The 556,706-nt window shown below is 47.0% G+C and overlaps 24 protein-coding genes, 10 long non-coding RNA genes and 3 other non-coding genes across 162 annotated transcripts in view; 13 read left to right on the plus strand and 24 right to left on the minus strand.

The window, feature by feature from the left end:
* The first annotated feature begins 11,734 nt into the window (after positions 1–11,734).
* LOC146758402 (uncharacterized) lies at positions 11,735–22,085 on the plus strand. 2 transcript variants are annotated; one of them, XR_014934888.1, is made up of 4 exons: positions 11,735–12,464; positions 13,244–13,599; positions 20,797–21,034; positions 21,739–22,085. It is a non-coding gene; the product is annotated as an uncharacterized LOC146758402 (long non-coding RNA). The 2 variants fall into 2 exon arrangements; XR_014934887.1 differs by having other exon boundaries at positions 13,244–21,034.
* Positions 22,086–22,515: 430 nt separating this feature from the next.
* RFT1 (RFT1 glycolipid translocator homolog) lies at positions 22,516–32,289 on the plus strand. Of its 5 annotated transcripts, XM_085517147.1 has the most exons (13): positions 22,516–22,607; positions 22,726–22,811; positions 22,898–23,014; positions 23,857–24,046; positions 24,670–24,771; positions 25,216–25,350; positions 26,045–26,123; positions 26,395–26,445; positions 27,182–27,312; positions 28,437–28,581; positions 29,194–29,299; positions 30,361–30,610; positions 31,050–32,289. In XM_085517147.1, the coding sequence occupies exons 1-13, from the start codon at positions 22,545–22,547 to the stop codon at positions 31,212–31,214; spliced, it is 1,620 nt and encodes a 539-aa protein (XP_085373273.1). In that variant the 5' UTR covers positions 22,516–22,544; the 3' UTR covers positions 31,215–32,289. The 5 variants fall into 5 exon arrangements, 4 of the variants coding, with proteins under 4 accessions (XP_085373273.1, XP_085373274.1, XP_085373275.1 ...); XR_014934882.1 differs by lacking the exon at positions 27,182–27,312; XM_085517148.1 differs by lacking the exons at positions 22,516–22,607; positions 22,726–22,811; positions 22,898–23,014 and having other exon boundaries at positions 23,701–24,046; positions 24,577–24,771.
* Positions 32,290–32,703: 414 nt separating this feature from the next.
* Positions 32,704–35,167, minus strand: LOC146758404 (uncharacterized). 5 transcript variants are annotated; one of them, XR_014934883.1, is made up of 8 exons: positions 35,079–35,167; positions 34,793–34,872; positions 34,552–34,666; positions 34,402–34,437; positions 34,103–34,252; positions 33,863–33,948; positions 33,618–33,760; positions 32,704–33,487 (listed from the first exon to the last, which is right to left on the minus strand). XR_014934883.1 is itself a non-coding variant. In XM_085517166.1 (8 exons), exons 4-8 carry the CDS (start codon positions 34,432–34,434, stop codon positions 33,179–33,181), a joined length of 597 nt encoding a protein of 198 aa, XP_085373292.1. In that variant the 5' UTR covers positions 34,435–34,437; positions 34,552–34,666; positions 34,793–34,872; positions 35,079–35,167; the 3' UTR covers positions 32,704–33,178. The 5 variants fall into 5 exon arrangements, 4 of the variants coding, with proteins under 4 accessions (XP_085373292.1, XP_085373294.1, XP_085373293.1 ...); XM_085517166.1 differs by having other exon boundaries at positions 32,704–33,430; positions 33,650–33,760; positions 33,863–33,913; XM_085517168.1 differs by having other exon boundaries at positions 32,704–33,430; positions 33,863–33,913.
* On the minus strand, positions 35,167–38,346 carry LOC146758405 (uncharacterized). Of its 5 annotated transcripts, none has more exons than XM_085517180.1 (8): positions 36,982–37,231; positions 36,691–36,770; positions 36,450–36,564; positions 36,300–36,335; positions 36,001–36,150; positions 35,761–35,811; positions 35,516–35,658; positions 35,167–35,328 (listed from the first exon to the last, which is right to left on the minus strand). In XM_085517180.1, the coding sequence occupies exons 4-8, from the start codon at positions 36,330–36,332 to the stop codon at positions 35,211–35,213; spliced, it is 495 nt and encodes a 164-aa protein (XP_085373306.1). In that variant the 5' UTR covers positions 36,333–36,335; positions 36,450–36,564; positions 36,691–36,770; positions 36,982–37,231; the 3' UTR covers positions 35,167–35,210. The 5 variants fall into 5 exon arrangements, with proteins under 5 accessions (XP_085373306.1, XP_085373305.1, XP_085373308.1 ...); XM_085517179.1 differs by having other exon boundaries at positions 35,167–35,385; XM_085517178.1 differs by lacking the exons at positions 35,167–35,328; positions 35,516–35,658; positions 35,761–35,811; positions 36,001–36,150 and adding exons at positions 37,451–37,561; positions 37,664–37,714; positions 37,904–38,053; positions 38,203–38,346.
* A 6-nt stretch (positions 38,347–38,352) lies between these two features.
* LOC146758406 (uncharacterized) lies at positions 38,353–42,137 on the minus strand. 6 transcript variants are annotated; one of them, XM_085517171.1, is made up of 10 exons: positions 40,773–40,787; positions 40,487–40,566; positions 40,246–40,360; positions 40,096–40,131; positions 39,797–39,946; positions 39,557–39,607; positions 39,344–39,454; positions 38,875–39,124; positions 38,594–38,673; positions 38,353–38,467 (listed from the first exon to the last, which is right to left on the minus strand). In XM_085517171.1, exons 4-8 carry the CDS (start codon positions 40,126–40,128, stop codon positions 38,906–38,908), a joined length of 564 nt encoding a protein of 187 aa, XP_085373297.1. In that variant the 5' UTR covers positions 40,129–40,131; positions 40,246–40,360; positions 40,487–40,566; positions 40,773–40,787; the 3' UTR covers positions 38,353–38,467; positions 38,594–38,673; positions 38,875–38,905. The 6 variants fall into 6 exon arrangements, with proteins under 6 accessions (XP_085373297.1, XP_085373300.1, XP_085373299.1 ...); XM_085517174.1 differs by lacking the exons at positions 38,353–38,467; positions 38,594–38,673 and having other exon boundaries at positions 38,963–39,124; positions 39,312–39,454; XM_085517173.1 differs by lacking the exons at positions 38,353–38,467; positions 38,594–38,673 and having other exon boundaries at positions 38,963–39,181; positions 39,312–39,454.
* Positions 42,138–44,031: 1,894 nt separating this feature from the next.
* On the minus strand, positions 44,032–47,821 carry LOC146758407 (uncharacterized). Of its 6 annotated transcripts, XR_014934885.1 has the most exons (10): positions 46,457–46,471; positions 46,156–46,235; positions 45,915–46,029; positions 45,765–45,800; positions 45,466–45,615; positions 45,226–45,276; positions 45,013–45,123; positions 44,544–44,793; positions 44,273–44,352; positions 44,032–44,146 (listed from the first exon to the last, which is right to left on the minus strand). XR_014934885.1 is itself a non-coding variant. In XM_085517184.1 (8 exons), the coding sequence occupies exons 4-8, from the start codon at positions 45,795–45,797 to the stop codon at positions 44,575–44,577; spliced, it is 564 nt and encodes a 187-aa protein (XP_085373310.1). In that variant the 5' UTR covers positions 45,798–45,800; positions 45,915–46,029; positions 46,156–46,235; positions 46,457–46,471; the 3' UTR covers positions 44,379–44,574. The 6 variants fall into 6 exon arrangements, 4 of the variants coding, with proteins under 4 accessions (XP_085373310.1, XP_085373312.1, XP_085373311.1 ...); XM_085517184.1 differs by lacking the exons at positions 44,032–44,146; positions 44,273–44,352 and having other exon boundaries at positions 44,379–44,793; XM_085517186.1 differs by lacking the exons at positions 44,032–44,146; positions 44,273–44,352 and having other exon boundaries at positions 44,632–44,793; positions 44,981–45,123.
* A 10,126-nt stretch (positions 47,822–57,947) lies between these two features.
* LOC146758408 (uncharacterized) lies at positions 57,948–60,145 on the minus strand. 3 transcript variants are annotated; one of them, XR_014934886.1, is made up of 8 exons: positions 59,738–60,142; positions 59,472–59,551; positions 59,231–59,345; positions 59,081–59,116; positions 58,782–58,931; positions 58,542–58,627; positions 58,297–58,439; positions 57,948–58,109 (listed from the first exon to the last, which is right to left on the minus strand). XR_014934886.1 is itself a non-coding variant. In XM_085517188.1 (8 exons), exons 4-8 carry the CDS (start codon positions 59,111–59,113, stop codon positions 57,992–57,994), a joined length of 552 nt encoding a protein of 183 aa, XP_085373314.1. In that variant the 5' UTR covers positions 59,114–59,116; positions 59,231–59,345; positions 59,472–59,551; positions 59,738–60,145; the 3' UTR covers positions 57,948–57,991. The 3 variants fall into 3 exon arrangements, 2 of the variants coding, with proteins under 2 accessions (XP_085373314.1, XP_085373315.1); XM_085517188.1 differs by having other exon boundaries at positions 57,948–58,166; positions 58,542–58,592; positions 59,738–60,145; XM_085517189.1 differs by having other exon boundaries at positions 58,542–58,592; positions 59,738–60,143.
* Positions 60,142–67,285, minus strand: LOC146758409 (uncharacterized). 13 transcript variants are annotated; one of them, XM_085517157.1, is made up of 11 exons: positions 66,327–67,092; positions 63,479–63,586; positions 63,180–63,329; positions 62,848–63,025; positions 62,379–62,628; positions 62,078–62,157; positions 61,837–61,951; positions 61,687–61,722; positions 61,088–61,537; positions 60,838–60,985; positions 60,142–60,618 (listed from the first exon to the last, which is right to left on the minus strand). In XM_085517157.1, exons 9-11 carry the CDS (start codon positions 61,423–61,425, stop codon positions 60,337–60,339), a joined length of 768 nt encoding a protein of 255 aa, XP_085373283.1. In that variant the 5' UTR covers positions 61,426–61,537; positions 61,687–61,722; positions 61,837–61,951; positions 62,078–62,157; positions 62,379–62,628; positions 62,848–63,025; positions 63,180–63,329; positions 63,479–63,586; positions 66,327–67,092; the 3' UTR covers positions 60,142–60,336. The 13 variants fall into 13 exon arrangements, with proteins under 13 accessions (XP_085373283.1, XP_085373287.1, XP_085373282.1 ...); XM_085517161.1 differs by having other exon boundaries at positions 60,457–60,618; positions 62,379–62,685; positions 62,848–62,990; XM_085517156.1 differs by having other exon boundaries at positions 60,457–60,618; positions 62,848–62,990; positions 63,479–67,285.
* Positions 67,286–70,137: 2,852 nt separating this feature from the next.
* LOC146758410 (uncharacterized) lies at positions 70,138–79,057 on the plus strand. The gene is made up of 2 exons (XR_014934889.1): positions 70,138–78,776; positions 78,886–79,057. It is a non-coding gene; the product is annotated as an uncharacterized LOC146758410 (long non-coding RNA).
* A 21,534-nt stretch (positions 79,058–100,591) lies between these two features.
* LOC146758411 (uncharacterized) lies at positions 100,592–107,851 on the minus strand. Its single transcript, XM_085517252.1, has 2 exons — positions 104,064–107,851; positions 100,592–101,955 (listed from the first exon to the last, which is right to left on the minus strand). The coding sequence occupies exon 1, from the start codon at positions 104,843–104,845 to the stop codon at positions 104,066–104,068; it is 780 nt and encodes a 259-aa protein (XP_085373378.1). The 5' UTR covers positions 104,846–107,851; the 3' UTR covers positions 100,592–101,955; positions 104,064–104,065.
* On the plus strand, positions 103,410–152,025 carry SFMBT1 (Scm like with four mbt domains 1). 3 transcript variants are annotated; one of them, XM_015874467.3, is made up of 21 exons: positions 103,410–103,492; positions 127,437–127,592; positions 129,305–129,399; positions 132,527–132,767; positions 133,052–133,140; positions 133,545–133,791; positions 135,063–135,160; positions 135,692–135,793; positions 136,166–136,316; positions 136,888–136,970; positions 137,597–137,723; positions 138,134–138,247; positions 138,961–139,003; positions 139,805–139,869; positions 141,283–141,422; positions 142,096–142,205; positions 144,132–144,307; positions 145,074–145,252; positions 145,435–145,680; positions 146,149–146,277; positions 147,084–152,025. In XM_015874467.3, exons 2-21 carry the CDS (start codon positions 127,565–127,567, stop codon positions 147,222–147,224), a joined length of 2,604 nt encoding a protein of 867 aa, XP_015729953.2. In that variant the 5' UTR covers positions 103,410–103,492; positions 127,437–127,564; the 3' UTR covers positions 147,225–152,025. The 3 variants fall into 3 exon arrangements, 2 of the variants coding, with proteins under 2 accessions (XP_015729953.2, XP_085373356.1); XM_085517230.1 differs by lacking the exon at positions 103,410–103,492 and adding an exon at positions 126,013–126,139; XR_014934898.1 differs by lacking the exon at positions 145,074–145,252 and having other exon boundaries at positions 147,084–148,128.
* Positions 152,026–152,650: 625 nt separating this feature from the next.
* STIMATE (STIM activating enhancer) lies at positions 152,651–175,077 on the plus strand. 5 transcript variants are annotated; one of them, XM_015874448.3, is made up of 8 exons: positions 152,661–152,936; positions 161,858–161,906; positions 162,935–163,030; positions 165,646–165,767; positions 168,251–168,363; positions 169,265–169,342; positions 170,256–170,405; positions 171,112–175,077. In XM_015874448.3, the coding sequence occupies exons 1-8, from the start codon at positions 152,777–152,779 to the stop codon at positions 171,226–171,228; spliced, it is 885 nt and encodes a 294-aa protein (XP_015729934.1). In that variant the 5' UTR covers positions 152,661–152,776; the 3' UTR covers positions 171,229–175,077. The 5 variants fall into 5 exon arrangements, 4 of the variants coding, with proteins under 4 accessions (XP_015729935.1, XP_015729934.1, XP_032303202.2 ...); XM_032447311.2 differs by lacking the exon at positions 152,661–152,936 and adding an exon at positions 158,474–158,637; XM_085517249.1 differs by lacking the exon at positions 152,661–152,936 and adding an exon at positions 162,479–162,588 and having other exon boundaries at positions 161,875–161,906.
* Positions 175,078–176,326: 1,249 nt separating this feature from the next.
* On the plus strand, positions 176,327–178,713 carry MUSTN1 (musculoskeletal, embryonic nuclear protein 1). The gene is made up of 3 exons (XM_015874450.3): positions 176,327–176,380; positions 177,625–177,745; positions 178,375–178,713. The coding sequence occupies exons 1-3, from the start codon at positions 176,372–176,374 to the stop codon at positions 178,479–178,481; spliced, it is 237 nt and encodes a 78-aa protein (XP_015729936.1). The 5' UTR covers positions 176,327–176,371; the 3' UTR covers positions 178,482–178,713.
* Positions 178,714–179,313: 600 nt separating this feature from the next.
* Positions 179,314–194,064, minus strand: LOC107319538 (inter-alpha-trypsin inhibitor heavy chain H3). Of its 2 annotated transcripts, XM_085517242.1 has the most exons (21): positions 193,961–194,064; positions 192,770–192,793; positions 191,514–191,680; positions 190,315–190,419; positions 189,733–189,895; positions 188,770–188,880; positions 188,039–188,164; positions 187,407–187,523; positions 186,650–186,818; positions 186,277–186,402; positions 185,867–186,048; positions 185,326–185,511; positions 184,583–184,722; positions 184,089–184,240; positions 182,724–182,750; positions 182,453–182,503; positions 181,744–181,857; positions 180,958–181,162; positions 180,546–180,718; positions 179,852–179,963; positions 179,314–179,763 (listed from the first exon to the last, which is right to left on the minus strand). In XM_085517242.1, exons 1-21 carry the CDS (start codon positions 194,048–194,050, stop codon positions 179,634–179,636), a joined length of 2,670 nt encoding a protein of 889 aa, XP_085373368.1. In that variant the 5' UTR covers positions 194,051–194,064; the 3' UTR covers positions 179,314–179,633. The 2 variants fall into 2 exon arrangements, with proteins under 2 accessions (XP_085373368.1, XP_085373367.1); XM_085517241.1 differs by lacking the exons at positions 179,314–179,763; positions 179,852–179,963; positions 180,546–180,718; ... (2 more) ...; positions 182,453–182,503; positions 182,724–182,750 and adding an exon at positions 182,885–183,515.
* Positions 193,922–207,846, plus strand: NEK4 (NIMA related kinase 4). 13 transcript variants are annotated; one of them, XM_085517233.1, is made up of 16 exons: positions 194,606–194,813; positions 194,952–195,039; positions 195,548–195,814; positions 196,675–196,872; positions 197,630–197,737; positions 198,349–198,503; positions 199,161–199,302; positions 200,213–200,638; positions 201,348–201,491; positions 202,694–202,834; positions 203,208–203,274; positions 203,626–203,732; positions 204,955–205,043; positions 205,680–205,885; positions 206,726–206,859; positions 207,507–207,846. In XM_085517233.1, exons 3-16 carry the CDS (start codon positions 195,701–195,703, stop codon positions 207,597–207,599), a joined length of 2,124 nt encoding a protein of 707 aa, XP_085373359.1. In that variant the 5' UTR covers positions 194,606–194,813; positions 194,952–195,039; positions 195,548–195,700; the 3' UTR covers positions 207,600–207,846. The 13 variants fall into 13 exon arrangements, 12 of the variants coding, with proteins under 12 accessions (XP_015729925.2, XP_085373360.1, XP_085373365.1 ...); XM_015874439.2 differs by lacking the exons at positions 194,606–194,813; positions 194,952–195,039 and adding an exon at positions 193,922–194,062; XM_015874435.3 differs by lacking the exon at positions 194,952–195,039.
* A 788-nt stretch (positions 207,847–208,634) lies between these two features.
* Positions 208,635–209,871, minus strand: SPCS1 (signal peptidase complex subunit 1). Of its 3 annotated transcripts, none has more exons than XM_015874452.3 (4): positions 209,598–209,871; positions 209,467–209,526; positions 209,100–209,186; positions 208,635–208,781 (listed from the first exon to the last, which is right to left on the minus strand). In XM_015874452.3, the coding sequence occupies exons 1-4, from the start codon at positions 209,631–209,633 to the stop codon at positions 208,659–208,661; spliced, it is 306 nt and encodes a 101-aa protein (XP_015729938.3). In that variant the 5' UTR covers positions 209,634–209,871; the 3' UTR covers positions 208,635–208,658. The 3 variants fall into 3 exon arrangements, with proteins under 3 accessions (XP_015729938.3, XP_032303204.2, XP_085373377.1); XM_032447313.2 differs by having other exon boundaries at positions 208,635–208,897; positions 209,013–209,186; XM_085517251.1 differs by lacking the exon at positions 209,467–209,526 and having other exon boundaries at positions 208,638–208,781.
* A 47-nt stretch (positions 209,872–209,918) lies between these two features.
* GLT8D1 (glycosyltransferase 8 domain containing 1) lies at positions 209,919–214,952 on the plus strand. 2 transcript variants are annotated; one of them, XM_015874445.3, is made up of 9 exons: positions 209,919–210,431; positions 210,592–210,690; positions 211,291–211,507; positions 211,775–211,892; positions 212,437–212,521; positions 212,745–212,857; positions 213,029–213,195; positions 213,385–213,497; positions 214,117–214,952. In XM_015874445.3, exons 1-9 carry the CDS (start codon positions 210,416–210,418, stop codon positions 214,305–214,307), a joined length of 1,119 nt encoding a protein of 372 aa, XP_015729931.2. In that variant the 5' UTR covers positions 209,919–210,415; the 3' UTR covers positions 214,308–214,952. The 2 variants fall into 2 exon arrangements, with proteins under 2 accessions (XP_015729931.2, XP_015729933.1); XM_015874447.3 differs by lacking the exon at positions 210,592–210,690.
* Positions 214,953–215,905: 953 nt separating this feature from the next.
* Positions 215,906–271,440, plus strand: PBRM1 (polybromo 1). Of its 50 annotated transcripts, none has more exons than XM_085517193.1 (32): positions 222,630–222,704; positions 223,226–223,415; positions 224,727–224,882; positions 225,358–225,455; positions 225,675–225,822; positions 227,931–228,062; positions 228,715–228,831; positions 229,424–229,492; positions 230,198–230,296; positions 230,800–230,885; positions 233,689–233,787; positions 234,664–234,755; positions 238,489–238,702; positions 241,547–241,688; positions 242,300–242,397; positions 242,728–243,004; positions 243,827–243,932; positions 245,037–245,679; positions 247,270–247,481; positions 248,319–248,504; positions 249,195–249,352; positions 249,936–250,202; positions 251,276–251,421; positions 251,728–251,885; positions 252,331–252,514; positions 253,487–253,697; positions 256,269–256,470; positions 260,454–260,612; positions 264,368–264,523; positions 266,755–266,825; positions 267,970–268,186; positions 268,432–271,440. In XM_085517193.1, the coding sequence occupies exons 3-32, from the start codon at positions 224,742–224,744 to the stop codon at positions 268,602–268,604; spliced, it is 5,061 nt and encodes a 1,686-aa protein (XP_085373319.1). In that variant the 5' UTR covers positions 222,630–222,704; positions 223,226–223,415; positions 224,727–224,741; the 3' UTR covers positions 268,605–271,440. The 50 variants fall into 50 exon arrangements, 44 of the variants coding, with proteins under 44 accessions (XP_085373330.1, XP_085373319.1, XP_085373320.1 ...); XM_085517194.1 differs by having other exon boundaries at positions 224,730–224,882; XM_032447302.2 differs by lacking the exon at positions 223,226–223,415 and adding an exon at positions 223,623–223,749.
* Positions 216,382–222,544, minus strand: GNL3 (G protein nucleolar 3). 2 transcript variants are annotated; one of them, XM_015874441.3, is made up of 15 exons: positions 222,489–222,544; positions 222,242–222,300; positions 222,034–222,171; positions 221,694–221,807; positions 221,437–221,523; positions 221,217–221,352; positions 220,707–220,810; positions 220,317–220,446; positions 219,740–219,827; positions 219,184–219,367; positions 218,588–218,730; positions 217,817–217,953; positions 217,131–217,333; positions 216,779–216,845; positions 216,382–216,689 (listed from the first exon to the last, which is right to left on the minus strand). In XM_015874441.3, the coding sequence occupies exons 1-15, from the start codon at positions 222,499–222,501 to the stop codon at positions 216,601–216,603; spliced, it is 1,692 nt and encodes a 563-aa protein (XP_015729927.2). In that variant the 5' UTR covers positions 222,502–222,544; the 3' UTR covers positions 216,382–216,600. The 2 variants fall into 2 exon arrangements, with proteins under 2 accessions (XP_015729927.2, XP_015729926.2); XM_015874440.3 differs by having other exon boundaries at positions 220,317–220,449.
* On the minus strand, positions 218,809–218,881 carry LOC116654034 (small nucleolar RNA SNORD19). Its single transcript, XR_004308857.2, has one exon. It is a non-coding gene; the product is annotated as a small nucleolar RNA SNORD19 (small nucleolar RNA).
* On the minus strand, positions 219,443–219,520 carry LOC116654035 (small nucleolar RNA SNORD69). The gene has a single exon (XR_004308858.2). It is a non-coding gene; the product is annotated as a small nucleolar RNA SNORD69 (small nucleolar RNA).
* Positions 219,911–219,983, minus strand: LOC116654033 (small nucleolar RNA SNORD19). Its single transcript, XR_004308856.1, has one exon. It is a non-coding gene; the product is annotated as a small nucleolar RNA SNORD19 (small nucleolar RNA).
* An 892-nt stretch (positions 271,441–272,332) lies between the features above and the next one.
* Positions 272,333–273,156, minus strand: UQCC5 (ubiquinol-cytochrome c reductase complex assembly factor 5). Its single transcript, XM_015874451.3, has 2 exons — positions 272,799–273,156; positions 272,333–272,591 (listed from the first exon to the last, which is right to left on the minus strand). The coding sequence occupies exons 1-2, from the start codon at positions 272,947–272,949 to the stop codon at positions 272,524–272,526; spliced, it is 219 nt and encodes a 72-aa protein (XP_015729937.1). The 5' UTR covers positions 272,950–273,156; the 3' UTR covers positions 272,333–272,523.
* A 121-nt stretch (positions 273,157–273,277) lies between these two features.
* NT5DC2 (5'-nucleotidase domain containing 2) lies at positions 273,278–291,099 on the plus strand. Of its 7 annotated transcripts, none has more exons than XM_015874443.3 (14): positions 273,278–273,770; positions 276,820–277,004; positions 277,748–277,822; positions 279,447–279,502; positions 281,141–281,234; positions 282,454–282,582; positions 285,001–285,061; positions 285,680–285,782; positions 286,231–286,332; positions 287,269–287,350; positions 288,623–288,709; positions 289,569–289,709; positions 289,971–290,035; positions 290,756–291,099. In XM_015874443.3, exons 1-14 carry the CDS (start codon positions 273,518–273,520, stop codon positions 291,015–291,017), a joined length of 1,695 nt encoding a protein of 564 aa, XP_015729929.2. In that variant the 5' UTR covers positions 273,278–273,517; the 3' UTR covers positions 291,018–291,099. The 7 variants fall into 7 exon arrangements, with proteins under 7 accessions (XP_015729929.2, XP_085373373.1, XP_015729928.2 ...); XM_085517247.1 differs by lacking the exon at positions 273,278–273,770 and adding an exon at positions 274,358–274,453; XM_015874442.2 differs by lacking the exon at positions 273,278–273,770 and adding an exon at positions 276,304–276,495.
* On the minus strand, positions 289,806–290,354 carry LOC146758412 (uncharacterized). Its single transcript, XR_014934901.1, has 2 exons — positions 290,220–290,354; positions 289,806–290,106 (listed from the first exon to the last, which is right to left on the minus strand). It is a non-coding gene; the product is annotated as an uncharacterized LOC146758412 (long non-coding RNA).
* A 779-nt stretch (positions 291,100–291,878) lies between the features above and the next one.
* STAB1 (stabilin 1) lies at positions 291,879–332,357 on the minus strand. Of its 7 annotated transcripts, none has more exons than XM_032447300.2 (70): positions 332,223–332,357; positions 331,065–331,213; positions 326,988–327,124; positions 325,952–326,067; positions 325,328–325,413; positions 324,254–324,323; positions 323,466–323,561; positions 323,044–323,160; positions 322,534–322,730; positions 322,200–322,333; positions 320,692–320,819; positions 320,038–320,129; positions 319,572–319,694; positions 318,159–318,305; positions 317,697–317,759; positions 317,385–317,498; positions 316,952–317,005; positions 316,360–316,440; positions 315,959–316,117; positions 315,452–315,514; positions 315,014–315,115; positions 313,921–314,007; positions 313,389–313,500; positions 312,729–312,912; positions 312,452–312,545; positions 311,406–311,564; positions 311,083–311,178; positions 310,607–310,702; positions 309,990–310,037; positions 309,260–309,390; positions 308,768–308,879; positions 308,467–308,544; positions 308,002–308,103; positions 307,448–307,555; positions 306,993–307,124; positions 306,723–306,851; positions 306,198–306,254; positions 305,700–305,786; positions 304,421–304,616; positions 303,945–304,040; positions 303,485–303,530; positions 302,766–302,845; positions 302,059–302,184; positions 301,354–301,427; positions 300,928–301,002; positions 300,464–300,583; positions 300,033–300,080; positions 299,831–299,914; positions 299,082–299,228; positions 298,812–298,949; positions 298,606–298,665; positions 298,335–298,511; positions 298,031–298,117; positions 297,495–297,641; positions 297,311–297,376; positions 296,602–296,827; positions 296,051–296,200; positions 295,458–295,562; positions 295,199–295,306; positions 294,911–295,104; positions 294,265–294,409; positions 294,011–294,144; positions 293,480–293,645; positions 293,254–293,360; positions 293,055–293,174; positions 292,775–292,921; positions 292,560–292,682; positions 292,332–292,472; positions 292,093–292,245; positions 291,879–291,952 (listed from the first exon to the last, which is right to left on the minus strand). In XM_032447300.2, exons 2-70 carry the CDS (start codon positions 331,143–331,145, stop codon positions 291,917–291,919), a joined length of 7,794 nt encoding a protein of 2,597 aa, XP_032303191.2. In that variant the 5' UTR covers positions 331,146–331,213; positions 332,223–332,357; the 3' UTR covers positions 291,879–291,916. The 7 variants fall into 7 exon arrangements, 5 of the variants coding, with proteins under 5 accessions (XP_032303191.2, XP_085373316.1, XP_032303192.2 ...); XM_085517190.1 differs by having other exon boundaries at positions 331,065–331,199; positions 332,223–332,267; XM_032447301.2 differs by lacking the exon at positions 332,223–332,357 and having other exon boundaries at positions 292,560–292,679; positions 331,065–331,415.
* A 2,234-nt stretch (positions 332,358–334,591) lies between these two features.
* Positions 334,592–358,445, minus strand: NISCH (nischarin). Of its 3 annotated transcripts, none has more exons than XR_014934683.1 (21): positions 358,224–358,445; positions 354,630–354,713; positions 354,157–354,339; positions 350,971–351,019; positions 350,000–350,163; positions 349,355–349,450; positions 348,550–348,645; positions 348,080–348,232; positions 347,444–347,512; positions 346,870–347,055; positions 346,545–346,673; positions 345,923–346,036; positions 345,004–345,112; positions 342,007–342,128; positions 341,145–341,188; positions 339,323–340,636; positions 338,738–338,854; positions 338,074–338,227; positions 337,376–337,504; positions 336,365–336,526; positions 334,592–335,968 (listed from the first exon to the last, which is right to left on the minus strand). XR_014934683.1 is itself a non-coding variant. In XM_015874471.3 (21 exons), exons 1-21 carry the CDS (start codon positions 358,305–358,307, stop codon positions 335,340–335,342), a joined length of 4,245 nt encoding a protein of 1,414 aa, XP_015729957.2. In that variant the 5' UTR covers positions 358,308–358,445; the 3' UTR covers positions 334,592–335,339. The 3 variants fall into 3 exon arrangements, 2 of the variants coding, with proteins under 2 accessions (XP_015729957.2, XP_085372740.1); XM_015874471.3 differs by having other exon boundaries at positions 338,738–338,912; XM_085516614.1 differs by lacking the exons at positions 345,004–345,112; positions 358,224–358,445 and having other exon boundaries at positions 338,738–338,912; positions 354,630–354,670.
* Positions 358,446–359,802: 1,357 nt separating this feature from the next.
* On the plus strand, positions 359,803–365,115 carry TNNC1 (troponin C1, slow skeletal and cardiac type). Its single transcript, XM_015874475.2, has 6 exons — positions 359,803–359,874; positions 362,883–362,913; positions 363,079–363,225; positions 364,032–364,146; positions 364,250–364,386; positions 364,940–365,115. Exons 1-6 carry the CDS (start codon positions 359,851–359,853, stop codon positions 364,969–364,971), a joined length of 486 nt encoding a protein of 161 aa, XP_015729961.1. The 5' UTR covers positions 359,803–359,850; the 3' UTR covers positions 364,972–365,115.
* A 6,129-nt stretch (positions 365,116–371,244) lies between these two features.
* On the minus strand, positions 371,245–372,987 carry RPL29 (ribosomal protein L29). Its single transcript, XM_015874476.3, has 4 exons — positions 372,954–372,987; positions 372,798–372,842; positions 372,335–372,399; positions 371,245–371,472 (listed from the first exon to the last, which is right to left on the minus strand). The coding sequence occupies exons 2-4, from the start codon at positions 372,832–372,834 to the stop codon at positions 371,359–371,361; spliced, it is 216 nt and encodes a 71-aa protein (XP_015729962.1). The 5' UTR covers positions 372,835–372,842; positions 372,954–372,987; the 3' UTR covers positions 371,245–371,358.
* Positions 372,988–391,220: 18,233 nt separating this feature from the next.
* LOC146758413 (uncharacterized) lies at positions 391,221–394,237 on the minus strand. Its single transcript, XR_014934685.1, has 2 exons — positions 392,796–394,237; positions 391,221–391,665 (listed from the first exon to the last, which is right to left on the minus strand). It is a non-coding gene; the product is annotated as an uncharacterized LOC146758413 (long non-coding RNA).
* Positions 394,238–416,056: 21,819 nt separating this feature from the next.
* On the minus strand, positions 416,057–417,260 carry LOC107319534 (uncharacterized). Its single transcript, XR_001557842.3, has 2 exons — positions 417,121–417,260; positions 416,057–416,406 (listed from the first exon to the last, which is right to left on the minus strand). It is a non-coding gene; the product is annotated as an uncharacterized LOC107319534 (long non-coding RNA).
* Positions 417,261–447,950: 30,690 nt separating this feature from the next.
* Positions 447,951–449,548, minus strand: LOC146758414 (uncharacterized). Its single transcript, XR_014934686.1, has 3 exons — positions 449,247–449,548; positions 448,880–448,954; positions 447,951–448,023 (listed from the first exon to the last, which is right to left on the minus strand). It is a non-coding gene; the product is annotated as an uncharacterized LOC146758414 (long non-coding RNA).
* A 25,886-nt stretch (positions 449,549–475,434) lies between these two features.
* LOC146758415 (uncharacterized) lies at positions 475,435–477,052 on the minus strand. Its single transcript, XR_014934687.1, has 2 exons — positions 476,050–477,052; positions 475,435–475,733 (listed from the first exon to the last, which is right to left on the minus strand). It is a non-coding gene; the product is annotated as an uncharacterized LOC146758415 (long non-coding RNA).
* An 18,129-nt stretch (positions 477,053–495,181) lies between these two features.
* Positions 495,182–501,602, plus strand: LOC146758416 (uncharacterized). The gene is made up of 3 exons (XR_014934688.1): positions 495,182–495,821; positions 499,850–499,995; positions 501,212–501,602. It is a non-coding gene; the product is annotated as an uncharacterized LOC146758416 (long non-coding RNA).
* Positions 501,603–501,689: 87 nt separating this feature from the next.
* Positions 501,690–514,696, plus strand: LOC107319555 (uncharacterized). Of its 2 annotated transcripts, XR_001557857.3 has the most exons (6): positions 501,690–501,995; positions 503,722–503,798; positions 504,480–504,614; positions 504,707–504,817; positions 505,861–510,114; positions 511,453–514,696. It is a non-coding gene; the product is annotated as an uncharacterized LOC107319555 (long non-coding RNA). The 2 variants fall into 2 exon arrangements; XR_001557853.3 differs by lacking the exon at positions 511,453–514,696 and having other exon boundaries at positions 501,690–501,991; positions 505,861–506,821.
* A 214-nt stretch (positions 514,697–514,910) lies between these two features.
* Positions 514,911–527,189, minus strand: LOC107319556 (uncharacterized). Its single transcript, XR_004308779.2, has 3 exons — positions 518,108–527,189; positions 517,583–517,743; positions 514,911–515,830 (listed from the first exon to the last, which is right to left on the minus strand). It is a non-coding gene; the product is annotated as an uncharacterized LOC107319556 (long non-coding RNA).
* Positions 527,190–551,157: 23,968 nt separating this feature from the next.
* DUSP7 (dual specificity phosphatase 7) overlaps positions 551,158–556,706 on the minus strand; it is a 7,414-nt gene continuing 1,865 nt past the window's right edge. For both annotated transcript variants that reach the window (XM_015874465.3, XM_085516620.1), the window contains exons 2-3: positions 555,836–556,264; positions 551,158–553,614 (exon numbers count right to left, since the gene is read on the minus strand). In XM_015874465.3, coding sequence (XP_015729951.1) covers positions 553,307–553,614; positions 555,836–556,264 — 737 coding nt within the window. In that variant the 3' untranslated portion in view covers positions 551,158–553,306. The remainder of the gene's footprint in view (positions 553,615–555,835; positions 556,265–556,706) is intronic.

Genomic DNA, 556,706 nt, shown 5'->3' on the forward strand with positions numbered 1-556,706 from the left:
GCTGGGGCTGTGACCGACCATCGCGAGGCTGCAGCCATCTCTGCACAGCCACATCCCACCCGCGTGGCGTCCAGCTTCTTCCCTGCAGGTTTCACTTCATACTCACCAGGTGATGGGGGAGTTCCTCAGTTTTCTGACATCAAATCTGGATGCTGCAGTGGGTTTAGAAATCAGCCTCCTTGAGGTACTTCTTTATTTGGATATATTCGGGGCTTAAAGTAACTTACTTTAAGAGGAAAATAGCACCAGCTGAGTCCCGGCGGATGGTGATGTGTCTGGGTGGAACAAGGCAGCAGAACAGTCCCTGGACACTTTTCCCTCTTGCAGTTGAACTCCGTGTTACTTTGTACATTTCTTAGGCCGATTTTAGTGGTTGGGTTTTTATTCCAATTTTGGTTTTTGCCCAAAAATACAAATAAGGTTTGTGTGCGTTGGAACAGAACAGCACTGAATGAGCTGCAATGGAAGCAAACTTTAAATTGCACACCTTGCTTCTGAAATTTGAGGAACTTGATGTGCAGAAGCAGCTCGTGAATGCTGAGTTTACAACAGCAAACCTGAAACTACTTTGAATGAGAGGGAAGAAGCAGAAGCTAATTGTGGCAGGGTGATTCTCCTCGTTTAATGCTTCCATTTTCTGTTTTGCCAGGGTTCACTGGATTTCATTTAATGTGAGGTTCTTAATGACTATTATGTGTATCCATTTAGAGTGTCATTTAGCCAAAGTCTTTCTGAAACAGACAGGCCTTCCTGTTCTGGACTGTGAACACTGTGTAAGGCCTGAAGAGTTTTGCCTCTTCTGCCTTTGCCTGGTCTCTCAGTGGGTTCAACTTCTTTATTCAGTCCTAACTAAGTTTGGCCTGTAGGAAATGGAGAATATTCTCATCTGCTAGAGAAAGATGGCTTTAGAAACTTGGGATGTTTCACGGCACTGAGAGACCCTCCTGCTGCCTGCTTATCTTCTGTGATTTTGCTTCTCATAGAATCATAGAATCACAAGGTTGGAAAGGACCTACAAGATCATCCAGTCCAACCGCCCTCCCATCGCCGTTGCTGCCACAACCACATCTCGTAGCTCCTCATCCAGACACCCAGAGCGTATAGTAAAAAGGAAAGTGAGAAATTAAAATTTCCTCAGCAAAGCCTCAGTCGCACCAATAGTGGAGGGTAAGACCAGCTCCCGCGGGGCTTCACAGTCAGATTAGTACAAAACTATTCTCAAAAAGGATGCCATCACCTCTTGTAGGCTGAGCTGCCATATCTGCGGCACCTGCTGTGATTCTGGTGGTGGACAGCTGATTGATTCAGAGATGGCTATTTGTGCCAAAGCATTATTTCCATTTCTATGACATGCAGAACAGAAAACAATCACAGCAGTCATCGCCAACTTCTTTTTCATAGAGCAGTGCTTATCAGAGGACTTCACTTGTCTCTCCTTCCCTTGTTTCATCTGTTCTGTTTGTGGTGGGGCCGTGAAAAACTCATCTGATTGCTGTCCGCTTTTGGACTGATGCCCTATTGAGACAGGAGCTCACCTTCTTTTTCTAAAGTCCTGAAGCTTTAGAGATTCTTTTGGTAGCAATATGAATCAGTTTCTACAGATCGTTTTAGCTTTTGTACTGAGGAAGGATTTCACCTCTCTGATAGACAGCACCAGTTACTGTGATGTGCAGCTGAATTGGGCTTTCCTACCTCCTCGTGGTTTGCTGCTGTGCCCGTGCAGAGCTGCAGCTGGGTGGAGTGAGACGCTGTGGTTAGGCTGCTACATGTAGGAGGTGCTAGAATCTCTTTGTTTAAATTTATGATGTTTTGAGAACTTGTAATTGCATAATATTCTGTGCCTGCTATAGATGAAATAAAAGAATGGATTTCTTTTGTTTTTCCTGGAGGATGAGATGTATAAGCCAGGCAACCCATGTCCTGTGGCACTCTGAAAGAGGAAAGCATGCAGATTTCTACATATTTGTGTATGCAACTTACAGCAGAGTGGTTTTGGTTATCAGATGTTAGTCTTAAAAATTGAGATTAAATCTGAGATATGCGTTATGTCCCAACTGCTCTGCAGCTTTACTTATCTGAACAAACTTTTGTATTTGACTCACTAACAAATGAGGCAAGAAAACACCTTCCTGGCACTCTGAGATTCCCACCTAGAGAGCTTTGCTTATGTTTGTTTTTTAAGGCCTGTGTGCTTGAGGTAGACTTTAACTACATGACAATCTTGGGTGCTTTTTCCCTCTTAAAAAAAAAAACCTATTTCACACGCTTTTATAGCAAACTTGCAAATGTGACCTACATTTCCCCAAAAATTGGGCTGCAAATGAAAGGAACCAGGGAATCTCTGAAGACTTTTATCAGTATTCCTCCTGCCTCCTTGTGCTGCAGATAGCAGGCTGATAACTGTGTCTTGAACATGTGAGGCTGTCACATAAACCTGTTCTTTCAGAAGCATTTATGTTAAGAATGACTTTGCACAAATACCCTTAACACCCAGGTCCAACACTCTGGCTGTCAGTGTTCATTCTGAACAACCTAAGGAGGTTCTGCTTTCCCTTATGATAGGTTTTCTTTGCAAAGTGAGTATGGTGGTAGAACAAGGAAGCGTATGTATCGATGTAGTTTTCTTGCTGACAGTGCAGACACTTCCTTTTGATTTTGTCACTTTGTCATTTACAGATATTTTCTTGAGTTTGAGTTAATTGAGAATTCTGGAGGGTTAGGAAAGGAGGTGGGTTCAGCTGGTCATACTGTTGGATGCTCAGTTACAGTGGCAGCAAGGTAAGGCCACTAGGGGAGAGATGCGAACACATCTCCTCTCTGCTTGTATCATGTTTCCCCCCCCCAACTCAACAGCTTGGGAGTAGGAAGGGAAATAAATCCTCTCCCCTCTTTTTCAGCAATTGAGCAGGGCAGGTGAGGCACAGGGATAAGAACTGGAGCCCACCACCTCCAGGACCTTTCATTTTCAGATTAATGCAGACATAAGTTATTAACTAGAATTTCTTCTATTGGTAAAATGTGCGAACCACGAGGGTATTAGTATTATTTGTTCTATTAAATGTGCTTTAACCACTGTCAGACTGTGCAAACAATAACATGAATCAGTCCCACGGTGTGACTGGAACAAGGCTTTGTTTGCAGAAAGAAGAAATGTGCCCTACTGCAGCCTGGTGTGAGGACGTGGGAGCACCTGATTCCTGGTTTCGTTGTCTGCTGGCGTCATTTTGAAGTGTAGTTTGACCACTGTGAACAGACAGCTCACTCTTGGCAGCTGGTGCCTCTAACATTTAATTCTCGTGTATCGGTTCTTGTCTGCTTGGGTATTTTTCCCTGCTATATGGATACTTAACAATGTTGTTCGTAGGTTTTCACGTTCTTCTAGGCTGTACTCCTTCATCCTTCTATTTGCCTTTACTCTGGCAAGTACTAGTTAGACCATAATTGTGTTGTGATAATTGCTTAGTTGGATTTATTTTTATTGGTACAGCAACTGCTGGTATCAAAAGTTGAGCACAGTATCGTTGAAACAAGGTAGCATGTGAGATAACTCCCAGTAAACCTTTAAAATGAAAGTAAATACCCATAATTAAACTATAGCTTGTGTGTGTTTGTACAGGAGGAGGGTGGAGTGACAGACTGGAGTTGCCCTCCCCAGGCACGTCATGGTTACGCTGAAGCACAGAGGGAAAGTTCCATGTCCTGGTTGGCTTTACAGTGTCACGACATAGTTGTTGAGCCATGCAGCTTCTTTTGTTCTTCTTCTCCTTCCCAACTGTGTCATGCTGAGAGAGCGTTTGGTGGGAATAGCACTACTGCGTTGATCTTGCCAAATAATAAGTGGACCAAACTCCTGCTTGTGCTCATAGAGTTGTCCCTTAACAAAGTTGCTTGTAGGCAGTTGAGCTGAGGGTCCCCCCTGAGTTGACATCCTGAGGATAATCTGGTAAAGGTGGCATGTGGGAGCCCTGAGCATGGTGTGCTCTCCGGGGGGTGTTTTCACTGACAAGAAAAATTACAGCCTCAGGATAAGCAGAAAGAGATGGAAGATGTTTTCTTGAATTGTCACAGCTGAAATCTGGCTAAAATCTATACTCTCTTTGCAAGGTTTCATTTGTTCTGCCATCTTGACAGGTAAGAGGCTTGGGCATTTTTGCATCTTGTTTTCTGTGATGTGAATTTGTTTTGCATTTTTTTTAGTATTGATAAATTACAGGTTTTCAGCCTGTTTTCTAGAAGACCAGGAGGGAATTGCTCGTCTTAGTCATCGTAGAGTCATACACAAAACAAAGTTTCATCTGGTTGTGAAGCTTAAAGCGTGCTGGTGCACAATTAGAAAGCAATTGCTTTGTACTGGGACTGTAACAGCACTCCCAGTTCTCACTTCATGTCTGCTTGTAAAGTACAAAGTTGTCAGTGCTGTTGGAGGTGCCCTGAGGGATGATGCTGACAGTTGTGTTGATGTTCCCTGGCAGCTCTGAAAAAAAGCATTCAGCGCTCTCTCCTTTATTTTTAATACAGTGATGTCACGTACATGTATCGATGTTTAAATGCCTTTCATGTTGGGAAGTGGGATGTAGGGATATATTCAGTTTCAGGTTCCTTTTGATGAGTAATTTCATAGGCTTCTTTAGAAAGCAGGGCTTCTTTACCAGCAATTTAGAGCACTTGACCAAGACTTCTCTTTTGACTCATCTGTAGCGGACTGTGTTTCTTTGCACTGGGTAGAGGGACCCAAAAGCAAATGGTGAGAAGACCTCATGGCTGCCATAGGGAGAAAAACCAACCAGCGCCACCCCAACCACACCTGAGCTGTTTGTTACCAAATGTCTGTAATGTCAGTTTCATTGGACTGACTGGGAGCAGCCAGAAAGTCTGAGCAGGGCCACTGCTATGTAGACAAGCACTCTGTATGCAGGACTGCCACAGCTGAAGGTGAGACCATGTGTTTGTGTGGGTGCTGATTTCTGATGTGGATCCTTGATGTGGACAGCTGAGCAGAACTTAACTAATGGGGTGCTTTTGTGAAGTGGAAGGAATTGCTGCACAAGCAGCACAGTGCTGCACCAGAGCAGGTTCACACTGGATTTGGGGAGAAATTTCTCTCCAGCAGTGTCCAGGAGGCGTTAGGACAGTGTCCTCAACGTGAACTGACTTGTGCTCAGCCCTGAAGCTGTCACGCAGTTAGACCTGATAATCTTTGTAGGCCTCCTCCCCCGATCTGCTATAAACACGATGACTTTTCTTCCTCTTTTCTTCAGATTACGTAAGCTCAGTGAAGGGTTTCTGTGCATGAGAGAGATGCAGGATAAGAGCACAACAGCACAAGGTCTGCCTTTTGGCAGCTGGAGCTGTGATAATTCCAGCATGCATGAAACGGCCTGATGTGCAGCGATTTAATTAATTGTGATTGCAGTCACATTTGGAGTTCAAGAGTTGCAGTTTGCATTTTGTCTGTGTCTTTTCTGGACCACGTGCAATTAAGTTTGAAATATTTCAGCATGATGTATGTAAGTGTACAATGAAGGATACTGCAGTTGCTCTTTTGAAGGTAAACATGTCTGTGTGTCCCTGTGTGTAGGTCCTGAAGCTGATCAGACATACTGTCAATAGTAACATCTTACAGATCAAGCTTGCTTGAGTTCTGATTCCAGTGATGTGGAGATGGGAGGAACAAAAGATATCAAAGTGCTGTTGCCATTCAGAAACATTCAGGTCTTGATTTTAGAAGTACTACTTCACCTTCTTTCTCTGTAAGATGAAAATAAAACCAGTTACCTGTTGTTTTAAGTTCACTGCTGTCTCTAGGGGAAATCTTTCCTTACTGTTATATATTAATAGATTAAGTTCAGCTGCAGGGCAAGTAGAAAGAACAGCAAAGACAAAGAAACCACACCTGGGTCTGCAGGAGCTGAATTAGTGGAGGTTCCCAGCTGCTGCTGCTCAGGAGGCATCACCCATAGAGCACAGGCTTGCAGGATATGATGCCTAGTTGCTTGTTCAGTTTGTTTCAGAATAGCATGTTATGTTTGAAGGACTTTTGTAGAACATGAAGTAAATTGACATTTTCCTTCTTGTTTGCATAAGTCCTCAAATTCTTGGCTTCCCAGGCTTTGATTGGAGGAGGTACAAGACAAAGGAGCAGCATCTGAAAGGCACAGCTTTGTGGAAAGGCTCTTACTGTTCTGTCAGGACCTTAATGCAGCACTGCACAACACTGCAGAGCACTGCAGTGAAATGGCTGAGGTACTTGATCAGGCTTTACCTTCAAGGGTCAGTGTTCCTCATAACGAGAAACAGAAGGGTTTTTCGCTGTGGGAAAAACACTATAAAGAGCAATTAGAGCACAGAACCCTGAGCTGCATCTGCTGCAGGCTTCATTCCAAAGTGTTGAAGTCTGGAAGAATTCACTAAGTTACCGTGCGGTGTCAGCTCAGACATATGTAAAGTACAGGTAAGGATCTTCAAATACAAAACCACTCACATTAATAATCCCCAGGGGACATGAAGGAATGCAGGTCTCGGTGAAGGCAAACAGCATCTGTAGGCAGAAGGCCACGCATCAGAGACCTTTTCTTGTTGTTTGCTTGCATTGTAAGTGAAACATCTAAAATGACACTCCCAGAGGAGAATTATACCCAGGCAGTGGTGCACAGGCATGTATTAAAGTGCTCTTAGTACTTGTAAACACAATCAAATCAGATGGAAACATAGTGCAGAGTTCACTTCCAAAGGTCTTGAAGTTTGTTATTTTTCAGGCAAGATCTGATTGCTCAGGGTGTCAGTTTCATCACTATAAGGATGATTTCCCTCCTGAAGCAGAATCTGTTCGTCCCAGTCTCACAGGAAGGCTGAGCCTCACAGTCCTCATTTCCATATAGGGAAAACGGTCTTGTAGTTTGCAAGTGTAGCTGCAGTAGAAAGTAGATCAAGTCTGTCTTTGATGCCAGGAATGAAGTACGAGGAACTGTGCTCGTTTCCCAGTTAAGGGCCATCAAGGTACATTGATGTACATTATACTTGATAGATCAGAATATTGCATCTCATTTAAATGTCAGTGGGGTTTTTTGGTGTTTTTTCTGCATCCATGTTATTTTGTTTCCTTGTCTTTTGTTATTTCTAGGGCTCATGTGCTTCTGTTACTGTCTGATTCCTTTCTCTGCTGTTGTTGTAGAAGGTTTTCAGGTATCAGGTGGAATATTTTCCATGAGTGAGTCCACAATCATAGTTTAAATGTTTGTGGGATTTTTTTCCATGGTGCACAGCAGAGGTGAAAGGAGTCCATCTGTCCTTGCACTTGAGGCCTGATTTATGCGTCCTAGCCTTCCACTCGTGACCAGCTGCTGTTCTGTAAGGTGCTTTCCTAAATAGCTCAAGTAAAATCTGAGCTTCATAAATAGGGAGCAAGACGATTGCTTAACAAGGAATGCTACTGTTTTCCAAATCCTATTATGTTCTTTACCAAGTACACTTGTCATGTGAGCCCTTTTACTTTCTCTTGGTGCTTTACTGTAAACAGAAGAAGTAGGTTTGATAGACCAGAGGAGGAAAAACATCAGGATGTTGCGTTCTCACTGGGTGAAACTTTGCAGAAGTGTGGAAGAACACATTGTTCATCATGTGATTCTTCCCTGTTGTGTTTGCTCTCATGCTCACAGCCGAATGACCGTCAAATTCCAGCTTCAAACTGGCACAGCATCGCAGCTGATGGTTTTGCTGTTCAAGTTATTGGAAGTCTTATCTGAACTATGAAAAGCAGGGATTCTTTGCTTTCTGAACATGTGGGGTGTGTTTGAGTCACAGCTTGATGCTTTTGTCCTGCAGCTGTGGCAGCTAGAAACTTCTCTTATGTGATAGCTGCCATTCTTATGCAGGCATCTGAATTTGACACCTCAGTTTTCAGGAGAAAAGTCTTCAGTTATTAATATTGCTTACTATGATTATAGCTGATAAGGAGCCCTTGTCACCAACCCTGCGTGAATTCAGAAAATGAATGATCTGAAAAAAACCAAACATGACAGCCATAAGGGGGAAAGAAGAAGTAGAATGTATGACTGAATAATGTAGGCAGTGGCACAGAGTAGGTGGCTTATTACTGTAATTTCTTAAATGTTGGTTGTGAGCTTATTTTGGGAGAGGCTTACGTAAATCAAAAGGGAAGGATGGTCTTTGATCAATCAACAGGTGAGCGACTGTGGGTGAGGGATGCTGGTGAGGAGTCAAGCTGATTGAAGAGATTGATGAGGGTGTAGGAGATATTTAGCATAAAGAAATCTTTGGACTAGGACAGAAAGTCCAGCCCAAGTTAGAATGATCTCAGCCTGTAAGTTCCTTCCTTAGTGGATTTTGCTGGCTAGAGATTTCAGATGTTTTCTTCCTGGCAATAAAATAGTTTCCTTCTAGGGGAAAAAAAACCAAACCAAAACAAAACTGTAAACCCCACAGGATTATGATATCACAGATGTGAGAACTACTGACAGAGACTGCTGGATCTCCTTCATGGAATGGCTTTTAAACAGAACCAGGCACAACCTTTTGTTTCTTTATGCTGCCCGTGGTTTGTCCTTTTACTTTGAGCTCCTTAGTACTGAATGTGCAGCTCCAGGGTTCTTCAGGAATGAATCAAGTGAAATGACGGATAATTCTCATGTTCTCTTTAAACGGCGAATAACAGAATTTTCATTTCTCCTAAATATTTCTGAGACAAAATAGTTAAGGACAGTGGAAGTGGTATTTCAAGTTACACTGCCAAAGCATATCACAGTACAGTGCTACTGGCCTGGTTTTCCATTCTGGTCACCATTCCAATCACCAACATGCTGATCCTGTCTCCAGTGTCAGTCTTTGTGCGGTGCTGTTTTGTGCACTAAACAGGCAGTGTGCTGCCCTCCACACCACCCACGAAGGAGCTATGTGTGTGTCCATCAATGTGCATCTGACACATTCTGTGATGGAAGTCACTGTGCCTTAGGCCATTAAATGGATATGGTCTGAATTTGATTTTCTGTACTGATAAAGTTAGTGTTTCTGTCACTCTATGCCAGTAGTCCGGTGACTGGACTTAGAAAGCATGTCAGTTTGCTCCTGTAATTGCACCTAACTTTGAAGAATAATTGATTTTCAATACCATTGTTCCATAGTGCTCCTCAAATATTTCACAAATTAAATTCCATTTGAAATGCTTCAGGCAATCTGAAAGAGGAAACTCCCCTTAAAAATACCTGTTATGCAGAGTTTTCTAACTTCCTTGTTTGTCTGGCAGTGATTCAGCCTGGTTGATGCTGACTCAGTTATAACTCTTGTATGTGACTCTTTATGTTCCTGTTTTCATACTTTTGTTTTATTGAGGGACTGGTTCTTCTGGTCATGGGTTTACATACTGTGACTCAGGTGCAATGCAGACAACACGGCAGTTACAGGAGAAAGCCTGTTAATATCAGGTATGTTAGTACTTACGTTTTCCTTGTGCCTTTAGCTGAGAAATTCATACAGTCATAGAATGCTTTGGGTTGAAAGGGGCCTTAAATTTCCAACTCCCTCCAACAGCTGGTTGTCTCCCACAAGGACAGGCTGCCCTCATCCAGCCTGGCCTTGGCCATCTCTAGGGTTGGGCACCCACAGCTTCTCCAGACAACGGTGCCAGGGCCTCACTGCCCTCTGAATAAGACACACGAGGGTTGAGCAGGTGATCCAAGACAGCTGGCACAGCTTCACCAATGGTAGATTGTGCCTGACCAACCTGGTGACCTGGTGACCTACGATGGAGTGTTGGCATCACTGCACAAAGGGACAACAACTAATGGCATCTACCTGGGCTCGTGCAAAGACTTTGGCACGGCCCCTTATGCTCTGCTCTTGTATGGCCCCGATGGGTTAGTGCATCCAGGTCTGGGGCCTTTAACATAGGAAAGCTGTTGAACTTCTAGCGATGGTCCAGAGGAAGCCATGAGGATGCTCGAGGGCTGGAGTGCTGCTATGACAGCAGGCTGAGGGAGCTGGGCTTTTCAATCCGGCTTCAAGGAGACCTCGCTATGGCTTTACAGTACTTAAACTTAAGTAGGAGGGGAATAACATTTTTACACAAGTGATAGGACAAGGAGGAACTTCCTTTGTATGCCCAGCAGAGGCAACGCTTCGCCCGCCCGGTGCCAGCCCTTGGTGCTCCTTGTGCCTCGCTCCGCTCGCTCAGAGCTGCGTGCCGCTGCCGGCTTGGAGCGGTGTCAGACGCGCCGCGGATGCTTTGTAATTTGAATGCTAAAACGGAGCTGTGCCCGAGGGCTTGCACGCACGTGCCAGGAGGTGGAAAAACAGCAAGCAAACAAACGCGGCCTTTGCAGCGGGGCTCCCTCAACTCTGCCGCAGGCAGGAGCCGCCTTCTTTGTTTTACTCCGTGTTTGGATTTTCAGATGTTGGAGCGCTCTGCCTTTCATTAGTCTTGGATATGGTGAGGACAGACCGTATCTGTTGGCTCCCAAGGGCTAAGAACCAAATGTTTAGCTGCTCTGGATAAACCTGGCATTGAAAGTATGTTTGTACAGCTGTCACCTTTGTCCCTAAGGCTATTTATTGTCTCCTGTGGTCAGTGGGTGTTTCTCATGCATCTTTCGGAGGACAGCCCGGGAAGGGACACACCTTGTGGGAAAGGTTCTTGAAGTCTGTGCCCTTTTGACACTGTCCCGAGTGGAGCAATGTCCTGAAAACCTGCATTTTCCTCAGCCGGCATCTAAAGTTCAAAAGTACAGTTGAAAGTTAAGGACAGAGAAGTCGGGTTTTTTGAATTCCTTCTTATAAATGCATCAGTGTAGGTGTGTGCTGGAAGGGATTCAGAACGAATTCTGTCTTTCTCAGAGCTCTGTGCACAGCACAGATTCAGTTCAGCCGCCTCAGGTACCTTCCAGCATTCTGTCAGTCCTGCTTTCTTTCTGAACAGCAGCTGTTTAACACTGACCTGTTTGCCTTGGGGATTTCTGCAGAGGTGCTTTTCACATCCAGTGGTGCACAGGAGACCGATGGAGATGCTCTGGGACAGTCCCCAGCTGAATTCCTTCAGCCCTCAGTCCTGGTCTGAACCTGCTCTATAGTAACGCTGTGTGTGGAAGCAGCAGTTTGGTAGATAAAGATGCTCCTTTTTCCCCTTTAATATAACTGCTGCAAATGAGGGGTTTCCTCAGGTGGGCTTTTCTTCTTTTCCTCCTTTTTCCCTCTCTCTGATCCTGTTTAAATCTGCCTTAACAAATTATTCCACCTAAAACTCAGGATTCGGTACCATTTCACATTAAATGTTGGGGTTTTTTTCTCACCATCTACGTAACATTTCTCAATTCTTGTGAAGCCGAGCTCAGAGTTCACTTTTGCTTTGAAGACTGCAAAGCCATGTTTTGCTGTTGACGCTGGGTGAGTGTACAGTAAGAATGAAGTGACACAAAAGGCTCAGCTGACCTCGCCTCTGCCTTATAAGAACGTGTTCTGCTCGTTGGGGGTGCCAGGAAAGCAGTTCTGTCCAGTGCATTTGTCAGCAAGAGTTACCAGCCCTCGTTTAGAGTCAAGGGTTGCGCAGATTAATTGCATAGTAGTTTAGCTGTGCTCAGTGCAAGGAGTGCAGGAGTTGAATATCACTGAGTAACCGCAGGGGAACCCCGAGTTAATCAGTGTCCCTGCTGATGGTGAGCAGTCCTGCATCACTCAGCAGAGCTGCTGCAGGAGTCCTTTGCAGCCTCCTATTTTTAGACCTCGGAGGAGGGCTGTGTCCATCGTCACACACGGTGACTAACCCTCCTGGAGTGCTCTGTGGGCCTATAAATACTGGGTGTGCTATTTCAGTCTCAGTACCTGTGAGGCAGATCGGTGCGTGAGGGCAGCTCCGTGCTGCTGAGGGCAATGTTCCGTCCCACACCTGCCCTCAGGTTACAGCTGTGCTGTGCTGCTGGGCTGTGCTCACACACAGAACCAAACGAGGCAGCTCTCGTTTCTGAGTCCTTGTAAGACAAATCTTGGCCAGTGAGAGTTTCTAAGGGAGATCTGCCCAGTCTGGAGGTGGAGTGCTTCCAGCTGTTCATTGCAAACAGCAGACCTGCACTGAAGGACGTTACTGTTCTTAGCACTGTATATTGTGTGCGGTCTCATTGCTGTAAAATAACATATATGTACATATGTTTTAAGATATTGGAGTATCCTTACAGTTGTGGAAGTGTGTCCTTAGGCAAGCATTATAAGTGCGAATGCAGCTATTTAACATGCACATGTAGCACTTCATCACTATTGTGATCCTATAATACAGCTGGCTGGTCTTTTTAATTCAGCTGGAGTACTTATCAGGAAAAGAGCTGAACTGGACTTGTATCTCACTTGCTGCTGTCTTGTAATATTGGCCCTTCTGCTTAAATTTAGCCCATCTGTATTCATATTCTCAACCAGTGACCAGCCTCTTCCTTTTGCTGTGTATGCGGCAGTGCCCAGCTACAGGCAAGGTAAGTGAACTTATAGGGCTGCTCTGACTTTCTGTTCTTATTAAAGTACAAGCTGGATGAAGATTTCAGGGCTGTTTTGTGAGCTCTGACAGCTTAAACGTGCTTAATGTTGCCAGGGAGAGCAAAGGAAAACTGTTCTTTTTATGTAGGTGTTGAGATGAAGATTTGCTGTGATGCTCTCAGCTTTACGGAGGAACTTCTAAAAGCCCCTAATGTAGATTGCACCAGGTGAGCAACCTGGAAATTAAAAAGCATTTGTTCCCATCTGCAGCTTTGGACAGATCACGTGCACTGCAGCAACTTACAGATCCTGAAACAGGCAAAGAAATAGAAAAAAAAAAAAGTTCAGTCTTTTGCTGTAGTCACTGAGCTGCATTGGATTCCTTCTGGCAATGCTGTAAGGCAGCTGCTCTGTCAACTGCAAGACAGCAAAGTTGTGTCTTTTTAAAGATGGGGCTGTGTCTGTATGTCGGGTCTGCACGACAAGGGTTTGATGGCAGCTGCAGCAGTGACCTCTGGTGGTCTCCAGCAGCTGCCCCAGCTCAGCTCAGAGCCAGATCCACCCAGGACTAGAAGGGTGGTGCTGGTGGCCTGAGCTGAGCCTGAGCAGTGCTGTCTATGCTCTGGGGATGTGGGGAAGGTGTTTGCATTTGCTTTAGCTCTCGCTGCTCTGATTAGTTACCAGCAGGTAATAAATTACAGCAATCAGTCTATGCTGAGTGTTTTGACAGTGATAGTAACTGGTCATTGACCTCCCTGTCCTTACCTCAACCTGTGAGATTCCTTTTCCTCCATCCTATTTCCCCCCTGTTCTGTTGAGGAGTGGAGCATGGTGCGGTGGAGCTGAGCTACCTGTTGCTGGATCACAACAGTGTGTGTGTGCTGCTGGGAACCTGTGTGAGGATTCCACCATCATTTTAAAAGAAATCTGAGCAGTGGGAGGACGTTTAAGGAGGGAGCTGAGGGGCTGCTGGGAGCGGCATTCTGACCAGCACAGCTGCAAAAACATGAAACTTTTCCCCTGAAGATTTGGAGGAAAATGTTGGTGTTTCCTGTTGCAGCAAGTCCTGGGAATGTGTAAATGGAGCAGAGAAAGAGGAGGGAGCCTTCATCCTGCCCAGCCGTATTTCTGAAGGTGGTTTGCGAAGCCTCTGAGTCATACAGTATTATCACAGAGTCCCCCCTCCTCCTTTTTTTCCCTCCATTCTGACAGCTTAGATCTGGGTGGGAGAATTTTGCCCTCTGGCTCTCACCCTTCTTAATATTCTGCAGTAGCTGGAATAAAAACATATAAAACTCATCATGCTCTTCTAATACAGAACAATGTGGTCTACAGCCTGCTGGAAGGAAAACTTGCATCGGCTTAGAGTATAAATGAAGAAGCTTGAGGCAGAAATTAAGAAGTAACACAAATCATCAGCAGTCTCTGATGGTACAGAAACGTGAATAGAAGGGCCGTGTTTCACTTGGAGATCATAAGCTCAGTCAGTGCATCAGCGGGGTGACACATCAGTGTGCAAAGTGTGCTCAGGACAAACGGGGGCTTCCATGTGCTTTCTTTTGTTGCATCTTTTGAGTGAGCTTTCTGCTTCAGGAGCTCTGTGAGGGGGCTTAATGGCTTTCTGCTGGTTCTCTGTTATATAGTCACGTAGCTCTTCCCTTTCTATCTTTTCCCTTGGCATTAGGGAGCAGCTTCTTGCTGTTTGCAGAGGTAATAACCAGCAGGTTACATTAGCACAGCACTTTCTTATATAGTGAGAACATTCCACAATGGGTAGGTGTTCTGTTTCACCAGGCAGAGCACATCACAGAGCGTCTGTTTAACGTGTGATTAAGAACCTATGAAGCTTGATAGATCAACTGCCCAGGGAAATAAAGTTCACTTTGTTTGGAAGCAAAGACAGAAGTGGAGCACTGTGTTCACAGTAAGGTTTGTACTTCTTTCCTCTTTTTAAGAAGAATAAGAAAAACAACTGAGCACCTGCCTGGCAGAATAGCTGTTCTCAGTCATATGAATGGCAGTAACTGCTTTTGGGATGTTGTCTTAGATCTTCAGCACTTCAGTAGTGTTTAGCATCTGATTTAGGCCTTAAAAGGTATGCAAATCAGTATTGGTACTCACCAGAACCTCCTCTTCTCTAGGCTGAACAAGCCCAGCACCCTCAGCCTGTCTTTACCCCGGAGGTGCTCCAGCCCCCTGAGCATCCCAATGGCCCTGCTCTGGGCCGGCCCCATCAGCTCAGGGTGCAGAAAATGAAATCCTTCTGGACAGACGTCAGCCGTGGTATAACTGCGCTGATTTCATTTGCCCTACATGTTTGGTTTGGATTTTATGCAGGGTCTCATACGGGTTTTATGCTAATCATGCTAATGGTTTTGCAGAAGAAAACGTCTTAGAAGCACAATTTCCTTGTAGTATCTAAATCTCCGTCATGTAGAACAGTCCCAGGTTGTACATTACCTACAGACAAGGCCGCGTTTAAATGCAGAATAACTGGGGGAAGAACCTGTCTTTACAGTGGGGTTGGGAGCACGTGATTAATGAGCTGGAAGACTTGCTGGAGCTGAGCCCTGACAGTGACCGTTCTTATTCCTGCTCCAGATAACATTATGTTTGCTCCATTTTATTGGCACACATGAAACACCTAAGCATGGTGCCGTCGCATCCCTCCTACTATACTAGGATAGTTGCCACCACAAATTACAGGGTCATGACTGACCGAGAAGGGCAGGGCTTGGTCTCTTGTACCTTTTTATGGTATTGCAAATAGCTATGCAGTCATCCTGGAGGAACAGTGCAAGAAAACAAATTACAGGCTAAGCCAGTCTGCCGGTGTCTCGGTGCAAGAGTTTGTTTATGTTAGTTTCCCTCTGCCAGTTCTTCCAGAAAAAGGAAATACAGGGAATGCTGCCGTATCAACAAGATCTTCAGCAGGTGTAAGGCTACCAGTGAAATAAGCCACCTGGGAGTGCACCCTGGGTGCTGCACTGGGGTAGAACAGTTAAAGACACTCGATGGTTCCTTTCTTGGATAAGAACTGGGAAGCGGACTAAATGAATGTGAAGTTCAGTTGGGACAAACACGCTTCTCCAGAAAATCATAGAATGACCCAGGTTGGAAAAGACCTTGAAGACCATCAAGTCCAACCGCAGCCTAACCAGTACCCTAACTCTAAAAACCCTCCGCTAAATCATATCCCTGAGCACCACATCCAGACGGCTCTTAAACACATCCAGGTGCAAACAAAGAATCCTCTATAGAAACGCAGTCCAGCAGAGAGATTTGAGAGATGCAGTGACTTATAGCCTTACTAAAACAGAACCATGTGAGCTGTGATCCTCAATAACAGCTCAAGTGCTGTCCTGGCCTGCAGCGTCACTGTCCTTTATGTCTCACGGTACCCGTTTTCTCTGTAAAATGTGTGTATTGTCAGCAGTTCTTAGTCTGTTCTTGTTACAGTTAATAAAAGATAGGATTGAATATTTCAGCTAACCATTGCCATGGGGTGTGGTTTATTTTAGCTCTCTGCTGAGTTATTTCTGAGAATGGCCATCCTTCTTTCAAACATGTTTTACGTTTTGTTCCTATTCTCAGATACCGGCTTCTGCTGAAGTCTTTGCAGGGCTATGCAAATGCTAGTTTTAGCTCTAAATAGCTTCTCTATTTATTCAGAACTAAAGATTTGTGGCAAGACAAGCTTTTTTAAGAGCAAGTCTGTATCTTAGAACCAGTGATTTGGCTGCTGTGCAAGAGTTGAACTGACCCTGACCAATGCAGGTGAGGATTGGCCTCTGCACGTCCCACATCTCTGCCTCATCTCTGGAGGCGAATGGTGCCTTCAAGGCCAGGTTGGATAGGCAGCCTGATCTAAGGGGTGGAGACCAGCCCAGCCCATGGCAGGAGGTTTGGAGCGAGATGATCTTTAAGGTCCTTTCCAATCCAAGCCTTTCTATGTGTCTGGGACAAATAGGCACAAATAAGCAGTTAGATGAATGATTGCAGTCAAAACTGTGGTCATTCCTGAACAGGCTGTTTGCTCTGGGAAAAAAAGGGGTGATGAAAAATATATGGTATGAAGTTCCATGACTGCTGATGTTCTCAAGCCCCATAAATAGTCTGTGACTGCAAACACAAATTCAGATTTGTTAATCAGCCCAATCCCTGGAGAGAAATGGGAAAAAACTGCATCGCAGATACTGCATCCATCATTGGTGTCATTACTGTCACTTCCTATTTGCTTTAATAAGGAGACAGAGACCTAGAAAAGGAGTCTAAGGCTGTGATTGGCAGCACAGGGAGGAACCTTTGCAAAATGGAGCCAGCTTGTTTCCAAGTCACTTCTAAACTAACAAGCTTTCTGCTACTTTTAGACTGCAAAATATGTAATGTCTCCTGTGCTCACCCTGATACACGGGGTGCTTTTATCGTCATTCTCATCACAGTCGTGCTTTAAGAAACCTCAGAAATATTGTCTTATCTGTCATAAAATCCAACCTTTTATAATAGCTACCAAAACTCTTAATTCGTGGCTGCTCTGCTTCATAGCAGGATTGTGATTTCCATTTAAGAGGAAAGAAAAAAAAGCAGTTTGTCCAAGATTAGTGACGAGAGGCAGCAGTTTCAGTAGCAGCTATAGCCATTAAGGGTGCTTTCTTGCTAAGCCCTGTCACCTTTCTTTTAAGACAAGTGTTTCTGCATCTTTTTGAGCCTGTAGGCTATAAAACAGTACCATATTTATTTGGCACACTTGTGTTTTTCTTGTTAGTCAGATTTTTCTCCTTTCTAACTTGAAGGCTGTGAACTGTTTCCAGTCAGTCTGATGCTTAAGGGCCAGGAGCCTTATAAGAACAAACGAGAGGCTAAATTTTGCTTTTGCTTACAGTGGGTTTGTGCCAGCAAAACTCCGCTGAAGTTACTGGAGTAGAGTTACCCTTGTGCAAAGCCAGAGTAATAGAGTGACCTGGATTAATTCCACTCCATTAATTACAACTTTCCCTCTAGTCTGATTTTCTCATTTCAGCAGTAATAAAGGCTGGTAGTGAGAGGGACTATCAGAATGAAGACTATGGTTTTTCATTTCCACCTTACAAACGATGCTGACGTTCTGTGTGCTTTAGTGACCCGTTACCTTTCCTGTTCACAGCTGACTGTAACGTTCAGTCACCTTCAAATCACAAAACAGACACTGGACACTCAGCAGTGGAAAGGAATCGGAACAGATGGACATTTACATAGGTTAATAGCTGCTAAAAACAATTCACTGCAGCAGTTCCGGAATTAACTTTCCAGTAATTGTAGAGCTGCTTGGGAACCTGCATAATTTCAGAGTGCCACGTTTGGACCAGCAGCTGAGTGTCCGTGTAGTAGAGCTATAGAACGGGGACTTCTCATTGTCAAGATTTAGTTGGACTGTGGATGGATTTGAAAGTCAAAAGCTGCTTGATGTCGGTCATCCTAGCACAGAAAACAGGCAGCTTTCCCAAAGACATCCAACCCAAGAACGTCAGTAAGGAAGAGTACAGAGCACTTTCTGCAGGCGGTGCTGCACAGACTTGGAGGAGTTGCTGGCACTCACTTGGCAGTTCTCTTCTGCAGGGATGAACCTGTCCACTGCCACGGACTGAGCCTGTTTATTAATACTGGGTGTGGGCACAGACTGAGAGATCTCCAGCCACTGTGCAAAGAAGGATGCTTAATTTTAACCATATTCAACCCAAACAACAAAAGCTAACTGTCGTTAACCTTCTTGGCCTGCATCCCTAAAACAGTTCTATCTAAAGCTGAAATACTCACGCCAGTAGGCAAGAGCAGCAAGGCAGGAGCAAGACTGTGGGTGGTGAGAACAGATGCAGCACGCAGAAATATTTTAATGCTGCAGTTTTACTTCAGCATGGAGGCGGGCTGTGTGTGTTCGGGCAATGCTGTGAGCCAGGAGAAGAGCCCCAGGCTGCCACCCACATTTGTCAGTATTCTCACAAGGGGAAAAAAGAGAATATTTTCTGGGGGCGTGGGGGGGGCTGAGGCCAAACACCCCACGGTGAGTCTGGGAGGAGTCTTTAAAAAGTCTCAAATAGGTTGTGGATTTTTGGAGGGTTTCCTCCCCTGCCCCAAGTTTTTATGTGCGTGTTTGTTTCACGGTTTGTGGTGGGTTGGTTTTTGTCAGATCTGCAGCATGGCTATTTCTGTACAAGTTATTAGACAGTAAAAAGGGAGAGAAAAGGAAGGCTGTTTGCAGTCTTGGAGGACTTTGTTACAAAAGCAAACATTAGAGTTTAATAGATTTTCACGGATGTGAAAACAGCTCCAGCAGGGGAGCTGAAGAGAGGATGGTGGATAAGATTCTGAAAGGGTTTTTGACTGCTGGGCCTCTGATCAAACCTGGCTGCTAACAGCATCAGTGGGGCCAAGCAATCACAGGTGTGTGTCTGTACACCACTTCCTTGTCTTCGAAGTACACAGTGCTTTGTGGGTATGTAAAAGGACCAGGAATCTCTGAATGCTGCGTGCATCCTGGATGACTTCAATGAACGCTGGGTACTTTTCACTGTGCAGGTGTACGTGTGAGCTCTGATGTTCATCGTTTCATAATGCAACAGGAAAGATCTCCAGAGCCCCTCTGTGAGTGAAGATCAGTCAGTCAAGACTGCTGTGATCTTTGTGACCTGACTGTCCTGGCTGCTTTCAAAAAGCACCATAAGGATAGTGGCTGTGAAACCCCTGTACTGTACGACCTGTGTGTGCTCCCCGCTTCTATACACAAGTCACTAAGCAGAGCATCCCTCATTCCAGTGAGTGGACGTGTGAATTACTAGCAAAACTGCTCGTAGTTGTGGACATCTCATCCTTGCTGTTTAGCTGAGAAGTTAAAACAGTAAACTGGAAACATCATTTGTCCTTTCAGCCTCAGCTTTTTCAGTCTGTTTCCCAGAGAGGTGAAAGTAGCTGTGTTGGCTGCCTCAGTACGTGTCTTCCCATGCATCTCCTGGGAGCACTGTGCAGAGTTCTACTTGTGCTTACTCTTTGCTTGGAGGGGGGAGCAGCCTTAATGAGTCCTGTGAGAGTCATTCTTAGGTTTTTGCCTTGGAAAACGAGAGGATCAGAGGCACACTATAAAGGAGCTGGTGTGCTCCTTCAGTGACAGAAAGGGAGACAGATGGTGAGCTTTGGTTCTTGAAACCTCCATCCATTTCTGCAAGGAGAGGACATTCATTCTTTTAGGCTCTCTGCATTATTTCAGTCTCTAAATGCAGTTAACAGTTTCACTTAGTGAAGTGTGCTTTAATTTCTGTCCTGTGCCTTCCAGCTGTAGTACTTGAGCAGTGGAAATGCTGTGTTTTCCCCAGGGGGGGAAGACAGTCTTGTGAAGGACAAAGTGTTTGGGAGCCATTGGGATAAAAAGGAAGTTCAGGAACCGCATGGCATAAGTTTCAAAGAAAATCCCCAGGATGGTTTTTTAATCTTATAAAGGAATGATCTGCTCCACTTCTCCCTTATTTGTGACTTGTGTTTAGTTATGTCGGTGCGTGCTGTAAGATGTGCTGCTTTAGTTACGTTACCCAGGCTGAAAACACCAGAGGAGAGCAACAAGGATGAGACGGCATCATGGAATACAGTGCAGTTTATAGCATGCATGTGCTGTACAAGCATTCTGACTGTCAATATGCTCTATTTGTTGTCCATAAAATTCCTCTCATTCGCTTCCAGGGGAAGACTGGGAAGTCCTTCTGTTCCACGTGTTGTCTGTTCACCTTACAGACTGCATTGGAATAGTTAGACTGACATTTCCTATTTATGCACAGCTGGGTACAGGATGGGCAGTAACACACGAAGCTGTCTGGGATTTGCCCACCTGGCTCTGGTGATATCAGCACGGTTCGGTCCCTGTAGCAGTTCAGTGCTGCTGGTTTTTGCACTTTGCTGGTCAAACACTTCAGAAATAGTTGCAGAGGAGAGTTCTGTGTTTTTTTGTTTTGAATCCACCTTGGTGTGTGTGGGGGAGGCAGCTCTCGGCCCTACACTGACTGCTTTGGCAGACCCATCCAGTTTCCTCTGTAGTGTTCTCCACATGTGGTTGTGAAATCCAGTGGCTGACCTCTTTTCTAAATACTGAGTCACCATTCTTTTAAAATAAGTGATGCCAGAATTCTCCCTTGTTTTCAGGACCTTTCTTTCTACTTCTGCAAGTATTGAGCATTTCTCTCTTGTCCATTCTGCACAATCACTTTTCAAGTAACTTTATTATTCTTTTTGCTTTACTGTGTTGTGGTGTAAGCAACTGTTTGGTTTGGCTTCCAAGCAAAAGATCTGCTAACAAAGACTGCTTTCCTTCAGCAATGCAGGAGCAGCCACCGAGGAGTGTGCTGTGCCCCACAGTTAGCACAGAGCGTGTTCTTCACGTGGGCACACCTTCTGTGTGTAGAACACGGACAGTAACGATGGCGTTAGCAAAGATGAAGTGTTCTGTTTTCTCAGTTCAGTTCTGAGCAAATAGCTGATGTGTCTTCACTGCTCTACCCAGCTGGAACCACCTGATGTCCTGCATTATTAACGTGGTTAAATGGAATTGCCTGTAAGTAAATGTCTTAGCTTGGCCTCTCGCTAACAATGCTAGACTTTGGCTCAGAGGTAAAAAGGGACCAAATGTAAGCCTGGCCTGCAAAACAGCCAGCAGACTGAATGAGTTCGCTTTTTATTGGTGAGTTGTTGTGTGCTTCAAGAAAATGACACGCAAAGCTCATAGCAGCCTCACATGGATTTGGTTGAAAAACCCAGTGTTGCACAGTGAAAAGGGCGGCTCACTCTTTTATCTGTATGGTTTAACAAGGCAAGTCTGATTTTGGGCCTCCCCTGTTGCAAATTACACATTCCACTCTCTGTACCGCTGATCTGATCTCATTGTTAAGCACCACAGTTCTCTCTTCTGTTTTAATAATCACACAAAGGTCTGGAAAACTGCCATAAATCAATAAAAACGCAAGGCTTACTTCATGGTTTCCTGGCTAGCTCTCTCCTAGGCTGCAGTGAACCTGCCTATACCCTTCGGAAATGTTACTGACAACATTATGGGGTTTCGTTCTGTACAATGTAATGTTTGTGAGAGGATGAGGTGATTCAAGTCACAGGCTCGGGGTATGGTGTCACTGCAGTAGTCAGAAGTGGCATTTGTGCCTTGCTGCTCCCATAGGGATGCTGTGGGGCTCTGTTTCTGTTGGAAAGATTTCAAGTTCGCCACAGGCAAAGAACAGGTTTTTGCTTTCTGTATTGTGCTTTCAGCATAATTGATCGCATCAGGTTTTGTGTGCGGATGGACAGGAGTTTGCTCCACATCAGACATGAAATGTTAGGAGTACGGTGTATGGAGGATGTCAGTGCTGGTTTAGCCTCAGACGTGGGGTCAGAGCCTCTTCTGTGAACCTCTCCACATTCCTCAGGATGCGATGGGAGTGTTCTACCGCTTAGAACAGCCTGAGGTGACTCCTGAAGTGTCTCTTACGATGAACCTTCGGTACTATTGGATTCTCAGAGAAGAGTCTTACATTTTAGGTAGGATGATAAGACACAGATAAAATGGTGAAGCTGTATTGTACGGGCCGCTCCAAAAGTAATGCCTGCGGATTATTTCCATGGGAACTGCACCGGGTGCAAAGATCGCAGCAGCACAGTTGGGTGCAGCAGTGTCCGCTACAAAGCGCCGTGTCTCAGCACTGTCACTACCAGCAGCTCCGCGGTTTTGCCAGCAAAGATCAAGACCTGAATGCAGCGCTGCTAAAAGCTGCATGGCCAGATCTGGGGCTTTTCTTTCCTGTCAGTGCCCCCAGTGCTGCAATGCAGCACATCACAGCGCTCACACGCACTGCCTGGGCTCCATCCACATCCACAAGTGGAGCTGGACGCCTTTGGCTGCCATTTCCTTGCACACAGAGGCCGTACGTTGTTTCGCTCCACACCCCGCTCCGTGTCCCCCCGCCGCCCCCTGCTGACAGCCACCACACGGCTCGGCTCACAGCCGGTGCTGCCGTCCGCCCCCTCGTGACGTCATCGCGGCGCGACGGCGTCCTTCCGGCCGGTCGCTCGGTGTCATGGCGGCCGGCGCTGCTCTCCGTCAGACCGCCCGCCTGGCCTCGTCCAGCGCCCTGCTGCAGGTGCGGGCCGACCCGGGACCCCCGGACCCGCCTCCTCCCGCTCCTCGCCCTCCTGGGCGGCGCCCGCGGGATCCGGCCCGGCCCCCCGGCAGCGCTTTCCTCCCCCCTTCCCCCGCAGGTGCTGTTCCGGGCGGTCACCTTCGGGCTGAACGCGCTGACGCTGCGCTACTTGTCCAGGGAGATACTCGGCGTCGTCAGCGTGAGGTGATGCCGCCCGGAGCCGCCTCTGGTGGCCGGGTTTCCTTGGCACGGAGCGGGGCCGACCCCGTGTCCCGTCGTGTCTCCCGCAGGCTGACGCTGCTCTATTCCACCGCTGTGTTCCTGGCCAGGGAGCCGTTCCGCAGGGCCTGCTTGAGCGGCGGCGCGGAGCGGAGCTGGGCCGCGACCATCAACCTGCTGTGGCTGACGTGAGAGCGGCTCCGCTTTGCTTTAGAACGCGCTTCTCGTTCCGGCCGGAGGAGGCGGCGGGTCCTGCAGCGGGCCCTGCACGAGGCGGCCCGTGTCTGCAGCCCGTGTCTGCAGCCCGTGTCTGCAGCCCGTGTCTGCAGCCCGTGTCTGCAGCCCGTGTCTGCAGCCCGTGTCTGCAGCCCGTGTCTGCAGCCCGTGTCTGCAGCCCGTGTCTGCAGCCCGTGTCTGCAGCCCGTGTCTGCAGCCCGTGTCTGCAGCCCGTGTCTGCAGCCCGTGTCTGCAGCCCGTGTCTGCAGCCCGTGTCTGCAGCCCGTGTCTGCAGCCCGTGTCTGCAGCCCGTGTCTGCAGCCCGTGTCTGCAGCCCGTGTCTGCAGCCCGTGTCTGCAGCCCGTGTCTGCAGCCCGTGTCTGCAGCCCGTGTCTGCAGCCCGTGTCTGCAGCCCGTGTCTGCAGCCCGTGTCTGCAGCCCGTGTCTGCAGCCCGTGTCTGCAGCCCGTGTCTGCAGCCCGTGTCTGCAGCCCGTGTCTGCAGCCCGTGTCTGCAGCCCGTGTCTGCAGCCCGTGTCTGCGCTGTGTGCCGTGCATGTTTTCTTCTGCTGACTCCGCTGTCGTTGCCTGGCAGGCTCAGTGTAGCAGTTACATTGGGGGCATCAGACTCATAGCTGCAAGTAGTAGCTCGCACTGACAGGTTTTACACCAAAACTTGTAGCTATAATAGCAATGAGTTCATCTGATCTCTTTCGACATAAGTAAAGTACAGCAGCGTGGGAAATTTGAATCAGATTTTCTCTTGTTCTTTTTTCTGCTGAAGGAAACCTGACTGTTTTTACATTAACTTTTTAGAGTCCCTCTTGGTGTCTTCTGGTCTGTTTTCCTGGGCTTCGTCTGGCTGCACATACTTGAAGTTCCAGATCCATCCGTGGTTCCTCACTATCAGGCTGGCGTGGTGGCGTTTGGCCTCTCTGCAGTTGTTGAGCTTCTAGGGGAGCCGTTCTGGGTTTTAGCCCAGGCTCACTTGTTTGTAAGGCTTAAGGTTAGTAGGGAAGCTGTGTGCGTAGGGCTGTGTGGGATGGAGAATCTTTTCGTGCTGAAAAAAAGTGACATAATGGAAATGAAGACCAGATTCCTGAACTGGATCTGTGCATGTTCAGGGGTGTTTAAAAAACAAATGAAGCTATGGGCTGCTTCATGCTGTACGATGTAGTCATAATGTATTTGTAACGTTAATTTGCTCCTGTTTAAAAAAGGAAGTTAATTTTTTTAGAAGTTACCTCCCTAATGCTCATTAAATGTATAATCACAAGTGTTGCTCAGAGGGAGGCACAGACGCCCTCCACACTTCTGCTTTTCACTGTCATTGTGAGGCTGTGAAATGCAGCAGCTGGGGTCACGATTGTGCCAAGCAGGATTTACTCCCATGTGGGTCCCACACAAGGGAGCGGGGCAGTGCGATGGGGGAAAGGTGCCCCATAAGACTTGAGAATGTGCAGAGATGCTGCAGCGTGAGGTGGTCAATGCAGCAGCAGAACTGTGGTAGCCACACTGACTGTGAATGCCTTACAGGTCCTTTGTGGGTTGTGTGTGTGAAACTGGAGTGCTTTGACTTCCTGTACGTGGTTAAGCTGGCAAAAATGAGCGTTCTCTATTTTCTTGAAGGTAATTGCTGAAAGCCTTTCGATAGTGTCAAAATGCACTTTGACAGTTATCTTAGTCATCCTTTATCCGCAATGGGGCCTTCACATTTTTTCCTTGGCCCAGGTAAGTTTCCTGTATTCTGTATATAAATTCTTGCTCTGAAATGTTCTTTGCTGCTGTCTGTGACATTTAACTTGCTGGATAACACTGGGGAGGTGAGAGAATGTTCCTCCGAGGTGAGGGTTTAAATGTGAAGGATTTTGGTGATAGATGTTAGTTGGCGCTTTGAGCCCAGTCAGTTTAATGGGCACCTTTGTTGTGTGCCTAAAGGTACATTTTGTGAATAAGCTTGTTACGTTGTATGTGCTTTAGCTGTTCTTGAGGGCAGAGGGCTGTGATGCTGATCTGCTGATTAAAATGAATTTAAATCAACAGTATTCTGTGTGTGGGGAGGGGAGTTACAGTAATGCCTTCAGCTAGGTTCAGATTTGACAGGAGGAAGAACTGCCTTCACTTCTCACTGAGTTCTCACTCATTCTTTGTTTTTTTCCTTCCTTGTCTTTCCAGCTTTTGTACACCAGTGTTCTGGTGCTGTGCTATGTGCTTTATTTTGCAAAGTTCTTGGGGTCTCCTGAAGCAACAAAGAAGTCATTTCCGATAACAAGAATGAAAGGCCTGTTACCTAACTGGATGGCGGATAAGGTGAGTCACACAGTTCATTCTTAAGTTTTTGACAAGAGAGCTTTTGAAAACTGGAGTTGATGGAGTGACTGAGAGATTATTTCTGCTCCTGGACACCATGGCTGGTTAGGAAGCATGGTTGCATAAAATTCCATTCACAGTTGTTGCATTCAAATCCTTGTCAGAAAACCACAATGAACCTGGAGCTCTTTGTTTCTGGGCCTCGTTGGCTGCCTCGTCTGTTGATTGGAGATGGAACATTTACAGTGTTAAAGGGAGTGAGCTGGTATCAGGTAGAAGAGAATCCAGGATCATCTTACAGAGCTGGTACTTCAACTTCTCCTCAAACAGAACGTGGTGGTGCACAGCGTCCTGCAGATACTCAGATCTCTGATGTCCTCCAAAAAGGAAATGGGGCAAAGAAAGAAATGAAAAGGCACAGATGAGGAAGAGACTGAGAGATTGAGGACATGAAGGCAGTTCTGTCTTGTGAGGCTTGCAGGAGCGCTTTGAAGAGCACTGAAAGATGTACAGTACTGTGTGGGGCAGAGTTATATTGGTCTGCTAAACAACTTTTCCCCCTCTCTGGTTACTGTTGAGTGATTTACTCTGTAGAAAACTTATGCAGTTCCTTTGTGTATCTGCAAAGATGGTGATTTTCCACAAGGGAGAAAGTCAGCCAGACCAGAGTGACGCTGCTTCTTTGATTTTGCAGGCTTTCCTTAACTGGAAGGAAGCACGGCTGACTTGGAGCTTCTTCAAACAGTCCTTCCTGAAGCAGATTTTGACAGAGGGTGAGGCTTGATGTGTGGGAATGCTCGGGGGAGGAAAGTGGATACAGGTCACAAAATGGACACGGAGCCTGGGAAGGCTGGGAGGGGATGGTGTTCAGAGCGGCACCAGCAGGTGTTGGCAACCCAGGTGCAGTTACTGAAGGTTTGTGGAGGATCAAAACTGTATCGTCCTGCTGGACGTGTCTCTGGAATGCGTCCTGTTAGCAGGGCCTGGACACACACGGGGAGAGATGTGGGGGTTTGTCCTTATTTCTGTGTTTTCAACTTCCAGGTGAGCGATACATGATGACTTTTCTGAATGTGATAAACTTTGGCGATCAGGGTGAGTGTGGTGATGCTGTGCAACAATGACATCATTTTCTAGTTGCTCCTTTTTGTCTGCTTCTGAAAAAACTGAAAGGATTAGAAACCATTTGAAAATAACATGAAAGTGTGGGAGGATTTCAGTGGCGCTGGGACGTTGAGGTGCATTTCAGAGAATGATGAGTAAATGGATATTAAAAATAACACACACCAAAAAACAAGAAACAAAACCAGAGCAACTTGTTTGAGGGTCGTGGATTTAAGGAATGCTTCTCCCTTGAATCAAAGCTTGGCAGTTGTGCCTCTTTTGCTGTGCGTCTCGTTTCTGTTTTAAAAACTTGGAAGGAGGCAGCATAGTATCTGATACACTGCAGTTCCTTCTCTTCATTTTCTTGGCCCTGTTGTCTTCCTTTGCAGTCTGTTAGCTGTTACAGCAGGAACACTGTTGTTTGTAGCATCACATCTCCAAATGAATGTGCTCCATAAAAGCAGTGTCCTTACAGAGTAATGAATGGCAGCAGCAGTTCAGGTGACAGCACTGGCTGCGCCACAGGCTGATTCTCTTGCATCTGGATCTTTTATCTTCCTCTGTAGTAAGAACTGAAGGGGCTGTCTGGGGTTGTCTGGGGCTATTGCTAGATTTGCTCTAATGCTGCATTAAGTTCCACTGGTTCTCTCTTTGTTTATCAGAAATGTGGAATAGGAATTTGTGCCAGAAAAAAGTGACAGCTTGTTGGTGTGTTTTGTTTGTGAAGGTGTGTATGATATCGTGAATAATCTCGGGTCGCTGGTGGCCAGGTTCATCTTTTTGCCTATTGAAGAGAGTTTTTATGTCTTTTTCGCTCAAGTATTGGAAAGAGGGAAGAATGTAAAGGATCAGAAGCAGGTACGTTTGTTAGTATTGGTTCCACATGAAATGCTTACCTTCTGTTGGAGATCAATTGTATCAGGAGTGTGACTGATATGTGTGTTTAAATTACTGAGTGTAAAGATATTTGGAAAGAAACTTGAAGTGGAGACCATGCCGAAGGAGTCTGGACAAAAAGCAAAAGGTAGCGAAGTAGGAGTTACGGGGTGCAATGACATAATGCTGCATCGTCTGGTAATTGAAGCTAAAATCCTCTACTCCAAACAGCATGGTGAAAAGGCTTGTGCACCATGTCTGTGCAGCTGTGCTGAGGCAATTACTGTAGGTTCAATCTCTTTCCAGCAGATAAGTGGCACTTGACAATATTTGACTGACTTGAAAATACAACAGGCTGGTAAGCATTGAGCGCTTCAGAGGGTGCCCTTTCCAGAGGAAGAGAGCTGTGTTTTGGCTGAGCTTTGGGATTGTTTGCGCAGTAACGATGGTTACATGAAGGAGAGGTTTCTGTATGCTCTAGAAGAAATTCTTGGTCAGATAGGAAGGTCCCAGTCAGCCAAGTGTCGTGTCTCACGTTAATGGTAGGCGCTGACAGAGGTGTACCTGTGTGTGTGTTTGACGTGGAGTGTTCATGGTGTGTTTGTGTGTGTGCTTATCCCATGCACCGGGCAGGACGTTTGACTCCTCACGAGGGGTGTGGGCAGCTGCATCTTACCATGTACAGAACTCACAAGTGGCTCCTTATGCTGTGGCGAAACTTGTAGTCCAGTGTAACAATGAAGACGTGGCCCTTTTGGTGATTCATGCTGTGGCCCTGGGCAAATGCTGTGCTTTTCTTTGCTATTTACTGGCTGCTGTTTGCCCCTTTCCTTAAGCCCTGAAACAGAGCTGTCAATGGCTGATCTTTGTTGAGAGTTCTGCATATAATACGGAAGAGAATAAGAATACCTGAGCACAGCTGGAAGCCAGGACCAAGTGTGTAGGTGTGTCAATACCAAAAAATAGTCTTGGCTGTGCCTTGCATTGTGCCAGTGGACTTTTTCCCCCTGGAATAGTTTCTCTTGGTGACAACAGCAGTTGTGCTGGTTCTAGTTCATGTAATTGACTGCTGGGTTTTGTTGTTTTGTTTCTGTTTTTTTCTCCAGGATGATGTTGCTATGGCTTCGAATGTGTTAGAACTGCTGTTGAAGCTGGTGCTTCTGATTGGCCTTACCATTGCTGTTTTTGGATATGCCTTTTCTCAGCTGGCTCTGGATATTTATGGAGGTTCAATGCTCAGTTCTGGAACAGGTAAAAAGCTTTAGCTGTGTTTTTTGTTTCTCAGCTCTGTTCTGAGCTCTTGGCTCGGTCAGCTTTCTGTCTGAAAAAAATCAGCTCAGGTTAAAAGGAGCTTCAAGTAGCCTCATTCTGGTAGAATTATTTGATTGCTTTGCCCTCCTGTAGATGCATGCATTTAGAATATTCCAACTGTAGCACCATAGCTCCCAAAGTTACCCGCAGGGATGCTTGCAGAGGCTGGAACGTAGCCCAGCAGTAGTTTTAACAATATTAGGAGGTTTACAAGGAAGGAAGGATAAAGCATTGGCTTTTCCTGACTTGTGTCACGTGTACCAGCTTGTGGCCCAATAAATACAACCACCACTTTTGTGGAGGAGATCTTGTCTGTTACATTAATAGCTGCTGCCACCTTGTACTTTGTGTTTGGGTTCCCCTTGCTTTGTTTATTCTGTTTGTCATCTTGTCAAGATGTCCAGACCAGAAGCTTCTCAAAGGGACACAGAAGTTGCTGTTATCATCGGTGATAATGTTACATCTTCTATTGTGGAGTATGAAACTGTGGCTTTATAAAAGAAATAATGATCTCTTTATCCTTGTAATGCTGCTGTCTTTATTTTGTTGTAGGTCCCGATCTTCTCCGGTGCTACTCTTTGTATGTCCTATTTCTTGCTGTCAATGGAGTAACAGAATGTTTCACGTTTGCTTCGATGTGCAAAGAAGAAGTGGACAGGTGAGGAGTATCCCCAGTGCATCTGTTTGTGATTTGCATGGAGTTAAGCATGCAAATGGGGAACAATCGTTCTGCTTGGATATTCACTTGGAAATGCTTTTCTGTTACTGAGAAGGCAGTTTCTTTTTGCAGTCGTTTTAAGGACTGTGTGCAGACCTCGGTGTAAAAGCTTTAGTTTAAACCTTTGGGTAAAAAGGATCCGAACTGACAAGGTTATTAGCTTTTAATACACAGCAAACTGGGAAAGTAATTTAATGTGAAGTCTTATTTTCTGTACATGTACTTGAATAGAAGCTTCAGTTTTTAAGGTGGACTGTTATGTTAAACTCCTTAAAGTCTTGCAGCTGTTAGAAACTGTGTCTGAGAAGTTTTATAGATCACATTTGGGATGACATGAGTTCAGTGGTTTATCGGCCTTGAGAGCTCTGGACAAGATGACTTCCTGTGATGTTTTGCAGCCTGGATGTTTTCTTGGTTCTCTGTTGTGTGTTGGCACTGCAACCTGATGGCTGCCATCGGACTTGTTTCACTTCTGTGGCTGTTGTCCATTACAGCTCTGTTCCAAATTAATTAGACCTTTTTTTTTTAGGTCATTAATTAAATGAGATCTGCTTTGGGCAGTTTAAGAAATTCTTTTTAGATGTGCAAGGACTGCTTTTGTCCCCCTTTCCAAGTGCGATCTTCTCTTCACAGCCACTGTTTGGAGCAGGAACTAAGTGTCACCCTATTGAGCGTTATTGTTCTTCAGTACCGAATAGAGAAGGAAAAAGTCCTCAGTGTTTGATACTGCTAATTATTGTTAGTAGGTTTTCTGAAGTGAATGCACAGGTGAATAGTAGGATACAATTTCCTTCACTTAAAGTAGTTGTTGGTTTAGTTTACTCAACGTATTTTTCATTCTTGTGCTGCATTTCTTTTCTCAGCCTTGCCGGCTGTTAGCAGATGACAGGAGTTGTTGCTCCCATGTTTTAGAAAGCGAATGGATTTTTATCTTCTGAAAATGAGTTTAGTAATTAAATAGTGCAACTGCATATGTTGTTTATATTGTTTCTTCTTCCTAGGTACAACTTTGTTATGCTGGCCTTGTCCTTCGTGTTCCTGTGCATCTCTTATTTCTTGACCCGCTGGCACGGAAGTGTTGGCTTCATCCTTGCCAACTGCTTTAATATGGGTATTCGCATTGCTCACAGCATCCATTATATCTATGAGTACTTCAAGGAAAGCTCCTACAGACCTTTGACAGGCTTGCTTCCCTCACCATTTTTAATACTCGCTTATGTCATAAGTGGAGGAATTACTGTTTATTCAGAGGTAAGTATCTGCCTCGGGATGTTCCTTTCACTGCGGAGGTTTGTCAGATTGCTTCATTACCAGAAGGAAAGAAATATTATCAACAGGAAAGGCTTACAACCATAGCCTTGGAGATTTCCATTACATCTTGCAAGGCTGCGTATAGATCTATTAAAAATGAAACAAAGACATGCAATTATATCGATCTTCAGATGTGTGCCTGCTTGCCTTCTCCAGGTGGCAGAGAACTGTGTACCTAATGAGTCAGACAGTTCTGGCCATCTGTATATCCACATTCTTAGTTCTTGGTAATTGATGGTGATAGTGCAAAGAAATGGTCATTAAAGTTAAAAAATAAAAGCAGTGCAGGGGGAATAAAACAACAACATCTATCATGTATGTAGCTGGCCTACCTTGTGCCAACTGGTTTTCCTTCAATTGCTGGTTTCCTTTGTTTTAGGCATTCTTCTGCTGCGATAAGGGTTGGATGGCAAGGCTGATTCACATCAGCATTGGGGCGCTGTGCTTTGCAGCTACCACCATTACCATGTTCTGCACAGAGACCAAGCTGGTCCACTTTGTCAGAAGCCAGTTCCTCTCCCAGTATATGAAGAAAGGAACATGAAATGCTTGTGGGCAGAATAATTCTTGTACGTGGCTGCAACTGCGGAGAGTTGTATTCTATGTACGGGTCTGCCTGGATAAAGGCTTCCACATGAGTTTGTTGGAAGTATTGATAATGACAGTATAAATGGTTGCTGACTAAGCTACTCTGTACAGTGAAAGAGAGCCGAGTAATTTTCTCTTCATGCATCATTCGTTCTTAGCTTTTCTTCCAACAGCCTCGTTGGTGATGAAAGTCTGTAGTGCACCTGCCTGACATGAACTGATGGCCAGAATTAATGTGGGGAGCTCCCATTCTTACTGGTAGGGAGTACATATATGAAGGCATTGTATGGCTTACGTCTTAATTAACATGTAATTAAGAATACCCTTATTGAGGATGGTGGGCTGTTGAAAAAGTTAGCAAAGAAATGGTTTGATGTTGAAAAACAAAAACCAGAACCAAAACCTGGAGCGAGGACCAACCACAACGAAACCGGTACCAAAGTGGAACGTAATGCAGCGCAGAAAAACCTGAGTTATCGGTGCCCTGAAGTGAGAAGCATTAAACAGACAGTTCTGGTACTTGCAGGGAAGCTACTGGAATATGCAGCGTGTGTCCAAGTCCAAGCTGGCTGTGTGAGTTTACTTCTTTCAGCATCATTCATTTAAGGAGAGTATCGATTAGCTTGTCAGAAATGCTCTGAAGCTTTTCTCTAGACAGAAGTGCGGTGGGTTTTTGAGCAGTACTGAACAACAGCTGTGAACTACAGTCACGTCCAAGTTCCAGAAGGTAGAGTTAAATATCATTGACTTCACTGCTGTTCTGTTCCTACCTGAGGTGATCAGTGCAGTTATGAGCAGATTTGTCTGGCCTTTCTGCAAAGTGGAACGTTGTGTATGTTGAATGAGATTTCCTTCTGGGTTTGTGCGTGTTGGATCTCTTGCTTTTGGATTAAAAAAATGCTGCTTTTTCTTACAACGAGGTTTTTCATCTGGTTGCTCCTTTTTGTGTTTGTTATAAACCTTTGTGTTGATTTAATTTATTGAAAATGTCAATGCTCAGAAGCAATAAAGCATCGAATTTTGTTTCCTAAGGGCGCAATGTTGTATTGCTGGTCTAAGATGTGACTGTAGCAGTTTCAGAGCATACGAGCAGCTCGTTGTAACAACCAGCATTCCCTTCACATGGTTTGAGTGGAGCAGGAAATGCCGAGTGTGCTGAGACGTACAGCATGAAGACTTCAGTGTCATCACATAGCAAACTCCACAGGTCCTCAGGCAGCTCTAGGAGCATCTTGACTTCCAATGGCAGTGAGGAGTTGGTACCAATGGACAGAGCTGACGGGGTGAAATGCTTTCTGGTATCGCTGTGGTACCATTAGAAATGTTTGGTTCTGTTAGAAATGTTTTCTTAACTGTCGCCTCCAAATCCGGCGACAAGTCAAGGCTGCGTGTGAAAGTACCGTGCCTCCGTGCACGGGGAACAGACGAGACTCGCACACGGTGCGTAATGCCAAAAGAACGAATTTAATGCCTTGCAACAAATAGTATATACTGGTACATGTGACCGCCCCTATCAGGTACTTGTGACCTCCCTGACTCCAGCCCAGGTGCACCCAACAGCTTTGTCTCAAGTGATGCACGGTCATAGTTTACAAATCCTGATGAGTGGGATGAAAGGAAGTGATTGCTCTATGATACAGGGCCATCCCCTTCACCCGAGATTTCTTTCCAGGTTTTGTCTTCTCCAATTTAGAAAAGGCTCATTGGTAGGCTAACAGCATTGTAACCAGCATTACTAAGACATCAAATGCCTATTCCCATAGATTCCAGCATTGGTAACATTAGATCCTATTTCATTCACATCCAATTTATTAATAAAATAGAAGCACACTGGATAATAACCTGGACAATGCCTAATAATTGCAATTCCTGAGACTGCATTGGAAATGCTAGAAAATCTCCCATTATGTCGCTCCGCTGTTATCTGCAGTGTAACAGGTTACAAAGCAGCACACGGTCCCAGTCACTATGAAAGCTGGATACTAGAGCCAGTCCTAACGACTCCCATTTACTTTCCAAAAGCACCTCCCAGAAGATTTCCTCCTCCTGCAGGGTCAGCTCCGTGGTGAAGGACACTTGCAGGAGGAGGGCCGGGAAGAGCTGGGTGAAGATGGCTTCAGCCTCCTTGAGGACCAGAGGCAGCTGGAGTATCTCTGGTAGGATCCTTGCTGCCTGCAGAAAGCACCCGGATATGATTCTTGCCCTGTCCCCTGGGTTTCCATCCCGTCTCTAGAAGTGTAGGGATGGAGAAAGGGAGGGAGGGGGAGGGAGACCCCCAGAGCCCCAGGCAGCTCTATGGATGCATCCCAGGGCAGGAAGAAGGCTCGGGGGTGGACAGGGAAGGGGAGTGGGGACTCACCTGGGGTTCAGCTGGGTGAATGAGGAACTCACGGCCAGGGCAAGGACACGTGGCCTCTCTTTGATGAATGGGGAGGTGTGCTGCAGAGTACGGTTTATGAGCACTTGGACGGAGGCCAGAAAGCGCAGCTTCTGTTCCTGTGTCTGAGACAGGAGGGGAGTTACAGGGGTTGGCATCAGGGGACCCCGGCACCCTCTGGGCACAGCCGGGCACGGGCAGCCATGGAAGCACAGAGTGCACACTACCTGCGGTCTGCATGCACAGCAGGCGTGGATGTAGCTCAGGGGATCCTCCTCCTGAGGTGACACGACGGAGGCAAAAGGATCCTCAGCTGAGCCCACGGGAGGGGGGGAGCATGGGTGAGAATGGGATGGCACCAGAGCAGGGCCCTGCTGCCATCCCCACTGCTGCCTGCCGGCCAAGCGCAGTGCCAGGGATGGAGCAGAGCCCCCAGGGCTGGAGCGGAGGCAGCAGCAGGTTCCCACCTGCTGTGGAGGGAAGCGAGCCTCTCCTGAGAGCACATCCACCATGTGGGCAGCCAGCTGGGTGCTGTGGAGGCTCGGTGCTTTCATGCTCTCAGTGGCTGTGAGTAAAATGTTGACCTTTTCAGGGTACAGGAGGTATTTCAGAAGGACCTGTGGGAGGGAGGAGAGGAGGGATGACTTATCCTCTGCTTGGCTGGGAGCAGAGGCTGTGCTGGGTGATGCCAGGGATATGAAGCGTGAGGGCCCCAAAGGCACCAGGGCTGCTCGGGGACAGTGCGTGCACTCTTCCTGACACTCACCAGCACCTGCAGCAGGTAGTGCAGGGCTTCCATGGTCTGCAAAGGAGGACAGGGTCAGGGCGGCCTGCCCTGCTGCGTCCTGCTGGCAGCAGAGGGGCATCCCGCGTGCTGGTGCCCAGGAAGCGTCCCCAGGGCTCAGCTGATGCGCACCTCCACGTAGAGTGCTGCATCCAGGTCCGCGTCGTCGTATCAAGGCTGGTGGTGGACGCTGCCGAGGCAGGCACACAGGAGACCGTTGTTCTCCTCTGGAAGCAGCCATGCTCCACTGCGAGGGGAGAGAGGGCAGAGGTGTGATGCTCCGCTCAGCACCCTGTGCCCCACAGCCTGTCCCACTCAGGGCCCCGGCTTGGACCGGTGCCTCCACGCTGGCAAAGCTGTGCTGGGGCGGTACCTCATGGCGGCGATGGTGCTCATGGCCTGCTGCCGGAGCTCCGTGTCCAGGCACTTGGCGGGCTCCCCCTGCAGCAGCGCCTGTGGGCACAGCGGGATGGGATGGGATGGGATGGGATGGGATGGGATGGGATGGGATGGGATGGGATGGTGCAGTGTGCCCTGCTTGGTGTGCAGAGCCCAGGCACCCCATCCAGGCCCCCAGTCCCGGCCCTCGTTCAGGGCTCCCCAGTGACCCTGCAGTGGAAGGGCTGTGCCCTCAGCCCAGCCCTGCAGTGCTCCATTACCTCAATGCACAGCACCACCTTCAGCACGTAGTCACACAGCTGGCTGTGGACCACGCTGTCCGTGATGGCAGCTGATGGGAGTGAGCTGGTGCTGCTGGGGCCCCTCCCAGAAGATTTCCTCCTCCTGCAGTGTCAGCTCCGTGGTGAAGGACACTTGCAGGAGAAGGGCTGGGAAGAGCTGGGTGAAGATGGCTTCAGCCTCCTTGAGGACCAGAGGCAGCTGGAGTATCTCTGGTAGGATCCTTGCTGCCTGCAGAAAGCACCCGGATATGATTCTTGCCCTGTCCCCTGGGTTTCCATCCCGTCTCTAGAAGTGTAGGGATGGAGAAAGGGAGGGACGGGGAGGGAGACCCCCAGAGCCCCAGGCAGCTCTATGGATGCATCCCAGGGCAGGAAGAAGGCTCGGGGGTGGACAGGGAAGGGGAGTGGGGACTCACCTGGGGTTCAGCTGGGTGAATGAGGAACTCACGGCCAGGGCAAGGACACGTGGCCTCTCTTTGATGAATGGGGAGGTGTGCTGCAGAGTACGGTTTATGAGCACTTGGACGGAGGCCAGAAAGCGCAGCTTCTGTTCCTGTGTCTGAGACAGGAGGGGAGTTACAGGGGTTGGCATCAGGGGACCCCGGCACCCTCTGGGCACAGCCGGGCACGGGCAGCCATGGAAGCACAGAGTGCACACTACCTGCGGTCTGCATGCACAGCAGGCGTGGATGTAGCTCAGGGGATCCTCCTCCTGAGGTGACACGACGGAGGCAAAAGGATCCTCAGCTGAGCCCACGGGAGGGGGGGAGCATGGGTGAGAATGGGATGGCACCAGAGCAGGGCCCTGCTGCCATCCCCACTGCTGCCTGCCGGCCAAGCGCAGTGCCAGGGATGGAGCAGAGCCCCCAGGGCTGGAGCGGAGGCAGCAGCAGGTTCCCACCTGCTGTGGAGGGAAGCGAGCCTCTCCTGAGAGCACATCCACCATGTGGGCAGCCAGCTGGGTGCTGTGGAGGCTCGGTGCTTTCATGCTCTCAGTGGCTGTGAGTAAAATGTTGACCTTTTCAGGGTACAGGAGGTATTTCAGAAGGACCTGTGGGAGGGAGGAGAGGAGGGATGACTTATCCTCTGCTTGGCTGGGAGCAGAGGCTGTGCTGGGTGATGCCAGGGATATGAAGCGTGAGGGCCCCAAAGGCACCAGGGCTGCTCGGGGACAGTGCGTGCACTCTTCCTGACACTCACCAGCACCTGCAGCAGGTAGTGCAGGGCTTCCATGGTCTGCAAAGGAGGACAGGGTCAGGGCGGCCTGCCCTGCTGCGTCCTGCTGGCAGCAGAGGGGCATCCCGCGTGCTGGTGCCCAGGAAGCGTCCCCAGGGCTCAGCTGATGCGCACCTCCACGTAGAGTGCTGCATCCAGGTCCGCGTCGTCGTATCAAGGCTGGTGGTGGACGCTGCCGAGGCAGGCACACAGGAGACCGTTGTTCTCCTCTGGAAGCAGCCATGCTCCACTGCGAGGGGAGAGAGGGCAGAGGTGTGATGCTCCGCTCAGCACCCTGTGCCCCACAGCCTGTCCCACTCAGGGCCCCGGCTTGGACCGGTGCCTCCACGCTGGCAAAGCTGTGCTGGGGCGGTACCTCATGGCGGCGATGGTGCTCATGGCCTGCTGCCGGAGCTCCGTGTCCAGGCACTTGGCGGGCTCCCCCTGCAGCAGCGCCTGTGGGCACAGCGGGATGGGATGGGATGGGATGGGATGGGATGGGATGGGATGGGATGGGATGGGATGGGATGGTGCAGTGTGCCCTGCTTGGTGTGCAGAGCCCAGGCACCCCATCCAGGCCCCCAGTCCCGGCCCTCGTTCAGGGCTCCCCAGTGACCCTGCAGTGGAAGGGCTGTGCCCTCAGCCCAGCCCTGCAGTGCTCCATTACCTCAATGCACAGCACCACCTTCAGCACGTAGTCACACAGCTGGCTGTGGACCACGCTGTCCGTGATGGCAGCTGATGGGAGTGAGCTGGTGCTGCTGGGGCCCCTCCCAGAAGATTTCCTCCTCCTGCAGTGTCAGCTCCGTGGTGAAGGACACTTGCAGGAGAAGGGCTGGGAAGAGCTGGGTGAAGATGGCTTCAGCCTCCTTGAGGACCAGAGGCAGCTGGAGTATCTCTGGTAGGATCCTTGCTGCCTGCAGAAAGCACCCGGATATGATTCTTGCCCTGTCCCCTGGGTTTCCATCCCGTCTCTAGAAGTGTAGGGATGGAGAAAGGGAGGGACGGGGAGGGAGACCCCCAGAGCCCCAGGCAGCTCTATGGATGCATCCCAGGGCAGGAAGAAGGCTCGGGGGTGGACAGGGAAGGGGAGTGGGGACTCACCTGGGGTTCAGCTGGGTGAATGAGGAACTCACGGCCAGGGCAAGGACACGTGGCCTCTCTTTGATGAATGGGGAGGTGTGCTGCAGAGTACGGTTTATGAGCACTTGGACGGAGGCCAGAAAGCGCAGCTTCTGTTCCTGTGTCTGAGACAGGAGGGGAGTTACAGGGGTTGGCATCAGGGGACCCCGGCACCCTCTGGGCACAGCCGGGCACGGGCAGCCATGGAAGCACAGAGTGCACACTACCTGCGGTCTGCATGCACAGCAGGCGTGGATGTAGCTCAGGGGATCCTCCTCCTGAGGTGACACGACGGAGGCAAAAGGATCCTCAGCTGAGCCCACGGGAGGGGGGGAGCATGGGTGAGAATGGGATGGCACCAGAGCAGGGCCCTGCTGCCATCCCCACTGCTGCCTGCCGGCCAAGCGCAGTGCCAGGGATGGAGCAGAGCCCCCAGGGCTGGAGCGGAGGCAGCAGCAGGTTCCCACCTGCTGTGGAGGGAAGCGAGCCTCTCCTGAGAGCACATCCACCATGTGGGCAGCCAGCTGGGTGCTGTGGAGGCTCGGTGCTTTCATGCTCTCAGTGGCTGTGAGTAAAATGTTGACCTTTTCAGGGTACAGGAGGTACTTCAGAAGGACCTGTGGGAGGGAGGAGAGGAGGGATGACTTATCCTCTGCTTGGCTGGGAGCAGAGGCTGTGCTGGGTGATGCCAGGGATATGAAGCGTGAGGGCCCCAAAGGCACCAGGGCTGCTCGGGGACAGTGCGTGCACTCTTCCTGACACTCACCAGCACCTGCAGCAGGTAGTGCAGGGCTTCCATGGTCTGCAAAGGAGGACAGGGTCAGGGCGGCCTGCCCTGCTGCGTCCTGCTGGCAGCAGAGGGGCATCCCGCGTGCTGGTGCCCAGGAAGCGTCCCCAGGGCTCAGCTGATGCGCACCTCCACGTAGAGTGCTGCATCCAGGTCCGCGTCGTCGTATCAAGGCTGGTGGTGGACGCTGCCGAGGCAGGCACACAGGAGACCGTTGTTCTCCTCTGGAAGCAGCCATGCTCCACTGCGAGGGGAGAGAGGGCAGAGGTGTGATGCTCCGCTCAGCACCCTGTGCCCCACAGCCTGTCCCACTCAGGGCCCCGGCTTGGACCGGTGCCTCCACGCTGGCAAAGCTGTGCTGGGGCGGTACCTCATGGCGGCGATGGTGCTCATGGCCTGCTGCCGGAGCTCCGTGTCCAGGCACTTGGCGGGCTCCCCCTGCAGCAGCGCCTGTGGGCACAGCGGGATGGGATGGGATGGGATGGGATGGGATGGGATGGGATGGGATGGGATGGTGCAGTGTGCCCTGCTTGGTGTGCAGAGCCCAGGCACCCCATCCAGGCCCCCAGTCCCGGCCCTCGTTCAGGGCTCCCCAGTGACCCTGCAGTGGAAGGGCTGTGCCCTCAGCCCAGCCCTGCAGTGCTCCATTACCTCAATGCACAGCACCACCTTCAGCACGTAGTCACACAGCTGGCTGTGGACCACGCTGTCCGTGATGGCAGCTGATGGGAGTGAGCTGGTGCTGCTGGGGCCCCTCCCAGAAGATTTCCTCCTCCTGCAGTGTCAGCTCCGTGGTGAAGGACACTTGCAGGAGAAGGGCTGGGAAGAGCTGGGTGAAGATGGCTTCAGCCTCCTTGAGGACCAGAGGCAGCTGGAGTATCTCTGGTAGGATCCTTGCTGCCTGCAGAAAGCACCCGGATATGATTCTTGCCCTGTCCCCTGGGTTTCCATCCCGTCTCTAGAAGTGTAGGGATGGAGAAAGGGAGGGACGGGGAGGGAGACCCCCAGAGCCCCAGGCAGCTCTATGGATGCATCCCAGGGCAGGAAGAAGGCTCGGGGGTGGACAGGGAAGGGGAGTGGGGACTCACCTGGGGTTCAGCTGGGTGAATGAGGAACTCACGGCCAGGGCAAGGACACGTGGCCTCTCTTTGATGAATGGGGAGGTGTGCTGCAGAGTACGGTTTATGAGCACTTGGACGGAGGCCAGAAAGCGCAGCTTCTGTTCCTGTGTCTGAGACAGGAGGGGAGTTACAGGGGTTGGCATCAGGGGACCCCGGCACCCTCTGGGCACAGCCGGGCACGGGCAGCCATGGAAGCACAGAGTGCACACTACCTGCGGTCTGCATGCACAGCAGGCGTGGATGTAGCTCAGGGGATCCTCCTCCTGAGGTGACACGACGGAGGCAAAAGGATCCTCAGCTGAGCCCACGGGAGGGGGGGAGCATGGGTGAGAATGGGATGGCACCAGAGCAGGGCCCTGCTGCCATCCCCACTGCTGCCTGCCGGCCAAGCGCAGTGCCAGGGATGGAGCAGAGCCCCCAGGGCTGGAGCGGAGGCAGCAGCAGGTTCCCACCTGCTGTGGAGGGAAGCGAGCCTCTCCTGAGAGCACATCCACCATGTGGGCAGCCAGCTGGGTGCTGTGGAGGCTCGGTGCTTTCATGCTCTCAGTGGCTGTGAGTAAAATGTTGACCTTTTCAGGGTACAGGAGGTATTTCAGAAGGACCTGTGGGAGGGAGGAGAGGAGGGATGACTTATCCTCTGCTTGGCTGGGAGCAGAGGCTGTGCTGGGTGATGCCAGGGATATGAAGCGTGAGGGCCCCAAAGGCACCAGGGCTGCTCGGGGACAGTGCGTGCACTCTTCCTGACACTCACCAGCACCTGCAGCAGGTAGTGCAGGGCTTCCATGGTCTGCAAAGGAGGACAGGGTCAGGGCGGCCTGCCCTGCTGCGTCCTGCTGGCAGCAGAGGGGCATCCCGCGTGCTGGTGCCCAGGAAGCGTCCCCAGGGCTCAGCTGATGCGCACCTCCACGTAGAGTGCTGCATCCAGGTCCGCGTCGTCGTATCAAGGCTGGTGGTGGACGCTGCCGAGGCAGGCACACAGGAGACCGTTGTTCTCCTCTGGAAGCAGCCATGCTCCACTGCGAGGGGAGAGAGGGCAGAGGTGTGATGCTCCGCTCAGCACCCTGTGCCCCACAGCCTGTCCCACTCAGGGCCCCGGCTTGGACCGGTGCCTCCACGCTGGCAAAGCTGTGCTGGGGCGGTACCTCATGGCGGCGATGGTGCTCATGGCCTGCTGCCGGAGCTCCGTGTCCAGGCACTTGGCGGGCTCCCCCTGCAGCAGCGCCTGTGGGCACAGCGGGATGGGATGGGATGGGATGGGATGGGATGGGATGGGATGGGATGGGATGGGATGGTGCAGTGTGCCCTGCTTGGTGTGCAGAGCCCAGGCACCCCATCCAGGCCCCCAGTCCCGGCCCTCGTTCAGGGCTCCCCAGTGACCCTGCAGTGGAAGGGCTGTGCCCTCAGCCCAGCCCTGCAGTGCTCCATTACCTCAATGCACAGCACCACCTTCAGCACGTAGTCACACAGCTGGCTGTGGACCACGCTGTCCGTGATGGCAGCTGATGGGAGTGAGCTGGTGCTGCTGGGGCCCCTCCCAGAAGATTTCCTCCTCCTGCAGTGTCAGCTCCGTGGTGAAGGACACTTGCAGGAGAAGGGCTGGGAAGAGCTGGGTGAAGATGGCTTCAGCCTCCTTGAGGACCAGAGGCAGCTGGAGTATCTCTGGTAGGATCCTTGCTGCCTGCAGAAAGCACCCGGATATGATTCTTGCCCTGTCCCCTGGGTTTCCATCCCGTCTCTAGAAGTGTAGGGATGGAGAAAGGGAGGGACGGGGAGGGAGACCCCCAGAGCCCCAGGCAGCTCTATGGATGCATCCCAGGGCAGGAAGAAGGCTCGGGGGTGGACAGGGAAGGGGAGTGGGGACTCACCTGGGGTTCAGCTGGGTGAATGAGGAACTCACGGCCAGGGCAAGGACACGTGGCCTCTCTTTGATGAATGGGGAGGTGTGCTGCAGAGTACGGTTTATGAGCACTTGGACGGAGGCCAGAAAGCGCAGCTTCTGTTCCTGTGTCTGAGACAGGAGGGGAGTTACAGGGGTTGGCATCAGGGGACCCCGGCACCCTCTGGGCACAGCCGGGCACGGGCAGCCATGGAAGCACAGAGTGCACACTACCTGCGGTCTGCATGCACAGCAGGCGTGGATGTAGCTCAGGGGATCCTCCTCCTGAGGTGACACGACGGAGGCAAAAGGATCCTCAGCTGAGCCCACGGGAGGGGGGGAGCATGGGTGAGAATGGGATGGCACCAGAGCAGGGCCCTGCTGCCATCCCCACTGCTGCCTGCCGGCCAAGCGCAGTGCCAGGGATGGAGCAGAGCCCCCAGGGCTGGAGCGGAGGCAGCAGCAGGTTCCCACCTGCTGTGGAGGGAAGCGAGCCTCTCCTGAGAGCACATCCACCATGTGGGCAGCCAGCTGGGTGCTGTGGAGGCTCGGTGCTTTCATGCTCTCAGTGGCTGTGAGTAAAATGTTGACCTTTTCAGGGTACAGGAGGTACTTCAGAAGGACCTGTGGGAGGGAGGAGAGGAGGGATGACTTATCCTCTGCTTGGCTGGGAGCAGAGGCTGTGCTGGGTGATGCCAGGGATATGAAGCGTGAGGGCCCCAAAGGCACCAGGGCTGCTCGGGGACAGTGCGTGCACTCTTCCTGACACTCACCAGCACCTGCAGCAGGTAGTGCAGGGCTTCCATGGTCTGCAAAGGAGGACAGGGTCAGGGCGGCCTGCCCTGCTGCGTCCTGCTGGCAGCAGAGGGGCATCCCGCGTGCTGGTGCCCAGGAAGCGTCCCCAGGGCTCAGCTGATGCGCACCTCCACGTAGAGTGCTGCATCCAGGTCCGCGTCGTCGTATCAAGGCTGGTGGTGGACGCTGCCGAGGCAGGCACACAGGAGACCGTTGTTCTCCTCTGGAAGCAGCCATGCTCCACTGCGAGGGGAGAGAGGGCAGAGGTGTGATGCTCCGCTCAGCACCCTGTGCCCCACAGCCTGTCCCACTCAGGGCCCCGGCTTGGACCGGTGCCTCCACGCTGGCAAAGCTGTGCTGGGGCGGTACCTCATGGCGGCGATGGTGCTCATGGCCTGCTGCCGGAGCTCCGTGTCCAGGCACTTGGCGGGCTCCCCCTGCAGCAGCGCCTGTGGGCACAGCGGGATGGGATGGGATGGGATGGGATGGGATGGGATGGGATGGGATGGTGCAGTGTGCCCTGCTTGGTGTGCAGAGCCCAGGCACCCCATCCAGGCCCCCAGTCCCGGCCCTCGTTCAGGGCTCCCCAGTGACCCTGCAGTGGAAGGGCTGTGCCCTCAGCCCAGCCCTGCAGTGCTCCATTACCTCAATGCACAGCACCACCTTCAGCACGTAGTCACACAGCTGGCTGTGGACCACGCTGTCCGTGATGGCAGCTGATGGGAGTGAGCTGGTGCTGCTGGGGCCCCTCCCAGAAGATTTCCTCCTCCTGCAGTGTCAGCTCCGTGGTGAAGGACACTTGCAGGAGAAGGGCTGGGAAGAGCTGGGTGAAGATGGCTTCAGCCTCCTTGAGGACCAGAGGCAGCTGGAGTATCTCTGGTAGGATCCTTGCTGCCTGCAGAAAGCACCCGGATATGATTCTTGCCCTGTCCCCTGGGTTTCCATCCCGTCTCTAGAAGTGTAGGGATGGAGAAAGGGAGGGACGGGGAGGGAGACCCCCAGAGCCCCAGGCAGCTCTATGGATGCATCCCAGGGCAGGAAGAAGGCTCGGGGGTGGACAGGGAAGGGGAGTGGGGACTCACCTGGGGTTCAGCTGGGTGAATGAGGAACTCACGGCCAGGGCAAGGACACGTGGCCTCTCTTTGATGAATGGGGAGGTGTGCTGCAGAGTACGGTTTATGAGCACTTGGACGGAGGCCAGAAAGCGCAGCTTCTGTTCCTGTGTCTGAGACAGGAGGGGAGTTACAGGGGTTGGCATCAGGGGACCCCGGCACCCTCTGGGCACAGCCGGGCACGGGCAGCCATGGAAGCACAGAGTGCACACTACCTGCGGTCTGCATGCACAGCAGGCGTGGATGTAGCTCAGGGGATCCTCCTCCTGAGGTGACACGACGGAGGCAAAAGGATCCTCAGCTGAGCCCACGGGAGGGGGGGAGCATGGGTGAGAATGGGATGGCACCAGAGCAGGGCCCTGCTGCCATCCCCACTGCTGCCTGCCGGCCAAGCGCAGTGCCAGGGATGGAGCAGAGCCCCCAGGGCTGGAGCGGAGGCAGCAGCAGGTTCCCACCTGCTGTGGAGGGAAGCGAGCCTCTCCTGAGAGCACATCCACCATGTGGGCAGCCAGCTGGGTGCTGTGGAGGCTCGGTGCTTTCATGCTCTCAGTGGCTGTGAGTAAAATGTTGACCTTTTCAGGGTACAGGAGGTACTTCAGAAGGACCTGTGGGAGGGAGGAGAGGAGGGATGACTTATCCTCTGCTTGGCTGGGAGCAGAGGCTGTGCTGGGTGATGCCAGGGATATGAAGCGTGAGGGCCCCAAAGGCACCAGGGCTGCTCGGGGACAGTGCGTGCACTCTTCCTGACACTCACCAGCACCTGCAGCAGGTAGTGCAGGGCTTCCATGGTCTGCAAAGGAGGACAGGGTCAGGGCGGCCTGCCCTGCTGCGTCCTGCTGGCAGCAGAGGGGCATCCCGCGTGCTGGTGCCCAGGAAGCGTCCCCAGGGCTCAGCTGATGCGCACCTCCACGTAGAGTGCTGCATCCAGGTCCGCGTCGTCGTATCAAGGCTGGTGGTGGACGCTGCCGAGGCAGGCACACAGGAGACCGTTGTTCTCCTCTGGAAGCAGCCATGCTCCACTGCGAGGGGAGAGAGGGCAGAGGTGTGATGCTCCGCTCAGCACCCTGTGCCCCACAGCCTGTCCCACTCAGGGCCCCGGCTTGGACCGGTGCCTCCACGCTGGCAAAGCTGTGCTGGGGCGGTACCTCATGGCGGCGATGGTGCTCATGGCCTGCTGCCAGAGCTCCGTGTCCAGGCACTTGGCGGGCTCCCCCTGCAGCAGCGCCTGTGGGCACAGCGGGATGGGATGGGATGGGATGGGATGGGATGGGATGGGATGGTGCAGTGTGCCCTGCTTGGTGTGCAGAGCCCAGGCACCCCATCCAGGCCCCCAGTCCCGGCCCTCGTTCAGGGCTCCCCAGTGACCCTGCAGTGGAAGGGCTGTGCCCTCAGCCCAGCCCTGCAGTGCTCCATTACCTCAATGCACAGCACCACCTTCAGCACGTAGTCACACAGCTGGCTGTGGACCACGCTGTCCGTGATGGCAGCTGATGGGAGTGAGCTGGTGCTGCTGGGGCCCCTCCCAGAAGATTTCCTCCTCCTGCAGTGTCAGCTCCGTGGTGAAGGACACTTGCAGGAGAAGGGCTGGGAAGAGCTGGGTGAAGATGGCTTCAGCCTCCTTGAGGACCAGAGGCAGCTGGAGTATCTCTGGTAGGATCCTTGCTGCCTGCAGAAAGCACCCGGATATGATTCTTGCCCTGTCCCCTGGGTTTCCATCCCGTCTCTAGAAGTGTAGGGATGGAGAAAGGGAGGGACGGGGAGGGAGACCCCCAGAGCCCCAGGCAGCTCTATGGATGCATCCCAGGGCAGGAAGAAGGCTCGGGGGTGGACAGGGAAGGGGAGTGGGGACTCACCTGGGGTTCAGCTGGGTGAATGAGGAACTCACGGCCAGGGCAAGGACACGTGGCCTCTCTTTGATGAATGGGGAGGTGTGCTGCAGAGTACGGTTTATGAGCACTTGGACGGAGGCCAGAAAGCGCAGCTTCTGTTCCTGTGTCTGAGACAGGAGGGGAGTTACAGGGGTTGGCATCAGGGGACCCCGGCACCCTCTGGGCACAGCCGGGCACGGGCAGCCATGGAAGCACAGAGTGCACACTACCTGCGGTCTGCATGCACAGCAGGCGTGGATGTAGCTCAGGGGATCCTCCTCCTGAGGTGACACGACGGAGGCAAAAGGATCCTCAGCTGAGCCCACGGGAGGGGGGGAGCATGGGTGAGAATGGGATGGCACCAGAGCAGGGCCCTGCTGCCATCCCCACTGCTGCCTGCCGGCCAAGCGCAGTGCCAGGGATGGAGCAGAGCCCCCAGGGCTGGAGCGGAGGCAGCAGCAGGTTCCCACCTGCTGTGGAGGGAAGCGAGCCTCTCCTGAGAGCACATCCACCATGTGGGCAGCCAGCTGGGTGCTGTGGAGGCTCGGTGCTTTCATGCTCTCAGTGGCTGTGAGTAAAATGTTGACCTTTTCAGGGTACAGGAGGTATTTCAGAAGGACCTGTGGGAGGGAGGAGAGGAGGGATGACTTATCCTCTGCTTGGCTGGGAGCAGAGGCTGTGCTGGGTGATGCCAGGGATATGAAGCGTGAGGGCCCCAAAGGCACCAGGGCTGCTCGGGGACAGTGCGTGCACTCTTCCTGACACTCACCAGCACCTGCAGCAGGTAGTGCAGGGCTTCCATGGTCTGCAAAGGAGGACAGGGTCAGGGCGGCCTGCCCTGCTGCGTCCTGCTGGCAGCAGAGGGGCATCCCGCGTGCTGGTGCCCAGGAAGCGTCCCCAGGGCTCAGCTGATGCGCACCTCCACGTAGAGTGCTGCATCCAGGTCCGCGTCGTCGTATCAAGGCTGGTGGTGGACGCTGCCGAGGCAGGCACACAGGAGACCGTTGTTCTCCTCTGGAAGCAGCCATGCTCCACTGCGAGGGGAGAGAGGGCAGAGGTGTGATGCTCCGCTCAGCACCCTGTGCCCCACAGCCTGTCCCACTCAGGGCCCCAGCTTGGACCGGTGCCTCCACGCTGGCAAAGCTGTGCTGGGGCGGTACCTCATGGCGGCGATGGTGCTCATGGCCTGCTGCCGGAGCTCCGTGTCCAGGCACTTGGCGGGCTCCCCCTGCAGCAGCGCCTGTGGGCACAGCGGGATGGGATGGGATGGGATGGGATGGGATGGGATGGGATGGGATGGGATGGGATGGGATGGGATGGGATGGTGCAGTGTGCCCTGCTTGGTGTGCAGAGCCCAGGCACCCCATCCAGGCCCCCAGTCCCGGCCCTCGTTCAGGGCTCCCCAGTGACCCTGCAGTGGAAGGGCTGTGCCCTCAGCCCAGCCCTGCAGTGCTCCATTACCTCAATGCACAGCACCACCTTCAGCACGTAGTCACACAGCTGGCTGTGTACCACGCTGTCCGTGATGGCAGCTGATGGGAGTGAGCTGGTGCTGCTGGGGCCCCTCCCAGAAGATTTCCTCCTCCTGCAGTGTCAGCTCCGTGGTGAAGGACACTTGCAGGAGAAGGGCTGGGAAGAGCTGGGTGAAGATGGCTTCAGCCTCCTTGAGGACCAGAGGCAGCTGGAGTATCTCTGGTAGGATCCTTGCTGCCTGCAGAAAGCACCCGGATATGATTCTTGCCCTGTCCCCTGGGTTTCCATCCCGTCTCTAGAAGTGTAGGGATGGAGAAAGGGAGGGACGGGGAGGGAGACCCCCAGAGCCCCAGGCAGCTCTATGGATGCATCCCAGGGCAGGAAGAAGGCTCGGGGGTGGACAGGGAAGGGGAGTGGGGACTCACCTGGGGTTCAGCTGGGTGAATGAGGAACTCACGGCCAGGGCAAGGACACGTGGCCTCTCTTTGATGAATGGGGAGGTGTGCTGCAGAGTACGGTTTATGAGCACTTGGACGGAGGCCAGAAAGCGCAGCTTCTGTTCCTGTGTCTGAGACAGGAGGGGAGTTACAGGGGTTGGCATCAGGGGACCCCGGCACCCTCTGGGCACAGCCGGGCACGGGCAGCCATGGAAGCACAGAGTGCACACTACCTGCGGTCTGCATGCACAGCAGGCGTGGATGTAGCTCAGGGGATCCTCCTCCTGAGGTGACACGACGGAGGCAAAAGGATCCTCAGCTGAGCCCACGGGAGGGGGGGAGCATGGGTGAGAATGGGATGGCACCAGAGCAGGGCCCTGCTGCCATCCCCACTGCTGCCTGCCGGCCAAGCGCAGTGCCAGGGATGGAGCAGAGCCCCCAGGGCTGGAGCGGAGGCAGCAGCAGGTTCCCACCTGCTGTGGAGGGAAGCGAGCCTCTCCTGAGAGCACATCCACCATGTGGGCAGCCAGCTGGGTGCTGTGGAGGCTCGGTGCTTTCATGCTCTCAGTGGCTGTGAGTAAAATGTTGACCTTTTCAGGGTACAGGAGGTACTTCAGAAGGACCTGTGGGAGGGAGGAGAGGAGGGATGACTTATCCTCTGCTTGGCTGGGAGCAGAGGCTGTGCTGGGTGATGCCAGGGATATGAAGCGTGAGGGCCCCAAAGGCACCAGGGCTGCTCGGGGACAGTGCGTGCACTCTTCCTGACACTCACCAGCACCTGCAGCAGGTAGTGCAGGGCTTCCATGGTCTGCAAAGGAGGACAGGGTCAGGGCGGCCTGCCCTGCTGCGTCCTGCTGGCAGCAGAGGGGCATCCCGCGTGCTGGTGCCCAGGAAGCGTCCCCAGGGCTCAGCTGATGCGCACCTCCACGTAGAGTGCTGCATCCAGGTCCGCGTCGTCGTATCAAGGCTGGTGGTGGACGCTGCCGAGGCAGGCACACAGGAGACCGTTGTTCTCCTCTGGAAGCAGCCATGCTCCACTGCGAGGGGAGAGAGGGCAGAGGTGTGATGCTCCGCTCAGCACCCTGTGCCCCACAGCCTGTCCCACTCAGGGCCCCGGCTTGGACCGGTGCCTCCACGCTGGCAAAGCTGTGCTGGGGCGGTACCTCATGGCGGCGATGGTGCTCATGGCCTGCTGCCGGAGCTCCGTGTCCAGGCACTTGGCGGGCTCCCCCTGCAGCAGCGCCTGTGGGCACAGCGGGATGGGATGGGATGGGATGGGATGGGATGGGATGGGATGGGATGGTGCAGTGTGCCCTGCTTGGTGTGCAGAGCCCAGGCACCCCATCCAGGCCCCCAGTCCCGGCCCTCGTTCAGGGCTCCCCAGTGACCCTGCAGTGGAAGGGCTGTGCCCTCAGCCCAGCCCTGCAGTGCTCCATTACCTCAATGCACAGCACCACCTTCAGCACGTAGTCACACAGCTGGCTGTGGACCACGCTGTCCGTGATGGCAGCTGATGGGAGTGAGCTGGTGCTGCTGGGGCCCCTCCCAGAAGATTTCCTCCTCCTGCAGTGTCAGCTCCGTGGTGAAGGACACTTGCAGGAGAAGGGCTGGGAAGAGCTGGGTGAAGATGGCTTCAGCCTCCTTGAGGACCAGAGGCAGCTGGAGTATCTCTGGTAGGATCCTTGCTGCCTGCAGAAAGCACCCGGATATGATTCTTGCCCTGTCCCCTGGGTTTCCATCCCGTCTCTAGAAGTGTAGGGATGGAGAAAGGGAGGGACGGGGAGGGAGACCCCCAGAGCCCCAGGCAGCTCTATGGATGCATCCCAGGGCAGGAAGAAGGCTCGGGGGTGGACAGGGAAGGGGAGTGGGGACTCACCTGGGGTTCAGCTGGGTGAATGAGGAACTCACGGCCAGGGCAAGGACACGTGGCCTCTCTTTGATGAATGGGGAGGTGTGCTGCAGAGTACGGTTTATGAGCACTTGGACGGAGGCCAGAAAGCGCAGCTTCTGTTCCTGTGTCTGAGACAGGAGGGGAGTTACAGGGGTTGGCATCAGGGGACCCCGGCACCCTCTGGGCACAGCCGGGCACGGGCAGCCATGGAAGCACAGAGTGCACACTACCTGCGGTCTGCATGCACAGCAGGCGTGGATGTAGCTCAGGGGATCCTCCTCCTGAGGTGACACGACGGAGGCAAAAGGATCCTCAGCTGAGCCCACGGGAGGGGGGGAGCATGGGTGAGAATGGGATGGCACCAGAGCAGGGCCCTGCTGCCATCCCCACTGCTGCCTGCCGGCCAAGCGCAGTGCCAGGGATGGAGCAGAGCCCCCAGGGCTGGAGCGGAGGCAGCAGCAGGTTCCCACCTGCTGTGGAGGGAAGCGAGCCTCTCCTGAGAGCACATCCACCATGTGGGCAGCCAGCTGGGTGCTGTGGAGGCTCGGTGCTTTCATGCTCTCAGTGGCTGTGAGTAAAATGTTGACCTTTTCAGGGTACAGGAGGTACTTCAGAAGGACCTGTGGGAGGGAGGAGAGGAGGGATGACTTATCCTCTGCTTGGCTGGGAGCAGAGGCTGTGCTGGGTGATGCCAGGGATATGAAGCGTGAGGGCCCCAAAGGCACCAGGGCTGCTCGGGGACAGTGCGTGCACTCTTCCTGACACTCACCAGCACCTGCAGCAGGTAGTGCAGGGCTTCCATGGTCTGCAAAGGAGGACAGGGTCAGGGCGGCCTGCCCTGCTGCGTCCTGCTGGCAGCAGAGGGGCATCCCGCGTGCTGGTGCCCAGGAAGCGTCCCCAGGGCTCAGCTGATGCGCACCTCCACGTAGAGTGCTGCATCCAGGTCCGCGTCGTCGTATCAAGGCTGGTGGTGGACGCTGCCGAGGCAGGCACACAGGAGACCGTTGTTCTCCTCTGGAAGCAGCCATGCTCCACTGCGAGGGGAGAGAGGGCAGAGGTGTGATGCTCCGCTCAGCACCCTGTGCCCCACAGCCTGTCCCACTCAGGGCCCCGGCTTGGACCGGTGCCTCCACGCTGGCAAAGCTGTGCTGGGGCGGTACCTCATGGCGGCGATGGTGCTCATGGCCTGCTGCCGGAGCTCCGTGTCCAGGCACTTGGCGGGCTCCCCCTGCAGCAGCGCCTGTGGGCACAGCGGGATGGGATGGGATGGGATGGGATGGGATGGGATGGGATGGGATGGGATGGGATGGGATGGGATGGTGCAGTGTGCCCTGCTTGGTGTGCAGAGCCCAGGCACCCCATCCAGGCCCCCAGTCCCGGCCCTCGTTCAGGGCTCCCCAGTGACCCTGCAGTGGAAGGGCTGTGCCCTCAGCCCAGCCCTGCAGTGCTCCATTACCTCAATGCACAGCACCACCTTCAGCACGTAGTCACACAGCTGGCTGTGGACCACGCTGTCCGTGATGGCAGCTGATGGGAGTGAGCTGGTGCTGCTGGGGCCCCTCCCAGAAGATTTCCTCCTCCTGCAGTGTCAGCTCCGTGGTGAAGGACACTTGCAGGAGAAGGGCTGGGAAGAGCTGGGTGAAGATGGCTTCAGCCTCCTTGAGGACCAGAGGCAGCTGGAGTATCTCTGGTAGGATCCTTGCTGCCTGCAGAAAGCACCCGGATATGATTCTTGCCCTGTCCCCTGGGTTTCCATCCCGTCTCTAGAAGTGTAGGGATGGAGAAAGGGAGGGACGGGGAGGGAGACCCCCAGAGCCCCAGGCAGCTCTATGGATGCATCCCAGGGCAGGAAGAAGGCTCGGGGGTGGACAGGGAAGGGGAGTGGGGACTCACCTGGGGTTCAGCTGGGTGAATGAGGAACTCACGGCCAGGGCAAGGACACGTGGCCTCTCTTTGATGAATGGGGAGGTGTGCTGCAGAGTACGGTTTATGAGCACTTGGACGGAGGCCAGAAAGCGCAGCTTCTGTTCCTGTGTCTGAGACAGGAGGGGAGTTACAGGGGTTGGCATCAGGGGACCCCGGCACCCTCTGGGCACAGCCGGGCACGGGCAGCCATGGAAGCACAGAGTGCACACTACCTGCGGTCTGCATGCACAGCAGGCGTGGATGTAGCTCAGGGGATCCTCCTCCTGAGGTGACACGACGGAGGCAAAAGGATCCTCAGCTGAGCCCACGGGAGGGGGGGAGCATGGGTGAGAATGGGATGGCACCAGAGCAGGGCCCTGCTGCCATCCCCACTGCTGCCTGCCGGCCAAGCGCAGTGCCAGGGATGGAGCAGAGCCCCCAGGGCTGGAGCGGAGGCAGCAGCAGGTTCCCACCTGCTGTGGAGGGAAGCGAGCCTCTCCTGAGAGCACATCCACCATGTGGGCAGCCAGCTGGGTGCTGTGGAGGCTCGGTGCTTTCATGCTCTCAGTGGCTGTGAGTAAAATGTTGACCTTTTCAGGGTACAGGAGGTATTTCAGAAGGACCTGTGGGAGGGAGGAGAGGAGGGATGACTTATCCTCTGCTTGGCTGGGAGCAGAGGCTGTGCTGGGTGATGCCAGGGATATGAAGCGTGAGGGCCCCAAAGGCACCAGGGCTGCTCGGGGACAGTGCGTGCACTCTTCCTGACACTCACCAGCACCTGCAGCAGGTAGTGCAGGGCTTCCATGGTCTGCAAAGGAGGACAGGGTCAGGGCGGCCTGCCCTGCTGCGTCCTGCTGGCAGCAGAGGGGCATCCCGCGTGCTGGTGCCCAGGAAGCGTCCCCAGGGCTCAGCTGATGCGCACCTCCACGTAGAGTGCTGCATCCAGGTCCGCGTCGTCGTATCAAGGCTGGTGGTGGACGCTGCCGAGGCAGGCACACAGGAGACCGTTGTTCTCCTCTGGAAGCAGCCATGCTCCACTGCGAGGGGAGAGAGGGCAGAGGTGTGATGCTCCGCTCAGCACCCTGTGCCCCACAGCCTGTCCCACTCAGGGCCCCGGCTTGGACCGGTGCCTCCACGCTGGCAAAGCTGTGCTGGGGCGGTACCTCATGGCGGCGATGGTGCTCATGGCCTGCTGCCGGAGCTCCGTGTCCAGGCACTTGGCGGGCTCCCCCTGCAGCAGCGCCTGTGGGCACAGCGGGATGGGATGGGATGGGATGGGATGGGATGGGATGGGATGGGATGGGATGGGATGGGATGGGATGGTGCAGTGTGCCCTGCTTGGTGTGCAGAGCCCAGGCACCCCATCCAGGCCCCCAGTCCCGGCCCTCGTTCAGGGCTCCCCAGTGACCCTGCAGTGGAAGGGCTGTGCCCTCAGCCCAGCCCTGCAGTGCTCCATTACCTCAATGCACAGCACCACCTTCAGCACGTAGTCACACAGCTGGCTGTGGACCACGCTGTCCGTGATGGCAGCTGATGGGAGTGAGCTGGTGCTGCTGGGGCCCCTCCCAGAAGATTTCCTCCTCCTGCAGTGTCAGCTCCGTGGTGAAGGACACTTGCAGGAGAAGGGCTGGGAAGAGCTGGGTGAAGATGGCTTCAGCCTCCTTGAGGACCAGAGGCAGCTGGAGTATCTCTGGTAGGATCCTTGCTGCCTGCAGAAAGCACCCGGATATGATTCTTGCCCTGTCCCCTGGGTTTCCATCCCGTCTCTAGAAGTGTAGGGATGGAGAAAGGGAGGGACGGGGAGGGAGACCCCCAGAGCCCCAGGCAGCTCTATGGATGCATCCCAGGGCAGGAAGAAGGCTCGGGGGTGGACAGGGAAGGGGAGTGGGGACTCACCTGGGGTTCAGCTGGGTGAATGAGGAACTCACGGCCAGGGCAAGGACACGTGGCCTCTCTTTGATGAATGGGGAGGTGTGCTGCAGAGTACGGTTTATGAGCACTTGGACGGAGGCCAGAAAGCGCAGCTTCTGTTCCTGTGTCTGAGACAGGAGGGGAGTTACAGGGGTTGGCATCAGGGGACCCCGGCACCCTCTGGGCACAGCCGGGCACGGGCAGCCATGGAAGCACAGAGTGCACACTACCTGCGGTCTGCATGCACAGCAGGCGTGGATGTAGCTCAGGGGATCCTCCTCCTGAGGTGACACGACGGAGGCAAAAGGATCCTCAGCTGAGCCCACGGGAGGGGGGGAGCATGGGTGAGAATGGGATGGCACCAGAGCAGGGCCCTGCTGCCATCCCCACTGCTGCCTGCCGGCCAAGCGCAGTGCCAGGGATGGAGCAGAGCCCCCAGGGCTGGAGCGGAGGCAGCAGCAGGTTCCCACCTGCTGTGGAGGGAAGCGAGCCTCTCCTGAGAGCACATCCACCATGTGGGCAGCCAGCTGGGTGCTGTGGAGGCTCGGTGCTTTCATGCTCTCAGTGGCTGTGAGTAAAATGTTGACCTTTTCAGGGTACAGGAGGTATTTCAGAAGGACCTGTGGGAGGGAGGAGAGGAGGGATGACTTATCCTCTGCTTGGCTGGGAGCAGAGGCTGTGCTGGGTGATGCCAGGGATATGAAGCGTGAGGGCCCCAAAGGCACCAGGGCTGCTCGGGGACAGTGCGTGCACTCTTCCTGACACTCACCAGCACCTGCAGCAGGTAGTGCAGGGCTTCCATGGTCTGCAAAGGAGGACAGGGTCAGGGCGGCCTGCCCTGCTGCGTCCTGCTGGCAGCAGAGGGGCATCCCGCGTGCTGGTGCCCAGGAAGCGTCCCCAGGGCTCAGCTGATGCGCACCTCCACGTAGAGTGCTGCATCCAGGTCCGCGTCGTCGTATCAAGGCTGGTGGTGGACGCTGCCGAGGCAGGCACACAGGAGACCGTTGTTCTCCTCTGGAAGCAGCCATGCTCCACTGCGAGGGGAGAGAGGGCAGAGGTGTGATGCTCCGCTCAGCACCCTGTGCCCCACAGCCTGTCCCACTCAGGGCCCCGGCTTGGACCGGTGCCTCCACGCTGGCAAAGCTGTGCTGGGGCGGTACCTCATGGCGGCGATGGTGCTCATGGCCTGCTGCCGGAGCTCCGTGTCCAGGCACTTGGCGGGCTCCCCCTGCAGCAGCGCCTGTGGGCACAGCGGGATGGGATGGGATGGGATGGGATGGGATGGGATGGGATGGGATGGGATGGTGCAGTGTGCCCTGCTTGGTGTGCAGAGCCCAGGCACCCCATCCAGGCCCCCAGTCCCGGCCCTCGTTCAGGGCTCCCCAGTGACCCTGCAGTGGAAGGGCTGTGCCCTCAGCCCAGCCCTGCAGTGCTCCATTACCTCAATGCACAGCACCACCTTCAGCACGTAGTCACACAGCTGGCTGTGGACCACGCTGTCCGTGATGGCAGCTGATGGGAGTGAGCTGGTGCTGCTGGGGCCCCTCCCAGAAGATTTCCTCCTCCTGCAGTGTCAGCTCCGTGGTGAAGGACACTTGCAGGAGAAGGGCTGGGAAGAGCTGGGTGAAGATGGCTTCAGCCTCCTTGAGGACCAGAGGCAGCTGGAGTATCTCTGGTAGGATCCTTGCTGCCTGCAGAAAGCACCCGGATATGATTCTTGCCCTGTCCCCTGGGTTTCCATCCCGTCTCTAGAAGTGTAGGGATGGAGAAAGGGAGGGACGGGGAGGGAGACCCCCAGAGCCCCAGGCAGCTCTATGGATGCATCCCAGGGCAGGAAGAAGGCTCGGGGGTGGACAGGGAAGGGGAGTGGGGACTCACCTGGGGTTCAGCTGGGTGAATGAGGAACTCACGGCCAGGGCAAGGACACGTGGCCTCTCTTTGATGAATGGGGAGGTGTGCTGCAGAGTACGGTTTATGAGCACTTGGACGGAGGCCAGAAAGCGCAGCTTCTGTTCCTGTGTCTGAGACAGGAGGGGAGTTACAGGGGTTGGCATCAGGGGACCCCGGCACCCTCTGGGCACAGCCGGGCACGGGCAGCCATGGAAGCACAGAGTGCACACTACCTGCGGTCTGCATGCACAGCAGGCGTGGATGTAGCTCAGGGGATCCTCCTCCTGAGGTGACACGACGGAGGCAAAAGGATCCTCAGCTGAGCCCACGGGAGGGGGGGAGCATGGGTGAGAATGGGATGGCACCAGAGCAGGGCCCTGCTGCCATCCCCACTGCTGCCTGCCGGCCAAGCGCAGTGCCAGGGATGGAGCAGAGCCCCCAGGGCTGGAGCGGAGGCAGCAGCAGGTTCCCACCTGCTGTGGAGGGAAGCGAGCCTCTCCTGAGAGCACATCCACCATGTGGGCAGCCAGCTGGGTGCTGTGGAGGCTCGGTGCTTTCATGCTCTCAGTGGCTGTGAGTAAAATGTTGACCTTTTCAGGGTACAGGAGGTACTTCAGAAGGACCTGTGGGAGGGAGGAGAGGAGGGATGACTTATCCTCTGCTTGGCTGGGAGCAGAGGCTGTGCTGGGTGATGCCAGGGATATGAAGCGTGAGGGCCCCAAAGGCACCAGGGCTGCTCGGGGACAGTGCGTGCACTCTTCCTGACACTCACCAGCACCTGCAGCAGGTAGTGCAGGGCTTCCATGGTCTGCAAAGGAGGACAGGGTCAGGGCGGCCTGCCCTGCTGCGTCCTGCTGGCAGCAGAGGGGCATCCCGCGTGCTGGTGCCCAGGAAGCGTCCCCAGGGCTCAGCTGATGCGCACCTCCACGTAGAGTGCTGCATCCAGGTCCGCGTCGTCGTATCAAGGCTGGTGGTGGACGCTGCCGAGGCAGGCACACAGGAGACCGTTGTTCTCCTCTGGAAGCAGCCATGCTCCACTGCGAGGGGAGAGAGGGCAGAGGTGTGATGCTCCGCTCAGCACCCTGTGCCCCACAGCCTGTCCCACTCAGGGCCCCGGCTTGGACCGGTGCCTCCACGCTGGCAAAGCTGTGCTGGGGCGGTACCTCATGGCGGCGATGGTGCTCATGGCCTGCTGCCGGAGCTCCGTGTCCAGGCACTTGGCGGGCTCCCCCTGCAGCAGCGCCTGTGGGCACAGCGGGATGGGATGGGATGGGATGGGATGGGATGGGATGGGATGGGATGGGATGGTGCAGTGTGCCCTGCTTGGTGTGCAGAGCCCAGGCACCCCATCCAGGCCCCCAGTCCCGGCCCTCGTTCAGGGCTCCCCAGTGACCCTGCAGTGGAAGGGCTGTGCCCTCAGCCCAGCCCTGCAGTGCTCCATTACCTCAATGCACAGCACCACCTTCAGCACGTAGTCACACAGCTGGCTGTGGACCACGCTGTCCGTGATGGCAGCTGATGGGAGTGAGCTGGTGCTGCTGGGGCCCCTCCCAGAAGATTTCCTCCTCCTGCAGTGTCAGCTCCGTGGTGAAGGACACTTGCAGGAGAAGGGCTGGGAAGAGCTGGGTGAAGATGGCTTCAGCCTCCTTGAGGACCAGAGGCAGCTGGAGTATCTCTGGTAGGATCCTTGCTGCCTGCAGAAAGCACCCGGATATGATTCTTGCCCTGTCCCCTGGGTTTCCATCCCGTCTCTAGAAGTGTAGGGATGGAGAAAGGGAGGGACGGGGAGGGAGACCCCCAGAGCCCCAGGCAGCTCTATGGATGCATCCCAGGGCAGGAAGAAGGCTCGGGGGTGGACAGGGAAGGGGAGTGGGGACTCACCTGGGGTTCAGCTGGGTGAATGAGGAACTCACGGCCAGGGCAAGGACACGTGGCCTCTCTTTGATGAATGGGGAGGTGTGCTGCAGAGTACGGTTTATGAGCACTTGGACGGAGGCCAGAAAGCGCAGCTTCTGTTCCTGTGTCTGAGACAGGAGGGGAGTTACAGGGGTTGGCATCAGGGGACCCCGGCACCCTCTGGGCACAGCCGGGCACGGGCAGCCATGGAAGCACAGAGTGCACACTACCTGCGGTCTGCATGCACAGCAGGCGTGGATGTAGCTCAGGGGATCCTCCTCCTGAGGTGACACGACGGAGGCAAAAGGATCCTCAGCTGAGCCCACGGGAGGGGGGGAGCATGGGTGAGAATGGGATGGCACCAGAGCAGGGCCCTGCTGCCATCCCCACTGCTGCCTGCCGGCCAAGCGCAGTGCCAGGGATGGAGCAGAGCCCCCAGGGCTGGAGCGGAGGCAGCAGCAGGTTCCCACCTGCTGTGGAGGGAAGCGAGCCTCTCCTGAGAGCACATCCACCATGTGGGCAGCCAGCTGGGTGCTGTGGAGGCTCGGTGCTTTCATGCTCTCAGTGGCTGTGAGTAAAATGTTGACCTTTTCAGGGTACAGGAGGTATTTCAGAAGGACCTGTGGGAGGGAGGAGAGGAGGGATGACTTATCCTCTGCTTGGCTGGGAGCAGAGGCTGTGCTGGGTGATGCCAGGGATATGAAGCGTGAGGGCCCCAAAGGCACCAGGGCTGCTCGGGGACAGTGCGTGCACTCTTCCTGACACTCACCAGCACCTGCAGCAGGTAGTGCAGGGCTTCCATGGTCTGCAAAGGAGGACAGGGTCAGGGCGGCCTGCCCTGCTGCGTCCTGCTGGCAGCAGAGGGGCATCCCGCGTGCTGGTGCCCAGGAAGCGTCCCCAGGGCTCAGCTGATGCGCACCTCCACGTAGAGTGCTGCATCCAGGTCCGCGTCGTCGTATCAAGGCTGGTGGTGGACGCTGCCGAGGCAGGCACACAGGAGACCGTTGTTCTCCTCTGGAAGCAGCCATGCTCCACTGCGAGGGGAGAGAGGGCAGAGGTGTGATGCTCCGCTCAGCACCCTGTGCCCCACAGCCTGTCCCACTCAGGGCCCCGGCTTGGACCGGTGCCTCCACGCTGGCAAAGCTGTGCTGGGGCGGTACCTCATGGCGGCGATGGTGCTCATGGCCTGCTGCCGGAGCTCCGTGTCCAGGCACTTGGCGGGCTCCCCCTGCAGCAGCGCCTGTGGGCACAGCGGGATGGGATGGGATGGGATGGGATGGGATGGGATGGGATGGGATGGGATGGGATGGGATGGGATGGGATGGTGCAGTGTGCCCTGCTTGGTGTGCAGAGCCCAGGCACCCCATCCAGGCCCCCAGTCCCGGCCCTCGTTCAGGGCTCCCCAGTGACCCTGCAGTGGAAGGGCTGTGCCCTCAGCCCAGCCCTGCAGTGCTCCATTACCTCAATGCACAGCACCACCTTCAGCACGTAGTCACACAGCTGGCTGTGGACCACGCTGTCCGTGATGGCAGCTGATGGGAGTGAGCTGGTGCTGCTGGGGCCCCTCCCAGAAGATTTCCTCCTCCTGCAGTGTCAGCTCCGTGGTGAAGGACACTTGCAGGAGAAGGGCTGGGAAGAGCTGGGTGAAGATGGCTTCAGCCTCCTTGAGGACCAGAGGCAGCTGGAGTATCTCTGGTAGGATCCTTGCTGCCTGCAGAAAGCACCCGGATATGATTCTTGCCCTGTCCCCTGGGTTTCCATCCCGTCTCTAGAAGTGTAGGGATGGAGAAAGGGAGGGACGGGGAGGGAGACCCCCAGAGCCCCAGGCAGCTCTATGGATGCATCCCAGGGCAGGAAGAAGGCTCGGGGGTGGACAGGGAAGGGGAGTGGGGACTCACCTGGGGTTCAGCTGGGTGAATGAGGAACTCACGGCCAGGGCAAGGACACGTGGCCTCTCTTTGATGAATGGGGAGGTGTGCTGCAGAGTACGGTTTATGAGCACTTGGACGGAGGCCAGAAAGCGCAGCTTCTGTTCCTGTGTCTGAGACAGGAGGGGAGTTACAGGGGTTGGCATCAGGGGACCCCGGCACCCTCTGGGCACAGCCGGGCACGGGCAGCCATGGAAGCACAGAGTGCACACTACCTGCGGTCTGCATGCACAGCAGGCGTGGATGTAGCTCAGGGGATCCTCCTCCTGAGGTGACACGACGGAGGCAAAAGGATCCTCAGCTGAGCCCACGGGAGGGGGGGAGCATGGGTGAGAATGGGATGGCACCAGAGCAGGGCCCTGCTGCCATCCCCACTGCTGCCTGCCGGCCAAGCGCAGTGCCAGGGATGGAGCAGAGCCCCCAGGGCTGGAGCGGAGGCAGCAGCAGGTTCCCACCTGCTGTGGAGGGAAGCGAGCCTCTCCTGAGAGCACATCCACCATGTGGGCAGCCAGCTGGGTGCTGTGGAGGCTCGGTGCTTTCATGCTCTCAGTGGCTGTGAGTAAAATGTTGACCTTTTCAGGGTACAGGAGGTATTTCAGAAGGACCTGTGGGAGGGAGGAGAGGAGGGATGACTTATCCTCTGCTTGGCTGGGAGCAGAGGCTGTGCTGGGTGATGCCAGGGATATGAAGCGTGAGGGCCCCAAAGGCACCAGGGCTGCTCGGGGACAGTGCGTGCACTCTTCCTGACACTCACCAGCACCTGCAGCAGGTAGTGCAGGGCTTCCATGGTCTGCAAAGGAGGACAGGGTCAGGGCGGCCTGCCCTGCTGCGTCCTGCTGGCAGCAGAGGGGCATCCCGCGTGCTGGTGCCCAGGAAGCGTCCCCAGGGCTCAGCTGATGCGCACCTCCACGTAGAGTGCTGCATCCAGGTCCGCGTCGTCGTATCAAGGCTGGTGGTGGACGCTGCCGAGGCAGGCACACAGGAGACCGTTGTTCTCCTCTGGAAGCAGCCATGCTCCACTGCGAGGGGAGAGAGGGCAGAGGTGTGATGCTCCGCTCAGCACCCTGTGCCCCACAGCCTGTCCCACTCAGGGCCCCGGCTTGGACCGGTGCCTCCACGCTGGCAAAGCTGTGCTGGGGCGGTACCTCATGGCGGCGATGGTGCTCATGGCCTGCTGCCGGAGCTCCGTGTCCAGGCACTTGGCGGGCTCCCCCTGCAGCAGCGCCTGTGGGCACAGCGGGATGGGATGGGATGGGATGGGATGGGATGGGATGGTGCAGTGTGCCCTGCTTGGTGTGCAGAGCCCAGGCACCCCATCCAGGCCCCCAGTCCCGGCCCTCGTTCAGGGCTCCCCAGTGACCCTGCAGTGGAAGGGCTGTGCCCTCAGCCCAGCCCTGCAGTGCTCCATTACCTCAATGCACAGCACCACCTTCAGCACGTAGTCACACAGCTGGCTGTGGACCACGCTGTCCGTGATGGCAGCTGATGGGAGTGAGCTGGTGCTGCTGGGGCCCCTCCCAGAAGATTTCCTCCTCCTGCAGTGTCAGCTCCGTGGTGAAGGACACTTGCAGGAGAAGGGCTGGGAAGAGCTGGGTGAAGATGGCTTCAGCCTCCTTGAGGACCAGAGGCAGCTGGAGTATCTCTGGTAGGATCCTTGCTGCCTGCAGAAAGCACCCGGATATGATTCTTGCCCTGTCCCCTGGGTTTCCATCCCGTCTCTAGAAGTGTAGGGATGGAGAAAGGGAGGGAGGGGGAGGGAGACCCCCAGAGCCCCAGGCAGGTCTATGGATGCATCCCAGGGCAGGAAGAAGGCACGGGCAGCCATGGAAGCACAGAGTGCACACTACCTGCGGTCTGCATGCACAGCAGGCGTGGATGTAGCTCAGGGGATCCTCCTCCTGAGGTGACACGACGGAGGCAAAAGGATCCTCAGCTGAGCCCACGGGAGGGGGGGAGCATGGGTGAGAATGGGATGGCACCAGAGCAGGGCCCTGCTGCAGAGCAGCACCTTCAAGGACTGCACCGCGGACCTGCAGGTGGAGAAGGGTGCGAGTCACATCGGGAGCCCCAGCACCGGGTCCCTGGGTGCAGCAGGGGGACGGGGATGTGGCACCTGATGGGAGTGAGCTGGTGCTGCTGGGGCCCCTCCCAGAAGATTTCCTCCTCCTGCAGTGTCAGCTCCGTGGTGAAGGACACTTGCAGGAGAAGGGCTGGGAAGAGCTGGGTGAAGATGGCTTCAGCCTCCTTGAGGACCAGAGGCAGCTGGAGTATCTCTGGTAGGATCCTTGCTGCCTGCAGAAAGCACCCGGATATGATTCTTGCCCTGTCCCCTGGGTTTCCATCCCGTCTCTAGAAGTGTAGGGATGGAGAAAGGGAGGGACGGGGAGGGAGACCCCCAGAGCCCCAGGCAGCTCTATGGATGCATCCCAGGGCAGGAAGAAGGCTCGGGGGTGGACAGGGAAGGGGAGTGGGGACTCACCTGGGGTTCAGCTGGGTGAATGAGGAACTCACGGCCAGGGCAAGGACACGTGGCCTCTCTTTGATGAATGGGGAGGTGTGCTGCAGAGTATGGTTTATGAGCACTTGGAACACCTCCTGCAGCACCGTCTTCACGGCTGAAGACTCCGAGAGCACTTCCCTCCACATGGTGACAGCAACTCTGCAGGTCCCCAGGGCTGTCAGCGTGGCTGCTCCTGCCTGGCTGATGGCTGTGGGGTGGGGAGGGAGGGGGAGAGGAGCCCTGAGGGCTGTGGCCCCATACCTGGAGCAGGTGAGAGAGCAGACCAGCAGGCTGCTGACCATCTCCTTTGGGAATTTGCTGGCCAGCACAAGCAAGGCCCTGCTCAGGCTTTCAAGAGCTGGCTTGGCTTTGATGGAAGGCAGGCTGCTGTGGATCGCCTTCACAATCTTTTGCACCTGGAGGGGGGGAGCATGGGTGAGAATGGGATGGCACCAGAGCAGAGCCCTGCTGCCATCCCCACTGCTGCCTGCCGGCCAAGCGCAGTGCCAGGGATGGAGCAGAGCCCCCAGGGCTGGAGCGGAGGCAGCAGCAGGTTCCCACCTGCTGTGGAGGGAAGCGAGCCTCTCCTGAGAGCACATCCACCATGTGGGCAGCCAGCTGGGTGCTGTGGAGGCTCGGTGCTTTCATGCTCTCAGTGGCTGTGAGTAAAATGTTGACCTTTTCAGGGTACAGGAGGTACTTCAGAAGGACCTGTGGGAGGGAGGAGAGGAGGGATGACTTATCCTCTGCTTGGCTGGGAGCAGAGGCTGTGCTGGGTGATGCCAGGGATATGAAGCGTGAGGGCCCCAAAGGCACCAGGACTGCTCGGGGACAGTGCGTGCACTCTTCCTGACACTCACCAGCACCTGCAGCAGGTAGTGCAGGGCTTCCATGGTCTGCAAAGGAGGACAGGGTCAGGGCGGCCTGCCCTGCTGCGTCCTGCTGGCAGCAGAGGGGCATCCCGCGTGCTGGTGCCCAGGAAGCGTCCCCAGGGCTCAGCTGATGCGCACCTCCACGTAGAGTGCTGCATCCAGGTCCGCGTCGTCGTATCAAGGCTGGTGGTGGACGCTGCCGAGGCAGGCACACAGGAGAGCGTTGTTCTCCTCTGGAAGCAGCCATGCTCCACTGCGAGGGGAGAGAGGGCAGAGGTGTGATGCTCCGCTCAGCACCCTGTGCCCCACAGCCTGTCCCACTCAGGGCCCCGGCTTGGACCGGTGCCTCCACGCTGGCAAAGCTGTGCTGGGGCGGTACCTCATGGCGGCGATGGTGCTCATGGCCTGCTGCCGGAGCTCCGTGTCCAGGCACTTGGCGGGCTCCCCCTGCAGCAGCGCCTGTGGGCACAGCGGGATGGGATGGGATGGGATGGGATGGGATGGGATGGGATGGGATGGTGTGGGATGGGATGGGATGGGATGGTGCAGTGTGCCCTGCTTGGTGTGCAGAGCCCAGGCACCCCATCCAGGCCCCCAGTCCCGGCCCTCGTTCAGGGCTCCCCAGTGACCCTGCAGTGGAAGGGCTGTGCCCTCAGCCCAGCCCTGCAGTGCTCCATTACCTCAATGCACAGCACCAGCTTCAGCACGTAGTCACACAGCTGGCTGTGGACCACGCTGTCCGTGATGGCAGCTGATGGGAGTGAGCTGGTGCTGCTGGGGCCCCTCCCAGAAGATTTCCTCCTCCTGCAGTGTCAGCTCCGTGGTGAAGGACACTTGCAGGAGAAGGGCTGGGAAGAGCTGGGTGAAGATGGCTTCAGTCTCCTTGAGGACCAGAGGCAGCTGGAGTATCTCTGGTAGGATCCTTGCTGCCTGCAGAAAGCACCCGGATATGATTCTTGCCCTGTCCCCTGGGTTTCCATCCCGTCTCTAGAAGTGTAGGGATGGAGAAAGGGAGGGGGGGGGAGGGAGACCCCCAGAGCCCCAGGCAGCTCTATGGATGCATCCCAGGGCAGGAAGAAGGCTCGGGGGTGGACAGGGAAGGGGAGTGGGGACTCAGCTGGGGTTCAGCTGGGTGAATGAGGAACTCACGGCCAGGGCAAGGACACGTGGCCTCTCTTTGATGAATGGGGAGGTGTGCTGCAGAGTATGGTTCGTGAGCACTTGGACGGAGGCCAGAAAGCGCAGCTTCTGCATGCACAGCATGCGTGGATGTAGCTCAGGGGATCCTCCTCCTGAGGTGACACGACGGAGGCAAAAGGATCCTCAGCTGAGCCCACGGGAGGGGGGGAGCATGGGTGAGAATGGGATGGCACCAGAGCAGGGCCCTGCTGCCATCCCCACTGCTACCTGCCGGCCAAGCGCATTGCCAGGGATGGAGCAGAGCCCCCAGGGCTGGAGCGGAGGCAGCAGCAGGTTCCCACCTGCTGTGGAGGGAAGCGAGCCTCTCCTGAGAGCACATCCACCATGTGGGCAGCCAGCTGGGTGCTGTGGAGGCTCGGTGCTTTCATGCTCTCAGTGGCTGTGAGTAAAATGTTGACCTTTTCAGGGTACAGGAGGTACTTCAGAAGGACCTGTGGGAGGGAGGAGAGGAGGGATGACTTATCCTCTGCTTGGCTGGGAGCAGAGGCTGTGCTGGGTGATGCCAGGGATATGAAGCGTGAGGGCCCCAAAGGCACCAGGGCTGCTCGGGGACAGTGCGTGCACTCTTCCTGACACTCACCAGCACCTGCAGCAGGTAGTGCAGGGCTTCCATGGTCTGCAAAGGAGGACAGGGTCAGGGCGGCCTGCCCTGCTGCGTCCTGCTGGCAGCAGAGGGGCATCCCGCGTGCTGGGATATAAAACATATCCCAACAGTTGCATTCACAATAGTCAAAATATTCCCTTCTACATTAAATTCTATACTGATACGTTTATACAATCATTGTTAATTCATGTTCTCGTTTTCCTTGACGGAGGGTTTCGTGACAGTTTTACTTTCAAATCACCCGCTGGACTAGTGACTCTCCATTCGTGATTTTGTACTGGACCCTTAACACGACTAGCATGTGTCCATCCTTTTTCAGCAGTTCTGATGGCAGTATTGGTAGTCAATAATACCAGATAGGGACCTTCCCAGTGAGGCTGCAGTGTGGTTTCTCTCCAGGTCTTTATCAGAACCCAATCTCCAGGCTTTATCTGATGGAGGGTAATGTCAAGAGGGGGTCTTTGTGTCAATTGTTCCTTTTTCCACAATTCCTGTTTATACTTCATTAATTCCGTGATATAAGCTTGAATGTTCTTATCTAACACCCCCGGGTGATCTTTAGGGGTTCCTGCATCATATGGCATCCCGTATAACATTTCGAAGGGGGATATTCCTATATCGGCCCGGGGTTGGGCCCTAAGGTTTAAGAGGGCAAGGGGAATGCATTTTATCCATGAGAGCTTAGTTTCTAGTGTTAATTTGGCCAATTGCTTTTTTTTTTAGTTCCCCATTCATTCTCTCTACTCGCCCTGAACTCTGTGGGTGCCAGGGAGTATGTTCTTCCTATTTTATTCCCAAGGCTTCAGCTATATTTCTAGTGATTCTTGATGTAAAGTGTGGTCCTTGATCTGAATCTATTACTTCTGTTACCCCATACCTAGGGATGATTTGTTCGAGTAATATTTTTGTTACTACCTGAGCTGTTGCTTTAGTTGTGGGGAATGCCTCTACATAATGTGTGAGGTGGTCTATTATGACTAATACATATTTATATCTTCCTACTTTAGGAAATTCGGTATAGATAGTGCCCTCTTTTCCCTGTGATCTTTTTAGTGCCTGTAAAACAGCATACAGCTCGCAAGCTTGAACTGACCAAGTGTTACTCAAGGGTCCTGATTCCAATACCCGGAGGGTCTTTCCATCTACTATTGCATAACCTGATCTTCTCTTTCCCTCCACTACTCTAGAGGATCCATCCACAAATAATTTTTCCCCTTCTCTTAATTCTTCTTCCCTGCCCAATCCTGTGTTAAAACCCCATACGCTGTACCACTGTCTATGTTAACGAATAAATAAAAGGGTCTTTTTAAGTCAGGCAGGCTCAAGACAGGGGCATTGATGAGATCCTCCTTCAGCTTTTGTAGATTCTCTTCATCTTGTCTATCCCACTTTATTAATCCATCGGTACTGAGCTTTTGATATAGGAACTTTACTGCTATAATTTTCAATCCATTGTCTACAATATCCCACTAATCCCAGCAATTGTCTTATTTGTCTCTTATTGCTTGGCGACGTCAGGGACAATATTCCTGGTATCCTTTCAGGATCTATCTTCTTTTCTCCTTTACTCAGGTAATGCCCTAGATATCTAACCTCCTCTTCCACAAATTGCAATTTCCTTTTTGATACTTTAAGTCCCTTCAGTCCCAAAAAGTTCAGCAATTTAATACTTTCTTTCCGAACCTTTCCCTCATCCTCTCCAGAATCATACCTCTCTCTTCTGCTGTGAACAGTATACTTAGAACAGATTGTAGTTCCTCCCAGGTATCCTAAGAACTGATCTACTCTGTCTGCCACCCCCAGGGGATCTTCTAGTATATTACCCATTTCCTTCTTAAAATCTCTAACATCCCCTGAATTTAAGGGCACTGATATAAACCCCATCTGAGGTTGTGGACCTCCCATGGGCATTTCTCTTAAAGGGTAGAGGTTATTTTGTCGTGCCTTTGCCCGTGTCACAGGCCCTCCCCCTTCTATCTTTTGTACTTCTCCCTCTCTCGAATCCATCTGCCCATGATCCAACTGAGGATGAGAAGGTAGGGGAATTGCTGGTGGTACAGCATATGGTGGGGGTCCCACTAAGGCCTCCTCTTCCCTTCGAGGTTTACGTTTTTCGACATCTTTTTCTGTTCGTGTCAAATTAAAAATGGGGACTCCTAAACCCTCCGGGCGAGTGACCCATACTGCTGCATAGTCACTTTCTTCTTGATTGAAAGGGGTTTTGGAGTTTACCCAAAAATTTAATTGCTGTTGTACCCAATCTTCATTAGAACCATACTTAGGCCACCATACTGCCGGGCCAATTTGTTGTCCGCTCCAAATTTCTACACAATAATAAATCATCTTTGCCTTATCTTTATTTCTTGTTCCTGGATAGTGCGTCCAGGCACTTAGCATGAACCCTAGAGGTGAGTCCTTAGGAATGGATGGTCGTTTAGAAGGGGTGGATGGTTTAGTTTTACACTGCCCCATCTCGTTCTTTACTTCTTGCTCTCTTGTTTTATTCAACGTCTGTAGCTCCCCCTAGTGCCCGTAGCTCTAGGAGAACACCTAATAGTAATCCTTCCTAGTGCCCGTAGCTCTAGGGGTTGTGGTGGTGAAAGGGTCCCGCTTATACCCTGTACCCACCCTTCGGCGTGCCCTCACTCAGTGTTGCATTCACTCGCTTCCCCCAGGTCGTGGCCCACGCCCTCGCGGGCAATGGGAACCGCACTACTGTGGGGTCCGCACTCGCTTGGGTTGATGCCGGCTACCGGCTCCCCTCTCACTCACACACAACACTCGTCACACGCCGGATTCCCAACCCAGACCGGACTATACTCACCTGTCCTGCGTCTTCGTCCGGACTTTCGTGCACGAAATTTAAAGGGTTAACCGGTTTTTCCTTGCCTTTGTGTTGTAAATTTCGGATCGTCGGCGGGAGTAGGGCGGGAGGATAGGAGCCGAGGCCGCCTATTTAGGCGGGGCGCCCCCTCAGGCTCGTTCCTACGCCAGTATTCCCGTCCGAGTCACGGCGCCAAATTGTCATCAATTTATAAGCAATGAGCCGATAATGTTCCAATTATAAACTTTCATTAATTGTAGCGGGTAAAACAAAAAGGCAATTCAGCGCTGCACGACAGGGGAATCCTCGTTCCTCCAACTGCCGCGCCGCCCCGTCCCTTGCAACTTCTTTTGTAAGGTCCATCCCGAGTGTATTGTCCTTTAATTGGTCGGTCGTGATCGTGCCACTTGGTGTGTCGTTCCTTGGTTGGTCCTTCCGTGAAACTTTGTATCCATCGGGGCGCGCTTTGCCTGTAACTATGCAGAGTACACAATCTACCCATAAAACTAGAGTGTTCTGCAACCCTTGTGGCCTCCATATTCCACCATCACATCCCGGTCCTAATGAACAAGCACTCCACCACAATGCTACCACATCCCGGTCTTAATGAGCAAACATTTTATCACACTATCCAGGCACCAATTTGAGAACCTGCTGCCTCACAACACTGACTGTGAATCCAGGGTATGGGTGCTGGACAGGCTGAATTTGGTTGTTGTGGATTCAGCTCTTTTTTAGATGGACAGCTGTAAGGAGCTCACGTAACAGACTGAAGAGAGAGACTGTGAGACAAGGGCGTGGTGTTTTGTGGTAGCTAAGTAGGGCATGACAGCACACGCCTGTGGGTTTGCTCTCTTGTGGCAGAGTTGTGGCACTTGCTTGCAAATCAGTGGCATAGCTGAAGAAATGCATCTCATTTACTGCCATTTAATTTGATATTCTTAAAGATGACAGTCATGGTTGAATCTGGTGGAAGGGCCCCACCTCCCCCATGGCTCCTTCCTGCACATTGTGACACAATGAGAACCTTTCCTTTAGATCTGAAAATGCTTCTCAGAACCACCAGATCGTTTCTATATCTTTAAGTGTATATTTTGCAGATCTGAGGAAAGCTGTTTAAAGTATGATGGAAGCAACAGGACTCAGCATCATCAGCAACAGCTGATGCTTGCAGCTGGAGTCCCTAACATGAAGCCACAAGCTCATGTAGAAGAGAGGAAAATCAAGCTTTCATCCTTCAGTTTCTTATTTTGGGAAGAGAAGCAGTTGATATCCAGTGTTTCTAATAGAACTAATCTTTGGCTAAGCCTTACTTCATGTAGCTGCCGCTGCCTAGGAATAAACTACCTGGTTGTACATTCAGTAGCCAGCTGAGAGGCAGGAATCTCTTGAGGCTGCTTTGTTCTGCCTTGTTAGGCACCCAGCGTGGAGTGAGCCAGGAGCAGACCCATTCATCACATCTGCTGAACCAAGCTGGTGTCACAAGATCTGACTCAGGAAACAGCCATGCTCATGGATAACATCTGAGTGGGAACATTGCATTTAATTTGACTCAATAAAAGTAGAACCGAGTTGTTTCTGGAAGGACTTCAAGCCTTAGCTTTTTAAACAAGCTTAATTCTGGATCATTGTTTTGTTCAGCTTTAAGTGAAGATGAAACTCAAATCTCAGTTGTCTCTTACGTGACAGGTTCTGTTGAAACCAGATAGGAGAAAATCCCATCTTCAGACACTGGTGAAAAGCTTTTTGAATTCCCAGATCTGTTGGACTCAGTCGTCTCTGTGCTTCTGGTTTTTTCCTTTTTTTGTTTCTCCAACCAGCCCAGCTGAACGCTTACTGACAGGGCAGGGTGTTGTAGGGGTCATCAGAGCCAAGGGCTCCAGGCAGGAGATATTGTACTCAGCACTAAGCTTCTCCCTGCATGACTGCATGTAGCACAGGCTCAGGACAGTGCTGCTGACAGTAGTCAGCAAAACAGGACATTTTAAGGCTGGAGTGTGAAGTGCTGCTCTTCAGGAAAAGGGTTTAGAACTCTTGGGCTAAATGTGGGTGGATTTCCCTGAAGATGGCAGAAAATGTGCTTGCTCTCGTGCCAGAAGTCGCAGTCCCTGGCAGTGTTCAAGAGGCGTCTGGACCAGGAGCTCTGAGAGATGGTTTAGTGGATTGCTGTAGCTACGGTGATGGGAGCACGGTTGGACTGGATGATCTTGTAGGTCCCTTCCAACCTTGTGATTCTGTGATTCCATGCAGCTACTTGAAGGTTTTGGTTGCATTTCTGGCCATGTCTGATTTTGCTTTCAGTGGCTGTGGTCAGAAACAAAGCACAAAAACTCCCCCTTGGTTTTCAGTGGCAGAACGATGTGCTGCATGTGACAGCACACCCTGAGCAGCACTGGGTCCTGCTGCTGTCTCCACTGTCACCAAGCCACGTGGTGCTGAGCAGCCCCAGCACCACCAGCCTGTCAGTGTTGCTCTGGCACAAAACTGGAGCTTCCAGTGTCACCTCCATGCAAATCTTGGTCACTGAGAAATAGTGCAGGGAATTTTATACTCTCCTGTTCTGCTCAAACTGGCTCCCAGTTCTGTTGAACCACAGGAATGAGCGTTCCCTCCTTCCAGCAGACGACACAGCAGTTGTGTTGTGAGGTTACGCAGTTCCTGCAGGATGCATGGAGTTGGCTGTGTGCCTTCATGCAGTGAACACATGGAATTGCTTTTTGGTGAATCTATTAAATGTTTTTTTCCAGAGCTCAGACAGAGCATTTGCCTTCAGAGTCCCTCGCAGTGCTGTCACATCCCCTCTCCTCGTGCTGCAGGGAGCACAGGCTGGGAAGTGTGGCTGCACAGATCCATGGATACAGCATCTAGGTTTAACCTCCACTGAAGCAGCTGTGGTGGCTAAGCAAATTATCCACATTGGAAATTGTGGCCTCATTGAGTGTGGCCTGATGCTCAGCCTCAGGTGAACATAAGGAGCAGCAGAAAGGGCACATTCACACTGGTAATGGCTTTCATGGCATGCTCCGTGTGGTGCTTTGGCAGTGCATCCTGTGAGATGCTCAAGCTGCAGCTGCTGCCTGGGGTCCAGTCCTGGACTGGGCTGGATGGTGGCAATCTGGCTGGCTGAGGTGAAACCACTGCCAGATCTTTGATGTGAGGGAGATCAGAATTGTGAGCAAGCAGATGGCTGATCAAAATGTGTCTGCTGAGGCTCTTCAGCCCTAATTGGTCTTTTCCTACGTGTGTCCGTGCCTCAGGTCGCCATCCCTTCAGAGCTGGCTTCTGAGAGCCCCATTCTGTAGAAATCTGTGAGATGGATAAGATAAGTGAAGGGTGAGATTGTATGTCTGAGATGTGAGGAGAGGAAAACCTCTCCATCGTTGGTCATTGTTAATTGTCTTCAGCACCGTGCTTGCTGATGTCCTTTCACAAATGGTGTTTTCTAAAAATTCTGGTTTGGTGTTGGAAAATAGTGTTATTTCTGCTTGTTGGGATTGTGTGATTGAGCTGCTCGCGCTTATTTGGACCTTCCTGCTTTTTCTTGCTTCATTTACAAAGAGAAGCTGTGCACAGCAAAAGGGACGAGCAGAATACAAACAGGATGTTTGTTTGGACGAGGCAGGGTTAATAACCCAGCTTGTGGAGCGAACAAAAGCAGCTGGGTTTTTGATCTAGCCACGGCTGATGCAGGGGATGTTCCTACTCCAAATTCAGTCACCATGGAAACAAAACTTCTCTTTAAGCATGCTGTATCTTTGACTGAGCGAGGGCCTTCTTTTTGGCAGGCGCGTTTCTGTACCTTTGTGGATGGTTTGCAGATGATGAGTCCTTCTGGAACAAGCCGCTTTCTTCTCCCTCCTCTGAAATGCAATAAGTTTCTACTGTGCAATACACCACATTCCCCCTTGAAACAAAGGTTCCACTTTTCAACAGGATTCTAAAATCTCGGGAAGCGTAAGATGTGCACTTGTGATTTTTAGGCATCTTTTGGAGGAAAAGAGACATGGTGCATCGCTAAGAATTTCTATATAAAGGTGCTCCGACTCTCAGAGGTAGCACAAGTACCAAGTGATGTGGAAATTGCTATGGTAACTACTGCTTCTGCACTCCAGAGTTAAAAGTCACATAAAACCTGTGCAGCCATTTAGTGAGCAGGTGAAAGCTCACATGCTCCCTCTCTCTGCTGTCCACCATGTTCCTCCATTGGCTTTCCCATCCAGGTTGGGTGCCTTGGGCGCTGGGTTCAAGGCAGTGCTGGGTGTGACCAGCAGCTCCTGGTGCTCCTGCTGTGAGGAGGAGCTTCTTGTGAGCCCTGAGTCCATGGGGAAAATAAGCAGGGCGGTGGGGGCCTGGAGGGCCCTATAGGTTGTGTGTACATGTGAGCCTTTCCCTGGTTTCCAGAGCAAGTTCAGAGGTTTTGCCATTCCCAAGTGTTGCTGGAGGCTGAACGTGGATGCTTGTGACACAAGTGCAACGTGTCACTGGGGTGGTGTGACATGGTCCAGCTCTCAGGCAGGATGGGGGTCCGTGTCCAGGCAGGGCTCAGCATGTCAGGCTTCAGCTAAAGGCCACCCCACTCGGGCAGGAAGGTTCCTCTTATGGGTCAGTTGGCTGGAGGGCATTGCTCCTCTTGCTTCATGTCTCCAGCTTTTCTCTGATCCCTGAGCCAAGAAACGAACTGAACTCCCAGCCTCTTAATGGGAGTGCAGAACATCCTGAAAATAATTGCTGCAAACAGAATTAATCTCACGCTGCCTGCAGAGCACCCTGAAGGATCGCCTCCTAAGTGCTTGGATTCGGATAAGAAATAAGCTCTCTTTAGTGATGCATGTGTTTTCTACATAAACTCCTCCTAAACAGACTTGCTGCTTAAATCTGTTTATTTACTGTGGCACATTGTGCAGATTATGTTTTAAGGAGCTCAGCAACCAACATCAGAGCTTTTACAAAAGTAAGATCTGAGGGAAAATAGGAGCGAGATTTCAAATATCCCATTAATCTTTTTACTTGAGGTCTGAGCCAGCTTCAAATTGCACCAAACGGTTGCCAAGCATGTGCAAGCTGCCATCCAAGTACAGAAGGCTCGGCAGACTTGAGCCAGGGGCTTTGCTTCAGGAGTGCTTCAAGCTGAGGGAGTTTGCCTCTTGGTTACAGCTCAGTTGAAGCTGCCCCACGCTCCCTGGCAGCAATGTGCCAGCTGGCCCCAGCTGTGTGTGCTGAAGTCATGCTTCTGCTTTTTGCATTTCTTTGCTTGTGTTTTTAATCTGCACGTGCAGAGGTAGCTGTTAAATGTTTTTTCATGGGGAGCTCGGGGTAAGCTGTGGCTTAATCCCATGCACACAGGCGGTGCAGCCTCTGCCAGCCGTGATTTTACACTGTGCTGAGTCTTCATCTTGATGACAGCTACAGAGTTTTGCTCTTTTTGAATCAAATTCTGCCACCATCCATTGATGGTGAACCTGAGTTCCTTGTACTGCTTTTTTGTAACGTGAAGCCCGAGGAAATAATGTGAAACACATGCTGGTCACCCATGGGACAGTATGAGAAGCCCCTATGTAAGGAGGGATGCAGCTGGTGTGCGGTCTCACAGCCTGTCTCTGCTGGTACAAAGTCATTTTGGCATTGCCTTTTCCTTCTAGAGATGCGGATGGAGAAGGAAACTCCTCACGGCTGACAGGGTGTGAAGCTGCCCCGCTTTGGGAAGCAGGAGCTCTCCGGAGGGATTCTTTGTTTGTCCTCCTTTGCATCCTATCGTTCTAGTCAGTTCTTCTACAGCGGATATAGGCACTGCGTGGGGACAGAGTGGGTGAAGAATGGCATAAATATGCTCATATCTTCATCAGATGCAATTTTTTGTTTAGATTTTGAAGCCTTCTACTGTCTGGAAAGCAGGTTTCAGTGTCTTTACTTTGGCTAGACTCTACCATCCCACTTCTCTCAGCCTGGCTACTAAACTGGCCAAGTTTAAGTACTTAAAGCATCTGCACGGTTTGCCCTGCTAAAGGGGACAGCTGCCAAGAGCTGTACAGCTCCAGGGATGTGACGTGTCACCAGGAGCATTTGTGTGAGAAAGCACCAAAGCTGGCAATAAAGGACAGGGATGGAAAGAGGCTGATGTCTTCTGTTTTCCAGCCCAAATGGAAGCGGGGCCTCAGATTGCCCACAGATCCCTGCTGCCAAATGGAGCTCATAGAATTAAAGCTTGGTTCTTGGTGGTTTGTAATCACGGAAGGTCTCACAATGGCTGCAGACAGTGCTGCTCTAACCCCGCTGTCCTGCCTGCTTTCCAGCTGCTGTAATTACAGTCTCTCTTCTGTGCCCCTTCCCTCTTGCACCCTGTAGTTTCAATTAGATTTGGCATTCTTCACTTCTCTCCAGAATCGTGTATGTGTCTGTGTTCTCCCTACAGTGGAAACCTCCAGCACCCACCGTAGTATTTTAATCCAGGCATCATTTGTTTTACGTTGTGGTTCTATTATCTAATTAGTACAACTGTGTCTGTGTACCTGATGCGACCTGAGAGTAACCCTCCTTTGCGGCTCTCACCTTTGCATTGCACATCACTATCTTCCCATGGCTGACTTTCATAGAGGACAAAGTAAACACGGCGTGTGGACACATCCGTTCTTCCCAGAGCACCTGCTCGAGGAGAGCCCACCATGTGATGCAGCAGAGGCAGCCGCTGCATGCACTTCCTGGCAGCCCGGTGCAGTGCAGGCATGCAGGTATCAACTGATGCACAAGGCTGGCAATAAATTTTATTAGGAGATTCAAAGTGTTCCAGTCTCATGCAGGTAAAACTTCATAAATTGTTGGTGATCATTTTGTTCTTAGAAAAGAATACAGAAGCGCTCCTTGCTTTCTAATGCAGGAACATCTTCAGCAGCTCAGTCTTTAGATTCTTCCCCAAGGCCATGTAACTCTGCTACTTTACACTTGACTTGAATTACTTCAGTTAATATATCTTTGTCCTCTAACCTTTGCCAAAAGGTTGAAATCATTTGCTAGCAAATGATAAGCTCGTTTCCTCCCCGAGGACTCTCAGGAGAATAATGATTTCTACTCCTTATGAATATATTTCTGGCCATCACGGGTAAGCCTTGGAAAGGATTTTGCTTTCTACCACCTGCTGTGTGCTGTGTATTAATCCACTTCTACAGGGACCGCTCATGAGCTGAAGAGGGACACCTCTGCCACTGTCTGAATACAGCCTTTTATTTTCAGGCCTGAACAACTGTTAAGCATGACTGAGAAATACTCTTCTGCTTGGTTGCTGTGAGAAGAAAGTGATCCTGGTGTGTCACAAAATCAAGTCAAACAGGAACAAGCAACTAAATTAAAAGTTCCAAATTACTTTGGTAACAATCAGGGAGGAGGGGGGAATTTTTTAACCTTATTTTCTATTTATTTCAGCGTCTTCTTCTCTGCAGGGAATTTAAGGAGCTGCCTTGTAATCCTGAGCTGTGATGCACTCCCTGGACTGAAATCATGTCTTGAAATAGTGACGCATCAGGAGATGCAGAAACCTCACAGCCTGGGTGTGACTGTAAACATTTCTGCTGCAGCTTCTCTTCAACTTTCTCCAACAAAGCTGATGGAAATCCTGCCTGGAGAGCTCTGGCCCTGAGAAATGTGAGCCAAAAAAATCTGAGGAATCATTGCCAGGAAAAATAATATATACAACATATACCAAAAAACTGCTTCTAAAGAAAACTTGCACTGAAAATATTACTGACAGAGCAGAACAGATGGCTTGAAAGATGTAATACAATGTTGATAGAAAAACGTAGATGGCACAATTTTATAGACAGACAAGAAAAAAAGAATGTGAGTGTTGAAGTTCTGCACCGGGGGGATTCCTGTTGGAAACATTTCTTCTCCAGGAGCTGGAATGGGCTGCACAGGGAGGTGGTGGAGGTGCCGGCCCTGGGGGTGCCCAGGAAATGTTGAGATTTGTACTGTGGCACATGGCTCAGTGGGAATTATTGGCTGTAGGTGGGTGGTTGGACTGGGTGATCTTAGAGATCTGTTCCAACCTTGGTGATTCTGTGATCCTATGGTAAGTTTAAGAACATTAAGAAACTAATACCACAGCAGCCTGGAGGCACAGACCTCGCTCTGGGGGTAAGCTGCTGAGTTTCAGAGAAACAGATGTCTTATTGCAGTGCTGCTCTGTACTGACCCTTGATTTTATCCTCCATCCCATGCATCACTGAAGATACGATGAGTGAAAGCGTGTAACTGGGCACTGCATTTTAATGAAGACAAGGTGTAATGCTCAGCCTTAGCTGCCTAGACCACAGTGGTCTTATTCTGTGGTCAGTTGTAGCTGACCAAGTAAAAAGTTTATGGCATATAACCATTTATCTGGAGTTCTCATTATCTACCTTAGTCTGTTGGGTTTTGGCATCACCTTTGTTATTTCTATGCTCAGTTCCTGCTTGCTCACAATATTAGGAATTAATAGACACAATATTAGGAATTATTCCAGGTTATACAGACCCATCTAATAGTTTTTATCCGCGGGTCTGGACACCCTGAGCTCTTCAGCACTGGCCTCCAATCTGTGATAGTTTGTATGTGCTGTCTTTAGGTGGCAGTCTTTGTTGCATTCATTCTCAGTGGAAACTTGATTTTCTGGCATCCTTTCAGGAAAACCTGCATGGATCAGGTGGAAGTGTTTTGGGAGCTGATGCTCACAGATTTCTGCCAGCATGAATCACAATCAGCAGCACTGATATGCTTAAGAAATATCTGAACGCAGTTTCCTGCACTCTGCTGTTCTCTTCTGCGGAAGAAAAAGGAACAAACTCCCCCATTCTTCTGATGGAGATCTTTGTTTAATCTTCTAAAGAAAACTGTAAGAGTCCCAGGAACGTTTTGAGATTAAACCATCACACATGGAGGAGCTGCATTTCCAGCTACTCATTTCAACTACCCAAAAAAAGGTTAAATAAAAGCTTTCCCCATTCTGGGACAGAACATGCACAGACAGGGGGTCTCATAAAGCAAAGCAACGTGGGGAGACACTGGTGTGGGAATATCAGAGACAAAAGTGCTCATACTGAAACTTGCAGTGTTCCCCCTGGCTGTCTGGGCGGGGATGACCATGTCTGGACTCTGCTCTTTTTGCCCATGATGTGCATGTTTGTCTCTCAGACGTGGGACTGACCCCAAAGCTCCTTCATCGTGGGATGGCCCAGGATAAAAGGAGCCCAGTGAGCTCTGTTTTCAAACCGGAGGAAACTGGTCAGTGCATTCTGCATACTGAATGGTTGTGTAATTACTGTGCAGATGAAGCAAATCGTAAGTAAAGGTAAATTCTTAGGCACGAGGTGGATAAAACAAGAGGGAAAATGAGCATCTGTGGAAGCTGTTCCACTTGTGTGTATAAATCAGGAGGCTGTGCTCAAGTAGGGAATCAGCCGGAGCCGCCTGCTGTTGTGTATTTAAATGAAGCAGGAGCCTAATGGCTTTTTAAAAACGTGGCCCTAAGTGTTTTTCTCTGGGAAGAGATGATCAAATCCAAACAGTGCTTTGGAATACAGAGCTGCAATACCAAACCTGAGTGAGGAGCTCCAAGTACTGATAAGGGCTCCAGCGCCAGGGGAAGGTAAAGGGCTGAAGTGGCACTTTGCAGCCAAACCAACGGTGGAGATGGGAACAGGGGAAACGATGCCCCAGCACTAACAGAGCAGATGGTGCTGGTGGAAGGCCTGGTTTACCTCTGCTCCTCTGCCTTTTGCAGAGCTGTGCTGAGCTTTTTAAGGCAGTGAGCTCCGGGTGTCAGCTCAGCAGCATTCAGCTGTAAGATTTCTCCCCGTTACTGCTCCATCTCCACGTGTGGCTGCATTTGGCTTTTATGGAACTGCTCCACTCTGATCTTTTGAACTGAGCTCTAATACAGGCTGCAGAGGTTTCCTAGAAAGTTCTGACCTAATTTCTAGTCTGAGTGAGAAGACCCAGCGCTGTTTGGATGAGCTGCTCCAAGGCAGAGCCTTTCCCCAGCCCCAGGGCTGAGACTGTCCCCAGTCTGACCATCGCAGGGAGGGCTCCCTTCCATCCTCACATGTGCCTGTTGTGATCACACCTCTGGTCGGTGTATATTGTGGTGTCTCGAGGCTCAGGTTCACGTGTTTCAGCCCATGTGAACACTCCTGAAGAGCCGGCCTGATTGTCAAATCTGCGAAGCAATCGGCACCTTCTGTTGCTACTATTGCTTGCCCCGGGAGCCCATCAGCACTCAGCACAGCAGAACAGCCAGGCTGGTTACTTAGAAACATCCAGATGGTTTTCAAATCCACGCTCTGGGGCTGCTTCCATTTCATTGCTGGAGCTAGACCGTGTTTTCCTCTGCTGCATATGTTTCTCATATGCTAAGCAGCGCTTCTGCTTATTCAGCAAACAGTGCCTTTTCCTGTCCACTTGGCCCCAGAAATCCCGTATGTTAATGCATTTCTGCTCTCTAGATCTGCTTTAGGAAAGAGGATTTTGCTTTTCATAATTAAAGAGCCATTTTCTATCCCCCTTGTTTCTCAGAAATTTTCCAATTACTTTTCCTGACATGAGAGTGCTTTTTTTTGGTCTATGCTGAGAGGTTCCCTGTGCCACTGCCATGGCTTACAGTCAGCAGCGTCTGCAGGTGACAGCATCCCTGGATACTGGTCCTGGCCCTCCACAGACGGGGTTTGTAGATGATATCACAAGGTTCTCACAGCTTCTTATAGGGCTCTCTGCAAAGCTAAGGCTTCCCACAGCTGTCAGAAGGCTGACATGTGGAAGAGCTTCTTTATGGTCGGGGTGGTGGAGCACCGGCACAGGCTGCACAGAGAGGCTGTGGAGTCTCCTCCTGTGGAGATACTGAAGACACATCTGGACCCTGAGCTATGTGACCGATTGCAGGGCGCTGCTTTAGCAGGGGTTGGGCTCAGTGATCTCGTGAGTCCCTTCCAGCCCCATTTGGTGATTCCGTGAGGTGTGAAAGGGATTAGAGACGTTCCCCTGGAGGAAGCAGGACAGTGGGATGTATTACATGTCAAAGCGTACTAGGTGGGTGGAATGTGTGTGTCACGTACTGAAAGAAACTTCCTGGTGAGTGATACGTTTCATATTAAAATGCATAAATCATCCACTTGGAGAAGAATGGGCCTCTGAGCAGGTACCTTGGCTGCTACATCTGACATACGGCCTGTTACAACAGAAACAGGAATTCCCAAGCCTGACAAACTGCCAGGGTTTTTTGTTCCAGGGTAAAATCAGATTTAGGTGTATAACTCACAGCATCTGACAGTCATCTCTGTCTGTGACTGGCCTGACTGTCATTCCAGTGCTGCACTGCAGAGAGTAATCCCTAGTTAATCAGTGTATCTATTGATTAATATATATTCCCATTACAGTAAATATCTACTCTAATAAATTAGGTAGTGTAACCATAATAAACCCACTGCATCCAGCATGTAACCTAATAAATCAAAATTAGCAATTACCTCTTGGAATTATATTCCCCTCTTCCAACATTATATAAATCAAAGACATTTTCCCTCACATCCGTGCATCGTTCAGAAGATTAATCCTCCTACAACTGCTCGTGTTTTCCTATTGCATGCATTAGGCTCAGCTGGGTAATGGCTGGGATTCCTCTGTTCTCAGGTCTGAGTGGAGGTTGAGTCTGCAGGAGATGATGCTGCACGAGGGAAAGGCTTTTTAGGAACGTTTTCACAGCGTTCTGTCAGGACCATCCATGGCCCATCAGCAAGGGGCCGTGAGGAGCTCTGCTTTGCTGTGTGCACAGTGGGGAGAAATGCTCATTCTTAAGGAGCCAGGGGAGGATGAGGAGAAGCAGGCAAACAGCCCAAGCTGCTTTCCTTGCAGCAGCTTCCCAAGATGCCCAACCGTACCCAGAAAGCAATCAGAGGTTGTGCAGACCTCTCGAGCTTACTTTGCATTATCAGAGTAGAAGACTGGGCATGAATCCAAAGCCTTAATGTGAGCAAAGCCTGACAGCACACACACCAGAGGTGTAATTAGAATTCTATGAAGAGCGGGTCTCTATAATACTGTCTCCTGCTCACCTACCAGAGACTTCAAACGTAGCACCTGATGCACTGTAAGTAACACAGGCTCAAAAGAAACGAGTTTTCTAGGCAGCTTGTATTCACTCCTCGTTACAGGTTGGTTTTGTTTTGTTGCTGTTTATTTTTTCAGATAACTCCGTTCTCCCAGTGGGACCAATTTGCATGTGTGTGTGTGCTGCTCGTGGAACGGAACTGTAACGTATGACAGCACAGCAATGCAGAGAATAACTCAATTTCTGTGTTTCAGATGTTCTTTTTCCAGAGGTCAGTGGAAGTCCAGTTCTCTGAAGGCAGCAGCACGCTGAGAATCGCTGCTGTGCTTTCCAGAGGTGTGTGAGGAGCTGCACGCAGGGGAAGTCCAAAAGCAAAGTAAAGGGTAATGTTTCCTTCATCATCTTTCGCTGTATTTTGGCAGCTTCGCCCACTGGAGAGGCTGCATTTCCCCAGACACGGTGTTAATCTACACCCCTCTCTTCTCAAAAAAGGGTATTTTAAAGGTCAGCACATAGAAGGAAGATCAGCATTAAGTACTTTTGTCATCTGAAGCAACCCCTGGAAGCCAGCAAAAGCAATGCACGCAAGCAGATAGTAATTGATACGTCTCTTTTCTCAAAAATGTCTCCTGAAATAAAGACAGAGATGTGAGTTTTTCCTAAATCTATATTGTCAAATTGCCTTTAACCTAATTCATGTCATTCAAGATTTTTTTCTGCATAAAAAAGTCATGGGCAGCCATTTAGAGTCAGAGAATCACCTGGCTCATTGGTTACCCAAGGCACAGACCTTTAGTCCTTTTAGAACAAATACATCACTGGCTGCATCCCCTGCACCAAACAGCGCCGTGCCCTGGCTGTGGGATGGGGCTGCACCCACCCCATGCACATCGCCATCCCCTATGAGCTCTGCTGGGGTCCCAGGGCAGCACTCGAGGTGCACAGCTCAGGGTCAGCCATCGCCCCAGGGGATGCAGCCATCACCTCCTGCTCCGTGGTGCAGGCTGAAGCATTGTGAGTGGAGGGTAATGGGCAGATGTTCTCCATCCCGACAGCAATCAGAATGCTGGTGTAGATGCATGCACTGCATACCACCTTGTCTTGTCCATGCCCACCCCAGCTTGAGGGCTTATCCAAGAAATGTCCCCTCATGGCTCTTCTTGATCCCGTCTGGTCACTGTGAGGCTCTGAGTGCACACGGTCTGTGAGGCAGGGGCCTATGCTGCATCCTGCAAGGTAATTGCCACCCTTCCATCTACAACACAGCCAGATCTGGGCACTGCTCTTTGCATCCCTGAGGGGCTGTAGATTGAGGAGGAAGACAGGAACATCCTGTGTCCCGGGTGAAAGGGCTGGAAATCCTGCGGTACCCCTGTGTTATCCCTGAGTGCCACCACTGTGCTTTCCCCAGCTACAGGAGCACTGTGCTGTGTCACTGCATGACAAAGGGATCAGCTGTGCACACAGCTCTGATCACCAGCATGACATGGAAGCTAAGGCTGGGTGGATTAAGGAGCTGACTTCTGGATGGTGAATGGAAATCCCATGGGCCATCAGCAAGGTCCAGTCTGTGCATGTGAAATGGTGAGCTGCAAGATGCTGCAAAATTGGGAAGTACTGCTCTGTGGTGCCAGGGAACATTAACAAGTGTAATGGGTTTGCATGACGCAAATAGTGTGAATGGCAGAATGGATTCATGTCTTTTTGTTTTCTTTCCAGCTTGTTATTATCTCGAGGAAGAAAACACTAATTACCAGAATCTAATAGCTAGCGTGTTACTTACCCTCTTAATTAGTACCCTAATTATTAAGTGCAGTGATAACCACTAGTTAGAGCGTATTTACTCTTTAAGATTTCCTTGTTTATCTGTCTTCCCACTCCCTCTTTTTAATATTGCTGACACCAGTGGAGAGAAAGCAGCTGATCTCCCCTTGGAAAGGCATCGCTTTGAGCCCCCTGTGTCCTGCCACCACTTTTATTCTATTGTAAATTGCTTTTCACCCAGAACTGTTGGCTTGTGTTCGGTTCTGACATTAAGACGTTAACATCTGAAATTGGAAAGATGAACACAAAGGAGCACAAAAGGTCACCCCAGTGGCACGAGGCCTTGCTCAAAGCTTGACACCTGGGGGCAGGGGGGCTTCTGAATCTGCCCAGCTCTACATCCTGAAACAGCCAGTAAAATGCAGCCCATCACCTGTGTCTGAAGTCACGAGGACACCGTGGGCTGTGTTTGCTGCAGTGCCCTGCTGAGATCTGCTCTCTGTCCTCTGGAGTAGGAGCCTGCACTGCAAGAGGAGGAGGTGGCTGAGCAGAGCTTGGATGTTCTCAAGTGAAATGGCAAGAAACTGCATGTGGGTTCTTAATAAAATAGCCATCTGAATGGTAAATTAAGCCTAAATACCTGCCAAAATACTTGTATTGAGATGACTGACTTTTATGGGCCGCTGCCATCTCTTCTTGTTCATAGAAAAAAAGCCCAAGTAACGTAGGCTTACATCATGTGAGGTCACAGCCAAGCGAAGAGCGTTACTTACATTCTGCTTCAACCTGCTCTGTCCCATAGAGAAGTGGGGTTTGAGCTTCTGTGGGTGCTTTCCACGAGAAATGAAAGTTCCTGAGAAAAGGGAAGTGCCTTTGGCTTCTGAGTTTGGGTTTCTGAGAGGCTCAGGTGTCCTGGTGAGAGCTGAAGGATGCTTTGTGGCCTGACCCAGCCGGGCAGAAGAACAAGGAGTAAACCAGGGCTTGATGTGCCTGATAAAATCCTGCTTCTCAAAACTCCAAATGATTTGTTTCTCCTGAAAATACAGTCTCTGCTGTCATGATCAGCTGCTTGAACAAGCGCTGCTTCTAAAGATTCAAGGGGAAAACTCTGTGCCTGATAAAAGATACTTAGAGAAGAGCAGTGAAAGAGAAAGCGCAACTACTGTCCACTTTGTGAAGAGTTCCACCAAGTACTGCAACAAAGCTCAGCCCAACATGTGGATGAAAAGCAGTTTCAGGTCCCAACCAGCTGCCGGTTCCTGATGCTCTGAGCCCTGGTTGCCCAACTGCCACATCTGCACATGGGGCTGCAGGCTCTGCTGGGAGTGCCACAGTCTGTCCCCAGCGTAGAGACAGGTCTTGAGGGATGCTCTGCTGCTCAGGGTCACCTGCAGGGATCCTCCCCCACCTGATGAACCTCCCCCAGCACCCATCACTCTGTGCAGGGCTCTGGGCATTGCAGCACAACTCCCTGCAGCAGGCTGGGAACATCTGATGTTTTATTCACGTGAGAAACTAGACGTTAAGTGGCAGCTCATAAGGCTGTGTGTGGATTAAATGTCTGCACGAGGTAAATATGCTCCTACAAGATACTGCTTTGTACCACAACAGCACCCCATGCATAATGCATAGCTCATGAATAATTTGCACAAGGATCTATTCCCAAACTTATGATATTGCATGACTTTTTTCACTCTGGATGTAAACAGAGGGGAGGCACCAGGAGCCCCAGGGATGGGCAGGATGGAGGCTGAGTGAGCAGCGCCTGCTGCGGGCGCTCTGACAGACCAGGATGAAAATGAAAGGCTGCCAAGTGCTTAAAAATCATTCCTTTTATTACAGCATTACTCACTGCCTTCAGCTTGGGGAAGGGCTGTTTGGAAAGCTGATTGTTTCAACGGCCATGGATGTAAAACCAAAGGAATTGCTGCCCTTGGAGGCAGGGTTATCACCCTTCGCTTCAGTCAGAAGCTAATAGACAGCAACAATTACTCCTCAGCCTTCTGTGAGTTTGTACTCCAAAATCCATGAAAGATGACATAGATGAACCAGCAAGGAACGAGAAACCTGCTCAGGACAAAAACATGATTTCTGCCTTTTCTCTGTTAAGACTCCTGCAGAGCATGAAGAAACCACCCTGAGATACTGGAAGAGCTCAACAAGAGTTTGTTTTTGCTCTCCTTACTTTGTGTCCTTCTTTTGGGCCTTCTGGATGTTCCTGGGAGTGCTCTGGCAGGTTTTCTCTCCCTTTTTGGGAAGCGGCTTCTCTCCAAGCTGAGCAGGTTCTGGCCACTCCAGAGGAACCTGCTGGACTTTGCTGTGCGACGTGCCCAGTGTGCAACCAGAGCTCCTGAGACTCAAAAGGCAGCTTTCATAAAGTCTAGAATTCAGGAAGTTGGGAGCTGTGGGATTCCACCAGGAGTGCTGCAAAGATACTGGAAATCTGGCAACTTGGCTTCCTCCTGGTGCCCGGCCCACACTACAGCAGGAGCTGCTGTGGCACAGCAGTGCAACCGGAGGCCCAAGGAGCTCCAGGTCTTCCTTGGTTTACATAAGGGCCCGTTTATTTATTAAAAAGATACACCTATAATATAAGTATCTCTGCTGCTTTAAGGGCTTGTTCAGTTTTAGCACTCTGTAAACCTCTACAGCATGCAGTGCTCTGTGGGTGAGGATTAAGCGAGCCCAGATTGTTTGTACAAGGAGCAATCAAATGTGGAAGCAGCCCCTTTCTCCCCTTGGGGCACTTCAAATGTGCAGCAGTGCTGAGAGCAAGCCTTGTTGTGGGTCAGAGCCGCCTCCTAGCTGGTCGCCTACCACCGGCGGAATAGCTGGTGCAATCCTTTCATTTTATGTTAGATATGCACTTTATTACAGAATACAATAGGGAGACCCATGTGTGTGTCTAATCGGGTTTATTTATGTCCAGCTCTACGGTGATGCCATCGTGCCAACTCATACACCACAGGACTGTGATCTTTTGCTTCCTAAGAAAGAAAATGCCAGGGACATCAGGAGACAGGGGTAAGGAAGGTCAGTTTCCCAAATGGGTGCTGTGTGCTTTCCAGGAAGGGCAGCAGCCTTTCCAGGTGTCTGTGTCAGCATTTGGAAACCAGTAATTGCCTAAAGCTCTGACCTGTGCTCACACAGAGGCAGGACAGGTACCACCAGCCAAGTGGAGGCACGAAAAATGAATCGTCTTTTTCTCCCCAAAGAAGGGATCTGTCCAGCTGGAGCTGGAGAACACTTGTAAGCTCACAAAGCTCCTTTTCAATAGAGAAATAAAAGCCTCATCATCCCCAGAGCTCTTAATTAGCCACCTTTTGCCATTCACAGAAATCTGTGTCTCTGCTGTCAAGTCCTATTTGTTTTAAAAATTGATTCATTCATTTCAGCTCTTTTGTTGGGTGGCAAAAATGGATGGATCAAATGAATCCGAACACTGTGTAAATTGAAAGGGTTTAATATAATCGGTGTGGCCAAGCCAAGCTCAGAGAACAAATGGATGCCAATGCTGTGGTGTACAACAGTCAGAGCAATCAGGAAAAGCAGATTCAGATAAAAAAGGGCAAAGAGGGACAGGGGAAAATGCACACACTCGTTACTAACAGATGTGTGTGGTATTCTCACATATGCTGGATATTAATCCGTGCTGAAGGCTTTGCTTATCAGTTAGGAAAGGCCCAAATGGGAGTACTGGGTTTTACAGTGCTCGGGTTGAATGTTCATAGTGCACATTTCCTGAAGAAGAGTGGTTTGAACATGTTATTTAAAGGAGATAGTGTGTCATTTCATCACCTCCTGAAGAGTCACTGTTGTACTGGCTGTCCTGTAGTCCCACCAGCACAATCAAATGGGTAATGACACACGAGAGGTGAGGATATTCACATATATACGTAGGTTGCTTCCAAACAAATGTTCATGGCAGCCTTTGCATCCTTCCAGGCACTTTGAAAAGGTGGTTACAGATATGGGACAATATCAGAGACGGTCATAGGTTCTGTAAATGCACAGCTTTTTACCTGGTGCTTTAGCAAGTATGGGATTTCTTGGCCATTAAAGAGGCGATTTTCTCATGTTTTCCATATTATAGCATGAAACACCTGATTCAGTATATCCAGCATCACGTGGTACCTTCCTCAAAAGCTGATGTGATTTCTGAATTCATTTTTTAGTCTATAAAATGTGCTAAGCAAATTAAGAGATGCAATTGACTACAAGCTCAGTTGTCCTGAAGCATCACAGTGGTGCTTGCTGTCAAAAAGTGTGTTGGAATTTGTGGCTGCTGTCACATCAAATATCAGTACAGTCATTCTTATAGACTGTGAGATGCTCAGAATGATGCACGTTTCAGTTGCATTATCAAGTCTGTGACTTTACAGAACGTAAAGAACTTATGGAGAAGGGAAAGAAAGTCAAATCAAATGTGTTTCTACATGGATGGTAACTTGAGTCCCAGCCTGAACCACTGATTGAGCACCTGGGGAAAGGACTGGTCAGCCCTGGGAGCACAAGTGAAGGCAGTTCAGCTGTGTGATGGGAAGGGTTGGAACCCGGCTGCACCTCTCCCAGACCCCATTTAAGGGCTGACTGCCACTAAGGAAGGATCTCTGGTTGCAGATCCCTCCTTGGCAAAGCTTTCCCCTGCAAATCAAAAACTAGGATCTTCTGATATGGGTGAGCAATCTTCTTCCCTCCTTTTATACTGCCTTTCTTTCATGCTAGTCCTTCCATCGTCACACCTTTGCTGTAATGCTTTTCCCGTTGTACTGCTCTATCCAACTGCTTTGCTACATGAAGCAGAACTGGTGTGCTGGGGCTTTGTGCAGTGTCAGAGTGGTGCAAAGCAAAGGGCTGTGATGCTGATGCCTTGTGGTGCCTGTGCCTCAGGTAGGGCAGACTGGGAGCCTGGCAGGGCCTGGTTCATGTGGGGTAGAGAAATGATCTCTTGGGTTTCTGCCTGTTTATTTTTTCCACAACTTTTCATGCTGCTGTTGTGTTTGGGCCTGTGGGGTAGGAAAAGCTTATTAGTTCATTGCATGTTTTAATGATCATGGTTTAAACCAGCTAATTGCAGAGTTTGGTTAGCGCAGCCTGACATACACCTTGTGTGCATCCCTGGGACTTTTTTGCTTTGTTTTCCTGGTAAATTGTGTTTCACTGCTCCTGAGTTTCGCTGCTTAGAGAAGACGTTTCAAAGTAAGAGGTTACAGCTGAAGAAATGTTGGCCGATCATCACTGGAGCTGAAATTAAGCACTGCCCTTAAATGAGGCTGTGGGCTGTGAGAGCAGCGCGTCCTGCTGGCTGCAAAGGGGAGGGTCTCCTCTTTGATAACGCTGCTTCTCACCCTTGTAGCCTGACTGCAGAAGTAACAAACTTTGGTGCAGTGTTGGCATTTTTAACCTCCCAGAAAACTGTGAAAATGCAGCAGCCGTCGGGTGTGACCGCCCTCAAGTCCACAGACTTCTTTCATGTACAAGCGTGTTTCTAATTCAGAGGTGTGTCTGCATCTCTAGAACATCTACTTGCAAGATACCAGCCGCTCCAGTAGCATCTGGGGTTCCTTAGCTTTGGCAGCATTTGATTCTGGCTGCCTGTGTAATAAAAAAGAAAATCAAATTAAGACCTAAATTAAGTAATTGAATTTCAGTGGCAAAAACGTCTGAAGGAAACGAATTTCAGTTACACCTGTGTGGCTGCAGATGATGAATTTTCACTTTAACTGCAAGCGTTCACAGACCAGCTTGTGCACTCAACCAGTGAGAGAAGAGAATCAATACCAGCCCCGAGCAACGGCTCAGATTTCAGATATTCACTGCTTGTAAAGTCAAACTTGTGAAGTTTAATTGACCAGGAATAATTTGAGGACACAGTGATCTGCATCTGCTTCGTGGGCAGAGTGCAACGGGTTATTCACTGGAAATTATTTATCCCTCTTTAGAAATTACAGAGCACTTGCCATGAGATTGTGCACTTGCTAAATTCTTCACTTTAATTTACTCAATATCCACCTGAAAAGGAACAGCAATTAGAGACCTGTTTTCATGTTATTCTTTCCCACCACTGCTCTTCCAAGTAGCCTTTAAGATGCCTGCCCTGGATGTCAGTAAGCACACGCATCTTGCTATGGCCACGCAGTGCTTTAGCTGTGAAGGTGAAGATTAACACAGGATCCATGACCTCTTTTGCCTCTGTGACTTTCAAGTACAGAGCAGAACTAACCTGTGGTTCTTGTCTCTGCTTAGACCAGTGATCTAAATGCCTGTTTTTCTTGCTCAGCTGCTGGGGATATTTGCTGTAGTTTTGCCATTAGAGCCTTTGTCCCTTTGTCAGGGCTGGGAGTTTGGCTTGTCCAATTTCACATCATTTTTTGTAGCCTATTGCGAAGCTTTGTTCCTCTGTGAGACTGTTTAATGTTGAGAGACTCTGGAAGTGACAGGTAGGAATCGGAATCAGATGGGGAAAGTACTTCTGGGCAAGGGGGATAATGCTCAAATGTGAGTGTTGTGTTTGAGGATGCAAAAGAGCAGCTGAAAGAGTGTTGAGAGGAATTGAAGAAGGCAAAAGTAATGTGAAAAAAATGTAGAAGATGTGCAATGTTTCAATTTGGTTTATGAACTTAAACCTTAGTCTCATTCTAAAATCTGCCTAAGGTTTATGAAAACTGCTGCTGGAGGAAATGAAGTCTTTGGGGGGAGTCTGTGGTGGTGTAGAGAACCCCCATGGAATGCTTTAGCCTCATCTAATCTATCTTCTTCACCCAGGCTTACCACTTTTCTGAGCCCATTAAATTAATGGCACATCAGTTGGAGGCCGTTCACCAGCTGCTGTACCAGGCTACCCCTGGCTGGGTTTGCTAAACCAGCTGGGCTGGAGAGGCTGTCCAGTCACAGAGCTGTCGTGTTTGCAGAGTTGGTGCCCTAAAATGGATAACATCATTACTCTTAAGCTGCAGGTATCAAGCACCTGGTGAGACTGATATCCCGAAAGGCAACAGTGAATGAGCTGGTGAGGCCAATGGACAAAAAAGCGTGGGAAGGAACCATTTTGTCAGGCCTTTGACTCATGCCCAGGTACAGCTATAGGAAACATAAAGGTGCACGTGACCTGGCGAATGGATGCTGAGTCCAGCAAAACTGAAAAGCAGCCACCATTAGACTGCAGGATTCAGATTTACAGCAGTGGTGGATCTTGCCCTCCTTACAATAACAAAGTGTAAGCACGTGGGCAGGTCCACAGAATGAACTCCTTACTTCTGAGTCCTCATGTAGGATTTCTGTAGGTTTTGTAGGCTGAAGTAAATCCTTCACGAGAGTTTTGACTGGTGGTCGCCTGTTTTTACCTGCAGCCCTAAGTGAGATGACTCTGACTTAAGAGGGTTGTTGGCTGAGAAGCCATCAGAAATCAAACCTCAGCAGGCATCCAGAGTACAGCCAGTATGAAGCAAGGTAAACTGAGCCAGGTTTGTCTTTTGTACAGTTCTCCTGGGAGCACTTCTTCCATCTGTTCCTTGGTTTTGTATTTGGGGTGGATGTGGCTGCCGTCAGCCTTGTATCCCATCCTGTGCCTGAGAGAGAAGAGCTGCTGCAGCCTGCTGTCAGTCCAGCCCCATCCAGACCTCAGGGGCCACAACCCAACTGTAATTACACGGACACTCTTCTCTTTGCCCTGACTGTCATGAAATGCTGAGTGATGTGTGCTCAGTGGTGGCAGTGGCACTCGTACATGTGTTTCATTGTATTCCTGTACCTTAGTTTCCATGGCTACCATAGAAATTGCAGGTTTGCTGTACAAATTGGTAGAAGAGATTCAGAACACCAGCCCATGTGCTGCAGCCTCCTGAAACTCATCCTCCTCCCCTGGGCACAGGCTGCTTCCCTCTGGCAGGGGCTGCACTGCTGGTCTCTGTTGGGTACATCTCCTCTCTGGTGCTGCTGGGCTGCTCCTGGAGAGCTCAGCACACACACAGGTTTACTCTTCTGCTGCCTTTAATTGTCGAGACTTTGACTAGGGGCATCATCTGCATTTGGATGTACAGCCCAAGTGCCTGGAGTGGATGTCTTGTCTGTAATGGTTTTATTCTGCTGCTCTCTGGGTGTAAAGTAAAAGAGTGAGGGTATATTTTAGCATGTGATTGTGGAGATTTATGCAGAAAGACAACAGGGAGAACATAAAGCCAGCCAGGATAGGCGAAATAAAGCCCATCTAGCCTAGTAGCTGTTGTTACCTGTTGTGAATGAAGGCTGACAGCAGGATCCCCAGGGAAGGTGTCCAAGTATCTAGAGCTCTGATTTCCTGAACCAAAAATGGTATCTCTGTATTTATTTGCTTAGTGGTTTTTTTCTTGTACTTTGTACAGTTTTCTTGAGATCCTTTCAAATTTAGTCTCTGCAAGTGCACAGAAATAGGTGCCAAAGCTGAACTCTGCTTACTTTGGACTTGCTGACTTGCCCAATCATTTACCTTCTCCCCAACACGTACAGCTGTGTAGCCCTCTACCACTTTAAGTTGTGCCTTTCTCAGCATGGGCACTCCTAGTCATTCACCAACCAGAAGCCATTTTTATAACTGGGATTATTTGCCCATCATCTTGTCTTTCCAGTTCTAATAAATGCTTTGTGAGAAGGATGAGGACCAGGACAGCTCGTGGTTGTTCACTGAAGTAGGAGGTTCTGATGCTCTTTTAAAATTTCCCTGGTTTAGCTAGTCATAAAATACTGCACGGGGCAGTAATTACAGTAGGCCTGTCCTGTTTCAGATTGTGATACTGAAGTAGTGTGGTCACGAAACACAGATGCTGTACCTTGGAATCACTGTGTCCCTTACAGTACCCGCTTTCTGCCTGGCGCGTTCAGTGAAGAAAGAAGAGTGTTTATCTGGTGACAATCGAAGCAGAAGAGTGTGCTGTTATATTTGAGTGCGTTATTGCAGTTATTAAATAGCCTTCCCAAGGTTTACAAAAAGCTGCTTTCAAAAACACTGTGCATCGTACCAGCAAGAAGAGTTGATCAGGATTTTTAAGAGGTCTGTTAGCAATGCACCACTGTGGTTGTAATTTTGTAAATGAACTCAAAACTATGAATAAAACATGAAATAGATTAAGCAGGATGGATGGAGTGTTGAGAGAAGATCTGAAATCTGTTTTGGCTAATGCTTGTAGCATTAATTCTCTGGGATTGAATTCTTCACACGCTACTAACCAAAAGTGCTTCATCCATTCAAACAAGTACACCAATGTGGAAGAGTTTCTTCTCCATTTTCAACTTTCCCCAATGCTGATGCAGAGGGGAGCGGCCATGAAGGGTGGTGTCCTGTAGGATGCATAATTCTGGTGTCTGAACTAATTTAACTCTTCCCTCTGGAGTCACAGCAGGTGCATCAAATGTTGATGCCAAGGTGGAATGAATCTGTTCTGGAGACATGGGAGTCCTAATGTTTTCTTCTCTTGGTAGGTTTAAGTATCGGTGTCTTTGCAATCTGTAATACTTCAACGTTTCTTTTAAGTGGTATTTTAAGTCTGACTTGGATCATTTACATTATCCTGTAAGGAAAAGAATTTCGGTTGTCTGGAACATTTCCTTTTGGCCCTTATGATGCTGATCTTTTGTGTATTCTGATTAATATATTGAAATAACAAGACTGTGGACTAGTTCTAAGTTTCAGAGTATACAACAGTGACCTACGTTATGAGAAGCAAGGCCAGGATGGATGGGGGCCCTGGGTAATCTGATCTAATATTTGACCTAGCAGCTCACAACCCTGTCTGTTGCAGGGGGATTGGGACTGGGTGATCCCGAGGTCCCTTCCAACCCGAGCCATTCTATGATCACTTTCTGTTTCATCAGGCTAAGAGCATCACCAGATTTGCTCCCTGCTTAGTAACGTATCTTGTGAATTTGTGCTCCAGGTTTAATGGAGAACATCACTAGCAATCTGTGAAGCTGGCAGCATTGCTCGTTGTAAAATACCTAGTAACATTTGTTAAATGTCTTATCAGAGTCTAACAACTTGGCGGCCCTGGCTATCCTTGCACTCTGAGCCTCTCAGGTGCCCACGCAGCACTCAGCATGTCTCCAGTTTTTGGGTATGTTCATTTATGCAGCTGAGCCAGCAAGTAATGTCTGTGAAAGAAACACATCCAGATGTTTACTGTAAAGCACTGAGTCCTTTGGGCAGGACAATATACCATAACTATGGAAAATAATGAAACATTAAGTCAGTAAAGAGTCTCGCCTACTGTAATATCTGCCTCCAGCAGTGGCCTGTAGCAAGTGTCAAGAGAGCAGCACAAAGGCAAGGCAAGCGTGTGGTGATACTTGTCACAGTGCTCTCCCAGGCTTCGGTGATCTGCAGCAGAATGATTTCCTAGGACACTGGTGGTGCCTGGCTTGCACAACCTTGACTGATGGTTCTTTGTTTTTTGCTGTTAATCTGCCCAGTAAGTTTTGCATCCTGCTTGCAGTGACAGCCTCCTCTGGCAGGGGGGTCCTGCAGTGTGGTAAGGATTGTCACCCAGCTCACACTGCTCGTCTGTCTGTAGTGTGAGCTGGAGGGAAGGGATTACACTGGGAGCTGTAGAGCAGCTCCTGTCGAACTGCTGCCTTGGTGCTCTCTTTGAGCTGCTCTCAGAGGCACACAAAGGAGATCAGCACAAGGCAAGCTCTGAAAGCGGGTGGGACTTGTGGTCAGTGGGCAAAATGCAGCTGGAAAGCAGAAACAAAGGGTTTGGATGAGCACTGTTGTCCTCAAACATGTTTTCTCTTCTGTGTGTGCTTGCAGCTTAGCTTGCTCAAATCTAAGTGCTCTTGTCATGGTGCTGTTTGAAAGAACTAAGCTTCCATCATTTTAAAAATGGTGTGAATGTGGGGAACAGGCTGGATAGAGAACAGTACGTAAGAAAACTCGGAGCAGTGCTGAAAATCAGGTTTGCTTCTATTTGCTGTGGGACTGAATTGCTGTGTGAGTCCCTTCTGGATGCAGGTAGGTTCTCCAGCAGCTGCCCTTCTCCACTGGCAGCTCTTGCCTGTCTCATTCTTGCATGTTGATCCCTGTTATAACTTATCAATGTTGCATCTGCCCCAGTCTGTACTCTGATTAAATTAGAATCCCATTAGCCACAACTGGCTGTCAGACAAAGGAAATGCTGGATCTTATTTTCAATATAAGATGTGCCCTCTGCTCTGCTGCGCAGCAGAAAATTTCCAAGGAGTTGTAAGGCTGCAGCTTTGAGAGGATTCTTACATTTCCCCAAGGATCTGTTGAGAATGTAACAGCTTGGGAGTCGAATGTTAGATTTTAAGTCACACAGTGCAGTGTCAGGGTATTGTCTGCAGTGAACCAAGTACTTTCTGAAGGGCTGCCCAATCCCCTGCACTCCAGGAGAGGTTTCCTTTCTCAGCTGCAGGCAACCCTCAGTCTCCACTGATGCTGCAGCTGATTGAATGTGCAGGATGTTTTTTCTGTTGTTGTTAAAGAGCAGTGTAACTGTGGAACTGCAGAGTGTTTTCTCCAGGACCGTGTGCTGTATCTTCCCTCTGGTGCTTCTCATGGAACCTATAGGCCTTGCACATCGGTAGATTGCTCGCACATGATGCCCTTACCAAGAGATAGTCATGTTCCAATAGGATTACAAGTATTAACTCATAAAATGTTATTTTAAGTGCAACATGCTGAATTTGCCTGGAAAATCATCATCTCTGCTTACTTGCCACTGCATTAATACTGGCTATTTTCCTTCAAAGGGCCGTGTGTCTTCCGCAAACTTTCTATGCCATCATGATGCTTAGCAGCTTAAAATGTTTGAAACTGTGGGCCCAGTTTGTTCTTGTGGGCCATTTGGTACTTCTTAGTAAAAAACAAAAACCAAAGCATGCTGCAGGAATGCAATGTTTGCACCTGATTTGAGTGGGGAGAACTTCAGCTGTGCTGCCTTCTCCCATATATTATGGCTTTAGGGCTTTGACCAGACCCAATCCTGCCTTCAGAAAGAATCAAATTAATGTGAGGGATTCCTCGAATAAAGATCTCACTGGAGCACTTAATACATTATTGGGCCTCCTCTGCCATTACATTTTTTGGCCTTCCTTGCTTAGCATGATAATTGCAAATACTCTGGGATTTATAGACTGGGAGTGGATTAACACTTACACAACGCTATCTTTCAGGAGGTTCAATTTACATTTATCTTCCTCCTGCTGCTATTCCCATCGATTGATTTCCTTTTTACCTAAGCCTTGCTGCAGAGGGAAAATTGAGTCCAGCATGTAAGGTCTGCACCTTTCCTTGTGAATGGCTCACTGTTCCTCAAATGTGATTCAGAGTGAGTGTGACTCTGTGCTGGAGACAAGATCATCTCATCCATTCCCATCTGGCCAGCCTTGCTTTTCCTGTCATTCTCGCTCAATTAATGTGTTGGTTGAGCAAATCAGGCACTTATAGTTGGATCTCCTCTGAGCTGACTCATCAAAATCAGTTTGCTTTTTTCATAACAGGCGAAACTGGGTGAGTGGTTTATCAGATAGTGCAGAGATGGTATGAGGGGGAATGGCTTCAAACTAAAAGGGGAGATTTAGCTGTTAGAAGGGCAAAGAAGCCCTGACGTGGGCTGCCTGGAGAAGCTGCTTGGAGTACCATGGATGCCCATGGACGTGCCCAAGGCCAGGCTGGCTGGGGCTCTTGGCAGCTTGAGCTGGTGGTTGTGTCCCTGCTCATGGCAGTGGGGTTGGATGGGTTTAAGGTTGCTTCTAACCCAAGGCATTCTGTGATTCTATGACAGTATTTATTCTTATTCCAGGACGTGCCTGTGTGCTACTGCAGATCTTTTTTTCCTGCTTTTTCTACTTTTTAATTGAATAGTCAACCCCACAGTTTGTTGCATCACGCTGTTTGCTCGGTGGATGTTCTAATCGTGTTGTAGCTGCTGGAGAGACATGAGCCTTCTCCAGTACTTTTTTGCATCAACTATTTTGGAAGAACCTGTGTTGTTCCTGAAACAGATTTGAGGGAAAGTATTCCCCAAATCCATGTACTGTGCCAACAGAAGTATTTTCCTGCCATGCTGTAGTGTAGACTTTAGAGTGGATAAATGTGAAGGTTCTGTGATGATGCTTGCAACTCCAAAACACAAACACTTACCTTTCCTTATCACACATAATTTTACAGTGCAGCAACACTCATATTTTCTACAGTTCCTAAAAAAACTTGGCTTGTTACTGCATCAGGAACAGCTAAATCTTGTTCTGTGGTCTAAGGAATATCCATACTGAGCTCCATACTGAGTTGAAAGGTGAATTGCATCTTCTGTGCTCAAATGTAGCATTATTGATTTGTCTTTAAAAAGACTTTCCTGTACTTCTAAGCTTTATTGCTCAGATATTGCCAAAGGCAACGCTGCAGCCCAAGCAGTTGTATCTACTTTCAAGAGTCAGTGGCTCTGAACTCCACGCATCAGTTCAAATTCATTAATTGAGGTAATCTTGGTTTGTAGCAAAGAACAAGCATTTATTCAGCTTTACATTTATAGAAGTATTTCCAATCTGACTTTAGCAAGATACTGCTTGTAATGGCATGAAGTTTTGTTTTAATCTTGTTAGAGAGCAATAAGGAATGCAATCTATAATACTTTTCTTTTGCTGTATCTACTAAATTACTAACTCTGTACTTTGCTGTCATCTATATGCTGAAAGAGCAGAACACACACACCTTAAAGATATAATTAGTCACCTACACTTCCCCCCCCCCCCCCATGTTTTAGAATGAAAGCAAATTCTAATGTTCTTTTCTTCCTCTTCTCCCAGACTCAGCTGCTCGCTCTGGGAATTCCTTTGCTTTGGCTGCTGACTCAAAATTTTGTTCTTATTTTAAAGTTGGACTGAAGAAGGCCGTTCATTTGTAGTCTGCTGAGTTTAGAAGCAGGAAAATACAAGGTGAGGAGTCAAGGCATTAAGCTACATCTATTTAAGAATTCACAATATTTTTTGAGTTGTTTGATCTGTTATAATCCTCATGGAGGGATCAAATGCTTTTGTTAAGGCAGCCACCAGGTTTAGTGGAGCTGAACAGTTTTATTACCCTCTCTGCCCAATAGCACACCAGTAACCTCAGAACTCATGTATAGATGATGCCCTGTTCAAGTGTTATCCTCACATTAGAGATATTAGCATCTCTGAGCAGCTGGCATACTTCCTAAAAGCTTACAGCAGCCATTTCAACTGTTTGCATAAAAATTAGAACAAGGATGTTGGCACAGTTGCCAATATAAGTTACTATGAGCCCTGAGAAACAGTTGGACATAATTGCAATCACTGCCCTAGTTACAGTCTTCTTCCTCCCTCCAAATACTTCAGCTATAGAGATGAAAATCTTACTTGAGCTTTCTGATCAAGGAGGTTGTGGAAGTAGACACAATAAGTTCCTGACTCTGCTGGGTAACAAACATACCTGCTTGGTAGACCCACGTCCATCTGTTGGGGAACTATGACAGTGCCACCAAAGATGAGCAGCATCATGTTCACCACAGCCTTGCTCCCTAAAAAGGGGCAGCATCGCTCAGAGAACCTCTCTAAAGCATACACATGTTGGTGAACTGTGCAGCATTATTCAAAACTGCCCCTTCTAGCATGGTGATGAATATTCAAGCACACTCTAAAATGATTATATGGAAGTTGCCCTGCTGGTGTAAAAATGCATCTCCCAGTGCATGTCAATGAGCCATTATAAAATAAATCAGCAAAAAGTAATGGATTCTCATGATATACTGAGCTTTCCAAAGGGCTTATCTGCACCACAGTTTAGTGGTGGCTGAGCTGAGCTTGGGATCATTGATGTTACTGGGGAATTTAAGTGTTGTTCTCTGACCCTTTTGGTGCTGCTCTGAAGGACATCAGGTTTAGGAGGCTCTCATTACCCAGTAGTGCTTCCAGAATCCCAATTCCCAAGCTAGATTTGCAGTTCCCTTTCCCTGTTTGCTGTGGGGCTGTGGATGAAATCACTCTCATGGATAACGTGTGAGGTGACAGGAGCTGTGAGGCTGTCAAGGGGGTGGCCATGATGGGGCAGCCATATTGGGGCGGCCAGGGTGGAAGCTTCCAGAACCTGCTGCTCAGCCTGGCCTGGAGCAGGGCACTTTGAGCAGGGCTCGGTGCTGCTCACCCATTGCTGGCTGCCGTCCCCAGCTCAGCCCAAGGAGAGGTCTGCAAGGAGAGCCCTGGCTGCAGCCCTGCGGTTGAGCTGGACTCACTGTTGGAGTCAAAGTGCTTTCCTGTGACACTGACAGGTGAGTGAGGCCCAGAAAAGTGAGACCTCATCAGTGTTTGAGATGTAGAAGTTACCTGGGGCCTGCAGTGTTCCCAGTCAAACCTGGTGCCCATCAGGCTTCCTGCTGCCCAACCACCCACAGCAGCACCACGTTTGCAGTGTTATTCTTCAGTCCCTGCAGGTGGGACTGCATTAAGCTGTTATAGCACTGCTACGAGGTGCCTTAAATGTTATGGCACTGAGCAAGTACCTGCACTACTTAGTTCTGCTGTTACATTAGGAACAATTTCGCCAGTTCTGTGGTACACATGGTATATATTGCACGTGTTGCAGAGGCAGGAAGGGGTGATGGATGGGTAATATGTGGCCTGCTTTCTGCTTCTGTTGATAAGTGACTGATGCAGCTGACAAATACCTAGATTAAGTAAACAGAGCCTGTGTAACTCAATCAAACGGAATAACTGTTTACATATTGTCAGTTGTTATCTGCAGGATTTTCAATTAGGAATGATGGATCTCATTCCTGTGTAGAAATAATAGGCTGGTGCTATCAGGTACGTGGGCAGTAGAATTGGCCGTCTGACTGTGCTCGTGCTCAGGACTGGAACTGGTGAGAAACAGGAGTGAGACAAATGTTCTTTGAACCAACCGCAGTGATTTTGGCTCCAGCATAGAACAGGAACACAGTAAAGGCTGCAGAATTTGGCTCCTAAATGTAATCACAATAATCTGTAAACTCTTTTGGAAGCTGTTGTAACTGGTTACTACTCGAGGACCAATTTCCATCTCATTTCCATGAGCAATGTTTGCAGAAAATATAAAGTGTATCTTTCTATTAGGACAGGAAGAAATGTCTGACAACATAATGCTGCTTCATTTCACAATTCACTGTAGGATGAGAATGGGATTTCAGGGCTGTTGATGTTTTAATCTCATGTTTCTGTGTCCCAAGTAAAATGCTGCATACAAATGATGCCAGTTAAACAGATTTAGCTCGTCAGCAGCTATATCATATTTGTGCCACATGCTAAAGGTGAAGGAGGGCTTATGCCCAGTTCTGTATCATCAAGAGCTTGCTTTTAATTTAGCGAGTCGTCTCTGCAGCATCCTGATAACAAAACGTGGCTTCAGATTCCCAAGATAACATTGAGTGCCAATTGCACATCAGGGAGAAAATAACTTGGCTTGCAAAAGCCTAGATTGATCCACAAAGTAAGAGGTTATAAACTGTAATGGAAGTGCTGACACAACCGAATGAGATAATACACTCCGGTACAGCTATCAGTGCAGATGGAACACGCGGCACTCAAAGTGTCTCGGTGTGCCCTGGCCATTCATGCTGGAGTGCGGCTCTGAACAGGGAGGAATTAAGGTGACCCAAGTGGGTGCTCTCCCTCCTGGGGGTTTGGCACCCTCTGCTGTCCGGTCTTTGAACAAAAGAGGATTTGTTGACCTGCTTTTTTTTTTTTTTTTTTGGTAGACTATAAAACTTAAAACTGCAGTGGAAATTGTTAAATCAGCTGTTTTGTAATAAAAACACCACGTTCTTTCTTGCTGCAGCAAAATAGGAACATTTTCTAGGAATTCTGCTCCCTGCTTTGCAGTAGTAGTTGCACTGACTCTGTTTCTCATGAATAAGGTGAGCAAGTATTGGCTCCTAGTCCCAGCTGCCCGACCGCTCCTGTTGGGTGCACAAAGCACAGTGATGTGCTCCAGGAGCAGACTCAGGTCTCCTAAGGCAAAGCGAGGTCCTTCTGCCTCAGCGGGGTCTCCGTGCAGCCATCCCAGCTCTGAGAAAACCCTGCCCTGGGGGAAGTGCAGTGGAGACAAGGGGCTGATAGCTAACAGCTGCCACGACTGTTCTCACCGCACGAGCATCTTGTGCTGCAGTTGATAGTGCTGAAAGTTGAGCAGGGCACCTTATGCGTGTTGTAGCTTTTTAGCTAAATGTTTATTCACTCTGGGTTTTTTGGAGGCAATTAATGAATGCTCCTCCGGACACTGAGGCACAAAGCTTCACTTTTATAGCAGAAACATGTAGGGGCACCTACCTCTGTAGTAAGGGGAACTGAAAGCTGACATATGGAAAACAGGATGCCCGCTGCTTAACTGCCTCTATTGAGTAGCCCCTGTATTTTACTGGCAGAGTGAAAAACATCGTGTAGAATGGGCATAGGAGCCTGTAGGAAACAGCCTTTGTGATGTATTTAGCTTTTTGGTTATGCGCTGTATGCTGCATTCAAGATAAACTTAGAAATGCATCAACTAAATCTGCAGCACACACACTGCCAGACTTCCCTCAATGGGAAAGCAGGAAACCAGTGCCATGCTTCCCAGTGGATGTCCTTTGGTGTCTTCAGTTATGAAATGGCTTCAATTATGCTTTTTTGGCTTTCATTTATCAATGGCTTCAATTATGAAATCAACACTGACAAGAAAAGTAGAACAAAATGCTCTTCTTCTGAGGGTACTGAAATGAGTTAGGTCCTAAGAGATGCTGCTCAGGTCAGCTTCATCTCTGGGTAATGTTCCTCTGTCAGGAAGCTTGGAGCACACAAATGCATGTGATCCAAGGCCATAGAGATGTAAGTTTGTGCAAGCCACATCACACGGGAGCTTTGTGCCCGACAGGGAGTGCCTGCCCCAAACAAGGAAGGAGAAGCAGCTTCTTCCCCTGCACGTCCTAGGGCTGGGTATTTCTTCTCAGGGCACTGAGTTTATTTGGGGCTTGAGGGAGGCTGTTCTCTGCAGGAGCTGCATTCCTCTGCCTATCCACTGTACTCCTAGGGAAAAATAGCCCGGGGAATGCAGCTAGAGGGTAAATTGTCACATATTTCTCTTGTGTTTCACTTCACTCCAGTAATTTTTGCTCCAAATCCTTACCAGAGCATAAATAAATGGATTTACTAATCAAATGCTTTTCATCTCCATACCCACTCTGCTTCTACTTGCATCTTCTCAGACATGTGAGGATATCTACAGATGCATAATGTTCAGACTTGCTTATATTGTGAGAGGAAGAAAATACTCAGATTCTAATGAATTTCATGTTTGGAAATAGCTCTGCTCTTCTGCTGCTCTTCCCATTCAGACTCGATAGAAAATAAATAAAATGGAGGTAGTGCAGAGGCAGCCCTGGTAGGATTTGCATACAGACTTTGCAACACGGTGCATTGGGAGGTGGTAGCTGAAAAGCAGCTTTGTGTTTGGCTCTTTCTGCAAAAGCTGTGTTCAAATCAGAGGATAAAATCATGGCCTTGTGGAATAATAACTCTCAGTCAAATACATATCTGAAAAAAGATCATAAATGCTTTAAAAAAAACATAAATAAGGACATCGGATGGGACAGAAACCTGAGTGGTAGGAAAAGGTTGAATGAAGCTTTGAGATCTCCAGTAAGTGGAAGGCAGTGTAGCTGAGCTGAACATTCAGCCACAGCTCGGTTTCCCCAAGCATCAACCAAGACATTGTTTTTATTGATTTATTTTGCTATCTTCCCACTGCAGTGATAGGATGACAAAAGAACCACCTGTAGGTTTCCTAATATATCTAATGCCAGTGGATTTTCAGGTTGAATAAAAACAATAAATCTTTCCAGGCACAAAGAGGAAACCACGAGGAAAGTTAATCTGGGAAAGTAAAGAGCGTGATTTAGGAACATTGGGTTTGTTGGAATGAATCAGTCTGGTTCGCCGTCCTCTCTGCAGAGATGGTTCCTAATGGATGGCACACAAGGTGACAAAATAAGCCCCCAAATAGCTGTGTGGTGGCATGTTAAGAGAAGGGCCTGCTTGCTGACGCTGCAGCACCAGTAAGACTGGTCTGCTTCTCACTGCCTTACACACATCACAGACACTACCGATATTAGATGGCACTTCTTAAGGAACCCAGATCTAAGGCAGGTACCCGTGGCTGTGCTGATCACTGCATCTACTGTGGGATGCTCCCTGCAGGTCTCATGTTTCTCCCTATGTCAGCACAGTGATACTTGTGCAACCCCCTGTTAAACTGAGAGGAAATAAATCAACGTGTAAATCTGTTCAGTCGTTTAATATGTTCACACACCAAGGCCAAAGCAGCAGATAGTCTCTTTCTCCACAGTTCTTCTACTAGGTTTCACTGCTTCATCCCTCCCATATTCAGGCTGAACCTGTATCATGGGGTGCTCTCAAACCTCAGCGTGAAGCTCTTGTGGTAACTTTGGCTATTTTACACTCTTTGGAGTTTTTTTACCAATAAAAGCATCCACAGTAACACAATCTGAAAGTGTTATTCTGCTTCCCCCCGAACAGGTACAGCATATGCTGCAACTGATGTCGCTGCTTTGCTGCTGTATCTCAGCCCTGACCTGCTCTCAGGGGTGCATCTGAAAAGGTTAGTTCCTGCTTTGTCAGAATTTCACCTCCCGCTCTCTGTGTTTGGTTTCCATGCCTAAATTTTGGCCCCGATCTCAGAAATCTGGATATTTTGTTTGACCTTCATCTTAGATTTATGCTGTCGAGGCTACAAGATTACATACATGTCAGCGCTGCTACTTATGTACGGCAAGAATGCAGTTTTACATGGGCTGGCAAATTATCCCATGTACTTCCTGAGACTCCTTAAAGGAACATAAATAAAAGCTCAGCATATTTAATCCATGCCCCTGAAACACCAGATAATAGTGGTACTGGTTGCCTGCAGAGGGTCAAGCCAGTAAATGCACACATACCAACTTTAGGCCTGCTCTGATTCAGGAAAAGAAAGTCAAACCCAAGTGAAGCTGTAAGAGCTCGGGCAGCGCTTCAAAGGAAGCCGATAAAAGAGAAAGGCAGGAAACTGACACTCACCTGTAGCAGAATTCTTAAAGCCTCACATTCAATAAAGCCACAAACCAAAAGGAATTCAGCAGCCTTTGCTGCTTCGTGTCAACATGCTATGGGATTCTAACAGATCCATAGGTATTAAAAACTAATGGCAGAAATTGGTTAGTTAAAGCCAATATTGATTTGTTGCCAGATTCTGTGTCTCAACAATTGCACTGGAGTGTCCATTTACTTTGCTCAGAAATAAATATTCCTCCCCAGCCGCGTGTGCTCTCTGTAAGGGAAGAATCAGTTTTCACCACTGGCCGTTCTCTCGAGCCATGTGGGCTCATTGATTTATCAGCGGCGGAGTAAGCACGGAAATGTAAAGGGATGCTGTCATGGTCATTTATTTAAAAGGATTTTTTGGAAGAGGAATGGCAGCGCCTTCCCAGGTGAGGATGTGAGGCGGTTCCTGAGCGTCTGAACACGAAGTTGGTTGAGGTGAATTATCTCCACTTGATTTTTCTGTCTGGCAGAGTTAATTTATTTGTACAAAAGTATTTAATGATGCAGAGAGATTGTTATTGGTGGTTTAATTATTGTTTTGATCAGAGCTTCTGTATGGCTGGTAGTACACTTAATAAGATAATCATACTTTTTCATCTGTTAATGAGTCTTTGGAGTATTCCCAGCACAGATTTAAGTCTTCATCTTTTCCCTGCTCTTGGTTTAATTTCTGTGTTTCCTTTGCTTTCATAACACAGTGTGGTGTGCGGTTTTGCTGCTGTTTATAACCTGCCTTCCTCACCTGAGCAGGGCTGATCAGGATGTTCTAAAAACAATTAACGTTTATCATTTGGAGAAAAGACGACTTTGCCCATAAATTGAAACAAAGAAACAGGATATTTGTTCTTAGGCAAACTGCAATATTGATTTTGCATAATCTTGTGGTGGTGTCTGAACTTTGCTGAAAGAAAGTGTATTGCCTTCCTCTCTTTCCCATTCAGCTATCTTAAAGAAATACATTTCCTCTGCCTCCTTCCAAAAGCTGATTAGTATTACAGCCCAGTCAAGGGAGATACTGACGATACAGTCGGTATGCCAGAGTTATCTTAGCAAGGGTGCACGCTGACATAAGTAAAGGGTACCTGTGTATTTGTTGTTGATAATAACTGCCTTGTAGATATGTTGAAGTGTATTAGGAGCTGGGAAGTGCTTAGAAATGCTAAGAGGAGAACCTTTGCTAAGAGCAAAGTTGGCATCACAAAAGTAGAGGTGATTTGCTTCTCTGTAGACACGGCTATTCCAGTTGTTCCAGTGATGTGTGTATCAGGTTGTTCCGTCCTCTACTTTGTGACTACTTGGTTTTGCTCTATTTCATTCTGGGTTTAGATGGCCTGGGTCTTACTCACTTTGAAGCCAGTATGTTTCTGCTCCAGTGGTGCAGAAACCTGTGGGCCATGAGGGATGTGGGGAGGCCTCTGGCCTCTGAATGCTGGTGCACACAGTCTGCCAGGTGAATGGGCCTGAGAGTTAGGAAATCCCTCCTCCTCCTCTGGAATCCTGATGCCATGCAAAAAAAAAACAAACCCAGCTTTATCCCAGCACATCCTGGAGTACAACGCTTCCCTCTGTTTGCTTGTTGTGCCACTCTCACTTGTTAGCTGAACATCTCACAGAAATCGGAGCTGTTATAAACCTTGTAGAAGCTCAAAGTGAAGGCCACATGGTGGAATCCCACCTGGTGCTGAAAGCCTGTAGTTAAAGATAAATCAAGAAAGCAAACTCAAGGAGCTGAAGAGAAATGTAATTCCACTGTAATATTAGAATCCAAATCTATCCAGGAAGCCTGACCTGGTTATTTCAACCATTTCACCTTTTTGGAGATAAAGCGAAGCAAATCCTTCCCACAACTTCACATTCTTCCAGCAAAAAGTCACTGCTTCCTTAAGCACACGTGAGCACACTTAGAACAGCCTTAACCTACATCTGGAAAGTCTTCAACTATGAAAAGAAAGGCAGAAGGTGGCAAGTGTTGTAATGGCCAACAAATGAAATATGAGGGCACCCTATCCCACAGGGAAGGTGTAGGGTGCTGTAAAGCTGCTTTCTCCTAATAGGGGCAGCATTATACCATTATCATAGAACTTCCAGGGGTAGCTTCTGCTGGTGGGCTGGAGAGAGAAAATACTTTTGCCTTCCCCTTTGCAGAGCAGCTTTTAGGCTCTGTGAAAGTTCATGTGCTTTTATCTCCAGCTTTGTGCAGAGGGACTTAGAAAAGGAGCAGGAGTCCAGCCCTGAAGTGCCGGGCTGTCTTCAGGCTCAGCTCGAGACCTGTGTCACTGCATCTGTGACTTGTTTCCTTTACAGAAAGGGTTCAGCCTTCTGTCATTATTCAAGTTAAGTCAGCCTTCATCTCACCGTGCTGCACAGCCCGGCTCTCAGCCTGTCCTCACAGGGAGCTGCTCCATCCCTCGGCTCATTTTTGTGACCCTCCTGTGGATGCGATCCAACAGGTCGGTACCGCTCCTGTACCGAGGATGCCGTACTCCAGGCGGGGGCTCAGCAGCGCAGAGCAGAGGGACGGGACCCCTCCCCGGCCCTGCCGGCCACGCCGCTTTTGCTGCGGCCCAGGACAGCCGGTTCCTTCATAAATACCCACTCCTGTCCCATTTCCTTAACGCGACGCAGCGACGGGGATCCCGGAACCCCCGTCCCGCACGGCGAGACCCCCCTCCAGCGGACGGCCCGTGTGCGGAGCTGTGTGCGGAGCTGCGGGAGCCGCGGGGTGCTGCGGGATGCTGCGGGGTGCTGCGGGATGCTGCGGGATGCTGCGGGAGCTGCGGGATGCTGCGGGATGCTGCGGGATGCTGCGGGATGCTGCGGGGTGCTGCGGGATGCTGCGGGAGCTGCGGGATGCTGCGCCCATCGCTGCGCCCAAGGAGCGCCTTCCTCCCGGGGCCGAGCGGAGCTTCTCTCGGCCATGGAAGGTCGCCCTGCAGCCGTCGGTGCTCCCCGCCGTTGGCGGCTCCCGTCAGCGGCCGCAGCAGGTGAACGGGGGCAGCCGGGCCGCAACGTGGGGCGGGCGGCGGGATCGGGAGGGACCCGGAGCGCCCGAAAAGCCGCCGGGGGAGGGGAGGGGAGAGCGGGGGGGAGGGAGGGGGGTGGGGGGGGAGAGGCAGCGGCGGGCGCATGCGCTCTGCCGGGCCGTGCCATATTGGAATGAGGCGGCGAGCGGAGCCGGGGAGCAGGAGCCCGGGCAGCGGCGGAGGGCTGGAAAAACTCCCCGCAGGTGAAGCGGGGGGTGGCGGCGCACAGCGGCGGGCGGAGCGGGACGGCCCGCAGCTGGTGGGGGCGTTTTGCCGGCGGAGCGCGGGGCACGAGGGGTTTTTCCGGGCTCCCGAAGTTTGGATGCGGGGAAAAAAAGGCGGCGAGGGAGGAGGAGGAGGGAGGAGAAGGAGAAGGAAAAGGAAAAGGGAGGAGGAGGAGGAGGCGGCAGCGCGGCGCGGCGGGAGGCGGCAGCGCGGGGGGAGCAGCGCCCTGCGGGCACTGCGCGCAGCGATGCGCGGGGCGGCACGACGCGCAAGTGCCCGCGCGCAACTCGGCGCGCTCCCGCTGAGCCCCGTCCCGCTGTGTGTGAGCCCCGTTAACCCACAGCTCTGAGCCCCGGTAACCCACAGCTCTGAGCCCCGGTAACCCACGGCTGTGAGCCCCATCCTACTGTTAACCCCCGTCCCGCTGTGAGCCCGGCCCCGAGTTGCGCTGCCCGCCCCGCGGGAAGTTTGCGCGCCCCGCGCCCGCGGGAGATCCGAACCCGTTGCGCGCTCGCCCCTCTCCCGTTCAAAATGGCGCTGTTGGGGGACCTTTAAACGCCGCTCCGCTCCGCGCCGCTCCGCACCCCCGCCCGGCCCGGCCGTGCCCCGGCTCTACGTCCCGCCCTGCTGCCGCCGTCGGGCGGAGCGGAGCTGCGCGGCCGTTCCCGGGGCCGCTTCCCGCAGCGCCGCCGCGGGGCCTGCGCGTCCGCGTCGTGTGCGCGCCCGGCGCTGCGCTGCGCTCGGTTCCGCTCGGTTCCGCTCCCCGCGGCTCCGGCCTTTGTCCTGCGGAGCCGCTGCGCGCGGCCGGGCCGGGTCCCGGGGATGCGGGGCGGGGGGAGCGGCCGGGCGAGTTCCCGAAGTTGGGACCGCGGCTCCGCCGGGCGCGGGGGAAACAGCGGCAGGAGCGCGCGGCCGGGCGGTGTCGGTGTCGGTGTCGGTGTCGGTGGCGGCGGTGGCGGTGGTTGTGGTGGTGTCGGTGTCGGTGTCGGTGCTGCGCGATCCCGCCCCGTTTGCTGAGCGTTGGCCGGCGGTGCCCCTTTGCTGCGCGTTATGGAGCGGCTTATCCGCCCTCGGAAACTTGTTGCCGCCGTAGCGGAGCTCAGTGCGCGGAGCGGCTCCGTCCGCCGGGGCTGCGGCACCTGCCCCGGGACCTGCCGCGAGTTGCGCTGTGCGGGACGCGCTCGGACGGCACCTCGCGGCGGTACCGGTCCGACCCGCGCTACGGCTGCGGCCGGGGGTTTGGAGCCGCTGTCCCGGCACCGGGGAAACCGGTGCGGGCGTGAGAACGAACCGATCGTCGGTGAACTGCGCGTTTTCTGCGTGACTGTCATTGCTGCCGTGCGGTTTGTACATAAAGGAGCGAGCGGGCATCCGTCCGTCCGTGCGATCGGCTGCAGGAGCGCTCAGGGGCTTCCTGCCCTCACTCAGCCATTTCCTCTTTTACTTTTGCTTTGCGAATCCGTGCTGTGATTGAAGGGCGGCGAGAAGGAGACCTGCTGCTTCCCGGAGCTGCCGGCTCCCGAGCGAGGGGAGGCTCCGCTCCGCTCCGCTGCGCTTCTGAGCCGCGCTGGGTTGGCCGTGCAGCGCTGTGCTGCGCGCTGCCATCTCTGGGCCGTGCACTGGCACCGGGTGCCGGGCGCTGTGTGTGCGGGCAGCAGCCGGCACCGCATCGATCCGGGCGGTTCTTCCTTCGCAGCTTTTTCCCCCTTTGCTCGTAATTTAGCGCCGCTGAACGAACGCGTGTGGCGGCTTGACCCGGCGAGGCTGTGAGTGGTTGGAGATGGTGTGAGGTGGCACGCTGCGGAGGAGAGGACCGCAGGAGCACGTTTGGTGGCACGTTGTGTCGGGTGCCTTGTTACGCTGCCCCGAGGTATAACAGCCCTGATCGCAGCCTTTGCCGTGTGCGCTGCTGCCCGGGCTGCAGGCATCGCCCTCGGGGGGCTGTGCGGGCACCGCGCAGTGACAGCAGCGCTGATCCAGGAGAGCTGGGAAGCGTTTGGTGAGGGCGGTTCTGTTGGGTGCTGATAGTGCAGAAACAAAGTTGCGTTCATGTAATGGTGCTTTTCATTTAATGATGCGCTTTGACTGACTGGAGTCCCTCGTTTTTTTCCAGTGCCCGATTTTCTCTATACTGATAAACCCTATGAGAGAAGCAGATGGACTTTAGCTATTGTTTATTTGATTTTAAATTGGTTTTGGTTCCAGGAGCGTATTACAACACAGGCAGACACGCTCTCACGTGTACTGCTTGTTTTCATTTTTCATCCCAGTCTCTAGTTCCAAATGTGCCCCTGTTCACACATGAGGTGCTGAGCTGTGCTGGTGGTTGCTGTGAGCGGTGAGATGTGCCCAGAACAGTCCTGTGGGATGTGACCTGGGCAGGGTAAGGGGTGGGACACGGGGCTTCTGGGCTGCCAGAGCCCCGCCACTGCCTGCACGTCCTGCAGCATCGTAGGCCGTGCTGTCTTGTTCCAGGACTAACTCTGTTTGTTGCTCTTCAGGGCATTGCCATGAGTGCAGCCGATGCCCTCAGAAATAAGGGAAGTGCGGGTTCAGTTGGAAACATCACATACCTGGCACTGATTACCCAGCTGGACAGAACTCATTAACTCCTTTTAAACCAAGGCAGTGAGTGCGGACCTGAAAGCCCTCCCTGCTTTCGGAGCACTTTTCCTCCTGTACTTACAGAACAGAACTGAGAACTGAAGTCTGTTTACGTCTTAAATGGTGCATTTGTTCAACTTCTTAAAAATAGGTTTGAGGGATGGGAGGGGAAATGTTGAGTTCTCATTGCTCTTTTGGCCAAGTGTTGCTGTTTGTTTGAATGTGCTCCCATGCACATTGACGTGTGGATTTTGTCACCCCTCTTAATGAAAACCAGTGTTTTCGGGGAAGCGGCTTGGCCAAGTTCAGCATTCACCATTGACTGTGAGCCAGTTCTGGATGATTCCAGCCTAGCCACTGGTGTGGAGGGATGGTGTGCAGCAGTTGGCTGCTTTGGCTTCATTTTCTCAACCAGTTCAGCTTCTTTCAGCAGGAGACAATGGTGGAAACTGAAAAAGCAGGGAAGATTGCATTTTGTGCTTCCAGGGTGGGTGCAAAATCGAGACAGGAATCTAATTCCTGGGAGGACAAGGTGGCCAGAAGAACAGTCAGCTCCTCATTGAAGTGAATGTTCCTCAGTTTAACTCCTTCTGCATAGATTGAAATACTGTTTTCTTTGCACCTGCTTTTCTAAGGTGCAAATATTTCTTAGCTGGGTAAAATGAAAGTGCAGTTTTTCTTACTAATTGGAGTCCAATTTCCACCTAAGTGCAGCTTGACGTAAATTATAACTCTCAGGATTATCCAGTGAGAAATACAGGAATTACCTTTTTATAGGAAGCTGAGATCTTTATTTAAGTGCTCAGACAATCTGTTGCCTTTCTGCTTTATTTCCAAACAGTGGCTGAATCGTACTGGGAACTATTTTAAGCCTGTTGAGAAATGGCAGTATTTCTCAGACTAATATGCTTTTATTTAAATTTATTTATATAAATGCCATTCTTTTGTGCTCTTGCATAGATAGCAGCATCGAGATAGCTTTGTTAGTCCTGATCATGCTGATATGCAAACATGAGCGATAGGTATCGTAACAAAGCAATCTAACAACTGCTTCTCAGCTGCTGTGGGCTCCTTCCTAGCAAAGCAGCAGTGCTGGTGTTTCTGGTCAGTGTTTTCACACCGTGTTGCAGAGCACACACTGGCCAGCCCAGTGCTGCATGTTGGGCTTTGAGGACAAAGGCTGCATCCGTGCTGTATTTCCTGCTCCAAAGGGTCATATCACAACACAAAAACTTCCAGCAAACTGCACAGCAAAACCCACCCGAACGTATTGAAATGAACCCTTTTCAAGTTCCCGCAAGAGTAGAGGTAATTGAAAGACACCAGCAGAGCTGCTGGGGGTGGCTGGCAGCTTTTTGTGCAGGAGGAAGTGGCAGCGCCTCTGGCCGAAGCTACCAATGACCTTTCTGTATTTGTATTGTACCAGTTCTGATTTTACACCTCTCCTGTACCCATCCGCAGCTCTGCTGTCCGAGCCTCTCACTGACTTTGGTTGCACCTGCTGCTCTTGCTGCCAGCACTGCCTGCTGCATCAGGGTACAGCCGTGCTTTGGGTTGGTAGAACTGGAACGCATGTTCTGTTTTCTTCTCCATTCTTTGGAGTTCCTTGAGTGCAGAATTGGTGCTCAGTGAGAATTAGTCGGAACAATTCCAAAAGCTTCAGTTGCAGCAGCTGATGCAGGTCTTGTTCTGGGCAAGGTCATTTCTTTCTCCATGTCTTTATTACTGTGCCTTTAATTTTATCCTCTCATTATCCCTCTGCAGTTCTTAGCAACCAACATCTATTTTTCATCTCTTATTACAGTTCTGTGTTGTCTTAAAACTTTGTGTTTCTGCCCTTGTTTGGATCATTGGAAAAGCAGGGCTGGATACAAACTCATTGACTCTCACAGAGGAAGCACGTGCTGACATTAAGTGCTGGACCTTCATGTGGTCTGTGCTCTGCAGCAGACTTGCACGGGTCTATGGCTACCTGTGGAGATGGGCATGGGGGAAGGAGATCCTGGAGACCTCATGGAAGGACTCCCAAGGTGGCACTGTCAGCAGCAGGAACAGGGTGTCGTTTGATTTTCTGAGACATTGTTTATTACATCCTGCTGCTCAATTAGATATGTCTGATTTAATAACCATGTCTAATGATTCCAAAGTTGGAACTGAATGGAAGCCTCTCGTATCTCTTTCATATTAACATTTGAATAACAGAAATAAAGTTGTGTGTGCCAGCAGAGCGGTGCCTGAAGAAAAGCCACTCAAGTTTGAGGGGAAGACACTGCACAAATAATAAAGTGAAAAAACTTGTTTGGATTTCAAAACACATTTGATGGCTGTAAATGTTCCAGTGTTGTCAGGATCAAGCTTCGAAATTGTACTCCTAAAAATAGAGGACTCTTTTGTAGCTGCTCTCTGCCTCCTGAGCCCTCAGGCTCCAATCTTGTTTTTGTCTCTGTACAAACAGAAGTGCAAAAGAAGTCTTAAAATGACAGCGGATTTTCATGTAATTGCATCAGTGCTGCTGCTGGTAATAGGCATGCTGGCGCTCCCTATCAGATGTTCCCTAAAACCTGTGCTGTTGCAGTCTCCAGGCCTTTATGCCTCTTGTGATTTGAAAGTTGTATTGTTGAAAGCTGTTGTCTCTTTTTTTCCCTAAGCTTTAGTTATTTTTTAGAGGAGGAACAGGAAGGAGCATATTGGCTTGTGTGTGGTAACAAAGGCAAGGCCATATTTTTGAGACGCTGCCTGGAAGGAGAGAATTTCATCACGTAGCACGGCTCACAACACCGCAGTTCTGTGTGTAGAAGCAGAGGGGGAAGCTGCTCTGCCATCCCGCTGTGTGGGTGCAGAAGGGGGGAGGTGTCCGGTGTCCCATTGGAGCCATCAGGAGCACTGCGTGTGTTGGCACCTGGAGAATCTGGGAATGGATATACCCAGTAACACCTATTCTGGCTTCAGAGCCAACCCAGTGTGTGTTTTTCTCAGCTTTCTAGATTTAGTATGCCACATTTAAAGCCTTGTTGCTCTGACGTGTTCTCAGCCTCTTATGAAGCTTAACAAAGGCACTGAGCAGGAAAGGCTCAGCTGCTGCTTTACACCAGAAGTGTGTTCTATGATCCAGTCTGCGAGGTGAGAAATCACTACGTTCCTGGGCTCCCAGCTTCTCGTTACTGCTGCTTGGGCATGGAGTTGCCAGGTATGCTGAGCCTCGTGATGGAGCTTGGCGATGATTTTGGCATCCCTTCAGGTGCAGAGAGGAATGTTTTGGGTTATCGTTTTAACATTCCTCCTTTAAATATTTGTTTCTTTCCATTGAAAACATACTTGGCAGTCAGAACTGAAACCCCTTGAAAACAAAAAGTATATTTGAAAGCAGTGGGAGATCTCAGGTCTGCAGCGAGAGGGCAGAGGCCAAGCACAGCCTCCCCTGCTGAAGTCAGTCAGCCCTGGGAGCACGGACGAAGGTACAGGAGCACAGCGAGCAGAACACGGGATTAAAACACACAGTGTTTTCAATGTGTTTTAAAGGCAGCACAAACAGCGTGTTTTGGTGCTGCACTTGAAGCAATCTGCTTTCTGTGTGCGGTTGCTTTTGTGTAAGGTTATGGATTTCGTTTGCCAGAGGAAACACTTCTTATGAAGATGCAGAGGGATTGTGTTGTTGTCCCGTTGTGGCCCTGGTGGTGATGCCTCCCCTGGCTCCAGCTCCAGGTGCTGCTGTGAGTAGCACCCAGAAACCCAGCTCTTCCCCAGTACTTGGGAGCTCAGCAATGCAATTGATTTGGAGTACTGTAAGAAATGGTGCCATTTTCTTGTTGTATTGGATATATGCATCTTGCTCACTGCTCGAGTACTGCTTGCAAGTTCATAGACAAGTTGCTGCTTAGTACTGTGGAACTTGACATTCACTGGAAAAAAGTAATGCAAGTGGTGGGTTTGCTTAGTGGAAAAAGCATCCTTCCCTGTTTTTGTCTTTTGCTTGGTGTACCTGATGCCTGTTTGTCTGTTTTTATGCAATAGCTTGTGCTGTCAGTTCAGTTGCTTTCATAAAGCCAATAATTAAACGAATGTGTAATTAGAAACTAAAAGCAGCGATGCTTCCAGCTGTAGCGAGCAAGTGTGTAATCATACTGCTATCCAAACAGCTTCCTGGGAGCATCAGGTTGGTAGGAACCCATGTATTTGCATTTTGAATGCAAAAAAAGGTCACAGTTCTTTCAGCAAAAATCACCTTTTCCTACCAGAGATGGTTGTGCTCCCACCCCATCAGCTCTGAAATGGGAAGCGCAGGTGGCCTGTGGGGTGGGACAGTGCAGAAGCAGCAGGGATGGGGAAGGTCAGGGCCTGGCTGTGGGGCAGACACACAGCACTGCATCCTCCTCACTTGTTTTCCTGCTGCCTCCAATGGCCAATGAGCCACGAGCTGTTACCTCCTGTCAAGACCGGCTTCCCTATTTCTCTTAACCTTCCCCGTGCTGTTACTTCCTTACCTTGGTCAGGAAGATGGTGCAGCTGTTCCTGAACCGACTTAATCAAAATATTGCTGCGCAGTTGAAAGTGCAATTGTAACTAAAACTTTCTGACAGTTTTTCCATTGTTTTTCTGTTTACTTTGGTGTGAAAAACAACGTGGGGATGTAGGCGTTGCACTGGATAAAATGTAGCACTGGGAAACCAAGGTTGGCTGTGTTAGCTTTCCTTCTGAGCCGCTGCCTCTCCCGGGGATGAAAGGATGAGACGGATACTGTTGTCTCGCTGTTGAAGCAGCACAAAGGGCCGGTGAGGGCCCAGGCCGCTCTGTTAGAACTGGTGCAGGGTCTGGATCCTCCTTGTGCCTTGTCAGGGCCTGCAGGGCACTCACACTGCTCCAATGTGCCGTGGTTCCTGTAGGAGCTCTCATGTCACCCATCCCTCCTTGGAGGCTTTCAGGAACCATGGAGATGCAGCTCCAAGGGACTCAGTGGGGTAGCAGTGTGGTGGGGTTGGGCTGCTGGTTGGACTGTGGAAGTCTCTGTGATCCTTCAGCCATCCAGCTTTCAATACAGACACGACCCAGGTGGTCTTTCCATCTACCTGCTGTAACCAGTGATTTCTTTGGAGAAATTGGTGTGCTCTACAAATTTCTGTCTCCCCTCTGCTTGATGACAGTTCCTCATAACCATCAAGTCCTTATGTGGAAGATTCTCTCCCTGAATTTAGTGTAATCCATTTATCCAAGATATACATCTTTTGTAAGATATTTATGTGTGTGTAAAACTGAAAGCTGCTTCACCAAGCAGGTGAGAAGTTGGGTGTTGAGTCTTGTTTGAACTGTAATCTAGGGCAAAATGTTGATACATATGTTTTAATAATGTAATAAGCACTTTAAGGCTCATCACTTAATGCATTTTAATAACTGGTGGCAGCCAGAACTTGCTGCTGGAGGAAGTGCTCTCCAGAGGCCACATAGAAAAGCTGGGCAGAGGTGCTGAGTCAGGAAGGTGTGGGTGAGTTGACATGTCCCACACGCGCAGGGAGTGCTGGGCTGTGACTGCAGGGACCACACTGAGCTCCTGAGCCCTCCAAGCTCTGCTTCAGTCTCCAGGAGCGTCACAGAATGGCACAGCAGTGTCACTTTGTGGGGGTTCTCCTCTGGGTGCCATTCTGCTGCACCAGGAGCACTGCAGCTGGGTGAACCTGTATCCCAGGGTCTGCAGTGCAGGGGGAGGCGCTGTTAGAAAGGACCTGATTCCATTTAGCTTTTAAAACTTGCACTCCTGCATTACATTCTCAGTGATGCACTGGAGGAGAAGCATGTGCTGTCAGAGGTTCTTGGCAGCTTTGCTGTTGAAGCCCTGAAGTGGCAGTGAGGAGTAAACTCAGTTCTCACTTCCTACCAACTCCCCAGCAGCATTGGATGTCAGCAGTTTTATTTAGATACTGGCACTGGTTTAATTTGATTGTACTATAAATTAATAAGTTCTGATTGCATTCGATTTAACTCCCGCTTTACTTAGTCTTGTTGCATTTATTGTCTTAAATGTCAGTGCTGCTACAGATGATAAAAACAGATTTATGCATCCTCTGCCTGTGATCTCTGTCTTCAACGAAGACTAAAAGCTGCCCTAATAGAATTGTGGTTTGACAGGGTGTCAGTGTAAGAACAAGAGGCTGTTCCTATAGGCTGCTGGGGTAGCTCTGAGTTCTCTGCAGTAGATCTCTGTGCTGTGATCCCTCTGTTGTAACTGCTGCAGATGCAGCAACTCTGAATGAATCGACCTGGGGCAGGATGGATTTGCTCAAGCCAAGAACGTGTCCAGTGCTGTGTGATGTCCCTGAGCTGCTCTCAGCTGTCTGCAGTCAGCAACAACCAAATCCAGAACTCCGTGTGTTTTTGGTAATTCGGATGAACAAAGTATGACAGTTTTAGTTTCAGCAGCTCGTGGCAGTGCTGTGCATCACTGACTGCTCTTTGTCATACTCAGGTCTGTGGCTCTGCTAAATGAAAGCTGCTCGGGTGCCATTGCTGCCATTGCCACCACTGCCAGGGCTGGCTGTGCTTGTGCCAATAGCAGTGGCTGTGGCTCTGGAGCAGGGAGGCCACACCAAAAAGACAAGCTGGTTGTATGGGCAGCTCTTGTTCCCTTTCCTCTTGAGGAGATGTGGGATGGCCAGACTGAAAAATCATTGCCTTCTCTGGTGGAAGAGACAGTGCTGTGTGCCAGGAGCCATGGGGCCACGTAGCTGCGATGTTGTGGGTGTTCTCAGCTCCTGGGCAAGGCGTCCTTGGTGGTGCTGTGGGTCAGCAGAGGGCAGTCCTGCTTGGCAAGAGCAGAGAGCCTGGAGGTGAGTGTGGCTGTGCATGCTAACACAAGGCCAATGGTGTCCTGCAGCTGGGGCTTGCTGCTGAGGCAGTCCTGTTGTGGTGGATATGGCATCTTCGGTGTAACATGTGGTGCTACCCCAGCAGAGATGGGAATCAGTGTACATTGTGTGACAGCTGGGATGCTGATGCACTAGCGGGTCTAGAAACGGCTGGTTTGGAAATGTCATTCATCTTGCTGCTGGGATAGGAGGCTGCACCCAGTGGGGTGGATGTGGTGTGCAGTAGTTTCCTGTTAGCAATGAAGAAATTACCCAGTCAGCCATCATTAGATCTCAGATGCTGGTCTGGGGGTTTAACAGGGTCAGTACTAGTGAGAGCATACCAAGGTGAAATGCAGAAACAATGCAATCTTTGTATTTGTATGTAGACCTGTGCAAACCAATGCATTTTCAGTGGTGCTCTGCTGCTGAGAAGCAGATGGAAGTCGTGCTGGAATAAGGATGTGTTACGTGAGTTTCCTGATAAGTTTGTGCAAGAAACACTCCTTGCTTGAAGCACTCGGGATGTTGCTCTGGGGGTGTCAGCACGGGCAGGACTTCAGCCCTTTGGAGCAGCAGGGCTCCAGTGTGCATGAAGCAATAAAAGTGGAGCTGAAGCTTTCCTGCTTTCAGTAGTAGTTTATCTTGGGATAGCGCAGGCTAATTGTGGTTTAATTATGTGTGGAAACCATAGCCAAGGCACCCCAAATGCTCACGAGGTTTTCAGGATTGCACAGTGGTACTGTCTGGAAGCAGCCAACCTCTTAAATAGTGCAGCCAGCAGGAGGTGATGGTCGAGCTGTGCTCAGCCTGGTGAGGTCTTGAGTATTGTGTTCAGTTTGGGGCTCCTCACTAGAAGAAAGACATCAGGGCCCTGGAGAGCGTTCAGAGAAGGGCAGCGACCTGTGAGGGGGTCTGGAACACAAGTCTTAGGAGGAGCAGCTGAGGGAATTGGGGATTGGAAGCATCAGCTGCGTCCCTGGGCCTTCTGTGGGCAGCCCTGAGCCTGCCCCGGGCTCTGTGTGCGTGATCCGGGCCACAAGCAGCCAGCACATCGCTTTCCTTCTCAGAGGCTGGATTTTATTGCAGCAACTGACACACTAATGAACATATTCGTAATTAATGAGAATGAAACTCACTTGTTATTAACTAACGTAGTGATCTTGATAGAAGTGCGTGGGGATTTGTGTAATCATTTAATGAAGATCGAGTGTGGAAAGTTGAAGATAGAACAGGAAGAATCACGGAAAATAACAACTAGGGAAGTGTGTGCAGGAATTTACAGCATTCATTGTGGAATGAGAGCTGCAGAGCTCATGGATGCACAAAGTGAATAAGCTCTTGGTGGCATCAGCCTCTTCTCCCGTCACAGAGGTACAGTGTGATGAGTTCATTTGTCTGAGGAAAGCCTCAGCCCTGAAGGAAGCTGGGGACGTGGAGCTGGGATGTCTGCGCTTTGTCTGAGCTTTGGCTGGTAACAAACAAGAGGGTCTGTGTGCTGTTGCTTGTCAAAGTGATGCCTGCATAGGAAGCCTGGTCTGAATTCTTTCTCAGTCTTCTTTACTGACTTCCACTTTGAGGTGCCAGAAAGTGCCCACTACAGGGCACAGTAAGAAGTGTTTGCTGCTACAACATGTTGTAGATCAGTAAAATAAAACCCAAAGTGTTTTACTAAAGCATTTCATTTGCTTGGGCACCAATCCTTGGGGAAGCCTCCAAATCTACTAGTTAATGCTCATAAGGAAAGATGGTGTTTCAGAAGCAGCTGTCTGTGTTCCGGTGCATGTTCTGTCCTTCATCTTTTATCCTCAGATTGGAGAACATTGCTATGATTGCTACGATTCCACCCATTTCCTCTTCCCTCCTGCTTCCCCGCACACCCAATTTCATGTGTGCCAATGGAAAGAGCTTAACGCACTTTCCTTCTTGGAGCTTTTCTTATCAAATTTAAGCTTTTCAGGCACGATAAAATGGTTCTGCAGTTAGGGAATCGAGTGGAGCTCAAAATAAATCTTTTTCTTGTTGTCCAAGGATTATTCTGGTGTTACTGTTCTTGAATGCAGACAACTGAGGATGAAACAATGCTGTTTGTGAAGCAGTTTGCAGCCACTGCAACCAGAAATGCTGAGAAAGTGACTGGCAGCACTGAGTGAGCACATGCAGCAGATGATGTGTTCAGAATCCTGTAGTCCAGAGAGAAAGATTGCTCAGTCTGCCTGCCGCAAGATTTCAGACCGAGGTTTTCAGAAGAAAAGCCCCTGCTCCACCTGACCCATTGCATCCACAGCAGATGGGCAGACAGTGCGTGTGTGTTAGAGCTATGAGAGCTGCGTGGCTCTGCATGGCTGTAGGGCTGTGGGCTTTTGCAGCTGAAGTGTTTGCTTAGGAATATCGGATCCAGAGCTGCAGCACTGGTGGGCTCAGAGGTGTCAGCGTGGTTTGTGGTGATGGCTTTCAGGCCTGCTTGGCACAGGCCTGTTCCCTGGGGAGACATCTGGCTGGACTTCTGGCTGCCTGGCCAATATATGCTTGTCCTGATGGTGGTGCATGAGGCTGCAGGCATCTTCCTCTCCTTCCCACATGGGCAGCTTCTCATTTAGACAGCCACCAGTGTCACGGTTTGAACTAAAAATCCACCTGCGTCCGTGACAGGGGGCCGTAGGCCCCGGAGGGGCCCTAGGCCGAAAGGAAAAAATTAATTAGGGAAAGAAAACAGCGGCAACGATCTAAGGAGGCACACTTATTTACTAAATACTATATCGAAATACAGGATAACACAATATAATACAATATAATTGAAATTGAGCTAACGAATCAAGCAAAATAGGAGAGAGAATGAGTCCCGTAACCGAGAGGCCTACTGTGAATCTAGGCGAACGGCTGAAGGCTCCCACACACTCCCCTGAACGCCAGAACTCGAAAGACGTCAGTCTGTTCTGCGACAGAGTTAATATAGAGTCCAGGTCCCGTGACCTATCGTGTTGTTCCCTGGGAGATGTAGTCTTCTTCTGATAAGTTGCAGATTCAGTAAAATTATTCATGCTTTATATGATGTTATGATGTGGAATACTGATAGCAAAAATTACAAAATTATTAAACCATGACATTCCACCCCTTATTCTACATCATTACATTATATTTATACATACATACACACTCATATGTATAATTGTGAATAATTAGCAACCTTATTTTTTCTCAACAATCTATATTTATTCCATACAAATCCCTAAGTTGAGAACAAAACTCTATAACCTAATTTACTATTTATTAATTTTGAGAAAATGGCAAAACTGCCAGAAAAAGGAAAACATGTCAGCGGTAGAGGGGAAAGGCAGCGCTGGTAGGGCGTCCCCCACATCAAGGTGCACTCATCCTTTCCCAGCCACCACAGCAGATTTCCTTTTGACTTATACTTCTTTCCATGTGTGCTCTACACATGCATGGCCAGTGCAGGATATAGAGTCCAGATGGAAAACTTGCTTACAGAATGCCTAATTAAGGTATATAGAGAAAAGTGTTTCCTTAACATTGATCCACTCTATCTTAAGTCCTATACCTAATTGAACTATTCTGTAACCAATTGAAATATTTTCTGAGACTCTACCTATATATCTACAGGAAAATCATTGGCTGCACTCCCCCAACATCAAATTCCCTTGTGGTACACATTGAACATTCCCATTTTTGTCCATCACCCACCATGTGCACCCAGGTCCCTGGGCAAAGACAGTACCCCGGAGAGGTTTGCCCTTTCCAGACGCTGGAAGGACCCAAACTGTTTTTCCCAACACACTCTTTATGTGTACTACAGGAACCTTATCTCCCTCCACGGTACGTAGGGAGCTGGATTGGTTAGGACCATTACGATTACTAGATCCTCGAGTGTTGACCAACCAGGTGGCTTCTGCTAAATGGTTCTCCCAATTTTTATACGTTCCGCCACCCATTGCTTTCAACATAGTTTTCAATAACCCATTGAATCGTTCAATCTTACCAGAAGCTGGTGCATGATAGGGAATATGGTAAATCCACTCGATGCCATGATTTTTGGCCCAAGTGGTTACAAGGGAATTTTTAAAATGGGTCCCATTATCTGATTCAATTCTTTCCGGAGTGCCATGCCGCCACAGGATTTGCTTTTCCAACCCTAATATGGTGTTTCGGGCGGTAGCATGGGGTACTGCGTATGTTTCGAGCCACCCAGTGGTTGCCTCCACCATGGTGAGTACATAACGCTTACCATTGCGAGATCGTGGCAAGGTGATATAATCAACCTGCCATGCCTCTCCATATTTATACTTTTGCCATCGCCCTTCCTCCCAGAGAGGTTTCATCCTTTTGGCTTGTTTAATTATGGCGCATGTTTCACAATCATGAATAACCTGAGCAATAGCGTCCATAGTTAAGTCCACCCCTCGGTCTCTGGCCCACTTATATGTTGCATCCCTTCCTTGATGACCTGAAGTCTCATGGGCCCACCGAGCTAGGAATAATTCACCCTTGTTCTGCCAGTCCAAGTCTATTTGAGCCACCTCAATTTTGGCAGCTCGATCAACCTGATGGTTATTTTTATGTTCTTCAGTAGCCTTACTTTTAGGCACATGAGCATCTACATGGCGCACCTTTACAACAATGTTCCTTATTCGGGCAGCAATGTCTTTCCACAGTTCAGCAGCCCAAACAGGTTTACCCTTTCGTTGCCAATTATCATCCTCCCACTGTTGCAACCACCCCCATAAGGCATTTGCCACCATCCATGAATCAGTATAAAGATGAAGCATTGGCCACCTCTCCCGTTCAGCCACATCTAAAGCCAGCTGAACAGCCTTTACCTCTGCGAATTGACTTGATTCTCCTTTACCTTCGGTGGCCTCTGCAACTTGTCGTGTGGGGCTCCATACAGCAGCTTTCCATCTGCGATGCTTCCCTACAATACGACATGATCCGTCTGTGAATAGGGCAAATTTCTTTTCGTTTTCTGGTAGCTCATTGTATGGTGGTGCCTCTTTAGCACGTGATACCTCTTCTGTAGGTGGTATTTCAATTTTTTTACTCTCAGGCCAGTCCATGATCACTTCTAGAATTCCAGGACGGCTGAGTTTTCCCATTCGAGCTCGTTGAGTAATTAATGAAATCCACTTACTCCAAGTGGCATCAGTAGCATGATGGGTGGAGGGAACCTGTCCTTTAAACATCCAGTTTATTACTGGCAAGCGAGGTGCTAGAAGAAGCTGAACCTCTGTCCCAACTACTTCAGAAGCAGCCCGAACCCCCTCATACACGGCTAAGATCTCCTTCTCAGTTGGAGTGTAGCGCTCCTCAGACCCTTTATATGCTCGACTCCAAAATCCTAGGGGTCGGCCTCGGGTCTCTCCTGAGGCTCTTTGCCACAAACTCCAGGTGGGACCTTTCTCTCCAGCAGCAGTGTAGAGGATGTTCTTCACATCCTGTCCCGTCCGTACTGGCCCCAAGGCCACGGCACGGGCTATTTCTTGTTTTATCTGCTCAAAAGCCTGCTGCTGCTCAGGACCCCATGAGAAATTATTCTTCTTCCGTGTTACCTGATAGAGAGGGCTCACTATGTGGCTGTAGTTTGGGACATGCATTCTCCAAAAGCCCACTACTCCCAGAAAAGATTGGGTCTCTGTTTTATTTGTGGGCGGAGACATAGCAGTGATTTTGTCAATCACATCTGCTGGGATGTGACGACGTCCATCTTGCCATTTTATGCCTAAGAACTGGATTTCCTGGGCAGGCCCCTTCACCTTGCTGCGCTTAATGGCAAAACCAGCTTTCAAAAGAATTTGGATTATCTGTTTCCCTTTCTTGGAAACCTCTGCTGCTGTATGGCCCCACACCACAATGTCATCAATATACTGCAAGTGCTCAGGAGCATTACCCTGTTCCAAAACAGCTTGGATCAATCCATGGCAAATTGTTGGGCTGTGCTTCCACCCCTGGGGTAAACGGTTCCAGGTATACTGAATACCTCTCCAGGTAAAAGCAAACTGTGGCCTACATTTTGCAGCCAATGGGATGGAAAAGAAGGCATTAGCAATATCAATGGTGGCATACCACCTAGCTTCTTTTGACTCCAGTTCATACTGGAGTTCTAGCATGTCTGGTACAGCAGCACTTAATGGAGGTGTAACTTCATTCAGGCCACGGTAATCTACCGTCAGCCTCCATTCCCCACTGGTTTTACGCACTGGCCATATGGGGCTGTTAAAAGGCGAGTGCGTTTTGCTAATCACTCCTTGATTTTCTAATTGGCGAATTAGCTTTTGAATGGGGAGCAATGAGTCCCTATTGGTGCGGTACTGCCGTCTGTGAACCACTTTGGTGGCAATTGGTACCTCTTGGTCTTTTACCTGGAGCAACCCCACAGCAGAAGGATCATCTGACAGACCAGGTAAAGTTGACAGCTGCTTAACACCATTTGTGTTTACAGCAGCTATCCCAAAGGCCCATCGATACCCCTTGGGATCCTTGAAATATCCCATCCTAAGGTAATCGATTCCCAGTATACATGGAGCCTCTGGACCAGTCACAATAGGGTGTCTCTGCCAGTTTTTACCAGTGAGGCTTATTTCGGCCTCCAACATAGTCAATTCTTGGGAACCCCCAGTCACTCCATGGATATAAATTGGTTGTGTCCCTTGGTGACTTGAGGGCATTAGGGTGCATTGTGCACCAGTGTCCACCAAGGCTTTATATTTCTGTGGTTGAGATGTGCCAGGCCACTTAATCCACACAGTCCAGTATACTCTGTTGTCCCTTTCCCCCCCCTGGCCGGGGGCAGGGCCCCTCTATTGTTTACCTCGTTGACTTGCAGCAACTGGAACTCTCCCCCGTTTGGAAGAGTTCACCTTGGTGGTTGTTTTGGATTGTAATTCTTTCACTCGTGCCTGAAGTGCAGAAGTGGATGAGTTATACCACTTCTTTATATCCTCCCCATGATTACTCAAGAAATACAACAAAGCAAAACGTATGGTCTTATCATTGTCGTTTGCTTGAATACGAGGTCGTCTCTTTTTTATGGTTGAGATTTTCGATGATACAGGTCGAGAGGAACTCATGTTGTTTAGCTCTCTCAATAGGCAATCGTGGAAATCCTGGTTTCCATCATCTGGTACCACCGTGGATTCATCTACATCAGGCACATTAGCCAATTTGTCAATAATATCACTTTGTGTTTCCTCCACTTTGTCTAACCTTTCCACTATTTTTTTTCCCATTTGGACAATGGCTGAAGTATAAAGCTTAACTTCTGTAGCGCTTATAAATAATTCAAGCTCCTGAAGTCTGCTAATTAGCTCATTTACAAGGGGCTTTCTTTCCCCTTTGCCATATACCAATGCAAGTGCACTGGCATGCTTTTCTGGAGCTGCCTTTGTAAAGTCACGCCACATTTGTCGTGGAACGTGGACTGCTTCAGGATCATGTAATTGGTTTGGATTGTTACGATTGAACTGGGGGCTGTAGAGCATTTCCACCAGAGCCCTTTCTCTCAAAAATTGGATACCTTTCTCCATATCAGTCCATTTCTTTTTCTCAGGCTCCAAGTCCCGTTTAAAGGGGAATCTATCTCTTACCGCTATCAACATCCGCTTCCAGAGGGTGTAGGACCGATTTTGGCATGTGCCTATACCTCTGTCCACACGTGAGTCCCTGGAAATGCTACCCAGTTGGCGAGCTTCACTGCCATCGAGCCACGCACTGTTGGCACCATTGTCCCAGCAGCGAAGTAACCAAGTGACCATATTTTCTTTTGGCTGACGTGTGAAATCCTTTCTCAGATCTCGAATTTCACTCAGTTTAAAAGATCGATCAATAATGGTCGTAATACTTTGCTCACCTTTTGCTCTATCAGGAGTCCCAGGTGTTAATGTTGGCAGCTGTGTTGATGAGGCTGCCCCATCTATAAGTTTGGACTCGAGAAATTCTCGTAAAGAAAATTTAGCTTTTGGCTCCTCGTCTGACTCTGACCCTGACTCTGACGCTTGTGTTATTTCCTCCAGGCGACCTTCCTCCTTCTTCCTCTCTCCTAACTTTCTCTCTCCTAACTTTCTCTGCTCCTCTGACTTCTTCTCCTCCTCTAACATCTTCTTATACTGCTCTAACAACCTCTGCTCCGCCGACTTCCTCTGGTCTTCTGACTCCTCCTGCTCTCCTGAGTCCCCCTGACCTCCTGAGTCCCCCTGCTCTCCTGAGTCCTGCTCTCCTAACTCCCTCCGCTCTTCTAACTCCTTCTGCATTTTCTCTATCTGAGTTGAAACTCGTTTTGTTTTTCGCCCTCTTACAGGGGCAACCAACATTGTATCTGGTGCCCCCGGTGGTTGGTTAAGTTGGAGTACATACGGTTCAGACTTGAGGGTGTCGCATTCTGCCCTGAGGACGTTATAACTAGACTGGAGGGCGTCGTGCTCAGACTGGAGAGCGTTGTGCTTACACAGGAGGGCGCTGCGCGCTGCCCGGAGATTGTCGTACCCGGACTGGAGGTCTTTGTGTTTGGACTGGAGAGTGTCATACTTGGACCGGAGGGCGCTGTGCTCGGACTGGAGAGTGTCGTGCTCGGACCGGAGGGCATCGCGCTCAGTCTGGAGAGTGTCATGCTCGGACCGGAGGGCGCTGTGCTCGGACTGGAGAGTGTCGTGCTCGGACCGGAGGGCATCGCGCTCAGTCTGGAGAGTGTCATGCTCGGACCGGAGGGCGCTGTACTCGGACTGGAGAGTGTCATGCTCGGACCGGAGGGCATCGCGCTCAGTCTGGAGAGTGTCATGCTCGGACCGGAGGGCATCGCGCTCAGTCTGGAGAGTGTCATGCTCGGACCGGAGGGCGCTGTACTCGGACTGGAGAGTGTCGTGCTCGGACCGGAGGGCGCCGTGCTCGGACTGGAGAGCGTCGTGCTCGGACCGGAGGGCATCGCGCTCAGTCTGGAGAGTGTCATGCTCGGACCGGAGGGCATCGCGCTCAGTCTGGAGAGTGTCATGCTCGGACCGGAGGGCGCCGTGCTCGGACTGGAGAGCGTCGTGCTCGGACCGGAGGGCATTATGCTCGGACTGAAGAGTGTTGTGCTCGGTCTGGAGGGCATTGTGCTCAGTCTGAAGAGCGTTATGCTCGGACTGGAGGGCATTATGCACAGACTGAAGAGTGTTGTGCTCGGACTGGAGGGCGCCGTGCTCGGACTGGAGAATGTCGTGCTCGGACCGGAGGGCATCGCGCTCAGTCTGGAGAGTGTCATGCTCGGACCGGAGGGTGTCGCAGTTGGATTGGAAGGCATCATACTTGGCCTGGAGGGTGCCGCACTCAGACTGGACGGCGTCATACTTGGACTGAAGAGTGTTGTGCTCGGTCTGGAGGGCATTGTGCTCGGTCCGGAGGGCATCGCGCTCAGTCTGGAGAGTGTTGTACTCGGACCGGAGGGCGCTGTGCTCGGACTGGAGAGTGTTGTGCTCGGACCGGAGGGCGCCGTGCTCAGTCTGGAGAGTGTCATGCTCGGACCGGAGGGCATCGCGCTCAGTCTGGAGAGTGTTGAGCTTGGTCTGGAGGGCATTGTGCTCGGTCTGAAGAGTGTTATGCTCGGACTGAAGAGTGTTGTGCTCGGTCCGAAGGGCATTGTGCTCAGTCTGAAGAGCGTTATGCTCGGACCGGAGGGCATTATGCTCGGACTGAAGAGTGTTGTGCTCGGTCTGGAGGGCATTGTGCTCAGTCTGAAGAGCGTTATGCTCGGACTGGAGGGCATTATGCACAGACTGAAGAGTGTTGAGTTGGGATTGCAGGGAGCTTTTCTCATCCCAAAGTTTTTCTGCGTCAGCTCTAAGACTCTCTTTCTCGTACCAGATTGAGTCTCGTTGGTACAGGAGATCTTTTCTCTCAGCTTCAAAAGCTTTTTCTCTCTCTACCTTCTCATCCCAAAGTTTTGCTGCGTCAGCTCTAAGACTCTCTTTCTCGTACCAGATTGAGTCTCGTTGGTACAGGAGATCTTTTCTCTCAGCTTCAAAAGCTTTTTCTCTCTCTACCTTCTCATCCCAAAGTTTTGCTGCGTCAGCTCTAAGACTCTCTTTCTCGTACCAGATTGAGTCTCGTTGGTACAGGAGATCTTTTCTCTCAGCTTCAAAAGCTTTTTCTCTCTCTACCTTCTCAGTCCAAAGTTTTTCTGCCTCAGCTCTAAGACTCTCTCTCTCAGGAATGGTATTGACTAAGGCCCAATAAGCATTAGCTAGGCCCAAAATCATTTGTGCCTCCTGAGATCTGCCTGAGCCACAACATTCCTGCCTCAAATATGCAATCAAACTCTCAGGATTCTTCAAGTGTTCAGGAGTGAAGCTCCATAACACTGAAGATGTCTGTCCTTTGAGAATCTCTTCAATTCCCTGCCACTCAGTATTCTCTGGTTCTAGGGAAGACTTCCTCCGGATGTTATAAATCCAGATACTGAGTGAGATTATTACAATAATCAACAATAAGATCAGGGAGATTAAGAGTGTGACCCACTGATCATTCAAAAACTGCATAAAGGATTCATAGAAAGAAAGAGGAGCACGCTTAAAAATCACCATTTCTGTATAATTAGTTGCATTAGTTGCTCCCTCTGGAGCTGTATACAGATACGAAGTGAGCATTGCTAACCATGCTTTCAATCCATTATACAATTGTATAGCTCCATAAGAAAAAGTGGCTAGCTTAAACATGGCCCAATATGTTCGGAGCGTCTCAAAAAAGGAACCAATGGCACACAGTCCCTGGTAAAACAAATTTAGTAGAGAAAACATCTTTTTTCCTCCAATAGAGAGAAAAAAGTAAAAGAAAACAAAGCTCAGCAGTGTTTATAAAATATACCGGAGTATTGGCAGTCCGCCTGGACTTTCAAGGTCAAGCTCGCAGGTGCAGAATCCCAAACACGAGATAGCTCCTTAACAGGGAAAAAAAAACTCGTAGCTCTGTTAAAAGCTAAAAGAGCAACAGAAGAAAACACAGAAAAAACAGCAACTCAATTTGCCCGCATCCTCCACCAAAATCTGTCACGGTTTGAACTAAAAATCCACCTGCGTCCGTGACAGGGGGCCGTAGGCCCCGGAGGGGCCCTAGGCCGAAAGGAAAAAATTAATTAGGGAAAGAAAACAGCGGCAACGATCTAAGGAGGCACACTTATTTACTAAATACTATATCGAAATACAGGATAACACAATATAATACAATATAATTGAAATTGAGCTAACGAATCAAGCAAAATAGGAGAGAGAATGAGTCCCGTAACCGAGAGGCCTACTGTGAATCTAGGCGAACGGCTGAAGGCTCCCACACACTCCCCTGAACGCCAGAACTCGAAAGACGTCAGTCTGTTCTGCGACAGAGTTAATATAGAGTCCAGGTCCCGTGACCTATCGTGTTGTTCCCTGGGAGATGTAGTCTTCTTCTGATAAGTTGCAGATTCAGTAAAATTATTCATGCTTTATATGATGTTATGATGTGGAATACTGATAGCAAAAATTACAAAATTATTAAACCATGACAACCAGTCACGGTGTTTTGCTCAGCAGGTGACATGGCCCACAGCTCCCATAACCTTGCTGTGGTCCGTCATGGTCTTCGCCTTTGCTTTCTTCCCCTGGGAGTCTGCAGAATCGACCCGGCCCCCAATGGCAAAGCGCCTCCTGCACCTTAAGTCCAGGGATTAAAATTAACCCGAGTTTGGGAGCTGGTGGACGCGTTCCTAATGCAGGCTGCTGTTCTCGGGTGGGAAAGGAGTCACAGATCATCTGCAGCACAAATCTCTGCAAGAAGTTCTGCAGAATTAAAATTCAGGTGGGGGTTATGCAGATTGCCTTATTTGAATATTGAAATCTTCTTTAGCTTTTTGATGACTGCTTTATCATTGTTTTCCATATATATGCGATGATGCTCATTTACAGCCTTCCCCAATCAGTTATACAGCAAATACCACTGCTATAAATAAAATGTCATTTGCAGGAGACAGCGTTTTGTAAGTTAAATGAGGAAGAAATATTCCCTTTGAAGAAATGTTAGCCGCGATCAATTGGTTTCTGTGCTGGGTTATTGCGAGGGCTGGGTGCAGTGGCTGCTCCCTGCTCTGCCTCCTTGGCGCTGGGCAGGGAATGCTGCTTTCTTTCTTTCTTTTTTGGGGGGGGGAGTATTTCAGGAAGGTTGTCTTAAAGAAGTTGCTCTGGCTGCTGTTTGTGTGCAGCTCCAGCAGGGCAGTGTGGATTCAAACATAAGAGTATGGAAAGGCCCTTCTGGTGGACATCTGTGTTGGTGAGATGAGCTGGGAATACCCAGCAGGGTGGCTGTGTGCGTGGAGGTGTGAACTCTGGGCTGGGCTGTGTTGGTCGCTGAGCAGGGTCTGCTGTGGGCTCCCCCTGGCCCCATTCCCCCCAGGCAGAAGGATGGTTGTCTGCTGTGTCCCAGGCAGCTCCTCGTGCTGAAGTGCCAGCAGCAATCCACCATGGGCACCGCGCCGAGCGGGGTGTGCTGTGCTAAAAGGAAGAGCAGGACTCTTACAGTAAAGAAGTTGTTACAGGAATCTTTAGATGAAACGTGTGTGCTTTCTCCTAAGGAACATGTAGTTTCTATTTGCTTGAAATGAAAGGGCACAGGGCTGGGAGAACATTCTCGTGCTCTCTTCCCACTCCAGATATATACTCACAGCGCAGCTACAAGACGGTCTGTAGCAGGATGGGCCCCTTGGCAGAGGTGAGGGTTTCGGGTGCAGGCAGGGTGCTCCGGGCTGTGCTTCCAGTGCACACACAAGGCTTTGCAAGAGCTTTTGCCAGATGCGTTTGCATGAAGGAATTTGTGATGCGCAGCCCCTGTGCAGTGCCTTGCCCACCCCTGGGAGTCCCGCGTGTCCCCTTGTCTCACGTGCCTTTGTTTTAAGATAATAGTAAACCTCAGACACCAGCTGATTTACTTTAATTCAACATCCAACTTCTGTTTGATTTCTTTTCATATTCAAGTGAGCCATCTGGCTTTAATGAACTGTAACTGTTTTTAATGCTGCCTTTAGTTGCTAACATGTGAATATTTCATGTGCTGAAAGGAGGTTTGAAATGCAGAAGTGAGGCTGAGGAGTCCGAAGTGTTTCCAAACCATCTCTGCTGCAGCAGCACTGGTGCTCCCCTCCTCGTGAGGTTCATCAGAAGATAATCTTCAGGGTGCCAGACTGTAAGCATCCGCAGTGGTGGGTGCTAATTACAAGTGCTTTCACTGCTGTGTACAGAAAACAACAGTGCTGCTTATCGAATCCTGAATAGCTGCCCAGCCTGGGCAGAATATCAATCAGCTTCAGCAGGAGCTGCCAGTGTTTGGCATCTTTTAAATAAACAGCCTCTTAATTTTGGGGATGTTTAAATGCTTCCATGGTTGGTTTTATGTTGTTGTTTTTCTTTTTTACAACAACACCAACCAGATGAGGCTGGCTTTATACTGGCTACTTCAATACTTCAATTCTAGAAGTTAAATGAGAGCTGGATTCCCTAAAATGAAAATAACTTCAGTTTCACATGAATTTGAGGGCACTTTGCCAGGACTGCACTGTTTGAAGCCAGCCGTATATCCCCAGCATGTTGTCCTGCGTGCTTCGCGGGGTGTTTGTCACAGCACTGCCATTGTTTTGTCTTAGCAGTGCCCAGGTGATGGACATCCTACAGGCCATCACCAAGAAGTGCTTTGATTAATGATTGAGTTGAGCTGTGTGCTGGGGCCACCTTGCAAGCCTGTGTGTGCTCAGAATACAAGCCTTTGCATTCTGCCACGCTCAGCATTTCAGTTACCCCCCGGAAATCCTCCACCAACCCAGATTACAGAACTTGGGGATGCTTTTTCCCCCCTTTGTTTTCTGCCCTCTGCACACTCTGATAGACCTCAGAGGGCTCTGTCAGGCAGAGCCACCTCAGGCCCTTTTCACAGAGCTGCCGCTTCAGGATGCTTCCATTTCTAGCAAGGAGGCAAATTTGCAAAGGCAAAAAACCAGCTGGTCTGAAAAATCCTAACAGCATGTTAGTCACAATCTGCTTATTTGAACGTCAATACAAACGGAACTGCAGCCTGCAGAAAGCCACTCGAAGTCTGCTGGTGTTTGTGGTGGGACGGAAAACAATCTCTTAGTCATTTGTAGCCGCCTTATGCCAGGTCCAATTAGAATCTCAGAAGCGAAATCATCATTGCACCTCCAAAGTGTTGCCATCGAGGAGAACATCCACCCATTTCTGATGCTCGTTTTGAAGTCAGATTTTGTGTTTCCATCTGCTCGGCAACTGGTGTTTCTGACGGGTTTGTCCTCACCATGGCAGGGGGTTGCTGTATTTTAAAATCCTTACAAAATAAGAAAAGGAAGCCAAGTTCCCTCTCAGAGGCTGCTCAAATCTTGGACATCCCAGCTAAACTCAGAGAAATGTCAGGCTTTGCGAATGTCTGCAGCCAATAAAGATTTTCATAACAGGATTTTTTCTGTTCTTTTCAGGATCCCTTTGTGAACGTCCTGGCTGCCGGCAGGATTTAAAGTGGAAGGCAACTCATGACCACTAAACTGTGACAGTTCTGGATTCCCTGCTTCTGGCTGCCTGGAATAACCACTGGGTTGCTGTGGAGATGAATGGAGAACAGCAGCATGATGCAGGTAGTGGGATGGCTGAGCTCAGGGGCTGAGGGTTCTCAAAACACCTGACAAGTGAGAGGGAACGTTCCTGAACACAGGGGATGCTTCACAGCGTGAGTGTCCTATGCCTCAGTCATTGTGAGTTACATTCTGACTGCAGGCCTTACATTTACCATAAGCAAGGTGTATAATTGGCTTAGAGGACAACAAAATATGTCATCTGCGTTCTGTGACCCACAGAGGTGATTATGTTTGTTAGAAACTCTGCTTTTCTCCTTTGTGATGTCAGTATGAGATGAACTTATGGAAAGTCCAGTGTTTTTAGCACTACTGTTTTGAGGCATTTGCTTATCAAAGTGGTTAGTGTTATCTTCGTGTGTCCTCGTTTGCCTTTGTGTTGTTCATAACATTTTCTCAAGGTCACACTGCTGGTTTGAAGGCACATAACTGAAGCTGTGTGGTGCCACTGTAATGTACCCTGCTTTTCTGGTGTGCCTTGCTGCCCCCTTTGATGAGCTTGGGCCACCAGCTCCCAACCTGCTGCAGAGTGGTAAATCTTGATCAACTTGCTCAGGTTGTGGTTCACCTTGAAGCACCGGCCTGCAAAGATGTCCAGGACAGCTGGGAATACACCAGCAGCTTTCTTAAACAGTTCTCAGATCATATGCTCTTATGGTGAACACCTCATGTTTGTTCAGAGGTGGCTCTGGAGCAGGCTGTAGAACTGTGTGGAAATGACAAGCTTTGCTGTGTCTCACATCACTGCCAACCCTTTTCACTGCTGAAGCTGTTTTGTGTTTAGCTTAAAGCTGCCCCTTGCATAGAGTGGCAGCAAGCCTCCTTTGGCATCTCATGCTGTGCCAGCCAGAGAAAGGCCTGTGTGGCAGCAGGGTGAACAGAACAGGGGCCCAAATCCAACCTGCTGGGGTGTGCAGCGGGTGGGTTTGCACATCAGAGAGAACAGGATTGGGAGGGGGAGCAGGGAGGTGAGCCAGGAGCTGGCTGTGAGGAGGGACAGATGTGGTGGTATGGATAGAAAATGTGAGCACACAGCTCACACTGCAGACACTCGCCTTCCTGATAGCATGAGTGTACGACTGTGGCTTGAGTGGGTTGAGCCCGTTTTGGCTTTAAATACGTCTAGAAATGAGATTTTCTTGCTCCAAGGAATCTGTTATACTGTATGAGCTGGTATTTAAGTGACTCATTTGAAGGTTCTTGATTTCAGTTGTTCAGAGCTGTGTTTCTTAAAACTACCCTGAATTCTCTGTGCTTTTGGTGCCCTTTAACACCAAAGTAAATGCCATCTAGCTTAAAAGAGAGGAGTCTTACTGCAATGCTTTTTAAAGTCTGTCTTTTTGAACCACTTGTGGTATTGCATTTTCTGTGTAGTTCTTAATTCAGTACTTTGAAGGTCTGCTTTGCCCAGGATTGTCAGTCTGTTCCTAAATATTTGTTGGAACAAATACAGATCTTACTCCGTACTCCCCTCTCTGAGATGTGTAAACAGTTGGTGCTTAACCAGAGCACTCAAGGTCTCACTTTTTCAGACCAAATCCAACTTAAAGTGCTCCTCACATACAAGACAAGGGGAAACTGTGCTGTCCATCTGTTGTGAAATGCGTAACTGAAGTCCATTGCACACCTGTGTGGTCAGTCACTTGGAAATGAAGGCATCTATATCCCCATGCTTGAGCTGACAGGTTGCTGAAGGTGTTTGGCTTCTCTTCCAGATGCTGGTTCTGGTGTGGAAGACATGGAATTCAGTTGGGATGAGTATCTAGAAGACACAGGAGCAGTTGCAGCCCCTCATGGGTCTTTCAAACATGTGAGTAAGGGAATGTCTTTACTTACTGTCTCCTACATCACTTTTTTATATGCTGAATGTTTGAAGTTTCTTTGAGTGAATTGTTGTACTGAAATCTGAAAGGTTCACTAAAATTACGCTTCTTAGAGGAATGGGAAATGTTGCTGAGATTCTTTCATACGCTGTAACTGTAAGTTGTTCGTTCAGTGTAGGCTTTCAGGTCTCTCATTTCTGGAGGGGAGAGACCTTACATTTGCCTTGGGTTTTATTGGTTTACCAAGGCTGTAGCAAGGGCAAGCAGAGGTGCTGAGGAATGGTATGAAAGTAGAGCAGGGGCATTTTGTAGCAGGACTGCCATTTGCCTGCCTCTCTGGTCTGCTTTACCTTGTTTGATAGCCCTTATAGAAGCCTGCCCTTACTGCTTACAAATAATTGTCACACCAGCCCACCAGCCTTACTATAACTGTCAAGGGAATTAACACGATGACTGTATTTCAGCCACCAGTAGGAAACGCACTCAGAATGACTCTGCCCCCCCTGCCTGCTGCGCTGTGCCAGCCTGGCTGTGCCGAACAGGAGCTACCACCAGTGTCTCTGTGGGCAACAGGAATATGAGGGCTGCTCCAAAAGTAATGCCTCCTATTTTATTGTGTTGGCCCATGACCTCAGAGGCAGGTGTTGGAGGGATGGCAGCAGGGTTGAATCTTTCTGCCTATTTTCTGTGTCATTTTGTCAAAGCAGCAGAGTTCTCTTAGGATCTGTCTCATCTCCTACATCTTGCTGCTCAGAGAAATTCAACAGCGTGAGACCCTGTGCACAAAGTTTCTGCTGTCCATTATAGGGTACCTGTATAGAAAAGGTGGAGGAGGACGAGCTCAGTGCCTCATGGTGGGCAGTGGCAGCCTGTATGGTGAAGCCCCGTGTGTGTCCGTGTGACTGCAGGATGTGGTGCAGGAGAGGCTCTCAGTGTGGAGCACTGCAGGCCCAGTGCCAGAGCCCCATCCCTCCAGCTGGGGCCTCTTTCATGCTTGGTGCTTCCCTTGGAGAGGGACACGTTTCTATTATCTAGTGCCAGGAGAGCTGGGAGGGAGCAACCTTTGTACTTTTAAGAAAGCAGAGTGAAAAAAAACTAAGCTGAAGAATAATGCTGGCACAAGAAAAATGGGCCGGTATTGACTTGAACTATGTTTTGTATGGAAGCTTAAGGTTTTGTTTGGTTCTTTTGAAACTGTGACCATTCTCCTCTATAATCAGTGGATGAGAAATACCTCACCCGCAGCACAGGAGAGCACACAAAGCAGCTTATAACCCATGATGACACAGCCTGTGTTAGCAAAGCACTAGTTGTGCCAATGGGAGCTTGTATCAATTTTGAATGTTTTGCTCTTACTATGAGCAAAAGGCTTTGGAAAATGTAATCTATTCTCTCAAGTTAAACATGTTCTAATGTTTGATTTGTTCGCATTTTACAATTTAAACAGTGTTAAGATCCAGGGCACTGTTTTTGTGCATGGTCTAGCAGGAAGCAGAGCTTAGCAAATACATGGAGTCGTTCTGATGCCAGTGCTGCCATCCTACCTGAAGTGCACTTTCTTTAGGACCACTTAATGTCCTTCATTCCTTTCTTTAACTTGTATGTGTGTACAAATGTTAGTCAGTCGTGTTATGTTGCCCAGCTGCCAGGAGGGGGTGCTCACTTCTTGGGCTCTGCTTTGTCTGCTGGGATCATGGGTGAAACCACCTGAAAAATGCACCTGACTTTGGGGAAAGCTCCATCTGCTGCTGCTGGTTTCCTGCAGTGCAGTTCATGAGGCTTTGCTGGAGGCTCAGCTGCAGAGAGCTGCATCAGCTGCTCTGTTCTCAGGCTTTGCATCACTGTGGCTTTTGTCTTGGGGTCAGAATGCAAGATAAATGATAAAAATCTCTTCAGTGAGGCAGTTACCTTTGTGAACAAGCTGCCTCTGAAACACCACTTCAAGCAGTCTGCAGGTATTGTGTTAATATCCACGTGGTGTATATTAACCTCGAAGGCATAAACAGTTAACAGCAGCCTCACATGCTTTTCTTTCTGCTGTGGTTTTCTTAGTTTTATTTTTAGCAAAGCAGTATGTGCTGGATGATGAGCCTATAACAGCTATGGCAGTTACTGGGCTGTCAGCGCAGAACTGGTAATAAATAACCCAAAGAACATCGACCACATCTGCATCAAACTGAGAGCTTTCCTCGCAGTTGACTCAAAGAGGAATTGGAATTTGGGGCTGCTGAAGAGCAAGAGCACGGTTAGATTCGGCTGAGGACAGGGGATCAGTGTCAGACTTTCAGCTAAGACTGAGGCTGTAGAACTGGAAGTGGCCTGGGAACTCGCTGCAGTGGGAGCAGGGCAGGGCCCTTCTGTCCTTTCAGGAGTGTCTGAGCTTGCAAAAGCTGGCAATGTGAGAAAGTCAGTGTCTTGACTTTCCTTTTCAAGTTCCCATTTCAGTATCTGAGTGCTGGGCAGTTGGATTCCTCACCTGCGCACAAGGAATGAAGTGTGTATGCTGTGTAGCACTTAGCTGTTGCCAAGACATAAACTCACTGGAAAATCACTGAGGTTGTTGTTAACCTATACATTTACGTAACAGCATCGCACACATTAAGATTGTCAGACAGAGACACTGAATGTCCTCATTCTGCAGTTTGTGCAGGCTCGTGCCTTCTTAAACAAGCAGGGTAGCAGTGGCAGTGCTGTCATTAACTAAAGCACATGGATGTATTTTAAGTAGGCTCTTAGCACAAAGAAGTTGAAAGAAACAGTTCAAGGCAAGAAGCCTGTGTGGGTGAGTTTGACCTTTGTTTTGTCTAGCTTAGCAGACGAGCTGTGAGCTATGAAGCCTTTCAGCAGTGGGTGAGGTGCTGTCCAGGGCAGGGAGATGCCTTGCACGGTGTTTGTCAAAGGCTGGAAAGATCCTCTGAAATGCAGAGGAGGTTCCATTAACGCAGACTGGGTGTTCAGTCTGGTTTGGGTCACACGGCGTGATGAGGTGGTTTCTCCGGAGAGGCCGACTGGCCTTTGACCTGAGGATCTTTGCTGCTGGACACATTGAATTGTTCTCTCCCTTGTTGCACGAAGGTCTGGGAGGTGCTCAGATGTGATGACCTTTCTCTGCAGGTGGATACGACTTTGCAGAATGGTTTTGCGCCTGGCATGAAGTTAGAGGTTGCTGTCAAGTCTGACCCGAACACCTACTGGGTGGCGACCATCATTACTACCTGCGGGCAGCTGCTCCTGCTGCGCTACGACGGTTACGGGGAGGATCGCAAGGCTGACTTCTGGTGTGATATCATGACAGCTGACTTGCACCCCGTCGGCTGGTGTGAGCAGAACAAGAAGGTTCTCAAAGTGCCTGAAGGTAATGCCTCGTGTGCAGAAGAGGGAGGTGCATAAAAAAAGTATTCTTTTGTCCTTTATAAGCCTTGCCTCCATAGTGGCTGTTATGAGGGGAATGTGGTTTTGCGCTGACGATGAAGTGAGGTTATCTGTCATGCTTTGTGTGACATGACTGTCAGTAGGATGGTACTCTTCCAGAGGAGAGAGCTGCTATCTTGATTTCAGGAGTGGACTTAGATTTACTCAGAGGCTCGTGGTTCATTTGAACCCACTGAATCCTATTTCTTCTGTTTATTTTTTCACAAGGTATCAGAGACAAGATACCTGACCAGGAGGAGTTCCTTCAGCGAGTGCTGGAAGGAGCATGCAGTGCCCCTGCTAACCTGCTGGAGGGGGTAAGTGTTTGAATATGCTACAGCTTGGCTTCAGTGGGCTTTTTTCCCCTTGTTACTAAAGGGGCTTTATTCAGATTCAGATAAGTTGGAGAAGCAGCGTAGGATGCTGCTGAACTTAAAATTCCACTTCCTAGCATTTCCTGTTTACGGCATGTTGTTTCGATAGCGTTGTGCTAGAATATCTTTTTCACTGCAGGTTTGGGCTGTCTGACCCATTTGTAAGCCCTGCCATAAGAAAGACTTTGTCAAATTTCCCTAGGTTTCAGTCTTCCTCCTACTCTAGTCCTTCATACAGCTCTGAGGAAATGATGCTTTATTTCTCAGGCATTCAGACTGTTGGAAGGGCAGGATTTTTTAAGTTCTGTTGTAATGATTTACTTTATATTCTTGTTCTTTTTCTGTAGCTTCACAGAGGGAAAAACCCATTGGATCTCATTGCACCAGGCTCCCGGCTGGAACTGCAGAACTCCCGGGATGCCCTGGAGGCCTGGATTGTCAGTGTGGTAGAAAATGTTGGTGGGAGACTCAAGTTGCGATACGAAGGGCTGGAGGATTCTGACACCTTTGACCAGTGGATATTCTACTTGGACCCTTTCCTTCATCAAGTGGGATGGGCAGCTCAAAACGGATATAACCTGCAGCCACCTTTAGGTACTTCAAAACTTACATCTTTTACATGTGAGAAAGATTGAGGAATACTCCTGCCACTTTGGTGCTCTAAATCTACATTCTGGATGTGTACGGTGGTCAAATAATCGTTATATCATCAGTCAATTACTGTTCCTAATGAAAAACTAAGTGGAAACAGCAGCTAATTGTCCTACAAGACTTTTCACCCACTCATTTAAATGTTGCTGAATGGTTTTACCTGTTAAAACTTTATATCTGTGCAAAGGGAAGGTTTGAGGAATGGGCCTCCACAGTTGTTTTCGGTTTGTATTCCTGTATGCGAAGGAAAAGCAATCTGTTGCTGAAGTAAGTACTGCTCAGTGGGTGCTTTCACAGCTGGGACTTAGAGTCTAGGAGGAGACCTAAGGCTCCCTCTAAAGAGGTCTGACATGGTATGAAAATGTCCTTAAAAATGAGTGCCCAGAGAATGACAGTGTGGAAGAGGGGATGGAGGATTGCTCATAAGGGAAACGAGGGAAAAATCGTGCCAACTAAACCCAGACTGTTTAAATTGAAGTGACTGCACGCTCATGGCTGATCAATGTCTGCTGAAATGGGGGTAGTGAACAGATTCCACATCACTGACAGGAACCAGATGAGGGGATTTCACAGCACTGTTCGAGTGAATCATGTTTCTTAAAACCACGAGGTTTGGATTTCAGTCTAATTATTAAACTCGTTTCCTTTTTACGTCTGTCCTCACAGACTTGACTACAGGGATCCTTTGTGCATGGTAGTGGTAAAAGCCGTTCCCCTGCTATCGGGGAGGTGTGGGGTCTGCAATTACTGAAGGAGTAAAAGGTTCAGCTGGGACTCTCAGATACCTGGTTTGACTTTTGGGTGATCCTGTGTGAAGACAGGAATTGGAACTGAAGTTACTCGTGGGTCCCTTCCAGCTCAATGATCTGTCCAGACATCTCCTTTAAGCCCAGAACAAACTAATATTACCCAGTTTTCTGGTCATGCAGCAGTTTTCCTCAGGGTTAATGTGACAGGGTTAAAGTTCTCTAAGAAAGACAAGGCTGGGCACACAGAGGTGCCACAATGTTGTTTGACTACAGTCCCTTTGTGTAACATACCCTCACCAAGCAGTAAGTTTGTAAGAATGAAGGTGTCTGCACAGGTTCTGAGCAGAGATGAATGTAACACTCAAGAAACACAAACCAAACTTCTGGCATCACTGCATCCATTTTCTGAGGGAAAAGAAGGAAGATGGTCCCTTCAAATGCTATTTCCCATTCTTTTTGCTTCAGCCATTAGGGCTCTGAAAAGTGAGGAGGATTGGCAAGAAATCGTGAAGAAGGTAAAAGAGGAGGAAGAGGAGTCATCAGTTCCTACAGATCTCTTTAAGGTAAAGACCCAATATGTGAAACATAATGCTGTGAATGGTGCCAGAAAAATGCTGTATTCCTAAGAAATGATTCAGGGTCGTCAGTCGCTGCTCAGCATTTCTTCTGTATTTTGGATGGGCTTTTTTCTGATTTTTGTTTGGTTTTGCTTTGTTTAAACTTTTCCCTCCTCTCATTGCAAATGAAGGGGAGTAAATAAAGTCATACTATGATCCTGTTCTTGGGGAGTTAGACAGCGCTCCCATGGCAATGATGTGAGCCTTACCTGTCATGCTGAAAAAAGTCCTGCTTCTGATCTCCTGATCTGATCACACTCCTCAATATTTGAGTACACTGGGAAGTTTAACATGTAGCACCTAAACTGTAACCTGGTGAAGTTCTATAGGCTGTATAATGGATGCTGGTTCTCTGACAGATAACTTTCTTCAGATGAACCAACAAAAAGTTAGGTTGTCTACTTCAGTTGAATTACATAAAGTTGGTCTTTTCTACTGGAGAAAGGCAGGCACTGACTCTGATAGTTGATCTTCCAGGATAAACCTGTGATTGGAGTGCATTCATTCTCTGAAGGCATGAAGTTAGAAGCTGTGGACCCAGCGGCTCCCTTTGCAATCTCTCCTGCCACGGTTCTCAAGGTACTGGGTTCTCTAAATTCTTGCTGAGCTTCAGTTCAGTTGCTCTTTGTGTTCTTCAGTGATCTGGAAATTCTCATTAGCTGATTATCTTAAAATCTTGAACTGGATTTCTAATTAAGTATTTGATGTAGTAAGTGTAAGTATAAATTACCAAAGGACGGGAAAATTCCATAAATAGAGAAGCTGAAAAGATCCAATGGCTGAAATTGTCAAACTTGGGTTTTTAAAACAAGAAATGATCCTTCATAATCCGAGTGTCTGATTGAAGGCAGGTTTCTGGTTTGGTTTGGTTTTTGCAGAAGTTGATGTTCTTCCTTTGTGTAAGCTTCTGTACTATTTACAAGACCCTACTTTGCTTTTGGCTGAAAACAGGTGTACAATGAAAAATATTTCATGATAGAAATTGATGACTTGAGGCCAGAGCGTGCGACCAGCCAGTCTTACATCTGCCATGTCAACAGTGCTGGGATTTTCCCGGCGCAGTGGAGTCTGAAGAACGGCGTTCATCTCAGCCCCCCACCAGGTATGTGTGTGCAGGCTTCTCATGCTCACTCAGCTTTGAAGTAGGTTGATGGTCCCTAGAGTGCTGAGTTCGGGACAGCGCTTCTGCAAAAGAGTCACCTGTAGTAGGAGAAGCAAAGAAAAGGAAATGTTCTGAGAAACAGAACCTGAAGTTGCCTGGATTTGTGCCTGGATTTGAGAAGATGGCTGTGGATAGGAATCCTCTTGGAAATTGTGTTCCAGAGCTAAAAGCAACACTAATTTCAGTGTTCACGTGATATCAGAAGTCTATGGTCCATGCACTGGGTTTGTGCTTCTGCTAAGAGCAGAACATTGTTAGTCAGTGTCTTAAAGTGTTTTCAGAGCATCTTATCACTTAGAAGTTAATGTTTCTTGGTTTGTTTTTTTTCCTTGGGACCTATCAGGCAAGGTGGCAGATTGCTGAAATGTTGCTTCAGAATGGAGGGGAAATGGGGGGTAATCCTCAGTTACTGAATTATTTACACATCGTGCAGTATCCTTCTCCACCCCTTCAGTTCAGAGGAGCGAAGAATTTAGGGTTAAACTGACCCTTTTCTGTATTCTTTGCTTAGGTTATCCTGGGCAGGACTTTGACTGGGCAGACTACCTCAAACAATGTGGTGCTGAGGCAGCTCCCCAGAGCTGCTTCCCTTCGGTAAGGTTCTCTTGCAGAAAGGCGTCTTTTCTATTAGGTAAATAATATGTTTGATTCCAGCTGAAGAAACGTTTTGCACGTTTTTGACTTAAGTTGCCTGTGATGACTGGTGAAAGGAAAGTTAAGAGAGTGCAGGTGGGGGTTCAGGTTGGGATTAGCACCCACTCCTAGTCTGTAGGAATTTCTGAATAAATGTGGAATAAAAGAATATAAAATGGACAGAAAGCTTCCATTGCTGCCTGCTGGGACCCGTTTGGATGAGGCAGGAATGTTGTCTGCATACCTAAAACCAGTTTCCAGGCTAAAACAATCGAATAGAAATCCTTGTCAGGCTGTTTGTGAGACTTGGCAGCCAGCAGCAGGGAGTCCCTGCTGTCATGGAGTGCACTGACTCCTTACAGTGAGTCTCAGCCTCCCTATTTTGAGTACAAACGTGCTTTTCTTGGCCTGTCTATAAAGTCTTTCTTCTAAATTAATGTGCTAATTACTGAATTCTCCTCTGTCTGTGTGAATATCATTGTGTGATACTCGGACAGTGAGGGTTTGTGTGTTACTGCTACTCATAGATATTCATATCATACACTGGATATATGGATGGTGCTGTACTGAAGCATTCTTGTTCCTAGTTAACTTCTGACCATGGATTTAAGGAGAATATGAAACTTGAGGCTGTGAACCCAGTTGATCCTGAGGAAGTCTGCATTGCTACAGTCACCAAGTTGAAAGATTCCTACCTCTGGCTTCAGCTGGAGGGTAAGTCTGAGTGTGTGTTTGTTTTCATAGATGAGTGATTTCCATTTAAAACCAAGCTTTGACTCAGAGTTTTAAAGAAAACTTTGAGAGACCCTTTATCAAGATAGGCCTATATCAGACACTCTGCATTATAATCCCAGTTCTTGGTTGGAAGCACATCAGCATACATTTACTGTGCACTGTGCATCTCTGCTGGACTGTGGATGGAAGTTCCATCTCCAGCTCTAGGTAGAAATAAATGACATCAGGAAAGAAACTGGGCAGTAGAGGAGGAGAGTAGCTGATACTGTGTGCCATGTACACTGTAAGTTAAAGAAGGAGCTTCTCTGGCAACACGCAACAAGCAGTAACTAAATGAACCTTGGGATTTTTATGGGTTGTTTCAGTTTTTGCTTCTCTTAACTGAACAGGCTCCAAGAAGCCCATCCCTGACTGCATAGTGAGTGTGGAATCGATGAATATATTCCCAGTGGGCTGGTGTGAGACGAATGGATACCAGCTCAGACCTCCTCGCAAAGCAATAGGTATCAGTTGTGTTCCATTTGCAGTGGCTGTGATTTAATAAAGATGGTGAGACCTTCAGGAGCGAGTTAGTGCACAGACAGGTCTGGCATCCCTGAATTTGGAAACTTCCACTGTGTACAGAGAATCTGTGCCTTGTGCAAGTGCTCCCTGCCTGTGTGGTCCAGCTGTGAGAAATACGTGAGTGGAGCTGGAATCCATACAATAATTCCAAAACAGACAGTGTTATTCTGTGACCCTCACAAGCTGTAAGAGAGCATGAAAACAGAGCATTAACCACAGCAAAGAAATCATACGTAAGCATGCGTGCATGCACACACATGATATGCAGACATGTCTGTATGAGCTGTTCTTGCCACATGTCTGAGTCTGCACAACCCAAGTATAAAATCAGTATCAAACAAAATTAATGCCTTAGTAAGAGACAGTGTTGAGTAGGTGGACATTTGGGAGTTTAGTTGAGGAGGACTGGCTACGCCAGCTGGTCATGATCCCTTAATGGTAGAACATTGGAAAGTAAATTCTGTCTGTTCTAATGACTCTGGTAATGTAAGAGTGCAGGATAGACTTAAACATAAAAACAACAAGGCCTTCTTAGCAGTTCTGGAGAGCAGAACTTAAAAATAGCACATAACTTCAAGGAAAAGTATCTAATAAATCTACTGTAATGGAAATATTTGCTTTGTGGAATTTATTTTCTTCTCCTTTCTTTCAGTAAATAGGCAGAAAAAGATTGCAGTAATTCAACCAGAGAAACAGTAAGTAACAGTGTTGGGTCAGTTTGTGTTTAGTTTTGTTTTCTTCTAGTTGGTAAATGAGATTGTCTGAGGAAGGCTGACGCTACGCTGGGGGCAGAGGGATTCCACTGTTTGCTTATTGTAACGCTGTGGTTGCTGGTGATGTTGGAAGAGGCCTCTTCCACTGCTCTACTTGGATATCGAGAGTGTGAACTTCACTTTTTTACAACGCTAGCACAGCTCAACTGAGTTACTGAATAGATGAAGTCACTGAAGATCTGGGCTTGAAATTATTGATCTGTCATTTTTAGAAGGTGGCGGTATCTGTGAGTTTGGGGATGCATTTAATTAAAACCAGCCTAATCTTAACAACATGAACTGAAAACTGTGTGTGCTTGAAGCTTTCCTAATGGTAATTAAGAAGATAGCTAGAATGCTTTTGGTTGTATTCCCTTCTCAAATAATACAGTTTCTGTAATGTAAACTGTATGAGTGAAGTTAAGGGGAGAAGAAAATGTAAACTACGTCTGCTTGCTTTATGCAATGCGACTATCAGCGCATCTGCCCATGTTCCAAGGAAGAGGCAATCACTACTAGCTGTAGCAGTGCAGCAGTCCTTGCCAAATTGAAATCAGTGGGCTTTGTATGTTTAATGAAAGGAAATGTCGAGGTGAGGAATATATCAGATGGGGGATGTGTGAGAAGCAGATGAATACAGCTACAGCAGGAAATACTTTGTTTTTTAGTGGATGCGTTTCAGCAGCAGAGCGCTGCCATCCTCACCATCCGTCCCTGCTGCAAACACCTTCCTTTCCATTTCAGGATTTTGTCTTCAAGGGCAGTTCATGATGGACTGAAGAACCAGGAGCTGAACTCTGCAGATTCAGGTACTGACTGCGGAGGGCAGGCTAACAAAAATAAAACCCAACAGTCTCTGTCAGGACAGCCCAAAGAGGAGGAAAGGGTTTGAAGGTTTTCATCCTTGACTGCTGGACATCAGAAAAGAATGAAATGGACAAAACCATCCAATTAGTTCTGTGTCCTGCAATTGAAATGTGCACTAAACCTGGAAGTGAGATGTTTTACAGGAGAGCTTCCCTCTGCAGCAGTGTGTGGAGCCAGATGTCTGCTGTCACCCACACGGATTATTTTTGTATTGTCACCTGCTACGTTCAGTAATGTTGGGAAAATCCTACCAGGCCTGATAAATGTGTACATGTACACTCCACTTAGGTTGTAGCTTTGAAAACCACATTTCTCTGCTTTTTATGATGACTTTGTCATCATAATAAACAAAGGCAATTCAAACGGTAAATTGTGTTGTGTGCCAGATGGTGAAATCTAATAATTTTCTAAACTGTTGCAAATGAATGTGATGAATAAGTGCATCTGCTGGTGAAACAGTCATGCAGATCTATTTGTTTGGCAACAAAATGCCTCTTCTGCTGTTTTCTGTGTAGTGAAATGAACATCTAAAGCTGCACCAAATGCAGCTCTGTTGAAATGATCTGTGCTTGCTTAGCATTTTAATTGGTTTTTAATAGAGTCATAATGTAAATTTGACTCCATTTATTTGTTTTCCAGTTTAAGATCTTTCAGTGATAGTGTTGCTCAATCAAAAACGCTACAACGTTCCTAAAACAATTTTTATCTATCTAAGTATCTTACAATACACAGTACCCAGAACTTCAGTTTTGCACAGCATTGGAGCACTCAGCAGGCCAACCAAACCCAATGTCACTTCATTGGAGGTCCCTCCATCAGTTGATACATCTTTTATTTGATGGAGTGACTGTAAAAATGGAAAGCAACCGGTAGCACAGCTCAGAATGAAAAGTGGAGAACAGCCTTGCCAGCTTCAGTGGTGGCAGAAGTCCTGGGGACAGATAATTACTTGACTGGACTAATTGTAATTACCGTGTTAGGATATATGCTGTGCTGCCACACAGTTGTGGTTGCCTTTCTGCCTGTACTCATGGATGAGATACTATAACACATCAGGCCAGCTGCAACAAATGCTTCTTTTCCAATACATGACAGGCTTTATTTCCAGCTGTTCATCATTTCACTGCCATGCATGTGAAGGATGAAAAATACTTTGAGCAACATGAATGACTGGTGCTGGGATTGCAGATATGACACCTGAACTTGCCCAAATTCAGCTCATTCAAGAACACTCAAATGTTCTTTACTTTTTTTTTTTTTTCCCGGCAAGCAAAATATTAAACATTACAAAGAAATAATTCTTTGTTAGGGAGATTGTGCCATGTGAGTTACATCTTTGCTTTCTCACTTCTCAGTGGTAATTAATGGGAAGTATTGCTGCCCAAAGATCTACTTCAACCACCGGTGCTTCTCGGGGCCTTACCTGAACAAGGGCAGGATTGCAGAACTTCCTCAGTCCGTGGGACCTGGGAACTGTGTTCTTGTTCTGAAAGAGGTGAGGTGCACCTGCAGCACATCATGAACGCGAGTGCCTCTGTAACTATAGATGGATAATTAATATGTTTAAGGAGTTCATAAGCTTCTGATGAGCAAATAGGCTTTTTTTTTAATTGAAAGACATCTAAATTGTGAATTGTTTCATGAATATTTGCGAAGTGGAAAACCCTCCCATGTATCTGAATCAAAGGCAGCCATCAACTGCTAACTCCTAGTAACCTGTGATTACCACCAGAGGAGCTTCAGATTCTGGAGTAAGATTTTGTAGCAAGCAGTCGGCTGGCAGGCAGCAAAGCCCTGCAGCATTTGTAGGCATAGCTTCACGTGCTGAACGAGTCTCTACGATGGAAACTCAGATTTACACAAAATTGTACAAGTTTTGCAGTATTCAGCCCTGCAATTTAGTGACGTGTAATTCAAAGGCAGTGACTGGGAAGTTGTTAGATACACTTGTGACTCTGCAGACAGACTCTGAAGGTTTGACAAGGTCTAAAGTGTTGACTGCTCTTGGTTTTCATTTTGGCCATATCTGTAATCCTGCTGTGAATGAGGTCTTTGATGCTGGATAATTCAGAAGAATAGAAGTGATCTCCTATTCTAGCCTAGCACTTTAAAAAGATTTATCATACAAAGAGCCTGAACATAGTTTCTCCTCTTCTTCCCTACTATAGGTTCTCACTTTATTGATCAATGCAGCGTACAAACCCAGCCGTGTCCTGCGAGAGCTGCAACTGGATGAAGAAGCTGCGTGGCATGGGCATGGAGAGACCCTAAAAGCCAAGTAAAGTCTTGTCCCATTCCCTACTCAATTGATCCTAGTAACAGCGTTCTGTGCAGTCAGTGCTTTAACTTCTATGCTCTAAGCCTCTGATCATCTTCATGGTCCTCCTCTGGACATGCTCTAAGAGCTCCACATTTTTCCCTAGGCCCGGACACAGTACTCCAGATGGGGTCTCAGGATGTCAGAGCAGAGAGGGACAATCCCCTTCCTGCCCATTGTCACCCTTATTTGATGCAGCCTGGCATACTGCTGGCCTTTGAACTGGAAGTGCACACTGATGGCGCTTTTGTCTAGCAGGACACCCGAGTCCTTCTGCATAGGGCTGCTCTCAATGCATTCTTCTCTTTGTGCACATATCTGGCACTGCCCCAACCCAAATGAAACACCTTGCACTTGGCTTTGTTGAATCCTATTGGGTAAGCCCACTTTCCAAGCCCGTGCAGGTCCCTCTGAACAGCATCCCTTTCTTCTGACGTACCAACTGCACCGCTCAGCTTGGTCTTGTCTGCAAACTTGCTGAGGGTGCACTCGATCTCAGAGATGAGAAAATTGCTTACAGCATGTAGAGATGCTGGCAGACTACATTTCCAAAGCTTTATAAAGTCCATTGTGAATGGCTGTCAAAGTGCATCAGAATTTAATGTTCTGCAATGTGCCAAATGTGCTCTCTGTTGGCATGTAAGCAGCTATTGGTGTGGCACTGGTTCAGCACAGCAAATCCACTGGCAGACCGGCACATGAAGCTTAAGCTACTTAATAGACCTGAAGATAAATGTCACTAATTGAAAGCAAAAGTACATACCACCTAAAAAGCTTACCAGGCTTCCATGGCATTTCCACATAGATTTCTCAGTGGGAGATGATTTCTCTGAAATTAGGTTGTAGCAGCACTCTGAAATGGGCTGGCGTGGAAGACTTTCTACAGTAGCCTAAAAAAAGTGCTCCCTAGTTTTCCTGTTGAGTCTTTTGGGTTTGAGTTTTTTGCTAGTGTGTGGCTAGGACAAAAACGGTGATCCCATTTGTATAGATCCAGGTATTCTCTTACAGTCCAGCAGTAGCCTTGTAATTAAGTCTCCATATTTGCATACTAAAGAGTAGATTTTCCCAGTGTGCAGCAGCACAGGCTTTACTGTGTGGTTTTGAAGATGTCAGTAATAATTTTGCTGGATCGATTTTTGTGTGTAAAAGGGCATTTTTCCATATACTGAAGGATTACTTTGTATTTGGCTTTGGAGAATAGGAAGAGCATTTAAAAGTTAATGCAAATAAAAGATGTGGCTGAAATAGAAAAAAAATCTTTTGATTTGTTCCACTGAAGCTGCTGAGTGCTTCTTTTGTCACCGTGGTGAGAGCGAGGATGTCTGCAGTATGATGATATAACGCTCCTTTTCAGGGTATCACCTAGATACTTGTAGGCCTTAGACATCCCTACAACATATCTGCATTTGCCACTAGCTGGACTGGGAGCAGGAATGCTGTGTGAGATGGCAGATAACGCACTGTGCTGCTCAGCTGCTCTGTCAGTGTTGCTGCAAGGCTGATAAGGAAAAAGGAATTGATATTTCTTACTTGGAAGTCAAATAAGAGCAATGTGTGGAGTTATGGCAAGTGACTGTCCTGATGGAAATGTTCAGCAGTTAGATGAAAGCTGACTGGAAATGCAGCAGTAGTTCATGTTTGCCATGGTTTGCACATAGAATGGCTCACTAGAAGCTATTTGCTGTTACCTGTTATTAGCCTGTTTGGCAGAATTCGAGCATGAATTAGAATGCTCAGTCTTGGGTTTTGGGGATCATCTGTCCACCCCACGGTCCGGTCCCATGAAAGAACCCTGTGAACAAAGAAAACGCGCTGTCTGGTCTCTCATATAGTCTCCTCAGAGGATATTTCAGGATTCCTGAATTCTGACCACATCTTCAATGTTAGGTACAAAGGGAAGAGCTACCGTGCGACTGTGGAAGTTGTGAGGACAGCAGACCGGGTGGCAGATTTCTGCAGGAAAACGTGCATCAAACTGGAATGTTGTCCAAACCTCTTTGGTCCTCAGATGGTGTTGGACAAGTGCTCAGAGAACTGCTCCGTCCTGACAAAGACTAAATACAGTGAGTAGGCCGTGGCTGTCAAACTGAGGTGGGGCTGTTAAGTAGGGGTGCCGTTTTTGTTTTTGCTCTGGCTTTGGCTTCAAAAGGAATCCAAAGTACATTGCTCTGCTTACAGAAGGAAAAGCTCGAGCGCTGCGCTCACTGGCCTGCAAAATATCCGTGCACCAATGTGTGGGGCAGGAAAAATTAACTTTACATTAAATGGTAAAACTGGATGAACTTACTGTGAGCTTAAAGTTTTATCTCCTTAAGGCAACTTCTGGGACAAGAAGTGGCTGTAATACTGTAATTTCAGTGGCATTGTAATTGCTTTTACCATTCTGTTGTGCAACGCAATAAAATACTTTCAAGCCCTCTTCTTAGCTTTTAGGTTTTTTAGGTTCTTAGCCATGTGGCACTGTGAGAACAAACAGTGCATTGAGGCCATGGTCAAAAACTGCACAAACATCACAAGAGGCATCCGACAGTGGATGAAGTCTGTAGCTGGTGACTTTTTTTTTTTATTAAAATGTGACCATCTGGGATTTCTCAAAGTTAAAGAAGTAAATCTCCTGTTACTGGGCAAATATCATGTATTAGTAATTCTTCTTCCCTAAACCAAATTGAAGAGGAAAATATAGATATGCTCATTCAGAAGTTTTGCAGAATTGGGATTTCTGCTGGGAAATGTCCTGCTACTGGTTTTCCAGTCCTGATGATGGACAAACATAACTAGTGACATTGAAGGTGCATTTCAACATGATGCTCCTTTCTTCTGTCCTGGTAGCACACTATTATGGAAAGCGGAAAAACAAGCGGATAGGTAGGCCGCCGGGTGGCCACAGTAACTTGGAAGTAGCCATGAAGAAACCAAATAAAAGACGGAAGAAACGAAAACATTTTTTTGTTCATAAGAAAAAACGTTCTTCTACTTCAGTGGATAACACTCCAGCTGGATCTCCCCAGGTATGAGACTGACGACAGCTTTAACAGATACGGTATGTGATCGTGGACCAGCTTCATTTGAAACAAGAAACTGTTAGTTCCTTATAACTTCAGGTTACAACTGACAAGCGGGTGACTATTGTAGCGTTCTCCTAATCTTCCCATGTTTTATTTAGTTGCTGTGTTCTTTTCCCACCATCCAGGGCAGTGGAGGAGAAGAGGAAGATGACCAGGATGAGGTAGATGAAGAATCTCTGACCGAGGATAGCGCGTCCGAGCAGCAAGATGAATTGCTTGAGGAATCAGAAGTATCAGAGAAAAAATCACGGTCATCCTCTCCTGCACAGAGCGAGCTGTCTCATTCTCTGACTCAGGACCGGGACAAGAGGAAGAGGAAGCTTAGGACCTTTTCTTTTTCTGATGATGAAAATAAGCCTCCTTCACCAAAGGTAATTCTGAACACAGAGTTGTGGCCTTGCTGAGTGCTGGGGAAGCACAAACATCTTGAGAGTGTTATTATTTGTATAAAATACTCCATTGTCCCATAAGGGGTATTGTGAAGACACTGCAGAATATTTAAGAATGTAATTTTTATTACAGTCGCGTTACAGGATTGTAATGAAGACTAAACAGAAGGCTGTAGATAGAATAGGGGGCTTCCCACTTCTCAGCTCTTGGCAGTCCTTGGTTCAACTGAGCAGAGCCTTGCAGAAATCCTCCTTTGAGGTTTCCCTTACTGGCTGTAAGGATATACTGCCCAACTGCAGCACAGAGCTGTTCTGCACGTCCGTGTGAGTGAGAAAAATCAGGAGCTCTCATTAGAGCTTCATTGGGCAGATGAATGTTTGGAACATGGGATTGTTGGTCCACAGCACCTTCAGTATCTTAGTTCTTCTTGTGGTGGGTGGCTTGTCTAGGAAATAAAGATCGAAGTTGCCGAAAAGCTGCAGCTGGACAGCAACCCTCTGGAATGGAGCGTGGCTGACGTCGTGCGGTTCCTCAAATCCACTGACTGTGCTCCACTGGCCAGAATTTTCCTCGACCAGGTATGAGTTTCTGTTAAAGCACTGAAACTGTCACTTCATTCTTAGGCCTTAATAGTGAATCACAAAAAGGAAGGAGTTTAAATTGCACAACAGGTTTCTGAGGGGTAAAGAAAGAACGCACGCACAACCTGCTGCAGATTGCGGGGGAGACCTGAGCAAATGGCCACAACTGTGCAGGTTTCAAAGTTCTCAGTGTGGGAGGTTTTAGTCTGTGGGGCATCGCTCAGCACTTGGAAGGCAGCCGGTTTTCTGTGTTTTTGCCCCTTGTGCTGAGGTCTCCAAATGATGCCATTCATTCTGCAGACTGACTGCAGGCATCATAGCATTGTACACAACAAGCGAAGACTTTTGCATTGAAGTATGGCAATAAGAGTACAAACATGGGTCAGATCATGCATCTGGATTAAAGTTTGCCACAAAACAATATCTGGTACTGGAACTGGTGCTGAGTGTGGTTTATGATAGGCGTTATAGAAGATGTGCTTTGTCTCGTAGAACCTCTGTTTCTATAGGATGATACAGAAGTGAGGTCAAATGGTTTTCTGTGTGAAATTTCCTTGCTTTCTATTGTTAGGTAAGTGTAAGAATTGTGTCTCGTAAGGCTCTGTTTCTGAGCTACTGAATTGGAGCTGATGCCTTAGGAAAGGAGTTAATTTGTTGGTGAGAAAGAGGAGTTTTTAAGCTGGGGCAGAATAGAAGAAACTGCTAATTCACAATTGGGTCGTGATTCTGAAATTACAGCAAGTCAAAGCTGAAAGGAGAAGGGAAAAATGCAAAGTCACTGTGGAGATTTTGTCTTCTGACAGGAAATTGACGGCCAGGCGCTGCTGCTGCTGACCCTGCCGACCGTTCAGGAGTGTATGGACTTGAAACTTGGGCCAGCTATTAAACTTTGCCATCACATTGAAAGGGTTAAACTTGCTTTTTACCAGCAGTTCGCTAACTGAGAAGCAGTCAAGTTGAAGCGGACCTTCGAAGCACAACCATGCTCCGTTCTCTCTATCAGGAGAGCCAAATAAAGCTGAACTGGCAACCGGGAGCATCAGTCAACCTCCGCTTTTCACTCTGAAGAAAAGGCAACATCTGGAGGAAAATGCCAATGCAGACCCAGGGGCTGCTCTACCAGCTGCCAGCTCGGGAACACAATAGTCTCTCGCTCTGTGGTTCCCTTTTTTTAATGTATTTTTTACCAATTACAGGAAAGTCTCCTCTGGTGGGAAGAGACATTTCAGTAGTTCTGTTGGCACAGAACTTTAAAAGGAGAAACGGATCCTGTTTACGTCCGCATGCAGGCTGCCACAAATAACCTTCCTGTATTCCTGGTGGTTCTCAGAATCTCCATCCCCCCATGGACGGACAGTTGCTTTACCACAGCACTGGTATTGGAATGTGCTCGGTGCACATTCGTTTGTTAACGTTGAGTATTTGGATGCATTTGTTCGTTGTTAGGACAGCAATGTGACCAGAAGGTTCTGAATGTACGGTATAGAAGAGTGTGATTTGTTTCTGGTTTTGATTAGGGATTTTTGTCTCTTGTTGGGTTTTCATTTTGTCTTGTTTGTTTGTTTCTTTGTTTTTACTACCTCTGTGGCCTGAGCAGTAGAAACGATGAACTAAAAAGGGAGGGAACTACTTCTGGACCATCCATGGGACTGCTCAGCAGTCTCTTCTGTAGGCATATCAGAAATACAAAGCACTATAAGTGTGTTGAGCTTCTGTTGCAGAGCTTAAACAGAAACCTGTGCAGGCCGAGCTGTGGGTGTTACCTTATTCTGAGACATCAGAAAGTAATTATTTTGCACTTCTCTTACAGATGGGATGTGGGGGAAAAAAGAAGAAAAAAAAGAGAAAGAGCCTCTGCATTTTCTTTTATTTTGGCTGTCAGATAAAAGATGTTTTCTTAATTTTGCCCTTTAGAATCCTGTGAAGTTGTTTCCCTTTCCTTAAAGCACTGGGCCATGTACACACGGCCGGTCAGCTGCTCTCTGCTTTGTTCCCTGTACATCTTCTTGGAGAATACGCCAAGAAAACTGCGAGCAATGAGGACTGCAGCATAGCTCTGCCACTGTTTGCATACTGGAAACTATCTTAAAGCATGACTTTGTGTTTTTACTTAATTACAGCTGCTCAGGATCAGGTTTGACAGCAATGTGTGGGTTTGGGAAGGGCTGTTTGAGCTTTTCCTAGAGAAAAAAAAAAGATCTGAGGGGCATCTGGTTTCATTGGTAGACCTGCAGTAGGATGAACTGCTGATTTTAATTTCAGGCACTAAACCCAACCAGCCGCTTGCTGCAGACCTGTGCTTCACACTTGAAGTAAGAGAGCTCACCTTACTTTCCATTAACCACGTGGGAAATTTGCCTCAGGCTTGTGATCTGCTTCACGTAAGGGTTACGTTTCCGATGCTTTGCATTCATTTATTTTGCCTGTTCTCACCAGTATGTGGAAGAGCTTTGTAGGCTGGAGCTTTGTGCACTCAGGGAGCACGCAGCCCTGTCCTTTCTCCTACTCGTTTACCTTTTCACATAAGGAGCCTGGCATACTAAGGCAGCTGAGGCAGGAAGGTGCTTACTGCAGGGATTTCTTTGGGAAATAACATGTGTGCTGGTCTCTGTGTGGTTACTGCCATCACTGGATGAATTTAAGCTTCTCTAAGGCCTAAAATGGTGGGTTATTGTGGTGCTGGGAGCTGTAGATTCATTGAAGAGGTCATTTGTAAACAAAGATCTGTAAACTAAGAGGAGCTGAGTTGGCACAGTCTGTATCCACCTCATACCTTAAGGGGAGTGGTGACCAGTGAAAACTGTTTGAAGTAAGCAAAACTAAAGGATGGCTTTTCATTTCTTTTGCTGTGAGCCCCTTAGAGTAACTACCTCATAGAGGCAGAACTACTAATGGAAGTGCTGAAACCAGTTGGTTTTTGTCCACACCAGAGTCAAGCTGTCAGTGTCAGACGGTTACTGGCTCAGTGTTTCTGAGTGAGCGAGGATGAGCAGTGTGTGCTTAGAATAGTTTTTCTTCCTAATTATAAGCAGAGTCTGAAAACGAAGTTAAACTGAAAGCAAAATGTCCCTTTTTCTTGCCTGCACTAAGTATGTGGCCAATGAAAGGATGCTTTGGCTCTTTGTGCGATCGTCTTGCACCCTCACTGTAAGCTCAGCGAGAAGCAATCATGCCTGGAAAGCTCTTTGAAGGAAACCTTGTTGCTTTGCTGTCAGCATCTTGTCTTGAGAAACTTGACCAGCAGAAACAACCTCTGGGCTGAACGATGCTGCTGTCCATCTCCGGGGATTCCCGAATTCTTGTGCAGTTAAAGAAGCTGGTACCCAGCAGATTTACCTGCATAGCCAAGAGATGTCAGTTCCAGAACAGTGTCCTTCAGAGTAGCTGTCAGGAGAGAACTGAGCTCAGAGGGCAGCTTAGTGAGCCCGTTTACATGGCACCCAGGGTGTAAATACAAAAGTCATATTTCTGTTATTCAGCAAATAAAGCAGTGGGTTTCAGAGGTTGGGGGGAGACTTGCCGGTCACCTTTGGCATGTTTTCTAGACTGGATTTCTGCCTTGTTTTGGGAGGCGCTGACAGTCTGGTCCCAATGGGATCTGGTTTTGTTGTCGTTTTCAAAAGGGATGTTTTCATTATCTGTGAGAGGTTTTAATGCTGCACACAGGTACTGCGCACTGTGTTTCCTGGAAGCAGATGCACTCTTTAACTGCTGTGTTTTAGAAGGGATAACTGGGGCTTAGCCTTGATGGGCGGTGTTTGTACGCAGCTGTTCCAAGCTTTTCCTTCTCTCTGTGTGGCAGATGACACAACCGCACTTACATCTGATGTTTCATCTTGCAGCAATATGACTTCAGTCCGCTCACATCCTGCTGTCTTTCCTCAGAACTGGGTTTTTGGGTAACTCGGTGCTCGAATCCTTGGCTTCAGGATTAGAGCTGCGTTCTACCAGCAGGAATTGCTGGGACTTCAGTAATTCCATTTGGCTTCAGAGGTCTGTGCTTCCTCCACCATTCCCATTCGTCACAAAACATGACAAAGCTGAAGTCCAGGAGGGAAGCAGTGATGTGGTGTCTTGCAAACGGCTTCAATACATTAAATGAGCCCTCCGCTGGGCCTCGTGTACTGTTTATATGGATGGTAAAAGGAGATGCTGCTTGAATGACCCACTGATGGCTTTAACTCCTGTCTGCCTGATTTTTGTGTGCATTGTACAGCCTTGGTTTGCACATTATAGCTTTAGAAACCTGGTGGTGCCTCTACATGGCATTCAGACTGTGCTAAGCTGAGCCTCGCTGGGCAGCAATGTTACACTGTTGAGTTACTGCAGTGTGCAGAATTAACACAAGGTGCTGCATGAAGCCCTTCTGCAAGCTGCTCTTTGGGGAAGAGGGACGGAAAAGGAAATTCATGTGTGTTGTGTAGAACACCAGGGATGTTAATGGAGCACAGAGTCGAGGGTGGTTAGGATTCCTCTTTCCTGTCACAGCTTTCAGCATTATTTTGTTGTTGCTTTAAACTTTGCGAGGGTTTATTCTTGATTCTAAGGATGCTTTAAAGGAGGAAGGGAGTATTTCGCTGCTAAGTCCACAAGAGTGTCAATTGATTCACAGAGGATTGGGCCGAGCACTCTGTTCTTCTGCATGAAACACAAAAACGTGGCAAAAGAAGAGGTGGCTCGGGAGTGTAATGTAATTGAATGTAATTGAATAGGCTTCGAAGCTCAGATTGGAGACCGAACACTTTTGAACCAAACGTGTTGCTAGAGAAGAGGTTCTTAGATGAAGTAGCCTTACCAGAATGCCAAAAATATGATGATCCCATATAAAGCTACTCCTGGCCCCGTGCTGTCACTTGGTGGCAGGCTGGTCACTGCCTGCTGTGAGCTCCAATCGCTGAACAGGAGGCGAGCACAGACAGAGGCTCTGCCAGGAGACTTCAGGTGCTGCACGAAGGCTCCACTCTAAAGGGACTGTGGCCGAAACACCTTTCCGAGTGCTGCTGAAGTTGCCCCAGCGTGCAGGTAGCCTTGTTTCAAAGGCAGCCTTATGGGTGAAGGACTGGGAGGGGACTTGAGAACATCTGGTACTGCAAGCCTCTCTACTGCTGTGTGTGTGTGTTTGTTTTTGTTTAGATGATGACAATAATCTGTATGAAATGTAGCGAAAACAACTCGCGTTCGGTGGCACTTTGTCTCCACGGTCATTTCTAGCTTTCAGAGCTGCATCTCTCGTCTCAGAAATGCACCAGGCAGTAAAGATGGACTGTTTGATGGGAAGACCAGGTTCCCACGGGGTGCGGAGCCAGCGGTGCCTGTTTCAGCTTTAAGCCCTGGCAGTGAGCAGGTCTCGCACTGACCAAACCCGGCGGCGGGCACAGCCTGCAGGAGCCTCCAGCATCGCACCAGTGGAGAGGAACAGCCCCGCTGCTGGGCACAAACACTCCTTGCCCCCAGGAGCTGCTGGACACCAGCTTCCAAGAAACCTCGTGGCACAAATAGCTTTCTCAGGAGGCGCCGTGCTGCTCCAGCCGCTGTGGTTCCTTGTACCACCATGATGATTCCTGTGTGAAATACAAACTGATCTTTGTAGACAATCAGAGGCCTTTGGGGAGACTTTGCCCTCGGGGCTGCCTGCTCTCCACATCTGGGCCTGTTTCTTATACTGACTCATTGGAACTGATGCACTTTTCCTGTATTTCGCCTTTTTTAATTAGCTGCTTATCCTTAAACAAAGATTTAAATGCATATTGTGTTGTGTCCCTTCTGCTTCTTCTTTTACCCTTCTTTAACTTTTGAATATATACATATATGCAGTGAGACTGAATTACTACATGGGAGAGAAATGTGAACAAGAGAATAGGTGAATGAAACTCAGTCCCTCTGTTGTTTGAGCAGCTGTAACCACTGAACCGGAGGGTTTTTAAGGCAATATTTGGGCTGGGTATTTTGCTCGTTCTGTCTGTAAATAATGTACAGCAGTTTGTGGCATCCGATGGCTTGAAGTGGTTGTAAGAGAATTAAAGGAGGACACTTGAACTGTTGCGGACGGCTCTGGTTGGTGACGCTGCAGTTTCCTGACGGCACCTTCCCATCCTCAATGCTGCGGGTGCCACACGCCGCCGTGCCGCCCCTCCGTGCAGGAACCGCCGGGGGTCGCACAGCGGAGGCAGCGGCCGGTCGGAGCGGAGCAGCGCCGGGCCCTGCACACGCGGCCGCTCCCCCCGTCCCGTCCAGTCTCGGCTCCTCGATCTCCCGGCGGCCACGAGCCGTGTGGGGGCGGGACGGGCCGGGTCGGTTTGACGCCGCCCGGAGCAGCGGATGCGGGCGGTTCATCCCCGCCCCGCCGGGATCCGCCCCGCCCCGGCCCGGTCCTTGCCCCGCCCGCCGTGACGCAGCGGGGCCGCCGGGAGCAGGAAGCGGCGCGGGGGGCGCGGCCTCGGCCGCCGGTCGCGACGTCGCCACGCGCCGCTGATGCCGGCAGCGGCCGGGCCCGGCCATGGGGGTGACGCCGCCCAACTGCAGCCTGGGCGCGGCGCTCAGCCCGCAGCCCGGAGCGGGGCAGGGCGAGCGGGGCTGCGAGAACGGGGCCCTGATGGACAGCTTCGGCATCTTCCTGCAGGGGCTGCTGGGCGTCCTGGCCTTCAGCATCCTCATGCGTGAGTGGGGCCGGGCCGGGCGGCGGGGCAGGGCCTGCGCTGGGAGCCGGGCCACAGTCGGCGTCAGGGCCGCGGCGGCGCCGTTCGGGGCGGTGGGTGCCGGCGCGGTTCGGTCCGGTTCGGTCCGGTGTCGTCCAGCGCCTCGTTCCGCTGCTCGGGTCGGAGCGGTGCCGCCATCCCGCATCCTGAGCTCGGCGGGCGCTGACACGCGGCCGGTCGGGCCGGGCCCGTTCCCGTTCCTGTGCCCGTTCCCGGGGCCGCCGGCAGCTGCACCACGGGAGGAAACACCCGAGGATCGGGCAGCGCTCAGCACGTGGGTGTGATGCTGCCGGGCTGAGTCCAGGCTGCGCTTGTCTGGCCGTGGTATCGCTTAAAGAACGGGATGTTTTGGTTGTGCTGGGAAAAAGCGTAACACCGAGGCTGGGCCGGGAGCTGAGGAGCCCCGCTGTGTGCTGTGCGTCCTGACTCGGTGCTGTGTAGTGTTTCTGTACGTGGAGGAGCAGGACATTCACTGGGAGCTGCTTGTGACCGAGGGTGGTGGGACGGGGGGGGGTCAGTCACTGCTCTAAGTACTGCTAGAAAAGGAGGCTGCAGTGGGAGCCTGGCAGCTCGTCCTGCTGGCAGTAAAAGCCGAAGCAGAGGCTGCTTTGTTCCAGTGCTCACAGGACGGTGTTTGCTGCATTTCTTGGGCCGATCCTCCACCAGGAGGAGAAGCTGCCCTGACCTGCTGCACTGTAAGGGGTGCTCACACCCCCGGGAGGAGCTGCACTGAGCTGGCTGTGCTGCTCCTGCTCGCTCTCCTGCTCTTGCTTTGCTGCTTCTGATCTTTCTGTCATATTCTAAACAATGTTTGACCTGCTGTTCCAAGATCTTTAACAATTGCTCCAGTTAGCCAAGTAGGCCTGTCTGCTCCATGTGCCATGAGCCAAATCTGATAGGAAAGAGAATCGGGACTTCATGCTGGGGGAAAAGAGAGCAGGGGTGACCTCAGCACCTTCAGAGCTGTCTGTGACCCCATGCAAGGATGGCGCCGTCCTGGGTCTGGGTCATATGGCCAGAGCACTGAGGAAATTAACAGACCCGTGTGTTTGCTTTCAGGCTGAAGTGTCCCCCCATTGCAGTCCTCCATCCATTGGGCACAAGAGGGAGAAGTTCTGAGGGACAAGTGGCTGTGGCAGGGTCAGGGTGAGGGTCAGGCTGTGAGGGTCAGGCTGAGATGTGGCACAGCTGTTGTGTCAGTGGTGGGCTGCCTGTCCTCGTGGCACTAATCCTCGGCACAGAGCCGAACTGCTGTGTGCAGTGTCCCTCTGTAGCTGGGCAGGGAGCTGAGGGCACGTGGCTGCCTGGCTGCTGCTTAAATTTCCTCGAAAGGAGGGAGCTGCTCCCCTTCCTGGGAAAGGAGCCCTGGAAGGAGATCTTCTGTTGTTAGTGGTCCAGAACCCTCTGCAGAAAAAGAAATGAAAAGAATGTAAACCAAGATGTATTCTGGAACTGTTCTTTATGCACAGCGGTACTTTGCCTTTAAAGATAGTCAGTTTGACATCTAAGCAAGAAGTTCTGTTGGATGGGAGTATCAAAAGGTGACCCCAACTTGCCCTTCCCTTTTCTGGGTGGATCTTACTGTGCTTGTGTTCTACTAATTATTATTTTCTGGTTATAGTAATGAGAAGGAGTTTAGTACCTCATTACTAGATGTCCATCTGCAAATGAAGGAAGGGCTTTTCTAGGGCAAAACTGCTTAGTATTTGTCACTCCAGCATGGCACCTTCCTGTGTGTCCACCTGCCTGGCTGCTCTGACATTACACTCTCAGCTCTCTTCCAGAAGCATATATTGTCTTCCAAGGTCCCACCATGACCTCCCCAGGTTGTCCCTGGAGTGATGTGATGGGGACAGAGCACCTCGTTCTGAGCTGCTGGAGCAGCCACTGGAAACCAAGCCCAAGCTTCCTTCCCCCTTAGCTCACTAAGTCCTGCAGCCTGAGGGTAGCTTGCATGTGTTCTTACAGACCTGAGAAATCCAGAATCGTGATCAGAATTGCTGATATCGCACCTGGTCGCCGCTCTCTCTGTCCACATCCCAGAGCAGTAAGCGCCTCCTGTGCTGCCCTCGTAGGTGGTGAACACAGTGGTACCAGAGCCCGCTGCTGTGCTGCTTCTGACCTCTGTCCTTCAGTTTAACTGGGGATGAAGCCAGAGGTGCCCTGGGATGGTTTCAGATGAACGCTGCAGCTGTTCTACAGCAGTTGTGCTGAAGTCAGAGCACTGGAGTGGTTCTGTGCTGGCTGTGGTCTGTAACTCACTGCAAAAGGGAGTTCACCAGTTAAAAATGACCTCTCTGGCAATTCTTGGTTTGGTGACTGTTATGGATCCCACCCTCTTGTTCTCCAGTCTGTTAGCCTGCTTTTTTGAAGTCTGCTACTTAATTCTGCTCCTGTCCTGCCCAAGCATGTGCAATTTTCCAGCCTAGTTGATGGATGCCAAGCCACTTGGTAACAGGAAGCCTTAATGGGTTTCCGCTGCCGTAAGGGGTGGTTGGTTGTGCTTCGGACCAGCAGGGCGACCACTGGAGCTTCAAGGCGTGTGTCACAGTGTGCCTGCCTGACTTCATAGCGATGCTGTTTGCTTCTTGGCTTTTATGCTTTGGTGCAGCAGTTTTGGATTTCATTGCTGATGCCACAAAGCTCATTTGAAATGTTTTTGTATATCACGGTGTATTCTGCAGAAGTGCCAAGTGCCTCCTGGGCATCCTCTACTTCATGGTTTACTGATGGTGCCAGCACAGGATTCCCACGTGTGCGGTATCATTGTAGATAGCGTTTTCATGGGCTGGAGCCGCACAAAGCAATGGGGAAAGGCCTGTCCCATAGACAGCCGGTCCCTGTAGCTGTCAGTCACCAGCTGCTCCTCCTACGGCCTTTTCTCCGTGCAGTTCACGTGCCCGCTGCGCTTATCGGCGGATCGTGCAGGGCGGGGGGCAGCACCACGGACAGCTCCTGGTGCGCTCGGTGTATTTACACACACATCAGCCCTTCGGGGGCATCATCGTGTTGGAGTCAACAATGGGGGGTGCTTTAACAGCCACAGACAGAAACAAAAGGCAGCCATGTGGGCAGAGGTTACTGACTTGCTTTCTTTTAGCACGCATTCTTTAAGATATTCCTTAAGATCTCTTAAGGGGCTGTGGGTGCCCCTCCCTGGAGCACTCAAGGCTGGATGGGGCTGTGAGCAACCTGGGCTATGGGAGGTGTCCCTGCCTACAGCACAGGGTTAGAGCTGCGTGATCTTAAAGGGCCCTTCCAACCCAAACCATCCTGTCCTTCTATGGATGTAATTATGCTCCAGATAATAAGATTGTTCTGAGTATAATTATACGTGTTGTTCACATCATGGAATGTTTAGAAAAAAGGGTGCGATTTTGTTGACCTTTGGAAACTATTACAATGATAAATTATCCAGAACTTGAGAGCTGTGTTTAATCAGAACTAACTCCTGAACTGTTAGCTCGCCTGTTGTTTAACTGCAATCTGCATAATGAGCTGGTGTTCTTGACTAATGTTTTATAATTGAATTTGTAAGGAGCTGATGTGCACAAATACACCGTGCATTTCTGCACTCTGCAGTGATATTAATTTCATGGTTAATGAAGTTTGCAAGTATCTGACAAGGTCTTATCTGTGTGGATGGTGCTGATTAAATGGAGAGCCACGTCTGCTTCCTCACGCCTGCGGGCAGGAAACGTTCACCTTCTCACAGCACCGTCCCACTCACATGCTTCATGATCACAGCCAGAAGTGCACCCTACAGAACGCAGAGCGTGTGCTGCTCCTGGCAGCTGGAAGATGGATGGTGCATCGGTCAGGAGTAACTCGGCTTGTTCCTGCTGCTGCTCAGGGTGCTGAGGGGCTGTTCCTACCACCAGTGCTGCATTGCGCAGCCTCACAGTTTGCGTTTATATCCTTTGGGAGCTGGTGCCTGTGCTGTGCCTCACAGGTGTGCGCTGTCTTCTGCTTTGTCTTGGTTTCAGCTGGGATGGAATTGGTTTCTTCAGTGTGCCAAGTCAGAATTCTAGGAGGAAAACAATGTTGATAACACCAATGTCTATAGGTGCTGCTAACCAGTGCTGTACAGAGCCAAGGGTGTCTGCAAAGAAGGGCCCAAGGAGCAGCGGGGAAGAGAATTAGGACTGAAACTGGCCAAAGGGATATTCCATACCATGTGACATCACTTGGAAGGGGTTTTGTAGGGGGTGGGAGTTCACCTCGCTCTCTTCCACTGCTCAGGGGCTACCTGGGCGATGGTTGGGGGACAGTGAGCAATTGCTTATGCATTCATATATATCTATATAAATAGATATGTGTATATTTGTCATAATAATTATCCTTTCCCTTTTCCCTACCACAGCACACTCTGAGTGAAGGAAGGCAGTGTAAGCAGATAGGACCCGGAGCCGGGAGGTGAACCAGGGAGAGGGGTTCTGAAGTTTTTCAGGGTTTCAAATGTAATCTGCTTTAGAGAACTGGTGACTGGTGAAATGCCCAAAGTCTGGCCAGTGTTGCTTTGTGGGGTCGGTCCTGTCAGTCTTTGGCAGCCCCAAGGCAGGCAGGCCAGCACTCACCTGCACAGCCTTTGCTTTTGCTTTTGATTGTTGTTCCTGTCATTTTATCCCACTGTCAAAAGTACAGATCTTTCCATGGGCCAGAACTGACTTTAAGGTTACAACCAGCTGCTCACAACTTACAGCACATCTTCTGTCTCTGGTTGTTTTTTTAAAGATGTTATTCCCAGAAATTTGTATTTCTTTTGGAATTATTGCTCTTAATTTCTTACCAGCTCTGGAAAACATCAGCTATCAAATACCATCAAATACCATTTCAGCATCAAATACCATCAAATACCATCAAATACCATTTTAGCACACCTTTCTTGTCTCGAGGGTGATGGTGTGACATGTCAACGTATTTTAGTTTATCTGCATAGGGTTTGAATGTTCTCTTTGGGAGGTAATTGTAATGACAGAAAATGAAGTGGTCTAGACAGCTTTAAAATTGAGCTTAAAAATTACCTCCTTCATCTGATGCTAAAAGCTCGAGCTTTCTTCCAGCAGAGTGTCTTACAGTGCAGGCATTAGGTGTGAGTGTTGTGGAGCTTTCATGAAAGCTGCACAAATGTGAAGGGGTACAAAGCTGTGTCAATAAGAGCAGTGCTCCTGCACATGGAAATGATTGCCATTTCGTGTGCACGGAATAATGACCTTGTTAGTAGAGACACTGCAGCGAAGGAGCCTTCATGGCAACCAGGCAGCAACCCTCCATTCACTGTGTTTGTCTGTGTGAAAGTTGGTTGTGTAATTTTCTGCTTTTCTTTTTGTTAGGTGAAATGAGTCTCCCTTCTGCAATGCAGCGCTTCTGTTGTGTCCTCAGCAGAAGGATCAATCTGGTTAGCAAGAACTACATAGAATTTCAATGGACGTTAAACAGGCTGTGTAAATCCACCCTTGGCCTCCCTTTGCTGTGCTCATTGTTTTCCACAAAGAGGAACAGCTTCACGTGCTTCTTGCTTTGGTCTGAAGATACATTTGGGAGTTGGCTTCTGCTTTTGGGACTGTTCCACTGCAGGCCTGACTGATGAGCTCTCTGATGGGGGCGTTTGTTGCCGTGCTTTGGCAGCGCTGTGGGTTCTGCTGCTGGCTTAAAACAACTGGTGTGTATGCCTTGAAGTTCACTGATACCTGTTGTTGTGTTAGTGATGTCAGGAAAGCGTTGTCTGTTATTGAGCATTCCAGGAGCACTATAGGTGAAAATGGTGCTGTGTGCCATAAATGGGTGTTCAGTGCACGGTAATATGGATTTGTGCTGCTTAACCTTTGCTTGCAGTGTTTTATCATTGCTGTACCCTTGGCGTGCCTTCAGGAGTCAGGGGGTTGAGTCCTCTTGTTTGCGTAGCACAGTTTGCACAGCGGTTCCTGACCTCTAGAATGCTGCCCAGCAAACAAGCCAGAGACTGAGGGCGGGAGCTCCTGTCTGAATGTCTGCCAGGTGGGAGCTGGGAGCTGTGCTCTGACATTGGTTCCCCACACGGGCAGCCCGTGCCAGCAGGATGCACGGAGCAGGCTCAGCTGTGCTGCAGGCTGTCTGCCACATGCCTGCTGCTTGGGGAGCATTGCTGCAGCTTGAAAAACACAAGTGTTTGTGAGGACAAACCACCTCCAGGTAATGCATTTGGCTGTGTGTCCTGGAGAGGGACGGACTGTTGTATTCCAAAGCTCAGGAGCAGTGTTGGTCCACTGACATATTTCCTTCATAGTGAAAAAACAACCGCTCCTGGGGTGTCCTTTGTCCCAGCTGGAAACCAGCGGCTTCAGGACAGGAGTCAGCTCTTTGTAAGGGTAGATAACAGCAGGACAAGGGGAAATGGCTTTAAGCTAAGGGAGGGAAGATTTGGGTTGGATGTCAGGGGGAAGATCTTTACTCTGAGAGTGGGGAGGTGCTGGAACTGCTGCCCAGAGGCTGTGGATGCCCCGTTCAAGGCCAGGTTGGATGGGCAGCCTGGGCTGGTATTCAGGGTGGAGGTTGGTGGCCCTGCATGTGGCGGGAGGTTGGAGCTTCGTGATCCTTGAGGTCCCTTCCAACCCAAACCATTCTGTGAATTAACAGTGGGGCAATAAATGAATTAGTGGGCACGCCGTGCAGCTCTGCTTTGTCTGGAGGAATGAGCAGCATGGCAGAGGCACTGCTGCTTTCAGTCTTTCATGCTAACCAAGTCATGCATTTATTACCTCTCTTTAAAACAAACAAGTGAAAAACGATGTTCTTTTATAAAAAGCCCTGTGAATGGGAGGAGATCCTGAGCACTTCGGTGTCACAGAAGCTTTTAGGCACATTTGTAGCTTACAGACTTGTTGCCCTTTTGTAAGGCATCGCTCCAGCTCCTTCTCGTTCGGTGTGACGTTTGTTGCAAGGTTGATCTGGGGACATCTGCAATTTCTTATTCCTCTGCTGCCAAGGAGGAAATGTTGGGCTCGAGTGAAGCTTCAGCTGCAGCCCCTTAAAAGCTTTGCCTTAGTGTGTAAAGGAGGGGGGTTCAAACAGGAGATGGCTGCAGGGACAGCCCCGCAGTGGGTGTTGTTCTGTGGGGCAGCACAGTGCTTCTCTTCAGGATTTGGGGAATTAGTGGTGTGTATTTGTAACGGTTGTGGAAGAAGCGTTGGTAGCGATGAGCAGAGCTGAGGTTCTGACAACCCTCCAGAGCAGAGTTCAAAATAGGTGAAATCTGTCCTGCATTATTGATAGCAGCTTCCTGAAGCGGGGGGACAACTCATGAGCTTCAGCGTGCATTACTGTGCTTTGCCTTCGTGCTGTCTGCTCTGTTATCTGCCCATCTGGCAGCTCTGTGCGTGTTGGCAGAACTGCTTTCATTTCCTTTCCTGAAAAATTCTGGCATGGGATGTACGAACTGCGCTGCTGCTTTCTTCATTTGTAATTGAGTGTGAAATGCCGAACGCTGCTCATTAATTACTGCTCATCTGCTGGGCTCTCAGAGCAGCGCTGTGAGCTGTGCTCTGTGCCTGGCCCTGCTGGTGCTGAGCGCGGTGCGTGGCTGCTTGGGGCAGGTGGGAGCTGCTCCCCGGCCCACAGCTGTGCACTGCCCCGTCTTGCAAAGTGAAGGTAATTAGCAGCTCCTGGTGTAATTAGCAGCTCCTGGTGTAATTAGCAGCTCCTGGTGTGGCGGGCAGTGCTCGCTGTAAGCTGTGGGCTGGTTGATTCATCTGGGTGCTGCCTGTGGCGTAGCAGAGGACACGTATTTATGGCATGATGCTCGCGGGTGCCCACAGTGAGAGCTGCTCTTACAGCTTTTCCTTTGGTGTACATGTGCAGCCTTTTCCTCTCCCCACTTTTCAATTTCCAACAGCCACGTTCTTTTAGGAGGCTGCTGAAATAATAACGTGAATAGTTATTGTTCAGGGTTGGTGTTAAAGGCAGTGGCAGGGGATGTTGTCTGGTGGTGGGGAAAGGTTCTGTGCTTTGGGCAGTAGAAGGAAGCCCTGTGCAGTCACAGAATGACCCCGCATCCCGTGCCACATCAAACTGGGATGTGATGCTGTGTCCCAGAGCTGCCCCAGGGCTGGATGTCACCCAGTCCCTCTGAGCCCAGGGTTCATGTCCTCCATCGTGCTTTGGGCTTTGCTCCCCTGAGCTCATGGGGACACAGCAGTTTGTCTTGTGGGCAGCATCAAGATTGAAAGAGCCACATTTGTCTGTGGCTTTTTACCTTCGTGTAGTTGACATCTGTTTTAATACTGTTATTTTGTTGGTGGTGGTTTTTGGTTTGTTTGGCTTTTTTTAATAGGCTGTCAAACCTTCCAGTGAAAGCAGCATCTGATTTTAAGATCCATCCCAATTCTCATTTGGAATTCGGTTTGTGCACAAAAGTCTAATTTGTCATCCAGAAAGTACATAAGCTTTGTCAGATAATACGTTTGTCTTGTTACTCATCTTTCGGATTTCTCTCTAATGCTGTAGTTTGCCCTACGTTACAAGCAGTGCTTTCCTACCTCACTTCTGGTCTCCAGGGAGTGAAAGAAACTGCTTTATCTGATATTCCAAACCTGCTTTACTGTGGGCAATTAAATTCTCTGGTTGCATGTTCCTAAGGGCACAGCCGTGGCAATGGCAGTCAGGCAGTGGCTGGTTGTTGTGTGGGTGGTGCTGCCAGCCCGGCCGTTGGTCGCTGGGTGGTGGGAGGGGAGGGAGGAGGTTTCTCCTAAAATCCATCTTTAGGGATGGATACAATGAAATGCTGTTGGGTAAGTCCTGATTTAGCGGAGAGTGCAATGCTTCTGCACGGAGATCTGCTTTTACTTCTCACCGTGTCTCGTGTGTGGAGTTGCTGATTATCTCCAATTGTTTTTCTTCTTTTCTAGTAAAACGACTAAGAGAACCAAAGCATGAAAGACGCCCTTGGAGGATATGGTACGTTGCTGCAGGGTTCGCTCCTTTGGTGCAGCTTCTTGTGTGTTTTATGTATTGAGAGAAAGGCTGGTTGAATGTGACAATAATTAAAAAAAATAAAAGATGGTGACAAGAATGCGATGAACAAAACAATTACCGAAATACACTGGTCAATGAAATGGTATATTCTTTGGGTATTTCCCTTCCAGGTACTCTTCCAGATATCACCACAAAGATACCTTTAAACATATAGCGTTATGTTGTACCTTCTCCTGGAGATAGACTCCAGCACTAAGATCATGGAATGGCTTAGATTGGAAGAGACCTTGTAGGTCATGGAGCTCACCCCTGCCTTGGGCTGGCTGCCCCCAGCTCAGGCTGCCCAGAGCAGCTCCAGGAATGGCACCTGCAGCTCTGGGCAGCAATGCCAGCGCTCTGAGTAAACAATTTCCTCCTCACGTCTCACCTCAGTCTTCCCTCCTTTGGTTTGAAGCCATTCCCCCTTGAACTGTCACATACTGTTTTCTTGTAGTGATGCCAGCATAACCCGTACTATTTCTGAGGCTGATGTAAATGTTATGCTGTTGTTCCAGGTGTTGAAGACTGCAATGATGTTAGTTTGGGGCTTGTTTCCAATGGCTTCAATTCATCTGAAGGAACCCTGCTTTTCATAATTAATCCTGGCATTTATTTTATGGAAAAAGTAAATCCCAATTCTTTGTTTACAGCCTGCATCAGTCTGAAATTCAGTCTGGCTGCTTTCAGTTTTTAAGTCAAGAATCTCATTCTGGGACTTGGGTATCGTTATTTATCACATGCTGTAGTGATTAGATAAGTAATGTGTTGGCCTCCTGCCTCGTCCCAGCACTGTGTAGCACAGTGCATTTGGAAGAATAAAGTTTTAATACCAAATTGGTGGCATATTACCTTTTAGTGTTGTTATTTTATGAAAAATGAATAATTGGGTTGGGGCTTTAATATAAATGTGCTGCGTCACACTGTTGTAAACAGTTGAATGTGTCTTAATAGCTGTTTTTCACTCGTTGCAGGTTTTTAGACACTTCCAAGCAAGCCATAGGGATGTTGTTCATCCACTTTGCAAATGTCTACTTATCAGACCTTACTGAAGAAGACCCTTGTTCACTGTGAGTGCTTCATTTTTGAACCACTGATGAATATGGAGGTTCCACTGTTGAGTTTGCTGTATTTGGACACTAACACAAAATAGGTCTGAGAAACCAGTTTTCATGCAAGAAGTCAGTCACTTCCAAACACTTTTGTTTTAAGCTCAGTTAATGTAAGATCCGGAATTTGCTCTGTTGGTGTCAGGCTGTTTGGACCTAGGAACGTGGTTTGGGTTTTTTGTTTGTTTGTGTTGGTTGGTTGGTTACTTGCTTGCTTTTGGGCGTGGGTTTTTTTTCTGGTCTGTGTATGGATGCTTTAGACTGAGGATAAACTGATAAGCTATGAAATTGCTTGTAGAAGCCTCATCATTTGCCCCTTAGAACCAAAGGCAGTAACTTTGATGATGGCAGCTGCTCACTGTTGTCCTTTGGTAACCAAAGAAGTTCAGTGGCTCAAGGAATATGTTTGTGGTGTTTCCCAAGGCTAAAGACTTCTCTTTATTTCTCTTTAGTTTATTCTGTTTCTACATGCAATCAATGTCCTGGTAAAACACTGCTTTTCTCCTCCCACCACAGCATTTTGGTAGGGAAATACATTGATTTAATGCACTGACTGTGGAGATTAAGGTGTAATATTGAGAGTGTCAGTAATAACAGGCATCACTGTTGGATTTCTCCCCTTACTGACTTAATTTCCTGATGATTTATAAAAGTGACAGGTGCAAATTGCTTTTGTTCCATTTTCATGTGTGTGTTTAAGCTAACGAAAACATGTCTAGAATCATCATTGTTTGAAGATAAAGCCTCGTACTTCATTAGGGTGTCTTTAAAATCTAGGAGCTCTTTGTGTTGGCTGCTGAGGTTCCAAAACAAGAGGTCTTTGGCACGTGTCTGTATAGTCTACGTAACTTCATTTTCAGATTCCACTGTTCACATAAACATAACGTGGCGACAGCAGCCAGAAGGGTGGGAGGCAGAAACGTCATTCAGCGTTCTCAGGATAACTGCGTGGAGCTGTGCAGTGTCTTAGGCAAGGGCCCAGGTCCTCGCTGTTGTCAGAAAGACAGTCTGCTACGTCAACCAGAGCCACTCTGCCTTTCTTGGGCAGAAATATACCTTAAGGGCACGAGTGGGTGAAAACTGCTGAGTAGAAGCAGCACTTCTGCCTGTGAGTTCAAATAATAGTGATTTAACTCAGCAAAACTTCACAGTGGGTAGTTTTTGTTTTGTAGTTTGTGGGTTATTTTCAGAACAAAACCAGAAAATGCCGTTTTAGAGAACTCTGTGATTCAGAGCTTGGAAAGAATTACGACTGGAAGCTCATGTTTGTCAGCTTGGTACTGCAGTGCTCTAACTCAGGCAGGGTAAGATGAAAGCTGACAAAGCACCTTGTGGCGTGAAGGATTCTTAGCAGACAAAGCAAGCACAGTGTCCCTCAGCGCTGGGTACCACTGGTGGGCTCTGAGCACGTCTGACCTGCCCCACAGCAGCAGGATGGCAGCAGTGCTGGGCAATGGACCTTCTGCCAGCTGCTGCTGGGCCGTCTCCTGCTGCAGGCTTAGAGCAGCCCCTGGTGGCCCCGGCCGACCTGTGGACTCCTGCAGTTGCTGGGCTTCATCTGCTAAATGCTCAGCATGGATTTTAGTGCATGTCTAATACAAAAGTTCATTCAAACTACAAATTGACGTGCAACTGTTGGAAAATAACTGTTGTTTAAAAGCTTACAGGTGCATCTTGGCTGAAGCAGGGCATGTCTGATTGTTTTTACTCTTGAGCTGCTGCTTGAATGGGATTTTCGAGGGTCAGAACAGCTCCTTCTTTACTGCTTTGAATGTCCATGTTCTTTACTGCTTTCCTCTTACTAGCGTTGTTTTGTCCAGCAGAAGCACACAGCTCTGATCTGTTCTTTTTATTGCTGCAGATAAGAACCTGTGGACTCCAGAGTTTACGTTAGCATTGGGAACTGCCAAATAGGCATCTCAGTTACAGGGATTCGCTGTGTGGCTGTCAGCAGGGATGACCTTCGCTGTCTCTTTCTCAGCTGCTGTTTTGTTCAGCCGAAATGGAGCAGTAGTAAACAAAGCACACGGGCTCACGAGGACTCTGAAGTCCAGCTGCACCATTGAATGGGCCTAAGAATTAATTTGAAACCCGTAGAAATCTCTGTAGATTTTTAAAGTGTAGGTAAGATTGCAGAAGTTCCTCCTGAAGCAGTTGATAGTGCAACAGTCTTGTGTCCAGTGCACTAAGTTGTTTTGTGGGAAGGCTTGTTCTGGATTCAGTTTCAAACATCCTTTAAGCAAGACCTGAAGTGCTGAAGTAAATTATTTCCACTGCAGCCCTCAGTAATTTGAAATGGGGCTTTGACAGTGACTGCAGGCGCTGCATGCACGCATGAGCCCACACCCAACGCTGGCAGAAATGTAAGCTGAAGCTAAAGCCTGAAACAGAATATTGATACTCTGGTAAAGCTATTCAAATGTTATGCTCTGTAGTTGCCGAAGTGGGAAAATGATTCATTGAAGTGTTCCAGCTTCACAACATTTATATGGATTTATCAGCGGCAGATTTAAAATACTCTGAATTTCTGGAAAACAGACCCTTACTCCTTGCTTCATCTTTCTTTTTCTTTTCAGGTACTTTATCAACTTCTTGTTAGATGCCACATTAGGAATGCTGTTAATCTATGCAGGTGTACGTGCAGTCAGCAGCATTGTGGAATGGCAGCAGTGGGAGTCCCTGCGCTTTGGTGAATATGGTAAATGTTTCTCTTTTTGCACTGAAACACTTTCCAAAGCAGAATTTCAGGATGTTTCAGTTAACAGTTAGCTGATCTTTAAGTCGCAGCACAGCTGTTATAATGGCTGTTGTAATATTTCACTTGTCAGTTGCGTTCTTGCACATTCTGTACCTTGACATTCCAGGTCTATGTGTAACAAGTCTTTTACAAGATATTGGATCATAGAATGGCCTGGGTTGCAAAGGCCCACAGTGCTCATCCAGTTCCAACCCTTGCTATGTGCAGGGTCACAACCAGCAGCCCAGGCTGCCCAGCACCAAAGGAAATGTGCTTGAAGATGAGCGTGTTTTCGGGTGGTTTGCGAGCGTGGAAAAACAAAGCCCACCAATGAGCAAGTCTCCTCTTTTGACTGAGTGATGTTGTTTGTGTTTCTAGAGCCCAAATAATCATTTGTCTCAAGCTTGTTCTCGCTGTGAGCTCATTTCCCATCTTAGCTCTATTACTTGATCCCCGGTGATTCACTACTTGAGAAGCTGTCATAAAAATAGCTGTTGTCTTGCTGGTTTTAAAAGCCGCTCTTTATATGGAGGGTAGTTTTTAAGTGTAAATGCCTCAAGAAAGGAATGGGTACCAAGATGCCAACATGGTTGCTGTTTGTACAGCATGCTAATTTATGAATCTCGTAGCGTGGTGCTCCCTCAAGGGCTTTGTTGTGAGAATTTTTACATCTATTGCATTTGTTTTGTTTTTGGTCCAGAGGAGGGCCACAAAGATGATCAGGGGGCTGGAGCACCTCCCCTATGAGGACAGGCTGAGGGAGTTGGGTTTGTTCAGCCTGGAGAAGAGAAGGTTGCGAGGTGACCTCATTGCAGCCTTTCAATACCTGAAGGGAACTTACTCCCAGGAGGGGAGTAAACTCTTCGAAAGGGCTGATAATAGCAGGACTAGGGGAAATGGTTTTAAGTTGAAGGAGGGAAGATTTAGGTTGGATGTTAGGGGAAAGTTCTTTACTAGAAGGGTGGTTAGGTCCTGGAACAGGCTGCCCAGTGAGGTTGTGGATGCCCCGTCCTTGGAGGTGTTCAAGACCAGGTTGGACAGGGCCCTGGGCAACCTGATCTAGTAAATGTGTATGTTTGGTGGCCCTGCTAGGCAGGGGGGTTGGAACTACATGATCCTTGAGGTCCCTTCCAACCCGGGTAATTCTGTGATTCTGTGATTCTGTGTGTTTTCATATTTCCAGATTCATTACGTCAGTGGCTGGATTTTAATAGAAGTGTGGAATCAGTTAATATATTTGAGTATGTAAAGAGGAAAAAAGCAGCTGTGATCTGTACCAAACAGAATGTTTCCAGCATTCCCCCTCCCTTCTTGCATTAGGTCAGTTTAGCTGCTGGGAGTAGAAAACAGGTGACCAAATTCCCCTGGCTGACAACGAGCTCCATTGGCAAATAGATGGCTGTGGTCTCTTTGCTTCCCAGATTATTCGCAGCCTACCTACAGGGTAGATAGACTCTCACTGTAAAGCTTTCAGATGTTGTTTTGGAGAGATTCCTCAGGTTGGCTTTTTTATAAGAAAATGCCTTGAAATTTGAAGCAAAACAAGTTTCAGGATAGAGGAGTTGTGAGTATTTTGTTTAAGAGCTGGCTATGAACAGGATTCTACAGGGTGGCCGATGAGTGCAGTGTGCCCTCATGCAGACTGCTTCTTATTGCCCAGCATTTTCAGAGCATGTTGCTGCAGTTGTCACTGCTGCCAGTTTTTCCAGTTTCAGATTTTTTTAAGCAGCAAAACAGTTCAGTCTCAAGATCATCCCCAAGTATTAACACTGAAAGCCTTTCAGAAATGTTCCAGAAAAGGAAGTAGCAACTATCTATTATGCATTACAAATACACAAAGGCATCTGAATTTCCATTGCACATTATTCATCCCCAGGCTGACGAGTTCTAAGCTGCAGTTGAAGACGGTGCAGAAGTGTAAGGAGCCACCAGTGCCCCCAGCAAAGCTTCCTTTTGGCTTCCAGTGAAGCACAACCATTCCTCTCTTTTCTCTTCCTTTCTCCTTGCACCCATAAAATCTAACCGTGGTTTTCCTGTTCAGATGTTTGTGTCAGCTCATTTCAGGCAGATAACAGGGCGCTCAGGTTTTCACTCTGCCGCTTCCTATTGGGGCGCTGCAGATATTCAGACTTTCAGTTTGAAATGGAAGTGTGATCCTGATTAATATTTTACTCATTTAAATTTATGATAGTGTTGTTTGCACCTGTTGCTATAATTACCATTGGGTACTTACAAAACCCAGCTTTGTAGAGAGGAAAGATGTTTAAGGTAGCCTGTTTGTGCTAAATTGGGGTGGAGTGGGGCAGGGGTGGTAGGAACAGCACTAAGGAAGCAGGGGAGGGCACTCCAAGACGGTATGAGTGTCCTTCTCATACTGCTTCTCTGAAGTGTTTGCTGGGAGGTAAAAACCACCCATATGAGTATATTGAACTTCTCTCTTGCAGGTGACCCGCTGCAGTGCAGCGCTTGGATGGGTCAGTGTGCTCTGTACATAATGATTATGACATTTGAGAAAACCATCATCATTATAGTGCTTCTGATTCCTCAGTGGAAGGAGGTTTGTCTTTTTACTGCATCTTACAGACAAATTTCAGTGCAAGCCGTAAAGCAGCAGATTTCTGATGTTCCAGTGTTTGTTGGTTCAACATATCCTCTAGCACCTCAGCTGACTACACTCAGTGCCATTTAATTCTGTAGGACTGGCATGTTCCTGTTCCTTGATTAGGCTTTCTGACATTAATTGCCAGAAATATCCCATCACAGCTTGTTTGTTTTCCTTTTATATACACTGCAATGTATAAAATTTTATTCTGTCTACTTGTCTGAACGCTCTTGAAGATAGATAAGGATGTCTCCTTTTCTTAACGTTTAACTCATATTTGCAGCTACTTCATTTTCCTTTCTATGGTATTTTAAATTTCCTTCACATCACTGTTATAAAAGTAAACTGGAGGCTGTTGGTAATTTGCAGAGGTTCAGGGAAGGCAGCTGCTGATGACTGGATTCATTCTGATAGCATCAGTGTAACTTAGCACTGAGAGTGATGTGTGCTGTGGCACACTAACCCCAGTTAGTCTCTCTTACGTGGTGTGGGCTAATTTGGGAGCTGAGTTATCTCACTGTGTGTTTTGTATAGCTCTGGTCTGTTTAAATTTCCTTAAGATAAGACTTAAAAACATGTTCCTTGGGAACATGCAGCTCTAAAGTGGCCCAGATTATTTGAAAGCATCTCCTCAGACTTCTATAAACAAAAATGGCAGAGATAAGTGTCTTTCTGGCCCCACTCACTGATCTGTGGTGATTTATAAGCTGTCCTAAATGCTCTCCTTTCCTACAAAGTTATCCTTTTTTTGTTCACATGAACTGTTTATGTAGTGTTAGTACATCGGTGGTTGCACTTACTAATCCAGTTGTACCCATGCTGCCCTGATCTGAATTTAATCCTTTTCTTTTCACAGGTAGCTTTATTGAATCCTATAGAGAACCCCCAGTTGGAGCTGGCTATCGTCATGTTGATAGTTCCCTTCTTTGTTAATGTCAGTATAACTTGCATGCTTCAATGAGATGTTTACTTGTATTTTTCTCCCATCTGTTAGTTAAATATCACTAATCCTTGATTAATGTTAATCCTTAAAGCACAGTGTACCTTCATGTGGTAATTATCTTCATTTTTTTTAAAAGGAAGAGTGTCAAAGAAAGGAGAAAATGCCTGAACATGTCAATTGCATGTAGCTGAAATCCATACTTAGCTAAGTAACCAGGCTCAGGAGAGGTATAGAAGTGCTTTGTTGACTTCTTTGGGCTGATGACTTGAGTAGATTGAAAGTAATAATGGAATACTTACGTAGGGATTGTAAAACAAGAATGAAATCTGCTTTAGAAAGCAGTTATAAGGATTGCTGCACTGTGAAGTATCCTGTGTCTGACCACAGCTGTCAGTGACTGGTCAACACAGGAGTGGAAGAGTGCAAACGTGCCATCATCCTGTGGTTAATGCCTACAACACCATCCTTACCTGAGTACACCTTGCCAGCAGTCTGGGAGTCGAGACTAGAGCCAGAGATGGTGTCTTTGCACCCAGTAACTGCTGGCAGCTTTTTCTCTCCTTGTTTTGCTCAGTTGTGGATTTTCATTGAAATGGGAAGCTCTGTTGCACCCAAATGTCTGCCTAAAGCCACTCAGGTTTCTGCATGAGGAGTTAATGATTGCTCTGAACAACAGTTGTTTTTCTTGTTCTCTCCTCTGCTTCCGAGGATTAAAGTAGACATGTTGTAGAGGATTTGTGCAATGTATGATAAGCCTCGGAGCTGAGTGCTTATGTAAAGCTTAACTTTTTGGGCAGTTTGGAATTATTGTTAAGTTTTCCCGATTTTTGTCTGCACGTTGACCAAACAAGCATACGCTCACCTGAAAGAACTGAACTGTCACTTTTCTCCTTCTCTTTACCAGGCATTCATCTTCTGGGTTGTAGATAATTTTCTTATGAAGAAAGGGAAGACAAAAGCTAAACTTGAAGAAAAAGAAGCAGGACAAGATTCAAGAAATGGGAGTAAAGTCCGCTACAGGAGAGCAGCATCACACGAGGAGTCAGAGTCAGAAGTACGTAGAGTTCACTATTGCAATTAATGCAATATCAGTGTGATTCCTCTCTCACGCCATTGATTGCACTGTAGCGTTGTGAGCTTGGTTTTGATGTTCTTTGCACAGTTCCTATTGTTTGCAGTTCAAAAGAGGATAAGAAGATGGTATTGTTGCAGCCCTCAGTAGCTGGTTGTTTTCCTTCTGGAGGGCAGGAAGTCACCATGTATATATAAATGTCTCAGATGTAACACTACAAATGCTGCTGCAAATGTTATGCAGTACAAAAGCTGACAAAAGGCAATTCTAATCTGAGGACGGGTCTGTAGCTTAAAGTGAGAGGTGGCTGGGTATTGTAAACAGTGCTGCCTTGTGGGTTTGCTTTCTTTTTTCTTTGTTTTTGTAATACAATGACTATCATATTGCAAATGTAAGTAGAGAGCTTATGTGTTCTCTCTCACTTTAAGAGCAAGGTGCCCCCACTATTCTGGAGGAGCTGGGGTCACTGATTTATTTAGGTGCAGTCTGTGACTGTAGTAGAAATTAATACACATGCATCCTTCTTTGAAACTTACTTGAGGTTTTGGGTTGGATGCGTGATGTTGTTGGGTAGAATGAACTGTATGTCCAAATTGTGTTCTGTAGAAGGTGCTTTGCAGGGGTATAGAGCAGGGTGAGGGAAGACTGTGACTTTGTGTGTTACTCAGGAGCTGTAATTTGTCTGTAGATCCTCATCTCGGCAGACGATGAGATGGAGGAATCGGACGTGGAAGAGGACCTGCGTAGACTGACCAACCTAAAGCCCATTAAGAAGAAGAAGCATCGTTTTGGTCTGCCAGTATGATGCATTCCCTGACCTGTGTTTGCAGGTTTCACTGCAAGAACTTCTCAGTCAGTGGGTTTTAATGTTGCAGTTGCTTCTCACTTTCATACAAACTGACTCAAAAGCAAGGTCTGTCAACATAATGCAATCAGCTGGAAGACTTGCAGTTCAGTTGCACTACAGACACACTGACCAATTATGCAAGAATGTCTTTTCATCCTGTGTGAAAGCAGCATTGTTAAGGATGGGTCACTGCTGTGACTGCATCTGACATGTCAGAGAAGATTCAGAAAAGATCCAGTAACCTTTCCTTTGTGGTTACCGGATGATGCGGTGTAAGATGTTCTCTAAAAGGCATCCAAATTGAATAAGTTAGAGTGTGTTTTATTACTAAAACTGGCTTTTGCAGCATAATTCCTAGAGCAGAATAGTTTATGGCTACAAGCTGTAACTTACTGTTATTTTTTTAAGTACAAATGTTTACTTGCTACCAGGTACCTATGGAACTAATAGGTGGAACAAAGATTTTTTCCAAGATTCCTCAAATCTATTTGACTATTTTATATTTAAGTTATATTTTCATATGGTTGTATTTAAAGATTCTCCTTGTCAGAGCAAAGGGTGTCGTTCCCTTCTTTGTGCAGAAAAGGTCAAAAGGTTTGTCAGTTTGCCGTGAACATCGTTTTATCCTTGTGTGCTGGTTTCAGACAAAGGGGCTGCAAAGGGAAGAGCTCTGTCACTGCTGCAATCACCAGGTGTCACTAAGGATGCAGTCCTTGGTGTGATTATGACCATGTGATTTGAGAATACCTTTGTTCAGTACGAGGTGTTGGCCGCGTGTTTGACTAATGTGCACTTTAGTGTATAGCAGCAGTGTGTCACAGTAGGTCACTTCTTTGTGAAACCAATATCTGTGATTGAATTTATTTCCGTGTCTGAAAGTCTGCTGTGTGAACCTCTTGTGTAGTGCAGGAGGGGTGGAACCTTCCTGAGGCTTTTCCTTGCGTAGAGCCATCCAGGGCCTCGATCTGATGGAGGACTGTGCTACAGTATTGTGACTAATTCTGTCCCATGCTTATTTTCTGTTGAAAAAGCAACCTTCTGTGTCGTGTGCTTGAAAAACAGGAGTCTTCTGTTTACTTTCCTGTCAACCTGGCTATCCTCTCGTATGTCACAGAAGAGAGGCGTAGTGCAGCTGCTGCAGAACTTCTGCAGTTCTCAGCTCATGTCTTCTAGCCGTTGACAACGTGTGCTGCTCTAAAACCCTTCGGGCATTTTCAGTGAGATCCTTTTGCTTTGCCTGTGTTCTGAATGTTTCTGACAGCTTTCCTTGCTGAGCTGAACCTTGTGCAGGACAAGGCGGTGTGTCAGAGAAGTGACAACAGAGACTGATTGCAAGTCTGTTTTAGTGTCCGGACACCAGAAGTGTTCCAAGCCTTAAACCAAACAGTTTCATCCGAAAACTGCTCAGAACTTTTTAAGATTTTTTACATTTTTTATGACTTTACCAGGTCTTGAAGTGATTTTCTTATCCAGACCGCTTACACCTGGTTCTTGGGCCTTAGTAAATACCGAACTGTGCGCTCCCTTCCTTCCCACTGCTCCAGCTTTCCTTTTCCTGCTCGGCTGCTGAGGTGAACGCAGCGCTCTGAGCCTCCAGGGATCACCTCGGCGTGCCCAGCTGATTCAAAGGGACGTTGTATCAAACCTGGTGTTTGCAAGCTTAGGTGAGCCACTGACCTCTGTTACTGTGCACTGAAATGTAATTACTGCAATAAGTTCAAATACGAGCGTTTCTTTTAGATTCAATGTAGAATCTGATGACCTGGAGGACAGGGAAACGGGGAAATGTCCCTCATCAGTGTTGCCTCTGTTTTCGTTTTTAGTGTTGCTGGTTGTTGGTTTCATTGCCCTGCTGGTAGTTGCTGGTTGGGCAGTTTTGTGTCTCCACAAGCACAGAAGTCCTTCGAGGAATTCCTTTTCATCAACAACCTGCTGTTCTAAAGGGATGTGAGAGCTGGGGTTGGCTCTCATCGTAAATGTGTTTATATTTTCAGCGTAGGCTTTGTTGAGTTTCAGCTGGTGGAATCCAAGTGCGTCGCATGTGCTGCACAGTCACTGCTATCCTCATCAACTGCGCGGCGCACACAGGTTTAACTGCACAGGCTTTCATTTCATCTTCCTTTTCCCTCCTCTGATCTCTTAAATTATTGAAATGATATCTATTTCTATATCTATTTCTGGTCTCGTGTGCAGTCTGTGAAATGTCCGTATGAAATTATGGCCTTAATCATGTAAAGTATTTGTTTTGAGCAGACCTCAAACTGGCTGACTGAGTACAAAGGAAAAGAAAGGAATAGAAAGGAGTTCAAAGGAATATAAAGGAATATAAAGGAGTTCAAAGGAATATAAAGCACTACAGAGCATTTCTTGAAGGTGGTTTTTGCAAATGCCTGATTTTTTATGTCTTAAGTGCTTAAACGTTGCTTGGTTTGAGACTTCAGCATGCCTAGCGAGGTGATGTAGGAAAGCACTATGAGCCAAAGAGAAGTCGAGTGTTTTAAGTACTGCAGCAATGGGAGGAGGAGAGTATCTTCAGAGGGAGAAAAACTGCTCTAACTCCCTCTGCTAAGACCAAGTTCTTGCTCACAAGCTCAGCCCAACACCCAGGCCTGGTTTTCTGCTGTTTGTTTTACATTATCGCGTGAAAAAGGAAGAAAAGATGCACAGCTGCAGTTTTCCCCTTTGGAGATGAGAATGGGAGCTGTGGTCAGTGTGGGTTGGTGGGCTCCTGTCTGAGCTCCCGTGTGCAGGGAAGGATTTGCCCCGTGCTCCCTGCATCGTGCTGCTCGTGGCCATGGGCTGCAGGCACGGCTGGAGTCAGTGTTCGACTCAGAGTCGGTCCAGTCATAATAATACCATGATGGCAGCTTTGTGTCTGTCCTCACACTGGCGCTCTGAGCTCACACCTGGCTAATGCTGTTCATGACAGCCAACAGTGAAGATTAGTTCAGGCTTGAAAACGTGATTGTTAATGGAAATAAGCTGCGTTCTGTATGTCAGAGTGAGAGAAAGGGAGCGTAACGTACCGACATACAGTGTTGGTGCAGCTGAGATTTCCCACGTCTGGGTCAGCCTCCATCTATGAACAGCTCCTGGTGTCTGACCTGCAGCACGTCCATATGGGCTGACAGCTCCGCTGTTACCTGGGATGTAGTTTTCAGGCTCTGGCTTTAATCCGTTCAGGTCCCCTTGTCTGACTTCCAGTCGGTGGATGCTGTACGTTAATGCTGCTCACTACAACGGGCTCAAGATTTTTTCAGGGAAGACTCAGAAATTGAGTTGCAAATCAGAGCAATGCAAAGTGATCCATCCCTGCCCACTGTGCACCCAGAGGGGAGGGGGGGCTCTGCGGGAGCTGAGCATCACGAGGGGTCTCTGCCACTGTGCTTGACCAGCCCATGTTGGCAGCTTCACTGTGCAGGAGAAACCAGCGATGGAAGAGAATAAATTCAGCCACATCAGGTCAGAGCAGGTCGTACAGCAGAGGGGTGCAAACCTCTTATGTACTTAAAGTTTCCAGTTCAATTACTGAAAATGGCTGCTATAGTTTTACAAAGTAAAGCTGCAGTATCTTTACAAAGGGACTCTTGTAGGTGTTTCTGTCTTTGGTGGGTATCTGTCTCCAACTGAACGTTGGGTTTGTTTGTAAGTAAAGTCAGATTGGAGCCTGTGTGAGCAAAGCAAAGAGCTGCGTTCTGCTGCCCTCTGTCCGACCACGCTGTTAATCAGTAGCGTTACCTTCAACTTCTAAGGGTATCTGATGTAACTGCATTGTATAACGGGTTACAATAAAGGTGACTTATTACAGATCTGTGCTCATTTGTTTTAACCGTGAGCCTGTTTGGGTGTCCATAACCCTCTGCCTTCACAGATGGGAAGTTGGTAGAGGGAAGCCCTCAAGTCATTAATAGATATCCAGATGTTATCTGGAGCTGCTGCTGCTTTCACCGCTTCTCCTGGTGGAAGCAGCCTGGTCCAGCCTGTTGCCCTGCACAGTGTCTGTTACTCCTCTCCGGTGTTTGTGCATTACTTTCATTGCTTATCACTTACTGCACACTGCAGCCCTGTCCCCCTCGTTACTGCATTACAGGGAGCTCACGGAGCCGTCTGCTGCCGGCAGGATCCTGGAGGAGAAGTCAAACCTGCTGTGGGAGCTGTGGCTCCTGGAGGGCCAGGTGTGTGCATTGACTGCACTCTGTGCTCAGCGCCCTCTTTTCACCACCCCTTAGGAAAGGAGTTTTGCAGACCCCGGTTACAGAGCGAGGGTCCAGCTGTGATACACAGACTGCACTGATGCTTTGGTTGTATTCAGGAATCCTCCGGACCTCGACCAGGTGAGTGAGGTTCCCACATGGGAAAGGCAGCACAGCTTGGTTTGGGCTGACCTTTCTTATGAGGAAAAACTGGCCCCACTCCATAGGAAAAAATGGTGGTTTTGCTTTGGCGTTGGTTTAGACAATGTACCATTGAGTCAAAGAGGAAGGATCTGCCTGGGCTGTGCACATTCAGCACGAGGAATGGTTACGGTGTGACACCCGTAATGCTGCCCAGCGCCCACAGCCCCGGCTCCTCGTACTGCTGCACCCTCCTGCTGGGAGGAGCCCGGGCTGCCCCTCCACGGCTCCAGCTTTTTTCCTGCTGCTTTTGCTGCTTTTGTTTCTTCGCCCCCAAAATCGCCATTTCTTCCTATGGAGCGGGTTCCTCTGCTTCCCGTGTGAGAGATTCGGGGCTCGGTGTCACACTTTTGATGTTGGCTTTATATGAACTTTGCCGAGGGCGCGTTTTCCTGCTCAGGAAAGGAACGGGCGCCCCCTCCCCATCGATCCGTCCCATCGAGACGCTCCGTGTCCGTCTCCATGTCCTGCCGCTCATCACGGCCGGGTCTCACCCCCCCGCAGCGCAGCCCCCTCCCCCCGCAGCTGTCGGGTCCCGTCACGGTCGCGCTGCGAGTCACCGCCAGGAATAACCGGAACATCCCGGGCTGCGCTGGAAGGTGACGCCACCCCCGAGCTCACACTGGACGCTCTATATAAGACCCGGGGAACGGGGCGGGTGCGTTTAACAGCCGGGAAACCAGCGCGGCTGGGATCGGAGCTGCCCCATGGAGCAGGTACGAGCTGCGACGGGTCGGAGCTGCCGCTGCGGCATGAGCCGGGCGGGGACGGGATGGACGGACGGGATGGACGGACGGGATGGATGGACGGACGGGATGGACGGACGGGATGGATGGACGGGATGGATGGACGGGATGGATGGACGGGGTGGATGGACGGGATGGACGGGATGGATGGACGGGATGGATGGACGGGATGGATGGACGGGGTGGATGGACGGGATGGATGGACGGGGTGGATGGACGGGATGGACGGACGGGATGGATGGACGGGGCTCTGCTGGTTGGGCTCAATTACTGCGGGTGATGGGGGCTCACTGCGAGGCGAAGGAAGCAGCTGCCCGCTACGTGCTCAGCTCGTTGGCTCAGAATGTTCTGTTGTGCTCTAAGTGCTCGTGTTTCTGTCGGAAGGGAAAAGCGTTTCTGCTGCTCTGGGACGCCGTCCCGACAGCTCTGCTTTTCCGACACGTTTCCTATGACAATTACCCGAAGTTCTGACAGTAGTTCCGTGTCCGCACGTTGTGCTGCCGCGTGCAAAGCCTGGCACACGAGCGTGCGAGAACAGGAGGCAGAACACGGGCAGGGAGCGGGGCGCAGCCCTTCAGCCGCAGCAGCAGCTCGGCCCCACTGCGGGCGTTACTCCACAGCAAAACCCACCCGTGACACCCGCAGCTCCCACCCCAGGGCTCAGCGCTGCGGCTCCGTCCCGTTGCAGCCGCAGAACGGCTGACACTCAGCAGCTGCTCTGGTGGAAAACAGCCCCGGCTGCAGCACGAGAGTTTCTCTTTAAGGCCGGGCGCAGCTCAGCTCCCTCCTGCTGGCTCGGCACGGCTCCGCGCTCCTCGCCCTGTCCCCAGGGATCCCCGTTCTGCTGGAAGCAGCCCCGCAGTTCCTCGCAGTTCCTCGCAGTTCCCAGTGCCAGCAGCGGGCGGGGCAGCCCGGCAGGTCTCATAGCGCTGTTAACGGAGCGCAGTATTTCTTTCCTTCTGTCCGGGAGCCGGCGCAGCGCTGAGCTCGCTCCGTGGACGATCCCCATCGCAGACGGCCGCGCTGTTTGGTTCAGGGCTCACCAGCCCAAACCCTCTGTGAGTCCGGAAGGGTTTGCTCTCAGCTCGGTCTTTCTCTTTATACTCGCAGTGTTTTCCCCAGAGGTCTCGTGGCTGTTTTGTTCCCCACAGCTCTGTTCCCTATGGGTCCTAAACGTGACATGCTGACGTGTGGGTGATACTTTCCTTTATCAGCCAGAGCCAGTGAAAAAGAAGCGTCCTCCAGTGAAGGAGGAAGATCTCAAAGGAGCCAGAGGAAACCTGTCCAAAAACCAGGAAATTAAGTCCAAGACCTACCAAGTCATGAAGCAGTGCGGTAAGTCTCTTCTCTTTAATGGAAATAGTAACAAAAACCTCCTGCTGTAAAGCATAAACTTAATTGCTGTTATCAATGAATGAATGCAGCTCCAAATTAGCAGCCAGCAACGCGCTCGCACCCCCTGGCCTGGCTGCAGCACCATGTAATCCATGAATCCCCCAGGCTCTACTTCAAGCAGTCGTTCTTCCTTTCTGGTCACAGTAGAAGGGAGAGCCCTGACTGCCTGCTGGGCTGCAGTGCCAGCCAGATCGTGTCAAGGAGCGGAGCCCAAACTGAAATCTGGATCCTTGCTCATAGACTTGGGAATATATATATATATGTATATACACACATTGCTTCTACCACCAGTGGGAGGTCACAAAGAAAAATGAAGAGTTAAAACCCTTATTCAGGATGATATCTTGAACCTCATTGTAGCTCATAGAGCAGCTGTGTGGGTTCAGGGTCAGTGACGGTGATGACCAGCTCAGACGCTGGGAGCCTTCCCATGCTCGCAGTGGGAGCGCTGGGGTTGGGAAGTCGATGGGCTGATGAACTATTTCTCCACTGCAGCAGCACAAACATCACTGCCAGCACTTGGGGAATCCCTGCACTGATCGCCTCCTCTCCTGGGGTTCTTTTTGCAGAACAAATGGGCTCTGCAGCACCTTCCATATTCAGCCGAGCGCGGACGGGCGGTGAGACGGTCTTTGAGAAGTCCAAGGACGAGCCGCCCAAAAGCGTCTTTGGGTGAGAGCCGGGCTGCACCCCACGGGTGGCTGTGTAACGTTACTGCACGTCTCTGACCCTGCACCGAGCTCACCGTAGGCACAGACACCCAGTTTCTACCTGAAGTCATTATAAAGGGAGCGGGTTAATATCAAAGGGTACAACTTCCACTTTTGTTTTTATTATGGGTATTCTTTCCACGTGCAGGATGCTGTTTGCTACAATGGGTTGGTAAATAAAACGACTGTTGGACACGGTCTGGCACGTTGGTGACTGATTGAACTCAGGCGTACCCTGATCCTGTGGGCATTTGGGCATCGCAGCCTCGATCCAGCTGCTGACTGCAGCAAATCAATGCGCTGCTGATGCTGTTTTAGCACCTGTGAGGTCTCCTCGCAGTATTTGTGTCTAAAATGTCAGTGAAGCTCTCCCAGATGCGCACATTTCCACAGGTTATTTGTGTTCATTCTGGATAACGAATGGCACCTCCTGCCTGCAGCTGAGAGCTGCTCTGGAGGTAGCGCCTCCTGATGAAGGATGTTGATCTACAGTGTTGGAGGCAGATGTTGGTGGGATGGCAGAAGGGGGCCGACCTTCCTGCTGAGAATTTGCTCTGTGTGACAGTGTTACTGTGCTTTGCGTATCTGCTGTGGTTTCCATAGAAATAAATGGGAGGTATTACTTTTGGAGAGACCTGCGTATAATCGTAGAATCGTAGACTGGCTTAGTCTGAAGGGCCCTTAACGCCTGCCCTGCTCCAGTCCTCGCTGTTGTTGAAATTATCATCCATGTTGTCTCTGGGCTTTGGGAAGTGGGCAGTAAAGCCCTGACAGACACGGGAATATCAAAACAAGTCATTGGATGCTGATGCTTTTATTTCAATTGCTCCTGACACTCAGCCATCATTTACAAACTGGAAGGAGATTTCTCTTTTAATCCTGCAAAATTTGAGGCTATAATTTTAATGGGGTAAGTTAACGCAGTAACACAGAGGTACGTTGGGGGCTGGGGATATCGGGGTATCTGTGCACACAAGCAGAATTGCCATTTGTCTCCTGAGATTCAAATCTGTTCCATCCTGGCACTGTGGTGTGAGGTGAGATTCTGGGCTTGTAGCACTTCTTCAGCAGTGAGAAGTTCTGTTATTTCAGAATCAGGCTTCCCAAGGCGCCGCTGTTTAAAACAGACTGGGAACAACGTAGTCTGTGTGAACACCGTCTATTAGCCCAGCCCCGTTGTTATGAACAAACCAGCAAGGAATATCGGTGCCGTGCTCAGGATCCCTCCTGTAGTCCTTCTGCCAGCCCCTGCCAGGCAAAACGCATCCCCAGAATCAGAGCAGAACATACACGTCAGCAGAGCCGTCCTTTCTAAGGGTTTGGTTATTTTGTTTACCTTGTCACTACCAGCTCCTTGTTTTTAAATATCATTGTGGCGTCTGGTTTCTTGGGATCAGCCCCAGGATGAATTTCAAGTATGGTAAAGTCAACGGGGTGGAAAAACTGCCCTAAAAATAGAAGCCAAAATTAACATTTCAAGTATGTTGCAGATACAAAAGAAAACAAACAGAGTCCCCAGGATGCCTGCATTGCTGCTGACCGAGTCCCTCGGGTTCTGAATGCAGAAGCAAACACCGAGTTTTGTGCAGAGCTGTATGTGTGATCATGGAACCACTGACTTCTTACAAAGTGGAACTCTGTGCGTATCATCTGGATGTGAGTTCCACCTCCCAAGTGTGAGGTAAAATTGGACTTTCCTTGTCTAGCTCTTCTACTTGCAGTTAATAACAAAGCAGAGTAACTTCTGTGTTATTAACAAACCTGTGGGTGGGCTTAGCAAGGCAGAAGAGTCCTGAAGACGTGAGGGAGAACAGCGGATGTCAGTGTCTGCAGCAGCAGCAGAGGAATTGAAGAGATGGTGCACAAAGCCCGAGCCCAGAGCATCGTTCAGAAATCTTAATACAGTCAATCAGCACGGGCTCAACTTTCTCCCCTTTCTCAGCTCAGAAAGGCCGGGTACAAGGTGGTGTCTGCAAACCATGTCGCCCCAAGGCAAGCAACAACGTTCACAGCGCTCAGTGAATTCATACCTAACAATCCGTGTGTCTGTGCAGACAGTCTGTGACTTCCCAAGGTGTACAGCCCCAAGAAATCCCTGTGGAGGGGATGCTTCTTCCAGACTTGGTGCAGAACTATAACAAACGATGCACCGCTGCCCACTGAGAGCACCAGGCTTTTCTTCTTGTTAACTATCAAGGTTAAACTGAGGGAAAGAAAAAAGGACAGTTCAAGACTCAGACTAAATGGCATCTGCAAAAGCCTGTTACAGAAAGGTGTTCCTATCAAAGCTGCTCCTATAACAGCACGGTTAATCACAGATAGGTTAGTGAGATTTAGTGTAGCACCTCATGCTCAGTAAAAAAGATGGAACCAGAAGAAAAAAAAAGAAAAAAGTGTAACCAATAACCCAGGCATCCAATAGGCTCCTTCTGCAACCATTACCCTTCTTGTTGCAACGTGACCGAGTCAAGCCAGGTGCAAGTTGTCCTTTCAGTCCCATTCTGAATGGTGATCTTCTCAGGAGTTACTGTCACTTTTATGTCCAGGTGCTTGTTTGCAATGCCGAGCTTTCCAAAATACGTATTTTGGATCTTTGCATCATTATTTACTTTCTTGTCACCAATGAGTTCTCCGTTCACTGTGATGCCTAATGTCGAAAGGAAACATCAGGTATTGTTTAGTAGAGAATCATGTTGTTGATAGTTTGTATTGTTTCACAGAGGATCAGTTGAGGTCAAGGAGTGTTGTGTTAGTTTTAGCTACAGCTCAACCAAACAAACCAAAACTGAAAAACAGCTCAGAATGACTTGAGCGCGTTTGTGCAAAAGTCCAGTAAGGGAACAAAGCTGGAGGCTGCTCTGTAGATACCTGCAATGAGCCATCACCTGCTTGATAAAGGCTCAGTATTTCTGTGGGGGGTACAAACAGCCCATCTCTCTTCCAGGTACTCCATGAAATGGCAAACTAAGGATTATTTTATTGCCTTTACTTTCCGAGACAAACAACATCTCTCAACTCCCAGAGAACTTTCAAACAATTAAAAGTTCATTTTATTCCAGGAAGTGAAAACAGCCACAGTGGCAATATCCTATCACAGCAATAGGAGCTCCTTCTGACTTTGCAGAAAAAAATAGTTCATGCAATATAAACAGGGAGAAGCAGCCTTTAAAAATGAGATTTTTCAATAGAAGTGTTCTGATTTACTGCATTTTAAAGTGATAAACTCACCTGTAACTGGGTCATTTATCAAATTTAACACAGCACCTGGGTTTTCATTGATATTGAAACAAATGGCATCTTCTTTTTGTGGCACGGATATAATGAAGTGTGGATCTCCATCAACTGTAAAGGCAAGTCACAGGTATTTGTATAGTGATGCACAAGTTCAGAGTTCCACGTGAACACTTAAAGCTGTGGTAATGGATCCACTGATAGCAGGGTCCAGCAGGAACTGTCTCCTGTTACATGCCTAGCTTAGTCCAGCCCAGCTGTCAGACAGAGTGGGGATGTCCCAGGGAAGCTGCTACCACATCTCAAAAGTGGACTACAACCTTCTTCTCCATAACTCTCCAGGTATGTGCCATTTATCCTGTGACCCTCCATCATTGCAAAATATGGTACACGGACTGCAGGATCAGAATGGGCACCTATGAGTGCTTATCTTTGAGGATGAAATTATTAATGAGGACAGGAGAATAGGCAGCCAGCATCACAAAGCCTAGGAAGTGGGGAGAGGACTAAGAAAATAACCATACACAATCTCAGTGACTCCACTATTTAAATAAGTGAATAGAAGTACAAGTCCTCTAAGGGTAAAAGGAAAGGCTGTTTTTGTGGAAATAAATAATCTAAAAACTCTGAGAGTTGTGCAATTTAAACACCCGCGTACGTTTTCCTTCTAAACAGAAACAACTGAAACTAACCAAAACTAACTTACCACTAGTGTACCAGGTAGGGTTTGGTGCATGTACGTAGTGTACTGGTGAAGCTGCAGAATGCGGGAAGAAAAAAAGCTGTTAGAAAAACATCAAAATTGAATATTTATGCACTATATGCAAAGTACATGTAAAATGTCAGCTAGTTAACCTGCTAGGTAAATTGCTAGCGTTATCCTAGTTCTTAAACTAAATGGGATGACAGTGTGTCCCTTTTGAATCAAGCAAAGCTTTAGGATAGAGAGAGGTTTGTTCTGTAACCTCATGACTTACCCTGTGCAACTATGGGGGCAGACTGAGCTGTGAATGAAACAAAAAATATTTCAGAGGTAGAAAGAATGAACAAAATTCTGTCCCGCTGCCCTCCCTCCATTAGAGCCAACTCCAAACCCTCGCAGCCATGTCCGCATTTCTGAACACTTCTAACAAAGAAAAACAGTCACAACCGTTTATTCAGTTTTTGTACTGCAACAAAGCGAACTGTGAACTAATCCAACACAGTGTCATGGTCAGAAATCACAATGCACTCTACAGCAAAACTGCTTCTCTGAGGGTCCTGTAAGGGATCGGGGAGGGGTTGGGGTGATCTGCTCCTTTTCTAATTCCTTTGTGTTTGTTCCAAGCTCTAATATTGCAATGTCAGGAAGATTTATCCGCCCATTCCCACATGTTTGCTCTCTTCTTTATCTGGAACTACAGGGCAGTGTTTGTAGATGGGTATTTGTGCCAAAGAAGCAGCATTCACAGCAGCACTGAAGGCATCTTTGTGAGGAGACTTGTCTACACACTGGTACCTGTGAGCCAGCAGTGCCCTGGAAAGCAGCGTAAGTTGTACAGGGCCTGAATTCCGTGCTGGTGGGACACTGCAGCTCTGAGGATCCACACTGAAAGTGGTGTTCACAACCTTTTCAATCCCCAACATTTTTGATCTAATTATAACGATCTTAATCTATGATGCAATATTTTCATACAGTTATTGGGGAATAAATCAAGTGATGCAGGAAATCTATCTCTATTAGTTAAACAGTGATAGGTGAATTTAATAAGAAATGTACGTACCTTCAGCTGTTACCATCAGTGGACAAGCAAGAGGGAGGAAAAGAGAGAATTACAATTACAATTGTACAATTCAAAAAAAACAAAACAAAACTTGCTGAGCTGTCAGATTCAACCATACGTCCTCAGCATTTTGTAGCAGTTATGAATCCAGACTAATCTGCCTGAATGTGTTCATTAAAAAATATTTTACAGGTATTATCACCTCTGATATATTCCACATGAGGGAGATCTCCTGGCTCTCTTTTCACACAGAAAGATGCTTCTACATTTACTTTTAAGAAGTGTATAAACGATGAAGGAGAAAGTGATGTGAACAAAATTAAGTATGGATAAATTATGAGGTTAGAAATGATACTTCCTTGACATGAAATATTTTAGATATAAATATTAAATACCCTGATTTTGAATTTATGGTATTTTCCCTGTATGAACTAGCAGTGAAAAATAATTCTGCAGAAACCAGACACATGCAAGGCACAGAGAACAATTTTTTTTGACATGTGTTTAAATCTACGCTCACACGAAACTTTCTTTAGATGAACATGAAAGCAACTTTGATAAAACTTAAAATATCTGCACCTTCAGTAGGTTTGTCAGCAATCGCTGCTTGATTTTCATCTTCTGGCTTGGTTACCACCATGGACGTCAGCGGTGTCACAAAGTTGTATTTCAGAGATAGATCCAGGGCTTCAGCTGTAAGATTCTCCTTTTCTTCTCCTTTAGCTGCAATGCTGAACACAGGGAGAGGCTCCTAGCACCAGGGATTGCCAAATTACCCGCTGAACTCTGAACCAAGCACTTTTTTTTAAAGAGAATTTATCTCTGCAGCTAAAAAGACAAAGCTGTGCTTTCCATTTATGATGATTTAAAACCGCTTAATTTGCTAACTGCAAGGCAAATGCTGAGGTTGTGGGGATTTTCCTTACTGTTCTTTATACTTTCCTATCGGCATCTCGGTGCGATGATGGGCAAAAACAAGGAAATAGATCTGAATTGCAGCTTTCCATCCTAGAGGCTGGACCAGTCACCCAGCTTAATGGTTTCGCTGAACTCATCATTCTTGGTGTAATTACCGTTTTTCCAGGAGTTGCTCAATGGTGAGATAAGCCCAAAGCCTTTCAATGAAATCTCCAAATATGTATTCCTGTTCTTGGAAGGCTTTAGCTGTTTGCTCCTTATCTTGCTGTGTAGTAAATGACAGGGCATCGTTAGCCTGTTAGGAATAAGGAAAATAAGGCAGGGACTCCCAGAATTTTCTAAAATCAAAACCTTAACATCTGAAAATCTTACTAGATTGAAAAACATTGTGGTCCAACAAAGAACTTGCCCAGGAATTTTTAAGCTTCTGTAAAGCTCAGCAGTGTGTGCTGTGGGATATAATGCACATTCCAAATTCAAATGATGTTTGGTTAATTAGAATTTGACTACTCAGGACTTGAAGAATCTTGATAATGATTCTTATAATATATAGCAACTTGTTTAATATGAAGACTACTGCCTACAGGCACTGAACGCTTGGCTCCTGAAAGAACTGGGTAGGATATTTAGAGAGTAAAGAGGACAAAATAAGTTAGCAAAGCTTATTCAGTCACATCGTGCAAAGTTGTTCTGGATTGACCCAGGTATAACTGACAGATGAGTAACTTGCCTAAGGAACTTGTAAAAGCAATGCCTTTAGTGCACTTACTTTCTCACATATGCAGCAATACAGATTCTCACTGACGAGAAGACATACGTGTGACTATTTTCAGTTTTGCCACCTCAGAATATGGATACTCTGCATAGCAAGGAAATAGTCAAAGAAATCCGTACTTACACCTTCGCCTTTCACATCTACTGTCAGACTGTTTTGGTTGATGTCTCTAAAGCGCCCAGCCACCACAATCTCAGACCCATCATAGAAATGCTTAAAACTGTTTTTAGTTACATCTGCAATTTCATTTTCTGGGTAGTTTAATTCCACATCCACGAGCATAGGATTGGACACCTCATCATAAAAACCCTGTAGGATAAAAAGGAAAATATTTAACCACCATTTTTTCTTTAATTCATGCATAGATCTGTAACCAGTGCTATTTCAGCAGTGAAAATTCAGAATGTATTTTAGAAGAAATATGTAAATATTCAGTTAAATCTCAGAGTACAACTCCTAAAAATCTACCAGTAAGGCAAATGAGAAAGGACACATCAACTTTTCAGTCTCACTAAGACAGAGGGAAAATACCCAAGAAAACGTGTTGAGGATGATGAGTTCCATTGACATTCATCACGAGGGACGCCAAGATCTTACTGATACTTACAAGATACTTACCTGAATTAACACATCTCTCATCTAACTTAAGTTGTGGTTACTGTACCTGGAGTTGTATGGCTGAATCAGAATCAGGATAAATCCGACGGGCCAATCCCTTATTTTCCAGTGCCATCTTTTCCAAGAAGTTGTAATCAACACCGTAGCCGAAACCAAGATTGTACAAAGTATATTTTCCTTCAATGGCTTTTTTCACATGTGTCTGAATGTCATTGGTATTTGATATGCCTACATTTAACCAGAAAAAGGTTGAGTTTAAACAGATAAAATGAAATGTGGTTAGCTGTGTTTGGATTTCCTAAGAGGCATTATCAGAGATTTCTTGGTCAGATGATGCTGGTGTAGTAGCATTTCAATCATGAGAAAGAAAAAAGCAGAAGTCAAAGATAATGGCCTATTTTAATTGAGTGGGTTTTGTTAGTTAATTCACTGTTATTTCACCCAACATAAACTTACCTACATTTGGTTGGCCATCTGTTAACATGATAATTATTGAAGCACTTCTCTTGGGCACAAGGTTTCCTTCGTGAGCAGCGTTCAGCATATCAATTCCTTTCATCATACCACCATATAAATTTGTCACTGTAAGGTAGACGTAGAAATTGAGCTTCAGCACAGTCAAAATAATGGACCATGTTTCATGGGAATTTGACAAAACCTGATTACAGTGAAAAGTTTGAGTTTGCTAGCAAGGGGATGCTTAGATACAAAAATAACGGAGCTTTGCAAACATAAGGATAAAAACACATCATCTGTTGCAAATGTGGCAGCACTGTGTTCACAGACTGAATTAACATACGCAACAACTTATGGCAAGTAAAGTACTCACAGCCCTCAGTGTCAATGGTCCGAACAAACTTTCTTGCTTCATCCAAATTTTCAGGAGTGGCTTTGATTAGTGTTTCTTTCCAGGTATGTACATCACTACCAAACAGTATGAAATTGAAGTGGTCATCTTCTTTAATATCATCTAAGATTTTTAGAAGTGCTTCTCTTGTCTGTAAGAGGAAGAGATTGCAATTTATCGTTCAACTTTAAAGAAATGGGTGCTTGCAGTTTTACATAACTGATCTCTCCAGTGCTTTTTTCCTTTTGTTCCTTTTACACAGAGAAAATAAAGTAGCTCCAGGTTTGTGGAAAGGTTCATAAGCAAGTGTGGCTCACTGCTTGAGCCTGTCTAGGCCTCTTTGGATGGCCTCTCATCCCGTAGGTGTGTGGACTGCATCACACAGCTTATTGTCATCAGCAAACTGCTGAGAGTGCACTTGATCCCACTGTCAGTGTCAATGGTAAAAATATAAGAGTACACCAGTCCCAGTACTGACCTCCAAGGGACACCACTCATCACTGATCTCCATCTGGACATTTCACTATTGACCACCACTCTCTACTAATGATCTCATAACCAGTTCCCCATTTATTGAACAGTCCAGCCGACAAATCCACATCTTTCCAATTTAGAGAGAAGGATGTTATGTGGGACCATGCACCCATGGTCCCTTCCAGCAGCCAAATGCACCCTAAGTCGTCTTTACATAATAACAGAGGATCTTTCACTGAGACTCTAAAGTAATGTAATAGCTTACCTGTTCTATTTCTCTTCCACTCATTGAGCCACTGATATCAATTATAAAAATAATGTTCTTGGGCAAATTTGGAAGATTTGTTGGTGCAAAGAAGTGCACAAAGTAGCCATTGACAATCTGAAAAAAAGGACATAAGATATCAGCAAACCAGTAGCTTTTGTGTATTACAAAGATAAAACTGATAAAATTGAAAGTACTTTTATTTACCCTCTACCCCCTGAGGAGACTAACAAATCCTTACTAGTCTCACCTCCACCCATGAGCCCAGGAGTGTTGTTTAAGTTTAAGCCTGAATGTGCTTGACTTATGCCTGTCTCTAGCAGTGTCACAACTGTGCCTGCTCCCATCTGTCCATTGACTGATTTGGAACCCACTCTGTAGTCTGACTTCACAGCACAACCTGACAAATCTGCCTGACGAGCTGGACTCTTGGCTGAATTCAAACACCATCTCTGGGTCTGCCTTGCTTAGGTATCCTGGGGACTGGACTCCTAGCTAGTGAAGTTGTGCTGTCACAGCCAGCTTGCTGCCCTTTAGGGAACAAGTGGCCTTCGCTACTCCTTAACATTTATCTGTGAAAGAAAAACCCATTCAACAATGCAAAACTGCCAGCTATTTATCTGCAAAATTACCTGCAGATTATCTGGAGTTGTTCTCTTCACATCGTATTTAACAATTAAATCACCGTCCAAGAGGGATTGTGAGCAGTTTTCACAGGTTCGCTGTTGATCAAGAGTTGGCTTGAAAGAGATATGTCCCTGAAAATAAGAAACTTCTTTAGATCTGAATCTTAATAGCTGAAAACTTTCTACAGAGCACAAATAAATTTCTAATTTTGCAAAGCTGGTCTATTTAGATTCATGGACATAAGGATGACCTGCTCTATACGGTTAGATATTAGTATATTTGTACAAATAACTAATAGCTCAAGTTTGCTGCCTATAACTCTCTTCATATGTTTTCTTCCTCATCTTCCTTCCAGCTCTCCGCTCCGAATGATACTTCTGATAGGACCGTTGAGCAGTCTGTGTGTTAGGACTTCTGCCACTTTCATACATGGGAAAACTACTTGTTATTGACTTCATTCTTCCACAGCATACAGTCCAGTTGGTATCCAAGCTTCCAAGTGCTGTTATGGGATAAAGGTGCAGTTCCATGCTAGTAGCTGCAAGTGTCTTCCCAACTGCATGGTGATGGCCTTCAGCTTCCCAGCTTGGAATTCAGAGTTAATTTGCACAGAGAAGTCTTTATTTACCCAATTTTTAGCCTCTCACTTTCATTGCTAGTGACTACAACACTTTTGCATTGATAGTATTTCAGAGTCATAACCATAGCAAATGAAATATGGAAGGTGTTGCTGTACCTTTTTATGTGAGAAAGTTTTCTTTATGACATTTTGCAGATCATTGGTGATGAATGTTCCTTCTGCTTCCAGCTCACTGATACCTTGTGGCTCAAAGATATTTATTTCAATCTGAAATATGAATTGAAAATTATCTTTGTTGGCTATCCCACAATATATCAACTTAGACATTTGCAGGAGGATCTGAAGGAAATGAAGTAGGGATTTTCTTGTAAGAAAAACAAGTTTATTTTTGTAATTAATAGCAGCAGTCCAACATGTCTTTTTCTACATAGAGCTTAAAAACCAAATTATAAAGAAATATAGCTCTACAGAAATGGTTAGTGAAGTGGTTAGTGGAACGCTGTCAAATGTCAGATAAATACCTAAGTCCTCCAAAAATATAATCCAGTCATCAGCTGTGAGTCACAGCCAACTCTGATGAATATTTCAGATTGCCTTTTCTCTTAGTATGCTTGGAATAATGCTTTACAAGCATACAGATACGGAGATTTGTAATGATTTTTACTCAGCGTTTTGTGGGTAAAGCTGGGTCTTAACAAAGCAGGTAGGAGCCATCAAAGACAAGTTTTAGCACACAAAAGCCACAGCATTCTAGAATGCAAGATATGTATCACTGTAATTTAGCACAACATATTTTTATAGCGATTTGAGAAAGGCATATTAGTTTATGCTACAAAGGCATTTATAAAAGCTATTTTTCTCCAAAATATCTTAATAGCTTTTCAGTTTTCTGTATGTCACTAAGTAGGCTTAGTAGCTGAGCTAACTCAGAAGCCTACAAATCAAAACCTGCAGTAAATCATATTGGCAGGGACCCCCCATCCACATGGTTCATTAGAAAATATCATCAGGGCCTTTAGCTCAGCTGTCAGCCAGTGGCAATGACCATGGTACTCCACTTTCAACAGATGTACAGAATCTCATGACCTCTTAAACTGCAGTATTAAATTTGACATCTACCTCAAAATCTTTGACGAGTTGCTTCGGTTTTACTTTGATGAACATCTCGTATTTTCCAAAGTGTCTCTTCAGTAGTTCTTCATATGTGAGTTCAAAAGTGACTTTACTGCCTGCTGCAATGTTGACTGAAACAGTGAATTTTTCAGTTTTCCTTCCCGAAGCCCTATGTTTAAGTGGGGAAGAAAAAGATTATCCTCTTTCACAATATTTCTTGCTTGGATTTGGTTGGTGCAGCATAATTTTCAAAAAGGAGTACAACAAAGATGGGAATTTTGATCTGTTGCTAAAGTCACAGTCAAACAGCATAGAGTTTATTCAGGTTCTCCTAGGAGTTTTATGCAGGAACTGGCCACACATATTAAGTGAACGATGCAGAGACTTTCTTTTCTTGGCTGCAGATACTAGCTGCCAGAAACTATTTCCTTCTTTACAATTTATGCTAAAATAACTCTAGATTAATGATATTTGTTCTTTGATCCTATAACAAAACAAACTTCAGAAATATACTAGAGCAGGATATTATGAACCTCACAATTTGCTACAGGTTAATGGCATGGAAGCCACACCAGATGTCATTCTTACTTGACAAGACCAGCAGTCTGTCCCTTCGAAACAGCTTTCTCATATTGTTGTTTGGCAGCTTCTTTTTCTTTTATATTTCCAGGATAAGTGGTGCCGTCAATTGTCCTGCAGGTGAAAAAGTGCCTTGTTATCTGACTGGCTTGTGCTGATACATGAAAAGTTATTATAGGCCTAGAATATATTATATAATTGTAGAATATATATAATCTCTGTTTATTAATTGGTTTGCCCAAGAGCATTTTCAGGAACCTGCAGTTGCCAAGATTAGAGCACAAGCAATGAAGCGCAAATAAACTAGTCTTTCCAGAGGCTTTACCTGGAATGAAGAGCTCAGTGTTTAGTATTGAAGGGAGTCTGACTTACTTTTTTCCTTGAAAGTGAATTAGACTAAAACTAGGCTGATAGCAACACTACTTACACCTGCACTTTAGTAGCCTGATCATCTCATCTTGTCTGGTCTCATCTCATCCCATCCCATCCCATCTCATCTATCTCATCTCATCTCACAGCAGGATGGCCCTCCGGATGAGACTCATCTGTCCAAATGCAGGTGTCTACAGCTGAAAATTCCATCCATAGACAACTTGCACCAATAAATAAGCATTTTTCACATGAGACGAATCTCATCCTAAAATAAAAGTTCTAGAACAGCTTAGAGTGACTGTGCCCTAAAGGCATCTGTTTCTTTTCCTTTTTCCCTGAAAATAACACAGAATAATGTGATTAGCTGAGATGAACACATTTAAGCTGAAACCTAATAAAGGTGTGAAAATTGCATTATTACAACTAAAGATACAAATGTAAGGAACATCCTCCTCAATTTCCTATCTCTCATTTGAGCACTATTTCAAAATGAAGGAAGAAATTAAGCTGTAATGCCAATTATGGTAATGGAATGCCAATTACATAATGGAACTTCTGGGGTTTGATAACAGCAGAGCACTATAAGTTCTATTTCTGAAAAGGTGACTGTATCCATGGAGAGGATCTCCAGTTCCCTGACGTCCAAAGAGAAATAACTGAACATCAGTCACTTTTTCTATAGGTGTACCAGTGTTTGCCTACCCCCAGGTATCTTGCATGTGAAGTTAACAGAGCCAGAAAATTACTCAAGACACATATAGGTATCTACCAAACAGCAAATCAAAACTGAACATTTTTGCCTTGGTTACTCTTACAGTATTATAAAAATTACACACATGCTGAAGTTGGTGATGAAGGCTGTCTTAGGGAGCTCGACATCGAAGAAGACTTCTTTGTGTGCATCTCCTCGATTGACGGCTCGACTGGTGATGACATTGCGGGCAAATCGGGAAGTTACTTTACTATCAATCTTCATTCTATAGATTTCTATCCCGTTGACAACCTGTGCATTGAAAAATGAAAGAACAGAGCTAGCTGTTATACTGATGTCTGTATTAATCAGCCATGATTTTATAGAAAGAAATGACTATCATTCCGAAGTGAAACCTGAAGACTTAAATTGTAAGACCTGGGGCATAGTGATGCTTCCTTGGGTGTCCACAGAACTGATACAGTTACTGCTGTGAGTTGAAACTACAAAATATTACCACCCTGCAAAGGTGATGCTGCTGTAAGAATTGCTTTTTCTCTCTACTGAGACTGAGACTTTTGTTTTGGTTGGAGTCAGCGCCAGCAATGTGCTGCAGCCTCACTGCACTCGTGACTGCTGGTATCAACCGAGTGGCTGTCCCCCAGGGCAGGGATGGAAGGAGTCATCCTGTATAAAAATAGATCTAACCAGTTCCAGATGGGTTTCAAATTCCATTTTGTTATCCTCAGTTTCTGCACAACTGAGGCTCATTCCTGTTTAAGAAATGAAATGAGTTGGGTATGACTTATTTACTTTGAATGCTCAGGAGTAAGGTTACTGGGGACTGCAGGAAAACATAGGCAGCAGCACGTGTGCCTCTTTAGGCAGCTCTGCAATAACAAGCTCTGATTGCAACACAATCAGCAGTGGAAAGAACTTGTGATTTTTGTGCTAGGCCTGATCTCTGGCGGCTGATTGAGAGGTTCTGCCCCCCATATCAAAGCATGTTAAGCACTGCTGAAGTGGCATCGAGCTGCCAAGTGGAATCAGCCTCAGAGATGCCGTCTCTTGACTTCCTTAAAAACAACTACAACGTAATATAAGAACAGTGTTAGAGACACTACTATTTATTAAAATATAACGAGGTTAACCATTATTTGTTCACACTGTTTCCCTGTACAGGACTCCCCATCTGAGCTTGGGAAAGAACAGACTTGTTAGTCCTACTGCCGAAACCCGGCAGCTCTGGGCTCCTTCCCATGCCCACACACCCAGGGATGTATGTTAGCTCAGACTGGACTTTGAGAAATCTTCAGCAAACACTGAGAGATCATTCCTGTCACTGAGAATCGTTCGCCATAGGCTGATCAGAACCAGGCCTTCATATAAGAGAAGACTCACCAAGTCATTGTCAGAACTTCGCTTCTGTAAAGAGAAAAAAAACAAGAAAAAAAACCATCATGACTAAGGCAGGAAAACATCATTTACTCCACTTCTTGGGAACGTCTGCTTTCAGGTCCTTTAGCACATATTTTGTCTTTTCCAACTAATTTCCCTTCGGGAGATAAATGGGTTTTATATCAAAGCATACAAAATGGGCTGAGACCATCACAACACACAGCAATCTTTTCCATTTCAATTAAACGACATTTGCAAAGGGACACGCAGCATAAACTGGGGGAATCAGCCATCTTTTCTGAAGGGCTCTGCATGTACAGACCGAACATAGCACAGAGCCTTGGGCATCTGCCATTTAGGGAGGCTTTAGCATTGCAAAGCATACAGAGCGTTGTGGTTAGTATGGAAACTGAGAGGAAAAAAAATACATTGTGTCTGGGATAAATATGAGCTGAGTAAGAATCCCTGGCATTTCTAATTTGCAGCCATAAATCTCAAGCTGATGTCAAAAAAATTAGATTTATTATTATTATCCCGATTTCCAAAGAAAGAGCCTTGGCAAAGATGATAACCTCACTAGAAGAAACTGACTGCAAATGGCTTTGCCTTGTCCTACCCGCTAACCAGCAGTGCCTCCTGAGGAGACCTGCCCTGATTTTCATAGGATCTAACTACTGAGCAGGTCTGCAACTTGTGCAAGGTTAATGACTCAGAATATCAGGAGGCACTGCCTGTCAAAAGCAGAAACTGGGGCCAAGATACATTCCATGATACGCTAACACAAATCTATTGGAGAAAATAGACCATGGAAACGTTTATCGGGATGGCGAGTTACATCCCTGTTACATCGCTTCTTTTTGGAGGCACCTTTCACTGTCACTGCCATAAAGGAGCTGTAACGAGTCATGGCAGCAATGAATCTCTCACTCGTCGGAATGTCAAAGCTCTAAAACATTTCAGCACAGCAATGACAGGGAAAACAGAGGAAAGCGATGTTTGGAAAAGGAGGGCGAGGAGGGCGGCGTCACAGCTGGCTCAGGAGCGGCGCTGATTAAAGCTCCATTAAACTCGGAGCTGGTGCTCCCTGATAAGAGCAGCAGCTCCTGGCGGCAGCGCTGTGTGAATGGCGATAAATGGCGATAAATGGCAGGAAGTCAGCACGGAGAGGAGCAGCACACACGGCTGGACACCTACCTTAATGCTTCTGACATGCGGTACCACAAAGTCCGGTGATGCAAAGGCCGGCATCAGCAATAGAACACAAAGCAATGCGTGGCTCCCCATTGTGGAAAAAGGGTAAGATCCTCATCTGAACGACACCAATAAATGTACAATGCTTTGTTTGCGGAGCGTTAATAGATAACGCCGTGTGACAAGCGGGAATAACCGTACGGGGTTATAACACTGAGCGCTGAACTTTGCTTTGTCCCATGTCCACACGTTGCTGCGCATCCGTGGCGTGTCCGCTGGTGGGACACACCGCAGCCCGCAGCCACGGCTGTGCTCGTGATGTGCCCGAGGGGCTGCGGGCGCTGTGCAGCACTGACAGCACAGGCAGCTCCTCTGACAGCAGCACAGCGCTGTGTGTGCTGCTCCTTGCTGTCTGTCGGTGACATGATGGCTCCGCTCAGCAGCTGCCAGCAGCCCGGGCTCCCTTCACACCACACACGCAGAACCCCGCTGCCATGTGGCGCTGTGTGAGGGGCAGCTCTGTGTCTCTTGATGGCTGCGCGCCGTGCTGCCCGCTCCTAACATGGCCGCTGCACCCGCTTCCAAGATGGCGGCGCAGAGCTCGCCCCATAGAGACGCACGGGGGACGCAGTGCGCGCGGCGCCGTGAGGCAGCGGGAGCCCAGCGCATCTCTATGGCAGCGGGCGCCGCGCTGCCGGCCGGGTGTTGTTGAGGGGTCCGGCCGGGTGCTGAGGGGACCCGCCGTGTGTCCGGCGGCCGGAGGATGCCCCTGTCCGCGTACTGCGTCCTGCGGGCTGTGGGCAGGGGCAGCTACGGGGACGTGAGCCTGGTGCGGCACCGGCAGGACGGCAAGCAGGTAGCGGCAAACGGGCTGAGGGAGCGGGTGGGCCGGGCCGGGCTGTGGGGAACCGAGCCGCGGTGGGGCCCGGTGCTGGGAGCGGGCACGGCCTGCACCGCTCAGAGGAGAAGCGACGTTCGCACGTGTGTCCTGCAGGGCCGGGAACCGCGGGGCACAGTCCAGTGTCCTGCCAGCCTCGGTGTCATGAAAGTAAACAGCGCCGGGAGGGGAATGTCGGCCACATGTGGGTCCTTGGATTTCACCCCTTCTGTCTGATCGTGAGCGTTGGCAAGAATCTTGCTTCCTTATCGATTCTGTTTAAACTTAAAATATTTGATGTATTGGCCCGTGTCTTATCTCTTGCCAGCTTTTATGAGCAGTTTCTGTTCCAGTAAGGTGAGCAAGATTTTTGGTTGTGTCTTTTAGAGATCACTGTGTGCTCTGTGAAAGCAGCTGTATTTGAAGTATGTTTGCTGCCGCAGTAATGCTCGGTTTGTTTTTTGTGGGTGTATTTTTGTTGGTTTTTGATGGGGCTCATGTGGCTCAAGTGTTTAAAATGAAACAACCTGATTTGCACAACAGAAAGCAGAAGAGCGGTACAAAGACTTCATGGGAATCTTGGCTCAGATGGCCTCTAAAGGTCCCTTCCAACTAAAAGGCTTTTATGAATGTAGTTGGTCAGGCACATGGAACACAGTATTCTGTGCTGTAACTTTCTTCTCTGATGATACACGTTGAAATCTCTTTTGCAGTATGTCATCAAAAAGTTAAACCTGAAGCAGGCGTCCAGCCGGGAGAGGAAGGCAGCAGAGCAGGAGGCACAGCTGCTATCCCAGCTGAAGCACCCCAACATAGTCGCCTACAGGGAATCCTGGCAGGGGGAAGATGGGCTGCTGTATATCGTTATGGGCTTCTGCGAAGGAGGAGACCTGTATCACAGACTCAAGGAGCAGAAGGGCAAACTTCTGCCAGAAAATCAGGTGGTAGAATGGTTTGTCCAGATTGCCATGGCACTGCAGGTAAAGTGAAATGTAACTTTGGCATTTTCAAAATATTAATTTGGTTCTTTCTGCCTTTAGAATTCTACAGTTGTGCTGTGGATTTTGAAATCCCATTTGGCTGGGTTGACGTCTGAGCACAATGGTTATCAGCTCCGTTAAGGACCTGTTCGCACATCACTGCAGTCAGTGTCATACTAAGTCAAACTTAGTATTTGTGGTAGGGTTTTGCTGTCACGTGGTATGTCTACGTCTCTGTCAGTCAACAGTGGTAACTTCCAAGGTGTTTGTAGTCTCAAATGCTGTGATTTGACTTTTTGTATCAATCTTAAAGAGTGTAGCTGCTCTTCTGTTTTCTTTAAAAGAAAAGGCTTCTTTCATAAGTGTTTCGTTTGCTGTGCTTGGCTGTTTTCTTAATTTTCTTAAATATAATCCGACTCTGTTGGCATTGGAGATTACCAAACTTTAAAAACTATTACCACGGTAATAAAGAGAAGATAGAAATGTTAACACTGAGAAGTAAGAATTTTCTGTCCCGCTCCTTAAAAGTTGGCTCCTATGGCCAGATATACACGCGTATATGAGCATGCACAGCTGTGCCTGTTCTTGCCAACTGGAGGAGTCTGAGCACAGTCCTGATGGCTTCCTAAAGCCATATGGGAGATTTTGGTAAAGCATAGCCAAGCTCTGGGGCTGTACCTGTACTGTTATATGAATATACTAATGCTGTCTTCAGCAGTGATAAGCCATTTTTATTAGATAACGATATGTGTGTTTTTGCTGTTTGCATTTCCCGCCTTCAATCTCTTTTGCATGATTTTACTTCTCATGGAGAACCAGTTGTGTTACTCAGTCTATCTTTCTTTTTCTTCCCCTCCCAGTACTTACATGAAAAACACATTCTTCACAGAGACCTTAAAACTCAAAACGTTTTTCTGACAAGAACAAATATAATCAAAGTGGGTGACCTGGGAATAGCCAGAGTGCTGGAAAACCAGTGTGACATGGCCAGCACTCTCATAGGCACTCCGTACTACATGAGCCCCGAGCTCTTTTCTAACAAACCCTACAACTACAAGGTACAGTAAGTTAATGCAAATGTCATTTCTGCTTTGCTGAACAACTTGTTTTGTTTGCCTGAGAACATTACATTCTAATGCATTATTTTTAATTAATTACTATTTAATGTCACCAAAGATAAAAGGAAAAGGGAGATATTGGCCAGCACCTTATGGAACTGTTTGCTGCAGTGGATGAGAGTTAACAGCATGTGATAAGTTATCACAAATCACGTGTCCATGTGACTGTACCTATTGTAGCATGCCAAAATAAACAAAGATTTTGGTCTGTGTTTTGTAGCTGTGGTTTGAGACAGGGTGCTTCATACTAAACTATAACATAAAAAAAGAATAAAGAAATGAGCAGCCTCTCGGAATTGAAAACAAAACAAAGATATTTGTGCTCTTCTGTCCTGCATGCTGAAAACCATGGGGAGCATCAGTTTGGGTGTCTGTGAGCAACAACTAAGGGGAACTGTTCTTATGAAAAATAGAAAGGTTTTCTTCCTCTGGTTAGAACCAGCGTTGTAAGTAATTAAAACAAAAAAAAAACCCCACCCTATGAACTGCAACTTTTACAGTTATTTTCAGAATCCACCTGGTTAAAGTTGGAATAGTCAGTCACCATTAAGAGTGAGACTGAGGCCAAAAGTTTGCAGTGCATTTTGGTCTTAATTCCTTTATTGTGATGAAAAGCCTCTTGGAAAGCACATGTCCAAGCCTGGAGTTTCTGCCTTTAATGAAAAGCTCTTCAAACTTTTTCTTCCCCTTTTTCCAGTCTGATGTTTGGGCTTTAGGCTGCTGCGTCTATGAAATGGCCACACTGAAACACGCCTTTAATGCTAAGGACATGAACTCTTTGGTTTATCGAATCATTGAAGGAAAGGTAAAAACATTCATATTTTTCTCAGTTCTTGGTTTATTTTTTTTGATAACTTGAGAGAACCATTTTCAGTCAGAAGCTCTGCAGGGATTTGTAAGTATCTGTCATGTTGCATACGTAGTCATGTCAGTTTGGAAGGTTGGTATTTCCTGCTAATCTGTGATAGAACAGCAGACCCAGGAAGTTTGTTTTTAGATATTGCTTGGGATTTCTCATTACCTTTTTGTACAACACTGCAGTGATTAATTTTCAAGGCTTCAAGATAAGTCACTTTTTTCATTTGCTTCTGAATTTTACATTGTGCAAAGAATTCCATCGCTGTTAGTCATTTTCCTGTTATAACTAAGTGCCTTATTTGCGTTGCCGTACGATGAAGTTAAAACAGATTAATTTAGATAATAATCTCTTACGCCTATTCACAGAATTTCACCTTCAGTGTTAATTAAAAGCAATAACAAAACAGAACACAGTTAAGTACTTGGGAAACGCACAGTGTGAATAGTTAGACAGTTTTTTGTACAAAGGACTTAGCTTGAATTTGACTGTCATGTATAAATGATTTTGCAGTTTTGTTGACACTGTTAAATAACATCAGACTTCTGTTCCTGTTACAGCTGCCTCCCATGCCGAAGGATTACAGCCCACAGCTGGTGGAAATAATACAAACCATGCTCAGTAAAAAACCCGAGCAAAGGCCTAGTGTGAAAAGCATACTGAGACAGCCGTACATCAAGCAGCAAATTGCACTGTTTTTGGAAGCTACAAAGATGTAAGATATTTTCACTTGGGTGATTGAATGCAAAACATTCATATGACTTTCGTCTTTGCTTTTCAGCTTTTTTTATAGCAGGATAACGTTGGTTCTTCTGTGTGCAGTTATAAAATCTGCAAATGTATTTGTTGCCTTGGAGTCTTTGAGGAATAGGAGAGCTAGAATGAAAAGCGGTTGGTTTGTTTTTTCAAAGGCAAATGAAATTATGCGAAGGTTAGAACTGATCAGCTTACTCAGAGTAAAGAAATGAGAAACCCCAGTATTTTCAAGGAAGCACTGGGAGATGCACGTTATGTTGTGTGGTTCACTGAGGCCATTTATCAGCTGGGTGTTGTATTTGCAATTTCCTTTTGGTATTCACCGATATGATTGTATTTCTTCGTTAAGGTAGGTCAGTTACTTTGCTGCTTCCAGGTAGGAGCAGTTTTGGTGCTGTGCAGAACAAATGTACTTTGCTGCCAGAGTCTAAATAGTGTTTTTAAACTGCTTGTGTAGAGAGGAAAATGAGAACGTTATGTACAGTCTGTTGAAAAAGCCCGCTATTGTGTATTCTCTGTTATCTGTGCAGTGAGGGGGTTTTAAATACCTAGGATCCAAAGCAATATTTTAAGGTCTTGTAGCCAATGATTGAGCAACTCTTTTTTTTCCTAACAGGAAGGCAGCCAAAAGTCAGAAGCAAATGGCGGGTTCCAAACTTAAAGATGCTTCTTCTGTGGTCCCAGTGAAGAATGAATCTCATAACAAGAACGTTACACCCCCAAACAGCTCCTCTGAGCGAGGGAGGAAATGCAGAGTTGTAAGACCCATCTTCTTCCTCTTCCCCTGCCCACAATATTTTACATGAAATGGCTCGAGCATTGGTGAGAACGGGGATTCCTGGTGGTGTGTAGAACTTAGGTTGATGAAGGAATGGTGTTCGGGTTAATAATGGAAGTAATTAAAAAGCGGTAGGTCAGTAAAACTAATTGTAGTGCCTTAACTGTAAGATCTTAACTAAATAACATCTGATTTTCTAATTGTGGGCCACTATTTGAATTACTTCTGTGTAAACGTGCAGTTGAGTTGACTTACCTTCTGTATGAAGTGTGGTTATTTGCAAGTATTTCTACACTTGTCAGGAGTATTTGAGGTAAAATATTTGATGACAAGTGGTAATCACTGTCAGTGAAGTAACTCTGGCAAAATTAATTACTGTTATACCACAAAACTGTTTATTGTTCTAGTTCTCGCTGGTGGTTAAAATGAGTCATATGAAGTGATTAATCTTGTATGTAGTTGTGTGGTGGGTTGTGGTTTTTGTCTGTTTTGTTTTTGTGTTCTGAAATTAGTCTGCTGTCGTGGGTTTAAGCTTTCAGAGCTGAAATACTAAATGTATGTGGTAAAGTAGCTCTTGGAGAATTGCTGGTACTCACTGGCTTCTCCCTCATGGAAGAGCCAAGGGTTTACAACTTTTCTTTCATGGTAGCACTGGAAGTGGGTGAACAGTACATATATACAGCCCTGCCTGAAATATCTAATCTGCAAATACAGTCTGTATTGCTTTTAAAATGCGGGTTGTTGCATTTTTGAAGCTCTTAATCTGTTATCATAATTTTAATGCACTTTGTGAACTCAGGTATGTTAATGATCTTCCTCAGGCACTTGGAATATTCTTTCCTAAGTTCATGATACTGGGAAGCAACTCTCTTGTTTTGTTTTTATTCTAGAATGAGGAAGACTGTGCCATCAAATGTAAAGCCAGCAAGTTTTGTTCGTCAGAGGAACCAGCTGCTGAGCTGAATACAAAACCATGCAGTAAGGATTTGAACAACCTGGGAGGCTCCCCAGCAACAATTAGTGAAGTGAATATTGATATCTTACCATGTGAAAAGAGAAACTTTGGAAGTGAAAAGAGTAGCAGTGAGCATATTCCAGAGAGTAATAAGGCAAAGTATGCAAATGCTTCAGGGAATTCTGAAATAATATCCAGCAATCCATTGATGAAAACTGATGGACATCAGAAAAAGACAAATCAAGCTTTTAAGGGGGGAAGTGTTGAGTCTAAGCTCCCATCTGCTGATGCTGTGGAAGATGATGATGACACTTTGAAACTCCTGCAGCCTGCATCGAAAGACCAAAAGCAGACTGATGTGGTAAAGCATTTATGCTTATGTAGACTCTGAAATAGATTTGACTAATAGACACCTCTTAAAATGTAGAGAGCTGCTGCTCATATTTGTTTGCTACCCAAGCAGGATTCTGATGGCATTATTTAGATACTCTAAATATCTGGGAGCCTTGGCTTCAGATTTCAAATGCTGTGTGGTGGGGGAATTTCAGATGATGACAATACTGCTTCTTAAGGGAACTAGAATCTTCAAGCCAAGAAGAGAGATGGCAAGAATAATTTTAGGACTTCTTTGTTTTCTTGGGTTGGTCCTGATTTGGATAGGTGTCTAATAGCAAATGGAGTAGACAGCCAATCGAGTGGGGCTCAGAGAGGCTTTTCTCTTCCATTCTTGACTATGTAGTACCCTCAACAAATAGATAAATGGTAGACTTGGGGCTAGGGTACTAAATTTGACAGAGAATAGACGATAGATTAAGCAGCACTTGGGGTTGGTTTATGTTCTACTTAAAAACTGTTAGGACCATTTGTTCCTGTTCTGATTCAAGTAAGTGTCTTGGATCTGCATTCTTGAGAAACGGTGGTGCAGCAGATATTGTTTTCTGACTGTCACAAGCTTATTGTGTTTGCAGCTGTCATGTGTTAAGTTGGATGTTGGCCAAACAGCCAATTTGCCTGTGCTGGTCTTTTCTTTTTAAGTGCCTGCAAACTGAAAAAGTACTTTTCTTTCTTAGGATGTTGTCTGTCATGGAGCTTCAGGGGATGCTCAGGAAAAACTTACCTCTCAATTGCAGCCTCGTGATTCTGCTCATGAGCCTTCTCTCTCACGGCAGCGATGGCAGAAGAAAAGAGAGCTGGCTGAAGTCTGTTCAGAGAAGGTACAGATAATTTTAAAAATTCTCTTTTTGTACTCTTTAAAATGAGAATTTTTAAAGGGTTTTTTTTTAAGATGTTTTATGCACACCTGTATAACGTCACTGACAGCGAGATACATAATGCTCAAGATGTCCTTCATGAGCAGTATGAATAAACCTTTGACAATGTCAGCAAACCTCAGCAGCTGGATGTAGCCACTATGTGCAAAGAAGCTCTGAAGAGTTCTGTTTAGAAAAGACCACTAAGGCTGTCCAGCTGTCCATCTGCTACCAGCGTGCCCACCAAACCACAGCCCTCTGTGCCACATCTGTGCTCTCTTGAAAACCTCCCTGGGCAGCCTGTGCCAATGCATTACCATTCCTATGAAGAAGAATTTGTTCTTAATGTCTAACCTGAACCTCCCCTGGTGCAGCTTCCAGCCATTGCTAGTTAGCTGGAAGATGAGGCTGACCCCACACTTGCTACAGCCTCCTTTCTGGGTGCAGCCTTACCAGTGTGGAGTACAGAGGGACCAACACCTCTCTGCTGCTGGCTAGAAGTATCTAGCACAAGCCAGGATGCCCTCAGCCTTCTTGGCTACCTGGGCACACTGCTGGCTCATGTTCAGCTGGCTGTCACCAACACCCCCAGATCCTTTTCCTCTGTGCAGCTTCCAGCCACTTTGCCCCAAACCTGTACCAGGGCATAGGGTTGTTCTGACAGACTTCTCTTTGTCTCTGCAAAATACGTGGCAGTATTTTCCTGGCTGAGCAGGTAAGGCTGCTTGTAGTGAGATCATTAGTAGTGCCTTAGACCAGATGTGTAACAGCTGCCCTGAATGTGCGTGTAGACTCCAGGAAGAAGATATTGGTCGTTACACATATGCCTAAAGCAGGGCTCCTGTCACTCTCAGCAGAGTGGCTTTTTGGGGAAGACACCACCTATATAAGGAAACAGGATGACTGGTTTTCAGAATCATACCTTGTTGCTATTCTCTTCAGTTTTCATAAGTGAGTCTGGGTTCAGCAAAATCATTGGGTGAAAAGTAGTATGGGAGGAGGGGGATGAAGTTCAGGACAGAGGGGAAGTGGATGTAAGCAGAAGTGCAGAGGGGGAGACGTTAAGTAGGTTCCAAAACCTGTCTCATCCGGCTTTACCATGCAAGAATGTCTCTATATTGCAGAGAACTTTAAGCATGTAGTTTCTTACTCATTTCTCTTTCAAGTTCAGAGCGGTTTCTCCTCAGCCTTTACCTTCTCCTACTGATGTGAATGTAAAGACAGCACAAAGCTGTGCAGAGGAGCATATTGCCAAAATCTCCGCAGATTCCAGTAGCACCAAAACCAGTCAAAATGCCACTGTAAAGGTTAGTTCAAAACATGGTGTCACTGTATTTTTGTCTCTCATTGCTTTTGAGCAGGCTGTTCCTGGAGCACTTGTTCAGAGAGTACAGAAATGTACGGTAGCTTCCTGTGTGGAAGTTCGGTCAGCCATCTAGCTGGTGTTGGAAGAAATGCTTCCATGCTGAACCAGTGAGGTCACAGGCTTCTTTTTTGTAGTGTATATTAGTCTTGGTTACCAGAACTGTTTTGTAATAAATAATACAGCATCTGTTAGATAATTAGAAAGCAGCTTTCTCTTCTGTGTCATTAGAAAGAATGTTGTTTGTTCTGTAGGTAATAGATAGTCGAGGTCATTGTGACAGTTGCTAATTAATACCATACTAATTTGCTTTAAAGGAGCGGCCTTTGTCAGCAAGAGAACGAAGGCGGCTGAAGCAGTCTCGGGAAGAGATGTTTCCCTCTGGTAATTATGTTTGCACGGGAGCATTCTATAAATGGACTTCTTGTAGAACAAATTCTAACTTGCTGCCAGTTCTTCACTAACATCTTGAGAATGATGCACTAAAGCTGTAGTTCTGAGAAACGTTTCTGTATTCTTCTTAATTATGTTCAATTGCATTTAGAGGTGACAGCTTGTATTTGAAATGTGTGTGAAGCTCGGAGTATACACTTTCCATATAGAAGCCTTGGTGGTTTTTGTTAGCAGTATGTCTGCCTGCCTGTCCTCTGTCAAACCTTTTCTTACATGAACATGAAACTAATTCAAAATACATGCAGCTGAGTTATAAATATTGCTGAAATGTCATCCTTCCAGTGATCCCAGCAAGACGAGCAGGAAGTAGTGCAGTAGTTGAAGGAAAATCACGTACGGCAAATCATGTTAAAGTTGCTCAGTCTTCATCAGATCCCAGTATTTCTCAGGTAAACTGAGGTCATAATGCTTTGGAAATATTTCAGTGGAGGCACAACTTGGGAATATAGCAATACTTTAAAAAAAAGACACCTGTATGTGGAAGAAACTCAGTAAGAATGCTCAGTTATCTGCTTGTGTTGTTTTGTGAGTCCTGAGGGGAAGTACAGGTCTGCAATCTACCTATTTGTTCGGCTAGATCAGCTTAACGTTTCTACACGCTTTTACACCACCTGTCAGAGGTAAAGACTAAGAGGTATCCCGGACAGCACTGCTGTGTGATCTCATTGCTGAGGGGTTTTTTGATTTGTTGGTAAGAAAATATCTATCATGACCTGTGTTTTGATTATGAGCGAATTGCCTGTTGGAGTTCAGTCTTAACACATTCCCTCTAGCCTGGTACATCTTACTGTGCTTTGTTAGTAGTGTCTGAATACTGTATTTTAATATGTGTATGTGCTCACAATAAGAAGTAGCTTCCAGAAGGAGACCGAATAGTTTCTGCTGATATTCTCTTAGTAGCCTAATTAAAAAAAAATTGACTGAGGTCATGAATGTACATTGGGCAAACTGTGCGGTACCACAGGGCATTATTGGTATCAGGAAAGGGAAGGAAGAAACTTGAAAATTCAAAGCATAGGCTTTATTTTCCTCAGTCCTGCTCTTGCACGGAAGGTGATCTGCATGGTTTACCTGCTTGTGTATGCTTCTAACTGTTATTTCTGCACTACAGGTGCAGAAACTGTGTTTGCATTCACAAACGGAGGTTCCATGAGTTTAGTGACACTGGCTGTGTGTGCTGCTGGTGGTGTGTGTTGTGCTGTGCACTGAGCACAGGATTGTAGAGATGTGGGCACAGTCTTCTGGTGTATTTTAATGAATGCTGGAAACTTAACTGATAAACAAAGGGAATAAATATGACTTTAAAATGTGTGTGTTAAAAATCAATAGATGAGCTAAGGACGATGAATGTACAATACAGCTGACTAGCAAGCATGCATGATTTGTTTTTAAATGAGGTGCTTGGTAAAGCATTTATAGTTGTTAGAACTGAGTGGCGATGTCATGCCAGTCAAACAAACGCTTCATTAAGCACGTTCTGATGTCCTGTGTGTTAGCTTTTTTAAAAACAAAGGTTAAACTTTTTTTGTGGGTAGAAAAAGTAGTTAGTGCCATAGTGATAAATTAATTCTGAAAGTCAGAATGTTGGTCTGTTGTTTCCTCTTCATGTAGAAAAGCAGAGTAACCCACCGCCTGTCTGATGATGAGCTAAGCTCTTCCACAAGCTCTACAGAGAAGTCTGATGGAGATTCCAAGGAGAAGTGAGTGTTTTGTGTCACAGTATGTGAGAGTATTTAACTCTGACTTGGAGTGAGGAGAAAATGGCAGGCATTGCTTTCCAGTTTCGCTTCACGTGGTGACTGAAGAATCTCATGATTCACAGAGAAGGTTTAATTGTCCCTCTCTGATTATAAACTTTTTGTGCTGTTCTTCTTAAGACACGTGTTTGTGTCACTATATTTTGGCAAATGAAGCTCCCCAGTAAACCAATGTTGCAGCATCAGAGGAGAAATACAGCCCAGGATACTTTAAAAGCAGGAGTGCAAAGGTGTCCATGTGTTTCCTTTCAGCTGTGAAGGAGGCTGAAATAACTTATTGCAGATCTTGTCAATGTTAGCAGCTTCTTCAAGAAATCCCATTTGCTGCATTGCTGGAGGTGCAGCTGCACAGGAGCAGTAGCTGATAGGACTGAGAATTTTTTCCAGGCAGATGCATTTTGTGCCATTATTAGATGAAATGCTACTAATGCTGCTGTTATTAAGACTGTACCACAAGAAGTAAATTTGACGTGGGATGCTTAGCAGGACTTCATCCCATTTATTGAAAACCCTTTGAAGGGAAGGTGGAAACTGCATCACAAATGGTGACTGAATTACATCATGTTTCTCCTCTCCTAGAAAAAGCAGTAAGAGTGAAGTGAATGAGCTGGTGCAGCTGATGACTTGGACACTGAAAACAGACCCTACAGAGAACTCTGAGTGCTCTGTAACCTCAACCTCAGCCCCAGAGTTTAAACTTCATAGGAAATACCGAGACACATTGATTTTGCATGGAAAATCACCTGAGGAATCAGAGGACTTCAAATTCGAAGAGGTTCCTTCAGGTTTGTTGCTCTGTTACTATCTTAAATGATTGATTGTCAGCTGCTAATTACCAAAGAAAACCTCCTGGTGGGTGACAGAAAGCAATCAGTCCACTCATGCTTCTTCCGGATATTAACAGCTTTGCAAATAACCTGGGGTACAGAACTGCTCTAGCTGTGATTTACGTGCCAGGCAAGGGAGTGGGATCAGTCTGCAATTAATAATGCAGAGAGCTGATCTGTGATGTGACCTGTATTTAAAGTTTCCAGAATGAACGGTTCAAAGTTGGAGTTGAGTGTTTTGAAATAATTTGTTGTGAATTGTGGACAAAGCTGAAATTGCGCAGGAAGCACAACTCAGCATTAAACAGGTTTTTATGAGCATAGAGTCATAGAACCATAGAATGGTCTTGGCTGAAAAGGACCGTGATGCTCATCCAGTTCCAACCCCCTGCTGTGTGCGGGGTCACCAGGCTGCCCAGAGCCACATCCAGCCTGGCCTTGAATGCCTGCAGGGATGGGGCATCCACAAGCTTACGCAGAAGCTCATTTGCAATGAATTATTCTTAAAATAATTCAGTGGTTTTCTGTTGTTGTAGAGAATTGTTTGAATGAAAATAGTATTTTGTAGATGTTAGAGACCTCATAGTGTGAATTGTGTGCAGTGGTGTCCTGTACAATGCCTTAAGATTTAGCATTGGGGTGGCTCTCGCCACTGTTGATGATCTCCTTCAGATAAATGTTATTTCATGCAAACTGACAGCTGGAATTCCGTGGTAACGTGGTTCCATGTTCTTCTTGGTGCGTAGTATGAAAATGGAGAGTAACTGCAGTGATCTTCTCCTTTTCTTTCATTAATAGACATGTTACCAGGTCCTGAGAAGATGAGGAGAATGGTTGAAGTCCTGAGATCTGATGTGGTGCGAGGATTGGGAGTGAAACTTCTGGAGAGGGTGTACAGCATTATGGAGGAGGAAGATGAAGAGAAGAGAGAGGTGAATGCTTTACAAATGAGAATTTAGAATGGTTGGGTTTCTTATAACCCCCTTTTTAGATACTGAGATAACAGTGCAGACCCGGGTTCCAGCAAGTGTTGATGTGGTCACTGCAGGCAACGGCCTGAGTGTGTGCCTGGTATTACAGAAATTGCTTCTGAATGTAAATGGCTTCAGCTACATGTTCTTCAGGAACCGGGAGCTTTGGAACTGCACCGTGATCCCTGAGTGTGAGGGAGATGTCAGGGGTGTAAATAACTGCTCTGTGGTGGTTCTTCATTAATGGTTTCCTTTCAAACTGTAATTTTTTGTCTTCATGTTCCTCTCACTTCCAAGTGAGAAATGGTTTAATGTCTGTCCCTGGTGGAGATGAGTGAGCAATGTTTGGCTACAAAGCAAACACCACACGAGTCAGGACCATCAGTATTTTACTTGTGCTTAAAACTGCCAGGTGGGGTTTCACACAAAAAAGGACTTTCCCACTCCCCTTCCATCTGTGTAGTAAAGCTTCACCTGCTGCTCTCAGCCGAGTGCCTGTGTTAATGCTCTGATTACGTTTGCTGGTAGTTCAGTTGCTTTTTTCCATGTCAGTGGCTTTTTTCCATGTCAGTAAGTTTGGTGGTTTTTCTTCCTCGTGCTCTGAACAGCTGCAGCTGCGGGAGCAGATGGGAGACAAGTACGTGAGTTACGGTGTGAAGGCCCGGCACCTGAAATTCCTGGAGGAGAACGCGCAGTTCTGAGCAGAACCTTGTCCTGAGCACAGAGGACGGAGCTTCCTGTCCCATTGGATGGATCGGATCAGCTTCAAGGGGGCGTTTCTCACCGACCTTTGCTGGATAAACCTGCAGAAATCCTTGTACTTTGTAGTAGCATTTTTTATGTCTTTCATAAGAGACACTTGGTTTAGTTTTTATTCTCTTAATGAAATGTGAGCTGTTCCATAGGGCTGCACGCTGAGCTTTGTATAAAACAGTGTCCAAAAAACAAGTTGGTGTGAGTGTGTCGTAGCAAAAGGTCTGGGCAAAAGTGGTACGCGGTTTGTGGTACCAGAGGGATGTGCTGTTTGTGATACCAGAATCGTGCTGAGGCTCAACCATTCTACCAAGTGTTGGTAGAGAGTTCCTGGGGAGGAGCAGTTGTTGGTTTGCAGAGCAGCAGCAGCCTGGTGGGGTTGGTAAGTGACAGGTTGTGTCGCTTTGGTGCTGCCCTTGCCTAGACATCGTTACATGAGATCGCAGTGGAAAAAGCCTTCTTTATTCACAGGATGGAGGTGAAGGGCAGTTGCATTTGTAATACACAACGCTTCAGCTCCACAAACTGACTTGTTCTCTTCCCCTGACTCTGGTGCTGTAACTTCAGCACCCGTCGGGGAGACTGAAGTGACCGTCGGGGTGGATGAATTATCACCCACAAAGATGGTTTGTGAGGTTAGGACTCAGAATGGAGTCAAATGTTTGCTCAACCAGTTTATGTCACAAAAACGTCACTGCCATCCCCTGTCCTGCATCCCTTTCAGGCTCTCAGGGCTCCCCACAGCCGTGCATTACGTGCTGTTTCTTACGACCCAATTCATCCTGGTGCTGCTGACAGCTGTTTTTTCATCACCCTGCGCTGTTTTCCCTACGACTTCACTTAAACTCCAGCGAACATGCAGAGGCCCCGCATGCCCTGTGCAGCGCTTAGCGAACTCATGGCAATGTGCAAACTAATAAGGGGACAGGACTACAATACAAAGGAAAAGAGATGAAAGCTTAAGTAAGTTGAGTGCCACAACATACCACAACAAAGAACCGTTTAATTTAGCTTTTGGAATGTCTTTTAGGTTTTCTGTCCGCCGGCTTCTTGTCCTCCGTGCCCGACTCCTGCACAGGCAGCCACTTCAGGGGGTTGCGGCGATACATGGGCCATGGAGGGAGCGTCAGCTGGGACAGCAGAGCAAAACAGAACACGTCAGTCACGGTGTGAAAGTAAATGGCTGCTGCCCTGAGAAACGCTGCCACTTCCATCACCAACAGGATCCACCACCTCTAGCACTGAACTGATGGGGGAAAGCGGCTCAGTGTGGGCAGCAGCACGAAACTGCAACAGCCTGAGATCTTAATGACGTGCTGCCGTGTAAGTTTAAACACAGGACTGCATGTATGTGCCATTACCTGAGTGACATGGCAGATAGCAGTGCTGGCAGCCCCTGTTAAACAGCAGGTACAGTTTGTGCTGTGGGCACAAGAAAAGCCCCTTACCAAGCAGGATAGAGCAAATCCAGCCATAACGATGCAGACGGTCCATCCGAACTGCTCGGTGATGTAGCCATAGATGAAACCGATGGCCTACAACAAACAAACACATAAACACACACGTTTCTGATAGATTTGGAGCAAACACAAACGCTGCCGAAGCCACGTTTGGCTGCGGGGAGAGACGGGAACAAAGCGGAACAAAGCGCAGCGGGTGTTTGTTGTTTAAGGCACATCCGGTGCCGCTCATCTGCAGCCCGGGCCCCGTATCAGGATTAACCCCACAATCAAACCCCGATCCCGGCCCGCAGCGCGGGACACGAGCAGCGCTCCGCAATCGGGACAGAACCGAGGGATCCCGGCGCGTACTCACAGCGGAGACCAGGATGACGCCCTGGAAGATCTGCTCGGCCAGTTTCTGCCCCTTGTAATCCTACAAACAGCACAAACAGCGGCTCAGCGCACGGACAACGCGGAGCCGGGAGCGGCCGGGCCCGTCCGTACCATCTGCGTGGGGATGGAGCGGAACACGTCCAGCATGGTGAGGGGGCGGCTCTGCTGCTCGCGGCCCGGCTGCTCTGGATCCTCTTCCTCCCGTTCCTGCTGCTCTCCGTCCCGCTCGCTGTCCCGCTCACTGTCCTCCCCGCTGCTCGGCTCCCTGTCCCGCTCCCTGTCCCGTTCCCGTTCCCGTTCCCGTTCGTTCTCGCTCCTCTCCCCGTTCTCGTCCCCGCTCAGTTCCGCAGTGGCCACGATCCTGACTCGCAGTCGTACCGGAAGTGTCCTCCTGGCGCGGCCGGAAGTGTCTCTGTGTGGCTGTTCCGGCCCGTCCCGCCGGGTGGCGCCGCCATCGCCCCGCGCCTCAGGGGCCGTTTCCTCGCTGCCGTCCCGGTCCCCGCCTCGTTCCTCCCGCTCTCTATCCCGCTCTCCATCTCTCTCTCCATCTCTCTCTCCATCTCTCTCTCCTACCCGCTCTCCATCCCGTTCTCTTTCCCGCTCTCCATCCCGCTCTCCCTCTCGGTTTCCTCCCCGTTCTCCGTCCCGGTCTCCATCCCGCTCCTCCATCAGTTCCGTGGCTGGACGCCGTCTCCCCGGTAACCGCGTTGTTTCCCGTTCGGTCGCCGTGTCCCGCTCGGTTCCCGCTCCGCTCGGTGCTGTGTGTTGTGTTACCGGCCGCTCGTCTCCCCCCTTGTCCCCGTGTCCCCGCCGTTGCTCCGGTCGTTGCCGTGTGATCCCGTGGCTGCAGGCGGCCGGTGGTGCAGCTCTGCCCGGCTGGCTGTTGGCGGAGCGGCCCGGCCGTGCCCGGTACCGCAGCTCGTTGTGCCATGACCATGAGGAGAGGTGAGCGGCACCGGCAGCGGGACGGGCCGCACGAGCTGCGGGTCTGCAACAGCTCAATGTGTGTGTGTGTGTGTGTGTCTGTGTCTGTGTGTGTGTGTGTGTGTGTGTGTGTCTGTGTGTGTGTGTGTGTATTTGTGTGTGTGTGTGTGTGTGTCCGCAGTGAACGTCGCCATCCTCGTGCTGGCCGTGATCATCTTCCTGCTCGTGCTGCACCACAACCTGCTGGGCCTCAGCGACATCCTGAGGAGCGAGATCACAGGTGGGGGCTGTATTTGTATGTGTGTGTGTGTATATGTGTCTCTGTGTGTGTGTGTGCGGGGCAGTGCTGGGCTGTGTGTAACGCTCTGGTACCAGGCAGACAAATCAGTTACAATGTCAGGTTTTTTTTGTCATTAGTTTTTACCTAAGAAGAAACAATTGTAGAAGTGTGAGGCTGGTGGTACTTGGAAGTGGTTGGAGTAACAGGAGGGAAAATGAGGTGTGGCAGATGGGAGCAGGGTGACCAGAGCCTGCTATGGCTGGAGCTGCCACGTAGCACCGCGCTGTGCTGTGTGTGGCCGCTCAGCGCAATGACATGCAGCACCTCGTGCTGTGTGTGGCTGCTCAGAGCAGTGACACACACTGTATTTGCAAGTGGGATGTTTCCAAATGCATTAACAGCTGGGGTTCCCACCAGCAGGTCTGTCGTGTACAGGTTTGGTGCTGAGCTGCTGTAATCCATGTTTCTCAGCTCAGACATTGAGGCACTCGTGTGATAGAAACGATTGCTTCTATCTAAAACTGGGGGGTTTCAGCACGGTAATAACTCCCATGTTTCACTTGTGGAAAACAAGCACGTGCTGCCATTTGTTCTCCACAGATTCCAATCCACTGGGACTTCAGCCCATCGACTTCATCCCTGCTGCTCCCCAGAGGCTGGAGGATGAAAGGAACGATCAGGAGATCTCCGTGGTCATTGCAGCATCAGACGAGAGGCTTGGAGGTGCAATTGCAGCCATGAACAGCATTTACCGGAACACCAAATCCAATGTGGTTTTCTATATTGTTACATTGAATGACACTGTGGACCACTTGAGGTAATGATGTTTTTTCTTTTAGCTTCCCACAATTCTGTAAAGCTGAAGTATCTCTGACAAGAGCTGTGTTTGCCTGATAGTGATAGTGATAGTGATAGTGATAGTGATAGTGATAGCCACCCCTGGAGTCTGATGCAGATTGCTCTCTACTGCTGTGTTTGATGGGTACAGAAGCGAGTAGCCAGAACGAGACCTTTTTATCAGATCTGTTGTTTGTAGTTTCGTTTTTTTCTCATTTAACAGCGTTTGTACTTTTCCTGTTTGCAGACTGTGGCTGAGAAACACTGCTCTGAAAAATCTCAGATACCAAATCGTGCATTTCGACCCTCGTGTGTTAGAAGGGAAGGTGGAGGTGGATGCCCAGAAGGCAGGCAGCATAAAGCCGGTACGGGTGATGCTGGTTACCCATTGCAGTTACACTTAGTGACAGTACGCTTTGATTGCCCTTTGTGGTTACTACTTAGTGACTACACTTTGATTTTAGCCTCCGATGTCTTTAGAACTCAGCTAGCTTTCAAAACTAAAGGAATAGTTTATAATTCCAGTAAGAATATGTTCCTTTTCAGCACAGGCTGGTTTTGAATTTCTACATGTCCAATCCTAGCATCTTTTTTTAGCAGTGCCTCCAGCAGAACGCAGCTGGTTGCACACTAAACATGCCAGAACCTCTGAGCTGCTACAGATGCACAGGAAGAGATGAGAAATCCTAACAGAGGCTGTTTTTAAAGTTAGTTTATCGATGCTCACAGGAAACCAGGAATTGATGGAACCTGCCCATTTACAGTAATTTCTGTGACATTGCCATCTGGTTTGCTTCCTGAATAGAAGTTGTCACATGCACCACTGCTGTAGATAAGTGCCTGGAGCGTTAATTGAACATTCATTTGAACCATTTTCCATGTAATGATTTGTTTCTCATGCACCCACAGTTGACCTTCGCGAGATTCTATCTGCCCAATTTGGTACCTCATGCAGAGAAGGCCATCTACGTGGATGATGATGTTATAGTGCAAGGTATGGGATGTTCCTTACTATGCTTTTGGTACATGCTGGGTTCAACACGCCAGCTCAGGCAGCAGCCCAGCACTTCTGCGTCAAGGGAAGGTGTAAAAACTTAGTAAACACGATTGGATTAAATTTCATTTTGCATCTGCTGTGGGGATGGACTGAACAAAAACTCACTCAGAGCTGAACCTGGATTGCTTCTAATTTCCCTGTGCGGATTTCCATTTTTCAGATGATATCCTTGAACTTTATAATACCCCACTGAAACCTGGGCATGCAGCTGCATTTTCAGATGACTGTGACTCTACCACTAACAAGGTTGCTGTCCGAGGAGCAGGGAATCAGGTTGGTTCTATTCTGATTCAGTTGTGACAGCACTGCAGGCTTTGGAAGAGGGGACTTGGCTTTGTTTTCTTGAGGGCTGACTTACTGCTCGTGTCAGGTGGTCAGTCAGAGGTTCAGGCTGTGATTCAGCAGTTGCCATACAAGCTCATTTCTACATTCTTTCTTTTCCAGTACAATTACATTGGGTTTCTGGATTACAAGAAAGAAACCATCCGAAAGCTGGCGATGAAAGCCAACACTTGCTCTTTCAATCCAGGAGTTTTTGTTGCTAATCTGACAGAATGGAAATTACAGAACATCACTAAGCAGTTAGAGAAGTGGATGACACTTAATGTAGTGTAAGTACCCTGAGATGGGGCTGAGCACAGGTCAGGGACTGGGATATGGTGGTGGCATTTAACTGTTATATATTAATGGTGGGCTGTGTGTTTATCTGTGGATTCCTGCTATGAAGCTGCAAGTGAAAGTCAGCCGACGTAGCACCAGGCAAGGATCCTTTCCCAACTTCTTTCCCTCTTTTCTTCCAGAGAGGAACTTTACAGCAGAACTCTGGCCGGCAGCATCACTACGCCTCCACTGCTCATTGTGTTTTACAAGCAACATTCCAGTATTGATCCCCTGTGGAACGTACGACATCTTGGTACGTATAAAATGGCTGTGATGCTTGGCACATCTACATGTTTCTCCAGGTCTGTAGCTGGACCCTTAGTTGATGACACAGTAAATGGGTCTTTCCATGTGCTTGTGCTTATGTCGCTCTTGCATTTTGTGGGCTTAATCCTTCACGTTCCTCTTTGAGCTGCCAGGTGGGTTGTTCTTCATTTTGGTTCTCTGATTCTTTTCCTTTTTACTGGAAGCAGCATTTCCACATATATTCTGTATCTGAAGGGATCCCAGGTTGTTAAGAGGAGCAGACGTTCATCTCTGTTCTGTTACCGGTAAAACCACAAAGCTGAGAGGTCTCTCTGTCTCCAATGAGTCGTGTGTAGGCTGCTGTGTACACGTGGGCACCCAAAGGGTTTTACAGAGTTTGGAAGTTAAAGCAGTTCATTGAAATACGTGCGCATGCAGCTCAGAGCGTCCTTCAGCTGCATCCAAACTGTTCTCTGATTTGCTGATTTCTGCCTCCCGTAATTTCAGTGCCCTGTCATAAATGACAAGATTTCCCTATTGATAATACTTGTTTTCAAGTTGAAAGGTCGCATGCTCGTTTTTCTGCTGCCTTTATTTCAGACACTAACGCTTCTTTCCCAATGAAGGGTCCAATGCTGGAAGAAGGTATTCTCCTCAGTTTGTGAAGGCTGCCAAGCTGCTCCATTGGAACGGACATTTCAAACCATGGGGAAGAACGGCTTCGTATGCTGAGGTGTGGGAGAAGTGGTTTGTCCCTGATCCTACGGGCAAATTCAGCCTGATCCGAAGGCATCCGGAAGCCTACGAAGCGAAGTAGAGGACGTTTAACAACTGTTGGCATTTTCTCAGGACACTCGTGGAGCCAAGCAGCGTTTTCTTAGTCGGTTTGTACTCCAGAACAGCCCTCGCCTCCCGGAGCACAGGGAGATGCACTTACTCAGGTGCCTGGTGCACTTCCAAGCTGCACGGTTCCAAAGGAGACACTTTGCTTGTGTGACTGATGGCAGCGCTGCAGCAGGGAGTGAAGGGCCCTTCTGCACAGTGGTGCTTCTGTGAGGGCGTTCCTGTCTGCTGTGTGTCCTAATGCTCCTCACTACAAATGTTCATTGGGAAATTGTTTTGTCAGTTATAAACGGTTCCAGAAACAAGACAGAACTTCAGCTGGAGTTCTCAGTGCACAGCAATGGACTGCAACTAAGAGCCGCCTGCAGTTTGTTGTGCTGTTGTTCTTACCCTGTGAGTTCCATCGTCAGTCCTTTCCTGCATGAAAACCGCCCCCTTCCATCTCTGTGTCAGCATTTCTTGCACAATTCTGCAGAACTGACCCTCGAGGTGTGAAGGGTTGTTCACGTGTTATTTGAGTGTGCAGAGCAGTTTGAGCTGCTCATGTGTGCAGACGCTTTCTGTAACTGGAGGAGAAAATGTGTTAAGAATAAAAGCCAATGTTACATTTTGACGTTAACCTCTGCTAATGGCAGCACGGTTTGACTCGTGCTGATATGCGAAGCATGCTTCATTTTCACCTACACAGTGTCCAGCTCTAATTGAAGTCAAGGCCAGTTGATCTCATTGTGGGGAGAACAATCTGAGAATGTGCCAAGTGTTCACTTCTGGGATCAGGCTCCATGGAACGCAGGTCAGTGCTGCTCACAAGGTCCTCACTTTTCTCTCTGCCAGGTTTCTCCCACTGTGCCCTTCGTGCTCTCACGCTTTGAGTTCCTCAAGCAAGAACCTGCTGCCACCTCTTGCAGCTCTGCTGTCCACCAGCTTTTTAAATTGCCAGTTTGGTGTCTGTGCTGGTTGTCATTAGCCAACAGATCCCAGCAGCTACTGCGCCTGCTGTGCCCTTTAATGCAACCTGAACTCAAGTTCTTGGTTTTGCTCAGTGATACTTGTGAGCAAGATGTCGGGACAGTTCTGTAATGACTGGCTCAGTGTTTTGTGGGCTGAGAAACATCAGCAGGGAGCTCCAGGGCTCAGTGGTGTGTATGAGTGTATTTTAGCGCCTTGTAAGTGAAAAAGATTTCCAGCTCTCCATCTCACTGCATACAGTTCTGTGCTGGGCCGGTTTGTTTCTGATCTGTGAAGGTAAGTGGTGACTGCAGCCCAGACGTGGGGTGGTGGTAGCCCTGCTCTGCAGGAACACGTCTTTATTGCACAGAGCAGCAGCTTTTGCTTTACTTCCTCATTATTATTACTGTATTTCCATCTTTTGTTCAAGACTTTCCGCTCCAGTGAAGCCAAGATCCAGTTATCACCCTCCTCATTAACCTCCCCCAGTGAAGCTGCTGAACAGGTAAATCCTGCCCAGATAAAACGTTGCCGCCAGCTGAACTGAGCAGGTGCTGAACCAGCCTTTACCTCTGAAGTCCCACAGCTTAGTAAAAGCAGGAACACTTACTGCCACAAGGCACTGCTGTACAGGTACAGCCTCTGTGATCCTGCAGGACAAACAGGGCTGTTCTTTGTGCCTTTTATGAGGGGAGAATAACATTTAATTCTAGTGATTAAACACCGTTATTTTGCAAAGAAAACTCCAGTGTGTAATTTTGAGTTATTTTTGTAAGGCACAAAGAACGGAGCAATGCAGCAGATGGGAAACTGCTGATCACAGCCTGAACCTCTGATTGAGCACCTGAGCTGAGCGATGTCAGCTGTGGGAGCACAGGTGCAGGCAGTTGAGCTGTGCTACCCAAAGGCTGCAGCCTGGCTCAGCTCCCCTGGAGCCCATTTAAGGGCTGGCTGCCATTGAGGAAGGATCTTCCTCTGGAGATCGCTCCTGTGTGGAGTTTTGCTGCGAGCCTTCAGCATCGGTGAGTATTTCCATTTATTTTCTTTCTTAACCAAACAGCAGTTTCACCTTTGTTTTCTTATTGACTGTACGAGCAGTATAACATTTAAAAATAGTTTTGTTTATTGTTAAACAATTAATGTACAGGATTTCAGCCTCCTACAACTGTACAAAACCTGTAACCGCTGAGAGAGGCAGTGTTATATACATGACTGGAGCCCTGGCAGCAGCTGTGGTACATGGCATTGCTGCACCTCCTGTAACAGAGATCTCTGTTCTGAAAGCCAGGAACAGCCTCCAGGCCTCTTCACACACCTCGTTACACATAGTCTGTATTAAAATCATAGGCATCATCTTCACCTGCAGCCTTGTCTGAGCTGAAGGACAGTGAGTTGGCAACTCTGCTTTCTGAGGAAAGGAAATGGTTTGTTAGTGAAATCAGTGCAAGTATTGAAGTGCTGCGGGTTGGGCTTCATGCTGCAGCTTTTAGCACAGACCTGCGATCTCACTTTCTGTTTGTCCCATTCCAAGCTCAGCATTCCCAGTCATCGGAGTCCTGCCATCCTGCAATGGGTTGGAGAGGTCAGAGATGTGAGTTTGGTCAGACAGCACTAATGAAACTTCCCATGTAAATATAGAGACTGAGGACAGTGTGGTTGTCCCAGTGTTCGGCTGCTGGTCAGGAACACACTGACTGACCTTGACCAACACTGCTCAGCCCTTATTTCTAGGGATGCCTTGTGGTTACTCCGGGTGGCTCTGCAGTGTCTGCACGTTGCTTATAGCAGGACATTAACTGGCTACTTGTTAGGGCCAAGCAGGTAGGAAACAAACGAAACCCAGGTTTACCTCTTTGATGTTATTTTCCTCCTCTTCTTCTTCCATAGTGTCTTGATCATCATCAGTTTCCATTAAATCCTCTTCCTCGTGGCTTATTTCCAAGTCCTCCCACTCCGATTCTTCTTCTTCCACCTTATCTTTCACTATTTTCCCATTAGTCATGCCAACTGCTTGGAAAACAATGCTGCTTGCTGGGCTGGGGTACTTTAGAGCTGGGAAATACATACAAAGCTGTCTGTTACATCTGCTGTTTGCATGAGATACGATGTCTCCCCATTAAAAGGAAATTATGTGCCTTTCCACATAAGCAGGGAGAGAAAGTAAGAACAAGAAGATTGCCATGGTGAAGAACTGGGTCCTGAGTGTAAGATGTACAGAACAGAAACAGATTTTGTTGGTCTAACTTGGAAATGGGGCAGGGTTAAGAATGGGACAGGGCCCATAAGCACTGGCTATTTAGAAAGGTTAAATCAGATAAGCAGAAACTGCAAATTGCTGGGGTAATCTAGCAGGTGGGATCTGTGTTAAGGCAGCACCCGAGTCTGCTGTGTTGTTGCATTGGAACCCATTTAATTCTCTAAAGGTTTGTGTCGGCTGCATGTAGACAAAACAGTTGTGTAAGTCCCAGGACAGCTTCCACTCGTGGTCTCCTATTACAGCTTCTACAACAGCCCTTGGTGGTAGCTGTGCAGTACCTTGAACTGTGCTGCTGTTTTCTTCTTCCAGCTTCTTTAAATTGAAGCCCACCTGCATTTCAGCTATTTTGTCTTCTGTCAGGTATGGTGGCAGGATCTGAGATGGGGGTGGTTCTGAGTGGTAGCTTATTTTAGCTCTGCAAAAACCAAAGATAACGTGGTCAAATCACCGTACTTCAGAATCAAACCCAGAGCCCACGCCTTCAGAACTCCTCAGCTGAACCACTCCTCCCATATTATCTGTTTAGCAGCAGTTAAACGACTGTTTAAGTTGGACTCAGCAGCTGTCAGTAACAGAATTAAGGATGGCCTGCTCTGAAGCACCTGAACAGCCTCAGCAAGTTCATTGCAACCTGTTCATCACTGGTTCTGAACTGATCCCTCCCATGCTCAGAAGAACACAGGAATCACTACAGGTTCAAAAAGGAAAAAAAAGTTGCAAGATTCCTTCTTGATGGAAGAGAGCACAACAGGAACAGTGAGCAGGGCCAGTTCTCCTCGTGGACTTACAGCAGGGCTCAGCAAACCCAGCCCAGAACTCCCCAGAATTTGCTTTGACTCTAGTCTGTATTTTAGTATTTTAGCCAATTAGCCTTGGCTGCTGTCCTCTGTTGGCTGATCCAGTCTGACTGCTCCGAACAGCCACCAAAACTTCCCCTCCTTCCTGGAAGCCGTTCTCAGGACTCAGTTCTGCTGTCTGGTCACAGCAGATTTAACAAGGTCAAAATCAAAAAGCTCTGCAGCATAACTCAGAACTGGTGACATACGTACCCAGTCCAGTCACAAAGCAGTGACTTAGCCATGTTCTCTATGTCGGGAACGCCCCCTTTTTTCAGCATGCCCCTTTTCTGAGCAAGTAAACTTAAAAACTCTTCAGTGTTCCTGAAATCTGGGATGCTGTAGAACATCATCACCTAGAGCAAAGAAAGCAGCGCGGGAAGCTGTTATCACAGAGCTGGAACGGGGTCAGGCTTCTGTGAACATACTTGAAACCATAGAGTGAAATCAGAGTTGGATCTGAAGTCTTCACTATAATAAGAAGCAATGAAAGTATCTTCATTTTTCACTCCATGACATCGTTGCCTGGTGATACATTTACAGGCAGGTGCTTTGTTGGTGGATTTTTATTTTTTCTTTAAATCAGTGAATTCAGTGGGAAAATAAAGCAGCTGACAGACCCTGCTGTGCTGCTGCCATCGTCCAGGTACAAGGGTGGATGATCACACAGCACTGGATACACCCAGCCAAAGTTTGGTTAAAGAGAAGGCAGAGCAGAAGAACTATCCAAAGTGAAATGAACTTCCGTTATTGGCCTAAGAAACCTAGAGAGCAGTTGTAGGCTGTGGAAGAATGACAACAGAACTTACCTGCTGCTTATTGCAGTGATCCAGAATGGCATCTACTGCTTTCACCAGGTTCACTGAGCACAACTCCCCACCGTGTATGATGCTCCTCAGGGCCATTGTCACAGCGCTGTTGGTACGGTCTGCAACTATGCTTGGACTGTCTAAAATCTTCAGCTGTTTATCAATACGCACAACTTGCATGGACCTGATCAGAAAGAGAAACAGGCCACGTCTGAGGACAAATCAAACAGCAAAGGACTGAAAACAGTGAGGAAAGCGAACCACAAAGCTCAGCATTGGATTGAATGCACTTCATGCAGAGTCAGTTTCAGTGCTTTCTCATCATGTGCTTCGTGCTGGACAGAAATCCAAACGCGCAGTAAGAGCAAGTTTATGCATTGTATTCTCTTGTGGCAGCTGGCCAGGATGAACGATAAGGTTCTGAATGCTGCAGATTGAAACGCGCATTTAAAACTGAACTTAGGCATGTTCTGACTGCTCCTGGTGCACAGAAATTGTATACAACCAACTCAGGGTAATAAGGACAGGAAAACAAACAGCTGTTAACTCAGCTTACTTGGTGACACCTCTGGCTGGCCCAACATCACAAACACGATCTTTCTTAATGCTATTGATTACGCTGCTCTTCCCCACGTTAGGAAATCCTGGAAAAAAAGCATAAAAATCCTCGTAAATAAGAAAACTCAGCTTATTTACCGACTGGTCACGTGTTTCTGATCACATACATCTTCCATGTGAGATCAGAGTTGGATCTGAAGTCTTCATATAGAAGTCAGACAACGTCTGTATCCTCATTTCTCACATTTGCAATAGGAAGGATGTGAAAAACCTCACTGAATGTCACACCACAAAGCTCACCCGATGGGAGGAGGAGGCAGTGCAGACTGTGCGGTACGTAACTAAAGCTGCTTTATCAGTTAAGGCCTCATAAAATGTGCATTCCACGGGTCACATACACTCTGCATTAAAGTACTGGACAGATCACTATCAGCTGAGGTGCTGTGAGTCTCAGCTGTAAATGAGAACACTGCCTACAAGACCCAGAAGCGAGTAATGTGTTGGTTGTTTTACGCAGGATACCAGAGCTGAAATGGGAGGAAAAGGAAACTTCTACCATCTCTCCAAAGTCTTACCTACTAACCCAACCTGGATGGCTTTGTTCTGAGTCCTGCTGTACTCCTGAAGAAGTTTCACAAGGCACGTGCTTCCAAAGCTTTCAGTGTGTCTCGATAAATCAATCCGTGCTCTTCTTCTCGAGAAAGTCTGCTACAGGATTCAAAGGAACAAAACAAACATGGCAGAGTCTTACGTTTATTCATCTACTGTAACACTTCCAGCTCCTGTGCTTCATTTGCTGATGTTACTGTGGCAGGTGAACATTTCGTAGGACAGGTGAAGCACAATAATCAAATACAGGAAAAAGGAATTTTGAAGCACAAGAGATCCTGCTTCAACGTGTTTCAACACCTACAACTGCAGACATGTATGATTCAGTCACCTGAGGCAGCACACAGAGCTCTTACCATGTTCCTGTCCTTCAGCAGCGTCGCTGACTTAAAGGCAACTGTTGGAAATTCCTTCTTCAAATAATTCAACCACTTCTGTAAGTTTTCCTTTGGCACTAAATCTGGAAGAAGAGCACAGCTGTGAATGTTGTGTTGCTGTCTGGAGAAATCTAACGTGGAATCAGAAACCAGGATCTATTCTGTCCACTTGGTACATTTCTCTATGAAAACTGACTGAGAACTCCACGGCTCTTGTACTTATTTTTATGTAAACTTCCAGTGAACTACGAGCTGAGATCCCCAAAGGCACCCAGGGCTGCAGCTCCCAGGGCTGATTTTCTGCCCCAAGCGGAATGTACCACAGTTACGTTTTCAGACCCTTTGTTGGGGTTTTAATTTTGTAGCATCACAAACAGAGGCTGCGTGGTACAACGGGTGATGTTATGGCAGCAGAACCTCAGATTTCTGCACAGCTCACATAGAACAGAACCACCCAGCAACTAAACTTCAAGAAAATCTGCTTCTTACCAATTTTGTTCAGAACCAACAGTAGTTTTTTTTCTCCTCCAGAGCCAGCAACAGCTTGTTCCAGCTGGGGACAGCGACAGCCCATCGGATCCCTGGCATCTAAAACCTCCAGAAGCACATCTGACATCTCGATCACCTGCGTAAGGGGGAAAAATAAAGAGATTTTAAGTTGTTTCACTGCTTCTCATCAAATTACATAAAAACAGCTGAAGCATCTTACTTTCTCAAGCTCACTGTGAAATGACTTCTTTGCATTTTTATCCAGATCCTTCTTGGTCTTCTTTGCTTCAGATTTGCCAGAGGCTTCCTGCAAATTAAAGCAGAAAAGAAATGATTTAACTGAGAGTTACTGTACTGTATTTGTGTGCACACAGCCTGAAGAGTCAACACAACGTGAGACCAGTACAGGTGTGATTCTAGGACAGTATCTTTTGCTTCCACCAGCTTCAAGTGCTGATAATGGCAGCAGGCACCAACCTTCCCCTCGGTCTGTTCCTGGGCTGCAGCCGTGCTCCTCTTGGCGTCGAGCTTCCTCCTCCTCTCAAGCTCCTTCTGCCTTTCGAGCTTCTGCTTCTGCTTCAGTTCTTCCAGCTGATGGCGAACAAGGAAGGGGTCAATGCGGGTAAACACGTGTGCGGGTGGTGCGGGATGGCACCCTGCTGCACATGTGAACTGGTCTGTGTAAGAGATGCCGGTGCAGCTCAGCTGGACACACACACACACACACACAGATGGACACACTCACACAGATGGACACACAGATGGACTCACACACACACACAGATGGACACACTCACACACACGGTCCCGCCTTTACCCGCTGTTTCCTGAGCTCGGCCTCCCTCAGCAGCTCCTCCTTGAACGGCGCCGTTCCGGGCACCCCCGGGTCCTTGCGGTTCTTCTTGCGGCCCCGTTTCTTGGCCTCTTTCCGCACCTTGCGGTGATGCTCCCGGATCTGGGCACACACACACGGTCCGTCAGCGGGTCCCTGCAGCCCCGCCCCGCCCGGCCCGGCCCGGCCTCACCTTCTTCTGGATCTTGTACCGCTTGTGGCACGTCAGCCGCTTGCTCGCCTTCCTCAGCTCTAAGGAACAGCGCAGCGCCCGTCAGCCCCGCTCGGCCGCAGCATCCCATCCCATCCCATCCCATCCCATCCCATCCCATCCCATCCCATCCCATCCCATCCCATCCCATCCCATCCCATCCCATCCTCCCGTTCTATTCCATCCCATCCCATCCCGTCCCACCCCGTCCATTCCCCCCGCTCCTCACTCGGTCTCTTCATGGCGGCCTCGTTCTCCCTCACGCGGTTCCTCCGTCCCTCCCCTTCCTCCCGCCGGTGTTGCTGCCGTAAAGCGAGGCGGCTCTTCCTGTTGGAGGTGTCGCGCTGCCGAGCGCGCTTTGCGGCCGGTCGGGCTGGGCGGCGTTGCGGGGCGTCAGGCCGCGTTGTGCGGCGCGGAGCGGAGCGGGGTCGGCGCCGTGTGCGGGGTGAGCGGCGCGGCGGGGCCGGGGGCGGCGCGGGCCGGGGTGCGGCGGGCTCCCTTCGAGTGCACGAGCGGCGCGAGGCGGCAGCGGGGCCGCCGTTCCCCGCCCCCACCCCCGTCGGGCCCGTCCCCGCCCGTTCCTCGCATTGAGGCCCCGCTGTGCCGGGGCCCGGCCGCGCTCGCGGGGTTCGGTGCCGTCCGAGCGGGAGCGGCCTTGGCCTTGTGGCGACCCGCCCCGACACAGCGCTTGTTCCCGCCGAGCGGCCCGTGCTGTGCGGTGCTGTGCGATGTGATGCGGTGCGATGCGGTTCGGTGCGGTGCCCGAGCGCTGCGGGTTGAAGCCGCTTCCCCCGGGTTCGGTTCCGAACTAAGTTGTGTGAACCCAATGGACGCTTTGCCACCGAACGGTCCCGTACGCGGGGCGGACAGTCGGCCCCGCACGCAGCTTGTAAATGGAAGCAGCTCTGTCTGTATGGGAGCCGTGTCCGGCCGCTCATCCCGACAATGATCCCGGTTCTCTCGCAGACATTCGTGGTTGTTGCGGCTGGTAACGCTGCTTGTGCCCGCACCAATTGCCGCCCTGTTGTGCTGCCCCGCATCCCCCGTACGTGCCGTGCAGCTCCGCTCAGCTGTGCGCTCCCTGCTCCGCTCGGCGGGTCGTTGCTGTTCCGGTGGCTGTTCAGTACTGGCTGCTGAGAAACGGATCAGAAACGAGGTGCCTTTTTTATCAGTAACCGTGACAGAAACGCCCCGTGTCCTGCACCCAGCGCTGCTCTGGGGGCTTCCTGCTAAGGATCAACAGCAAAAGTTACCTCCTGTTTCTTGCTTTGTCTGCCAACTTGAAATCCTCCGCTTATTCTTTGCCGTGAATAACCCGTCTGCTGTCAGCTCTCTCCTCTCTTTCCTTGTTCTTGTCTTCCAGCTCTGGCTGTACTAACAGCACTGACCTGCTGCTCTGGGTGTCCCGTTCTCCCACTATCTGTGCTTGCCCACCAGGCACGATGAGGAGACTGGCTTTTCGAGGTGCTGGTTGTACTCTGGTAAATCTGGTAAATTATTGATCCAATGTACACCACGCTCTCCATTCTTCTGCATTAAGGCTTTCCCTACCTGTTTATTATTCCTGCCTTGTTCTTATTCATCTAATTTGTGCTCCAGATTAATTCTGTTGCTAGCGTAAATGCTCTCGTGCAGTCATGTTGTACTGCTGTGCCTTGTAGCTCCCCAGCAGATCCCTTGACTTGGTGTAGGCTGGGGTAGATGGATCTGTTCTGTCCTTTGAGTTAGCTACAAGTGGAGGTGTTGTTATGGTGCTGTCACCAACCCGGGGAAGAGCCAGCAACGTGATCCATAATGTCCATAGCTGTTGTACTGTGGCTGTTCATTTATGCTGCTGGACAGTGGCAATCCATTTGTTACTGCTACGCTGATAAAATAGAAACTGTGACCAAAACATTAGGTGGATTTTTCAAGATGCTTCTTGATGATTGAGCCATTCATTCGTGTTACACACAAGCTGGGAGTTGTGGTCACACAACCCTTTTCTAGCTTGAATGTAAGGCAAGGTATTCAGCAGCAGTTCGTGTTCTAGTTGGTCATTTGTCTTTTTCATGGCATCCTTTTCATTTTTTTTGAGTTGGTTTTATAATTTGAGACAGAATGAAGTGCTTTTCTCCATAAGACTCTTTCCTATAAAGCAGTTCTCATATAGGAATCATGCATGGCTCGAGGAACCAAAATGTAAATGCTTTCAGAACGTGTCCTGGTAAATCTGCTGAATCCATCTTTGTGTCTGTCAGCCCTTGGTTCCTGATGTTGGTGTTGGTGGTGGCAGTGTAAATCTGCAGGGCCATTTTGCCTTCCCTTTACTCCCAGTGCACGTCTGGTGTTTGCATGTGGCTTAACTGAACTGTGTATATAGGAAACATGTGTGACCCATTGCAAAACATAGCTCACTTAGTAGCTCGCTCCCATCAGAGGGTTTGGTTGCAATGCCAAGAGTTTAAGAACATTTCTTTCATTATAGAAGAAGTTGGATTCCATGGGTTCCAAGAGGCGAAGAGCAACCTCGCCGTCCAGCAGCGTCAGCGGAGGAGACTTTGATGATGGCCACCACTCCACGAATATCCCGGGCCCCAGCAGGAAGAGAAGGAGGCTTTCCAATCTCCCAACCGTGGATCCTGTTAGTACCTTCTTGTTACACACACACCTTTATATTTTTCTTGTGGGTTAACTGTATTCTTGTCCAGGAAATGCTGGATTGTGAGATAAAAGTGGAGAACAGCTCTTCAATATGTGCTGGAATGTACTTTGAGTTAGCGGTTTAATTTTAATAGGACCTCTGTCATGGTTTTACATGTCTGTAACTCAAAGAGAGTTGTCCTAAATCAGTCTGCATTTGGAATGTTCTGCTTAGGGTTAGTATTGAAAGAAAGTTCACTCTATTAAATCAGACAATACAAAACAAAAACCAAACAGCCAACCCTAACATTGTGCAGTACCTGATGTGCTAGGTATCGCACTAATGCATGGCGTGCACAAGTTCTTCACTCATTGCACATGAGCAGCTTGCCTTCCCCTTCTTGTTTTAAGCTGATCTTGATTTTTTATCTCTTCCAAATCTACTTATTTTTTCTTGCATTGTTCTTGAATTTTAGATTGCTGTATGTCATGAACTTTACAACACCATCAGAGATTACAAAGATGAACAGGGCCGGCTGCTTTGTGAGCTTTTCATTAGAGCACCAAAACGAAGGTGAGGCCGTGGTTCTTGTCAAGCCTTGGATTTAAGGAATGTTTCAACATTAATTACAGTTGAAATATAAAACAAAAAATCATCTATATTCATCAGAGTGTCACAGCAATGTGTGATGATGTATTTGTTGTAATTATTTGGCGGGACCTGCTGGTTTAGTTGTCTCTGTGTCTAAACTTTCTGCTTGGAATATAATGCCTGGTTTTGTCATTACCACAGAAATCAACCGGACTATTATGAAGTGGTTTCCCAGCCAATTGATTTAATGAAGATCCAACAAAAGCTGAAGATGGAGGAATACGATGATGTGAATGTTCTGACTGCTGATTTTCAGCTTCTCTTTAACAATGCAAAGGCGTACTACAAGGTGAGGAAAATAGGTACAAAGGCTTGAATTTATTGATGATGGAAGTGATAGGGACACGCCGAGGTTCTTGCTTGGTTTGGCAGAAAACCAAACTTTCTGGCTTTGCCTTTAATATTTGTAAGAGGGCAGCATGAACTTACTGCAGGTGTTTGTGTATTTTTCCATGATGTTGACCATATCTTTGTGAGATGCCTTGCTACAGCTGCTGCTCTGTGGGGATACTATAAAATAACCTTTTATTTTTTTTTAAATTTTTTTTTTTTTATTTTCCAAAAGAGAGAAAGCAAAAACCACAACAAGAAGAAGAAAACCAGAGGAAAAGGCCTGATTTATTAAAACCTCCCCGTTTTATGAGATATCCTGTGTGACCTTTTGAAAAAGGACTCTTATTTTTTTCCTCCCTAAAGCAGGAGTTTATAAATAATGGACAGCATGCAGTATGATTGCTGAATTTTTCTCTTCCATTGTCCACTTACTGAAGTGAAAAAAGTCACGTTGATTACTCTGGTTGTTGATGATAGATTGTGTGTGTGTGTGATGTGTTTCACCAAGGCTGCAAGCCCCATGTACGTTCCTGCAAAGTCAATATGTGTTTTATTTTAGGTATTAATGGATTCCATTGCAGTTACCATAAGAAAAGGGGAGAAAAAAATTGGAATGATCTCATTTAATGGAAGCATTTTATGTGCATAAAACAATGATGTGTATCATGACTGAGATAGCAAACTAAAGCTTCAATGCTAATATTACCTTCAATGTATCTTTGGTTTTGTACGTTGTCCAAATAATTGCTTTGCAATTCGCCCAGGCACTTTCCCCTGAGTGTGGTGGGTTTTTAGTTTGTTTTCTGTTTTATATGAGGAACAAGGAATTGATGGCAGGGAACAATTGTTAACATTTTCCCAAATGTCAGATGCCTTTGCCTACAGAATATTCAGCTCAGAATTGTGCCTGTATTGTAAAGGTTTTGTATATAGTATGGGAAGTAGATCGCCATCTTACTAGAATGAAGGAATTTTGTCATTGCCAGAGAAATACGGAGTAATGAGATGAAGGTATAACACACAAATGTAACCTTATCTTTTACCTTTATTCACATAGTTTAAGTTAATTGAATACAGGGAGGGAAGGCTGTTTCATTGGCAAGGTGTTTCTGGCCGTAGGTACTTTATTGGGAGTGTCAGACTAAAGTGGAAGCCTTTGCTTGTTTAGTAATTTTGTTCCAGTAATACTTCTGAGCATCTTGCAGTAATGAGGAGGGAGCAGACTAGCAGAGCAGAGTATCCTTTGAGTCTGTCCCGTAACTAGCATGTGGTCTGATGTCTTGAGGATATGATGTCTAGTAAGGTAAGCGTAAGAACAGTATTTGTGTTGATTTCTCATCCCTATTTCAAGCTGTCAAAGGCTGAGAGTGAAGAAGAGTGTACAGACATAACAGAAATAAGGTGACGTTTCTGCAGGCACCACAAGTAATGGTGATGGCAGAGGAAAAGCACCAAAGATTGGGAAGGCAGTCCTTTGCTCTGGCAGTTTTCTTTAGGTAGGAATAGGCTCGTGGTTGAGCGCCACTCTGGATTCAGAATGTTTTTGCTGACTAATCCATGGTGTCGAGCTCCTTGGAATTTCGCAGTTATTACTGAACAGTGCAAATCATTGCAGTGCTTACAGAGATGTGTGTGTGTTCACGGACATTCTTTGGTAGAATTGAATTTTCAAGTGTTGCACAAAGGCAGCAGTGTTGGCTTAAATTATGTTTCTGGTGTACTGACATTTAGGATGTTTTAAATATTGGCACTGATGTGCTGCAACAGAACCTGGAGATCTCCTGAGATTCATCTCATGCTTGTCTGTGCCTCTACCCAAAGCAGTTTTATTGCCAAGTTTTGAAGAAGGCTGGAATGCTTTGCAGTGACAGAAGTGATATTTTCTAGTTCTTATTACCATTCTTAACACCTCTGAAGAACCTCCAGCAGGAATTTCTGATGTTTTGTGTTACTCGCTAAGTTTAATCCATTTCAATGAATGGTTTGTAAGTTCCTTCTGGATGAGAAAATTGTGAATTTTGGGGGTGTTGATGCTGTTTGGTTTTTGTGGTTGTTTTTTTTCAGCCCGATTCTCCTGAATATAAAGCTGCTTGCAAGTTATGGGAGTTGTATTTGCGCACAAAAAATGAATTTGTTCAAAAAGGAGATGCTGAGGAGGAGGATGAAGATGAGGAAGGACATGACAGTCAAGAACTAGTAAGTGCAGGCGTGACAGCTGCAGCTGGAGAAAGCCAGGTGCAGAAGGCATCAAAGCTTTTCATAGTTTAATTATGTCCCTGAAGGTGTCTTGTGTTTTTTTGTTTTTAATGCAAGTTCATTAGTTGCCAGTTAATTATTTCCTTCTCTCTAGGAAAAAAGTTCTGACATTTTGTCACAGGGACAAAATGCAGTTCTGGTTCAGCTGTGTTCTTGATAGCGTGCCAGCACTTGATGCAAGCAACCTTTAATGACAATGTCTAATGACATTGTTTTCTGTGTGCGTCCTGTATGGTTACTGCAACTGTTCCTGGAGCAGTTTTTTAATGCAGATGTGATAATAGGAAGTTTGGGTTTGTTTTTTTGTTTTTTTAAGATGTCAGAATACATGATTGCGTTAATGTTGGCAACCAACTGTTTCTTCTAACAGGATGTAACATGTACCTTTGAGTCTTTAGTGTAAACATGAAATTGTATTCTCATGTGCTTTGCCTGAATATGTAAAGAATGTTGTTTTTCAAGGCTGTATGCAAAGTTGTGGGGTTTTTTTTCTGTCATTGAAAAATAAATGTGTATATTTCAGTGCAATGTGAAGCACTGTCCTTTGGCTGTTACTGAAACCTCATTTCATTGGTGTAATTTCTCATGTTAGTCATCTCCAGGTTACCTGAAGGAGATTCTTGAACAGCTTCTGGAAGCTGTAGCTGTTGCCACAAATCCATCAGGACGTCTGATAAGTGAACTGTTTCAGAAACTTCCTTCTAAAGTGGTGGGTATTCTAATAATAATCATCCTGAATTTGAAACGTGGGAATTGATATCACTGACCCTGTGCACTGTAATGCACAGAATGAGGATGCTGGTTTTTTTTACTGTCTCATCTGCAGCAAACTCTGCCTGTTTTTAGAGCTGCTTTGCTCCTACCTGCTCATTCCCAAGCCTATCATTGCAGACTGGGGCTTGCTCTGTCCTGCAGCTTTAGTTTACTTGGTTGGTTTTTTTTTTGGTTGAGACTTTTTAATCTTTTTTTTTTTTTTTTTTTTTTCAATCTGGCTGACTTCGCTGTTGTGTTTCAGGTTGTGGTGTAACAGGTTTAACCAGCAAAATAAGTGCTTTGAAAGCCATCACCATGTACTTTGTTTTCAGTCAGAACTGTTTCTCTATGGCAGTTTATGGATGAGACATAATTGCATGTATCTGCCTTATAATCTGTCTCTCCAAACTGATGCCTGATGCTGTATTTATGAAGCTTAAGGAATAGCAATTCCTTATCTACAATTAGTCTTTACTAGTAACTCATAGAATGGTTTAGAAGAGCTTTGTGACTGTTTATGATAACATATACATTGTTTTGTTTTCCAGCAATATCCTGATTATTATGCAATAATAAAGGAGCCCATAGATCTTAAAACTATTGCCCAAAGGATTCAGGTACAGTACAAACTTATTAATGCATTACAGTTTAGACTTGATTAAAAATAAACATTCTAAAATTGCTGAAGTTAATAAGAAAAGCAGAGTATTTTTACCCACTATGGAAAACTTGGAATGCTGTAGTTATTTAGTGTTCTTTCCTGGTTTAACACTGCAGTAGGTGCTGTGTTGAAGATCTTGCATTGTAAACCAGAGCATGCTGACATTGATCTGGAGTATCTTGGGTTCCTCGATGTTTAGTGGTTTAAAGTAATTCCTTGGCAAGTCCCGCCAATATCAAACATTGATGTATTGAAGCCTGGTTGTGCATTATCATCACCTGCTTCTGTTCTACTGCTGGAAATAGATGTTTTGTACTGGTGCATTTTTCGTCTCGCTTTTCCAGCAATTTGAAACACTGTTAAGTAATTCTAGCATTTTTTATAATAGCGAAGAGCAATGCAAAGTGTAACTGAACTAGGGAATAAAGCTGAAATCACATCTTGTTAGAACCCTTCAACATTAAGACAGTCTGATGTAATAAGCTTTTTTCCAATCTTAGCATTCTAAAGATCAAGAAGACCTTAGTGCTCTTTTTCTTTTCTAAAAGTGTTCTCTCTAGTCTGTAAGTGTTCTCTTTATCCCTTCTGAATTCCCTTTGCTTTTGATTTCCCATGCTGTCCAAAGGTTGCCACAAAGCAGTTTTGTTTTTCTCTTTTGCAGAATGGAACTTATAAAAGCATTCATGCAATGGCCAAGGATATAGATCTTCTTGCAAAGAATGCCAAAACCTACAATGAGCCTGGATCGCAAGTATTCAAGGTTAGTTTCAGTCACTTATAGTTCGATCAGAGTTTGTTGTTTCTTTACTGTTTTCTGTGCTGGTTGTTCTTTGAACAAATCCTTAGTGTAAGGCCCTAAAAACTATTTTCATAATAAATAAAAGTATTGTTATAATTTGCTTATCTGTATAATATTATGTATATAATACATATGTGATTTAAATAGTTGTAATATCTGTATATTACAATGTATATTATATTATATTATAGTATATAGTACCCTGTGAGAGAAAATGAGCTCAAAGCTGCTCAGCTTCTTATAGCTGTTCTTACAGCCACTGTATGCCTATTTCAGGGAGACTTTGTTCTGGACTTCAGTACTTAGTCCAAATTGTTTAAACATTCCAAAATGTTTGTAACAAAAACTAACAACATAAAAAACCTCATCAAAACCCGTATTTGTTCCTGATCTTTGAATGGTTCTACCTGGAAATAACATCCTTTGTTTTCAACTCTAAACAAACAAATTCTTTTCATTGACAGGATGCAAATGCAATTAAAAAAATATTCAATATGAAAAAGGCCGAAATCGAGCACAGCGAACTGGCCAAGTCAAGTCTCCGACTCAGGTACTGCAATTAGAGTTCTGTTTAAGGCTGTGAAAATCTCTGTAGTAGTTCCCTTAGTTTTGCTGTGGAGAATATCCTGGGAAATAATTGCGTGGAGATTTACTGTCCATCTTTAGTTTATGAGCTTTGGAAGGAGGTTGTTTGTTTTCCTACTAAAATGCATCCATGATGAGTATTTCTGTATATCTTTCATTGTCAAAAACAGTGTCAGCTCTGGCCAGCTTCTACCACGTGTGTTTGTAAGTTAAGAACAGAGGAGAAAGAATGATGGAAAAAGTTGCTTTATTTTGCTTTGCTGTGCAAAAAGTACTGAGTACTGTTGCACCTTGTTAGGAGTTTAGAGCTCACAGCTATCTGGGTAGGGGCAGAAACACAGCAACAAGGCCCTGGGCAGCAGATACATAGAACAGAGGCCATGTTATATGAACTTGTATTTGAAAAACTATTCCTAGCTATGAAAAAAGGCAGAAGACACTGGGAATTTGGACTTAAAATCAGAGAGGGATAGTTTTGGTCTTTAGGCAGGCAGGTATAAAATGCTTCTGACAGCTGTATTCGTTTCACAGAAAGAGCTTAATTAGGAAACGGTGCTGCCTGTCCTTGCTGTACAAAGAAGTAATGCAGTCATTACAGGTGTTTCTTATCTAAAATGCCATTGAATTTATTCTTGTATGCATTTTTATATTTTGAGTGACCAGAGTAAGCTCAGATTTATTTTTCAGTATGAGATGTGTCATATACATCAAAAATAAACCACTGTATTTCAGGTCCTAACAAGGAGTCAGCAAACTCATTCTAGGGTGGACTGACTGTTTACATAAGTTGTTTATTGGCATTCTATGCTGAAAAAATAAATGCTGTTCATTCCCTGCAAAGGTCTGTGAGGTGCAGCTGGGAACCCCAGCACCCTCTGTTTACTGAGAGGCAGATTTTGTACTCATGGTTATGTTTTGTTTCTACCCTGAAAAATATTTAGAAGGTGCTATCCATGAACTTTACTTTTAATACTATTATGTCTGAAAGAAATGGAAGTTACCTGTTTGGATATTGCTGTTTGATGCTCAGCGTACGTTGTGGTTTCTCTGATTCAGTCATGCAGAGTTAGCATGCTTCCCATGCTTGGGTGAGTCATTGTCAGCCAGAGTGCTGAGCAAAACACCTCGTATAAGGGAAGAGACAAAAACAGAGATGTTAAGGAGTAATTCTTGGTGCATGTTGTAGTAATTTTCCTTCAAGTGCATGTGGTGCCAGAAGATCTTCATTCTACAGACACATCATTTCTGTATGTGTTAGCTTGGTTGAAGCAGGAATTATATATAGGCCCAGAAACTTCTTACATTAGTTGTGATTTTATATCTTTATTTTGCTACATTGAGCTTTGTTGATGAAGCTCACAGTGCTGTGGGTGCCCCACATGTGGAGGTGTTCAAGGCCAGGTTGGTTGGGGCTCCGGGCAGCCCCATCTGGTGCCTGAGCTGGTAGCCCTGCCCGTAGCAGGGGTTGGAGCTGGCTGATCTTTGGGCTCTTTTCCAGCCCAAGCCATTCTTTGATATCACAAGTTGTATTTAATTTGGAGACTTTGTTATTCTTCTTCAAACTTAAACTGTTTGCATAAAAAGGGATGACAGATAAATCACACTGATATTTGTTAGCTGAATTCCTCTCTTGCACTGCCAACCCATTTCTACTCCTAAGGTTCCTGATTCTTTATATTCTCGTGTATTATGCTCTTAATGGATCTGCAAGGCTTTAAGCAATCTGAACATCACCATAATTGACAGCTCCCTTCTTCATTTCTGTAACTTGGCAAAAAATATGTGTAGTGCCTGCAACAGGCTACAGTAATGTTGAACTGCTCTTTATAGGGGAGCATATGGGGGTGCTTTTGTCTTTTCTTTGAACTATTGTATTTTTTATTTTTATTGTTGTTTTTATTTTGCTTATTCATTTATTTGTTTATATTTTTTAATGCAAAAGAATTGGGTGAGAGCAAAGTGCAGTCCATAGCAAACCTCCCACCTGCTGCTCTGAAGCGTTTCACTGCCTGGTGGCTTTTGGTTTGTTTTGTTTCCAATTGAACCGTTGTTCTTTTGTATGTTCTGCTGAATCTGCATCACAGAACCATTGATTTTTTCCTGATTTGATTGTCTCCACTGACAGTATCTTTTACCTATTGCTGATTTTGGTACAATTCCTCCATAAGTTCCTTCATTCTCTTTTTTTTTTCCTGAATTTATGTCACTTTCTCTTTGATGGATCAGGCTCAGACTCCTCCTCATGCCACTAACCTGTGTCAGACATAACTGTGCTCTCCCAGCACGCAGTCCTGTATGTCCGCTGTCACGCTAATGGCTTTTGTCGGTGCATTTAGCTGTCCTCCCTTCAGTCAAGTGACAAAATGGAACTTGACTGTGCACACTGTGATTCTGTTAAGCGTTGATGGAACATGATTTGGTATGGTTAGCTCTATGTTGGTGCTAAGGAGTGTTTTGTTGGCTGCTTGCACTGTTGTTGTAGGCTGAGCTGTGTGTATAGCTGTTAATCCTCGATCTAAATGTGACCTTCTGGCTTTTTATAAACAAAATCAATATCAGAATGCTGGGGCACTGAATGTATCTTGGTGTTGCTTTACTTTTAGCTTTAAAACGTGTTTGTTTTTTGTTTTTTTTTGTCTGTCTCTGAAGCTTTTGTCTGATCTATCAAAGTAATTCTGTACAGAGCTGTAGCCTTGCTGCATCTTGTCTTGGGTCTAAGGTGGGCCTCTTTTTTCCCCCTTTCCTTGGCTTGCCTCTCCTGCATTAAGGACGCCATCAAATTTGACTGCTTCCAAGCTGACAGGTCCTTCCTCACAGGGTAAAGGCAGTGTGAGTGATGAGAGAAATTCTTCTAACAAATATTTTCGGTAAGTAAATTTTGGACTTGGAAGAAAAGCTGGGTCGTCGTCACGTGGAAATGTATACCCTCTTATTTTTAGTTGCTCTTTAATTTCCAATACTGATTCAGATGCTTTTGAAATTTCAAATATATTTCCTTCCTCTGAAGTGCAGTTTAAGAAGGTACTTGACTGTAAGTACACTTCCATGTTTGATTTTATATCTCATGTTTCAAACTCTTGTTATTAAGTACTTGGTGTACAGCTATTTCCTTAGAAATATCCTGAAGGTTGATCTGCTAGACTTCATTACAAAATAAAGTGTGTGAAAAATCACAAGGAAATAAAGTATAAATCTAGGAAAATTTTATTGGAAACTGAAAGAAATAAGTAGGGCTAAATATTTAAGAGCTGGAAGATAGAAACCAACTAAACCTGGGTTGTGGCAGCCCCTGCTATCAGTACAAGCTGGGAGAGAGATAAGGATGGAGCACAGCCCTGCCAAAAAGGACCTGGGGGTGCTGGATGGCAGCTGACATGAGCCAGCAGTGTGCGCTCACAGCCCAGAAAGCCAAATGTATCATGGGCTGCATCCAGAGCAGCAGGGCAGGGAGCTGAGCCTGCCCCTCTGTGCTGTGACTCCCCACCTGCAGTGCTGCAGCCAGAGAGGTGCATCTGCTGGAGCATGTCCAGAGGAAGGGCACAAATGACCCAAGAGATGGAACACCTCCCTGCAAGGATTGAATGAGAGCTGGGGCTGTGCAGATGGAGGAGAAAAGGCTGCGGGGAGACCTGGTTTATGGTTGGCTCGGGATGGCTGTCAGTGGTGGTTTAATAATGGAACCTTCTGTTATTTTTTAATTTCTGAAATCTGTTGGTTTTTGTTTTCCTTCCCTCCTTTTGCAGTAACAAAAGATCAGCCCAGGGGGATCGTTTGTCAGCAATAACCATGGCACTGCAGTATGGGTCAGAAAGTGATGAGGATGCTGCTTTGGCTGGTAGGAGCTGATATGCAATTTATTTGTTTATTTTCATTAATTAAAGATCTCTTCGAATGTCACTCTTTATTGCAGAATTATATTTACTGTGTTTCAAGGTTCAGCATATAATTCTGTTAAGTCCAGTCACCATTTCCTGCCAGTTCTCAGTTGCAAATGTGCAGCTGGTAAGAGATAGGCCCAGCTGGCCAAACTGATCAAAGCTTTGGGAAACTGTTACATGTTTTTGTTCCTTCCAAGTGGAACAGACAAGGAGACTGAAAACAGTGTTACATGTTGCTTGGAGTAAGAGATAAACAATGTGGCAGGTCTACGGAAACTTCTGGCTGGCTTGTTCTCTCTTGTGCCATTGGCTCTTTTTACGTACCTGTCAGGTTTTAGTTTTTAAGGTTAAGACTGTTTGTTTATATGGGATGTAAGGAAAAGTAAATAATAGAACTTAATTTACAAATATCTGGTGTAATTTAGCAGTAATGATGATCTTGCATGAGAGCATGTGTTCAAACAGAAGTACATAAAAAGGCTGCCTTGAGACAGCATCTTTTGTTTCATAACTGTGCTTTAGCATTGTATTATAAGCATCTACTATAACGTATGTACTATATCATATATTCCAGTACTGGTTGTTATAGCATCGTATTATAAGCATCTGCTGTTATGTGTGCATTGTATCATATATTTCAGCATTGGCCATATGTTGCTATAGGCTGTCCTTTAAGTTAGTCTTTCTCAGTAGTTGCATTCTTAGTAATTTCCTTACATTATCTTAGAGCAAATATCTGATTTTTTTTTATTTTATTTTTTATACGTAGGATGTGTTTTATTTCATGTTAGAATTGTTCCTGTATTCCTGGTTAGCCAGTGCGTTGGTTTCGGCTCCCTTCTTTGGGAGGTGTGGAGGGTATTCATTCCTATGGCTCAGTGTACTTGATAGTTGCAGGCCTTCCACACCTCGGTGCTGTAAGAGCATGTAGTTTTCTGCTTCTTCAGGACTGAAGTGTTTGAGGTGGTTTAACCACTTTCAGATGCCACCTTTGCCATGGACATGGGTGTCATTTGCTCAGGGTCTTGTATGTGTTCAAGATTTTTTGCCTTAGTGCTGTTGAGGTTATGTTCATTGCATTCATCAAAGGGGCAGTTCTTTTGGCAGATATCTGTCACTGTTTCTCAGTCTTCCCAACATATTCTGTGGACATCACTGTGTTTTCATTCTCGGTGTGAAAAAGATTTCCCTTTAAAGCAAGCGGTCTTTTTATTGGTTGCTCTGGTATCTGCCTTTCCCCTCATTGAAACAAATGAGAGTTGGACATGAATGAGCATAGAGAACTTTCTCGTTGGTACAGAAAGCTCAGTCTTTGTGAGTGTCTCTGAATGCAGCAGTTGCCTTAGCAACTGTTTCCAACATGGAGTTTATCCTCACAGTTGCAGACTGTGTCATGGTGTGATGGAGCTTGTAGCTCAAACGTACTGAGACATGAGCGGCTTTTGCAGCTCCATTACAAACTATCCTCACTATAAAGATGTAAAAGCATGGGGTTTATGCCTTTAAGTCTGGTTGCAGCTTTTGATTTTACTGGCATCCATCTCGTTATGCTTCAAGCATTCATTGTTGTCTCAGTGCATGATACTGATGAAAGCAAATACGTTCATGTGCTTTCCTCACTGTGCTTCTTTCCTGTGTCAGCACTGAGTAAGGGCTCACATCTAGTTACTGCCTGAGATTTTTATTATGTTTTTTTCTCTGTACCTGCTGACTGTTCCTCTCTCCTGCCAATATGCTCCTGTGGGACCTACTGCTTCTGAATGTTCAGGAGCCTGTGGCCTCGCATTATTATTAGAAAAATAAGGATTTTTTGTCTTCTGACTTGAATAGTACAACTTCAGTTGTCAAGATACATTAATATTTCCTGTTGGGAGGACGTTATCCTTTTCTACATACCTCAGGACTGCCTTTGAAAGAGCATACACATTGTAATAAGAAGGTCTACTTGGGTAATATGTACACACCTTCCTCTTAGTGCTTGTTTAATTTATTTACATTTCATTTTGGGAAATGCTTATGAAGAAAGGACCTGTCTTGTCTAGAGTATTGAACTGCTGCTTTGCTGGCTGCCATGTCGCAGAATATTAATATCTTTCTTTCTTTTGTTTTTTTCCTCGTTCCTAAGAAGCATTTCTCCTTTTTCTCCTGTATTCATTTTTGGTAGAACAGTGAGGGCTGTACTGTTGAGCAAACAGAAGCAAAGCCAGTATTCTGTTGCACATTTAGTCTGTAAACTTGTAGCTGGTCGCATTCTCTTTGCTGCAGGGATTTCTCTCCATGCCTGGGCTGATACATGAGGTTCAGAGAAAACAATGCACTGCTTCCAGTCTATTTTTCCTGCTGAAGTTATTCTGTCCAGCCCCCGCTTTGCAGGCTACCAGAGCAGATGCGATGCAATTATATGATGCAGATTGGTATACAGGCACATAATAATTATAGGTATCTCCTTTGAATCAGTGATGAGCACCTCTGGTGTGCTTGTACATCTGCTGATGTCTGCTTGTGTTTTAGCCTGCATCTGTCTTGGCTGGTAGATCTGCGTAGATGTGCAATGTCAGACTGCAGAGAAGAGATGATAATATTATACTGTTGTGCAGCCAGAACGCCCTCTGACTCTGTCATCATTTCAGTCTGTCTTTACTAAAATTGAGTAGGAAACCTGAAACATTGCCAGCCACTACTGAGCAATAATGAAAGTGTCTGCTGGAAACTCGCCGTGAGCATTAGAGAGTTGTCTTTTGTGTAACTGAATTATCCAGGGTGTCATCCAGCAAACTTCCATCTAAACTGGAATTTGTAAGAGGGAAAATGAATAAATAGCTGTGTGTGATGTTTTGTCGGCAGTAAATGTTACTTCATCATAGTATCCTTTTTGTTCTGATCCTGAAATTTACGGTTTGCTTCATCAAGTTAGCTGGCAAAGTCTCTATAAAATTGATAAATACTTTTATATAATTAGCAGAAATACTTTATAATAATAATTCTAAAATGTGTACTTCTCCTTCATTTTCTGCATAGTAAAGGAGACCTTTGGTGTCTTGTCAATTAAAGTTCACTTCTTTTTAACAGGGCTGTGATTATTATAGTTTAGAGGATTGTAGAAGTTTTGAAGTCGCTTCTTTTCATGCATATGCAGAAAATGTTGTGTTTAGTTGAGCCATGTTCCCTGACTGGCTGAGCACCATTGCAAACTTGAGCTGTGGTTTGTCAGCTCATGTTCTTGTAGCCTACTCCAGTTGGACAGCAGCATGACTGTAGCTCAGTGTACGAATACATTTAGCACAAGTTTTAATGGGTAAATAAGGATGTTCTGTAGCTGTCCTGTCGGTAGCGTGTGGCCGAGTGGTCCTGCTGTGTCCTCTCATATATGCGTACTTCTCAGTGCTTCTGTATGCAGGGTGTATTACCAGTGGCTGAGCTAAGTCTCACACATTAGGAGAGCTCACTTTCTAGCTACGTGTTATGATGGGGGCTCTTGTTTTCTGTTTTCCTGTCAGTTTGAGGCACATGAGGTACAATTTGTGTTGTCTTTTTCTAAGATGTGAACCTGACTGTCAGAGCGGCTGGACGCCCTCAGCTGAGGGACTGTTTTGTTCTTGTTTAGTTCTTTCTCTATTTGAAAAGTCAAACAACAGAATCCACTTGACTTGTTCGCTGAGAGTCTCCCATTTTTCCTTTCTCTTTGTGCAGCTGCTGCTCGTTATGAAGGAGAGTCTGAAGCTGAGAGTATTACTTCCTTCATGGACACTTCTAATCCTCTCTATCAGCTTTATGATACAGTTAGAAGTTGCCGAAATAATCAGGGGCAGCTAATATCTGAACCCTTTTTCCAGTTGCCCTCCAAGAAAAAGTATCCTGATTATTACCAGCAAATTAAAACACCTATTTCATTGCAGCAGATCAGGTAAGAAAACAGAATGCAAACTACATCTGATGGGAAAATATTGAAGGGTTTCTTTTGTTTACAAAGTCCTATATTGTAGTCACGTTGCCGATGTGTAATGCAACGTGTAGCATCTTTTCCCCATGCTTTGGTTGGTGCTTGTTTCCTGCCAGTCTGCATCAGTCTTCCGATCACCTCTTATAAATGGCTGCTCTCCATGGGTCTATTTTACATGGTGTTTCATTTGTGCTGTACCATATAAATCTGGAGGACAGTTAGACATCAGAGGTGAAAGTTTCTGCAGAATCCTATGTTATGCCCTGTCCTTGACCCTGGTGGCTTGCTTACCTCTTACTGCCATGGTTTGTACATTAATAGTCTTCAGCAAAGCAAATTATGGCTGCAGCGTCCTCCTTGTTTCTTCCTGCCCTGCTCTGTACAGAAGCCAGGGTTGGAAGGGAGCCACCTCACTGTGCACATCCCCCATTCCCTACAACCAACCTGGGCAACCGTACCAGCATTTGCGTAACCCTGCAGCATTTGGCTGCCATCACAGATTGAGGAAAGGAGTATTGTGCTCAGATGAAATCCCTGTTTTTTGTGCCCTGTCCTGTCACTGAAGACGGCTGTGACAGGTTTGGCTCATTCTTCATTCCCTCCCATGGGGTGTTTGTCCTCACTGCTGTGATACTCCCTGCTTCAACTTGAATAGAGGAAGATACAGGGCTGCAGAGCAAGAACATCCTCTTTAAGCAGAAAGATTGTGACTTTAAGAAATGTTAGAGTTCTGTAGTATATAGTTTATTTCGCACTGCTAAAAGTCATTCAGTAATTCATTGTCTGGGAAAGTAGTCAGGAAGTAATGCAGGAACATACCAAACTTACTGTTACGTGGAATGCAAGTGTCAGATACTGACATGCTTACAGGAACTGTTTCTCCTTAAGTCTTACAGCATCAGTAAATATGATCCTGAGGGCAAGTCCACGAGGCTTTACTCCACTGGGGATTTTTCTAACAGCTGTCCTCTCCTGTGCACGTGAGAGTTGCGTGCCTCCTGTTGGCATGCCCCAGTGCCTTCTGCTACAGGAAGCTGGGGAGGGGCTTTTTATAAGGGCATGTAGCAACAGGATGAGGGGAAATGGCTTTAAACTGGAAGAAGTTAAGTTTAGATGAGATATTAAGAAGAAATTCTTTACTGTGAGGGTGGTGAGACACTGGAACAGGTTGGCCAGTGAGGCTGTGGGTGCCCCCTCCCTGGAAGCACTCGAGCCCTGGCTGGATGGGGCTGTGAGCAACCTGGGCTGGAGGGAGGTGTCCCTGCCTGCAGCAGGGGGTTGGAACTACATGATCTTAAAGGTCCCTTCCAACCCAAACCATCCTATCTATGATTCTGTGATCTAATGGAAAGCAGTTTGTTCTGTGTGACATCCGCTACTTAGGAACTTTGTGCCTTCGTTATGAATGTGCATCCAATTCTATGTGTCATAGGAATGTTTTAAGTCTTTCTGTTCTCTGTTTTCCTGTGTGTTATGTTACTGTCATTTTATCTTTTGCAATACGGACAAGCTTTGTGTGCTGAAGCCCTGTGATGGCTTGTCAGTGTTCCTTTCAGAATGCGGAGCATATTTGTGTGCTTTGCTCCCTAGATTTTGCTCTCCTCCAGCCAGTCCGACTGCTGGCTGGCATGGAAATGTAGCGTGACCTGAACAGTTTGTTACCGGATGATGGCGAGAGCATGGAGTGGACTTAGTATTCATGCCCTGAGTATTTATGAGTATATACATCATAAGCCAGGGGCCTTGGGGAAAGAAATCCTGAATTTCATGTTTTGGGTTTTTGTGTGTTTTTTTTTTTAATATTAGTCATTTTTAATACTGGAAACGTACTTGTTACCATAGGCAGATAGTTGCTGTTGGAGTTTTACATTGTACAAAAGGAGATGGATTCTGCTTCGGGACAATTCAATTGGTACAAATTGTCAGTTATTGGTTTTGTTTAATTCTTACTGCTCTGTAATGAAAGCTGTCTTGGTAACAGTCCGTTTTTGGAATGGCAGTGAGTGATGCTGACCTTCCTGTTACATGTGACTTCAGTTGGAGATACTAATATAAAGCTAGGAAGTAATACACAAAGGGTAACAAGACACCAGTGGCTTACACTCTTAGCAGTGTATTAAATGGTTTGTTATGGATGAGAATAGTCATTTTCTTTCACATCTTAAATCTGAGATGTTTGTTCAAAGCTTTTTATTGTTTTCTCATAGCTGTTGGGAGCTACATCTTCAGCTCTGTGTGAGACACCGTTCAGTAAAGCACCCACCGTTCAGTAAGGCACACACTGTTCAGTAAGGCACACCCCATTCAGTAAGGCACACCCCATTCAGTAAGGCACCCACCGTTCAGCTGGAAGCCAGGGAATGAGCAGTTTCCTTCAGGAGGATTCTACAGGGCTGCTGTGGAAACCCATGAGAACTTCTCAGCAGTTCTGTAGCTGGGAGAGAATGTGGGGGGGTTATTTTTGTTTTGTTTTGCAGTTTTTTTTCTTTGCATTATTATTTTCTGTCATGTTCTCACGTGTTGAAAGCGTGTGAAAAACAATTTGATTGTGTTGTTGGTCATTCCATTTTTCTCCAGTAGTGACTTCAGAGGTGTAGCACCAATCAACAGGCAACAGGCAGGCAGCTCTGTGGGAACACAAAGAGGTGTTTGTCTTGCGTTGTTACAATGGCAAGGTGGCATCAGAAGAAGATAACGTGTCCCTCTAACAAGAGCTGTCTGGATATGGATTTCTCACAGAAACAAAGCTGTTGAAGCATGGTTTGGCAGTGTGTGTGAAGTAACCCGTTTGTAATTCTCTTCTTACAGAGCCAAACTGAAGAACCATGAGTATGAAACATTAGATCAATTGGAGGCTGACCTGAACTTAATGTTTGAAAATGCCAAGCGTTACAACGTCCCCAATTCTGCCATCTATAAAAGAGTACTGAAAATGCAGCAGGTTATGCAGGTACCTGCAGTAGATCAATCAAATGGATGCAACTTTTCATATGATCTTATTTCCCTAAGTAATATTTTTCCAAACCAATTTGTAACAAAGCTGATGTTTGCAGGAGTGTTTGCAGTGATGTTTTTATTGGTTGTGACTGCCTTGTTGATCATGTGTTCCATGGTGTCTTATTATGTCTAAATAGGAGTCTGAGAATTGCTTCCAAAAGTAGTTGGTAGCAGATTGCTTAGGAGGTGACGTGTGGGGATGAAGAGCAGCATGAAGTGAATTCTGCCAGTATAACCATTACCTTGGTCTCTTGGTCACTCTTATTCCTTATCTCAACTTCTAACCTGATTGTGAGAAAATTGAAGAAAGTGCTGTTTTTATTTCCCCCTCCCCCACTTTTTATTTAAGGGTTTACAGTTAAATACAGGGGTTGGAGGATGCTAAAGATTTCAGTAGATGTTCCAGCTATGTGCTGTAATCTGAAATGGCTTTGATTTCAAATTCTTCACTTAAGGACTTTAAACCCATAGCTGCATATTATCTTCTGTATCTGATCTGTTCTGGTGTTTAATAGTGTTCTGAACTTGTCTAGCAGTGACTTCAGCCATTTGTCCTTCCTTCAGGCAAAGAAGAAGGAGCTGGCTCGGAGGGATGACATTGAGGATGGGGACAGTATGATTTCTTCTGCTACATCCGATACTGGAAGCTCGAAAAGGAAAAGGTGAGCGCTTCTTTAGTTTCCTGTAGTCCTTAACATTGGTACTTTATTTATTATTTCGTTTGTTTATTCTTAGAGAACACTGGGCTGCATTCTAGCATTTGCGTAGTGATTGAATAGCTCTGAAACTTAATCTCAGTAATTGCTCTAGTTATAAAGTATTTGCTCACATTAGTTTCCATTTGGGCTAGTTGTTGTCAACATAACTTTAGTAAGTAGGCACTCAATGCACTGATGTCTCTTTGCGTACGTTTTTCTTCTTCCATTCTCTGAACTGTTTGAGAAAATCAGCATTTCTTCTTTTCCTTTTTATTCTTCTCCATAATTTAACAGTAAAAAGAACCTGCGAAAGCAACGGATGAAGATCTTGTACAATGCAGTTCTGGAAGCTCGAGAATCAGGCACAGGCAGACGGCTCTGTGACCTGTTTATGGTTAAGCCATCCAAAAAGGACTATCCAGATTACTATAAGATTATTTTAGAGCCTATGGACTTGAAAATGATAGAACACAACATCCGTAATGATAAGTATGTAGGGGAAGAAGCCATGATTGACGATATGAAGCTCATGTTCCGAAATGCAAGGCATTATAACGAGGAAGGCTCCCAGGTACTGTTTTGATTCTGCAGTCACACTTAACTTTATTTGCAGATTTGTAGTTGGATTTTTTTAGCTTTGGCTATTAGTTCCAGTATTTATGGTAATTGTTTACTGGGGTAAAACATAAATGTGACTTTCTTTCCCCTTGAGTTTTAAATTCTGTTTTGCTTTGTAATTGTATAAATATGAAGAGAAGCATCCTCTCTCAATTATTTCACCATGAGGATTGCACTTACTTCCTGTTAGTTTGGCTTATTCCTTCACTACAAAAAACTGTCAGCTGAATATCTCAACATCTGAATATCAGAAACAGTTGCCCGTTCTGAACTTGGATTTGAAGACCCAGGAGTGCCCTTCGAGGCATTTCTGCTGTAATGGAGCTGTATTAGTTGGAGAGATTGTTATTGAACAGAAAGATTTGATGGGGAAGTTCACAAGACATCTTAACTTTGTTTTCTAGCCTGGAATAGAAAAGTAGTTTAATTGTCTAATTTATCAAACTTTTATATCTCACTGATTTATGTTTATCATTTGTGCTTCCATTTATATGAATGTGTATATTTGAGAAATATTGCCTTCTTTTTAACCAAATAGTTGATTTTTGCCCTTCATCTTTTTCAAAATAGCATCTAAGCATTTCAAGAGGACTAAACTCGTCATTAAGGTCCGTCTTTGACCAAATCTCAGCACCCTGAGGCAGTAGGAATTAGTGCCATAAAGTTAATCACCTTTTGCTTAGGTGCATCAGGAAAGTCCTTCAAGTTGTGTGAGGCAAACACAGTAAACTTGCTTTTGTGTTTGTTTGTTTTGCTTTTGATTACTGATCGATAGGTTTACAATGACGCCCATATGCTGGAAAAGATCCTCAAAGAAAAAAGGAAAGAACTTGGACCACTGCCTGAAGATGATGATGTTGCATCCCCTAAACTAAAGCTAAGTAAGGCAGCGTTATAAATTGCCATGCTTTGACTGAATGCTTGCCCAGTCCAGGAATACAGCCTGGCAGACTCATCCTTTTGAAACGGGGAAGGTGTTGTCTGCATTTTTACACTGCCAGACTAAGCGTGGTTTTACTTTCAAAATTATGATGCCAACAGTGTTTTTATATGTGCATATTAGAAACTGAGCTACTGCATATGGCAGTTTCTAAGAAAAGTAACAGGATGAAGAAGGCAAAGTTAAGAGCTGTTGGAATGACGTGGCATGTGGCATATTGTCCTAATGTTAGATGCTACACTGTGTACTCAGAAACCTTTCTGGAATGTGTGCTTACAAGTAAGATGCTTCTCAAACGGAGTCAACCAGAGTTTGGCTGGTCAGATACTGGGATTTCCGCAGAATGATGAAGGAAATGTGACATTTAATGGGTGAATATTGAAAACACGGAAGCAAAGTTTACATTGCACAGAAAGATTTAATGAGTAACTGCATGCAGTCCTATGGAGGCACTGCTGAAAACAGATCTGCACTCCTCTTTGTACATGCAGTTAGTAGGGAATTCACAGGCAGGTACTACAGTACAGTAGCGGTGACTTTGAATAAATCAAGGAGCTCCTCTGACTGATAACCCAATGAGACGCATTATTTTATCCTTAGAAATTCTGATTTGGCATAAATAGAAGGATCTGGTAATATTTCTGATTTATAACGCTTAATTTTGGTGCTAGTGAAAACCTGTTTTTTTGATGGATATGGAGGAGAAACACGTAAAGAGTTACTAAGGCCAAATTGAATTTAAAGCAACTTACTAAAAAGGTTAGGTGAGGAAAAAATTGTTTTCCGTGCTGAAGTCTGAAGAAACATTTTCCTGCTGGGCCTTAAAGGAGCATGTGATTCGGTGTGTACTAAAAGTAGCATTAAAAAAAAAAAAGCCATGCAATTATGAGAAATAAGAATAGGAGCTGCAGCTTGGATTAGGCTCAGTGGTTTCTTTGTACTACAGAGTGCTTCTTCACTGGGCATTTCTCTGGTAGAAAGGCATGGACGAAGAAGTACTGATGCTTGTTTTTGTAGTGATTTCCTTCTTCTTTTGTCTACATAGGTAGAAAAAGTGGCATTTCTCCCAAAAAATCGAAATATATGACCCCAATGCAGCAGAAATTGAACGAAGTGTATGAAGCAGTTAAGAATTACACGGACAAGCGAGGCAGGCGGCTGAGCGCCATCTTCTTGCGGCTGCCATCTCGCTCTGAGCTGCCCGACTACTACATAACCATTAAGAAACCAGTTGACATGGAGAAGATCAGAAGTCATATGATGGCCAATAAATACCAGGATATCGATTCCATGGTAGAAGACTTTGTGATGATGTTCAACAACGCTTGCACCTACAATGAGCCAGAATCTTTGATTTATAAAGATGCCCTGGTCCTGCATAAAGTTTTACTTGAAACTCGAAGAGAGATAGAAGGAGATGAGGATTCTCATGTGCCCAATGTCACTTTGCTAATTCAGGAACTTATCCACAACCTTTTTGTGTCTGTAATGAGCCACCAGGATGATGAGGGCAGATGCTACAGTGATTCCCTAGCTGAGATTCCTGCTGTTGATCCCAGCTTCCCAAATAAACCTCCTCTGACTTTTGACATCATCCGAAAAAATGTTGAAAATAATCGCTACAGACGATTGGACTTGTTCCAGGAGAACATGTTTGAGGTTCTGGAGAGGGCCAGGAGAATGAACAGGTGAGCAAAGCCAGATCTTGCAGGTTTCTGTTGTCTTACCACGTGTTTTGCTAGCTAGGGAGACTGAAGTTCCTATTTTTAGTGTTTGCTTTTCTTGGGATGAGTGCTTAGAAATGTTAGTTCATTCATGTCTTCAAAGGAAGGAATGTAAGTTTTCTTTTATAAACGATGAAAATGTAGGCTTTTGTTATAATTTTGATGTTAATCTGCTGAAGGCACACCTTATGAACACCGTGTTTGTTCCAAAGCTGTGAGCCCTTTAGAACTTCCAGCAGTGTTTATCTTTAATTAGGAAAGTCATCTTTGTTAATATTGCTATTACTCTTCAAGTTTTCAGAAGTATTGCTTGAAAATGAACAGACTGTTGAGGGCCATTTGCAAGTAATTGTAGCCTCAAGCAGTTGGCTTTCGTTTTTCTGCTGTTTTGGATCTTGTATATATAACAATACTGCTTTTAGATAAACTGTAAAAACAAACTGACATCGTGCAAGCAGATGGAGCATGACTTGCCAGTGTCTGTAGTGCCACTTGTTATGAGTAAGCACAGAAATCTGTTGGTATTGTGAGGCTTTAGCATGTATCGCCCATCCCATTGGTACTAGACAGTTTGCCCAAAGAAAATTTGATTAAAATTTGTCATTATTCTCTTGGAAGCAGTCTCTTCCGTTTTGTTCTTTTGCTTTGGTTGCTTACTTGGGTGTTGTTGTCTGTTTTGTTTTTACTGTATCAACCTGAATTACATTGAATAATTTTGTGTTCTTTTTTCTTTAACATGCTTTTTTAAAGAAGTCAGCAGTACTTTACATTGCAAATGATCTCTGAGTTTGTCAGTGTTCCACCTAGAGGTGGATCATGAGCTGCTTCCCTAAATTGGTAGGTATATCTGTGTAGCCACTGAGCAATCTGGTAGTGGTGATTGCTCTGATCTGCCTTTTTCTTCAGCTTCGCTGAGATTTTTAAGTTTTGTAACTGGAAAACCTGCAGGAAGTTTCAAAAAAGGCAAGGCCATCTCCATCTTTAGCTGAAAACCTCTGCAGGTAAAAACAACTCGTCATCATTCAGCTGCGTTTGATTGGAAACCGTTCACTTTGGTCACAGACAATCCGTCACTGTTTCATTTTTCAGGAGATGTAAATATACCCCTTTATAACTTCCTTCATTCTAAAGATACCTTTTCTTTCCATATGACGACCTCTGTAGCTCAGATGCAATGCAGTCTGCTACTCAGATTTGAAAGGTAGCACAAGTTAAGCTTAATTCACTAAACTTTCATTTTGTAAATACTTTCAAGTAAAGGGTAAGAGAGCAGCAAGGCTTAGGCTCCTTGCCTTGCATTTCCACTTTTAAGCTAGTAGCCAAGTTAGATACTGAGATAATCTGTGATGAGGGTAATTTTACAAACAGTCTATGGAAGTGTGTGTGTGTATTTATGTGTATATATATATATATACATGATAGAAAAGAATGTTGTTTGTTTAAAGAGGAGTTCTATCGCAAAGTATGGTGGCCCATGGGTGTATGTGTTTAGGATCCTGTTTGACTGCACAAAGTATGTTTCTGCCACATTATGTTGTACCTGCTTTTGTACAGGACGGATTCAGAGATTTATGAGGATGCAGTTGAACTTCAGCAGTTCTTCATTAAAATTCGAGATGAACTTTGTAAAAATGGAGAGATTCTTCTGTCACCTGCTCTGAGTTATACCACCAAGCACCTTCACAATGATGTAGAAAAAGAGAAAAAGGAAAAGCTACCCAAAGAAATAGAGGAGGATAAACTCAAAAGAGAGGAGGAGAAAAGAGGTAGCCGTTTTCTTTTTGTTGGTATTAAAAGTATTGAGAAATATAGCCATGCATATCACGCGTGCTCTGCTGTTGCTGCAGCTTCATCTACTGAAGGTTATATTTTAAGGTGATAAGATTTATTTTATTTTGATCCTTATCAACTGGGCCGCATGGCTTTGAAACAGATACACGTGTAGATACTAACCCTATGTAAACTCTTTAATAGAACAACACTGAGGAAACAGTAAGGATATTCCAAAGATATTACCAAAGAAAATAATAGGGTAGGTTTTATTTATTGTAGCTGATAATAAACTTAGCATTGACTGTTCCAATGGACCTTTGAGTCATTTGCTTTTTGGCAAATAGCATTTTTCTTCATACACTGAAGGTGTTATCTTTGATCATACTTTATCATCACTTACAAGATGACATCAGAGTAAGCCTCTTGCATTTCTTATTTGTCTGCTGTGAGTGTGAAGAGGAAGAAGGCATTAAGCTTACTTGGGGATGATGCCTACTGTGAGGATCTTTTGCATTTCACATTTTCTGTACATATAATGGCTGGTGGAGCATGTCACGTGGGGAGTCAGCACAGCTCTCCACCTGTTCCATTCCACAGATACAAGCAGGACTGTTAGTTCCCTGTCATTCATAATTCCTGAATGATTAAGAAGTTAATAGTTTGATTTTAGAGTCCCTCTCTTGTTCTGCAGGACACTGTTTTGCTGTTCTCCATAGAAGAGTGAATTATTCAGCACTAAGTGAAGGGTGAAAGTGTTCACATCAGAAATCGTGGCTGACATGTAAATGTGGAATTAGTAATGTTTGTTTTGCATCTGTTCTTGAAAATAGAAGCTGAAAAGAGTGAAGACTCTTCTGGCTCAGCTGGCCTGTCAAGTTTGCATCGGACCTACAGCCAGGATTGCAGCTTCAAGAACAGCATGTACCACGTAGGAGACTATGTCTACGTGGAGCCTGCTGAAGCCAACTTGCAACCTCACATAGTCTGTATTGAGAGGCTGTGGGAAGATTCTGCTGGTAAGGATGCTTTTCATACAGAAAGACAATACAGTGAAGCTTATTGCTATTTCCATCTTCAAATTTGAGCATTTTCTGTATTAACTATTGGATTTGCAGAAATGTGTGGACTGGTGAGTATTTTTTCTTGTGTCTGAGTTGCTCTGTCGCAGAATAATTGTGAATAGAAAGTTCTTGGATCATCACATGCTTTTTTGATCTTCTTTCTTACTCATCCCCAAATTGTCAGAAAAGAGGCATTTTGAAGTGGATTGAGCTTCTAATGTAGGTGCAGAGGGATGGTGGTAGAAATTTCTGAACCAAAGTTGAACATGTATAACTGCAAATGTTGGAAGCCAATTGAAGGCTTGGAAGTGAAGACATCAATGGATGAGTTGCAGACAGTGTTTCCCATGAATGATGAATTCTGTAGAACTCAGCAAAATAAAGATGGAATTAATTTTCTTGGGGAAAAAAAAAAAAAAAAAAAAAAAAAAAAGTTTGCAGAACTTCTAAGAAACACATATTTCTTTACCCAAAGCAGTTAAGGAATCTTCCTGTTTTAAATGGGTTAAATTTGCTTCACTGGTTATTTTGTGGCTATCTGATAAATGAAACCATTTGCAGTTTGTTTTGCTTCTTCGTGCACTAGAGAATACACCTTTTTAGATCTTTTCCTTTCTCCCTCTCTTTTTGTTTCTTTTTTTAAAGGAGAGAAATGGCTATATGGCTGTTGGTTTTATCGACCAAATGAAACATTTCATCTTGCAACAAGAAAGTTCTTGGAGAAAGAGGTTTTTAAAAGTGACTATTATAATAAAGTTCCAGTTAGCAAAATTTTGGGTAAATGTGTGGTCATGTTTGTTAAGGTGAGAAACTCTTTGGACTAATTTGTTTATTGACTTAATGTGCTCTGTGCTATTTTCTTGAAGAGGTGTAGGAATTCTGATATAGAGGCATTTTACTAATACTGAGAAGCAATTTTAGAAAGGATTTGCTCCCATGTACTGTTTGTGCTTTTCGTTTACTTTGTAATCTCTGTAGTTCATCCAGGGGACACAGATTTTCAATGCTGGTTGCTTTGTGGAATCACTTATGAATTAGATAAGTAGCTGACAAATTTCTCAGAGCATCTAGTAGAGAAAGTGCAGGCAATATCTTAAAGGATGTAGGTTTGGGGCTGAAGGATACTTGAGACTCCCCTCGAGTGCAGTCTTGGAAAGATGATAAAGTCTCTCCTGTCTGTCCCATGTTTGATACCCTGTTGTTCTTGTGAAACTGTAAGAGAAGAACTCGGCAGACAGGTTGTATCAGTCTGAAAAGGCTTCTGATAAATGCATAGAAAAAGTTGGAACGCACAAAAGGGAGTACACTGTATCTGTGGTGGATGTTGGGGTGTGGATATGTTACCGAAATATTTCACCTATAATTGTAATCCTCTTTATTCTGCAGGAATATTTTAAGTTGTGTCCTGAAAACTTTAGAGATGAGGACGTGTATGTCTGTGAGTCACGGTATTCCGCCAAGACAAAATCTTTTAAAAAGATTAAACTGTGGACTATGCCTGTGAGCTCTGTCAGATTTGTCCCCCGAGATGTGCCCCTGCCTGTGGTCCGTGTTGCTTCTGTATTTGCTAACACAGACAAAGCAGAGGAGGAGAAGCACTCTGATACATTAGATGACAGTAAGGTGGGAGAAAGCATCCTTCATCTTGAAAAGGTATGGAAGGTGAAAAGGTTTGGTATGTTTGACAGATAAAGAATGATGAAATTTAAGCCTGCACAACTTAGGCTCCTCAGCATCCAGCTAACCTGCTTTTCCAAGTAGTCTTTCATAAAGTCACAGCAGCTGGGCATCAGTGAGCAGTACATAATGAATTCCGTGACTTGTTTGTGGTTAATAACTGAGTAGTTTATTTTCAAACTCCTTTTTTCTGCCCAGCCTACTGGGTAAAATGGTTTATTTTATTGTATTTAAACATATAAGGTAAGGAAGAATATTAGTTTAGTTATGTTAAATTGCAGTAAATATAATTGTTGATATGAAATAAAATTTGGAGTAATGAAACAAGTCTATTTTACATTCTGAGTACTCTAACAGAGCCTCAAAATGGAATGTCCAGCACTCTCATTGTCACTTAGTGTACACTTTGTGTTACTGTATTTATTTGCTTTACGATAAAAGAAGAAATTCTTTCTACCAAGAGGATGAAAGCTTCTAAAGTCTTTTCCTGACACACACTGGGGGGGATATCCTGTGTTTTCTTTGGCTTTCTGAAATAACAAACTGAAAAGTCAAATGAGGCACCAAAGAGAAATTAAAACAGAGCAAACTGCGTGACTCTGTTCTTAATAAAAGCATGGAGCAGTCGTATAACTATGAGAGATAATGGTTACATTTTTATTTCTCTTAGCTTCACCAAGGAATGAATTCTTGCTTTCTGTAAGTTTTAGCGTGCTTTAAAACAAACCATCAGAGCAGACAGATAGGGCTTCAAAGTTTATAACTGTTTATTAATAGTGCAAAAAAAGGGTCTCTGAATTACTGGCAAAACTACAGCTTAGATTATGAAATAGGAAGGCTTGCGACATGCATAGAGGATAGCTGTGGCTTGGATATTTCGTTTTCTAAAGTCTGAGTCCCCTCATTTTTGCTCTTATTTATCTGGTTGGTGTGTTGCCTATTATTGTTGATGTAAAGATGAAGCAAATACTTCTACTTGTACCTGGCATCATTGTAGTTGTTTGGTTTTCCTTTGTCCCACAAGTTTCTAAGTGCATATTCTTCTGCAGGACAAAGAAGATGTTCCAGTAGAAATGTCTAATGGGGAACCTGGTTGCCATTACTTTGAGCAGCTCTGTTACAATGATATGTGGCTTAAGGTTGGGGACTGCGTCTTCATAAAGTCGCATGGATTAGTGCGACCTCGGGTAGGAAGGTAGGTACCACTTCTTTGTTGCAGTTTGTGTCTGTAAAAAACCCTGGGCAACAGACTGGGTTGTTGCAAAATATAGAAGAGGGTGGGGGAAAAAATCTGAATGAAACCACATGTTAGAAGCTTGCAATAGGCTGGGGGGAACTGTATCAGCCTGTTAAAAAAAGGTGGCAGCTGTGCAGTCAGAACAGGCTGAGCTTCTGTACTCGTTTTGTGCCCACAGTCTTCCTGAACAGCCCAGTGTATCTCGTTTACTCCTTCAGTAAGGATGGCCTTGCAGTGATGTCAGTGATTTGTTTTTCTTTCCAGGATTGAAAAGATGTGGGTGCGAGATGGAGCTGCGTATTTCTTTGGTCCAATCTTCATCCACCCTGAAGAAACTGAACATGAACCAACTAAAATGTTCTACAAGAAGGAAGTGTTTCTGAGTAACCTGGAGGAGACCTGTCCTATGTCTTGTATTTTGGGTAATTCCTACAACTTTAAACAAAAATCTAAAGTCAAGGAGCAGAAAACACCCATTGTTCTTGCTTGTTAATGCAGTTATTCCAGTATATACACCTGGAAAGTCAGCTCAGAAGGAGGTTAATATTTGGTTTCTTGAATAAGATGACTGTTCCGTACTTCATTCTGTAATTTAGATGCTGTGCTAAATGCTGTTAACAGACCAGTGATGGCTTTTTTGTTAAGGTTTTAATTTTTTTGTTGCCGTTCTTTAAAAATCCAAAAAGCTGCGTTCAGTTGGTGCAGGTTTCTCATGATTGATGTTATTTGGCAGAGATGTCAACTGATGGATTTTCCCATAGCTGGCTCAAATACTGGGCTGATATTTACATGACTAGCGAAAATTTGAGTTTCCACCCCGCTTTGTAAAGGAGCTGCCTTCTCACCCAGCTCTTTTTGTTTCTGCAGGCAAGTGTGCTGTTCTGTCATTCAAGGACTTCCTCTGCTGCAGACCAACTGAGATTTCTGAAAATGATGTTTTTCTTTGTGAGAGCCGCTACAACGAAAGCGACAAACAGATGAAGAAATTCAAGGGGCTCAAGAGATTTTCACTCTCTGCAAAAGTTGTCGATGATGAAATATACTATTTTAGGTAAAAATGTGATGGGAATGAGGAGATCTCCTGAGCATTGCGTTGTGGTGGGTTGACCCACCCGGCAGCTAAGCCCCTATCCAGCCTCTTGCACACTCCCCTTAGTGTGAGGAGAAAAAGAAAAGGGCAAAAGCAAGAAATACTCTTTCGTTTATATAACAGTATAATTACTGATGCAAAGCTATACATGCAGGCAAAACAAAAGAAGTATTCTCTACTCCCTATCAGCTGGCAGATGTTTGGCTGCTTGCTGGAAAGCAGGGCCTGAGCAGAAGCTGCAGTTTCTTGGAAAGACAAATGCCATAACCCCAAATCTGTCACCATCCTTTCACTCAGTTAATGGAGATGTTTAAGGTCAGGTTGGGAGGGCCCTAGGCAGCTAAATTTCTAGTGAGTGGCAATCAGCCCCTGGCAGGACTTGGAACCTTTAAGGTCTCCTTCAACTTGAACCATTCTGTGTCCCTTTAGTCAGTTGGGATCAGTAGCTATCCTGCTTTTCCCCCAACACAGCTCTTTTGCCTGTTCCCAGCCTGCTCACTGTTTAAGTGTGGGGTGTGTGGGGGGAAACATCTTTGAGAATGCAGCAACACTGTTCAGCATGAACTGAAATATCTGTTTGTTATCAATACTGGTTTGGTCACAAATCCAGAAGGCAGCACTGTACAAGTTGCCACAATATAAACTGGCTCCATTACAGTCAGATCCTGCGCGTATATAAAACTCATTTGTAGGAGAGGATGGAATTTGAATGGTCACATGTCCTTTAAAGGATGTTTTGGGAAGAAGTCCAAATAATGTGAGTCTTTTCATGGTCTAAATGCCAGCAGATAATTACATTTTCTCCAGTCACCAGTGTTTCTGTGTTCAGTCATATGGGAAGAAAAGTTGGCTTTCTCTTCAAAATCTCTGCTGTGTCTTGTTGAGCATGAGTGTGTCCTCATCTGCCCTTTGTCTTCCTCCCACGCCTTTCAGAAAACCCATAGTTCCTCAGAAGGAGCCATCTCCACTTCTGGAGAAGAAAATCCAACAGCTGGAAGCAAAATTTGCTGAGTTGGAAGGAGGTGATGAGGACATGGAAGAGATGGGAGAAGAGGAAGGTGATATCACTGAAACACCTTCCATGCCTCAGCTTCAGACCCCGTTATCTAGTGAACTGGATATCATGCCTTATACTCCACCGCAGGTAAACATGTTCCTTGAGAGAACTTTAAATGCTGGTATTCCTCATTGTTTCCTTCCATTTTGTGAGAGGCTAGATTTGAGTGTTAGAGTTCTGACTTGTTTCATTTTTTAGGATATGCTACTCGTAATTCTTGGAGGAAAAAAGATCAGTCCTTTAAGTTATCATTCATACTTGGAAATCAAAACTTGAGAGGGGAAAAAAAAGGGATGAGAACTTTTTATGTGTCTTGCTGTACATCACAGAAACTTGAAAGTGCTGATATATGGACAGGCAACAAATCAGAAACTGTGTGATTATACACTGGACCATGCCATGAGTCCTTGCTGCTGCATAAATAGGGCATTTTCTGTCCCTCTCTTACTACTTCTCTCACTCAAGCTCTGGTATTTATGTAACCAAGTATTGAAGTAGGGTGGAGAACTTCATCTGCAAGTTAACGTAACCAAGAACATTTGTTTGCAACTGGATTATTTTCTGCTTCATCACATTCTTGCATTTAAGTTAACGCCAGTCCTAAGAAGGCTGTGGGAGTGATGTGCTGGGAACAAGAGGGAGTTTGGGCTGTGTTTGTAACCAGCACTGTGGATTTCTGCTGTGTCCTCCTGATTCTGGCAGTTGAAGAAACGGTGTGATAAATGGCAGAGTGATTTCAATCACTGCGCAGAATTGAGCCGTCTTTGTCAACCCATTGTAATCTGTCCTATTTATGTCTCCTTTAGAAAGAGATATTTTAAACAGAGCTCCTAGGTAAAGGGCACACGCTTGCTTCATGTTCTCTTAAACAAATGCAATTTATCTAATCTTGTGGTGGCTGAAATGCAGGACCCAGCATTTGGTCTTGTTGAACCTCATCCCATCAGCCTCAGCCCATCAATCCAGCCTGTCCAGGTCGCTCTGTAGGGCCTTCCTACCCTCAAATAAATCAGTATTTCTTCCCAACTTGGCAACAACCAGCAAACTTCCTGAGGAGGTACTCAATCCCCTCATCCAGATCATCAGTAAGGATATTAAACAGGTTGAGTTCCAGTACTGACCCCTGGGAATCACCACTCATGACTGGTCACCAGCTGGATTTAACTCCATTCATCACCACTCCCTGGGCCCGGCCCTCCAGCCAGTTCTTTACCCAGCAAAGAGTGTACCTGTCCAAGCCCCACTCTGAATGCTGGGAGAGACAGAGTCAAAGGCTTGGCTGAGGTCTGGGTAGATTAATTCAGCAGCCTTTCCCTATCCACCAGGTCGGTCACCTGGACATATTCCAAATGTACAACTAGATTTTCCTGTTTCTGAATTGAGAACATCTGCGAAGCTAGAGAATGTTCTCTGTGCACTGTGTGGGGCTTTTTCTTCATTTCTCCATCATAGAGACATGTCTAAAGAATTCCTCCCAGAAAGCTCAGTGTTATCCTTATGTTTGTCATGAAAACACTGAAGGTAGATCATTGAAAATGAATGCAGTGATGTTTGCAGTAGTAACGTACTGGTATGCCTCAGTTCATCCACCACTTGGCTTAAATTAATGAACAAGACTTTGAGGAAGCCGTGGTGTAGCTGAAGCCTTGTGTTTCTCTGAGATGGGCATTGGACATTTTTCCCCTGCAAATATTTGGAAACGATTGTGCTCTTCACAATGTGAGAAATTTGTAATGCTGAAGACATGGGGAGGGCCTTTGGAAGGTGTGATGAAGCGTTGTGGACCTTATTGGTCAGGGAGTGGGGGGTTCCGGTCCCCTGCATCTCATGGCAGGTGGTTTCTTACTGGTTGTCTGAATAGGTTGAATTTTTTGTTAGCTGGAGATGTCAGAGAGCTCTCAGCAGGAGCAGTCTGGATGAGGAGAGCAAAGGAGACAGCTTTAATAGAACAGAGGATTAGTTACCCATCAGCAGGTAGGGATGTGAACCTATGTGCAGGTGACAGTGAAATTGGGCTCTGTTTTTCATTTCCAGGGAGAAATGGGTATTTGGGAAATGTGAGAGGAGCAGTAGGAAGGACAGTTTGGCAGACAGAATTAAGATCACTCAGCAATGTGAAATGAGCGGATGGCACCGAGGATGTGGGAGTCGCAAAGGCCCAGGATTAAATGTGAAAGCAATTCTATAAAGCGTGTGATGGCAGATAAGGTGTTCTACTTGACTTGTGTTGGCAGTATTTCTGAACAGCAAAATAGATGACATTTGAAATTAGTACAGTCTGAGTCCTGTGGGTTATTCGGAATGACCTCAGCTAAAAGCAATTGTTCTGTGCTGAGTTACTGCACATTTTGGAAGCCCCAGCAATAAGGTTGGCCTTATGTCTGGAAGGGTTAAAAAGCGTCAAGTAACTGTTTGGCTTTTTGCTTTTGTTGTGACTGTGGGTTTTTTCCCCGCTTGTGTGTTTTCTGTGCATGTGTTGCTCTCGTCACTTACTGGGAAGTGTAGTCTCTCAGTAAGGTTGGCTGGCCCTCGTACTGATACACGAGAGAGAAAGTTGGGGATATTTTTACATGCTATTTCCTACAGCTTTTACTTTTTTTTTAACGTTGAGAAACTTCTCTGTTGTATATTTGTGGTCATAACTGCTTTTTCTCACAGTCCACTCCCAAGTCTGTTAAGGGCAGCACCAAGAAGGAGGGATCAAAAAGGAAGATCAACATGAGTGGTTACATCTTATTTAGCAGTGAGATGAGAGCTGTTATTAAAGCTCAGCACCCAGACTACTCCTTTGGAGAGCTCAGCAGGCTTGTAGGAACTGAATGGAGAAACCTGGAAGCAACAAAGAAAGCAGAATATGAAGGTAAATAAAACATAAAATGTTACAAACTTTTTTTCCCTACTTTTTCTTTCTGAACACGTTCATTACTGTTACTCAGATGACCAGTTTTGTAAAAGAAGATGGTTATCATAGAATCACAGAATGTCATGGAATTGTAGAAATCGTAGTTATCACAGGACGGCTTGTGTTGGAAGGGACCTTAACAGTTGTCTAGTTCCAACCCCCCTGCTGTGGGCTGACAGCCTCCCATCAGCTCAGGCTGCCCGGGGCCCCATCCAACCAGGCCTGAAGCATCTCCAGTGCTGGGGCACCCACATCTTCTCTGGGCAGTGATGCCAGGGTCTCACTGCCTCCTGAGTGTCGTTAAGTTTGTGTTCTGGGTGTACGTTAAGGAGAAGTCATGTCGAGAGATGGCTGAAGAGGAGCAAGGAGCAGGCTTAAATTGTGTAGTGCACAACTGATAGTTTAGATGTCTCTGCCACAAATAATCAAATGAGCAAAGACAAAAGAAATGTGGAAAATTAGGAGCGAAGGGGCTCAGTGCCTTGTCAGCTGAAAAAACAGCTTGTAAAAGTTTCCATATGGGAAGACTGTGGAGGGGGCAGCAAGAAAGGGATCTTTGGACAGGAAGCTCTTTGGAGCTGTAGTGCCAGGTAAGAAAGTTTACAGTGGAGTGGGATAAAGTTCTTCAGTTAACTGTACTGAGGGTCTGAAAGAGTTCTGGTTAAAAAACCAAAATGGGTACAGATTCTGTTGCAGTGTTCTGAATATGACCTGTTGCTCAGTCTCAGTGTTAATCAACTGCTGTAACTGATTTTGCTGAGAGATTTTGAGTCCTTAAGCCAATGAATTTCATAGGCATGAGATTAGAAAGGCCGTCCTCTCCTTCGTCCTCTCCCTTGTCCTCCTTCATCCTCTCCTTTGTCCTCTCCTTCATCCTCTCCTTCCTCACTGATATATTGCTTACAAAACAAGTTGATCCTTAACAGCAGGCCATGTTCAAGTCTAATACAGTGGCTTGACATCCAGTTATTATTCTAGTTAATAATGTCTCAGCATTTCAAATATAAAGCCCAGTTTTTAAGCAACTGCTGCAATTTTATTGGGAGAAGGTATTACTTTGAGTAGGGAAGTTTCAACACCCTATGAAGGTATTGCTCAATTAAGTTTCAATATTACTTAAAAAAAGTGAGATTTGATTAGTTTTTATTTTATGTACTTATAATTTAAAGTACACTTTGACCCTCAGACTAGAAGTTTGCATGCTGTCACTTCACACCCTCGGCCCCCACTTCACATTTCTGAAGTGCTGGAAGGTAATAAAGCAGGACTGCGCGCGAGTTTCTTTTGCAAATGTTGTCAAGGGAAGTGGTGATGCTGTATGTGGAAGTACTGTGGCCTTACTTTTTCCAGTTCTGGTTTCCTTTTTCACCATTCTAGGTGTGTCTGATGTATTTTATTGCCAGGTCCCTCGCTGCAGCCTTGCCCAAGCAGCAGGATGGCTGGCGTGTCCTCACTTCTAGCTTAGAGCAGCTTGGTGCTTGCACTCCCACCGTAATGTGACAGTGGCAACAGTGTCTGTCCTTTGTGTAAGCCCAAATGCTTCTGTTTCTGCCTTCCTCCTTACTTAAATTTTTCCAGAGCTTTTGAGTTTCAGACTGCAGCTTCTCCACCTTGTTGTCTGCCCAGGAACAGGCTTGCTTTTATTTGGTTTTATTTGGTTTTGAGGGATTGGGATGGAGTTTCTTGCAGTCCAAACTGTTTGCTTACTATGGTGCATGAAAGGAGAGAAACTCTGCTCCTTCCACTGTGACAGGGCAAAATTCATGCACTCCAGGCTGGGCAGAGAGTAGGGGGCAGATATGGTTTGTCACTTCTATAGCAAAGTGCCTTTCCATGGTCTGCTGGAGAAGCAGGTCACATTTTTGATCCATTTGATCTACTGAAAATTTCATTTGGTATATGCTCAGTGTTGGCTGTTCTTTAGCAGCAGTCGCATAAAGAACAGGCTGCATTGGAAGTGCCTGCATGGCTACCTGCACGTGAGAATTCCTTCATATAAAAGAGTATGTGGGGTTTGAGGCCAAGGCTTGTCTTAAGGAGAGGTCTGTTCAAAGCAGAAGATCTCTTTCTTGTCTCTTGAGATGCATTAGAAACAGCGTTAGAATGATTTCAAGTCCTAGCCTGAATGATGTGGGTGTGAAGGTGAATGCTCCAGGCCAAACTTTCAGACCTCTTCCGTTCCCTCTGGCAGTGTTGTTCCATCTGTTAGTTCAGTGGTAGGAGCAGCGGGGACACACCAGGTAAAACTCAACTATTGTCCTACATCACATTATTGAGGCTCAGCACTCCAAAATCCCATAAAACTAGATGCTTAACAAGAATCTCTCATTCATCAAAGTGCCTTCAAAACTTTTGCTTCTGTCTGTTATTTTAACTGGCCAGGAGTAGTTGAGAGGCAGAACAGCTACTTCATCTTTTCTCTCAGCGCTTGCTGTACTCTTAAGATGACTATCTCCATTTTCTACTTCAGGATCTACCTTTAAATGTCTCATGTATTCTGTGGTCAGTCACATGCGAGTTGCCTGTAGTATAAATAGGAGTTCCTATGCGTCGTCATCTCTTTCTGAAATGACACAAGGGATAAGGAAGGAAATGCCTTTGGAAATGAAACCGGTCTTAGAGTGCATGGCAGTAGTGCCAGGTGCTGCACTTGTCCTTGGGGAGACCAGTGCATGATGAACATTTGCAGTCACATACTTGAAAACACGGGTAGCCTTGGCAGGATGCATGTATAACGTGATCTCCTTGATGAACTTTTTAGCCTTGTTTGACTGAGGATCTTGGTTGCTGTTTTAGTGACAGTTCTCATCTTTCACCAACTGCAAGAGAACTTCCAGCCCTGCATTCACTGTTGTTAACATTTGCTGGAGATGTGTGCTGCGTTCATTTATCCTTTGTTGTTCCTCATTGCGTCAGTAAGAGGTGATGTTCAGAGTGAACAACCAACAACTTGCATGCTCCAGAAGCACCTTCAGTGGGCATTCGGTATACCTTCTTTTTTTGTTTACTTGGGGTTGTTTTTTGGTTCTCTTTTGTTGTGGTTTTTTTCTTTCTTTCTTTCTTCTTCCCACGCCCCTTTGCCCTTCCCGTGATACAGAATTCTCCTCTGGTCAGCGTCCCCTGCAGTAGATCTTTTGTTCCTGCAGTCTCAGTGAGAAACTTGATTGAGATAATGGCCACATTAATCGCACCAGGGACACACGTGACCTCCAGTGAGCAGAGACACCTTCAGGGGAAAACAAAGCCAAAAACCCTCAGAGGGAACAAAAATGGGGGGAACGACAGAGGCAGAGGAAGTATTTTTGGTTCATCAAACTGCTGCTTGGTATATTCCAAACACTAAAGACTCTCTACACTAAGGAAACTGCAAATGCTTCCCAACTTTGCCACCATTTTTCAGCCTTATCAGTAGAACAGCAATTAAAAAAGCCCAAACCAACACAACAACAACAGCAAAACCACCACCAACAAAACAGCAGTGGGGAGCACAAAAAGAAATGGGCCGCTGGCACTGCTGCCTGCTGTTTGCACCTTGCTCCAGGGCACGGCTGGCAGGCAGGGTGCTGACAGGAGCTGGTCCAACCGAGCCAGTGGTGTCCAAAGAGGGACAAAGAGGAAGGCTTTGCTGTGCTGTCCTGGTGCAGACTTAGCCTAGTGCTGGACTGCTGCTTCACACTGGTAACACTGGTGCTGTTATCCAATTTGTTCCTTTAAAATTTTTATGTTATTACTTTTTATTATTATTTTTCATTCAGTGTTCTCTAAAAGTCTTAGCTGCAGCCACGTGAAATCGAATCATATGCTGGTTACAAAGATTCATCTGTTCTACTTGATATTTGACTGAAGTATGCCAGTGTTTGACTAGTCCTTTTTAATGAACAGATAATATTTTGAAACTCTGGGTTACAAAACAGAACTGAAAATCTAAAATGCTTTTACAGAGCGGGCAGCTAAAGTTGCTGAGCAGCAGGAGAGAGAGCGAGCAGCACAGCAGCAGAATCCCTCCCCCCGGGCAGGCACTCCTGTCGGGGCTCTTATGGGGGTGGTGCCGCCACCAACACCAATGGGGATGCTCAATCAGCAGTTGACACCCGTTGCAGGTAAAACGTAGGAGCTACGACCATTTTTCCTCATCCACTCTATCAACCCCCTTCATAACTCTGAACACTCTCTTGGGTCACTTTGTTCTTACGGAGGAAAAGCTCAACCTCCTCAGTCTTCCTTCACGGTGAATACGTGTAACCGCAGCAGTAAGGTGGCAGCCCCATGTTCTCCAGTAGTGAGCGTTCTGGTGGCAGTGCAGGGAAGAAGTCTCCTCCTTGTGCTCAGGCCTGTGCAGTTTGTGTGCAGTTGTTTTTGTTGGCTCTACTTTGCAGAAGCCGTGTTTAGTCATCTGCAGCGGTGATGCAGGGAGCTGAATACTCTTTGAGTGTAAGTGGCATCAGTGGAGGTGGCTCAGGAGGAGACAGAGGACTTGTTTTTATTGTCGGGATGTAAGAGGCAAAACAAAATCCAAACCAGAATTAAAACCCAAACTCCAGAATTATGATTGGACGTAAGCACAGCTGGCTGGGCTCTAGAGCCATTGCAAAGCCAAGTACCAAATGTCAATACTGCTGGTTTTAATCAGGGGATTTGCAGAAAAGACCTAAGTTCTGAGAACTCTCCTTTGTGGTTCCTGTTGTTGAGTTTTGTTTCTTGTTGCCAGTCATACTCCAACTTGACTTCATAGGCAGTGTGCTTAGAGTAATATGTCCAGGTCATACATGAAGACTGTGTAGTCGGCTGGAGATTCTTTTACAAGAATCAGCTTTGCATCTGTGAGAGGATGGATTAGGTCTGACCTGGTGGGTTGCTTTTCTCCTCCCATTTCTGGTCGGGAGTGACTGGGTAGCATCAGTCGAGGTTAAATAGTGCTGAGTTAGGTAAAAGTGAATAGGTAGATAATGACTTGTGGTTTGTTTTCTTTTTGCTCTGTGGTTTGGTTTGGTTTGTGGGCTGTGTTCTTGGTTTTTTCTTTTTTTAACTTAAGGCATTTGAACGATTCAGTTTATCCTTTTGTTCTTTTTCCTTCCTGCCTTGCAGGCTGTGGCCATACTTAGAACGGACGGCCTGAAGTATTTTTCATCATGGTTTCTAAATCCTTTTTCAGTGCATAGGTTGGAGGGATGTTTAGGCTGAAGGTGTACCTCTTACGTACTTTATTGCCTCCAGGTTACAAAGAATTTGTTTCTACTGATATTTCTTTTTGCTTTAAAAAAATGGATGAGAAAAAAAACTCCTTTATTCTTTGAACACCTTTCAGATTTTTTGCCTTGCGGTGCTATTTGTGTGCACACATATCTTTAATAACAAAAAGGAAAACTAGCTGCCGTGTGCTTCTCTTTGTGAGTAATCTGCCTTGATCTAGACTAGATGGTGATGACTGGAAACGTCATCGTCTCATGGTGGTTTTTTTCTTGGCTCGGTCCCCACTTTTTGGTGTTGTCACATTTCTAACTGCGCGTGTTCCCTTCCATCCTGCAGTAGCCTCCTCAAAAAGCCAACCTCTGCTCAAGGCCATCATCTTACAGCTCAAGCTGCTAGAAGCTCAGGTCTCTGTACTCAGCCATTTTGAAGTACTTCATTAAGAGGATGACCAAGTGGATCTTTATAAACTCTTGCTGGTTTTGTCCTGTTTGCAGTCTTTCCTCTTTAAGTTTACAGAAGTCTTACTTGGAAGTGTCTCATTCCATGCAGAATGTTCACTCCTTCCTCCATCTTTAAGTTCCAAAAGTCACAGTTTTAAGTCCATCTTTAAGTCATGGTTGCTTTTCTCGGTTTCAGAGACCACTTTCATCATAGGACTTTTTTATGGTGCAAGAAATCACTGAGCTGCGTTTCTCTCAGCACATGGTGCTCTAGTTGCTTTTACATTTGGGAGCTACAATAGTTTATTTAATCACATTGTCGTAGTTCAGAGAAAAGGGAGGAGTAAGTTGAAAGGCAGTAAGTCATGGCTGCGGGAGCTGAAAGTAATTCACCTTGTTTAAAATCAAAGTGATAATTTGTACATGGCTGCTCGTATAACTTTGTGATGAGCTAAAGTAACAGATTTCCTATGGAGACTTTTCTACAGGGCCATTAATCTAGTCAGCTGCTTGGTATTTGGTTTGGACGTGCAGGAATGAGCTTTTGTGATGGACAGAGATGGGTTTGTTTCATTGGAAATTTAGTTTTGTTCTGTTTTATGGGTTTTTTTGTTTGTTTTTTTTGTGGGTCTTGTGTGTTTGGTTTTTTTTCTTCACTTTAAGAGCTTCAGAAGCGTTCATAAGAGCACTGATAGCGTGACTGCAGCTTGGGGTGCAGTGCAAGTACCAGGTAGTAGCTGTAGGGGAAGCTCATTATTCTAGGGATGCTTTTGTTCTTTCTTCTCTTGCTTCTCCTGTTAGCAGTACAGATTGCACTGTATTGAAAAGGAGGAGCAGATAAGCGTCTAGATACACAGAATAGGTATCCAAAGTCAATTTAGTAAGTGTCAGTCTGGGTGCCCTTTGTATTCAAAGCAAATGACCGTTTGAAGATCAGTTCTCTGTTCCACATCAGGCTTTGGAATCACAGGTTTCTCACCTTTGTCGCCCTCACTGAGCAGGTGGCAAATTTGGCTTGCAGGTTGGAGCCACTCAGGCTGTTTGGATCCTGGGCTCACGGCAGCTTTGCTGATGGAAAATGCTCAGGCAGAGCTGATGTGGATTTTTTTTTTAATTTTTTTTTTTTTTACAGTTTTATTCCAGAAATCTTTGCTCTGAAAGTTTCTTTATGGGTTACTTGGAGTGTGGCAAAGACTTTGTAAGGGATTGCTTGGAGCAGGTTAGAGAAAGCCCAGCAGTTCTCATTTCTGAACTTACCTTTCTTCTCTAGACCTGCTTCTGTCCCCTCTCAATCTTTTTGATGTCTTTCCAACACCTTTCCTTGTTTCTCTGATTTAAAAGCGTAGAAAACAAGCAAGAATATAGTCAAGTTTAAGTTCTAGCAGCTAGCATATCTACAGTGTCTAGGTTCACTTAAAGGATAGCAGTGAACCCAAGTCAAATCCAGAATGAGCCCTAAAGTCTTCTTCCTACGTGCTGAAAAACAAAATTAAGAGCAGCAGTGCAGTGTCTTTGTGTTCCCTGTTAAGATGCTTTGAGAGCAGTGGGATCAATATTCAGTGAGGGGCTGGATGAGTCCCTTGTCGGCTCTTTTACCTCCAGTCAAGTGCTGTGGGTGCAGGTCCCTGCAGCCCTGCACAGCCTGCGCTCCCCGGCCTCACATCGTAGTGACTTCATTAATGTGTACTGAAAATGGTGTGAGAACAGTCACCCCTGTCACCACGTTCCATTTTAACTATATGAGTGTCCCAGGGCTTTTCAGTGTAAATTTTGCATACGCGCTGCAGAAAAACGTACAGATCTTTGTTTGTTGTGGTCAGGTCTCTGAGCCGGCCCACACGCCAGGCGGTGTGCAGGGCTCGTGTAGTCAGTGTCGTGTTTGTAACCTGTATGCAGATGGCAGAGCTTTGAGCTGTGTTAAAAGCGCTTGTTAGTAACATTTAATTGTGGCTGAGTTTATTCCTCGTGTTAACATGTCTCAGTATTCAGCATTTGTTGCCCCCATGAGAAATGTACGAATACACTAAATACTAATTCATCCACAGCGTAGTGTCTCATATCGGTAACTGTATTTCATTTTCGAGATACACTAATTGTAGTCTCGTCTTGCTGTACTAAGGGTGCTTTCGATTTCATTTTATTGTTTTGTGCATAGTGCATGATTTACTGTATAGATCATATTGCATGTCATTGATGCATGTTTGAAATTTGTTGTGTCCCTCAAGGCATGATAAGTGGCTATCCACCGGTGCTGCCACCTTTGCAGGGCCCAGTTGATGGCATTGTTAGCATGGGCAGCATGCAGCCACTTCACCCAGGGGTGCCCCCACCCCACCAACTCCCGCCAGGTATGCCAGGCATCCCAGGCATCCCGCCGCCCGGTAAGAACTCATCCTCATTGGCTCTGTGTTTCATTGTCATGTACGTGCTGTTTAACGGTTGTTACAGGAATTACCTGCAGCTTGTTTGGATGGTAGCGCAGTGAATTGTTTCTGCAGGTTTGTTTAACTGCAGCACAGATGGTGCATTGCTGAGTGCAGGGGGGGTGCAAAGCGATTCCATTGGCAGAATACACATCTGGTAGAGGAACAGCAAAAGGCCACTGGAGAAATGTGAGGCTGCTCCATCAGTGCTTTTGTACCAGCCAAAAAAACACCTGAGAATTACCAAATGTCTGACAACCCGCAGTCGGCTTGTTCGTATCCCTGTGCCACCCTCTCCACACTGGAGTGAAATAAGTGAATTGCAAACGGAATTTGAAATGAAATGTGTTGCCCTCATTTCTTACTGAGCTCATTTTCAGTGTATGAGCTGATGAACGTTCTGGATGAGCTTTGATGCACCCAGAGGTGTCGGACCCATTGGCCACTGCACACCACTGTATGTTACTATGAAACTGTGTGTGGGTTGTGCCTTGCAGCTGGAGCTGGGAGCTGTTGGCAGTGAGGTGAACTGACTGCTACTGGGACCAAACTCTGATTTTTTGAAAGCACGTTTATTCCACATTTGCTATTTTCTTGCCACCCTGTTGTTGACAGGTAAGGCTGAACAAATCATACCACATTTTCTGGCATTAATGCCAGTAGTGGCCATTATTTTGTGGGGAAAAAGGCTCACCTGCCCTCTCATCCAGTTGCCTGTGGCTTCTTCCAGTAGTTACCTCTGCTGACTCAGGTGGCTGTTAGAGATGTGCATTGCATCCATTCGGCAGTTAAACAAGCCATGGGCAGAAGTGCTGTTTGCCTCCCCTACCCCTCTGCAGCTGTGTTGATGGAAGCCCTGTTGGAGCTGTATGTCTGCAGACCGCTGTGATGATTGGATGTTGTTTGCTTGCTTTTGTTTGTTTTTCAACCCGTCAGTGTTAGTTTGCATCTTCGCCAGTAGGCAAGGATCACCATAAATTCACATAGGGTAGGATAAGTGCTATGTCTGAGCTTGCCTGCAGCTCACCACGGCGCTGACATGTAAGCACACAGCAGCAGCAGCAGCAGCAGCAGCATACAGATATTGGGAGGCGACTCTGGGACAGCACGTTTCTTTGCACAGTGTTTCCAGCTGAGCTGCGTGTGTGAGCAAAGCAGTGCCAGGGATGGGGGTGGTGTTAGATGGGGCTGGGTGGGCTCAGGGTGAGGCAGGTGAGGGTGTCCCCTCCGGACCTGTTCACTTTGTACCACAACAAAGATCAGTGCTGCATCCCACAGCTCACACTGTTGGTGTTTTTCCCGACTTCTGACTTAGTACAGGTGCATTTCAGATGGGGGGTTGTAATCGAATGGAAAATCAATGTGAAGTGTGCTTTAGCATGCAGAGCGCAGTGACACGGCTCCTGGTCACTGATGCAGAAACCTGCCTGCAAATTCAAGCCTTAGGAAGACTCTTAATTATTATTTGGCATCTTTTGAAATGAAGGAATTAAAACAAAAAGTGGCATGGAGAGAAAGAAGCAGCAACACGCATGGCTTATTTTAATGTATGTCTAATAGCAGGGGCTGCACACTGTGGTCTGTACATGGGGGTATCCATGTGGTAGGGAAAAGCCTCTTTGTAGAGCTGGGGAAAAAACTGACCTGCCTTTGTGCTTTCGTTTTTCTAATGTTTTCCTGTGTCTCGTATGAGACTATTCAAGCTGAACCTGTACGTGGTGTTTTATCTATGTACATATTTATATGCAGAAGTTATGCAGTGGCTTGGCTTTCTTCCTGCCATGGGTGTATTTTATACCATTAAACACCAGGAAATGTTGGGTGTTGCTAACGCAAATCAGCTTTTCCCTTCATGAGGATTTCAGGAGGATTATGTCAAGCCAAAGGTGTAATGAAGGAAATGAAGTAGCCAGGCCACACTGCGTAAAGGAGAAAAGGAAGCTTTGCATTGCTGTAGTGAAATGAAATCCAGCAGGCCGCACATCAGTGCTGGGAGTTGTTCTGGTGCCTTTTTTGTTGTTCATACAGAAAATAACAAGGTGTTCCTTATTGTGGGAAAGCGGGATGTTTGAATGTTCCCAAAGTAGCTTTAAGCAATGATTTCAGTCTGAATGTGCACTGTAGAAGACCAAAGAGGTATTTCTCTCTGCTCTGAAGTAAGACTAATCGTTGTATATTTTGGAATATAGGTGTTATAGGCCAAAATGTGTCCCCCATGGTAGGCACTCCAGCCCCCGGCGCAGGTCCCTTTGGACAGCAGGTGAGTGTGAGTCCTTCTTGCATTATTTGTGAGGCTCCAAAGGTCTGGATTAGCATTTAAACAGTTAAGACATAAGGAATGCACACAGCCTTTTGCAGAGAGAACAGGAACCCCAGATGCACACCACTATATTCAGAACCAGTTAATACCTCTCTCTCAGTGCCTGTTTGTATTTCTTGGTTGATTTGTTATTGGACTAATTGGGTTCTGCCCAGTGGGATAAGTTCTGCGATATAAGCAAAACAGGTTTCTTTTCCTTTCTGCTGAGCTAATACAAGTCACGTAAACACACAGTTAAGCTGCTGGCAGTTTGGGCTTTGCATGCATTGGAGATGCAGAGAAGGTGCTGTCCACTTTCTTAGCCATGGCTTAATGGAGAAAAACTGTTCAGTTTCTCCCAGATCTCACTCACCAACAAAGCAGATGTTCATCGGCCATTTATGTCTGGGAGTTTTGATTCCGGTGATGATCAGTTCGTTCTCAGTGTCAACACAGGTTAAATGTTCATCACGCTGAGTTTTATGGATCACACTTGCATTTGGTGAGAGGGCGTAAGGAAAAACAGAATCTGAGTAAGAAGGCAATAGTGTGTTTGTCACGGCAGTGAGGTATTTAAACCATAGGTCGGCTCTGCTAAGAGTTCTCAGTACTGCTGGTAAATGGCAGCTGTGGGAATTCTGTGGGATGGGGATTTCTGCGACTGCATTTTTTGTCTGACTGAGATTCACATTTATTCTGGGAATCATCCCAATCTTCCACGGATCGGGATTGCTTTGGGTTACATGCAGTAGGCAGCCCAAAAGCAAGATAAAGCCCACGCTGTGCACATCACAGATCTTCTGGTCAAATTTCAGAAAGCGTAAAATAGAAACAGTGCAAGGGGGGGTAATTAGGGGTAATGGAAGAGAGGAGAAATGGTGGTAGCGGTGATGTTCTCTGTTAAATGAGGTTTGTTCACACGTCTCTCTGTACATGTCAGTGAGCTCAGCAGGTAAGGCTGGCTGGAGGAGGCTGTCCTGTGGGGAAATCTGTTGCACCTTTGGTTATAACCAAAGTTCTGCTGTATCAGGATGCTGTGATGCGCGGTGCGAACCATCCCCACAGCTCCCCCAGATGCGATCTGTCTGTCTCTTTGCTGTTGCAGATAGGAATCCTTGGCCCTCCAGGACAGCAGGCACCCCCCCCTTATCCTGGCCAGAGCCCCGCGACTCAGCCTGTCATGCAGCAGCCCTCAACTCCCATGTTCGTCTCCCCTCCACCAAAGACACAGAGGCTTCTTCATTCTGAAGCCTATCTGAAGTACATCGAGGGGCTCAGTGCTGAATCAAACAGTATTAGCAAGTGGGACCAGACCCTTGCAGGTAAGGCTTTTGGCACTGAGCAGAGCGTTTCCATACGGAACACACTTTCTTGTAGCCATTAACACTTTTGGCTTTCATGGAGAACGCCGCATTAATCTGCTGATGGCTTAAATAATTGTAGAAGTGTAGAATTATTTTCCTCTTTTTGTTGTTGTTGTTCTTTCTAGAAAAGCATTGGCAAATCTCAGGGGTAAAGCCAGCTTAGCAAAGCTTGTCCATAACGGGGCTGTTTCTTACCCTTTCAGCTCGAAGACGAGATGTGCACTTGTCCAAAGAGCAGGAGAGCCGCCTCCCGTCGCACTGGCTGAAGAGCAAAGGGGCTCACACCACCATGGCCGATGCTTTGTGGCGCCTGCGAGACTTGATGCTGAGAGACACCCTGAACATCCGCCAGGCGTACAACATAGAAAACGTTTAGTCGCATTACTGCTTCTTTCTTTGATACTGGCATATAGAGTTTTGTGGAACAATAGCTGTTTTAGTTACTGGGTGGGGAGAGATAACCAACAATAATTTGTATTGCATTTTACTGTACATTGCGAGACCATTTTTATATAAGGACACTTTTAATAAGCATATTTCACTTTTTGTTATATTAAGTTGACTTTATCAAATACACAGATTTTTGCATATGCTTCCTTTGAAAGGCGATTTCATATTTGGTTAACTGTAGTCAAGGATTCATCTTTCTTATACTTTATTGCTGAGAATCTGATGCCATTGTTTTTATATAAAAGAAGAAAAAAAAAGAAAACAAAGTATTTGCAGGTTGGTACGATGGAATGTGAAGTCAGTCATAGTTTACATCCTAGAGGAACGTGTGTACATGTGCTGTGTGTGCTGGCCGCTCCCAGCGGAAATCTGGCTTGGATATGAGCAGGGAGGATCTCTTTGAAAGAGGCTGAAGGTAAGATGGGCGCTGGTGCTAGGGAGAATCGCACTGCGGGTAAACACTGAGGCAGCTCCATGGGCCGCAGTGATCATGGAAGCGCAGGTGCAGATGGGCCAAGGCTGAGCTGACTGCTAACCATGTCCAGTCCCATCCAGGCATCAGCTCTGCAGCCAAGGATCAGAGCCAACTATGATCCCAGATCAGTAACAGAGGATGTGCGCTGGTGAGCCTGTGGAAGGTGAAATCTTTCATCTGCTGTGACCTGGTTGGGGCGTTCTGTGACGTCCCTGACGCCGGGCAGCAGGAGGGGAACCTCTTCCCTCTGCAGTCAGTCTGCGTGTGGGGAGGCTGCACTTTGAATCAGTGTGGGTCATGGAAGGTAAGTTAGGGGAGAAGGGAAGCCGAGTTCTTTAGTTGGCAGAGTTACATGGCTTCTAAACCCACACATGTTCTGTTAGTGATGGGGCACCGTAAAGCACTTCTCTATCCAGTGTATTGATTCACGCTAATGGAAGTCTTACAGGGCAAAATTTGAAGCATAACACACGAATTTAATTTCAGAGCAGTGCTGTAAGTTGAGCACACCTGGTGCACTGCAGCCTTCAGAGTTTTCAGAGCGCTTGTGCTTCTGTTGCTGGGCTCAGTACAGTGTGTGGAGGTTCCTCTTGCCAGACGTTGAGGTTGTGCCTTTGCTGAAGGCTTTGCTGTAGCTCACCAGCCTTGTGGGCTGCAATTGAGTTTCCTTTCACAAACTCAACTTTAGGAGAAGAGAGCTCTTGGATTGCACTGAATAGCTGGGAAAACAGCAGTGATTGGAGAAACAGACAGACAAAAGCTGCTGACACCAACAGGGTCACTGCAACTCGGCCCAAAAGAATGATTTGCTGATCTGCTTTCTTACTGCTTCTAGAAATGCTTCTTATTTGGAAAGGGGTTGTAAGGCCTGCGAGCGCTGAGCACTTCTGAGTTCACAATGGCAAAAGGTTTAATGTTTCCTTTGGGTGCTGGGTTCTGCTTGGTAATGTGATCGATACTGATGAGGGAAGGGACAGGCAAGTATGAACCGTTCTTACCAGCCCTACAGCCATTGCACAGAAAACCCAATAGTGAGAGGTGGGCACTTAATGGACGTTTTAGGACAGATGCACACTGGGATGTGAGGAGAGGGGAGCCAAGCAGAATCTTGTAGGAAATTACAGTGGACAAGTCTAAAGTAGAGCACCTGTGATACAGGAATTCTGTACTGGCCTTTGTAAATGAGCATGTTTGTTTGAGAGAAAGAAACGGGTGCACTTAGAGCTCCTCCGTGTGTACACAGCGTCATCTGAAACGCATTCAAAGTGCCACAGGCTTTGCAGCTGTAGCCACACAGACGAGGTGCTGAAGTGAACCAGGCAGCAAATCCTGGTTTCCAAGTGCTTGGCATTACCGTGGGCCGTAGTGATACCACCAGATGGTCTTGTTCTCAGCACGAACAAAAACTACACCAAAGAACCCGGGATGGATGTTAGTTAACTTATTGTTCTATTTATTTTCTTTGGAGGACTGGATGGGACTCCCTTTGGAGCCCATGTAACTCAGATGTTTAATTTATCTGCAGGCCGGTGGTGAGCAGCGTGCGGCACTGCCTGCCCTGCCTGAGCAGCCCAACTGCTGCCCCCACCGCCCCCTGCAAGAGGCTGGGGGTCCCCACGCAGCCCAGCTCCTGCTGTAGGGCAGCGCAAAGCACCCGCTGAGCCACGGGGCTGGCCCTGATAACTCTGCTAAGCTTTATTTGGTTCAGAGGCGGGTCTCTGCACAGCAGCCTTTGGGTTGGCGGCAGGAAGGTTTGGGATAAGATGGCTGCAGTCTAGAATTCAAAACCAGCAACAGGAACTGTTTTATGACTCTGGTTTAAAAAGAAAAGACAAGAGAAGACGCCTGTCTGTCTTTTCCTCTCTTTGTGGGCGTTTGAACCCCTCATTTGTTTGCCACCGCTTTTCATTGTATGGGCATGACTGAAATTTCCTATTGAAATAAAGGTGTGTGTGGGGAATGGTCGGCTTCTGAGAGTGGGAGCAGGCCGACCTCGGATTCTCATCAACCAGTTGGAGATGAGCCGTAATTCTTTGTTCTCAGCCCTTCTCTTCTATGAGAAAATGTACCGTTTCTGTAAGAAAAAAAGAAAAAATCAGTTGATGTTGGTGACTTTCTTTCAGCACGTGGGTTCGGACCCGGTTAGACCCTGTTTGGCTGCTCACTCCGTCTTGTACTCCCCAGGGTTAAGCTGATAACCAGGCGTGTGACATGTATGTACCATCACTTTGTTTACCTGAGTCTTTTTAATTTGAATAAAAATAGTTTGCAAAGTGTTTTGGATTAACCAGGTTTGAGTGTCCCATCAAGGCTGCCCTGGGGTTTTCCATCCAGTGATTCTGATGCATGGAATCCTCCCTGTGTGTGCGTGTGTGGGTAATGAATCTTCTAATCTTGTCCTGTATTGTGTCCTTGAAAGACACAACTGCTGTTTGCCTCCACTTCAACTGCTTTGGAAATAAACAGCAAGCCTTAATTCTGCGCTGGAAGCCAACCTGGGTCAGGACTTCTTTGATGTAGCCGGATGATGAAGGGAATTAGAAAAGCCATGTGGAAAAAGCATCTTTTACCCCCAAAAATTGAAAACTGGGGTGGAAGTTCTCTTTAATAACACCAACAGCAATTGGAATGAAATGCCAGCAGCCTTCTGTTGTGTTGGGGTGTCTGTGACGTGCTTTGCAGGGACCTGCTGAACCATTTGGTCAGCATGAAATACTGGAGGTCCCTCGCACCCAAAGCTCTAAAGTCAGGGCAGATGGAACTGGGGTCCAGCAGCACTTCAGTGTGAAGCCCAGCACCAAGTGGTGGGTGCCCATCCCTGGAGCTGCCCCGGGCCGTGCCGTGGTCTGTGCTCCACATCGAGGCCTCTGAGCATCACGGATACGTTCCCTCATCCTGTGCATCGCTCTGCAGGGGCCGCCACTGCAGGTTGCAGCACGGCAGGAGTGCACGATGTCCTTGCAAAGCAGAGCAGGCAGAACGAGCACTGAGCTGTACGCCAGGAGCCCAGTTACACTGCGCTGCACTGGGGAGCACACGAAGGACGGGAGAGCAGCTCCGTCAGCCCAGAGCAATTAATGGAAACAAGGTTTCCTTTCTGCCCATGTACCGGGACCCAGCTCGGCGCTCCCTGCTCTCAGCAGCTGCTGGCGGAGCCGATAGAAGCAGCACCAGCCGTGTGTGCTCGGGTCAGTTTATTCAGACGCTGCAACCAAACACTCAATAGAAAAGGCCGAAACCCAACGGATGTGGTTCAGTGCACAGCAATAAAGGCGGCTGTGACCGACAACCCGGTAACACCCCGAGCCGTCCCGGCCCCATCGGCAGCAGCGCTTCGTTACACACCGGGACGCGCCCCCGGAGCCTCCGGTTACGATTCGCCCCGCTCCATCCTGGCCGCGTATCGCCGCTCGGATCGCTTCCTTCGGTAAACGTCATCTGCGCCGGGAAAAGGCGGCGTCAGCGAGTGCAAGGGGAAAACGACACCGGGGTGAGGACACCGACGGGAGGACACCAGTGACTGACAGGACACCGGTGCCAGGACGCCCCGCTGTCACATTGCGGCCATGATGTAGGTTCTCATTGCCGGGTCCCCCCGCTGTCCCATCCCGTCCTGCCCTGCCCGCCCCCCCCGGCCGCACTCACAGAACGTCTCGTTCCCGACGCGGACGTTGATCATGACCCACTCCATGGCGCCGCCCAGCACGAAGAAGAACGGCAGCAACCGGTACGTGCCGAACCGGGACCGGCCGGGAACCAGCCGCAGCAGGAGCCGCAGCCGCCGGCTCAACAGCATGGCGGGGTGGGACGGGACGGGCAGCGGGGAGACGGAGCGGAGCGATGCTATGTTGTGCTGTGTTGTGCTGTGTTATGCTGTATGTTGTGCTGTATATTATGTTGTGCTGTATGCTATGCTGTGTTATGCTGTGCTATGTTATGTTGTGCTGTGCCCCCCCGTCCCCCCGCAGCCCATGGGCGCCGTCCGAGCACTGACCCCCCGCTCGGTGGGGCCGGAAGGTCACGTTTACCGCCACGTGACGAGCGGCGCGCCGCCCGCCCGCCTCTGATTGGCCGCGGCTGCTGAGGGGGCGGGGCCGCGCTGAGGGGCCGCTCCGCCCCGTCCTGTGCGCGGCGGGATTGGCCGCTCGGGGCCGCTCCGTGCTACCGCTCCGTGCTGTTACCGCTCCGTGTTACCGCTCGGTGTTACCGCTCCGTGTTACCGCTCGGTGTTACCGCTCCGTGTTACCGCTCCGTGTTCCCGCCCGGTGCCGCCGCCGCGGGCGGCCGGGTTGGCTCCGTGCACCGACCCGCTGCGCTCCGTTCGCTCCCCGGTTCCGCTCGGTCGGTCCGTGCTGGCGCTGTCCATGTTGGCGCTGCGCGGTGCCGTAGCGGCGCCCCGGCTCCTGGCCGTTCCCGTGTCGTGCCGCAGCCGCCGGCCCAGCAGCGGCCCCGCACACGATGGACACGGGCAGCCCCGGGAGCCGCCGCCCGGCGTCAGAGCGCGGCGTGTGGCGGAGCCCGGCCCCGCACCGGGGGCTCAGCCCGGCCCGAGCGAGAGCGGCGACACGCGGAGCTACTTGTGGGCCCGGTACCACGAGATGAAGAAGCTGGTTTACGGTAAGGGCCGCGTCCGCCTCTGGCCGCGCTCCGTCCCGCCGTTACCCCGTGGGCCGCTCCCGTGGGGCAGCACCGGGTCGGTCCGGCCGCGTGAAGCTCCGTCACGGAGCGACGAGTCCCGTGTCACAGCGCGGGGAGCGGATCGTCCCGCTGGGTTCCCCGGAGCTGGAGCCGCACGGAGCCCAACACCGGCACCGGCACCGCGCCGCGTTCCTCCTCCAGCCCCGGACAAACAAACACTGCGGGATCTGGAGGAGCCGCCCCGCAGCGCCCGGGATCCGGCACAAAACGCCGCAGGACCCGGGAAGCAGCGCCCAGCGCCGGCAGAGCTGAACGCGGCGTGGGGCCGGTGCGGGCACAGTGCGGCCAGACACGTTGGGTTTGTTGGCGGCACGATGGGACCGAGCCGGGCCTTTGTTCCCTGTTTGTAGCCGGGATGTTGAAGCACGGAGCTGTGATTGTGCCCGTCATGATCCGGGGGTTGGCGGCTCTGCTCCCTGTGCTGCCATAAGGGCCGGTGTGGGCTCATGGCACAGGGTGATGCTGAGCGGGGCTGTGTGTGTTGGGGCTGGTGCTGTCCGTGTGTCGGGGCAGGCGGATAAGACACAGCTGGGAACGGACCAGAACCTGCAGTGTAGGAAATGCACAGCCCTGGAACACAAGCGAAGGTTTGGCTGTAAGAGGTGTGTGTGTGGTCAGTGCTTTATCCCCACAGCACGTAGCTACAATACATCAATACTTTGGGGAACCTTTGGAAGAGCTTCCAACTAATGGCCTGTGTGTGACGAGTGTGAGGGTGGCTTGGAAGGAATTGCCCCATTTCTCTGCTCCCCCATTTCCCTGCTCGCAGGGCTCTCCCTTGGCTCACACATCCCGATGTGGTGCTGTGTAAGCAGTGCTCCCTTCCTGGGCAGCGCTCAGAGGCCGGGGCTGTAGCTCAGTTTTGACAGCTAAGGCTGGTTTTGATTTTGCTTTTGTTTTTTGCTCGTTTGTTTTTCCCGCTGCCCAGCAGTCAGTCCCTCCGTGCAGAGCAGAAAGCAAAAGCTGCTGTTGTTGGAGGAAAGGTGTCTGCTCTGGGCTCTGCTCGGCTGGTGGGGGGGGTCGGTGCGGTGGCTCTGGGTGCAGCCTGTGCAGGATGCTGCACGTCCATGTTGCTGCTGATCCAGCCGTGCAGCGGCGGCTCTTCTTTCTCCTCGGGGCTGTGAGGTTGCAGTGAGCTGCAGGCGGGGGGTGGCAGTGAGGGGGGGGGGAGCTGTGGGTTTGTGTTGGGTTTGTGTTGGGTTTGTGTTGGGTTTGTGTTGGGATTGTGTTGGGATTGTGTTTGGTTTGTGTTGGGTTTGTGTTGGTGGCTGCAGTGTGTGATACAAAGCACCGCAAGGAGCTGAGCGCCCGTAGGGAACGTGCCACGTGTGGGGCAGTGATGAGGAAGCAGTTCTGGCTGGGATACCATCTTCCTTTGGCCTTTAGGAGGCCAGAGAGAACGTGTGAGCTGGGACAAAATGTCTGAGAGCAGCAGAGCTGTTGGTGTGCGGCCGTGCAGCGCTGCCCTGCTCTCAGCGTGGCACAGCCGCTGCTCTGGGCTCCCTGCGTCCCCTTCCTTCCAAATCCACCCAGCTCCCATGGATGTGATTGATCAGCTGATGCTTGGCTCCATTCCTGCAGCTGGCGTCTGAAATTGCATTGCTTTTCTTACACCCAATGAAGCCTCACGTCTCCTGTGAGAGGCGCATTGTGCTGCTCGCACCGTCACAAACGTGCTGAGCGCTGAGTGCTGGTCTCAGTGCAGATGTGGAGCCACAGAGGGGGGCATTCACCATTCAAATCCTCCCCTCTCTAGTGGAGGAAGCAGTTCTGTGCTCCCTTCTGTAGGTGAACACCTGCAGATGTACTGGGGGCATCAACTGGGAGCACCCCTTGTAAATCGTCTTATAGTTCCTGGCAAAGTCTTAATTGAGAATGGCTGGTGGCGCTGTGATAATTGGTTCAGACGAGGTAGCGAGGAAGCCCGAAGGAACTGACACGGGTTCTTGCTAAAAGCCACAAGGTGGGAAGGGAAAAAAGCGCCGCCTGCTGCTGGGTGGGATCAGGAGGAGATCGGTGCTGGTGGTGCTTTGGCCGTGGTTCCAAGGGAACATCACCTGTCCTTGTGTCAGGGGAAACATCTCCTTCCTGCCCGTCCCTCAGTGTGGCTGCAGTGAGGGATCCTGTGAGGGATCCTGTATGAGCGTTGTGCTGCTTTTATCTTGTGAAGGGCAGCTCTCGTGGAGGGGGAGGATGGACAGGGAGGATGGACAGGGAGGATGGACAGGGGCTGCTCCTGGGGCTGCTGGTGGCCCTGCTGTCCTGCAGTGACTGAGCACAGCAGCTGCCCTCTTCCCACAGCTGGTTATCAGCAGAGCGTGGATTACCGGTTGCTATCAGCATTGTACACTCCCAGGGCCTGGCTTAATGGTGTGCGGTGTTTGTTTTGGTTTAGGTTGTTTGTTAGTTGTTTATATGTGTGTGTGTATGTACAGTGTTGGTGCTTGTACACGACTTTGTTCCATTCTGCTCCTAAAAAAAGGCAATAAAGATGCCTGAGGGGCTGCTGTGTGGGGGCTGCCTGCCTCGGTGGGAAACAAATGCCCACAGGTCATGGGGGCGATGCAGGCGCTGCAGGAGGGGAGCTCAGGAAGCGAAGGGCCCAGCGCTTCCCTGCTGAGCTGTGCAGCTGCCTTTGCAGCCGGCGAGCTGTGCTGGGCCGCACATGTGCTGCTTCAGACTGGCAGCTCTGCTGTGCTCTGTGTAGGCTGCAGCTGAGGGATGTTGTTTGGTCTCTGCCTGATGCAGGGTGTTGTATGGACGCGTTGCTCAGCGGCTGCTGATGCAGGCAGAGGTTGCACGGTGTGTTTCCCTATGGGGAGGTTGTCTGAGGTGTCAGCAGCCCTTGGCAGTGCTGTGCTCTGTGCTGCTGCCGTGCGGCTCCATGGCTGCCCGCACACAGGGGAAGCTTGAAATGCTGCTGGTCCTCTCGCTGTTCTGATCTCTGCCCCCTTCTCTTCCCTCTCAGATCTCCTTCCACCAGGAGTCTGCAATCTCCTCAACCCGGCGGCCATCTATGCCAACAACGAGATCAGCCTGGGAGATGTTGAGATATACGGCTTTGACTACGACTACACGTTAGCACAATATTCGAACTTACTGCACTCCATGATCTTCAACACTGCCAGAGACATCCTCATAGAACAGTTCAAGGTAACGGTGCACGGAGGGTTTCCCTTCAATTAACTCGTGCTCTTTGCGGTGCCCCAGATGTGCTTGTCAAATACAGCACTGCACACGTGCAAAACTTATGTTAAAAAAAGCAGTGCCACATTTCAGTTCTGGATTGCAGAACATTTTGTCTGTATCTGGAATTAATTTCCTGGTGAACAATTTACCAAGCTCCGCATTCCTGAGGTTTGGTACATACAGACCAGGAGCTTCAGTCTGGAAATAATCTGTTCTCTTTCCCCTGACTGTACAAGTCGTGCCTTCAGACTTTACACAGCACAAATAAGTGTGAGCTGGGGGCTGGCAGTGAAGGGCTGCAGGACTTGGCACGTGCAGCTGAATGTGGGTGCTGCTGCATGGCACGCCTGCCAACAGACACCCTGTCTGCAATGGGCTCTGCGCATTTTCCTCCAGTCATGTCTTTCTTTTCAGAGGGACTCTGCAGTGCCATCGCTTTGCCAAGTGTACGCACTGAATGGAGCTAATGGAAGTCTGTGCTGCCCGAATGGATCCGTTGGGTTTTGTTAGTGTCCCTTAAGTGAGAGCAGCTGTTCTGGGGGTTCCATTCCTGCTCTTTCCTTTGTCAAAGGGCAAAACAAAGCGCACGTGTCCTCGGATGGTTTGTGCCTGGGATGAGCAGACTGTGGGCCTCAGCCAGCTCAGCAATGAAATGCTTGTGTCGATAATGCCCCTGTCCCTTAAAATATTGCTGTCTGTCTTCCTAGTATCCAGAAGGGCTTGGGAAGTATGACTACATTCCAGGGTTTGCCATACGTGGACTTCACTACGATGTGCAAAAGGTAAAGCTGTACAAAGTTCAGCCTCCTGGGCTTTGTCTTTCATCGTGTTGTATTGTGAGTAGAAATACTTTCTGCTGCTGTTACAATAACTTGAGCAGCAGACTGTCAGCTAAATGCGCAGTCTGGGTGGCTGTGCCTTCCGTTGCGTAGATTCTTCTTGTTTCCAAACATTGCAGGGCTGAGATGTCCTTTGTGTTTGCGCTGCCTGCAGCAGGATGGGCCAGGCGAGCAAAAGGTCCCTGGTAAACAGCTCTGCCAATGTAGAAAGTTAGTTATTATTTCCACCAACTAATTAAATAAAAACTCAGCTTGTTTGCGTGACCATTACTGTCTTTTAGCAGATTTAAATCCTGTGTCTCCAGCAAGTTCTTGCCAGGAGCAGAGGAGTTATGCCTTACCCTAATAATAGAAGTGACTTGTCAGGAGAATGCTTTAGGAAGCCTTCCCCACCCCCCCACCGGAATAATAGGACTGCCTGGAAAAGGATCCAAGCTACTTGATATGCACGCTGCTTTGGAGTGCAGGCAGAGCCAGGCTTTAAACCTTTCTCAGCGCTTTGGACCCATTCCATGAGAGCCCGCTGCCCAGTGATGTCATCCACGCAGCCACGCAGTCAGGTGGCAGCACTGCAAGGTTCAGCTGTGAGAAACTCCTTCTGTGTTTAAATCTGCGGCTGATGTGTGGGGGAACACGGAGGCAGCTGCCCTGGCCAAGCAAATTGCCCTTACAGTGAGTGCAGGGTGAGAACTGCCCTGTGTTGGGGATCAGAATCTGCAAAGCATATGGAAAAACTGGGTAGTGCCTGTCTGAGTGAATCTTCCAGTAGGTTCACCTGCAATCCATGTAGGAGGTCTGCCTGCAGGTAACACACTGCACCTACGTGGTGTGGATATGAAAGTGTGTGCCTGAAGGTTGTGAGTGCTCTGTGGAATGGGTTACCTTGCACTGCAGGAGCAGGACAAGGGATACAAAGCTGCGTTCTGATTTTATTTGCAGAATGGTGCTGTGTTGGAACACTTTGTGTGCTGAGAACTTGAGTTGTGCTTTCAGGATAATGGATGGGCAGGAGATGACTCATGAATGAGGCAGCATAGAAAGCTCCAAGAGAACTCTGATGTTCCAAGCCAGGTCTGCTTGTCAGCATCGTAGCTTATGTCTGTGCTGGGGAGGGGGAGAAGTGTTGCAGGGGAACATTCCTGTATATGGGAGATGACTGGGTGCAGCTGTGCTCAAAGCCAGAGCTTGCCCCCTTAGTTCTGCTCCAGGTAAATGAGATGAGAAATCGATCTCCAAAGCACACAAAGCCTCTTTGGAATGTGTGTGTGCTTTTGGAAAAGATAAGGGACTTTCTGAGTTACAGAAACATTGTCCTCTCCCTTTCCTTTTCAGCTCCATCCCTGTCCACCAGCCTTTGCCAGAGGGGCTTATAAAAAGTCAGTGTTGATAAGTGTGTGTAGAAGTGTTTAGGGAGTAGGTGTAGCTTTAAATACATAGATGTGGGATAATGGCATTGAATTCTATTTTCTAAACATCATTTGTTTAGAGTTTGAAACTTAAACGTGGTTTCTGAGTACACCTGCTGAGTTCTCATGGTAAATATCTGTCATTTCTTGCCTTCTGACAGAGTCTTCTGATGAAGATTGATGCTTTCCATTATGTCCAGCTCGGGACAGCATACAGGTCTGTCGGTTCTGAACCTTATTTCCTAAACGCCTTTGTGCGCAGATTACAGTATCTGAGTAACCACACTTTGTGTTATATGGGCTTTTTCTTCCCTTGGAGCAGAACACAGTCTTGTCTGGCTTATCCTGTTCCCACTTGCTTCAGATGCTTACCAGGCATATCACTGCGGGAAGTTTTTTCTCAAGGATTTCAAGCCAAGTGTGTGGGAAGACCTGGAGCTTTTTGTAATACTTAATGATCCATCTGATCACGTCTCCGTGTGATCTGAGCTGCAGCTCCAGTGTGTCTGTGCTCACACATGAGTAAACAGCACGCTCAGGGAAGGCCTCCAGTGCACGTGGTCCACGTTTGTGCCTGTCTGCTCCAAGCAGGAGCACATCCCAGCGGCACTTTGCCTGGGTGCCTCACAGAGCTGAGAGGAGCATGGTCTGGACATGCAAATAAACCCAAAGCAGTGCCACTATTGTAATGATTCATCAGCATCTGGGCTCTGTGGGAGGCTCAGGTTGCCCTGTTTTTCCTTCTCTTATATTGTTCTCTGAGTGTGTTGCTGTAAGTGGCCAAACTGGGAGCAATGGGATTGCTTCCATGTGGTGTGTCCAGAAAGGTACGAGGCTGGAAACCAAGACAAGGCCCAGCAGCAATGCAAAGTGAGCTTGGTGCATAAGAAGGAGCAGTGTGTCGAGATCTATAGTGGTGCTGCTGTAGAATCTGTGTTGAATTTACTGAGTGTAGGAACCATTATTTGAACTCTGCCCTTTTGCTGTTGGGCTTCAGTTACGGGAAATACTCTAAGAATATTAAGAAGGGAATTTCATAACCAGAGAGAATTGGCTTCTTTGAGAGTTTGATTGGAGGGGGCGGGGGTTGGTACTGCCACATGTTTCACTGTAGATTCATAAGGAGATTTTCTGGGGAAAAAAAATGGAAGCATTTTTTCCTAGTGTTCTTTTGTCCTTTGCAAAACAAGTTTTCTCTGAACTGCCCTTTGCTTTTGAGGAAAACTTAGGCAACTTTTAGTGTCTTAGAGGTTGTACATTGATAGGCTACATCAGGAGAAAGAGAAAGTCACTGTCTGCTTGAGTAAACAGCCATCACAAATTGTGCAAGAGGCAAAGCCTCTGGCAGCAGAAAACCTGCTAAGGGACAGCTCAGCTTGTAGCCCTGGCTGCTGCTATGGTATTTTGGGGGAAGAACGATCTTTGTTGACTATTCTGTTAGCAAAGGGCTGGCTTTGCTCAGGAAAACTGAATGATGGGTTCATTTAGTGGTGATAAACTCCATGGGAGCAACCTTTCCAAAGGCAGACAGCTGGTGCTGCCAGAGTTGTGTGGTGGGGGCTGTTCGATGGAGCAGACTGACGGCATACGGAGGGAAAACCTCTGCCTGAACTCTGCTGGAATGTGGATAAAACCCCTCAATTAAGTTAAAGGAGCAGGCGAGGTATTTGAAAAATGTCAGGGTAAGGTTTTATGTGAGTCTGAAGGATCGTGCTCCTTTTAGACTTTCTTTTATGCAAGAGAAATGTGTGAGTTTTACAAACGAGCCGTTCTGTCCCCACTCCCCTTTCTCTGCAGTGTGTAGCTCTGTGCAGGCTGCTGATTATTGACACACTGTTTGCTGGTTTTTGTCCAGAGGCCTCAAACCAGTGCCTGATGAAGAGGTAATCGAACTCTATGGAGGTACGCAGCACATCCCGCTGTATCAGATGAGCGACTTCTATGGCAAGGTAATGTAAGCCCTTGACTGCTGTGATGCAGCAGCTCCTTTAGTGGATAGGAAAACAGTGCTTTGTATGAGAGTATAAATGACCCCAGCCTCCCTTGGACATAGAGAGCTGCAGTGTGTGTTTTTGTTCCAGTGGGAATTCGCCCCAGAGGTTATTTAGCAGTTTAACATGTGAAAGCCATCTGCAAAGCATTTCTGAACACCGGGGCTATTGGCCTGGAGCTGAATGGTTCTGGAAGCTGATAGGAAGATGTTCCCTGTTCTTTCTTTTGCCAAATCCTGCCCCCAAGTTACCAGGGCAGGCTGCAGGGATGGTGCCTGCACCGAATAGTGGGTGAAGGGGGGAGAGAGTGAGAGAGTGTGCATGTGTGCAGACACATTTAAGTCTGATTTGGTGTAGGGTTTTCTTTTTCCTTCATGAAAGGGATCCCTGCTACAGCTCATCAGACCTCTTCAGTGGGCTTTGTCTGTAGGGTTGGCATCTGTGATTGTTTTCTTTTGGGGGCAGGAAATCGTACTGTTGCAGTGAAAGACCGAAGTAATGCCCATAGGAACTGTGGAGATCCTTTGGTTGCCTGAACTAGAGGAAGTCGGGAGAGATTTTCTTCCACAAGTGCCCGATGTGGTTCTATGGGCCAGCAGGGCCGTTCACATCCCTTTCCCCCCAGACTTGCTTTGTTTCTTGACCTTTGTTAGTTCAGTGGCCTACAGGGAAGCTGGAAGAAGAGCAGGCTTCCTCTGCTTAATGCCCCTCTGAGCCGGCAGTCTGAAGCTCCAGCAATGTCACCACTTGATTTCTCTCTCTCGGGAACAATCAATCTGAGCAGTTGCGTTCTGATGAGTGTATTCTCTGATTATAGCTCAGCATCATTTCCGGTTCTGAAATATAATCTTTCTGTTCAGGATTTGATATCTGTCCATAACGTGCACTCAATTATCCTCCTGCTGTGCTGCCCTCCTCACTCCCAGCAAACTGGGATGATTTAACCCTTCTTTTTAAATAGTAAATGTATGGGAGAGCTGCAACCCTACCTAATGCCAGCTGAGTTACTGGGTCAGGATGTAATTGTCTGTTTCGCCTTTATGCTTTTGTTGTCCCTTCCAAGCGGTACTGGGTGATAAGATTTGCTGGTTTTGGATTTGCATTTTCTCTTTTTTTCTTAAACATTTTTTGTTCAATACTTGTCTGTTTTGGTTTTTTTTTTTCTTTTGCTTTTTAGGGTCCTTCACTTAAACAGTTTATGGACATCTTCTCTCTTCCTGAAATGACACTGCTCTCTTCAGTCATTGATTACTTCATAACTCACGGCATTGAGTTTGACCAGGTCCATCTTTACAAGGATATATCTGTAAGTAAAATGTCAGCAGTCACACAGCTCATACCACATCAGAGCTGCGAGCTCTTTTGCCTGTGAGCTTTGCAGTTCCCAAACTGAATGGCTGTTAGTGAGCAGTCTAATAGGACTGTGTTGTTGCCACTTGAGAGATATATAAGATAATAAGATATATGTAATTATTGTATTATTATAAGATAAGATTATTACCACCGCTGGGGGATACCATTTGACTTCTTAGTTAATGCTATAGATGAGATGCAAGTGCTTGAAATCGCTGTCCTAGGTGACATTTGTTGACAGATGGTGTGTCCCTGGTAGTCGAGCCTCACTTTGTGCTTTTCTCCATGGTGTGGGGTTTGGGGTTTGTACCTTGTGGGAATGTTCTGCTCATCCTCTGGCAGCAGCCTGTACATACACTGTTCATCTGTACTGCTGCTTTTGTGATAAGGATCCACCTTGTCAGCTTTGCTGCAGCCAAGGATTACTGCTTGTGTTCTGACCTTCTGTTGGTGCTTGATAAGAGCACATCAGCCAGTTTCCCACAAGACTTGAACTGTTTTTGATTGTGAAGTGGGGAAAATGAGAAGCAGGAACACAGCTGACTCCAGAGGTCTGGAGTGTCTCCTGAGCCTTCCTTTGAGGTCAGAAGCGATTTGCTCATAGTTGAAACTTTGAGAGCAGGCGGGTGGTTGCCATGGCCTGATGCTCTGCTTTGCAGTTTGTGCTCAATCCCTCAAACTCCCGAGTACTAATCCTGGCAATTGTCTCTGCATCCATTGCTGAGGGATGTGGTTGTTCCTGAAGGAGTGACTGAGGCAGGCAGAGAGGTGACATACAGCTGAAAATCCGTGCCAATGCCTGGCATTGCTCCTGGTCGGATGGCAGCTGCTTTGTGCTTTTACCGGACAGCCTTTTTCTTTTTTTTTTTCTTCTATTTTTTTCTTTTCTTTCTTTTCTTTTTTCCCTGCACAGACACACGTACCAGCCTCATCTGCTGCTCCAATTCAGGCTTGCATGAGTTAAGACATGTCTGAACCTGATACTCTGCTGTACTTCTTGGTGGTGACCCTAATTGCAGCGTTGTGTGTTTGGGAGTGAGCACCAGAGACACTGAGTCAAAAGCACAGTCCCAAAGGCAGCAGTAAAGGCTGAAGCACACGTGTAAATCTGTGCTCCTGACGTACCAGTTTGGCTGCTTCATCTTGGGAAGTGAGAAAGCTTCCCTTGGAAGGAATCTTTAAGTCCTGCAGAAAACGTACAGTTCTTCCCTTTCTCTTTTTGTTATTGCTGTTGGGATGGGAAGAGTGCCTTGGAATCTGTTTCTACTCTCAAAATGTAGTTTTGCAATGCCAGGCGTTGCTGCTTTTAATGCCAGTGCTGGTCAGGATTAAGTTGTTTTCTTTGTAGTGTTCTCATTTCAGTCTTACAGCTGGACAGGGCAGTCTATTGGGGAATTAGTTGTGTCCTCTGCTGCCTTTTTATCAGTGAGGTCCAAGTGATGAAAGGAGACCCCTCAAACTCTGCTTTGAAGAGGTGCCTCCTCCACTTGCATTGTCCCCCACCTAAGCTGTAAACTCAGATTCTCTCCCAGCTTTGAAGGAAATTAATTTCAGGCTGACTCGCAGGTTTCAGCTGCATGGCAGTGAGCAGTGACTGCGTGCTGCTGTGTGCACCTGTACCCCCAGCAGTGGCAGTGGTGAGTGTGGGTGTGCAGTCTGAAGTCTCAGAGGAGTACACTGAGTGTAGCAGCGATTTAAGTGTTCTGGGGAAAGGCAACCTTTGTTTACCAATCTAAATGGTCATGGATTAAAACAGTACCTTTAAGCACGTGCAAACGCTGCTAAACATGTTTGTGCTCTGGAAATGGCCATGTGTATTTGGCGTATCCCATTGGATGGAGACTTGTGAAAGATCTTAGTTGGGTGTGTCCAAAAATGTGCTGCATCTTGGCCTCCTGCCTGGAAAATAGAAGATATTTGGATGCCCTTAACAGCATTATTTTAGCTCGCCTCCCTCTTGAAAATTGGACAGCTCTGTTTTGGCAAACAAAGAAACCAACCCAGCCCACCAACACTCCCAGTGGATGCTTCTGTGCCCATTGGCTACCTGAGGCCAGGGCTGGGAGCCTTCCCTGGCTCTTGGAAGCCAGGAATCACAGATATTCATCTCTGTTGTTCACTTTTCCAACAGTGCACGGTTTGGGTTGTAGTTGATAAAGCTTTCGCAGGCATATGGAAAGAAGAAGAGCCAGCTAATGTCCTGACTGAGGGAGGTTCTGGAGCAGTAAATGGTTTTGGAGTTGCAGTGTTGATAGCCTTGGTAGCAGTGCATTAACATGTGATGGTTTCCAGGAGGAGGAAGGAAGTAGTGCTTTCCTAGAATCACAGAGTATATGTAAAACTGAAACTTTTTCCCTATCCTTTTCTTCAGGATGCTATTAGAGATGTACACGTGAAAGGAGTGATGTACAAATGGATTGAAAAAGACATGGGTGAGTTTAGCAGAGCTCTGCTGCAGAATACATTTATATGTGTCCTGTACTACATGGCACTCTGCAAAAGATTGCTGCACAGGTCCTACACTAAGTCTTGACTGTGGCATATGTAAAGGCGGACAAGGCTTAGAGTGGCACTAAGGACCTGGTGATATTCAGGGTCTGATGGAGGATCTTGTTTTAATGGAGGAAACAGGTACATCGTTGCTTTTGTGTCTGTTTTCCTTCTGCCTTTAAGCAGGGGTTGGTCGTCCCTGGCATAGTGCGAACATTGCAAAGGCAGTCTAGGAATGCTGAGGAGGCTTCCATTCAGAGTGGAAAGAAGCTCCTGGTATGATCATGGCCTGGATGGATCACCATCCCCCTTTCTATCTGGGACCAGCCCTCCTTGCCAGTCTTTTCAGTTCCTCAGGCTCTGTCATTGCTGTAGATGGGATTGATGAGGAAGGCTGTTTTATCACATAGTGGTTCACTCCCCGCCATGTCAGGATCTAACTTGGTCCTTTTGCATCCCTGTTGATTTGGTGGTCAAGTTTGGTTTTGTTTGATTTTTAAAGAAACATGTTCATGCCCTCTGCATGTTTCTTGATTGATGTCTGTTTTATTCCAATTCAGAGCAGTATATTCTGCATGGTGATGAAATCTATGCTGTCCTAAACAGGCTGGTGAACCACAAGAAGAAACTCTTCCTCATTACAAACAGTCCCTTCAGCTTTGTGTAAGTACTGTTAGTATGCAGTGATGTGTCACCGCAGCACAGCAAGAGCTCTGCGGTGTGTCCTCATCCAAGCTAGATTGTTTTGCAGCAGTAGAGATGAGGGCACTGTGGGGACCAGCTGTGCTGAGCACACACCCTGCTGCTCTGTACACCGCAGCCTTTCACTTCCTCAAGAAGCTGTGAGGTTGTGTCTGGCTGCAGTGTAATGGAGCTGCCACTTTTATTACTTCTCTGGACTTCCTATGGTGACAAGAGAAGGGTGGGATGCCTGCAATCGGTCAAAGCTCACATCAGCCCTGCCTGCAGTCAGGCAGCCTTGTGAGACCCTGGAACATACTTTGCTTTCTTCTTTGTTGCTGAAATGAGGGTGGTTTTAGGACAGACTGTTGTGAAGATGCAGTGTTGGGTGAAAATGGTCTGTTAACTTTGCTGTTCCTTTTTCCCCTAGGGACAAAGGGATGAAACACATGGTTGGCAAGAACTGGCGGGACTTATTCGACATGGTCATTGTGCAGGCTGACAAACCCAACTTCTTCACTGATCGGCGAAAGTATGTGCCCCAGTGCAGTACTTCTCCTACCCTCCTGAACAGCACTTTGTGCTTTGCTGTGTATAACTTAGATCTGTTATGCCACCATCTTCCAGTGCTGTCTCAGATACTCTCTGAGGCTTTTGCTTTGGTCAACAAAAAAACAACCCATCTGGGAATAAGTATCTCCTGGGTAATGCCAAACAGAAAGCATGCTCCTGAATTTAGCTATTTTAGGCCTCTGGAGCTATTTTATGGCCCGGGCTTAACTTAGATTCTAGAGGTATTAGTGGGCTTCACTCTTTAGAAAGAAAAAAGGAATGGTATGTATGACAGCTGGCTGTTTCTTGGCAATAGGTCGAGAGAGTGTGCCAGCATGATTCCTTTTCCTGTTCCTGAAAGCAAATATCTGTGGTTTCAGTTACTGAGTACGATGATGTTTTGTAACTGGCAGCTCTGGAAACCTTTGTACGTGGCAGCTGGGTTTTGTGATCAGCAAGGAGATGTCAAGGGACCAGATGACAGGCAGAGCGCTGTGCTTGCTTTGCATTTCTGTTTGTTGGTCTGGGGAACTTGTGCCTGCTTTGTTGCCTCAGCTTATGACTGACCAGGAATATATCCTATATTCAGCCCTCTACAGAGCCAGATGTTCTTTCCTCTTCCTTCCCCCACTCCCCAGACCACTGGCACAACCAGGAGTAGATCTGTGTACTGAGCTGACTTGATAAGATTTCTCTCCATTGGATGTGGAGTGGAGCTGTAATGATCTAGATCTTTTGGAGATAAAAACGTATGACTGTGGTGCCTGAGGGCCTTTCACATAATGAGCCGGTGCAATGAACAACGTTCTGACATAGGGAGATGAATTTTCTGATTTGAATGTTGTAGTTGCTGGGTAACAGTCACTAAAAATCAAAAGAAGTTGAAATATTCCCCCCCTTTTTTGTTTTATTCCAGACCTTTTAGAAAACTGGATGATAATGGCTCACTGCAATGGGACAAAATAAACCAGCTGGAGAAAGGGAAGATCTACAAAGAGGTAAAGTGACCTTTGGCTGCACCTTTCTATAAAACTGGAGCCTGTTTAGCGATAGCAAAGACTGCTTAGCACTTTTTGGAAAGAGCGATCTTCCTGCATGAGGAGAGGTTTCACATTGAAGTGGAGGAGAAAAAAGGGTGATCAGAAAGGGTACAAAGCCTGGCTCTTCCCTTCCTGAAAGACATGGGCATCCAAAGGGTGGGCTCTGGTGAACTTGTTGCCTCAGGGTGTTCTTGCAGCTGGTCTGTCCCCTGAGATAAAGTGACCTCTGTCGTTAGGACGGTTTGTTCCTGGTTTTGTGAGCTGCTGGATCCCACAGGAAGAATATGTTAGTGAGGCTGCAGTCAAGTAGCTGTGCCCTGAGGAGAGGAAGTCCCACAAATGCAGAGGCCTGCCAGCCTCCACTCAGCAGTGAACAGCGGGCATGGTGCCTGGCAGCAGAGATGGGCATGGGCTGGAGGTGTTGCTGCTGAGCAGCCCGCAGGTTGGTGTGCCCGCTGATGCTGGCACATTAATCTGCTGGCACTGATGGGGGCCTTTTGCTTTCCTAGTGGGTTTTGTTTCCGTTGTGACTCATGTGGAAAACTTGTGTAGAGATGGGAATCCCTGAAGTCTGTGTTTGCTGGCAGGATGTTTGGAAAGCTTTGAAAGCAGCTTTAGCTGGTGCTTTGGGGGTTGGTTTGTTTTACTTAGCTGTGAAGCTGCCCGAGCTGCTTGGCTTCGTGGGTGGGGTAAGCAATTGCTGTAAATGCCAGCCGGGTTTTAGTGCTTTGGTTGAGATGGCAGTCAGTGATCTGAGAACAGCCTGCAGTGCTCCTTACTGACATCCTGCCCCTGTGCATCGTGTGAGCTGAAACCCCGTCTTAGCTCAGAAGCCTCCTTTTGTTGTCCATGTGCTCCCTTTGACTTGCTGTGCCTTAGGGCACAGGACTTCCTGACTTGCTTTTTGGGGTATAGGGTTTCTGGCTTTTTCTGCAACCTGAGGAAGGGCAGGAGTTGTAAAGGCAGCTCTCATGGTAAGAGGAGGTAAGGGAAGATAGAGAAGGATAGAAGCCTTTGAGTTTGGGTGGTGGGTCAGTGAGCAGGTTAACATCTCCTGAGTGCTCACATCTACTTGCAGTGACTTGTACACGACTTGTACACTACTCTGCTTGTACAGTGACACATCCAGCTGTGCTGACAGCGCTGCTGAGGTGGCAGCCCCATTCCACACACACTGAGCATGAAGACGTCTGTCCTGTACTCACTGTCCTGTTCTCCTTTTACCTGCAGGGTAACCTCTTTGATTTCCTGAGGCTGACAGGTTGGCGTGGATCCAAGGTGCTCTACTTTGGTGACCATCTGTACAGCGATCTTGCGGTGAGTAAAAAGCTGCAGGTGCTTTAAGTGCTGAGCACCGTGGTGTGTCAGCAGGATCTGCCTGTCTCCAGGCTGAGCACTTTGGGCAGGCAGTCATCCAGGAGGTGTGTGTGTGTGGCCAGACTTCTGCACATCTGGCATCACTGTGTATTTCAGAGTGAATCCCTGATGCTGCTCTACAAGCCCAGATTGTTCCAAAATGCCTAAAGCTGCTGGGGGGGGCTCAGGAGGGGGAGCAGCCTAAAAGCAGATGATAGCAAGGTTGGAGCAAACTTGTTAGAGTGCTGCTGAAGTGAGGAGAGAAGCAGAGCAACCTGCTTATCTCCAGTGGTAAGAGGGCATGAGAGAGGCAGTGCTGTGGTCCTGTTGAAGGTGTGCTGTGGCTGGTGAAGGATAGGAAAAGGCTGAGGAGGGAATGCAGCGAGCCCGTGTGACTGCTGTGGTTGTGCTGGTCAGTAAGGCAGGGCCCTGCTCTGAGCATGCAGCTCTCAGCATACTGTGCTTAGTGCTCTGTAGGCTGTGACTTTTGGGATGCTTCCTGGACATAAGCATCCTGCTCTGCTGTCATGCAGAAGGGAGCAGTGCAGAAAGGGCACCTGAAATACTTTCTGCCAGTAAAGAATGACTGTTGGTCTGTGAGCTTGAGAGCAGCTCATGTGGAGCCCATGTTTCTAGATGCTTCTTGCAGCTGATCCTGGAGCCTGGGAGATGGGAGTTATGGTGTGACCAGAGCAGACTGTTAGGATGGCTGTCCCCTGAGGATCTGCAATGGGAACAGAACACTTTTCTTGGAAACAGGGTTGCTTGGCTTTCAGTCTTCATGCTGAACTCACAGTTGTTTTTTCACCCCGACCTCCAGGACCTCATGCTGCGTCATGGCTGGAGGACTGGAGCCATAGTCCCTGAACTGGAGACGGAGATTCGGATCATAAACACAGAGCAGTACATGCACTCCCTGACCTGGCAGCAGGCTCTGACGGGGCTGTTGGAGAGGATGCAGGTAAAGAGCTCCTGTCTGAGGAGGGTGTGTAATATGCCATATCCCAGGTCTGAGACTTGGAACTGGTGTAGGAATCAGAGGATATCATAACGTTCCTGTGTTCTCAAAAAGCATCTTATTCTCCTCAAACAGGGTTGCTGCAGGGGCCTCACAGGTGTGTGGGTTATGGGAAAACCCTGAGGGGGTTGGAGGGGACTGAGGAGGACTCGAGGTGTGGCTTACAGGGCTGATGTAACCTGGCACTTGCTGTTGTCTCTGCAGATGTATCAGGACGCGGAGTCAAAGCAGGTACTGCTGGAGTGGATGAAGGAGCGGCAGGAGATCAGGTCAGTGCATTGCCCTGCTCGCTTACGAGCTCTTGGGGGCTCTCAGGCCTGCACTGGCTCTATTTGGTAACCTGTTGTGGGGAAGGGTCTGCGTTGGGCTGCAGCTGTGCAGTCCCACAGCAGGAGAGGTTGGACAGACCAAATACAAGGTGGGGAAAGAGGTGGTGGTGGTGTCAGCCTGTACCTGGAGGGCCGTGGGCTGGCTGCTGTGACTCCTGGCACTGCAGGCATTGCAGGTGGGACCCCACCTGTAGTAGGGACAGCTGTGAGGAAGGCAGTGTGGTGAATGCTCCTTGTGGTCTCAGTGCACAAGGGTGGTCTGCCTCAGCCCTGGGTGGGAGGCTAATCCTGAAATATCCTGTGGGAGTGGAGTGCCCAGGGGTTGTAAAACACTGAGGAGGAACCTGGGGTCACACCACTGGACTTAGGAGGGCTGCTGTGAGCTAGAAAGGCGTGGATTCTTATCTGACTTGGCATCATTCATGCTGGGCCCAAGAGGGCTTTGCCCACCGGTGCTGAAGCCAATGTTGTTTTGCAGTAATGGCCAAGTTGCCAGTTGCCAAACAGTGATGAGCACAGCTGCTGTGAGAGTCTTCTGGGCAGCGTGTGAGGCTGTGCAGTGCCTGGAGCACACACAGAGCTCACAGTGGCTCTCACTGGGCAGGGAGCGAGCCTGAGAAGTGCCTTCCATCAGCGGAGCTCCATCTTTTTTTCCCTTAGGTCGCTGACAAAGAACCTGTTCAACCCCCAGTTTGGAAGCATCTTCCGCACCTTCCACAACCCCACGTACTTCTCCCGCCGGCTGGTGCGGTTCTCTGATATCTACATGGCGTCCATCAGTTGCCTGCTGAACTACGACGTGAATTTCACCTTCTACCCACGGCGCACCCCCCTGCAGCACGAGGCCCCACTCTGGATGGATCAGCTCTGCACAGGCTGCATGAAAACCCCCTTCCTGGAGGAGATGGTGCACATTCGGTGAAGGGCCGGCCATTATGGCCAACAGAGCAAGTCTGTACACATTGCCAGCAGCACCAGCACCACTAAAGCCTGTTTGACACTTATGTGTGGGTGTAGACTGTGTGTGTGTTTGCTGCTCCCTGCTTTATATCTAAAGGGGCACAGATAGAGTCCTGAGCTGCTGCTGGGGGCAGGAAGCACCTCCATCTCCTGTCTGTACTGACATGCCCCAAACTAAACACAGTATTTGAGGTGAGGCCTCACCATTGCCGAGTACAGGGGCAGGATGACTTCCCTAGTGCTGCTCACCACACCATTCCTGATACAGGCCAGGATGCCATTGGCCTTCATGGGCACCTGTGCACACTGCTGGCTCATACTCATCCCACTGTCCATCAGCACAAGGTCCCTTTCCATCTGGCAGCTTTCAGCCGCTCCTCCCCACACCTGTAGGGCCGCATGGGGTTGTTGTGACCAAAATGCAGGACCCGGCACTTGGCCCTATTGAACCTCACACAGTTTGCCTTGGCCCATCCATCCAGTCCATCCAGGTCCCCCTGTTGTGCCTGTTCCCCCTCAGGCAGATCAACGCTCCCACCTTGTTGTCTGCAGACTTACTGAGGGTGCACCCAATCCCCTCATCAAGGTCGTTAATAAAGGTGTTAATTAGGAGCGGCCCCAGCACTGAGTCCTGGGGGACCCGCTCGTGACCGGCCCCAACTGGGTTTAACTCCACTGACACAACGACCCTTTGGGCCCGGCCATGTGCCCAGTGTGCGCCCATCGGACCGAGGGCAGACAGAGCGGGGGGGGCTGCTCCGAGGGGGTGGGGGCCGGTAATGGGATGCGGCGGGGAGCGGAGCAGAGCGGGACGGACGGGACGGAGGGGACGGAGCTGTTTATTCTGTGCGGCCGGATCCGTCAGTGCAGCTCGGCGGGGTCCGGCAGCAGCGCGTCCTGCGGGAACCGGAGCGTCAGCGCGGGGCAACGGGGGAGCGGGGATAGGGCGGGGATAGGGCGGGGATGGGGCGGGGATAACACGGGGACATGGCGGGCATAGGGCGGGGATAACGTGGGGCGGGGCGGGCGGCGCTCACGTGCAGCGGCTCGTAGTCGGGGCCGTGTCCCCCGTACAGCGGGTTGGGGATGGCGACCAACGGGCGCTGGGGCCGGGCCCTGGCGCTGCGCGGATCCACGTTCCCCCGCGGGCGCTGCTCCTCCTCCTCCTCCTCGTCCTCGCGCAGGTCGGCCTGGATGGATGGGGGGGGTGTGGGGCTGTGCTTGGAGCACCGGGTCCCGCCCCGCACCTCCGCTCACATCCCCGCCCCCCCCTCACCTGCCGGTACCCGAACTGCCCGTCCCGCCGGCTCCGTTTCACGCAATACGCGGTTCCCGCAGCGGCCGCCCCCAGCAGCGCCACGCACAGCGCGGACACGGCTCCTGCGGCAGCGCCGGCAGCGCGAGACCCTGCGGCCACCTGCGGGAACGGGGCGTCACGGCGGGTGGGGATGGGGGGTTTTGGGGGGGTTTGGGGGGTCCTGGCGCTCCGCTCCCCCCCACTCGCCTGCTCGAGCTGCGCCGCGGGCGGGGGCAGCCTCAGCGGCTCGGCCAGGACGTGGATGACGCCGTTGGCGGCCGCGATGTCCCACTGCAGCACGGCGGAGTCGTTGATCCGCGTGGTTTCCTGCTGCGAACACAGCGGCGTCGGTCTGGTCTCCCCGCGGCCGGACCCGCAGCGCGGGGGGGGGCAGGGGGTGACCTGGCCGAGGCCGGACGTACGGAGCGCTCGGTGCCGTTGCCCGGCGGAATAACGGACACGCGGAGGTCGCGCCCCGCCCGGGACGGGACGGCGGTTCCCTCGGTGAGGTCGGAGCTGAAGAGCAGCAGAGCCGAGACGTGCAGCTGCAGCTCCTGCCCGGACAGTGTCTGCGGGGAGCGGGCCGGGATGGACGGAGCCGGGATGGACGGAGCCGGGATGGACGGAGCCGGGATGGACGGAGCCGGGGCCGCACGGAGCCCCGATGCCCCGTCGGGAGCCGCGCCCGCCCCGCGACCGTACCTCATTCTCCGCGAAGCCGGAATTCACGGGAACGAAAAGCGTTTTGGGAGCGGAGCCGTCGGACAAATAGGCGAGAAACTCCAGCCCTTCCGCCGAGCCTTTGGCGTAAGCGAGCAGCAGCTGCAAAGGATCCCGTCGTCAGCGCTGCGGACGGACCGGGCCGGCCCCGACACGGCCCCGCTCCCGGCGCGTCGCTTACGGAGTAGAAGGTGGAGAAACGCGAGTCCTCGCTGAGCACGTCGGGCAGGCGGCCGCGGCACCACGTGCCGTCCCCCACGAAGCCGTCGGGACACGCGCACGTCACGTCTGTAAGGGAACCGATGCGCCCCGCAGGGTCCGGTACCGGCCCGGCTCCCACCGCCCACAACCCGCCCCGGCGCGTCCCTCCCGCACCGCCCCCCGCAGCCCCCGCCCGCCCCGCTCACCCTTCTCGCGGTAGCAGAACGCGTCCCACGTCTCGCTGAGGTTGCTCCGGGGGCCGTAATCCACGATGCCCACGTGGTTGGAGCCGCAGCTCGGGGTGGGGAAGGCCGTGGGGTACCCGGCGGTGCCGTTGTCCATCCACCCCACCAGGCACAGGTGGAACCCCATCTGCGGGGAGGCGGAGCGTCAGGGGCCGGGGTCGGGATCTCTGCGATGGCCGCGCGGCCCCACATTGCAGCCTCCTGCCACCCAAAGGGCCGAGGTGTGCCCCATCCCGACGGCACCGGGGAGGCTCAGTTTCCTGGCTGTGAGATGCTGCCCCAGACCCCACTGCTGGGTCTGCAGTGGGCCTTGCAAAGGTGAAGGCAACTGGGGGGGCTGAGGAAGAGCCCAGCAGCATGGGCAACCTGCGTCCGGGGCACAGCACGTGGCCCATTGCCCTGCTGCTCCATTGCCCTGCTGCTCCATTGCCCTGCTGCTCCATTGCCCTGCTGCTCCATTGCCCTGCTGCTCCATTGCCCTGCTGCTCCCACCTGCTGTGCAGCCGCCAGCTGCCGGAACGTGGCCAGGGCAGCCCCCTGTGCAGCACACGCCTCCTGCGCCTGCACGTAGGTGAAGTCGTACTTCTTTCGGGGTGACTGCAGATGGAAAACACCCATGGTCTTATCTGCAAAATGGAGCCACAGAGCGTCAGCACAGCACCAGCACAGCACCAGCACAGCACCAGCACAGCACCAGCACAGCACCGCCCCGGCCTGCACCCATCTGTGGCCCCGCAGGCTCTCACCGTGGAAGTGCAGGTCGGTGCAGATGGCCTCCCGGTGGCACTGCCCGTTGCTGTCCAGGCATCGGTCCGTTGGCGGCACGGCCTCCTCCAGGCACTGGATCCCATCTCCGATGTAGCCCTTCTTGCACTCGCAGCGCCGCTTGTTCTGCAGCACAGAGGAGGGACGGTGACGCCGTCATACAAGCAGCAGCAGATGAGCTGCACTCCTGCAGGCCCGGAGCACTGCCACAGCTGTGCAGAGCTACAGCACGTGGCCTCCATGGGCTGGCAGCCTCTGTTCCAGCCCTGCATCCAGCCACGTGGGAACCCCCCACAGCATCGCACAGATCACTTCCAGCACAGCCGAGCTGCAGGGATGTGACATGTGGTTCCAGCGCTGCATCACAGGCCCGGCCCCACCTGCCCCACAGTGAGCAGCTGTGTTCCTCTGCAGCTGGCCTTCGTGGTCCCTGAGGGACCAACAACACCCAACAGCCCTGAAATGCCACGGCTGCGGCAAACCCTGCACCCATGGGGCAGAGATGGGGGGAGAAATGGCCCCAGCGTGACCCCAGTGGCAGCTTGGACCCGTGCACTGTGCGGGGCTGAGCACAGCAGGTGTGTGGTCTGCATGGCAGGGATGCTGCCCCATGTGGGCTGTGCTCACCGGCCCGGTGCTGATGCAGTGTGCGTGCTCGCTGCAGTCCCCATTCCTGCCGTCAGCGCAGCGGTCGATGGGCTCACAGCTGTAGCCATCCCCCCAATACCCCGCAGCACAAGTGCAGGAGACGTTGACTCCGAGCTGCGTGCAGGCAGCGTGCGTGGCACAGCCACCGTTGTCCTGGCTGCACATGTCAATGGCTGCATGGAAAATAGCGTTACCATCAGAGCACCGCTCTGCCCTGCACGGCACCCCCAGCACGGCCTACCCCATGGAGCTGCGCTGAGCCCCCACCTGTGCAGGCTCTGCCATCCCCTTCGTAGTGCATGTCGCATTCGCAGAGGTTGCCGGCGCGGCAGGAGGCCTGGGGGTGGCACGGCGGGGAGCAGGTGGGCTTCATGGCTGAAACAGAGTGCGGATCAGAGCCACGCTGTGCTCCAAGGGCTGCGGTGGGACGGCTGACAGCCCCACAGCCCCACTGCAGGTCGGTCAGGGGATGGGGCCGCTGCTCCCAGCCCTGGGCCGTGGGGAAGGACAGGGGTTGGCACCTCACCCAGGCGGACGTCGCAGCGCTCTCCAGTCCAGCCCTCGGCACAGAAGCAGAAGCCGTCGCCGTGCAGCCCCCCATTGCACACACCGTGCTCCGTGCAGTTACACTCTGAGGGACAGGAGCGCTGCTGTCACTGCAGGAAGGGCCACAGCCAGCAGCGTGGCAGGGCACAGCACACACATCCCACTGCCTCCAATCCCAACTGTCTGCTCCACACGTTCCCACGCAGGTGGGCACCACCCAAAGCCGCCGTTGCTCAGCACCCCCTGCCCTGCTCTGCTCCTGGGGCACAGCAGCTCCTCCGCTCAGGGCTCCTTCCCTCCCTGTGCTGGATGCACCCCAGGGCCAACGTCCCACCAAGCTCCCAGACGGGCAAACCAGGAGGAACCACTGAAGCCAGGGCCAGAGCACCAGCACCAGCAGCAGCACCAGCAGCAGCACCAGCTGTCCTGCAGCGAGCTCTGCGTGTCCCCTGCACGTCCCTGCACTGGTGCAGGTGTCCCACACTGATTCCTGTGCTCACCCAGCCACCCCTGTCCACCCTGCAGCCACCCCTGCACCAAGGCACCGCTGCAGCCTCCCTGTGCTCCCCATACCGTGGCACTGTGGTCCATATCTGCCCGGCGCACACAGCTCGCAGCTGGTCCCGATGAACGCCTGGCTGCAGTTGCACCGCCCCGAGCCGCCGATTTTGTCGTCGCAGGTCCCACGGTTCCCACACGGCGCCTCGAGACCCCCCGGGCAGGCTGCGGGCCGGGACACACGTGAGGATGCGCTGATGCGCGGCCCCGCTATGGGGCAGCACCACTATGGGGCAGCACCGCCCGCACGGAGCTGACACACACACACACACCCCGCCACTCGTGTCACGCTGAGCGGCCCGGGGCAGCCCACGACCTGGGGACGGGGCTTGGGGAAGAAGGTCGGCGTGTGTCCAGGCTGGACCCTGAGCCAGCCAGGAGCTGCGGTGTGGGACGCACAGAGCTGTGGCTGTGGCTGTGCTGCCTGCGGACGGACAAGCAGCGCCACTGCCCGCTGCTGCCCTCGGCTCCGGGGCTTTCTCCAAGGGAATCCCCTGTTCCGGGCTCCCCACGGTTCCCCATCCCCAGGTGGGGCTCTGCCCCGGGGCTCCATAGCGCTGCCTTACCCTGGCAGTCGCGGCCGTAGTGGTTGGCGCAGCACTGCGGGACCCACTGGGTGGAAACGCAGTTCCTCCTGCAGCCTCGTTTCAGAGGCCCCCTGGAAGAGAAGTGTCTTCTGAAGGGTTCCCACGGGGAGGAAGACCAGGACGGCCGCAATGGGTGGTTATGGCGAAACAGGAACGTGTTCCTGAACAGTTGGTTTTCGAAATAGTGGCAGCCCCAGGTTCCCCCCTGCGAGGAAACAGGCACAGCACAGGTTGCCACGTTGATCGCTGGACACCACGCCCCTTCCCCCTCGCCTCGACCCTCCCGTGCCCCCTGCCCGCCCCCACAACCAGTATTGGGGCTCCCTCGTGCGGGGGCTGACAGCAGCAGTACAGGGGACGCTCCTGACAGGACATTTTTAACACCCCACATCCCCACCCCTCCCTAAGCAGCCAGGCAGAATTCTTTGGCCATGGTGGCTCCACAGGGCCGCCCTGTGCTGCTCCAGGGATGGAGCTGGGCCTGTTACCCGCTGCCACCCTCACAGGGTCTGACCAGGCTGTGGTCCCCAAGCCCATGCTGCTCGACCCACCCTGCTCCACCAAATGGCACGGCTGAGCACAGAGCTCAGCACACACGTGTGTGCCTTCATGATGCTGCTAAGACACGCAGGAGGTGTTGTCAGCAGCCTTCAGCAGGATGCCAAGGTGCCAGAGGTGGGAGCTTTACCCGTTGCACTGAGCCAGCAGGGCAGGGCGGCTCAAAGCCACAGGGTCCACAGCTCTCCATCGATCCCTGTGGAGGGAGAAAGAAACCCCACAGCCACTCAGTATGGGCTCTGCTCCTCCCCTCCTTGCTGACAAAGGCTCAGCAGACAGCACGGATCCTCGTCAGCATCACCCCAAGTGCTCACCTGCAGCTCTACAGAGATGAACTCATCGCAGCGAGATCCCAGATCTGGAGGCTCTAACAGCCTGTCGATGCCATAAGCAATGCCCCCATTGAACTCCATGTGCCTCTGGATGATTATGGCATCACCATTTCCCACCAGAAGCTCTCCCTGCCAAAGGAAGAAAGCACCTCATGGTCCTGGCACATCCTGCACCCTGGCTGCACCACATTCTGTCCATTCTGGCTGGTGATTTCTCAGTCACCCCAAGAACTCTTCACAGCCTCCATGCTCACATCCTTAACCACCCAAATGCTGTTTTTCACAGCCACCTCTTTTAAGAAATGGTCTTTCCAGGTCATGGCAGCAGCAGGTTGGTGCTGCAATCAGGCCGTCACTGTGTGCATCTGCAGGGCCCGTGTGCCTCTACCCTCTCCATGCCATGCCATGGCAATGGGGCATCCCAGCTGCTGGGCAGCCCTGCTCCATCTTCCCCTCCCGCTGGTGTCTGAGCATCTGCTGCCCATGGCAGAGTGGGACCGAGCACCTCCTTCACGTACCACGTGGGTTCTGCTGCAGCGGAATGAGACGGTGGAGCCGTGCATGGTCCGTATGGACTCGACCTGGGGCATGTTACCAGCAACAATCTAAGAAGGAAAAGTGATCAATAGGATGGTTTGGGTTGGAAGGGATCTTTAAGATCATGTAGTTTGAACACCCTGCTGTAGGCAGGGACACCTCCCTCCAGCCCAGGTTGCTCACAGCCCCATCCTGCCTGGCAAAATATTGAGCAAGGTCGCTCTGGTGCAGCCATAGGCAGGTGTGTGAGCTGCGAGGCACCAGCCTCCTTGCTGTTACATTTACCTTTGTGTCTCTGATCATGTGTGCCTTGAGGTAGGAGGCCAGCATGGCCCGGTGCTCCCTGTGGTACAGCCACTCCTGCCTTTTCTCTGGGAGGGCATTAAATGCAGCATCTGTCGGCCACAGCATGGTGAAGGGTCTGTGCAGGGGGTTACTGATCAGCGGCAGCAGCTCCGCATCCTGTCCAATACAAGAAGGGATATGAAGAAAAATTCACAGGCCAAAATGGAATGTTCACGTGTACACAGCAGCTCCCCAGGAGGCAAGGGCTCACCTTCAGCAACCTGCTATAAATGGTGTACCCAAAGGTCTCTGCTGCTTCTGTGATGTTCAGCTGCACAGGGAAGGAAAACTGTCACCAAGTGCTGCCAGGACTGGGGTTGGGGAGAGGGGTTATCAGGGCAGCAGTGTCAGAGCTGCTGGGAGGAAGATCCCAACCCTGTCTTCACCCCACAGCAGTTCTTTGGGCTTCAGACTTACCTGTGAGATCTGTGAGGAAATGTTACGGCTCACCAGGTCCCTTGGAATGAGGATCTTGTTGATGAAATGAATGACCCCATTCATGCCAACGATGTCACTTGTGACCACTTTGGCTTCGCCATTGAGATAGATGCTATTCTGAGAGAGAAGGGATGTAAAGAAGTGCTCCCACAGAGCGCTGCCCTCTGAGCCATCCGCGGGCTTTCAAATGACAGCAAAAGTGACAACCTGTCAAGCAGGACAGGGAAGGGAATGGTGGCAGAGAAATACCTCTTTCTCGGTGATCTTTATCGTGTGGCCAGATAAAGATGTAAGGGACTCCTGGGCTTCCAGGTCACTCAACAGCAATTTCTGGCATCCCACCATGTGGTAACGAAGCAGCTCCTGGAGGAGACCTCTGCTTTTCCACTCCTCAAACTACAGAGAGAAAACAGGAATGCAGGGGAAATTTCAATCAACATCACAAAGGTTGCCCAACTCAAGAACATACGAGCACACTGTCCATGAGCAAGTAATGCCTATGATACACAGCTCTTGGGATTTGTTCCTCTACTGGGAGTATGGTGCCTGGGAAAAAAGCCGGGACTTGGGACTTGAGGTGTAAAGCTGCCCAACAGGACTTAGGTTGGTGGTGTTAGGAGCCTCCATCACACCAACACCAAAAAGCTGCTGGTTGAGAACTGCCCAGTTCATGGGGTTGTGGATAAGGATCTCTCCTCCCATAGGTCTCCTCTTCTTGGTGGGAAGAGGCCAATGGAAGTGGGACTGCAGGGTGTGGGGCACAGGGTAGGAAAAAATAGTCACTGCACATCACTGATTTGCATCTCTGAGGACTATAAGACAAGGCCTCCAGCAAGCATTTCCTTACAGCAGGAGCCATGCCCAACCCTGCCCAGAGAGGCTTTCAAACCTCATGCTGGTGGAGAATGGAGGATGCATGTAATGCTCTTCAGTGCAACCCCATTGCAATGATTGAAGCTTGCCAAACATGAGGGTGTCTGGGATGGGAGGACACTCACCGCTGTAGAGTTTCCTATGAAGTCTGCCCGTGGGACGAAGACAGTGAAAGGTCCTGCCCCACTGAGCTCCTTGTTTTTTTCTGCCTGTGGCAAGGAAGCATTTGTGGACAACAAACAGCAAACACAGTTCCAGTTAGCAAGACCCTTTGCAGAAAATGCTGGGTGAAAATTACAGGTGGAGGCAAAGCCATTTGTCACTGACCAGTATCATCTTAAAGAACACAGATGCATCTTCTATCCTTGCAAGCTCCTTAAACAAAGAGAAACAGCTGGTGTTAGCAGAGCTCCTTCCAAACAGCCAGCACTGTGACCTGCCCCTTCCACTCCAAGTCACTCTTCCACTCTGGTAAGACACTGGACACCAGAGCCGCCTTGCCCTCCCTCCCCTGTCAGCACTGTGGCCATGGAGGACATGGAGGTTACAAAGCAGGCAAGTGTTCACATCACGGCTCCCTTTGGAGCAAGGTTGCTTTACTGCAATTGTCACCCCAAGTCAGAACCCCAAATCTACCTTCCCTCCTACACTATGCACACACGGTGATATGAGACTACAGACCTGCAGCTCGTGCTCAGAGGGAGGTTTGCTGTGGGGCAGGAGGCTCAAACACAAAAGATGCTGTGCGTGTTTCTCACCTGATATACTTTACCACGGCAGGTGAAGCCATCTCCAACACTGTGCCAAGAGCAGGAGCAGTTTCGAGTGCCAGGGCCTGTGTATTTGCAGAGCCCAAAGGGACTGCAGCCTCCGTTGTTCTAGCAAGAAAAGTGAAAGGCTTACACTTCCAATTCTGAGCACATTCCACACTAAATGGATGCTGAGAAACAAGCCCACATGCCTTCCACTCTATGCTACTCTTCCTGCACTGCTTGTCCCAAAGGAGGGACACCCCCATCCTAGTGCCATATGGCTGAGATACTTGCAGGTCATTGTGAGAAGCAGTAGAAACCAAAGACTCCATGAGATTCCTTATGTGTAAAAAGGCAAGACAGCTGGCTCTAAACAAACATGTCAGCCCAGTCTTTGCTTTTAATTGTTGGGTACAGGAATGCTTCAAGGCTGTGACCTTCACGCTGGTAATAGGAAAATGCAGACGAACCTGTTCACACAAGTTGATGGGGTTGCATCGTTTCACACCATCTCCACTGTAACCAGGAAGGCAGTTACAGGCAACCTGGAGGGAAAACGTGCTTCGTCTGAAACTTGTGTGCAGCAAAGGAAACACAATGGCTAAACTGGATGGAAAATGTGCTGTTACATCTGTCCCACACTCCATTCCTTCATGAAGAAAGTCATGTTTGTGTCAACAGCCATAACCTGAGACTACCTCCAACCTCTGGTCAACAGAAAGTATCTGCTTTGGAGGAAGCAGCAGGCTTCCCACATCCTCCCCAGGCAACTGTTCTTTGTGGGAAGCAATAATTACAATGCCAGCATTGCCATGGAAAGGACAGTCTTTGGGAGAATGACACATCTGTGCCAACTTACATAGTAACGCTGCCCTGACATCCATCTTATTACTCACCTTCCCTGGGCCTGTTTTAACACACTCTGCGTTGGCGTGGCATTCCCCGCTGCTTTCAAGACAAAGATCAATTTCTGCAGCAAAACAATAAGGCCACATTATTGCTGAGGGCTGCCCAAAGAGGTGAAGTGACAGTGAGGACCGTCCCAGCTTCAGAAACACCCTCATGGCAAATAACTTGCAAAAGCAAAGGAACAGACAAGAAGTGCAAGTTTGATTCTTTGCACACATGGGTCTTCAAGCCATGATGAACTTGCCCCCTGCAAATGCCACGTCCATCTGAGCGTGCTTGGAAGGATAGAAGAGGGCTGGACTCTCCCGCAGCTCCAGCCTCACCTTGGAGCACCACGGAACATTGGCTGGCCAGTGAGACAGGTGCTGAGGGCAGCCAGGGCCCCCTGCATGTCTCTGGGTGGCACTGAGACAGGGCAGCAGAGACCACATCACTCCTCAGGACCTGGGCAGGTTCTGAGCACAGCCCTGCAGGTACATATGTACACACAGAGAAATGTGTGCATGCACCCCATCAAAAGGCAGAAATGGTTGAATCAAGATCAGCCACTGATTATTGACTCTGAAACAATGTCTGCATGAACAGACAAAAAGAACAATCAGGTTATTTGCTGATTTGATCTGAAATGTGAATTTCCCTTTTGCATGAGCCATGTCTTGCCACCATCACCAACACATGAACTGAGCACTCACCCCTGCAGAGTGTCCCATCACCAGCATAGCCTTCCTTGCAGACACAGGTTCTTTCTCCCGGGGACACTTTAGTACACACAGCATGTATGGAGCAGCCACCATGATCAATAGTGCATGGATCTATTTCTGTGATCACAAACAAAAGAAGCAGAACCAACTTAGAGCATCTAGGGAAGATAAACAGGGCCAGAATGATCATTCAACTTAACAAAAATCACATTGTCTTATTAAAATCCCTTTCTTTCTCAATGAAACTTCAAAAAGGGCAGAGCTGAAAAGGAACTACAACATCTACAAGTGTTTGGATTTCTCTGCTACAATATTATTGCTCTGAGCTACAATATTACTACTCTTGTCTGTGCCTGTTTGACACAGTCAGACTCCAGAGTAGCACCCTGAAATCCTAAAGCTTTTTGGCACAGCTGCTTCTTCCTGATTTCAGCATGGTCAACAATACAAGGAGTGCGACATTTTAGGGAATCAAAGCATTTATATTACAGGGATTAATGGCCAAAACTGCTGTAGCTTTGCCACTGCTGCTGTTGCACATGAACAAGTACAATCCACTCGTGCATTTCTCTCCATAAGGACTAAGAACTGCCCTGCTCCACCTGCCTGTCTTTTTCTCTCTCTCTTGCAAAACCTCCGTATGTGTGCACACTCCACAGATGTTGGCAAGGTTTAAATCTTGGCCACGTCTGACATACCCTCACAGTGCGTCCCATTCCCCGTGTATCCAGCAGAGCAGAAGCACACAGGTGGGGAATCTGCAGAGGCATTCAGGCAGCTGAAACAAGACAGAGAAAAACAACCACTGAGGACATCTTCTGATTTGCTTGGTCAGCAGGAAACACACTACACAAGCCTGGTATCTGCAAGCATTTACAGTGACCACAGGAGGAACATGCCCAGAGTTACTGACTTTACAGTACAAATCATCAGCCTGCAAGCATCACAGATAAGCAGCAAATGGAATCATCCCCAACACAGGATTAAATCCTGCGAATTCAAAAGGTCTTGCAGACCCCAAGGGCTCCTTTACAACTCATCAGCCCACAGAATTTTGGGGGGGGAGGGGGGAGGGGGGGGAGGAAGGGCAAGAGAAACAGAGAGGGTCTATCAGTGGCTTGATTTGCTGCATGACTAAGGGCAGACTTGGAGCTGCTTGGAGTCTCTGCTTTCTCTCATCCACACACATGGAATCTGTTTCCAAGAAAGATTTTGTGTTCAAACAAACAAAACCTTAAGGGAAAGTGGATGGGGCTCAGCACCAGAAAGACTGAAGAATGAAACTGACATTCATGTGCTATGAAAGAGCAGAAACTGTCTCCAAGCCCCCAGTGATGCCCGACACACAGGATCACTCTTCCATAAAGCATAACCAAGAATGGGTCTCAGAATGAGCCAGCCCCATGGCTGTACTTACTTAGCCATCTGATGGCAAGTGTTATTGCATAAGTCCACCTCAATTCCTGCAAGAGAAAACACAAACATGACTTGGCATTTCCAGAACAACACTCGCTGAGGATGTTTCTGCCATTTACAGCAAAGCTCCTTCCAAACATACTCCCTGTCATCCCTGATCGGTGATGGGGCCTCAAAACTGCTAGGAGTGAAGCAAGGACTGAAATCTTATTATTCCATTCATACTGAGACCTTTGGGTTTGCTCCATTCAAAGTAAAACGTGGTTTTGTTTTATGCTTTACATTTAGATGAATAGGACAGCTCTACTCAGCTTCCATTTCTAAACATTCCTCAAACATTTGATGTCACACTCAAGTTTTGAGTACACACTCAAGCTCAGGGTGCAAACCTAAAGAGGATTACTCTATTTTCTCTGTCAAACCAGCAGCATTACACCACAAGCCCCATCATATTCACATACTTTCTTGGCAGGTTGGGCCCTTCCACCCAGGAAAGCAATCACAGCTCCCATCCCCTTGCAGTCCATCGTTGCATATGCCATTGACACAAGCACATTCTGTGGGGTAAGAACAGATGTCAAACCAACCAGGTCTCACTGCCATTTCAGTGTCTGCTCTATTCCTAATCCTGTGCCACTAGCTGCCACACAGAAAATGTTACGGGAGCATTGGCTCATGTTCCTTTGCTGCCAGATCCCAGTGCCTGGGAGCAGATCACCTCTACTCCCTGCAGCTTGGGAAGCAACAGGATGAGCAGCAGAGCAGGGGTTGCTCCTTCAAGGATGAAAACGAGGCTACAAGTGGCTGACCACTTGTACTCAACTCCCACGACCCTTCCTTGGTGGCCCACCAGCTGTGGGCCTGTTTCAGAGGTTGTAAGTCTGCTTTTCTCTCCTTGAGAGCAGAACACGAGCTGTAAAGTACCCGTTACTGTCACCTGATTTGCAGTCAGCTCCATACCGGCCCACTTCACACATCTCACAAGCAGTGCCATGGAATCCTTCCAGGCATTGGCACTCTCCGCTGCCCTCGATGCCGTCCAGGCATTCCCCGTTCCCGGAGCACCACTGGCCTGGCTTTCCTGGGCACATCTCACACATGTGTCCGTAGTAGCCGGGACAGCAGACAGACTTCTGGGAACCAACAAAAGCAGGTTGGGGTGAGCTGGCTGTTGCAGCACAGATGAAGCAGCAAAAACATGTCCCCCAGGCTCACAGCCTTACTGTGGAAGATTCTCTGCTCCCTTAACTATGCAACAGACATCACTTCTGACAACAAGTGAGAAGGGCAGCTGTATGCAGGTTAGGGCAGAGTGACACCCTCATGCAAAGGCCTCATGCAAAGGATGTGTTTGGCTGCTTGAGCAATGCTGGTCATTTGGTGACACAAACACTGCACTCCATGCCCATCCAGCTTATCTCCTGCCCGTGTCCCATCACTGTGATACTCCATTGCACAGAGAGAGGCTCTGCCAGAAAACACTTTGGTTCAGAAGCCTCATTTCACTGCTTTCTCTCTGCATTCACCCACAGAGGGAGGCGACCATGATTGGACTTTGTTGGATAATACAGGTGAAGAAAAACTTAATTCAGGGAAGAGAGGCAGAGGTGCCCAGAGGGGGCTGTGATGAATGAAGCTCTGCCTGTGGACATGCTACATTTCCCACTGCCTCTGTCCCTTCCCCATTTTCTATTCCCACCAGACTTCCCAGGGTGATGTTTCAACAACCAAGAGGGGTCAAATTCACACAAGCCTTTCTTTTACCATTTCCTCTTCAGGAATGTTCTCCCAGTTGATGTTTTCACAGAGCTGGTGAGGGCACCGTAATGGTGAGACCTGTTCCTCACTTTGGTTTGGCTCCATTTAGTCATCAGTTACTCAGAAGGGCACACGCACAAGTGAAATACCACCAGCCATGCCTCATTTCCTTAGGAAATCTGGCTATAAACATTCAACTCCTTCTTTTCCTCTACAGCACAACCCAAGGTAACGATGCCAGAGCAGCAGACACAGTCCCTCACTGCACAGACATTTCCGTTAGCTTTTTCCCCCGTGCCCTCTATCTCCAGGATGGGGAGCAATGCCCAGACGGTCTCAGCCTGCAGCGGCACACGCTCAGCCAGGATGTCAGCTCAGCACAGGCTGTGTTTCCACAGCTGTGTTTAATGCCCTACTCGCTTTTATCAAAATGAATCCAAACCAAATGTTTTTCTTACCAGAGAAACTTTTGCACAAGTGAAATGGCAGCCCATGTCCCCAGAGCGCAGCTGACAGCGAGGGAGATTCTTGCTTCGTGGAAATTCCTGCCAATGTAAGTAACGTACATACAGATAGCAGACACTGCAGTACTCAGACACTGTATATGTTCTGACACATACAGCAGTGCTCCTGCTTAACAGAGGAATTAATCTTTTAACCTTCCAGGGACAGCACTAAAACCCGGATATCATGGGCTGGGAGCAGTGAGCCACCTCTGGGCCTGGCGTGAGGTTGCCCACAGCCTGCCTCGTTACCTGACAGATCTGTGGTACTCATGTCAGCATGAATACTGAGAAAAAGTAGCTGGCAAAATTTTGGCATAGAGTAATGATCAGATGTGGCTGCGAGGCAATTCATGGCCAGCAAAGAGATGAAATGGTGACTGTGTTCCTCTCTGTTCCTCAAAGCACTATCAGCAAACAGTCTGTGAGATGCCACGTGAACCAAAGACTCACCACAAGAACTGATCCTGGCGGACACTTGATCCCCTTCTCACATTTGCCGCACCTTGACTGGGCACAGAGAACAGGACAAGTCACATGTGTGCCCTCTACCTTTGTAGCAGCAAGACTCTACTCCTGGAATACAAATGGTGCTGTACAGGCTGCTGGCCGGGACAAATACACTTTGATCTGGAGAGCAGACTCAAAACACTGAAAGAAGAAAAATCACAGTGCCTGATCCCCATCTCCTGGCTGCCGCCAAAGGCTCCACACAAGGTCTTATTTCTGGCACTCTGGCAATGAGACTGCACCACTAAGCAAAGCAGAAAAGATAATACATTATCGTCCTCCTGAACCTCTCAGCCGAGGTAGGAGTGTCTGCAAGCCTGAAGTTCCTGCATGCAGTTCTGCCTCAGTCTGACCACTAAATCTTCAGATGGCCAAAAGCCACAAGGTGGATGGAGGCTGGACTTTGGTCATGACTCCCACGTATTTTGCAGGGGAACTTGTAGCCAACAGACTGGAAATCATCATTACCCTTTGTATTGTGGTGGTGTTGGCGGTGCAACGATTCTTCTGTATCTTCAGGACCTGTGAAACCCCGATTAATACTCCATTCCTCGTCTCAAAGAATTTTCCATCCAAAGGAATATTATTGACAAACTTCTGCAAAGGAGAAGGAAAGGGCTGAGATGATAATCTTCAACTCTTCTGCACAATGACTGACAGACAGCCACAGTCTGGAACTGTAATGGTGTCCAAAACAGATATGGGTGCATCAGAGGCAGAACAGTCTTCCCTCCTTACCTGGGTGCTGTTTTGATAAAACATTAACCAGTAGGAGAGCCCTAACATGCTGCTCTTATGGACTCCACTTCTCAAATCTGTTGGCAAGAGTTTCTCTCCCAGTACAACGTGGAACTGCACTGTCTCATTGTCCTAATCCACAAAAGGAAAAAAAATGAAATAAAAAAGTCAAACGATAGGACTCCTGACTTCCTAGACTACTGTTCAGTCAAAGGTATGGCATAAGAAGAGTTCCTAAGCATTCTCTAGTAGCTAATTAAGACCGCAGAGCATCGTAACTACTGATCACATGAGGACTGATCACACCTTGATGGTTCTTTCACTGGATGAAGCCACAGAAGTTTTTTGGAGGCTTTCAGAAGGTTTTAAATTGGCACATACATCTTGGCTCGAGTTTATGATCTGACATTACGTATGTCCCTGCAAATTTTGCAGTACATGTTGGTGCTGCTTACCAACTGTGTCACGCCGGCAGCACGGCAGTACTCCTCGATGGAATTATTTCCAGGAACAAAGACTGTGTATTTTTCAGAGGACTCAATCTTTCCAATGAGCTGGTATTGCTAAAAAAGGCCACAACAATGATATTAGTAATTACACCTGTACTTACTGAAGCCAGACTACATGTGAGATCAATTACAAAGGCAATAGCACTAGAGGAAATGCTTTAAAAATGGGGATACAGCTTCTGTTCAGCCACGTGTCTGACTGCTTGCTCCCTGTGCTAACCTAAGCACAGTCCCTTGATTATTGACAAGCCTCCTACCAGCATATGGTTGCCTGCAGTACACTGGTCATCTTTCATTGTAATAAGATGACACAGGGACCCAACTGCAAGTATACAGTCCTTTGGCTGCTAAAAAGATCTTCCCTAGAAGATCACTTTGGGATGGTAGGAAACAGCTGGTCTTCCTTTACTCCCCAGTTGGTCAAAGTTTAGGCCTTCCTGCAAAGGGTCGGTTGGGCACCTGCTGACACGTGTTCTGACAACCACAATAGAGCTGCTTACCTCTAGCAGCTTCTTGAACGTGCTGAATGAGGCAACCGCATCAAGCTGTTTCTGCAGCCCTGGAGGACTGGGTGGGATGTCTCCTAAAGGCGGCAACAGAACCTGCAGAAAAAAACAAGCTCATCAGCAAGTTTGCACAAGAGAGTCTGAAGGAAATAATTTCTGCCCTGCTTGCAAGAATAGCAAATAGAAATGGCCTCATTTGGCACAATTCTGCAAGTCTTAACTCTTCTATTAGCCAAGAGAAGAGGAACTCCCTTCCCACTTGTCCCAGAGATATATATACTTAAAACAGCAGTATACAGGAAACATCTGTCAGAACCTTGTGACAATCAAGTGTATTTTTGTCATTATTGTTCTTTCGTACTGTCCATATATACGTTATTCCTTGGCTCCATCTCAGATGTTGCAAACACCAACTTACTTGCTATAATGTACTTCCCAGTGTGACACAAAGCAACATACCTTGCTGAGTATATGAATGATGCCATTGCTGGCAGGGATGTCACTGACAACTAGGCTTGCATTCTGAATGGTGGATACCTGCAAAATTATCAGAGAGAGAAGCAAAAGCATCAGAAATCACCGGGCACGTGCAAACCAGACACATTGTTCAGGGCTGCACACAATTAATGTGGGTGCAGTTTTTAGAAGGTTCCTTTGTTGGAATCCAACAGTGACCCAGCCAGGTTCTCCATTGGTTACAGCAGTTCTTGAGAGGCTTAATTTGATGCTGGCACATGCTCATTATAGAAGAAACTCTTACACCACTCTCAGTGTTTATCTGCCATCTGGTCCGTGGGTTGAGGGTGGGTAATTCTGTCCTGTTGTACTTTTTGAGATTTTCATCAGTGAAGACACCTTCAAGAAAGTGGGCCCTGAAGGGAATGCAGGCAGATAAAGAAGCGGTGAGGGTGCTGGTCGTAACAATGGGGAGATCAGGTCATCCCACCCCACATCCACACATCTCTCACATGAAGTAGGCAAGTGTGTGGTGAGAATGATGAGGAATTACTCACCATGAGGATGGCCTTACACATCCTTGTGACAGGGAAAATCTCTCCCTGCACATACATGAAAAATAAATCCACTTCCAATTGCCTGAGCTCTGTTACATTCCAAATACCTACTATATTATTTGCCCTTTATGCATTTAACCACGTTTCTGTGTTTATGTCTCCATAACTCCTTCCTGAGCACATACAGTTTTGTTATCATTGTCAGGCATGGGAAAGCAAAGGCAGGACTCTCCTCATACCTGACTAAAAATGGCAGCATGTACGGGGTCAGCCAGAAATCTTTCTCACTCTTGTTCAGGCTTTTGATAGCTTCCTCTGATGGCACCAAGGCAGTGACATTGATTCCTGCTGGGATGCTGAAGAGAGATTTCTGTTGTCGAAAGCACAAAGATGATCAAATAAGATGTGCCAGTACCACAACTGTTCCATCAAGTATAACCCACAGCCACCCTGCTTTGGCAGTCCTGGGGGATGGACGTGCAGAAAGATGCATGCAGTGTTTGCAGAGCAGGTTCTCCTGCCATGTGGTACGAGTGCTGCTGGCAATCAAATGGTACTTTAGCCAAAACACCAGACACCTGTTTGCCGAGGAGAAATCTGCAGCTTTAAGCTCTACTTGCACATTTCAATTACTTTTCAAATCCTTTCAGTCAAATCCATAAACTCTTTTTGAACGCTGAGCATCGCTTTTAGAGGAGGGACTGAAATTATCCCCAGCAAAAGCTGCACATGCAGCTGAACAAAAGGCTCAGTGAGATGCCACACATCACTGCGTGTTTCCACAGCCTTGTTCCATCATAAAATCCAATGTTTTCTACATGCTACACGGTAACAATTTCACCTTCACCGTTGTTTTGTTTTTCTCTATTGGAAAGGAAAACTGGAGTTGCTCATCCTATAACAGCAGTGTTCACGCTGACTTTACTTCTACAGAGCTTACCCATGTGGACATCCCATGGCCGTTCTTACCTTAATCCAGTCATAGAAGCCTGCAAAGTGGGAACTCCTGGCCAGCTCCTTCCAAAGAGAAACAACAGAAGTGTTACCTCCACCGAGCACCAGAGCTGCAGCACTGGGAGTCCCAGGGCAGGGCACAGGAGCCCATTCATCAGTAGTGACTTTGGCATTCCTTTCCCACCTCATACCAGTAAAATAAAGCCAAACTCTAGCCATTAAAAATGTGTATATCCTACCATTGAATAATATATATTCCTAAATAAGTAAGTTATTTTCAAGTTGTCTGCAATTGATGCTGTTTATCAGGGACAGGGATTGAATCCACAATGGACTTTGATATTTCTAATAGCAGAAAATGGGCCTACTTAACTCTGACCTGAAAAAGTTTCCAATAGAGAGCATTGCACAGGACAGACAGGGGTGAAACAGCCTGGAAAGTACTGCCAGTGATTTGTTGAACACATTGGCCTTGGTACCACCGGCATCCCTGTGGTCTTGGGCAAAAATGAACTGCACTGTCTGGTGCTGGGAGAAGTCAGCTCAGGTAACAGAGAAAGGAAAAGGGGGAGGGGAGGAGGGCTGTTTCTCACCAACCTCAAAAAGACCTCTGATATTTCTTCTTTACTCACTTTCAGAACATCCCCATAGCATATCATGCCATCTCCAACATAGCCTTCAGGGCAGGCACAGGACCTCTCCCCTCCTCCAAGGGGTACACACATGGCCTGCAAACACAACAGAAGGAGAAACTGGAGAGCAAACATAGGTTATGCAGCGTTATACTGACCTAGGAATCAAACACTGGCCTCCCACACCTGGGCTAAAGGAGCACACACAAACATTTTCCTCCTGTTGCCTTTACATGCCACTGAGTTTATACCTTATGCATCAAGGCTTAGTTGATTGCTTTGGGTTACGTGAACTCACAAAAATCAGAGGATCTCCTTAGGCAGATCAGAGATTCAATCTTTATAACACCTCAGAGGCGTGCCAGCAGGGTGATATAACATCAACTCCTGCAATACTCTGGATGCTGTGGCTGGAAACAGCTGTGACAGGTAACAGAGGAACCTTCACTGCCATGCTCACCTCTTCAGCTACTCACCATGTCATGGCAGCCACCGTTGTCCATGAGGCACGGGTTGATTGCATCGCAGTTGTGGCCATCGCCAGCATAACCTCTCTTGCAGACACACTTACTCTGCAGGAAAGAGACATTTCAGATCTACGAGAGCATCTACATTTGCAACCCAAAATAGTTATTAGGCAGCAGTATCTATTCTTAATTGATTTTTGCAAGTACCAGTGCCCCGCACAAATAAGCAGGTTTTGCTGCTGGCCAGCCCAGTTTCTACCTTCATTCAGCAATCCCACAGGGCAGCTTAGGAAACATACATCCACCATCAGCCTGCTTAGCACAGCCCATACCTGACCAGGGCCGATATAAATGCAGTCAGCATTGATGTGACAGTTCCCTCTGCTCTCCTGCATGCAGTTGTCTATAGCCACACAGGCCTTCCCATCTCCAGTCCATCCCATGTTGCACTGGCAGGTGGCATTGCCAGGGCCAGTGCTGGTGCACAGGGCCTGCAGGAGAAGGGAGAGAAAAGCATTATACTCAGCAGAGGAGAGGAAGGAGTGCTGTGCAAATGCAGAGACAAATCTCCTCCATCAGACTAAGGAGAGTTTCTGCATGATCAGCTCTGATTGCAGCACTGGGGATGGGGGCTGGAAGCATCTTATCCAGAAATGGCCTAGAGGATACCATCATGGTGATCCTGGACACATCCTATGTTTTCAGAAAGCTGGACACTTGTGTTTAAGGTGGCTCAGAACTCCTGGGGCATTCCCTGCCACCCCATAAGGTTCTTCCGTTACAGAAAGAATATTTCCTGAAGAGGAGGAGCCCAATTTTCTGCCCGGACATGGAGGCGACAATGACTGCAGCTCTCTTATCTGCAAAGATTTACTGTGTACCCAGTGCTATCCCATTTCCTTCTATGCATTCCTCTTACTGAGGGATCGAAATCACAATACAATCTGACCATTTGGTGGTTGTTTCCATTGTGCAAAACCACAGCTCTTTACTAAGGATGATTAGACAGCTTTGGAGGTTAGAGAAATAGGAGCTGGAACTCACAGCCAAGCTATTGAGTGAACACATACTGAGAGAGCACTGGGAGAAAGGGAAAACAAAACAAAAACCTGTGCAGCTTATCTCTGTGGCTGCCAAAACATGTGGACAACCAGCCAACTCCTCCCTGGGGTGTTGCATTTGGCCACCAAACAAATGACTGACCTTCTTACAATGACTGTCTTGTGGTAGCTGCTATTATGCCCCACCTTACAGATAAGGAAAGACAGGCACAAGAGCAGCACCCAACAAATCAGAGCGTCCTGGATCCCTGCTCTGACTGTTCAGTGCACAGTGCACAGTGACTTTCTGCACATTCTAATAGTCCAACCCCACTCACATTCGGAGAACAGCCTCCTCGTTCTGGCTGGCTGCACAGATCAATGGGCTGGCAGGAAAACCCATCACCTTCATATCCATCCATGCAGATACACCTTAAAAATATACGACAGCAGTGAGCAAAACAACAGTTTGAGCCTCGCAAGCAAGAGCCTAATCTCTACTGATGCAGGTTGACTGCATCACTTGAGCTGTGCAACAGAACATACATGTCTATACAGTATATGTCTGTACAGAGACAACATGAACACCCGAATGTGTGTGTCAGACAGACTGACCTTGCTGTGTCATTGAGGCTGCAGACAGCGTTCTGGTGGCAGTACTGGGACAGCCCACTCGGGCCACAGTTCTTGGAGGTCTTGTCACAGAATTTCCCAGTATAGCCTTCCTTGCAGGACCAGGATTGACACACACCCCCACTGCCAGGCCTGTTGTCACACACACCATGGACACAGCCACAGTCTGTCAGGGATATGGAGAAAGATCAGTAACTGTCAAAGGTCCCGAAGCCACCACACCAATGGCGTATGGTAGATTCTCATCTTTCCTTCACAATCCTTTGCAACATCAAATGATTATCCCTGTTCTTAACAGACAGGTGCCAGCTAAGAGGCATCCATCAAAACAGCAAGGGAACGGAACCTGGGACTGCTTGGGTCCAAGAGGAATACGCGCTTCTAAAGACAGGCTCAACCTTAGACCATCAAACACAAGGTCCTTATTAACTGGGACAGGAAAATGTCTTTTCTTTTTTACATTTGTCCAGTTTCCAAGACCTGTATTAGCACTGTCATATTAGCCATTCTTTCTCTACTGCTGTTTGACAGGATACTTGCAATGACATTTCCATCACTTCTTTCACAGAACCCTGAATACACAAAAACCTGCTCTCTACCTTTGCCCCACATTTTCCTCTCATCTCTCTCAGAATGACCAACCTTCATCGCAGTTCTCGCCATGTTTGTTTGGGTTTGAACAGATGTGGCAGGCTATTCCTTTGAAACCTTCAAAACACTGGCAGTTGCCATTCCCATCTATGCCATCACTGCACTGGAAAGAAACAAAATGCAGAAGATACAGAAACTGAGCAAACGAAGGCAAAGCCCAGGTACTGATGTTTATCAAAGGCACTTTTGACAGCTGCAGTAAAAAACAGCACTTTGAAGAGTGGTGGTAGAAGTACAGAATCCCACTTAGTCAGTGCTGCTGCAAAAGCCACAGCATGATTCATATCAGAGCTGAAGGGCTAATGCCCACTGATGAGTACCTGCCATCCGCCTCGGATGTTCCGTGGCCAATGCTTTGGGCTTTGGCCTGGAGCACCAATCCAGAATTACGCTTACCCAGAACAACTGTTACCATAAGGAAAATCACCCTGCATTGCCACTCCAGAGGAAATAAACAAACTACTCTCTCTAACCACCCTGACTCAACTTCTCATTGCAGCACAGCAGGATCTTTCATACTTACATTTCCCCGGCCATAGCATGGGTTGGTGTATCCCCCTGGGCACGGCGTGCAGTCTGGACCAAAGAATCCTTCGCAGCACCCAGGTTTCTGAGACAAAAGCAAAATCCTTAAAGCATTGAGAGACATAGAATCTATTGCCTGGGGTTGTCCTGCTCTCACAGTCCTCAAATCCAGGTCCTCCTTCCTGTGATCATGGGCTATATTGAAATAGGCTGTCTCATTTGTAATCTGTGTTTCTAAGAACACCCATAATTAGATCATCAAGTTCAAACATCAAATTTAGCTTTAATTCTGAAAGTGTTTTCCAAAGATACATCTCTTTCTGATTGCAGCCAATTCTTTTCACAATAAACCAGTACTTTTTGTTTGGGTTTGTTTTATTTTTATGGCTTTTTTATGCCAACCTTTCTCTGTACTTCACCACTAATATTGTCCCACTTGCTCCTTGTTTATCATCACTCAGTACTTCTTTTGGAGGGAGGCAGCAGTCCTGGATTGCAAACCTTGTCACAGTGACCAACAAAAGAGGAATCCCAAGACAAACATCCGTCTGCTGTTTAATGAGACACCCTCAAATCTGTACAGTTGGCACTGGGACAGCTTGAGAGTTGCAGTCAAATATGAGGTCTGTAAACTCTACAAGAGCCACTTTTCTGATGCATCTGACAGTGCTTCATAAACAGGATGCAATCACTTCACAGCTTATGGCACTTTCACTATGCTCTGCTTCCTCTGGGAGACATGGTAAAAACAGGGCATGCAGAGAACACTGCATCATTTGTCCTGTGGCTCCTTCTAGCTTGGCTGGTTGAAACTGGTGTGCTTTGTCATATTTATTTAATGTACTGGAGCTGAACTGAGCTGTTTTGTGACATTCATAGCAGACTAGTGCTGCGTTTTGCTCCTCACCTTCCAAAGGAGGGTGTGCAGCCAGCCCACCTGCTGGGCCTGGGGACAGACCTTTGCATGGGACAACCTGCCCTTGGCTCCCACCCCACCCTGGCTCAACTCAAGGAGTTGGACTTCTTCTCCGTGGATCAGGCAAAGCAAAGCTAAGCTCCTTTCAAGGGGTACAGCCTTCCATCACACTCACCACAATGGTCTGATTGCAGTACCGGGCACATCCCCTCTTCAAGACATTCAGTCCTTGTGGATCATGGACGTAGACACATTCTTTAGGGAATGGTGTTAGTTCCTGTAGAAACAAATCAAGTCAGTGCTGCCTGGTTACATCCGCTTGGGAACCTTCCTCTCTGCTCTTCTTGCTGCAGAGAGCAACTGCATCTGACCCTGAGCTAAGGAAGTTCACAAAGGAGCCAAGGTGAACACCATCCCAGCACAGCACGCCCAGTTTGGAAGGAGGCAGTGAGGGCTTCCTCTCACTGCCCTTCTGTTCTAACAATAGTATCTGTGATAAAGGAGGGGGCACAAGCAGGGGGAAAGGGTGGGGGAAGGAGCTGGGGGAGAAAGAGAGAGGAGGAAGTGGGGGAGAAATAGAGAAGAAATGACAGAAATACCCAGAAATAATCACCATTTCTCTGCTGCCAGGTGGGCAAACACTGCTGTTGAGGGCCTCACAATCCACACATGAGCCCTGTTAAGAAAAGAAGAGCGGAAAACTTCATCTTCCCAGTGAATCCCTTCCCCATGCCAAGAATGACACTGAGCTACTGTTCCACTGAGTATCCAAAACATCACATGTGTCAGAAGCATTCTTAGGAGGGAGTTTCCACACTCTGAAACAGGGTAAATTTATTGCTTAAATCTATAGTTATGAGATGTTTGCATCTGACTTCAGGATAGACTCTGTCTCCATCCTGTGAGTCTTTCAGCATTCTCAGCTGAATTAGTAACTCTAGTGTGAAGAAGAGAATGCAAGGCCTATATGAAAAGGCAAACATCTTTCTGAAGCAAAGGTAGGATGAGAGCAAGGAAAGAATGACTAAAAGAAAACAGCCAATTGCTAACAAAGCAGGACAAATCGCCATTGCCCAGATGTAATTTATGGCTAAGATGAGAATGGGCCAAGTTGACTTACGGTCACAATTTTGTGTTGTTCTTCATTGCATCTGTGAGGCAAAATGGGAATTATTGAAGGAGGGATGAAGATGCCGTCCACTGTATGAATAATACCATTTGATGCCACAATGTTTCTCATGTTTAGGGGGATCTGTGAGTCATCCATCAGAATTCTTCCCTATTTGGCAACACAAATAACTTATCTACACAAGACCAATGCAGGAAAGATAATATGCAACATCAAATGCAACTGCACACAAGTTGGACAAGAAGGAAAAATAATTCAGTGGCCCCATTTAAGTCTATTTTTAAAGCATAGGAGTAAATGGAGATTGGCTGAAAACTCACTATTTAGAACCTTATCCAGACTTTTTTCTGAGAACAGGAGGTTTTGCTGAGTGAGTTTTGGTCCATACTTACATCCGAGCTGATGTTGATAGATAGTATCTGGTTAGCCATAGTAACGATGTGTGGCATCACTATCAGTTTCTCCACAGTTACCTGAAAAAATGCCGCGGAGGGAATAAGCAGAGCCATTTTAGTACAGCATACTGAGTTCTTTCACAATTTTCTCCACTTGCAAATACTTCTAAAGGGGATTCAGACTTCACAGTTTCCATATAATGAAATATCTCAAACACACACAATTGCTGTGCACACATTCCCTGTGTCCAGCACATCTGAAATCAAGTTCCTATTAATAGTGTCTCCTGTTGATATAGGTGGTACAGGGCATTTTCCAGTACATAATGAATGAACAAGTAAAACTTAGCCAGAAGCATAGTAGATACTTCATTCTGTTCTAATAAAAAAGCTTATTTCTAAAGGCAGAGGAAACATAAACTGCAGCTACTGCACAGAGAAACTTGAATGTAAGGATTTGACAGAAATTCTAAGAACTGCCATAATCACAACTTTTGTGTCCAACAAGTGATTAAAATAAGTAGTTCAGCTCGTTGCCAAGTTGTTGTCATCAACCGCAAGAAAAACAGCGCTTTGCTGCCTGCCTTACCGCTGCTGAAGCGTAGATATGGTGCTTCACCAGTTCCTGGAGCTTATTTATGCCCTATGGAAAGAAGAGAGCATAATAACTGGGCAGCCCTTCAGTGCTCAGGAGTGAGCATTGTCATGTTAACAAACGACTGACAATGCCAATGTACTACAGCAGCAACTTCACTTGGAAAATAAATTCCTTCTTGTTCCCCTACACAAAGGGGGGAAGAAAACCCCAAACCTCAATTAATTAAACAATCTGGCTAAATCTCATTGCAGGTTCCACCAGCATTCAGTTGTCTACCAAAGCCTTGCAGAAAGAGAGACGTGGGTTAACCAGCTCCAGGAAAGACAACTTGCAGCAGTGACCAGACCCCTTGCACAAGCTATGCCAGCACAGCCCACTGCAATACATCTAGTTCAAGATGTGTTAGAGGATTATGAGCCCTCACCTCTGTGAACAGATAGATGAGCCTTCCATCTCTTAACTTATCCACACCATCATTGCTGGGTACAAACACAGTAAAGGGGCCTGGCCCGTCCAGTATTGCTGGCAGGCCACAGTTCTGCAAAAACAATAAAAGATTTAATCAATGGACACAGCATGAGTTAGCAAGGGAGATCCATCAGAAAGGGAGAGGAAACTCTAAGCAACCCATCAGGTGTAGAGACTGAAAGGCCAGTAGGGACAAGTGGCAAGGTTTGTCATCTAGCAGATGTAAATGCCATAGAAACAGGCTGGGGCTGACACAAAACATGTTTACCTCCAGGATAGTTTCAAATCGGCTGAATATCTCCATGGAAGCAAGGATCTCCCCAATGGTTTTCTGCAAGAAGATACAAAGAGAAAGAAAAACATTCTTATTACAATGTATTTGCTCTTTCAAAGGCATGGCAATCACTATACCTGAGGTATGCAGAAAATGATAATGCCCTCCCAACAGGAAATATTAATGCATTTATTTGCTATGAAAGGAGAGACCTTACTCATGAAATAAGAACTGCTTATCCAGGCACTGTGAAAGCATCACTGCAAGGACTGGATCTGCCTTGTGCAGTGTTGTTAGCTACTTTTAAAGGTGTGTTTATCTGGAGCTGAAAGCAAATTAACAGCCTTTTTCTTTTAAAAATGCCTTTCAGATTTAAGGATCTCAACCATGGAAATGGATATTTTTTAAGTATTTATTCTACCAAACCATAAACCAGAAGTAGAAATGTCTGCATACCTGGGGGTTTCCAATGTTGCCAGTGTTACTTTTTTTCCTTAGGGTGTCAACAATATGTATGATACCATTGGCTGCTGGGAGATCCGGCTGCAGAATATTGTACAGTTCCCCTGGCGCATCTTGGTACCGAAATGACTTGGTGTACGCCTGGGTAACATCACAAGGTTATTTTCATGTATACATTCATGGGATCACAACAGATCTACATAACCATTGGGTTAGCGAGGTGAAGACACAACTGGGTTTACTCTGTAAAAAGTAAATGTAAGGGATGCCCTCAGTGCAGAACAAACATCTCCCCCCTACATGAGTGTGGGCAGTATGTTCATCCTGGAGCATTCTGAAACCTTATCAGGGAAAGGAGACCTAATCAGAGACAGTCATCTCCAGATTTAGGTTTGTGTGAGCTTGAACGATCGTTCCCAGCTGTGGAACATGGCAGGGTGCCTCGACCAGCAACCTGCTGCACTGAGCTGCCAAGCACCAGGAGAAAGACAAGCTGCCTCCTGGGCACCCAAGCACAGCACTGGGAGGCAGTCCTGAAACTACAGCTCTGTCTGAAGCTTTTATCAGCTCCTAATGCAACAGGGTGTTCCATAACAAAGCCCAGTCAGGCTCTCCAAATTATAAGGTACGCATTTGTCCTTCCATACTGTACACAATCATGCACTGAAGGTGGGTGTACAGAGGCACACGAGAGGTGCACCTTTGAAGTGAGCCCCAAGGTACTGGTGCTGCAGCCGCAGCCTGGGTACAGGCATGCACAGCTTCTCTGTGCTCTTCCTGAACTGCTCCTCCCTGCCCTGCACTTCAGCTCACATCTCTGGGAAGTCTGGCTGAAACAAAGGCTTCCCGGATCAAAAGATTCCTGAGTAAACAAACAGGAAAGAAATGTGTAAGGCCCATTGATAAGTCCTGTTCAGATGCCCCAGCTCCAAACAGCGCTTTGTACTGTTGGTGCAGGCAGGGTGCATGCAGTACAACCCAGAACTCAAGGCCAAGGTTGGATCCTCAGAGAGGAAATGTCCGGCTCTCCCTTGGCCAGCTGTGAGTGAGCATACTGGAAACGTGCAGGACGGAGAGAGAACAGTGGGTGCTGGAAAACATGAGTCAGCTGAAAAGGAACCAACAGGGTAACGGGAAGAGGAGAGACTCAGCATGTAGCTGTGTTTGGGAACATGAGCTCCAAGGAGAAGCATTTAGCCCAAAGGGTGACTTTGCTGCAGAATATGGCAGCAAAACCTTATTATTCCCTGTGAGGAGTGGAAATGAAACACTGTTATGCTCACAGATGTGCTGAACAGAGAAAAGCTTTTCTTGCTAAGAAAGCACAGTGATGAAACAATGTGCCCAAACTCCGGTCAGTGCTACATGAAAACAGCAGTCCTGGGCTTCAGTTCAGGAGTTCTTTACCTGGTTGCTGAATGTCAGCCGATGTCCTGACAAGGTCCACATAGTCTTGGCTTTAACCATGTCTTCTATCAAATGCAGGCCGGGAACAATGTGCATCCTGCACAAATCCGCAGCAGTAGTACCCTGTGGGAGTAGAGAGCACACAGAGAAATGATATGCTCTTCCAAAAACACCATTTAATTAAAGAACTCTAACTTTGCTATAACCAAAAAAAAAAAAAAAAAAAAGCTTTGCATATAATGCTGAGCTTCTCTCTTCATTTTGCTTCACTGGAGAAGCGCTGTGGTTTTAAAAGTACTGCCAGGGATGTGACATCCTCTGTGAGACTGCAGTTAACAAGGCAACAAGTGGTCCTCACAAGGGAGTGCTCCTCTTAACCATTTGTCATCAATTTTTACAGGCTGCAGAACTCAGGCAGAAAGAAATCTTAAGGTGCCAAACCTTTGCTAAAAGCAAGCAAACTTACGTTTAATTCCATTTTATCATTAATTGGAAGCAGGGAAGGTACGAAGACAGTGAAAGGCCCGTATTTGGTCAGCAACACCGAACAACCAAAAGCTGTAAAGAGTGATAACACAGCAAAGTTACTTGGAAGTGACCCACAATTGTCCATCTTCATTCTGTTGTCAGTGGCTCATCAACAAAGTCCCTATCAACAAAGGTCATTTGGTATCAGGTCCCTCTGTGCTGGAGTTGGGAGCCCAGAGCTCATAGTGCAGCTGCCCATATTGCAGATTGGTGTGGAAAATACACTCAGAAATGAGTGTTGGCAGCACTCGTATATAACAGGGATTGCCAAGTGCAGGCAGTGCGGGTGGAGGCCGGGTGGTGGTTTGAGGGATCAGGCTTGGCTCACACCCCACAGCAAGGTTTCCTCCTTCTGTGGATGTGGTGCCCTTTTCACCAGGGCTGTCAAATAACCGACACATCCACCGCATTCCTTGCAGCTGCCTCCTCAGTTCAGTGCTGGTAATGTGAGTTCTGAGATGTGATGCGTTTAATTTTGCAGGCTGTGGGCACGCACTGTCACAGCTGTATTACGATGAGAGGCTTTCAGCCTCTTGCTGACACGCTTTGCCCCCTTGGCTTAATTCCCCAAACAAACTCAAAAGGCACTTACCAAACATCTTCCTGGCGACATTTAATTTCCTACTGAACGTTCCACGAGAGTTATGCTTGTTTATCTCACTCATGAGGTCTTTGTAGCAGCTTCTCCCATCTCCAATCTCCCCTTCTTTACACACGCAGCTGGAGTCAAGAAGGAAAGGTAACTAAACATTACGAAGTTCTCACACCAATTCTGACAAACGTGAGTAGGAGAACAGCAGCATCTGCATCTGGAAGAGTAATTGCTGCTTAAAGGTGAACCTCAGAGCTTAGTAATTGCTGCCTCATCTAAGGGATGTGAAATCAGATGCATGCCTCTGGAGCCCCTAACCAAAGATGAAGATTCTTTCTCAGATACAATCAACATAAGAGCAGCCTGCTTTAGTGTCTGGGGTACAGACAGCCACTGTGTATTTATTAATGCCTTTCTAACTTGTTATTAAGCCAGTGTCAGTCACTACAGCATCTGTAAATGTGCAGTAACTCACAAACCCCACAAATGTAAGTGAAAATCTTGTGAACAGCTCTTACACGACCCCTGAGCGTCAGTGGGAAATGCTGGCCCCATCAAACCGCGTAGCTTCAGGTTGCTTTAGCTTCAGGGTGCTCTGGAATTCAGGAAGGCTTTAAATGCTCTAATGACTTCTGCAGAACAGTTTATCTACATGTGAAAACCTCCGTCCTGATTCACGCACCAGAAGGTCATTGCTCAGAGACTACTTGAGATCGCTGCCCAGTAATTGACATTTTTTCCTGCTTGGGCTTTTTCGAGCACCAGCTCTGCTCTCTGGTTTGTGGACACGAGGCCGTGTGCTGCAGGGCAGGTCTGACACCACTCTGGCCGCTGAGGGCTGAGTTCCAGCTGAAGTCAGGGGCTGTGCAGGACACACAGTTCTGCTCTTTGGGAGCCCCTGTCAGAGTGGAAAGCCACAGCGTTTCAGCGCTGCCCGGAGCACACAGCGAGCAGGCTGATGTTCACACAATCATAGAATCGCTCAGGTTGGAAAAGACCTTAAAGACCATCGAGTCCAACCACAGCCTGACCATCCTGCCCTAACTAAAAGCCCCCCGCTCAATCATGGCCCACATCCAAATGGTTTTTAAACACATCCAGGGATGGTGGCTCAACCACATCCCTGGGGAGCCCATTCCAGGCAGGTTAAGTGCATGAGCAGCACTGAAGAACCACCAAGGAGATGGCAATGTTCTTCCCATCTTCAGCCTCTCAGAGAAGCTCCAGCTTTTCTTGGTAACTCCGTATCCCCAGAGAAGCTTTCTCTGGTGCCTGGCAGGCCAAGAAACAGTCCTACGTCTGGCAGCATTTCTCATCTGCAGGGCTAAACATTTCTAAACATTGTGCTTGGGAGTAATAAATGAGATCTGGTGTTTCTTCCCTCTCTTCTGTCATTCTGCAGCTCCACTTCTTGCTTCTCATTTCAATCTCTGTTCCTTCAAAATCTGCACTGGATTTCCATTCTAGCTGCAGAATGAGCTTTAAAAGCAATCCTGGAACTGGCGTACCTGGGATTTCCATGGGAATTGATTTCACACTTGGAGGAGAAATCACAAAAATACGTCTGGCAGTCATTGGCAAATGAGGAACATTCCAGTGAAGGAGGCCGTGCCATCATGCCAGGCTTGCAAACACAAGATGCCTAACGGAAGACAAAGAACTGATTACAGAGATTACAGATCATGGTATTTCACCCTGCAGACCCTGCCACCAAAAAAGTGGTCTGACTGCAACATGGAAGGGGAGGAGGGCAGATCTGAGCTCACACAGTGGTGAGATCATTGGGAGGGCTCCCACACGTCCACCCTCAGCAGGTTGCTGACACACTGTTATCACTCTTACCTCTCCTGGGCCTTTGTAAATACAATTCGTTGTGTTTTCTGGGCAGCCTCCATTGTTGTCAACACAGAGGTTTATGGGCTGGCAAACCCTCCCATCTCCTTGATATCCTTCTTTGCACGTACATTCATACTTTCTCGGTCCAAGAAACTTGCACACAGCAAAGGGGGAGCATGGAGAAGAGGTGCAGGGATCCTGAGCTGGAAAGAGACGAGAGGTGTGAGAGCATCTACATTCCTGTTTTCAATATAGAACACATACTTCACTCCACACAACTAAACAAATACAAGTGACAGAAGGAAGATGCCTGGATTTACTCCCGAATTTCATTGTGTCTGATGATATCTGAAAGCAGAGTTTGGTCAGCAAGAACTGCAAAAAGCAGGTGAAAAGAGAGCTATTGCTCTTACAGGATTCCTAAAAACCAGGCTATTACACTTCTGCAGTAGTCACTGTATTCATGGCGATCACATATGCCGGAGAAGGAGGCAGAGGACCTATTATGTCTCTCACCTACACACACGCTGCCACTTTTCCTGTAGCCCAGCTTGCAGTTACACATCGCAGTCCCGTCCTTGACCACACATTCACTGTTGGCCTCACACCTCACACCTCTGCAGAGGGGGATCTCTGGAATCACACAGCAAAGAGTTTCCCTTGGAGCAGGCAGGGCATTGCTGGGAGACACAACTTACCTTACAAAATGCATGGAAATGAAAGCAAACGTTGCTTCCACAGGCCCAAGCTGGCATGAAAACCAGGGGCTATAAGCAGTGACAGACTTGCAGCTCGGGCAGTGGGGTCCCACAGGGCTTGGAGGGAAGGGGTGAGATACCAAGTTTCCAGAGAAACCCCCTCTCCTCCTGGGACAGGGGCATCCAGGCCCATCTCACAGTTCCCTCTAACAGCCCCTCTTCAGCTCACGGTGCATTTACCTTGGTCACATCTGGGGCCGGTGTAGCCTCCATAGCAAGTGCAGCTTCTGCTCTCAGTGACCTCGCTGTTGCATTCCCCGTGCACACAGTCACACACTGAAAGTCCAAGCAAACCTGGCCTTCAGCTTCAAGGCAGCATGAAGGGCTCCAGGCTCACACTGCCTACCTGCCCTGGACATTGGCGCCCTGATACCCCACCACTTATCCACAGCAAGTATAGCTCATTTCAGAAGTGATGCCATGCCAGTGTGGAAGGAGGCAGTATTAAGAAGATCTGCTATATGTGAGATCCAAGCACTGGGGACACTGTGAGTGCAAGCATTGGGATCACACCCATGTCATCTGTGTGGATACAAGGGAAACAGGAGATGGAAGGCTGCCCTGATCATAGAGTGATTCAAAATGATGTATGTGAGTAGCAGTATTGTCTGTATTTATTTGTATGGGCAGCAATATGAATGGAGAGAATATTGGAGCAGTGACAGGAATTTGAGAACAGCTGGGAAAGGAGCCCGGGTTGCTCCATGGCACATGGGATGTGGGGAAACTGGGATAGTCCTGGTAATGGGAGAGAGGCTTTGCAATAGGAAGAATGGACTAATCTGAATGAAATGCTGAGAATCATTTATGTAACAGGACAGCATGAAGGGCAGAAAGACAAAACGCCAGGACACCTGTTATCCAACACTGCCAGCCGGCATCCCCTCCTCCCTGCCTGCACCCCCCCTCACTCAGCTTCCCCTTTACTTGCTCTCAGGTGTTTCTGTGCAGGTTTCAGTCTTCCTTACCTGACTGGCAGTCCGGGCCAAAACGGTTTCCATCTCGACAGTCCTGGCAGGCAAAACCACTGTACTGCTCCTAGAAGGGGCCCATAATGTGTCAGATGTGATTTTTCTACACCACTGCATTGCTGCAAACGTTGCTGTAGCTCAAATTATCTCTGTAATTCCGCTGTCCTCTGGCAGCCAAAGCCCTGCAGTGCTGGAGTGGGTGCCACCAGCCCCACACAGAGGGGTAAACCCACAGCCAGAGGGTGAGCAAAATGCCAGCAGAACTCAGATGGGCTCCAAGGAAACAATCTCCAGGTCATAGACAAGAACACATCAGCGGGTGTGTGATATCCCTCTGGAAAAGGAATTCACTGATGCTCACGGGACATTACGCATTGATTTCATAGGGCCTGAGGACCTTAACTATGTATTAGAATTGACACAGAAATCCAAAATCAGCTTTTCTCAAAGTGGGGCTTGAGAGGTAGGATTTCTGCTTGTTCTTTCACAGTGCCATTAATTAAGGGTGCTGTAAAAGGGGGAAGTTTCAAGTCTGTCCAGCCAGTAATTTTAGAAACACTGCTTTGTATCATTCACGTGTACAGCAGTTGTTCATGCTTCTGTTGTATGAAGACTAGAACTGTAATGGGAAAAAATGGAAAAAAACCCACAACCAGCCCTTTCTTTTTAGTCTTTCTTGATTATCTGGAGAGGGGGAGGACCTGCCCACCAAGGTGCAATGCAGCCTTGGGAAGCGTTATCTCCCTGCTCTGGTTACTGTATGGCTCATCAAGAGGATTTCAGGGCTTCTGGCAGCCACAGGCAGACACTGATTATTTCAACAGATCAGAGGGTTAAATTCATGCAGTTCTTTCTTAATTTCTTCCTAGAGATCCTTTCCAATGCCATAACCTCTAACAGCACCCTAGTGCTGCTGCAGACCTCGCTGGTCCTCCACAGACACTGATGCTGGAATAAAGAATCTGCAACCAGCCCTCCAAGCAGAAGTCTGGCCTTCATCACAGGCTGCAGCACAGACAGCCCCCGCTCCCTCAAATGGGACAAACCCCTCAGAACAGCCCATTCACTGACCCGGCAGATGCAGGTTCCATTTCTCTGTATGCCATCCAAGCACACCCCATGACCACTGCAGGGATTTTCAGAGCCTCCTGGACATTCTAGCAGGCAAGAGGACAGATAAAGTTAGATTGAAAAGCCTAAACTGCATCCCAGGTTTTATCCCTTCTGCCTCGGCGTTCCAGCTGTGCCAAAGCACAATGGCTTCTTAACCAGCAAAGTCCTATAAGGGCTATTTGCACCTTGGGTTGGACTAATGCGCATATGGCACAAGAACTCCAGACCAGAGGGACACCAGAGAGAAGCATCTTCCTCTTCCTTTGGAAACTTTCTTAAAGAGGAACAAAAACATCCCTTTCCAAAGCAATCTTTTTAAAGAAGAGACAAAAGGAAGTTCCAACAAGAGGGGTTATGTTACGTGCTAAATGGAAGCGGATGCAATCCATGTGAAGCAAAGAAATTGCTTCAGCATTATCTTTTAAACCTCCGAGACAGATAATGGAGACCACGTGAGTGCTTAGAAAGCAGCAGCGGGAATCATGAGGACTAACCAACTCGAGGCATATTTAACGCCTCCTGTTGAAACTCTTTTTGACTTACTGAGCAGCTGGAAGTATTGCCAACAGACAAAGAACTTACCGTAACACTCTGTACCCCAAAATCCTGGGCAGCACCTTTTCTCCTCAATTTCCTTCTTACAGATGTGATAACACCCCGCCTGGGAGAGGGTATTTTCTCCTAACTTGATGGTATACCTTAAAAAGAACAATCCAAGGTTCCTGATTACCACACAAACACCCCACACACTTATGGAGGGTTTCTAAGCAAGCACATTGCTGTGCACTAACTCTGAACGGAAGAGAACTTTTCCCTGCCCCAGTACATGCACACGGAACTTCCCCTCCGGTTACACCTTCCCTGGGGCTGCCTGTTGACCTGGACTCCAAAGACTGGCTGTAAGATTCTGCCAGGGGTGGGTGTGAGACAGGACCGGGGAATTCTGAGGGTACCCAGACAGAAACTGCAGATGCTGAATGGTTCGATGGCACAGAGACAGAGCAAGGCTCTCCAGGGTGACTTTTGACTCTACAGCTAAAATGAGCCCCCCCCTCCCCTGCCAAAACCAATAACACTCAGTAAAGCTGCCTGCACTCGGGCTATTCTCACACTTTGTTTTATTGTTGGCACAACATCCTTCCCCAAAAGGAACTTGGAATTGGCTTTGGATTCTGTCTGACTCCTGTATTAGTCTGTAGCTACTGCACAAATACTACAGTTATTTTTAAAGTGTTTCTACAGAATAGTGAATCACAGAGAACAGTGGACAATGGAGCTATATATTGCATTACATTCACTACTGAATAGATGTGCAAACAATAATCTATAGTGTCTCATTGTCTAAAAACTTATGGATAAGTTCAGTTTTCCTTCACCCTTTTCCTACTAGAGTCAAACTATAGAAACACACAACAGAATAAGAGCAAGGAAGGCAAGAACAAGACCTTAGACCATGAAGAAGTCCCTGGGATTTGCAAGGAGAAAAAAGCAACAATAGGGGCCATAAATCGATTTTGTGCATCTGAAATCAAAACTGCTTGGATCGTTAGAGCTCAAAAACCATACACATCACTGTTACCCCTTGCATAGCAGGGGTCATAAAACAAAACCTTCTTACCTGCAGCCCCTCACTCCAAGTCCTTGGGTGGCCCTCACCCAGCCTTTGGGACAGGACATCCTTGGCACCACAGCACAAGATGTACATGCTGTGCTTGAGGTAAATGTCATCTTGACGTTGCATTTCATTGATTTTAACTTAAAAAAAAGGAAAAAAAAAAAGAGAGAACAAAAATGGAATAAGTTTGAAACTGGGCAGTTTTCATTTTTCCAACTATTATTATCTTTGTCATCACTGCATCCTTCTTTCTGCAACCACCAATGGGGAGGGCAGTGAGCAGAGGGATGGTCTGTGATGCTTTGAGCCTGTGGGAAGGACCTCACAAAGGCAAGAGGATCAGGGAGGAGACTTGGATAATAAATATGGCTGGTGATAAATTCAGCACAAGTACCTCCACCTGAGCTGAACAACCTCTCCTTAGGGGCTCAGGCATCCTCTCAGGGCTTTTCCATACCCTTGTACCCACCAGCTCTGCCTCTCCAAAAGAAATGCAGCCAGAGCAGATGAGAAAGATGCAGCCTCAGAGAGAGCAGGCACCATTGCATGCCAGCTTGTCACCGAAGCTCACAGATGACTCTCCTTGTATCCCTAAACAACTTGAGCCAAGTGACTGCACAAGAGACCTCTTTGCTCATTCTAAAAAGAGGAAAAGTTCCCCGCTGATGATGGCAGGGAAAAGCTGGGAGGCAGGAGTTGTGTGTGTCCCAAAAGGTCACCAGCTGGAAAAAAACCCACAGCTCTCCTCAGTTGTACCTCTATGGACACCGCACTTCTAGAAATAAAAGCATTAGATCAGATTCTGGAGGAGATCACTACCCGGGGTGCTCTTATGAAGCCAGTCCTGAACAACACCGTCAGTGCAGCAGCTCTCCTGTTGCCCAGAACACCCTGCTTTGGATTCCCACCAGCAACCTCAGCCCAGCTCTGCTTCCTTTGAACCCGAGTAAGCCCAAGTGCATATGTTTGCCTCAGGACAAAGGAGGAAGTCCACAGCTTCCCATTCCCACCTTATCAGCAGCCCAGGAAGGCCCTCCCAGCTGACAGCCAGCAGACCCTGTCAGGAAAACCTCCTGAGAGATAACCCTGCGGTCCCAGCTCCGCAGGGACACATCCACAGAACAGTTCCCTGACTCACACAAATTCCCTCTGCCTGGAGCTGCTGACCTTTCCCTGCCTTCCTGGAGTTACCTGCAGCCATCCATGCAAAGATGCTCCCCACAAACCAACCAGCTCTTGTGCCTGTGATGGTCCCTCACAGGGATATTCATTTCTAGTTGTGCATCTGGGGCACCTTAATATCCACCTCCTCCAGAAGGACTCCCTTCCCTGCATTATAAATAGCTTGAAAACAGTCTGAGATCCTCCAGATACTCCTCCCCGTGCCCTGTGACCCAAAGCTTCACCAACTCTACGTGTGTTTTTTGCCACATCTTGTCCAGTTTTTCTTCTGTCCACCATTGTGCACCCCATTTCTAAACAGAGAAGGATGCTGTGAGAGGAGCACCTCCTCCCTGATGGCACCTGTAAGTGTTTGCAATTCATTTTCAGAACAAAACAAAGACAAGGCAGTAGCCGTGGAATCTCCCGATCCCAAATTCCTGGGACACTCGGTGAAGCTTAGGCAGCTTTCCAGTCAGACCTTCCCCTTTTTGGAAGGAAATGTGCTCATGTCAGCAGTGACCAGCAGGAGGAAAGAGGAAGAAAAGAGCAGCGTGGAAAATGGAAAAAAAAAAAGTCTCTTCTTATTTGAGTGACAGAAGTGATGAAGTTGTCATTTTCTGGAGTGATTTGTTTGGAAAGCAGAAGAGAGAATCGAGGAACATGAAAGCAATGGTTTGGATGCTCAGGCTTTGAAGAGGACGAGAGGCAGAACACAGCTGGAGCCACAGTGCTGCTGGGGCACAGCCTTGTAGAAAAGAGCCGTGCTGCTCCTCTGGCCTTATCTGTGACCACTCCACATAAGGCTGGAATCGCTGGGGATGAAGCAGCAGGAGGAGAGTCTGCCTGTGCATCACAGCACGGCTGCCCATAGCACAGAGGATCCGTGAGGTCCCTGGTGGCTGTGCCAGGGGAAGGGGGTGAGGTGAGAGCAGGCTCTGCTCCCCTCAGATGCTGTGAGCCTGAACTGCACCTTGGTTTGGGTGCAAAGCAAACAGGACGGCTGGTGTTCTCAAACAGCTCCGAAAATAAAGGAGGCTTTTAGAGCTGCAGCCAAAAGAAATTCAGGGCCAGGGAACCTCTGCTCACACTGCGAACATCCTGCCAGGGCAGGGTGGTTCTTTCTCGCTTCACCCACTCACATGCATGAGCAGCCACGGCTCCCTCTGCTTTGCTGAGACACTTCTGAGCTTCTGGGTGCTGCAGTGCTTCCCACACTCCTCTCTTCTACATTTCCAGGTGCTTGTGTTTATTGTGTTCAGTTTCAAGAGAATAAGCTGGGGGCTGTTTTAAGGGCCAGCTTTATTCCCTCCATTTTCTTGCTTTATCACATCCTCCCAAACCATAACTCAAACCCTTCTGCAAGACAAAACTCCAGGGAAGAAAGAAAAACATATTTGGACTTCAGTGTTGGGCTCCAACAATCCTGGGAGCCAGTTCTGGAAACAGCCATTATCTAATGAATCACCAAGTTTCCAGTGCTTTTGCCCTTTACAAAACAAAGCTGCAGACATTTGAGTCACTACTGCCATACAAGAAGTTCTCAGGAACACTGCAGCCAAGCAGACCAGCAACTGCTGGACATAACAACACTTCGTGTTTGCCCAAGAAAGATGCTTCTCAGGATGAGGATGAGCAGCGCAGCTCAGACATTTAAGACAAAGAGCCCTTCTCTCCCTCCTCTGCTCCTTCTGTTCTTCCTCCAGTATCACCTGCACTGACCTCCCTGCAGAGAAACTCTGCATGTTCTCACACCTGCTGCACCTTCTGCACCAAATCCCAAATCGAGCTAACAGATCCACGCCATCAATCAGAGCCCTGAGACACATCTAACATCACTGGAAACCAGCTGCCACAAAACCTCTCTTCTCTCTCTCTCTTCAAACCATATTTGTGCTCAAGTCCCCATAAATATCCTGCAAGTCCAAAAGGTTCCCAAGGTTCTTACCTTATTTAAATGCTTATTAGCTGTGTACGCCCCTCAAATTAGCCTTGTATAGCCTATGAAAATGCCATATAAATAAACAGAAGCTTCTACCTAAATTTCTGACACTGAAGAATCTTTCCAGCTCTCTGGCCTTTCTCAGGTTGGGGCTTCCAGACTCAGAATCATTTTAGCACATCTGCCCACTCCCCTCAGAACTCTGTGCCATTCAACACAAGGGAATCCTCCCACAGCTCAGATGCCCAAGGAAGAGGATTTCCAAATGCCTCACACGGCTTCGGACTTTGTAGGCCAGTTCATTCCTTCAGCAGCAGAAAAGACAAGGGTTGGAGCAGCAGGTGGCACAAATACAACACCAGAGTGAATTCTAGCCAACAGAAAGGGGGATCAGCTGCAGAACCAAGACGGTAGACACACAAAGGCATCCTACACTCTTCTAAGTGCTAAACACAAGAGTGGAGGTAGAAGAATTGAAGGAAATCTTCCCATTGAAAGTACGTGGTATTCCTCCCTGGGGAAGTGTGAGGAAATGTACCTGGAACTAATGGATTCTCCCTGCGGCGCATCAAGAGTTCATGAGATTTTTGGAAGCGATTTAGAAAACCCTCCAGGGACGTGCAGGGACCTGAGCTGAGAGACACCCGAGGTACAGAAAATAGCAGCAGAAGATCCCCAATGATTTTCTATCACTAACATTGCGTTCAGTGCTGACCATAAACACAAACCGAACCTGATCACAAATTCAAGCAACTGGCTTCAGCCTCAAATTTGGCTCTGCCCTTTAGGCGACCCACACCCACCCCAGAGCAAAGAATGTATTTCATGGGCTGAAAGGTCCATTCTGCATATGCTGCTCTGCACCCAGCAAAAGGCACGTGAAAAACAGAGGTTGGAGCGGACCATTCTGTAGCACACAAATGTACATAAATGAAGGGCTGTTTGAGGAGCACTTAGACTACAGCTGGCACACTTACCCGGGCGGTCTCGCAGTCGGCCGTGGGAGTGAAGCACGCTGCTAAGAAGAAAAGCAGCAGCCCAGGAGGACGCATTTTCATTCTCCTACAGGCAGGACCCTTCCCACACAGCTGTGCTGGTAGAGGCTGCAGTCTCTGTAAGATAAGACCTGCTAGGAATCAGACCCAAGGCAAAGCACAGGTCAGCAGTGAGCAGCGCGAGACCATCCTTGCACGGTGCTCCTTGGCTGCGCAGCCTTTGAACGTGGATCGAGTCCTTCTGCCGCCACCCCTCAATCAGAGCAGCCTTTTACTTTCTGTTCTCTTTCTAAACGCACAAGCAGAGCTCCTCACTAAAAGCTTTACTCAAAACAGGAACGACGACGGATTTCCTCTTACATATCAGTTCAAAACAGAAGGAAGGAAATCCTTAGTTTTCAACTAATTGGAATGAAAAGAGGTTAACTGTGTGCTTCGCTGAAGGCAAATCCAAAGGGCAGATTTGGATCCCCCAAATTCACATGAGGGTGCAGCAATTTCACTTTACCAGCGAGATCAGCTCACCCAGAACCTGCCCAGCAGTGCAGCCAGTGACTGCCTGCCCCAGTGTGGGTGTGAATGAAGCGATGCAGGTGTGAGATGCACTTCAGAGCAGTAATGGAAGCACATCCCACCAACCAGCAAAACACTTTGTGCAGCGGGCGCTGCTCATTTAAAGTATTTCAGTTACTCATCGAGACCAACACTGCATTTTGTAGGTGCTCTGCCAACAGTGGCAGAATATACGATCCCCCAGAGTCTCTGCTGACACCTCGATGCACCCAAGGATGAAAATTCCTAAAGGTGGTTAAAAAAATACACACTACCCGAGGAGCTGCCTGACATGGAATTCCTCCTATTGAATATCACAAACAACTGCAGACTGAAAACTGACTTTATGCGGCCTTTGTTTCCCACTGTACGGAGCAGCCTAAGGATTGCTTCTCCTGTAGCAAATCCCCCTGAGCAATGAGGAATCCTTTGGTTTTGAGCCATGAATAGTACAGGAAAGTGCAGAATGAAACCAGGATGGGAAGCGACTCCTGCATTTAGATTGAGAACATTCATATTTTCTCATCCCCTGTGCAGACACAGACATGCATGCTAAGATAGAATGGATGTAAGAGGTGCTGTACTTACTAGTGCTGTTACTTGGCCTTTATGCCTTCCCCCATCCTACAGAGCAGCCAACACGATGAGAAGAAAGCAGGTTCTATAGCCTGAGCTAGCAGGGAGCCGATGAGGCAGATGTACCAGCCCACAACCCAGCCTGATGGCTCAGCCCACTTGTCCCACGAGGGGACAGCCCAGCACAACGCTGCTCCGGGCAAGGCCAGGTGCCCAGAAACTGTTCTGTACCCCATGGAGCAGCGAAATGAGGAGACAATGCAATGCATGCCTGTTCTGCTGGGATATCAGCATCGCAATGGGGCAGTTTGTAGAATCCCCAAAGTTGGAAAAGACCTGTAGGATCAGCCAGTCCAGCCACCAGCTGAGATACCCTTGTAGATGGGGAGCACCAGGATGGAAGCTGTGCAGTGCTCTGTGGATTTACAGGCACGGCTCCATGCTGGTCATGGGCTCTGAGCAATGAGGCTGCTCCTCCACCCCATGGTACCTGTCAGGCACGTGCAGCTCAAGCAGCCTGCAGGGAACTCACTGCTCGGTGGTGGTGCTTGGAGAGCTGCCCGTGACACAGGGGACCATTGCAAGTAATGGGCAACCACAGACACACGGGCTTTCATGGTGAAGACAGCTTACCTTGAAGCACACGTAGAGGCACACCCTTCCTTTTTACCAAAAGCCTGATGTCTAACTGTGCGTTTCCAAAGAAAAACGCTTTTCAGCAGTAAAAAGACACACAGAGACTGTTCCTAAGGCTTTCCAGTGCTGCCTGCCATCGCTGTATCTGGTGAAAAGGAAGGGAAAACTTTTTGGAATCCCCATTTGAATCAAACAGGATACGCAGTAATGAAAAGGCTCCCAGTCAGCCTCACCTGGCCATCATTCACATTAACTTTACAGCAGAAGGGCATGGAGCTAAAGATCCGAGTCTCATCTGTCACCAGACGCGGCTCTTCTGACCTAGTGGCAAAGGCAGCACGATTCAGTCACCGGGCATGAACTGCTGCGATCACAGCTGCTGGGGCTGCAGCACCAAGAGCTGTGCCAGCACTGCATCATCTGCAGCATCCTGGGAACTGTGTCAGGTGCAGCACCACCCCACTCCGAAAGAGCAGGTGGCCACAAGCCATTACCAGTCATAACATCACAGCGACACAATGAATGAACGCTGGGTGCGCAGCGGCGCGATGCTTCTAAACCTGTTCAGGGAAGGATCCAGAACTGCTTTAAGAACTTCACCAGCAATTAAAGGAACTTGTGAAACGGGACACACATAAGGAGTTTCTGTTCCCAAGCACCTCGTCTCCAGGCCGGGCATTTCTTCCAGCAGCCCCTTAACAGTCACAACTGAGCAGCCATTACGGTGAAAACTTCTCCATCTGCTCACAGGGGGAAGAAGGAATCAAAAATCCCGGGTTTGGGTAAAGAAAAGGATTCACACACAAACCCCACCAACCCGGCAGGGCCGTGATTTAAAACGCTGCATCACCAGCCCCTCTCCATGCAGTGCTCAGCCTGGAGAGCTTGGGCAATTTCCTGCCATTGAAACCTTCTGTTTGAGCAATCTTTCCTGAAACGGGAGCCCAGAGGAACACTCTGCCACCCAGCTGTCAGACCGCAGCCACTCCTCCGTGAGGGAAAGATAGGAAGGGTCTCTCGTGTGAGTCAGCAGCGCATGGAGACTGTGGGCCCTATGAGGCACTGAACAGCTCAAGCTACAAGTGCTTTGTGTAGGAACAGGGCTGGCTGTGCTGAGCTCAATCACACCCCACAGCACACAGCATTGCTGTTTTATTTTCTCTGTTGGCAAGTTGGAAGGAACAGGAATTGTGAAGATGCTGCTGACCCACCTGTCACCACTGACTCCGGGTTCCTCCCTGTGTGCTCCTGCCACGACAGCCTGGGCACAAAGAGCTCATGAGTCCAGAGCTTAAATCTCTGACATAGGCAGGTGTTGTCTGAACCTCGGCACCTTTCTGATGTGAGGAGTTTCATATCCCTTCGTCTACACCCATTTTTATCTCACAGGGTTAGCAAACGTCCCTTCTTTATCAGGTAAGCAGCAGGAAACAGAAGCTGGAATCCGCCTGCCTGCTCTAAAGCACAGCTCTGTGCTTTTCCTCGTGGTGCTGCTCCTGAGACCAGCTGTGTCTGCAGATGAACACCACAGGAGGAGGCTTCTCCGTCAGACCCTGCATGCAAGAAGTGGCAATATCATTTTGGAACCATTGCATACTCGCTACAGTACAATAAACTAATTCCTTTCCCACTTGTTGCTTTATTTCATCCTTTATGATACGCTCCAGGAACAAAATGCACCACTGAACTGAACGTGGTCCCCTGCAAACACAAGATATACTTGAGTTAGGACAAGGCCAGGAGAAAACTGTCAAATTACACTTTATTTGTATTGACAATATAGGCAAAAGAAAGACTTTGTGTTCGGAGATACAAACTCACTGTTTGCTGACAAAACAGTTACACAGTCATGTTGGGTATTTCCACTTTCAGGACTATATACCGAGGAGACCCCCACAGGCAGCCCCTTCTACTGTGCTAAATAAAAAGGATGTTCACAAAACTAACTCTGTATGAAAAAGTGCCACCCGCTCGTGTCAGAGATTCTACTGCTTCATGACTGGCAGCAAATAATCGCATTTGGCCTTAGAAAGGAAAAAATACATAAAACGAAGGTCATTAAATAATAAGCATTAGCAGCATACCCAAAATACATCTTGTACAAATAACATTGCACTTGAGCATACACAAGCATCTGCCATTATTTACACATTAGAATTTGTGTGGAATAGCAATACTGATATATACAGAAGAATCAGCAGAAACCTTAACAGCCCTAGAAGACAGTGCATCTAGTGTTGACTCCTTGATTTTTTCCATACAGTTTCCCAGGATGGCTCATGAATTTCATCACTATTTACTACTGCATAAAAAATAGACTTTACAAAAAGTTCAACCTCCAGGTAACGCTTCAGAATAGTCGTGTGGACTATTGAACGCACTAGGAAGCACAGGAGTCCAGTTTAGCTCCTTACTGGAGTCACAGAACCTGACAGGTGCTATTTGAACACTGTGCTTTACAACAGACACTGAAATCACCCGACTGTGCAGTAACTACCCAGTGAGTTCCAAAGGCAGCTCCCTACCACACAGTATCTCCCACTGTCTTGCAAGCAACGAAATTAACCTCTCTCTGCTTTCTGCACTTGGAATGAAGATGTACCACTGGATCTCTCTGCTCCTGCTGCCTTCTTGTTTAGCATTTCCCTTTGGGGCACTGTCAGCATCTCCAAAGTGATTCAGTGCTAAGTTCTGCATCAGATTCTGATTCTGAACATCGTCAAACACAAACGTAAGGGCCTGTGGATACATTTGGTAACCCATAAGGACTCTGTCCAAGTCCCGGATTCGCCTTCCATCTGCAAGCCGATACTTGTCTCTCTTTGGTGGCTCCTTAGCAAATTCAGGTAGTGGGTAACAGATATAATCTTCATCAAAGAGGAACAAATCAGAGCTGGTTAATATTAGTGTTTTAGGTTGAAGCGGACTAGTGTTTTGGGCAGATCCTTCAGCAGGATTCACTTGAAATGCCAACACATAGAGAAGGATATGGAGAGACTGAAGATGAGTTAAATCATCCATCTTCTCTGCCACTAGAAAAGCAAGGTCCCCAATTTCCTCTTCACTGGGATAAATAAATTTTACTCTGCTTGAGTGAATCAGTTCATAATTCTCCATTTTTCCTGCAAGAATAATAATGAGATAACAAAACTTAGTAATATACAATGCTTTGAGTAAGAATAAGCAACAACCTTTGGCTGTTGGATGCATCTGGAATTCAAGTTGACATTTACACACATGTAGTTTTAGTTTAACACACTGGAATTGTTTCGTTTGGTTTGCAGACATTTACTGGAGTCTGTCATGCATTACCAACCTACATACTTCCCATGTGCAAGACTAATTATGTTTAGCAATTCTTTTCAGATAAGGCACATGTAAGATAACAATTAAGATAAGTGAGTTTGGATAAAGTATCAGGAACAAATGGGAATCAACTGACACATGCATCTCTCCTAAAGTAGAAGTTCTCTGCACAAAGCAGAAACGCCTCCATCCTTGTAGAAAAGGCTACTTACCAGTGTTTTTACTCCCAAATTCAGAGTAGAAGTCTTTATCTATTGGTTCCGGTGACGGTGTGCGTGCAAGCAATGACAGAACTGCCATAAGCTGCTGCATGAAAGCGTGAGTGTTGTAACTGTCTCTGGTCAGGCAGGTGACTATGTGATCTGCAGACTGTCCTGCACAGAAGACCAAACAAACCATTCATACATTCAGATGAGGAACTACCATAACCTCACCACCAACACGCAACTGTCTTCAAAAAAAATTCTTGTAAGCAATTTTTCTCCTGAAAATCTGCATCACTGAATAATTTCGTGAATACAAAGTCTTCAAAACCTTGGAAAAGGACAATTCTTACAAGTTTTTTAAAAAACAAGAACATAAATTCTCTTGGTTTAAAATGATGTGTGTTTATGATTTAAGTTTGACTAGCACTCTACAGGTTCACCCTTACATTGTTACCATTTATGAAGGTGGTTTTTTTCCTTTTGCTTTGTGTACTGGTCATACGTCAGCTTACTTTAAAACATTTTCACTTATAACACAACTGGAAAAATATTTCAGAGCACAGACGTATGGCTCACAGGAAGTGGGACTCCAGGACAAAGTAATACAGCCCTGAAGACACACCTGTGTCACTTCAACTAAAAATGCAGTCGACATCCTTTCTCCTGGAAACTTAACACCTTATTTTACATCCAAAAAGTCAACCACCAACTACACATGTTGCACTGGGGACAACAGCCTGTAGTTTAGTGCAAGCCAAAGCCTCAAAGCAACAAAAACATCTTTGGAATTCCTTTCAAGCTGTCATTAAAGTCAGGATAATTCAAGAATTTTAAGATATTAAGATTCCTATATACTTTAATTACAGGACGTTGCAAGCCCATTCATACAACACCAGCAGCATTACATTAATTCCTTTTCAGTAAAAGAAGCAAAAATAACACTTCCATCTCAAAGATAACAATCCATCTGAGGCAAGATATAGACAAGGAAAAACTTAAAGCATAATGCATCCTCACCAGCAATTCTGAAGTATTGGTCAAACAGGCCAACATTTACTGACTGCAGATCATTCAGCTTTAGCACAAGGCAGCAAGAGAGGTGGAAGGAGTTATTTTCACAGTCCGAGTTTTCTTGGTTCCAAAAATCTGTTGGATAAAGTCAAACAAAAAAGAACAATCCTATTTCTTTCCATGACTATAGCTGCAATTTTCAGGAAAAATATATATATATTGCATGTAAATAAAGAGGGCAGAAGAGCAGTTAATTTCAAAGCATCTTGTCCCTCTGTGAAGAGCGTTTCTTGAAGAACTAACTACACAGATTCAAATCAGCAGACACCCCTTATCAGCCACTAATAGCACTTATGAACCACTACTATGAGTAGAATACACAGTAAGTTTCATTATGCTTCACTTGCTATTATGAATATGGACAAGTCCTTTAACTGCCCAGGTGATGCTGAGGACTATCAAATGACATCTGAAAGAAGCCTGGACACAATGACACAAAAAGGTTTAAGAATGAGCCATGACTCAAAACCCCAAACCTGATTTTTATTAAGATAAAAGCCCCATTAAAGCACTTCACAGAGGGCAGAACACGCCACTCTTCCTCAGCCAGGAGTAACAGTCAAATCTGGTAAACTCCACACAAAGAGTAGACACAGAATAAGCTTGTAATCTCATTAGGGGATCAAAGTAAACAGCTGCCTTACCTGACTGATGCTCGTCAGCATGATTGAAAGTATCATCCAACAGAAAGTAAATAGCCTTTGTTGAGAGAAGCACACAAGCCATCACTTCCACAGTGGGAGCTTTGTAAAACAGAACTGAAGACCACATGAGATGCCTCAACTCTTCATTCTCCACCTAAAATGTAAATAGTATTTAACAAATAACTTGCACACTGATCCTTCAGTAGCTTCATCATCTCAGATGCAGGTTTAGATTACTGCAAGACTGTTCCCACATCTGAAACACTGCAATGTACTACAATCGGAGCACGAGTTTACCTCTGTCTGTTAACTGATGCTATCTTTGTTTTAGAGAGAAAATGGCTTCTGCCATGGTCTAATTATTCCCCATTTCCTGGGGGAAAGAAAAGAAACATCTCTATAGTGCATGAGAAACTTTTGAGACACCAAAGGCAACTTTATAAACAGATGAGTAGCGTCTCCTACCCCTCAAGGCTATCAATCTGCACAAGTTTTCCATCAAAATGCTTCCAGACCTGGGATAACCTAAATTTAGTTAGAAAAAATGTTGGGGTTGTTTTTGCTTTTTTTTAAAAAAAAATCAAGATTGATATGTTAGCTTTTAAACACCTAATACTGAAAGGTCACAAGGCACATTCTTATGTAGCCAGGCTACGTGCAATACCTCTGCAATGTTGCCATGGAAGAATTCAACTAGGGCATTTCCTTTAAGCCCAGCCACATACTGCAGAGACGCAGAAGCGTGAAGGTGAACTGGAATCTGGTTATCTTCAGTAATCTTCTGAATAAGAAATTCAGATGGATATAAAGATGACAGAGTCAGATGAGGCTTGTAAAAGCTAGGAGACAGACAAGATCCAGAAAACAAGATCAAAATTTAAGCAAATCTACAGCTCTTCCACTATGTAACAACTACCAACAGGCAACTTCTAGTCTTAGCAGTTCACTCTAAATGAATCATCTTGAGCACTGCTGTCTATTCTGTCACATCATCAGCCTGCAAGCATGTAAAATAAGAAGTCTCCTTCCATAAGGAAATACATTTTAAGCTGCAACCACAAAAGATTAAAGAAACTGTACCTGGACAGGTTCAAGTCCAGGATAACCATTCACACATTAAAGACCAACAAAATGAAGATGTAATCCATCAGTACTACAGGCCAAAGACAATTACAGTGACAGCTGCAAACAGAAGCGAGGCCACACTCACTTTGACACTGTGCAACAAACCTTTCATGGGAAGTATTACCTTGCTGACTGACCATGTCTGCTTGACTCCAAGACGTGATTTCTTGCAGCATCTGATTTGTTCAAAGCTTTGAAGATAATAATAGTCTTAACATTTTTCAGAAGTGTCCTTAAAAGGCTGTAGACTCTTAGGAAGTGGAATTTCTCATGAGGTAGAACAAACACTGCTGTAACAAATCTGTATCCAACAAGCAACTCCAGCACGTGCCCATCCAAAAATGAACCCTTCTGCTGGATGGACCCATGAGTTGGATGCAGCACAACTGATGCTAATGGAATACTATTCAACTTAAGAACACTTCTCAAGTCTTCTGTGCCTATCAATTTACTCGGCAGTACACTGAAATCCACCTTTATTATGTATAAATGCTGTGGTGTTAGAAACAGCCAGCAGGGATGGAACACACAGGGACACTGGTCAGAAGATTTATACATTGAAGAATAAAGTGCAGAGCACAAATCATTTTTTGACCATGCTCTGATACTGCCAGCTGACTCTGGCTGATGCAAGGTTTTCTGAACATCGGATTTATTCCCATAAACAAGGTAGGTTGGGAAACAACCTTTTATCTCCACATCCTCTGATGAAATGCAATTCAATTCCACAAGCTGACTGAGAAACTCTTGGAGGTTTGCACTTCCACAGTACATTGTGGAGCTTGGTAACACTGATGTGCAGTGTTGAGAATGACACGTGTGCAAACAGGAGTAAAAGTCCTGAAGATTCTGGGAGTCTGAAACAGCAAACAAGCAGTTATCGCTGTTTTTCAGCTTCAGCATTAAACAAATTTCTGGCATGAGGAAACCGAACTCTGTCAGGTCAGCATATGGAAAACACAGTATTAATTTCAAAGCAGAAGGGATATGCTGGCAGTTTCCTCTCAATTCCTGAGGAAGAATCTCAAACACAGCTAGAAGATCATCCGTCAAAACTAAACAGGAAGCGAACTGCCTGACTTCTTTATAAATATGAATACAAAAACTCCAGAGAATTTTGACTATGTTGATGCTCTTCACTTCTGCATCATCAGCTGATTGAGTCTGTGAAGTACTGAACTCAAAAGCCTGATCTCCTTCATGAAGTCCCATTTCAAAATATCCATCTTCTTTGTCTGTGGTTCTGGAACTGGCTGGAAGGTTTCCTTTATTCTCTATAAAGGAGGGAGGTGCTCTCTGCACAGTCTGTGCTATCAAGGCAGAAAGGTGCTGGGTAAAATCCTGGTTTGTGGCAGTGTATGACATGCAGTTGAAAGGCAAGATGACAGTGTTACAGGGGTCAGGCACTGTGCAGTGTTCTTCCTCTGGTTGATGCAAACTTCAAAAGAGACAACACACCACAGTAAGTACAAACATGAGCTTAAAACCAGTTATGGCTGTCTACAATTGATAGTGCTGCTTGTCAGAGCTCTGAGGCCTATTCTTATTACTTAAGTCAGCACATATTTTAGAACATCCTTGTAAAGCACACAGCCATGAGTTATATAGTCTGGTAATGTGGAATTTCACAGACAGAATTTGACTAAAATTTTCATTCACCCTCCATTTCCCACCCCTATTAAGTATATCCTACAAGTTAAAGCAGTTCACAATACAGCTGTTGCTGTTTTTGAAACTCCCAAATACGTTTCAGGGTTCACAGGACAAAAACCACAAACACAATGAAATCACTTTTGGTTTAAAAAAAACAATTAAAAAAAACAACTCAGATGCAGCATACAGCGAAAAACAGTTTTGCCATAAAGGCCATATTTTAAAAGTGCAGCATCCACTGTCGTTACTGAAAAACTAAGGAGGATTCAAAACAGAACTTATATATTGCTTACCATGTATTATCACCTCTTCCATACTCCAATAGGGAGACAGGTGCCTGAGGAGAGGAAGAAAACATCAGGAAGCTTCCAACTACTTACAGCTGCTGCCTGACTGCAGCAGGCATGAAAAGCAAAGTTAATGGGTATGACTGTTTACAATGGTGGACAGTGATAGGACAAGGGGGAATGGTCTTAAACAGAGACAAGGGAAATTTAGGTTGGATATTCAGAAGACGTTTTTCCACACAGAGGGTGGTGACGCACTGGAACAGGTTGCCCAAGGAGGCTGCGGATGCCCCATCCCTGCAGGCATTCAAGGCCAGGCTGGATGTGGCTCTGGGCAGCCTGGGCTGCAGGTTGGTGACCCTGCACATGGCAGGGGGTGGAAACTGGATGAGCACTGTGGGCCTTTTCAACCCATGCCACTCTATGATTCTACGTTAGCTCCAGCTTTTTGGAACTAGCAAATTCAGAAAGTCCTGAATGCCACACTCATGGGTAGCTGAGCTCTGCTGTGAGGATTCTAGAACACTACCTTTTCTAATTTAAGTTGGACATTCAATTAGGGTAGAAAAAGAATGGACTCTGCTGCTGATTTTAGAACAGATCCAACCTGTGGCCCATATGTATCATTTCAGCACACTACAAATTAAAAACTACTGAACTACCACAAAGTGAGGCAAAAGATAAAGGAACTTGACAAAGACCAACCACAGTGGTGACAAAGGAGGACAGTCCCCTGGGATCTTGCCCTGCCTCATTCCCTGAAGGTGAATCAAGATAGCTGTGCTAAAGATTACTTTGGTAAGATTAGTTTACTATTAGAAAAGCTTACGAAGACTTAAGAAACCATCAAATAAAGAACTACAATTACCTGATTTTTACATCTTGAATCTGGTATTTCAGAGCATCTCTGGGGAACTGTATGGTCTGCAGGAGTCGATGCATTGAATTGCAATGAACTGCTCGCTAGGACTGTTTCTTCACAAGCTATTTCTAGAACAAACACAAATTCCTCTTAAAACTTCTGCAGTAAAACCCAAATTTAATGTCCAATGTTATCTGTCAAGTAAGTGGAATAAAAGTTACACAATTATCATAACTATAAATTACTAAAGCTAAATGATGTCTTCACATAACAGGACAGAAGAAAATAGAATTTTAGTTGAACTACAGAACTATTTTTAAATGCATACAAAGTTGTGTTAAAGACTGTTAATCTGAAGTTCAACATCAGTGCCTGGGAAGATTGTGGAACAGATCCTCCTGGAAGACATGCTAAAGCACATGAGGGATGAGCATCTGATCCCAGACAGCCAGCATGGCTTCACCAAGGGAAGGTCATGCCTGACCAACCTAGTTGTCTTCAGTGATGGAGTCACTACATCAGCAGACAAAGGAAGGTAAATGATGTCATCTACCTGGTCTTGTGCAAGGCCTTTGACACAGTTCCCCACTACATCCTCATCTCTTAATTTGGAGAGGTATGAATTTGAAGGGTGAACTATTTGGTGAGTAATGAATTGCTTGGAAGGTCATAGAGGGTTGTGGGCAATGGCTCTAAGTCCAGGAGCCCTGTAATGAGCAGTGGCCCCTGGGAGCTCCGCTTTATACCAGTGCTCTTCAACACCTTTATCAACGACAGATTACGGGATTAAATGCACTACCAGCAAGTTTACTGAGGACACCACGCTGAGCAGTGCAGTTGAGACAGCAGAAGGGAGGGATGCCATTCAAAGGGACCTTGATGAACTCAAAAGTTGGACCGTTGTGAGCCTAATGAGATTCAACAAAGCAAAGCGTAAGGTCTTGCACTTGGACTGTGGTAATCTCATAGTTGTATACAAACTATAAGAAAACTCCTTGAGAGCAGCCCTGCTGAGGATTTAGACGTCCTACTTAGTGAGAAACAGAATATGGGTCAGTATTCTCAAACACCTTGATCAGTGACAGGCGATGGGATCGAGTGCACTCTCAGCTACTTTGCTGATGACACCAAGCTGAGAGGTGCGGTTGATACAGCAGAAGGAAAGGATGCCATTCAGATGGATCTTGATCAAATAAGAAGTTAGGCCCCTGTGAACCTAATGAAATTCAGCAAAGCATAAAAGGTCTCGCACTTGGGTCAAGCTAATCCCAGGTAAGTATACAAACTATGAGAGCACTCCTTGAGAGCAGCCCTGCTGAGAAGGACTTGGGGGTCCCAGTTGGTGAAAAATAGAATGTGAGCCAGCAGTGTGTGCTTGCAGCCCAGAAGGCCAATGCTATCCTGGCTTCCATCAGAAGAGGGGTGGCCAGCAGGACGACAGAGGTGACTGCATTCCCCTCTACTCTGCATTTGTGAGGCCTCAGCTGGAGCACTGCATGCAAGTCTGGGGCCCCCAGCACAGGCACCTTCGTAGCATTTTCTCAATTTCTGAAGGCTCCAGATTAACTAGTATCTGTATCAATCCTTCAGAAAGTTCAGAGAGTTAACCAACCGCACTCCAAGGACATTCAAGACTTATCGCCTCACCCTACTCAGAATCTTTTTGAGCAGTTCAAAGCTGAGTATCAGTAAAGCTTATCATTACTGGATATAAAGGAACATTTGACATTTTTGCCTGTGATACGTGCAGCGCTGCACTGAAGCAATATGGAGAATTGATTTTCAGTATTACCACTGAGCCAACCAGCTCAAGAACACAAATGAGCAAATAAAACAAGCAGAATTACAGTGGATTTGTGCTTCTAGCCTGAGCACAAGAACTCCTGCATGCATCCATCTGGATTGATGGCACAAGCTTTAGCAGATTGTACCAAACTTTTTCCTATAGAGGAAGTACAGAAGATATTTATTACTTGAACAAAACACTGCGTTAGCAAGGAGGAAATTCAAATTGACAGGAAAAGCAGAACATTACTTTTTTGTTTTCTATTTCCTATACATTTTTTCTTTTTCCATAAGCCATTTGCCAGTGACATTTAATTTGAATAATACTTTACGGAAACAGATGGTGTCTAGAAAAAGTGCAGAGAAAACAATTCATAGAAATACTACATCAGGAAATTAATTCTATCATTCATGATTTAAGGTCTAACAGTTACATTAATTGCGTGGCTTATTTCAGAATTTTTAAACATATCTCTCAAAGTTGCAGTTGTAAAAGCACCCCTCGATAGCTGAATACACAGAAAAGAATACATTTGCATTGTTAGAGTTGAAAAATAACCTGCCTGTCCTCATTTATTTTCCTCACCACTTACAGCAGCCTTCCCTAAGATTTTACTAACTGAACAGTTCAGTTGGAAAGGACTTTAAAAGATCTTACTCTTAAGTACTTCCCACACACACTTTGGAAGAACTGTCAGCCTTAAGCACTGCTCCCACAACTGCCCTTTCTCTACCTTCTCCTTTTTCTGTCTTCCTTCAAGTTGACTGATGAAATTCAGCTCTTGTGAAGGGGGGGGGGGGGGGAGGAAGAGGGGAAACAAACTCCTTCAACCGTCATTTTGCAGACCAAGTACAGCTAGGGTAAGCAATTTCAGAACATGCCTATACATGTCAGTTTTTCCGCTAACAATCTAGGACATATCTAAACTGCAAAAAATAAAAAATTAAATCTATGGTCCTCCACTGATTTCTTTAGAATGATATGATAAAAAGTCCTGAACCCAAAACTTCCAGTACAGGCGAACAATACTGCAGCGAACAGGTCAACTTTGCTGACTCACATGCAGCTTCCAATTAGTAAGCCAACATTAGCAAACCTTTCTGCTTCATTTGGTTTTAAGCCCTATATCCATGCATATAATATTCATGTATATCAATGCAGCTTAAAAAAGCAGAACCAAGAGGCTCAGCCCAGCAGCACGATACATACATGATTACCTTGGCTGGAGCTGACAGGACGAGGCAGAGAGGGAGAGGAAGGACGAACAGTAAGGGAAGAACAGTTTGATTTGGAACTGGCAGCAGTGAGCCTGAAGTCCTCACTGATCTAATAAAGAAAGTATGCAGTGATTAAAGAAAAAACTGAAAGAACTATACAGGACACACTAGAACCTGAACTAATGTAAGTCTACATAAGCTTACTCAATTTTAGTAAAACCCAGCATCAGCTGTTTTGCTTCTCTCACATCCACTGAAGTTTGTTAACATTCATTTTCTTAGTGGAATTCTACTAAGAATTCAGCTTCAACAGTAATTTTCAACACTGTATTTCCTGACAAAATCAGCAGCAAGTTTTACAAACCACAAAGAAATAAAAACAGGAATTCTACTGCAAGGACAAAATATGTTCTGCTGTAATACTAAAGCAAGACTGACTAGCTACAATAGCACACAAATATGTAAGAATGTAAAGAGCATTCAGGTTCTTGATTCTTTTCCACCTCTAAACATCCACAGGAACAATGTTTGAGACTGTCATTATAGTAACCATCAGCAAAAGCAGTAAAATTACACCTTTGCAATATCTCTACTTGTCTAAATGTAAAATCAATTTATGGTCAATTGCACATTCACTGTAAACACTATCAAGCCATCCTATCTTTTTCTCCCCACTTCCTCTCTCCCAGATCAACATAAAAAGGAAGATCACAATTGCTGAAGTTGCACTGAAAATGAAGAGGCATCATCACAAGTTCATAATGACATTAAAGCACAAGCAAATAAAGGAAAAACTCAAAAGCTGCAGGAAACTTGAACAAATTCCCCATAGATCTAACTTGCAGAAATAACTTTAAGTTAAAAACAATGTCATAAGCAACATATCTCATTTGCTCCTCTCAGCACTGCTCAAACTCACCTTTTTATCAGAGTTGCTCAGTTTGTACTTCACCTCCTTTGATTTTTGTATAGCTTTTAGAACTTCGACTGTGTCCAGTTCCTTCTCTGTAGTAACAATGTTATCCAAACAAACCTGAAAACAATGAAAAAATATCTAAAACACGGAAAAACGAAGCAGCTCTACAATTTGTTTCAATTAAAAAAAAATTATCTCAGCCTAATGCAAACTACGTGCATCTCAGTAAACATTAGATGCAAAAAAATTATCACATTTGACCTTGCTCCAAGCTGATATGAAATTAACGTAAACTCAAATGGTTAAACTTCTTCAGTACCCTTTTAGCACAACTGTTTCAATACTAACATACTTGAACACAATGGCCTTGAACACCTCCAGGTATAGGGCACCCATGGATCTGGGCAGCAGTGCCAGGGCCTCACTGCACTCTCCAAGGAAAGAATTTCCACCTACATCTTAGCTAAGTCTCCTCTCTTAACAACTGTCCTACCCTGGACTCGCTCCAACAGCTCCTCCATTTCTTTCTTCTGCTGGGGTAACCATCACACTGCTTTACTTACCATGCTTTAGAACAGTTTTTTTCAGGTGTCAGCATCAAAGGAAGAAGTACATCGTGGCTTACCTCTGAGGCCCTGTCCCCAAACTGAGCAAGTACTTTGGTCCGGTAATCAGGGATGATGCTCAATGGATTGCTGGATAAGATCACCTTTTCTAAGCACGGGAGGCTTCCTATATTTTTTACTTCATCAATCTGAAAGTTTATGAATAAATTAACACAAGTCAGATAAATGAAAATCAGCATACTCACTGAGCATTTCTTGCCCAAGCTACAACACATGACAGCAGCAAAAAATAATTACAGTTGGATTTATTTGCAATTTCTCCCACTATAAGATACTGTTTGTGTTTCAGAGCACAATTCAGTTTGGTATTGATAATCAAGTTACCTGATCTATTTTGTTGCTGCTGAGATCCAAGTTGACTAATGAGTAGAGTTTGTTAAGACCATACAGACTTTCCAGCTGATTTCCTGATAAATTCAGAGTTTTGATGTTTCCTAGTTTTGTGTGAACACCTTCCAATGATGTAAGCTTGTTGTAGGATAAGTCCAGATGAACAAGGTTATAAAGATGCTACAAAAGCAAAGAACATCCATTACAAACAATACATCAAAATTCAACAGTATCAGGAACACTATTACGGCTTGTTCACTTCTTCTCAACACTGTTTTTCATGCTGGACACAGGCTTAAGCCTGTCAAATGGAAATTCACTCAACTGCTTTTATAGTGACCCAGAGAAACAGCTGCAATGAATACAAAGATGTCAACACTGGCAAAGAAATTAAAGTATACAGTGCAAATAAGAAACATCCACTGTAAGGATAGTGGGATGTTACAAGGGATAAGCAACTTGAACTTAAACAATTTTCCATAAGAAAATGAGCAACAGAACTCTGAAGAAAATATCTGTTCTCTAAACAGTCTGAAAAGAAAAACTGACCTTCAAAAGCATCATTTACCTGTAAGTTTTCCAGTAGTAACACTCCATTGTGACTCAAATCCAGGAATTCAATCTTTGGAATTAATTTCTAGAAGATGAGGAAAAAAAAAAAAGCCTGTGGTAAAACATTTCAGTTCATATATCAGGTCAGATTTGTTTCAGTATTTGCTGATGGTAAGAAAAAGGTAAAGAAAACTATCATCCTATGCGCAGTTTCTCAGGGTTTGCTTCAAAAAAAGCAATGGTTATGACACAGTGCAGCAAAAGAATTGAAAATGGCTCTTACAGAAAGCAATAATACAAAAAAATCCTGAACAAGAGAACTGCACTGCTAGTGCACCATCTCTAGCTGAGTTATAGAAGTAATTGCTTCCTTCTTCACAGGAATAGTAAAAGTTAAAAAGAACAACCTATGTTCATATTTGATACATGTTCTTGTGATGAAAGCCAACCTTTTTTTTGTCTCCTTAAGAGCTGAATTATCAAATAACAAACTAAGGGATGTATTAATGAGGGCAGCTAAGCAACATTTAAAAAAAAAAACAACAGTAGTTGCAAGTGAGAAAAAGAGTTCTAAAGCAAATGCAAAATCCTTGCTACTGAAACGTGCTTCAGAAGACCAGACATACTTTTTCAAAAATGAAATATTTCTTACCACTGAATCATCAATTTGAGAGATGTTATTGTGACTCATATCCAAAGTTGTTAAATTTCTCCATGTTGGGATAACTGCTGTCACTGGACAGCTTGCTGATGCACCCTCTGGCTCCCACTGATCGAACTCTGAGGCCTCAGGCACTAGGATTTCCTATTTAAGATGAGCACAGTAAAACATTGTCTTCAATGAGAGCAACTCGCTTCAAAAATAGTCCAAAGGTTTCTGTAAGGAACACTTCTGAACTTTATAATCATCCAGACTAAAGCTGTTGGTCTTAACAAGTGGGCTGGCTGGGTCAGGAATTTTTAGATCCACAGGAATACCAACATTAGCAGCCAATCAAATTGGAGAATATGAAAGAACAACATAAGGATGGAAAGTTATGCTAAATATAAATCCCTCACCAAATCAAAGCACAGAGAAAAGAAGAAAATGTACACATTCAGGCATGTGCTTTAAACATTTACCTTCATTGATGTTGCTGAAAATCGAACACTCATTGTGGCTAGAGTGTGCTTCGAAGAAGTCAGCCCTTTGATAAGCTTTCCTCCACAATGATTTATCTATTTAAGAAGAAAATTTTAATTTGTGCAACATCATAAATGCTAAAACAAGAAAATAAAAGACAGAAGAAGCAGTTAGAAGCCTCAATATCAGATTCTCTGCTCTGTTACCCATTTGGAAAGTAGATATGGCACTCCATTAAAACCTCCTGATGACAAACAATCAGGAGGTAACCAGACCAGAAATACCAGTACAAATCGGATGCCATAAAAGAGTACAGAATTGGTTATTGTTTCTCAAGAAAGATTTGAAATAATTCTGAACAACTGAAACTTCATCATTTGCAGTAAAAGTACCCAGTTAAACACTCAAACATTGCCAAGCACGAAACACTATATACTAAACTGTACTCATACAAATGGAATGTCAGGATATTTTCGCTCTTATTTGGTGGTTTACAAATAAAAAGCACTGTGTAGTAACAGATCACATTACAATACAGCTGTAAGATAATCAAGACAATGAAAAGCAGCTGTTTAGGTATATAGGGGAAACAACATTCATTTTGAGCACATAGTGCAAGGTGGTCTTAATTTGGCATCCTTATTTCCAAGAGCTGTTCAAAAAGTAGTCTTTAAAGAAAGGTTCCATCTTTCTCAATCTCTCCATCTCTAGCACCAAATCTAAGGATACAGTTATCAATATTAAGACATACACAGCAGAGCTTGGATTCAGAGCCTGTATAAGTAAGCAGTACCTCAGTCATACCTCTATTTGATGAAGCGATTTAAAAATAGATAGATCAAATGGTAAGAGATGCTCTTGTATGTTACTGGTTCCAAAAGGTCCTCCTGTTCCAGTGACCTGGTTATTGACATTTAAGAACAGTTTTAGTGTACATAATACAACTTACCCACCTTTCAGAACTGCCACCTTGTGTTTATATTTTGTAGCACACTGAGCACTGAAAAATACGACACAGTTGGCAAAACAGACCAAGGCTCCATGCTGAGCTGAACACAGCAGAGCCACATTCTCTGAAAAGAACTTTCAGAGATACACTGTTAGATACAGATACACTGGTCTAACAAATGTAGGCAAAGAATACAGGGCTGAAAAAGTAATACTTATCTACACAGCCCTACCAGCACCCACATTCTGTGAGCACGACCCTATAGAGACAGCTGCTGAAAAGCGCACACCACCCAGCAAATCAGCATTTTTGTTAGAGAACTACATACATATTTCAAGTTGGCAGAACAAGCATATTTAGCATGAACTTCTAAATGATTGTTGGGGTTCACTATCAGTAAAAGCTCTTGTACATTCAAACTAAGCTCCAAAAGTTCGCTAAGAATCACACCAAGGAGTGGAAGGAAAAACATCTCTAGTATTTGAGCACATAGAGCTCACCTTTAAGTACTTGAGCCTACAAGTGAAATCAAGAATATGACCTAGGTCTGTTTTGGCATCTCCATTAGCACACGTAGGCTTCCCCTGCAGCAACTGTTGAGTGACAGCATATAACTGCAGTGGTCTAATGGTAAAGACTTCTCCAGCCATTAGTAACTGCTCTCCTGAAAAACAAGAGTATGACATTAAACACATTGCTGCAGTGAGCTGCACTACTTCAGCAATTATAAAGAATAAATGGCACACGGAAAATCTAAGGTTAGAGAGGAAACATCTGCCTCATGTTTTAAAAGCTCAACACTGACATACCAAAACAACTCCATTTTTCTTGCCACTTTGAACAGTTTATTTAAAAATTTTGTAAGCCAGAATAATATAGGTGTTCAAAGAGGCACTCATAATACAAGCCCGAAGCTCCTAGTGCAACTAATGGCAAGTATTTCCCACCTTCACAGAAGTACAATCAAGGCTCACATAAACTTAGACATATCAAGTTTTCCTTCCCCAAAAGCTTCAAACCACTCAGAGAAAGCAGTGTTTGCTTATCCTAGCAGTAATTCTTGCAGCTTTAGCAATTTTGCTTAAGTGCTTAGTTATAGCAAACAGTTTCTTTGAGAGCAGGTTTAGGTTGTGCATTTCATTTTGATCTGCCAGCATCAGTACCTTATTTAACTGACAGGTCTCCCATTTTTGCAATTCTGGAGCAATAATATTTAGATATGTAAAGTGCATTTAATACACTCTGTCTCAGCACTCACTGATATAAACCAAACTTCCCTACATGAGACAGCAAGATGAAAAGGCTAAGGAAGACTTCTAATTGCCAGTACCACAGCCTGTCTTTTTAATCTTTATGTACTGAAAACTCAAATCTCTACCTGTCTGGAAATTAAATACCATCGGTGCACGAAGGCGCACAGATAGAGGAAAAATGTCTCTTCATTCACTGCTAATTTTTCCAAGTTATTTACCTTTGTGAAAGAGCTCTTCAGCCAAAGCAGCGGTGATCCCATTGATCTCCTGCAAAGAATAAATCATTTTAATCAGATGTTATTTACATTCTTCTAATTGCAATTTTTCAATGTGCACCTTTGCTGCTTTCCCTTCTTGCTACAGTGCACAATTAAAGGAAAAATACAATGGAACTGTGACCATGTCTTATTGATTTCTTTATAGCTTGAAAACGCTTCATACAAATGACCCCAAATCAGTTATTTCATACATTTTTTATTTCTGAGATAGAATACACTGCACTATATCTAAATAACTAGATTCTGCATGTATTAGGAGTACAACAGCAGATACAGCAACTATTACTAATCATCACAGCCCAGCTTGAAGGGGAGCTCAGCTATGAAGAAACTAAGATAATACATTCTCCAAACAAACAAAAATCACAAAACAACCCAGGAATTTTAAGATTTTGAGTGTCAATAAGACATAAGAAAAAAAACCACCAGTCCATTAACAATCCTACAAGGAAGAGAGAAAATAATTCAGCTCGTGAACTTCAACACTCTATTAAGCTCACTACAGAAAACACAAGACCACTTCCCCGTCCTCTACCTTCTTCTCTACCTTCCTGCTCCTACCTAAGTTCTCAGCTTCCACTCCAGGCACTGACAGCTCCAGGAGGAAAGCAGAAAACTGAACCCCCAATGTAAGAATTTCTTCTAAATGTGAAGGTGTAAGAACAGCGCACTTCCTACCCCCATTAAAAAAAAACAAACATGCTTTGTGCAAGCCCACAAATAGAAAATTCCCCTAGACACACACACACCTCATTTTAACATAGCTGCAGTGCAAACAGATAGTATGGATCATCACAAAATGAATGTGTGATGCATTCACTGACAAATCCCTCCATTTGTAAGGAGAGAATAAATTCACAGGGCATCTGAAACACTTCAGCTCGTTTTATGAGGTAAGTGTTTTAGAAAAGCGCATTCTTCATATAACTGACACCCCACTCACGGAGGATGAACAAAGCCTCCGCATTGTTGTACTGGAAACAACAAGCCAGAAGGAGCTGCATCCCAAACAAAATACAACAACTGCCTCTTCTTTCAATTACACCCATCTAGCCATTTTCTCTTTCATCACCTGAGATATCTGCATACATTTACAATTAAAACAAGATTATGAATTGGATGGCTTGGTGACTAGCACACACAAAAAAAATTCCTTTGTCAAACTTACAAGAGATCTCTGTCTTAGCACCAGCTACTTACGTGCTTCGACCCCACAGAAGCCCATTGTTTGCAGGTGCCTCTGGCCAGTAGTTTCTGGGCACTCTATTTCCAAGCAAAATTTCATATCTGCAAGTCATGCCTGGTCATCAGTGAAGATACTAAACAAGATAGGCCCTGGTACTGACCCCTGGGGGACACCACTTGTAATGGGTCACCAGCTGGACTTAACTCCATTAACCAATACCTGCTGGGCACGGCCCGCTGGCCAGTTCCTTACCCAAAAAAGCATATACCTGTCCAGGCCACAGGCAGCCAGTTTCCCCAGGAGAATACGGTCAGAGACTGTGTCAAAGGCTTTGCTGAAGTCTAGGTAGACTACATCAACAGGCTTTCCCTGGTCTACCAGTATGGTCACCCAGTCAAAGAGAAGATGAGGTTGGTCAAGCACAACCTGCCCTTCATGAATCCATGCTGGCTGGGCCTGATCCCCTGGATGCTACACACATGCCACAATCTGAGTTCAAGTTGGGCTTTTGCCTTCCTAACTTCCTCCCTGCATACCTTAGCAACATCCTTGTAATCTCCTCAAGTAACCTGTCCCTGCTTCCAGAAAACACAGACTCTTTTTCTACCAGAGTCTCAACAGTAGTTCCCGGTTCATCCACACCAGTCTTCTTCCCCTATGGTTTGCCTTATGGCATTCAGGGACAGCCTGTTCTTGTGCCTTTAAGGTTTTGATCTTGAGGAGCATGCAGGCTTCCTCGATCCCTTCACCCTTAAGAAGCAACTCCCAAGGGACCCCTGCTACAAGTGTCCAGAACAGGTTAAAGTTCAAAGTGTTTTAAATATATTTATGATAAGCCATCTATTTCTACTTCACATAGCTCTGTTAAACAGGGAAATAAAATTAAACAATCCCTACTGGAAACACTACAAGAAGAGGAACTATAGCAGCCTTTCTACCCAAACTACCAAGGCAAGAGCAGGGATTTTACTGCCTCAAGAACACACGTAGGTTGTCACAGATCGAAGTCCTACAGGAAGATAATTTTCCAGCAGAATTGCTGTGGTAAATATTTAGCTTTAGTGCTGAAGAGCTAACTTTTTTCCTGTAAATATTTGTGAACTCCAGGCAAAAACAATTGAGTTAAAGTTTATACTTCAATCTCCATTCCCCTAAACCAACAAACTGTAGAGTAAGCAACACTTTTACTTCTAAAATACGGAACAGAAGCTTTCATACACCAACAATGCCAGATCTTTGGGAAAGTCTTATAAAAGCATGAGCACAGCACAGCAAAAGACAAAAATCAGCTGAAAAACAGGGCAAGGAATAGGAAGAAATTCAGCTGAGCTCTCTCCATTGCATCTTCCTCTCAATAAAAAGTCCGTTCTCTCCTTGCAATACAAAGCAGTACTGCAAGAAAAGCTTAATGATGCACAAGAGACAAATGAACAATTTGTAATATGAACATGAAAGTAAGTCACGACTTCCTTTTTCTTACTGTAACACTGTCAGTTGGATGGAGCTGTGTCTCCAGGGGCCTCTCCATTAGCACGCTCTCCTACACAAGTGCTATTCTTCTTCATTTGGTCTACTGGAAACTGTTTCAGTGCAAGCCACAGCTCTGCCCATTACGGCTCAGTGGGGGAGGAAATGGATCAATTACATAAGGCTCCTCCTGAGAGCCTGCGCTGTTGACTTCAGCCTAATAACCAACACAGCTGCAGATTCATTCACTGCTTCCAACTATTCTACTAGGGATCTTCTGATCTTACTGTGCTGACAAGCAGTGCGGGCAGGGACTGCCTAGTACAAAGAGGCTGGTGTAAAGAACAGACTTGAAAGGGGCCTGAAAAAGAATGTCAGTTATTTTGAAAAGACTGCATGAAATTCTTGCTAAGTCAGAGAACTAAGGAAGGACACTCAGGACCACATTCTTATATGCTAAAAACAAAACTTACATAAAAATGAAAGTGTAAGAAGTGTGACAGAACTTTCGGAGCAGCAACAGGGAACTTGACTAGAAGAGTTTGCAGGTAGACTTCTAATTCCTTTTGCCTCTTCTCCACCAGGCTTTTGGAATTTTTTCCAATAATCTTCTTCGGGGGTAACAGGTTTTTATCTATTTTCTTTTCTGAAACAAGCTGAAAGGCAAAGAACAGACTTACTGCTCCCTGTGTGTGGTAACATCCTACCTTACATGGAAGACACAACTGAACATAGACAAGTTTCTGTTTGAGGCTATAGTTATTCAGGCCCATCTCTCACAGTTCAAAAGGGGAGTGTAACATGCACAGTTAATATTGCTCAATCAAAAAGGATTTAGTGTGGTGCTGTCCAGTAGACATTCCCACTGCTACTGAGAGAAGAAAAGATGTCCCATACAATAGAACTGCCTTTGTAAGAGACTAAGCCACAGTTTTAAGATCCTTACCTTCTCATGTAGGTCATGGAAATCACTGTAGCGATGTTTCACTGTCCACTGATGACTGCCAACACTGACCTCAATGATGTACACCTGAAACAAAGAACGTAAAGTAAGGAAAGAAACTTGTAAAGCATCTTAAAGAAAAGCCAACAGGTACACTCTAAGGCTATGTATGAAGCACGCAGAATCTAATCTCACTCTAATCTTGTAGTTAACTGAAAAGCTAATCCAAACTCTAAGATGACTTTGCTGAGGTAGGACACCTCACGCCGCGCACAAGGTTGTTCCACAAACAAAAGCACACAGATGCTGCTTCTTTTAAAGCCAAGTTATTCTTGCAATCCAAAAGCTAAAGCAAACAAGATTCCTAAACTGCTTTTTCTTAATGTTTCTGCTATCCAAGTCAGAATCCATAGCTACCCACAACAAACCTGACTTAGCAGCATCCCTTTTTCAATCTACCAAACTGCAGAGCAGGCACAGGAGCCTGGCGAGCACCCTGCTCCCACTTCAGTTCGGCAGGAATCTGGTTCTGAACCAATCAGAAATCCAGGTGAATCCTCGAGCTGGTTGGGCATTAACTGCTTAATTCCTTTTAGAGTAAAACACAGTGTAGCTTCCTGATCACTACAACTGCACCCAAATACTTAATATAATCCTATAAACCAAACCAATGCTTATTTAGACAAAGCTATTTCAAACACCCTATGTAGCAAAAGCGGAACACAGGGTTTTCATTGCAGCTGACATTCACTGCGCAATCAGCAGAGCTCAACAGGAACTTCACAATCTGCCTTCGGGCAAATCAGATGTAAGGCAATACCAAGGAAACTTCAAATATAGAAAAGAAAACAAAGTAGAAAACAGACAAGGATCAATAACATTAATTGTATATCTGCATGAAAACAACACATTAAACTTATCCAGTCCAACTTCACTCCTTGGAAAATATATCAATCAAATCTTGAAAGCATTTAGCACAGATGATAACTTGTTTCCCATCCCAGATAACACAGACATGGTTCATGGCTACTATGAGAATGAAACGTGCTTAGCTGGAAATTCCACTTGAAGAGATGAAAACCAGAGTGAATTTTCAATTAGTTACATAAAAGGCAGCCAGTCAGCACTCAGTGCCAGCCAGCACCAGCAGTGTCACACATTAAACAGATTCCTCTTGCATTTTAGAAGCAAAGCTGCTTCAAAAACCATCATTGCTATGAGGTGCATCTGACGCACAGGTTTGCTGAACAAAACACGTCCTACAGAGCAGCAAATCAACATGTCTGACTGGTGTGTACAGCGAAGGACACGTCAGTGTTTGGGTGAGTGCTGCACATGCAGATGAATGCTTACAAGAATTAGTTTCAATTGAGGCCTGCATATAATCATCCAGGCTGGCTGTGTTGAGGAACCGCCGGACGGGATTATTTACTTTGCTGATGACAAACCAAAAGAGGAGTAACCTGAGTGCCAGCAGCACCTCATATGGCTGAGGAAAAAGCAAGGGGGGAATTCAAAGAAATCAGCAAATTAAATTCAGAACCACAGCACTGCTATGCACAGAAGCCATAATAAGGATACTAGTTATTTTTAAATTCTGTGTGCTAAACTATGGCAGATCAAGCAGCACAGCTAAATGCAGCACAGACTGATTGTGCAATGAATAAAACTTTAGGTGAGATACTGAAAATCCAGTAACCCATATGGCTCCCAACTGCAAGCTCCCAACAGCACAAAGCCAGGAGCTCCCTCTCTGCGGACAATGCAAAGCAAACACACAAAGGTTCCACCAGGCCCTGAGCACTTCCAGAAACAGCACTGAGCCAAATGGACAGTCTGGGCAGGAACACATCTGTTAAGGCAGATGCTTCAGACGTACCAACTCCTCACAGCTCTCCCCATGTAGAGGCTGGTGAGTGCCCACCCAGCCACCTCACACGGGAGGTGAAACACCGCGCTGCACCTCCTCCCATGTGAAACCTCCACCTGCACTTATGACAAACTGCATTGCTCTGCAGCTAAACATGAAAGCATTCACACCCACGGCTGTTCAACCTGGGAGCCACCTCCCAGCGTCCTCGCTAAACTCTTACATGCCATGCATTTTGTAAGCCTTTCTACATGTTGTTACCATATCTAGTGCTATACTGCATTATTTTCTTACCCATTACATCAAGGCCTTCACAGTTAAGTACCTGCCCCCTTACAGCACGCCTTTCAGCTTCCCAAATCCTTACAAGTGAAATGCTTGCTTCAAATTAAGATACATAGCTTCTAACAGCTGCTAATGAACACTGGCCATCTCAGACTCCTTTCTGTCTACACCTCGCACAGCTTAACAAAACCCTTCTTCCTCTTGCTTTGCACAGAGAACCTGCCTCTTTGCAGCATCCTCCTTCCAAACTCCACAAACTTTGAGAAAAACAAGTACCTGACAGAGCTGCCTGCATCCACAGCCAGCTGGTCCCACACTGCAGAGCAATGAGGCATCTGCTCCTCCCTGCCTCCTCAGGCAGCTCCTTTACACCCACCTGAGGAAGCCACAGACTTTTCCTTAAATATCAAAGCTTATATTAAAAACAGCTGCACAAGACGAGAAAGGCAGGAGAACAATTTTAGGCCAAACTAATGCACAGAAGGAAACAAAGCACTGGCAGCCCTGAGGCCTTCTAGCAATGTGCCAGTCTCCAGTCAGCATCTAGTCCAGACAATAAGACTTCAGTTAACTCAGCTGCTAGCCCCAACCACCAGCTGGTTTGCTGGACACCACCTGTAAAGGCATAAGCCTGAACTGCAGCTCCATCCAGCGTCCCGATGGCATTACCCAGGGTACCACCACACCAGTCTGCACACCAAAGCAGCTGGCATTTCCCTTCCCCTGCCTGTAAGCTCCAGCAGAGCAAGGGGCAGGTAACACCCGGACATGTCCTCAAATCACTTCAATCTCTCTTGCACAGCTGCTGTAAAATCCCAGTGAATATCCTCAACATCAGCAGCTCTGAGTCACGGAGCACGCCTGGCACGGAAGCACTCAGGCATGTTGCACGTCTCACCACGGCACCGGGACAACACTGCCTGGGATGAACCACATCCTGAGCAGCACAGCTCTCGTGGGTACACAACACACGCTCTGCAGCAGCCACAAAGAGCTCAGACTGTTTATTTCAAGCTCCCAGCCCCTCAGCCCCGCCGTGTCCCTAAACGGAGCCGGTTTGTGGCAGGCACTTTGGAGAGCCGTTACTCTCCGTGTCGTCCAGCCGCGCTCACTCCGCCCCGCTCTGCCAATCGCTGCCCAACGCAGCCCGGCCGCGCTCCCGTCCTGCCCCGCGGGGCTCACACGGCCGGTCCCGCCGCCTGCAGCTCTCGGCCGCGGTGGCTCCATGGTGCGATGCGGTGCATCACGGCGAGGCCCCGCAGCAGCTCCCGGGCAGCGAGCAGCGCTACACCGCGCCCCGCCGGCACATGGACACAAGGACACCCGCCCCCAGCTCCGTCCCCACGCCGCTCCCCGCTGCCCGCCCTGCCCCTCGTCCTTCCCCCGGAGCGGCCCCGCCGGCCGCCAACGCCGCCCGGAGATCGGACGGGCCGCGGCCTCACCGTGTACGTGTCCACCAGCTCGGAGCCCAGGACCCGCGCGCTCCGCAGCGGCTCCTCGCCGTCCTCTCCCGCCGCCGTGTCCATGACGCGGTAGTTCCCCGCGGTAGGATCACGATGTCTCAGCCGCCCTCACTCCGCGGTGCCTCCGTTCCTCCCGCCGCTGCCGCCCCCCGCCGCGGCTCCGCGCCCGGCCCGCTCCGCCACCGCCGCCATCTTGGCTCTGCCCCCTCCGGGTGCGGCCGCTCTGCCCGCAGTTATTGGCTCGGCTCTTTGGGGGCGGGGATTGCCGCAGGGGGAGGCGGGATTGGCCGAACCTCCCGTCCGTCCGTGTGAGGGGGCGGGGCTAAGAGACAAGGGGCGGGGCTAAGAGACAAGGGGCGGGGCTAAGAGACAAGGGGCGGGACTTTGCTGTCCGGAGGATGCTCGTGTGCGGCGTGCAGCTGAGTAAAGCAGTGCAGCACAGTAATGCGGTGCAGCACAGTAATGCGGTGCAGCACAGTAATGCCGTGCAGCACAGTAATGCGGTGCAGCACAGTAATGCGGTGCAGCACAGAAATGCAACACGGCGCCGTGCTGAGCAGTACGGAGCCGTGCAGTGTAGTGCTAACGCAGCACTGTGCAGTGTAGTACTGAGCCGTGCAGTGCAGCGCTGTGCAGGCTACATGGGCACCAAGTTTCTGGGCGCTGGTGCTGTCAGCCGGGCTGCGGGGATGCAGCGGCCTTTGTGCCCCCGCTGTGTCACCGAAGCACTGAACAATCCCCGTCCCAAAGGTCGGCGCAGCCCGGCGGTGCCCGCAGACATTGCAGACATTGCTCCATTGCAGCCTCTGCTGCACATCATTGGGCGGGTGCACAAACCCACCGTGGCTCCGGCCGCCGCTGCCGGGTGCTCAGCGGGTTCGGCCAAATTCCGGCTCGCAGCCTGATTTCTTCAGCCGACAATGGCTTTTATTTGCGGAGTTGAAGCCCAGAGCTGCCCCCATCCGTGCGGCTGTGCTGCCAGCAGCACCGAGTCCACCAGAGGGAGCGCTGCACCCCCGGGAGCGCTGCCCGCCCGCGCCGCTCCGGTGTTGGTGCATCTCCCTGCCCCGAACAGCCGCTTGTCGCTGGGGTCGAAGCGCCGCCGGCTCCGATCGTGGGCTGCTCCATCCGCGCGGGGCCGGGCCGCAACCCGCCGCTTCCAGGAGGACGGGAATTGAGCCCAGCGAGCAGCGCCTGCCAGCGCCCCGGGGCCGTTCGCAGCCCCGGCCGGACCCTCAATGCTCGGGGGATGCTCCCGGTTGGATGCTCCCGGTTTGACCCTCAACGCTCGGGGGATGCTCCCGCTTTGCCCCTGCCCGGTGCCGCGCGTTTCCCCCGGCTCCTCCACATTCGTGGTCCCCGACCCCCGGGGCAGCGGTCGGGCTCCGTCTGACCTGCGTTATTCAGCGCGGCCAAGCGGCCCGTGGCGATGCGGCACGGTGCCACGCAGCCCGGGCACGCGGCGAGGCGCTGTGCGGGGCCGGGCCGCGGTGGGCTGGCGCATCCCGTCACCGGCCGCTGCCCCCTATATCAGCGGGGCCGGCGGGGCGGCGGCGGCACAGCGTGTCAGTGACGCCCCCCGGCCCTTCGCTCTCCCTGCCCAGACATGGATGACATCTATAAGGCGGCGGTGAGTGCCCGCCCGGGGCCGGGATGCTGGGGAGGAAGGGGACGAGGAGATGCCGGCACCGGGGCCGGGTTACGGGACGCCGGCGGGCGGCTCGGCTGGAGTCGAGTCCCCTCGTCTGCGTGAACGTCCCGGCGCTGCCGTGTCCGAACCCGGCGGGGTGGAAGCGGCGGCTGCCGGCTGCGGGCACATCCCGGCACGGCAGCGCGTCCCACGGAGCGAACGTGATTCGCGTGGGTTGCAAAATGATTGATTTGCACGGCTGAAAGGGGATTAGCGAGAGTTCAACCTCACCCTGTCGCTACTGGAGCTTTAAAATCATAAGCGCCGTTGCTTAAATCCCCCCTTCCTCAGCTGAGTGTTTTTCGGTGAGACTTTTCAACTCTCTGCTTTGTCCCGTGTTTCTGCCTGGTCCCTCCGCTGCCCGCAGGAATCCGGGCTGGGACTCGGGCTCTCTGGGAATGCGGAGCATCCGGCAGCTGCGCGCAGCGCTGCCCCGCGCACCCGGAACGCTCCGGTCCATAATAAGCTCAGCGCATCATTCTGTAATTTAGACAGAGCGATATGCGGGTGTGATGGGGATGGAAATAGATTCTGTGTGAATCGCTGCTGTGTGCCCGGAGTTAAAATACACCGTAAGAACTAAAGGGTGACTCTTTTTAGTTGTTTTTAACATAGAGTTGACCGGGTTGAAAAATACGTCCTGCAATGACAACTCCAAGAGGTTCAGAGGGAATAAAGGACTTTGCTTAGTTAAACAAAATGGAGGGAAACGAGATGTTGGCAGCTCTCCCTGTTCCCTGGTCAGCCCTTATAGCTGTGACCCCTCCCGGGATCCGGACGACATGTGAGGGATGGGCTGGGAAGCGCATGACGACGTGCAGAGTGCCCCGAGGAGCATGAGGAAGGAACAAGAGTGTGCCCTGTAAGATCAGTGGAAATCCAGCCCGTATAATGAAGCTTTTTAGCTAGTTATGTTCCCACATGGAGCAGGTCCTTGCTGTACTGTTTAGGGACTTCATGCATTAATTATGAAGAAAGCCTGGGGTGCCTTTCCACCCCAAAGTGGGCAAAAATCCACAGTGAAGGTCATCTCTAGCTGAAGCCTGTAGGTTTCAACCCGAGCCTCCTCCATCTGATAGCCCAAGCAGTGTCCTTGACCTGAGAAATAAGTTGGTGGGCTCTGACAGGGAGCTGCCAGCGCAAAAGCAAAAGGAGAAGAGGCAGAACATGGCTGTAATTGATAGCTGCTTCATGAGTCTGTTCCCGAGATTTTAACTGTAGGAAAATATCTGGCAAAATAAATAAATAAGATCTGAAACTTTTCGTGCCTGACTTCAAATGGAAATATGGGATGGAGAAAAGAGCAGGAAAAGCGAAATCCTGTGTGCTGGGTGTCTGCGTTCCCAGAGCGCAGCAGGACAAACCATTCCCAGGCTGGAGGCAGAGGAGGAAAAGGGAGAAAGCTGTGAACTGTGTCTGTGACCAGGGGCACAATAAACAGCTTGGGAAAAGCCGTGTAGTAAAAGCATCGCTGTGTGGTTCGGTTCCATCCAGCACAGCTCCACATCCATAGTGCTGTACAAAGCCAACATGCAGTAGTCAGAAAAGCCTTGGAAGTAAGGATTTGTTATTTGCTGCGTATATTGATGGCAGCAAACCTACAGGGGTATATACCAACATTGTATCCATGTCGAATTCCCTCGGTGCAGCCGCAGAACCCAGTGGGCCTTTGTCTCACCCACTCATGTCTAGATAAGGGTGTGCAGGCACAAAGCTATTTCAGGAGCATTTTTCAGCTCTGTTGAGCGGTGCAGAGTGTTGCCAGGGACAAGTGTCAGGATAACAGGCTGCGGGGCCGCATACCAAAGGCCTGGGAACAATCACAGGGCTCATCTTTATCTCCGGCACCTCCCTCATCAGGGCTTATTAATAGCGAACGCTGCCAGGGGGTCAGGTTACCCAATGGACTGTGGCCATCAGCTGAGCTGCCCGAATGATGCCTGCTCAGGGCTTGGGGTTCTTCCTGCTGCTTTTGCTTTTCACCCCACAAAGGCTCCACAGGGAGCTCAGTGCTGCTCCCTTCCCAATTCCTGCTAAGATAAAGCACTTTCCCTGCCTCCTGCTGCAAGCAGGAAGGGTTTCCAAGTTGTTGTTTGCCAAATCACTGCTTTTTGGGTGGAAAACCATCGGCCTCGCCTCAAGACAGAGTACTGCTGGGCTGAGGGGTTCTGCTCCAACCCAAACACGGTGGGAGTGGGTGTGGGGGTGTTGGAGTGTCAGAGGCAGCGTGGGAGGAGCATGTAATTGTAAGGGATGTTACTGAAGGGACAGGTGGATGCAGCGCTGGGGCACTGACAAAGCCCATGGCATGGCACTGTGCTCCAAGGGGATCTGAAAGAAATTCACTCCAGGAGGTTCTGGTGGATTCCTCTTTGCTCTCCTCATCAATTGTCATTAATTGCTGCTAACTGATAAGCTCCCGCTGGTGGATGGCAGGGGTAGGAGTGGGTAGATGAGCTGGGTAGCACTTGGGAGCAGTCTGCCAGCTCAACTCATCCAGCTCTGGGCGGCTGCAGGGACCATTTCTTCCAGCTGCTCCCATCTGCCTCAGTTTGCTTCCAATTCCAGTGCCCAGGTTCAGGGAATGACGGTGACTGCAGCCTGCTGCTCCTCGTGCACCATAACCTGCCTGTGTCATGTCCCCATTGCACTGAGGTGATACACTGACCAAAGAATTTACATGAATATTCAGGGTGAAGGAAAACAGGATGAGGGGAATAGAGGCAGAACCTTATAAGAGCAAATTCTGATTTTGGTAGCCAAGACCTTGATGCTTATGATTGTTTATTGAATCTGGGGCTGAAAACAACTGGGGATGGTCTTGGCCGTGGGACAAAGATGTCCCTCCTCTGACCAGGTCCCAGCCTGTGAGAGAGCAGCTCTTGGAGGGTTAGCAATGAGTGGCGATGAGGAATTAAAATGGATTGCTCTCTGTTTTTCACTTACAGGTTGAGCAGCTGACAGAAGAACAAAAAAATGGTAGGTGCATCTTTAACCTGATATGGCAGCCTGAGGAGGAGCTCCCAGGGCTCTTGATCCACTAGGATCACATCACAGGCAGCTTCTGTGTCCCCCGGGTGTTCCCACTGGGCAAACCCCCAGCCTGGGGGACAGAACCCACACATCTCTCCATTCTCTTCTCAGAGTTTAAGGCTGCCTTCGACATCTTCGTGCTGGGGGCAGAGGATGGCTGCATCAGCACCAAGGAGCTGGGGAAGGTGATGAGGATGCTGGGGCAGAACCCCACCCCCGAGGAGCTGCAGGAGATGATCGATGAGGTGGATGAGGATGGTGAGAGGTTCTGGTTTCCTCATTTGAAGTCCTGTCCTGTTGCTCAGTGCTCCCTGCTGCCTGTGGGCCTCGGGCAGGATCCACGCGGGACACAGCGCCTGCTGAGAGCCAGGAGCTGGGGTTATGATGGACCCTGAGTTCACCCCACGCTTCTGTGTGGTTCCTACAGGGAATTTCCAGGCTAATAAACACTATAAAAATGATTCTGCCTGTCGTGGCCAGACTACTCGAACCAATTTGGTAGTAACTGGTATTGCATAAATGTCACAATTTGTCAACATTTATCAGCAGGAAAGTCTTTCACCGCTCTAACATATATGGACATAAACACGTATACTGATCAAATCAGTGTGTGCACACAAAACCAGTGTGCAGGCTGGAGGGAAAGACTGTGACAAGAAACTGGAAAACAGAAAAGTGGCCCCAAATCATGCAAAGCCTTAGTGCCATTGAAAACAACAGTGCTACACTGCTGGTGCAAAAATAGTGCATGAATACCTGCCTGCTGGAGTTTTCATTATTAATGAGATGGACAGGTGCCTCCAGGGTAGGAATTCACATTCATCAAAGCTTCCAGTCCTGTTTTGCAGTATATTTGGTTTGCTGGGGCAAAATGGCTGCAAAAGGTAAAAAAACCAAGAGCAATGAATTCAATCCATGGTTTCAGTTGCTCACTCCAGCCTGCAGGCTGCCTCCTGCCACAGAGCTGCTCTGAGTTCGGTCCCACAGTTCCTAGCAGGAACTTTGTCCTCTCACTTGGCTTTACCTGTGCACCCACTGCCTGATGGTGTTCATTCTGCACACAGGCAGCGGCACCGTGGACTTCGATGAGTTCCTTGTTATGATGGTCCGGTGTATGAAAGATGACAGCAAAGGAAAAACTGAAGAGGAACTCTCAGATCTCTTCAGGATGTTTGATAAGTAAGAACCACGGGCACAGTGTGGGTGATGGGAGAGGTGAGATGGCCCCAGCTCACCTCCCCAGTGTGCGGGTCCCTTCCTAAGCTCCTCTGTGCTCACACAGGAATGCTGATGGCTACATCGATCTTGAAGAACTGAAGATCATGCTGCAGGCAACTGGAGAGACGATCACTGAGGATGACATAGAAGAACTGATGAAAGATGGGGACAAAAACAATGATGGCAGGATTGACTATGACGGTAGGAGTCTTTCTTGCCTGAAGTTTGGTTGTGAGTCGTTGAGCAGCTCCCATGGTCTCAGTTGTCTTTGGGGGCAGGTGTGAGCTTGTGCAGAGCTGGGCAATGCTCCTGATCCCATCCTGGCTTTGTATGGAGCTGGGGAGGTTGTAAAATGTTTGTAAGGACCTGGGCGTCCCTTAACTTCCTACTGATGCTGTACAGCAAGGTTTGCTTTCACTGAGACCTGCCCGTCTGCTTTTGCCACCTAAACACCAGCATCAGCACTGAGGGGCTGTTATTTTGGACACGGCGCTGTCAAAAGGATCTGCAGGCTGTTTTTGAGTGGAGTCTGTGGCCGGGGGTGACACTGGGCACTGGTGACATTTCCACTGCAGGCATGAGGAGCTCTGGCCATGGCCAGAGGAGCAGTAGCCATCTGCCTGGCTTCTTGTGCTTCAGTTAGATGGAAATAGAGAAAGGGCCGTGGAGAGCTGCCAAGCGCGTACTATGGCAGCTGTGAAAGCACTTCAGTGCCACCTAATAGCCCTCATCTCTGATGTCTCCCCCTTGGCAGAGTTCCTGGAGTTCATGAAGGGAGTTGAATAAATCTGAGGCCAGATGGACAGCCCGAATCTCTGAAACCCCTTCTGCTCTATGACTCAGCTTCTCGGTTCTGTCCCCTGGCTGCCGGCATGAAGACTGAGCACTGAGAAGGGTGGCCATAGGGAAAATAAAGAGTGTTGCTATCAAGTGCCTCTGGTAGTGGTTCCTTGGCAGTACAGTGAGCGCTGCACCTTGGCCATAGGCTCACAACCAAAGGGGACGCTCCTCGTGGCTGTGGGTGCCTGCCAGGGAGTCGCCATGTTGTGCTGCCCCACTGGTCACAGCATGTGAGGGCAGCAGGGGCCTGCACTGGTGCCTGCTGGTTTAACTGGAGCCCTGGCAACATTTTAGTGATGAAACATGAATTAACAACCACTTGTTCCATTACTAAAACCCCTGGGAAAGGAGCACCTCCTTTCCTCCCTGACATTCCTACAACTGTCCCAAAGACATCCCTCCCCTCCTCCCCATCCTGATGTCCACTCTATGGTATATACAGAGGGAAAATTATATTTGGAAGCACCTCTTCCTTGTCTCACTCTGTGTGGAGGGAGGCAGGTGGTCCTGCAAGGGAGCAGCGCTGTAGCACTACGGCATCTCACACTGAATCTGAATCACAACATTTCTCCCTTAGAAATCCCACCTGTTTGGGTGCCAAGGGTCCCGAGCAGGGCTTGACCCTGACACAGTCTCAGTATCCACATTCAGGGTGGCAGCAGGGTTAGGAGGACAAGTGGTGCCGTTTCTGATGCCTTGGGCACCGTCTTCTCTCTCCCCAAGGAAGTGTGGCATTCCTATGGTATTAGCAGCTCCCCCTGCACATAGCTGCCTCCTCCCATCAAATTACATCCCAGCACGGCTCACACATTGTGTTCATGTTGCTAAAATCAAATGTTTACTCAAGCAAAATAAATATTGGCAGGGCACAGCACCAGGCTGCTCTGTGCAAGCCCTGCAGGTGCTGCCCTTGACCTCAGGGCAGGTGTCACCATCTTCCTTCCTTCTGTCCTTCCTCCTAAAATACGTCTTCCCAGTGGGAAAAAACAACAACAAAACCAAAGCCACACAACAACACAACGAGCAGCTGTAGCTTTGCCTCGACGCACACTGTCATTTCTAACAGTAGTGAAATATTATTAATTCACACCAAACAGGCTTGAGGTTAAAGCAGCTTAAGTGAGGATGTGAGAGGGGCTGTGTTTTAACCCTGCACAAAGAGCAACAAATGTTTTGCCCAAGCAGAGCTTGTAACATCAGACAAAACAAAGAAATGAGCTCGGGCAGCAGATTGTCCTTAAAACCCAGGAACATCTTTAACCATTCATCTGGAAAACACAGACAAACTCCCCAAAGGTCAGGAGCCCTCAGTGCCACGGCTCCTGGGCCACACACAGCCCAGTGCAGAGCAAGGAGCCTGTGCTCGGTGCCCACTCAGTGCTACTACCCAAAGGCAATAGCCCCAGATAGAGCCACACCTGTATGCGAGCCCCCTTCAGAAAGGCTCAGGGAAGGGGTAATAGCTCTCCCTGCCTCCCCTCTGGGTCAGCTCCCAGGTTTCTGCTGATTCAGCAGAACTGAAGATGCACCAGAAGCCAGCAAAGGAGCAGAAAGGCGTTGGACTGAACAGCGCTGTGGTGGGAAGTGCTGCTGTTACTGTCCTGCCTTCAATGAACCTGCTGCCTTGATACCATGAAGGTCTTCAACTGGACGATTCCACAACAGTCATTTTCCACCTCCCGAGCAGCACAGCTCCCTTCACAAGACCCACTGGGGCCTCCTGCATCTGGGGAAACAATTGGGATGTTTTACCCACACCTGGAAATCGCACAAGAGGTGCAGACAATTGCGCTTCAGCCACACTCATAATCACAGCAATGCTACAGCTTAAAATTCAGCCTTTTTCCTTCTGACCAGCACAACGAGGTGGCAGGGAATTTCCCCACAGCCATTCAGCCAACAAGCAACCCACACTCCTGTCACATCTCAGTGGGCACCACTGGCAGCCCCACTGCCTTCTTTTGTCCCAACCAAATCCCAACACGGACATCTCCAGCACATCTACTACCACTGAGTTATGGACATGAGAGGAAATAAGGAACTCCCCCAGTTTAACCTCTCCCTCTTTTTGGCCCAAGTTGTGGCTCTTGGGGGAGACCTGGGCTCCACCGTGAGACCAAGGAAAAGGAGAGGAGCCATCCAGCCACATCTCAGCACTCTGCCCTTGGTTCAAGAGTGCCAGGAGTATGGGCACAGGTAGCAGCCACACACAACCACCTCTCTTTTCCCTCAGAGCAAAACAGGGATGACAGTGACTGGAGATGAACAGAACCAAAGCATTGTAGCAGCTGAAACTTGTTCCTACAAGAGCGGGAATTCTGGGGGATATTTGGGCCTTTTCGGTCCCTTATTGCTGAGGATCAGTGGGTCAACACGCTCAGTGTAAAGTCAGAAAAACTTCTGCAAGACCCATTTGTCTTAACACGTGGACTGTCGTCCGAGAGTAAGGCAGTAAATGCCACGGGGTGGGGTGGGTAGATTTCACTGTTGGCTAAAGCACGGGAACAACTGCATCAGGAATTTAACACAACATGATAGACAGCCAAGCGGCTTAGACAGACCTGCAGCTGGCACAGTCAGCCCTGTTACAGCCTCCACGCAGGAGATGTGCCTGGATACACACTAAGAAAACTCAGAACCCCACGTATGTGTGTAACTCACAGATCTGCAGTTTCCCCTGCATGTTGTATTGTGGTGCCACAGGGATTTAAGGAACGTGTCACACTCACAAGCTCTGCTCGAAAAAAGAAAAAAAAAGTGATCAAAACATCTGCTTTTTTTCCTTTTTCCTAATCAGACAGAAGCCATTCTGTAGAACAGCCCACACACCTGCACTGCCCAGGTGAGACACAGAGCTGTGCTGCCATGTGATGTAACATGTGCTACCGGATGCAGCCGCAGCTCGTGGGTGACTTGTCTGCTCGCGTTGGGTGGCAGCAGATTCAATTCCTACAATAGTTTGAAGCATGTTTGCCACAAGGGCAACAGAAATGAGCTGATCTATGCCAGATACACAACATTTCACTGTGCCAGATCCACTGCTGTGAGGGAATGCCTGTGGCAGCAGGCAACTCAAGTTCTGTTCATGCATTTTCTGCTGGAACAAGCTCCTGAGAGGTGGTGGAGGGGCCAGAACAAGGTGCATCAAGTCCTTCTCATTTTCACAACAAACATCAACGTCTCTGGTGATGACCGTGTCCCATCAGGGCATTCCCCACTGCTTTGAGCTCTCCTTCCCATTTCTGTACTCTGCACTTTCAGTGCAGTTACTCACCTCTGCAAAATGAGCTGCTCAGTGTTCGGTTACGTGCCCTTTGCACCCTATTTTTTTTCCTCTGTAGGGAAAACAGGAGCCAACCTAGAACTTAATACTGAGCCCTCTTCATTGCAAAGGGGAGAAATCATCAGCACGTATAAAAAGAATAACCTGATGTGTGTCACTGACTAAGCAGAGAGGCTCAGAATCATCCCCTTCTGATGGGATACCAAGGACTCAGTCATGTGAGTTTTGAAGTTTCTAAATGTCGAAGATGACAGAGCTCTGCATAATGGGAATGGCTCCAAGTGATCTGCAGCTGCCGGTTCCATCTGCCCTGCTTTGATCTGCTCTGCAGATGTCATCCGCCCAGAAAGGATCGCCAGCCTCCCTCAGCCAACAGAAAGCAGGACAGAATTTACGTGACTGCACATGCAAATCTAAGTGCAGGAATACCCACTGCAGGGCCATGCCAGCACAGGTACCCATCTGCGGCTTTCCCTTCTGTGCTGGCACATCATCCTCAAGGAAGGGAAGGAGGGAACTCTCAAACTGAATCATTGTGGAGTTATAAACTGCCAATATTCGGGCAGCGTCCCACAGGAACACCATGTGTGTGGGGAAATCACAGAGAGGTGCACATGACAACAAACCTGACACCGAGCTGCTGGAGCAGCTCACACTCCTGCCTTTTGCTACACAATGATGCCTGGATTAAGGTTACATTCCTCTCTGCTGCATTTTGTCACGCAGACGCTATTTTGGTCAGAAAGTCAGCAAGCCCATATTTGGGAAGCTGTCCCACTGAAGGGCAGCATGAAGGGCAGCATGAAAAGGCAGCTTCGAGGCAGGCCTGGGGAAAACAGAGCCACAGGCAGCCCATATTCCATTTTCTGCCTCTCATTGATGTGCACTTCCCATTCTCTGCCCAAACCTTGTCCTTCTTCCCTCAGTCCACACCCTGTGGGTAAGATGCTCTCACAGCACAAGCCCTATGGGGGCAGAGTTCAGGTCTCCCTTCCATGACAGAAACATCTCAGTGCAGGATTCATAATGTAGCACTCAAAGCAGATGTAAGATTTGCAGACACACAAGTAAAGGTGCAGCAGAACAAATGCCAAGATCCCTCTTTAAGGTTTGTGCTTTTTCTTTTACTATTATCACCATAGAGCCCTGCAGAACACTGACCTTCATTTAGTGTTCTGGCAGCTGGATCAGCCACTCCACCTCCTCCAGCACCAGCAGCATCCCAAGGTGACGTGTGTATTGATCGGAACCACAGCTGTGAGGCCAGGCTTTTGTAGACAAGCTCAGTGCACTAAGGAAGGCAGATACCGTGCAATTCAGAGACCTCTGATCTCAGTTACCACCAGCATTTAAACACTGTAGAGCTGTGTCTGATGTAGCCAGCTGCCATAAAACTTTTCAAGGATGACTGTCATCTTCAGGATCCTCTCCCCAGACAAGAACAGGCTTTTGGCTCATTTGAAGGCAACAGGAACCAGCCTTTTTGTCTTAAAGATTCAAAAGATTTTATCCCGTGACACAAATCTCGTGACTGCACTCTCCAAACAAGACCACACTGCCCTCCCTACCAGCACGTTGCTCTTGCAGAGAAATTAAGTTCTACAAGCTGAGAAAGTTCAGCCTCGAGGAGTCCAAGAGATGCACACAGCAGGACTCACAGGCTGAGGGTGATCATCTCTCTAGCTGCAAGGACACTCCTGCAGCTGCAGTCAGTCACTGTGTTGGTTGGCCCAGGGCTGGACCAGGAAAAAAAATAAATAAAAATCACTTGTAAACTGAGAATTCTTTTAGAAGCACTTTGGGCCACAGAGAATTCAGAATACTTACTCCAACAAAGTATTTCATTACAGTAATTGGCTAAGCAATACACACATATATATGTATTAAACATTAACTTGCATTAATTGGATGTTTCAGTTTAAATATTGATTTTTCACCCAGCAGGTTTTTACTGCCCTATTTTCACACTTCCAGCCCTTGTTGATTTGTGGATTTACACCACCGGGTGGACAAGGGCTGAAATTGCAGTTTCAATGAGGGTTTGGTGCACTTACACATGGTTCACTTCAGCAATGAAAATACTCATCTTGTCTGCAAAGATACTCAACTCAAATTCTCAACTTTGCTGACTGGAAGGACCAGGAAAAATCAAATCCTCTACTTAACTACAACAGCAAAACCTTGTCACGGCACCATCTCTTCTTGTGCTTTCAAATGCCACTTCCCTGGTCTGACCAGCCAACTAACTTCATCAGACAGGGACTCTCGTGTGCTATGAAAAGTCTCCAACTGAAATACAGTAGCTAGAAAAAATCTGGATGTTTCATATAGTTTGATTACTAACTACTCACACTTTGCACCCTTTTAACACTTTATTACTTTAAGCATTATAGAAGACGACACATACTACTATTAATTGCTATGATCTCTTACACTGCAGTTAACACTTGTTACTCTTATTTCCCTGGATTTCCATTGCTGTTGCTGCCCAACTTGAACAGTAACAGAGGGTGTGTAAAGAACAGCCCCCCAAGTCTGGTTGTGCTCTAACAGCACTAAGAACTGCTGCACAAATCACAGTACGAGACAGCTGTGAACACACATCCATTATCAAAACCAGTTCTATCTGTACTGAATACTGTCATCTAAGAGACCAACCGATGCAAAATATTGCTGCTTGTCTGTGTTTTAAAGCTCCACTCAGCAACAATTTCACAAACTGAAAACAGGCTGAGAGTTATTAGATGCTCACAGTCTATAGCAATGATTGCAGAACAGCACCGAGGAAGGAGCAGCTGTTTCATCCAGAACTTCTGAGCCCAAGAACACCAACACAACCTCTGCAGTCATCTGACAGGGAACAAAACCACACACTGGTCACAATGTGCAGATGTGACGACACACAACTGGCATTTATAATAAAACTCGAGGCACTATTGAGGTCCCTCCTCAAATTCAGAAGGTGAAAATTTTATATCCAATTTTATTTGTACAAGAACGCTTCAAACATACGAGCCAAAAGACAAACTGGGTCTTTGTCTTGAACCAGGTCAGTCCTTTTTCTGCAGAGCTGCCTGCTTGGCATTGTTGGCCTGCATCTTCTTCAGCCCCTTCTTGTTGTGTTTCTTGGCAAATCTCATGTTCCTCAGGAACTTGGGATCAACCTGCGATAACAAAGGAAACGTGAGCCCCGCTGTCAAAGGGACAAGTGTATTTCCATCACATCCCAGTTATTGCAATTCCAGCTGCGATTAATGCAGATACATTTTCTGATCTGATATTAACAGAACTACTTTAGCCACTCAGCCATCCCTTAAACTGCCCCATTGAGACACATCTCCAACTTTACTCCAAGGAACATCTTCCCCGGTACACACAGCTCGCCGGATTTTTGCCATCTTAACTCACACGTACTTGGTACAAAGCAACACTCTCAGATCACACGAGCATTTGCAGAGCGCTGAACCCTCACTGAGCTTGGCTGGAAATCTGCTTTTCAGAGGAGATGGAGAAGTATCCCATCTACCAAAACCAGACTGACACCCTTTTCTCTTTTTCTCTCTGCTGTTTGGGGGCAGTTAGCAGCGTACCAAGCTTTTGGTATTGAGATAATGCACAATTCTGCCATTTCCACGTGTACCGCCCAGCAACAGCAATGCTTTTCTGGAGGACATTCTGTGTATCAGTACAGATGTTACAACACCACAACGGTAGGGAGGAGACACAGCAGGATTTAAAGTGAATGAGAGTGAATGAGAGCAGTGAAACACTGACGTGTGTTTGCTTCATTGGAAGCAGCATTTAGTGATGCTGATCCCAAGCAGCACAAGAGCTAAAAAGCAGCTTTGTAGAAATACAGTGCGGGTTTCATGTGGATTAGAACTAACACAGCAGCAAATGAGGTGAGTAAAGGCAAGGGAAGCCCACAACCAGAACCTGCAAAAACACTGACAGCCAAAAGTGAGAAACAGCAGCACGGGATGTTCTGAGTCTGAACAGGTTGGAAACACGAGCAGAAACACTCACCCCTTTGAGAGACTCGTATCGATGTTTTCTGGGCTTCTTGATGCCATTTCTGTGCCACTTACGGGCTACGTGAAAAACAGGGAAACAACACGGGTCAGAACTTGGACTAGAAGAGCTCCGTGAGCTCTTTTCAATACTGTGGAACTGACACAGCACAGGATCCCAGGCCGCCCCTCAGATCATCCGGCTGCAGGTGCGGGGAGCGGCCATTCCCGGCACACCGAGCGCTCAGCGCTGTGAACCCTCCACGAGCAGCTCAGAGCCGCGTGTTACCGCTCACACACACGCGGCGCTTCCACTGGGCAGGGCCAGGCCTCAGCCGCCTCCATTGGCCGCGTGCAGCACCGCGAGGCCGCAACGGGACCGGCGGCTCCTCCCGTCAGCACCGGCGGCTCCCGCTCCATCCCGCTCCCCCCCCGGCTTCTCTCCCCTCACCACAGCCGGGCCCGGGGCGGTGACTCACACTGATTGTGCGTGGTGTGATTCTTGGACTTGGCCATGGCGGCACCTGCGGACAGAGGACACGGCTCGGCTCAGCGCGGCTCCCCCCGCCCGCCGGGAGCGGCAGCTGAGACCGGATGGAGCCGGATGGAGCCGGATGGAACCGAGCGGCACCTACCGAACCACGGCGGGGCGGGAACCGGAAGAGAAAGGAGCCGCAAGGGAACCTGGGAAATGGGGGTAGGCGGAACCGGAAGTATGGACCGGAAGCCAGGTGGTCGGAGTGCAACAAGCGCCGCTGGCACGGAGGTTCCGCCACGCCAACGTTCCTCCCTGTTGTCTCGCTCGGGCCCGGCGGCTGCGTGACGTGTGATGCGAAACGAAACGAAGCGACACAGAACACAAACCACAACATTCCCATAAATAAAGAGTTTCTTTGACAACATGGTCTCCCTGTAAGTGTGCCTGTATCACGCCATCCAGTGGCTGTTGTGCTCAGCCCCATCGGTACTGATCGGTACTGATCGGTATTGATCGGTACTGATCTGTATTTATCGGTACTGACCGGTACTGATCGGTATTGATCGGTATTGATCTGTATTTATCGGTACTGATCGGTATTGATCGGTACTGATCGGTATTGATCGGTACTGACCGGAAAGGCTTTGCTGTGTTCGGGCGAACAGGGCTCGGCGGTGCTGTGAGCCCACACTAATAACAGCTGGAGGTGAGCACAGCTCCGGGCCTCAAATGGAGCCGGAGCAGCCGGATGGAGGAGCAGCGATATCAGCACATGGCGGCACTAGAGGGAGCCGGAGCACAACGGATGGCGGCACTACGGGACACACCGCCCCAGCAGGAGAGGGGACACCCAGCAAATGGCAGCGGGACACGCTGAAACTTCCCAGCTGACTCGGCATCTCACCCCACTGTGTTATTTTGTTGTCATTTCCTTAAAGAAGAACATTAAAAACATCAGTTTTCTTTTTGAAAGTGCCATCCGATCTGCAGTGATTCTGTCCTTAAACCTGCCCCTCAGAGCGCCTGGCAGGGCTGCTCCGAACGAGACAAAGCGGCGACAACTGCTGTCAATCGTCAGACCGTGAGGGTCCGAGAAGGGGAATCCCTGAAGCAGAAGCGACCCGGAGTGGTCTGAGAGCTGGTGGTGCTGCCCTGAGGAGCATCCCTTGATGCTGGTCAATTCCTCCTTGATAAAAGAAGGAAGGCTTCCCCGGTGCACCAGGATATGATGGGAATGGGGAAAGTTTTCCAGCACAGTGTTGTGAAGCCCAGGGAACCTGATGGAGTCAGCACGGTGGGCGCAGGATGCCTGGCCCATCACAGAGCGCAGGGGCTGCTGCATCCTTGCTGCGTCCTCAGTGGAGGTGCTGGAACATTCATGTTGACCATCTGCAGTGGGAAGCTGCTCTGATGGCTTATGTGGATTTCCACTGATCTGCCCAGAAAATGGCTTAGAATTCAGTGAACCCAAAGTTACACGTAAATTAGATCTTCCCCATTTCGGGGCTTGCAACCAAAATATATCATCATAGCAATAAATACATAGAACTGTAGAGTATGGTTTGTTTTGTTTGTTTGTTTGTTCATTTATTTATCTGAGACATTCCAATGGTGCCATTGGATTTAGGGAGAGCTCAGGGATTTAAAAGATTTCCCTCTGTGTCAGTCCTGTCCAGCTGCAGATCTGGCTGGTTGCCTCCAGAATCAACTGGTGCCAATGCCTGGAGTGCCCGACAGGAGGGGAGGACGGTCTGCAGGGGTGGATGTTTTGGGGAGGTTACTGGAACAGAAAAGCAGTCGGGTGGTGAACAAGGCCACCAAGATGCTGCAGCAGGATGGAAGCAGGTCGGCTCCTCCATGCAGCTTTGCTGCACCTCAACCCCTCCCCACACTCCAGCTGGCTTTAACGGGCTTTTTTTTTTTTTTTTTTTTCCTTTTTTTTTGCTTTTTTTTTTTTTTTTTCATTCAATCTTGTTTCCCATTTTACACTTTTGCTTTAGAACAGCTCAGGAACCACCAGCAACATGCAAATAGGGAGCTGGAGATTTCCATATTCCTGATAGACTCCAGGAGCCGAGTGAGTGCAGCCAGAGGAAACGGGATGTGTGCAGGGAAATACAGCCAGTGCTGACAAAAATCACCCAAATCACTGCAGACACCAGCACAGCTCCCTCCAGAGCATCATTAACACTTGATGAAATCACATCGAGGTCATATTTTGCACTGGGATTTCAGATCTGTCACCCAGGCACAGCTTTTGTCCTCCTGCCTGGCGCAGGGTTGGAGGGGACAGAGCTCGGTGAGCTGAGCTTTGCAGCAGGGTGAGGTAGCTTTTCAGCAACAGTAAAAGGGATCTGCTTTAGCTCTGCCTTATCTGCATGGCAAGGATTACTGAAAAACCGTGTTGACAAATACCACGGTCTCAAGAGGAAATATGAACTTCCGCACAAAGGCGGCTTGTTTGTGCAAAGCGGGGAGGGAATAAAAAGCTGCCAAAAAGCTGACGTTAAACCCTGTGCTTACCTGTGATTCACATGATACCATGACTGAAGCCTTTCGTTTGCAGCACCATAATCCAAGATGTTCTTTCCACAAAGTGAGAAAGTAGGTTAGCGTGGAGGCAGGGCTGGGGAGGGGGAAGGGGATAAGCGGAGCCCGATGCTGCATATACTATGAGCAGAGCTAGAGTATATGCAGCATTTAGTTTTTAGCTTGAGGCTAAAAAAAGAGGAAAAAAAGAGAACCAGAGAGGAAGATCTCTCTTAACACTGCAGGTATTTATCACCCGTGACATGGACTTAAATCACTCAAGTAGTCTTCACTCAGTGCAAGATCACAATGCTAAAGTCAAGCCAAGAGCTTGGCATTCCGTACAACAGCCTGTGGACCAAGGGAAGCAAAGGTGCTGAGTGGGTTAATTCATACCTGTTGCACTGCTCTATGCTCAGCATCATCTTGCAAACCCTGCTCTGAGTACAGCCCGGGCCCTTCTGTGCCATTCCCTGCCTGCAGTGGGCATGGCACAATAGGGAAGGGGACAGCAATCACACTCAGGGCTGCTGCATCCATTAAAATAATATGACTCATCCATTAGAATAATGCTGATATGACCTTGACATCCAGGAGGGGCACCACATCACTGCTCTTCTGCTTAACGTGGTAGGATGCCTCAGGAGTATATATGGGACACAGGCTTGGTCCTTCTCAAGACTTTTTCCAAACTCATTTTTCAAACCTGTCCCAGAACAGGCAGATGACACAGGGCATTCCAGGTGCCAGTTGCTCTCTCATGCTCAGGGAAGATGAGCACTGCAGGAAGGGGTTTTAATGACCATCGTCCCTGGCTGGTGGCTCTCAGCTCTTTCTCTATGAACACAGATGACATGGATGTGGGCAGGGGATTTGCACTGTGTCAAGCAGCCCCTCAGGACTCCCAGCTCTGCAGCTTTATGCCAGCTATCTGACAGACAGCTGCCCAGGCAGTGCAAAGACCCATCCACCACTGGATGCTGATCATGTCAGGAGCACATATTTGGAAAAAGAGTAAAAAAAAAAAAGCCCCTCCTTTGGCACTTTCCCAGTTTCTAGAAGCAAGGGCATTTCTTTACTCAAACGTAATGTTCTTCTATTGAACAGGCAGTACTGCCCATACCTTGGCTATCTAATGCACAGAAATCAGTAGGTAACTGAGGTGATGATTTCTGCAAGTCAGCGGTGCTCCTTGCGCCTCCCTGCTGTCCTCTGTCTGGATTGTTCCAGCTCATCCCTCTTGGCTTTCTGGGATGCTGAGCAGAGACACCTGCAAGATGCCAGCAGCAAGACAGACTTCCTCTGCAGCACATCTCTTGTTCTGTTTTTTCCCTGCTTTTAGCTGCACTGATGCACCAGACACTTGATTCTTGGCTGCAGCATCCGCTGCTTGAGCCTACTGGTGGTTTTGTGCTGGGATCTCTTCAGTAGGGTGTGCTAATTAAGAGATCACATTTCCATCAGAACCTCTAATGCAAATGCCCCTCAGTGTGCTTCATGAATGCTGTAAGAGCTTGCTGCAATCAGACCAGCTCTCCTGGAAGGATGCTTAATATCCTGCTGGCAGCAGTAGGAACTTTCCCAAACACCACCCCCTGATTTTAAGGACATAAATTATTGAACAGCCCAGTGGTGTTGCCCTTGTACAAAGTCAGCACTGAGAAACAACTGATGTCCTCCTTGCACATAATTAAACTGAAAACTTAACTGCACTATGGCTGTATGGGATGGGGTTTGCAAACAGATTTGTTGCAGAGTTCAGCATTCCCACTGGGAAAGCCTGCATTTTCATGACATTTAACGTGGGTTTGAATATGCTTCTTTGTGCCCCAGCCTGGTGTGGACCAAAGTGCTGTACTGCACTTGGTGTCAACATCAGTGAGAAACAAATAAAACTTGTGCCCAACGCTTTTTGGAAACGGTGCTTAAAACCACTTTTTCTAGTATGATGCCAGCTGCCCCACTGTGAAGTGGGCTTCATTAGGAACCTGAGATAGCCTGGACTGTGGCATCCCACCCAGGAGGAGGACATCGGCATGGACACAGCTACGCCCCATCCACCAGCAGTGCCTGAGCTGCATCCCACAAGAGCAGATGCCTGTGGCCAGCCCTTCCCTTTTTCATCAGCCCCATCTCAAGCTGCCATTTGTGTTAAGGCTGACCTGACTGATGGTTTGATGATGATAAAAACACATTTGCTCCTGCTGCAATTTTAGCCAGGCTTTTCAATCCACTTCAGGGCGAAGTGCAATAAATCTCCAGGAAGTTTCTGGCAGGTGGATGCCTTTAAATCCCCATCTGTAGGACACACCTGATGCCTTCAGAGTGGAGGGGAAGGGCAGAGTGCCCAGCTAAGGTCTGGGGACAGGCAGACTTCAGGCATTTTCCACTCTAGTGTAAGAAAGCAGGTGACAGTTAAATGGAGTAGGGCAGAGCATGCAGTGCAGACACCAGCAGCCCATTCTCCCTCCTTTCCCCCTACCCTGCTTCCTTTCAGTTGTGGAGTAATCTTGAGAAATTACAGCTAAAACTGTTTTTTTTCTTTTTCTTTTTTTTCCCTGCTCTTGCTACCTGAAACAACCTTCTGTTTTTATGCAACCCTCAAAGTATTTTTTACAGCAGCTCTTCCTCCTGCCGTTAAATATTTATATGAGAGGCCACGTGGTTTTGCTGGAGCAGGATGGTGCAGTGCTGGAAACCTCGGTGAGCCAGATTTAAATAGCAATGAGACTGCAGGCACTCACAAAGCACCTGTGTTGATTCCTCCCATTCCCCAACCTGCTGCAGTGCTTCCTGGAGCATCCCCAGCATCACATCCTCACCCCCACAGCTCGGGCACTCAGTAAGTGCTCAGTGTCTGACCAGCAGAGCCCTGTGGGGAGAGAAGGCAGGCTGAGCTGCTCGTGTGCCTGGATGGGCTGCAGATGTAGGTAATGGAGACCTGGGGATGCACCTGGAAGTGTTCTGATGGTCATGGAGCAGCACACGACTACCATCTGCTGCAGGACAGGAGCATCAGTGCCCTGCTACTAAGGGTCTTTGTCTCTCACACCCCAACTCCTTCCTTGCTCTGCTTTATTTTGGGAAGATGAAGATGGTGGAGGGAGGATACTTGTCTCAGTGCTTTGCAGTTGCTGTAGCAACTGTGGTATCTCTGGTGGCAGGAGCACACGCTTCCTACAGTCAGCATCATTGTGAGCCTGCTGCTTGCATTCAGATATTCTATTCCCTGCTAGAAAAAAAAGCCCCATGCCTGCCTCCCAGCCAGCAGCAGCTAGAGACCAGGCTGTGCTGCTGAAGCAGCAGCAGTGGCGCAGGCAAAGCATGCCGAGCTGGAGGGATGCTGCTGTGCCTGCCATCTCCCAGGCAATCTTCTGCGCACGAGTCAAAGCCGCCTCCAAAGCCTCCACTGCTCCTCTCTGGCTCCTCAGCAAGAACAACCCTGCCTTACAGCTTCTGCTTTGGGAAAAAAATTACAATGACTCTTGATCAAAGCATTCTCAGCAGTAGAGGATCTGCACAAGCTTTGCTGAGTTACTTTCCTGATTAATGACTTCTAAATAATAGAGCTTTGTTCACAGGCTGCATTCATTTAATGTCCATTTCCAGTCATTTTGTAAGGCTTTGCCTAGTCAATTGAAAATCCCATTACTCCCCTGTTTCCACCAGATTTGTAAATCACAAGCTGTAACCAAATATCCCTTCCTTTCCTTTGGGAAACCAAAGAGACAGAGCTCCTTGGACCAGCCTCTTCTCAGATCCTCAAGTATCCATTTGCTCTCAAGGCACCAAAACCAGGCACGTTTGGTCAGGGATGTGTTCATACAACCTCTGCCCTACTTTTGTGTCTCAAGTCATAGGAATCCTCTGGCCCCATGTCACCAGACACATCCCTTCAGAGCCCACCAACGTCTGCTCAGTCCCCTGCATGTGAACCACCCCTTCTCCCTGGAACAGGACTTTATCCTCAGCACAAGCAAAGCACACATTGCTGGCCTCTATCCCACACATCTAACAATCCACATCAGCTGGTAGGGATGGAGGAGAACAATGCAAACAGAGCTTCATAATTTCTCCTCAGCCATTTTACTTGGGTTAGGTCTATTTTGGTTTTCTTTGCAGAATTAAGCCCTGGGCTTTCATAAATGGGGAGACCTGCCTTGCTTTTCCAGAAGGTGCTGATCCGACCTTTCCACCACCTGCTTTTGGGATGGCCAGAGCAGGCAAAAGCCACAAATTGGGCTGGTCTTCACAAAATGGGAAGGCAGAGAGATGCTGCCACTTGGAGGCTGCACCTCGAGCACTTGCTGGTGGTAACAAAGACTTTCTGCCCTCTTCTGGTGCTTTGACAGAAATGAGCGATGCTCAGGCAGGCCCGCAGTCACCCAAGATGGGGTTTTCCACCTCACTCATTGCTTGATAAGCTGGTTTTCTGGGCTGTAGCTGAAGCTTTATGTCCCCTGGGAAGCTCTCTTTAGGAGCAGGTTTGCAGCTGGGGAATGTTTCACTGCTATTTTCAGCCTGTGATGTTTTCCTTTTCTTTCTTTTTTTTCTTTTTTTTTTTTTTCTTTTCCTTTCTTTTTTTTTTTTTCCTTCTTCTTTTTTTTTTTTTTTTTTTTTTCCTTCAAAACACAACAACAACAACAACAAAAAACACAACACTGTCAACAAGTCACAGAAGAGTGATCTCAGTCTAAAATACGAGCTCTGGCATGGTTTGGTATTTGACTCAGAAGCCACTTCCCATCTTTGGAGACTTGAAGTATGTTCCACTCCGTCATCCTGAAAGTCTTTAAACACTTACTAAAACAGAGTTTATTTATCCACAGTCAGAACAGCCTATCTATTATCTCAAAGGCTGAATTCAGAAAGTCTTTACAGAAATTTATTGGTCTCATTCCTACCAGACTGAACAGAAGTTTTCCACCGAGTCTGTCAAAATAGAAATGTCTCAATTCCAATTTCCTTCAGTCTTCAGCAAGACATCACATTAATTGTGTTAAAAAGCACTTTTATTAGTTACTGAGAAAGCAGGAATCTGGCAACTCTTCTTGACCACTAGCTATTAACTTCTGTGATGTCTCCTTTAACATCGGTTTGATCCAATGCAGTGGTTTTCTCCACCAGCAAGCTCAGCAGTGGCTGGAGCCAGCAGGACTGACTCCAGATGAGGATTATTGCCATCAGGGCTCAAGGGCTCCTATTGCTGCCTGGGTAAATCTTGTCTGCCCCTCTCAAGGCTTGTTTGCATTTCTGTTGTTGGAAAAAAAGATGTGGAGGCACATTGAGAGCCAATAAATACATACAGAACAATTTCATCTACACTTGTGATGCTTTCAGCAGGACTCAGGCAGCCATCTCATAGCTTGTAGGAACTTTGTTTCAGTCCGACTTCGTGTAGGGCTACGTTTCAGCCAACAGCTCAACACTGCAGCCATCAACAGCACCAACTCTGCAAGCTTAGGAGAAACCTCATCTCCTCCCCCTGACCTCCACAGAGTGCTCTGAGATCACTCCCATGCTGGCACTACGGGGGTACTGACATTTCATGGAACAAACTCTGATCTATCTCTTTCTTGCTACCAGGTGCCCCTGCTCACACTTGGGGATGGATGAGACCTGCTCCTCTTGAAGCACCAGGAGGGGTTAGCACAGGCTTGATGCCTTCAGGAGTGGAAGCAGGCTATGTTTTGAAATGTACACACTTAATGCAGTTTGGCTTGTTGGATGCTCTGATGCCTGTGAAAGGATCCATGTAAGCAACCAGTCAATGGAAGCCTAGGCACATGAGCTTTCAGAGTTGATATCCCACTTCATCTATTATCACATTAACTTGAACTCACCTGAAGAAAATAAACTGCGACTCTTGTGGCACCAGTGGAAGCATGTGCCACAGGGAACTCTTTTCACATTAGCCAAAGAAAGCCAGTGGTGCTTTCAAGCACTGACCTATTCACTGTTTCTTAAGACTGGATAGTGTGAAGTGTTGTGGCAGACTGATGACACCTGCTGTTTCCATATGTCCTGGTTTTAAGCCCAAATTGCTCCCTGGCTGCACCATGGCTTGCCTTACATTCTGCCTGGATGAAGAGGAGAACCAGGCTCCTCATTTCCATCTTTTCAGCCTTCTGGGACTGCCACATCCAGCCCAAAGCACAGCCCTGCCACGTGCCCTTTGCACAGCTGGCAAGAGCCTCAATTATAGGCCACTAGACCCGCTGTTTACAGGAAGTGCCGGCACAGAGCATGGAATTAGAAAGACCACAAGGAAATGAGGGATTATTTACTGGAGATTAAAGGACGTGGAAAAACCACAGGGCAAATCAGTGGGGCCTAAGCAATGGCAGCTGCTATTTCAGTCTCCCAGCTGCTGGCATTTGCACAGGTCACTCCGCAATGGGAGAATTCGGGAGGAATTTAGTGGGATGGATGATGCTTGCTCTGTTTTTTGGGCCAGTAAAACGCACCAAAGCAGGTCTGTTTAGGACCTGCTGGACAGAGATACAGGATGTCCACTCCACTTTCTCTCTTCCTCAGCCAGTTCCACGAGTCTTTCTTCCCCTCCAATGCAATTTCTGCTTTTGGGCTGCATGCCCAGGCCAAGTTGCTCCAGCATGAACCCCCCCTGGTGCAGCTTGAAGCCATTTCCTCTGGTCCTATCACCAGTTACACTACAGAACAGACCGACCCCGAGCTCACGACAGCCTCCCTTCAGGAAGTTGTAGAGTGCAATGAGGTTTCCCCTGAGCCTCCTCTTCTCCAGGCTAAACAATCCCAGCTCCCTGAGCTGCTCCTCATAAGACTTGTGCTCCAGACCTCTCACCAGTTTCATTGCCCTTCTCTAGATGTGTTCCAGGGCCTCGATGTCTTTCTTGTAGTGAGGAGCCCGAAACTGAACACAGCACTCAAGGTGCGGCCTCACCAGAGCTGAGTACAGGGGGGTGATCACCTCCGTCCTGTCCAGATCCCCCTGTAGGGCCTCGCTATCCCCAGCCAGATGGACACTTCCAGCCAACTTGGTGTACTCTGCAGCTTCTATAGCAGAGACACCTTGTTCCAGTGTTAATGAGGCCATTTATTTTTTTGGTGAGGTCGGCTTTTCAGCTAAATTATGCTACCAAGATTTCAGTGGCTGCTCACAAGCTCTGTGATTTGGGGTGTTATTGGATCAGGTCTCGTGCCAACCATCCCCACTCCTCCAGGTGCAGAGGTACCATTGCTGCCCTCTCAGATACAGGATGGGCTCCAGGGTCCCCTGCCCCAACACAGGGCACTGATTCAGTCCTGTTACATTGGGAACGTGGCCATGGACTCAAACCCCAGCCCTGCTCCTGTGATTAGTGTGATGCTGCTGGGAATGACAGTGACACGGTGGCTGGGAGGACACTTGGTCAGGGGAGCAAGCAGGAGCTCAGCAGGGTTTTCTTTTTCTTTTTTGTTCTGGCTGCAACAAAGAGAGAGAAAAAGTATGAATGAGCTTATTTTATAGCCTCAGAGGAATACCCAGCCATTGTTAGCTTGACATACGCTGTCATGGTGAAGAAAATAAAAGCTTATTCTTGCCTGAATGGGCTGGCTGAAAACAAATGACCCCCAAAACCCTCTTTATATGTCATCATCAGCATCTCCATCATCTACGTGCTGTGTGCCTGATCCACAACCCAGACACTTCCAGACCAGGATCTGATCTGTTATTCACATCAGAAGGAAAGCAAAGATCCAGGTTTTCCTCATTCTGAGGGAATGTGAAGGGCACTCCCACCCCTCAAAGTGCCAACCTGCACCATGTCCCCATTGAAGATGAGGCAGTGGCCTCATTTCTCTGACACTAACACAGGAGTGGCTGGAGTATGTCCTTCTCACAAGTTTTTGCATGTAGAAACCGCTCTCACACAGTCCAGAATTTCCAAGTGATTTCCAAGAATCCTCCTTTTAAACAGTGTTCAAAGTATCTTCAAAAAAAGCTGAGACAGAGGCAGGTTTCTGCTCCACTCCCACCCTGCATAGGATGGGGCAGCCCAGAGCAGCAGTGGTTGGGATGGTGGTGGCTGAGATTGCATTGCAGACACCATTTTCATTTTATTTGTTATTCCTATTGAATATATTATGGTGGGAACTAAAAGTGGGATTTTCCCTCATCTTATCATTCTTTGTAAGAAAATGTTGACCCTGTAAGTGGTGAGGGCATTTAAGACAGAATGGCAAGAACCTCCTCCTGTCGCTGTACCACAGAGCTGCCGTGGGTCACACTCCAGCACACAGCAGGGGACCAGGCTGGGGACAAGAGGTCTCCTCTGGTGTTCTCACAGAAGCTGGCTCCAGTTGGCCCAGCCTGGTGAGTTTGATTATAAGGTGCAATTAGAATCTGGGGCTGCTGTGCCAGGAGCTCAGATGTGAAGCATAACAGTAACAAAAATCTGTCCCCCAAATCTGTGTTTTCCCAATATTAACTCTTCATGTGCTGCCATCAGAGTTCCCTTCAGGACAGTCCTGGTGAGAGGTCTGTCAGCACTACTAAATATTAACATTTACAGGCTTGGTCATACCCACAGCTTTGTAGAGAGCTGCTGTGCCTTTCCTAGAACCAAGTATGGGAGAAGAGGGAAGAGGTGCCCTTTCTGGGGTCCCGGTGCTGGTTGGCTATGGATGGAATCATCACTGCCTCCATACACTGGGTAAAGAGGCAGATTTTTCCCAAAATGGTTTGTCGAAGCCTCTCTCTCGTGTTTCTCACTAGAGCCAGTAGTTAATTTTGCAGAGGGAAGCCTTTGGAGATGGCAACGCTATTCAGACCCATCTGGATAAAACTGCAATTCAAGGGAACTGCTGGCTCTTTATCTTCAGGCGGCATCATTGCGCAGTTAATTTCAGGTCTTCCAGTAAGCTGTAATGCATCTTTTAGCCTAAGAGCTCTTTAGCATGACACTGAAATAGACCCCGGTCTACATACATCTGCTGCCAAGATAAATGTATGGTTCAGCAGCAGTAAAGAGGATATAAAAGACTCCCACGTTACAAATGTAGGAGGCAGAGGATATTTTAGCATGACAGCGGTTACACTTTTGGCAGTTCTGCTATAATAAACTTTGTTTTCAGAGCCTTAAAACATTCCCTGTGCTGCAAAGACTGATATCTGCTTTCAGAGGAGTTGTTTCGGGGTCGGGGATGAGGAATGGAGCTTTGGAACATGGGGAAATGTAAAGAAGATGGAGTTTATAACGCTCTACATTTATAGGTATTTTCTCACAAAATGCCATTGGATCCTAGTAAGCAAGGGAAAGACACTGAGGCAGGCTAAGGGCTAAAAATATAGGAGAGAAAGAGGACGGGAGACACCAGCCTTGTGAAGGAAAATGCCTTGGGTACCTTCTCCATTTTGAGTGCTCTCAAGTCTCAAGGATCATCTAGTTCCAACCCCCTGCAGCTGGCTTGGTTGAAGATGAGATGTCAAAACACAACCCAGCAGCCATTCTGGTAATGTATCTCACAGCAGACCAAGAGGAAGGATGGGTAACAGGGAGTAGCCTGGTTGGGAGAAGGCACTGATGCTACAGAGCTAGACGAGGGGCATTATCTGCACCCACAAGAACAGAGCTGGGTAGAGCAAGCTGGAGTGTAAGTAAAATGTTTGCTAGAGTGGGCCAGAACTAGAGAGGAACATTTGCTGAAGACTTCAAGAGAACTGGAGGACATCAGCTTCCATGTTTCTCATGCCATCTTGAACTCAAATGACTGACACGGGCACCAGGGTTGGTCAGAGGTGAGTGGTGAGCACCCAGGTCACCTTATCACCTCCTTCAAGTCCAGCACTGCCAGCATTCAGAGCTGGTGCACAATGCTGGGCTCTGGTCTTCTCCAGAACATCACACTGGGACACACTGGCAGCTGGCTGGGAGGCAATTTGTGCCACAGAGGTACTTATGGAGGTAATTAGTGGTGATGACTCAAACTTAATGCACTCTGGGGTGTCAGGAGTAGCAGTGAAAACCCTGATCATGCGACAGCATCACGTCTCAGCTGCTGCCTGGCCCTGCCTGCTCTATGCTCTCCTGGGGCAGGTAGGGGCTGTCCTCTGGGTTCCTGAATGCCATCACTGTAGTGCACACATTCTACCCATGACCACCATTTCCCTTTGCTCTGGGAGCTCAGCCCAAGAAAAGAAGATTGCTCTGAAATGTCAGGAGGGGTTTCCAGCTCTGGTTTCGGAGTTTTTCACCCACTTTTGCCATGACTCTTAATGGACGTGTTCTAACCACAAGCACTGCATGATGCTTGCACAAAGTGCGCATAGAAGGACTGACTCTAAAAACGTCTTATGACTCAGTGTGTTCCCCTCTGAACCAGCAGCAAAACTCTGATGAGTCCTGCCGAAGGCTCTTGGTCAAACTCCGAGTGCTTGACAGCTGCTGTGTTTAACTTGGCCCACTAAAAGGGACACAGGTATCACTGGGGAATCACCTCAGGGTCTGACATTGTAAAGAGTTAACTTGTTAGTAATGCTTTTGCAAGATCTTTGCCTAAACTAGGAGCCAGTGTAGTGGAGCAGGAAGAAGGTGGCTTCCTGCTGCCTCTGCCCTGTCTCCCCTCATCCCCAACAGGAAGGGGTGAAGTCATCGTGTCTGCTCAGATCAGTCTGATCCATCAATTAGTGCAGGTAGGATGGATGAGCTAGATCTGCATAGCAAAACCTTGCATGAAGCAAGAACATTTGGAGAAATAACCCTGGATATGGGTTCGGCATTAAAGCCAAAAGGATCTCTGGCCCTTGGGTGCAACGAGGCTTCATGTGTCAGACCCAGACTGGAAACCTACACATTTCTGAGGGTACGGAGAGCCAAGTTTAACCATAGTGAATCCAAACTATGTTTCTTTGTGACGCTCAGTGTGAACGTGCAGCCCCAGAAATCCAACCCCAGTCCACTGAGAAAAATACTTATTATCATCAAGACTCCTTTGAAAAGCTGCTTGTGCTGAACTTGGACGGGGTCTCAGTATGGAGGATTTGGAGAGCATGTGACAGTATTATAGTTTCATGCTAATCTGTCCTTATTGTGTGCTATGAAAAACAAGTAAAAACCCCTGCTTCCTAATCCCCAGGTTACTAACTGTGGGAAAACCATGTTGGCCACAGCCTTACCGAGCACTTAGAAGTGTCATGCTTTTGTATTTATTATGAAGGGAATGCGTAGCACGTTGCTGCTAACCTGAGTACCTGGAGCGGGCAGCCCAGGCAGCAGGATACCGACACCCACTGCTCATTACTGTGCGGATACCTCAGCAGCACAGCTCACCTCATCTCACCTTGGCTGCGGAGCACAGCAAATCCTTGTGCAATGAAACCGTGCAGCAGGAATTATCCTGATCCATAATTGCTCTGAGCAGACCACAAAGCAGCTCCTGCTGGTGGAAGTATCCACTCAGAGGTAATAACCCGCTGAGTAACAATGATGGCAGCAGATCCCTGATAAAAGGCAGGGAACAAAAGAAAAAGCTCTTCATTATACAAAGAATGATGCTTTCTGTTTGCTTCCTTTGGTTCAGAAATGCATTTAGCTCTTTGGAGAGAGGCAGAGGACAGAGCAGCAGCACATGCACAAAAAGCAGAAGCCTTGTTTTCCAGGAGTGAGGTCATAGGCAGGGAAATCACCACCTCCTTTTAATCTTTCCTGGATTTCTACCCAGCCCCTGTCCTTTTTACTCTCTTCAAGAGACATGTCTGCAGATGAGTGGTAAAAGTCCTGCTCTGCAGAGCTCAGAATTGCTGCCTCCAGTCCCTGTTGCCTCTGGGCAGAGACAGAACGTGGGGCAAAGCAAGGTCTGGTTGGAACTGTGCTCCTCAGCATCCATCTGAGTCCTCTGCAATGGCCTCTCTGTCCCCACTCAGTCACCTGGCAGCTCTAACGTGACTGAGGAGGGGAGACGCTCCTAAAGCACTCCTGTCTTTCCTAAAGACCACAGTGAAAAGAAAGAACCCCCCCGTGTTTGCAGTTTCGATGCAGTCCCCCTCCTTGTGCTCCCATGACGAGGATGCGAACTGAACAAGATGCAAACAAAGTAGAGCATAGAGAATCCAGGGTTGCAGTGGGATTTAAGGGTCTGGGAGGCTGGCTGGGCACACTGCAGGCCATGCCCCGGCCACACCAGCATCTGCCCTGCAAAATGTACAGACTTGAGCCCACAAGGTCGTGGGCTGGGGGTGGGCTGTGCAGGATGATAGGGGCTCAGCACTGCTCCTTGAAGTGCCAGGGAAAAGTGAATGAACCAGATGAATGGGTGAATAAATGAATGAAGAGAGGAAGGATGAGTGAATGAATATTGCACGGAGCTGTGCCTTTCATCCTGGGAGCGTGGAGCTGCAGCTCAGCTGCTGTGCGGGAGCCACATCCGTGCTCCCTGTCAGGGCTGTCAGCAAAGCCCTTCTGGGGAGGCAAACACGGAGATGTGGCTTATGGACCCTCATTATTCGGAGCATAATGCTTCCCTTAACTAAATCCCCCCAGCTCCCCCTTCATCAAAGGGACAGATCATTACTTTTGGAGTTGCTCTCATCCAAACACTGACCAGTTTCTATGGCAGCGTTACCCCAACCCCTGCCACCTTCCATCAAGTCACACTGTTGCAGAGCTGGGAGAGGTGGGCAGCAGGGGCACAACGGTGCGTTCTGGCATCAGCGGGGTTAAGGGCCTCCTGACAGCAGAGCTCACAACCAAGCACGGCACAGCAGGCAGCTGTGGGGATTGTTAAAGATATTCAGGGCACGTTGAACTGAGATATTGTTTTCTGGAGGTTTTATTGTGCTAAACGCAACATGCAATGGGCTGGCCCCAATGGCTGGTGTGAATGTGAGCAGAGCCATAGGCAGAGCATCTCCTGTCCTCTCTGACCTGCCCAGCTCCTGCAGAAAGCAGCTTTTCCTGGGGAGAGCCAGGAGGACTGATAGGAGCATCAGTGACAAAGTGAGAGCTCAGGGCATCTCCCTGCATCCTCCAGGAATCGTGTCCAGGTCCAGCTGCTCTCCCAGTGCATTCCCTTTGGCTTCAAACACAGATTTTACCCTGACTCACAGGGCTTTGCTGCCAGTGGCCTGTAGTCATGCCTCATCCCACCAGCATTTTTCACAAGCTGCCTTGAATTTCATGGTAACCCTGCAGAGGTACTGGCTTTACAGCAAACACAAACACCGCCCTGGATGAAGCATTCTGCTTGTCTGATCCAAATATTAACAAGCACCAAATGTAAGATGTGGGGCTTACCTCCCACCCATCTGCAGACAGCCTGGCCACAGGTTTTCCTCTTGCTGTGCTGTACTTAAAGATATCCAGCTGAAGATGTGCACAGGAGAGAGCTTTAATCCCTGGGGATCACACAGGAGGACACCCCTGCATGGGGATAACCCAGCTTTGGGGTTGCTACACTGGGATGGGTGACGCTGGTGTCACTGAGCCTGGAGGGCTCTGGGGGATTGGAATGTTTGTTCTCAGAGCTGGATGGTGCAGAGCTGCGGGGCCCCCCTTTGTCTTCCATCTCAGCCAGTGCACCACAGAGCCAGGCCAGGAGCTCTGCTGCCTCCACACTGGCTGGGACAGAGGAGCTGGGGTGAAAACAGTTGGAAGACAAACTGAGACTTACCTCTGCACTTTCTCCTGCCACCCCCATCGCTCTCCTCCAGTCTAATCGTTCTCTTCCTCTTCAATCAAGGTCAATTTCCAAGAGGAGCAGCTCCCAGAGCCCAAGTGCAAAAGCCTTTAATTACTGTCATCTGGGAAGCAATGTCAAGCTCTCCTCTGGTGCCTTTTTCATACTTTCTGAAGACAGTGCTCCCGGACCTGACAACCCCAACATGATATTTGTCAGACTTGATTTTAAATCAGCACTCAGTTAAAAATGTGGTTTGTGAGGAGCAGCTTGCTGTGCAGAAACCCTGACAGCTGCATCTTTCCTCCTGCTTGTCGGCTGGACTTGCATCACACACTCAACCAGCAGCAGAGACAAGTGCAGCGCTCAGGAAAGGAAAGAGCACATTCAGAGAGACCAGGCTGACCGCTGTGCTGTGCATTGGAAGCAGAACATCCATCTGTCCTGCAGAATTCCCCAGCCCTCCCCTGCTGGGAGCATGCTCCCCATGGGGATGCATGCTTATAGCATGCAGTGGGGCATTCAGAATCAGACATGGTTTCATATTTTCTCCTACATGGGAGAACACGAACACAGACTCCTCCACAGACTATGAGACTTGGTATGACCAGCACAGCAGGGTCAAAAAGGCAGCTCACCACCCGCTCTGCCACGCTGCAGGCAGGACACAGCACTGCACCATTTGATTGTCTTTAAACACAGCCTGAGCCAACATCTGGCACGATGCAGACCCAGCAACTGTGCTGCGTGGGCTCAGCAGACACAGACACACCAGAACGGACGCCAAAAAGCTTCCAGATGGTCTGGGCCAGCACACGTGGGGTCTGCTCTATGAATGATGCCCACCAGAGCTACCCTTCTAATATTTCATCATTGGAACATCAGCTGCAGCAGAGCAGAGCTGCGGAGGGGGGTTTGTGGGAGCCTGTGCCAGTGGGTGGCACTGCGAAACCAGCCGTATGGAGCTGGAGGAGCTGCGCAGGCTGCACGCGTCTGCTGCAGGGCTTCAGCAGCTCAGGGCACTGGCACCAGGAACTGGTCTCTGAGGGGGGACAGAAGATGCTGACTGGCAGGGAAAGGGCTGCAAAGCCTCATGTCCAGGCTGCCCACCTTCATGCTTATAGAAGCACCTGTAGCCCCTACCAGAGTGGGGAAGAGCCTTTCTGCTGTAGATGGATCTGGTCCTGCTGAGCACTTGGTAATTACCGTACATCCCACTTAATTGGGTTGTGCTTAATTGGGAAATCCACTTACCAGGATGTCACCTAGGGAAACAATTTAAGCTTGAAAACACTTAAGAGTGATGCCTGCTGCTTTATAGGGAAGGTAATTCTCATTCAGGGAGATGCCTTCAGGTGGCTGAATCTCACTGTCTCCCACCAGCATCCAGTGCTCCTGCCTCCTGGTTCAAGTAACAGATTTCAGCCTTTTCCTTAAGTAGGTTATGGTCAGGGATGGCTCCAGCTGCTGCCACCTGCACACCCAGCATGTCCACCCCTTTCCTGGCTCAATATATATTACTTCCCTTCTGCAGACAGGATCTTTTTGAAGAGAACAATAGGCTGATGGAGGTGCTTCTCCCAGCCATCTTACAAAGTGGGACTGGGCAAGAGGTCTGAAGAGAATCGACATCCATCACCATTAATCCTAATGCTGCTCTTCCTCCCTCGTCTCTCTGACAATCCAGTACATCAAATACCCAAGTGAAGGGAGGAAGGGGAAATGGGGAGAGCCCTTAAAAACAGAATGCTTAGTTAAGCACATGGGGATGCCTGGTTTCCTATGGGAAGAAGGTTTACATGAGCACAGCAAGTATTTGTGCGTGCACATACACATCTGATAGATCCTGCTGACATTTGCTGAACCTATTGATCACATTTGGACAAAGAAGTGGCTTTTTCAAAGGCAAAATATTATATTCCCAAATGTTTTGCAATAATAAGAGCCAGACAGAGAGACCCTATTATCCCCAACCCCTCTGTGGCTCTCAGGGACATAAGGCCATACTTTCCCAAGCCAAACCCTACAGGCCACATTCCCTTTTTTGCCGAGGGAAGCAGATTGCTCCAGGACCATCACTCTTCCAGGATTTTGGCATCAATTTGCTTAGCTCTTCCTCTATAATCTGACTACTTGTTTTTAATTTCAACTGGGTGAAAGCATTTCTGCTGCTCTCCTCTTCAAAAGGTACATCCTTGGATGGAGGCTGCATTTGCTACCAAAACATCTGTACTGTGTGGCAGCAATACAGCGAAACTTGTTGAGATGCTGCATTGATGTTTTTATTCTGCTCAGCCACTGGGAGCTGAGGGGAGCTGAGCTGAATGCTTTGGATCTGTGTCAGCAATTGTGAACAGGTTGGGAGAAAGCATGGGGGACTCCTGTAGCATCGTTTTCCTTTCAGACACTGGAAAATGCGATAGCTTGGAGGATTTTTATGGCTGCACATTTTGTGTCTCTCTGAACAAGCCAACTTCCACATTAGCTAGACGTGCTTTTTTAAGTGCTATAAAACATGCAGAGGCACTTGTAATGTATAGTGATTTCTGTAAGAAGGAGAAGTAAGCGCTGAAATGCTTCTCCATTTATCCTTTTCTTCTCCCAGGCTGTGCTGGGAGCAGGGATAGACGCAATACTCTGCTCCCTTTTAAGCTTCTCAGTCTCACAGCCCTCAGCGCTTTGCAGTCAGGTTCAGACCAGCTCCTCTGCAATGGAAAACAAGGATTTATGAACTTGGGGTTTTTATCACCATGCATGTTCAAACCCATCCCTGCCTGCAGAGCAACTGCAGCTCTCTGCTGCCAGTACGAACAGGTAAACCCACGCAGGCTCAGTCCTGCGCCCTTTGTACATATGTAAAACGTATTGTGCAATGGGTGGGAGGGTCATCAGACCTTTGTGAGAGCCCCAGACATCTCCATATGTAAAAGGAATAATCATCTCTAGAGCTGTTTATGTGATGCAGATATGGTGTGCTTTTTTGGTATAAATTAAATGTAATTGTTTAACAATTGTCAATGGCACTCTTTACAACCGGCAAAATAAACCATGGCATCCTGAAAGCTTTTTTGCACAATCAAGGTTTAAGTGAAGAAGGTTTTTAAGATATTCAGTGCCAAGGGCTCCTTTGCTCAGCATCCCCTACATCAGCTGCTCCTGCTGAGTGCTGCCTGCCTCATCCTGCCTCATCCTTGGGGCAGGGAGAAAGCAGATGAGAGCCATGGCTCTCCTGGTGAAGCCCTGGGACCTGAGCATCTGTCACTTGTTTTTGAGAAGGCTGGGATAACAAATTCTGTGTTTTCCAGCTACTGGCAGAATACCAAACAGTTAAGTCCTTACTTTATTATCACCCCTCTAGCAGCCACCAGGCACTGAAACAATGGTGAATGGAAACAGAGCTTGTTTGTGCTGCTAGTAAGTGAGGACAACGGCTTTGAAACCTGACTGGCACAACCGGGCTGATGCAGGGGCGGGGGCAGCTGGAGAGTAGCTCAGCTTTAGGCACTCCAGGAGCTCACATTTAATTAAAACAGGGAGGAATTTGTCTTGGCAAGTTGAGAGACATTTACTTCCAGCGTGACTAAGCCACCGTGTGTTATCTAACCTCTCCACGGGGACTTTGCTGCCAGCTAACCAGGTTCCTGCAGTCAAGGTGGGCTCATTGAATCTGGGTTGGTGCTCTGGGACAAGCCTGCTTGCCAGCCTTCCTGCACCTCCACAGCCCCAGTCAGCTTTGCTAGCAACAAGACAACCCAGGGGGTGTTTTAATTGCAAGGGGGTATTCAAAAATCCCGACAAAATCCAAGGGCTCAACCCGAATGCAACATGCACCTACCACTTGCAGGACCGGGGGGCTCCCCACAGCTGAGAGTTTTTCTTAACTATGGCAGGAAAGTCCTGGTGCTGGCTTTTCTTGCAGTAGTGATGCAAACATTGAGAAAAATGTCTCCATAAATAGCTCATTGCACACAATTCCTTTTTTGTTTCAGTTCCAGCTGAAGACAAGGAAGTCGTTCTGGCAGGAGCCGCACGTGTTACAGCAAAAAGATGCTGCTCAGAGGGTGTGACTGAGCTCCCCTCTGGCTTCTGAACTGCTCCCTGCAGCTCTCCCTGTCCCAGTGGAGGGCAGCTGAGCTCAGTGCTCCGGATTCCCATTTGTATTCCTGGGCTGAAAATTCTTTTTTTTTCTTTACTTTTCCAGCCCTGTATGACTCACAGGTTGGGCTCATACCGGCTGCCTGGCCCATTTCTGCATCTGTGTTGGGCTTGGGTCATTTGTGGAAGCATCGGTGTGGGATGAGGGGGTAAGAAAACAGCCAGATCCTGGTGGCACTTCTGGAGGCTGCTGCTCATTGACAGTCCCTGAGTACCCCAGGACACCCCCCAGCCCATTCTCCTGGTGCTGCTCCAGACACCTCCACGGGTGGTGTTCTTGCTCCTGTGTGCTTTCACATCAATTAAGTGATAGCCAGACAGACAGTGTTGCAGGCACACAGGTACCATCCCTGGAGCAGAGAGGCGCCTGGAGGATGGGCAGAAGCTTCTCATCTGGAGACAGAGTTAATTTGTAAAGGGAAATCCTGCACGCTTTTCCAAACAAGGGAGATGTCACCAAAATGCTTCTCCAGCCAAGAGAACCAAAAATACTGCTGAAAGAACAGCGTTCACCATGTCAAAATGAAGCTGTGGTTTACAAAGCTAATAGAGAGAAAGCACACTGTAAATATACGGAGGAAGCGCATGCATGGCTTATTAATAGGCACTTGCTGGGGACTGCAGGCTGCATGACAAGGCTCTCGCTGTGCTCCAGTGTCCTTGTGTGCCCCTGCTCCTGTGCTGAGCACCAGCCTCTGCCACCCCGCAGCTCACCCGTCAGACCTGGTTGCTTTCAGGTGGAAGCTGGCTCACAGAAAATGGTCTTTGTGTGGCTGATATTGGTGCCTCCACCACTGAGGCAGCCCACCGTCCTCAGCTGGTGGGAAAAGCAGCACACAGAAGGAGCTCCTGCCCCTTCTGCTGCTTTAGCACGGCCTGAGCTGTGAGCGGAGCAGGAGTCGATGCAGGCAGCTTTATGCCTCAGCTCAGCCATTCCTTGAATGACTGCACAGATTTCTCTCCTATGCTGCTGCTGCTGAAACAGCTCCGGAGTTTTCCTCCAAAAGCAGCTCCCAGTTATTTAAGGCTGTCATGATCTGGGCCGGGTCTGTGCATTCCTACACAGCAAAGCCTTGTCCAGCACGAGGTGTCTGTAGCCTCTGAGTTCTTCCACTGTGAAAGCTGTAACAGGAAAATTAACACCCTAGTTAAGGAACAGTTTCCAGTCACTGTTGTACCATAGGCTTCTAAGCACCTTCACACACTGAGATTTTTTTATTTGAGCCCATTGGGCTCCAGCTCAAAGCCTGAAGTACACAGGTGTACATGCATGGACACAGATGCCAGTGCTGTCAGCTAACTGATAGCTAACACATGCTTTTTCCAGGCCCCCAATTGTCCCAAGGCCCACCTGCGCCCCACAAGTCCCCCAGGGCTGCATGGGCTGCCTGTCACCTCAGTGCCAACCACCTGTGCCAGACAGGGTGCCAGTGCTGCAGCAAGGCCACAAGCATCCTCTTGTGCAATGTGTAGTGCCAGCAGTAACACGGAGCACTTGACCACAAAGCCCCAAGACATGCTTAATAGCGCTCTTGTGCTGTTTGCCCACTAATAACCTTAACTTCTTACTGCATTATGCTGGGGTTTAGGCAAAGCGGGGCTCCCAGCAGGACACTCTACAGACTTCCTTTCCCATGAAAAGAGACTTACATCTTTGCATTTGTTCCCTGGGACCAAATCCCATTCTTTCCAGGTAGAAGTAGAGAATTTGTTGGATTATAATTAAGGAGGTGTTGTTCTGATTAGGAGAGGGGCAGGAAGGTCAATGCAGGACATGACTGTGGTGCAGAAGGAAGAGGTGCTGTAGTGGGAAAAGCCTTGTGAAAGCAGCACATCAGGGCTCTCCTTCTTCCATCTCAGGCTCAATGTGGCTCTGGGCAACCTGCTCTAGTGGTTGGTGCCCCTGCCTGTGGCAGGAGGGTTGAAACTAGATGATTTTTGAAGTCATTTTCAACCCAGGACATTCTATGATTCCCTGCACATCACATGCCAGATGGGAGCTTATTTCATCTGGAGGCAGGCAGTGCAGCTGTGCAGGCCCCTCTCATACTATGCAGAGATGCCCAGAGAATGCGAGTGGCTACAGGGGAGGGGTATGTGCAGTACTTGTACTAGGATGCCCCATGTACCCAAGCATCAGGAAGGAGTTGTTGACAGGCCTCACAGCGCTCACATACAGAATGAAATATAAATATCTGCCAATACATAATAAAACTCTTCCCAGGGCTCCTGCACCATTCCCGTCAGAGCCCCAAAGAACTACACAAACTGTAATTAAAAATTCCCAGCCCCCAGCTTTGCCAGCGGTGCTGAATTCACTTTGCAGTGTGGAAAAATAAGCCTTGCTTGATTAACAGACAACAGAACTTCAGCAATGGGAGGGATTGGTGGTGAAATGTAGGCTGCAGTGTGAACCCTGGCCCCTCACTTCCAACAGAAGTCTCTTCAAGCCAAGAATGACCAGGCGGGCTCTTCCCCTTCATGCAGACCACCCCTCTCTCGCTGTACCCATGGGCAACATAAGACAAACATGCCCAGTTCATCTATTCAGTCCCAGCAGCTGCAATCCAACTTGTTGCACAGGAAAAGGGGCTGCAGGTAAGTGGGGAGCCCAGCATCAGAGCAGACTATCCAGGAATCCTTGGAGAAAAGCCATGCATGAATCAAGACTTCCGTCAAGACCTTGGCCCGTGCTGCAGCCAAGATTACATAGCCATTACTGGGAACAAATCACTTTTCTGTAAGGGGAATTTCGGTGTTGTAAAACCTTACACTGTCTCTCCGCAGAGCATGAATAACATTTTGAGAATATCAGAAAGCTACTTCCCTTCAAAGGTTGTCTAAAAAGGCAGTATTTAACCTAATGCACTCAGGTATGCACTCAGATCCTTTGCAGCTCTCTTTAGTCACAATGCTTCAACTGATGACCTGTGTTTCATCCCAGGATGAAATGTGCTCTAAAAGAAAAAGGTCCATGCACTTGTCTTTTTACCCTGCTTGCTGGGAGGATTACAATGGCACCTCAAATTAGGGTCAGCACACAAGAGTTTAGCACACATCAGCTTTAAGCATCTGCACAGGGCTGAGCTCAGGCTGATGCAAAAGCTACAGGCAAAGCTCACATAAAATGTCAGCGAGGTCTGCTTTCAAATAGATTGAGGCAGCTTTACAAATGATCAGCACTTCACTGATGTGACCCACTGCTTCCCTGCACACCCTGAAGTCACACTGTGGAATTACTGGAGCCCGTGCCTTGGTGGAGTCGCACCCACTGTGGTGTTCTGCTGTGCTCAGCCTGCATGGGGATGCTGAGTTCAGGAGGTCACATCGGCCATGCTGAGCCCTGACAGCTCTTACCTGGTGTCACCTGGCAGAATAGTGGCAAACTTTGGGATACAGCTCTGGGAGGAAAAAAAATTCAACACAAAATGACATTTTTCCTTTAGGAAACTGGATCTATTCCTGCTCTCTTGCAACTGTCTTAAAAGCCATGAGGCCAGAGCCCTGGCCTGCAGTAGGACATCCCAGTGACACACATCAGGCTGCCTGGCCATCTGAACAACCCAGCAAGGTTGCTGGATGTGCAGAGATTCCACTGCAGAGGGAAGAGGAAGACAACCCAAATCTCAGACTCCCCCACATTTGTGCCAGCAACGTCTGTGGTCTCCTGGTCCTGTGAGCATCCCCGTGGTCTCTGAGCAGCCGGGGAAGTGCTTATGGAGCTGGCAGTCTTGCAGGGAGGGTAATTTACTTATTCTTAATGGATTTTCCATAGCTCTTGATATTTCCATACCTGAGTGAAAAGAGAGGAGCAGTAACTCTTCTGGGAGACAGGTGGGCTCAAAGGGCTTTCCTGAAGCCTGTGGTTTTGCAGTTTAGCACTAGGGACCAGCTCCGTTTATCTGTTCATCACTGCACTCTGATCCCCGAAGAAAAGAGGGAAATGTGCTGGTTTGGACTTTCAGTGCTTCTGTGCTTGGACTTTCTGCACTGCCATCTGCAGTGTTCTCAGTGAGACATCACCGCCTGCTGCAGCCATCACAGCAGCCTCACCACCGCCTTCATCTCATCTGCAGCAGTAGGCAGGAGCTGGCAGGACACGGTGTCTGAACACACGTCACTCCAGGAGCACCAGCGGTCAGCTGCACGGGAAGGGGTTTCTCAGGGGAAGGCAACTGATGGGCACCACTGCCAGGAGAGCAGGTGACACGGGGATGAAGAAGAGCATTTGTCTGCACAAATGTGCAATGGAGACATGGGAAGGAAAGTTTCCTTTGGGGCATGCTTCTGCTCTCACCACTACCTGCACCATGAGCACTCATCTCTTCCCTCAGCCAATGTCCCATCACAGAAAACACTAATTGTATCCAGCCAACAAACAGAGAGGCTGGACTGGGGGCAAAGGACTTCCCTGCAGACCCTGAGGGTCCCCTGTAAGAATAACGTACACAAATCCTGGCAGCTCCTGTGTGCTGAGCAGGGACTAAGAGGGCAGAGGGATTTTAGCAGATACTGGCCAGAAAATAACCGTGAGAAAGGAACAAACCAATTAATCGCCGACCCACTGACAGGCAGCACCTCTCCCCCACTGTCACCCACACAATAAAACCTGTCTCCAGGGCTCAAGCAGATTTAGGGTGACTGCGAAGAACCTGAAGGAAGAAAAAAGCCCTTTCCCACTCCAGCTAATAATATTTCCAGATAATCTGTTCAAGGCAGCACCCTTTGCAAAGTGGGAAAGCTTTTAAGAGCCGTTAACACCTTCCTCCAGACTTCCTCATCCTCCCCCAGACAAGCTGTGATTAATTACCCAATCCACCTTGATCCCCCTGGGAAACTGCTGGCTCTGGGTGTTTCAGGCAGATCTGCCAGGCACACTGAGTCCCTCACTGGCTAAGCAGGGGATGAACGGCTTCCAACCACATGCTTACATTGGCAGGATGGTGGATGGCAGGACGAAAGGTTAAAGGAGGTCTAGGCAGCATTCAAGGCTTCTTCTTTGCCTGGTTTCTGCAGGGCTCTCCTCGTCATCTTCTTACACCGGGAATAATACGTAGGATATTTTCAAATAAGGCTAGACAACTTTAGAGCTGTCATCTCATATGCTTTCTGAAAAGGTGCCGAAGAGAGAATGAAGAGGAAGAGAATGTCTGCCAGATGGTATAAGAGGACTCGGGAGTCATCTCCCGCAGGAGCTTCCCAGCCCCGGGTGTTGGTTAGCATCACACCTACACACTGCGCTGTGGGCTGGGCTCAATTTTAATCTGCTTTTTATTTTTAGCTGTGCTTTCAAGAAAGGGGAAAAAAACACCCATGAATCTCTGCAGCTTCCTCAGGTCTTTGAGGAACAGAGAGCTGAGGAGCAAACAGGGCATTAATGACATCCCAAGACTTGTGGTCACCCAAAATCCCAAGGAACAGAGGTGTTAGCTCGAGCATCCTGACCAGGCTCCAGTTGTCAGCAGTTTTTCTCTGCTGAGCCACGAACTGCAAGAATCATAGAATCATAGAAAGAATGTCTGATGGAGACACTATTCTGCTCCATCTCCTCCTACAAGGATCCTGAGCAGTTTTCCTAAGTGTCAGAGAACAGCGTTGTACATGTGTCAAATACAAATGCCCTGAAAGCCCTTGTCCAGTTTTGTCCCATACTTTCTCTTTAAGGGCCACCAAGCCTAGTGTCTTCTTTGCCTTGCTCGTGTCCCTGCTCCAGCATATGTCCCTGTCCATGTGACTGCATGCTCTTTCAACCCTGGGTGCATAAAATCGGAGAGAACAAGGTGACCAGTGCTGCTATCATGTATGCCTTTCAGTCCAATGCCCATGAACCATTCACATCTGGAACTGGTCTGATCAGTTAGTGCTGTAACTTCTCACTTGTTTGTTGTTTTTTTTTTCCCTTTGTCCCCAGGATATTCAGGCTGGAGCCTCCTTAGCTTTAGCAGAATGTGTGCATCATGCTGGATCCTGCTGGCTGGCAGCACCTACAACACTCAGTCTCCACCCAGAAAGATACCAAGCACGCCTCAGCCCTTGAGTAGAGATCCCAGCTACTAACAGCAGTCACAGAATCATAGCATGGTTTGAATTGGAAGGGAGCAGATCATTTGTTCAATGCCGTGGACAGGAACAGCTCCTGCTACCTCAGGCTGCCTAAATCCCCATCCAGTCTGACCTTGAACTCACCCAGGGGTAGGGCATCCACAGCTACTGCAGGCAAATAACTGATTATGAGACTGACACAAATGAAAGGTGAGATTGTGCCTCTGGACAGACTAAAGCCATGGAGAGCACTTCAGTAATTCACTGTTCTGGAAGTAAAGTATATTATGGGGAATTAGGTCTTTTTGCAGTGGCATTAACTTCTGTACAACCAGACCAGACAGGAAAAAGGGACTTCTGCTCAATAGGGAATCCTGCCATTTCCAAACGTGTTTGAAAATCAGCCCCCCAGCCCCTCCCCTGGAAAAAATAATAATATTTGTAAACACAAAATATTCTGTTTTAGTGGCATCTCATACAAGAAAATGAAATCCAAAATTACACAGAGACACAAAACATGGAAACAAATTGCAAAACCTAGAGCAACATGCTGGCAAAAGATTCAGGCAAACCATTGCCTTCTGCAAAACGCTTCTATTTAGGCAAAACCACATTTTTTGGGGGGGTGAAAGCTGCTCTGCTGGAAGCTTTTGAACCTGAAGCAAGTTGTAGTGGAGGCTGAGGTCAGACGCTGTGTGGGAGGCAATGTTTAAAACACTGCAGTTTGATTTCTCATTTGAAACTCTTCCAAGGGCAGTGGGAGGGCTGCTGGGAGCAGGAAGCGCTGTGTAGTGCTCTGCTGTCCTGGAGCATCTCGGCTGGGGACTGGGCAGAGCGAGGCAGCCAGGAGGCAAGTTATTTGGGGAAGCCTCACTGGTTTTCCTCTTGAAGTGGGAATACCATCTGGGCAATGATTTCAGATCTATATCATTAATTAAACACGCGCTCAGTCACATGGCAGGCACAATGATATTAGCAGCACATCTATGTGCAGCACAAGAGGTTGCTGAGGATGCTGTGGAGAAAATGCACAAGTGACACAATTCTGCTATCTGTGCAGCTCACATGGCACAGGGCCGGGTTACAGGCCTGTGAAATCTGCTCTGGGACAGCAGAAGGGAGAAAGTTCCTCAGCCTCCCCAGTAAGTCACATGGGCTTCTGTGTGTCTGCAGACACAGATGCAACAACATCCTCTTGCACAACCAAACCTCCGTTCCTTCCCTCACCATTGAAACTACTGCAAAAATCCCATTGGGAAACTCCTCTGGGATATGTCAGCTGATGGGACAGCAATCCCAGCTATGGACAGGGGTGCTCCATCCAAGCCGAGTAAGGGGACATCTATGGAATAAAGCTCTGCCGTGGTTTCATGTTAGGAGTCAGCGACATGTCGTGTGACATGCTCAGAACCTACTGCAAATGACTCAACAGCCAGCAGTGACTGGATGGCAGATGGTATCATCCTCCCTGTACCAGGCAGCATGATTTGCTATGATTCATCATTTCCAGCTTTGTTAGGATTCACAAAGGAACCTAACAGAATCCCTCTGTTTTGCAACAGGAACCCTCACGTGTTTAGATAATGTACATGGTGGTTGGTTTGAAGACCTCAGATCTGGGTTCACTTGTATTGCCATTCTCATGCAGACTCCTCTCTGAAGGGACAGGATCTGTGGGAGGAACAGTCTTGGCTTGTGGCAGGAGAGATGTGACCCATGCTGGGTGAACACTGGCTGGGCACCAACCTCTCCTCCAACCCTGGGAACCTGCAAGGTTCCCCTGTCTTTGTAATGATCTTGTAACCTGCTGCTCTCGTCTTATGTTCCTCCAGAGGCATTTGCTCTGGCTGCTTTGCAAAAGAAGGAACAGGACCCTGGTGCAGATCCCATCTGGATTTTACATTATATTAGAGAAACAAACGCCAATTATGTGGCTGGATCTCAGGGGAGATTTATAGCCACCCTGGGTACTGCTGGCAAGGAATAACTACCAGTTTGATACCAAACAGGAAGAGAAGACATCTCTGGGCTGAGGAGCAGGAACTGCATCTCACGGAGCTACACACACCTCAGCCTGGATCCAATACTGACCCAAAGGGAAGCACCAGAGAAGCTGGGGAGATGGCAGCCCCGTCTCCATCCATCCTGATGTCATTACCATTTTCTCTATTAAGATGCACCACCATCGCCAAGTCTGTGGGTATAAAATCCCATTAAATATTTCATTGTAATCAATTGCTTTCCATAAGTGCCTGTTGAGGAATTCACAGCGAAATCTTCTCTCTGACACAGAGATTTCAGTTATGAAAGATGGCTAAAAATAAAAGGAAATTATACTGTTCAGACATCTCTGGAGGTGGAGACAGGAGGGGGAGCTGTCAAGGAGAGCCAGGGAAGAGACTCTGTTAGATGTACTGAAAGGCTACTTATTTTTACAGAAACAAAATGTCAAGAGGAAGCCTGACTTGAGTACAGGGAGTCTGCTTTCTTTTTCCTTTTTTTCTTTTTTCAGGGGAGAGGCTCAAGCTGATGGCAGGGGGCTCATTGCACCCTTTGCAAGTCTACAGGATACCCAGATGTCAATATTACATTTACATTCTGCAACTAAAATGACCTGGCTGAAAGCAGAGCCTGGACCTTCAATCCTTTATGGACGGAGAGTTCTTTCTATGACTGTCAGGCCTAGCAGGCTGCTCAGCATCTCCTATGGAGGCAGTGGGTCACGGATGAGAAGCCACAGATGTGCTACGTTGAAGGAACCATCTCTGCACACACCTGTAGTCCTGAGCAACATTACCGAGCTTACACTTCTTTTAATGAGAGCACTGTCTTCTGCATTGCCATGCTAATGCAGTGAGGTGGGGCTGCTTCTGAAGCTCCTCTGACAAGATGAGTACTCAAGAAGCCTAGCATTAATTTCTAAATTACATGAGCTAGGTAAGATGAATTCCTCTGTTCTTCAGCAAATCCGTGTCTTAGCACCTATTTCACAGAGTCTGCCCATCATTTCCATCTATTCAAAGCCAATTTCCAGATCTAGGGATTTTCTTAAACATGCTCAGCTCACTGAGATCATGACAGGGGTTGGGATGAGCATTTCCCAGACCTCATTAGGTTGGTCAGTTGGAAACATGAAACTAAACCTCACGTCTGCCAGAGTCTAAACTTTCCTCTAAAAGAACTCTGCAGATTTGCCTCTGGTCAACCCCTGCCTGAGAACACAGCCAACCCCACGTGAACGAACATGGCTTTGGGAAGTCTTCTTTTTAGACAGCTCCTCTGTCAACAGTGTGCCCTGCCCAAGCCACGAAGAACACGTATACCGAGAGACCCCTGATATAAAGGAGCAGGCATGTGTCCATTTGCCTAATGAAAGCTGAGATCAGTTCAAGCCCTGATGCAGCTTGGCTTCAGAGCATGTTCTAAGTGTCCTTAAATGAGATATTGCTTTCAGCATACACCAGCTTCCTGCAAGGAAGTGCTACGCAAATGCCAATTTGCCAAACAAAATGTGGACAACCTCCCAGAAGACGATGTCCGCAGGAAATTTCAGACACATGTTTGCATCATCCCTTTAATTAAATGATGCATACTCACTGAGTGCAACAAGCTCCCACTCTTAATACAAATCAATTTTAATGCTAAAAATAGAGAGAAAACATCAAATTCATAGGAGATGCTGGAGTTTAGGAACTTAAATGTTCAGTTCCTATTTAGTGCAAGTGCGGAAGTGCCATTAGCACAGCATGCTTCCAGTAAAGCCACCACCAAGCACTGACAGGACCGGTGCAGTCTCTGGTATGACCTCTTGCATCAGCAGAGGAGCTGAGCCCTGGGATTGTGCCATCCCACTGCACACACTTAAGCCCTGCAGAGCTGGTGTGGGCAGCGCTGCACTTTTCTGGTTGAGTTTATAATGGACTGCAGAGAAATAGTGCAGAGCGGTGCCAAGGCAAGCACTTTCACATTGCACACAAAGGGGTTTTTATTTGGGACTATTCCTTGCTCTGGAAGTTTGGAGCTCCCGTCCCCCATGAGCTGCAGTGAAATTGCAAAATAATGTTGACTTGGGAGGCAACAGAAAACAGGAACAGTAATGAAGCTGGATAGCAAGGGAGAAATGTTCTGCAGGGGCTGTGATGTAACGGCTCACGATCAACACTAACCCCCAGAGAAGACCTCCTGTGACAGTGGGTTATTTTCCACCATTCTTCTTTTGCGAGCTTGCCATCTCTTTGTCAGGGCTAAAGAATGTCAGGGCTTCAGAAACGCACGCTTCATCTGCGGTCTTTCCTGGCACAAAGAACAATTAGGAAATAATTGTGCTAAAAGCCACAGGAAATGACACAGAGATCACTTGGGGAGTTCTGCATGCCCTAACTGTGGCTTTCCTGGACTCAACAAGCTGGCAAAGCTGCACTTATTTGTTACGCACACATCCATCTTGCTGCTGGGTAACAAACATCAATATGTGGGGTTTGCCCTGGTGGCAAAGGGAGGGGATGGGTTTGGTATCTCAGAGTGTGCTAGATTGCCATTTCCCTCCCAAAGGAGCTCAAACCCCATCACAGCCCATTCACCTTGTGTCAGTCTCAAACAAATAATTTAGATCTCATGGAAGCACTGATGTACAGTGATAAAGTTCCAAAAATACTGAAGGTAGAAGATAAATCATCCTGGAGATCAGAATTGTGTGCATCACATCTAAATGAGCTATGAAAGACCATTTCCCCTGTTTGATGTGCTTTTTCCATTCAGTGAACATGGAGCTCATCTTTCTACTCCACTGTTGCCAGCTTCTAGCTGGGAGAACCCATTTCACTTTGAGAACAGAGCAATAGACAAGCTATCAGAGTGCTCCAGTTTATGTACTTAGCTTGTTTTACCAAGGCAGCAGCCAGGAAGCACTCATTTCCAGAGTGTTGTGTTGGTCCTCAAAGGACCAATAAGGCCAACGCTTCAGAGCTGGATCTAGCCAGCAAGGAGCACTGATATACAGCAGAGACTGATTGCTGCTGGAAGGAAAACCCTAAGGAGAAGATGTTGTCCACCACCAGCTACAATGAAGCTTGTTGACACAGAAGGATTCCTCACTTCTTTCCTTTGCATTCTACTCTTTCTCTTTGCATTCCATTCCATTCTGTTCCTTTTGTTCTTCTCTCAGTGAGACAAGGCATCTATAACATCCTCAGCTCTGTGCAACCTTAGCACCTGCTTAGAGACATCTTTTGATGTACTTCAGCATGGTGGAAGCCAGCCAGCATCAGAAGATTTGAGGCGAGGAAACAGAGCAAAAATTGCCAGGTTCAAGCAAGCTCTCTGTGGGATCTGTGCTCACACAGTCAGAAAGAAGGACTGCTGTTCTTCCTGGAGCCCAATGGTGCTGAGCTCTTTCAGAGAGAAACTAAAGGCATCTGTTGGGACAGACACAGGAGATCATCTCCAGCAAAGAATACATCGAGAACAAAGAACAAACTGTCTGGTGGAAATCAAATGCAAGAGAAGATGACAGTTTGCTCCAGATCTGTCGTGTACCTGGTAAGGAACTCCAGCTCCCACAGTGCTGGAAACAGGGAATCCAGGAAAGATTCAGTAAGGTTGCACAGTGCTCTCAGAGTCAGTGGTGTGCTTTGTTCAGCACTGAGCTGAGTGGAGCACAGAGGGTTCCTGACTGATGCTGGTGCTGTGGGTCATGAACCAGTCTTCAAAGAATGTCCTTTAGAAGAATACAGCAAGGTGAAATTTGCCATTCATGCTTATTGGAGCTGTTCAGTGAATGAAGAATTTAATTAAGATAATGTTCCAGTGCAGGAAGCTCAAAATTATCATTATTGGAGAGGAAGTAAACATTTCCAATGTATTAATTTTTGTAATGACATTACTGAAGGCAATACAATACACTTATTCTTGAGGCATACACAGCAGTAAGGACAACCAGGAACAGTGGCAAGGAAGTTACAGAGAGGCAGGAGGTACAAGGGAGATTTTCTGAGGGACACAGAGCTCTGGAGAACACCAGGGCTGGGTAACAGCATAACAGGTCCTCAACTGTTAGATGGAAGGGATGGCAGCACCAGGTGCACGGGTTTGACCTCTAGTCTTTGCCTCTGACAAGCTCTGTGTCTTTTCACACTGAAAGCCTGATCCAGATGGAGGCCAGAGAGCCTTCCTCACACCGCTGTGCTGTGGACATACTGCCAACATCTTTTTGTGCTTGATGTGGTGTGTCTACATGCTGACCAGCAGAGCTGATCCAGGCAATGCGTGGGAGGTGTCCTCTGCTGCCTCCATGCCCACTAAATAATACACCAATTCAATGCAAAGCATGCTCTGTGATGTGTCCAAGGATGGCAGGATGCTGCAGTCAGTGGGACACGAACACTGTTACAAGTCCCAAGTGGCAGCACCACAACCAGACTTTTGCTCATTGCTTCCCATCTGCAGTGAGAGCATTCTCCTCGCACAGTCTGGGAAAACTGGACTTCTGCCTGCACTCCTTATTTTGTGGGCAATGCTTCCTCCTTCGGGTAATAAAAAAAGTAATTAAAACTATCTGCAAGAACTTCAGCGGAAGCAGCAAGTGCTGTGTAGGAAGTTGGTGATGGAGGTGCATGCAGGCTGTCGCTGGTAGTAGCCTTCCTGTGCAGACAGATCCGATGATACTGCTTTCCTTAATTACATCAAAAATGTACGTCAGGAGATCAACAGTGCCATAAAGAATTAATGGGGAAAAGAGAAAAAAGACACCGTTCATCCAGAGCCCAGATGGCTGGCACATGACATGGAAGAGGGAAAATTCTCTGAAACCAAGAAAACAACAGACAGGATAGATTGCCCCACAGGGGTTACCAACAAGGAATGCCTAACTGGGCTTCAAATTAGGCACTGCCAAAACTGAGCTGCAGAAACACTCTGTGGGTGCATGAAAGCATGAGTGCTTATGACCCAAGAATTCACAAGCTGAGTGAATAACGTGGCATAAATCTCTGAAGAAGCCAAGCAAGAATGTGCTTGTTTCTCCCTCTGCATGGAGAAAGTTTTGAATACGAGAGGCTACGTGACATTTCCGATAATTTACCACAGGAAAAAAAAAAGCCAAAAAACCCACAGAACCCACTAGAGAACAGGCATCTAAAAGCACTGAAGAGAAGAGAGAAAGTAATAGAGTCTGAAATGCAAAAGAAAATTTAATAGAATATTAATACGGTGTTTAATAAAGACTGGATGGGCAGAGACGTAACCCAGGGGTTCTAGAACCAGCTTATTACTCATTTTATTAATTAGCGTTGCTTCCTTTATTTGTGTGTGATTTATTGTGGTTCAACACCAGCCCTTTCTTGATCAAATATAAATAAGTGGAAATGAGCCTTATTTAAAATGTAATAGACATCTATCCACTGATTTTCACTGGGGTGGCTGATGTAACCTCACCTCCATTTATGCCAGTGGATCTACGTGTGTTGGCAACCTTTTCAAAACCGAGCTAATATTCCAGCATAGAGCACTTTCAAAGGAGAACAGTATTCCTTCCAATTTCCAGGACTACTCAGAACTGTATCAGATTTGGCTTTTAAAACCTCAGTTCTCTGGTTGAATTCATGCATACCAAGGCACATGCACATTGCTAATTGACTTAGGTAAGCTTCCTCCACAAGCCTCAATGTGTTTTATGAAAGCACACACCCTTTTCATTTATGGCCTTTTACCCACCAGGCTGGGTGTGCGCTGTTGCTTCCCCTGTCCTTAACTGGGCTTCCAGAGTCCAGCGTTTGCCACATCACATGCCTGAAAGATCAGAATTAACCACATTTTCCTGCATCTCTGCATCTCCAATGTTGCTCCATCACATTCTTGTTGCTCCCATGTTTTGTCTCTCTAGAGATAAAGGGCACAGAACCAGAAACCAGCATCCAGGTGCCACCCAAAATCCACCCACGTCCACAAGAAGCTGCTGCCTCTCTGTGCCAGTGTTGAGCTGCGCTAGTGAGCATCTCACAAAGCTTCACAAAGAACACAAAGCTTCGTTTGCTGCCCAGGGGTGCCCAGCTATTTCACTTCAATTTAATTCCTTTCCCACTATGCTTCTCTGTAAGCTAAAGCTGGCTAACAAGGAAAGGCCATCTTTATAACCCCCACCTTTAGCCCCCTTTTTATGCATATGTCAAAACCCGCTCTTCTAGCTGTATCTGCCCCTGCCTGCCTTGGTTTTGTTTTCAGGACACTTCCCTGGCTGCTCCAGTCCTGTGCACCAGAGCAGCTCCCTGAAACATGTCCAGCACAGACTCAGGGCTGCAAGTGGAGTCCTATCTGTTTGGGATGAGATCCAATTACAGGAAGCGGCAGTCTGCCCCGCAGCGATCATTTCCACCTTTGTTAGTTTTTGGCTTCAGCATCTATTTTGATAGGTGCCAAGATCTGAAGGCTATTAGTAGGAAATGGAAGAGGCGAATAGCTGTGCTTTAACCCTTGCTTGGCAGTAACTGTGGCCCATAGTTTCCCTGCACCAGTGGTAGTAGATCTCTATAACTGAATACATTGCGTCCATGCTCAGCAAACACACACAGGCTTTTGAGTTCCCTTCATATTTCCCAGAGGAACACAAAGAGGTTTGGCAGTTAACCAAATTTGGTCCCAAGGGACAAACCAGTGGAGCCCAGAGGGTTGAAGCTGGGCTTTGCTCTTCTGCTGGCACTGCAGGAAAAAACACCTTGCCCCTGCTTTAGCAGGAACAGAGATGCAAAACGTGATTTCAATTTCAGTGCAAAAACCATCCTTCAAAATGAGTGTTCTAGTCATGGAGGGGAGACTGTCATTCTCCTGACTGAAGTTTGAGATGAAAAAAGGAAACAAACTGCTGAGGATTTACAACCCAAACAGTACTTAAAGCTCCTGCCCTTCTCAGGAGCTGCACGATCCCTCCCTGCACTCACAGTTGTCACTGCTCTTCTGCCAACACATCCCTACCCCATAAAATCCCATAGAGAGAATACGCCAACTTTCTCGATGTAAGTAACTGTGTAGCAAAGTGGTCTTTCTGTTGTTCCTAGCTGATAGGGTTTACTTCATCCAGGTAAAAATGAAACAAAAAAAGAAACTGAGGATCCCAAAGTGAAAGAGGAAAATCATAGAAGTTGAATGGAGTAAATGGAGTAAAGCATCTGTCAGTGTTGGGAAGCTCTGAATCCCCGCTGTTTCCAGAGGCAGAGCAGCATGCAGGTGCCTGCAGACTCATGGCTGCTGCTTGTTGGGGCACATGAGGCCACCAGCAGCACAAGAAAAAAGCCCATCATGGCCTCCTTGACGAGGAAAACCTCAGGGAAACCATGTGCGTGACACAGCGTGTGTGCATGTCACCTGTCAGACTGCAATACCAGATCTGCTCAAACAATCGTAATGAAACACTGCAAACAAGAGCGAAGCTTAGTCACTTGTTCAAGTCTCATCCTCATTTGTTTTTACAGATGTGCAGTTCATGGAAATGAGATGATTAGCTCATCAAAGCATCTGTCAAGGGGAAAGACAAACCAGCATTTTGCAAATGCATCCAAGTGACAAGACCTGTCGGATATGGGTTGTGGTGAATCTCTCTGAGGCTTATTTTTGGATCTGTTATACTCAGTCTTACCAGCTTATTAGTTATCTCCAGCTCATCGCTGGGGAAGGGAAAGATAAGTATCTAAGTGTTGTATTAGGCGAAATCGGACCCTCGGGATGTAACGTGATAGGCCCTCCCCTGCTGGGTCATGCATATGTATAAAAGATAAGGATGAAACTGGATACCTATATAAGGGACCCTCACATTCCAATAAAGGCCATTTTACCGCTCACCATAATGGTGTAACAAACAGCTGTGACTTGGTCGGGGCCGTCGATACACATTCACAAAGGGACTTGACTTTCCAGGTTACCAGATCGAGGTAACAAATGGTGCCCCGTGTGAGGCAAAGTCCTGGAGGTGAGTGTGCGACGGCTAAAACCGCGCTGACGGACGCGGTATCCACGGTTCGAGCCCGTGGAAGCACTCTCGGTGGGGTGCAAAGGGGAATGCAGCGCTGCGCCTATCCTACGGCCGATAGTTCGTAGAAGACCAGGAAGACTTCAGGTCTCTGGGTAAATGTATTCCGTCATTAGAGTAGTATTGCAACTTTGTAAAACCTACTATGGTAGGAAAGCTACGCCTTCTAAGAAGGACATTGCAGTCGTCATTAGTTGTCTTGAAAAGGAGAGGGAGCTTTCCTCTCCTCGGGTGATTTTGGATCACAATAAGCGGGACTCTTTAACTTTTTCGCTCTGTGAGCGCGCAATGAATGAGCAGAAAGATGCTGAGTTCAAAACGTGGAGGTTGGTGCTTGGGGCGCTGAAAGCGGCTCGGAAAGGGAAGACTCGGCTTGGGGCTGCTTTGGGAATTGGGTCGGGAGGCTTTTTCTCTTGCAGATCCGAAGATTTGAAAGACAAAGACAAGGTGGCGCCTGCCATCCCAACCGCACCTATTGATCCGGCTGAACAACAAGCAGACGGCCCCGTCCAGCAGCATTCCACACATTCCACATCCTTATCTCTTGACCAGGAGAAGCCTTCCTCTGAGGCCCCATATCGGTATCCAAAGCAACCGGTATCTTCTGCACTCCTTCGCCCATCCTTGGGGGTGGGGAAGGGGAGTGAGCAGGGGCGGGAGGATGGGTCCCTTCCTCGAAATGGGATGTGTTGTGGGTGTGGCTCCGCCCCGTGGGGCGGGGTGGATAGGACTAACCAAGATGGAAGCCAATCCTCATCAACGGGGGCGGAGGCGTTCCTAGTCATCATAACCCTGCTGGTCCAGCTCTACCTGGGGGGAGGGAGAGGGGAGAACAAGAGCGACCAAGTCTCGGATTGGTCAAAGATAAGGGAGGCATTCCTTTTTGTCGTTAATTGGGGGCCCGGTCAGGGGGCCCCGGGCTCGAGTGGAGCCTCTGAAGCAGAAACAAGTCCAGCTGACGAGCGAGCCACGGCAGCCCGAGTTGGAGTCGGTTAAACTCCTGCTGACAACTTGGAGGAGAGGAAGAATGCTGAGGATAAACTGTATTGATTATTGTCATATTGTCACTGTCGTTGTGATTGTTAAATGTTTATGGTATATGAAAGTATAAATGCAAATGGTGTATGGAACTGTTAATGTTATAGGGATGTGTAAACATGAATGCTATATGGAAATGGAATTATTAATGTTACATGGAAGTGTAATTGAGGGTTCGAGTAGTGGAATTATGAAAAACAAAAAACAGCAAAAGGTTACAGAAGAACAGTGAGTTAAAATATTGAATGTGACCTGCTCTAGCCAGAGAAGTTTAAGTGCCAGCAAGAGAACGCAAACCCCCGCGCTGCCCTTCCCTCACTGCTTAGCCCCCCCCCCCCCCGCCCCTCGGCTCCGCCGCTTGTGAAAGTAAACAAATCGTTTCTTCCGAATGGGACAAAAGCAAGACATTAGAAGTATCTCTTGCTAGTCGGAGCAAGAATGCCTTCATTTTCTCCCAATAATATACACATTTAGGGGACTAGGGTAGGGTTCTTGGACAAATTTGTTGATGGAGCTTGAAATTGTATGGAGGGGGAATTGTGGTGGTGGAATTGGATGGAACGGTGGCAGCCGTACTAGAGCAGGATCTGAAGATCCCAGGATGAGTTTTGCCTGTAGTGGGCTGAATGCAATGTGCACACAGCAGTGCAAAGATATTTGTTTTCTGACAGTTACAGGTGCATCTCACTCTATACTGCATCAAGACTTACTATATTACCCATAGATGATTTTTGTAACAATAGAAATAAGTGACTATAGCTGTCAATAACTTTTCTGAGTAGTTTGTATTGTAGAGAGATCTAATATAGTGGTTTGTTATCTTTTAAGAACAGGTGTTTCATCTGGGCTCTGTATCATGCACTGGCCATGCATGTGTGGAGCACATGTGAAAAAAGCCTGCACAGGAGAGAATCTGTGATGGGTGAGAAAGGCAAAGTGCATTTTGAAGCAGGGGACGCCCTGCAGGCACTGCCTATCGCATCCACCACTACTGTGTTCCTTCTCTCTCCTTTTGGTGGTTTGCCACCTCATAGTTATCGATAAGTAATAATACATTAGCTTAGAAATTTTCATTTATAGAATAGTCTAAAATGAATGCTGGAATGAGTGTGTATATGTCAACTCAAAAATTATGATGTTACATGTAATCTTCTGTTTAGTGTATTATCAGTGAAGGTTTTGATTGAGTGATGGTTATGTTAACATTTAAGTCCCCTGCAGCTCAGCGACACTGGGCCACTGCCATCGTGGTCCTTGGTGTGCTGCGACACATCGAGACAGACAATGGCACGTGCTTCAGCTCGAGATCTACTCAAGGAGCATTGGGGAATATCTCACTCGACAGGCATCCCTGGGAATTCCCAGGGACAAGCATTGTGGAAAGGGCCAACCGTCTCCTGAATGACAAGATACGTGTCCTTGGGGAGCGGGAAGGTCACAGAGAATAGAGCTGCAATAGATTTCCTGCTGCTGGCTCAAGAGGCACAGGTGCAAGGACTTTGAATGAGAAAATGGAGTTCCAGCGGATATACAAGAAGCTTTGAGCAGAAGGATGAACTGTATAATATAGCCCAAGATGCCTTGAAAATACTAACTAAAGAAACACTAACATTATTACACACTGCACCACATACCTCTGCATGTTTACGTCACTTTTTAAATAACTCACCACAAAAATTTATATAAGTACTAACACTTTTATATATTAGGATTAGGATCGGCGCTTGCGTTGTAACGGGGCATGGTTTTGTTAAGCATGGGGAGAGGGAGATGTTGTATTAGGCGAAATCGGACCCTCGGGATGTAACGTGATAGGCCCTCCCCTGCTGGGTCATGCATATGTATAAAAGATAAGGATGAAACTGGATACCTATATAAGGGACCCTCACATTCCAATAAAGGCCATTTTACCGCTCACCATAATGGTGTAACAAACAGCTGTGACTTGGTCGGGGCCGTCGATACACATTCACAAAGGGACTTGACTTTCCAGGTTACCAGATCGAGGTAACATCTAAGACCTTATCAAACTTGGCAATCTGAAAATGTGTATTTTTTTTTCCATGAAGGATGTATGTCCTTGCAATTTTCCCTTTCCTTTCCCTTTCCTCTCCTCTCCTCTCCTCTCCTCTCCTCTCCTCTCCTCTCCTCTCCTCTCCTCTCCTCTCCTCTCCTCTCCTCTCCTCTCCTCTCCTCTCCTCTCCTCTCCTCTCCTCTCCTCTCCTCTCCTCTCCTCTCCTCTCCTCTCCTCTCCTCTCCTCTCCTCTCCTCTCCTCTCCTCTCCTCTCCTCTCCTCTCCTCTCCTTTTGTTGCACTGTCTTTAAGACTGGATTACCTGCGTCTTACACTTGAAGCACAGCTCACATCCCACACAGACTCCACCCTTATTCTTCAGTGTCTCCTTGCATGACTTGAGACAAGATATCAACACTTTTCCTCTCCAGTGGGAGCCTCTTCCCTAAGGACACAGCCCAAGGGCCATCAGGTACCTGCTGGTACCAGGCAGCCGCAGGGATAAGCAGGGGGCAGAGAAGATGCCTAGAGGCACTGGTGGCAGCACTAAGCTGCCCTGAAAACTGTAACCATGATGACTTAACTGGTAGACAGGACGAATGCCATTTTTTTCCTCTTTAAACATGACTGATACTGTGAGTTACCTAATAACAGGGTGAAAAGCTAGAAAAATCTAGTGTCTGGTAGTTTACTGGACTTCTAAGAGAAGCAAGCCAATAATGTACTTTGCATTTTCACTGTTTTCATGCTCATTTCCCTTTTTGTCCTATACACAAAAACAAATGGAAATGCTACAGCAGTTGTGGAGTGTCAGAGTCCTTTTGTAGGAAGCACCACATTGGGTCTGCAGTGGCACAAAATGAGAGAATCAGATTATATTATTTTTCATGAAGTTGGGAGAGCTGGTGCCTAAGGGCACATACCAAGTCACTTAACTTCTATCCTGACACAATAGCTTTCAGCTTTCCAATATGACTTTTCCTGGGTTTCCTCCAAAAAACTAATATGACTGAGGGTGCTTGGAACAAGCTCGCTCTGTAGAATTTCCCTAAGTGGCCACTGGACAGCAGATGTGTGACTGCAGGGCTGATGCATTTGGGGATTTATTCTTTCACTAGGTGGTCTGACCAGTGATTGCTCCCAGAGCTTCCCTTGCTGGAAGCGTGCACAGCCAGGCAGATTCCAAAGGCAGCAGCGGTACCTCTGTGTGTGACCAGCCACACTGTCCTTGAGCAATGCACCGAGGCCACCCCTCTACATCACCAAATCTATAGTCAGTACTTCTTATGCCTGAGAGTGGAAATGGAGTGAGCAGCCAAGCGCTCACAGGCATGGATTCACCAGAGGGTCCCATGTGAATGTGGCACTTGGCTGCTAACAACAGTCATCAAGAATTGGGCAACTCACTCAGAAGGTAACACTGCAACTTATCACAGTGAGTCAGGGGTTAATAATCAATCTTTGACACACTGAATTTGTACCAGCTGTTTAGAAGCAAAGCAACACTTGAAGTGGCCAAATCCCAAAGGCGGATGCCTTTGCTTTTCATATGTCACTCTTGGTGACTTCTCAAATAGTTATTATCTGCATGAAGATTATTCTGAGTGGTTTATTGGGCAATTATAACTTGTCAGCAGTTAGCATAAAATGACTAGGATCTAAAGACACAACTTAAAAGCCCATCATAAAGGGCTTTTGAAACACAGCTCTGATGCTGCTACTTAATGCAGTATTTAAAGAATGTTTCATAAACTGCTACAGGAAAAGCATCCGTATATATCCTATAAAAAGCTGTATATATCCTATATATCCTATAAAAGTGCAAAAGTGCAACCCCCCTGCTGCAGGCAGGGACACCCCCCTCTAGCCCAGGTTGCTCACAGCCCCATCCAGCCTGGCCTTGAGTACTTCCAGGGAGGGGGCACCCACAACCTCATTGGACAACCTGTTCCAGTGTCTCATCACCCCCACAGTAAAAAATTTCTTCTCAATATCTCACCTAAACCAATCCTCTTCCAGTTTAAAACCATTTCCCCTTGTCCTGTTGCTACCTACCCTTACAAAGCATCCCTCTCCGGCTTTTCTGCAGCCCCCTTCTCATTCATCATTTATTTCAATTCTCTTGGTAAAGTAGACAACTTTTCAGTCATTTGACAGTCAACACAGATTTCTTGATGTCTTTGAGGAAAAAACTTTGGCATCTTATGTAACCACTGCAGCTCCAGCAGTATGGGAGCACAGGGTGTGGGAGACCCAGCTCTTGAATGCCAGCAATACGACTGTAATGACTGTAATGGATTTCACTGAATGGACAACAGTGGAGGACCTGTGGAATTATTTATGTTTCTGTGGCTTCCTATTAACAGCATTCCTGAATAACCTGTTGCTTCTTTGGTGCAGGTTCATTTGTATTAAGCTGCTCCCCTACATGACTTTCCTTCCTGTATGTCTCACTGTGAAATGGTGCAGAAGGGCATTAAATAAGTAAATTATCATTTCGGTTTGTGATAATGAGAAAATTGAAAAAAGATGTTACATAAATGTGATTATTATCTAGTAAATTAAATAAGATATTCAAAATGTCCACCCAGCCATGGTCTTGCTTCTCCTACCCGGCATTTCTTTTATCTGGTAGAGAGGAAATGATCAAAACCTCCCACGAACCAGAGACTTCAATGGACATGCTGTCAGCAGAATCATCTGGCTTTCCATGTTTGCCACAATAGACAAAGCACAGTAAATACCGGCCCTTCAAAAACGAAGAAAATCATCTCCGGAAATTGCTGGTGTTAATGGCGAGTTAACAGGGCCCAGATTTTCGAGGTTTGTCTTCCTGAGAGCAGTGCTGGGGACACTGTACGTTCCAGGTTGTGCAGGGAGGATTGCTGTGGTGCACATCATGTCTAGAAGTCTGCTGCAGTTATTGGGGGGATAAATACCAGAAAACTGAAAGAGAAAAGCAGCAGAACAGTTTTGCAAAAGATGGAAGAAGGGGAGAAGCAGTATGAGCTTCACAGATGGTTGTTACTGGGATGGCACTGAATATGGAGCCTCTTCTATCTGAATATCTTAAACTTTAAGGCAAAGGAAATCAAAGTCCTTCAAAAAAAGGACTGAGGAAGACAGGAGTTTGTACTTTCTCATTTGCTTTACCATGAAAAATGTTGACAAAAACAAGATTATTTTCTACTGTTCTTGCATTTCTCTCTTAATCCTTTTTCATCTTCCAGAAGGAATAGCGATATTCCCCATACAAAACCAGTTCCTACTTGTCCCTGATGAAAGGTGATCATTGGGAGTGGCCATACCAACAGCACGGGATCTGAGTGGGACTTGGTTCCAGAATGGAGGAGCCATTTTGCAGCAGGAGCACAGCAGTAGATGTTTGTGTCTAACCGTGCTTCAGCATGCAGATGCTTGCCTGGTGCACACAGTGAGGTATAGCAGCTCAAGGTCTTTTGTAACTCAGGCAAAAATCTCAACAGACCACAACCAAGTGACCAGACTTGTGAAATACAGAACAGGCCCACAATATTCCCAAGAAACCAAAAGGAAGCACGATGTGGCAGAGCATCCCACACTCCATGATAGATCTGTGCTCTGGCAAGACCCAAAGATAATCCTTGAAATGGAATAACAAGACAAGTGAGGAGCACAATGCACTAAACTGTGCACTGGAGCCATCGATTTTCCTGTCTCAGCACGAGGGCAGGAGCAGCAAGCTCCAACTGGCCATCAGAGGGCAAACTGCTCCAAGCATTGCTATCTTGTTCAGTGCTGGCATGGCTCACTGCCTGCACCTATAGCCCCCTTTCTTCAAAGACAACCAAGGCCAAGCTTCCAAGGAGTTTTAATTTTTTGGAAATTTTGGAAAGGTTTTAACAGGCTCTATCTCAACCAGACAGAAATGTTGGAAAAGGCAGCGAGCAAAGCAGGACGCACTGCAAATGTCCTGCAGGCTTTGGGTCAGCACAGGAATTTCACTTTTCTCCAGTGACAGAAAAATTATTGCAAAAAGTTACAGTCAAAACAGGCTGCTAGTGAATGTCGGGGCTGCTAAAAATAGGGACTGCGCTGATCCATGTTTAACTCTTGAAGGAGAAGGCAGCGATTTCTTTTTGGAGAATGGCCATGTTTGCAGCTGGTCAGCTTTCAGCACACACCTTCTGTCTGGCTTGAACCTCTGATGACAATAAAGAGCACTTATTAACAAGGAGCAGATACTGTAGTCCATCAGCACAAGGAGAAACAGGCTGTCAGACACTGCCTGAACTTCTGTTTATCCCTCTGATTTTGCCCAGCAGCCTCTTCATCTGTCTGCACAAGCCTCCACCCTTTAATTTCACAGGTCTGTTTGCCATGTATAAGCAGTAAGGTGGTTTCCTGGCAAACATATTTACCTTCCTTGATTTATTGGTCTGTCCATCTGCAAATATTGCTTCCAGCTTTTATCTTCTTAGCATAATGCAAGGATAGAGAAAAGACTGTCACCCTGAAAATCAAGAAATATCCCTATATATCGCCTTCCTGTGCTGAATAAGCAGTGAAATAACTGGAGTTTAGGTCAGTTACAAAATTAGGAAGCAGGAGGCCCTGCACTGGCTCTCTCCAGCCAGCCATCATTGCTGCCTAAGAGTCCTTGGAGGTAAGGAGTAGACTTGCTGTATTTCTCCATTTCTTGAAGTGTCACAGAGCAACTGACTGGCCAAGATCATTCAAACACCTGTGCTCACACAGACTGCCATGGAAATATAGCAGATCACAGCCAAAAGGCATGGATTGCAGGACAGGAAGGTCTCCAATATCAAAGCCAATTGACTGACCTGCTATCATGCTCTCAGCACAGTACAAAAACCAAGCTACAAGACTGTTGAAATTCGCTACAGAAAGAACTTACCCCTTCCCACCAGATCTGCTTGACAGAGCTTGGGAACAAGATCATCCTGCTGTGTGAGGGGAAGGACCAACAAGTCCAAGCTGTGATGGTGACCAAGTGAAGCTGGAGGTGTAATCCTGGCAATGCTTCCTGCAGACCTGGCAGTCATCCCATTGCTCTTAACAGTTCTACTTGAGTAATCAGCCCACAAGGATCCAACAAACCATGGTGAGCACCAGCTTGGCTGGGCAGGGGAGGCCTTGCCAGGGCTGAGCAGAGGCATCCTGGTGGGAAGGGAAAGCAGCTGGCATTCAGAGCAGGAAAGCGGTCACTGGGCACAAGGGCAGCTGCCCTGTGCTTGAGCCTCTGCAGATTGATCACAGCTCAAACCTATCCTTAAATCCCTTCAGTGAGGAGCTCGGGATCCTGTTAATCCCAGGCTCTTACATCTGTACAGCTCCGCTATGAAGCATGAGGCAGATGATCGCACTGATCTGTATTCACCACCGTCACTTGCAAGGTGGTTTTGCTCCTTCTGGCCTGCCTAGCCCTTTGCTGTGCCATGCAATAGCTACCTCCGTGTGATGTGAGGGGGCCCACACAAAACATAGGGTGGAGGTACGGCCTTTGTGGGATTGAGCTTTAGCCCAGAGGTCAACAACCAGATCACTGCTGGGGTATAAAGGTGGCACAATCCGGGTGTCAAACCCAAACAGACTGCTCGAGCTTAAACCCACACGCCTTATTGCTGTTAGAACTGGTTAAGATGAAGTAGCAAAAGCACGGTCCTGGCACTGATAACACGGTGGGGTTTTGGCATCAAGCCCTGACAAGCCATGTGCCGTCAGAAGCAATGGTCAGCCCTGGTTTCTGTCCCTACTTGGGGGAGCAATGGGCTGGATCAGAGCAGACTGTGTGTCTTCTCATTTTACTCCTGTTCTGGTTGGCAGCTCCAGATCCCAGACCACAGCTTCCACATTATTAAAGAAATAATAGTGATGTTTACCAAATAGTGGTATATTCATGGAGTAACAGGAAAACATTGCTTTTCTGACTTCAATTCCAGGTCAAAAAGGGGTATTATCAGCACTCACATGTGAGCTCGGTCGCTTTACTAAGAAACAACTTTAATCCCTGCCTGGACTCTGTCCTGGGTTTGTAATGCCTGATTAACTACCCCCTGTCAGGATGATTGTGCATCTTTGCATGTTTTGGAGCTGTCTGTTTCTATTTATCACTACAGACAAGGAACTTTTTAAGCCAACACTCATTTGCATTGGCAATTTCAAGTACCATGTGTGTGTCTGTGGCTGAGTGGTAGCTGGAGCACATTTCAGGGGGCTTTTTAGGGCAATGTGCTATTTTCTCAGGGAGCAAACATGGTATGAGACACTGTCAGGTAAATATAAGATGTTACCATAGGTCTTAGTCCTTGTGGGAGACGCCACATGTCACCTCCCTAAGTCAGCAAATTGCTACCAGTTTGCTTCAGTAGCTCCTGAAGAGAGGGGCACCAGGGGGTCCCTTCCAGCTGCAGCAGGCCCACCATGCTGCAGCCACCTACCAGAAAGGGCTCACTCCTGTGCTAAGGCAGTTCTGCCCCAAGCCTTTGGCATTTTTAAACTTCCTTCCTGTGTTTCCTCATGTGATTGTAATTATTGAGGATGTTCAGAGAGAGAGAGAGAGACAGGATTTCTGTTCCCAGGAAGCCCATCGGCTCCTGCTGTTTATTTCCTGCAGTCGTAACAGTTGTAATGAATTCCAGTGTCACAACTGCACTGATGGGAATGCACAGGGAAACCACCTTGTTGCAGCAAGGAGGACCAAAGGACCCTGAAGAAGGTGGCTTCATCCATCATGAGGCGGCCACCAATGAAAGAGAATCTGAGAGCCAGAGAGGAGATCTGGCGCCCCATCCCATCCCACTATGGAGGCTTCCTTGTAGCACGCTGCTCGACTGGGCTGTATGGGTGGGCCCACGTGATGTAGGAAGTACAGAAGGTTCCCTTGGGGAAGCACAGCTCTGGGGATGGTTTGCTGATGGAACAGTGATCCAAGAGCTGACGCTGCCCAAAAGGAAGAACTCAATCGTGGCAGGAAGAGTGGACAGAGAGCACAAATGCAAAGAGGTAACAGAAGAGCCAAACGCAGCCAATAAGGTAAAAGCACAAAAGCAGATGAATGTCATCAGTTTAACCGGAACTCCACAGAAACACCATCAGCTCTGATTGGCTTTGGGTCATTTAGGAGGAGGTAAAACAAAATAATGAATTTGTTTTCTTTGCTCTTTCCCTGAACAGCAGTGCTAAATTCAATCCAGCTGGTGCCTGAGCACAACAGTGCGTGTGCGCGGCTTTCTTCTCATTGTGAGCTTCCTCCTTTCAAGATTATACATCCTCATTTCTCTGCTTCTCAAGAACAAAGACAGCACTGTTTTGTTATCATACAGCTACTTACTCAGAGCTGAGCTGGGCAAGAAACCCGAGCATGGTAGAAGTATGAATGAAGGATTTGATCAGAGCGAGGGGAAGGGGAATACAGATGAGGTCTGTGTTGCCGCTGCAGTTATCACAAACAGTAGAGGCACTTGAATTGCATTGGAAAAGGTCACAATAAAGCCCCTCACTGCCAAACTCTTGGCTGATGGAAATTAATACAAATCTGAATTCAGATGCTGATGGTAGAAAGGTGATTCATACTTATTCATACTTAGTAAGGAGACAGATCCTAAACTCGTCTGTTTCCTAATTTCCTTACCATTAAACTGCTGTTCACAAGGGTAACACCTGCAGCACAGTCTGCCCTCTTCAGTCGCTTCAGACTTGCTTATTAGGGCAAGCCACGCTTTCTTCCAGTGCTGAACAGCAAACCTTGGGCTTGCATCAGGATACAGTGCTGGTTTGCATACTGTCCGGCCAGGGAGAATTACCCCATCTGACTTCCCGTACATCCCAGCCCACTCATTTTCACACAGTTACCCTGTATTAAGCTTAATTACCCCAGAATTAAGATTAATGGCTTGTGTTGATTAAAGCCTATTCTGAAAAAGAGACTATTACAGCATCTGAGACAAAGAAGCCTCTGCTGGGGGCAGTTTGCCCCAAGGCTCACCAGACCCAATGCCAAAACCATGGGCTGTGCTGAACTTCCTTGGCTTCATGTTGCAGCCTAAGATTCTGGCTCTGTATCCCCTCCCACATGAAAGAGACTGGGTGTAGCTGAGGCTTCTTCCCCATGAAAGTGCTCAGGCACAAAATTCAAATAGTATCTCACCTTTCTTGGTCTGACTGGATGGGTCTCTCCTCCCTTGACAACAGTTTTCTCTGGTTTTGTGGCTCTTTGTGGTGCCTTCTGGTTTCCAAACAACCATTATCAACTCCATGGAGAGCCCTGCAGCTGTGGCTGCCAATGGTGTGGCTCTCAGGATGCTGCAGCCTCTAGCAGGTGCTCCAGGAGGGCACGTCTGCTTTAACTGCAGCAGCACCTTTCCTGCACCTGCAGAATTCTCTGGGGACAGTGGGAATGGCGTTTGCTATAGCCCTGTCATGCTGATGTTTGGCATGGAATGTACGTACGATAATCTCCACTGCATCCCTGGGCATCAACTACTGTGAGATGGTACTGGTAGACAAGTGCAGATACTGTGTTCATGTATTTCAAAGGGAAATGGCTTTGTTTTCTGACATATTACACATCTGTTTTACATGACACATAATCTCCTTAGTGGTTCATGAGCACCAACAGGAGTGGTTCAGTGCTGGGCTGCTCAGAGCTGGTGCCCAGAAGGTTCATTACTGGGGTTGGGGGCTGAATGGCTGCACCCAAGTTCCTGCTCTCCTGCATCCCACATCCCTGTGACCCCGGTGGGCTGCACAAAGCTGCCCCAGCATGTGAAGGGACAAAGCCGGTGCAACCAGTGCTTCAAGAGCCAGGCAAATGCCACTGCAACTGTTCTGGGATGTGGCACATGAGATGGGGCAGGGCATCACCCAGAGGTGGGTCCATCACATGGTGCTCCCTGCAGTGGGGGCTGAGCCCTGGCTGCAGCTTCCAGCCTGGGCTTCATGCACGGGTTTGTCACGGGCTGGGGTCAGGAGGGTGGCACTGCACTCATGACCCGTGCTGGCCCCTGCTGACCCCTGCCCAGCGGGAGGCTGATGGGCAGCCGGGACCTTTTCCCTCTGCTTAATGTCTTTAATGAAAGCACAAAAGCCCTGTGTTTAAATGGGTTTAAATGGTTAAAGGCACTTGTTTTTCTTAAAAGTGAGTGAGATTGTTATTGACACCTCCATAAAAGACAGGCTTTTCAGGCGCAGTACAAGAGCAGCAGCGGAGTCTCTCTGCACACCTGTAGTCATTTCTTCAGCCTCCTCCTTTTCTCTCACTACAGAAATAAGTAGAGCTACCTTCAAAGGGAGAGAAATTTAATTGCCTTATTGGTGGTTTGATGAATAATTAATGCTGCTGCATTAATCAGGAAGTTAACTAAGGCCTGGAGAAAGCCTATTTCAGGAGCTGAAGAGCCTTTGCCGGTGGGTGCTCAGGCAGGGTTCTGGGTCAGGGTGATGCATGCTGATGCTGGCATACATCACAACAGCAAGAAAGTGCAAAAAAGGGCTGCTAGAGCGTTGCACTTGCACCGTGTCCTGCACTGCAGGACATTTTTATAGCTTCCTTCACTTACTGACCACAGCGTGTGAGGTGGGCACCTGCAAAGCAAACCAGCATGTGCTCAGCCCCATTAGGCATCATGGCAGAGAAAAGAAAAGAGAAGGAAAGAGAAGGAAAGAAAAGAGAAGGAAAGAAAAGAGAAGGAAAGAAAAGAGAAGAAAAGGAAAGAGAAGAAAAGAGAAGAAAAGAAAAGAAAAAGAAAAGAAAAAGAAAAGAAAAGAAAAGAAAAGAAAAGAAAAGAAAAGAAAAGAAAAGAAAAGAAAAGAAAAGAAAAGAAAAGAAAAGAAAAGAAAAGAAAAGAAAAGAAAAGAAAAGAAAAGAAAAGAAAAGAAGAGAAAAGAGAAAAGAAAAAGGAAAACGCTTTGGCTGAAACATTTGGTTCTTGCTCAAGAATCTGGTATGAATTTTATAAAGGTTTCCTGGAAGCAGAGATCAAGGGGCTGGTTTGGGGCTCAGAAGAGGCCCTCTGACAGGGTGAAGAAGAGAAAACTGCCAGAGACTGAGACTGATACTTTGTCATTCGCATATTGGGAACATAGCACTGGACTGTTCCTGCTAATTAAAACCAGCAGTGAACAAAGCTAGTTTGCAGAGATTGGGCTTTGGCCAAACATTTGTATATGGATGAGGAAATGAGATCATAAAAGTCACGACTGGCCTCCAAGCTGGGGGTTTATAATTGCCTCTCACACCTTGCTTCTCAGCCTCCATCTACCATGCTTTGGAATAACAGCAGGGTTGAGACTCCTCAGCTCTGTTCTGAGCTGGCATCTTGGAATGCTTGTGGACAAGTAGATAGGGAACAAGAAAATTCCTGCTCTGGGATTTTCCTTAGTACAACCCGATTAAGAACACCCTGAGGTTGGCCTCCATCCATCTGAATATGGCTTCTGTAGTTATGACTTTTATGTTTTATGTTTTTCCTCGGGTAAAAATTTGAGCCGTGGTGAGTTTGGCTAAAACCATGGGATTAGAAACAACTTGGTTTATAATTCAGAGCAGATGAGACACTCTGCTGAGCACAGCTCTATGGGTCATGAGGCACCGTACGACACGCATCTCAGCAATGGGCTCTCCATGTCCACCCCCAGCACAGCTGGTGGACAAAGGGTGGAGGGACCAGCTGGTTCCTTCCCCCAAACGGAACCTTTTGGGGTATCCTTTATTGATGAGGCAGAGCTACTTGGCTACTGTGAGCAAAACCACAGAATTGCTGCCTATTTAAGTATATGAGTGTATGAAAAAGACGCATTCTGCCTTCAGCAGATACTGTGATTTAAGTCAGAATACGCCTACCAGCAAGTCCACCTCAGTAAATTTACAATCAGAAGAGACCCATAGCCTCACTCATACTCTGGAGTAAGCAATGCATCCATGCACCAGGCTGTATCACATATAAAGGCTTCTCTCCACTGGTGTAATTTTACTGGGTAATTCTGAGATGTCCTGAGATGCCATTAGACACTGTCAGGCCAAGTCTAACACAGTGTCTGTCTGGTAACACTTAGCCATACCCAAATCACTTCAGATAAAAGGCATCCAACAGAGAGAACAGGAATGGCAAGCCAAAGATTAAGACAACTCATCTCCTCTAATAAGACATTTTCTCATTTGTTTTCTTCTCAAAGGACAGAATCAAAGCCTCAATTAACTAATTCCCTCCAACCATTTACCAGCTAATCATGCTGGCTTTGCTTCCCCAGCTCATTCCATCCAAGTGTTATTTACTCCTAATGTGCCCTAAAATTTGGTTTGTATGTGGGGAGAGCTTTTTTCTCATTTCCAGAGGAAAGCCACATCCTTCAGTGTGGCGCTGGTTTACCTCAACTGCCTCCCAGCTTGACCTCCCAGCTCTGTCCCCTATTAACAGCCTCTGGGACACCCATGCTGCAACCAATGGGCAAACATCCATCCACGTCTGCAGCATGTCAGGGGCTTGCATGCTGCTGGCTAAGTGGTGAGATGCAACGTGCTGAGGGGCAGGATGTTGTCACTGTCCTGCAGTGGGATTCCACTGGTGTTTCCAGCTAAAAATGTCTGCTTTGGTATATGGAACAGCATCGAAGGCAGCCCCTGCACTGCACCATCTACAAGGACTGCACCATGCCTGTGGTGCCGACGGATAAAGGGAGAAATCAAGGTTCAGGGCAAAAACCATGGGAGAACAACTAGGAAAGGGGGTGGGCACATTAGGAAGACTGGAGATGCTGGAGCCAAGCAGGGATGAGAATAAATCATACAGTGAAAGTGACAGAACTGGACTGAGTCAGAAAAGAGAAGGATGGAACTGAATCTCCTACCACAGAGGAGAGAACAGAGGATTAGGGTGAGATGGAAGGGAAGGACTGGACCACCCAGGGAAAGATTCCAACAGCTCATCAATGGTGCTGGGGTTTTCCAATTGAGGGGAAAGGGACAGGTGCTTTTGGCACAGCGACTGACCGCCTTGCCCTGTTTGCACAGGGCCATGTTCCTCCTCCCCCCAGAAACACAGTGAGTGGGGAGAGATGAAGATAAATGACCCAGCTTCCCAAGGCAAGAAGCACTGGGAGGTGCAGTAAGGAAATAACATGAAGGCAGAGACAAAACAGTCCTTGCACTTTATCTTCTATCTTCAGACCCACCAGCCAGTAGAAACCAAGTTATCTCCTCAGCTTCCCCTTGTCTCCTGTATTTCTTTTCAAGTCACCAGATTAAACAAAGCCATCACTGCAATATGGGAGAAAAGCCAACCGCTGAAGCACTGCTGAAGCTCACTGGTGGGATAATTTCTTCCAGCGTTCTCTGTACAGCCCCCTCTGGTCCTTCATAGGGCTTCATCACCAACATGGCCTCCTGCAGCTGCTCCCCATTTGCTTCTTCCTTTGGCTTCAGGACATGAACCACAGCTGGAAAGACAGCATTCCCTCCATCATTCCCTCACATCACTCTTCCTCATCTCCTTTCAGCCTTAATCACAGCTTGAGTGTGAGGAGATGCAGAGATACAGGGGAGCTGCAGAAAGCAGAACTTTGCAGTGCTGGGGAAAAGCAAGTCAGACTGCAACAGAGCTTTCACTTTAACTAGAAATTAGTTAAACTTAAATTACTTTATATAAATGCCGCTGTGCATCAGTATGTGGCAATGAGCTATGGTAGAAGGACAGAATCAAAACACATACAATTCTTCATATCTCTACTGCAGGCACAGGATAGAAGAGCGTGTGACTCTGCTTCTGCTAAGCTGCCAATAACCGTGGGCCATCCTGCAAAAGCAGACATTTTGTGGAATGAAGATAATTTCCATGCATTTTAAGAGATGTCTGACTCTATGCACCTTTTATGTTCATTGCTTCATCTGCTCCTTCGGTAACACACTTTAAAATTCCAGGTTCTTCCTGAAATGACCTCCTGTTACCATTGTGGTGCTTGCATGCCACCTGCCCTGACAAGGATTTTACTGTGTGAATCTGAAGGAAAGTGAAATTCTGGGGGGAAGGCCCTTGGCATCAATTTGCTCATGACATTTGGCTCGTGATGGGAAGAGACGCTGGGGGTGGCCTGTGCCACCATCTGTGGCTGCCTTGGAGGGGGGGGGGTTTGAGTCAATGCTGAGGGTCAGTTTGGGGAATCTCTTGTCAACCCTGAATATTTCCTACTGTCTTTAGCAGGGCATCAGTGGCATCAGCATGGGTCCAAGGAACAAGATGCAGGAGGTCTCATGGAGAGCAGCAGCACTGGGAGTCCTCCTTTGAGCAAAGCCAATCTGAAGATTAAGAATTTCTCATTACTGCTGTTTGCAGTTGCATTTCTCAGAGCATGACTCATGCGGGGTCACATGGTGACTACGGGTAAGACCAAGACACAGGTCAAGCTGCCCTGACCCCCAGGGCCGGCTGCTAACCACTCAGCCATGCCTGTCAGATCAGGCGAGGAAGGTGTGCAGAGCTCTGGAGTCGTGACAAGGCTTCACGACCTGCCAGCTCAGAGCTTAGAAAAGAAAGTAGCATTCAAGGCAATGTAAAAAATGAGAAACCTCCACAGCACAAGTGGTGAGTATCTAACAACAGCGCTGAATGGCACTAAAATATGGCCTGCAGAGGTGGCGTTACAAAAACTATGAGAGAGAAAGAAGAAAAATGAGGAAATGTAACCGAAAGAAAAGCTGCTCTCACACTAATGTCATTCCTGACATTTAAGCAAGTAATTTTAAAGAAGATTAAAATAATATTTACACAAAGGTTTTAATCACTGGACTTTGAAGGCATCTCTGTTAGATAGTCTCTACGGAACCGAAGAATGATGGGCTAATTAGCCGCGTTTGCCAGAAATTGCTTTTGCTTGGTTTTGTTATTGTTTGTTACGCAGCCCTTGAGCAGGCTGGGCCCCTCCGAGCACAGCACACAAGCTCTGCCTCTGGCCGCCAGATGCTTCCTCCCAGCCAGCATCTGCCTGTGGTGGTTCTCCAAGGCCGTGGCCCAGTAACAGCCCCGTAACAAAGGTGAGCTCAGCTGCAGTGTGCGCCAGCCCCGCTCTGTGCGAGAGCTCTCCATTCACTGGTCTTACATGGCAAATGTGGGCTGAGCTAATGGGGAACAAGAGAGGTCTGATCTGAACATGAGTGCAAATTAAATCTTGGTTCAAGGCTCAAACAGGTTGTCTCGTTAGATTGTTTCTGTACTTCATCTTGTCTCTTGCTTCTGCTCAGATAAGAAAATCAACACACAACAAGGCAAATTGCCTTGTTAGCAATGGGATGTGCCAACGCTGTGGGGCTGGGAAGAACCGCTTCTGTTTGTCCCAGAATCCTGGGTAATCTGCAGGAGTCTCTGTGCCTTATTTGGCACTATGGAAACACATAAATGGCGTGGATGAAGCAGTGGGAAGCACTGTGCTCACACTAAAGACAGCACAGGGAGAAATGGCCAAGCATAACTGTATTTTCAGAACAGCCTAGTTCTGTATTTGCTGGGAAGGAGCTGACAGATATTTTCCAGGTACAGAAATATCAGTAGCCTGAAGTTAAGTGTTGATTCAAGGCCATATCCTTGCAGAGAAGTTACAAAGCTAAATATGTGATTCTTGGGAAGCAAGTAAATGAGTGTGTGATTTAGGGAAAATGACTGCCTAAACTTATTGTAAGTGAACCAGTATTTACATGAATTCTAGCAGAAATTCCCTGAATTTCTAGAATTCCAGGACAATATTCATTAAACGCATCATGAATAACAGCGCTGGCATACCTTTCTGCCTCTTCCCAATCTGAGATGATCATTAAAAAGCACTGAAGGTATTTGTGAAAATGTCCAGAAGTAACACAAGACCTCCTTAATTTTGACCAAGCACTTTTTTGTCCAAAGATCTTTCCTAGAAGCCTGTTACTCATTAACATTTTTTTGTTGGTCCTTCAGCTCTGGCTTTAAGGCTTTGATTCATGAAGCAGAAACAATGACTTGTGAGCTCACCAGCAACCCACCCTTCAAACTGCAGAAAATAACCATAAGGAGACAAACCTTGGGGTACAAATCATCTGAAGTGCTGAGAAAATGTTTACTGGGAACACAGTTGCAAAAACCAGGACCAGTTTTTGAACCCAGGAGTGTGTGCCTTAACTGAGACCTTTTGGGGAAGAAAAACAGACCTTACAGCTCGGAATAAAAACAAACTGTTTTTTATAGCTTTGGGATCTTTCTTGAATAGCTACAGAGATGGCATGAGCTGCAACTGTTGACCATGGGACACCCAGCTCATGGAAATCACCGTCGCTTCTTAAAATTCCCTATGGAAGTTAAATGGATTTACAGCTCTTGTGCATGCTGAATTTGAATAAAACATTTAACAAGGGGAAGAGCATCCAATTGAGAACCAAACTGAATTAACATTCTCATATGAAATGCACATGTCAAAAGGGACAGAGAAATACATCACTTACAATTAACTGCAATCGCTAATAAAGGCTGCAGTGATGGACTCCAAACACAATTAAGAAATTTGAAGAGATGACCTAATGTGCTCTTAAAGTGTGTTTCTACCTCCCAGAACTCATGGTTCTCCTTCACTCCGTGGCAGCGTTTTCTGCTGGAGGAGGATAGGCCATGGAGAAGTACCAAGAGACCATTTTAACTCATGGAATTAAGGGAAGCTACAACAGCTCCTGAACAAATTAGTTTGGAGTAAGATTTTCCCAAAACCTCAAGAACATAAAATGCCCAATGCCCACTGGGATGGACTGGCACACTGGCACATTTACATTCAGGTCCTGATGGCAGCTTCAGAAATCTTCTTTATCAGATGCTGTATTTATGAATCCTATCCTACAAAGCCTCTCTGACTCCATGCCTGAGCTTTGGTTCATTGGGAACTAGAGGGCAGGTTTTTCTCTCATGCATGTCCTGGGCTCCAAGCACTTCCCACCTATCTGCTGCATATGCAGCACTGCAGTGAGATTTCCCAGGAAACTGCACTCAGGGACAGGGCAGCCAAGCAAACAAAAACACTTTGATCATTTCATTAGGTTACAACCTATAGTATTTCCTTAGGCTGAAATAGAAACAGGAAATACAGACGTGACTTCTGCAAGCCCTCTCCTTGTATTACCATCTGGAAAGATGGGAACTGTGTATTAGCTAGTTGTAGAGGCACAGGACTTGCTGAGCTCCTTCCTGCACGTTAAACAAACTGGCAGCCAAGAAGATTCTCTCTCTAGACTGCTTGCATGCTTTTACTTTGACCTGATCACCTCTTTCCTGCTCAGTTGCTCCCTGTGGGGATGCATTCTCAAGTGCTCCTCTCTTGTTTTCTTTAAGCTTGACATTGCTGAAAAATCCAAGACCTCTTTCTCCCCTCTGATATTGTTCTCAACAAAACATGGTTGAAGCGCCCGTCTGTGACACTCTCATCTCTTTTTTTCTTCTATAGCAGAAAGATGAGCCATACAAATATTACAGTCAAATGCAAATCACAGAATCTTTCAGCTGCTGCATGCCTCTGGGCTGCTTGTGAGCTGCCCATGGCCACCCATGGGTGTTAGAAGAGGAGCAAGATCTGTGCTTGGGTTCATGTTTCTGCCCTTCTTGTCCAACAAGACAATGAATTCTTAATGTGAGAACTGCAGGAAAAGGAGAGGGAAGGGACTTGAGCTGTGCATCTCCCAGGCATGGTTCCACACCCAGCCAAGCCACACATCATGGTGCTGGTTGGTACATTAGGTGCCAGGATAAAACCAAGCAGAGGGTTCGAGAGTCAGCTCTGCATCAGGAAGGGAAAGCCAAAGCCTACGTGGATTTGATAGAACTTCCAAAGGTCCCAGTGGGGAGGGGAAAAGCCCCGTGGCAGGGTTCTGGGGAAAATGGGACAGCTCCAGTGACAGAAGGTGGTACTTGTGCATAGTGCATACAAGTCCCATTAGTCCCCTGATACTCCCACACATGCACTGTACCCATGGTCTGTTTGTCAACGATAAAAAAAAGCTGACAGACTTTATTTTTTCACAAGCAATTAAGTGGGCAGCCATCCCTGAGCCTCCTCTGTTTCTTCCCAAGCACATCCCTGAAATTAACCTCAGAACTAATGAAGCCAATTATCAACAACAGACGTGGTCTCCTTTAATTATTTTCACTGGAAAGGTCACTCCAAGCAGCGTATTGTGCAACCCAGCTAATTGCATTGTCTACTCACAATGTGCTCCTGTGGGGCTCTGGCTGGACCAGAGGGGAGGCTCATGTGCCATTGCCCAACAACAGGCAAAATAGGCTGTGGGAGAGGACCCTGCTAACGAAATCTCCTTGTCACCAGCATTGCTTGCAGATACCCACTCAGTTGCTGGCATCTTCACATCCTTTCAGATGTGGCCAGTCAGCCCAGCAGTAAAGACAGAAGAGTAGTGGAATGTGCAAAGCTAGAAGAGAGAGGCTGGATGTTTCTCTTTGGAAATTGCTTTGTTTCCATATGGCTGCTTTTTTTGAGAAAAGAAAGGAAAGGAAAATTTTGTTTGGAAAAATCCAAACTTCCGGCCTATTGTTGCAGTGTTTAGTGGGATGTGGTTTGTAATATCATCTATATAAGCACTCAGTGAGGAGGTTGCCCCATTTCTAAATAAAGAAGGGGGAAAAAATAGTCCCAGTGTTTTTGAAAATGCTGTAGAAACAACACGGTCAGACCGAACCAAAGGAACGGCACAGAGCAAGACAAGCACAGAGCATCTTACGTTCCACATTTCTGACAGCAACCACCAATGATGTTCCTATAATGCTCATGTGCAGGGTCTTTACTCTGGATCCATTACGCAGGATCTACCCTGTTTTATTTCCATGATTACCAAAGCAGGACAAGCTACAGTGCAGCAAGCACCTGCTCTTAGCAGCCCACTGAGCAGCTCAGAAAAGGGCAAAGATAGTCGTGCACTGCTCAGAGGCCCTGCAACATCGCCTGCTTTCCTACAATGAAAGTACAGTGCCACATTGGATCCCCATCCCAAACACCCACAACAGCAGAAAACACACCTCCTGTGCCCAACCCCTGTGTACTGACTGTACAGCTCAGAGCTCATACACACCCTGTCTGTCCCTATGGAGCAGAATCTGAGCAGGAGGGGAGTATTGCAGCCACCTGCTGTGTAACTGAGCTGACGCTCAAGGTCTCCCACCTCTCTTTTGACAAAAGTAAGGTGGTATCTTCAGTGCAGTGGGCTTTCCTGAGCAGGCAGCAGCACCATGATCATTCCAGCTATTGGACTCCACTGTTAGCAGACAAAAAAATCTGTCTGGTGAATAAAGTTGCAAGGTCCACTGCTCTAGTAGGAAAATCCAGGATGGAAATCCAGCTGCTGCCCTGGGTGCTGAAGTTTGCTTTTATCAGAGTCTGTTTCGGAGAGAGAATGTGTTATATCAAAAGTAGTTCAACAAAAAATACATAAGCCATCAAAAGTGACCTTGAGGTGCTGCATTTTCAGCTTCGGCAGCAAGAGGATCCAAGTGGCTGCTGTCAGGGCAGCCTTCTCTGCACCGCAGCTCGGGTGTCGTGCTCCTGTGCCCCGATGTGACACAGCCGGTAATCACGTTCACATGGCAGGTCACACCAGGCGGGAGATGATGCATGTGACCACATTAAAGAAAGGAATTTTTTCCTTTGAGATTTCTTTGTTGGCTTTAATAAAGGCTCCCTCTGGGCTTTCATGCTTCAAAGGAATAGGAGAGGGAGACCATCTTCACACAACCTAATTAACGACATTTAGTAATTGTTCTTGCATGCTGCTTTGGTTCTGTGTCTTTCACACAGCTCAAAAGAAGTAAGGCCTTTCTGAAAGGACTTAGAGAATGTCAGTGTCCTCCAGCCACACTGGGCCTTAGAAAGCACTGGTGCAGAGGTGGATATGCCAAAAGACCATGTGAAATTCAGCATGGATACTGCCCTGGCAGTGGCATGCATCAGGGTGCAACTGCCTGCACGCTAGATAGCATCTCCTCCTGCAGCTTCCTTCTTAGGCTGGAGGAGGATGAAAATACTTTGGTGACCTCTCCTCTTAAGTAGAGGATAGAGCAGAGCAGGTGCTCTGCAGTTCATATTGCTCTGTTTAAAGAAACCTTTGGGAGTTCAGCAAGGGAGCAGTGTAGTCAGTGTACTGGCAGCACACAGCCTCATCCCCTCGGAGCTAAGTGGCACATGAAAGCAATCTCAGCACCTCCATGAAATCAGGGTCCAGACACAAGCTTGTCTACAGTTTGGTCCAGAAGGTTATGCCAGAACCTGAAGCCGGTGGAAAATCAGTCATACTCTTGATATTTTTAACTGAGCTTCAGCTCATTCCTCACAGCTGGGTGGCCACCAGGAAACAAAAGAATCCCATTTAGAAAGTCAGTGCAGGTCTCTGTTACTGAGCCCCTATGTCTGGTGCTCCTGATGCACACCACAGCACCCCAAAGCTTGGTGCCCATTTCTTGCTTCAGAGTATGGATGTCCAACCTTTTGGCTTGCCTGGGCTGCACAAAGTGAAAAGGAGTTGTCTTGGGCCACATATATGCAGGTTACACCAGAAGTAATACCTCCTGTTTATTTCCATAGAAAACACAGTGGATACAAAGAGAACAGTGACACTGTTGATAGAGCAAATTCTCAGCTATGAAATGCTGTTTTTCAACACAGTCATCACTCTGCAAGTGTGCACACTCTTCACCAGCAAGGGACTAAAGCCTTCGTGCCATGCTTATCAGAATCTGCACCAGTGGAGGTGATCCACTGTCACTGCTGCCACTGCTGCAACACACCCCCCATCACTGTGCTCACATCCACTGCTTGGTCTCCATGAGCATTCAGCAAGCACTGGTAAATGTGAATGGGTTCCATTTGTTCTGCCTGGAGGAATTCAGTTACATACTTTTGCTCCATGTGCTCTTCCAGGTCAGACACCATTCTATCAGACTGCCCCTCTGCTACTGCCTGTCTCATGGCGACAAAATGTAATGGAATATAGGTGGGAAGGTTCGGTCTCTACTGTCATTCCAAAAACATCTGAGGGCTCCAGGCCTGGCTGACAAAGCATGACTAATGGATGGCACGGTACAGGGAAGGCACAAGAACCTGCTGCTGGTACATCAGTTTTAAGCTCATGTCTGTTATGGCCCTTGGTAAACCAGTGCTGCATTTGCTAACCAGCTTGGAATAGAGGACTTCATAGGAATCACGTTTTCCATCCATTCCATGTGCATCATCAGCTTCATGGAGTTAGATGATGCAGACAGGCAGTCTGAGATCTGGGTTAAATAAGTTGAACCGCTTTATTTTTCTCTTGGCATTGCAGCATACGCAAAAAATTCTCACAGGGTAGAACATCTGGAGTGTATTATGCATGAAGAGTGAAAGATGCCGTTGTTTTTGTGGGCTAACCAAACATGCTTCTTGAAAGCATCTGACACAGACCAGAGTGACAATTAACAGCATGGCAGCTTTCTTTAAAGGATATTAGTTCTGCCTCATGTTAAATAAAACCTTTGTCAGCTTAGCTGACAGTATAGGTTTCCAATAAGACATTTCTCTAGCCCATGAAAGAGCTTTTAAGTAGCTCACTAACATCTGTGTGCATGGCAATGGGAATTTATATATACAGTATTAAGATGCATCTTTCAGATTGAGAGCATGGTAGGAATTGATGCTATGACTTTTATCTATGCGTAAGACAATAGCTGGTGCACTCAGCAGCTTGTTGAGAGCTTTACATTAGGTACGAAGGGGAAGGAATTAAAATTAAGCTTACCAGTGTTGAGTCTAGGGGAATGATGACAGGACTGGGGGTGAAGCAAGGGGCTCAGCTGAAGTGCATCTGCACCAATGCACACAGCATGGGCAACAAACAGGAGGAGCTGGAAGCCATCTGTTCAGCAGGCAAACTATGACAGTTGTCATGGCTTCATCAAGGGCAGGTCCTGCTTGACCAACTTACTGGTCTTTTATGATGGTGCCACTGCATCAATGGACAAGGAAAGGGCCACTGACGTCATCTATCTCAACTTCAGTAAGGCCTGTGAAAGGAGGGAACAGAATCTTTAGCAGGGTCTGTGGTGACAGAACAAGGAGAAATAACAAGGAGAAATGACTTCAGGCTTGAAGATGGTAGATTTAGGTTGGATATAACGAAGAGGTATTTTACAGTGAGGGTGGTGAGGCACTGGACACAGGTTGCCTGGTGATGTGGTGGATACCCTGTCCCTGGAGACTTTCAAAGTTAGGCTGGGTGGGCTCTGAGCACCTGATGGAGCTGTGGGAATCCTTGTTCATTGCAGGGAAGTGGGACTAGATGACCTTTAAAGGTTCTTTCTAACTCTAAGGATTCTATGATTCTACACTGGGAGGTGTGAGAAAACAGCCAACTATTCAGCAGGAAACTTACTGCTAAAAGGTGATATGTTAAAAAGAATGTCCTTCGCCCACTACTCCTCAAGGTCCTGCAACAGATAAGAAGTGTTAGTGGTTTCTGGACCTGACACTTTGCATTAATCTTTTCGGTGGAGTCTCAATGTAATGGGAATTAGATATGCTGAATAATAATGTTAAAAAACCTCCATAGGTATTTTTAATGCCTCTTCATACTCCAGATCTCAGTGCAAGACTTCCAAGACAGACAGCACAAATAAGCATTTGTGTGTAAGATTATATATAAATATGTTCTTACATCCAAAGACAGAGTCAGATCACCAGTGGCTGCTTATGTTCAACAAACAGCTGCATGAAGCCAAAACCAAAGAGGCATTTGATTAAGACAACCAACCAGGGTTTGGCATGGGAGCTGTGAAATGCTTAGAAGCTGTCAACTCTCAAGACTTTTCCCTGAAAGAGAAATCTTTGTTGCCTGAGACAGCAACGGTGCCATGAGGGGGAAAGCAGCAGGGCTGGGAGGACAACACTGCACTCAGGGACTGTTTATCTCTGTGCTTTCTCATCCTCATGTAGGCATTAGACAAAAGTGCTGTGAAACAGGGACCAGTGGAATGACACACACGTTTTCTTTGCTATTGACAAAACACCGAATTAATTTGTTTTCCAGTTTGATGGAAAATTCAAAGCTTAATCCTAAGTGGACTGCTCTACCTATCATGAAATGAAAGAACTAAGAGACATGGGTTGATAAATCTATGTGTCTATGACTGCACTCAGAGCCTTAACTAAGAGATGCTCCTCTATAAGATCCAGCATATCCTGCTTGCTGGTTTGCATGTTTCAGCAGCCTTCTGTCTTGAGTTTGCATTTCTGGAACTTCAGGTTTAAACAAATGCAGGGTGCCAAAGGAAAACTAAAGCTGAGGGAGAAGCAGCAAAGCCTGCTCACCTCTAAACGTCACTCCCAGTGTGAGTAGTGCAGAGATACCTTCAGATGCACTAAATAAGACGTAGAGAGGCAAGGATGTAAGAAGTGGTGAGAATGGGTTTGTGCTCATCCCTACACGCACACACACATGGGACCACTCCTGTGTGCATCCCAATGGCAGACACAGTCCTTGATAACTTTGGGGCTCGTCAGGTTACTGGGCAGGGTGCTCTCAGGTCGATGCTTGGCACAGTCCAAAACAAAGTGCAGGAAGGCGGCGCTGAGGCTCGTTTGAGTGCCAAAACTTCCACCGGTCAAACTGGTGCCACTGGTGCCAGGCTGTGCTCCACCATGACCAGCTTCACAGGGGTTCTTCCCAGCTCTGCCAGACTTAAAATTCAATGGAAGATGAGCCTGGGGTGCACTCTTTAAGCAGAGCTCTGAGCAATTTGCTGTTGTTAAATCATAGAGGCAAGGCTAGCTTTCCTAGGGAACCCAGGCCATGCAGCCTGGCTGGCCCCATGTGGTGAGCAAATGTATGGAGGAGAAAAAGGGGCAGGGATCTGAGCAGAGAGCAAGAGGAGGAAAGAAAGGAGTAGAAAACAGCAGCACAGCAGACAACAGAAAAAAAGAAGAGGAAAACGATAAATAGAGGTTGAGGCAGCTGTGCAATGACAGGCGTGGGGATGAGCAAACAGAGATGAGCCCTGGCAGTGGTTGCAACTGCAAATTTACAAAGGATTATTTCTTCCCCTCTTTACAGGACTTGAAACCAGGAAGAGAGGAAAAACCACAGACTCAGTGTCTGCACAGCCCGTCTGGGAAGCCCTTTACATTGCCACCAGCCCAGCAGAACTCCGGCAGAGCCCGACTGAGCCGCCCACTCCTCTGTGCTTGCTGGGGCAAAGATGGGGGCTGCCCATGGATGTAACTGGGACATCAGCCCCAGGGAGTGGGCACACTCTCTCTTGTGGCTGGAGAGCAGAACAGCATTCATTTTGAGCATCTATTGTTCAGATTTCAGGATTCCCAGAGCAAAAATGAAATGCCATGATGGAGCATCTTGGAAAGGAAACTGCATAACATTTTTTTTAATTTTTTTTTTTTTTTTTTTGCTTCTTTGTATTCTTATTTTCCTGCTTTTATCCCCCCTCTCTCTCTCTCTCACTCTTTTTAAATTTTATTTTATTTTATTTTTGTTTTTAATTACTTTTTTTTAAGGCAGTGCATGTTCTGCTGTTGCATGAAAGGTCCAAAGCAAGGACATGAGCACTGTCTTGTGACCAAGTGGTGCATTTTGATCTGGTTCACTGCAGCAGAGAATCTGGTGAAGGAGAAGTGGTTCACAGCCAGTGGGATTCATACCTGCACAAGCAAAACCCAGCAGATTTCTAGTTCATCACCATAACCGCTCCAAGCAGAATACGTTTATGTACCATCAAGGAACATGGACTTGAAATGCTGGATTTGCTTCTTTTCTTTATTAGTGCTTATTTTTACTTTCTCTCCCAAGCAAATGGGCAAGTTCCACTACTGGCAACTTAACACGCTGGTTATTGCCAAGCAGAAAAATGAATGTTCCCCTGCTGCAGGCTTTATATTCAAAACAGAAGGAAGAACGTGGCTTGAGACTGCTAATGCAGCTGGCTGCTCTAAAAAAAAAAGGAAAACAAAAAGGCTGCTCTAAGCTGGCTTTGATGCCAAACAAAAGAAACAACGAAAGGTTTTTCCCCAAATAAAGTACGTTCCTCAGTGGGTAAACAATCCTGGTCTGGCCAGCTTCCTGCAAAATGGCCTTTAGGTGGGTCTGAGTGACAAAAGCGCCTGCACGATGCTGGGAGCATGGAAGCCCCAGCAGAGCTCTCAGAGGAGCAGTTCCCTGGTAGGACTCCATCCCTGAAGTGAACACAAAGCAAAGGATGCTCACATGGGACACTCCCAGTGCCCAGCTCTGCCCGTAGTGCCTTTCACCAGCAGCTCTCTTCTTTTCATATGCTACCGTGCAGCCTCCGCACTGAGCTCCGTGCAGCAGGAGGGGATCCTTCCTGGCCTCAGAACCAGTTTCCCAGCTATTCAGCCAAAGTATGGGCTTGTTCTTTTACTTTAAATGGATTTAAAACAGTCAGGTTTCTTTCTGGCCCCAAATGCACATATGTTTCTTAATACATTCAGCCTAACTCAACACAGATCCGATTCCTGACAATACTGAAGGATATGCTGAGTTTTTACCACGTGAGCAGCCTCAGTGATATGGAGGAGGTTACTCTGAACTGCAGTCACTGTCCAGCACCTCCCAGCCACTCATCTCCTACACGTACCCCAAGATATGGGTCCCACATCGTTGCCAGGAAAGCTCAATAGCAGCCAATTTCAGCCCAGGACAGCCCTTCTCTGCAATGATGAAGTACCACAAAACACAGGAGATAAGGAGTTTTCCCTCAGATCACAAAACATCTCTGTAATACAAGGACCCAGGAGCCGGGTCCAACAAGGAAAAGAGCACAGGAGCTTTCAGTGTGTGCAGCACAATGTGCCCACGTCTCTGAGCCGCAGCAGTGCTCCGACTGCCCTGCACAGCAAAACTGTCATAGGAGGAATTAAGGACAGCAGAGGCATCGATTAGAGAGTGGTAACGGCCTCCTTCCCTGGCTAAAAATACATCCAGGAGACAGAGATTACATCTCACCATGAGACAGAAGAGCTCACTGCAGGCATACAGAGCAGGCCAGGCAGGTGTTCATGTCTGGCCACTTAGCGTTGCTGAATTTGTCAACTTGTTAGATAATGTTATACATGAGAACTTTTCTCTCCTCATTACAGAAACATCCCACTTTCTAGTAAGAAGCATTGCTGGCAGAGGAATTCCCCACATGCTGTTTTCCACAAGGTGGAAAGCAGAAGAGTTTACCACACAGGGAAAAAATGCCGTAGACTGGTGGGGGTTTTCAGCTCATCTCTGGATGAAGGAAGGAATTTCTGGATGGAAGTGTGGCAGCTGTGAACAGTCTGGTGGTGTGGGGCAGTGCTTCTCTCCCAGCATGATGCACAATGACCCCAGCACCAGCAGCTCTGCCATGGGGTTTCAACTCCAAGGGATGCTCCTGCATCTGTACAAGGAACCCAATGCACTTGAAACAGTCAGATAAAAGAAAATTGCTGTTTTGAGATGTGGAGTGAGATATCCTGGTGTGAAGGCACCTAACAGATGGGCAGCTTGCTCCTAGCCAGATGGTGCCAACAGGGGTTTCTTGGAGCTGTGAGGATGGGCACCACACACACGATTGTATTTCTATACTACCCAAAGAGTTCCGAAATCTCTGGAGAAAATATTTGCCTTTAAAAAGGTAACAGCAGCCTCAAAAGGTAGATGCCCTGCCCATATCTACTTATACATGGGCCAGTGTTGACTCTTGGCTTGCTAGGGCTTGGAGAATTTCTCCAGGGCCAAGGTGCTCACAGCATGCAGAGGAACAAAGCACCCAGCAAATGTCCCACTTGGGTGGAGCTGGATGCCTTTGGCTGCTGTTGGCAAACCAAAGCCCAAAAGACATACAGCACAGGCACTGAGTCTCATCACCAGCACTTCACTACCCACATCCATCTCGGTGGCACTGCTGTACCTATTACACCTATCATCCCCTGGCTGCTCAGCACAGCATCCTTGTCTTGCTGGTGATGCGCACAGGATGCGTACAAAGTGCCCGGCCTGGAGAATAGCTGTGTGCTCAGCTCCATGCAGCTGATATGTGTTTCTGGCCATCGCCAGGAATTAGGCATACCTCAAATAATAAAGCACGCAAGCCTCACAATGCAACAGGGCTTTCTTAAATGTGTATTCTATCTTAACCAAATGATGTTAAGGTAATAGCATCGCCCACCTCCCTTTTTAATAAGGATCCAGCTTTTAAGATGCATCACTGTAATTTCTTAAAAGCTGCAGGCCATCAGTGCTGCCTAAGTGCTCTTTATTGTGGATATGGTGCCGAGGGACTGCAGAGAGCACACTCACAGGCTAAAAATATTCCTGCCTCATTATATACCCCTGCAGATTACTTCGTAATTACACTTCTCAGAGCTGAAGGCAATGACTGCTCTACCAGTTGGGCATCCTTCTGTCAGTACACAGATCCTGTGCTGTGCCGGGTGTTTGACTCCAGCAGGGCCAGCCTTCCTGGGGCCACCTCCCTCCTGGCCATGGCCCAAGCTATAGCCAGAGTCTCCCATTGGGATCTGGGTCTGTTCATTAGCTCTGGGGCAGGAACAGCCCCAGGAACCACTCACCAAACCTCCCACATGCCATTCCACACACAGCTGGGCACCAGCACAGTGGACTTGCAGCAGTGATTTGCTGGCGTTAGGCTGCAGGTGGGCAACTCTTTTCCAAGCAGTGGCCAGGTGGTGCCGTTGCCACCTCCCAGCTGGAGTAGGAAGCAGCCGTGTCAGAGTGTGCTGAGTGCTGCGAGGTGGTAGGAATCCCCCATCAGAGCAGGTCTGGAGTGCTGCCACACTGCTGTGAAATATATGCAGGAATGAGAGGTCAGCGCTCAGTCCCCTCCAGATCCCAAAGACACATTAAAGGCTTTATTGTTTGGCATCTATTAGTGGTGGCTGCTTTGTCTCTTCTGGCTGGATTTAAAGCTACACTCGCCTTTGGGGTTTTGTCCAAGTCTGAGTGGTTACCAAAAGGCGTTTTTATCTTCTCAGCAGTCATTTCCAGGAAGAGTAATCAATGCATATTAATTTGGAGGGAAAGGGCACAGCGATGAACTTTCCAACTAATCCAGAGATGAAAAGTAATACGCTAAAAACGTACTGGTGATAAAAAGATAACACAAGGAAGTTATGATCTTTCTGCCATGAAATACTGCTTATTGAAAGAAATGGATTACTTTGAGCAACTTCAACTCTTCCATGAAGTCTAACTCAGTCAACTTTATTACTTCAGCTAAAATGTCTCCAGCTTGTGCCACCACAGCCAGACGGCTGCCTGCAAAGCAGTCCTGGCAATTCTGAGGCAAGAAATTCCCTTCAGCAACCATAGTAGCTGCCACAGTCACATGTGGAAGACACTGAGGGTGTCAGTCAGGTGTGCACACAAAGGAGAGAAAGTAAAGAGGATTTTGCTATCCTCTTTAGAATAGAAAATTTGGATGCACTGTAGCTACAGATCAATCTCCACTGACCTGAATGGCAAGCATCAGCTGCTCTTCCTTGGTAAGAAGTTATCCTCTGCTGAGGGAACACTTTAAATTGCATTTTTCTACCAGTAGAACAATAAAAGGAACATGGAAATTATTTCTTTAATGGCTTCCTAAAAAAAAAAAATCAATGGCATTCAATCCAGTTTCAGCTGGACATCACACACTCGTCTCCAGCCATCATGTGCCTGTCTTCAGCTAATGCAGATTGAGAAGAAGAGCCAGGATACCTCTTGCTTTTATTGTTAAGCTCTTTTCCTCACTCAGGTGGAGAAGAGACGAAGAAGGAGACCAAGGTTCAGGCACTTGAGTGAGATTTCAAAGTTGCTGGTGAAAAAGGAGCAGGGGACTGCAAGCAGTTGCCCTGCCACCCACCTGCCGGCAGGAGCATCCTGTGGTCTGGCCAGGATTCCAAAGCACCAGGATCTGCAAAGGAGACACTTTTGATGATGTAGTAGCTGTGCCCCAGACTTCAAAAGGGTACAAATGAGGAAGAAGTGCTCAACTGCACCAAAGCAAAACCCCCTTTGCCCAAAACCAGATGGATTTGGGGGACAAGGGAGAGCGTGGATGGAGCTACAATGAGGTGAATGCATGGAGAGGAAGAGAAGGAAAGCTCAGGGAAGAAAAGGGCAGGAATCATTTAGCATTACGATGTTCCCCTGGTAGTGCCATATATCCATCAGCTACTTCAAATTACACTGTGGAGTAAAAGTGAAGTTACTGATAGCAACCACAGGAAATAGAGAGAGAACAAGCAGAACAGCTATGAATGAGCTGCATTATGAAGGCGAGCACCAGCTGGCCACCCCAACGCAGCCCAGCATGGGTTTAAGGGGTGGGTTGCAGGCTGGGGGTTAAAGCAGTTTCAGCCCAGAGCTGCCAGATTCAAACTCTCCTTAATCAGCAGGCAGCAATGCAATCCTTGCAGCAATTAGCCTTAATCCACAGTGTTCATGGACAATCACAGGTTTGTGCTGCGTGAGCAAATGGATCCAGCACAAAACACATGGGCTTTGTCCCACCTCAGCCAGGTGCTTCAAGGCGGTGTAGGCACACATTCACTGCTTCATCTTGGGAACAGAACGACAAATCTGAAGTCAATGGGCTGGTTACAGGAGAAGAAACTGAAATAATTGCTGAAAAATTATCATGAGGAGAGTGAACCGACAGCAAGGCAAAGTCCCCCCAGTGAGGGAGATGAAGTGCTGTCTCCCTGGGGATACAGTTTAAACACTGCTGGTATTTGGAGCAGATTCGTGTGGGATTTGAAGGCTCCATCACACAGCACTACTTGCCAGGGAGCACCAATCTGCTGGCAGTGCTGTCTGCATCCTCTCTCAAAAATCAAATCATTTTGTGCAAATGGAAGATTACCCCAGCAAACAGGCTGGCACTTAACACGGGTCTGGGATCCTCAGTGCAGGTGTCCAGTACCCAGAGCCTCAGTCTTCCCTAGGGTGGCTCTGGCAAGGCACAGCTGCCTTTGGATTGGTTCACAGCAGCTGCTGGGTGGCAGACAGCTTGCAGCTGGGGGGTGGTGCAGCTGGCAGCAGGGGCTGCAGCCCATCCCACACCCCCAGGGAAGGGGCTGCTCCCAGATGCTTAGTGCTGCTTCTCCAGTCACCACCTCCCAGCAGCTTTGGAGACACTGATCACCTTGCTGGGCAGCTCACCCTGTCTGCTGGGACTGAGATTTCCCTATGAGCTCGAAGGCTCTGGGGACGAGCAGATGGACTCCATGGTTTTGTAAACCTCTCACCAAGACACCAGCACAAGAGCAAGGAGGTCAAATGCAGAGGCTTGTTTTGAATCCCATGCCAACAAAATGTTCTCAGGACTCACACAGACTCCCTGAGAAGCAAAACACAGAGGAGGGTGTGCAGCTCTGGCTGAGTAGCACTCAGCTGCCTCCTGACTTGACCTCTTCAGGACTGCCTGTTAAGATGCTATCATACAAAATCAGTTCTGCTGCTGGGATATTGATGTGCAGGGACAGCAGGCAGCCAGGGACTTTCCTTGTTTGCATGAATGTGGCTGAACAGACGACATTAAGTCTGATGAACACTGCTGTCCCACAAGAGACAGCACTGGGAGGCATTTAACAAAAGGACACAAGCAATGCCTGAAGGACACAGCCAGCCAAAGCTGCTGGAGTCCCACTGAGCTGCCAGCAGCAGGGCTGGCAGCCACCAGCCCCAGCACCAGGACTTCCTGCAGCACTTCCTGCAGGCATCTTCCATACGTATGGTGCAGGCTGGCAGGCTCAGATACCAGTGTGCATCCAACAAGCTGTAATGGAGCAACACCACACACTGCCTCCAGATACACCCCTTGTCTAGATTAAACTTTAAATCCCCCTACTGACAGCAGAAATACTTAGTTCCATGTTGGAATGAGGCTGAGGTATTTAAGTAATGCTGAACTGGGGCTCACACTCACGCTCAGCTCATACTACACTTCATAAATTGCAGAAACTCTTCCAGTGCTGTGCTGCTCTTGGGGACATGGACACGAGGCCAGTGTCACACTCAGACCTGGTGGAGGGACATAAGTGCATACGGCGTGCCATCCTGACCACAGGCAAAAGCAGAGCTCTGCACTTTGTTGCTTAATGCAGAATTCCATCAGTGAGGTTCACATTGCTGCCCTCTGGAAAGTGGCAAAACATCCCTGTGCTGCAACAGCCGAACCAGTGTGCTGAAGAAAATGCAATGCAGATGGTTCTGCATACCAGAACAGTGGTTGGTCCCCTGTGAAGGCAACAAAAGCTTCTGTTTGCTTCTGTCAACTTTTTGGGGTTCAATAATCTTAAATAAATGGCATGGCCATTGAAAACCTATTGCAAACTGCCCTGGCAGCCTGCCTGCCAAAAGCAGAACCTTGTAAAGGAGGCACTGAGCTCCAGCTGGCAGAAACAAACCAAATGCACACACATTTGCTGGGAAAGCCGAGGGCAACACGGCTGGCTTCTACTGTCCTGAACCAGGGAGGCTTTCCCTGCTGCTGGATGCACTGCTGGTGAAACGTGAGGCCTTCATCCCGCAGCATGAAGATGAAAGGGGACTCCTGGCACAGAGAGCCAGGGCTGGGGTGGAGGGTTCCGTGGGTGGAACTTGCGCTCAGGATCCTGCAGATGTAACACACTGGCAATAAGGATGACCTGGCAATTTAAATTAGGACGTGCAAGGCTTTTCTTAGAAGAAATGAGGTGCTGTATTCAGAGCATGTAGAACAGCCACTGTAAACAGCAAAATTTCTCCACAACCATAAAACCTCACAAAACCCCCAAACCACAGTCAGGAAATTAAAGAGAATTCAGAGGAAAACCAACACTGAATGATTATATCCCTGTAGGGATCATACTGGGAAAAGCTGGAAACCAATCAGGACCTTGATCTTCCCAACAGTCAGCCCCATGCCTGGCACTGCCTGCCACCAGCACAGGCACAGGCTCCGTGTATGGACACGGTGGAACCAGCATTGCAGGAGGAGAGACCAGGGAGCCCAGAAATCCCCTCATTTCTGGCTTAGCCTTTATTAGATCCAAAACTGGAACCAAGTCTGAACTAGCTGATGCCGCAGGCTTATTACACTTGCCTGCATTTTTCTTTCAATATAGATGTGTTGGTTTTTTTCCTTACGCAGCCCCTGTAGTACAGTTTTTATTTTAGCTAATTAATCCCTGCCCACACATGCAAGAGAATCCAAAACACCCACAGACCAGAGGAAGGGGAAGGAAATGCTGGAATTGTTTGCTGAAATCTGGCACCGGGCTATTTTTTGCAAGGGGCCATAGGAACACAGTGTTCTCCAGAGAGCCTGAAAAGGGTGAGGTCAGAGACTGTCTTTTGCCACGAGGCCTCAGCACTGGGAGGGTTTTGTCTTTTGCAATTACATAATGTCTTTTCCATGCTGGAGTTGGTTGCTTCCAGATACCTGGAGGGAGTTCTGAAATGACACACTCAACGGCTTCATTAAAATTATAAAAAAAAAGAAAGAGAGAGAGAAAAAAAGCACTTCTGCTCGTAAAAAAAAACCCTGCAAAACCTCGTTTCCTGTCACAGTTCTGTATCGCACCAGATGGAGGAAAAGCAGGGAGAAAAGGGTCTTTATTTTTCCCTCTTTCATTTTTCCATTTCAGCCATGTGTTGGCAAAGCACCACCGTCACAGAGTGGTGGAAAGTTCATTTACGGGAAACCTTCCGAAACTGGAGCAGCTCATAAAACTTTTAATACTGATCTGGTTAAAAATAATGACATGAGAGCTGAATGCTTTTTGGTTCAGCTGGGGAATGTGTTTTTGGCCTGTTTCTACACTTTGAGCAAATAATGATATAAAGGGCTATTTTAATAATAAGAGGAGGGTGGAGAGGGAAAGAGAGTGAGTGAAAGGAAAAGAAGATGAAGAAAGAGAGAGAGACAGAAAGGAAGAAAGAGGGACAGAATGAGAGACTGAAAGAAAGAGAAGGAAAAAGAATGAGAAAGAAGGAAAAGAAGAGAAATAAAATAGAGAAAGAATCATGGGAGGATGAAGGGAGTTAGGAAAAAGGAAGGAAAGAAGAGGAAGGTGGAAACAGGAAAGGGGAGAAGGGGAGAAGGGGAAAAGAAAGAGGATAAAAGGGGAAAGGAGAAAGAAAAGCAGGACACTCCTAGAAAGGAAAAGCAGAGCCGCAGTGAGAAGTCACCTCCCTGGGTCTGGTGATGCAGACCGGGAAATGAGAAGTGCTGAGGCTGCAGTGCCGAATCCTTTACTATCCTTGCTCATGTACACACAGATCAGAAGAGCCTTCAGATGATGCAGATAGAAAGTAAAGCACCTACAATGCAGTCAGAAACCTTTTGTGGAATGAAGAATCCCACCTTTTCATTTCTGCACACAGACAGAAGGTGAAGATGGTTTGGGTGCTGGGGCAGAATCTCAGACACTGAAGGACTGATAAGCTCTGCATCTAATTGCAAGCTACGCAGCCAGATGGCCACAAATGTGATTAGCACAGAGAGTGGATTTGTCTGGTCTAAGTATGAGCATCTGGATAGGTGGAGTGACTTGGACAAAGGTGCAGGGAATCTCATAACAACTGCAGTGAGGTGTCCCCAGAAGTTAAATGGCTCAGCAGCTCCATAACTACCTGCCCCATGAGCTGGGTTAACCTCCCAGCTTTGGGAGAAGCAAAGTCAAGCAACACCCTGGAGGGGCAGAGCAGAAAAGGGCAGGAAACAAAGAGAAAGCTGGTGACAAACAGCTCATTCTCTTCTCTCAAAGGCTTTTCTGCGTAACTTTGACTGTAGCAACAGGAAATCTCTGTATTAATGTATTCCTACCACCAAGCACATGAGGGGCCTGTGTGTCTCTAGAGTGCCTACAATGAATCATTTGTTGTCCTTCCTCATGCTTTCCAGTAGGAAGAAGCTACACATTTGACCTTATAAAAAGCAGCAACTTGCCCAGCAAGATGTGGCCAGAAGTAGCCCAACTCTTGCTGGCAGCCTCAAATAAGCTGGAGAGCAATGGGCTGCTGCTGTGCTGCTGAGTGCTGTATCAGCATTTCCAGATGAAACTACTGCTTTCAAGGCTGCTATGAAAGAGCCAAGAAAGAAAATACACAGTCTGCTTGAGACAAAAGTAATCTGCCCCCCAAATACTACTTGCTTAAATATATATAAAAACTATACAGCAAATTTTGGTCAGCAGTACTTTAATGATTAGAACTCAACATTCTTTTTTTTTTTTCTTTTTTTTTTTTTTTTACAAGATCTTTTTTCTCATGAGAATTGGACTCACAGAGTCATAGAATTATTTAAGGCTGAAAAGACCTCTAAGATTATCTAATCCAACTATTCATCTACCATCAGTACTGCCCAATAAAACTTGTCACTAAGTACTGCATCAACCCTTTCCTTAAACAACTCCAGGGATGGTGACTCCACCTCCTCCTTGGGAGCCTGTTCCAATGCCTGACCACTCTTTCTCAGAAGAAATTGCTTGAGGAATTCTTTAGGGAATTCAGCACATAATGTTAAAACCTATTCAAGTCATGTGTGTATTCCTAGATGCTGGGATGCTGCTGAAAATTGGGTCTGTGCACTGTGACTAGCTACAGTTTCTCACTTGGGCATAGCAAAGCTGCCCATTCAACAAACCTGTCAGAAGCAGACAGATATTGCATGTAAATATTAAACTAATAGTGGCCTGCAAGTGTAGCAAGCATACAGAAGGGGAATAAAGGCCACCAACTTGCCCTCTGTACAATGACCCAACTTTGGGGTCAAGATCCAAGAAAGGACATACATGCCTGAGGACCTTGCTCATCCTTGCTGAGGGCTGACAAGCACAGGAGCAGTGCACAGGCACAGGCTCTGAACCTGAACATCTCATGTTTCATGCAATCTCACTGAAAATATTTTGATTTATGGTCTCAATTATCCGTTAACTGAAATCCCACATCTCAGATATCATGAAATTAACCAATGATGAATAAGAAGCTGTGCTGCTGAAGCACTTTGTAGAGTGATTCATACTAAATAAGAGAATGTGTAGCCAATATAATAGTTTGCCAGATTAACACATGCCTTGTTGAATTGTAAATACTCTTATTTGTGGGTGCTGCTTTGGAAACATCATTGCATTCAGTAATTAGCTAAGTGTGAGAAAAATAAAATTAAAAAAAAAAAGAAGAAGAAGAATTTGGGGTACGAGTGGGTCTTGTGCCCTATTGAAGCCTGAAGGAGAATTTAAAGATTTAATTACAGCTAATGAGAGCATATTTCAAAGCTGCAAAGCTCTACTTGCAGCCTAATAGTGCACAGAAGGGAACAGTGAAGTGCGATTCTCTCTTGGGGTCTTGAAGCACACTGATCTGGGAACACGTTCAAAACCCAAAAGGAAGTAGAGAGTGATCCAGAAGTCAAAGGGCAAAGGTGAATCCTGCCATGAGGTGGTCACTTGTTTTCCAGTTTCTGCATGTTGAAATCCCTCTGTATTACGACAGAATTACCACACCTGGCCAAGCTTATGGTGAGCAGATAATCTGAACAAATATCCTCCAAAGATCCAATATGGCTTGCAGAGACTGTTTATTTATGGAATATTGATGTGGCACTGATGACAACTGCTACGGAGCAAAGACCTCTGTAACATGGTGGGGAGGTGACTGGGGCATGCACGGCAGCCTGGCCCATGTGTTGACTATGCCAAAACCCCAAGGTTAGAAGTTCCAGTTGTGTTTCCCTCCATTTGTATTTTCTTCCTCTTGCTACTGTATTTTGTATTCTCGTGATATTTTTAAGTCCTCAGGCTCCAATTTGGGTACAAACAAGACAATCAGATGTTTGCAAACCTCCACACTGAGCTTTCAACTGGTATAAGATAAGGGTTGGCATCTCCGTAAGATCAGAGACCAGCTCATACTGAAACCTCTCTCAAAATAGTTCTTATCAGTCGTTTCCACAGACTGTGGACATTCCTCTTACTAGGCAACTGTGGGATACATCAAGATGTTTCCTTCTCACTGTGCATGTAAAGAAAGCCCGAAGCACGAAGGATGTCATTAAGAGAGAACACAGTAGGTGAGGGTATCAGAGGTCTGGATTGCTCTTGATGCCCTACGAACAGGTTGCCCAGAAAGGCTGTGGGTGCCCCCTCCCTGGAGGTGTTCAAGGCCAGCCTAGATGATGTTGTGAGCAACCTCATCTAGAGGGAGGTGTCCCTGCCTACAGCAGGGGGTTGGAACTAGATGACGTTAATGGTCCCTTCCAACCCAGACCATTCCTTGATCCTATTCTGTGATTGTAAATGTGAACAAGCTGCTTATACAAACCTCCTTGTTGGAAAAAGGGAAATGTAAAGTGCAGCCAGGATTAGTGCTGTTCTTCACGATCCTTGTGTTTATTTCAGAGCACTCTAAAATCACAGACTCAGAGTTTGAAATCTGTGTGTGAAGCTCCATCTTCCAGAGTTTCAGTGTGCTGTAAGGCAACATGTAGGTTTGGAAACTCTGGGAAAAATCATTCTGACTGTGATTCCAAAACAGGGCTACCCAAACAATCTAAACAAATGTGTGTGCTGTAACTAGCAGAAGGCTGTATTAAAGGGAGGCAGCCCTCCACTACTCATATTGTGTTTTAGACATCTATTCACTGACATCAGTTCTTTGCTGCTATGAAGTGTTAGTTGCTTTGATCCCAGCAGAGGGAATTTAGGACATACCTTTTTTTTGAAGCTTCCATCATTGGCCAGCTTGGATGTCCCTGTATGTTGAAAATTGTCTCTAATCAGTTACCTAGTAAAATGAAAAGGATCTGCCTACGTGCTCAGCAGCTGGTGCGCACGTAATTAGCTGCCCGACCTCGGTCGCTGTATATGGAGGTTAAACACAAGAGCGGATATGAACTTTGGACACTCATCAAAGATATACTTGTTAACACCAGAAATGTTTAGAAAGGATATAAACATAACTGCGAGGAAGGCCAGAGAGAGGAGTCCTAAAACCTCTACTCCCATAAAGACCTCATCCAAATGAGTGCTACCCAAAGGGTCCATGACATGAGTTTTATTGCTCCCATGTACTTGTTTTGCATTTGAAGCTACTTTACTGAAGAGTTGCTTTTCACACTGAAGCTGACTCAGGAGCAGGCAACACTGAGAGAACTGCATGACTGCCATTTTCCTGCATGCGCTTTACTGCTGTCAAATAGTTTTTCTGCCCATTTGTTAGGTCCTTCCAACAATTTTCAGCTTCTGCTGGAATACATGCAGAGTTGGGTCTCATATTTACGAGAGCCAGGTGGTATGCAGAGTTTCAGTTGCACTGTTAATGATGAACAAGAGCAGCAGCCCTCAGCCTCTGTAGGCAGGGTAACACAAAGCTGAGAGCTGGTCAGTGTTTAAGGGTATGGGTGAAGAGTCTTAGTGTCAGAAAAAAATAGAAAAAATATCTATGAGTTCCCTTCTGTTTTCTAATCTGCTGCATTTTATTAAATTTAGAACTAACAAAATAATGAAAAAAAAATGAGACTAGGAATTAGGCATTTTTTATTATATATATTAATATATATATGATATACATTAATGTATACATTATTATGTATTTTATTATTTTATTACTTATAATATCACTAAAACAAATGTTTGCTTACATGAAGAAACCTTCTGGACTCCCATTTCCACTTGTTCCTTCTGCTAAGGGGTTCTTGCCTTTCAATCCTCCTTCCCTAGGAAGAAGGAAATCAATGTGAGCAATAAACTCTCCCAGTAACTCCAGTAATGGGAATCAAACAAAGTAATGCTGTTCTGAATGACTATGGGATAAGAAAGTGGACAAATGTTTTAGTCTGATATGTTTCAAAGCCTAAAAGCTCTTCCTTCAACAAACTCTGTGTCTTCCACAATTGTCTTTATCTCATCCTTCATCCACACAGAGGAAGGAGTGCCAGGCCCAGTGCTTCCCATGAGCACACATCATTATTGTTAATGTACCACATCCCTCATTATGCTTCCACATACAATGAGGGGTTGACGTGATGCTCTGTGTGTCCGTTCTCCTCTGACATCAGCTCCAGGCACTTCCACCAGCACCAGCCCCACCTTGAACATCTCCAGCTCTGCAAGAAACATGAACAATGTCCTGCAACAACTCACGTCGCTTCCCATTCCAGTTGTAATCTAAATACTGTATAAAATAAACAGGTTGTGCCTTATATCGTCACCACATCACTGTGTCCAGAATCAGTTCTTACGATGGGAAAACTCCCATGAAGTCAGAGAGAGTTTGCTATGAGTGAGGCTCTGGGATGTGAGGACAAAAAGGAAGTTTCAGTCACCAGCACTTCAGGACATACCCGAAGGGGGGAAAGTCCAGGGAAGTGATGAAAAGTGTTTTTTTACCTGAACGGGCCTGACCCCACAGGGAAAGGATAAAATCTGACACAGCAAAGTGGTCACCCTTAGCCAGAATTGAAATGGATCAGCTGCAGAGATAAGGTCAGCTTGTGTGGCCTTTGATCTCCCAGTTACCTCACTGGCGAGGGTGTGTTGAAAGATGAGAGCCCTCAGCCAGAAAATCCTCTGTCAGCTGCCTAAGCACAAGTATACAGAGCTTTATCTTCCTCTCTAGAGGCCTCATTCCAGCACTGCAGAGATAAATCAGCAGTGGCCAGTCAGGATAAAAGCTGTCCTGATGAGATGACTGCATGTACCAGCACCTTAAAAGAAGGGTCTCCACTAGCCCCAGAGGTACAGAGTATACAGTAAGTTTCTTTTCTGTGCTTATGGGTCAAAATATCAACCTTACATATAAACACAAGTCACCAGTACACTGCTGAGGCTTCAAAGTACAGTACAATAGGGACAGCCCACTCTTCCCTACAAGGCGATCTGGGCAGAGAAGCAGATTCTGCCTTGCACTGGAAAAACAGAGATCTGGTGAGAAAAACACACTGAGCAGCATTTTCAGGCCCAAATGCAGGTACTGAGGGTATTTATTTGGTTATTTCTACCAGCTCCTGTTCACTTAGTATGAAATTTCTGATTCAAAATGCTTTCCTGGAGGGTCAAAGGATTGGTGAGCTGCCTTCAAACAGAGCTGTCAAGCTCACACTGCTGTACTGTCAGTTTATCTGGAAGAAGTTACAAGCTCACATTTCAATGGCACTGAGTAGAAAAAGTGGTCTGAATCCCAGCTCTGATGAAACTCTGCACAGAAAGCACCTTATGCCTGCACACCCAAGTGTACAGATGGCCAACTCTCCAATGTTCTGCAGTAGAAGGACCTGCAACTGGAAAAGATAAGCTACAATAGTATTTGCCTTTCTCGGCCAGGTTTGAAATGCTATGTGGCAGACTAGGAGTTTCATGAGCTGTTATCTATTTCCCTTGTGTGGGGATTTTACACAAAAGCTTTGTAACAAAGTGGAACTAAAGGGATAATGAGTATAATGGCACAAGTCAATCACCTTGCAGCTTGACCCAAGAAGTATTTCCTTGCTCTAATTGCTGGTAAATCACTTCTTATCCTCAGTTAAAGCTTCCCAATAAGAATTTCCAGAAGCACTCTGCCATCCCATTGTAAGCAACCTTTAAATGCTTCTACTGACAGAAGAGATCTGGGTGAGTAGGTCTTGTTAGCAGACATCCTAGAAGGCCATGCAGCCAAATGATCTCCTTGCCCTCAGTCTCCCATATTCTCTCTTCTCAGTTTGGGATCCTGTGCACTGATGAGTCTCAGCTCTCAAACTATGGAGAATAAATACTGTCTAGCATTTGCAGCACCAAGGAAGAACAGTGTGGCTTTTCAAGGCTGTGCTCAGCCGAGATGCTGTGTTTTGCATAGTGCAGCTGTTCCATTGTGCCGTTTAGAAAAAGGTTCCCATAGTCCGAAAAACTACAAAAGCATTTTGCTGGTCACCTACAGAGGTTTCAGCTGCATGCCATAAATAGGAGTGACTGCAGTAGGCTAACCAAGTAATTTTGCAGACCCTAATATGCAGGACACGTTCTGCCTCGAAACTCTTATCTTCCAATAACTGGCGGATGGCCCAGTTATAAGTTTGTGATTTTGATGCTTTTTCTCTGCAATTAGCCATTTTGTGCTATTGTAAAGTTGCCACATTGTTTTCAAGTTGCTGAAATGATCCCCAAGTATGTGCATGATCCTTTAAATACCAGACCAAAGGACAAGTTAAAAACAAACAATAGTTTTCTTCTGGAATGTTGGTTGGTGCCTTCAACAAGTACAATTTTAACCTGGGAAATACTGGCTGTAATTTCCAGGAGATCTTCAAGATAATCCAGTAATCAGCAGAGTTCTCTTCAAAATCAATTCTCTTTCAGACCAACTACTTTGCTTGAGTCATTTTTAACAGTTAGAAATAAAGGTCAAGCATATTTTGAACTGTAATGTTACTTCAGATAAGGACTGCATGCTTTGTTTTGCAAGTGCCTAAACAAGATACTTTGTTATTTCTGAGTTTTTGAGGGGGGAAAAAAAAGTGAATGATGGGTGAAAATAACTTTTTCAGGGAGAAGGAGGCACCACTGAGCTCAGCTCCTCCTGCAGCTGCAACCAGTTTTTGCAGGATTAGTGTCAAATGCTGATCTCCTTAATTACAGTGATACATAAAGGATATTACTTGTCCAGGATATTTTTACCTAGGACTCAGAACAAAGATGTTTAATTTCTACTCGCAGGCCTGCTTGCTGTCTTAGGAATTGAAGAAGGTGGTTTTACCTCTTGGAGCTTTCACATCCCCCTTTTACTTTTTCTCCATCCCCACTGTCCTTTGGCTGCCTCCTCAGATGAGACTCCAAGCCTGGTAGAGCAGGATGGCTCCCCCACCACAGCACTGGCAGTGCCAAGTTTCTCTCTTGGATGACAGTGTAATGCCATTAATTAGCATAGTCAAATGTGAACACGTGTTTCCTTTTTATGTCTGTATGGCTAAATCTTGGTGGCCACCCAGGACATTCAATCTGCCACTTGATACAGTCCATCGACCAACTTTGGGAGCACAACAAATATTAGAGAAGAAAAAGGGGGAGCAGGGCTGCAAATGAGCTCTTCCTTTGCCACTGTCCTACAACAGACAACACAGTAATTTATTCACCCCCAGGACTCACGCTCAGTAGCCTCTTCATTGTGGCATGACGCACTATTAAGTACGGATAATGGGGAATGCAACTGCAGGCAGCAAACAAATGGCTATTGGGAGCTGAGACTGTCTGCTAAATAGGCCCTTATGAGGCCAGTGCCACTGTGCCCAGGACTCGGATGCCCCATTAGCTCCATCACAGGCTGGAGAGCTGGCCTGCAGCCCGTGTTGGAGGGAGACGGATCTTTCGTCAGTGCACAGAGGAGGTTTTGATGTCTCCAGATGACATAACCCACAAATCCTGGCTAACAATGTGTGCAGTCCAGCAGCAGCTCTAATGAAACCTGATTTTCCACTCATTCATGGCATTTGCTCCTAGTCTGTAATACAGCAGCCCGAGTCCCTCCCTCCCCACTGTGACACCGTGTCTCCCACCTCTCTCTCCATTGAAAACACCTTGCTTTCCCTACATCCCTGCATTGCTCATGGTAAGATCTGAGGGACCAACACAGCCTGGCCCATCATTTTGTTTCTGTCTCTGGCCAGCAGCCAGCAGAAGCCTTCCATCACAAGGCGCATTTGTGCCGGTCTCACACAGCAGCAGAGCTAGGGGTGTGCTCAGTGACCCCATCCCCAGGGTCCTTCACAGCTGCCTGAGGTTGTCACATGTCCTACAGCACCAATGGCCCTTTTCACAGGGCTTGCAGCTCCATTCACAGGCTCCTGTGAGGGGAGATTCAGCTGAGAGCTCATTTGTGTGGTTTGCTTCACTCCGTGCATGCCTTGCAGCTATTAGGGAGCTTACTGCTCCATGGGACAATGAAACCAGACTCTGACAAGCTGGGCCAAGCAAGGTTTCCCACCAGAGAGCAGAGGCCGAAGTCTTCCAGCTTGAACACCTGGAGAAAGCCTCCCTGCCATGCACGCACCTGCAAAGCAGACCAGACCTCTCAGGGCAGCCTGCAAACCAAAACATTGCCTACTCTTCTCACACTGCTTGCTTTTTTCTCTTCTCTGATGTCATCTCCTGGTGCCATCCCAGAAATAACATGGACAAATTCTTGGCTTGCTATTTTTGGCAGCTCCTCCCACCTAGGAAAGAGGGAGATTACACTGTGGGCTATTCAGGCAAGCTGGCATGACGGCCACAAACATGCTTTCTAGCCCATGCGGCTCTAATGATAAATCCTGGCCAAGCTGAACAGACTGTTTCAACTTCAGAGCGTGCTTGGAACGGCCAACGCTGCGCTAGACAAACCGCCTATGCATTTGGAAGGTGCTATTTATTTATTAAGTCTATTTAATGAGTAGAAATAGAGCCATGTGGTAGGCATGGCGACCGAGGGTGGCTGGTGTGGGGCAAGAGGCCCCTGGCATGTTACGTGCACATCACCTGGCACTGCCACCTGCATGGCAAAGAAACCAACCTGAGTGACTGAACGACTTTTAATTGGCACGTAATTAGTAAGAGGTAGATGTCAGCTGGCAGAGAAATCAAATGAGGCCATTTATGGATACCAAGCCACAAAGGAGCCTCCTGTGTCCAACCTGGCATGTCCTAAAGAAGCAAAACCTGGAAATAAAAACATGCAGTGTTTCACTGGATTCCCAGTGGAGCTGCATGGTGTGCATGGAGCACGTCGGTGCTTAGGCCTTAAAATGCAACTATGTGTTGTGGTAGGTGGTAAATGAAAGAACATTTTCTTACTCTAGCTTTATGTGGCTTTTACTTGGTACCAGTTCTAGGAGTTTGTCTCCAGTGACAACAAGAGCATCCTTGGATCTTACTTTATACAGCGTCCACACACAACAGCAAATGGTATAGAACTGAGAGAAACAAGGCTGGTCTGAAGGAATAGCTATAGATTGCTTTGAAGTTTATAAATATTTAAATGGCCAAAAGCCCTTGTTCAAGAACAGCTTCAGCTGCAGTTTCCCATGGAGGGAATCTCTCATTTAAACACTGTCCCCATTCTAAGACATGTTGAGATGTGGTATGTCTGAGCTCACTGGCTCTAAAGCCCTGTAAATTAATCTTCTGAGTTCCTGTATCTCAAGTGGTTGGGTTGGAAGATTTTTATGGAAAGTACACAGGATCATTCATGCTCATGTGTAATAGATGGGTTGCACCCAAACAAATCTTTCCAGGCCTAAAGATGAAACATTAAACCATCCCTTTCAGGGCAGCAAACCTACAGTTTGGTCCTGAAGGTCTACCTCTATCCCAGATGAAACTTGTTTAGACAACAGGATAAAGTAGTGCCATCTAGATCCTACTCCAATTTCACATTTTAACAAATGCCAGCACTGCTCAAACACAAGAATTTGGTTCACCTGATTACGAATATTCAAGTCAGACATAACGCATTTGGATCTGGATACAAACAAGAGTGTCCCCAAAGAGGAGGCTGGCCACTCTGCAGCTTTGATTCAGAGCTTCCTCTTATTGCAGCTGGTGTTATAAACAGGATTAACCATGTAACACACTCACACAAACCAATAAATCTGTACCTCCGGATGCATGAGTCCCACCAGCACTACAGAAAGTTATCTGGGGAGTCTGAGATCTTCAGAGCCAAATAGGAACTAGGGACATGCAGGAGAAATATCTGTTTAAGTTTCTGGGTCCTGATGAGGAACTGATTGTCACTCAGGCCCCATCATTGTGGATTACAGCTGAGAAAAACTTTCTGCTAAATAAAAAGCAAGCAGAAGATGTATGTCTTACTCTAAGACATATTTCCTAGTCCTGACTCACAGAGCTCATATTTTTTGCTGCACAACCAACCATGGATAAAAGAGCAAAATCCCCAAAATATCAGGGAATGATGGAAAATTCAGACAGGCGTGATGAAGTGGTCCAAAAAGCTGCTGACCTGAAGATGCTACTGTGAAAAAGGCCCAGATGTGCTCGTGGGCCAGAAAATCACAACACAGCTCTCCCAGTTACATCTTCAAATATTTAAATTTTCAGCCTTCAGAGTGATTTTGAAGATGCTGAATCACAATGACCAACTGTGCTGCCAGCAAATAATTCTGATTGCTTCATGAAAACATTAAATTGCCCCAAAAGGGCCACAACTCTGTACAGCAGTGCTTACAGTGTTCCTGAATTTTCTGAGCTGCAAGTTTTCACGCTGCTTTCTCTGCCAGTGTTGGATTTCATTATTTCTTTTAAATATAAACTTGGAGCTAAACCCCTTCAGATGTTTTAAGTTACAAGTGTGTGGAAAAGATACAATTTTCAACATTAAAAAGAAAGTTCTCTGTGTGAGTGAGAGAGAGACACACAGAAGGAAAGAAGCAGGGAATAGCTCAAAAATGGCAATTCTCTGAAACCTGAAACTTGGCACAGGAAAGTGTGTGTTCTGCTAAGTTTAGAAGAAATTGTGGTTGTAAAATAAAGCTAGGAACAATTGAGAGTGTGCCACAGTGCACAGACAGTAGAGGATACTGCTTGGATTTAGCTGCTACATTAACCCATGCAGGCTGAAGATGTGTGCTGAAGGGCTGCTGTTGTCATCTCAAGCAGCAATTGCAAGTAAGAACCTCAGAGGACTACAACCAAACTCCTACAGCAGAAAAGGGAAGGGAAAAGGAAAGGGAACAGGAATAGGAAAGGGAAGGAAATGATGCTGTTTACCAAGACTGTTGAGCCATTTAGAGTGTATTAAACTAGGAAGGCAAAGATTTAGAGTTGGGCCATCACTAAGCAGTGGCTTCTGATCAAACAACAACATATTGCCTCCTTTATACAAAAGCCAAAAGCCAAATCTAACTCGACCTACTGCTGCAAAAGCCCCCACCCTCCCATGTCAAAAAAGCAGGGTTTTAGCCAGCAGTTGGTGGGGTTTTGCAGCCCTTTACCTCGAGACGCATTTGATCAAGGAGTGAAGAAACAGCAGCAAGAAAATAAACTAGAATGAAAAGTTGAAGTGACTAGAATAAAAGCGTTTTGACTCAGCCCTCCAGGGAAATGGCCTTATATTGCACTTCAACACGACAGTTATAGAATGCTTCATGATGGGTCACAGGGATGCTGACAGTTGGCAGCTCTTTACAGGACCAGAACTGGTGTCAGAGAATGTGGAACAGCACAGCAGATATGCCCATCCCAGCTGGGCAGCACTCCAACTGCCACAACCCCATGCAACATCACCACTGAAAGTACAAAGCTGCGGCTGCACGTGAGAAAATAGAGAAGCAAGTTCAGATCCAGCTGAGCTTTATGGGGCTATTGCAACCCCAGTCCAGACTTGAACCACCTGGGCCCCAAGCTGCAGACAAGAAGGGTCTCACCTGGAGGCCAGGAACTCTCACAAACCTGAATGAGAAGGCTTTGCTTGACAGGCAGGGATGGCTGGAAAGAGCCTCCAGGCCTATCATTTCCATCAGAAGGCTTTATTTGTGTACTTCATGAGATGAGCGCTCTGTTTGCCTACCTTTAAAAGCTGGGCTCAAACAACCAAACCAATTTCACTTGGGAAATTCTGTCTGGACATACAGATACACAGACAAATACACAAGCTGAAGCTCAGTGTGTACTCTTGTAAACACCACATTTCCTTTTTCACATTTACATGTAAAAAACTGGGATGGTTTTGAACAGACCATTTTCAGAGAGATCTTTCATTTTAGTCAACTTTGGTCAAAGCAAACAACATCACATGGTACCCTAAGGTGGTTTCTTTTGGCTCTTCATACCTGGAAAACACTGAGCACATTTTCATGGATCCAAGTAATGTCCACATAGAGACTGGCAACACTTTGCATTAGTTCCATCATCCTCTGGGTTGCAAAGATGAAAAATAACAAACCTCAGGCACTGGGCAATGACCTGAATTTTGATCTGAAACAAAACTGTTCAGAAGATTGGGGATAAAATTCCTTATCCGCTAATTATTTTTGCATTTGTCATTCTCTCCCCGCCCCCCAGCCCCTTTTCTGGGAAGAGGCAGGAGTAGAAAATCCCAAATCCCAAGAGGACAACCATAAAGACAGATGATCTGGAAGGAAAGTTGGGGACAGCATGTAAAAGTCTTTGGCATTCTGTTTTGTGCAGGCATTCCTGGTGTAGCCAAGGCCTCAGAGTTTTGGAATAGATGAACACAACTGAGATTCACCCCTTGAAACATCCCAAGAAATCTTACTGAGAAGACATGAGGAAGAGAAGATTTTTCAGAGGTCGAGCCTCACACAAAATTGAAAGCAGCTCAGTTTTCAGACTGTATTAGCCTCAAGAAAAAGCAAACAGTAGGTCATGTTTGGTGGGATTATGGTGGACGGATGGATGGAGTCAGAGAAAAAGTGCAGTCAAAGAGAGAAATAAACACAGCTGAAAGAAATTCTGATCTTTGATCAAGAGAGTGTACTCATGGAACCTGACAGGCAACCCTTGCCCAGATGAACACATATTAGGAAAAGCCAGCATGACTCACAACTGCAACATGAGAGAAAGCTGATGGCAGCAGCAGTCCATCAGAAGGATGCAAATAATTAGAGTTCTTCTAAACAAGGTCAAGTTTCAGCTGCTGCTTCACTTCCTCTACTTAATAGAGAAGTAAGATTCAGTGGGAGCTTCTGTCCTTGTAAATCTCTGAGTGATGTAAGAGGATCAGAGCCAGGCCCTTCACCACAGGCTTTGCTGTTCATAGAACATGAGCTGAACCATGACCTGGAATATAAACCTGGTGCATCCTCAAAGCAGCTTTCCTGATGGGAACTAGTTTGTTGACACCTGAAGCTGCTTTAAGATGCTATTGCAATTTTCACATCTGCCCTGCATTGCAATGGTTTCCCTGGAGCACTGAAGCACAGTGCTTTTCCAATAGTGCTGCCTCTTCCACTTCCTACAGAAGGGGAAAGAGAAATAGAATTATTATTCATTTTTTTTCAATGACTCAACACAATTTATATATCTCTCTAGTTAGTGCTGTTATATGAGCAATTCATTTGGATCAGGTTGGGGTTGGTTTAGATATAATTTCAATTTTTAAGTGCCATGGATACTCTTGGACATTTGTCTTTGCATTGTTTTCCTAGCAACAGCCTTGCCTTCTGCACTGTTAGTGGAAATACAACATGGCAAAGAAGTCAGAAAGCTGGTGTAAAGAAAGTAGCAAATATTATGACACTAAGATTTTTACTTTGTGTTTTAATGGAAATACTCTTTGAAGATCTGACTGATCACAAGGTCTTTCTCATTCTCAAAGAAAGAATCTTATTCTTATAATCCTTATTTCAGGTAAGGAAACATCCAAGAAATATAATAGAGTGCTCAACATCTGGGCCCTCATCGTCTGTCTTCAAGCATCCATGCTCCTTCAGAGGACAGCACAGAGTGAATACATTTTCATGCTGATGGCTGTATCATACTTAAAATCCCCTCAATTCCCCTCCATCATGAAAACATCCATCAGAAGGAAAGCTATTTTTGATTTGACAGGCAGTCAGGATTAGAGCAGGACTGTTACATAAAGTGTCAGTGGGAGTAAGCAGGAACATTACTTATGGTCAGAAATGCTGCCATCTCAAGGGACCCTCACTGCACCACCACACAGGCTCTGGAATTCCTCAGAATGATTAATTATACATACTAGCTCTTTGGCAGGTATTCAAGTCTTCATACCACATACCTGCCCTTCCTCCTGCACTTATTTTCTGTTTGGTTGTGCTTCTGCAGATGCTATCAGCCTACTTCCATACAACATCAAGCACTAAGCACATGAGAGACTTCTCCATCGATAGCCAAAGGATGGAGCAGCAGACACAACTTTGCTTCCAAACAATAACACTTCAGGACATTAGCCTACTCCAGTGTCATTCTGTATACTGATCTGGGAGCACCTTGTACCCATCTGGTGTTTTTCTAAATGACAACTGGTGCCTGATTATAGTGACCTCTAGGAGGAAAGACACTTGCACTAAGCAGCGATATCTCTTGGGCTAACAGTTGTGACACAGAGTAGAAACAGGAGCAATTACCTGTCCTTTTGTCAAGTGATTTTTCAAGCTCTCTCTCATGGTACGACCTCCTGTGACAACAGCACATGAAAGAACCATGCTGCCTTGCTGGCTGAAGCACTCATTCACTGTGCCAACTTTCCCAGATGAAATCAGGGCTCCATAGGAAATAACCAGTTCGCAGGACCTTTGGAAACACCAGGTTTCCTTTTCTTACAAAGCGTTATTCTCTTGTTTGATGGCATTTCTTGCCTGGGCAGAAAAGTAGAAGTGCTGAGGAAGGGTAGAGATGGGCACGAGGCTGGGTGGGGACACAGGTAGAACCAAAGGGATATTCCAGGTCACACAGGTGCATGCTCAACAGTAAAAATCTGGAGATAGTCTTCCCAAGATAGTCCTTGCTTGGTATCTGGATGGCCATTGGTCTGCTGGTACATCACTTGTGGTTTTTCCTTTTTCCTCTTCTTTTCCTTCATTTACTGAACCATCTTTATCAAGATCCACAAGATATTCTTGCTTTGACTCTTCTGCTTCTCTCTCCATCCTAAATGAGCATAGTAATGCAACCCAACATGCCCTAACCAGTTGCCCTTGCTGAGCAGCTAACACGTCTGCTTCCTCCTGAATTGCTTGTGGGAGCATGAAGAGATCCCTAAAGCAATGCAAGGTGGGAACATGCACATCTACAAGCCCTCACCAGTAGAACTATGCTTATGAGTGGAGCAGGAAGGAAATTAGTCACTAACACAAGAGCTAGCTATACTTCTAGGAGTATGTGTGAGCACTTACTGAGCCCTCAAATGCTATACCTCAATGACCAATTTCACTTCTGTCAGGCAAATCTTGAGGACTTCTGCTAAGATCATTCATTCAAGGTGTATACTTTTCCTTCAAGCGTAGTTAAACAGATAGCTGATCTATCATCTGCAGGGAAAATGCTACTCAAGTGCTTTCAGTGCTGACAAGTATATTCTCCCACCATTGCTCAATCTCTATTTAGTCATTTTAACTCTATATTTATTATAATAGCAATGAAAGACAGACACAGCCTTCAAAAGCAGATAAATCTGAAATCAACAACAGAGGCATTTTCAGCTCTGAGGTCTGGATGAGAGCACAAAATAACTGAACTTTGTTCCTGTGGCTTATTACATCATCTGGCCCCTTTTTGCCTGAAAATATTTCTATTCCTCATTCCAGCCCATCTGTTCTTCAGAAAACTCCTCTCAATTTACTTGAAAAACAAGTATCTGGAGGCAAAGCATTTCTTTCCAGAGGAAAGTATGTTCATAATGAAGCAAATAATATTACATGCTTATTCTCATCAGTGCACATGCACATACATACATGTGTGCATGCCCGCCTATTTTTAGTTACACTGCCAAAAATGGTCTTCACAGAAAGGAGGTCTTCCTGACCCAAGAAACACATCACTTTTTATTAGGAAATAATAGTAACAATAGTAATAATAATACTAAACACATAACAAACAAGTAAACCCAACACAGAACTGTCAAAAAAAGCTATCTTTGCAGGGGAGCCATGCTGCCAGATGATAGGGCTCTTCCCTGCTGTTGTGTTTTCTTTGGCTTTATTTTACTTTCAACTGAAAGCTGAGCCCAGTGACACTTGTCAGCAAGCAGAGAAGGACTCATCAATCCTCACCTTCTTAAATGGGTTGAGAATGGCATTTTGGGTCTTCAGATGAAAGAGTTTGCTCCTCTGACAGTAGTTTATCTCAGTCAGTACAAACTTGTCTGCCTGCACTGCATTCAAGCTGTGTCTCCAATAAAACTTTACTCACACTGGAAGGAGCCCAAGTGAAACTCTTTTCTACTGGGGTAATCCGTGCTGTCAATAAATGGATTATTTCCACTAAAATAGGCATTCTCTGCCCAATGTCACCTATAAAATGGACTCATTCCTCTTTGTCTCCTCTTTCCTTATTATGATCACTTCTGGAAGAGCCCTGTTGTACCATTTTCCTGGTCAGTGTCTGGAACACGGTGGCTCTTGATTGAATTTCTGGCCTCAGATCACACAACAGTGGGAACATGGAAATAGAGTTTCATTCACTGTCCTCAGGAAAAATGCCATGTGTCTCACCCAGGCCAATAGGACACAAATGCTTTGAACAGATCCTAAATGATTCAGTGCTGAGCTCATCTAAAACAATGACTACCAAACCACGTATGAAGGGGTGAACCCCCCTCTAACAGCCACACTGATGAATTCTCAGAAACTGTGAGCTGAGGGGAAATGAACTTGCAGTACCCGCTGTATGACATGGCTAATCCACAGGGCAAGACCCTCCCTCTGTTGGGGCCACTGCAGGACCTGCCTCTAGACTGCAAAGCTGATTCAGCCATGCACAACTTCCTCTGAAACAAAATTCTTGTTCTCAAGAAACTCTGTCAAGCAGTTTCTAGGCAGGGCTGGAGGAGATACATCACAGTCACGATACTCCTGGTATCTCTGTTAATATCTTCAACGTCTTCCTAATTTTGTCTCTGATCTGTACAGATCTGTACAGGGACCATCAGCAACTATGTTACAAGAAACACATGCAAGTCTACTTTGTTGTCTTTGTTATGTACAGGAAATTCATTCTTTCTAGACAGGGGCTCTGTTCAGGAGCTTCTGGATTGTAATTCACACCTGGTTAAACCTGGAACATAAAGGTTTCGGTGCAACTACTCAAATGATCATGGAATATAAGACTACAAAAATACCTGAGCAGTAAATCACTGAACATTTGAAGCATCTGAAGTCCATATAGGCACGGTACATGAAGAATGGAAAAGAAAGCAGGGACATAGAGAGATGAGATCACTGGATCTCATGGAATTAAGCATTCTTGGGGTCTGCTACCCCAAATCCCCACAGTTATGAAGAAGAGGAAAAAAAGGGAAAAAAAAAAAAAAAAGAAAAAAAGAAAAAAAAAAAAAAGCCCCACACATATTAACTGATACACTTTAAGTTTACCTTCCTGTTGAGAATGAAATGAGTTCATCATGCTCTGCTTTATCTACAGGGGTACAAAATGCAAGTGTCTTGCCTTTCTTCTCTTTGTGACTTGGTCAGAAGACTCCATTAAGACAGAGGAGTACATCAGGCAGATAATTGCACTCAATCCATTTAGCTTCATGTGGCTAATGGATGAAGTGCCTCGGCTTGCTATAAATTTAATTTCCTATTCTGAATAAAACACATCCTGCAAACTGTATTATTTCAGAAAATAGAGTCTAAAGAAAGTACTCGCCTGCTACCACAGGCATCACAGGTACAGGCAGCAGGTTTGTTTTTGTTTCACAGCAATTTATTGGTGCAAAAGACATAAGAATTGGATCTCTAAATTTTCACATCTCCCTGCAGGTGTGGTTTCCAGATAAAAACATTTGCTTGAGAAAGTCTTTCTCCCTTAGTACTGCACTCCATGGGAATGTTGCTCTGGACTTTAACAGGGAGCAACATGGTAGTCAAGAAAGATACTCTTCTACAGCTACAATTTATGCTTGCAAAATAGACCCTCCCTCTGACTTCTGGTATCAAATCATTTTACTGATTTGCCTGACTTGTTTTCCTAATTCACCCCCCGCTGCAGCAGGGTGTCCTGCCCTGTGTAATTTCCCCCTCCAGCAAAGCACTGCTCTGGACTGATCATGTAAGCCCAGATCAGAGATAAGTAATGCACAGCAGGACAGAGTATTTTCTTCTTGCTTTTCTGTAACTTCATATTCCTACTTGCCTCTGGATAGTGTTACTGAACACTGACATTTTTTCAATATTAACCAGAATGGAAGCAATTGATTTCTTGATGTCCTGGAGCCCATCCAAACCATCCATTAGCCACGAGTTTGCAAATTTTGGAGAAAAAAAGGCTCACAGGCAATGTTCTTGCCTCTGAAAAGAAGTTAACTTAGGGTAAATGAAAATCAGATATACTGCTTGAGACAGGTAGCATGCAGAAAATAACTCAGGATTTATGACCTGTCACCCATAAGACTCCACTGACTTACTGCAATAAGGGGCCTTATGAGCACTCAGAGCAGCAGGTCCCCATCATTTACATGAATTGTCATGTGAGGACTGGATGTGGATGAAGTCTTTGTGATGACAGGTGCTATCCAAACACTATGGCAGGTCACCATACTCACATCACTCTGACAGTGGTAATTGGTACGGGTGTGGAACATGCCCATGGGCAGGAATTCCTATCAGCATCTCCTCCTACAGACTCCCTTGCCATCTGGCACTTGAAAGCCAGATAGGTGGCTTGTACCAGGGCTTGGTCAAGTAAGAGTTCCTCATCACCAGCTTGAGACTTGGCATAATGATCACCATCTTAATGAATTCCTTTCAACTGTACCTGTAACATTGCATTGCCAAAGATGGGCAGGTTTCTCACTCCTAGATATCTTGCCAGACCCTCATGATTCACCATACACTCCTGCTATCTGCAGCAATGTTACAAATACATCTTGCAAGGGGTGCTAATAGAAGCATATCATCTCAGGCTTGGCCCTGGGGTTTCTCTGCTTCAAAGCCCTCAATTTGTCCAACGCTTGTGCCCCTGTTTGGCGGTTCTGTATAACACTACCAGAAAAATATTCTTAGTAACTCAGATGAAAAAGTTCCTCGTGGAACCAAGCATCACAAAGGCCAATCCCCACAAAGGGACTCTACTGCTAGCAGTCCCAGTGTATGCAGTGCACAAAGCCATGCTATCTGCTGCTTGGCATGTCAAACAGAGCTGAATTCCAGAAACTCTCGGTCCTAGGAGCTACTGGTAGTGTGACTTGGAGGGGAGAACTTTACTTCATGCTTGTGGTTTTTATGTCATGGTCAAAAAACTTTCTGAGTCCCCATGTGTTTTTCAGCAGAGGACACCAACTTTTTGTGGCAAAAGGGGCATTTGTGTGGGACAGAAACACCACTATGAAACAGAAGTTGCTTAGAATTACCCAGTACCACATTGTATAAAACTTGTGCCACCAATTACACATATAGATCAGTGTTGATTGTGGTCTGGTCTCACTCTCTTTTATTCTTTCCTTCCTTGAGACTTCAATACTGACTCAACCATACGGATATTTGTGTGGTGGGTAATAACCATTCCAACAATATGAAAGTTACCATAAGCAAAAGTACTCTGAGCCAGCGGTGGAAGAAAAGCTTTCACCATAACCACACAAAATGAAGAATGCAAGAGAAGCAGTTCCAGGATGGCTCGCAGCAGCCCTGGGAAAGCAGCATCCTCAGATGCTCAGGCTGGTTGAAAACTTCCCTGCAGTGACACCCTACGTGGAGACCCTGAGTTTATATTCTTTTCCTGGGTCCACATGGCTCAAATGACAGTCTAATTCTGTGACTGACTTTACACATAAAGGCATGGAAAGGTGGGCTGTGTCCTTCTCTGTCAGCGGCAGGCAGCAGTGGCTCCAACTCAGGTTCCACTTCAGGAACAGAAAGGTTGGGCATCATGCAGCAACCAGGGGGAAAAAAAGGGGGCAGAAGGGTGGTCTTTGAAGGATTTTTGACCTTTGAATGTCTGGTACCTGGGAGATCTGGATCTGTGAGCTCTCAGTCAGCCACATTAGGTTCCTCTTGAACAGAACAGAGGGCCTGGCATAGGACGAAGTCAGAGAAGCCGGTGGATTAACAGCTGTTAGTGAACCTCAGCCAGCCTTCAAATATAAAACTGAATACTTCCTGTGTGGCTGAGGAGCTGATGCCTGAGGGACAGTGCCCCTTTATACACAGCCTGCTCCCAGCCATGCAGTGTGCACTTGGGTCTCGAGAGTCCAATAAGCTTCATTCAGCAGGAGCAAAAATAGACAAAGATGAGATCAAATACCATGACATTTTCTCAATGTTTCTAGTCAAACAGAAAATTAAACAGGCTCAGTATTATTGCCAGAATGTTAATACATGCACCACTTTTGGGAAAGCACACACAGAAGGTCAGGTTTAATGCTGTTATTAGCTGTTCCCTCCTTCCTGCTAGAAATCCTCACAGAGATACTTTCCAACCAGAAGAGGAAGATTTAACACCAGAATGGGTGGATGAAGAGCTGGAGCTTCATGTGAAAGAAGAAAGCAGAGACATTTCACTTCACTTGGCAGATAGGGAGGGCACTGCCTGCCTCAAAATCATCCTGACCTCTGCCTCTCAATTCACAGCTTCTACATAGAACAATGTTGTGGATAAATTGCACTGGTGTCTTGTTTGTTCTTTGTTCAGATTTTGGTTTTTGTTTCCTTTTATTACCTAGTTATGTTAAGATATATTACCCCATGCCCACAAAACAGGTAATGAGAGAAATTATCCTCATCGAAGGCTGAATTAATAAAACAAACTCTGAATTTGGAACAAAATGATAATTACTCAAGGTAAAGGAGTAGATATTCTATTATTGTGCTCATTAAAGCATTGCAGGAAGGCAGAAGAGATGGCTTAAAGACAGTCACACATGACAAAGCATTTCCCAGTATGATCCTCACATCTTGAAATCAGTTTCTGTGCCACATTCATGTGTTTATGTGAGTGTGGAAACTACATACACCCTTTGAGCTGGAAGTATCCTCCTGGGACTCAGTTCTCTGTTTTCCATACAGTTTTCATACAGTGCAGAACACCTCCAGCAACACCAAATGAGGGCTGGCTGCTCTGGCCAGCACTGTATGCAGAAAAGAGGAGAATCTGGGGGAAAAAAAACAACTACTCTGTGCCCACAAGGAACAGAACACCTATGCAGCTGGGAAAATGGATCTCCAAAACCACCAGCATCATCAAAGGAAGAGAGATTGTTCTGAAACCATGCAGCACAGAGATCACGATCACAGTTTTACCTGCTTACAGCTGATGTGCTGCTTCTCCATTGAGCTGTGATAGATTTGAACTCATTTTAGGTTGTCTGAATTTGCTGGCAACAAAAGAAGCTGCCTAGGAAAAAACTGGCTGATCACAGATGAAATGTGAACCCGAAGTGCTTGCTGGAATGAGCATTCATTACATTCAAAGAGACACTAGAGAGTTGAAGGCTGTGATGATTTTTACAAGTTTGAGTGAGCAGAAGGCACTGCGAACACTTCACAAAATTCCCCTCCTGAATTCACATTTACCAGCCCTTTGAAGTGCCTTTCTCTCGGAAGATCAAACATACTGACTCCTTCCAACTAATTAAATGGATTTCCCTGGGAATAACTTGTAGCTGTCACTTAGTCAGATGGTATATTTTAATAAGTGTTGGCTTTCTTGTGTGAGTGTCTGATTCCCACAGTGTTTTGGTCAGCCTATTTACTCTGTTTAGTACTCATTGGTCTGGTCTGCTCACAAACGTTTGCAGTGGAAAAAAATATGCCACCAATTCAAGCCCCCACTCCAGGATGTTTCACTGCTCCCTTCCTATCCTCCCAAACTGCACAAAGCAATGCAGTGCTCAGAAACATAAGCCAATGTCTGTGCCCTGAGAAAGGTGGGTGAGAGATAGTGGTTACTGGCAATATATTTCACACTTTACAATTTACACCCAGAAACATGGGCCTTTAAATTAAAAGGTTTTAAATGACATGCTGGTTTGGTAAACAGCTTCAGAGATGGCCTTATGGAACAGTGTTGCCTGGGCATGCTGCAAGCCAGCATCTGCTGCTCCTTTGCTCCAGCCTGACACCAACACGAAGCCTCTCTTCTTCTTGAAGCATGTGATGACTGTAAAGATGATATGATGGCAGCAGCACAGATGCACCCAATGCACCCAATAGTGCCTTTAGCTTAGTTAGTTCAGAGATGCAGTGGAAATGCACACCCAGCATCCAAGCATCCACACTGCCACTAACAGCTTGGGCAGGCCCTGATGCAGCTGGTCCCAAGGCAGTGCGAGGCTCTCTCCTTCTTTGGCAATGACAGCGTGGACATTTATCTCTGGTCACATACCAGCCACCTTCTACATCCAAAAAGCCTTCATGTGTGTTAATATCTGGTAAATCAGCTACTGCTGCTTTATCCTTTCTAGCAGAAAAAAAACATTGCTCCCTGAAAGGACATTAAATACTCCTTTCCAGAATTTCCCCACAACTCCAATTCTGAGAGCCAGGATTTCCACTGTCACAGATGAAGTGGAGCTGGAGTTGGCTGGAATCTTTCTACCACTTGAAAACTTATTAGGTTCCTATTCTGCCTGCAGAAAAACTAGTGTTGCCTTGAGGATAGAATTTAAAACCAAATAACAGCCTCATGGTTCACATTCTTGTCAGTCAGAACCATCATTACTTAGGATCCTTCTGTTTTTCTTGCTTGTGAGAAAAGTGAAAATTTAGCATGTCACCAACATCCCTTCTGTATCTTCGGGGATCATCAAAAGCTTTTGGACACACCAAGAAGCTTGGTGTCCCCCAGTTTTGTCTCACGTCCTATTCCAATGAGATATGAATGCTGAATTACAGCTTTGGCAACTTACTTAAGAGTTAATAAGAGATATTAAGAGCTAATAATTCCAGAAAATGCAATCGGCAAAAGAAACAATGAATTTCTGAAGCTGTTCACTAGAAAGGGACTTAAGCTGTCCTGGTATGTCACAGAGCTGTCAGCAGTGCCACTGCTTTGTCACTACTGCTCATGATGGAAAAGACAGCTCAATTCAAACCAGGTGGAGAAAAACATCCACTTACTGAAAGACCCTTCACTTATTGTTTAAAATTAGTAGTGTGCGGTGATCCAATGCTTTCAGTGCTTTTAGGATGAATGAGATTGAACTGTAGAATTGTGTGGGAACTGTTGAATGGCCTGGACCTCTGATTGATCACCTGAGGAGAGCACTGAGTCAGGCGTGGGAGCACAGGTGAAGGCAATTCACCTGTGTGCTCAGAAAGGATGGAGCTGGGCTGCAGTCTTCCTAGACCCATTTAAGGGCTGACTGACACTTAAGAAAGGTTCTCTGTCTCTCTCTGGTTTTGGTGTTTGTGGAGTTTCTTGTGTGCCTACAACACTGGTGAGTACTTTCACTTATCTCTAATTATCTTTTCCAGCTTGATAATCTTACAGCTTATTTTCTCTGTATTCTACATAACATCTATCTGCTCATTGATCATGCAAGAATGTAACCACAGTAGAGGTAATAATCTAGACTGAATTAATCAGTGGGTCTCTTGGGTGTGCTCTTGTGTATGGTAGCATTGCATTCATTTACCAGAGAGTCTTGCAGGGATCATAGCTCCTTACCAGGAGCATTTCAGGGCTATTATCAACCATATCCCAATGGCTTACTTACAGCCAGTAACACAGTAAGAAATATTACCATAGTCTTGCAGTACAAGTCATGAACACATTGAAATAACTTTGGATGACATTTGCAAAGCTGCCGTAGATACTAACTGCGAGAGTACTGCTTAGGGCTAGAGCAGAAAGGCTAAAGTAGAAGGTGGGCATTTTAAGGTTTCTTGTGAGGAGTTGTCTCTGTGTGCAACAGCGGAAACAGCTAAAGGAGGCATGATGATAGTGCTAAAACTGAAAGTTAACTGAAGGAGGATTAGGGCTCACCAAGGATAAGGAGACCCAATTAGAAGAGCTCTGATGAACTTGTAAGGCGTAGAAAAGACCAAGAAATACACTTGTATGACCAAGAGTTCAGTACTAAGAGTGCGTCTTTAATTAGTTTTTCAGAAGTGGATTTCTTAGGAAGTAAATAGTCTCTCTCTCTTCCACTTAGCTGTCTTTTCCTGCAAACTGATATGAAAACAATATGGCTAAATCGTCTAGCTCTCCATCTAGCAGTTGATATGGCAGAGATGTAAATAGAGCACCTCTAGGTTGCTCTGTTAGAGAAAACCAGTCAATTAAATTGTTCTTACGCAAGACAGACTTGGAGTGTGACATTTTTCAGGTTAAGTGGGGTTAATGTTTCAATGAGAAGCACATTCCAGTGTGATTTCACAGATGAAACTGAATGATTCCTTAGGTGGAATCCTACTTGAATATCTAGAGTAGATGTATTGCATATATATTATATGCAAGAAATCAAAACAGCTGAGGATATATCAGCATTAAAGTATGACACTGAGGTAAAGCATTCTTGTTCTTGCTACATGCAACTCAGAATTAAGGGACTTCTGCTTTTCCTGAGAACTAGTATTTTTCCAGCCATATAAACTAAAAGTGGAAAGGAGAACACATCTCCCATCCAAGACAGACAGCAGGCTGATGGCACCAGTGAGAGGGAAGCTCTCCAGTTCAATCCATCCTACCCCTCTTAAGCTTCACTTGCATATCTCTCCATGCACTGTGCAGCACAGCATTGCTGTGTGTCTGCATGAGGGACCACAAGTGCCAGTCATGAAGCTCTGAGGAACATCAGCATGTGCTGATATTCACCTGGCAGCAGCAGAGGCAAGAGAGATGCCCCTCTACTTTGCATCTCCCAGGTGATGACTGGGTGGCTGATAGCTGTACAGTGGTGTCAAGTACAGATAGCAAGGCACCAGCTATTAATTTCTCACATCTTCCCCCCAATCTCTCCTCTACTCAAAACTTGCCAGCATGCTTCACCACTAGCAGGCTGAAAGCATTCCATATCCTACTGGCTTTATTCCAGCTGTCTTGATACAGCACAGCTTCTCCTATTTCTAATCATGCACTTCCTGGCATGATTCTCATTGGAAATCTCCAGTTCTGATACTGTTCAATGACCTTTCCTTTATTATTTCCCCACGGTGCTCTTCAGTCCCTGATAAAGTCTAAAATTGGGATTTGCCTTCCTGGAAAGCCAGACACTCAGGGTGAATGACTCACAAGCCTTGGCATGTGGCTCCAACAGCCTGGGACACAAAGGCAGCACCTTCCCCCACACTCAGTGGAGCTAACAGTAGGAAGTATTATTTTGCAGGGCTGTGCTCAGTGATTTCCTAGAAAAGCAACAAAAATGCCACATGTGTTTGTGTTTCCATGTGAATTCAGCACAAGGAAATCCAAACAGGCCACATGCAGTTTAGAAATTGTAGGTGTTAGGAGCCTCGTGCCTGCATAATGTCTTGCCTTTGGTATGCGGTAAACATTCCACATCTTTAGGGGAAACTCCCACATTGCCAGGGGAGAAAGGATCTTGGGTTTTAAAAATCTGAACTTCGGTGCAAAGGCACAAGTGGACAATAAATTTTACATCTGCTGAGGGACCATCCAATTATTTTGATATCCACTTTCATGGAACAACCACGCAAGACTAATCACAGGCAAAAAAAATAAAATAAAGACAACAACAGTGTAAGAGCTCTGAAGAGAGAATGATGCCTTAGAGGTAAGGCAGGGACAGAGACCCACAAGATCCAGTCCTGCCAGCAATCACAGTGATCATGCTGCAAGAGTCAAGGGGGCCAGATTCTGGAGCTCTGAAGCCACCAGGGAAGTATCAGAGCATATCCAGCTATCCCAGAGGTTGGACAAACCAGGCACTTCAGATCAGAGAGAGAGAAATACCATCAAAACTTCCACTACAGCGCGACTGGTGAAAAATAGCTGGCATCCTTCAACACCCCTCTGAAGGAAGAGTCATATGGAGAAACAATGTTTGAAGGGGGGGAAAAAGAAGCCACAAATTCACTGATACTGATTTCAGGCTGACTCTTGTATATTAATTATGGGGGGAAAGTATGCACTGACAGCTCAGTGCTGACTCCAAGCTGGTTATTAGAACAAAGCAGGTCAAGAGTGATCTTCAGAGGAAACAGCTTCTGATAGGGTCTGAGTGCTACGTTTCTTAGGTAACTGGACTCCAGCCAAACCATCTGGCTTTTCTGCATTTCATGCTAACAAAGAGTACTTCACAAACTCTGGAAGAAAATCCTGTATGAGAAAGGTAAGAACTGTGCTCAGAAACGTGTCATCAAGAAGATGTCTGATGTATTTTAGAAAGATTTGGAGTTAGAAGAAAGAAAGTAGGGGAAGAAAAAAGAGACTGAAAGAAACGCTCCTATCTGAGGGGAAAAAAAACCAAAAACAGAAACAAAACCAAAAACAAGACAGCCTCTGCATTGTTGTCTGTGGCTTTGCATGATTTGATCCTATTGAGAAAACAAGCATCTTACCACTGAGATAGAAATACTCTTTCTCCTGCTGCAGAGAAGAGCGGGATCACAGCTCCTGTCTTGGCTGAAGAGAGACAAGACAGCTTTGCTGCTTTCTTTCCATCACAATGAATAGAGAGTAATTTAAACTCAAACATAGTGATGGTTTTCTCTAATATAACTGTGACCAAGCAGAATTACCCCAGCTCATGTTGCAGCCTGCTTAGATGTTGGGCAAAAAACACAAGACCTGGAAGGTCACCTTCTTCTACTTAAGGCACTGTGTTTAATCTCTAAAGCAAAACTAGTCTTATATGTATGTCCATCTTGTTGTGCAGGAACATGATGTTGTTCATTGCACCTGCTTGTAGCATGGTTGGCACACACCAGAGTTGATTGAGTCTGCCATGACAAACCTGTGTAAAACTGACAGCCACAGAATATTTGGCAGCAAAAAAAGGATAATCAGGATTTTCAGCAGATGCTTCTAATCTGTTCTTCACAGCAGGTGGGAGCTTAGTGATTAATTCCTTGAGTTCAGGTGGGTGTCAGAAGGGTTTTCTCCTTTCTCAGTTCAGCCAAGTGCTCTGTCACTGCATGCACAGCTATCCTGGGAGGGTTCTGGGGGTACTGGGAATCTCTAGTCAGTACTGGGGTGACCTCAGTAGTGCTGAGTGCTCAGGAAGCTCAAGGTGGTACTGGGGGTCACTGGCAGTGGGCATAGGAACAAACAACACTGGACACAGCAAACAGAGACTGACCTTTGGCTCAGGGTTTGGTAGGACAAGATTTAGGACTTCTCCACAGAAGTCATAGGGTTTGCTCTGCACAACAGGAATCTCTTGAATCCTCCATTTTTATTTAATGAATCCTCAGGAATACTTCAGAGTATTTATAAAATCTGTGTTTAAGTGAAGGGTATAAATAGATTTTTGGGTTTTATTTAAAGTGAAGACAGGAGGAAGTAGCCATAATTTCTTGGTTTTTGTTGTTTTGTTTTTTTTTTTGGGGGGGGGGGGAAGATTTGAGATTGTATCCAGGTTCAGGTAAAAAAGAGAATGAAGCTTACTACCAAAATTTTCCACAGAAAGAAGATGCTTTTGCCAGTCATCTCTAGTCACCACATCCATTTCTTGTGTTTCCCCTTCAAAACTGTCATATATCAAGCAAGCTTATGTTCCCAGCCAGCTAGTTAAGGCTGCAGAGGCGTGGATTTAAAGAAAAAAAAACATGCTAATGGTTGCAAGCAATGAAACCCCAATGGAACAGAACCTGGAAAATTCAACATTGCCCTGGCCAAGAGCTTTCCCCCCGTGTAACATTTTTGGAACAGACGAGACAGTAAACAGCATACCATACTGATGTGCACCATATGACAGAAACCTGCAAGGAGAAAGCTCCCTCAGCCTGCAGGAACACAGATGTGGGCACAGCACAGAGGAGTGGGGAGGGCAGACCCACAAGTTTGGTTCTGAGAAATTCACTCATTGCCTGCTTTGCAGAGAGGAGATGCAGGTCTGGGAGTGGAAAAGGACAAGCCATCTGTCCTCACAGTGAGGACAACAATTTGGCTCCACCTTCAACTTCTCTCTTTCACAGCCCAATAGTTCAGCCTGAGACCACTGGCAAGAAGTTGCATGAGTGACCAGGACTAGGACAGCATGGCACAGGCTCCGCATCATTTGTCTGGACATCAAGACATAAGGAAAGGCTGAGGTCCCTTGGTTTGTTCAGTCTGCAGCTCCTCATAGTAGCCTAGAGCCACTTTTCAAGGTAACAGAGGGGCATCTGTTGAGCTCTGCTCTCTGATGACAGCAATAGGACCTAAGGGAACAGCACGGAGCTAAATGATCCTTGTGTGTCCCTTCCAATGCAGAATACTCTGCCATTCTGTGATTACCAGCTGGACAGCAGGGTCACCATGACATGCTCAGGGAGGCTTGCTGTGCTTCAGTCTGTTGTGTGTTTCATTCTACTTCAAAAACAAGGACTGTGTGGCTCCCCATGGAGAATTCTGCAACCTGCTTGAAGGATTTGGGATCTTGCAGGTCTTTTGGGCATGTGGTGGTGGAAGTGAGGGTTGCTCAGATAGGTGCTGTCTAGCAGATAGCTGTTCACGCTCTCAGTCAGACAGTGCAGGTCCCCAGGCAAGTACATCTGCTTTGAACACAGCCAGCTCCAGAACTGCCTTCCTCAGACCAGGGATTTCTGAATGGTGTATGGAAATCAGCACCAACTTATGCCAATCTGCCTGCAGAATTAACCTCATCATCTGTGACAAGCTGAACTCTAGAGCTCAGCTATGCTTTCAGGAGAATAACAGAAGGATATGGCTTTTTGCACTTATCTTGCAGGTTCCATGTGGTGATTATAAATCCAGTTGGCTGGACTTTTATCTGCCAGCTGGTTTTCTGGAGGTGAATGGGAGGGATCTTGCAGGGAATGTCATCTGGGAGCAGAGATTTAGCTCCAGAGCAGCAAGCAACCATTTAAGCTGTTCTGTCTACAGTGGTTTCAGCCAATCCCCCAGACCAGCAGGAAGTGCCAGAATCCACCCCAGTGGAGAAGGCAAACACTGGAGAAAAGCAGTCCCAAGAGCTGAGTTAGTAGGACTTCATGACTGGTATTTGAGCAGGGCAGGAAATGTTACTGTCTGACCAGAATGTGGTATTTTGCAGTGTTTTCCTGTCCAAGATCACTGCAAGAAGTCTTACTAAGAGTTTTTGGCAAACCAAGTTTAAAAAAAAATTTAAAAAAAGATCTTATTTTAAGTATTCAGTCTTCAAGGGTGTCTGCCAGTTCTCCCTCCCCCCTCTAGTTTGCTTTTAAATTTAAAGGACAGAAGAGCCATTTAATTTTTTTTATTTTTTTTATTATTTTTTTTAATGTTAAATAACACAAGGATAGATCAACCAGTCCTGACTGCCACAGGCACCCATCTATTGAGCTGCCCACCTGCTTCCATAGTGGGATCTGATCACAGGCATTGTCACTTCTGCGTACCTGGCTTTTGGCAGTCGGTCCTTCTGTCAGTCCTGGTCAGAAAGAGAATAATTGTTTAGAGAACCACTCAAATGATAAACATGCAGAAACCATAGGATTTCTGCTAAAAAGTCTGACAGGTAAGATCTATGAGGCAGCTGAAAAACAACCCATAGCTGCACATTGGTGGCTTTGTCTGTGCACCCAAATCTAGAACCCCCAGAGACACTTATATACATGGGCTGCTCTGAAACTAATGCCTCCTATTTTATGATCTTGACCCATGACATCAGAGATGGAGGTTGGTGGTATGGCAGCAGAGGCTGAACCTTCCTGCCTATATTCTGTTATGTTTTGTTGTCATATAAGAAGTGGAAGCAGGTGATCAGTCTGACAGAATGACATCTGGGGAGGAGGGAGACCTGCAGAGCCAGGCCCCACATCCCAGTGTGCACAGGGAACCATGACTTCAGGGGAAGCGCACCCACTTCTGCAGGAAACACAGAGCAAACAGCAGGCATTGCACAGAGGGACTGGCAGGAGAGGTCAAGACAAACTGGGGCTGCAAATCCAGTGGTCAGAGTAAGGTGGAGTAGGGGAAAGATACTTAGATAAGACGTGGGGAGAGCAGAAGGCTTAGGAAAAAAGCCAGATCTGATGAGTTAATGAAAAGAGATGCACTTTTAAGAGACACAACCGTGTCTTCTTAAGGAAATATATGTATATTTAAATTTCAATCTGCAGAAATAATGTGCTAACGTGAACTGGTAACTTTCCTTTGTGTAATGTCAGCCAGACTGACAGACAACAGTGGACAGATAACCCAGAAGCAGGAGGACACTCTCAGCACGCTACTGATGTTTGTGCTTTTTTCCATTCAAGCCCCAGGGCTGGGGGAGTCTCACTGTAGCAGTTTCTCTATAATGGAAACAAATTTCTCTCTTCATCACATCCACAGAGACAAAACTTAAACGTATTCATCCCAAAGATTAGTCACAGTAAGAAAAAAATAAATTCCAAGCTGGTGAGTGTTGAGGGCCCCAGACTGAAGGCTGCCAGCTCCCTGCGAGCTACAGCAGATGAAACAGAAATTAGGAAGACAAGAGCTTTTGACCCAGAAATTAATTTTACTTTTTCATGCTTACAGTTCTGAGCTTGCAGAGAGAAATATAACAGTGAGATGTTCATTCATGCCCCAGCCCTGCTCCAGCAGATCTGCAAGCAGGTTAACATCAGTGCAAGGGAAAGCAGGGCGAGTGCTGCAAAGCCCACAGAAATACACTATGGCCAAACTCTGTCAAGCTCCAAAGAATGATTCCGGACTGGGGCTCCTGACATCTCCACAAGCCCTGCCGTCAGAGCAGCCTTTTCCTCTCCATTCACTTCAACAACACTGCCCTCACCCCTGGGAAAAGGAAAGAAAGAGCAGAAAGATCAAAGCTCTGCACGTCTGCAGTATTTTATTTGTTCCTTTCATCTGTTATACACCAGTGAATCACTGGGAAATAAGCCCCCTCCTGAGAACTGCTACCTTTTTGTGGCTGGCTTCAGCTAACGAGCATCCTTTATCAGTTATTCGCTCAGTCTGAATGAGTTTCAGCTCCTCATTCACAAACCAGCTCCTGCTCCTTGAATCAAAGGGCAAGGAAGGGGAGGGAAGGAGGAGGATCGTGCTGTTCTTCTGTCATACCTTTTACGCTCTGCTCAGTGGAGAGACTTACATGCAGTCCATTATGCGCTTGGAGGGGACTTCTTTCCTGAGGGATATTTTGCTCATCCACAGAATGGTCCCTGCAGCCACCACAAGCTCCCACCAAAAAGGTAGGAACCAAGCAGGTAGCAAAGAAGGATTTTTAAACCAGGACTCTTCTGAGGTCTCCCTTCCCTAAAGCTTCATTACTATCACTGAGTAATTTCAAGGACCACCTTCAGAGATCATGTGGTACCACTGCCCTTTTGCTCACCATTCCTCCCACCTCCACCCCTGACCTCCAGCTTGGGGTTCTTCCAAGCTCTGGATACAGAAGTACCTTTTCTTTCCTCTACTATCTGCATGGCATTCAGAGGGTGGAGGACAGCTACAAAGCCATCCCAGGTGGCCCATTTTGCCATAAATATTTCCTGAAGGTGGTGCTTCTGAATTGCTCAGCAAGCACAGCAAGCCATCTACCCCTCGCTGCTTCATGAAACTGTGTAAAAGCCTTTTGAAATCAAGATCTGCTGCTGTCACCGTCATTGTGAACCCACATTCAGCTTTACAGAATAGCAGCAACACCGCAAGTCCTCATGCCCCTTCTTTTCCACAAAGAATCTGAGCCACGATGTAATCCAGAATATGTGTTTTAAAATCTCCTCCAACCTACAATGCATCAGCCACAGCCTCATCACAGAATAGCTGGCTGGCCTGAGCATCAGAGTGGATTATTGTCCCGAGGGTGCAAATTCAGAGATGAGGCTGCTGCGCGTCATTAAACAAACAGATGGAGAGACAGCCCCGGAGGCTCAGATGTAGCCTGATGCTTGCTGGCTCTGTGAAAGCTTGTTACAAGAGCAGGAATAGCTGCAGAGTGAAAGGAAAAAAAGTGGTCATGGGCTGTAGTCTCAGAGACTCAAGCTAATTGATGATGGAGAACAGAGGCAAGAAGAGGACAGTCCTTAAAACTAGCCCAACAGGAATGAGCATGCTGCAGAGCTTTGCAAATACAGAGCGAAGCCAAACTGCCCTGGATGGCCTCACAGGGCCTGACGTAAAATAAGAGCACCTCTCAAGAGGCAGCAGCAACCATGCAATTCATCCACTTCAGCTTATCATATCAGGCTGAGCCAGGAGTCCTCTCTGAGCACATGCTGTGCACACCTGCCTGGAAAGTTGTCCAGGATACCCTTATGGTGTGGCTGCTGCAAGCTTTCTCCTCAACCTCTGACATGAATTCTGATGGGAAGCTGCTCCAGCCATTCCTGATGGACATGAGCTGCCACAACACACTGCTGTGTGTCATGCTCCTTCTCCTTTTCACCATATTCTCATTTGACAGCAAGGGCTCAACACCAAAATGGTTCTGCATCTCATATATTTCTCTTCCTCTTGATAAAGCTCTGTTCTGTCCCGCTTTGAGCTCAGCCTGAAGGCAGCATCATGTCAGGGTGGGAGGAGAGGTTCCTTCGTGATCTGAGCTGAGAACTCTCATGAATAAACTCTAAGAAATCACTGCTTAAAAATATACTGCAATTTTTAGAAACAAAAGGACAGTCGAGTGCTCTAGAAGTTTCCAGATAGGGATGTTGCAGCCCATAACTTGCCAGAGAGACTTTTTTTTTTCCCCCAGTTTTAAATGGGAAGCATCTTATTCACCTCAGGGAGAATGATCTCATCCACCTACCTGCTTCTGGGCAGCTTTCGTCATGGTTAGAAACCAAGTGATGTCTCTGGGATGGCAATGAATTTCTCACAGAGCTGTTCTGGCTCAATTCATGCTAAGCTGGTATTAATATCACTTCCTTTATCTTCATTTCTGAAAAAGGCTTCAAGCATTAATGGCTTCAGTAATGACTCAGGGGTTTAAATTCCTAAACCTTTTGAGAACAGGAAATTAAAGCCAACATGAACAATACCCACAGATTAAATATATTTAGCTGCTGTGATTCTTGCTGAGAAACTCAGAACTGTTTAGTGGTGCTTTTCATGTGGCTGTTCCATGTGGAAACGATGGCAGTCTGCATTTGAAGTCAAACCAGAAAATTAAAGAGGGTGGGGACACAGGAAGATATTTTACTGTTTTCCTTGTGCTTTCTGCTCTTCAGCAAGGCTCCTCCAGGCAGGAGCTTCACACTCAATCCTTCAGCATCAGAAAAACAACTAAAGGAACAGCCCTTCATTAAATGGTAGGGCACAGGTCATGAGGAAGGGAAACCACACTTTTGTGAGCATGTTCTTTCCTTCCAGAAGGGAGACTGGATATGTTTGTGGAAGTAGATCACGTCTGCTCTGAGTAAGCATCAGCGGACAGAAGCTGTTCTCCATCACACATCATTACAATAGTTTCTCCCAGTCAGATAAACAGGAAAAGCAGGCAGCTCCCAGCATCTTCCTCCTCTTTTTGTGCTGAGGCATCCTTTTCTGCATTTCATCCATGACTCTCTTGAGTCAGGAATCAAAACTGTCTCTTGGGGCTGCAGTTCAACATCCTGACTGATAGGTTTCTTCTCTCTCTCAGGGCTGCCCAGGATCTCAGCTCTTTGTTTTTCCCACTTCATTAGCTAAACAAACAATCACACCCCGTAAAATACCAGCCAGCTGGTCCATCTGGGAGACACAAACACATACAAGGGATCTTGGAGACAATTTTAGAAACAGGTTGTGCCTTTGCCAAATGCAACCTCTTGCATCTGCTAAGCATGCAGCTTGAGCTCTTGAACTATCATTGAGATGTAAAGACTGCCCAGAGAGGTTGTAGAGATATACAAAAACCTGCCTCGTCACTTTCCTGCAAAACCTACTCTAGGGAACTGGCTTTAGCAGAGGATTTGATCTCCAGAGGTCCCTTCCAGCTCCTGTGATTCTGTGATTCTGTAGGCTATGGCTCCAGAACCTTCTAGCAACCTGGACAGAAGAATGCAAGGAGCCCACATAGGGCTCACTCGAGGATGAGAAGAACTTTTATTCTTTTTGCTCACTTTGCACCAAATTCTCTAAAAGAACATAAAACTGTCTCTAAGAACTTCTGGCATAGGGCAACTAAGTTGTTCAAATGAGCAAAATTTGTCATCTAACACAGCCTGCAAGAACTTCCCAGATGCAGAAGAGAATGTTCTGCAAAACAAAAAGACCCTTGTGAAGCCCAGACACACAGGGCTCTCCAACTCTCATATCAGCTTGAGCCAACATTTGTGGTTAAAGAGAGCTGCCTCTACCACTCACAGAAATCCCCAGGAAACTTTTATCAGTTTCTGTTGGGTTTCAATCATATCTGTGAGGTTAAAAGCAAATAGTTTATCTAGACCAAGCACATGTTTGTTCTAATGTATGTATGTGCCAGAACAGACGTCACAGAAACACTCCATGCCAGATGCCACTGCCAGAACATCCCCCAGCTCCATGCAGCCCAAGGCACTGTGGTCACATCACGTCCACACAGCTCCCACTCATCTGGGACCTTTGAAGTATGACTCAGAGCAGTGCCACCATCATGACTTATATGTAGGACGAGCAACTTTTTGAAGAGAACCAGATTTTCTGTAAGCAGAATAAATAATTTAAATGCTGAAGCAGCTAGCATTAGTGCTTTCCTGTGGCCTAGTCCTACTTTAGGAGTCTTAGGGAGAAACATGACAGAAGCTGTAAAATTAGACTTTCTATTCAAGATTTCCTTTGAGCTCAAATCTCCTAATCAGAATCAGTGAACAGTTTGATTTGTCCCACTTTGCTTACAGAGTCCAAGAAAGCTATTCAAGATTTGCTTCACATAACTTCAGGTCTCAAGTCACAACATCTCTGTGGAAGAAAATACTCAGAACGATCCTGAGAGACTGCTTCACTCTTTTTCTCCCAAAGAAACAGCCTTCCGTGCCGCCTCCCATATCATTAGCCAAGCAGGCGTGCCATCTTGCCATTGGCTTTAGGAAACACTGTTCATTTTCAGGAGAAATGTGGAAAAGCTATGCCACAGTGGGGGCCTTGTGTGTTCCTTCCTATCAAAGAGCAGCCACCAAAAAGATGAGTATTTTGCAGAGAAATTCCTCGCTGACCCAGGAGAGAACAAAGGATTGTCGGTCGTGGGTATTTGCAGGTTGTGGCTCCAGAAACTTGCAGCCTTCCTCGGCTGCCAGTGTAACATGACCTTTATGAAAAGTCAGGGGTCAGGCTGGATAAACCAACAGGAAAAAAAGCGCCCATTTTGTTTTTGATGTAGCAGTTGTGACAGAGATTTGGCATCCATTTATCTCCAACCCAGAGCTCTAGGTCAAACAGAGACTGGTTCCAGCCCTGATTTCCACTCATCTTTTAACCATCACACATAGCAGTCTTCCCATGGTGACAATGCGCTTTCTAAGGAGTCGTCCAGCATTCTCTGTGCATGTTTACATTCACCCTGCTGGACACATGCATGTATGTGGCACACACCACAGATTTTGCAGAGTGGACTGCAAGAGCTTTGGTCTGTATGTGAGCAGCAGCCAACTTGTTGCGTGCACGCACTGTGATTTGATTCAGACAGGAGCCAGACTCATCCTTCCAACTTTGCTCTGGCTTTAATTCTTGGCATAATTTCACGGCTTCTGTCAAGTCCCCGAAGAATTAACTTTAGGGAAGCCAGTGAAATCACCAGATCACATTTCAGCCTGCTCTACTGATAGTCTTTTGCTGTCCTGCACCTGCAGCAGTGTACCAGCATTTTGAAGGAAGAGCCATTTGATGCAATTCTACCTGTCAAAACACGACAGTGTGATGGAAGCACGTGCTTTGCTCCAAGATGAGTTGATGGGGCTAGAGGCAGAGAGCAGTTGGGGTCCAGTCCAGAGTCCCAGCCCGCTTCCTCCTTGTGCCAAGTACAATCAATAAGAGAGAAAGCAGAATCTGAATCAATATCCTGCTCGAAGGACAGGATTAGCTCTAATGGAACAAGATTATAATCCAGGGAAATTCATAGTGAAGTACTTTCCCATACCAAGGAAGCTTACTTGCTGATGTCACATACTGTTGCTGGCAGAACTGGGACTCAAAAAGTGACTAATGGCCAAATTTGCCTTAACCACAAGGCATTTCTTGGCTCTTGAACATTAGAGTGAGTATTTTGTATTTTATCTGAGTTAGAAGTGAGCTGGGAGTATGGAGAATTTGCACTCCACATTGAAATTGTATTTTGAAAGCCATAGCTTCTTATCCATGAGGAGAGAAGAAGAAACCAGAAGCATATACCTGTTTGTCAAGTTAAGGTAAAACAAATAGTTGCAGAACTTTTTTCTGCTACCTTATGGTTTCATGATTTCCTTGACTTTTCCAGAATGAAAGACATTTTTCTGAGAATCCTCATGTTTTCGTAGATCCTTATTGAAACTCTTCAGGTGCTTAATTGCCAAACCCACCCTGTGGCTAGTATTCCCATACCACTGGCTCAAGAATCTGAGAATGGGAGACTGATAGCTGAAGAGGTTTTGACCTGGTATGTCAAGAAGATCTTGCAAAGCCTTGCTGTTCCATTTGTTATTCGTGTAACAAAAACAGTTCCTAGAGATCATAAACTCTGGTCCTGGCTTTGCATTATAGCACGGTCTATTGCTCTGAGTGTGCCAAAGGGAGGAGCTCAGAGCAAAAGGAAGAAGACAGTTTATCCAGTTGACAGACCTGTCTGGCTCGCCTAATCCACTCCAGTCCAGTAAACCTTCACTCTAAACAGAATCAGTTTTAGTTCTTTACCAGGTCATTTCAACTCATTGGCAGCTCAGTAATTTATTTGGTGTTAACAACTGGGAATAAAATCATAGAACCACTGAGGTCAGAAGGGTGCTCTGCTGATTGTCTGGTCTAAACACTGCTCAGGGCAGAATTGCTCAGGATCATATCTGGTAGCGTTTTTAATATTTTCAAGAGTAGAGACCCCACAGTTTCTCTGAGCAGCCTATTCTGGTGTTTGACCACTCTACAATAAGGGGTTTTCTATTTTGAAATGGAATTCCCTGTGTTTTATTTTGTGCCCGTTGATAAGTTCTCCACTAACTCCAGCCTTCCCTACTCCAGACTAAATAACTCCAGCTCTCTCAGCCTCTTCTCATAAACTAAATGATCTGATCTCTTCATGCTCCTCTCGATCCTTCATTTGGCACATTTCAGTGTGTCCATGTCCCTCCTGTCCTTGGAGCTCAGCTGCATCTTACCAGAGCTGCTGGCAACAGTTCCTCTGATGCTGAGGATGTGCCACAAAGGCAGACTGCTGGATGCTGTTCAACTTGGTGTCCACCGAGATCCTGAGGTCTTTCAACTTCCAGCTGCCTTCCCACTGGGGGTTCCCCAGCCTGTAGTACTGCCTGGGTTTGGTAGCATGGCCCTCCAGTGAATCAACTGCTACTTCCAGCTCTGCACTGCCTGGGTTTTGTATAGAGGAATTCATCTGAAAGATAGTGATTAATTTTTAAGTACTTACACAGAGAGAATTTTACAATTTATTTTTGTTGTTTTCAGCAGCAGCCTGTTCTTACACCATCTCACAAAGCTGTTCCTGAAGCCCAGGGATGTGCACGCACCAACTTCACCTGTGCATGAGTAGCTCTTAGCCCAAAGATCTAATATCCAACATTCATGCTGGAAAAGGGAGAATTCTACAGAGTGACAATGACACGCATCCTATCCAGTAATTCTTTCCTTCTTTATTTGTCTGGTAAACTAAAATTATAGAATTAAAACTTAGCAGCTGCGAGTGAGAGAGGCCAATATCCTCTGCGGATGACTCATTCCTCTTGTGGGTTTTTTTTCGGGGATATGTTCCTGAGGAAATGAAAACATGTCAGCATCTTTTTTTTCCTCTCACTTTTTTACACCACGCACTGTTCGGTGTCAGGCTGTGTGTGCTACCTGATCTTCCATACCACAGAGGCAACAGATTGTGACATAACTGGTGTCATGCCATGCCAGCTGCTGTCTCTAGTGCACTGTGTATGACCAAGGAGAATGAAAATACCCACAAAATGGACAGAGACCAAAATAAGTATGAGAAATGGAAGAGTGGCCATGTGCCATTACAACAAAGTGATGACAGCCAAGTGATGGCTGATTTTCAGTGGAAGAGCACTGAAAACACCATGTATTACATGGCCTTGCAAGAGCATAAGAAACCAAACTGAGGAAGTCAAGTGGTGTTGGTTCCAATCACTTCATAACTTGTGGTGCCCTGCTTTCAGATGGCACAGAATGCACTGAGAGCATGCAGCTGGTAGGAGTAGCAAAGTCTTTACTCCTCCAAGCCTCCCTGAGATGAGGATGAAGAGCACAGCCAGGGTCTGGGGCCACTGGAGCAGTATGTCAAAAGGAGCAGAACAGTACAGTGGCAAACTCCATGAAATGATGTGAATTCTTCTGGCCAGCTAAGCTGAAGAATTAAAGAAGCAGGTTTTATCTGCAGTAAGCTGACAGCTCAGTACCCAGGAGTCCCAGTCCTCTCCCTTCATAACTCGGCTATGCTGGGACTGCAGAGATCTGGCCTCTTAGAAGGAGTTGTTTTGCCCAGAGATTTTCCTGCCCTCTGGTGTAGTGAACTCTACATCGAGTCTGTACTACTGGGTGCTTGGCTTCCTGGGCTTAGTGTGCTGGACATGAAAGGGGCTGACGCGTGCTGTGATTTTCTGATGATCTGTGGTTTTCAATGCTTTTGAGACTTCTGCTCAAAAGTGCTCTGCTTTGATTTCCATTTAATTTCCTCAAAATTGTCACTGGAGCTGTTGATATCTCTGACATGTCAAACACATCCTTTTCTCTGCTCTTTCTCCTCTACTGCATGGTACATGTAGAGATATATCAAAGAAAAAGGCTTTAGCTCAGCACTTCGCTTTCCTCCTCCACATTTATTTGAGCACTCATTCCATTTTCTTAAATTTAATTTTTAAAAAAATCACATACCATAGTGCATCTAATTGAACATATAATTGTTACATCTAGAGTTTCCTCAGAGAATTATATGATCTCAGCCTGTCTTCCTTCGGCAGCATATAATCATGCAATCTATTTCTTTGCTGCTCTTTCTTTTTTTTCCTCCCCAACACTTGTAGTAAGTCTTCCATCTTGTCTAGACATTTTTGACATACACTGCCTGATCTCCAGCAGCTGCAGCAGCATCAACAGGTGTATAAACAGGTCCAGCACCTCAGCAGCACACAAGTCCTATTTGCACTATGCCAGCACTGGGCATAGACCGCATCTGTTCCTGCCCCTTTCAGCCACATCTTTCACCTCAATGGAGGGCATTTTAATTTTTTTTAATACTGGGACTCTCTCTTAATGGAAAAATTCCCACAGTGACCAAAATTGGCTGTGATTGATGATCACTGGCTTGGGATGCTACAGTAATTGCTGTTAATAGGTAGGTATGATCAGAATTTTTCCATTGCAGTAGGACTGGATAGGAAAAATAGGGCTGCCACCTTTTCTTTATGCTTTTTTTAAGGGGGAAAAAAAAAAAAAAAAAAAAAGATGGTATTTCCATCCAAAACCTCTTTGTAAATGGAAACATGGCTGTGATATTTCTCGGAAACTGTGGCTTGCCTGCTCTGCCTTTCCATTGCCTCTCTTACCAGCCTGCATCCTCCATTATTACAGCACAGCTGGAGCTCTGTAAACCACAGCCTGCCCAGTTTGGGAAGAACTGAGACAATAGAGCATCACATTGGATGACCAAGCATTCTCCCCAAATTCCAACCCAAGCCTTAATCATACCAGTCCTTCAGCTAACAGAGACAGAGGTTAAGTATTGCCTGAATCTGGCAGGAATCTCGTTTCCCAGTTTGTGCACACTTGTACCAATGCAGAGAAAGGAGAATGAAAAATTATTTGCAGTCACGTATTTAAGAAGCATAAACAAGATTACCTTGGTGTAAGTTCACATCCCTTCAGCTCTGGCTTTTTGCCAGCTATCCAGCAAATACGTTCCCAGGCAGGAATGTTTGCTGAGACAATTTATTTACTTGTCGATGAAAATCAACGTTATATTGCAGCAGAATAATGTAACCTTGATACACATTGCATTTGCAGCCCTTGTGAAGAAACAAATTGCTTCTCCATGACAATCCATGAGAAACTAAAGTTGCTAGAGATCAGCAGGCTGTGCTTCTATGTCTGTCACAGTCCTCTCTGAAGCCCAATGCAGAGTACATCAGACTGTCCTGGGTGCCAGGAGACCTAGCTGCTTGACCCTGACACTGACTCATTTGTCAACTGGTAAGTCATTGGAAATGACTCATTTTATCCCCCTGCAGATGCTGCGAGTCAGTAGAGAAGCTTCCTATGACCCATAGCTGAAACTGGCAACAAATACTGTGTCAGTACTCCTGGTGAGCCCAACACTTCTAATACTTCATGGAGTTAAGCAGGGGCTATTCTGCAATGGGAGCTGATAGAAACTTATCAAAGCAGGACCCCAAAACTACAGTGGTTCAAAGCAACACATGGATGAGGCGAGAAGCCAGACCAGATGAACAAAGGAAAAAATCAGTATGGTTTATCACCATTTGCTTCATGTCCAGTGCTACCTACAAACAACAACTACCACTACCAGCCCATTGACAGTAGCCAAGTCTATGCCATGATGCCTGGGCAGCAGGGCCCTGAGCCACTACTATACCATCTGAAAATGCTCTATTTTCCCAATAGTATTCTCTGTTACTTCCTTATCTGGCAGCTCTGATCTTCTGGATCATTAATGAGAAACTAACAAAGAGTGTCAGGCTAATAGAGAAGCAGTAATTAAGATTAATCTTACCCCAGAGAGGATAACAAGCCTTTTTGGAGACTTAGTGCACCACAATAGCATTTGGAGGGTCAAAAATAGGGCAATAAATGTTAATTAATAGCAAACTTTTCTTTTGCTCTTAATTATGAGTGGTACGTAGGGATTTCAAATAAGCCTCTCATTCCATTCTAGCTACTACTTTTCAGAACCAGGACCTGTAAGCCATATAAAAATATGATGGCACATGTGAGCACAGGTCTCTCAAAGGTGAACCGACAGAGCCAGACAGACTAGGACTGCTGAGGCTTTATTCCCTGTTAGCAACTACAAGTCTTCTTTTCTGAAGATGAGTTAGATGAGCTTCTGTATACACCTGGAGTGAGGTAAGACCTTAATGAGTGACTCCTGCACCTTGGGCCAGACCAGGTTCCTCTCTCTACAACAAGCTCCTGACACCCTCTGGCAGCCCTTGGAGTTAGTTCTCCCATGGTGCAAATCCCCACAGCATCATTTCTTGACAAGGGATGCTGTGGATGGTAGAAATATATGTAAGGCTGCTACATGCACAGATATTATTACTGGCCCATGGAGTTCCTGAAGGCTGAAGCAGCATGGCAAGACCATGGAACACCACAGAGCCTTGCTCTTTGGGAATGTGATTGAGTTCCCAAGCCTGCTGCTCACTTCCCCTGTAGCCTTTTGTCACTTCAGCCTTTCACCTCAATTCCTTGTCTACCACATGAAGGCACTTAGGTGGCTGAGACTGCAGTATGCTACATCTTGCTACCACCTTTGGTGCTCATGTGTCCATGCTGCCTCATGCAACCATCTTCAAGACATAATTGTGCAATGTACATTTAATGAGGATGCTACCATCCTTCCTTCATCTGCCCTATGTAGATCCATAGGAAAAAAAGAAAGGCAAAAAATACCACTAGGCCATGCCTATACTGGAGAAGAAAACACCAATTTTTGCTGCTCTAGGTGATCCATAAAGCAGTGAGCATTTAGGATTCCAGTCTTGCCTGGCTGGAGCCCAAATGGAAGCAAATCCTCTGCAGGTGATCAAACCGATTGCAGTAAGCGAGTAATGGCCATGAGCAAGCAGTTTGTGCTGCGCCCTGCAGTGCTCCTGGAAGATGAGCAGCACTGGCAGCCCTGCAGAATGTTTAGAAAACAACCTAAGCCAGGCTGTCAGGAGACGGTGGTAAAGGCCTGAAGTATTTTGCTGATGGATTCTCTAATGCTGCAGCCCACCCATTGATTTGGGGCATGTTTTTCTGCTCTGTGTATTGACTTGAACTGGAATTTGCTTTTCCTCAATTACTGTGCATTGGACCTGACTGTTATAATCAGAAAGGGGTAGCAATGCAGCTTCTGAGAAATTCAAAGGCTTTGACTCATAAAGGACCTTTTAAATCACTTTTAAACATCTAACAGGATTTTAAAGCCATAGCATTATTGCTTTTTTTTTTTTTTTTCTCTCCACCTCTCCACCCATGTTAGTTTCGATCTGCTGTGTTAACTGGTCAGAAAATCTTGGCAAGAAATTCATTTGGGTACAAGACTGAAAATCTGGAGCTTTCCAGGCATTGATACCTTATAGGTTTCTGTAAGAGTAGAACAGAGAACTCATACCCTCTCTTTTCTGCAACTTTGGAAAGTGACACAAAAAGCCAAACCAATTCTGTCCCCTTTTCTCTCTGAAGACTGATTATTCTGGGGTTAATTTAGAGTACGGATTCAAGTTTGGAAGCAAATGCTAAGAGAGTAGATTGTGACCAGTGATTTCACTTGCCAGCCAGATGTATTTCTTAAACACACAGAATTCTCCCTGAAAGTTACTAATGATGCAATTAATGGAAAGGGCCCCTTGATCTTTTCATGTAAAGCTCCACATACAGTTTTACTCTGTGCAGTTGGCCTTCTAAGGTGGCTACTTACTAGTCCCAAGCTACACAGACTTTGGGCAGCTGCTCTTCTCTGCTTGTTCTGAAATGCATCAAAGGTGTTTGGAGGTTGTTCTTGGGTACTTTTGCATGACACTGTTGTGGTTTGTCTCCTTGACCATTTTGAGGCAGTACAAGCCCCATCTTTGCTACTTGGCTGCCCAAACAGCAAAGGCAGCTTCTGAAATTTCTTTGGCTAGAAAGTTCAAAAACATTCTTAGAAACATGGAATCAGAGAATCACCTGGGTTGGAAAAGATCTCCAGGATCATCCAGTCCAATTGTCCATCTACCGCCTATATTTCCAGCTAAACCATGTCCCTTGGCACTAATGCCTAATGGAGATACACAAACAGGAACCAATTTGGCCTTTCTGATGCTTTGTTAAAAGTTTGAGGTCTGGTTTCTGTACTAGTTGATAGCTTATATTTTCTCCAAAAGGCACGTGATTTCTGTTAATGGAACAGCTGCATATTATGTAAGTTTGCTAGGTGAGATGACCCATCCTGGCTTACAAGTAAGGATGTTTGAACAGCTGGTGTCCTCTTAAAACCCTAGTGAAACCAGGGTGCTTGCAGAGTTAATGTTTGACAGTGCAAGAATTAAGTCATGCATGGCATTAACCAAAGGAAGAAGTCATATGAAGGGGTGTGGTGAGGTACCAAGCCAATGAGCAAAGCAAACAAATGATGAATGAGAGTTAAAGCAACAACTCAGGATGTATCTAGAAGGAAACTACTGAGAAGCTATCTCCAGTCTCTGATTATCTTGCTACTTCTGGGGCAGGGATCTGTAAACATGATGAACTGTGCAAGATCGATAATAAAAAATCCATTCACCTTGGATCTTGCAATTTCTGCTGTGCAAGCAAACAGAATTTTACCTGACTGCAAGGAAGGAAAAGCTAATTAAAGAACTGTTACATAATTGGCCTAGGTTCATTTTTACCTAGTAGTCAGCAGCAGACAAGTGAGCCTGGAAAGAAAAACTCTGGAGAGATCATAGAATCATAGAATGACCAAGATTTTAGAATATCTCCCAGATCATCCAGTCCAGCTGTCCACCTACCACCAATATTCCTCACTAAACTCCCATGTGCTGCAGTACAATACCTAAATGTTTCTTGAGTACCTGCAGGGACAGTGACTCCACCAACTCCCTAGGCAGCCCATTCCAGAGCCTGAACACTCTTTTGGGAAGAAGTTTTCCCTAACATCCAACCTGACTCAGAATCTGAAAGATACAGTCCCTGCTTGCCATACTCCTCCATTCAAACTTTATAGGTGTGAAAGGAGCAGCAGTGATATCAGTTATGAGAGGTGTCTGAGCTCTGCAGGGTAGAGGCAAGTTGAAATGGACAGTTAATGTTCCAACAACACCTGTGTGTGAGAGAAGTCAGGAATTAATTCATCTCTGTCTCCTGATTCTTGCATGGTGGAAATCCAAACAGTAAGGCATTGATCTGTATTTGCTAAGGCATAGCTAAACAGGCCCATGTTGTTGCCTAGGCAGCTAGAGCAGTGTGCGTTAGTTAGCAAAGGTGTTCTATGGGCAGAAGGAAGTTGTCTTTCTGTCTGTGTCCTGCATGGGCATCTGTGACTGGCTGACGTCTGGCATAGTTGCCTGGGATACCCATGTGCCACCTGAAACCTCCCTCCTTGTGCCTGAGGTGCCTCCAGAGCAGTCACAGCTTTGCCAAGGTCCGGGAAGCTCACTGTGGCCGTTCTGGGGGAGCACTCACTGTGTGTTTTCTGGGCTGAAAGCTCCACTGAGAAGTTTTTTGCTTAAGATCTAATAGACAAAAATGCAGCATCTGTTACAAGTAATTGCCCTTGTCCTCTTCAGCCCCTATCACTTCCCAGTCTGACTCCCAGTGAAGTTACTCAGTCATTGCTATTAGAGGCTGCATTCATTTTACTTATGACTGTGCGAGGTCCTGGAGATGCAAGCTACCAAATATCTGTCAATCATCAACCAGAGGTTATCTTATCTTGTTTTTTTTTTTCTTTCCTAACTTGGCCAAACACAAAGTGAGGGCTAACACACCTTGAATAACATTGCCATAAAAAAAATAAATAAAAGTTAACAAACGTGCCCTCTGTAAATGTGACCCAGCTGTTGCTAGGCTGAATTTATGACAGCAATATAAAGCCAAACTGTTTTCAAGAAGGGAGTTACAAAAACACTGTGCTAATAGTTGTGGTCCAGCAAGAGATTAGTGCTTTCTGGCCTTTGGGAGGCCAACTGGAAAAGGAAAAGTGTGGGAGGTGATGTAAATGATGACTGGGGGACTTTGCATTGTTTCTGCCTGCAGCCAGCCAGTTGTGCTGGGTGCTTGACCTGACACAGCCCATGGGATTTGCAGTCTCCATGTTCAGTGCACTGGCTGTTTGGAAAACCAGTGCTTGAGAAGCTTAATTTTGCTCTCACTAATCTATATTTTATATATGTGTGTGTATGTACATATGTATATGTATATAAGCATATGGTTTTAATTTAAAGGTTTATTAGGGTATATATGTGTATATATGTACTCTATAGGTGATAGAAAAGCTCTTATTCATTTTTTTCCTTCTGTATAACAAGATATAGATAACACTTGATATGTTGGCTGAGACGTTAACTCCTCTGCATTAAGGGAACTGAAAGTCCCACTAATTTCTGAATGAATTTGGACTTGAGTTCAGCCTTCTGGTCATCTCTGATCAGGCCTCATTTTGTTGGCTGGTGGAGCTCTTGTTTATTTGATTGTTTTCCCTCTTCTCCAGATTTTTCTCATGTTATGTGTTTAAGGGATCTGAAAAATCTTAAGTTAGTACTTTTCCACTCTCAAAATATGTCATGAAAATAATAGTTCAAAGAAATCAATAGAAACTGTCTTTCTTTTGCATAATTCTGGTGTTTGAAACTCGAGGATTTTTTTATTTTTTGTGTTTTGTTTTAAGGGGTACTCGCTGGGCATCCCCAAAGTGCGATTTCTACAGGCCCACCAGACTTTGGGATCTGAACTCAGATTCATGGTTTTATGGGAGAGAATTCTGCCTTCCAGAGAGTGCAGGCTGTTGTGGTACTTGACTGACAATGAAGATATATTGATACCATGCTCTGGAGAAATGACTGCTGAAATAAACCATCAGTCAGGTGTGTGACTCCCTGTCATCTGAAGGGGTCTGGGCTAAATGTACAGCCACTAAATAGCAGATTTATTCACAGTGTTGTTGCAGCTGCAGTAAATCTCATGTCAGCTGCAACAAGCTAAAGGCAAAGCTATTTAGGCATGTTGCAAGAATGACTTTTGCTGTGATAGGAAATCCTTCACTGAACTCAGGCAGGCAGCAAGAACTGCAGAAACACTCAGAAAATAAAAATAATTCAGTGGGAGTAAATAGCATTAAATACTTTATTGGGCTGGGATGACGGAGGAGGATTTACCAAATTTACTGCTGGTCTGCCTGCTGCTCTTGTCATATTTTTCCTCTCTTGCAAATGTGTTGAGTATGGTATCCGTGCTTTCCAAAGATTAGGGATTTAATTCTGTTTCTCTTTCAGAACATACATCAGAAAATGGCCGTTCCTCCCTTTTCCATCTCTAGTGGCTCATTTACAGCATAGTTAGCTGGAATGTTGCAGTGCTATAGGCCTCCATGGCTTCCAGTTGTGTCTATTCCTTGTCAGCTGGAATATACAGATCCCCCTCTTCTCCAGAATGGAATGCTGGATGCAAAGTTGTAATTTCATTTTGAAGGAAGGGAAAGACTTGTATATCCTGGCATGCAAGAAAGCTAAAAGTGCCATGGGATCTGAGCCTCTCAATTTTAGCTTTGTGAGTTTTCTTATTACGGGCTTCATGATTCATTATTCTGATCAAACCAATTTCCAAGCAGTAAATAGCAGGAGGGAAAAATGTGTCATGTTGATAGCATGATAAAAGCAATGTCCCTCATCTGAGGGGAGTGTGAGCTAATTCCATTGCAAAAGGGATGGCTCATCCTATTATGTAGTGTCACACCACCAGGAACTTCAAGGCAAAGGGATGAGAGAAAGCACAGAAGGAAGATAAAAGAATGAGTAATTCAGGCTCTGATTCAGGCAAGTGCATGTACCACTCCCTGCAGTTCTCCCAGCACAGGCAAGTTCTCCTGCAAGCAGGAGAATGGATGTGTCCCATTCCTAGCCTATGGGCCCAATCACATTGTGTCGCAGCAGTGGCTCTTGCCTGAGCTTTTTGGTTTTCCGATGGCCAGGGTTGCCAAACATGCCTACAAATTAGGAGCTAGCTCCCCAGTAAGAAATGTCAGATCAGGCTAATCTGTCTAATCTGACTAATGTCAGATCGGACAAATTCTGTGAATCTTCAGCATGTTTGAGAGCCTTCAGCCTTCCCACGGGAGAAGACAAGATTTAAGTCTCTGTATACAAGCACAAGGTATTTTGGTTGCAGCTTGGCAGATGCCTGCCAGTTTCTTCGTGAACATACCTTGCAATCTGGGAGCCAAGGTAGCTGTGCAGTAGCAGTGTAGCTGTCACATGCTCATTTGCTAATGAGCCTAAGACTTCAGAAAGCAACTAGTAAAGGTAAATATGAAACTAAGCTTTGACTTCATGGATTTAGCACACCAGAACTGGGCTGTACATGTGAAAGAGCAGCAAAACAAACTCTGTGCAAAATAGCTGCCTGGGTTGGGGTTGTTGGCTGGCTGTTCATGTTTTGGCTAGCAGCTCTCTCCCATTACAGTTTTGTTGCCCTCTGTCCTTATTCATAGAGCCAGCTTAATCTCACAGTGGCTCACTTGAGCTGCTTTCTCCCAGGTAAACCCATTGCCAGCAGTTTACAGGCCCAGGGCAGCTCTTGGAGCAGGGCCCAGCTCCCTTGTACACTCAGTGTTCCACGTAGCCACTTGCTTTTGTCATCCCTCTGCATGACGTGCTATCACCAGGCATCTTATCAACATGAGCACTGCCTTGAAAGGAGCTAATTTATGCGATAAGGGCTTAATGTTCATTTCTAAAGCTGTACCAGCACCTTGTTCTCAAAAACAAGATTACGGGATCAAAATCTTGTAGGACATTTACCTTGGATAGTATTGTTCTCTTGTAAATGGTGTACGTGACATAAATCTCTTATCAGGGTATCATTTAACAAGGAAATAAGGTACTGCATATATTGAGTGTTTCACATTTTTATTATGTGGAGTTTATTATTTTAATGAATAACTGAGATTATGCAGTGGTGCTATTGAGCGGTAAGGTGACATTGCTTAGCTAAGTCTGTTGGCCCTGGGTGAAGTCTCAGCGATGACTTCTGAGCTGGAAAGGCAGCCCCACTGTTGCTTCCTACCATGTGGGGGATGTAGTATTGGTGGGAAAGCCTGCCAGGTTGTCCTGGCGATAGCAGGACTTTAAGTGTTACTGGTTTGTTTTTGTGAATGAGCCAAATCTCTCCAGTTGCCCTTTAAAAATGAGCAGTATGAGCAGTCTGTTTACAGTGAGATTTGTATTTAAAATTGCAGGACATTTCTTCATCATCTTCCACTTCAATAATGCAAAGCACAGCTGCAATAAATTTTGTGGAAGTGTTGTATCTCCACAGATTTCTGGTTTGGTACAGGGAATGCTTTTAAACCTGACTTAATTTGACTTTGATTTGTTGATTTGTGTCAGATAAGGGTGAGAAAAAGAGAGAGGCGAAAAAAAGCCTAAAACAAGAATGCAGGGATGCTTCCTTCTAGGGTGTGTCCTCCAGGTCCCCAGTGGAGATGTGGTCTGTGCTGTCTGTCCATCACTTCGTAGCTTCCAATGGGCTTTCTGTGAATTTGTCAAACTGATTAATGAACTCTTCATAAGCTCTTGATATTGTTGGCATCTGATGACAATTAGTGGATTTGTAGGCTGCGGTTGAAGCCTTCTGTAATACTTTATTCTTCTGGGCTGTAAAGTCCTGTTCTGAAGGCTTTAATCAAATGTTTTCTGGCAAAGCCCATGCTTCTGAATCTCCTCGTAGTCAGGTCTCCTTTTGCTTTTGTGTTAGAATAAGGTGAACTCTGAAATGTCAGTTTGGAGATGCTGTGTTTGAACACAGTGGTACTAGTCAGGGCTGTATTTGACCAGCTCTGTTTACTTAAGTACACAGTTCCTCACAAGCACTATTAATTTCAAAGGCTGCCTTAGCTCATTAGTGTCTGAAAGAGAAGGGTCTAAGAGGGTGTTTGGACAAATGTGAGGTTAAAGTAATGGCACTCCTATAACTGCATTGTAATGGCTGTACCTGCATGGTTGTCCCTGATCTGCCTTGGCATCTCAATGAGACTCTTTGAAGATGCTGGTTTGTGCCAAGTGCTGGCTTTCTATTGTTCTCTGCTCCTCCTTATTATTACCCTAGAACCAGGCAACTCCAGGCCCTGCAGTTGTACAGCAGGCACATTCATGCTGAAACAGAAATGTGTTGGTTTTGTGCTGGAATCCAAAAGCTAAACGACAAAGTCCAAACACTTTTGTCTGGGAGCCTCTGCCCTTGGCCTGTGGCGGGGGTTCTTCAGCCTGATGCCCTTGACAAGCATGTGCGAGGAGATTGTTTCCCCTTTTAGGAGAGGGGAATGTCTTCGTGTCTGCCAGGGAGGCTTCTGAGAAGCAACCCCTCTATCTCTGAGCAGCAGACCAGGAGCATAACATGGTCTATTATTATTAATAATAATTTATAGATGAAAAAAAAAGAATAGATTATTTAAAAGCCCCAGTTGTGTTTCCAGATCCAACCTGGGGCTCTTGCATGCCGGATTAGTTTGCCTTTAGGGAACCAAATAACTTGGGAAAACCTAGGTTTATTGCTTCACTTTGCTGCTCTTGGGAAAGCTCACCCCAGATCTTCAGGTGGGGAGCTCCAAGCCTTTCCATGAAGTTTCAGTTTATAGATACAGAGTTGAACAAAGAAAGGATAAGTAACCTGCTCCAAACCAGCAAGATGACATATCAGGGGGGATCTGACTCTGCTCCAGTGCCACTGCCTGAAGACTTGATGCAGATTTTCATCTCTTCCCTTCCTGCAACAAAATGTGCTCTTGGAGCTGGTCCATCAGCCAGGGAGAGGCTCACAGCTTGCTGTGCCAGGGTCTCTGCCAAATGGCTCCATTAAGTATTGCTTTCACGATTACAGTACTTATGCAAATGAGGAGCAGTCTTTTGGGAGAATGTTTATATAACTTGGATCCTTTATCTGGCTTGGGTATCTCCTCATCACTTGTACTGAAGAACTGTCTTCCTTAGTGGCTAAATCCAACTTTGTGTAACCCTATTTACCTTGTGTACCTGGTTAACCTTTATCATATTTGCAATTGCATTGGGAAAGTAGCATAAACAGAGGTGGGTGGTGGAGGCAAAGGCTAGCCAGAGAGGGCCAGCAGCGCCCTGCTTGCCAAGGGCCCACAGATAAGAGTAGATGTGTTCCAGGCAGTAAGGTACACGAAGCGGTTCCCTAATTTGTGCTTATCAGCACAATAGCTGTAGGAGTTTTCCATGCCTTCATGGGATTAACAGAAAGGCTGAAGTTTAAGCTAAATAGCACGAATCCCAAACTCTTTGGAAGTTATTGGCGGGGAAATGAGTCCTCAGGGTTGGCTCTGTCAAGCAGTTGCCCTAGGTAACTTTGTTCAGACTTCTCATGGCTCCTGTATCAGTACTGCGACCTCCAGACTAGCGTGGAAACACTTGTGGTTAGGCTTACATTGCAACAAGAAGCAGCCTTAAACCTTTTGCATTTGAATAGGAATGGAACAAAATAAAAAGCTACAATTCAGTTCAGCTGTGTAAGTAGCTTGCTGTACATTAAGCTTCTAGGAACTTGTCTTCAGAGGAATCTATAATGGTTGACATCTGATCACAGACCGTATGGTAACTGTTGAGTCTCAGCCTGAACCACTGATTGAGCACCTGGGGAAAGGACCTGGCCAGCCTTGGGAGCCCAGGTGAAGGCAGTTCAGCTGTGTGAATGGAAGGGTTGGGATCTGGCTACACCGCTCTTAGACTCTATTTAAAGGCTGACTGCCACGGGGGAAGGATCTCTGGTTGGAGATCTCTCCCTTGCAGAGTGTTTCCTGTGAGCCTAGATCTTCAGAGATGGGTGAGCACCTTTACTTTCCCTTTGAAATACCATCCTATCTGTGCTGATCCCTTTGCTGTTATGCTCTTGTATACCCTTCCACCATGTTAATCCTTTTGATTGTAGCACAGGCCATTCTGCTTCTCTATGACTTCCAAAGTGTGTTTGTTGTAGGGGTGGATAGAACAGCAAGATACAACTGTGCCTTGGCAGGAAATGATTTGGTGCAAAGCAATTACAATGGCAAATGCTGTGGTGGAAATGCTAGACTTAAACTCTTATCCTTGTTTAATTTGCTTAAGCAACTGCTTCCTTCCTAACTCCAAGACACCTGGAGCAGAGCAAGGGAGAAGCAAGTAGGCTTTCCAGAGGAGCATTGCCCTTTCCTGCTTGCTGAGTTTGAAGCAGACTTGTGTTCTATTTGTTGAGCAAAGAACTCCAGCTCCCCTCTGGACTGTAACAAGCCTAGTCAAAGTGATCTGTATGGGATTTTGTCAGCAGCTAATTTGCTTTCTCTTTTTTTAATCATTTAAGAGAAGTTACATCCCAGAAAATGCAGGCTCAGTGGAAATTTTACTGTCCTGGACTTTGCAAGTTTTTCAGAGCAAGCAGCAGCCAAGCATATAATCCCATCTTCTCACATCTGTGACTTTGTCCTTCTGCCCTGGCATGAGTTTAATCTTGAGGTCTGTGTTCTCCTGGGCTAGCCCCTTTCAGATGCTGGTGGAGACAAAGATGGGAGGCCATTGAAGAGCAGAATACTGAGACAGCTGCAGCTGTTAAGTAGCCAGATTCACTTGTAAAGAAAGCCCATAACTTAGGGGATGATTAATATTAGCACAGCAAGGCTTGGCTTTTGGTTTGAGTGGTGGTGAAATTGTGTATAAATGTCAAGACTCTGTTCTGAAACTGTAGAGGTGCAGCCTGGTACCAGCCTCAACCTCTGCCACAAGGCTGTGAAATTCCTGCTGATTGAATGGCAATGTGAGATACAGAACACTTCCAAAATCAGCCTGCCTGTTGGGTGTGAGAGAAATTTGCTCATTTCCCTGACGTTTACCATTTTGTTTCCCGGCCTGCGAGATGTATGTCCAAGAGAACAAATGAAATGCATTTGGACAGAAAGAATTAAATTGAAATTTCACTGTACTTGTAGTTTTAAGAAGTTCCTGGGGAAAAAATAGCAATCAAGCAAGGGTAAAATGTCAGGTCTTGGCTGTTTCCTTCCAGTGCTCCACTTTGGGATACTGAGCCATCACTGAGGTCCCACTCACCTGGTGGCACACTGTCCAGAGCAGGGCTCTGTGAATGCATCCATTTGAGTGCATCAACCCATGTTTTCTCCTCCATCCTGCCAAAGGTGTGGAGGTAAGAGAATGCAGCTGCCTTAAGTTCCACTGGGGATTAACAGGAGCTGAAAGGACCTGTGTCCCTTGGGATGAGAACTGTGAACAAGGTGTACAGGTGTGCTTTTCCTCATTCCTGGGTGCTGGAGAGAGCTTCCACAGCTGTTCAGAGCTTCAGCAAACTACAGAGGACTTGATTTTTGTTACATGATTTAACCCTCTATTATTCATCTCAACTGACCTTTGTAACTCTCTGTAGTTACTGTTTAAATTGCTCCTGTAATAAGGATTACTAGAGCTCCAAAATCTGGAAATCTGCAGACTTTAACAACTCCTCACTTTTTTTTTTTTCCTCCCCTTGTGTGTGAAAGCTGTAATGGAAGCACTTCTCTTTCCTATGCTTTCTTCTGCTTGCATTAAGTTTTCTTCTAATGCTGTGCTCCTGCTGGCCTATGTACTACAGCCAGCTCCTTGTTATGGCCTCTGGTAAGCAAAATTTTCCATCCTGTTATTTTGCTGTGCCAGAAGATTTCTTTTTCTCCAAGATATATATATATTTTTTTTTTGGTTGTGTGTTTGTGTGTATATGTGTGTGTGAATAGATATGTTTGTTTTTGTACTTCTCAGCATGTGTGGACAGGGCAATCCAGCTTCCAAGCACTGCCATCCCAATCTTGTGTTGTGTTCTGTACAGCAGTGTTTCTTCCTCTCCCTGTTCCCCATCTCTGCTTCATCCCCAGACATACAAGTTGTCCAATTCACTGCTCATGGTCTGCACTGGAATGGAATCCAGGGTTGTGTGCAGCTTCACCTGGCAGAAGCAGTTGCACAGCAATGTGTTGCACACCTGTGCAGTCAGTTATGTTTCCTAGGCAAAGCTTCACTTTCCCTCTGAGCTGTGATGTAACAAAGCTGGTACTTGGCTTCCAGCCTGCTTTTAGTGAGGTTGCTTATGCACATGAATTTAGGCACACCATTAAATGTTCTGGGTAGGTGGCTAAAAATTCTGTGAGATTAAGCCTTATCCTAGGGGTTCTATTTTCTGCTGAAGAGAAAACCCACATCTTTCAAATCTAGCCACCCTCATAGCAAAAGTTTAAAGGGTTACTCTTGAAATATGGAAATCTGAAATATTCCTCAACTCAAGAGATTAGAAGCACAGAAGAAAACTGGTAATGAACCTGTATTTTCCTGTGTGCACATTCAACCTTATTGAGAACCAGTTCTCCTGTGGAGGAAAGAGTTTAATTTTCCTGTCTCTACAGACTGTTTCTCTTCTCAGATTGCCTGAGAAGGTACCCCATATGGTCAGTGGACTTACCATGACTGTCTTTTCCTTTGTTGAGGGCACCTGCTGCTTTACTGAAGGGCCACTGACAGGAGCTAATTTCATTTGTTGTTGGCCTGGTAAGCAGGCTGCTGAAGTCAGAGAAAAGGCTTCTTTTGCTCGTGATAGGTCAACAACACAGGTTGAATTTGCACAAGCATGTTTCAGCTTTGCTCTCTTTCATGTTTGTTCACAGGATATAAGTGCTTGAGGAAGCAAGCTGTATGTGTGTGAGTCATTGTGTGTGTGAAGTGTTTGTCCAGTCACCCCAGGATTTTCCACCCAATCTTTGAGTTGGGCTATGGAACAGAAGCAGATGAGTAAGTTGCATATGGGGGCTGCCATGTCTGTCTGTTATAGACTTGAACTGGCTGATCTGTGCATGTGGGATCTGGAAACCTGACCAGACCTTAACAACCCAAGCCCTGATCTGAGAACGTGTTTGGGATAGTGAAGTTAAATGATGGAAGGAACTTTTGTTTCCTTGCTTGGAAAGGTCTTGTTTGTTTCCTGACTGCAAACATGCTGACAGACCATAAAATATGAACAGCTGGTGAATGACAATAGAATTTTCAGTCTCTCATCTGTTTCTTCCTTCTGTCCCATGTTTGCTTTCTTTAGTGGTTTCAGATGCAGCCTTAGAGTGCCATGAATCTAAATGTAACCTATCTGTGCAGGCCTAACTCCCAACGGCACCTCTGTCTCACTGCCTGCCAAGACTGCATAGCTTAAATGACATTACTGCTATGTGGGAGCTCTCCTTGAGCTCACTGCGCAAGTTGTAATGAAAGGATAATTAGAGACTTCTGTCCCTTGCTTGTGCTTAGGTATTATCTTAACCCACCTGCCTCTGAAACCCAAAGACAGCTCTTGCTGTTGCCTGGAACGTTCACAAGGTGAAGGGGACTGTGAGGGTATGTTTTAATTGTCTGCTGTGGCTTCCTTCCAGACAGCCTGCCTTGAGTGCTGTTACTGACAGACAGGCTGGTAGGCACTGCTGGTGGTGTGCACGAGTGTCTTCTTGTTAGAAGATAAACAGGCACATATGTGTGGCTCAATAGTGAAATGCAGCAGGACGTGAAAAGTCCTGCTTTGTAGCATCTCTTTTAAAGTAGCCAAGAATAAGCCACAACATTATTTTTATTGTTCTTTTCCTTTGCTTTTGTTTGTTTCCTCCCTGTGTGCTCTCCATGATGGCATCTTCACTGCAACTGGTCTACACACAAGAATGAGATTTATCCTGAGCTTTCATCTCTCTCTTACTACAATCTGATGACCTTCAATCTTACAAAAAGTGCCTGGCTTTTGTAATTCTTCTTTTGTCCTAATGGTATTGATACCACCAGTTTCTGCTCTTGTTCTCTCCATATTTCCAGTGCCTCTTCTCTGAGGTGAAAAGCCACTATCCTGTATTGCTCTGGCTGTCCCTGTCTTGAACTGTCTGCTTCAGGGTGAAGTCCCAGTATGGAGAGGAGCTCTTCCATGGATCGGTGGCTTTGTCCAAGACTACAGCTTTGCAAAGGTAACAGACTTGAAAATGGTGGCATAAATGCAAGTGCTTGGTTTTCTGTTGAGTGTGTAGGAGGTCCTGTTGGAAACTTGTTGCCTAAGTAGTAGGTTAGCAATTGAACATGATAATTCATTTACTTTCAATTGTATTCTTGTAAGTTTACCTAGGGGATAACAGAAGGATACATACTGAAATATAACTGAATGACTTCCTTGCTGCACACCTGATCTTTCTCTCCTTTTTACCCTGCTTAAGGAGAAGGACAAACTACTGTTCTCTGTCCACGTGATGATCTTGCTGATGACTGCACTGCATTCCAGTGTGTGGCATTAAAAACTAGAAAGGACATACATGGCTATCACTGCGCTGTGGCAAGAACGTGGCTGTATGCATGTAGAGCTATTACAGTGTGTTTGTAAGACAAGATATAATTGAAAATTCTGGCACGTTTCCCACAGCAAACATTGTTAATCCCCATGAGCTAGGATTAGTCACCACTTCTTACAAGCCTTGACACAAAGCTATCAAGTTATTCAGTTAATCCTTGCTTACAGGATAAATATTGCATCCAGTGGGGAATTTGGCAGTGTCTTCTTCCTCTCCTTTTGTATAGTGATGCATCGAGTCTCTTCCACCTGAAGCTGGAAGGGAAAAATGCAATAACATTATTGATTTTAGCACCTGCATCATGATGCAGCTGGATCAGCAGGGAAATTGAGTACAACAACCTGCTGAATCCAGGCAGTGAATGTAAGGTTTCCCCATGAAACCAGGGAACTGAGATGAAGGTATTTTAGGCTCTGAACTTTCATGGAGTCTGAAGTGCATCTCCAGGTTTCCTCGTGGACAGTCTCCAAAACAGCAGCACCTCACTGAGCAGCTGGCAAAACAGCTGGGTGAATCTGGGGCTGCTGCGCAATCTACTTAGGGTAGATTGAGTCAGAGCACCAAGGGAGCTCGGAAACCTTGGCTCTTCAGCAGCCCTGATGGGGACTTTGTCTTCCAAGCCTGTTGTTGGAAGTATATGGTGAAACCAAGAATACAAGTAGGGGAGAAGGGTCTTCTGGCTGGGGAGCTCTTGATTTGTGACCAGCCCTGGCTTCCCAGTATCTTGTCAGAGTGCATGTGGCTGCCAGGTGAAGTCTGACTTGGAGTAGAAATGTTCTTATCTAGTGCTTTTGGGTTTTTGTTTTTGCTTGGTTTGTTTCCTTGACTGTCTATCTGGAAGAAGAGCTCATGGACCCAGCAGGGTGGTGTTTCTTGAAACCCCTTTTCAAGGAGATACCTCCTTTTGGAGTTTTTTCAGCAAGTACGACATGGGTGAGCATTTTCATTTTTTTTTGATTATCCCTTTCCAACGTGATAATCTTTCTAGCTGTATGATCTGTAGATAACAGTGTAACCACATCACTCTGTATGTTTGTTGGTTATACACATGGGCTTGGCAGAGTTGCACTGAGAAGGAGCACTGGTAATGGTGCACGGGCATTGGGTAAGGCTTGCAGCAGCCCCTTTGCAGTGATGTCTCTGTTATGCGGACCTACTATGCAAGGGTTTCAGAGTTGTTTCAGATCATAACTCAGAGTGTTGAAATGATCTGCTAAAATTATTTTATGAATCTTTCCAAATACCAGGGACCAAAAAAAAGGGGGGGGGGGGGGGGAGGGGATGTACTCAGCAGTCTGACTGCTGAGATTGAGGGTGTGTGGTTTATTGCCACTGAACGAAGTTCTGCATTGAAACCTGCATGCGTAAGCACAAAAGACATCAGAGGTACAGGAGCCCTCTGTGTCTTGGCCAATGATCTCTGTAGTCTGGCAGCATTTTCTTCTAACTCTCTCATGACAGATCTTGGCTGTTCATGCTGAAGAACTGGCATGGAGTTGAACACAATCATTCTGCTATTTCAAATGGCCATTGCTGGAGCAGCAGCTGTGTGCCCCAGTGTCCTTTGGAAGCCAGGCCTGGTGTCCCCATGCCCCTTGTGATACTGTTGGACTGTTCTGCAGTAGGTAACTCCTGGTGCACAGCTCCCTTTTCCATTGGGAAGAAGAATAGTGTACCAGTAATGAATTTGAGGTCATCTTTTTGGGCTCCTGCTGTGTTAGGCAAATGAAAATACTAAAAGGGTTGTGTTCCTCATCTGAGAAATATCTGATGTCCTGGCTTTTGTTCCACAATGGCAGAGGGACTCTTATTTATAGCACATGCCATGCTGAAATTTGCTAGCTAACCAAGCTGTTCCCTTATACCTTCATGTATCAGCTTAGTACCCAGTTAGAGCTAGTGCTACAAGAGACAGAGCAGCAACTCTCCCAGGAATAACAAAATGAGATTCCCATGCCACTGTGTGAAATACAGTATTGTGTAACCTAGACCAAAGATTATAGAATCATAGAATATCCTGAGTGGGAAGGGATCCATCAAAATCTTTGAGTCCCACAGCTGGGGGAAGGTTATTACTCTCCCAAGTTCACAACTTTGACCACTGGATCAGGTGAGAGCAGGTCTCACCTCCTGCATTCCAGCTGTGCAGCAGCACTAAGTTCAGGAGGTGGCTGACAGTACTATTCCTCAGCACTCTTCTGTTTTTCCTCAGTCAGCTGGCTAAAGGTTTTGAGAAGCAGAGCCTCTATTCAGTGGACTTTTTCTCTGTGAATTTGTCTAAGTTAATGCAAAAACCAATTCTGGACTCTAAGACTGCTAGTGGAATGCAGGTGCATAATGCCATTGTACATGGAAAAAATACACTGCTCATGCAACTGCAGGCACTGCTCCCTGTAGAACATGCCACACCTAAACTTTGTTTATGACAAGATGGGAAGGACCACATTTGAGGGCTGTTTCATGACAACTAAAATCCTAATTAATACAGTTATCTTCATTTGGTACATGATAATTTCTTTTCTGAAGGAGGTGGATGTTAATGTAAATGCAAATAATCAATTAAAATGAGGAATTAATTACTAGCTTACTCTTTACCTGCAGTTTTGTAGGCAGTGTTGGGTAATGTACATCCTTGATGCATGTAAGCTCACCAGCTGTGCAGTGCACTAGAGGCAGCTGTATGGTTCTTCAAGCAAGACTGAGAGTCAAAGTGTGTGACAGCATGGCATCCTTTAGAGGATTAACTGTAATTGTAGGCTGCCATTATTTGGCAGAGCAGGCAGTGCAATCAAATGTTTACTGCTGGGGATGAACTAAGAAGCAAGAGCTTTATGCATGTGTGTGTACATGCGCGGGAGGTGGCCCTGGTACATCACAGAGCCTGATATGAAATGTGCCAGTACCTGCTGCTGCTCTTTGGCAGCCCATGAAGGAGACCCAGCAGTCATGTGCACAGGTCCAGAGCTGACAAAGTGCCATGGCTGACTTTGAAGCTTTTCGTATTTTTAGCATAGCTGATGACAGAGATACTGACAGCAGAGTGATCCCAGCTACCTTCAGCTGAGAAATGATTCATGCTCTGTAAAAATAAAGCATAATGTAAGCAGCCCTTGTCTGTTCTGAAGTGAGGTCTGCAGCTTAGATATCCCCAGTTTCCAGTTCCTTAAGAGAGACTTTTATTCTTAGTTGAGCGTGCCTGTTCCTGATCAGCTCTCCTGAGAAGCGTTTTGTGGGAGTTCTATCTTTTGCTCTGCTTGGCAACCAGGTTGAGTGTTAGGAGATTTTAAAGGCAACTCAGGTCCACTGTGGCATCCCCAGTACTGACATGTATTGCTCTTTTCTCCATTTCAGTCAAATGTTGGTCCCTTCAGTGAAAGAACCTGGTAAGAGGTCGTGCTGGCTGTGTGTTCTCTCCAACCATTCTCTTGGTATGTTATCAGAGAGACTGTGCAAGCTGGTGATACCAGAGCATCTTGTCCCTACCCATCTGCTCTGGATGCTTTTAGAGGCAGAGCAGAGAGGATCTATTTCCAGTCAAGAATCACATGCTTTCTGTGGGAGAATCTGGATCTTTAGCAAAAGATTTTACATATACTTGAAACAGAGAAGGGGGAGGGAGGGAGAGTGGAGAAAAAAAATCTATTTTAGTAATGCTTGATGTTTATGAGGTCTTAGACTATTTCAGCAAATGACACACAAAGGCAGCCATGGTGGGGAGAAAATGCCTTCAGAGAATTGATACCTCTTTTAATCAGTGATTTGGGCTGTACAAAAGGACATTCGCACAAAGCCAGTAGCCGGTGTGGGAAAGTTGATGGTGCTGCTTTTCTATGCTCCTGTGTTCCCTCTTCCTTCCCTGACCCCAAATGCAAGAGCCAACCTTTGCTCAGAGGCCATAGCAGTCTCTTAACAGCATGTGAGTTTTGGTTTGTTAATAATGTGCCTCCATCACCTCCAGTCCTGACAAGTGGAGATCTTCATCAAAGACCACTGGGATTCTAGAGTTGGGAGATTGTAAAAATGAGCATGCCAGCTGAAAATGAAATTGCATAGACTCCGGCACAACCGATACTGCTTGCTTATCCCATTCTTCATACATGTTCACACAGATGAAATGACTCAACTCTGGAAGCTGAAATAATGATTCAACCAAAAGCTTCAACAGCAGCTGCAGGATGGCAGAAAACCTTGTGGGTGGACTTTCAGCTCTTCCAGCAACTATGTAAAACCTTTCAGACAGTCAGGTAAGTGGATTGGTCAGACAAATCCTCAAGTCTATCTTAACAGAAGGAATCACTTGGGTTGCAAGTAACGTTTCTTTCCTTCCTTTTACAAGCTTGACTGCCACTTTGTAAATGGCAACATTGGATCAGTACATCAGCAAGGAATTATAGGGCTGTGATCCTTTACATAAGGCTCTGCGACATCCTCTGGGGGATCTGTATGGGTAAGAGAGCTGGGTGTGGGAGAGGAAGTCTGAGTGGGTAGCTGAGTAATTGAGCTTCTGCAGTGTTGCTTGGAACCAGTCAGGCTGATGAGGAAACAGCACTGAATGCTTCCTCCAGGCAATTCCATCAGCTCCAAAATCATCATTAGTTTTGGTGTTACTGCAGGAAACTTCATGCAGTTCCAAGCCTGGCCATAAGCAAAGTTGCTGCCTACCAGCAACTCTGGAAAGGAAATTCTCATTGATTTTCATATGCCCAGAAGCACTCACAATGAATAGGCCTTATAGTTGTCAGTGTATCTCAGACGTTTGGTTGTATCTTCAGATGGTGAAAACTGACATTGCTTTGTTGCCCTTCTAAGTCATTTTGCAATGAATGAAGATTGGTCCTTCTGTTCTCCTTCACATGAAGGTCATGTAACTTTAGTGGCTTTGTGCTGTATGTTCTTTCTAAAGGGAAATGAATGTACAGTTGTCTTTTATTTTGCAATGATCTTCTAAAGCACTCAGTTCAAAGACTGGGTGTGCTTGACACACTTTCCACCAATTTCTTTCAGATTAATGATCCTCTGATGCCTCTCATGTGATTGGGAGGGCTTTGATGGGGGAGGAGTCTTTGAATAACAAGGGAGGACTGGAAAATCTGGGGAACTTCTGTTTTGGAGACTTTGAAATTATACTGATATACTGTCATATTGTTGAGCTGCTGCAGTATCTCAAGTCTCAAGGTCATTTCATAATAGATACAGAAATGATTCTTGGTTGACTTCTCTGCTGTTTTCTCTGCTGCTTGGGGAAGCCCATAATAAGTTGCCCACCAAGATTACCAGTAACTTCTTCTCAAAAGCATCTAAGACTAGGGTGCTTCAAATGAACAGAGAACCACACCACCCCTCTACCCTCCAAGAAAAGGTCTCACCCTGAAGCCTTGGTAAGAGGGCTGACAGGTGCATGTTTTTCCATCCCTCCTTTTCCTCTCAGTGATGATTAAGAGCATCAGCTGCTATTCACTGACAGCATTTGTTTAAACATTCCTCTCACAGGTAGTGGAAATATGAGTTGTGCTGGAGGCCTACTGAAATTGGGAGTCAACTTCTTGCACAATCAGGCTTTGGATCAAGGAAATGGGTTGTTAGCTTAGCATACTCCAGAGCTGCCTCCAGAGGGTCCCAAAAATGAGAGCTCTCTAGAAGCTGGAGGAGTCTGAAAGCATTTACAGGAACAAGCTGTCTTGAAAGAGCTGAGGAGGGAAAGCTTGAATGCTGCTAGAGTTTGAGCTCCGATGCCCAGAAGTATTGCTACCAGGAAGAAAGAAGGCAGCAACTTCACAACTAGCAGCAGGAGTCAGATCTACTTTCTAACATGTCCTTCTGGGAGCTCCCCAGGGCCTAGAGAGGGCTCACTTCATCAGTCTTTGCCATAATGGGGACACAAACAGAGATTTTCTGCTCTATTTGGTCACTATTTTTCTTGCTGTTCATATGAATTTGGTGTCTTGGAGGCGCTTCCTTCAAATTCCAGTTGAAGATAATGCAAAAGTTCCCAACAGCTCCCAGAGGCAGCTGTGCACATGGTGTGACTGCACATGGAAGAAGATCCTGGTGTGATGGGAGGAATGGCTGTGGAGTCCTTCTGTAGCAGGTGCCACGTTCATAGATCTGATCTTCAGGAAGAATAATCTCTGAAGGGAAAGCGATGACTGCCCTGTGATGCACTGTGCAGCTGTAAGTGGTGTTTCACTTTGAGGAAGTCAGCAACTCATGTCAAAGGTCTTGTTTGCACTTGATGCTGCCTCAGAAAGCCTGAGTCACTCTTCACCCTCATTCACCCTGGTTACATGTGTTTACTCTGTGGTTGTGTGGTGGTTGGGAAAGTCCTCAAGTACAAGGGAAGACAAATCTGTCTTCTTCCTAAAAACTTAGTCCTACTGCTTTTATAATGAGAAGGCTGGTTGGCATGTCAGTCCCAACATAAGAGCTTGAAAAAAACATAGTTTTGCTGTCTGCTTCTGCTCAGGGATCTGAGCTCCAAAACATGAAATACAAGTTACTTTTATGTCAGAATAGAATATCAGAGAGTACCCTCTCAGTTCCTGCCCCAGGCCTAAGTCTCCATCAGTATGAAAAAATGAAATGAACAACTTTCTTTCCTATTTTTTTACGCTGAAGGATGTTTGAGTGTTCAGCCAAAGTTTGCTGCTTGCTTCTGTCTGTGTACATGGATATCTATGGAACTCAGTATTTTCATGCGTTACAAGAGTGTGCCCAGGTATAACAGCATATGGGTTGGTGACATCAGAATAGTGGGACAGCACAAAAACTGGGCAGCTGCCACCATTTCCCAATCACGAAATTCAGTTTCCTCTGTCAGTTGGTGTAATGCAGCTGCTTGAGAGTCTCACTTTTGTTATTTTGCTCCTTTTTCCAAGTTAACAGTAAAAGGACATTCATGAATACCCTCTGGCTTAGGAACTTGAGGAAGCAGAAACTGAGAGCTTTAGTCACTTATCTTCCACGGGCTGTCCCAAAGGGCTTTGCATTTCAGCTGTTATTTATGGCTACCAGTAAAGGTGCTGGTTGGTAGGTTGGTCTGTTTGTTTGAGGCAAGACAGAGATAGATATGGGGAAATGGAAAATACAGCCCTCAAAAAGTGGAGTTAAAGTGATAGATACACTTCAGTCTCATAAAAGAGTTTGACTGCTCCCAGGTGCCTCATGAGCTGCTAAGTTCAAGAGACATGAAGCAGAGCTGTCACTGGGGCTGATAGCTTGACTGTGCCAGGGAGAGTGGGTATGGCTGGTGGCGTGTGTTCATGCTGATGGCAGGAAGCAAGTGGACCCACCAGCCTAGAGCAGAACACAGCAGGCTTGGGCTGTGCGTCCTCAAAACAGAGGAGTAGCTGGGAGGCATCTTGGGGCAGTGTGAGCAAAGGGCAGTGATCTGCATTGGTTTGTGAGACACTCTGGGTGTACTTCAATCACTAGCCCTGCCTCAGGGCCATGTTCAGATCAGAAAGAAATCTGCAAGTATTTTCTCTTTTGTTTTTGTTTTGTTTGTTGGAAGCTGGGGCTTTTTGGTGGTGGGTATGTGTGTCCCACAAGAAGCTATTTCTAGCCTAGTGTTATTTGGGTTGGGTTTTTTTTTTGTTGTTTGTTTGTTGTTTGTTTTTTTTTTGAAGGGGAACCATGCAAAATGCTTAATTGTTGCTAACCAAACCCTCACTTATCCAACACCTTTATCCCAAAGCCTAAGGTGTGATTTCTTGGAATGTTATGCACATTTCACTGGGAAAAGTGACCCTTCCCAGAAAGAAGAGTTACCAAGAAGCCAACCTCAGAAAAAGACCTCAAAAAAATTCCAGTTTTATGAAACATTTCTCAGAAGGCAAGAAACAATCCCCTGCCTCCCTCCCTGTGATTAAACAAGGCTGAGCGGATGGGCAAGATGCAGCTTGACAGAGAAGGGACTTATGTGCACTGCTGTTAACCTGGCAGAAGCCAGCAACTCCCACCAATACCTACAGTGAACCAGGACTGGGAACGTGCCCCAGCAACAAGAAAGTAAGAACTGAGCAAGAAGAAATAGGTATATGCCAGTGTCTTAATTCCATCTTCAGGGGAAACTTGGCACAGAAATCCAATGAAAAGAAAGGAAATAGTATTCTTTTTGGACCTGGGGAAAGTTTATGGGGAAAGTTTAACTCCATTCACCAAGGTGTCAAATAGCAGGTGAGTGAACTTGAAAAAAAGAATGGCACAGCTCAAAATATTATGGCTGTAGTTTGCCCTACATGGTCCGCTAGTGCCAAGATGACTGCTGAGAGGCTGTTCAAGTTACTCTGGTAACAGACTTTTGGGAACACTGACATAAGGCACAGCAATAGCACAGGTGATGTACTCCTCCCTCTTGTGTAATTCCATCAGTGACTACCTTGCCCATCATCAGATTTGAATAAGGTCCTTCAAACAGCATTAAAAGTAAAAAGAATGGTGCTAATAATCTTGTGGCTGCTGATTACAGTAGGCATCCTGTAGTTCAGCTGCAGGGACATCATAATGAAAGTGTGAGATGTGTTGTATACGGACAGACAAGCCTGGTTCTGCTCCACAATGATTCCCCAGCCTGATGGGTTTCCAGCAGTGGGACACAAGTGCCCTGAGGACATCAGGCCACAGTGAGTGACTTCCATGATTGCCACCACTGCTGGCTGTATCAGCAGGGGATTGAACACACTATAAGGAATGAGCTCTGAAAAGGGCCTCTCTTAAAGGGTCAGGGCACACAGGAAGCAGTGAAAGGGTGCAAGTATTTGTGGACAGACAGCTGACGGGAGGCTGCAAGGCTGCTATTGTAGCATATTTCACTGTTGTTCAAAATCTATGTGTATATATATAATGGTAAAAAAGCTGAAAGAAAGCAATAGTATGAAGGTCTGAAATGGAAAGCTGCAAGAAACTGAAAAAGCAGTTTTGAAGATCTATGTGCCTGGGTATGGCTGTGGGTGGAAGACAGGGAATATGGCATAGATCTCTTGCAGACTTCTTCCACAGTGGAGAAGTTTACCATCTTTTCCTCAACCTTCCTGTAGGACTTCCAGGAATCCTGCACTCCTTCATTTTGAGCCTTGAGCTGGCATTTTTAAAGTACTATATGCGGTGGCTACAGGGGTGAACGATAGATAGAATGATAGATAGAAGAGAACTGCATGTCTGTGTAGACATTTCTGTGAGTTCCTGTCTTATACTTTGTTGGTGTAGTGCCTCAGCTCTCAGAGTTTGCCAGTGTCCAAGCAGTGCCCTGGTCTGCCTCAGAAGAGACCTGACTGCAGCGAGCAGGGCGTTTTCAAATTCTTGTTCATATTTGAGAGCTCTCTGAATTAGTGGCTGTTTTAGGTGACTCCTATGCTAGAAAGAAAAAGGAAGCATTGGTTTGAATTGTTGATTACTAGTGTTTCACAATGACCTTGCAATTGCCTGCAAGCAGAGTCAACCATGTATCAAACACCAGGATTAAGCAACAGCAATGTAATCCGGCCTTGGGGTTATTCCATGTACATTCCCTGCTTACTATGTGGTTTTGAATTTCCCTAAAACAGTATTTTCATGAACTTAAGCAGTGAAAACAAAATCCCCCTTCAATGCTTTTTTGTTCCTTTTTGTAGATGTTACTGTCTCACCAAGAAGATGAATTTGATCATGAAATGCCATGCTTCCATTTCTCAGTTCTTCCTCTCCCTGAGTGAAGACCTCTGTCCCCTTTGTCTATGTTGTAATAGAAAGATCTTGTTGGTAGCTCAGGTAGGTGCTATACAGTACAGGCTTATGAACATGTATAGGATCACAGTACCTGTACATGGGACAGCTGCTTCTGCTTCACTAAGAACAGTGTTAATCAGAGCTGTTAATCAGAGCTGAAATGGGAACTGGATCTCCAGTCGTTACTTTTATTTATGTATATTGCTCATACTTGCCAAAGTGCAGGCCCTCTCCTGATCTTGGAAATTTCCACTGGCTCCACTTACACAGGGTGTCAGGATTTGACTTCATGTGTTCAAAGCTACCATGCTGGTCAAGGTTATTCTATACATTTTTATTTAGTAAAACTTGTTAACTCTGGACTGTACCCAGTAGAAAGCCAAGTCCCAGCTCTGCTGGCTCTGACATGGTTAATAACATGCTGTGATGCGTTTGGACTTAGATCTCACTCCTCTATGGAGGCAAGCCAGCCTTTGTCAGAAAGCAAAATAAAAAGAGTGTAAACAGAAATGCATTAATTTGGTTGTCCATACAATATCTGTAGATTGAAAATGATTGAAAATGTAGAGTGAAGTGGAATTGGGGTGGGAGGGGAAGCAGAACTCTCATTGGCCTTATGCAGGAGTTCTGTTTCGGTGGAGGAGATAAGATAGATGTTCTGTGATATTTAGCTTGCTACTCTGTTTTGCTTTGTCACGAATAGAGGAGTAGTATAAAGGGAAGGCAGTAGGCAGAATAGCTCTTGCACTTGGTCATGAGCTGGGAGAAATAACGTGCTGTAAATGTTGCAGCTGACATAGCAGAGGCCCATTTGACCTGGATTACAGGGCAATAAATGCAGTCAGGTGATCCAAGGGTGTCGTGCATAAATTTGCCAGGTAGTTAGGTGAAAGCAGATCAGGAAATAATTATGGCTGATAAGGGGAGTTTGTAAGGAAGCCAGCACCTGTGACCATGAGAAGTTTTAATGATTAACTGTGATTTAAAAGCTAGAAGCACATTCTCCCATTTCCTATCAGTCAAACCCAGCTGATCTACATCATTAACTTCTGAGCTGCCTGGATGTCACTGCTGTGCATGAACCAGCTTTAATTCAGGGCAGCCTCTGGGATGTGAATGACAAAGCTGGTTGGTTCTGAGAAGGGCATGGGCTTGGGCCTGGATTTATTCTGAGGGGAACTCAGCCCTTGTGGAAACTGCCAAAGTTCACTGTCCCCTGGGTAGGAGACATGCTTCATCATGCAATGATGAAAACAGCAGATGTAAATAAAAACTGCTCTTGCCAGTGCAATGCTGAAATGACAATCTGTGGTTGTTCTGCTCCTGTAGCATTTGTAGCACAATATGGCACTAATATTTTACTTAATATTTGCACTACAGGCTCCGGTTTTGTAGGCTCATGCAAGAAGATGAGCACAAACTTCATTCCTAGAACTGGGAGCACTGGTCCAGACCCACGGGATTTCATCTTTTAAGCCCCTCTTGCTAATTGCAAGGTACTGTAAGCATAGGATTGCACCTCAGGAAATGAAGAATCTCAGACCCTGTTAGGTGGATCTCATGTTGGTCAGGAAAAATGACATTAGATTTATGCATCCTGTTACCACTTCCCAGGGTTGCAGCACCATGCAGCAAAGCACCGCAGAGAAAAATGCCACATCCTATGCTTGCTTAGCTATGTCTTCTGTTGGCTGCTCAGCCTAACACAGGTGCAGAGCTATCCTTTGCACTCCTACCATACAGCTGTTATTATAGTTTTTTCTAATTGATTTTACTCAATTAACACTTGCTAATTAATTTCTATTAATTACCTCTCTTTTAGAGACCTGCATGATTAGGCACACTTAAAGAGATATAAATCTCTGCTCGGCCCACTTTCATGAATGGCAGCCCATGTACAATCAGTAGCAGATTTTGCCACTCAGAATTGCATCTGGCAGGACAAGGTGCTGATGAGTCCACTGTGCTGGACTCATGCGGCACTTGGAGGTGTGTGTGCAGCGCAGAGGAGTCGGAGCTGTTAGTGTGGGTTGCTGGGAGCCACGTGCTGTTAGTGTGACTGTCCAACATCGTGCTTGTAACTCCCATATCAGTCTGCACTGCTGTACCTCGTGGATAACCTTGGCCTAGATGCAGACTTCACCATCATTTCTGAGAATATGATGCTGTTAATACATCATCTGTAATCAATAGGCCATGGCCTTCATTCAGGAAGACACTTAGGAGCATGGTTAATATCTATTATGCAGTCTGGTACCTTGATTGTGGGGTTTTTTGTTTGTTTGTTAAAAGCCTGCTATTCCATTTAAAATTGGATTTTTGCTAAACTGAGGCTCTTTTGCCTACAAAGGACATCATCCAAGTCCTGACCATGAGATGCCATGTGCTTACAGTATAAGGATGACTTTGAAGCTGGTAAATGCTTACAAGGGCTACTCAAAAAGTATTTCCTCTTGTTCTATGATGTTGGCCCACAGCATCAAAGAGAGATGGTGGTGGTATGGCAGTAGAGTGAAAATTAAAAGAGCACATTTATACCTGAGCCTGCATTGAAGAAGGGGGCCAGCGAGCTGTATGGGATGCCCTCCCACAACAATTTGTGAGATTTTAAATATCCCAGTTTAGAGAAATTAAAATTATGTTAAATATATATATATCCTCCTCAGTTTCCTCAGAAATAAGAATACTGGGGAACGAAAAGAGGAAGAGAACATTTTCTTTCTATCCATTTTCAGGAATTTCATTTCAGTTCCAACATTTTTTAACCTTCAATTAATGCCAACTATCAGAATGAAGCAGCATTTGGACCTAAAAACACTGAAACTTTGCCATTTAGAGAAGGTCAAACAGTTTTCAAAACGTTTTCATCCAGTATTTTTTAGCAACTGAAATTCATCAAAACTAACATTTTCTCATGAAGTTGTTCTGTCTCAGCTGGCATTTTCTGAGGCACAATGCTTCTCAAGGGATCTCTTTGCCTGCCCAAGGGTTCAGTCCTTCCTTTTTGTCACCAGCTTGCCTCTTATATAAAACAGCCCACAATACAGTTTTGGATCCCAGTAAGTTCCCCACACCCCAGCTCACAAAGCCAGACCCCAGGCCAGGGGTTGTGCTTGTACAGGGCTCATCCCACACCTCCGTTTCCCAACACAAACACCAACTTAGCAAACAGATGGGCAGTATCTCTTTGAGATACTTTTTTGATACTTTTTTTTTTTCCCAATGATTCTCAATTCAAAAATTATCTTTAAAGTAACCTTGAAAGGTTAGGCCCCTTGAGACTCTATGTTTTACTTTTCATTCTGCATCTGAAAGCTGTCCTGAATAGCCCAGGTGCCTACAAATCCTAATTACTTGCTTGTTTGTGGATGGGATTTAATGACAAGTGGCTGACTCCATGCTCAGAGGCTCAGTGTCTGGCTCACATTTGGCTGTATCTTTGCAAAGGCAACAAGTTCAGATTTGTCTATGCTCATCTGTGCAGACGTGGGTAACATGTCAGGGCTAAGCTCATAGCCTTGTCCCTAAACAGGCTCCAGCAGAGCTGAGCAACTCATACTAAATAAGGGAGAAGAGACTAATGCTTTCAGCAGGAATTTATAGAGGCTGAGTCAATGGTGGGCAGACATACACCTGTGGGTGCTGGCTGGCATGAGTACCAGGCATATTGCCAAATGACAGCCACATTTCCCCAGAAATAGACAGAACTGTTAAAAATAAAACACAAAACTCCACATTCTCTGTAGACACTGTGTCTCTGAACTCCATCAATTTGGAAATCAGAGCAATACAGAAGGAGTGCTTCAGTACTTGAATAGAAAGTAAACGCTCCAACTAGGAGGAGGGAATGTGGGCAAGATACTGCCTCTTGTCAAGTCTGTTTGGCAGGAAGCTGGTGAGCACAAACCCTACCCTTGGACGCTGCAGTGCATAATATCCAACCTGGAAACTGAATCCTGGTGAAAGACGGAAAGAATCACCACTCACTCCTAAGTGAGCAAGCCCAGCCAAAAAAGACCTGGGGTACCGGTGGATGGGAACCTGTACGTGAGCCAGCACCGTGCTCTTGCAGCCCAGAAAGGCAGATGTATGTTGGGCTGCATCTAAAGCAGTGTGGCCAGCAGGTCAGGGAGGTGATCCTGCACCTCTACTCTGTGCTGGTGAGGCTTCACCTGGAGCACTGCATCCAGATGAGGAGTACAGTACAGGAACGACATTGACCTGTTGGAGCACATACAGAGAAGTGCCACAAAAACAGTGCATGGAATGGAACACCTCTCCTATGAGGACAGGCTGAGAGAGCTGGAGCTGTGCAGGAACAAAACAAAAAGCTCTCAAGCCATGTAGACTGCACATGGTGGTCAGTTGTTGGTTCTAGAATAAAAAAAACCAATGTCCCCAGCTCAGAGAAGACACAAGTAAATCAGAATTCCCTGTGAAACCATTTTGGGTACCACAAGCCTGTAAATGAAATTCAGTAGTACAGTTAACACTCACTGGGTCATTATCTGTGCTAATATGTTGAGGATATTTGGGTTAAACTTATAAACACCAAGCTCCTGTACAGTTTTAGGTCTATGCAGTTTTAAAAATCATTCCTTTTGCAATAAAGAAATACCTAGAAGCAGCATCTCTGTTTCTGGAGCTAAATGTGGGGTAACACCTCACAGCAACACCTCATGCATCTGACACCTTCCATTACCCACAAGTTCTCAATTTGAACATTCAGTTGCGATCAAATTGGCTTTCTAGAACATGTATACAGAAAGAAACAACAAAGCAACCTCAAAATGTTACCAGATAAACTGCAGCCCAAATAAAACTCCTTAAGAACAATGTGGTATTAAGAAACATGCATTCTTTAACACAGCACCAAATACACTGGGATCCTTCTCTCCTAACACGCATGCCAATAGAACACATTCCTTATAGTCATTTGGGTAAACTATGCCCAGTATTTGAAGAGAGGTTTGCAGCTGTCTTGAGATCTCGACCCCACCTCTCTCATTCACACACATTCGCTTATTAATGATAGGGCTAATCCTCCTTTTAACAAGCTAGATAGGTATGCTGATTCTTAAGATGCTTGCAGAAGGCAAGATTAGCTTTGCCCACAGCAGAAACAGGTACACTTGAATGTTTCAAATTAACTGAACTGTGACTCTGCACCGCTGATCACAAGCCTCTGAGCTCAGCCAGTCAGACAGTTCTCAACCCACCTCACCACCCACGCATCTGTCCCACACTTTCTCAGCTTCTTTATCAAAAGCCTTGCTGAAGTCAAGGTAGATTATATCCACTGCTCTCCCCCCATCTATCCAGCTGGCGATGCCATCATAGAAGGCTAGAAGGTTGGTTGAGTACAATTTTCCCTTGGTGAATCCACAATGACTATTTCTGATGACCTCCTTCTCTTTCAATTGCTTGGAGATGGCATCCAGAACAAGCTGTTCCATCAAGTTTCCAGTAAGACTGACTGGCCTGTAGTTTTCCAGATCCTCTTCCTTGCCCTTTTAGAATGCCAGAGTGACACTGGTTATCCTCCAGTCTTCAAGCACCTCTCCTGCTCTCAAAGATTATGGAAAGCGGTTCAGCAGACTCCTCTGCCTACTCCCTCAGCATCCCATCTGGGTCCATGGATTTGTGCACACTGATCCCAACTAAATGCTCCCCGACCACCTCATCCTCAACCAGAGGGAAGCTCTCCATTTCCCAGACTCTCTCTTCCCGACGAGGTCCAGAAGTCCTGAGGTGGAGCCTGAAATAAAGACAAAAGCAAAGGAGCTGTTCAGCATCTATACCTTCTCAGCATCCCATATTACCAGGATAGCTCCCTCATTCAGTAGGGGACCCACGTTATCATACCTAGTCTTCCTTCTACCATTAACATAATTGAAAAAAAAAACCTTATTCTTTATCTCACAGTCACTTATGAATCATCAAGCTCTACAGTACTAACTGAAGATTCTGGTGAGCATCTACTCTGATGTGACTTTTTTTTTTTTTTTTTTAAAAAAAAAACAAGACAAAAAGGCAACAGGGTGCCTGATGGACTTTGGCTTTTGAATAATACGTTCAAAGCATTGTAGAGGATCAATCCATTGTAATCATTTTTCAAGAAATGATTGATAAGGAAGACAAACTATTTTATTTTTCTGATCACACTTAGCTCAGGGTGAAGAGGAACACCTTAAAGCAGCAGTTCTTACCCAATCTTTGCTTTTTTTTGGGTAACGTTACAGCTCCTCTCTAGCAACTACCCAGACTATTCAGTTGTTGCATTTGCTGCATATTTGACAGGACTCGCATTTCACTTTCACCAGGGCTGTTGCTGTGGGTCTCCTCTGAATACCACAAAGAGTTTCAACAATCACCTTGAAAGACTGAGCTTTTTCAAGCATTTCTCAGTGGTAGGGCAAGGAACTACACAGTCTACAGCAAGCAGTTTCTTCTCACTGCCTCTCACATACCTGTGTCTCACCTCAATTACAACACAAGCTTTACGCTTTCCAGAGGATTTCAGATAGCAAAAGAGACAGGAGAACAAGTTCCCACTCAACTTCCTAAACTTCCTACTCAAGATCAACCAAATGAGGGCAGATAGTCATTGTCATACTTTGTATCTCAAATTCACAGAAGAGATGTGCTTGCCTCCTCTGACACATTCAGGTTACTTCAAAAGCCAAAGGCCACAAATGATTCATCTGGTGGGGATACTGACAGAAGTGTGTGTGTTTCTGAGTGTTCACCTTTTGGCCTCTAGCATAATCTCTTTGTAAATCTTTTGACAATAAGCTGATAAATAAGAAGTCACTCCACCAGGGGACAAGCTGAGTCAGCTGCCTGAAGAAGCCATGAAGTCAGTGGAAAATCTCCAACATATCTTGGAGATGAGAACAATGATCAATCAGCCACTCATTTTCTGAGGAGCAGCAGATTTTCAACTCAAAGTTCACATCATCTGTGCTAAACACTGAAGTTTCATTCCCATACTCCAGTCAATGAGAGAGATACCACTTATATTCTGGGCTGAATATAAACACAGTCCGTGTGAGTGGTAACAGGTACAAAATTACTTCTGCTCATTTTTCAATCATAATAGTATATGCAACTGCCAGGGGGCAATCATGAATTGTCTCCAAATACCATTAAAATGTGAATGAAAGCAAGAGAATGTTACTACTGCATCCACATCCATACAGAAAAGAGAAATGGGGGAAACTGATTCACACAGAGCAACATCTGCTTCAGAGCAGATATTCCCCAAAGGGGTAACACCTGCTGTACTGGCTCAGGACAGTCAAGCAAACTGAAGATCAAATCTGAACAGCTCTTAAGTATTTGAAAGTAAAAGCAGATTGGTTTCAGTCAGCATGGAAAGAGACATCTTACACATGCAGGAGCTCTAAATATATGTTAGCATATCAATTTAGCAGTGACAGGGGGCTTAAGGTCCACCTTAACGTGACAGTATACATGAACAACAATAAAACACACATTAAGGACTCACCTTTTCCCCTGTGATGAGTGTGAACAGCGTAGACTGAAGGAACAAGATTCAACAGAAGATCTCCACAGTTCTGAAGCACTTGGGAATGCTTTATTCTGTCAGCACATTTGGCTGAGAACTTCGAGGAGCGTAACAGCAAGCATGTGTGACCTCTCTGACTCCTGAAAACTTAGAAATTGATTGTTTAAATTCCACACACCACACAGAAACAAACTTACTTATGACAACAAACATAGATTACTGTGACATAATTGATCTAGTTAAGGTTTCTCTCCATGGGAAAACTTAAGACATTCCATTTAATAACAATTCAATGTCTTTTTTATGGTACGTTTTCCCAAATTAAACTTTAAAAAGTGTTGCCCTGTACAAAGCCTGGTGCACAGCTTGGAAACCAAGACAACAAATCCTGAGGGAAGCTGCTCAGATTGGTTTGTTGCTGAGATAAAAATGACTAAATGATAAATCATCGTGCAGTGATTGCTTTCTATTTGTCAGATGTTATCATAAAGGGAACTTGTATACCTGCTGTGGTTTTGTGATATTTTGTTGCCGGTATTCCACACCAGAATATCATGTGAAATAGCAGGAGCTAGAGTTCATATTCTGGTTCTGTTTACTGCTTTCTACAGCCATTTTGGGTCTTCAGATGGGAGGGGTGGCGCTCCCAGAGGACCTGGTGGGCAGAGGAAGGAAAAACAAAAATCTAGAGCTAGAGCTGGAATGTCATTGTAGCAGAAGTAATTTTGTACCTGAGGATTCCTCCCCACAAACCACTTCATACTAGATCTCCAGCAACTGCTTGCATCTCTCAGACACATTTACAGCTATTGCTGGAATCAGGAGGTTCCAGAATACATGAGATCTTGCTTAGGTAGTTTGAGAGAAGGAAAATCAAATGTATTTTTAAAAAGTGACCACACAAAAACACCCAAAGCAAGCAAGCAACAAAACCACTAACCCTAAAATCCTTAGGGCAGTTCACCATTGAATGGTATCTCAGAAAAAAGTAGCAGGTCTCTTTTGTGCTAATTACCATCCAAATGACTCTTAACTTTTTATTTCCACATACTCCTCAGTGTAGAATTACTACCAGGCAGGATCAAGGCTTGGAGAGATGTTGCCAGGACAAAGCCAGTCCTGCAGTTAGACTGTGCTCACCACCTTGGAAAATTCCTGCTTTCTGCTGAGCCTGAGACATGCACTTACACATCTCCCAGATCCAGCTGTAAAAGTAGGCAAACCTGCTCTAGTTTGGACTTAGAATTAGCAGGCACAGGAAAAAGACAGGCATCTGACTTCAAATACCCAGTACTGATTTGGCTCAAGTGTTCCTCTTTTTATGCCTCCAGACATTTTCTCCCGTCCCCTATCGGTAGCCCTCTCTGCAAGGCAGTCATCAAATAATATTCACCATCTTGTCTAAATAACCACCCCAAGTTTTGTAGCCTACCAGGATGGAAAACCTGTTTGACTGCCCAAGCTTTGGCAGGAAGCATGATGAGGTGCTAAGAAAATAATTCTGCCTACAAACTTATTGTAGCTGGATGGGGCTTTTGGCTGGCTGTCAGCTCTCCCTACACATTGTCTCACCAAGACTCTCCCTTCGCTTTGTTCCCTAGCAAGTCTCTGCAAGAGAGCAAAGAAACCAGGATTAAATATATATGACAGAGGCAGGCCAAGACACACAATCTGAATACCCAGACAAAGTACAAGACAAATATAAGCATGACAGAAGAACAAACATCATAAGGGCTTAAGTTTAGCATGAGTCCTCTGTGAATGTGATTGGAACAGCTGCACCTTCCAGCCCTGTAGGTTCTGTTAAAACATGGTCTGCGTTACAGCAGATCCCAGAAAGAGAGACAGGAGGCACCAAGCATTTAGAAAGAGGCTGTAGGGGTTTGACATCATCGTGAATGCCACCAGGACCACTACCTTCAAAATGGCACTGGAGGCACCGATGTAAAATGAATGAGTACTGTGAGTCCCAACCCAGACCTGCCCAGGTGGAGCTATAGGACTTCAATACATTGATTGAGAAAGGAGGAAATAAAACAAGAAGGCTGTCTGAACAGTCCTCTCCTTTGATGCCTAAAACAGGCACCCAATGGCCCCTAACACCATCCAGAGCACCTGGTGTGTGAGTGTTCTGTCAGTGTAGCTCCAAATGCGCTACCTGCTAGAGGTGAGCTGACAGAAAAAGACTGAAGGAATACTGCCCAGACACAGCTGGTGTTGAATTCTTAGTTTTCCCAATGTAGTTCTCTATGGCTCTGATGCAATACTCTAGACTCTAATTTTTTTTTGTAAGATTGATGAATCTAAAGGCATCTTTCAACTGTGAAGGTTTTGAAGCATTACCATTAGTAAAACACTTGACTGTGAAAATGTTGGGTATTTAATGTGACCTCTGTCTTCGCATATTCTGCTGTGCAGCCACAGCACAACACACAGTGCTGAGGAAATCCCACCGAGTCTGGCCGCATTGTCAACTCAGCAAGGAAGCCAAAATCTCTCAGGAAAGGCTATTCTAGTGATATTTCCAGGGAAGTTGTGGAGAGCTGAGACATTTTTGTACCAAGGCCAATGCAGACCTGTCCAGTGCCTCCAAAAATGTGGAAGATTTCCTCCAAAACGATGTGTGTGAGAGAGACTTTTTCTGAAGTTTCATTTACTGATGAAAGCAACACAGAATTTTCTTCTTTACCCAGAATGCTGCATTTCTTTTGGTGGCAGACAAAGAAGTGCCTCTCTCCATCATTCATGCGTATTTCCACACTACTGAACAGATAAAACTTGCCAAAGATTAAAAGGAAGAAATCTTCTGCCACAAGTCGTGATTTTTAATGAAGCGTTTTAAATATTCTTTTGTGAATAGGGAACACCAAAGCAACCGACTCCACCTCATATAGCTGATACTTCTTCAGGAAACAACCATCAGCACCATGAGAACATTCACTGTCATACTGTGGGGAGTGGTGAGGTATAGACAGCTCAAGGAAGCCTGAAGCCAGAGTGTTTCCTATGAGACAGTAAACCAAGATCTTCCTCTTCCCTGTGACTCAGTGTCACAAGTGGCAAATTGTAGATGACTTCTGGCTGGCTGAAGCCATAGCCATGGTATTAGGGAGCAGGCTGGCTGCATTGAATGCATGTATGAATCTAGAATGGAAGCAGGACAGTAGAGCTGCTGAGGAGGCCCTGTGGCACAAGTGCCTCTGTTTCAAAGCCCAGCTAGCATCAATCATGCTGTGAAGATATCAAATGGAGCAGCAGGCACATCAGGCCTCTTCTTTGTGCTTCATGTGTGAAGAGTTGAGGAGGAAAAAGAAAACAAAACAAAAAATAAAAATCAAAAGATTCACAGCAAAGGAAGAGCTAAGAACTAGGAAAAGAAACACCTTCTGGTCACAAAGAATAAGCAAAGTATAAATGAAACTTGCAGTCACCTGCTGGAGAAAAGGCTGCAGGATCATCCCTGCTCATGCAATGCACAAATCTCTTGAAAAAAATGCCACCTTTCTGCCATTCCATTCACGTCGTCAGGGGCACTGTCTTCTTTCATGCCTGTAGCTCTCCTCAAGCCTCATGACTGATTCTCACCCAGATCTCTCTCCTGTTTGTCCCTACACAGCGGAAGGACAACACTGAAGAGCAAAACATCCTTCTGAGTTTCTAAGAAGCCTGCACTACTCCTCCCTAGTGATTAAATAACCTAAAAAAAAAGCTTCACATTAGAAAACAAGAAGAGAAAAAAACAAATGGTACGAAGACAAGTTCGCATTCTGTCTTAAAACAGGTTCCACTACTGTGTAACATGGTTGAGGCACAAAGCCAGTCTCTTCCAAAAAGCTTCCAGGGACTGCGACACTACAGCCTGCCCAGGCAATCTACTCACGACTTCCTCCTCCTCAACTACTCTACAAAGCTGCATCAGCCGTAACAACTTGTCTGAGAAACATCACAAAAAAAGAGTGCACAAGGAAACTCTGTGATTCCAGACCATTTCGTGCAGCTAGCCCAAAGGAAAGGAGGTAAGCCCTGGTGAGAACTGTGAGAGTCTGGCAACTGATTTAACAGCAGCTTCTACCTGAGCTGCTGCTGTCCAATCCTCACAATGGAGAGTGCAAAAATTACTCATCCATGAGGAAGAAGAAATCCATATTGGACTGACTGTAAGCCATCAACTCTCAGTGCAGGGCCAGCTTCTATGAGCAGTGTTCATAAACATGAACATACATTGGACTTTCACTTTAGGAGCACCCCGTCTGTGATCCACTCACCTGACTTGTACATTGTTGTGCAGACAGGAACCAAAGTTGCTGTGTGATCTCCACTTCTTCACTCACTGGGGAGGTCTGCTACAAACTGTAGAAACTCAAGAGATCCTGGGAGGACATGGCACCAGAAGTAAATAAACCATAATGGTTGGTGTAATCTAACAGCTCTGAGAAGAGCCGGTCTTGATTCCATTGCTGCTCTGTACACTGATATTTCTGGTACTACAGATGCTCCAAATGAACTAAATTGGGCCACTCACTAAACAGAAGAGCTCCTGGAACCATTTGGATTGGAAGACAGAACTGGGCTCCTTCTCCCACATGCTAATGTGTCAGCCCTCATGAGAAAGGGATGCAGTCAGTGATGGAGCTGCCATCTGCAGTGTTCAAACAAAGGAGACTGACAGTGCCAACAGAAAAGTACAGCTGTGCTATGGAAAGCAGATGCTTTTTCATAAAAATAAAATGACACTCATTCACTCTGTGAAAGGTATTTCTTGCAGAAAAATTGCACAAATGCCAATATGGAATCCCCTTGTTTGTCTCAAGGGGTACCCAGCTCTTCAGGTGCTCTCTGACTTGAAGAGTGCAGTCATGCACCAACCCTTGGCATCTGGAAGCACCACATAAAGAAAAGAGTAGGAGGCATTACTCCCCCTTGTTACAATATGAATATTACATGCAGAAAGAAATAAAATAATACAGTCAGAAGTGTAATTTTGCAGAAGCTAATCTCATTTTTTCATATTCAATGCAACGTCAAGCCCATCCTCTCAAAACTGTGATGTGTCAAGTCTTGTGAGTGGCCTAAAAGCCAATAGGCCCATCCCAGTACCTCTGCCAGCTCACCCACTGCAACCAGACAAGAACAGAAGGGTATCCTTCAGCAGCATGGAAGCAGAAAACAGCCTGGGAACCCACGGCACATCACAGCACATGGGAGAGGCACACCCCATTGCCAGTGCTTGAGCAACTCTGCTTCCACTTAGTCACAGAGTGGATGTGAGCAACACTATCTTGGACTCACCCACAGTGGGAAGCAACAGCCTTCCCACAGAGCACCCCTAGGCTCTCTACTCCCACTCGTGGTCTTCCCTCCTCCTAAATCTGTCCTTGCAGCTACAGCAATGACTTTGCCATCAGCCTTGCCCAATACAGTCATGCCCTGGATCTCCCCAGCCAGACAGCCAAGCCTCCAGCAAGTTCTCATCCTTCAGGATCAGAAAGGAAGATGCTAATTCACTGCTTAAGTGGGTGGAGGTCTTTATTATGTTTAAGGCCTGAGAAATCTCATTGGTGCACCAAGAACCCCAGAGCTCCTTCCTAATTACACAGCAGAGCACCACGATTCATGTCAGCAGCTGCCTGGTCCCCTCACCTCAACCCTTGCCGTTGTAACACAACAAATCCGAGTGGAAGTGATTAGCAGGTTGCAACCACAGTTGCCTGCTCCCCAGCTCCCACATGAGCAAGGCACCATGGAAGAGCCATGGGCACCAGTCAGAAGCCTGTTGAATCATGCTCTTCTGCATTGCAACAGGGCAAGCTGCACTTCAAAACCCATCACCTAGGTTGTTCTCAGATTCCCCACTGAAGACAGGAGGATGGATGGAGAACCCAGACTGAGAGGCATTTTTAAATTCCCAGGGGTGGTTAAAAAAAAATCAGAACTAGCCCTGGGGCTTTTTTTGTTTGTTTTTCCCTTCACATTTCTCTTTCCTTTTGGTCTGATTAACTTTGGTGACTGGTTTGCAAAATTCAACCAGGTTGGGCCTGATGAATCACTCATCTTCAGCAAGCAACTGTGAGAGATTGCAGGCCACAAGGGAGTTGTGTTTCAGTAACAAAAAGACAGCCAAAGAAAAACAAAACGAGAAAGGGAACAGGGAGAAGGAAAAAAGACAGTGGGCCAACAGCACTCATGGACCTCCTTCTGCTGTCTGGCCTCAGCACATTCAATTGTAAGAGTGCCAGACCTCCTCGGAGATCTAGTAGGCTGCTGTTATTTTTAAAGCTACATTGTAGGTAGCTGTTCCATGTGAAAGACTAGCACACTGGATTTATAGGTACTGGCGCCATTAACCCACTTCAGATCCCTCGCTTCCATACATTTTTCCTGCTTAACCTCTTAGAAGGATTCTCCCCTTATGGGTTGTGAATTAAAAAAAAGAATAAAATAGCTCCCTCTACTCAGAGTATACCCAACCCCATGTGTCTATCCAAGAAGCGTCAACAGTTCCAACACTGAGATAGAAAGAGGTCTGAAAACCTGTGGGACTGGATATGAAGGAAAGAGCTTTCACACCATAGCCTTAGTGCCTGTTCCCAGGCTGCACTAGGGCAGGTATCTCTCTACAACAAGAAGTAGCACATTAATTCTGTATTGGTTGCGACAATTATAACTGAAATTTACATTTCTCCATTAAAAGTCATCATCTACGTAATGCTGCACTTACTAACAAATAATCATCAAGAGATTCCCAACCAGTTCTACTAGGAACCTAAACAACTCAGCTTTAGGTTAAGGGTGTGAAAGCTGACTCAAGCTGCTTCCAGTAGCTAAGCTGAGTGAAATACAATAAATACAAAGCAAACGTGGCTTTTCCCCTTGCTGCTCTACACAATATCTGCAAGCAATTACGCCAGCTGAGGCAGTTCAACATGCAGGAGAATAGTTAGGACACTTCATGAATTATTTACAAATCTAGTTATGAAAGTTCAGGCCATAAGCTGAAAAGGAAGCTGGTTAAAGGAAGCTGGATTTAAAAAAAAAAAAATCACACGGCACCTTTTAGCCATTCTTTACAGTGGCAAATTGGAAATAGACAAATACATTTAAGGTCTTTCCTCTATGGCCTTCCATCTCACAGCCTTGTACCTCTGCTAGGATTAAGAGTAGCTCACAGTTACTTTCCATATGGCAAATCACAAATTTTACTTGATCACTTCTGCGTTGTAATCAGTAACTGCAGCTGGATTATGGCATCATTTTTCAAAACCCCTCGAGTCTCACTGTAAAGCAGTGATGAATCCTTGTTCTCTAGTAAATCAAGGCAGTTATTAGCTCACCTCCAGGGCTAATATTCCAGAGGAATAAAGTGCCAAAGTGTGTCCTAGGAGAATGGAAAGGCAACAACTCCTCTGGGAGAGGAATAAAAAAAAAAGGGGGGGGGGGGGGCAGGAGGGGGATATGTTATTTTGTTAATGTAACTTTAGCATTTCTATTCTTAGAGGACATCTGAGGGCTTTTAACAAGGTAGGTACTGTGAACTTACAGTCCAGAGCTCCAAATTTAGTGGCAGTAAACAGTGGCCTACAGTCAGCATTACCAAAAAGCACATCAGTGACCTGTCAGCCATGAATCAGCTCCAGACAGACAGAAGACAGACACACTTTCCCCATGTCAGCAGGGCACCATGCCTGAAAGCTGAGAAGTATCCTCTGTTTAAGTTACTTCCCCTCAACAAATCATGTATGTACGTATCTCAACATGATGATGTGGGTGGCTTCACTGGTCTTACGCTCAGCGGACACCCCTTATGATGACTGCCATCTATTGACCTGACCATCTGCTCAGGTGTCTTTAGGGAGCTGGAGACCAGCTCTGCAAACATCAGATCTTCTCCAGTGCCTCCAAAGGTCACCTCCCTGTCTCCAAAGCCAGTATGGATTTTATAAAAATCCTCTTTCCAAGAATCTTATTCTCTCTTCCTATCCTTGAAGAAACGATAAACAGCCTTTGAGCTGGTTAGTGAGGATGCATGATGGCTTCCTTTGGAGGAAGACTTTTAATGCTTTTTATCCTCACCAAGACACGTCCTTTTTCAGTTCTGAAGTGCTACAAGAAGCAGCATCTCAAACTAAGGAAGGGCTGGAGAGAAGTTTAACCTCTGACCAATGGTGATCTCCATCTGATGTAAAACTACAGCATCAAAAAGAAACACATTCCTTTCTGTAGTCTAGAGAGAAGACAGAGATGAGACACAGACCATGAAGGAGAAATGGGTTCAAAAAAAAAACTTCTCGCTCTGCATGGCATCTGTCCTCAAGTTTTTCCTCACAGGGTCCCAGCAGCAGAGCTGAGCAATTGATGCTAGTGGGCAATAGCTCTCTCAGACATTTTGTGAACAACCCATAGAGTCTGAAAGCAGCTTTCACAGCACTGGTTTGCAGCTGGGAGAAAGATAACAGTATCACCCAGTAATCAAGCAAAGCAGCCAGAATCACAGAATATTTTTAACCCATAATTAATGATAGTCTCTTAAACTTTATTGTGGTCACAGAGTCAGAACCAAATTTGATTTTTAAAAAATGCAATTATTGTACATAGAAAATTTTGAGAAAATTCACTAAATCCTCAAGGAAAGTACAATGAATATTTTTTAAATGAAAACCAAGCTTATGGATTGCTGGCTGCTGAAAGTAGCCTGGTAAATATTTTTGTTTTCCAATATGCAAAACAAATACTGTAACAGTTGCTGAGCCCTTTCCCTTCCATGGCTCCAAACCTACCCAGTTTTCAAAGTGGAACAATAGATGCCTGTCCTCTGTTTTAAAAATCAGTAACCATTTCCCCTATGTATTATGACCTGAAGGTGGACTGGACAGTGGAAAAAAAAAAGCCAGGAGATCCATATGTACTGTAGGGACTGCAAAATATGGACAAGGAGCAGAACCTGCTCCTGGCAAAATAGATTGGGAAAGTGACTAGAAATGAAGCTTATCATGCCACAGCTTGAACCACCCCAAGCAATTCACACACACCCATGTCTCTACACAAAGGCAATGAAATGGGAAGGAAGCATAGTTAGGGTTTTGCACTGCTCAAGTCCTATGCAGTTTCAGACAAGAGTAAAAATCTTATTCAAGGATTAGGAATTGTCCCTCAAGGGAAAACCCTGGGGCTTCCAACCCTCCCAAGAAGGTCACTAATGGGTACCAGGAAACAAGAGGAGACTTGCACAAAGGGAAGGAGCTAAATCTCTCTGCCCATGAGTAAGGAAACTGAACAGACAGATCCATGCACTCCAGCACTGCGGCACAGATCTCAGAAAAAGAGAATAAGAAACTGTGGCATCACTTAACCTATTGCTTCTAGGGCTTTAATGGCATTATTTAGCCTTTTTTCTCAAGACGATTTCCATCAAATTCCTAGTTTTGTAGGACCACCTAGATCAAGATAACTCCAAATCAAGCCATGGCTCAAAGGAATAGTCTTTAAATCCATTTGTCACCTCCAATGCTACCAGTTTAGCACAGTCAAGTTTCATGCCATTCCAGATACCATTTCTCATTCATGACTGCTTAATGAGGCATGTGGACCACAAAAATTCAAGCTGCAAAGACCAACTTACTTGTGGCTGTTCAGAGTGCTTCTGCAGAGCTGCAGGAGTATCCAGGAGACAAGAACATGCTCCTGTAGCCGTATCTGCTGCAGTCTTGTCAAGCTTGCCAGACTTAGACACCTTTCCTGCACAGCAGGAGGAGAGGTCATCATGAAGTCATCAGGAGTGCTGTTCCTCACTGAGGACAGAGGATCCTGAAAATACACTCAGACTTTGGTCAATCGGGGCTAGGTACAGGGCTCATGTGGAAGAATGATGGGTAAAGGAGAAGCAAGGACAAGGAGAGAGGTGTACATAGCCTGTCCCTGGTTCTCTCACATGTCTCCCTGCTCTGTCTGGGAGAGCTGGATCTCTTGGTTTTCCCAAAGGGCAGAGTTAAATCAAAGAGGGCAGGAGCAGGCACAGCTTTATTTCAAGCATGCCTTGGTTGCTCAGGGCAGTACAACTGCAAGAACTGTGAGGAAGAGGGAAAAAAAGCATTTTGGAATTAACTGCGAGTGTGCTAACTGTAAGAAATAGAGGCAGAAAGGATGGCAGAGATAATTATTCAGTGTGCTGTGTTTGTTTCCCTTCTGGACACAAGATAATGAGATATTCTTTGCCAAGCAGAAGAATATTCTGGCAGTGGCATGCTCTGGCTCCTGCAGGATGGAGCTGCAGAAATCAACTGTCCCCTTACCAGCACTGGACAAAAATAAATAAATAAAATGAGCGCAGCTTTCCTGGCAGCGAGAGAACAGAACACACCATTAACTGACTCTTCTTGGGCACCATCTAACCACTCACTATCCCCAACCTGCATAGCTGCCCAGGTTCCCCTTTCCTCTCTAAAAGCTAGAGAGTTCTGCTCCTGCTGGTTTCACCAGTATTATCCATCCTAGTTCTATGGTACCAGAGCTGTGACACCTAACGGATACCTGTCACCTCCCTGCCTTCTGCTTTCTTCCATAGAAGAAAATACTGCTGAGAAACTATTTACTTTTCATTTGAGAAAAGGTCATTGACTTGTAGTGTAAACCACTCTTCCCTGAGATAATAGAAATGGGAAAAATACCCTAAAAGAGAAAAATCAGCCTGGAGTCTCTTCTCCAGTTCTTCCTCCCATATCCCAATCAGACAACATGACAAGGCTCTGAGTGGCTACAGCCCCTAGGAAATGAGGACAAATTTCATCTCCCTCATGAAGTCTGCCTCAGACAGTGCCTTGTTTGGCTCTGAGCAGGAAGCAGGGCTTGTCCTAAATAGAGCTGAGGTGGGTAACAAAACAGGAAGATTCACATCCTGTAGCATCACAGGAACAGTTCCACATGCCTGCTGTGTGTTCCTAGGAAGGCCTGTCAAGGTGTCAGAAACAAGCACAGGAAGTGGAGCAGCAGCCAGTTGCACTTCCCAGATGTTGCCTTTGAAATACCCTTTGTTACGTGTGCTCATCACATCCAGCTGCATCACAGCATTGCAGAATGGCAAAGGATGCAGCACAGGAAAAACCATGTTATGCATTACATCACAGCACTTGGTCAAAGGAAGCAATACACTTTCTTGTGCACAAAACAGTGCTCTGTGCTGATTTCAAGTTCACCTTTTACCTGTCACTGCAGTTCCTATGTGGCTTCATGTACACAAAGAACACAAGAGCATAAACATAAAATGCAAAGAAAAAAAAATCTCCTACTCAAAGCTGCACAAGAAAAAATAAAGCTAATAAACTATCACGGACCCAGAGTACACATCTACCTGTACACAGAACTGTAAACAGCTACAGAGAAAGTCTGCATGCTACAAATGCCACTTTGTCTAATCAATCCAAAGACTGTTAAAACACAGGCCTGGTTGCTAGTCTCAGCAGTTTTGGACTATCCACCTCAGCCTATGAATGCTTTCACCATTTCTTTGTTGCATATGGATATATCTGTCCATTTGGTGCAGCAACAGCTGTTTCACACACAGCAGTGGAAGGAAAGAGCAAACATACCAAGAAGAATGGTGACTGAAAGAATATATGCTTGGGGAACAGAACGCAGAGAAAACAAAAAAAAAAAAAGGGGGGGGGGGGAAATTCTAATGAGGGTGATGAGTGCTGGAGTATAGATTCCTGTCTGGCTTTAAGAGACTTAGCTCCAGTGCTGTAACAACACAGCTGGAGCACGTGCAGTCTGTGTATAAGGGCAGGTAGTGACAGGATGAGGGGAAATTAAATTAAATTAGAAGACTAGAAGAAACTCTTTACTGCGAGTGTGGTGAGACACCGGAAAAGGTTGCACAGGGAAACTGTGAATGCCCCCTCCCCCTGGAAGCACTCAAAGCCAGGCTGGATGGGGCTATGAGCAAACAGGGCTAGAAGGAGGTGTCCCTGGGGTTGGAAGTAGGGGATCTTAAAGGTCCCTTCCAACCCAAGCCATCCTATGATTCTATGTTCACCATATGCAGCATTTCAAGCACACAACACTCCCTGCTCAGTGCTTCAGTCAGCTGCTCATTCCAAGAGGCTGACAGTCACTAATGGCTTTCCTTTTTGTATTTATCAGCAACTCAGAAAGACTGCATCACCACTTTTCAAGGGTCTCTCCCTTGTACCTGAGAAGGACAGAACGGCAAGCTGTCTTGCTGCACACTCCCTTTATCCAAGGGGATAAAAACAAAAATGTCAGGGAGCTTGAAGACAGGACAGCTGAAGAGGAGGCCAGAATTAAAAGACCAAGGAAACATCGCAATGACTTGTTGCAAGGTAGAACCCCCACAGACAGCTTTCCCTGAGGACTGGGAGCACAGGGAGACAGGAAAGCGAGTATTTGACCTTTGCTTTGCTCCAGTTCCCTAATCTAGCACAAACGCATTTGGGGATTTATGGGTTCTTGGAAGCTGCCAGCAAAGCTCAGAGCTTATTCCTAGGGTTATTGTTTTCCCATCTGTTTCTCTTCATTTCATTCCATTGCAGAGGCCCCATCGTGGGACACAAGAATGTGACCGGAACAATAGGCAGAACTTGCTATCTCCAGGACTGCAGGGAGGGCAGAGCCACCACTGCAGGACAGGAGCCAGCAGCTTCTATATTTAGCCCTTTCTTGCTTATTCCAGATCACATTCACACCCTACACTCAGGAAGTCATGAGGTTTTCACGACACCACTGTCCCCAAGCACTATACTTCCAGCAGCGTCCCTGAACTTAAACCATTCATTTCCCTTCTAATAATGCCATCAGGAAGACTTCCTGCTCCCCTCCTTTTTTTTTTTTTCCCCAAATCCTATTTTGACAGGCTTTCTGTATGTAAGCAAACTAAACAAAACCATCTTCCCCTCCACAAGGCTGCAGCCTTGGAGCAGCACTGCAGCCAAAACCTTCCCTTTCCCTCACATCCAAGATGCACCTCGCATGAGAAATTAGATTGATCTTAAACTGTTTGCAAGCTTTGGCTTTCACAGTCCTTGATCTGTTTTCATCTCAAAAAACAGGGCAGAATTCAAGGCCACAGCAACAACATGGAACAAGGCAGGATGCTGCAAGGTGCCCAGACAGGTCCACACTCCAGTGAGGGACTTCCTCAGCTATCAGTCCAAGCTCTGCCAGCAGACAGCATTAATTCACAACCCATCCACATAAAGAAAATAACAGAAGTCTCTCCACTGAGCAATTCAGCTTCTTGTATCTACCTCATGCTGATCTTTCTGGAGGCTGTTTTTCTGGAGGCTCTGTTTGCTTCAGAGTAAATGGGAAACACCTAATTTCAAATTTAGATCCTCATTAGTCTTACAACACCTTCACCTTTCAGGTTTTCAGGGCTCTCCCTCTCTCCTACCCATTCAGAAGAGAAAGGGTTAAAAAAAAAAAAAAAAATGTTGCTCCCTTGGAACTCATTTCCTCTGCTTCAATATGCCTACACATCCTTTTAGGGAGGTACAGAGAAACCATGTCCTGTTCTGGATTGCTAAGAAGACTGTCTGTGTCCCCAGCCTGCTGTTTAACCATCACCAGCCAGCAGTCCCCAAGGAAGTCATGCATTTCCCACAAGCACAGCTGGGCAGCCAGGCCCAGTGATGCAGCAGCTTTCCAACTGGGTGCAAGGCACAGGAAGATACAGAGCAGTACACAGCAGGAAAGGAAGTGGAAACTGGCTTAACAGAGGCCTGCAGAACACAGATGCAGAAAAACAAGCAGGCTCCTAATACCAAAAGCATTGACTGAATAAGGATTGTAACTTTACAGATAAATGCAATCGATGTATATGCACAAACATCTATTGCCAGCAGTGCAGTTCCATCCCTAGCTGAATGATCCACTGAGTGCACCCATTAAAATGCACACAGCACCATTACTGAACAACTGAAAATCCTTTCCCATAAAGCCACAGAGACTCCACTGGGCAGAGGCCAAGCAGTTTAAAAAAAAAAAAAAGTCTATCCAGACTGAGAGCTCTTCAGAGACATTTCACCATCTGGAAAGAGGAGGGGGTCTTGCTCTGAGAATGCCTGGAGAGTCCGACCTACCGCGGTTAAACATGTGCTTCATCCAATATTAACTCCTGGGGAAGAGCATCACATCTTTCCCATTGTCTCATGCAGCAGAACCTGTAGTGAGCAAATCAGAAGGATTCTGCTCTATGCTCCAGACAAGAGCATGCAGTCAGAGCCCAAAGGTGGCAGCTGGCCAGTCAGCAATTGCTTTTTAAGGAAGCCAGTCTCACAGTATTGTTGGTGACAAACAAAAGCCATTGCTGTTAGTGCAGGCTTCTTCATTTCCTCTTACTGCATCTCCACCCATACCATGCAAATAAAGCTGCAGGCCACTTCCCTTCAAAGCAAAGGAGTAGAGGCGGCTGTATTCAGCTTCAGGAGGAAGCAAAGTAGCAGCGAAGGTGAAAGCACGACCTCTTTCCACCATTCCCTGAGGAGGTGCTCCCAGTGAAAGGGAGCAAGCTATTGGACCAAAAAAAAAAAATAAAAAAATCACTCAGAACTGCTCCTGTTCCAAGCACCTTAGTTTCGAAAAAAAGATCTCCTAGTTTTGACACCAAGTGTCCTGACCAAGATGGGGAAGGAAGAAAGGCCTTCCTCCAGAACACGCAGATGGAACCAGTTCAAGCAGTTCCCATCAACTGAGCGGCAGAATCTGAGGAGTTATTTTGATTCCAGCTCTACAAGAAACAGCACAAGGCTAGGTAAAGACAGATAGTATCACCTCTTAAAGCTGGCTTTTCTCTGCAGCACAACACAACCTCCTCTGTGTTATTAGAGGGCTGTTTTTGAACTGAATGAAGTAACACTCTAAAGCTCTTGATTCCTTCCTGAGGGCAGCAAAAGCTTCATTCCAGTCTATCTTTCTCCAAGGAGAAGATTAAATATCTGAGATGAATTGAAATGCAGTCAATCAGGCAAAGGCAATCTGCCAAAGTAGCAAAAAGGAGACATGGGGGGGGAAGAGAAGGGTGCCTGGGTACTGAAGTGACCTGTTTAAATGCTGCCAATAAATGCTGAGCTGCTCTCTCCAGCTCTGAGAGATGGAGGAAGGGAAAACAGTAACGGGAACCCTCCTCCCTATGTGGAAGATGGAGACAAACACATATCGCTCTCCAAGCACCAGCTGTGCTCTATGAAAGAGAGACTCAGCTGGAAGAGCTGGAGACAGGGCAAGACTAGTCCAGCCTAGTTCCGAGAACTCACTTCTCACTGTAAGCCTCTCCAGAGATAAGAATGACACAAACACACTATTTCAAGAACTGTAGAAGATGCATTCCTCTCAGCCTAGAAGACTGCACTGCCCCACATGGCTTTCAGAAGTCCCAGCCCATGAGAACCAGCTTTCCCCTCAGAAGAGAGGTGCAACTACCAAGCCTCCCAATCCCTAGGTTTTGATGGGTGCACTTCCATTTTCCAACAGTAGAAACATAGCTGGAATGTGATCCTTTGGCCACAAAAAGCACGAAGTGCTGGGCTTGGAAGCAAGAGAACCTGTTTTAGTGCCTCTGTAACTTACCTTCCTTAGGCAAAAGGCAGCTGGAGCCAGGGAACAATTCACATTATGCCACTGGTGCAGAACCCAGGTTCAAAACAGAGCTCTTATGTGCAACAGTGCTCTGCGCAGACAGACACAGCACGTCCACATTGGAACACGCAAGTCACAGCACCCACATTCCAGCAAGAAACTGCTAGCCCTCAAAGCAAGCTGATTACAGAAAGCATTGCAATGTCTATTCAGGGGTGTCTAAAACTTTTAACTACCTCAGAAACCCCTCAGGATTGCATCAGGCTGTGAAACTGGAAAGTACAGGTCAAGGTTCTCAGAAATGGGTTGTGCAGTATCACCTCTATCTTCACAATAAGCAGCAGCTGGTAAACCACAGCAGGAAGGGAAATAAGAAGGAGAAGCAGCGCAACAACAGAAGCACTGCCGGAAGGATATAAAAACCACACCAAGAACCAGAGAAGCAGGCTGTGGGATTCATAGACATACATGCACTCACACACAGATTCTTGGACTGTTTATCAGGTTCAGGAAGGAAGAGGGATCAGTCTGCCAGAAAGATCAGTGGTGTAGGGGCTGTCATATGATGCTCCCTTTAGGAAACAAAACCCACAGAGTGTGCGCACAGGTAAGAGGAAGTTACAAAGCCTCAAAAACATCAGAGGACACCACCTTTAACTAAACCCTATTCTAGAAGCTAATGAAAAGCACAACCAAGCTCTCATTGTTTAAAGGCAGGGGGCAATACTCTGTGCTCTCCTGGCCCCTTCTGACTCTCCAACACAGCAGCTGAACAAACCCTCTCTTTCTCAGATTGGCTACATGTTGAACAGGGAGCCCTAACCAATCCCAAACCTCACCTAGCAATTCTCAGCTCCCTTTGGATAAAATGCCTCTTCGTGCCAGGACACAAGCATGTTTAATATCTCTTTCTCACTTGTAGGAGCTTGGACCCAGGTGGTGTAAAAATCAGGAGAGTCAAAGCTACAGGCTACAGATGCCAGCTAGAAACAGAGAAAGGTTTGGCCAGCATAACAATTGTCCCCTGGCCCAGACAAGAAAGTCTTCCTCTTACCCAGGCAGTAAAGCCTTATGCAAACTCCTCGTGCAACCCTTTCTTGTTTAAAACCACTGCTGGAAAATAAAAGGAGAAAAAAAAATAAAAATGTTGTTAAGAGGACACCAAGGCATGGCTGAGACTCCCATGCCTGCAAAAAACAGGGAAACCAAAGGTGGTGGGGACCAGAATGGAAGTATCATTGCCAGAGCTATACAGTATCAGATACTCTCTTGCTCTTGGCTTTTAACTGCTCACACATGAAGCCCAGATGGTTTTCAGAGTGAGGGAGAAGGGTGCATCGCTTACACAAGCAATGCCATATTTCAGTAAATACCATATGCCATCCAGACACTTTGGACTGAATCCAGCTTCTGTTAGGCTGGGGACCTGGCTCTTCCAGCAGACAGCAAACTCCTTTTGCACTCAGTGCATGTCTAAAACAGAGCTGTCTCAAGCAGATACACATTTTCTCCAGATGATCCTTGTTATACCTGGCACGAAGAGATTTCCAATGCTCAGCCATCCAGCATCTGTTTTCAGGCTTGGCTCAAGCAGAAAGAGTTAACTCTTCCTCCTGTACGTACAGTTTAAGGACAGGCTTGTCCTCAATACAAAACATCAAACAATTTTAAAAAAGCAGTGTTCTACTCAAGCCCTAGTGACTGCTTGCTGCTTTGGACAGAGCTTGCTAGAATGTCTCTGAGATCAACAGCTCTGAATAAGAGAGCATGTCTGATGCATCCACCCAAAAGAGTAAAGCCCCATCTCCCAAACACACCATCACAGCAGGGCAGGAGGCTCAGCAGTCACCTTGACCAACACCTTTTTGATGAAATTTTACTCTTCCTGTACTTCATCCTTGACAATAATTGTTCAAAATGTGCCTTCTGTCAGAAAGTGATGGTATGAATAGAAGCAATTGCAAAGGATATTTTTCTCTATGCCAAGACAGGAATTATAAAAGTCCAGGAAAGAGTCACAATCATATTTTTCAGTTGAATATCTGAGAGAAATCCCATACATTTAATTTGAAAATATACAGGTCATCAACTGAAAATGGTCTTGCAAACATAAATTGATGACTTTTTTTTTTGGCAGTCTCAAAACCCCAAGCTGTGGGGTGTGCTTGACACACCAAAGGGATGGGATGCCATCCAGAGGGACCTAAACAGGCTTGAGCAGTGGGCCCAGGTAAACTTCCTGAGCTCCGGGCAGGTAGGGGTGTGTGCCTGTTTTCAGCTTTTTTGCAGCAAAGTATACACGATAACCTCCACCATGAGGATGAACAAATAAAAGTCTCTTAAGTCAGACCATTGGATCACATATTTCTCAAAAGCTCTATCAAATCACAGCCTTCAGCTTTATAGCAGACATCAGTGTGCAGCAGGGCAGCTCTCCAGTTACTTTCATGGTTTCTTAGCAGTCTGGAAGCTGGTGCTCGCATTGCTTGGATACCCTACTCTCTTATTTGCAAGCTCTCATGTCTGCATGTCTCCTATGTTTACTCATCTGTGTTGTGTATCTTGATACATTACAGCAATTCACAAGTCTAATCACATGCCTTGTTGCATTACTACACCAGTGATGGTTGAACCACACACCACATCCTTGCAATTGTTCCTATTACTTGCAATTGACATTTAAATTTCAGCTTGCTGAGCTTTGCCAAAAAGATGACCAAGGACCCTGTCAGCCATCCTTGCAGCTTACCAGCGTGGCAGAGGGCAGGTGAGGTGGCTGCAAGTTTGACCTGTGAAACAGACCCAGCGATTTGGCAAGTGCCTGCTTTCTCCAGGAGCCAAGTTTCCTCGCAGCACAACACTGGAACTCGAGGCTTAGGAAGTAAACTCTTGAATTGCAACAGGAATCAAAAGGGAAGGCAGATGCAAATGAAACCTAAGTTAAACTGTGATTTTAAAGCATGTCAACAAGCACGGCTTGCTTGTAGTATGATGGTAGCTGTGCCTCCTGCATGCAGGCCTATCTCACCTCATTTGTAGATGCACTTCAGAGCAGCCCCTAACAAAAGACGTTAAGTACTTGTAGCTAGACACAAGGAACTTAGTTTTTGGGGGATTTCCTAGGTGTGGAACGAACAGTCTGATGGTTCCTGGCTGCTTCGGAGGCCCAGCCTATCCATTAAGTGCCTCACAAACACTCCTCTGACAAAAGACTTCGACTCCTTGCTTTCAAAAAGGGAACAAACATAAGGCAAGTGCAGACAAGGCTCGTGGCTGCTTGCCCAGCCAGGCCTCGGCTAGTCCTTCATAGTAAATATTTGCTCTTAATTACAGCACCATTTGCCCCCAGGAGCTTCCCTGCAACGTGTAGGAGGGAGGGGAATTATATTGTTGATAAGTAAATAGTAGCTCTTTCATCCAAAGATGAAAGCCTCCTGAATACTTGCCCCATGGTAAGGGTTTAAAATCTTTGTCCCACTCTGGGGAACGCTGAAAACTCCCACCAGTTACAGTAAGTTGTGAGAAGGCAACAGGAGCTTCAGTGCTGCAGTTCCTCCCAGCCCTGCTGGAAGCCAGACTCATCACCAGTAAGTCAGACAGCCCTTGCTCTTGCAACTGGACCAGCAGGCTGTGATCTACCACTGTGTCACACAGTGAGGACAGCCTGCTTCTAGCAGAGAACAGCAGCATAACTCACACACTGCTCTGCCAAGCTTCCTCCTCACCCTGCCAAGACGGTGAAGGTGGGTGGACAAGGTCTAAGGGAGCTAGATCTGTGCTGGAGCCAGGAACAGTCTTCTTCCCTCTGGGTCCACAACAGACTGCTCTGCTCCTCTGTGCCTGACTCCTGCAGGAGAAAGCCCTAAGGACCTGGAGCATCTCTGAGGGAAGCACAAGGCAGTCCCGAAACATGGAGCGGCTGCTGATTGTGAAGCAATCCCACAGATAGTACATGGGATACAGCCAGTTCCCACTCTCCCTAAAAGCTGAAAAGTTTGAGTTTCGGTCTTCTCATGCTCAGCTTCCAAAATATCCAAAATACAAATATTCATTAACAAGAGAAAGCGAAATCTATGGCTGACCTCCACTCTGCCTGATGAAGAGACAAGCAGTGACATCTTCCCACCCACCCTGAGAGAACCCAGCTGACCCTCTGGGCAGCAGTGAGGGAGCACAAGCATTCCCCTTTTTTCCCTGAGCCACCTAGATAACAATGCCACTGCAAGGCACTTGGCTTCTTGGAGTCAGAGGTCAGAGACAAGCTGGCTTCAGCCTGACAATACATTACACATTTCTTCCATAAGGAAAAACAAAACACAACAAACAAAAAACAAAAAACCAAGCAACTAAAACCATTATTTATACATACTACAGCTCCTACTTCCCTCACCCATTGCCAGACATCAGACAGAAGATAAATGCCTGTTATCACCAGAGAGTAGCATGCAAACAGAGGGGGAAAGTTAAGCACACAGAAGTTGGATACTATGATGTTTAAAAACCCTTCCTCCCACATTCAGCCCGTGGCTCACCAGAGGCTTTTTGCAGGTTCCGAGTAGGCTGGAACAGCCAGAGATGCTGCTGTAATAGAAAGTCTCCATCATTATCCATCATCTCCCCCTCCTTACCATTTCCAAGGAAGTTTGCTTGGTTTTCTTTCTTGTTCTAAATGCCACCAAGTCTCTTTTTCGTTAAGCTCTGCTCTTAAAAATAATAATAAAACACTAGCATTCTCTCCCCACAGCTGTAACAGACTGGCCTGAAATCTGTTGCTAGCATGCAAAAAACATTTTTGTCTTTCCTTTGTAACTTCATTCACCTCTCTCTGCTGCAATGCTTGAATCATTCAGCATTCTCCCCCTCTTAGCCAAGGTTTTCAAGTTGCAAGAGATTTAATGAAGCCTCCAAAAACTCCCGACCTAATACTCCTTATTCACACTCTCCAAGGGAGTTGGAATTTTTTCAGCTTGACCCATATCTGAAGTGTATTTACTGTGGTGTAAGCAAAGGTAGAGAGAAAGATCTCGTGCCCTCATCCTCCTCTCTGCTGAATTGCTGCGATAGTTTAGGGACAGTTAATGCTACGCCTCACATCTGCTCTCCTTTTTTTAAAAAACAACAATAAAACAAAACAAAAACAAACAAACAAAAAATCCCATGAACCCAGACTCATGAGCAGTGAAGACAAATGACTTGTGGCGTTATGTTTAGTAAAGGATTGCTCTGGAGCTACAGGACCAGAAATGTAACTGGTGTCAAGTCTTTCCTTTGGTATGTTGCTAAGTCCTACTCTTCCTCTGAATCTCTTCATTACATCCTTCGGATGTTTACTTTGCTTTCTGTCACTAAATTCGTCAAATGGGCTTCCTTGCTATTATGGTAGTCATAAGGCATAAAGAAGTGCATTTTATAGTGTATCTAAACAGTGTGCCTATAAATCTATGTATAACTCTAGTCTATTTAGTTTAAAGCTTGTAAGGACACAGTACATCTAAGATGAGAAGTCAACAAGGAGGGAAGTTCTAAACTACCACTTTCATAACAAACTTTTGCTTATTCCTGGCTCAGGCTGATTCCTTAACACAACAATTTGCCACAAAACCAAACCTCACTATGCCCTCCATCTGTAAAAGAAAAAGCAACTTAAAACCAAAACCATCATTGAGTTTCCACTGCTTACGCAGAGTCCCACTCTCCTGAATCTCCTTGGGCCTCCTATACCCAGACCACCCTCTTGCAACCTTGTCAAAAATGAGGACGGGTGGTTTGGGGGTCAGTATGCTTTTTTTCTTTTGAAAGCATTGCAGAAGCATAAGCAAATTGACACAAAAAGGGTTGAAACCAAGAGAGAAAGTATTCCAACAAAAACAAATTATTTCCAGGTTAATACTTTTTCCTGTCATGATACGGGCCAAATGATCTCAAAATGCTAGCAGGGAGGTGAGTTTTTCCTAACTGTTCTCTAACAGATGCAAAGCACTTCTGTGGAAGCAGAGAGTGGGGCTGTATTGATCTCGCACAGAACTTATAAGCCTGATAAGAGCTATTGGGCAGTAGCAGCCGCTGGTGACTTCTTGAAGGAAGTCACCTTGAGACCAAAGCAAAACACCCAGGCCCTCAATCCTTACAGTCCCTTGAAATAATGAGAGGAAGGATGCACAGATATTAAGTTAATTTATTCAAAGCACCCTACCACCACCTTTGGCAACACACAGCATAAATATTCACTAGGGAATGGAGCAGGGCAGGGGAGACCAGAATTCATACTACGCAATTTATGAGTCACAGCAAGCTGGAACAGAGGGTTCATTAACTGGATTCAGGTGATCCTATAAGCTTTGCAATTGTTGCACATCAGGCTTCAGAGTAATTAGGGCTGCAGTTCAGAAGGCTTTAGCAGAACATTTTTTATTAAAGTACAGTTGTTAATCACCCTGACTGAAGTCTTCAGAACTACCAGCCTGATGCAGAGGAGTCATAATTAGAATCATAGAATCACTAAGGTTGGAAAAAACTTCCAAGATCATCCAGTCCAACCACTCAACTACCACCAGTATTTCCAAACTAAGCCACATCCCTTAGTACAACATCTAAAAGTTTCTTGAACACTTCCAGAGATGGTGACTCCACCACCTCCCTGCGCAGCCCATTCCAGCACCTGGACACTCTTTCAGATAATAATTTTTTTTTTTCTTACATACAATCTGAATTCACTGTACTGCAACTTGAGGCCATTTCCACTAGTCCTATCTCCAGTTATGTGGGAGAAGAGGCTGACCTCGCCACAACCTCCCTCCAGGGAGCTGTAGAGAGATAAGGTCACCCCAAACCTCCTCTTCTCCAGTTCCCCCAGCACAGTTCTCAGTGCTGAGTACAGTGGGACAACTGCTTTCCTGCTCCTACTGACAACACTATTTCTTATATAAGCCAGGATACCAGTCACCTTCTTGGCTACCTGGGCATGTTGCTGGCTTCTGTTTAGCCAAGTGTTGATCAGCACTCCTAGGTCTATTTGTTTCACAGTCTTCCAGCCTCCCTGCCGCAAGTCTGCCCCAAGAGTGGCTGTTGTGGTCAAAGCACAGCACCCAGCACTTGGGCTTGTTGAACTTCATCCCATTGCCCTCATCCCATGGATTCAGCCTGTCCAGGTCATTCAGATGGGTGTAGCTTTTTGGCATCCTTCCAAAAGGAGTTAAAAATAGTAAGATGCTCCAAAGCATCTCTTCCAAATAAACCAATAGTAATAAAAACAGACATGATCTTCATAACCCATCAATACTGACCTTAATTAAACATTTTGCTCTTTGCAGTTGGATGGCAAAACTAGTTGCAGAATTTGGATTTAGCTCCATTCTCAGTTCACCTACTAGCCATGAACGAACTTCAGCTTTGATGACTGTTCACTAATGCAGTGTATGTTCTATGTGAACATGTTTAATAGATAATTCACAAACAGTTCCTTTGGTCAACAAATCACATAACTTCCAAACTGAAAAAATCATCTGAATTACCTACTGGATTTGTATTCCTCTTGGAGACACCCTTAAGGGATCTGCTTTTCTAGGCACTGCTTATAGAACATCATAGCATTGGTTTGGGGAAACTTCCACAGTTGCTTTTTAATAATCTAGGCCACATTTCTCTAATTTTAAGCATGAAAGTTAGGCAAAGAGTTCCCAAATTTACCGACTCACATTTCACAAACACTGCTGAGAATAAGCTATTAACATCCCCATTAAACTCTCAGACAGGGCTGCACACACAGCCAGAAGCTCTATGTGCTGATTTCCCCTTGAATTCTTTTTAGCTTTTTCACCCCCGCAGGCTTCATTTAGCTCCACTGGACATAAACACAACAATTAAACATTTCCCTTTCTAGTTCCTCACACCAACTGATAGTTGATTCACAAAGTCTCCTGGTCTAGAAGGCTTTGCATTCTTAAAGGACTGTGTGCATTTTTTGGTGTGTTTTTGGTGTATCATTCTTCTTAGGTCAAGCCTGGTGTGATCTTTTCTCCTGGGACTAACTCAAAGAGTCTGAAACCTTCTAAGAAACAGAAGGGGTTCTGGACACCACCTCTACTTCACAAACTCAGTCTAAGACAAAGTCTGTAAAGCTTCTGAAAGAACAAGTAGCAACCAGCTCAGAGTTGGGCAATAAATAAAACAACAAGCACCAATTGAACTAAGCGCCTCAAAAGAGGATAGATAGTGAAAAGCCAAACAAGTCCAAACCTGCAAGGACAGGATGGGATTTTCTGGGAACTTGCAACACCGCCTTCAGGGTGGAGATGAACAACCAGTGTCCGTGCCTTGTTGCATTGTAGTCATGTGCCTGGTTACCAGGTTGCGCTACAACAACAGCTTCACATGAATGTATGGGTAAAGAACCTCACACGCCCCTGCAAAAGTAATTAATTTCTCACAAACACGCACATGCTCTCGTCTTGCTTGCAAATTAAACACATAGAGGCAACTGCAGGCTTTGCGTATGGTGTTGTGATTCATGTAAGATAGAAGATAATTCATCAGTCTTGCAGATTGTCCAAAAAGGGTTATAAAAACAACTGTCTTGAGAGAATTTCCCACCACAAACAGTTCCAGCACAGTCCACCCTATGCACATGAAAGGTAAGAAGGAAGGACAGGCTGAGAGTCTGACTGCTACAGGCTCCAGTTCCAGGTTTAGGTAGGAGAAAGGAACAACTCCAGACCTCTGACAACCCACTTCAGCTAAGAAGAAAAGACTTGTCATCTTTTGTATTTTCACCAGTCTCCTTGCAATGTTAAATGCCAAACAGTAATACCCATTAGCACGTCTACTTCAGAAAAAAATAAGAAACCACACAGCCCTTTTTCTTCTCTTCATGTAGTGTTTTAACCAAAACCAAGTGAAGAAATCAAAAAGCACTCCATCTGTAGTTTCAATCAGTACAAGAGCAACATGAAATACAGCTTTTGAAGCCCCTTTGTCCCTGTCCTTTTTCAGGCTCATCCTCCAGAGACACAAAGTAAAATCTGCCTCATCCCTTCTGCTGAAGTTGAGATCAAACAGCAGCCTTAGAACATCTAAAGTTACAACTAAGACTACTCTTAGCAAAAGATGATCTTTCCCTCACCAGATACTAAAGCTAACATTTTCCTTCCTATTTGTATCCAGCCATGTACTTATAAGATTAGCCTAAAACTGGGACAGTTTCCTCAGTCTTCTTTCACTCTTACCACAGCCTGATTCCTGGGAATCTGATCCTATCTTCCACAGAGGTTACTCCCTATTGATAGGAAATAACTAGTATATGTGGGCAGGAAGCAGCAACAACAGATTATGAGGATTAAGAGAGAGTCCTCCTTGTGACATATCTCTACAGTAGATCAAGAGACTCAGCAGGCCCATTTGATCAACAGGAACATTAGGAAACCATCTTACTCTTGCTCTCCCAAACAGTGTCTCATCCTACTATAGCATGGTTTAAAGTAGCACACAGGGGCTTTGAAGAGATAAGTTGCTCTGGCCCGCCCAGCTACATCCATGTCACCCTCTTCTCCTTTAAGCAGAAGCACATTCCTTACACAGCAATGAGAGATGACAGATCAAACAAAGGAAACACTTTTGGAAATTGTGCCTTGCCCTAGCGTTACTCAGAAAAATGCGAGGCAGGTTTAATGACCTGAGGAATAGCTTTCCATCACCTAAGGAAGCTGTTAATTTCAGCAGCCAGTGGTGGTGAAGAACAAGAACTCCAGGACGCTTGCTTAGCAAAAGTTTCTCTCCCTGCTTTGTTTGTCCTACAGTACGTTGCCCATGCATTTCAATGTTCTTTCAAGAACAGACATACAATAACTTCAAGAATTTTCCTCCTCCAGCCATGTACTTAGGCATCTTTCTTCTCCAAACAGAGAAAGAGAGAGAGGACAAGTTCCAGCCACCATAAAACTTCCTCACAAGCATGCAGCCACAGTCAACCACACATGGCTTATTCTAGAACAGAGTCTTGGAGTCATAGAATGCTTTGAGTTGGAAGGGACCTGTAAGGGTCACCTCGTCCAACTCCCATGCAATGAAGAGGGACAACTACAGCTAGATCAGTTTGCTCACAAGAGCAGAAGAATCAGAGCCACTAGGCTGGACCAAGCTCCATCCTGCTCTGTCTCCAACAGCTGATAGTAGCACCTGGGAAAGTAAGAATAGAGCAACAGCATGGCTGTTTCATAACAAACTTTCTACCAGGCTCCAGCTATTTGCAGCTCCAAGAGTTTTTCAGCCAGGGACTGTGCATTGGTAATTCATAGCCCTCAAAGGATTTTGTTTTTATTAGTTATTCCAGTCTTACCCTAACCTGCATAAACTGCTGCTCACTACAGATTTACGTGGTGAATTTATATGGTTTGTTCTCAGGGTGAATTGTTTTCACGTGAATTAACTGGCTGGTGGTTTTGGTTTTTGCTGCTACTCAAACCTTCTTCCTATAGCCCAGTTCATTTTGCTTCTAAGATCTTATCACCAAGTGACATTATCTTGTTTTAATCTAAGAGAAAGTGAAGCGGGCTTAAGATTGCTCCCTATCCCTTCTGGATTGTTTTTCTCAGCATCCTATGCCACAACCCCACCACCCAACATTACACAGACTTACTACTCTTATTCACTGTAGCTTGTGTTTTTTTGCTGCTCTGATTAGCAAGCAGTGTACTTCAGCTGCCTTTTAGTCCTCTTTACCACCAACAGACCCACTCAACAGCTCTGGCCTTTGACAGGCCCTTGTCACTGCTGACTGATGTCAATTCTCCATCAGTAAAGCTGGCTCATCACCTTTCAATCTTTGTTTCCCATCTTTCAGCTTACTATTTACCCATTAGAGACACAGCTGTGATATCTCAAAATCTTAAGAGCATAATAGAAATTCTGGCTTGCCATGGGTAGCTGGATCCTAGAGTGTTTTCCCAGTCTATTCTCACCTTACTTCTCTGCTTGCAGGCCTCAGCTACACCACCCATGAAGGGTCCCAGCATAGGGTGCCTATGCCAGTGAGAGAAGAACAGCTGCACCCAAGGCACAGTGCAGTCATAGTATTTGGTACAGACTGACACAATGCAATGGCAGCAACCAGACACCAAGGCTTCTCTCCTCTGACTGAGCATCCTCAGCTCTCCTGAACTCAAGCTACTGCAAGAAAATAGCGAAGCTTAGCTGATCCTTTTTTTCTCCCTTTCCTCTCTGCAGGAGCCTCAACACATCCCTACAGAAAGTCTACCAGGATTTCTTCCTGCAACACCTGGGGCTTGGAGCAGCCACAGAGTGAGCTGTCATCATACAGCAACACAGCTCACTCCCAAGACCTGAAATTATCCAAAGAAAAAAGAAAAGGCGTCTCTTCTCAGCATTCTTTCCCAGGGTACTATTCCTCAGTACCGCAGAGATGAACAAAGCACAGCCTTTTTGCCCTAGTGACAATATGCCTTCCTGATACCTACATCCCACTCCCATTGTTCAGGAGGAGTCTTGACCTCCCAGCCACATCATGCTTTTGTGTCCTTCAAAATCCTCCAGCCCAGAGCTACCCACATTTCACCACTCAGAGAACAGCCCCAGGGAAAAGCATCTTCCTCTTATTTCACAAGGAAGGGCTGATTGCTACATGTAACGTAATGATATTAAGTGAACAAGCTGGACACTGAAAAGCTAAATCAGTTCTCACAAAGGCTGGCTAGCAATGAGTGGTTAAAGACAGGTAATGAGTGGGCGGCATTTGTCAGCTTCATAATGTAGCTTATAATTCGTTTATTACCCTTGCTACTGCTTTCGCTGCAGTTGGAATGCAATTAAACATTACCTGTGAGTCTCACTGAGCTTCTGCCATGCCTGACCCGATACAAACATCCCTGGGCTTCTGCTGTACAGGCGGTTGCATTGGATACATAGTGGATTGCATTGGATACATAGTGAATACACAGTTGCATTGGATACATTACAAAGCCAATTAAAAAAACAAACAAACAAACAAACAAAAAACCATCCCAACAAAGGAAAGTGAAGATCTCCTGAGACAAAAGCAATTCCACCTTCACAGGCTCACAGAATTTTTGGAGACTGCAGATGACCAACCCTCATCTAGTTTTATTCATAGTTATTTCAGAATGGCAACATCTGGGAGTTACTTTGGACTGCCAGACATTAAAGCTTGGTTTTTAACACTGAGGCAGGGAGAATGTTCCCCCATGCATCTTCATCTATTGGTGACCATACACACACACACACACACACATTTATTATAACTATTTGTTACAACTATTGTCTTTTTTTTTCTTCCCCCTCTTCCTTTTCTCTTAGGAGTTCTATCACAACTCATGAGTTCTACTTTGCTTTTTTCAGTTCTCTCCATTCCACGGGGAAGGGAGGGAGGGAGCAAACAACTGTGTGGTGCTTGGCTGTCAACTACTTTCCCCTCACCAGGCAACAGTGTTCCCCATTTAATGCACTGAGCCTTTCATTCAGGCTGAGGGTGGTCACTGCCCTTGTTAACCAAAGGCTGGCATGAACATCAGAAGCTTTCCTGGTGTTCCATGTACAACCAAGAAGCACTTTCCACAAAATAGATGTGCCCCTCCTGAGAGAATCTGTCCTTCCCATCTGGAAGGGGCCCAGCTAGTCCAGTCTACAGAATGAGGCTGTATGCACCAGACTGATACTGCTGCTCTAGGAGTAGCATCAAGAGGCAACAAGTTGGGGATTTCCTGGCTCCTGTTGGTTTAAGCCACAGACAGGCAGTGGTGCTCCTGTCCTGTTCACTGAAAATTCTCTCTCAGTGGTAGCACTAGCTCAGTATGAAGTGGTAGCACTAGAACAGTGGCAGAAAACAGCTTCAAACATGACCAGATTTGTTTTGTTAAGAAAACTGACAGCTGTAAGTCTTACTACACACATGCATATGCACTTCTCTCCACTTCTACATGATTTAAAGCTAGACCAGGAATTTTTCTAGAATGCCCTCAGCAGATGCCAGCACCAGCAAGTTGGCTGTTGTGCTTTTTCAGACGACAGCTTTTGTGCAGAACAGTTTGGCAGCTTATTGGCCTGACACCTCTCAACCGTACTGCAGGACCCACCAGGCACACCTGAGTCAGTGTAGAATCACCCCTTTCCTAACACACAACAACACTCCAGCCCCTCCCCGAACAAACTTCAGTCCTTCCATTTGCAAAGAAATACATGCTACAGAAACATAAATAAAATCAGCAACAAATTTCAGCACTGAACTGCACTCTCAGTGCATGTTTGGGCACAAGCTAGCACCCACAGAAGTCAGCAAAAGTTGTGAAAGAGAAAACACCTCCCACACAAAGGAGAGACAGAGGAAGCAGTCAGAGCTGTGAGACAGATAAGCTGCCTTTTAGAGCAGCCTTGGACTGTCCTCTAGCAGGAGGAAGCTGTCCAATAAGAGAGAAAGCTATTTGAAGAACAAATTAATAGTGAAAATTCTTGTTTAATAAGCAAATAAATTGCCTTACCCAAACATCTCTCAGCTTTCTGCCAAATCAACACATGATCAAGGCCTGGCTGCATGAACTTCTTGTGCAGGGTCACTTGAAGACAACAGCCTGGATAGGAGTAGAAGGAAGGTGATGAACGGTGAAAAGAACACAGACAGAACTGACGGCAGAGCTGATCATTGTGCTGTTTAAGGAGACAACTCTCTCTGGACAAAGCAACCAGAATCCCTTCAAACTCACATCCAGCATCCTGCTTCAAGCAGCTTTAAGAGAACCTTGCTTTGGCTTTCAGGAGCAATCTTGCAACAACTGTTGCCTGCTCCAAGCGGCAGGACATCAGCCATTCAGGGATAGGAAAGAGAATCTTAGAGCAAGAACAAAACTGCTCCACTGGAGAGGAACAGCCAAATTATGTGGCTCTGAATTGGACACCTCTAAGGGAGGCAGGAACAGACACCACAAGAGAGGCCACAAGAATCTCTCTCACTTGAAAATCTCCAATACAGAAAAATACTGTCTTGCTATGGGGTCTCATCTACTATTCAACCTTAGAGCTGTTTTGTGCTAGCAGAAGGCTTTCATAAACACTGGATGAGTAACCAGGGTCTCACCAACACACCAGTATGGTCCCTTCCATTTCGTACAGGGTTTATCATACCTCTTTTCCCAGGAGGAAGAAAGAAAAACAAAAACAAGACAAAACCACAAGCGAAACTGCAGCCCTCCTTACAAGAAAAGAAGAGGGGAAGAAAAAAGACAATACAACCAGAAACAAAGAGTGAACTTCATAAAAGCAGAACTTCAATTTATGTAGAGTTTGCCCTTGAGGCAGATACTGAAGAGGAGAAGTACAGAATGTCTGAATGCTGAGATTTATTTATTTTTTTTCCTACCAAAAAGCAGAGAGAAACCCCAGCAAATGACTTTACATAAGCCAGATGTTTCTCCGGGGGGGGGGAAAAATAAAGTAGGAAAATAAATCTGTCTGGATTCCTCTTCTTCTACTTGGACTTGGTTCCCTTACCAGCTACTTTTTAAGGGCTTTACATGTTTTTGGATTCCTTGTGCCACAGAGCAGCCATGATCATCTTCCCTGTGATGCATTTGGTCTCCATTTCCAACAGGCCCTGATATTTAAGAGAAAGCCCAGACTCCAGCCTCCTGCAGAAGGACTCCAGATTCATAGGAACAGCTGCAGGTGAGAATATTTCAAATCCTAATTATTTGGAGCAACAAAAAGCAGCAAAGAAGCAAAAAAGGATAATGCAAAACATGTGCAGTTTTAGCAGTGACCACCAACAACCAGAGCAGAATAGAAATAATGAATAGAGAGTGTTGGTGATCTCACCTTACACCATGCGGAGATGGGGGCCACAGATGCTGAGTGTCAGCAGTCTGGGTGTCTGCACCTGCCCTGTGATTAATTTCCAACCAGTAATTAATCACCAACCACCGACTGTCCATCAAAGCAGAACCACAGCTTCCGTTCTGAGTTCCCAGACCAGTGACACAATCAAGATACAGTTGAGCAGGGCAGCCCAGAGACACAACAAACTCACAGGTCAACTGCAAGTGGCTTGCCATCTCCAGCTGCTCCACCAGTGCCATCAAGGCTGCCAATATCTGCCACAGACACCACAGGCAAAGGTGTTCAGCTGCCACCAGCTGCTGAAGAATAACTTCTGGTCAAGTTCTCCCATGCATCCTTTGCAAGATTCAGCTGTGCGTTTGTGGCCACTGCAACAGTCATCAGCAGGCACATCAGGCATTCCCAGACCACCAGCCAGGGTTCCCCATGTGTTACCTAGGCAGCAAAACGTGCACAGGGATGAGTAGATCTTTGAGGTGTTTTGAAGAGGGAAAGGGTGAAAGCAGGTACACAGCCAGATTATTAAAAGGATACAGTGCTTATCAAGGTATTTCCACCATGCTCCAATCTCTCCTATCTAAGGAAGAGGCTTTTGTCCCACCACTCCAGAACCATGGGGGGTGACAGACATGACAGAGAGGGGTATGCACAAAACGGCTGCCCCTTCCCAGGCTGAGGGACAGGACAAACAGGGCCCAGAGGCTGCTTCTGACTCTCCCAACCTTCTGGACATTCTATCTCCCTTCCCCATCCCATTAAGTTCAACCAACCAAGCATTCTGACCTGAAACACTAGTACTAGAAATATTTGAGAAGGCACAGGGACAACTGACTTGACATCCAGAGGAAATCCCACTTACATATTTCCTAAGAAGCCCAGAACATAACTGTCAGAGACTGAGCTGATCAGTTGTAAACACACAGATGCATTGATGAAACAAACTATTTACATGATGTTACAACACTACACATGCTGGATTTTCTCATACAGAGGATAGAAAAATGAAAACCACCATCAAAAGTAACTTTTTTTGAGAGATCAGCCTCTGCATCCATGTGGTAGCAGGAAGAGTGTGATTCCCTATTTGCATCTTTGGGTGGCAAAAAAGGAGGCAAGATGTGAAGTCTGACTTGCATCTCATTTGAATTGCATTGGATACCACATCAAGAACTAAGCACCTAGGAGAGGGATAAAAGTAGACAAGAGAGGAAAAGCAAGATACAACTAACTCTGAAGCGCTAAGTTTGTGTGCTTGCCTGGGATTCTAGTGCTGCAGAGTCCTCCCCATCTTCATTCTGCAGTTGTTCAGAGCACAACACCCCTGCTTATGCCCTGTCAGTGGAAACATAAATAAGCCTTGCTGCACTGCACAGAGAACATGCTCTTTTTACTTTCCTGTTTCACATGTAGTTACCCTCATGCTCAGTATGTATTTGCTCTCATTGCCCTTCCCTCTCTGGCTAGAGTGAGAAGCCAGCTCTGCCAATGAGCACGGAAGGAGACAGACTAGGATGGACTATGCAAAAGCCTATGGGAAGCATTTTGAAGTAGCTTCTTAAAACTTTTGCCCTTAATGGAAATGGAGACATTTTTCGTAAGCACCAAGCTGCAGTCCTTGTTCAAGAGAGAAGTCAAGGGGGTCCAATGAGGCGGGGGGGGGGGGGAAAGAAATTCCCACATTTGCTAAGGGCTTATGGCACCACATACAAAAACCCAGTAACAGATCTTGCAGCCAGAGCAGGAGCCTGGTTTTGTAGAGCAGAGTACCACACAGCATCTTGCTCTGCAATCAAGGGGTTAACCAAGAAGCTTCACTCAATTGCATGTGGGAAGCAGTATCTCCTTGCCAAATTCCACCAATCTGAACATAACCAGCTTTCTCACTCAGCCCTTGCTCCTACGCTTAGCTAGTGCTTATGCCCACCTCTGCAAGAGAGTGCAGACAAACCCCACACTCTGTTCCCTCACGTAAGGCTTTTTCCAGCATTGACCCTTTCCTAATGTCAGCTTGTCTCCTCACTGAATTACTCTGACAAGACGAGGGGTCTCCAAGGAAATATCCCAAGTAAGGAAGCCAAGACAGGTAAAACAATGATGGCTGAGGACCAGGCAGGCATGCTGCTCCCTGAAAGCTTGGAAAATGCTCCAATTACAGGAGAAAACCTAAAGGTCTTCTTTTCCCCACATAACAGGTAGATATTTTCATTTTCGGAGACACAAACAAGATTCTAATCAATATATAGATTCCCACCACGCAGTCAAGAAGTAAAAAAATTCTCACTGTGCACACTCCACTCCCTAAGCTTCTGCAATGGCCCAAGCTCCTTATGGAATAAAACTAGAGATCTTTTGTGCTCAGACTCCAGCATTAGAAGAACAAATACCCACAAAGCCGAGGAATCGAACAATTAAATAGATAGTAATTTTATTTCTTGCTGTTTGGATCAGAAAAAGGAATGATGGAAAGGAAAAAAATTTATACATATACTCTTTTGTCCTGAGCTAGGACAATGGACTCAGCATTCAGTTCTTGCCTGTCTGTTTCCAGGTGAGCTGCAAATGGCAAGCATTTCCTAAACCATTCTTAATAGCCCACTTGCACCAGCACTCAGGAAAAAATAAGATGGCTCTGCCAACATTCAGGACAGTAAGTCCTGCTCTGTTGTGAACAGAGCCACAGGACCAAGTCACCAGTTGCCTGCAAGGCAACAACTATTTGCTCTCCTACAAAAAGAAAATCTTTTACTACAGCAGTTGTGAGCAAAGCTTTGCTATACCTTCACAGGCCATGCTTAACAGCAAAATTCTTTATCTATTTATTTTTGGCACAGAGAAATGGTTGGGGTCAAGGCCAGTCCCATTCTCAAGCTGTTCTTTGTTCCCTGCTTTATCCAGTACCCCCCTCCCTCACCTCATCCTCCCATGTACCCCTCTCCATTTTACCACAGTTCTCAAAAATTAAACTGTGCATGAAACCAAACTCCACACTTGAACATCTCCCAGCAAATGCTCTTCACGGTCACAGAAGAAAACTAATCAACCACTAAAAAACAGGGATAGGAGAACAGCATGCCCTTATATGGACAGAGGCTAGACAAGCATCTGACAAACATCAATTTTAAAGAAAAAATAATATTTATTTGTAATATAAACAAAGTCCCAATATTGGATCAGTATATATGGGGTCACTAGTTTTCCTTCATAACTCACAAGGCAGAACCATTCCTCACTAACAAGCTCCATTTGTACTAATCAGAAGATTCTTTTTTTTTTTTTTCTTTTAAAGAAAAAAGACAACTAACAGCACAAGGAAGCCTTTACAAACCAGCTTAGCTGTAACACAATACAGATGCACTGTCAAAAAATCCCTGAAAAAGTAAATTCCTCGATGAGGTAAGATGAAATTCAGATATTCTCAGTTTGCTCACTCACAACCATACTCACATTCATGCTCTCTCCTACTGACCCATGACCCCAACGTTGTTACTAACAAAACCTAATGAACAGGCAAACAAAAAACAACCAGAAAACAAGAAAAGAAGCTCATTCCAACATTCTGGTAACACCTTTAACAAAAAGAACTTTTTCAGGATGTGACAGCATCAAACATTCCTCCAGACGGAGGTTTTGTTTTTTGTTGTTTTTTTTTTTTAATTTTTATTTTTCTTGAAAAATGTACAAAAAAATTGGATACTTAGAAAAAAATCCGTGGCTTTTTTTTTTTTTTTTTTTTTTTTTCTTCAGTTACATGAGAGTTAAAGCCAGGGAAGAGTGGCCTTCCCAGAGTGGCCAGGGAAGGGGGGAGAAAGGAAGGACTACATTGCAGCCAATAAAGAAATCTCCAAATCCATTCTGCTCTCCTCCCAGAGATTATTACCACTTCCTCCCCCTCCCGGCTCGGTATAAGGTGTTTGCCAAACACTAGCCAAAAATATAAACAAGTCTTCTCAGAATAGAAGGCACAGCATAAAGTTATTTGAAAGAGGAAGAAAAAATAAAAATCAGAACCTCTGTTGAAAGCTCCAGTCATCTCAGAATTTGCCAGTTATTATATATATACTCATATATATATATATATATATATATAAAAAATTCTGTTACAACACTCTTGTCATCACTTCACTTCCACATCTCTCCACTCCTCTTGCACACTCAGCGTGTGCCAATTCAGTCCCATTCTGCTGTGCAACCCCCGCTCTGCTCTAGGCTCGTGCCATGTCATCCAACTCCCCAGACATGTGCACACGTGGAAAAGACTCGACCATGCACCAGGAATGCCAACATCACACCTCCTTTCTGTTCTCAAAAAGCTGGAATGACTTCAGGCCAGCTGGATGACTTTAAACCAGTCAACAGACAGCAGAAAACAAAGCTGGGCTCAGACATGCTTCTACCAACTCTGGTGGCTACAAAGTTTTCCTTCTGGGCAATAGCAGTGTTTTGGCAGGGGTAGCATTAAAACAAGCTTGCAGCTTAGTCACCTTGGCTGAATCAGTGCAGAGATTGTGATTGCGAATGCAGGAGTGGTGAAGGGGTTGCGCTTAAGCCCAATTGGCCTTCCACACATCACAAAGCTTCCTACCAGATGCTAACAACAACAGCAGCAGCAGCACGTATCTCTCTATGGAGTACCCAGTAATATGCCAGGACATACCAAGGCTTCACAAAGTGTGCAAAATGCATTTGGTCAATATAAACATTTGATTAAAAAAATAATAAATGATCAGACAAGAAACAGAATAAAATACTGGTTTTGCAACCTCGTCTGTACAAACAGTCAGGAACTTACATATTTAAAAAGAGTTTGAACCCAAAGCTTGAGTAAGATCTACTTTTTTTTTCCTTTAAATCTAAAAAGTAAACTTGGATTTTAAAACAGTCTTGGCCCAACACTTTTTGTTCAAGGTTTCCAAGTGCATAAATCTCCTCACTTTCCACAGCAAGCCAACCCCTGGTAGCTCTTCACACGTGCGTGCTCTGACGGTCCCAATATACCCAGGAAATGAGTTATTGCTGGTAACAGCTGCATTCAAAATGCTTTAACATCGCCCATGTTAGATACGCCCTGTAAAAAGGCTACCTATTCAAACCACTTTCATTGGGATACTAATGAACAGCATTAGCCTTCTTAAAGCAGCAACGTGACACATCTGCCCAGAGAAGCTAGTCCTCCCAGAGCTGGCTGGCAAGACAGATTTTTGTAAGAGTTGAAATGCTCAAGAGAAGCAATTTGATGCCCAAGTTTCCAACCAGATGGCGTCTTCTTCATGTGGACTCCAGCGTGTTCAGCTGAAACAGGTTGTGGTTGGTGGGGGTGGTAAAGTAGAGCTGTTCACTGGGTGAGCGGTTGTCACATGGGCTGTTAAGTCCCAGAGTCCTCTCAAAGTCCAGCAGTTGGCCCATGAAGTTAAAGTTTGGGGAGATGTTGGATTTTTTCCTTTTCACAAAGTCATAGGCATCATTAAGGGACAAGTTGAGTTTTTGCATCAAGTAGGCGACGGTGACTGTTACAGACCGGCTGATGCCAGCAAGGCAGTGAACAAGGATCCCACACTTCTTGGAACGGGCCTCATCTGAAACAAGACAAGGGGAAGTGTATTATTCCACACCAAGAAAGCAAAGCTTTGGAGCAGGGCCAGGTGACAGCTGCATACTCAAAGGACCAGGATGACTGCCAGAACTGGATCCTCTGCTCCCACTGACACCATCTTACATCCCTTTGACACCTCATCCCTTCTGAAAGAACTACTGGGAGATTCCCACTATGCAGCAACATGACATGGTCCCACTTGACACAGCAAGACCACGCATCTCAGACACTGAAGGAGGGCTGATCAAGCTTGGCACACATCCCTTTCCCAGAGAGCATCAGTACCCTCTAAAGGCAGACAGCAGGGAGATGCTGGGCATAGCACAACCACCACCAAAGCAACATCTAGCCGCACACAACATGGAAGCATGGCCCAGCACCATGCGAACAACTCTCCTTTGCTATTTTCATCCTTCCACTACAAAGTTATTTGAATGCAGTCAAAGACAAGTGAAGCCAAGCCTGCAGTGCAGGAACTTCCCTTATTGTGCAATCCTTTTTAGGACTGAAAGAAGTACACTTCACTACAAACAAATGCTTGTGTTGGAGACGATTCTCAGAACGAATGGCAGCAGGGAGTAGGAATGCAGGCTGTACCAAAAAATTGCAAGAGAGCAGAAACAACATTTACCCTTCTTGGCCACTGATTGAAAAGCACACACATACTCATTGTCTCTCTCAGAGCCAGAACAGCATGACCCCTTTATGAATTGACATCTTGGTGCTAAAAGAGGGACACACCGCTGAGCATACTGAGTGCATACAAGTACACAGCTTCACTTACTTCTGGGCAGCTATATTCGCAATCTGTTGCTTGACAGAGTTTGGCAGGGAGGGAGAAGGCGGCAAGAGAAAGGGTCCCCAGGCAAAGCCAGCTGTAGAGACACTCTGGCACCATCAACGTGGGGGAATGCAAAGAAGCTGCAGGCAAAGTGAAATCCATACCCAAGCCACAACAGGACCCTGTCCCAGCCTCTAAAACCAGGCAGGGATTTCCAGTGCTGTGAGCAATCACCCCCCAGCACATCCAGCCCTCCTGCCACTCTCTCCCTACTCCATGTTCTTCCAAGACATTTTTGCTTTTCATCTGACTTGTGCTGCATTTCTTGGTGTTCAATTTTTAGAGTGAGGTAATCCTTCATTTCCTTCTATTAAATGGAAAGCATGAGCACTGTGTTCACAGGGACACTGCCTGACCGGAGCAGACAGCTCCCAGAAGCCACATGCCAGCAGGGACCCTGTGAGCCACCCAAGAAGTTTAATAATGGGTTCTGCATGGGAAGTACAGACAGATCATCAGACAGATCCCTGACACAGGCAAAGGTGCCCCTTGCCCATACCTACCCCCACTATACTTTCAACCAAATAAGAAGCCATCAAGCTTTTAATAGTGCTAATGATGATCTGTGTCAATTTCCCAAGTAAGTCAGGACTGATGAGGCTGATAACCAACCCAACACACCATGCAGCTCTCAATGGAAGTGAGCATCTACTTTCAGCCCAACTTTTCCACAAGAAAAAGAAATAATTTTCAAAGACAGTGCTAGGGAAAAGGCATCCACCCTTGTGCCCATCTCAACACCCAGCCCAGGCTGCCTCAGAGGTTGTCTTGCACAGCACAGCACTTTTTCCAGCAGAACTCTGGAGTATAATTATAATCACTCATTGTGTTGACACTTACCTTAGGAAAAGTAACCATAAAAGGAGTTAGTTACACTAGGGAGTCTTCCAACAGGATCACAACTAGACTAGCAAGTCTTCTACTGAGAACCCTGCTCTCCTCACCCTAAGACTCTAAGCACATTCAAGAAATTGCTGGCACCACTCACAATAACAGAGCTCCCAGCAGCACTCCTTCCTGCAAGCAAAGCTGGTGCCCAGAGCTCCACGTTGCCTCAACTCAGTGATTTCACACTATAGCAAACCCCCACTGAAGAGCAAGAAGCAGCAGGGCTGCTTCCCCAGCACTGCTCACAGGAGACCTGGCTGGAGTGTTGGAGTTCCAGATGGGGAAGACTCCCTGAATCCATTCCAGCAAACGTGCACCAAAGGCATCACCCCAGCAGTGAGCCATCCAGCTGCTAAGCTATCAACAATGTCATGTCCCGGAGAGGTAAGGCCAGAGACTGGCCACAGCACTGGGAAGCTGCTTCCCACATTCCCAAGTGGTGAGCATGAGAAGAGACATTCTGCCAGCTACCTACCAATAAAAGCAATGGCCTCAGGAAAGAACTGAGAGAGGTTCTGGCTCCAATGATCTGAGATGGGGATCTGCTTGTACTTGAACTCTCCGTCGTGCTCAAACATGTTTGGCAGGTTGGGAGTCACATTCAGGATGTATTTAATGCCATATTTGCCCAGGATGTCCAAGTTGGTGGAATCTTTGGCACAGCCCAGATAGAGGTATGGAAGGATCTGGACTGGAAAGGCAGGCTGATTGCTGGGAATGGGGCTCCCATCTGACTCTGTTGCGCTGCTGGGTTCCCGGTCGGATTCACCATCCGAGCAGTCAGAGCTTATCCGCAGCCCTCCCAGGCCGAGGACAGATGCCGGGGGAGAGTTGTTGGGTGAGGAGCTGTCAAGGTTTGTCTCGCAGTGCTCTGAATATTCAGTTTGAAACTTGTTAAAGCCACCTGGGAAAGGGAAAAAGCAGAGAGAAACATGTTTTACTCTTCCGCAAAGGATGTTCTTCCACCTGAACACACATGCCTTCAAACGCCCAAAAAGCACCCAAGGGAAGGCTTCCCCCACACTCTTACTGAGCATACAAGTCCCAAGCAAAGAGAGTTTCTTACTGAGTCTGATAAATATCAACCAAATCTCAATTGCATGGGAAGAAACAAACACTGAAAACCAAAACAAATGGCAAGAGACAACCTTTTTGCATTTAGCTCCACGAGATGCCAGGTTGGGGCAGTCTAGGCAGGAGCTATTATACCACCTGGGCAGAAAAGCACAGAAGTATCTGAGTCTGAAAAGGCTAACTAAGAACAACAAACAAATATCCAGGCCATAAGAACCCATACAATAACTCAACGTCAAGAAAGGAAAAAGGCTGTATGTCCTGAAAGAGCC

Source organism: Coturnix japonica, chromosome 15 (assembly GCF_054131305.1).
Source record: "Coturnix japonica strain WE chromosome 15, WE-NBRP24, whole genome shotgun sequence".
Lineage (NCBI taxonomy): Eukaryota > Metazoa > Chordata > Aves > Galliformes > Phasianidae > Coturnix > Coturnix japonica.

Excerpts from the sequence above, each read along its gene's own strand:
- RFT1 (XM_085517147.1), top strand. The coding sequence starts at position 22,545 with ATGGCGGCCGGCGCTGCTCTCCGTCAGACCGCCCGCCTGGCCTCGTCC. Across the intron at positions 24,047-24,669 it reads ACTTGTTTGTAAGGCTTAAG|GTAATTGCTGAAAGCCTTTC; the intron begins GTTAGTAGGGAA and ends ATTTTCTTGAAG. Across the intron at positions 25,351-26,044 it reads CTAACTGGATGGCGGATAAG|GCTTTCCTTAACTGGAAGGA; the intron begins GTGAGTCACACA and ends TTGATTTTGCAG.
- LOC146758404 (XM_085517166.1), bottom strand. The coding sequence starts at position 34,434 with ATGGAAGCCCTGCACTACCTGCTGCAGGTGCTG. Across the intron at positions 33,914-34,102 it reads CTCGCTTCCCTCCACAGCAG|GAGGAGGATCCCCTGAGCTA; the intron begins GTGGGAACCTGC and ends GTGTCACCTCAG. Across the intron at positions 33,431-33,649 it reads CACGTGTCCTTGCCCTGGCC|GCAGCAAGGATCCTACCAGA; the intron begins GTGAGTTCCTCA and ends TGCTTTCTGCAG.
- LOC146758405 (XM_085517178.1), bottom strand. The coding sequence starts at position 38,235 with ATGGAAGCCCTGCACTACCTGCTGCAGGTGCTG. Across the intron at positions 38,054-38,202 it reads ACTACCTGCTGCAGGTGCTG|GTCCTTCTGAAGTACCTCCT; the intron begins GTGAGTGTCAGG and ends TCCCTCCCACAG. Across the intron at positions 37,715-37,903 it reads CTCGCTTCCCTCCACAGCAG|GAGGAGGATCCCCTGAGCTA; the intron begins GTGGGAACCTGC and ends GTGTCACCTCAG.
- LOC146758406 (XM_085517171.1), bottom strand. The coding sequence starts at position 40,128 with ATGGAAGCCCTGCACTACCTGCTGCAGGTGCTG. Across the intron at positions 39,947-40,095 it reads ACTACCTGCTGCAGGTGCTG|GTCCTTCTGAAATACCTCCT; the intron begins GTGAGTGTCAGG and ends TCCCTCCCACAG. Across the intron at positions 39,608-39,796 it reads CTCGCTTCCCTCCACAGCAG|GAGGAGGATCCCCTGAGCTA; the intron begins GTGGGAACCTGC and ends GTGTCACCTCAG.
- LOC146758407 (XM_085517184.1), bottom strand. The coding sequence starts at position 45,797 with ATGGAAGCCCTGCACTACCTGCTGCAGGTGCTG. Across the intron at positions 45,616-45,764 it reads ACTACCTGCTGCAGGTGCTG|GTCCTTCTGAAATACCTCCT; the intron begins GTGAGTGTCAGG and ends TCCCTCCCACAG. Across the intron at positions 44,794-45,012 it reads CACGTGTCCTTGCCCTGGCC|GCAGCAAGGATCCTACCAGA; the intron begins GTGAGTTCCTCA and ends TGCTTTCTGCAG.
- LOC146758408 (XM_085517188.1), bottom strand. The coding sequence starts at position 59,113 with ATGGAAGCCCTGCACTACCTGCTGCAGGTGCTG. Across the intron at positions 58,593-58,781 it reads CTCGCTTCCCTCCACAGCAG|GAGGAGGATCCCCTGAGCTA; the intron begins GTGGGAACCTGC and ends GTGTCACCTCAG. Across the intron at positions 58,440-58,541 it reads GCTGTGCATGCAGACCGCAG|ACACAGGAACAGAAGCTGCG; the intron begins GTAGTGTGCACT and ends CTCCTGTCTCAG.
- LOC146758409 (XM_085517156.1), bottom strand. The coding sequence starts at position 65,974 with ATGGGGCAGTGTAAAACTAAACCATCCACCCCTTCTAAACGACCATCC.
- LOC146758411 (XM_085517252.1), bottom strand. The coding sequence starts at position 104,845 with ATGACAGTCACGCAGAAAACGCGCAGTTCACCGACGATCGGTTCGTTC.
- SFMBT1 (XM_015874467.3), top strand. The coding sequence starts at position 127,565 with ATGAATGGAGAACAGCAGCATGATGCAG. Across the intron at positions 135,161-135,691 it reads TTCCTACAGATCTCTTTAAG|GATAAACCTGTGATTGGAGT; the intron begins GTAAAGACCCAA and ends TTGATCTTCCAG. Across the intron at positions 137,724-138,133 it reads CCTCTGGCTTCAGCTGGAGG|GCTCCAAGAAGCCCATCCCT; the intron begins GTAAGTCTGAGT and ends TTAACTGAACAG.
- STIMATE (XM_015874448.3), top strand. The coding sequence starts at position 152,777 with ATGGGGGTGACGCCGCCCAACTGCAGCCTGGGCGCGGCGCTCAGCCCG. Across the intron at positions 168,364-169,264 it reads TGATTCCTCAGTGGAAGGAG|GTAGCTTTATTGAATCCTAT; the intron begins GTTTGTCTTTTT and ends TTCTTTTCACAG. Across the intron at positions 169,343-170,255 it reads TAGTTCCCTTCTTTGTTAAT|GCATTCATCTTCTGGGTTGT; the intron begins GTCAGTATAACT and ends TCTCTTTACCAG.
- MUSTN1 (XM_015874450.3), top strand. Across the intron at positions 177,746-178,374 it reads CCAAGTCATGAAGCAGTGCG|AACAAATGGGCTCTGCAGCA; the intron begins GTAAGTCTCTTC and ends TTCTTTTTGCAG.
- LOC107319538 (XM_085517242.1), bottom strand. The coding sequence starts at position 194,050 with ATGGGGAGCCACGCATTGCTTTGTGTTCTATTGCTGATGCCGGCCTTT. Across the intron at positions 182,751-184,088 it reads TGCTGACAAACCTACTGAAG|CTCAGTCTGCCCCCATAGTT; the intron begins GTGCAGATATTT and ends TTTCATTCACAG. Across the intron at positions 181,163-181,743 it reads GATAAATGACCCAGTTACAG|GCATCACAGTGAACGGAGAA; the intron begins GTGAGTTTATCA and ends TTTCGACATTAG.
- NEK4 (XM_015874435.3), top strand. The coding sequence starts at position 194,721 with ATGCCCCTGTCCGCGTACTGCGTCCTGCGGGCTGTGGGCAGGGGCAGC. Across the intron at positions 205,044-205,679 it reads GATGGAGATTCCAAGGAGAA|AAAAAGCAGTAAGAGTGAAG; the intron begins GTGAGTGTTTTG and ends CTCCTCTCCTAG. Across the intron at positions 205,886-206,725 it reads ATTCGAAGAGGTTCCTTCAG|ACATGTTACCAGGTCCTGAG; the intron begins GTTTGTTGCTCT and ends TTTCATTAATAG.
- SPCS1 (XM_015874452.3), bottom strand. The coding sequence starts at position 209,633 with ATGCTGGACGTGTTCCGCTCCATCCCCACGCAGATG. Across the intron at positions 209,527-209,597 it reads GCTCCATCCCCACGCAGATG|GATTACAAGGGGCAGAAACT; the intron begins GTACGGACGGGC and ends TGCTGTTTGTAG. Across the intron at positions 208,782-209,099 it reads GATTTGCTCTATCCTGCTTG|CTGACGCTCCCTCCATGGCC; the intron begins GTAAGGGGCTTT and ends CTGCTGTCCCAG.
- GLT8D1 (XM_015874445.3), top strand. Across the intron at positions 210,691-211,290 it reads CCTGAGGAGCGAGATCACAG|ATTCCAATCCACTGGGACTT; the intron begins GTGGGGGCTGTA and ends TGTTCTCCACAG. Across the intron at positions 212,522-212,744 it reads TGATGATGTTATAGTGCAAG|ATGATATCCTTGAACTTTAT; the intron begins GTATGGGATGTT and ends TCCATTTTTCAG.
- GNL3 (XM_015874440.3), bottom strand. Across the intron at positions 219,368-219,739 it reads CCAGCCAGAGGTGTCACCAA|GTCCATGCAAGTTGTGCGTA; the intron begins GTAAGCTGAGTT and ends CTTTCTGATCAG. Across the intron at positions 216,846-217,130 it reads AGGAAAATAACATCAAAGAG|GATGGCAGGACTCCGATGAC; the intron begins GTAAACCTGGGT and ends AACCCATTGCAG.
- PBRM1 (XM_032447302.2), top strand. The coding sequence starts at position 223,702 with ATGAGGAGACTGGCTTTTCGAGGTGCTGGTTGTACTCTGGTAAATCTG. Across the intron at positions 241,689-242,299 it reads AAATGCAGCAGGTTATGCAG|GCAAAGAAGAAGGAGCTGGC; the intron begins GTACCTGCAGTA and ends TCCTTCCTTCAG. Across the intron at positions 250,203-251,275 it reads GCATCCTTCATCTTGAAAAG|GACAAAGAAGATGTTCCAGT; the intron begins GTATGGAAGGTG and ends ATTCTTCTGCAG.
- UQCC5 (XM_015874451.3), bottom strand. The coding sequence starts at position 272,949 with ATGCTGTTGAGCCGGCGGCTGCGGCTCCTGCTGCGGCTGGTTCCCGGC. Across the intron at positions 272,592-272,798 it reads CGTCGGGAACGAGACGTTCT|ATGACGTTTACCGAAGGAAG; the intron begins GTGAGTGCGGCC and ends TTCCCGGCGCAG.
- NT5DC2 (XM_015874443.3), top strand. The coding sequence starts at position 273,518 with ATGTTGGCGCTGCGCGGTGCCGTAGCGGCGCCCCGGCTCCTGGCCGTT. Across the intron at positions 277,005-277,747 it reads TCCTCATAGAACAGTTCAAG|TATCCAGAAGGGCTTGGGAA; the intron begins GTAACGGTGCAC and ends CTGTCTTCCTAG. Across the intron at positions 286,333-287,268 it reads TTCTTCACTGATCGGCGAAA|ACCTTTTAGAAAACTGGATG; the intron begins GTATGTGCCCCA and ends GTTTTATTCCAG.
- STAB1 (XM_032447300.2), bottom strand. The coding sequence starts at position 331,145 with ATGAAAATGCGTCCTCCTGGGCTGCTGCTTTTCTTCTTAGCAGCGTGC. Across the intron at positions 298,950-299,081 it reads TAAAGATCACCGAGAAAGAG|AATAGCATCTATCTCAATGG; the intron begins GTATTTCTCTGC and ends CTTCTCTCTCAG. Across the intron at positions 297,377-297,494 it reads TCATCTCTGTAGAGCTGCAG|GGATCGATGGAGAGCTGTGG; the intron begins GTGAGCACTTGG and ends CTCCCTCCACAG.
- NISCH (XM_015874471.3), bottom strand. The coding sequence starts at position 358,307 with ATGGACACGGCGGCGGGAGAGGACGGCGAGGAGCCGCTGCGGAGCGCG. Across the intron at positions 350,164-350,970 it reads TGAAGAGCTCTTTCACAAAG|GAGAGCAGTTACTAATGGCT; the intron begins GTAAATAACTTG and ends CTTGTTTTTCAG. Across the intron at positions 349,451-349,999 it reads GTAGGCTCAAGTACTTAAAG|GTCACTGGAACAGGAGGACC; the intron begins GTGAGCTCTATG and ends GTCAATAACCAG.
- TNNC1 (XM_015874475.2), top strand. The coding sequence starts at position 359,851 with ATGGATGACATCTATAAGGCGGCG. Across the intron at positions 362,914-363,078 it reads GACAGAAGAACAAAAAAATG|AGTTTAAGGCTGCCTTCGAC; the intron begins GTAGGTGCATCT and ends TTCTCTTCTCAG. Across the intron at positions 364,387-364,939 it reads TGGCAGGATTGACTATGACG|AGTTCCTGGAGTTCATGAAG; the intron begins GTAGGAGTCTTT and ends CCCCCTTGGCAG.
- RPL29 (XM_015874476.3), bottom strand. The coding sequence starts at position 372,834 with ATGGCCAAGTCCAAGAATCACACCACGCACAATCAGT. Across the intron at positions 372,400-372,797 it reads TCACACCACGCACAATCAGT|CCCGTAAGTGGCACAGAAAT; the intron begins GTGAGTCACCGC and ends TTTTTCACGTAG. Across the intron at positions 371,473-372,334 it reads GATACGAGTCTCTCAAAGGG|GTTGATCCCAAGTTCCTGAG; the intron begins GTGAGTGTTTCT and ends TTGTTATCGCAG.